This window comes from Chlamydotis macqueenii, chromosome 2 (assembly GCF_036417535.1).
Source record: "Chlamydotis macqueenii isolate bChlMac1 chromosome 2, bChlMac1.mat, whole genome shotgun sequence".
NCBI classification, from domain to species: Eukaryota; Metazoa; Chordata; class Aves; order Otidiformes; family Otididae; genus Chlamydotis; species Chlamydotis macqueenii.
The window spans coordinates 55,354,933-55,931,648 of NC_141557.1; the positions used below are offsets into that span (position 1 = coordinate 55,354,933).

Genomic DNA, 576,716 nt, shown 5'->3' on the forward strand with positions numbered 1-576,716 from the left:
TCTCCCTCTTCTCTCAGGCCATGGCAGAAAGCAACCCTCCAGGCCAGAGACCACCCCCATGAGCCGTCCGCTCTCTGCGCCACAGCTAACGTCCATGAGACCCCGCAGCCAGGAGCACCAGGGACTTGATCTGGCTGGGCACAACCCCTTTTCTGGGGCGTCAGGGGGCTGATTTTGGCAGCCGCGGCCCGCGGGAAAGCCCAAGTGGAACCAGAGCCATTGCTTGAGATGGACGGTGCCAACAGAGCGCCACGGCAATAACCCAGCCTTTGAAAAACAAGGGAGCAGAGCTTACGCTGCTGTGCTGGGAATGTTGCTCATTTTCACACCTAGAACCCTGGGGTCCGTGCCCAAAGCACAGCCAGGCAAACGACGACTCTTCCAAAGTGTAACAACAGCCCCTGGCTGCTATCGCCATCCCATCCCCTCGTCCCCCTGAAATCAAGCTGCGCAGCGCCTCTGGGAAACATTGGCCATGTGGATACGGCGTACAAAACGCCCTTCAGCCACGGGGTAAAACTTTCAGAGCTCCTCTGGGACTTGCCCTGGTCGTGCTAAGTAATTTCGTCAGAGAGAAAGCATCCTTCACCTCTAGAAATCAGTAGTCACATCTGGAACAGTTGAAGTGATCCTCGTGATCTGTGCACTGGATTTCCTTTGGCGATTGGGCACTGACAGCAGTGCGCGCACTGTGTAAATGGGGATGGGAGAAGGGCATCCTTTCCCCTCGAATGACCAGGCTGCTTCATGTGAAAGGAATAAATTGTGTCACTCCCATGATCTTGCTAAAGCAAAACACTCTTTATTATACTGCGTGTAGGATACTGTTTGCTTTTACCTCCTTTACAATGATGCACATTCTTAATTTTGTGAAGAAATTACTGCTGCTCTTTTGTGGAGCAAAGGCGGCAGAGAGAGGAGGCCTGCTCACCTGATACTCTCCGTGTGTTTGGACACCCGCGAGGGCCTGTCTCGTCGCACTGAGCTTGCACCCAAAGACTGAGAGTCTGTCCCTGAACAGACATAGCCTGGCAGCTTGCTGCACTCCTTGATGCCGTTTGGCCAAGGAATTACCCTGTCTGTGCTAGAAGACTGGTTTTCCTCGTTTCTCAGATTAACGAGAACCAAGAAGAAGTTCCTTTGGATGGCAATGGCCCCACCAGGAATTTCATCACACCCACATTCTCAGGTGCTTGCAGGTGGGCATAGAAAAAGCAACATCTTCAGTTCTCCTCGGCAGCTTTCTTCCCTAAAGGCGCGGAGGGCCTCTTAACAGAAGAGAGGCAGTTGCCTTGTAGTGTCGGGTGGCCACCTGGCCAGCCACCTCCTTACCCCTAGCGGCGCTACCAGCAAGAGCCTTCCTCTTCACTACGTGCCTGCAGAATGCATTTCAAAATCCATCAGCAGCCTTTCCTCCAGCTCCTGGAGAGTAAAGCCCCACAGACAGCAGTGCCACGAACCGCATGGCACTGACCCACCAGGCTTTTTGTCTCTGGCAGCTTTTCCAGCGCCTGGCCTGATTTGGCCCTTTCTCCCATGAAACTTCCCAAAGGGAAGCTCCGTTGATGGCAGCTCTGGAGATTGTCTTCCCTAGGAGGCAGACGTCCCTTTGGAAGGCGACTGGACTGACAGCGCCGGCTTCATACTCTGAGCCCCCCCACGCAGCCTGTGCGTTGCTCAGCCGGCCGGTGGAGGGCTGGATCTGCTGGTGGTGACTGCGTGCAGCTGGACTCCAGCAGCAGGCTACTACTGATGGGGGAAAGCCCCCTTCACACATCTCTCAGGCTCTCCAGCTTTCCTTCTTTGCTGCCAGGCAATGGAGGAAAGAGTGAAGGTCACGGCCAGGTCTTGGGAAATGGCATTGCAGAAAAGCATCCTTCCAGAAATGGAGGTTTCCGTGTCCACCTGACGTGCTGGATTCCCAGGCAGCCATGAGGCAGAAAAAGCTGTGTCTCACGGGAGAGTTCTCCGGCTCCCATCCTCCCTACCAGCTGAAGCTCCGACAGAAGAGACGATCCCCTCCATGGCTAAAGCCTGCGTGACGAACTGCAGGGCAGAAACAGGGAAGGCACGGTCCTCAGGTGGAGCACCATGAGTTTCTGCTGCAGTTTGGAAACACTGGAGTAGGCAAGTGGTCCTGGAGCCATGAGGAGATCACAGGGTGACCTTTTGTAAAATTTTATGTTATGTTCTGTTATTTTGAAGGGGTTTACTGTGTTCTGTTATTTTTCATTATTTTTTGTTGTCTTATGTAAGACCACAATAATTTCCAGAAGTATTTATCTTATGTTCTTTTATGCTATTTTTTGTTATTTTACTTTTTTTTTGGTATTTTATAATTTTTCATGTTATTCTAGGTTATGTGGAAGAGTTTTTTACCTTATGTTATTTTGAAGAGATTTAGTTTATCATGTTATGTTTTGTTATTTTTTGTTCTGTAATTTATATCACAATATTTTGAAGGAGTATTTATCATGTTCTTTTATGTTATTTTTCAGTCTTTTACATTGTTGTTTGTTATTTTATATTATTTTAGGTTACGTGGAAGGGGCTTTTTGATGTTACGTTATTTCATGTCATGATATTTTATGTTAGTTTGAACGGGATTTTGATGTTATAATCTGTTATTTTTGTTATTTTCTGTTAGTTTACGTTATGTTGACGGGGGGGGGGGGGAGTTTATGTTAGGTTTCATGATTATATGTTATCTTTTGTTATTTCATGTCCTTTTTCTGACGCTGTTTCAGAGCCAATGCTCACAAGCATTTCCACAATGTGCAATGTGTAGCCAGGAGCAGGCGGATGCATTCTTCACTTCAGCTTGAAAAAAACATCCCTTGCAGTCTGGCAAAAGCAAGCCACAGAGCTCCAGAAAGCAGCCGCAGGAACACAGGCCCAGCAGTCCCTGTGTCCTGAAGAGCCAGAACGTGAAGGATCAGGACCCACCACGCATAAAAGAAGAAGAAGGAGAAGAAGAGGTGTGTGGAAGCGTGGGGGTATTTTTCAAAGAATGCCATGCAGCGATGACAAGCATCCTCTTTGCCTTCCAAAACTGTGGCTGTGCTTCTTGGCCCGTGATGCGTGAAAAGCGCTCTCGTGCCTGCCCGGCGCTTGTATTGCGCGCAGGCAGAGCTGAAAAGTGGCTGCTCGTGATGGTGCAGCGAGGCTGCAGCCCTCCCAAGCACAGGCTGTTTTGCAGAGGCAAGAAGCCCTGAGGAAGTGGAGGCAAGGGAAGAGCAGAGCTTGCTCCTGCTGCCAAGCAGCTACGGGCAAGAGAGGCTGAGAGAAGCAGGGCACGAGTGGCACCTTGGAGGGGCCAGAGGCCAGAAGAGCAGGCGAGAAGTGGGCAGCAAGGGCTCAGAGGAGGGCGAGAAGTGGGCAGCAAGGGCTCAGAGGAGCCCTGAGAAGGGGCTGTGCTGAGTGCTGCAGAGGAAGGCAAAAAACCCCCGGAGACGCGTGCTAGCCCAGCGTGGGGGAAAAAAAGCCTTCCTCCCCGCAGCTGCAGGGCCCGAGAGGCCATCTGCGTGGTGCACGAGCAGCAGGCGGTAAGCCAGGCCAAATGGAGGGAGCAGAGGAGCCCTGACAAGTGGTCATGCTCAGTGCTGCAGAGGAAGGCAAAAAACCCCCGGGGACCAGTGCCAATCTACCCCGGGGGAAAATTCCTTCCTAACCCCAGCGCTGGCGATCGGCTATTCCCTGAGCACCTGAGCAAGACCTGCCCCCTCCTCCCTCAGGCTGCTCACGCCTCCCAGGAGATGATGCCCAAGCCCTCTTCTCTCTCAACCTGGAGCCATCTCAGGGGCTTCCCAGAGTGACCAAACGGCCGCGGCCTGATGGACCCTGGGGGCAAGAATCCTTCCCGGCCCCTGCTGGGACACCAGTGCGTGCTCCCAAGCACCACGACCCCTTGAAACGTCCCTGCATCCCATTCCTTACGGCTGCTGCCCCTGGCTCCACGGGGGATGAGGACGGCGAGCTCTGCGGTGCTCCTCAAGAAGGCATCACCTTGCTCTTGCCACGGCTAAACAGCTGAAAAGGCCTGATAGCCTCGTGCAGCTCCAGGGCTTGGTGGTTCTTCTGATCTCCAGCAGCCTCGTCCAGCCTGCGCTCTTCCTCTCTCAGCCCCCATCAAGCAATTCCAGCGGCTGCTGCTGGAGGACTTCCTCTGGCATGTCTTGGGGCTGCCCCCAGGCCAGCTCTGGCAGCTGGACACAGGACGGTGCTCCCTTCTCTACTGCACCAGAGTGTTGTGCCTGCCGCGTTGCCGGGTGCTGGCACTGTGGCACGGGGGTGACGCTGTGACATGCGCAGCCCCGCCCACCAGCCCTGCGCCCAGCATCCTGCGCACGAAGGCCTTTGGGGTGCTGGCCCCGAGGCAGCCCCTAGCCCAGGAGGCCCCGGGACCATTCCCTGCCCCTGCCCTTGCTGGCCATGCACTGGGCACAGCTGCTGGGCGGCCCTTACGCCTCTTCTGCCACTCGGTTCCCAATCACAAACCTCGTGCTCTCCCTCTTCTCTCAGGCCATGGCAGAAAGCAACCCTCCAGGCCAGAGACCACCCCCGTGAGCCGTCCCCTCTCTGCGCCACAGCTAACGTCCATGAGGCCCCGCAGCCAGGAGCACCAGGGACTTGATCTGGCTGGGCACAACCCCTTTTCTGGGGCGTCAGGGGGTTGATTTTGGCAGCCGCTGCCCGCGGGAAAGCCCAAGTGGAACCAGAGCCATCGCTTGAGATGGACGGTGCCAACAGAGCGCCACGGCAATAACCCAGCCTTTGAAAAACAAGGGAGCAGAGCTTACGCTGCTGTGCTGGGAATGTTGCTCATTTTCACACCTAGAACCCTGGGGTCCGTGCCCAAAGCACAGCCAGGCAAACGACGACTCTTCCAAAGTGTAACAACAGCCCCTGGCTGCTATCGCCATCCCATCCCCTCGTTCCCCTGAAATCAAGCTGCGCAGCGCCTCTGGGAAACATTGGCCATGTGGATACGGCGTACAAAACGCCCTTCAGCCACGGGGTAAAACTTTCAGAGCTCCTCTGTGTCTTTTACTGTGTAGGATACTGTTTGGGTTTATCTGGTTTACAATGATGCACGTTCTTTAATTTTGTCAAGAAATTACTGCTGTTGTTTTGCCTAACAAAGCAGCAGAGAGGAGACCTGTTCACCTGATAATCTTCACATTATTGACTTTTCAACTAGTACTGAGGATATAGAGACAGTAATAAAAAATCTACGTTATACCTGTTTCTTTTAACAGGAATCAGCTTAAGGATATACTCTGTCAAAACTGCTTTAATAATACCATGCACCTGCACTTAAATTTGCTTAAACTCAGAGCAGGGTTGCGTGATAATAGTGCAGAGGTTTCTACAGTGAAATTAAGAGTGGTTTGTCACATGCTTTGTCAGGAAGAAGATTTAACATTTCCCCTCTCTGCTCATATCCTCGGATGCATATTCATACGAAAGGAACTGCAGTGATCTCTTTTCTCCCTCTGTCCTGTATTCCTTTAATCTCTTGAAAGTGTTCCTCAGACCGATTAAAGGCATTTTTCTTCTTTCCCCTCTGGAAAGAAAGAGAGCTGTCGGGGGAGCTCTAGCAGCGAGGATCTCGTGGAGTTGACCCCAGTCCTGCGCCTGTGGCCTAGAAACATCTTTGTGTGGCTAGGGCAGTTCCCACTGAAGCAGACTTTCAAACAGAGAACAAGCATTGCGAAAAAGGTCGACACAAGGCAACTTTAGCAAATTTGGTACTTTGTTAGGTCTCTTATTGCTGCTCTTATCTGAATCGCTGAGAAAACAACATACTCAAACACAGGTTCACTTTTTAACACCTCTTTAGCAGCTCTGCTGATCATCAAAAAGAGCAATGAGGGAGCAGTTTGTTATCAGGAAGGAAACCTTTCTTTGCAGTCTGTTTTACATCTTCTTGCAGGCATCACTAAACCTCGTGTTTAACCCACTGGCTTTATCTAGGAAAAATAACGATTTTGTCCTTCACCTGCGAGTTTGTGGTTTTTTCGCTCCCCTTTCAGACTCCTTTGAGAGAGGGGCCTGAAGATGAAATGTGTACTTGTTCTCTCACCTAATTGTACTGTAAGTTCTGGTGAGCCTATAGGTAAATTGGCTCGACTGAAGATTACAAATGTATTGCCCAAGTTGCCTTACTGTATTAGAATATTATAAACACCAAATTTTCAGTTTCACTTAAGAGAGGAAGTTATAAATGACTTTTTACTAGTCTTGCTATGCTTACACAAGCCAGCAGGTGAATACTTTGGCTCCTCCTTTGAAATGTCTTTACCCATCGCTTCTCAAGCTGCAGGTCTCAAGCTGGCACGCACGTCTGCTGGTTGCAGTCCTGCTCCGGCCCCACACTTCATCTGAGGCCTCGGAGGGACGTACCCTTCCTCTTATCACCATGTGGTACCATGTAAGGCGGGACGGGCATACATTGGTTATTTGCTCGTGTTGCGCTTGAGTGAACAGCATTAAGACTTTGTCATTAAATTACATCCTTCATAAGAAAATTACTCATGGACAGGAATTTATGCTTTAGCTAGCCAGTGGAGAGTGTAGTGCTACTTCTTACCAGGTGTGCCAGAAGCCCTTCTACACATTTGTACCTGCAACCCATCTTTCTCTTCTAAAACAATTTAAAGGAAATTTCAGTAGCTCTCCTCTGCTGAATTTTGTCTTATCAGGTGGCCTGTTAGATTTTTCAGTGTACAGTGTACACACAAAACTCTTAAATACCTTGTGCTCTGTAAAAATGTTTAAATGTTGTTCTCACTTCTTCATATAGAGTAAACCCCCCAGCAAACTTGATATTCTGTCTGTCACAGCATTTTGCTCACGGGTTTTCCAAAGAGCACCAATTCTCAGAGTTTTACAGGCTTTCACCCTTTTAACGCTGATTTCGACCATGGGAAACTCTCAGGACAGTAACATGGCAAATTGTGGGAAGGTTGAAAGCCTGAGCTTGTGTGTTTTTCTGCCAGTTTCTTACAGCTTCTACAGGCAATTTACAGTCTACTACAGCATTCTTAAGCAAAAGCCACCAGAAAAACATCAACGCCCCTTGTATGGTAAGCCAGAATGAAATTCTTGCTACACTGCTCATGCACGCGATCCGAATGTGGCAGGCGTGGGGCCACAATAAAGTATTTTTTGTCTTGAGTAGGCATTTATAAATAAATAGAAAACCTCAAAGGATATAAATAAAGTATACATGGCCTTATGAATTTTACAGAGAGCTCTTCCACAGCAGCCGTCAGCGGCAGGGCTGCCGTGCCCGCACACGGTGAGCACACACCAGCCAGCATCCCCAGCTGCTTCCGCAGAGGAAGAGGGTGGCCCAGGCCTGAGGCCGCCCCTCCGCCGCGTCCCTCGGAGAGGCGCGCCCCAAAACCCTCGGTCCCTCAAGCTCCACCCCATCCGCCGGCGGCTCCACCGCTCCAGTCTCTAGAGAGCACCGGCACAAAGACGAAGAGAGAGGCCGCAGCGGGACGAGGAGCCCCATATTGACACCCCGCTGCCGGAAGTGACCTTTGACACCCCCCCGCCCGGAAGCGCCCCTTCCCTTCGCCCGCGGGGCGAGCGCGCCGCAGTTACCGCGAAGGGCGCGATCTCGCGAGAGCCACCTGCGACGGGGCGCGCGGGGGTTGGGGTTGGGGAGGTAGGGGGGAAGCGGGAGCGAGATCTCGCGAGAGCGCGGCGGCTGTCCCGGCTCCGGGCATGCGGGCAAGGGCGGCAGCCGCGCGCGCGATTGGCGGGGCGCGCTCCCACCGTTCCGCCACCGGCTCCGCGCATGCGCCGCCCGCCGCCGGGCCGTGTACCTGGTGCGTGTGTATGCGTGTGTCACCCGCGCGCAGCGCGGAGGCCGTGCCAGTGCTCCCGGCCGCCGGCGACTCGGGACCGGGCACCTGGGAGCCGCCGGGCAGGGTAAGCGGGCTCGGGGCCAGCGCCAAGGCCGGGCGCCGCCTCGGACACCCCGCCCCGAGGCGGCCCGGCACGGCCTGACCCCGCCGCCCGGCCGGGGAGCGGGTGAGGGAGGAGGCGGCGGCCCCGCGGCCCGAGCCCGGCGTCCACATCCCCGCGCAGGGCCGCCCGGCGCCGCACGAGGCCGCCGCGGCCCGGGATGGAGTGAGGAGGCCGCCGCCAGCAGACACTTCCGCGTTGTGGGAGGCCGCGCCGGGCCCGCGGGAGTCTCCCGCCGCCGCTCCGCCGGCCAGCGCCCGCCCCGGCCCGAACTCAGGCGGCGCGACCCCATGTGAGGCGGCGCGGCCGGGCGGGCTGCGAGGCGGGCCGGGCCCGAGCGAGGGAGGCCGCCGTGCCGGCCGGCGGGTGTCCCCGTGTGTCTCCGCGGCGCCGGGTCTCCATGGCGCCGGCAGCGCCCTGAGGGGCGGCGGATTCCGTAGGCCGCGTCCTCGGCCGTGAGTGAGCTCGATGCCGAGCACCTCGGACGCGGCGGCCGGCGGGAGCGGGGGAAGCCGGGGCTGGGGGAGCGGCGGCAGCAGCTCGGCGGTGGAGGCGGTGGCCGACAAGAAGCGGCTGCATCACCGGAGACGGAAGCGCTTCGCGGCCCAGCCGCAGCCCCCCCCGCCGCCGGCCCCTCACCCGCTGCTCTTCCCGCTCCTGCAGCCGCCCCTCCTGCAGCCCCCGCTCCTGCAGCCGCCGCTGCCGCCGCAGTCCCTGCTCTTCCTAGCGGCTACCGGCGCCTCCTCCTGCTGCGGGGAGGGGGGGGAGCGGAAGCGGCCGCGGGGCAAGCGGCGCTCGGGCTCCCGGCACAAGCGACGGCGGGGCCGTGGGGGCGGCGGTGGCGGCGGCGGGACCCAGGAGGCGGAGAAACGGCGCGGTAGCGGGGGGCTGAGCACGCTGGTGGAGGAGTACGACGACGTGAGCTCCCAGTCCGAAGGGCTGGTGGGCGGCAGCGCGGCCGGCGGCGCGGGCAGCGGCGCGGGGAGCCCGGCTTCCTCGTCGGGCGGCGGCGGGACTCAGCGGCAGAGGGGCGAGGCTGAGCGGAGCAGTCGGTCTCGCCGGGAGCACCGCGGCAGCAGCGGCCGCTCCAAGGAGCGGCACCGGGAGCACCGGCGGAGGGGGGAGGAGAAGGCGCAGCAGGAGGGGGCGCCGGCCGGCCGCGGGGGAGCCGAGGCCTCCTCGTCCTCCTCCAAATCCCGCAGCCGCCACAACCACACCGGGGGCCAGGACCGGGAGGGACTCAAGAGCAGCAGCAGCGGTGGCAGCGACGGCCGCAGGAAGGGCTCCCTCACCTCGCCCGGCAGCGGCAGGAAAGAACGGGAGAGCAAAGCGCACCGGAGCCGGACTAAAGCGGCCAAGGAGCCGCCATCGGCTTACAAGGACCCGCCAAAGGCCTACCGAGACGACAAGCCTGAGCCTAAGGCCTACCGGCGGCAGCGCTCCTCCCCCAGCCCTGGCCGGGATGACAGCCCCCCGCTGCACCGCTCCTCGCAGAGCCAGCGGAGCCGCAAGTCGCTCAGCCCGGTGGGCGGCCGCTCGCCCCTCAGCCCCTACAGCCGTCGTCGCTCCCCCAGCTACAGCCGGCACAGCTCCTACGAGCGCGGCGGGGATGTGTCGCCCAGCCCCTACAGCAGTTGGCGCCGGTCGCGGAGCCCCTACAGCCCCGTTATCCGGTGAGTCCGGGCATGCGGGGGAGGGAAGGAGGTAGGGGCAAGGGAGGAAGTCATGGCTGGGGCTGGGCTGGAGGGCAGGCCGGAGCGACTTGCATCTAGCAGCAAAAGCCCTCCCTCATGCCCTCTTGGTGCCAGAAAGCTGGGGTGGGGGGAAGGGGAGCGGGACACATACAAAGATCTTCCTGTCCTCTCTCGTCTCGGGGAGAAAGGGAGATGTGAGTGCCTATAATACTCCTGCAGTTAGTTTCTCTCGTGGGAGACCACCTAGCTGAAAAAAGTCTTTTAAAATGTCAAAGGACATTTTAAAATGTCAAAGAACGTTTTCAGATGAGAGTGATTGAATGAAGATGCTTCTTAGAGGACAGGTTTTCTGAAGGACCAATGTTGATTTTTGAATCTTTGCTTACAAAGTACAGAGATTCTCAGGTACATTTTTATGTATCCTGTTCCCCTGTATGAAAGGATGTGTGTTAAATATATTTGTGGTGGTTTAATTCCCAGCAATCTAAAGAGCAAACAAGCTGACAGGCAATTTGTGTTACAAGTGTTTCTTGTTCTTTTTAGAGGTCTATAGAAAGACTTAGACTTTCTGTTTTGCTAGGAAAAGGAGCCAATGTCAAATTTTGTTGAATTGTCTTTCATGCTTTACACAACCTATGAAAATGTATGTAAGCTCTTTTCCTGTTAAGTTTATATACATGTATATAGTGGCATGTGTTTGCAAATCATTTTCTTACTGTTAGTGGGAGCTCAGAATGTAAAGGTCAGCATTGCTGTGCCTTCTTAATTTTATATAGAGAGGAAATGTAGGCTGTATTTCTCTAATCAGATGCAAACAGTGTTGCAGAATTAAAGCTTTTCAAAATACTTAAACTTGCAGCAAAACTGCTGAGAATTTGAAGTATTTGCTTAGTATGTATTTATAACTGAAGATTTTTATTTCCCATGTTGGAATCTTACTGATGCCTCATAGGCTTACTGAAATTCACATCTGGACTTTAGTTTTAAATGTATCAGGTGATTTACCATTCCACTGGCAAGAATTTTGTTTACAAGGCAGTACGTGGTGGGTTGTCTTGAGAGCTGTTCAATGGTGTTTCTAATGAGCATGTTGTGTCGTTTACCATTTGGAACGTCCCACTGTGTATCCAGTGAGGATGCTGATGCCATTCCTGTGTTTTACTGGCTGTTGCTAAGATCTGCTGTCTGGGATGTGCATTGAATGCTGTTTAAAGCGTTAAGTAACAAAACTGCCCTACTTTGTTTGAAGGGATAGAACAAAGATGCCTTTGGAAAAAAATAGTTATTGTTTTAAGGTATGGTTGTATTGTAAACAATAGGGTATTTCAAACAGAAAACACTGAGTCCTCTGAAAAACAGCATGTCGTCGTCGTTATTGTTCCATGATAGCTTGTTATGAGTGCTTAAGGGTACTCTTCCAAGATGATTTGAATACTAAAATAGTGGGAATATTATGTGCATAGTTTGACTTAACCGCTTTAGGAATCAGATTATTTTTGTAGATGCTTTTATCCTGGAATAAGAAAGCTAATAATGATGAGCAAAATAATGTACACTAGGTTTGCAGATAAGAGTAGCTGTCTTAGAGTGACAGTCCAGTTAGTTTAGGATCATGTCTTATGCAGTAGCTGATAGGGCTGTAGTAGAAGGTACAGGAGATCTTGTATAGGGGACAGTTACAGAACTAGATTTTGTAGGAGTGTTGTGTTTCCCTTTTTTCCTGTTGGTAGTGGGCCTGTGGTTTGAAGCATGAGAGTTTAGATCTCCTGGTTTTTGTATTGTCTCTGTGATAAGTGTGTAAATCTTCCTTGAGCTGCTGGTCTGTTTCCACAAGTTAGCTTTGTGACTTCCTTCCTCCAGTGAAACTGTAATTTGCATCCTATCTTTAACTGCATAACAGATAAATTAATTTGTTAACAAGTGCAGGTTGTCGGGTTTACTGGAGAGGGACTGGAATGCCCAAGTGAAAAGAAGAGGTTGCTACATGTAGAAAGCAAGGTTGGTCTGTCCTAATGTGGCATTTATTGTAAAAATGTCATTTTCAAGGAAACCAAAGACATGAAGACAAGCGCAGTTGTTCATAATGTTTGCCTGCTGTGGAGAAATGCAAGCTAGTGTTTCTTTGCCCCAGTACAGCTATTACACGTTACGTGTATTGCGGTGGGATGGAGAAATAAAGATGGAGGGTCTTTATATGATTGTTTTAGCCATTCAAAACTGTCATAATTGCTTTATTTGCTTGACTCTGTGGTATAGTACTACATCCAAAATATTGAAAATTTTTACTGTGCTGTTTAAGTAATGGTATATAGTCCATATATTAGACTTGAGAGAATATTACAGTTTCATGAAGGCAACAGCTTCTTACAGCACCTGTCTTCTTCATCTGGATGATTTAAAGACTTAAATTCTGGGCTTGTATCCAGCTGTAATGGTGTCAAGACAGTAAGAACTTTGTGTGTGACTGAGCATTCCAGGCTAGAAGTCTTCTTTCTCTTTTCATTCTTTATCTCATGTATGTGTCTTCTGTCATGCTATATAAATTATCCAGTTATTTTGGTATGTAAAAAATGAGAATGAAGTGGTTCTAGCACACTTGCAAAGCTCATGTTTCTAGAGTGCTGATTTTTTTTCATCTATATCTCTGAGCTACTTAGGGAGAAACTTCTAGTAAACAGTTGAAGAGAAAGAAGTGAAGTTGGCTTCACTCATTTGAATCCCTGGTTTTCTCAAGCAGCAGCAACAGTGCAGTTAAGAGTTTTGAATTGCAGTAGTGACTCTGACTAGTCTTTCAGTGATGTTGCTTGGATGTGGGTTCTGCCGAGAAGCAAAGACACTAGATATGCATTCCACGCTTGCAAAATTGTCTTTGAATGGTAGACTAATTGCCTTTTCCATTATAATAGCAATAAATGTCTGTGTTTTGGGGAAACTGTTTGAGCTCTTTTCGCTTGTTGGACAAAACTTCTTTATTTGCTGCTGGTGGATTTGTATTACTGTATTTTCTTGTGGTTAGTAACACAGCTGTTCTAAAGTAGGACATGCACATTTTAAAAATGGAAATTCTTCCGTAATACCAAAAGTATGAGGTCGTCATTTCTCTACTGATAAACTGACTGATTTTTTTTTTTTTTAAGAAATTCACAAGAAAAAAGAAGGGGACGGGGAAGGAGAAAACCCCATAGTTGACAAAATAAGGAGACACAGTCCCTCTTTGGAAACTAGTTTAGGATTAAATTGTAGGAAGAGAAGAACTACTTCTTATAACTTCAGTCAGGTCATATGCTACGTGATCACACATTTAATTCAGTTAGCTGTATAGATGAGTAATCACAGTTTTCCAAACTTGGATACACCTACTCATCTGGCTAGATAAAAGTGAGTGGGGCACTACTAGCATAGTACTACTGCGTGCTTGGATGTTGCTTGTTGGAGAAATACAGGGTTTTTTTGTTGGTACTCTTGGGCTGTCTCATGCTCTAGCTGTAGCTAGTCTGTAGTAGTAAGACTGCAAAATATGGATCATATATAGGTAAAACCAAGCATAGGGAAAATGGTAAAATATGTACTCGGCTAGTAAATGGTGAGTTTGTAGAGGAAGGCATGGTTTCATACACTGATGTAAAAATAACTTTGAAGCCAATAATTCTGCTGCTTTTGAACTTAAAGAAGTAGGAGAGATTTTCAGACTTTTTTTTTCCTCTTGTTTGGTGAAAAGAGATTATTTTTTAAAAATAAAACTCTCTAATCTTGTTTAGTAAAACTGTATTTTGCAGAATTTAAAATGTGAAACTGTAGGTTTTCACTGTTTGGAATAGCTGATTTTTCCAGTGCACATTGAGGCTTGTGCTCTAGTGCTTATTCTGAATTTATCAAGATTTGTTTTGTTACTTGGCAGTGGACTTTGCCTTTTGCCCAGCCATGTTGATATGCCTTTTCTTTTTGTTGTTGCACTTTTTCTTTCCTTATTGTGGGAAGGGACTTCATTTGAAATATTTAACTTTCAGAGTGATTAGAACACAGCACTTGAATTGACTTGACTTTTTGCTGGTTGATTTCTTTGTCAGGAGAGTTCTGGTCTGAGAATATAGGGTTATAAAGCAGATGTAAGAAACAAAATTCATGTTCAGAATTTTTTAATATTCCTATGCTGTATGTATTGGAGACCCTTTTAAAGATTTATGGTTTGAATCAGTAAGGCAAGTTATGTAGCCTTCATGCACAAAGCAGCAGAGTAGGTGGTTGGTTACAGAGTTGCTTAGAGTATAACCTTGAACTAGGGGCTAGAGAAAATAAATAAAATAAATAAAATTAATAAGGTATCAAGTGAGAGAGCACTATTACTGTTATGGCTTAAATAAAAGAATTATACATTTACCTGCTAGTGCAACATGGAAAAGCTATACTATGAACTAGAACGTTTTGTCAAGGTGGTTTGTGTTACTGAGTGATTATAAATGTATTGGAAGATCTGCGGTGAAGCCAGTTGATTAAATTTAGGTGTCACTTTTCAAATACGCTGTGACCTTACCAAGCAGGGGAAGATGGCAGTGCTTAGTCAGTAGTGCAGCATTCACTGGTAGTTAGTGAAAGAGCTGGGCTTGCAGTGAGTGTTTTAACCTCCTTTGCTCTGTTTGGTTTCTTGTTTTTCCACCTGTGTTCTCATTAATCCCTTTGTATTGTATCTTCTCAAAAAGTTACTGACAAAGTCAGTTCCCTTGTTCAGCTCTGTAGGCACTGATACATTCCAAGTATAATACTGTTTGCGCTTAGGTAATGTGTCTAGCTGGCTAGTAGCATGTTGGATTTAGCGTGCTGTTAAAGCGATTAAGAAGAAAAGAGGTTTTCAAGTTTACAAAACATGAGAAGATAACACGACTGTTTTGATTTGTCAATTAGATGTAATACGTTTTTATTATTATTAAAATAAAGGGAGGATTGGAATGGGAAAGAAAGCAGCACTTAGAATAGTAGCAGGACATTAAAAAACATGTAAGCTGAGTGAGGCCTGTATTCCTGGAATTCTGATACGTATAACACTTTTTTTTCTTTTTTCCCTCTGTGCTTTCAAATATCAAGATAGTAAAATATAGCACTTTAAGTTACTGTTTAGAATTCTTTCATTCTGTTCTTGAGAATGTAAGTGATATTATGTCAGTAGCTTTTTTTTTGTTAAATTCATTGATAAATTTACTATTTGCTAATTGTTAAATTAACCAGTGAGGTGTAATAGAATGCTGCCTTTTGAGAAGGAGGAACGTTGTAACAGTTCTGAAACTTGGAACTAGTAACACTTTGATATCTTAAGTAGGTTTTTTACAGTGAATAAGTACATTGTATTAATTAGGCAGAGAAAAAATGAATATTGATTTGTTTTATGAAATCTAGGGCCCTATGAAAAATATTGGAAAAACTGTAATACCTAAACCAGCTTTTAAAAAATTATTATTCGGGGGGGGGGGGGCATTATTTTTGTTGTTCTGAAATATGGGGGAAAGCAGTGTTGAGTTTTAATTTTGGAGTAACTTCTTTACTAGTGCTTTCTTCTCTATCAGTTTCTTTAAATCTGCCTCTTCTCATATGTATTTTTTAGATAATGTCTTGAACTTTTTTCTGATTTCATTTTATAGCTAGACATACTATTGTGTAATTATTTCAATTTCCCTTTGCAGCTACTGTAGTTGTGCTTCTAGTCTCCTTTGTTGCTGTCTCTGGGGAAGAAAAAAAAAGCAGCTTTATGTAAAGAACCTCTTAGTTCTAATGCAGGCTAGTCCTACGGATACTTAACGGTTTTTAGGCAAATCAGTTTTCTTTTTGGGGGGGTTGTTTTTTCCCTTGTCTCCATATATAAAAACATACTGAAGTCTGTATATTGTTCTGAAGTGATTTTATGTATGTCATGAAATCTGTCAGTTATCCTTTCTGTAGTGATATATACCTGTGTGAAGGGAATTCGGGGTGCTCGTAGAAGACTGTTAATGGCTAAGCATGGTAAAGGTACTTGTAAATGAAGTAGAACATCTAGGTGCAAATAGGAAGAAGCATCAGAAGAAACTTACCAGAAACAGTAGCTTCTTAGTAGCCTCTCCCCATGTGTGTTACCAGCAGGTGCTTTTGTTTTGGGAGGTTTGGATATGGTCCTTAGTTTTATTACACTTTCTGATATCTCCAGGCTTGGCAAAAAAAGTTTGGATTGTTTTGTTGGATTTGTTTGGCGTTTGCAATGCAGTTCTGTGCACTTGTAGCCACTCTACTTTTGTTCCTATTTACTGTGTTAAAAACAAACTGTCCTAACTAAAGATTAAATAGTTGGTGGCGTTAAATAAGGTATTTTAGGTATGTGTGTATGCATGTACAGACCCACTTAATATAAATCTGTTAAGATTTAGAGGATGCTGTATATTTTATATGTCTGTCCTGGTGTTTTTTCAGGGTCCCAGTAAAATGTCAGTGTCCTGTTAAATGGCAGACACTGGCTATTGTGCAAGCCTGTTTCTGTGCGGCTGTGACTATGTCAAACAAGTGTTAGCTCTGAATAGAGCGCATTGACTGGTTGTATTATGTATAAAGCACTATTTCTCCACTCTCAGAATTCTGTATAGGCTTCTGAGGGAAAGCTTGTAAATGTCCATAGCTTTGGTTTTATGCCATTTTTATAGATGGGAACTTGTACATTTCGTCTAGCCTGCAAGGTTCTCTTGGGACTTTTGAACTAATGCTGATGAAAGTGATAGTGGACTATTTTAAAAGGTCATTAGGCTTATGAAAACACCAAATTTTATCACTGTAACTTCAATAACTAGAGCACTTAGATAAAGCTGTCTTTTACTTAAGATTCAGCATTTGTCTGTGTAGTTGAAAGTTTTAATATTTTTGCTATAACTCTCTTGAGTCTAACCCAGTGGACAAGGTACAGCAGGGGACTCCTGCAAAGGTCTTTGGGATGCCAAAGGAAGTTCTAGTTTATTATTAGTGGAAACATACATGATGTAATGCAATGTAATTTTTTTTTTTTCTGACACAAAATTAAATAATGAAAAACTTTTGGAAAAATTAAACCAGTGCAGAGATTATACTCAGTCAGCATATTTCATAACTAGGATACTATCATTTTGATCTACTGTTAAGGGCTGTAGTATGTACTGGGGCTAAAACTTAAATTTGTGTGCATGCAAATTTGCTGTCTCCCACGGGGATGCAATTCTGACATGAGAAAGTTATGCTGTTGTCATTTGGGGTGTGAAATCTGGGGTGGAGAATGATGGGGTTTTGCTGAGCTTGTATAAATCCGTGTTCACATCCCAGACTCTTGACTAATGTTGGTAAAATACATACATCAAACCACTGCCAATGCTTGACTTCTTTACATGTTTGTTTTTTAAGAAGGTATAAAGATTTAGGTTATTTTTGCCCCAGCTTTTCAAAACAGCCTCTTCCCCACCGAGTTATGGTGGCTGGTTGAGTGAGCATTTGCGGTAACTAATTTGAACAGATTTCCTTATTTCATCCTTAGTAGTGATTTAAATGAACCTGTTCTGTTTTGAACCAAAGTGGAACAGACACAGTCTTATGGTCAGGCATAGTGTCTTAACAACTGTAGGGTTTTAAGCTGCTACTTCTCATTTCAAGTACATGTGGAATTATGTCTTTGTTTCTGTTTGTGACATAGGTTACTTTCTTTATATTGGACACCTTAAAAAAAAAAAAAACAAGGAAAAAAACAAAAAAAACCCCAAACCCTCAAACAAACCGTAAATTGTACTTATGAAAGAAATATAACTGATTTTGAGCCCTTTAGGGCATGTTTTAAGTTTAGTACAAGTTGCAATGAAGTCCTTGGGATGGAGGTTGTATTCTACAGGTAACTGGAGCAAGTGTCAGTTTAAACTAGCTGATTTAGGAGCAAGACATGCAAGCAGATGTTTTCCAGGACAGGTCAGAGACAGCCTCGCAAATGATGCACCGTTTATAGAAGTCAGTTTAGGACTAATGGGGCTTATGAGCTTGTGCTTGATGCTGGAGAAATGTAATTATACTGATTCTACAGCTGGTGCCAGTCTGTAGCAATATACCCCTACTTGAGGTAATAATTCCTTTCGGAAAGTGAGATAATGGTGTGAGGAGAGCTCTGACCATTTGAGGTGTATGTATGGTCTGGATAGTCTCAGCCTTCCTTTTTCTTCCTACCCCAACATAACTCTGTATTATGGAACTTTTAACTTTTTTACTTTTACTTCAGTTTGGCCAAACCTCTGAAATTTTTATGTGGGATTTAGTACTTAGATTTTCAAAGTAATAATGAGAAAAATAACTTCAGCAACGTATTTCATTATGGAGCAGAAGTGAGTTTTCAAGGGATTTTTTTCTGACCAATGTTATGTTTTTATTTGGTTTTTACTGGACATAGACATTAATATCTCTTTACAAAGTGAATCAAAATCTTAAATTTTGGTTGAAAATTCAGAGAACGGTATTTTGCAACTTTTTTTTCAATTAAAATGTAAGAAACTTTTTTTAAAAAAAATTATTATTACTGTCTGTTATCTTACCGTGACAGAAAAATCTATAAAACCTGCTTCCTGGCGTAGAATTGAATCGTGTCAGCTTCCAAGAGTTGTCATCGTGTGGGGCTTGATAGGTTTTTTTTAAATATTTTTTTATTTCAAGGGTCTCTAGCCATTTGGATCTATTTGAGTTTTACCTGTAGACTTCTGAAGCTTGTGCTGTAGTATATATTGTGCATACAACGCATTGTTTTGAATCACTCCGACGTAATCTTGATTTGTCTTAATGACTTTTTATGTTGCTTTAGAAAGAAGTCTGAAAATAGTTCTTATAATGCAGGGAAAAAGTGTAGATTTGGAAATTAGTAAATATTGCACATAAAATAGAAACATCATTAGAAACATCATTGTACTATATTAAATATTTGTTCAGTTGAAGCATTGAAATACAATTTCTTGTATTGATAATTAAAATATAGTTAATTTAATTGTTACAAAAATTAGATTTGACATAGTGGTGGATAATTCTGACCATAATGATTATGCTTGGCTTTTTTTTTCCCTTAAAGTTTTGGCAGCTTCCATACACTGGTGCTGTCTTTTGAACTCTGAAGTTCTTGTGTCTCCAAGAAGTCTTATTTTTTTCTATTACTTCTTATTTTTTCTTTGTCCAGCTAATTAACAATTTTTTTTTTAATCTTGATTATACTTTTTCTTCCCATTCAAGTAATATACTCGAGAAAAATAGGTTTTGTCAAACTTTAATCAAGAGAATATTTGTAGATCTGGTGAATACCCTTGCTATTCTTAGTATGATAAAAAGGATTAAAATTCCCACATTTAATTTCAATTATTTCGTAACATTTCTGTGTGGTAGCAGTGGATTAGACTACTTTGCTTGTTCTCATGTCCTTCACCTCAATTACGTTTTCTTGACTTTTGTTTTTTAATGAAGAGCTGGATCGAGACTACGAGGCAAATTAAGATATTGCTTTGAAAAATTGAATGAAAAATAATTCATGTTAAATGGTATTTTTGCACAGTGAAAGTTAGCTTTCCTAGCTATTAAGACTGTCCCCCTCCCCCCCATTCTAGGTTGTTTTCCTGCTATGATTTTGTAGATGGCTTAGGTTCCGCCCCCCCTTTCTATTAGTCTCTTTATTCTGATGCAGGCATAGGCCTACTTGTGGATTATGTTTACTTATCAGTAGCTATAACAAATATTGAGTGCTTTTGGGATTTTGGGAAAAATTATACAGCTCAATTTCAAAAAAGGAAAGCTAAAGTTTATTGCTGTCTTTCAGTTGGTTACATTGCAGCCTTTCATATTCAGTATTTTTTTTTTAGCTAACTTATTTCAATGACAGTTGTGAAAGTGAAACTTAAGAAGTTGCTACAATTACTGCTTCAGTGGTGTGTTTAGATTCTTTTATTATTATTATGTTATAACATTAATTTCACTTTGTTGAATTCTGGTTATGTAGCCAGCTGATTTTTTCTCAAATACTGCACATACTAAAGGTATTTGCATAAGTTGCATAGGGTCAGATTTTCTTTAAAGGCGAAAAATATCTCTTAAGTAGTGAGGAAAAAGGAACATGTCTGTTTTGTAGGTATACTTTTATTTTTGCAGTTCTTTAATGGGAAAAACTACATTTAAGAAAGTTTTAACATTTTCTAACAACCTGTTTAGGTGTAGAATCTTGATTTATGAACTCTGTAGATTTTTTTTTTTTTTTAATGCACAGTCTTTCCTATTTCCTAGACTTTTGTTTGTTCTATAAGCATGGTGGTAATGGTTGGTTTAAATAAATAAAAAAAAAAAGTAGTTTGTCAAAAAATAGATACACAGAGAAAGCAGTGAGACTAACTTTTAACTGGGTAAATCTTTTTTTGAAACAGGAGATCAGCAAAATCTCGAAGCAGAAGTCCGTATTCATCAAGGCACTCGAGGTCTCGTAGCAGACACAGATTGTCTAGATCTAGAAGTCGTCATTCAAGTATTTCTCCTAGTACGCTGACTCTGAAGAGTAGCCTGGCTGCTGAGCTGAACAAAAACAAAAAAGCAAGAGCTGCTGAGGCAGCCAAAGCCAGTGCAAAAGCTTCCAATACTTCCACACCTACTAAGGGAAACACTGACACTGCTGTAAGTGCACCTCAAGTGAACAATGTAAAAGACCTGAAGAAAATAAAAATTGAGCATACACCTTCTCCTACAAGTAGCGCAAATTTGAAAAATGACAAGGTGAAAGCAAAGGTCTCGCTTCCTGAAACAAGAGAAAATAATTTAATTGCAGACAAAATTACTAAACAGAAACCTGCAGTAGTAAAAGAGAATAAATTGACTGTTGTAAAACAGCCACCAGTCACTGTAAAAGAGAAAAGCAAACCAAGTACACCAAGTGTAGTAACCAAGGAGAAGGATCGAATTGTTGCACTACCAACCTCCACACTGCCACCCTTGCCTTTGCCTCCCACGCTGCCTGAAGATAAAGAAACTGATAGGTAAGTTGTGACCTAGATTTGCTTTTTGTCATTGTCTTGTTTTTTTATTATTGTTGTTATTGTCTGATCTTTTGTTGTTGTTGTTATTGTTATTATTTTGTTTGGAAAATAAATATAATCCTATTTCCTAGATCAGGCTAATTCATTAGGTAGTTTGCTATAGCTCTTCAGTTGTTTAATATGGTGATTATTAGTGAACTGAAATAGTTTGATCTTAAAATGAAAATAATGTAACTGGCTCTTGAAAAGAGAAGCATTTTTATAGGGGAAATCTTTCAATAAAAAGTGCACTAAAGACATAATTTAAAATTGTTGGTACGTGATAGCTTTGGGACTAATGCAAGGGTGCATTCAAGGATTCAGGATTTCAAGTTTGATGTGGATACGTACATACTTCTGGGGAAAAGTTGAAATCAGTAGCAGTATGTGAAAATTAATAAATCTGCTGGGGTTTGAGGTAAAGATTCTCTTCCCTTTGGAAGGCAGTTGTTTTTATAACTGCATTATTTTTAGTATACTTTATCTCAGAGATCAGTATTATTTTGAGTGTGTATAATGAAAGTGAGGTTCATGGCTTGTCATGTGTGTTAACTTTTGAAGTGTAAAAAATAGTCTGTAATGAAGAAATTCATGTCTATATTCCAAGCGTCACCTGAATTTAGACTACATTAAGCCTTTTCGTAGTCCTAACAGAGAATACATGCTGTAATTTGTATTGGAAAATTATGTTGTTGAGCTGTAATTTACAATTTTTCTTTTGTTTTGGTGTTGAAGTTGAGAAAGGTTACTTTTGTTTTTACTCATGGTGTTAATGTGCCTCTCACGTATACTGGAGATCAGCTTCTCACAATAAGTAAACCAAAATTTCTTAGCACTGAAGTAATTTGTGTGAGATATCTTTGTAAAAACATCAAACCGTAAAAGAAAATTTCAAAACCTTATGAAGTACTTTATTTGTATTCTGTATCCATGAAACTAGTCTGTCTTCTCTTGTTCTTTGAGAAGTGTGTAGTGTTTACTTGATTAGTAAACATAGTTATAACTAGAGGTGTAAATATTTCTCTCATGTCTGCTTGTAATTTAATGTTGTATTAAACATTAGGATGCACAGGAAGCCTTGGCAAGTAATTACAACCTAACAAGATGTTAGACAGATTTTTTTGTAGTAGTAGTAGTTAAAGAGAAATCTTGTTTCTTGCCCTTCAGCACTCTAGCAAATGTCATTCCAGTTGTTCAGAATCACATTTGTGTGGCGAATGTACGGTTGCATTTAAATTTGACAAAGCCATCCTCTCTAGGTAAACAGGATTTTTGACATTGTTAGTTGAGAATAAGATTTACTGTTTTAGCTAAAAATTAGGCTAACTAGTTTAACTAAATATATAACTAGCTTTGAACTGTTAATTGTGATAATATGAAGTGAGATTTCATTTTGAAGCTGGCTAATTGCTTCTTATTAGTAGTATTTTTTAATGTAATATCTGTTTTAAGTATAGCTACACTGCACAGAAGAATTAAGCTACAATTAAATGGCTCTATAAGCACTGGGCTTATTGTCCTTTCAAAAACAAAACAAAACAAAAGCCTAATGCTTGCAAGCAGCTGTATTAGACTAATGGTAAGTAATAGAATGTCATTTTGCGTATAGGATGTTACCAACTTCAGATCAGAGTGGCTGTGATTACAAGTAATGATAAAGCTTAAGTCATCAAAGAAAAATTATCAGTATTTTTTAGGGTGGAGGAGGGCAAAGGTTGGGCAAACCTTTGGCTAAGTGTTACTATGGGGAAATTGTGCCAACAGAGAAAGCTTGATGTTTTGCAGAACTGACTGGATCCTGATGTCATGTCGGTTGTGCAATTCAGTAAGATTCTGGTAAACCCGCAAACTTCCTAAAGGAACAGCAGTGTTGCCAGACTTCTGTCACAAGAACTCTGTGCAACGCTACAGGCTTGGGCAAGAGTGGTTGAAAAGCTGCCCAGTGGAAAGGGACCTGGGGGTACTGGTTGACAGCTGACTGAACATGAGCCAGCAGTGTGCCCAGGTGGCCAAGAAGGCCAAAGTTCCTGGCTTGTATCAGGAATGGTGTGGCCAGGAGGAGTAGGGAAGTGACTGTGCCCCTGTACTCAGCACTGGCGAGGCCACACCTTGAATACTATGTTCAGTTTTGGGCCCCATCAGTACAAGAAGGACATTGAGTTGCTGGAGCGCGTCCAGAGATGGACAACAAAGCTGGTGAAGGGTCTGGAGCACAAGTCTTACGAGGAACAGTTGAGGGAGCTGGGATTTTTGAGTCTGGAGAAGAGAAGGCTGAGGGGAGACCTTATCATTCTCTACAACTACCTGAAAGGAGGTGTAGGGAGGTGGGTGTTGGTCTCATCTCCCAAGTAACTAGTGATAGGGTAAGAGCAAATGGCCTCGTTGAATCATGGGAGGTTTGGATTAGATATTAGAAGAAAATTTCTTTACTGAAAGAGTAGTCAGTCATTGGAACAGGCTGCCCAGGAAAGTGGTGGTGGATTCACCATCCCTGGAGGTGTTCAAAAAACATGTAGATGTGGCACTTCAGGACATGGTTTAGTAAGCACGGTGGTGTTAGGTTGATGGTTGGACTTGATCTCAGAGGTATTTTCCAACCTTAATGATTCTATGATTCTGTGAAAACTGTTGTGTAGGTTAGCTGGAAGGGAAGACTGTTCTGGTCGTCAATGACATGTGATTTAACAGACGTGAAAAAAAGGCTGCTCTTGACTGCTTTTGTTTTCGTGTACCCATCTTAAAATCTGTTTTAGAATCTCTCATATATTGTACTTTTACTAATATTGAAAGCTTGGGGGCAATATTGTGAGAGAAATACAAATACATGAACTTCACAATTTAGAATTTTTCTTTACCATGATAATTACATGCACTGTCCAAAGGTGATTTATTCTTTATAGCAAGCTAACCATTATGTTTGTGATGAGGGCAGTATATCCTTCCTTGAGATGCTGCTTTAAATTCAGGCAGTAACAGTGTGAGAAGTGATAGGAGACATTCAAATGGTCAGTTTTCGTGGAGAAGCATAGGCATACGCAAAACACTGGAATGCTTTATTAAAATATATAAAGTTTTTTTTATATTTTTATTTTTAAAATATATATGTATTTATTTTAATATATATTTATTTTTATTTTTATATATTTTTATTTTTAGTAATTGCTAATTGCAATTACTGTAAGAAAAAATATGTCCATTCTCCATGAAGGAAGATAGCAAGATCTTTCCATTTACAGTAGTTCCTGCTCTATCTGTGGACTAAGTAGGTAAGAAGTAGCAGCAGGCTTCCAGAAAAGGTTCCCAGAGAAGGATGCTGACAGTAGAATAGTGTGATTTGACAAAGGCAGCTATCTTGGAAAATGTCACCTCAAAGCGTGACAGAAGGTTTTCTTGATGCAAGGACAAAGTTTGAAATTTAAACAGAGAGTACTATATAAGGGTTCTGTGAGAGAGAAAAACTGTTTGTAATTATCTAAATTTTAGAGTTGGTCATAGTTTTAAAATTGCTGGATATGCAGGAGCTGCATGAATCTAGATTAACTAAAGGAAGTTCTGGTAAAATGGAACCATGTGTTTAAAAAAAAAAATCCTGCAGCAAGTATGATGTGTTCAGAATTAGAATGGGTAGAGCATCTCTAGAAATACTGCATATAGTAATTGTTAAAGGAATACATTGTTGTACGTGCATTTGGGTTTTTTTTTCTCAAGACAGAGATTGACTGTCATCTGTTAGGTAATTATGGTTGATGATTTAAAAATGGTCAGGTATCAGTAATCCACAGCAGAAAAACCTTTAGTCATTTTTTCAGACTGTGGGTTGTGGGTTGTTGGTTTTTTTTGTTTGTTTGTTTTTGTTTTTTGTTTTGGTTTTTTTTGTTGTTGGTTTTTTTTTCCCCACTTGATTTGCATGCTGATCACTAGAAACATGTTGAATTTGGAGTGTTTCAGCAAATGCAGAGATTGCATTCTATAAATGAGGTGGTGTGGACTGCCTCGTAATGCCCTGCAGTGTTACTGTAACTGTGAAGCTCATTATCTCTAGAAACCAACTTAATAGAGAACTGGATTAGGATAATCTTCTCTTTTATATAAAAAGTCAGTCAGAATACAGATTTTACCACTACACTTCTGGTGTGTGGCAGCACCTGAACTCTAATTAATAGTCTGGGCCATAAGCTTGAGAAGAAGCTTGTTTGGCAGAAGAAATGTGGCCTGATAAGGCTTGCTGTGTCTTCTAACCTCAACTTTCACCAGAAAGATCTGATTTTATAGTTTCTGTAGAATTTTGGTAGTTAGCTGTGCACCTTCTACAGAGCTATTTGTGAGCCATTTGTAAAGCATAAGTCAAAGTCCTGCAAATTCAAAGAGCAGAGATTTCAAATGGTGATGTATCAACAGCCTAGAATGTTTTTTTTTTAAATAATTCCAATAGATTTTCCTTTGTTTATGTTAATATCGTTTACTGTGTTCAACTTATAACAATTGTGTCTTTTTTAATAGTTTGCGAGAGAATCTTTCAGTGAAGTCAGTTAAAGAAGCAGAGAAGAAACTTCGCCATCTGCTTGCAGACTTGCCGCTTCCACCTGAGTTGCCTGGAGGAGCTGACTTATCCAAAAGTCCTGAAGAAAAGAAACCAGCAGTTCAGTTGCACAGCAAGAGAAGACCAAAGTATGTTTATTAGAGGTTTTTTTTTGGTTTGTTTTTTTTTTTAAAGCCTATCAAGCAAGTAGACGTTATAATAGTTTCTTTAAAATATATTATTTTCAAAAGAATTCTATTTTTTAGTGACATATATATTAATGAGGCTTGACTCAAACTGCATGGTTTATTGCCACTTAATGGTCATGAGCCAGTTATCTAATAATGTCTCGTAAGTATTTAGTTTTGAGGGTTTTTTCAAATTTAAGACAATCCTTGAATATATTAGTTGGATTCTTAGAAGTGCTGGTTGTTTTCTAGAATATGTGGACCACGACATGGTGAAACAAAAGAAAAAGAAATAGACTGGGGAAAACGCTGTGTGGATAAATTTGATATCATTGGTATAATTGGTGAAGGCACTTACGGGCAAGTTTACAAAGCCAGAGATAAAGACACAGGTAAGTTCAAAAAAGAAAATGTAATCCTGCAATTCTGAAGGGAACAGGATGTTTTGGGTTTGGTTTTATATTGAGTAAAATTTGTGGTATTCTGCCCTCTAATGTTTGCAAACTTTTTAGTTATTGGTTTGTTTAATTTAAAGTCTAGCATTTGTCTAAATCTAAATCATTATCTTTTGCTACCTTGGAAAATAATTTATCTGTGACGTTGTGGCTGAAAGCAAGATGAGTAGTCTTAATTTCTAGTTCTTATCTCTTGAGTTTTGACACACTACACAGTTGAGCTGGTGAAGAAGAGAGAGTATAAATACTCTGGGGAAACAAAATGGCGCCCTAGACAGGTTGATAAAGAATGATGAAGTTTGTAAAGGGATGTAAGGGTGAAAGAAGCTATACATGAGATTTAGCCATTTGTCATCTTTGTACTCCCTGTAGTCACTAGCTGGTAGTAGGAAGAGAATCTGTCTCTGTGCAGCATAGCCCTGAAGTGTTGCATATTGGATATTTTTCTTGCAGTATAACTGACTTTAAAATGGTGACATAATTTTAAAATTTCATGTTAAACTATTGCTCAAATGAGCAAGCATTTGCCACTATGAAACTTAAGAATGTTGTCACTACTTCAGTAATATACTGAAATAGATTATTTATGTGTGCTCTGTGTTGCTTGATTGTTTTATGTTCAATTAGTAGTTCTTTCTGTGAATGCTTGCCCTTCTGGCTTATTTGTGCATGTTTTGAATACTGAATAATTTTCTACTTCAGCAGTAACTGGATCACATAGCAGCCTCAGTTCCCTCTTTCTCATCTCCAGAAGAATGAGCAGTGTAATTATAATTCCTTCTTCATTCTGCAGCTGTGCTTGTCTCAGTTTGCAAACTTTAGTTCTTAAGTTGGACTGTCACAGATTTCATTGTTTACCTCCTACCTTGGGAACCATTGCAAATCGTTTTTAGGAGCTTCTTCCTGCTCTCCTGGGATTTGGTTTGTCGCACATTTAACTTTTTAATCCTATCATAACTATATTGCCTCTTTGGCAAGCTTAAGGTTATTTGTGTGTGGCAGTCATTTCTTAACCTCCAGTAGCAGTTGTTGCTCTCTGTATTGAATGGGTCCATGTAGTTATAGCAAACCTTCCATTAGCTTTGGATTCAATTACTGTGCAAAAAGTGGCATTATGATCTTTGAGATACCTTATAACAAGTTGTGCAGTGGGCTTTCAAAGCAAGTAGATATTGTGTCATGCTGGAATGTGATCTGTTGTGTATGTATCATACACACTGGTGTAGGATAAGTGCTTTTTAGAGCTAATAAAGACATCTGTGCTGTCAATAAACTTCCCAGACACAGCAATAAACTTCCAAGAACAAAATAGTTGAGTTGGCATAGTCTTTAGATATTCTCCATCATGAGTAGATCGTGCACCTGCCGTTTTGCAGAATCCAGCTTCATCCAGCCCACCCTGCAGTAAAATAATAGGGGAAATTTCTCCTCACTGTAAACATGGCAGTGACACTTCTGCTTGTAGAAAGTATACTGATGAGTTTGAGAACTGCCTCATATCTTCAACTACTTAGTATTTCTGGCTAGATATGTGTTCTGATCTGTGGTGATGTAGTAATAAGAAATCCAGAGCATACATAGGCCTCTGTCTCTAAAGCTGCTGTTGATAATCACTCTTGTATGGGAGTTTATTGATAGACCTGGTGTGGAATATCAGGATGCAAGTGAGTGAAGCATGCAGGAGGAAGAAGACAGGCCTTTCAGTAGGTAGCCAAAAACTTCCATAGTTTTGATTCTCCATACAATAGTTTCCTCACAATGGTTAATTCTATTTCCATTCAGCCTAGTGTTTGGTACAAGCAATCAAAATGTGAACTGTTTAGTCCAGTCAGAAATAGTAACAAATGGGAGGGGTTTTAAAAACAAACGAGCAAACCCAATAATAAAGCCCGCTGTTTGATTACTAATATTAATGGTTTTTATCTAAATTTTCTCTTAGGAGAAATGGTGGCACTGAAGAAAGTACGTCTGGATAATGAAAAGGAAGGGTTTCCAATTACAGCTATTCGGGAGATTAAGATTCTTCGACAGCTTAATCACCAGAGCATTATCAACATGAAGGAAATAGTGACAGATAAGGAAGATGCTTTGGACTTCAAGAAGGACAAAGGTATGTATGCTAACACAGGGGTAGCTCTTTCTGGTCCTGTTCCTAATATGGTAGCCTGCTGTACTGGATTTGAAGTTAAGCTTCATTAAAAAACATGTTTGCAAATTGTGATGCTTGACAAGGTATTTTAATTTTGATTTAATTATAAATAGGAGTCCTTTATTTAACTCAGCTATGCCTTTTGCTCGTAGAAACATTCTTGCAAATATTTTGTGGGATAAAAAAAATGTATTACGTGATTCCAGTTTTGCTGGGGAGGAACAGATGTTTGAATCCTTGACACTCGTGGATTAGGGAGGCCAGCAACAACAGGAAGCTCTTAATTGTGAGCTTTTTTAGCCTTTTATTTTCCTCTTAGTATTTTCTCATATAATTTAGAGTATTGTAGAGATGTTTTTCATTGTAGGCCTTGGTTTTATTTGAATTGCGCTTCAGTTACTTTTTAATAATTGGACATATGTGTCTTGAAGGCTAGGAGGGATAAATGGAAAGAATGAGAAGCAAGATTTGTGTGGTCGTGGTGGTAATGTTTTTTCCCAAATAGAAGGCATGCAGACTTTTACTCTTCTGGTTCCTTCAGTGTTAAGTGTGGCTTATTTGAGTTACTGGAATCTCTGTAGACTAGAGAATCGAGCAAACAGAATGGAAGTCATGCAGTGTTGTTGCTTGGTACTTTTGATACTGGAGTAGTTATTTTGTCTTTGGAGGCCATTTCATTTTAGGTTCAAGTTTTATAAACCTGTAATTCTTGGGTATTTTAGTGTCCTGTGGGCAATTTGATACATGGTTTGGCTGAGGAGGATGTTTGGAATGTGGTACCTGTGCTTCTTCCCTGCTCTTCCTCCCTGAGTATCTATATAGCATATGCAGCACCAGGGCTGGTAGAAAATGATGTGTGTACTGCATCGCCAGCAGAAACACCAGGTGATGTTGTGATGAGTCAGAAGATTGCTGTCAAAATTAAGCAAGAATTAGTTTTGAGTTTTTTTCCTAGCATCTTTAGAAAATATAATATTTTGAAGGGTATACAGCACTGACATGCTTTTTAAATTGTGTTTAAAAGTAGGAAGCATCTAGCAAAAGAGTTTCTCTAAATATGCGCAGGTTCAGTGGTCAACACCCAATCTGAACCCTGACAGTCTGCAACAGCCAGTTTAGGCTTTTTGTGTTAATCTTGTACCGAGTTTTAATTAGGTCTAACCTACTTGGCTAATGAGACCGCACTGAGCCTTGACTTAATACTTAATGGCTCATTAATTAATTTTCTCCCTTTCTGTTTGGTACCATGTCTAAGATTGAATTGTATTTTTTGTGTGTGTGCTTCAAACTGTGTGTCTCATTAATTTCAAATGGATTTTTTTTTGTCCAAGTCTGTATTTGTGCTTTTGATATTGCTTTCGATTTAATTTCTCGTTCTTATTTAACAGCTTATTAAACCTATTACATTTTCAGAAAATATGCAAGGGAAGGGGCTTCTCTGGAGATGCTAGAATAAAATTAGTTTCTTATAGTCTCTTGAAAGTATTAGCATGATAATGAGACTGTGCTATTATGACTTGTCTGTGAAAAGATGGAAGTTGGTTTTTTTTTTTAGGCACTGCATTCTGTATTTCTCTAATGAGTAGTTCATTGTAAGGTAGGGATTTACAGCTAGGATGTTGTGGCCAAATTGTAGTCTGTGCAGGGAACGAATGCAAGTGGGAGGAAGTTTGATCATTTTCACAGTAAACTATTGCAAACACAAAGTAGGCTACTTGGCTATAGAAGGAACCATTATAAAAGTGGTAGTGATGTCTTATTCAGGCAGAGCTTACAGTAGAAGCAACATGTTTTGCCCTCTGATGAACACGCTAATGCTTAAGGTATATGCTTATCTTAGCTTTGGAATATAACTCTTACAAAACCCTGCTGAAATCTAATTTGTAAAAGTAGGGAACAAGATTTGTGCCAACACATGGTCCCCTAGTTAGTATGAGTAAAGTTAATGTTTTGTCTAAGGCTGACTGTCATATCTTAATTTATTACTCATCTGCTTATTCATTTAGGGGTGGGGGTTTTTTTGTTACTGTGGAATCTCAGTAGTTTAAAATGCAGCAAATTTAGTTTTCTGACAATTATGTAAATATTGGGCACACTTTGTACAGTACTTGTTTTAAGGATGATTTTTAAGATAGTAGCATTGGCCTGCAAACCTTTGGCCATTGGCAAGCAATGGCTTGGCTTGTACAACTTTGTCCTGATACTCTGTGAGCTGTGTTACATGTTTTCAAGTGACATAATCCTGTGTATTAGGATTGTAGACTTTGATTTGTCTCAATATTTTTCAACAGCATTTTACTTTTAAAGAAAATGGAAGAAAAAGTAGATTTATCTTTTATCCTGGCCAGCTTGGAGTATAAGTTTAACAATCAGAACAGCTTTAATAAATAATATTATTTTTATTCTTTCTACACCAGCCATTAGAAAAATAAATGTAATACACTGGAGCAGTGTGTTATAAATGTTGTAAGTGTATTTCCATCAGTAAAAATAATAGCACATCAGACAGCCCAGTTGTTTGTATGGATTGGGCACATACACAGCTGAGTGGATGCTACATGGGTCTGCTTATACTGAAGATCTTAAGTTTTTAACTTTGTGGTCTTCATTATGCATGAGACATGCTTGATGATAAAGTTGGAGAATGCTGTTACTGATTACTAACTGGCAATGTAACATCTTGATTCTGAGGCATGATCTTGCTGGGTAAAACATATATATGTTGGGTGTGGCGAGAAGGAGTATCCATTTTGTACATTTCTCATGTAGGCTTTTCTCCCCTACCTATCACTCAGAGGGAGGTAGGTGAACACACAAGCTTGGGGACGGGAACACGTGACTTATCGTTTATATTCTGTCTTGTGGGTATATCTGCATAACAGCTGACTTAAAAAAAAAAAGAATCTACTGAACATACTGTTAAAATCTCCTCTGCTTCTCTCAGGACATAAAGCCTCACTTGACTTGATAGCACTGATGAACTATCCATTCAATATTTTCCTAAAATCTTAGTACTCTTTCTTGTTGAAAATGTTTTCTTCTTCTAGTGAGCTACTGCAGGAGCAATTGTGGGTGTCAGTCTTTGACAGTAGGAGAAGCAGCCTTACAGTGTTGGTGCTTACAGCTGAGCCTGCTGGCAGCTAAACTTTCCTTTGATTTTCCTTTTTGTTTGCTTGATGGTAGTTCAAATTAATTGGAGTTCACGTTCATGAACTTCAGTTCATGTTCTTTTGGACCAGAGTTTCGAGCAGGAGGATTATACTTTGCGGAAGCTTTTCATCTTCTCTTACAATTTTTTTTTCTTTGAGAAAGTCTGCGTGACATTCACTGTGCAACAGTGAAGAAAACAAGATTTAAAACAGAAGTTGAAAAGAATTAACTATTTCTTAGGTAGATATAAAGTTGGACATGAGCCTTCAATGTGCACTTGCAGCCCAGAAGGCCAATTCTATCCTGGGCTGCATCAAGAGGAGCGTAGCCAGCAGGTCAAGGGAGGTAATTCTGCCCCTCTACTCTGCTCTTGTGAGACCCTACCTGTAGTACTGTGTCCAGCTCTGGAGCCCCCAACATAAGAAGGACATGGACCTGTTGGAGAGGGTCCAGAGGAGGGCCACAAAGGTGATAAGAGGGCTGGAGCACCTTTCCTATGAGGACAGGCTGAGAGAGTTGTGGCTGTTCAGCCTGCAGAAGAGGAGGCTCCAGGGAGACCTTATTGTGGCCTTTACTGAAAGGAGGCCTGTAAGAAAGATGAGGACAAACTTTTTAGCAGGGCCTGTAGCAATAAGACAAGGAGTAGTGGTTTTAAACTAAAAGAGGGTAGATTTAGACTAGACATAAGGAAAAAAAAAGTTTACAATGAGGGTGTGAAGCACTGGAACAGGTTGCCCAGAGAGGTGGTGAATGCCCCATCCCTGGAAACATTCAAGGCCAGGTTGGATGGGGCTCTGAGCAACCTGATCTGGTTGGAGATGTCCCTGCGTCTTGCAGGGGAGTTGGACTAGATAACCTTTAAAGGTCCCTTCCAACCCAAACCATTCTATGATTCCTAGGTATATTTAAATCTATACACCTCATAAGTTAATGTTAGTTGAGCCACTTCATCAGTTACAAAGTGACTCATTGGAAAAAAAGCCCTTCTTACTTTGATGGGGTTTTGTCAGCTCTGGTTTGTTTTCTCAGTGAGTCTGTTGTTTATATGACTTAGGTGTCTCTTTTTTTCTCTGGGCACCTGAGATGGTCCTTCAGTTTTCAGCTGTCTCTATCAGGTGGAAGCTGTTTGCAAGTATTCAACAGTTCAGCTATGGGACTCCTGTGATATCTTTTCTAAACATGTGGAGTGTGCCTAACTTAGCTTTTGTTGCTCTGAATGTAAAACCAGTAGGTGTAGTGACTGACATTTCTTCCTCTTTTTGACTGGAAAAGGCATTTTCAATTGCTAACCCGAGGGAGGATGTAAAACTTTGCGTGGGAGACTAATAAAAAAGATCTATTTAACATCACAGTTTGTTTTTTTTCCTGTGTGAGGATTATCTGTTTGGACTGTGTATGCATTTCTGTAATTAATTTTAAGATCTAAGTTTACTTTAGATTAAATTTTGGATTGATTTGCAGTAAATCTTTTTAGGCATGAAGTCTGTGTTTATACCCATAGTGTACTGCAGATCCTGCTTGACCAACCTGATCTTCGATGACCAGGCAACTTGCCTAGTGGATGAGGGAAAGGCTGTGGATGTGATCTACCTGGACTTTAGCAAAACCTTTGACACTGTCTACCACAGCACTGTCTTAGAGAAGCTGGCAGCTCATGGCTTAGACAGGTGTACTCTTCACTGGGTAAAAACCTGGCTGGATGGCCGAGCTCAGAGAGTTGTGAACGGAGTTAAATCCAATTGGTGACCGGTCACAAATGGTGTTCCCCACGGCTCGGTTTTGGGGCCAGTCTTTTCTAGTATCTTTATTATTGATCTGGGTGAGGAGATTGAGTGCTCCCTCAGTAAGTTTGCAGATGACACCAAACTGGGCAGGAATGTTGATCTGCTCGAGGGTAGGAATGCTCTGCAGAGGGATCTGGACAGGCTGCATCAATGAACTGAGGTCAAATGTATGAGGTTTAACAAGGCCAAGTTCTGGGTCCTGCACTTCAGCCATAACAACCCCGTGTGACCCTACAGGCTTGGGCAAGAGTGGCTGGAAAGCTGCCCGGCAGAAAAGGACCTGGGGGTGCTGGTTGACAGCTAGCTGAACACGAGCCAGCAGTGTGCCCAGGTGGCCAAGAAGGCCAACAGCATTCTGGCATGCATCGGGAATAGTGTGGCTATGAGGAGTAGCAAGTAGTACCCCTGTACTTAATACTGATGAGGCTGCACCTTGAATACTGTGTTCAGTTTTGGGCCCCATCAGTACAAGAAGGACACTGAGTTGCTGGAGCATGTCCAGAGAAGGGCAGAAGGGCAGTAAAGCTGGTGAAGGGTCTGGAACACAAGTCTTATGAGGGAGCTGGGATTGTTGAGTCTGGAGAAGAGGAGGCTGAGGGGAGATCGCATGGCTCTCTACAACTACCTGAAAGGGGGTTGAAGGGAAGCAGGTGTTGTTCTCATCTCCCAAGTAACTGGTGATAGGATGAGAGGAAATGGCCTCAAGTTGCATCAGGGGAGGTTTGGATTGGATATTAGGAAAAAATTTCTTTACTGAAGGAGCGGGCTGCCCAAGGAATTGGTGGAGTCGCCATCCCTGGAGGTCTTAAAATAAAATAACGTGTAGACGCGGCACTTCAGGACATGGTTTAGTAGGCATGGTGGTGTTAGGTTGATGGTTTGGCTTGATGATCTTAGACGTCTTTTTCAACCGTAATGATTCCATTATACATATATCAAAAAGACCCTCTGACTCTATGGTGCATTGTTGTATGACTTCCTCACAGCTGTCAAGGAGTACTTTGTCTGAAAGCTTGTAGTTTGGAAAGAGTATGTGACAGCAATCATACAGTCATCAGAGAATACTTCACTAGAGGGCTCTTTATTTATATTGTAGCTAGCTTTATCTGGATTTCCTGGGAAGCTGACTAAAACCAAAGTGATCTGAATTTTCAGAACCTCTACAGCTTGCCTTTGCTGCTCCCAAAATAGCTGACAGAAACTTCTTACCCAAATAGTTTTCATGCTACGGGTAAGTTACCAGGAATAGTGTGCCTGCTTGAAGTGGTGCTTCCCATTTGTGTGTGCTGTACTGGACTCTGGTCTGGAATGAGCTGCTTGGCCATGTTAAGGCAAAATGAGAAAAATCCAGGTTTATTGGTCAAAGATTTCTGGTATGTTGGCTTATTTTTCCCTTGCTTTAGGTTTTTTGTTCAGTTTTGTATTTCCCTGTAGTATGTGATGAAACAAGGACAGTATTTACTCCAGGGCTTCAGTATGCCATCAGCTGGTATATCTGTTTCAGAACATGTTTCCATGTACATGCAATTTGCATTGGATTTGTTTGAAGAGGATAATGCAGTGGAAATTGGAATTGAGAGAATAACACTGTCATCAAATAACTTAATATTGTGTGAAAATCTAAAAAAAAATTAGTTCTGGTTCTATTAGACTGAATTTGTCTTAAACAGAAAGTTTTGTGATATTTAAATGGAAAAATAAGTATAGCAGTGATCCTTTTTTTAGTTTTAAGGTGATTAATTCAGTGGCTATGGCTTTCTTTGGTGTTTCTCAAATTAGAAAATAGGTTTGCAAAACACGAGTAGAAAGAAAAGATGAATGTCTGCGTAAGGGACTTTAGGGAATTTAAATGTAAGGAACTTCAAGGAATTGCTGGACAATTTCTCAAGCTCTGTTTGATAAAATTCTGTTTAAAACTGTCTATCTTGAATACTAGAAGAGAAATGTTAAGGAAATGGAAGAGTAAATATCGTCCAGTTACCTCCAATCAGTCGGGGAAGGTGGTGGGGAATATATGTATTGCATTGAAGCAGTTGAGGAGGTTTATTAGCGAAACTAAAATCTGATAGAATCTCGCTCTGAACAGTGAGTACAGAACAAAATGTTGAAAACCTGTTCGACAGCATTGTACATCGCATGCACTGAATGAGGCAAGGTTCCTTTTGGGTTTTTTGTTTTTTTTTTTTTTTTTTCTTTTAAGAATTTCTGTATTTGAAGATACTGTTGTAATGCATATATACAATGACTGAATTAAAATTTGTGCATAATAAGGCACCTCTGATCTCCTGGTTCCTTTGATCTGTATCTAATCAGATATTTTGAGAAACACCAGACATTTTCCAAATGTAATTTCATAGGATTACATTTGGAAAATACTGGCTGAAAAGCTGTCATCTAGATCAGCTTTTGGATCATTCTTCCCTGCTGCTCCCCACTCCCAGCCCCCAGCCTGAAGCACTTGTATGTTACTTTGGGAACAAATGTGTAACTTGATGTCCTGCTTTGTTGGATGTATGCAATTTGATGACAGTCAAAAAAAATCCAGAGCCTGCCTGTGTCACAAAAATGCAAAGTATGTTTTGTCAGATTTTTGGGCCTCTCAGAAAATCCTTTGTATATTACAGATAATCAGTGCCATGTTTTGTTGACTTACCCATTTTGTATGCATAGCTTTACAGCATTATACCCCAGTTCATTTTGAGTTTTGGTTAAGAAAACTGCTGCTGTTAGAGCTCCATGACTTGAAATACATGAACAGCAGGAGGAGATGTGTTAATCCTTTAATTATTTTAAACCAGTATCTCACTTTCTCAGCTTTATTAATCTTAAACTGACAAAATGGTCGAAAAGATTAATTTTTCTAAGTGCAAACAAAAGGAGTAAGGCAGGGATTGTTTCCATCCATGTGAGTGCTCTTTATTTATTGCATACCTCCCTAACAGAGTCAGCTGCTATCTCTTATCCCATATTCAGAAGTAGGCAATATTGCTACTGTTCAGCTGTTCCAGCTGCTGCTCTATCAACATGCAGTGACATTAAGGTTTCTTATTATCTCAGCAGATGAAAGAATGGAGATGAGCTGCATGGTATTGGCAAAGGAAATGGAGCACCCAAGACATAAACCCCCTGTTAGTGCTTTGTTTCAGCACATGGAAATGGACTGTAGGCTGCCTCCCCATAAGTACTTACTGGGAAGTGCAGGTCTTTAACATAATGACAGTAAGATGAGTAATGTTAAAGTCAAATAAGTATTTGTGAATTCATTTGAATAGCATGCACGTTACTGTAATAGAGCTTTAGGTGTTTTTTATGACACTGCTTCCAGAAATTTGGATATTGGGCAAAGCTAGCATGAAACGAGAGTCATTTTACAATGTAACCTCCAAGTTATCAAATATCTTGGCCTCATAAAGGAAAGAATGATTATTTTGTCTGTTATGTTTCCCTTTTTGAGAAATGGATATTTGCATGGCATTTGTTTTGATTAAACTAAAGGATGCTGTAAACTTGAAGTCAGAGTATGCTGTAATAACCAGACTTCTGCCTGTGCGTAATTCCTTGTGAAGGCTTCCATGCCTATTTTCTTCTTCCTGAATATCTATAGCTTCTTTCCCTGTTACAAAGGATCAGATCCCCCAATCTGATAAAAACCAATGGAGATTTGAAATGATCAAGTGGAATAATGTAACTGTTTTGTTACCTGAAACTGTAGATCTTTGTCAGAAAAGGGCACCACATTTGTCTAGAAATAAACTTACAAGTTTTACTTCCATTTGCTTAATACCTTTTCTGCAGCTATAGTGACTTCCAAATAAAGTTTGAGTAATACTGAAAGTCAGATTTTAATTGTTAGACTGTCAAGGCTAGTATATTAGTTTGAATAATTCCTCATAACCAATGAAGAAGATTCAGCTTTGACAGTTTATCTTTGTAAAACAAATTCTAACATTGTATAATATATAGGTAGTAAATAGGTAGTAATGCGCAAGTGTAATGCATCCATGTGTTTGTTCCTGTTCTGATATGGAAGCAACATTTAGTGTTTATACTGTTCTAGTTTATGTTTCTTATTGAGAGTTGCAGAGAATTTAAGTAATTGGATGTAATCTCCCAGGTGCTACTCTGTTTCATTTATGATTTCTCTCCATTGTTGCCAGTTTTCCTTCTTGCATGAGGGCACCAGTTATGATTGCCTGTTATAAATAGTGATGAAAAATCCCAGGAGCTAGTAGGCAGAGCAGGCAGTTGCTCAAGGCATGGAGCCTACTTTGCATATAAACAAGGCTGTTCAGTTGTTCTTGCTAAACAATCAGCAGTCCCACTGACCCTTCCCAGTCTTTCTCCTTGTCATGCACACACAGAATACTTCCATGAGAGAGTTAACTTTCCTTTGTATAGCAGAGCAAGAAGATACCAGGATTATTGGTATTCAGTTTTGTTGAACTGACATCCTCTGAAGGGCATATCTAGATTATTCTGACACTGCAGCATTAATATCAGGTGTTTTGTTTCAAGACATTTTAAAATATGTCATGGTTCATACTTCAGCAGTTGTCAGTGAAATAGGCCTAACACTAGATTGACAACTATCTTGTTTTAAAAGACCACAGTTAGGAGCCTCTGTGTTTTTACTCTGCTGAATTGGTGAACTGTATTGGTGGACTTAGTTATGCAAATATTAACAAAGTAGACTTTTGGCTCTTAATACTTCCTTTCCTTTTGAAGTGGTAAGATCAGGTTGTACCTGCTTGATTTACCTCCAGCTCTGCCTCCTGTGTGCATACCAACACTATTTTGTGATCAGTATTTTGCTTCCTCCACGAAATATAAAGCAGGACAAAAGGACCTAAATTAAAAAGATGAACCCTGAGGGTCTCATGCAATGGCCTATGGTTTAGCTGCTCTACGCTGATCTTTTGTTACAAGTTTAACACTTACTGAATGAGTAATCTTTTTTCTGTTTGTTAAATAGCAGATGGATTTAGCACTTTCTTCCCTTTTCAGCTACTATGCAAGAAAACAAGTCAGTTCATTAGAATTTGGCTGTATGCGTGTGTACATTCTGGCAAGTTGATTTCTCATTATTGCTCCAAGACTTTCACTAGCTTCTGAAATGAAACTTCTTATTTAGGTACTAGAACCTGTAATGAGTTCTTTTTGAGCAGGAGCTATTTGTACTTCAGAGTGGTGGCTTTGAAATCTTTCTGCGGAAGGCTTCTGAAAATGGAAGGTAGACCACTTAAGTGTGGTTTCTGCATTGCCACTGGTGCTCTGCAAGGACCGCACTGTCTTCTCTGCCCCAGAATTGAGAAGAAGGGGAAGAACTAAGTACTAAAAAGTAGATCATTCTGGGGGTGGTTGTCCTGGAGGTTGGTTATTGCTGCTTCTGAAGCACTCAGCACTTTTCCTTTTTAAGAATACTTACATACATCAAAGAGTCTTGGTTTTAGTAGCTTTATTTGTGGAGTTACACAGGCTGATGTGAGATAATACCAGATTCTATTATGCTTAATGTATATGTGTGGCAACTTGGAATATGAACTTCATCTTTGCAGAGGTACTGTTGTAGTAGATTAGTTCTGCTTTCTCATTTTGTCTTGTCTTACAGTTACTTCTAATCTGAGAAGGGCAGACTTATTTCTAACCCAGTTCCACGCTGAAAGCTTAAAAACGTCAGTCACCAAACCATGACAGGCTAACTAATACTGTACATATTTTGTTTCTAGACTTCTCCACAAACCTTACATAGGGAATATTAGCCCAGTTAATTTTTCTTTAAATAAAATGGATGGAGATGGACAGCAATAGGGAAAGTACATGTCCATCTAGATTAAAGTGCTGCATGGTAGAATATCTGTTTTCACAAATGTTTGACTGGAGTAATTGTTTATGTGGGAAAGCAATATGTAAATATTTTACTGCACTATACTTCATTGCTGTTATTGGACATGACATAACAGCTATAAATATTGCAGAAAATATAAATGGTTGTGTGAAAAATACTCACAACTTTCAAAAGTAGGGAGCAGCAATGCTTTGGGCTGTTGTTAAATCAATTTCTCTTTCTCTGTTTCTCCTGCCTTTTCCCTTTCTTTTCCTAGGTGCATTTTACCTGGTATTTGAATATATGGACCATGACTTGATGGGACTGCTGGAATCTGGTTTGGTTCATTTTAATGAAAACCATATTAAGTCATTTATGAGACAGCTGATGGAGGGCTTGGCCTATTGCCATAAGAAGAACTTTTTGCACAGAGATATCAAATGTTCAAATATTCTACTAAATAATAGGTATGGATATTACTTAAAGTATGTTAAAAATTGTGTGTTAACATCTTTAAATTTTTCTTTTAATCTTCACAGTTCACCTGCTTTAAATCATCAGCAAAACATTTTTGGATTGCATAGTTTCTTTAAAATCGATTGTAAAGTACTCTTCTGCTAATGTTGCTGCTTAACACTGGATCCTGCAATTGTTTGTTAAACTTACCTGTGTTAAACCAGCAGGATTAAAACAGAGTAGGTAGTCAGCTTCTGGAATTTGTTGTCACAGGAGGTTTTCAGGGTAGTGCCAGGAGATTTGAAAATGGATGAGGGACATTCATGGGCAGGATCATTAGCACCTTCTAAAGGGAATAGAGAGGAATACCAATTTTAGCATCCTTAACACAATGATTGTGGGTGGTGGTGAAGTACAAAGTGAGCCCCAAAGTGAGCAGGTTCACATGGTCTCCCTAAAAATCTGCTTAGCTGCTGTTAGAGATGAAATACTGGGCAAAATGGATCAAGGCTCTCTTTTGGTAGAGTCCTAGTTTGGGTCCAGCTTTCCCCAAATTAACTTTTCCAATTTTTTTCTCCTTTATTTTCTTATAACAAACTAACATTAGACTATTTTCAGCTCTGGATCCCACTACAGTCTTGCCAGATCATGACAGAGACTCTTAAACAGATATACACATGCCCCCACATCACTCACTGTGCCCACTCACCTAATCTTGCTTGCCTGCTAATCTCCAGTGGTGATGCTGTCTCTGTGGACCTTTGGGAACTCAGAAGCTGAGGTGTAACCTGACCATGGACAAGAGTGCATTAGGGTAGAGGTGGAGCTTTCTGTTGTACTGTGCTCTTTCCAATCCAGGATACGGAGTTTTTTCCCCTTGGGTATTTTTTTAGCATCCTTCGATATTTCCACTAGAAGAAGAAGATTATAATTAATCTGAATAATTTTAAACCAGTGTTTCTAAAATCCTATTACTAGGTACACCCTGAAGCCAAACACGTGGATTATATTTCTTAGATATACAATTTAAATGTCTTTGCTCAAATATTCATTGATCTTCCACAAATATGCCCTTTGAGAAATAAGCATGTAAGCTGAGGGGAGTCTTTGTTTATGGGGATTCTCCAAGTGTTACAGTAATTCCAAGCACACATCTGATGGGCAAAAATGGAATGGAAACTATGACTTGTATAATTTATTATCACAAAATGGTCGTATCAGCAAGTCTTGCCCTAATTTGATAAAATAACATTTATTTGAAATGTTGCATGTATTTGAAAGTGACGAGAGTTTTAAAAGCTCGTAAGTACAGAAAAACAAAAACTCCGTGTAACATTCCAACATTCAATTTTATGTATTAGAGAAGCTTACAGATAGCTTTCTGTTTAAATCATCCAGACTTTACGGATGGTGGGGGCTTCTGGTCATTGAGCAGTGCTTTTCAGCCGTGGAAACTGCCAGACAAGAGGTCTATATCTTCTACTCTTCCCTTCATATATGGGAAAACTAAAGAAAGGGTTAGGGGTTGTGTCGTTCAGCAAGCTGGCTGCTGGTAAAAAATAGAAGCTCTTATCTGGTCTGTCACCATGATTTAAAGACTGCTTAAACTTTACAAGAGCAGAACAGAGCTTTGATAGCTTCCTAGAAGTATGACTGCTGATAGTTGTTTGTTGTACAAATGCGTAAGCTAGCAGTAAGGCATGAGAAAATAGCTGTTTCCTCCCTCCGTTTTTTCCTGCAGAGTTACTGATCTGAATACTTCACAGTATACACCTCGATTTTGACTAACATGATGATGTAAATGCCATTTGATGAGTGTACCTAGTTTGCTTACTTATCTTTGCTATTCAATAAGTTCATGTATTTGTTTACTGAAGAGATGCATAGATTGTAAAGCATTGCTTCCTCATTAATGTGTTTTCGTGAAGTTCGGTTGCAGCTGTCTCAAAATCTCAAACTTCACCTGATTTTTTGGGAGGAAGTCTAATTCAGATTAAATGCTGAATAAGTCTTTGCTTTTTCCACCAGAGGGCAGATAAAGCTTGCAGATTTTGGGCTTGCTCGGCTGTACAACTCAGAAGAAAGGTAAGATACAATTATACTGTGAAAAAGCGTTCAGAAGTTTAACCTTTTTGCATAACTCTAAGTATTATCAGGGCCAGGAGACTGTTTTGTTTAGAGGAGGTGTTATTGCATTGTAATGCAAGTAATTACTTAGGAAATTGAAAGATGTGTATTCTGTCTTGCACTGCCTAGAGCCACAAAACTCTCTTTGTGCAAGTGTGTTGCTTTTCCAAGATAAATAAGATTGCTTTTCCGGATAAATAACTGTAGAGGGCAGCCATATATATTTACTTGAAGTGAAGAGTTGCAGTCCTAAGTAGGTTGCATCAATATGTAGGTTTTTACTAATACTAGTTTCTGATCCTGTACACGTAGAGTATATTATTTTTGTTCATATACCTAGGAAAAGTTTATTTAGGAAAAGTGGAATTTTTTTCTGACACAAATTAGTATACATTTTCTTTTCAAAAAGCATTACTTTTGTGTAAGATTTAACCTTACATTTGAAGAGGTTCACTGTATTCTTCAGGCAGTCAGTGCTGTTGAATCTGCTGGAAACAGAGACACAAGTTTAAATAAAAGTTATTCTGAAACTTCTTTCGACTTATGCTTCTGTTGTTCTTGGCTTCATTATGCTTGCACTCCAAGAAACAGGTGCACAGTTTTTATGATTAAGAACTTCAATATTTATATTGTAATGTCATATGTTTGTCATGTGGAACTGGATTTTCAAAATTCAGACTGAATGTTCATTACACTAGTATGTACGTCGAGTGGTTGGATATAGAGAGTATGAGCCATCGGAGCTTACTTTGATTACTGCGTGCCTAATTTGGGAAATAATATCTGTAATGTTAGCTTTATGAGTTTATTGTTTTCTCACAGAGCTCTGAGCTTGTTGTTGAACCTGATAGCATTAGTTTCACTGTCTTCTGAGCTGTTATTTCAGGAATATATGCCTATGTACAGTTATTAAAACTGTAGAGCATAGTAGCAGGGTAAGATAATCTTAAGCAGCTGCTGGGTAATTAACTTTTGGTTTGGATGTACTTATAATAAAAGAGATTGATGCATGTTAAAATAAGAAGGTAGGATGGTATCAAACAGACCTATTTTTTTTTGTCCTCTGGTTTACCATGAGTTTTTTAATATCTGTTTTTAAATTAATTTAAATTTTGTTTGTAAAACTAATGTTTATTAAGAATTGGACAATTGAAAATTCAGTGTATTATAGTGCTAATAACAGATTTTACTATACATCAAACAGCAATGTTCTTATGCCATTATACATAAATGAAACCAAGATTAAAGTGTAATTATGCTAGCTAATAGAATTGCCACTTGAACTTGGGAGGATAATTAGAATCTCATTAGCACATTTTTAACAATTCTTTTCTCATTCGTTTTCCTTCTGAGTAGTTTCTGACCTGCAGTAACAGATGTAATTAATGTATACCAACAAGTGTATAACAGCTGCTGCTTTAAATTAATGTATTTTACATTTGTTTTACTGTTGTTTAGAATTATATACTTTTCAAAAGAGTACAGAATTCAGCAGGAGCATAATGGAGAGGAAATAAAAATTTAAGTAAATTCCCATTGGTTGTTGTACTTGTGCTCCTTTCAGTGTTATTTTGGTGGATTTAATATGTTTGAAGTAGGAGATGTGACAGATTGTGTAAGAAAACATCTGTTCAAATAAAAAGCACCATATACTAATACATATGAGTGATGTATCTGTAGAGAAGGTCTATACCTTGTAAACATTTCATAGAGGAATGCTTGCTTCAGAAATAAATATGATAAATGATGGCATTGTTTAAAAAAATGTACTACATGTTAAAAATGAATTGAGGATTTTCTTAATGAAAAAAAGACTCGGGTGATTTTGCAGAAATGACCTGTACCAGTGAATATGTTATAAGAGCTTTTTAGACTATGCTACGATTGTTCAAACCCCACACTTAATGTTACTCTGCTTTCTATTTGGAGTTACCTAGTGTTGGTAAGAGTGAATTATTAAAAACTGAATGAATTTTGGGATCACTTTTAAGACACCTTGATTGAAACAAAACCAAAACCTAACGTCTGTTTTCTGCCTTCCATTCTGAACTGTTGATGCTGTATCTCAGCCTGTCCACGAAAAATGTGTCTAAGATAGTGGAAATCCATGCTTTAGTGTGAGGATGAAAAGGGTTATTCCCAGTGACCAAATCTTCTGGTTAGAGCTGTAGAGAATTAAAGATGTTGTGAAATATAGGAAGAGATTGGAAGCATTCCAAGCCTTAAAATCAAAATTGTTGAAGGATGCAGTACAAGAAAAAGGCTTTGTCTCTTCTGTTCCTACTTACAGAGCAGAAATTGACTTTTTTTTTTTCTTTTCAAAATGCTTGTAGAGGTCCAATATTCAGTATTCTAATAATCAATAGTTGCCCAGAAATTAGTGGTTTTATCTAAGCAGATCCTTCTCCTGAAATGACTAGCAATGTAATAAATATACAGTATTGCTATCTGCATAATAATTGAGATACAAGATTCATATAGCTTCGAGATGGCTGTGGGATTATTATTTATATCTTCAGTCTGTCTTTGATAGCCTTGGTCAGACAGTTGCCTTTGGTTTTGTGCAGTTGCAGCTTTACAGGACTAAAATTAGGAAAAGGGAGTGGAAGATTGTACTGTTCCTAAACAGCACCACAGAAGTAAAGTCTTCAAAGTTTTTCAGAAATTAGATCGTAGTAAAATGATAGTCCTCTCTTTTTTTTTTTTTTCCCTCCCCCCAACAGCCGACCATATACCAACAAAGTTATTACATTATGGTATCGGCCTCCTGAACTTCTGCTTGGAGAAGAAAGATACACGCCAGCTATTGATGTCTGGAGTTGTGGGTAAGAGTTCGGGACAGAAGTGTAGCAAGCATAAAAACAAGCTAAAAATAAATGTTTCTATTAATCTATAATGAAAGGCCCTAATGATGGAATTGTGCAAAACTGTTTTACAGCTGCATCCTGGGTGAACTTTTTACAAAAAAGCCAATATTTCAAGCAAATCAAGAACTTGCTCAACTGGAACTTATAAGGTAACTTGCAAGCAGTACCACATAGTAGGTGCCTCATAAACTGTCAAGTTTCTTTTGTTAGTGTTAAAGTCTGAGATAAAGCGCTGTGAACATTTACAAGTACTCAGTTATCACCCTGAGATGTTAGTGGTTTTAGGGGCATGTAAAGCAAGTAACTTTTGCTTAGACATGGAGAAGGGTTTTTTTGTGAGTATTCTGTGGTCCTGGCCATGTACAGTTGACTAGTAAGAGAGTTTTTTGTAGAGCAGCTGGAGTTGCCTGTAACTGAAGTTGTAGAGGGAGAGCAGTCAAAATGCCCGTTATTTTTTTAAGACAATGTTACAACTTCCTTGCAGCAAATCAAAACTAGAACATGGACAATAATAAGGACAAGTGGGATTTGGGAGGAGTAGGTACTTGGCATGCTACTGGCCTTGAGTTCTTGTTTCAAGCCTTCTACAAACACACCTGGGTTTTATTATTTTTGTGGGAATATGTCTGTTCCCTTACAAACTGTCAGACACTTTATGGAGGTAAAAATTCTGTTTCCTTTCTTATCTCAATAAATCATAGAATGATATGTATATAAAACAGTGGAACCAGACTTTTTTCCCCCCCTTTATTCAGCAAGCAAAAATTGTTTTTGATTCTGATATCATAATTGACCTTGTAAGTGGGGAGAGGTCCTCTTCCTAGAAACAAGGGGAAAAGACAGTGAGAATTTACAGAATCTGAACAGTAAATGGTCAACATTATTTTTAAAATTTAATGAATAAAAAATATTATCAAGTTACATATTGAGATACTTCTCAAAACAGATTGAACAGTAGCATGTTTCTGTGTAATGTGTTATTAGCTGGCCTGGAAAAACAAAGTTTTCAGGAGATATGAAGTGTATCTATGGTCATTCTCAGCTTAAGCAGAATTAAACTTGTGAGTTGGGAAACTTTTAGTTTTGAGCACTAGATGGCATTGAAGCATGTCACAGTGCTGTCTTTTGAAGTTTTTTCTCTTTGCGTTGTACCTCTGGTACAGCAGACGAAAATTTTGCAATTTCCTTCTGCTGGAAGCTCCTATTTGTAGCTCTTTTTTCCTCTTCACCAATACTATGCATTTTTAGCTGATTAAACGTAATACATCAACTTTATCAACAACTACCACCATCATATTACAGTCAACAGTTCTACATTTATCCTTTATAATCTTAATGTTCAAAGATAGAGCTGAAGCAAATTCTGATAGGAAACAATAGATTTATTATTTTTTCTTTTCCCTCCTGAAAGTTACATACCCCAAGCAGCATAAAGTCATATTGGTTTGTATAGCATTTGGGGCATAACTAATCCTTAGATCTCATAAACTAATTGTTTATGTGAGGGGTGAAGGGATGACCTAGGAAAATGTATTTGCAAAATGTCCTTTTGTAACTGCCTGCATAAGTTTGAAACCTTGCTTGTATGGTAAAATGCCCCTCTAGTTCTGCTCAAAGTGTAGTCTAGGTCAACCTATGCTTAGCCATCCTCAGCTGGACAAAATGGATGGGGATGGAGGGGGAGGAATAAGATGGTGGGCAACTTCATTTGTGGAGGTAGATGAGGCTTGAGACATAAAACTCGTAACTGAAGTAAAAAATACACAGGTTTTCTAGTGGTTGGGTGTTGCTTATGCCTTACTGAGATTTTTCTTTTATGTCTTCTGTGTCAACTAAATTCTCTTTAGTCTTAAATTTGTCAGGGAAATGTGCTTTTTCAGCCATTTAGTATGTCTTACTTTACAGGCATTGGGAGCTAAGGGCATAGAAGTTAATTAGCACTTTAAAACTAGGATATCCAGTTCTCCAAGTCAAATACCTGTAGTACTGTCCAGACATAGTTGGTTAAGATTTTCAAAACATTTGTGTGGAGGATGCCTGGGGTGGGGTGAGGCAGAAACAGTGGACTACTTAAAGTAAGTTTAGTCTGTGCAGAGTGATTACCTTTCATAGACAATTCACCATTATTTAATAGCGTTGGGCATTGGACAGTAGAGAAATTTTAGCTAAAAGAACCTGAACATTAAAAATTATTTTTGTGTTCACTGTACATGCAAGAATAAAGTGACAGCTATGTTCACTTGTGGCTTTGGATCTCATACCCTTTTTTTCCCTTCTTTTTGATACAGCCGAATTTGCGGGAGTCCTTGTCCAGCAGTGTGGCCCGATGTTATAAAACTAGCTTATTTCAACACAATGAAACCAAAGAAGCAGTACCGTCGAAAACTGAGAGAAGAGTTTGCTTTGTAAGGATGAAGAATTAGTTTAGTCAACTTGCAATAGCATTAAGTTTTCCTGGACACTTTATGAACTTGACTATTTTCTGGAAAATGAACATACATTAAGTGTGAAGGAAAATGGCTTTAGGTTCTTATCCTTCCCATGATAGTCACAGAGCTTGTATTAACCCTTATTTAATAGGAGCTTCAAGAAGGGGGAAGAAGGCCCTAAAACTTCCGCCACCTGTCAGCTTTCACCTAAGGAAACATTTGTTTTCCATGATTGGTACACCTGCTTATTGTCCCTGTCCAAAAAACAACTCAGAGTACTTAATTGGTTTTTATTAGGACAACTGGCTACAGCTAAATATGTAGTCTGGTTAACATCACAGTCTTTTGGGTCATAAATTCATTCAACAGAGAGGAGTTATCTGAACCGTGTATTCTAAAGTACTACCAGTGGACTAGTTTTGTGCAAATACCACACGTGAAAGTTATGGAAAGCAGCTGTAGGATTACTTTAAAGGGTTCATTCCCTCCCTTCAGTCACTGTGGGGTTTAGGAGAAATGTATCATCTTGTTCATACCAATGAGATGTCTATCTTTAAAGCAATCAAATTATTGTCCACGGACCAATCAAAACTGAAACTCCTCGGGTGCTAGATTTCAAAGTGTAAAGTAACAATATGGTCTTGACTTAATAAGGGTACATGTTTGGTTTTTTTGTGAAGACAATGTTTCAAGCAATTAAACCACACAAAGTAAAGAAAGCTTGGGTTATATGCTTGCACATGTAATAAAAGATGAATTTTATCTCTGCCTCTTACTACCAAGCTAAAGTTACAAGTAGGTTTTCTTAGGATGAAGTTATCTGAGGACTTAATGGTCAGTTATTTTGGAAGGGATGTGTTTATTAAAATTTTGCACAGAAGTGTGTGATTCAAAAAAAAAAAAAGTAATGCTTTTCTCCGTTTTGCTCTTTTGTAGCATTCCACCAGCTGCATTAGACTTGTTTGATTATATGCTTGCTCTGGATCCCAGCAAGCGCTGCACAGCCGAACAGGCTCTTCAGTGCGAGTTTCTGCGAGATGTGGAACCATCTAAAATGCCTCCTCCAGAGTAAGTAATTTCCTTTCACAGTGGTCCTTATCTCTACGAAATGTGAACGTGCACCGATTTCATTAAGCTCATTGCGTTTCAGTTAAAGTAGATGGTGGTAGAACAAAAATGTTGATGCATACAGTTGTTTAATGGTGAGTCTGCACTAAAATGGTTTTGCAGCTGAGTGACTATTACACCATGATAGCAAGGGTTGTGAGAACCATTTCATTTGTTATCCCTAGAACTAGTTACCAAGTTAGTGCCTTTAAAAGAAATACTTTTATATGAATATTTCTAATGTTGAAAAACCACAATTTTCCTTTTATCTCTGTTTATCAGTGTCTACTTTTTCCAAGGGTTTTGAGGTCCTCCATGAATCTGAATTGCCTTATTTGATGGTAGAATGACACTGGGTATAGAATTCTGCAGAGGTACCTGAGAGTTAAAGTGAAATACCATAAATCCTTCCCTGTGCCAGATGAGATTCTTGGTTTCAAAGGCAGAAGTGTAATACCTTGTGCAGGGTTTTTTGTATCCATGTCTCTGAGGGGAAATATATTGCAGTGTCCAGTAAGGTTTCTGAAGTGACTTAATTGTAATTTAAATCAGTACAAATCCTATTGGAACAGGCTCTAAGGAAAACAATGAAAAGGTATTACAGAATCTGCCGGTTTCATTCTTCCCTCAAGATAGCTGTCAGAACAGAGAACATTTAATATTGTTTGAGTAAATTGTGCTTTCCAGGCAGCCTGTTCTGAGTTCTTTTTAATTAGTCACCAACTGGGAAAAATGTTTGAGTTTTATCTAAGAATTTTATTAAAAATCTTTTGAGACGTACCTGTTACATACACACGGTTGTCACTAATGCTTCTGATACTTGAGGCTAAGAGGTTTCATTGCCTGAATATGACTCTGTATATGTATCACTGTCTGAATATCAGTCATCAGCAGTCTTAGACTATTCGCTAAAATCTCAGAACCACTTGTACAGCATGTTGCTTATATGCATTTTAAAGTAAGTGAATGGGAAGAAATTTGGGTTTTTTCAGGGGCTTGTTAGTGCATCCATTCTAGAAGCTGATATATGGAAATTCAAAACAAACTACTTGTCGGTGTCCTTTTAAAAACTAAGAGGAACCCAACTCACTTCTGACAGAGTATGCGCAGGAAAGTGTTGACTGTTCTCTTGAAAGACCGAAGTTCTGCTTTGGGAAGAAACAGCTGTTCATTTAAAGAAAGTGACAGTGGTGATTGTAAGGACTCCAGGATACTTCTCACAATGAGTTCTTGCTTGCTTACAGTTGTTTTTGACTAAATACTGGGCAGGTCTTTGACCTAGTATGTGGAGGGAGAGAATAAGGAAGCAGTTGTCATAATTGCCTTTCTGGTGGCTCTTGTAATCTGTCACCTAATTTTCCCACGTTCCTGGGTGAGGGAACTGCTCAGACAGTTATTAATATGTAATAGGAAAACAGAAGGCCCTATTTTTACTGCTTGTCTCAGTATTTCCATTATCTGTGGGATGTTACATTACATGTATAATCTAAGCATTGATTTTACCAACCTAGTTAAATTTTTTTTTAAAAAAATGTATTCTGAGATAAAACTGATTATCTCTAATCATTCGTTGCAGCCTTCCTTTGTGGCAGGATTGCCACGAGCTGTGGAGTAAGAAACGCAGAAGACAGAAGCAGATGGGCATGACTGATGACTCAACAGCAACTAAAGTCCCTAGGAAGGATCTGTCTCTAGGCATGGATGAGAGCAGAACCAACACCCCACAAGGCATGCAAACTTCTTCCCAACTCAAAACTCAGGGCAACTCTAGTGTAGCACTTGGTCAGTAATATTTTCGGTTTTTATAATTACCTTCTAGTTGGATTGCACCTCTAGAAATTTTAGATGTTACTTTCAGAGTACTGACGTCTCCTGCATTCTTGAGGGAGGACAGTATTGTAAGTTAATTCTTTGTTACAAGATTTACCTTTGATTTTGGAAACTAGGTGTTCCTTTTAAGTTTTAACTTAATTCTTCAGTCTGGTCAGAGCAACTACATTGCTCTGTATTTTCAGAGATTTTATCTCTTGCTCATCTGTAATCCTTCTGTCATCCCACAAGCCAGTTGCTGCTCTAAGTTCCTTACAATCTCCATAGATTGGAGGAGCTTTATTGGTATTGGTAAACTGATCACCAGGCAGATTTTAGAACAGTCATTTTTTCAAATGCAACAGATTCTCTCTGCATGTTATATTAGTCTTCAGCTTTCCAAGTTATTGAGGCTGAACTAACTTGTGAAAAAAAAAAAAACAAAAACAACCCACCAAACCTCCTCCCCAGGTCCCAACGAGAAATAGCTACCCCTGTAGATTCACAGCCGTCAGTTCTGAAACTTAACTGAAGTATTTTGCTTGGAGACCAATTTTGTGAGAGTATATAATATAAAGAATAAAGTAAGTGTTTCCTATGTGGACACCACTTGAGATACTCAGCAGTTTGGTGATAGTTCCCTCATAATATGTAGAAATATACAGAGTAACAATACCAAATGAATACCTTATAAGTTTAATTTAGACCATTTTTGATTGTGCAAAGTGACCATAAATTCTACAGCATTGATACAGTTCAGCTGAAGAAAAACAGTAAATGCATTCACAGGGCCTGCAAATTCTTTAATACTGACCATCCTGAATCAACTCTTCATTTAACAGTAGAGCAGACCTCCAAATACTATGCAAAGATATAGAGAAGAAGATAGTTCTTTTGATCATATTTTATTGCAATTCATTGCCTTTTGCTCCTGTTCATCCTGTTTCTTACTGTAAGCCACCTGTTAACTTCTGCCACTCCGTATGTTTAGGCTAAAGTTTTGGCAGCATTTTCAAGCATGATTTTCTGTAGCCTTTAAAATTTTTTGCCCCTGCAAATGCAAGCTGTATAGAAGAGTCCAATGTAGTTATTTTCTTTGTGCTTTTATAACAGGTAGCCCAATGAGAGACTACTATATTTATTAGTCATTAATACTAACCATCCAAAATAAACTAAACAGATAGAGAAGGAATCATTCAGACCTGTATTTCTGTTTGCCCATAGGTACATAGGAAAATATATCCAGGTAGAAAAGAAGACAATTTAATTTTCGGTGGAGCTTAGACAGTTCAGCATAGAGGTTTTTTCTGTATTAAGCAAAACTCTTCTGGAAGCCGTAATGCATCTTAGATAATACCATCAATAAGGCACACTAAAGAACTCCATGTACAAATGCATGCTTTAAACAAAACTGTTGCATTTATTTCTAAGCACCTCAAAACAAGAAAAACATCTTGGATCAATTCCTAATGTTCTGATTCATGAATAGGACCCCTAGTTATTGCAGCTTACAATTTAATAGGAGCTACGTAGAGCTCCATAATTCTGTTCTGGTAGAAACTGCCAAATTTCCCAGAATACAGTTTGTTCTTGGAATGGACTTGAAACTAATCAGAGAGTATGGAATAGGTAGATTAGTTCCCTCATTTTGCATTTTTCTGCTCAATTTTCACTGAGAATCTGAGAGAAGTTTAAGTGTTGAGCATACCATCCTCAGATGTTACAAAATCGACTGTTACAGTTAAGTGTAACATCTGAGTGAGAGCTAGCAGTACAAGGCATTAGAAATTATGTGGTTTTCTGTATTGCCAAATAAAAGGTGATTCTATTTTTATATTTATATAAATATATAAAGTTGTTGAAGTTCCTGGATCCTACCTGAGTAGGTTCCAAGGGCTGCTTGTATCCTGGTGCACATGCACAAGTAGGGTAGTGGGTTGCGGGTTTTGCAGCACTTTGCAGCTGTGCTGCTCTTAGCCTTGCAAGGCAAAATACTTAATATTTTTGTGTATGTGACCATTTTTTCAGGCATGACTTTGAATCTGCTATGAATTAATATTAGTAAATTAGCAGAATGACAAGAATAGGAGGGGACAGAATGTGTTCGTGTTGATCTGGATTTAAAAGATTCAGGGCTCTGCTAGCACACTCATTTTTAAAAATGTAACTGCTTTATTCTCTAAGTCATCTACTCATAGGGCATGTTGAAATCCATGCTGCTTCACTTCTCTTTTCAAAATAAACTACCACAGTGGGTGTTTGAAACTAAGAAACTACTTGATATCCTGACTTCCTTGTTCATATTCCTCTGCATCATCATAAACTCCTCTTATTTGTGGCAAACTCCATTTTATTGAAGAAATTGTGTATCTTCAGAAACGTGCATTTTCCTGCTACTCAGTGATTGACTTCTAACTCAGGACTTGCTTTTGCATTTAATACTGCTAGCTCCTGGGTCACCTAGAGCCTGGTCACTTGAGCAGGTGTTAGAATCCAGATGCTGAATTAGAATGGGCCAGAACATGACTGGAAATGCTTTTTGCAGATGGCCACTTTTTAACAGAGGCATGTGATATGTCAAAGATAGGAAATTTTGCAGGGATTGGAAATCTTACAGCTGCTTAAAGCAGGTGGCCTTAAGCCTGAGCTTAAATGTATTGTGAAAAATTGAGCTCCAACTTAATGTTTCTCATCTGTCTAAGGGTGTGTGCGCACCTCTTGGAAATCACTTTCTTTATACTGGATCTTATTTTTCCATTTCCTATAGATACTCCCCCAAAGGCATTCCATTTCTGTGTTGTCCAAACCCATGCTTTGCCAGTTGTGTCAGCATGCTAGATTAGTCTTACTTTTGAGTTTCTGAAATATGCCAGTTCTAAATAATACTTAAAACCACCTTTTTTATCTTTAGCAAAAACAAGCACTGGACAGCAGTTAAACCAGAATGAAGTGGCAATCCTGCTAAACCTGCTACAGTCTAAAACAAGTGTTAGTTTGGCACAGTTTGCCCAAGTGTTGAATATTAAGGTAAACCCAGAGACTCAGCAGCAACTAAATAAAATAAATCTTCCTGCTGGAATTTTGTCAGCAGGTGAAAAACAGTCAGAACAGCAGCAGCAGCCACCGCCGCCTCCACCACCACCACTGGAACAGGAGCCTCTAAAACAGCCGACCGTCACACAGCCTCCTGTACCACCTGCTCAGCTGAGTCAGCCTAAAGTTGAGACTGATGCTGCCCAGGCAGCTGTGCAGAGTGCGTTTGCTGTTCTGTTGTCTCAGTTAATAAAGGCTCAGCAAACAAAACAAAAAGATTTTGTGTTGGAGGAGAAGGAAAACGGATCAGGAAATGAAATGTCATTACAACTCAGGCAGCCTCCAGAGCCTACCACTCCTGCGTCTGTCAGCCGGGACGATGTGGAGTCTCCAGCACCTGGCTACCCACATCTGATCAAGTCATTATATACGTCTGCAGGTACTGAAGGTCTTTATTGCTAACTGGCAGATACCTTGAGCAGCAGAGACGTAATAGTTTGGGGATAAAGAGTTAACATGTTAACCATATGAGTCTGTGTGAGTATAGGAGAGATGATTAAATTGGTTTTGTCACATTTTAAGTCTGCATCATAGAATTTATTTCTTACTGTAACAGATGCCATGCAGACAGAGCAAAAGATGATCCCTACTCTAAGAGGTAAACAAGTGCTGATAGTATTTTTGATGAAGCAGTAACGCTGATTGTTATTTCTGGGGGTCTGGGGTTTTCTTAGTGGTGTTTGTGATGGAGAATACAGTCTTCTGTAGCAAATTTGTAGACTGAACTTGCCAATTTTGAATGTGTGTTTAGGTAAAGCCTAGTTTGAGGAGAGGTTATTTTATTTTTGGTTTTAATGCTAACTAGAGCAATTTCTCAGTGTTAAATTCTGTAAGTGGTTACCCATAACTGTCACTAACACACATGGTTGAAGATTTCCATTGGGGTATGGTAGTGGCTTCCTTAGTCGTCTTAAAGTTTAGAGCTCTGTTGTTCTTTTTGCATTGCTATTTCAGTTTCATTATATGGTGGTTTATGTTGAAAGAAATATTCTGAAGTGGTTTGGGATGTTTTTTGAGTTTTTTTTGGGCAGTGTTATTTTTTTTGTTCTTGCTTTTTTTTTAAGCTTAAGCTTTGCTATTCCTTGATAAGGGTGGCCTTTTGTCCCTCAAGATTTTTATCCCTATTTGCAAATCTTTTCTGATCCGTCTTTGAATTTTCTAGTGTTTATGTATTGCTTGAGTTTTGATTTGACCTTGTACTGTTTTTCTGTAACTGCTTGCTTAGTAATCTTACTTTGAGGAGAAACATGCATCACCCTCCTGAGGCAAATGAGCTGTTGCCTTCTCCAAAATAATCTGTCCAACTACCAGTCCATTTAACAAATATGTTAATGAGAATTGAAGTAACAAACTTCTGTGTTGTTCCAGGAAAGAGTTCTTTCCTTTCTGTTATTGTTATTGTATATTTTTATTCCAAAACTTTTCTTTTTCATCTGCTTAGGTCAAGAGGATTTGGTTAGGCAGTCTGAGTTGAGGCTTCTAAACCGAACACCTGAACAAGAACGCCCTCGGATCTTGCCTCCAGACCAGCGTCCCCCAGAGCCACCAGAGCCTCCACCTCTCACTGATGAAGACCTTGATTATCGGACAGAGAACCAGCATTTGCCTATAACTAACTCTTCAGGAACAGATCCTCATGCAGGAGTGAAAGCAGCTCTTCTGCAGCTGCTTGCTCAGCATCAAGCTCAGGCGACAACAGAGGAGCCAGTACAAACAAGGGTGGATTATCAAGCTAGAGACTCCTACGTAACAGGCCCAGACTACAAGGATAACTTTGGATCATCCTCCTTCTCATCTGCCCATTATGGCAGTAGTGATGGAATAGGAAGCGGATCAGCAGGAGCATTAGAAAGGAGGAGCTTCCTTGGAAACTCAGATATTCAGTCATTGGATAACTACAGTACTGCTTCATCTCACTCTGCTGGTGCCCCTCCTCCGTCAGCCTTTTCAGAATCCTTTCCCAGCTCAGTAACTGGTTATGGAGACGTTTACCTCAATACTGGCCCCATGCTGTTTAGTGGAGATAAAGACCATAGGTTTGAATACAGCCACGGCCCAATCCCGGTTCTGGGGAGTAGCAGTGACACTTCTGCAGGGCCAGAGAATACGCACTCTTTGCCCACAAAGATGCACAACTATAGCTATGGAAGTAACTTACAGGAAAATCCCAGTGGCATCAGCCACATGCATGGACAGACTTGGACTTCTCCTGCCCAAGGACCTGGCTATTCCCAAGGTTACAGGGGACACATTAGCACATCCGCAGTGAGAGGGCGAGGCAGAGGATTACCATATTGAGTATCTGTTTTTCCTCAGGCACATCATTTTTATCTGGAAAAACTTTTTTTTTTTTCCCCCAAGCTGCAGTTTAAAGCAGCAGTTCAACAGACTTGAATAATGTTAATTCAACAGCTTTATTTTTATGTGGAAAAGGGTCTTGCATACAATAGGAAAAATTAAAATGCTTAAAACTCATGCTGTCTGAAAACTAGATAAATTGATTGTACATGTTCACAAACTCTAGTTCTGAATTTTATTTTGTATTTTGGCAGTTTTAAGTGGATGCTAAATTTAGGGACATCAGCTTTTTATGGCACTCTTTCAGATCTTCTGAACTATGCACATTTGTGCTTTTTTTGTAAGTTTGGACCAACTTTTCTGTAAAAAAAATTTTACAACAATCAAAGCAGGGCACTGATTTATTTGGTATTTTTCTTTTTACAGAACTACCTTTAGTCAAAGGTCACTGTCAGTCTTTGCACTGCTTTCAGTGTTATTGTGGAAGGTGTACTTTGTGCTCATTTCAGATAATAAAACACAACCTTTCTCTTGATGCAAAATTTTATAAATATTTGGTCAATGTTGTTGGTTGTTTTTTTTTTTTTTCTTTTAAGGAAAAAAAAAAAAAGAATGGATGTTCTGGTGAAATGTTCTCTCCAGCTCCCAGGCTTGTTTATATAAAAACTGTTTTACTTGAATGGTAAGTGCCTTAACATTTAAGCTTAAGGTCTGCAAAAATTTGGAAGTACTTTATAGAGCGAGATGAAAATAATACCTAAACCTAGTTAGTTAACCTAAAAATTCAGATAATAATAGGCAACTCAAATAGGTCATAACCTTGTGCTGTTTACTTCAGGTGGGCCAGTTATTTAGAGACCTAATCTTATCTTGATAAAATAATAATTTCCAAATTGAACTTCATGAGAAATTATAAAAATGAGGAGAAGAATGAAGAGTGTAGTTTTTCCTCAGCTCCCTCTTGGAGTTGTAATTAAGTGTTTTAGTTCCTCTGCCAAATAAACTATAGTTCATATGTCCTTACCACATGATTAAGTAGTTTTTTCTCTTAAATATCAACAGCAGTAATTACTTTACTTTGTGTGAAAAGCCGACACTGTCTTCTTTTTACCACAAGTACTGCATTATAGGAAGTAACCGAAGGAAAAATGACCAGTATTTAAAGCAACAGTAAAACGTTTGACACTAGTTCTAATTCTCTGTAACCTTGTGATTGTGCCAATTAATAAATTTTTTTTAATCTGCTATTCCACAGAACAGTTTAATATTGGAATTGAGTCTCTCTGAACAACTGATAAAATGACTGTAGTTAAAACTCTTACCAAGAGCCACTCCTCATATTAATTACAACTTCCAGCATGTTTCTTTTTTTTTTCCTTTGACAACAAGTTGTCTCTCTCCTGCAGAGAGGAGGTATGGTTATATTTTGCATGTACATAAAAGAATGTTTTAAAGCCCATATTGGAAACAATTTTCCAACTGATTATCCAGTTGACAAATCGGTACCTTATGTAACTGAGTGTTAATTATTACTTTTTAAAAAGTAAAATTTCTACTTACACTATTACAAACGTATTCTTGTCAGTGACTTTTTGGATTTTCAGAATAGAAGCCAAAGTTGTTGGTGTTTTGTTTTGTTTTAGTTGAAAATCCTAGTTTGTAGATTGCTAACTACCACATTGTAGAGCATGGAGAAACTCACTTCACTAACTACGTAGCATTTGAGGATCTGGCAGTGAGAAATGGAGAAAGAGTCATGCTGCTTACGATGTCCCTGTAAGTCTGGCAGTTGCCTTCACTGGACACAGTAGAAAATCCTGCGATCTGAAAATAGAAGCAGCCCGGTCAGAAACAGATACTTATGACCTGAATAGTCTGTGCTTAAGAAAAACAAAAGCAGCATGTGTGAATGACAATGCATTGGTTAGTTTTCCGTGAGTAAGGACACCCCCATAGCATTTTTCTGCTAGTAAAATTTTAAGAGCAAAATTCATTAGTGTCATTTAGATATTGACAGTGTCAGCTAAGTCTTAAAAAAAAAAAAAAAGTATCCCACAGTGATACACACAGATGGCTTTTTTTTTTTCAGAAATAAGCAGAAAGCTTTCAAAGCTGATAGGCAGTTGTTTTCACTAAAAATGTGCAGTCTGGTGTTACTTTACTGCACTTCAAATATCACTACAGGTGATAGTTCGCTAAAAAAGCAGGTAAGTTCAAATGGAAGGTAGATCTCAGAGGACTAAATGATTTGACTTCCAGTACAAAAATGCAAGGAAGACATTATGTCTCCCTTTTGGAGGTAAATTTTCAAGTCATTTAGTTCATCTCATTTAATGCAGAGAAGTCAGCCACCTCTGCATGTGTAAACAACAGTGCAGTGTCCTGACGGGCTGGCAGTCCTCTGATGTTGCATTGTTCCACCAAAATGGATTTCAGTCTTTTTGACCATGAAAAAATGCCCAGCACAAGTAATCCTGACTATGAGGAAAGAAAAGGAGATGCAATAGACAGTTGATTTCCAGATGAATCAGAAATAAAACGCTGGCACACTGTGGCTGATGCGTACTGCACACTGACTTTTCCCCAAATTCAGTTAAGGACTTTGAACACTTATCTGCCTGGGACAACAGTGACGGAATAGTTTGGAGGGAAAGCTGACGTATTTCCATTTTTGATAACTCTGAAGAGATTATCATCTCTGCAAGCTGGGGGATCTTCTTGGCCCTTTTGCTGGCAGCCGTTCCTCCTGGGCAGGTAGAGAAGCTCTGCCTACCCTCTGCAGGGCAGGCTTTGGAGGAGGATTTTTCCCCATGACCACGCTCCCCTGGCCTGGGAGTTGTATGTGGGCAGGGTTAGCAGCCAGGGAATGGCCGGGTCAAAGGACTGTAAGTCCACATTCATTTGTACCAGACCTGTGTATTATTTGTCAAAATTTCTTTTGAATTAAATCACATGACCAGGTGCTTATGCCAGTTCATCATTTTACCCTTTTGAACAAATTTCACTCGGCGAAGTGACTGTCCTAGTTTGGCATTTTACATCATGTGGCTGTTGCATTTTTGATGCTGTAGTAGACATTCTGAAAACAGCATTATTTTTCTGTGGAGCCGTGGCTTTTGTTACTTCCCCCCCCTATTCCTTTGGGTTTACATTTTCTGTGCTGCAATTCCAAAGTGTGCTACAGAGACCTGGACACTACATCAAAAAGTAAGTGTTGTGTGTTTGTATTTCTAAATAAACATAGCAAAATACTGTAATCATGGACTATCAAGTAGCAAGTACTTCATTATTTATATTAAGTGGTCTTTAGCCATGCCAAGAGGAAGAAAGCGAGCACGACTGGACTGCTATGACCGTGACTTAAAACGTTTAGACTATTACAATACTTAAAATCAGCCAAAGGAAGAGGAAAAGGAAATGGCTCTTACCATAGATCGCTAGTTGTTGTCTTCAACAGAAGGAGCAGTGTTAAGGAAGAGGTGTAAAAATACATGTATCCTTAAATGTTAATATAATTTCTTGGAAAAGTAATTTTGAAATGGCAAACTTGTATATTTTCTTATGTTTCCATAAAACATGGTCTATGTTCAATTTTCTCCATACCACGGTAGTGTAAGGTGCTTTCTAGAAGCAGAGGCAGTAAGTGCTGTAATGTAAGTTCTTATGGTTTTGAGTGCTCTTCTTCTTTTGCTTGGGGCAGGAGGCAGTTTCAGTTTTGGTGAAGTTTACAGTTGGATGAGTTTAATAGATAATTGTGTGACAAAAACTGAAGTACTGAAGTAACATAGGATACCTCTTGTCTGCGGACAAATTAGATCTCAGACCGTGAATTCTGTTTCCAAGAGAGAAAATTCTCAGATGTATTTCTTGCATTCTTCTGTTCATTAATAAAACACGCAAGTGTTTTACATGCAACATTTCTCCAGTCTATTCTGTTACACTCTTTTTTTACATGGGGAAATTTTGGCTATTTCCCTCTAGTTTTGGGATGTTCTATATATGCAGAAGTGTGTCATGAAAATAAGGAATCACCAGAAAACTTATTTGAATTCTGTATTTAAAAATGAAATGACCTTGGGTTGACTTAAAATCGAACTAACTTTTGCTTATCAGGGTGAAGAATACTTTATTGCAGGAGTTATTTCAAGGCAACCTAATTTAAAATAATCAAACTGTTATGCTTCAGCTTGCTTACTCTTTGTTATTTTAAGCCATTTGTATATAAAATGTATTGTGCGGCCTGTAAATAAAATACATGAAAACTTGAAGTTTTTCATTGTTTTCCCTCTCTGGTTATCAAATGGCGTTTCAAAAGAATGTTGGGTTAAACTGAGTTGGTTTTTTTTTTAGTATCTAAGCAAATACCATTTTCTGTGTGTCAAAATTCTACAAGTTATTAAAAAAATATGTATTGCTCTGGTACTTTTTCAGAGGAAAACCACAGCAACTGGCAGTACGAGTGCTTATTGCTAGAGCGGAGCTCCGGTCAGTGTAGGAGCCAAGGTGCAGCGTAGCGTACCAGCGAGCAGTAATGGTGCAGCAAAAAAGCAGGCGGTATGCTGGGACGCGGGTAGGGGAACTGGGCCCTTCCAGTGCTGAGCAAGATGCTGTTTTTTTCCAGCACCTGTTGCCTGAGCTTTTCAGGACAGTAGACTATGTATAATGTGACATTTTTTCTTAGCATTGTCCAAGTAGAGGTGCAGTTAATATTCCTCACCGCTGTCTCTTTAAGAGGCTAGTGTGTGCGTTAGAAGTGATGAGAAATCAAACCCAAAAAGCCAGGTATTTTCAGTGTCTGGCTACACGTGAACGCTGCTGATGAAGCAATGTGAATCGAGCGTGGTTTCTGTAACTGTGCTTTGAATGCCCGAGGCTTTTCTGCTTTTTTCCTACTGTATCAGTGAATCTAATGAAAATGTTTGCATCTTTCAATAAATGTTATACTTCCATCCAAAAATAAGCTACTTGCCAAAAAGCCACGTGCCGTATCTTCAGTACTCTTATACTGCTGGTCAGACAGACTGCTGCTGTCATTGCATCAATAACTTAGAATCATAGAGTCATAGAATGGTTAGGGTTGGAAGGGACCTTCAAAGGTCAGCTAGTCCAACCCCCCTGCAAGGAGCAGGGACATCCCTGACTAGATCAGGTTGCTCAGAGCCTCATCCAGCCTGGCCTTGAACGTTACCAGGGATGGGGCCTCCACCGCCTTTCTGGGCAACCTGTTCCAGTGTTCTATAACTCACATCGTAAAAAAATTTTTCCTAATTTCTAATCTAAATCTACCCCCCGCTATTTTAAAACCATTACCTCTCGTCCTATTGCAACAGGCCCTACTGAACAGCCTCTCCCCATCTTTCTTGTAGGCCCCCTTGAGGTACTGGAAGACTTGTCATTGATAAAGTCAGAAGACGGGCAATAGGAAGGTGCGTGGGCCTGGGACACCCCAGTTACGCGGGTGTCCTTTGACACTGGGCTGGCGAAATGCATAGCTGTAGCCCAAAGCATCTCCTCACTTCGGAGACGATACTTGGTTGGCAGCTACAACAAAAGCCTGTTTTTTTCTTCTGATGACCAATTCAGGCTGTATTACATAAGATGTTGACTTGGACGTAGCAGATCAGACAGATACATAAAACAATTTCTATCTGTCTGCTGCCTTTTTCTCATGAAAGTTGCTATTGCAACTAGTAGTGCAACTTGAAGTTGACTCTTAGTTTATGTTGGAGTATGAACCTGAAATGCTTTGAGAACGGTGCTGCATCCCACTCATTCAGCTGTTAGTGCCGTACGGCCACCAAGCAGTGCGAGAGGGTACCAGTAGTAATTCCAGTGGGATCTGCATGTGAATTGGCATCCTCAGCTGCAAATAAAATAGCATCAAATGAAAGAGGAGAGATGCAAATAACTGCAGAACAACAGCCTGTATCAACACAGAGCAATGAATGCGTCTGTGAAACCAGTGGCAAGAGAGGAAGCAAACCATTTCATGTCTCAGCTGTGAATTATTGCCTGTTAGGTTTGAAAGAACCATGCAATTTTGCAGAAACTTCCATTAAATTAGCTGAACCGGGATTAGGTTGCTTCTATTTTTAAGGAAAGCCTGTAAGCTCTGACAGGCCATCCGGATGAAGGGGATTACAGCTACCAAACTCCCCCCATCACGTGGAAGAAAATGCAAGTCAGAGCTCTTGGCAGTGACAACAAACAAGGGGAGAGAGCTTTGTTTGACAAATGAGGGGGAACTGTTTCTTTTCCCAGTCAACTGTGTTCACTTCCATGGAGCTTGAGGGTTTTGCTTGTAAAGCCACTTGCTCATTATGGCTGCTTATTTTGGGCTTTTTTTATTGCCCATGGAGAAAACTCGCAGTAAGTGTGATTTAACTCAAGAGGAACGTTGAGTCTGAGCCTACGGTAATGTTTTCCTTTTCTTCAGGTGTAGCAGCCCTTGCTTAACAGGTGATACTGGGCTCGCTTTTCACAGCACGGCTTCCATTCTGCTTCAGCAATTCCCCCGTGGGTACTTTGGACATACCATTGATAGGCAAGTTCTCATAACGTGATGAATGCGTCTTTAATAGGACTTCTTGCAAAAAGGCTTTGGGAAGATTTTTTTCAGTATTGGAAAATTCAGTGGAGAGGAGAGGTAACTGGGTAGAAAAGGGAATACCCAAGTGTAAACTTTACAGAAACCAGCCTGGCAGCTTCTGGTACTTGCAGGCAGCAGCTCTGACGCTTGTGTGGTGCCCTTAGAGTAATTCAGGGGAGTTAATGAGTTCCTGTGGTTAGTATTTGACTTGTGCAGTTGTCTGTCTCTGCTATACCCCCTCCTACATGCTGGAGTACTGTAATAGTTGCTAGAGGAAGTAGCTGGAAGCGAGTATTTAATGTGCAGGTCTAGCACAGAAAGGTGCCTTTTTTCTTTCCTCCTGTGAGTTATTTTCAGACCTGTTTTACAATTGTGTAAAACATGTTAGCAGGTTCTCACATGGGGGAAAAACCTGTATTTCTCCTGCCTTTCAGCTGTTTTCTGAGGATATTGGTTTTGCCCAGGTGGCAGCAGTAGGGAAGTACTGATGCCCGCTTGAAGGAAAACAGCATGCCCTGCCTCACAGGGCCTCTCGGAGCATCAGGGCCACAAGAACTGTTTTTCCTCATAGCGCCATGTCAGGGTCACCCTGAGCAAGGAATGGGCTGTACAGGGAGGAAACTTTCTCTGAACAAGGAGCAAGGGAGAGATCATTACTTATGTGTCCAACAAGGGTACTTTTACCTTCAGTCTCCATCCTCACCGACTGTGGAAATAGTTTCAAAGCACGACATAGTTTTAGTTTAGTTTTTGTTTTTCTTTACTGATATTATCCTTCAGGGAGCTTTTGGGTGTTAGAAACCACCGTAAGACCTCCCCATGTTTGCTGAACTACAGAGTGTTGCTCCTCCTGGACTTCTGGCACGCCCCATCCACTTTCTTCACTAGCAGCTTTCTCGTTCTAGTCCAGCCAGCATGGGCAAGATGTAGGGCAACTTTCAGGGGCTAGGACAGGACATTTCCCTCACCTCTTCTCTCAAAACTGAACTTCAGTAGCTCATGTTACTTCCAAGGGCCACTGGCTTTCTACCCTCCAAAGAGCAATAGCAGGAAAATGCCTCTTACACAGATTTTTTTGTTTGTTTAAGGAGGACACCAGAATTCAGACATTGCAGACTTCATGGACACAGCTATCTCCTGGCCTCCTCCTCTAGATTAAGAAGAATAATGCCTCAGCCAAAAAAAATAGCATCAGTTTCAATAAATTGTCAGAATTTGAATCACCAGAACAGCCCAGCCCTGTGGTAAGGTCTCCTGCTGCACTACAGATGCTCATCCAAGCCTAATTCCCTTCTGTTTCACTGAGATACCTGAGTAGCTGTGTCGATACTCTAGAAATGCACCAGGCATTTTTTCCTAGCTATTGTTTCAAATTCTTTAGTGTAAGAGGATATGGGGGAGAAAGCATATGCTACAGGTTGTAGAGCCCTATGCAAGCTCTCTACTTTGACCTATTCCCTGACAAAGATCTCATGGAGCAGGAATGGGAGAAGGAAATAACCTCACATATGTGGCTTTGTGGGGCAGTGCGCTCACTGGCAGGGTCTGCTTTTATTTCTAGCTGGGGAATGCATGTGGTACTTAACACTGAAAAGCTCAGAGTATCTTCCAGGTAAAATGCAAGGGAAGCATCTTCCACACTTGTGAAGCCAAAAATTCCCCATGCTCTTACCTGAAGAAGGCCAGAATCATCTACCAGCATTTTTTTCTACACATTTTTCAATGCAACCAATTTCAGCCTCTACACAGACAAAGCACTGTATCTGGGACTTCATCCAACAACAATCTCTCTCTCTCTTTTTTTTTTCCCCCACCTATCTTGTCAAACTGAATCCTAACCTGCTTTAAAAAAAAAAAAAAAAATCCCTTCTTGTAGGGAGAATAAATCTTGTATTTCAGTGTGAGAAAATCAGTAGATGAGAATTTGAAACAAATGGTAAACATGGTTTTCCTCGGCTACAAAACATTGTCTTTATGTTTCTGTTAGCAGTGCTGCTTCTACCTCGTTATGGGAAGGGCAAGCCAAGGGTACAGAAGTGCTCCATGCTCCCTGCCATCCCCAGTAACTCACTCTGTCCAGGCAGTGACTGCTGCAGGCTGTGACCTAGCAGTGCACGTTATGGGGCACATAAATGCTGTTCAGTGACTTCAGCAGATTTTTTTTTGGAGGAACAGGCACCCAACCACAAAATGACAAAACCCAGCCAGAGCACAACCGTTTTGTTCATCTCCCCCTCTTTGACTACCTGCTCTCAGCAGAATGATGCTGCGGCTGCTGCCTCCATCATGTCCTTCTGGCTTACAGGGATTTGTGCAGGACTGCTGCTGTTTGCACTCCAAGGATGAGGTCAGAGAGGCAGGGTATGGTGAGGTGATGCTCTGTTGTGGCAGGGGCCTGGAAGTGCTCAGGGATGTGGTGGCACTGCAGTGTCCTGCTGTCTTGCCAAAGAGGTTGGTTTTGATCTGAGCTGCCTTCATGGAGCACCTGGAGTGTTTGGATCCAAGCCTTGGGTATACATCTGTTCGTTCCCAGTCAGAAGCACATTTGCCTCCAGGAATAGTTGAAATAGTGTTACTAGTTCAATGATGAGATAATTTTCAGCAACTTGCTGGTCATCTGGGGTGTGTAACCACACAGCATCCACCAGACTACAGTGTTCTTCACCCCTTCTGTAAGAAGAGAATACTTGCCTCTCATCAGCACAGTTAGCAAACGCACCACAATCCTTCTTTTCACATTACCTTGGAGGTGAGAGGTTTTAGAAAAAATGCTGTTATTTTTCATACAGGAATCTGGGAGAGAGAGGCTTGTCTGAGGTCACACAGGATGTCTACAGTGAAGCAAGGAGCCGAATATGGGTGCCTCTTGTTTGTTTTGCCTGGGTTACAGCAGCAAGTGCAGAGATGGTCACACAGATGGCCGGGGTTTTGCAATGCCACGCCAATGCCACGTCTCTAAATTGTAAGCTCCAAGACAAGGTAAGCTGGATGTCCTCTGCTCTGAAAAATTGGAGGAAGCTCCAAAATGCTTTTCTAATGATGTTGCTATTCTCATGAAACAATGTTTAGATTGTAGTATAAACCCCCCAATATTGCTGTGTAGCATCTTTAAAGCCAGCATTACTAATGCTACCTTTTGTATGTTCCTTTTTTGTGATTCCTTCTGGAAAAATGGTTTTTGGATGCTGTAGCATTTGCTATTCCCCAGTTCCCTCCACCAGGCCAATGGATGTTGATTGTTTCCAAAATACAAGACAGAGCACCAAGGCTTAGGTTAGACGAGGTTGTTTCTTGTTCTGTCCTGTAGCTTGTTGCTTGTCCATAAAATATTAATAAATAGTTGTACCCTGTCCCTCAGGACCAACATCAGAACAAAAGCATTGCCTGAATTTCTCAAAAATGCTAGTAAACGCTGAAGATCATTAGAAAAACGCTGAACTTCTTCCTTAACTGAATAACTTTCTGATCTACACCCCTGCAAAGCAATACACGATTGAGAGATGAGGACTGTTGCTTTGCAGCTGACCCAATAGCAAAAAATAGGCGGAAGTTACAGAAGAGGGGCAGGCCATCCCTTGGCTTCTTGCACTAGAGTTTAAAATAAAAACACATCCCTGTACTGGGATACAAAAGCAGCAGCAAAAGTTTCCCGTCTGCAGTCCTGTAACCTTCCCCACCTCACAGATGCTCTTGAAAACTCGTGTTATCTTCAGGCTGGAGTCCTTGCCCTCAGGAGAAGACAGCGGGCTATCTGACTGTGCAGGTACCTTCCTGCTTTCTACCCTGCTACTGCAGAACAAAGATCAATTATGACAATTTATTTTAATACATTTTTTTTTGTGAAAATCATTCATTGTGGGGGGAAAAAACAGACTGAACTACAGAAGACATGGGAAATTAACAGAAAGCTATTAATGATGTATATGAGAAGCGGGGTAGTAAATAATTATTAAAAACTTATCTGCAGATGGTCTAGTGATTCCACATCAGGAAAGTATTACCGTAAATCTGGCAGACTTTATTAGAAGCCACGTACATTTTTCTCCCCAGATTGCTTCTCATTATGGATTGCAGATCCTGCTTTGAGACTTCCAAGCAAGCACACACAATTATGCAAGATACTGAAAGAAGACATGCAGGTAGTAGTAATAATTTTTATTTGCAAACTGTACTTGCAATTACAATATTGCCTTTTGGGAACAATGACAAAAAAAAACCCCAAATCTCCCAGAATTCTGTAGACCTGTTGTATCAGAAACTCAACCCTGTTTCAGCTTCTAGCATCAGATAAACTGGAGATGGGCTTCTCTTTCAACTGATCTATGGGGAGGCTCCAGTTTCATTTTGGTTTTGGTTTTTTTTTATTTTTTGTTTGCAGTTTCGGGTTGTTTTGTTTGGTTGTTTTTTTTTTTTCTTTAAGCACAACATTTCAGTCTTAACTGTAAGAACGCAAATTCTTTACTGACATCCAGGGAAACCTTCTGCGTGCTTTATTGAAGCGCCTGTCATTTCTTGCTACCTTGCAGCCTCCTGACTCCTCTTTTTCATTTCTCAACTCCTAAATTAAGGTTTCAGCATTACAGAGCTTTTGTATTGTAAAAACTATTACGTTATACCCTTCATTATGGGAAGCAGTAAATCAAAGCGCATCACTTTGCACCTGAAATCCAATGTTCTCTGGGTTTATTTAAAATGTAGACATATGGCTAGATACAGTGTGATGAAAAGAAGGTGCTCTTGATTTTGCTGAAAGGATAAATGTGAAATGCAGAAAGGATATGCTAATATGAAGTCTATGACAGGAAATTAATTTTAACTATATCTCTTATTATTTTAATATGCTCAGAGTATGGGCACACAGATTTCAATTTATGAGAGATATTAATTTCATACAAATCATTTAAATATTGATTTGTATGCATGAAATTTATATGTAAAAATAAAAAGGAACCATACCTTGTCACACTATGTATTTTGTAGGCTTGTAAGTAAATAAACAATTCTTTTCAATTACTTTTTTAAAGCCACATTTGTTTAAAAGCATCTGTTATACTCCTTGAAGCGATGAATAAAAAAAAAAATTTGACTGAGAAAATGTCAACATTTTAAAGAAAATGTAATTTTCACCAAAATCTTTTGGTGAGACTGGCATGAATGCCTAAACAGTCTTTTTTTTTCTTGCATATGTATTTCCATCAAGTTCTAAAAATATCTGATTACTTGATATACAGTCCTAATATGAGACATCCTCCTGTCTTGGTTAAAATATGTTTCTGTCTAAATATTTCATCTGTATGACATGGCTGTGGTAGCAAGAGCAGAAGGGGAGTAACCAGCATCCAACAGAATTAAATACAGTCACTGCAGTTCGTAACAAAATAAGAAAGTTGGTAGCTTAACTATCAGGTGAAATCATCAATTACCTCTTTAGAATCGGGAAGAAAAATGTAATGAGAACAAGAGGGATCAGTTACATTGACTAATTAAAAATAAAAAATTCTAAATCCTTTTCCTGACAACAAAAGAGGCTGCAGATAACAGGAAAAGGTCAGAATTTCATATTCAGAACAGAAAGAACATCAAATGCAGATGCTTCGCTGACACTCAATTTGAGGGAATCTATTTCTAGTTGTGTTTTAAGTGCAATCAATATTCAAAACAGCTTCTGCTGTAGGAAAAGGGGGTAACTGACCAAGTTTTTACACAATGCAGAGACAATTTGACAAAACAAAATCAGCGTGACCACATACAAGCACGTGCTTTGCTGCGCCAAAACTGTTTAACAGGACACTGGCTCAGCCTCTTCCAACAGAGCACCATTGGGTTGGGCTGCACGCTTTGACAAGTTGTGTAACTCTGTTGGAGGATTTCACAGGACAGGAGAGACAACAGATCAACAGCATCATTATTCAATTCAGAAGCACGTAAGCAGACCCAAGAAATTGGATTAGAGTGTACCGGGAAAGCTGGCAGCTCCTACTGTTCTTCAGAGCAGTTCTAAAACTGTTCGTAAGTGGGAAAGAAAAAGCTGCGCAAGTTGACATTAAACACTCTGTAGTTAGTCAGAAAAAGCAAGAAATAAGGTTTGTTACACTTGTCTTTCACACCCTGTCTTTTGCAAAACATCATCTACATCATGCAATATATTGTGTATTGTTGGAATATTAAATTCAACACTTCCACAGCTTGACCACTACTAGCAAAGCATTAACATTTTCAGGCTTGATTTTTCTGTAGCTTTCTAAAAATAGGATCCATCAAAAGACTCGCAATTTCATGCCAGTAGTTTTATGCTCTAGAAAGAGATTATGCCACTTAAAGCTTCCGTCCAAAAAAAAGTCCCCAGCCAAAAAAACCTGGAGACCTGAAACCTCAACTCTGGAAGTGAATTTTTTGATTGTTTTGAAGCACGAGGAGTTTATTACAATACACTTTAGCATACTGTCACGTTTGGCTTTCTGATTCATTTACCCAAAAAGCTGAACCACATTTGTCTCCAGGAGATAAGTGAGCAGGTGCTTCACCCGATTAGGCATCTATCAGTTATTAAAATACTAGTCATTTTTAAGAAAAAACCCTCATTAAATTAATGGCTAGTAGAGCTAAAGATTGGCTTAGTCCATGATAATTGCTTGAGAATCTTCCACTAGAAGGGGCTGTGGTTTTGATTACAGCACAAATCATTTCCATATGTAGTGAAATTCAATAGTACAAGTATCGCTCTCTGTTTCTTCGGAGACTGTGACTTCCACTGCTACGGCGTTGTGCATGAAAACTAAGACTGTTACCTTAGTTTCAAATCGTTACTGCTGTCATTGCAGATTTTAAGTCAGATAAAGGATGAAATCCAAACCCTCTGTTAAATTCAACAGGGATTTCCATTTAATTCTCCAGAGATAGAATTTCCCTTTTGAATAGAATTTTGCTTTCTCTTTTTTTAGATAAAAGTACCTTCAATTTTTTTTTTTTTTTTTTTTTTTTTTTTAGTAGAATTTGTCATACTTATTTTGGCCACAGAAGACTTGAAATGCAGCTCTCCTTGAGAGCTGTGAACCACAAAAATGTGTGGATTATCAAACAAATCATGGAGATTCTCAATTGTTCCAAGCCCTTGCACACTAACAACGTAAGAAGTAGATTTCTTTTGTTAACAGTAAAGTTTCTGAGTCTATTTTTATCCTTTACAGCAGATTTGAACAGCGCTCAGGAAAATGAAAGTGGGTTTGCTGACCTGTATCAGAATCTGGAACATTTAATGAATAGTTACAGCACAGAGAGAGATGCTCACAGAATTAAACAGCTACCGTCAATCATTAGGCTGTTCAGCCTGGAGAAGAGGAGGCTCTGGGGAGACCTTATAGCGGTCTTCCAGTACCTCAGGAGGGCCTACAGGAAAGATGAGGAGAGACTGTTCAGTAGGGCCTGTTGTGAAAGGACTAGGGGTAATGGTTTTAAAATAGAGGGAGGTAGATTTAGATTAGGTATTAGGAAAAATTTTTTTACACTGAGGGTGGTAGAACACTGCAACAGGTTGCCCAGAGAGGGAAGGGCAGACATGCTTTCCAGCACATACTAATCATAGAATCATAGAATGGTTAGGGTTGGAAGGGACCTTCAAAGGTCTAGTGCAACGCCCCTGAAGGAGCAGGGACGTCTTCAACCAGATCACGTTGCTCAGAGCCCCATCCAACCTGGCCTTGAATGTTTCCAGGGATGGGGCATCCACCACCTCTCTGGGCAGCCTGTTCCAGTGTTCCACCACCCTCACTGTAAAAAATTCCTTCCTGATGACCAGTCTAAATCTACCTCTCTCTATTTTAAAACCATTACCCCTCGTCCTATTGCAACAGACCCTGCTGAGGAGTTTCTCCCTGTCTTTCCTGTAGGCCCCCTTGAGGTATTCGAAGACCGCTATAAGGTCTCCCTGGAGCCTTCTCTTCTCCAGGCTGAACAGCCCCAACTCTCTCAGCCTGTCCTCATAGGAGAGCTGCTCCAGCCCTCTGACCATCTTCGTGGCCCTCCTCTGGACCCTCTCCAACTGGTCCATGTCCTTCTTATGTTGGGGGCTCCAGAGCTCGACGCAGTAGAATGGGGGGGTCTCACAAGATTAGAATAAAGGGGCAGAATCACCTCCCTCGACCTGCTGGCCACGCATCTTTTGATGCAGCCCAGGATGCGGTTGGCCTTCTGGGCCGCAAGGGCACATTGCCTGCTCATGTTGAGCTTCTCACCTACCATCACTCCCAAGTCCCTCTCCTCAGGTCTGGTCTCGATCCATTTTCCACCCAGCCTGTATTTGTGCCTGGGATTGCCACAACCCATGTGCAGGACCTTGCCCTTGGCCTGGTTGAACTTCATGAAGTTTGCACAGGCCTACCTCTCCAGCCTGTAAAGGCATCATTGAACCCACTCTTTGGGACTCAGAGATTTTGCTCAGAACTTTAAAAACTATTTTTCTTTACCTCTTTGAAAGAATCATGAAATTTGCAATTAGTAAACAGAAGTAATGAAACAAAATAAACAATCTAGCAGGACAAAGGTAATGAAGCAGGAGTCGCAAAAGAATTTGCAGGAAGAAAAAAAGAAGGAAGACGCAGACAGGTTATGGATGGTAGTACCCCTGCAGATCACTTTGCAATTTATGTTGCAACGCAATAGTATACAGTAATAGTAACTAGGGAGGTTACGACAGCTTCTGTCCCAAGATTCATTTTTGGAAAAGCTCAGTTGAATTAGCTTTGTTTCAGACATCAGGAAGTTTAGTTTGCAACGCATTTTAAACTATCCAAGCTCCAAGTTGTTTGATTTGAAAGGACTTGCAATACCCGCTTTGTCAGGAGCACTAAGGGAACAGTGGTAGTCCGTTCAGGATGGAAAAATCTTCTTGTGATACAGACAGCTCTGAGGAAGATAACTTATGTATGGCTTAAGTCACAAAAGAGTGGAACTCTTGTAAGAGAGAAGTATCTGGTTCAAATGGAGTGTCAGCCAAAGAAAGAATATTGGGATAGTTGCTGGAAAGGGAGTCCAGAGCAAAGTGAAGACCTGGCCACAAAGAGTGTTGTGGAGCCTGTGAAGAAACAGAACAAAGAAATTAATGCAGGTCTTACTATCTTTCTTGAGCTTTCAACTCTCTCATGTCACTTATGGGGAGACTTGTGGCGCATGCTGGCCTCCTGCCCACGTTCTGTGCTGATGCTTTGCAATACTGTGGACATCTGAAAAAGGCTCCTGCTGAACTTCAAGGGAAACAGCGTGCTTTTGAAGGTGCAGATCCTTTCACTAGAGTATCCTTGCCAGGAGGTGCTGGAGGGGGAAGTCTGCTGTACCGATGATCCTCCACAGGCCCTTAAGTAACACCGGGAATTGCATTATTTGTTTTGGGATGCTTACATAGCAACAGACTACTTGCTGGTAAGGGCACATGCTTTTATTAGATGTGTTTCTGCTGGTTTTCTCTGATACATCAATACAGTTAGAATGACACCAGAACCTTGCTTTTTACTTCTCATCGGAAAGGTTACAAGGCTGAGAACAGTTGCTTCGTAGCAGATCTGGCTGTTTAAAAGATTCTGAAGTAGAATTTATCACTGAAGTAACTGGCTGGACTGAAGCTGAACTATCTTTTTTAACTGATAACAAATGATTAAATATACTGAATAGGAAAAGTCCCTATGTGCACAGACTTTTAATTTTTGCTGCTCATAAAACTCTGAAACTCTCTCTGAAGTGCATATCTGCATTCTTGTCATACATGGACTGAAAAACAGTAGTGTATCTGCTGAAGGAAGAGTACCTGAAGTAGCATTCCTCCCTCCAACTTGGTGTACTATCAACAAGGATATACTGAGTGGAAATAAGAGTATTTAAGAGATGGTTGTGTTGGGAAGCTACCAGGAAGAACTGGGATCAAGATGACACTGTTCCACACACCCTTTTCTGTTGTCTTTTCAGAGTGACTTTGCCTCTGTCTTTGCAATGTTTAGCACAGATTTGAGCACTGTTTGTCTGCATGTTCAGAAGAGAACTTTTTCTTAATCGAGAGAAAAGGGTGGCTGCTACGATAGGAACATGTCTGCCTTGCACAGTTCCCACTGCACATCTGACAATGAGTCCACCACCCAACCAACGCAGGCTCATTTAGATGAGCTGGGAGAACTCCTGTGCGTTTTACTTCTTGACATAGTTCCACCATCTCCAGCAATGTAAACCAACAGGACCTTTAGTGGCGTGGGTATGCTGGGTGGTGGAGTGGCACTGATTCCACGAAACCCTCCAGCAGACAATTACTGGTAGCAGAGCTCTGAAGGGTGGATCAAGCCTATTCCAATGGAAGGGGCAGGAAAGGCAGGCATAAAGGAAGTTTCCATGAAAACCTATGCAGAAAAGCCTTAACATAAAGCTGGTGTACAGACAGCTCTGAGAAAAAAAAAAAGAAGGGGAAAAAGAGACAATAGAAGGCTCACCGGAGATGAAAAACTATGGTAAGACTTCCTAAGTGATCCTCTCTGGATAGAGTTCAGGGGAGGAGTTAAAAAAAAAAAACAACAAAACTGCTTTTGGTAGGTCCCTTTCAACTGTTTGCCTGAAATGTAAAGTACACAAAGCCTTGTGAATGCATTTATTAATGTATTAGACTCTGCTATTTTCAAGCTGTAAGAAGATAAATGATAGATATTTGGTTAATGAACTGAATGTTCTGTCACCTGCTGACTTGGGCAATCCAATAACAGAGAGAAATTAAACCAGGCTATTACTGGTTGTGTATTCACAAAGTATAGATGATAACTCTTTCTTCCTCACCTCACAGCAGTGAGGATGACAGGCCGCAAGAGACTCAATGTATAAAACATCCAGCAATTATTCTGAGAGGAAATTAAATAGTGTCAGAAAAATGCAACCAGGTGCAACAGATACCCTGCAAACAGGGATTTAAAGGTTCTTTGGGCAAGCTTTCTATATACTTGGAACTTTATTCTAAAAGCTATTCCAAGTACAGGAACACTGCTGGTAGTGTAAGCTGCCTCCAGTTTCAACAGGGATGCAGTTTGGCAGTTCATTCATTTGGAAACAGTTACAGCAGGAAATGAACAACCAAGTAATTTTTCTTGGTGTAATTTAATTGCCATAGCAAGGATGAAGCTATTAAAAATTTACAGACAAGGGAAATAAATAGCTTTAGGAAAGTGGAATGGCAAGTAATCAACAGATGGACCTTTGGTGTCTTCTTACAGTTGCCAATCCAAGTTGTACACCTGGACCATTTGCAGGTATTACTTAATTCTCCCTTTCATCTTTTTGATGATCCCCAAGATTTTCAAATCTTAGCTTAAAAAAAAAAAGATGAAAGGAGATGTAGGCAAAGATGCCAGACTTATGCCAAGATGTTAAGACTTCACAGACAAGTGGTGAAGATACTTACTCTCTTCTGCAAACTCAACTGTAGGAATGTTAATTCCCAACATCTGTTTAGGGAATACAGCTCAAAGCCTTATTTTACATTGAACTAAAGAAAGATCTTCATTAAGCCACAGGAAGTAGCAGGTTGATTTTAAAAGTGCTGTGCAACTACTACTTACAATCCAATACTGCTCCCCAGTTAGCAATCAGTGTTTTTAAAGCTTATATTTGCTCTGTTATTTGTGGTTTATGCTGTGTAGTCATCCACAGAAGTTGTCAATTAGCTTGATTCCTCTTCCCTTGTTTCAGCATTAGCTTGTGTGATGGTTGAAAAGCGAATGATTTGCATCAGCCTGAAAGAGGTTTTGTTCTGCCATTTATTAGTATTTATACTAACAAACAGTTGCATCAACACCATGTTCAGCAGTATGAACTCTTAAGAATTTCCTCATGCAAACTACAAAGATTTAAACCCAAATAAACACTTGTTGACTCCACACTAACAGCTTTTAACTATCTTGACTACACAGCAACTAGACTCTGGCAAAATGCACACAGAGACCAGAAGGTTTAAGTGTATTTTAATGCAGCATCAAGCAGCGTGATTACTGCTGCCCATAAAAGCAGGGTAGTACACACAGATTTTGATGCAGCCCATTTTAAAATAGTGTTAAAAATTTCAGCTTGACATGATGTCAAATTCTTTGCATTCTAAGATGCTGTCACTAATGAATAAATGAAAGAACAATTTAACATCTCTTATCCCTGACCCCAGTAACATAGTGGCTTAGAAAATGAGAAATCCCTTGCGGTGTGTTTATGTGTGTGTGGGAGGGAAGGGGTCTTACTTATTTTGTCCTTGTTAAAACCACATTCCAGCTGCAACCTGGAAATGGCCTATCACAGGCTGCACTGAATTGCAATGACGTCCCTACTCATGTAGTCCCTCTGGCACTGCGCAGACCATGATTTCCATCTCAGATGGTGATCTGATTGCTTTGACTGAAGTTCACAGGAAGCCTTGAAGTTAATGGTAACAAATCAGCGCTTCTCCGGAAGAAAAATAAAAACAAGACAGGTGTCATAGTTTCTGAGGCTGTGCAAGAATTCTTCCTTTGTGTGTAAGGAAATTTTTGAGAAACACCTTTTTCTGTCTTATTAGAGAGTAGGATGGTATTTTTTTCAGCTCTTTGTTAAGAGCCATTCTACTTGCAATCTGTAAATGGGCTAATACAGGTTACACTGAATTATAATAATGTCCCTACTCCTGTAGTCCATCTTGCACTGTGCAGACCATAGTTTCCAGCTCAGCATCTCAACTGCTTATTTTTTTTGCTTCATTTTTGTCCTGTTAAAGGGGGACAGAGAAGCTCTTATTCTAATAGCTGTAGTGTCAGCAATATTAAAAATTTCACCCTGAAACTGTACTGGTATGACCCCTTTTAGCCACAGAAGTTACTTTCTTGTACACAAGTGTTTACATTTATAGTTCAGAAAAGGAACGTGAAACAGCCACAGATCAGTGAACAAAGGCAGCGGAATTCACCTGTGATTTTACTGCACAAGAAAATGTGCAACAGGTTTAGGAGTTAAGCTGCAAGTTAGAATTTATAATACTGGGAAAAGTTAAAATCCAGGATGCACACTAAGTAAACCACTGATCAGGTTTAAAATGCTGCAAACCACACAGAGCTGATGAAACAAAATAGATTACTATTTGCCTTAAAACACCTCCTGGGCCTCTCTGCACTGGAATGGCAAGAAACCAGGGGTAACCTGTAGGAGACAAAGGGTAGTTTGATGACCCTGTTCTGGTACTGAGCATCTGCCCAACTGTGTCCATCCCAGGAGTTAAAGGTTTCGTAGTGTCATCAAGGAAGTAATGAGGTTGAGGTAAAGCTCTTTCAGCCAGATCTAAAATGCTTTGAAGGGAAGGCCTAGATCTGAGGTCTAGCGTTCAAAACCTAGTAATTTTGTAAAGGTAAATTCAGAAGTCCAGGTTCAGAAAGTGTTCTTAAACTGCAAGGTGGCAAAGCACACATTTTAGTGGAAACGGCAGAAAATGAAACCGATTCAATTTGTGCCTAGTGAGACACTCAGATGAAAAGTTACTGTAGGCAAAAAAAAAGACTGTGAACTAATGACTGAATGCTGGAACTATGCTACTGTTAAGCATTGACACAACTTGGTCCTTTCCTTTCTTGTGGTCTAAGAAGTTGTCTGAGCCACCTCAAATGATAAAAAAGTTTATCTGGTTACCTACGTCAATTGGTACATAAGCTTCTGAAAGCCTGAGACATGAAAATTATTACATGATTCTTCACCAATTAGTGCATGCAATCATCCCTTTTCTCCTCTAGTTCAAGAGGGGGGGGAAGGCAAGTGCCAAGATTTGGGGAAAGGACAAAGTGTTTACTCTTGAGAATATAAGAAAATGCTGTAAAATCAAATTTAATTCCTTGCAAGACAGTCTCAGCCCATGTATAAAAGCATATGTATGAATTTGAATTCAGAGCAATTACTAAACAGAGCTGTTTATTGCAGTTGGTAAAAGGCATCGACAGACAGACGGATGATACAATTTTCCAAAGAAGTGTAATGTCAGATACTTGCGTATCTTGGTGGCATGAGTAAATCCTCTGACATCAGCGAGATTACTCACAAGAATAACTTGAAACCCAAACAGACTATTCAAAATTTTCTTTAGAAGGGAGCTTTATAGCTACTTGTAGACTTTCCATACAATGCATGTTTCAAATGCTCCCCCTCAGATGTCTAATTAACACATTTATACAAAGTGAAGAGCACAAAGATAACCTTAACAGGAAAAGAAAAACAAACAGACTGCAAAAGTAGTTACCCATTCTGTTGACCACAAGTACTTCCCCTGCAAAGTGTTCACAGTTTTGACATTAGAAAAATGCTACATCTCAGTGCCTTACTGATAATTCTAAAGAGAAGTAGCTTGATATTTTTTAAAATCTTGCTTTAATTTAAACATTCTAAATTGTTTTGCAATTTCCATGTGAGATAATGTGTACAAAGTGCCAGAGAAGAACAAATATTCCATCACAGCGAAAACCCAAATGTGAACTGTCTTTGAAGTATTACAGTACACACCCTGGGGTACGTGTGTTGCCATGTTGCACAGAATTGTACTCAGCTGATTTAACTTACCCTACTGTGGTACTGCCACAGTGTAGTAGCAATGTAGTTCGCTGTTAAATGCAGTAGCAAACAGCAACAAATGGAATTAGGTTTTTTCTAGAAAAGAGTCACAAGTTACACAATTCCTTTACAACAGCTGAATAGCAAGTTAGATGGACTGGACAGACAAACACAATTCAAACAAAACAAAACGGGAAGAAGTACATCAATCCAAACCCCTGAAAAAGGAGCTAAATGACTTACCTTAACCAAGAGATCTGTTGAAGAAAGAATAATACCCGTATTCTTAGCATGTTCATTACAGAAGAATCCCTTTGTTAACAAGACACAGGCACTATTTTGTTTCATAGGCTCATGAGGAAAGGACGTATTTGTGCTGTACTTTTTATCATCAAACGCTATTTCCAAAGCCACACTGTTACTATGAAGTAGGTTCATTAACAAATGAGGAAGTGATCCTATCTCCATTAGAAACATATGGGGAAAAAGAATGTTTGCCGTGTGGGAAAAGGGAGAAAAATCAGTGAGGAAGCACTTAAGCTTCCTGGATATTATAGCAAAAAAAAAAAAGGCAAAGCTTGAATTGGCTTTAAGTACATTATATTTATAGTTCTGAACATGTGTTCATGCATCTTACAGCTATTCAACAATGACATTTTGAAATTTTATTGTAATTGCAGAATTCTTCCTAGAAGCCCGAAAGGTGAATCATTTTTAAGTTTCTGGTGCAGGATGATGAGGTTAGTAAGTTTACTACATCTACATTTTAATTCCTTGCTGATTCTTGACCAAATTATTGTAGTCTTTAGCAGTATGATGTACTTATAATTGTTGGGTCATATCCTGAAGAGCACTGGAGCAGCAGCTTAACAGACGGCTTTGTGGATGGCCTGTATTGATTAAACAATGCTTCAAGATTATTTCCTGTATTCTCCTTGTGGAACATTTACCTTCGTTGATGTCTGACACCTGGTTCCAGGAGTTAACAGTTATTACCAGAGGAGGCTGGCTTTGATCCCTGGGTCAACTGCAAAGCCGAAGTGGAAAAATGCATCTTTGCAATGTGCAAGGGCAGCTGATATTGGCTATGGCACATGGCACAAGCAGTCCCACCTCTAACAGTCTCTCTTCTGTCATGAATCCTTTTCCTTTCCCTTCTCCTCTCCAAACTCAGTTTCTTCTCATGTCTAACTGGAAATACAATTTTATTTAAGAGACTAAAACTATGATGTATCTGTTTCCTCAAGTTCACCAAATGTTGTAAAAAGTAAACTGCATTGAATGACAAAGAAAACAGTAAGAAAAAGGTGACACAGTTAAGCACCCTGTAACTTTTTTTTTGTGAGCTTTACAGCACCTGACAAGGTTAAAAAAAGGAAACAAAACTTTATATCTCACTTTTCAAAATGACACTGATTTATAAATTGTAAAGACTATCTACAACTTGTCAAGTCATCTCAGTTTTGCTGGTACATGTTACACATAATGATACTGATAGCTGCCATTTAAGGCACAGTTTTTATTCTGGTATGAAGATTCAACCATTCTTGATATCAAGCAGGCATTATGTTCTCAGTTCTCTAAGCAGCCTTTTTGGATATAATACTAAAACAATAAGGTCAATCGGGGGAAGACACAAGTGACAAACTTTAGATTGTGCTTACAAAGGTGAAGGAGACTCAGCTAGCACATTCCAACATGTTAACTCCCCTTCCAGTCTGAAGTTGTTCCTGAAGGCAGTTTTAACCCAAGATGCATGATGCTGAAACAGATAAAGAGGTATACAGGACTATGCTACCCGTGCAGAAGACAAGTGACCGAGAACAGTCTAATGTGATTCCCTGTGCTTTTTGACCTAACCATGTTTCAGTACTACAAAAATATGCTTTCTGTGAAGCATGTAAGAAGCTTAAAACAAAACATACGTTTTGAAAACTGAACTAATGCTTTTATTTATTTTTAACTAGGTTTTCACCCTCTACCTGCTGCTTAAGAGCCAAGATCAACAAACAAATAATGGTATTTTCAACAAAAACTCAGGTATCTGCTGCAGGCTTAACATGGCATGTTAAGAGCACGCCTGCAGCTGGAATTATTTCTTATTTATTCTAGATTCCAATATTCACTACTGGATTTAAGGATGATCTTCCACATATAGACAAGCTCTAAAAAAAACCTCATTGTTTTCCTCTTCAGTATAAAAATATAGCATGCATACACACAAAACAAGACTTCTCTAGGCAAAGATGCCTGCCATAGGTAAAAATAAAAAACACTTTAAAAAAATTTGAAAAATCTTGTACAGGTTAAAAAAAAAAAAAAAAAAGATGCTACGCACGTACTAATGTCAACTGTATAACAAACTTTCATTCATCCTGTCCTAACAGGTGGATCCAGAAAGTACATTTGCATTTATTTAACCTTGATGCTTTATGTGCTCCTTAGACGTAAACTGCCACTGAACAGACTTGTTACTATAAACCAGAAATGGCTAATTTCGTTCCAAATAAAATTTTTTAAAAATACAAAAGCAAATTATTACAGAATTATGTTTATGACTCAAGAGCTAGTACCACAAATTAAACTTTCCAAAGACAATACATTTGTTTCCTGAGATGGCTAAATGTCACGTTTCAACTTCATGTTACACTACAATTAACAAAAAACACTATGCACAAAATCAGAGGATAACTACAGCATACAAGCACATTTACAGAAGTCACCTAATTTCACTAGTACTATTTGTGTTAATGTGTACACCTTAACAAAAGTCCTAAAATAACCTTTACACATTACAAAACAAGGATTTACAAAACTTTATTTTATTTCCAAGTTACTTCATTCTAAAAATGTCAAAACATAAAAAAATACCATTTCCTAAAGGAGTTTACAATAAAAGGCTAACAATCTGGCATGGAAGAGGTAAATATATGGAAACCTGTTTTAACAGTCACAAATCGGTCGCTGGTGATTAAAGAACACTTTGTTCTTCCAAGCTGGTAGGCACTTCCACATAGCCAGAAAAGTAAGTTTTCCTAGCACTCCTTTTCCCTCCCATACATAAAAATATCCAATGCAATAAAAAAAAAAAGTAGGATAAAAGGGTGGACATGTGATCAAATAAAAGCATTATCTAAGGTCTTGATTATTGTTCATCCTGTGTAAGTATAAAGATTTTGTCCCAGAGTTTTCCTGACAAGATGGAGTTATTTGGCCTTTAAAAGTGTCAGCTGAAATACCTCCCTTTTTTACCAGTATATGTTGTTTGCTCACTGCTGTATTGTTGGTTTATGTCTGTAACAGAAACTGGCTCTAGGCCAGCCCATGGGTCCTCAAGCATTGAAGGTCTGTAATAGTTTTCCACATCATTAGACACTCTTTTCTCTCTGCCATGCGCTGTACCAAATGGAGTAGATGTCCTGGGTGATCCCTTTGGAAGAAAACCATCAGGTAAAGAAACATTTAATAGACTAATTCAAATTAAAAAAAAAAAAAAAAAAAAAAAAGGCAGCTTCCTTCTAATGTAGCAGAGCTTTGAAACAGATTATTAATGATAACTACTAATTACTACTCCTCACCTGCATCTTCCACAGAAAATAACAACTTTATTATACTTTTGAGTTATGTTTTACCAGGATAAGAAAAAAAACCACAGTCTTCTCGAAAATACTTGTTTACGTCACTCTGGCACATAACTACAGAAAAGCTCCTCATGCTATTTTTCACAAGCTGCCTAAGTCAATGGCATGTCTAACTCAAAAGCTGAATGACAAAACAGGGAGTTAAGAGGCTGAGGAAGAGTTGGTAATGTTTACAAGAGCAGAAGTCAGATATTAATTACTTATAGATTGAACACAGCACTGTATAAAGCCAATAGCTATAAATGACCCGAAAAACTTACTGGGAAAAACACCTTGTCATAACCAAACTAGTGCTCTGTGAAATTTGAGATCAGATTACTTTCTTTGCTACACAACCTGGATGGAAATCAGTGATCAGGCAGATATTGCATAAAAGTAAAACCTTTCGCAGGGAGCTTTTGATATTTTTTTTTTAAAGATCAAGGATCACCACAATTGCTTCTACAAACCTGCTAAAAGTCTGTAACTTAAAGATAGCTATGATAAAAATGAAATCACTATAACCTTTTTCTCCTGTTAGCATCATCATCCATGGTTCTTTTCCTCAGATTCACTTCCCCAAAAAGTGAGGTTTTGTCTAAAGCTATATTCATTTAAATTAATTTGCTTTAACCAAAGTTAAACAACCTATATTACAGATACACAGCAGTCAGTCTCCAAACGTGCCTGTTGTATTCTGCAAAGTTAGAAGAACAGGATTCCTTGAAGCTGATTATCAGCCTCTGACGTTGCAAAGGAGGGAAAAAGCACTGATCAAGGGTTGCTTCACCTCACCTCAACTTTTTGGACCACCAGTGATGGTATTTGAATTTGACTAATAAGCCCTATGGAATCTATGTAAATAGATGACATGAAACAATTTCTGGGCCAAACCAACAAATGATGCTATACAGCGAAGGCCCCTATGGTTGGCCACAAGAACAGATTCCACTGAAAACTCCTGAGTCTGGAACCTATTTCTGAAAGTGTGCTGTGGCAGAAGCTGCTTGTTTAAGTACCTTCCTAGAACTCCTAAAGCTTGATGATAATGGATACACAACCTAATGTGGGAACAGCCATGTTTTATTGACAGTGTATTTGTTCCTAACGATTTGTCGTAGTAAAAGATGATCTTAAAAATGAAAAACTACTAACAGGTAAAGAATTATTTTATGAAGTATTGTATGAAAACCATGAGGGAAAGGTCAGAGAATCACTTCAGAATACAGCTAAAAACTTTCTAAGGGACAAGGAGCTTCCTAGAGCAAGTCAAGCCACACTAGCAAAAGTGACATTAATGTTCCTCAAACACTCACATTTAGTAGTAAAGCAGTAGTACACGGTGCATTCTAACTTCAAATTTTTTAAAAAATTAACTCTTTAAAACACTGTGTTTAATGTATATCCTGTAATTTTGACACTGTACAACAGTTTCAGTGTGGAGTTTATTTAATGCTATGTCTAACCTGCAGAACCCAAAAGAAAGCTGAACTGACATAATGATCGGCAGTATCCAGTAACGGAACAAAATAATTCACTGTGGATGGATTTAGTTTATATTATTAAATTTCACTACAATATAATACATGCCATCAGTAAAACTGACATTTTAGCTTATTTGAAATCTAGGAAATGTATTAGTATGTAATACAAGATTGACAACCTTCATAAGTGTTAAATTTAAGCATGTAGACTTCTAAAAATTTAGAATATTAGCCATTATATGCTTTTTTCCTCTCCATTTTTATTAGGGAAAAAAAAAGTGATTATTCATATTATAGGCCTGTGGAAAAGGAAAATAGCCCTACTTGTGCAGATGAAACCATTTTGTGCAAGAGAAATAGTCTGGTGCAAAAGATACCTTAAAAAATTTTATATTTTACTGTCACTGGTGCAAACAGCCTCTTCTCACTGAACTTTACTTAAAGAAACAGTCTCAATACTTTTTTTTCTAGATAGCAAATCTCTCTCTAAGGTATAAACCCCCACCTTTTGGTGCTATTCATTAACATGTTACTGAATGGGGTAATACTGCTTTGAAAACGGGGACAGTCACTCCTTTATCAGCTTTCTTCACCTGATGTAATTGTAGCTGCTGGCAGATGCACAGAAACACAAAAATCTTTATTATATCATGTTAAATTATTATTTATTTTTTTTTACTTTCTGTAATAATTTTCAACTCATCATCACTTACTAGCTAGTTCACTAACTCCTGTTGAGTGTAGACAGGCAAACACTACTGCTAAGTGAATTCTAAGAGGAGATAATTCAAGAAATACAACAAACATGTCTTCATGAAATGTAAAGCAGATGCATCTCTGTGGAAAAAACAGAAAACTCCATAAAGTATTGGTGACATAAAGTCAGCCATTTTTGAAAAATCAAGGTCACTAATCAAGCTTACGATGTTTTTCTTTAAGTTTTCTGTTCAGAAATTCATTCAAAAAATGAAAGTCTGCAAGCACAAAATGAGCACAGAATACTAATGGCATGACATTAATAGAACGCTAAAGTAAATACAAACTGTCTTTTGGATTTCCCGATGAGATTTTAAAGGGTCACTAAACACTTCCATCTCGAAGTAGTATAATAAATTTCAAAAGCATTGTGATTCTCTTAACAATAAGACCTACAGAGGAGAGGGGAACTATCCACATACCTCAGAAGAAATTTTAGAAAATCAAAAAAATCTCTCTACCTGAATCTATCCATGGCCTCACTCTGGTTGCCCACATCGAAGAAAACAGGAACTCATGGTTTATGAGACTTCCTCCCTGTGTAATTGCCTCTATTGCTCTCCCAGGCAAAAGAACCCACGTGTATAAACATAAAAGTACACACGTACACATTACTTTAGTCCTAAGCAAAGCTACAGACATAGGATGTCTTTCCAGTCTTAGAAAGCATCACCATCAGGTCAACGCTCCTAAACTATTCATGAGGTCTACAGAAGGAAAGAGGAGAAGGGAAAATGTTGTCACAATCTGAGTCTGGAATCAAACTTGTACCTTCTTTATGTCAGGCTTCTTACTTAACACCAAGGATGGAGCCTATGAGACTGTTCCTGCCCACAGGTCCTGACTAAAACGAGAGGCAAAAGGATTCCTGCCTATTATTCTATTCAGTTAACTTAAGGCAGGCTTAGTTGAATATCCAAAGAGAGGTCTTCTGAAGGGAAATTAGACATCAGTGATATAAGTTGTCCCTCCAGAATCTGCAGCAGAAACCCCAGATCTTTTGCCTTTTCAACAGGGACAAAGGTTAAGCAATCTATAGGCTTCCACGCTGCAAGAGGCTTTGCATTGAAGAAAACATGTAACATTTATAACGATCCCCTTCCACCAGCTATGAGATTCCTGTAACACAGTTAACCTGCATCATAAGAAATTAACCAAAGACTATTTTTTAATGGAAATGTGACTATGCACTGCAGGCACATTAAGATTTTACTAATCTCTAATAAGATTTGACTTAATTATTACACTTTAATCCTTGAAGTGTCAGTAAGAGCACCTGGAAATTTTATCATTGTTTGTACTGCATGTGCCATTTGTTACACTTTTAAGGTTTCTCTAACACTGCATAAAGCCAGCTATGTACATAAAGTGGGTATCATCTCAAGAACTGTCATCTCTCTCTGTGCTGCCAGTCACATGCCCCAACTAAACCATCTGAAAAAAGCATAACTCACAGAACCTGTTGTTGACAGCTCTAAGGAAAACTACTTATATCAACTGAAGCTTTTCGTGCAATGCAAAGACTTTAAAATTATATTCTATTATCCCAAAAGATGCACTCTTTTCTGCTTAAAGGAGGCTCAGCTTAATTCTCTTTAATAGAGCACTCCTTTACTCATGTTCAAGCAAGCTCTGTGTGTGGATAGGGCAGCTTCCACGATGAAAGACAACACAGGCCAAGTAAAAGCACACAGCACTTCACTGTGTTAAAGAAAACTGATCAAACGGAGATACCTACAAGGGAAAGAGGTGCTTGCTGCAGTTTTGGGTGGTGCTTAGTTTTCTCTCTACCTTCACATGCCAGAATATGAAAAGGAAGAAAGCTGCAGTCTTGTGAGTCCTTGGGTCTTCACAACAGGCCTCAGCCAGGCCTGCGGCTCTCTTCCCTTTCCTGCTCACACAGCTGCCTGAGCTGGGGTCACTCCGTCCTCTCTACTGGGGGCAAGACAGATGTTGCCCCAGTGCGGTGCAAGTCTCGCTCTCCCCTGAAAATGGCGGTGGGAGGGGATGGACACCGCGCCTCACTACAAGCCCTCGGCGTGCTCTCCCCTGCGGGCCCAGGGCCTCGCTGAGCAGCTGCAGCTCCCTCCCTCCCTCCCTCCCGCCCCGCTGTACGGAGGCCCAGGCCTGTCTCCCTCGCCGCCCTGCCCCATACCTGGTAGTGCCTCTGGAAGCCCCCGGGCGAGCGCTTGTGCTGCTGCGGGTGCAGGGGAGCTCCAGCTGCGGATTTGCCGCCGTAGGGGGCCGGATACCGGGGGCTGACACTCTGCGGCCTGCGCGGGGTCTGTCCCCCCGGCGAGGGGCTCCCGAACCGCCCACCGCCGTAGAAACCGTGGCCTCGGGGCGAGTGGCCGCTGCCGTAAGGCCCAGGCCGGTGGCCGTAGGGCGGCGTGTGGTGGGGGCTCCCGTAACCCCGCGGCGAGGGTGGCACAGGGCCTCCGCCGGAGGGAGGGCTCCGGAAGCCGCCGCCCGCGTACGGAGGCGTCGGGGAGCGAAAGCCCTGCCGGTACATGGCCAGGGCCGGCGAGGCGCTGGCGGAGAAGAATAAAACCTGCGCAACGGCGTCCTCCCGTCAAGGCGCCTCGGCGGGGCGACGTCGCTTCTGTTTTTTTTTTTTTTTTTCCTCTTCCCCCCTTTCCCCGCCGGGCGGCCGGAAGGTTCCGGACTCAAAAGGTTCCGGGCCGGGGAAGGGGAAGCCGTGGACACCCGGCTGGCAACGGCCGCGGCACGCAGCCCATCCCGGTTGGCGGGGCGGTCGTACCGGTCAGGCGCGGCTTCACCGCGGGCCTGCCCCGGGCACGGCTCCCACCTTCGCGGCCACGTTTCCTGCCGGTGCCCGGAGAGCAGCCCCCCGCCGCAGCCCGCCATCCCGCTTGGAACCGGGAGGGCGGGAGGCCGGCTTGGCAGCCGTTGGTCACGCGAACCCTGAGGAATTTGGTGCGTTTTCAAGCTGAAGAGGAACAATCCGAAGTAAAAGTATTAGAGGATGCGTAGCAGCTGTGCCTGTTACATTAAGGCATAGTGATAAACCCTGGCATTTGTCAGCTCCGTATAGTTGTCAGTGAATGCTACAGTTGATAACAATCAACAAAAATCAACTGTTGAAAAGCAAAGCAAGTATTTCCCTCACATTTCATGGCACTTGAGAGATGCCTACTGGTACTCCTTTGTTGTGTAGTGTTTTAATTCAGGAGCGTGCAAATACTACATAGATTATAGCAGTCCTAGTTGGAAACACGTACAATGACATATTTAGAGAGTACCTTAACGGCAAGGTTTTTGTGAAATCAGTTTGCACTGGCAGCAGTTCTTCAGGAGAGTGATAGCTCAGGCAATGAGGACCTACGCGTACAAATTCATGGGGAAACGCTCTCTTGGAGAAGAACCTCATATTTAGCAACATAAACTCAATTTAACAATGTTACTTATTAGCATTCCTACTCTGTTCTCTGCTATGTTAATGCAAATCCTCAACAGCTCAGTAAAAAATAGTACAGATTTTTTTTTTTTAATTTCCATCAGTGCAAAGAAGCACTACTTGGTTTTAGGACATTGTAACCTATTAAAGTTAAAAAGGGCTTTCAGAACAACAGCAAACAAAAATTAGCCAATCAAATAAGCAGAATGTTGCTATGCTTAGTATACCAGTCGCACTTTTCTTTGGCTTTAAACAGTTGTTGTTTGGCTGTTTTTGGCAATAACTAACTTTATATTGTCAGTGAACTCAGCTCTACGCTATGCTTTACAATCTCCCTGTGAAAAATGGGGCAATATCCTTGCAATTCTAAAATGGAAAGAGACTAAACTTAATTTTTTTTGCTAATTCTTTACAGTTTTATCTTCTCTAGAAGACCAATTTTCTATCTATTATTATTATGCACACAAGGAATGCCATGTCTACATAAGACAGTTTATCAACATAAGTATTGATTTGTCTGATCAGTCTTATTCCAGAAAAGGACAGCTTCATTTAATTTAAACCCTTTTCACACCAAACAAATTAGAAATACTTATTGTTATACACATGTTGAGTTATACTGGGATAGTTTAGCTGATTAATTTCTTCTTGTTGACAAATCCTAATTGCTTCTAGGATTTTAAACATCCATGTCATACTTTTCATTACACATAGCATGTCCAGTCAACAAACCCATCATGTAGATTTTCTCTATGTTCTTCCTCAGCATTCAGGCTGTCTGACATGCAACACTTCTTAAGGCTGTGCTATTTGTAACACTCATTTTCAAGCAGTCAGAAGTTTCAGCTATTCTTGAGATGCAGCTGTCGTCTTACCCTCACAGCGTATTTCTCATAAATAAATGCTGACCCTCAGTGCAGGCTTTTTTACCCTATTGCTGAGCAAGAAGACACCATGATGTTCCTATAACAAGCCTTCCGCTCTGTCATAATACAAACTAAAAATAGTCTTAGAGTACTTAGCTCAGGGAATAATTGCTTAAAGGTCAATCCAAGCTAACCCTTCCATAGCTACGTACAAGTGAAGACAGAGCTTACAGTGTAAGCACTATTGCACCTTCTATGAAGCCAAGCGGAGATAAAGGACCTACCTCATGCTAGTAAGAGGATTTAATGGCATCCAGTACTGCTCCCTACCTTGTAAGGGCAGACATTTGTGGGGATATTTTACTTTTTTTTTCCACTTTGGCAAAGTTGTATGTCACAGTCTGTACACCAAACTGAACGTATGAGCTTCTATCAATCAACCATTTGGTTTGTCCAGGAATTAGATATTGCACAGGAAAAAAAAATATTTTGTATAAATACTGAGGTTTTTACACAGGAACTGGAATTACTGCTGCAACATAGAATCATAGAATGGTCTGGGTTGGAAGGGGCATTTAAAGATCATCTAGTCGAACCCCCCTGCAAGAAGCAGGGACATCTCCAACCAGATCAGGTTGCTCAGAGCCCCATCCAACCTGGCTTTGAATGCTTCCAGGTATGGGGCATCTACCACCTCTCTGGGCAACCTGTTCCAGTGTTCCACCACCTTCATTGGAAAAAGTTTCTTTCTTCCATCTAGTCTAAATCTTCCTCCTAGTTTAAAACCAGTACCCCTCATCCTACCACAACAGGCCTTGCTGAAGAGTTTCTCCCCATCTTTCCTATAAGCCCCCCTTCAGGTATTGGAAGGTTGCAATAAGGTCTCCCTGGAGCCTTCTCTTCTCCAGGCTGAACAATTCCACTCTCTCAGCCTGTCGTCAAAGGAGAGGGGCTGCAGCTTTCTGATCATTTTTGTGGCCCTCCTCTGGACCTGCTCCAACAGGTCTATGTCCCTCTTATGTTGTGGGCTCCAGAGCAGGACACAGTACTGCAGGTGGGGTCTCACCAGAGCAGAGTAGAGCGGCAGAATCACTCCCTCTGCCTGCTACCCATGCTGCCGGTGATGCAGCCCAGGGCGCAGTTGGCTTTCTGGGCTGTAACCACACATTGCCAGCTCAAGTTGAGCTTCTCATCCACCAGCACACCCAAGTCCTTCTTCTCAGGGCTGCTATCAATCCATTCTCTGCCCAGCCTGTACATCTGCAAGACACTCTCCTGCTTTACAACTCCAGCCACCTGCGCCCTGCACAGTAAGAAAAACACTAGAGAGGCCTCGGGGCGGGAAAAGCCGAGGACGACGCCGGCGGGGAAGCCACGCCCCGCGCCTGCGCGCCGCCCCAACCCGGGAACAATTTGACGCTGCCTCCGGGTGCGGGCGCAGGAAAGGGGCGGTGGCGGGCGGCGCTTGCGCGGTGTGGCGAAGTGCGCACCTTTTTCGCGGCGCTCGCTGCGGCGTTGCGGAGTGGCGGGCGGAGATGCTGCGCGCCGAGCTGGGAAGAAGGAGCTGCCGATGTGCTGGCGGGCTGTGGCGGAGCTTGCGCCCCGCAGCAGCTGCCGGTGGCAGCGCCTCTCCGCGCTTCTCCGGAGCCCTGAGCGCCGCCTCCCATAGCAACGGCGGCGGGGCGCAGGGCAGAGGCGCTCCCCCGGCAGGTAGCCGCGCCGTGTCCTCCTCTTCCTCAGCCTCCCCTCCCTCGCCCCCTGGGGCCCGGTGCCCGTTAAATCCCGCTGGGGCTCGGAGGCGGCGCTACACGCGCGCGAGCGGCTGGGGCAGGATCGCAGCCGTTTGGCTGAGGGGGAGCGGGAGGGAGGGAGGGGGAGCGGGAGGGAGGGAGGGGAGCTGCTGCCGCCACAGCCCGTGGGTTCCTGTGGGGAAGAGAAGGGGGCTGCGGCGTGCCCGCTGCCGCCCCTGCCGCTCCCCCTTCCCCGGCACGGCGGGGCCTGAGGCGCCAGGGCGAGATCGTGGGGTGGGCGGGCAACGTGGCCCCTTGCCCGCTGGGCTGCGGGGTTTTGCGGAGCGTAACGGCCATGGACTTCGCTCTGGGTCGCTCGCGGCGCGGACCGGGGCAGCTCTCCGGGCGGATCCTGCTAATGGGAGGGAAAAATTAACTGCTGTGCTGTTCAAAGGTTACGAAACTTTAACTTCTTACAGCTATTCGTTTGTTTTTAATGAAGAAAAATAAACCAAAGCTGCAGCAAAGTAATTTTCCTCTGGCTTTCAGACTTCTGTGTTTAGTAAATAACAGGGAAATACTAATCAAAGTAGAGACAATAGACTTAAAGAGTGATGTCCTCTGGAACTGGATGTAACTGGAAGGGAATCTATTTATTTACAGTTAATTTGCTTCGGTGCGAAAATATTAAATCTGCTAACCAGCCCTCTTCTCAGTACCCTCCTCTGTCACTTACAAGTATAGAGGAAAGCTTTTTTTTGAGGGGGGCATATGACATTAAACTTCATTTCTGTTCTGAATGATCCCTATTGGTTGCTTAATCATATTGCTAGGTTAGACCAACCCTGGGACAACCTAACCTGAGCTTAACTAAATAATTTAAATCATACTGTGAGTGAGTGATCTATTTATTCTTCCATCAAAGTTATTGATAAAATATACATATGATTGTCTAATTTACAGTAAATTCAAGTGTCATGGGAATAAAGAACTTACAAATAGGACATAGTTAGGGCTGGGAGAGTGGATTTTTCTTTCAATCATCAAGTTACTGGAATAAATAAAAGCAAAAATAGAAGAGAAAATATGAGTTCAAATTTTAGAGACTTTAGACTGTTGAGGCAGAATTCAACAAAAAGCACTCTGCAGGAAAAGTTTAACTTTGGGTATGTGCCTGATAGGAAGCTAGCGAGGAGAGGAAAAAGAAAAAAGAAAAAACAAACAAACAAAACCCCAAAAACAAACCCAAAACCATAGGAGATGCTTCTGTTCAATACTGATCATTTCTGATCTCTTCTGTTTGTGGTATGGTTTTGTTTCTTCTTGTTCCTGCGGTAAGGGGTTGGTAGCGCTCTGGTAGTCGGGATCGATGTACGAGAACTGCTGCTACTCTGATAGTCAAAAGGCTTTGTATTCTGATTGTTTCAGCAAATTAGTGTCTTGTTGGAATGCAAATCTAGGTACTGTGTGTTTTCTTTTGTGAATGAGTATCTGTGCTCTTCTAGTTTGAAGAGGCTAACGTCTATTTTTTTTTTCTCTCGGGTTTTCAAAAATAAGCTTTTGATTTCTCCTCTTGCATTTCTTCATCATCGTGGACATCAGTGTTACTTATCCGCATTAAAAAAAAATAAAATCACAATGGTCTGTTTGTCTCTGAAACAACAATTGTATTCCCCTGTTTTGTTCCAACTAAAGAAGAGCCCTAAACCCTGAATGGCGTGTTAGTGTTACCCTAATACGATAATTAGCAAGGATTCATCAGTTTTCGTTATGCATAAATGCAGGTTTGCAGGCTAATCTTAACACTATAGGCTTTTTTTTGTTGATAAATGGAATCTTTATGGATTCCTGCAACTCAACCACAGGGAGAGAACCTCTTGGTTCTGAAAAGTTGCTGCTGTTCTGGTAGTGTATCTGTGAGAAACCTAAGTAATGTTAAATGCTGGATCAGGAGGAAAATAAGTGAGCCATTGAGTAAGGGACTGCAGCTTTAAAAGGTGTGCGAAGAATAGAGGAAGATGGACCCTTTTTGTTAACTAAAACGTGGTTGGTTTGGGGTTTGTGGGTTTTGTTTTGTTTTTTAGGGAGCTGTGCTCTTCAGCAAAGCTGTTGTTTACATTTTTTCTGTAAACGCAGAGTAGTGCCATCGTGAAGCAAATGGTGCGCTCAGTTCCTTACCAGACAAGCATATGCTTAAGTGTTTGCTCAGCTCGAGCGAACTTGATAAAACTGAGGTTAGGCTGGAGGATCTGTGGTGTTTACCCAGCACTAGCAAGAGTGTTTTCCAGCACCTGGAGCTTCCACTGAAGTGTGCAGCATTGGAGAGAGGTGGCAGCCTGAGTTTCCCTAAAGGCTTTGAAATGTGTAAAACACGTGGCCGCTCCTAGATAAGCACGTTTTCAACATGCTGCTTGGTCTGCTTATTGTTATTAAAAACCAAACCCCATTAAACTCAAACCCCTCTGGAGTGATTGGTAATAATTGAGGGAAATGTCTTGAAGATGAAGAATGGGATGCAAGTCTTCTCACTGAGAGCAGTACAGTGAATGAAAACGTTTTAGCGGAAGCCTTGAATTCTCAATGCTGCTTCATATCTGTGTAGCTTTTTAATTACATCTCTCTATGTATATCCATCTCCTTACCATATATACAGTCAGGTAGGAGGAGGAGTTAAGGGGGGTGGCTCAGGTCTGATGGAGAGAGTGTGAAGGAGATAACATGGACATTCACTGCTCTGTGACTTGGGAGGTGCACCACACTGCCCTGCACCAATTTTGGTGGTGTTGCCAGGTAGGTGCTTTTTTTTTTTTTTTTTTTTTTTTTTTTTTTTATAAGACCATCTTCCTAATAGTAATGAAATTGCCATCCACATGGGATGGTAAAGTGCTTGCATCCCCAGCCTGCAATTAAAGATGCTGGTTAGCAGAAGATAACCCAAGGTCACCCAGGAGATAGTTGGCAAACTTGTGGTCTAGACTCTGAGATTGCTTGCTCTGTCTGTGATGCTTATTGCCGCTGCTGTCGTTTCCTAGAGCTAGTCAGATTGGAAAGGGCGAAGGAAAGGATGAAAGCGTTGTGATTTCCTAGTAGTTATCTTGCTTGTGTGACTGTCATTGAAAGTTAAAGACAGAAGAAGTATTTACTTGGTTCATATATTCTGTCTTCATTTTTGTAGTCTCTTTTTTGAAGTGCAGATATTATTCTTGTGTGTGTGTAATGCAAGTGAATAGGTCTACGCAGGTCAAAATGCTTTGTGGGGATGCTGTGCTTCACACTGATCAGCTACCCATTAGTTTTCGTTTGTGTCATTCTGATGTTGCTTGTGATGCTTTTATTGGATCTTTCTTCAGATTGGTCTTTAAAAACTATATAAGCGTTTGTGGAAGGCACATATTTCTAAAAAGTAGCTTTATTGTAGAATTGCTAGGTGTTTAGAATAGGGTCTGCAATGTTAACCATAAGGTTTTCTAACTTTGAAAGGCTTTGCTAATGTAATACATGTGCAGAAAGCTTTATTATCCTTTATTTGAGGAGGAAGATGATGGAGGATGATGAGAGAGTGTCATGAAAACAGTGTTTCATACTACCAATGAGAAACACATCTTACAAAAAAAAAAATTGGAGAGTGAGTTACTGTTTTCTGTTTCTTGTCAGGTGCTAGTAATGTAAAGCCATTGGATGGTGTGAAAATTCTTGATTTAACAAGGTTTGTGTTTTGTTTGTGATTTGGAACAATCTGTCTAGATGTAAATATTCTGATAGGAAAAACTCAGAAAACAATTTTTTTTTTAATACTACAGGGTGCTTGCTGGGCCCTTTGCCACAATGAATTTAGGAGATCTAGGAGCTGAAGTTATCAAAGTAGAAAGACCAGGTAAGATTTTATTTACCTATTTTATATATTATAAGAATGTGGGGTAGTTTGACAAATAGTTATTTATGTATTTAAAGTAATATATGGCTGAGTATGCAAGACTGAAAACTTTTGAAAATATCTGCAAAGACAATATTGTGTTTATTTGATGATGGTATATTTTTGGTGACTATGTGGGTATGGTGTTGTGCTAAGAAATAATTAATTTTGTACCTATCTGTATGGGCTTTTTTGAGCTAGCAGTTTTCAAGTTTTGGGAACAGTTTACATCCTTGTACTATTTCTGATGTGGTACAGAACTAGTTATTAGTAGGTTTGCTTCTACATATGTGATCTGTTTGCTTTAAGTTTAACCTGCTCCAAGTATGTGTGCTTTGATCAGAAGTAGTCTATGTCTGTATTTAGAAAAGAGTGTGAGAAGGCTGAAGTTGTAAGGTGAGGTAACTTTTTCAGGTATTAGTGTACAAAACAGTACTGAGTCATCACTTACTGAAGCACCATATTCCATCACTCATCACTAAATTGATTTTGTTGGAATTGTTTGGACTCTGCTTAGATTTTAAATTGGTCTTGTGAATGCTTAGGTGTATGGTGGTTTTTTTGTAGTGTGGTGTGAAGGTTAAAATAGGGTCTGAAGTGCAATGCTTGACATGCAAAATTTGACACACATACAAATCTGTCTAGTAATTAGTTACATAAGAATTATGGAAAAGGTGTTTTTCCCATTTGAGAATTCAGAATCTTCAGCTTGGTTCCCTCTGAGCCAAAACATCTTAGATAATTTTAGATAGGAATCTTAAATGGCTGTAGACTTTGTGTCACCACAGTGTATAGTGTAATTGTGACTGTGGCTTTGTTGTGTAGAGCTGAGGGTCCTTCACCTTGTTTCTGTATCTATGCTAATGCCATAGCGTTCTGTGTTGCCTCACTAAGGAAAATTTTCACTCGTGAAGTTAACAAGGAGATGAAGTCTAGGATATTGAAATAGATACAGGAATGTGCATGCTTGCTAGCGCTCGGGATGATGGTTATATCTGTATTCAAATTTAGCTTTAATTCTAATTAAAGTAGATTGCCAATCTTAGTTTTAATTCTAATTAAAACAGATTGCCAGTCTTTGTGACATTTAAGAAAGGTTTAAATTTGGAAATTAAACATACATGATACAATGACACCCGTGTCTGCAGCAGCTTTACTGCCATCTTGCTTTTATGTAAGGCAGGAACATTTCTGGAAGGGCTGGAAGTGGGGGATTGCACCAGCTGTAGCAAGTGCTTCTTTTTATTGCTGTTTCTGTGGCCTGCAACATAGGAAGTTGTTGCCGATCAGTGGTATCTTAACGTTGTGTCCATGTGCACTGTGTGACTCAGTGCAGGGCAAGAGCTTCTACCGAATTCTTCTAGATTGCCTAAAATAATGGCATTGTAGCTCTGCTCTAAGTTTAAAAAAAAAAACAAAAAACAAACCAAACAAAAAAACCCAACCAAATAAAAAAACCCAAACCAACAAACCACATCACAACAACCCACAAACAACACCCCGCTCTTCAAAAAAAAAAAAAAAAAAAACAAAATAAAAAAACAACCCTCAAACCAACTCACAAACAAAAACAACCAAAAAACCACAAATACATTGGTGGTGTGTGGCTGCATGTTACTGTTTTAAAGCCTAAAAGTAATCCCAGAGCTAGGAATCACTATGTTCACTTTGCTTAATCACGTTCACTTTTAGGTGGTTTGACATAAATTTCCTAAAATATATATATATTAAACTAATTTTTATCCTGCCTGCTAGATGAAGCTTAGGTGGTTTAAATATGATGTTGCAGGAAAACTTCTTTGTATTTGTTGGGAGTGTGATCTTGGACAACTATGAAAACGTGATGGTATTTCTTTCAGGAGCTGGTGATGATACAAGAGCCTGGGGCCCACCTTTTCTTGGAACAGAAAGTGTTTATTTTCTCAGTGTCAATAGAAATAAAAAGGTAAATGGGGTGCTGTATTGAACATTAGCCTATATTTTCTGTAATTACACCTGAAGACATAACTCGTCTTTGTTTGGTTCTTAACATATTGCATTGGCCTTAAGTTATGATGATTAAATTTCAGGAGAAAAACAGTTATTTTCAACTAAAAGGCTGCAAACCTCTGGTATGATGCTGTGGTCAGCTGAAGCAAATTCGAAAAGCAAGAGTGGTCCTGCCAGTCCTCTGTTGCTGGTGCAAATTGACTGAAAAGGTTTCCTGCTGAAAGTAAGGGTTATTTTATTTGAAGCACCAGTTTTTCCAGGTGCATCAGCTCATCTGACCTGCATCGTCAATTGGCAGCTGGGGCTGGAGGAGAGCAGGCATCATACTACAGTCAGGTTGGCTAAAAGTAGCTTGTGAAACTTCAGGATTAAGATGAAGTTTCATGACATGCCTGAGCTGTTTAATGGCTTGTTGCCTTTGAAACAAATGTTTCTGGTGTCCCCATGTGTACTTGCTTTGCAAACATACAGGAAACAGACTGCAGTGCAGCTCCCAGCTGCACATGTTAGACTTGGTTTGGTGCTTGTCTGATCCCTTGGTGAGACAGCTGAGCTTGCTTTACCAACAGAATTTTTTTTTTTTTTTTTGCAGGAGGAGGTGGGATGTGTGCTAAAATTTACTTACTTGATTTTGCTGTAGTGTGAAGCTTGACTGTTGGTTGTGTTTAGAAGAGGCTGATAATCACCAGAAGGGCTTTCACATAAATTACTGTTGTATCTTTTTTTTTTATCCCCAGAGTATAGCTATCAACATGAAGGATTCAAAAGGAGCAAAGCTAATCAGAGAGGTATGTTTTGATAGCGTGCAGACTGTGCCTATTTTCTATTGTTTTGATCCTCAGTAATAAAGAATAAACTCTGCATTTCAAGTACTAATTTAATATCTGATAGCTAAAAATATCCAAGTGTGCAGCAAACTTGATAAGTTACAGTATATATCCTCTGTATGCTGGGCTTTTGGACTCAACGGTCAGTTGAGGTAATTTCTAACGATTTTCAGATAGAAAATTTACAGGAAAATGTCATCAGAAGCTTCAAATGAAATATTGTGAGGAAAAGGTCTAACAGCCTAGCGCTTTCCTTTTACTGTTGCTGTGTTTATCATGCTGTACTATTTCATTAGAAAGATTCAAGCTGGACTGATCTGATGAAGTCAGTGAGTAGTTTACAAAGAGGAGAAGCTGGATTTCAGTATTTGCAGGTTTTTGAACATTACAGTGTATTCATTACTTCAGTTGCTGTGCATCTTCATCTTTCTGAGGAATACTCTTCCGTAGGTCAAATTTAATATTTGTTTTTTTCAGTATTTGATTTCAGAATGTAAGGATCTTTTAAGGGTGATCTATTTTTCCATAGAAAAAAAATTAATAAAAGCATAATATTTCACCTTCTGTGAAACTTGTGCTTTGTCATGCCTGTTTTATTTATTGAGAAACATAAGATCTGCGACTTGCTAGTGCTGTGTTTTTAGCCCTGCCGTACTAACACATCTAAGAGGGTGATCTGGCTTCTGTTACTGTTTGTTTCAGTATCAGTTCCAATCACTTTTTCACAGTAAGAATGTATGTGTCCTGCAGTAAGTGGAATTTGTCTAGTAGTACTTTTTGTTGGGAATATTGCATGAAATGGAAACAGATTAAATTTTCTGATACTTTTGGCCCTTTTTCTCCCCTGACAGCTACGTAAAAGACACTTCATACGGAAATCTCTGGAGTTTATAACCCAAGGATTCTGCAGTGCCTTCTCTCTTTGCAGAACAGAACCATTTATTTTTGATTTCTTATGAAGTTGTGTGTTTATCTTTTAAAGGTTTTGGAAACACACTGTCATTTGGAATAATTTTGCATAGTATAACACAGATGTGTTTCTGGATAAACTAGTTGCATTCTTAATAAGGGCTATAAAAATTGTTTCTCTTGCATAAGAAGACTAGCTTGTTATTTGACCTTTAAAAATGGTGAAAGAAAAACTACTCTACACTGAATGTCCACTGATTCCAAATGCGTGGGCTGGACCTGTTTGAAGAGTTAAAGAAAGCTGAGCCTATGAATCAGGATGAGCTGGAGAAAAGATGGCTTCAGTGTAAGCTTCTTGTGTGACTGCCACTATTTGTGGTTAGAAAGTTCCACTTTTCCTATCTTGATATTTGTGCAGGAAGATTACTGCTTGATTCTGGTTGTAATTGTATAACTTTGTATCTGTAATATGGAGAACATTTTTGTTTTGTGGAGTTGAATGGCTGGTGACTTAAGAATATGCAATATAACCTTTGTGCTTGAGGCTCAGGTGCCTGGCTGAGTTCAAATCCCACATAATTTTTGAATCAAAGCAGCAACTCTCTTCTCCCTCATTTGCCATGCAAGAGCAGCATCCTCTGTCAGCTCAGTGCTGCATTTTCCACGCTTTTTCTGCTGGTAAGATCTCTTGTACCAGTGTAATGTAAAGCTATCATCATGCTGAAGATAGGATAACTGGCAGTACTTAGAGCTGCAGACAAATGATTCCTGCCAGCAGCAATATTAATTTTTCTGTTAGCTTGATGTCACTGAAATAGTCAAACATGTATGAGAATTACTTCCCAAGATGTGAAGTTATAGAACTTCCAGTGGGAGAACTAACTCTATTAAATATTTACCACACTAGCTGTGGAATGGAGATCTCCTGTGACTAAGTACTCACTTATAGTGTCTGTCCTTTACTAAACTTGCTTTCATAACCACTACAGCTTTCTGTTCCTTAAAGCAACGGCATCCTTACCTGTGATATAGCAACATTGTGGACTGAAGTGATGAGGCATTATTGAAATGTGACTCTACTCATGGAGTTGTTCAGCATTCTGCTTGATTTAGAGCAATAGTTTTCAGAAGTATTTGGTGCAGAGGTCTTGACATTCCGTTATTGTGTCTCAAATGGAACCAGAATGTAACTTCTTCTGTTTGGAGTTATGTCAAAAAGAGTATGTGAAGGGAAGTTATCTGTAGCAGGCTTTTGTTTTCAATTGTCTCCTGGTAACACCAGGACAGATGTGTATAGAATTGAGCATTGTTCAGCAATGTATTTGTTACTATGACAAGTAGTGTTCGTGTCTATAAAATAGCTGATGGCAAGAAGAAAGTCAAGTTTTAAACACTGGTTACTCATACATAAATGTGAATTGTGTCCTGAGCCTAAGCCCTATAAAGAAAAGTAATAAGGTTGTAATTTTTTAACTAAGAAGAATATCATGATTAGAATAAATTTTGTTTCCCCTTCCTGTAAATTCTGTATAGGTAGAAGAGGGCAAATCTCAGAATCCGTGATCATCTTGAAAACAAAGGGATAAAGGGTCTTCAGGTACATGACAGAAGCACAGCCTTGATAATTCAGTCAGTAGGATCAAGTGACCTGAACAAATCTGTTAATCAGGAGTCCTGACTGCTTTTCTTCCTTTGGCACAGCACTACAAAATGCTTGTGCAAGGGTGTACTCCTTCATAATTACACAATTATATGATTCTCACTAAATTATTCCTCAGTTTTCTTTGTTGCCTTTTTTTTTTTTTAATTCTGTGTCACTTGTAGCCCTGTCTTCCTTCCTAATGCTTTTGTCTCACTGTTAACTGCCTTCCAAATATTCGTATGTCTTCCTTAAGGAGAGTAATTTTTTTCTCTCCAGTGATAGTATGTGCACCAGTCCTATGCTCTGACATCCTTTTGCTGTACTATGTCTCAGTATTTCTTTAGAGCATTATTCAGCAGTTATTGTCAGAAGCTCATTTTAAGAACCTTGAGGATAGCTTTTTCCTGAGTATTTAGCATTAACTAATTAACTTTTCTATTTATTCATGAAGAACTTGGGAGAATTCAATTGACTGGGAGTTGATGGCACTCCTTCCCTTCCATTACCTTTACCTGATAGGTGCTTTTTATGTTACAGTACTGTATGTACTCGTGGCTTTCTTCCTCAGTGGCCTGTCGGAGATGATAGTTCTTCAGTATGAGATGGACAACAACTCTCAAACCATTTTAGCCCACTGTAAATTGAATAGATTATAAAATCCCAGTGAAAGCAATACACAAGTTGTAACTGATTTTGTCTCTTGAATGAATTAAGCTAAGGCTGTAGTATTGCCACTTTAAAAAGTATTTATAGATGAACTGTGAAGAATTTAAAGAGAAAATAAAAACCCCTTAATTTTAGTTTTCATAAAGGCATGCTATTAGAGAACAAATAGCTTGCCCCTGTTGTGTTCCCCTCACCTTACTTTGGTGGCTTGTTGTGCTGTCCTGCACAGAGGATTGGGACACTTGTAGATCTGCTTGAGCTACTTCTGTTTTTACTAGCAAATACTTTAGCTATGTGGAGACTTGGATCTTGAGAACCTTCTTGTGACAAATGCCTATTTTTTAATAACTTCCATGAAGTTATGTTCTGTTCACTTCTGTGGAACCATGAATTAACAGACCAGCTAGCTGACCACATTGAAACCCAGCAATGCTTATTAAGAATCCGGAGGCTGTTTCTCATCTTACTATGGTCCTACAGGTTCTTGACATAGTAATTGTAAAAATACTTACTTTAAAATGCACCTTTACAGTGTGCTGAACTTAGTTTCTGTAAATGTTATTAATGTCTCTTCCATGCATCCAAGTTGTAGGCTGCCTTGTCTGAATAAGAATCAATTTCTATCTTTCCTGTTAAATACTTGCTGGCTTGGCGGCTTCTTTGACTTTACATTCAGCTGAACAGCCTATGTGCTAGAACAAAAATGCTTGATTGCTGTTATGATGACACTAGTTTATAGAAGCTGGTCTAATATACTGTATATATTAGTCAGCGACATGGTCGTTTCAGAGAATGTGACTCTCTGATCAGCTGCAAATAGAATTGAGAAACTAAATGTTTTAGGTTGTGCTTAAAAATGTGTGCACAAATGTGTCTACCTGTCAGGGAATAGTTTCTTAAATTCCTTGGGGGGGTGGGAGGGGGGGGGGGGGCGGGAAATAAAAAACAACCAAGCAAAAAAAGACAACTCCCCCAAGGCATTAATCTTTCTTTTAACATGTAATTTGCTTGCTTCAGGAGTTCTTAAATAGTATGAGTTTTATTGAAACATGTATATATAATTATAACTTTTATAAGAAAAAAAGTAATTAAAGCCCATAAAGGTTTTATGTTAATCTTTAACTTCAGTAGATTTTTGGACTAGGTCATTCATTTAGATGTGATGGAGAAAGTCACATTGCAGAGCTTGACAGCACTATTCTAATTGAGGTGACTTTAAGATGTTCGTTTTAACCCAATAACATTTTTGGGCTCCTTATTCCGCTTTACATACAAGAAGTGCTATTCGTAGCCTCTGTTACAGTAACTGTAATCAATGATTTTAAAATGAAAAACAATTTATAAAATTATTTCTAAGGTAGAGAAAGCATGAAAGATAAAGATGTGTCCTTTCTCCTCCCTTTTTCTCAAGCTAAGTGCAGGTGTAAAGGTGATGATTGTTCCGTAAAATGTTGTCAAGTCTTGGGAAATCAATGTGGTACTGATAATACAATTATATTATAGTTTTGTCTAGTTGCTTTAGGATTTTAAAAGTTTTCTTTCTAGATATGTAGTGTCTCTAATATGTAGTTTGCAGAGATGCACAGTCTAACAGGTCAAAAAAAAAATCTCACTAGATTTGTACGTTTTCTTTTGTCAGAAAGACTGGAGCCATTTTGATTAGTAAGATTTTTAAATTAAGTTACATGAGGAATCGATTGAACTTCCGGAAGCTCATTAACGAATCTTACTCATCCTTTTCTTTTCTAAAGCTTGCAGCAGTGTCTGATGTTTTTGTGGAAAACTACGTCCCTGGGAAACTGGCTGAAATGGGTCTAGGTTACGAAGACATTAAAAAGATTGCTCCTCACATAGTGTACTGCTCAATAACAGGTATTTTAATCTCAATTTCTTATGTTCATTATATCCTTTATTCCAGTCAACTTGTTATAAAAGTCACGTGGTTATGTAGAAGTGTATTATTTTGATGTTAGTTAAGATAAATTAAAAGACTAAGGTTTGTCTGTTCAGTTCAAAAACAAGTGTAGAGAAATTGTGAGGCAGCGACCATGTCAACAATAGCTTGTGAGTTGTTCAACAGTGGCATTACTATGCCAGGCTGGCATGTTCCTATGGAGTTCAAAGGAGCCAGGATTGGCTGAGCTCCTTGGATTTTTGCTTTCAACTAGGAGAAAACTCAGTTTTCCAGCTGCCCCCCACCCCCCAGCAGTTTTACTGTATCAGTTTACATATTGCAGATTTCCAGTCTGGTAATCTCGGTGTTCTTTACTGCCCTGAAGCATCTCTCTCTTCAGAATTGTGCAGTTGTATGTTCATGGAATTTTTACCTTATTTTGCTACAGTCTATTGCCTGGTAAGTGAAATGGTAGAAGAGTTGTAGGTACCTTGTAAATGCTGGGAAGAATGAAAAGACAGTAGACATATGAACATCAGGAACTGCATATGTGTAAAAATAATCTTAAGTCTGAAAAATCTCTTAACAACAAAACCAACCAAAAAACACCCCCCAAAAACCTTGATCAAGCACTAAAATCAGAGGATCTGTGCATGTGAAGTCTACTGTTTAATTTTAAATTAAATTAATTTAAAAGACAGAAGTTAAACATTTTCAGACTGGTTTAAAATCTTAGTTACAAACCTGTTATGCCTCTAAATTTCTGAAGAATAAATGGCTTTGGCTTTTTAGTTACTGAGTATTGATGTCATTTAATAGGAACCAAATAGCTTTTTAGTGTGTGATGTATTTCTCATGTTTGTGTGGCAAATGTCTGAAGGAGACAAGAGCAGAAAGCCAACTATATTCAAGGCTTGCGGAGAATCTCTTTATTAAAATACATTTTTAGGTTGGTCGGTGGCTAATTACCACAATGTTTTTTTACATTTGCTTGTGCATATACTCTCACAACTGGAAATTGTCAAGTGGGTTTTGAATTTTTTTTTTATTTAGTTGCTGTACCCATAATTGGTGAAAAAAAAATTGTAGCTTGGATAGAATTTTTATTCTATGTGAGGTAGCTTTGGCCTTTGATTTAGTAAATCTGGTTTTCCATTCATACTACATGTCAGCTTTCGGGTGCTTTTGTATTTTACTGATAATAGACAAAAGTCTTACTTGAAGTGAGTGCCTAAGAAAAGATAAAATTTAATTTCACAGAATCATAGAATTGTTTAGGTGCGAAGGATCTCCTCAGACCGTGTAGTCTACCCCTGCTACTCAAGCAGGGTCAGCTACAGTAGGTTTCCAGGACTGTGTCCAGCTGAGTTTTGAGCATGTCCACAGCTGGTCTGGACAACCTACTCCAGTGTCTGATTACCCTCATAGTAGAAAAGTTTTCCCATGTTCAGGAAAATTTGCCCGTCGCCTCTTGTTCTGTCAGTGAGCACTACTGAGAAGCATCTGGCTTCATTTTGCTTACTCCCTCACAGCGGGTATTTATATACATTGTGACCTAGGACGCCTGAGGTAAATACTGTGGTAAATACTGAGGCATTAAATAACTCTGCTTTCTTCATGTCCTTTGTCACCCGTTTCCCTGCCCCATTCAGCAGCAGGCCCACATCTTCCCTATTTGTCTTTCTGCTGCTGATTTGCTTGCAAAATCCTTTCTTGTGGCTCTTCATGTCTTTTGCCAAGTTCAACTCTAGGTCAACATTGACTTTCCTAACCATATACTTGCACGATCAAATGGCAGCTCTATAGTCCTTCTAGGTCACTTGCCTCTGCTTCCACCTCTTGCGTATTTTCATCTTGCTATCAAAACAAGTTGGACAAAAATCATACAATTTTGCTGTTGAGAGCTCTGTGTGTAATACATACATAAAACATAACAATTATGTTACAGGTAATGGAAAATACATGAACATTAAAAATACATAAAATACATAACTAAAGATTTTTTTTTTAATTCATGTGCTATGATTTTTTTTAGGTTGAAGGTGTTTGGGAGGTAAGAGCTAAGTGATATTTGTTAGGCCATAAAACCCATAAACAACTTGAGATCTTAAGTTATGGTTGGTGAAGTCTTGAACATCTAACAGGTCATAAAGAACACCTATTTAAGGACAATGATGCATCTTCTAGGAATAAAAAAATAAAATCTCTGTACTCTTAAAAAAATAAAAAAGCCAGATCAGAGATCAATTAAGTAAAGGTAGGAAACAGCAAAGCCTCAATCTAAGCGTGTTGAAAGAAGAAGCCAACTAGGACTAAATGTATACCTGTGGCCTGATTCTAGATATTGCAGTTCAAAAGCATTTTGTGCTGAGGTTTACTCTACTACATTCAAATATACTGTTGTCTTTTTTTTTTTTTTAAGAGACTAAGAAGAGGTTTGATGTAGTAATGTTTACTTGTAAAAAAAAAAAAAATCCAAAATCAGTGAGAAGGAGATCAAGCTGTTAAAATACTTGCTGATAAAAAAATTGCTTAGATTAGCAGCTCATATTAAAACATGAATGCCTAGGAATAGAGACCAAGAGAACTTTTAATTTGTTTTTCCGTTATAAAGAACTCTAGACAAACAGCAAAGGAGGCTGGTAAAAGCATTAAAACGTATTTATGGCAGCTAAGTTACATACACTACTATTTATTATGGGGAAGATTATGGAGTTCCCATACTTGAGCCATTTTCTGCAAGGGATCAATTTGAGAAACTTTGTTAATCTGAATATCTGATATAAAAGACTTTTAGAACAAATTGATAAATTAATATTTATAAATCCCCTGTAGCAGTATATCTGAACAAGGTGAACTTTTGGTCTGATCTCGTGTTGTTATTAAGATATGTCATAACTTTGCTAGTGAAAACACACACCCAAGAAGGTAACTGAACATGTCAAGCAGTTAATGTAAACACGGGAATTAGCTTACTTTCATTTTTTGAAGCAAACAATGGGCCTAATTGGCAATCTTTTTCTTTTTCAAGGCACCTCTCACCCATGTTGCTTGCTACTCATGGTGCTGAAGTGCTTTTCTTTTTCTTCTGGGTTCTCAAATGTGGAGCCCTATTTAATAAAAATATTGGGACTTTTGGCACAGAAATTTGTCTGTAAGCAGTGTCTTGGATGTTTCAATGTTAGACATTGCAATGTTTGACCCAAAAACCGCATTTGTGTAAGTTGAGGCATCAGAGTTGGGTGACTGGTTTTGTGAGAGATTGGTGCAGAAAGCAGGTAACTGCCTTCTGAAAGACTGTCAAGAAGTGTTCTGTTCCTCCGACTCACATCTAGAGGTATGCTTGTGACCATGTAAGAGGATAAGGATTGGTACTGGTACGGAATTAGCTGAGACACACTGAATCTAGTAGGTTCCTGAGAGCTTAGATGTAATATTTCAGATAGGAGACTGAGAACACCGCTAAGGTGTTTTTGTAATGCCATAGAAAGTTGTGTATATAAAATGCCTAGCTAGGGATATGGAAAATATGAGTTAAAGAAGACCCAAAGAGAATTCACATTTTTCAGATGTAAGAGATGTACTGGCCTAGAATGTTGAATTAAATGGACTAGCTGTCTTCCCAGATGTTGAAAATTGTTGAGACAAATTATCTTGGTTACAGCAATCTCTTTTACATTTAAACAGTGGGATTTCATCCATCATTTGTCATCTCACAGGCTGTATGAGAGATAATAGAAATACGTTACTTCTCAAGCCCTTTCTGGTTTGTGAGTCCTGTGAAGGATAATGGATACACAATACAACATGAATTATGTTCTGAGGCCTTTGAAGAGCGGATTGGAATGGTTTATGCTGTTTAACTCAGCCAATTTTGAATATGCTTTTCTAAGGATGTATTTTATGTATCATAACTGTAGTTAACAGAGAAATCTGTGTTGATCATTGTTAATGACTGTTATGAACTGTATTACGTTTTAGATGTGAAAATATGTAGACACAGACTTTTTTTGGCGTAACATTTTATAATCAATAAGTAACCAGGAAATAAACATGTCCATTATGTCAGAATCAGAGTTTTTGCAACTCTTGGGTTTTTTTTTGTGGTTTTTTTTTTTTTTTTTTTTCCGTGTTAGTCAGTATACATGCTGATTAATTTAATACATTACAAATAATTACTGGACACTACTTCCTTTATCCATCTAGTCAACTCATTAATGAGACTGGATATAATCTGGAATGTTTTTGATTCTTATTTTTGGAACCATATTACCTTTCAAGTTTAAACTTCATAGGTATGGAATGCATTGGATAAACAAGTAATTTGAAGAAATCAATTTCACCCTACAGCATAACTTGTATAGCAGCTGTGATTGTAGCCGGTTTGTAGAATTCCTATGCACAAAGATCACCCAGCATATGATATTTAAAAGCACAACAGTATTTATTGCTCTATTATAGCCTTGCATAAGCAGTTACCAGCATAAGCAGTTACAGTTCCTAGCATAAGCAGTTACCAGCTTATTGTTTTCCCTTTATGAGAGTCTTACCACCCCGACTAAGCCAGAGACGCCACCGAGCAGGAGGATGATGGTCAGCGGGGTCAGAGCAGAGAAGGGAGGTAGCTGCAGCACCCTGAGGGCGTCCCCTGTTGTTTGTAGAGTGAGCTCCGGGTCCTTTCTCTCTCTCTCTGCTCTGAGCCGCCTCTGTTTATACCCTCAGCAGATTCAGTGGAAGAGTACTGACCAGGCGTTGATGCATGCGTGGCCAGCACATGCAGCAAGGCCTGCCAAGTGCGTGCCCTGCTGGCCAACAGCGGTTCCTGGATAGCAGCAACATCCTGCTCAATAACAACCCTCCTAGCTCCCCTCTCCGAGATAACAACCCTCCTAACTCCCCTCTCCAGGGTCGCGTTCTCACAGCTGTGTGCAGCTTGTAATTTCCCACAGTGGCCCTACATGGACCATCGCTGAGATCCCTCACACAGTGATCAAGATGTTTCTTGGCTTTTTTGTCTGATTAAGTTATTGAATGCAAGTATAAATAAATCAGTTTGCATGTTAAAACTTTAGGGGCCGTCCAAAAATATGGAAAGTAATTTTCTGACTCTAGACTGTACTGTATCCTTCCTTTGTACTACTCCAAAGAGAATGTGCGCAAGTAGTTGTAATCTTATTTTTATCGTGGTTACACTTTGGAGGAGTGATACTTTCACTTTTTAAAGACTGCTATTTGTGACAAGATTTGTGTGAAAATATGGATTTTGCATTTGTCTTCAGACCCGAGAGCCTCTAATTGATAGTCAGCACTAAGTGATAGTCTTTTCTTCTTAAGGACTCATCTTCTAGAACACTTTTATCTCCCAGTCGCTGGCTGGTTCAGGACTCGCTGGCTGCATTTTGCATTTGCGGTTACAGTGACAGTAGCCATTACCTGGCTACAGATCAGGTTATTTGCCAGATCCTTGAAGTGGTTCAGATGCTGAATGAGTGACTCCTTATGATACTGTTATTATGTGTCCTGTTACATAGGATTTTCTGTTTCGTACTGCTTGATGTTGTGAGCTGGATGGGGCTGGTCTGTTAATTGGAGTATATGGCATTGGTCATGTGGTCATGAAAGGCTCATATGTGCCATCTGTAATATAACACCACCTGTATGTATTCCATTAAACATATTTCTCCTTCTGGGTGGCAGATAAAATATCATAGAGATATCACTAGCTTACTCTTCATTTTATTATTTCCTTTAGGCCCCCTGCTTTAAGTTGCAGTATCACCAAGAAATGTAGTCTAATCAATCTCAATGTACTGTATGGTTCCTCCTAGCCTCCCGTTCTCCTCACTTCTGGTGGCCTACAAATGAGTATTTCTGTTCTGCTCAGCCTCCCACCTACATGATGCCTTTATACCCTCTTCTTGGTCTTTTTGTCAGATCTATTTCCCTTCCTTCTTGGTCTGTGCCATTCCCCTGCCCTTTCCTAGCCATGACTGCCCAGCTCAAATGGTTCAGACTTCCCCCCTCCAGTTCAGTTCCTCACCAAACATCAGTTTCCCTTACCTCTTTTGGCTTCAGGCTCACATTTTCCTACCAACTTCCTTTTCCAGCTAACTGTGTTCTCCAGTCCTTCACAACCTTCATTCTAACTTGTGGTGGTTTTCTTTTTTTGTTTGTTTGGGTTTTTTTTCTGTTTCTCATTTTCTACATTGCAGTGCTAGTAAGAATCAAGCAGAGGGGATACCCTTTCTATGCTTGCTTTGTGTGTGCTGTTCTCATGCACAGTAAGTGTGAGCAGTAAATACAAATGAAAACTGGGCTAGAGCATGCTAAGTTGGGCTATGAGAACAGTGTACATACATTTGTCAGAATAAACTGCTGGGATGTGTGATATGATGGAACATGCTCTTAATGGACTGAATCTTTGGAGATATTAGCCATGAAGCACTAACAAATATTTCCTTGAAGCATGTACATTTCCCAGCCCCCATGATACCTTAAAGCTGGATTTAAGGATTTTCTAATGGAAGTAAAAAATAACAGCATTAATAAAAAAGCATAGCCATGATGAAAAGGTCTCCCATTCTTTCAGGTCTTCATTCTAAGAAACAAATTATTGTGATTTTAAGCAAACAGCTCTAAGCTGTTTTTTTTTTTTTTCCTAATGTAGCAAAACAAACGTGCTTTCCTCTCTGCTTGGTTTTGTGCTTAAGAACAGCAGAAACAGTCTTTGAGAAATTCTGAAAACATTCAAAAATCTCATACAGCTTAAAGATCAAGATTGGACTCTGTTACATAAAATGCTTTGGTTTTTGTTGGTTTTTTTTTTTTTTAATGGAACGTACATGGAGGTAACTTGTTCAACTGAGTAGGCACATATTGCAGCGGAATGTAAAATCTGGAAGACATGCTCCTTAGAAGTCAGAAGATATGCTACTTTGTAACTTATCCAGAATTGAGCAGTTTTTCTTAAATACAGGAATAGTGTTTATATTAAATTGCTTCTTTCTAAATTTTGGACTGTTGCAAATTGTTTGTGATAGTAAAATGAAGTACAGTGTAACTTTTCAGAAAGTCCAGGGTCATACGTAGGTGAAGGGTTTAGGCATTTGTGGCATTTTGGAAGCTTGGATTATCAAACTGAGTTTCTTAGCCAGACAGCTCTGAATGTATCCAGCCCTGCAGTGGCTGTTGCAGGGTTCTTAGGATTTCTGGGACGCTTCCCAATGTTCCTGCTGCTTTGAGTGCTCTTAAGCTCCAAATTGTCTGTTCTCACTCACAAGTTGGCTTTGCTGATGAGAGTCATCTTAGAACTAGTTTAAATATATTTTGACAGTTCTGTGGTTGAGAGTGGTTTAAGTTTTTGAAAATTGGCTGGTTAAGTAAATCATGTACAGGTCACAAGGGAGTGACCATTTATTTGTTGTTATCTATATGGTCTGTATAGGACTTCAAATAATCAAGTCAGTTTATTTCTGAACAGGAGGGGGCACTGTTTAAAAGGACAACATTATTTTCAAATTCAAGCACTTTTCTCCTTTTCTTAAAGCCTCTTAAAGCAATATGTCTTGAAGGAATTTTGTAGTTCATTTTCAAATTATGAAAGCTGCTCCTCTCAAGTTCTCTGCCCCTTCCCCTCGCTCTGCTAATTTGAGTGAATTATGCTTACTCTTCTCTTCTGTGCGGGTGTTGCTTAAGATAGCGTACCTCAGATTTTTTTTGGTCTCCTCCCTTTCTTTCCTCATCGTTTTCTAGGAAGTAATACTTTGTATCATATGCAGGTTGCTTTGTATGTTGCTCATGGCATTAACAAAATCTTGTTTCAATTATTTTATTTTCTGTCATTTAATTTCTTAAAACTTTTATTAACTTTGTTACTGTAACAGATTACATTTCTTGGGGGTTTGCAGTCTCTAACCCAAATAACTTAGTCTTAACTCTGAATTTACAAATACTTCGACTGAACTAAACTGTTAATTTGTTTGTTGGTAGACAGTATATTGTTGTAAAAAGGCAAAACTTAGGTGGAAACATTGGCAAAAGTTTCAAGAAGTGTTGTGTGTCACCTGATTTTCATATGGGTCTGAATCTGGAATTGTTGTATGTGTAGCTTTTAATTTATATAAAGTCCTTAAGATCCATGAATTAACACTTTTCTTCAAAAATAGTAAGTAAATCATATGTCTCTTGAGAGATTCTGATGAATCTGAGAAGGAAAATAGTTCTTTGCTCCACCCATCTACGTTAAAGTTAATAATAACTCAAAAGAACCAGCATTTGGTACTTCACAGTACATCTTGTTTTGTACTGATAACTTGTAGTGCCTTCTCATGAGAAGATGTAATGTTATAATTTTGATGTATATCCTACTTTGCCTCTAGTATTTTCACAACAGGAAAGAAAAGCCAACCACAATGTTTTTTGCTGGGCAAAGGCTAGCCAAAGTGTTCTTCATATCCTCTAATTTATGAACTAACTGTGGTAAGACATAGAATTGCCTTGGATTAGGTATGGTTTGTAGACTTCCTCTTACCAAATGATTCTGGCCTATAAAATTATAGACAACTTGGAGTGTCTATATCTTCATGCCCACTCCTTCCCATGATAATTTATGTTCTTGTGGTTTCTAGATGGTTGTAGCCTGAATATAATTACCTGGTACAAATTGATAGATTACCTGCCAACAAAATGATAGGTCCTATGTAAAAAAAATGGTGTGCATTTCATACAGATGATATCATTTGGCAAAATAATTTCTTGATGCTATAAATTATTTATTGATAGCATACAAGTAGGAAACTAAGTTATATTCAGAAGCTGGCTCAAGCAATGATTGCAGTTGTCACTAAATACTAGTAACTATAGAAATGGTCTTGATCATTAATCTGTTCAAAAGTTATTAAAATTTGCGACCTAAAATTACTAAAAATAGGATTTTTTTTTTGTAATCACAAAAAGGCAAAATGACCCTAAAACTAGGCACAACAAATTGGGGGGAGAAGGCAAAAAAAGCCTACATAGCAACATGCATGGGTTGGTTAAGCCAAATAGACCAAATAGCTAGTGCAAGCATGATGATGTGCAAAATGAAATGGGAATTAGGACAATTAACTGAGAATTTAGAGTATTACAACAGTCTCTTAAATATATTAAAAGAAGGAACAATTTGGAGAATGAAGTAATTAAGGAAGCTGGAAACTGCAAAAAAGAGGATTGGTGTCTTGGTACCAGTCTTCAGTAAAAGATGTTAAAAGAGAAATTTTCAACAGATGTACTGTCTTCTAATAATAGAAGATACTGCACTGTCAGAGACAGATATGTCAAAAGAGGCATTGTCAGAACAAACTAGGTGTTGTGCTTTCCGTAGTTCTTGATGTGGTTTGAGAACAAGGAGTCAGATCTGGAAAACTGTGATCATTATACCTCTGTTAAATAAACAAAAAAAATCACAGGTTTGTAAGCCTTGAGGTATGAACTTAAGTGCTGACAGTGACTGAATATAGCATTTGGAGGGAAAAGAATACAAAGCTTCTACCTGAACTTGATTTGATAAAAATAGAGGCTTTCAGCATTGGAAAAGACAATCAAGCCTCTCCAATCTGTTAGTTTTTGTATTATGCAGTTGGAAGATGGACAAATTAAAGACTTGATCTTTTTTTTTTTTTTTTTTTTTTTTATAGCTTCAGGTTGTCTGTGAGTGGGCAGTTATGAGAAGTTAGTAATTGGGGTCTAGAGATAAAATAGTCCATGAGAATAGTAGCAGACTGGATTTGTGGAGAAACAAAACTTTATTGAGACAATATAATTACCTATCTATAACAGGATAATAAACGCTGTGCTATATATTTTGACTGTGGTAACATCTTTGACACTGTGAAGTAATGCTTTCATAGACAAACCAGGCAAGTATGATGTAGAACAACAACAAAATTACTTCAAGAGTGATTAGAAACTCCATGATATCTTAGCTTTTGCATTATATGAGGAATAACTATTGATATTTCATGATTGATGTGGAAGGCAGTACCTCAGAACATATGTTGCTGGATTTTTTTTAGGCCGTCTAAGCCTCTCTTCCTAAAGCATTCTGTAAATTTTAACATAGTTCGTAAATGAAGATCCTGATGGTATGTGAAAGCATCAGCAGAATGTGTAGCTTAATGTGTAGTAGACAAATTGCTACTTGGTATTTGAAGAATGAGGGTGTTGAGAAAAGAAAATCTTAAGAAAAATTTTGGGACCTAGTAATTAAAATAATAGAAGTTCAGATATGACCATTGGAGAAGTGGATTGTCTTTGGTTTTCAGAAAGTTAAGTAGTTGGGAATACAAGAGCCATTTTCTTTCTGAAGAGTGGTAAATAAAGGCACCCCATGAAGCTGGAAGTTGGTATATTTCAAGTTGGTAGTGCACTGCAGAGAAAATTTTGCCTTTTAATATTCTGCAGTTTGCTACTTATTATGTCCTTAAGAGCAAGATGTTAGTAGAATTAAAAATGAAAGAGGAGACAATTAAACACATCAGGAGAACAGGCACAATTAGTAAGATATTAATTCAGGAGATTTGGAACAAGCCGGCAGGTAACTACTGACTTAAAATACCAAACTAAGTGGTGTCGGTTGTTTGTTGTACACCTCAGGATCAATATGTGAAAGAAAGTTAATCAAGCTGTGTGGTGCTGTCGACAGGCTGGAGGGGAAGGATGCCATCCAGAGGGACTTTGACAGGCTGGAGAGGTGGGCCCATGCAAACCTCATGAAGTTCAACCAGACCAAGTGCAAGGTCCTGCACATGGGTCAGCAATCCCAGGCACAAATACAGACTGAACGGAGAATGAATCAAGAGCAGCTCTGAGGAGAAGGACTTGGGAATGCTGGTGGATGAGAAGCTCAACGTGAGCTAGCAATGTGCCCTTGCAGCTCAGAAGGCCAACCACATCCTGGGCTGCATCAGAAGAAGCATGGCCAACAGATTGAGGGAGGATCTGTTGGTCATGAGATCGAGGATTCAACCCCTCTACTCTGCTCTCATGAGACCCCACCTGGAGTACTGTGTCCAGTTCTGGAGCCCCCAACATAAGAAGGATATGGACCAGTTGGAGAGGGTCCAGAGGAGGGCCACAAAGCTGATCAGAGGGCTGGAGCACCTCTCCTATGAGGACGGGCTGAGAGAGTTGGGGCTGTTCAGCCTGGAGAAGAGAGAGCTCCAGGGAGACCTTATTAGCGGTCTTAGGGGGCCTATGGGAAAGATGGGGAAAGGCTCTTTTAGCAGGGCCTGTTGTGATAGGACGAGGGGTAATGGTTTTAAAATAGAGGGAGGTAGATTTAGATTAGATATTAGGAAAAACATTTTTTTACAATGAGGGTCGTGGAACACTGGCACAGGTTGCCCAGAGAGGTGGTAGATGCCCTATTCCTGGAAACATTCAAGGCCAGGCTGGATGAGGTTCTGAGTAACCTGATCTAGTTCGGGGGATGTCCCTGCTCCTTGCCGGGGGGTTGGACTAGATGACCTTTAAAGGTCCCTTCCAACCCTAATGATTCTATGATTCTATCAAATTTAATAATGGTGTGATTTTGAGGAGGGTAGGTTACAGTATATCTTTGCAGTTTTTAGATACTGAGAGCGCTGAATTTATTACTTCAGTGCTTTTATGCCCTGCGCTGATGTGGTCCTTCATAATTTTCAGTGAAAGCTATATGTTTGGACAGATTAATAACTGGTTCTTTTTGCAGTTAAGAACTGGATTTATAGTACACAGCAGGAGCTTTAAGAGGGTTTATTATGCTTCTCACATGTAATTATTCTGGTATCTGAGGTGGCCATCAATATATAATCAAATGTACTGATGCTTTTAAGACTATATTAATTCTAAATATCAATTTCTGCAAGAATTTGGAACAGAGATTTAATTTATAAAATTGTTGGTCTTATGTAGTACATAGTTCTGCTGGTAGATTCCTTGAGAGAACAACTTTGGTCTGTTTGCTTAGCTTCTTTCCTTTACAAAAAGTAAATTTTTGAGGCCAGTCAGAATATGTTAATGTCACTTGATAGTGTTGTGTAGAAAAATTGATCTATCTATAAACCAGCATGGTAAAATTGTCCTAGAGTGTTACAGCTGTATTGCTTTTGTGGCCTATCTTTTTGAGCCATTTATCATGGTGTAGCAGTATGTGCTGTCAATCTATTCTCAGTACTCATTTAGGAATAAAACATGATTTGTGTAAATGTAAAACTTCAGGAAGGAGACTATGAAAAGAGGTATCTATTGATTAAAGGAAGATTGTTCTATAGCTAAGGTCTCTGAAAATCACCTCTACATATTTAGAGATTATCCTGTTTTAATGATTTACTTCATTTTGGCAGTAAATGTTAAGGTAGCATTGTGCCTCTGCTTCACTCTGTCTTGTAGAAAGTCACCTGTGAAGTCCCCAAACCTCCTTTTGCTTGGCACAAGACCCATTCCAGAACAGAGTCTGCTGCATTAGGATTGGTGCTTTGTGGCCAGTATTTCTTCCCAAACTGAAATACTTAGTATATGGAGTATAAACTAACCACATGAAATTACATTTTTGTAAATGTCATTTATAGATAAAATAAAGCAAATATTTTTAAAACCTTCCAACAGTTGACTGCTTTCTTGGGAAATAAATGGTGAGGACCAGTGGGAGATTTTAATTTATTTTCCCAGACCACGGTGCTAATTAATAGGCTACTGAAGTATATCAGCACAAGCAGGGGGTTCTTTCTGATGCTCTACAAGGAATTTGATCTTCATTTCTGCTGCTTGTGAAGATCTTAAATCTTCCCTGCTCTCTGTTTTGTATCATAGGTGATCCATCTGCAAACAGGTGTTTACCTTTTCTGCTTTTCTGGACACAAATGAAAAACACATGAGTGTGCTAGAGTATTTGGTGTTTTTTCTTAGTAGGGCATTAGTTTTTTTGTGATAATTTTTACATTTACAAAAAAAAAAAAACCAAAAATCCTTATCATTTGGAGCATAACTGGGAAACAGTGACTCCACTGTTAATCAGACTTGCAAACAGATGACAAATAATGGGATTACTTTGAATTACTTCTACTTTATTCACATTTTCTAATACTTCTTTTTAAGAGTCATATGTTATTTTTCAGAAGCCTGATGAATAGGATTTGAATTTTTGAGATTGCTTTTTAGAATACTGTAATGTTGTTCAAAGTTCTCATAGATTTTTTTTTAATTCTAGTTTATGTTGTAATTAAATAAGTTGAAAGTATCTGCTTAGTCTAAGCACCTGAAAGTTGCAGAAGTTTTCTGTATGTCTTACCCCTAAACAGTTGATTTGGGAGGTGTCACATTTCTATCACGCTGTAAAGATGAACCCTGGAAAAAAAAACTTAAAACCATATCTACTTATTCAGGAAGCCTGTCAGCTGCAAACTGTTGGAACTGGGAGAGTACTTGCAAAATACATTAGATAGGCTTATCCTGTTCGTATTGGCATCTGTTTTTCTCCATTCCTGGAGACAGAATATGTAGCTGGCTGGGTCTTGAGTCTGATCTAGTGCATTTCTTTTCATGTTTCTGTACTGCTTCTATGCTTTTCTTACATCAGTTAAACTTTTACATCCATTAGCACAGCTCAGATAGCACAAGAGCAGTTTTTCTGTGCTATGGTGCCTCCAGAGTGTAAACAATAGAAGTGTTGCCCAAATACCAGTTGCAGGACTAAATCCCTTTACATACACCTTTACAAACTATTTGGAGAACATGACTTTCCAAAAGGTCTCAGAGTAAAATGTGAACCAACAAAGTTTGACAGAGTTGTGTTGCAGAGCAATTCATATTGGTAGCTCTTAAATGGAGGAGAAGTGAAATGGACTTGGCTTTTTGAGTCATGAAGTTTTTCTAGTGGTGATGGCAGTAATGCTTTTTGACGTGTATTATACACAAAAAGTGTGAATTCGGTTCAGGAGTGATTGAAATGTAAGTATCACAAAGATACATTTTTAGGATGTTTCAGAATAAAGCCCAAACTTTAAAGATACCTCCTTATACAAGACTAACGTAGTTATGCTATTTCAAGATGCAGAACCAAAGAATAATTTTCCTACTTAAAACAAATTTGTGTTGCTGGTGAGTTTAGATGTTTTGCTCTGCCCCTTGCAAAATTAGCATTCTAAACAGGCCTATTCCAAAGAGGAGGCTTCTGTAAAATTCAGCTGTTTGACAAACTTTTTGGAACTGAGCATGAAGCTGTTTTCCATACATCAGGCTTCTATCAGCTCAGCTGTGCCAGTCAGGAATGTGAAGAGGTGTGAACACTGACTAGTTTAGCTGTTTTGGTGGAAGCTATTAGCAAATATGTTATTATATTGGCAAAACTTTTATTTTACCAGTAAAATTGGTCCGCTCCAAGATATGTCTCTGTAAATGGTTGTTGTAGTTTAGCCCCGCTTGGGACCAAACTATGCAATCTTCTTCTCTCTCCCTCCACCCTCTGAAGGAACAGGGAGAGAAATACCAGAAAAAAGGCTTGAGGTTTGAGATAAGGACAGGGAGAGATCCTTAAAGTTACCATTACGGGCAAAACAGACTTGGCTTGGGGAAAACTATTATTAAAACCAAAGTAGGATAATGAGAAAGAGAACAAGATAACTTCCCCCCACCCCTCCCTTTTCCTGGACTTAACATTGTCTCTACCTCCTTCCTGGCCCTGAGCAGCACAGAGGCGAAGAGGGAATGGAGGTTATGGTCAGTTCATCACACGTAGCTTTACGCTGCTCCTTCCTCCTTGGGTGAAGAACAGTCCTTTGGGAATTGCTCCGGCGTGGGTACTTTTTTCCACGAGGCACAGTCCCTCCAGAACAGCTGCTCCAGCGCGGGCCCTCCATGGGCCACAGCCTCCTTCAGGTGTCCACCTGCCCTGACATGGGGTCCTCCATGGGCTGCAGGTGGATCTCTGCTCCTCCATGGGCTGCAGGTGGATCTCTGCTCCTCCATGTGCTGCAGGGGGACAACCTGCTTCACCATGGTCATCACCACAGGCCGCAGGGGAATCTTGGCCAGGAGCGGCATTACTCGTCCCCCTCCTTCTTCACTGACCTTGGTGTCTGCAGCCATTCCTCTCACAAGAAATTCTTGACAATTGGCAGGCAGACACCTCTCAGGATCTCTTCACTTCTCATCTCCTCTCCACCTCTTGCAGCCGGGCCAGGCTGAGTTGGGCCCAGATGGCCATCCGCCAGGAGGCCAGAGGGTGAGGGCTGCAAAGCTCACAAGGCTCACACCGCTCCTTCTCTGTCCCCACTTCTTCATATCATGTTCTTCTTTTTTTTTTTTTTATTTTTTTTATTTTTCCCCTTCTTAAATACGTTATCACAGAGGTGTTACCAGGGAACATTCTGCTACCAATTGGTTCGGCCCTGGTCAGTGGAGTGTCTGCCCTAGGCCTGGACAAGTCCACTGGACAAAGGGGAAACTTCTAGAAGCTTCTTACAGAGCTGCCACCATAGCCCCCCTCTACTAAATAAAACAAACACAATGGTTTTACATTCTGGTATGAAGTGTAATTTGTCTCGGGAAGCTATATTTGCCCTATACTTGCAGCATTTTGCCAATACCTCTAGAGTATTAAAGGCCTCTGGCATTGACACTGACCAAACTTCCAAGATGTGTCAGTCTATCCAAACTAATATGAAAAGGGTGGAAGCTGAAAAGAGGTGTGTTGAAACAAAGATTGCTGAGAAACAGATGGGAGCTGACAGGATCCCTTCTCTGTTGGTATCCTCCTTGCATGATTCAGATCTGCTGTGCACCTCCAGGAAGGTGGGCTTTTTTGCTGAAGTGACACCAAGTCTTTGAGTTTGTGCTGCTTTTGTCTCCAGAACATGAGCAGCAGCTAGAGTGCTTTTTTTTTTTTGGTAAGTAATTGAGCTAGACTTTTGCACTGGCATTAAGCCTCTTAGTAGGGCTTTGCTGTTTTTTTTCCGCAATTATTTCTTCAGTCACACGTAGCCTGAATGTCCAAAATATTCTGAGTTTAGGAATAAGAAACAGTTGAAAATGAGTGTTCATCTGAAAGAGTGTGTTAGCATTTCTTTTTCAATATGAAGTGTATACAAGGTTTAATGATCAAGTCATGATTCTTCCTTGATTTAAAATGAAGTATTGACTTTCAGCTGTGCATGGAAGTAATATTTTTCTTAGGACTTCATGCTCATTGCTTATTTGTTCATCTAAATAGCACCCTGAAATTAGCAGTATTTTGTATAAAATCGGAAATGTCAGGATTTTGGACTCTGTCCTAATGAAGAATACCATAGCAGACAGAGCCTGTGAGTTGTAAGATTTGACACTGGGTTAGTTTACAGTGAATGAAACCAGATTAAGCACTGAAATCCTGGATATGAACAGCATAGCAACACGGTACAATTGTGGAGACACTTACTGATGGCTTAATGTTTATTTTTCGGTAGCTATTATACTTGGACTGATGCTTAGCCAAGTTAACAGAAATAAAGCTGGAAGATTTTAGGCAACTTCAGAAGCCCTGCTGTAGGATTTTGTAAAGCAGCATTTATTGTATTTGAGTTCTAATTTTCTAAAGAGAAGACCCAAGAAAAGATCACCAAACATTTTTTGTTATTACTAAAGATTTCTCTGCTGATTTCCAAAGGAGACCTTTTTCAGGGAATCTCCTCTCTTGTAGCTGCCTTCTCTGCTTTATGTTGTTTTATTCATCTTTCTTCCTTGCCTGATGGACTTATTTTGTACAAGGATTGCAGGATTTTTGGATGGTTTTCTTGTTTTTGTTTCACGGTTTAAAATGGTGAGGTTTGAGATTTCACCAAAGAAATCAATATGACTCATTAAAATGGTGCAAAGATGCAGTGTCTTTTGTGCCCATTTACAGTATTTTCTGTGGGTGTTGTTAGATTGGTAGGATGACTGTAAGTAGCTGGTGAAAATGTTTCCTAGTAAGCATATGGTCTTCATTACTTCTGTTTTTAAAATACTGTGATAAAATAAAACACTTTGTCAGTAGCTAACAAAGAAAAATAAAATAATTTTGGGTGTAGAAGACACAAACTATTGAAAAATAGCTTGCATTTTATCATTTTCAGAAATTCCAATGATGGCAGCATCTGGCACTTTTCCATGTACTTGAACATTAAAAGCATTCTGTATCCTAGTGTTTATGTCAGAGTTGGCTGAAACCCACTTGTCTCTACAAGACAACCCAAGTTGTCTTGTAGAGAAAACTTTGTCATTGTAAGTTGTAGATGGTACTGCAAAGTAAGAGTGTAATGAGAATAGGTTTGTGGATAACAGGCTTTCTGTAAGTAAAAGTAAAGGGAAGAGAATAATCTGTTTGATACATGGGACAAGAAGTAACTGTTAAAATTTCAGCAAAAAATATTCCAACTTAACAGTAAGAAAAAGCTGTCTAATAGATAGGATGACTTTCTTGTCTCATGGATATCTTTGTGGATATTGGAAAGTCACTATAGGGGTACCTAATGCCATTGTGATAATGTCTTGTAGTGGACTCTGATCACCTTTTCAAGAGGAGAATGAGAGGCCAAAATTTTGTAACCTCTTACAAGAGAGTACATCTGTCAAAATAATTTTAAGAAACTGCAACTAGAAGGTGCTTACTTAGATAAAACTGTATCCTTTGTACAATAAGAAGGGATATCATACATCGTGTACCTGCTCAGTGTATATAATACATGATTGTCAGTTTCTTTTATTTCTGTCAAATTGAAGTCGTGATCTTAACGTATGTGGGAGTGAATTTGGTAATGAATCCTAACATCTTTTGACATTCAGACTGAAAAACCTAAATAAAGTAAAATACATGGTCTGTAAATAAATATACCATCTCCTCTCCTACAAATGGCTCTAATTCCATTACCTTTATTGTAGTTCTGAAAACCTTCACAATGTAATGTCCCAAGATACTTGAGTACTCTGTCCAATTAGAAGTTTGTTCAGTTGTTCGGACTGAACAACTGTTGTCTTGTAATGTTTTGTGTTGTATTTATTTATTTAGAAGGTGTTTCTCATCAATGAGATCTGAGTCAGAGAATTTGATTAGAGGTAATTGTGTTAGAAAAATCTGTGCAGAGGGGAAAAAAACGCAAGAGTCTGATATACCAGTTGTGTCCACTATAGATTTTTTTGTGAAGGCAAAGATTCTGTTTACATATGACCCTTCCTAAGGAGCCAGTTGGCAAAATCTGTTAGCAGAACAATATTTAAGTTAGGCAATGCATTGAATTAATCAGTGATTAGATTCAGCTGTTTCAATTAACCAGGTGCATTTACTTTTTACTACTTCACATATTAAATTTCTGTAAATGATCAGGAGCTATTACATTTAGTTATGCATTGTATAATCAGAGAATCTGTTAATGTTAAGAATATTCAATATCACTTGCATATGTATTTCGAAGAACAGGCTCTTCCAACTTTTCTTTGTTCACTTAGTCTCTAATGTACTGCAAATTTTCACTTCCATCTGATGTGCAAGAGCAGTTTATTTAAACTGCAAGCTGGGATTTATGCCTTCATTAGGTTGCACATAAAATTAATGTTATATCAGGACTGCAAATAAAATTCATGTTACAGTTCATGATTTCAGAAATAGGGGACAGGTGTGTGCTCATTCTTTGAGCTAAGTAAGGTTTGAGCTGTTCACATATTTTGTGTGTATAAATCAAAGAGAAAGTTTAGAAAAACTTCCGTACTGATTTTGAGTTTGCTTGACACTTTTCCAGTGTCAGCTACTAATCATTAATGCCCCTTGAGGGACTATGTATTTGATCTTAGAGGGAGAATTTAGGGTCGCAGTACACATGCTATGTGGAGGAGCAGCCCCCGAATGCAGTTGAGTCAGCCTCTTCACTGAACATTGCTGTACAGATTTGTCAACAAAACTGTATACAGTCACAGCAAACAAAGGTCTGTTCAGGTAATACCCACTTTAGAAGGAGTGTTGTCTGGTTCAGATGAGAAATAATTATATAATTAAGTAGTTACTTTAAATTTCTGTCTTAGGGTAATCATGTCCTTATCAGAGACTACTGTGTATCAGTGACCTCGGACCTGAGACTTCTCTGAGGCTATCCTGACACTGTACTGCTTTGCTGTGGCACTATAAATATTCATAGAAAATACACCTCACTAATAATCCTTAGCTTTACACATTTTTTTTTTCACTACAGAGCTAGTAAGATTGTTAGCATCTGCTGAGCTGAGGTTTGGTATCTTTCTGTTGACTCCTGGCTGATTGCCGGCATTAGACAGATGCTTCTCACAAACATTTGCTCCCTTACCTTAGTGGTAATAGTGTGTCAGAGGTGGGTGGGTGGAGGACTTCTAGCAAAGCAGGTGAGAACACACAGAGGTTAGTACAGACAGCTTACCTCAGTTTTTAGCTGATTTCTGGGTAGGTTTTGCAGCCTGGATGGTTTCTGGGGGAATGCCACTGCTATACTGCTTGGAGTAATTGACTTCACTATTTTAAAAATAGCTTTTATAATATAAGTATTTCGAGTCGTAAGATCAGCAGTATCTGTACTAAGTAGTCAGTTGTTACATTTAAGAGTGTGTAGCTAGGAATATTTGTATGAACTCAAAACAATGGTGGGGAATTTGGGTATGTCTTAGCCTCCTTACAAGGCAGGGAAGAAATCTGAGTACTTAATCAGAGTGTCACATAAAAGCTTAAGCTTTTAATTGAAATCTTGTTTTCAGAAAATGGTCACTGTGTCACATTTGATTTTTAAGGTCATGTAGAAAAGTGCCTCCATTTAGATTAGGAAGCTGCTTCTGCCTAGAAATTCAGAGTGTGACCAGTTAAACCTTAGCTGGCTTAGCAAAAGAGAGTGATCATAGCATCTCGTAGGTAATTCAGTTTGGGTTATGGAGTGAAGAACTGCTTTCTTGTAACTTATATTTGGCATGTTTAAAAGCTAGAAAATATGGCCCAGAAATTTGCAGGCCTAATTAAAAGCCTATTGAAAGCCAGGCTGGTGTTGCTTGAGATGGTCTGTGGCTGTGTCCCAGAAGTGTGGTTGGTGTTTTCAGAGTTGTATGAGGCTGGGTACTCAGATCACATAAAAATTGAGTGGAGTTGGATAACTGGCAGAGACTATTGTTTGTCCCCTTCTACTCTTTCAGTAGCTAAATTCTAGCAGAAAGTTTTGCATTTGATTTAATAATTTTATCTTTGCCTTCCAATTTATAACACCTGATTTTGTTTAAAATACAGGGTTAGAATGTCTAAATCAGTGTGTGTAAAAGCACTAAAGTAATTGATATATTGTACACATTCACAGTCATCAACTGGGAAACGAAATGTGTTTATCAGATTGTTGATCAGATTTTATACCTGCTGACTTAAGGGTTTTTTAACTCCTTTCATCTCCCTTGACAATTTGCTCTGACCTCACCTTTTTGTATCGGTTCTGATCTCTAAGCTTGCCTGCCCAGGAAGTTGTACTTCCTTTCCTTCTGACTAACACATGGCAAGCATTTTCCAAAAGTCGTTACTCATTTTGCTAGCGTATTTGGCAGCTCTGACATTGCAAAGTTTCATATAATGTGTCTGTTAGATTTTGGCCTTTCTCATCACAGAGAACTGCTTGTGTTCTTCTGCTTGTTTCATTAATCTTTATTAAGTAAAGATGTAAGCTGTCCTTAATTGAATGCTTTCTTTTGGCAGTAGAACAAGTCAAAAGGTGTTTCTCATTAATTTGTTATTCAGCAGGGATAGCCATCTATCTGGATTGAATTTGTGACAATGTTTAGTCCCTATTTGTAGAAATGCTATGTCAAACATATTTTTCTATGTTTTGCTCAGAATATCCTATACAGGCTGATTTTATAATGTCATTTGTCATGTGGGAATTGAGCTACAGGGAATTGGTCTGTGTTGACAGCATGTCTCCGTGTTGGTTTTTCCTCTCCTTTTAGTACAATGTGTTTTATATTTGGCATTATAAAGTTTTATCATGCTATCAAATAATGAAGAAGTGCAGAAATGATGGCTTTTGGTTTTCTCTAGCATGTGATACAAATATTTTGGACAAAAGTCATAGTAAGAAATGCTGACCTTTCTTTTTATGACACAGAAAATAATATTCAGACTTTCCTGTAGCAGTTAATTACAGGGCCATCATTAGCTTGAAAGCAAATTGTATTGAAGAAAAGAGAGAAGCAATTTCAGGTGTTGCATGAGTTTTTATCTCCCTTCCAGTTTCTATGCTTTTAGTAACTTTAAGATTTACTTCTTTCTGTGTGGTTTTGTGGAAGGTGCAAACTGTTTGTGACCTGCTGTCCTGGGGAAAGAGTTAAATTTCATCAAATACAAATCAAATGCACAATAACCTGAGAAATGAAGCACATTTTTGTGCTTTTTCTGAAAATCCAGAATGAATCTAAGGTAACCTACGTAAAAATATTGGTTTTAGTATTATTGTCCTTTAAGTGATGATATTGCAACACATTGGTGTCTGTTTATCCCACATGCTTTCAGGCAGCTCCTAGCCAAAATGAATTGTTTTTATACACGTTAGGAATCCTGTCATCGTATCATCAGTAACTCCTAAGCAAGCAAACAGGGTGTCCAAATGTGTGTTTAGTACACGTCTTGGAGTAGCACAGGATCTGCAGACACATGGAACTTTGTCTGGGACAAAGTTGTTGATTTGGTTTGCCTGCTTTCTTAAAATTTATGAAGAATGTCTGCCATAAATGTAGCTAAAAATCCTACTGTCATCTGGCAAAAATAAAATAAAGCTATGTTGTAGCTGACATGGTATTATAAAGCTAAACCTGGAAAGACACATTAGTCTGTTTTCCTAACAGAGTTCTTTTTGGAAACAGTTTTTGCTAGCATTTTTAAATTTACTATGACATTTTTGAGCATCTGGCATTTGGCAGCTTCACTAATAACACTTTTGTGCAGTCTAACAGCTTTTACTGTTATTACATTTTTCCTGATCTTCAGCCTGACCTTTCTCACTTCATAATATTTATTTCTGTCTCCCAGAACAGAATCATTTAGGGTGGATTCCAAAGCAAAGTATGTCTCTCTTTATGTGATAAATATATTGACCATTTTAAAGTGGATAAACTAGCAGTAGTTTGTTATGACATGTTATTCTTTCCAGAACTTTTGTCCCATATGATGCCTGCAAATACTATAATTTTTCCTGTGGTGTGTTCCAAAGCTTGAGTGCCATCCCATGGCACTTGTACAGTAAGCACAGAAATGATTAGCTTTATTATGTCAGAGGTGACTGCTGCATTTCAGACTAATTGGCCCCTTTCATCAAAGCAGGAATGTCACACCAACCCTAGAGAAGTAGCTAAGATTTTTTTTCCCATTGAAGAGTGTCTTTATTTTGCTAGTTGTCTGATCCAACTAGAGAAATCTGGGGAAAATAAATATTTTTCAGTTCTTCCCTTTGTCAGGAATTTTGATGTATTAATAATGGTGTACTTTAATTGGATAATAGCAGCAGCCTCACTCTTAGTTTTACTTTGATTGGATACGTATTGCCAATATTTACAGGAAATTTATTCGTTTTAATTCAGTTTACCAAATGAATCTTCAATCATTTGCATTTAGTCTCTTGCGTAAAGTTACTTCTGTTAATGCCTCTAGCTAGTCATGAGAATCTTAGTCCTATTATGATTTACTTCTCATCTCATGATTATCTTTCAATTTTGATAGATAAAGACATTTTTAGGGCATCTTGAGTCTTCTCTTGTTGCCCTGTGTCGAAGATTTGGCAGTCAAACAACAGGGGACTTTTTTAGAACAGCTATGAGCTGCATTATTCTATATTGGCTGCCTTATTTTATGAAACTGTAATTGTCATATTCCCCCAAGTATGAAAAAAATAGATATGGGAGCAGAGATATTAGTTTTTACATCACATTAAGCATGTCTGATTTTGAATATTCATACACTGTATGTTATGCTGCAGACTAATAGAGAGAGATAGTGGAGATCTTAGTTAAGAGTATTCTTTCAAAATTTTCAGCTGCAAATTTATCTTTAACCACTTGGAAAGTCCTGAAAAACAAGGGATGCTAAATATAGCCAGTAATGCCACTTTCTCCATTCTTGTCTGAGATAAGGATACAGGATTGCTGGTGGAAATTGTGAGGGATACAGGATTGCTGGTGGAAAGCTGTGACATTCAGTTTTGAAATGCCTGTGGTAAAGGTCTGTGTGTCCCTTAAGGTGTGATACAAGGTAGCCAGTGCAGCTTGTTCTTTCCTACTTGTCTCATACCCAGTTAATTCTTCTTGCTCAGAAGAAGGTAAAGACAATGAAGGTACACTTTCTTACATAGAAGATAGACTTGACTGCAGGGCCAGGACGGGAACAGGAAGATCTAGATCTAAGTGACTATGCTGAATAAGCAAATAGTCCTTTAGTGGACAGCTAGAATTAGTGTTTTCTGATGGTTTCAAATGCTATGCAGATTAGATATGTTTGACAATAACAATTTTCAGGAGACACTTGGAGATCTGACTGGAGGTTATTGTGTCTTGTAACCAGTTTGTTTGTGAAACTGATGTACTTTTTGTAGTAGAGTAAAACAACTCATACTGCAATAATTTAGAGATCCGAGTATGTGAGGATGTGGCAGGTATCAGAATAAATTGTGCCTTCCTAGCACAAGGTGTAGAATAGGGATTTGGGGAGTTGAATAGGGATTTTGAGGAGGTGAAACTTTCTTTCATTCTTTACATATTCCATTATATGAAAATATAAAGCTTTATATGAAGTTAGGCGTCTATGCAGCTACCTCTCCAACTGAAATTATTTAGAAAACTCTTAGTTTAACAAAACTAAGTTTTAAATTCTTTTATCTCCTCTGAATCATATTTCCCAAGATAAAAATGTATTCTCTGGATTTAAGGGACTAAAATAAATTCTCTACTCATAGAAGGAAACTATTTAAATATTGACTGTAGCCTAAGGAAGTAAACTCCAGTAGAAGGCAGTTCAGAGCAAGAGTGTAATCTGTTGCCTTGTTTCATCTTCAGAGACCATCACTGTGAAGTCTATTCTTTCTGTGTTCAACAGGGATTTTCTTTCTAGCATAAAGTATTTTCTGTTGTATCTAAACTTGATAAGCCACTAACTACATCATACTAAACAGGAACATACATTTAGGGTTGAGTGTGTGTAATTGCGAACCTATGCTTTTGCATGCTGAATTCAAGTGTAAGAGAACACAGGGTATTTGGACAAACATAAACTTTGGGTGGCATTCTATATCTTTAAGAAGTTGTTTTATATATTTATTCATATGTGTGTGTATATATATATATGTATGTGTATATAATACAATTACGGTGAGATCTGTGCACCAGACTGAAGATTTTCTGAATGTAATTTTCTGCTCTCCTTCAAACTTCTTGTATTTGTGTTTATAGTTATTTCTGAAACATCTGCACTGAGTTGCTCCATTGACCTGTGCGGTTTACTGGAATAATAATGATCAGCCTTTGATTTTTGTCTGGATAATGAGATCTTTCATTTTTAGAAATAGCTATCTGTCACTTAAGTCTTACAGTTAGATGGCTCTTCTTCCAGGCATTTCATATGCCCATAGTTCCTGCAGTAAACCATTTATAATGACAACAGATTTTGTCCCCACACTAGCTTTGTAAATTCAGAATTAAGATCAAAAGTAGAATTGTGTATTTTTTCTTTTTAATCTGTTGGGACGTGTGAAAACTAGTTAAGCACTCCTTAGAACCTCTAATTTTAACCAGAAAGCCATTAAATAATTTTTTTTTTTCCGAAACCAGGCTCTTACAATGTGCGAAAAGTCCTTAAAAATAGTATTTCTGAAGGACCACTAGAAAAATGTATGACTTATTACCTGTCACCTTTCCTGAATATAGTGTTTGAGGGATGAGTGTTTGTCCTTACTAGAAGAGCATTGCAAAGCATTTTATAGTTGTTGTGTCTACATACTAAATGCTTAATTTTCAGATGTTTTCTGTTTATGAAAACATTTGTGTGAGCACATGTGTTGAGATGTCTTTTCTTTGTTAATAATTGAGGCCAGTACATAATTTCTCACTTACTTCAATATGCTTTTCACTATTCAATTAAAGTTGTTTTGAGTATTTTCTTCATTGAGCAAGATTTTCTTTTTGAAGTGGGCCCACAGATTTACAGTTTCAGTGCTACAGTTCATTCCAATGAAATAACGATATATGCCTAGTTAGAGCCCTTCAGAGCATTTTTGGGTGGATCCACCATATTTTATTTTCTATTCCTTTTATGCTTAAAAATGAAAACACTGTTTCCACAAACTTAAGTGTGTAAATATGAATGGAAGTGTCATCAGTTGCTCTTTAGGGTCTCACAGTCAACTGTTGTCAGAGACATGATTTCGAATAAAACTGAGTAAACTCTTCTCTCTTGTGAGACTTGATGATCTTAGAGGTCTTTTGCAACCTTAAACATTCTATGGTTCTAGTGAAGTCAATAAAATTACAGATTTGACCATAAGAAAAGTGTTGAATCCTTTCTTCTGAAATGTCTGTTTTGAGGCTACATTGACAAAGTCAATGTGCTGGCTTAGTATCCTCATATTTTCTGTGACACTGAGTGTAGAAGTTGAGTTCCTCTTCAGCTTTGCACAATGTAGATCTGATGACTCCAGAAAAGTGTCAAATAGTTAAGGTAGTTTGTGGTATAATGGAGAAATCGGTATGGCTAGCAGATATTGTTTTGCATGGTATGATTTACTAAATATTAATTGGAGTAACAAAGTGCTTTAACTCCAGTTTGAAGTTGTCATTCTTCTTTTGCACTGTATGTTAGAAATAATTTATGAATTTTGTATGTAACATTGGTCCAACTGGAGGAACTGAGGAAGATTGCCCCAATGCGTAATGTTTTTTAATTGGATACTGTAATCAACAAAGTCAATGTTAAGACTTTCACATCTACCAAACAGTCTGTATGTAGAGAAGATTATTCTGGGAGAATAATTAAAAGGAATTTAGGACGTTCAGGAAGTTTTAATCTTGCAGTATATGATGATATATTTTTATTGTTAATGCTGTCCTCACAACTTAGAGTAATGCAGAAACATTGCCTTGAAAGTGCCAGCCAAACTAGGAATCTTGTCTGTGACAAGTATCCCCTAACTGTTTACTCCTGTGATTAGAGGATTTCTCCTAGAGGTACCTGAAGGGGGAAAAGAAAACATGAGAAGAATAGCTTTTGAATTTGCTACCTCTTTGAGGAGGAGAGACCCTTAAATCTGATTCTTAAGTGCTCTGGCTTCTATTAGAACTAACAATAGCAATCAAACATGTTGCTCCTTACCTGTTGACTTCTCCCCTCTGTGTTGGTGGTCACTGATTCCGTAAAAGAAAACCAGACTTGGCTCTTTGCCCACCTAAGGCCAGTACATTGTACAGGTGCAGTATATTAACTGCCTCCAATTTCAGCCCTAAATTACTAGATTACTGTGATTGACAGGCAGTAATCCCTGGCAGAGGAATAGGATTGATATTTTGATTTGTAACCTCTTCAGTTGGTCCTGCAAGACCCCCTCAACTGGCAGATTTTGTGGTTGTTTTTGGAAGAACATGATGAGTTAAAGCAGAGAACAGTAAGAGAACATCCTTCTGGCTACAGCTGTAATTCTAAGTTAATTCTATAGCTGAACAAAACTGTTTATGTAGTTCCATGAAAGTTTTTAGTATTTTCCATTTCATTGTTGCTGACTTGTGGCAAACAGATTGTGTGTACTTGCTAAAGGGCCAACCTTGAGCTCTATTGTAAACGGTGTTTTATTTTGAAGGTAGCTCTGTTTAGATATGGAATAAAGTAAGAGAAGTAAGGAGGGGACATTCATACGTCTAAACTATAGTGTCACAATTTTAGTATCACTTGTGGTATTCAAAGTATCTTTATGGCAGAGTGGAAATAAAACTCAAGCCCAAGCAACATGGGCCCTGTTGGACAGCAGTTGAAGGCCTGTAGAGATACCGTAGAGCCTCTGAGATGACATCTGAATCCCATGTCAGCTGACCCAGTAAATTAAAAAAGGAATTCTGTCCAAAGTGAATGAAACATAGCAGGGCCAGGAATCTGTCTAGACTTAAGATGAAACACGTCATCAACCCACACATGAAAAATCCAACTATTTACTCTTAAAAATGTGCAGGAATAAATAGAATACAATAGCATTCATTGGTTGTACAATCTGGACAACTTGTGAACAAAAGCTAATGGGAAATACTAATTGTTTCCTTTTTGTACTGAAATAGCAATATGTTTGTGTTGTCCTTGATTGAATTACTCATTGTTCTCTTTCTGTTCTAGGTTATGGTCAGACTGGTCCAATGGTTCAGAGAGGTGGATATGACTCCATTGCAGCTGCTGTTTCTGGTCTCATGCATATCACAGGGCATGAGGTATGGTGCTCAAGTAATAAAATTTATTAGAATATTTGTGCCAAATACTAAAACTTGAAGCTGCATGGAGCCAGTTAGCCTATGCTAACATATCTGTTATGCATGCCCTCCTGAGTCCAACAAGAGGTCTTATCTCTGGGAATCTAAGAAAATAATAGTGTTTAGATATTTCACTCCAGGCTCACAAAGCCAATGCCTGAGAAACACAAAATGGAAGAAAAATGGTATCCTAAATAGTGAATAAATTGACAATTTGTGCTAACATGTTAATTGCCACTTGTAGTCGCTTCAAGAGCTGTAATAGACACATTGACACTTGGATCATGGAACCATATATACGTGTGGAAACTCTCACCCATGCTTTGATATTGATATTTCCTCTTCAAAAGAGGGAATTGTGAAGCCATCAGGTATCTCTGACAAACTGTCTTTTCAATCATCCTGCCTGAAAGTAAGCGAAGAGTTTCCATTAGTGCTTCTGTGAAAGCTTTATGTGCTGCTATTCCTACTGATATCCAAGATAGTTGGTAGTTGCAGCAGCGCAGGAAGCATTACAGAGATAGCTTACTATCTGGGTTCCAGGGTTACATAGAATGTGTGTATTCACCTCAAAAAAATGCTGGTCAAATAGGCCTTTACTTAGGCTGTCTTGAATAGCCTACAGGTGCAGGGAATGTGGTCAGCAAATGTCACTTCCCAAATGAGGTAGTGTTACAAGTCTGTTCTATGCATCATAAACATTAGACAGTCTTCCGTTGTGGTGCTTCTGATACTCTGGAAGCAGTAATGACATTTGCATGCCCTAGATGAACAAGGACTTCACTGAGTTTCTGTACTTCGTGTCAGATACTCATGTTTGAGTAGGTTGTTGAAAGCTAACCATGCATTGTCTGGACATAACTCTATTGTAGGATTGATATTCTGCCAATAGACTTATTTTCTTCTGAAAACAATGGCAAACATCAGAACTCTGTGCTTGTGGAAATTACTGTTACCAGAGTCCTCCTTTCTATAAAAAAAAAGGGCGAACGTTATTTGACTGAGGACGCTAAAACATCTCATGCCTAGTGTCCTGAGACTGTCTGCCCATAGATACCATTTTAATGATACGTATTCATAGGATATCACATCTCAGAGCATGAGAAGACATGGAGTGCAGTTGCTGCAGTGCTTCTCTTGAAATGCGTAATGCAGATATAAACTAAGCAATGACTGATCACTGTAACTGTAGTGTAAGTAAATTTTACATTCTGACCCTAGTGTCTGTAGAGTGAAGGTTAGTATTTCCAATACAATGCTAGAAACTTCATGCAAGCCTCAAAATATACCAAACAAAATTTAGTGGGAGTATAAACTGATAGAAAGGGGCGAGTGTTGTTAGTACCACATGAGTAAAGGAAAGTATGTTGAAAAATTGAAAAATACCTGAACTCTTGTAAAGCCTTTCAATGATATGTAAATGACAGAAAGTACAAGTGCTATACTGAATAATTGCACTTAAGTTGTGTTATGAGAGTAATATTCCTCAGTGGCCATTATGAAGATGGATTTTATTTAAAAGATTGTGTTAAGATCTACACTGGAAATCCAGATGTTTGCATCACCTCACCAGGGCTTGAGGCAATGTAATCATAGGAATCATTTAATCATTGTTAGTAACAGTTCCATCTATTCACTGGGGGCTTTTAACAATTCATTCAAACTTAGTCATTTTCTTGCATGATTAAAATAAACATGCTAAAACTTGCTTCTTATTTTTCTTTATTTGAAGTTGGTCATATATTTCATTAGTTTTTCAAAACCATTTTCTGATGTATAGAGGGACAGTTTTGTTTCAAAGACTTAAGTGGTCAATGACTCCAAAGAAGCAAATGTCTCTTGTTGTTATAGTGAAAATTTACTGAAGTGGTGTATTGTATGCTTATTTGAAAGTGACTTTAATGTAACAATGTATTATTAATAATAAAATCTTCCATGTTCTACATTTATGTTCATGTGACTGTGTTGTATTTAAAATTCCACAAAAGTAGCTCTGAAAAAAGTAGAAAACCTTGTTTTAGTCAGCATGTATAAAAGTGACTAAAGACAAAAAAAAGGATCTTCACTTTTTTGTATTCTTTTTCTTTATTAAACTGTGAATTATTTGTTGACCAGATAAGATCAAATTCATACACCGAAAGCAGTACGATCATTTGAAATGCACCACAGTAAACTGAAGTATGATTCTTTTTCTTTTCTTAAATAAAATTGAAATGCCAGAACTGGAAAAAAAAAGTAACAGGTGATGCTGGTTTTGTAATGCAATCCAGTAGCTATAGATAATCAGCATAATAACATTAGTATAACAGTGCTTTGTGGAAACTTCCCTTCAGTAAACAAGGCATTGAATGTGCTTGCAAGATGGTCTTAGAGGTATCAGCTGATGCAGTAGAAAAATTACAATGAATTCAAGCAGCAGCAACAAAACATCTACATACATCACTGAGGTGTTTAATTTTGAGGTATGTTAATACATATTTACAGCTGCTCGCAAAGCATTTTAGTAATAGGATAGTAAAATTATGCCTTGTATCTGACATTTTTAAAATGGATAGAATTAAGAGCAATATATATTCCATTTTAGCTTAGAGAAATTTCATGTTTTGAATTTTAGTTTGTTTAAACCATCTGGCCGCTGATTTAATGTATCAGAAAACAGTTTACTGTTGCAGATCACATAACTTTATTGGGTATTGAGGCCATGCCTCTAGTCAGCAAAGTCTTAATATTAAGCCATGAAATAAATATGTTACCAGCACAGGATTTTGAGCAAAACTTAAACCTTCATTAAGTCTGTCACATATGTAACATTATTTTTCTTCAGTACTTTTCATTTCATGTAACACTACAATTTCTGAGGCAGTAAAGAGATCACAGTGGAAGAGATCGAAGTTTCTAACTAAAAGTGTGTATTTTATCCAAGTTATCTTTTATTAAGGAGATAAAGACAGTGTAATACAAATGTGTATCTTTGGTGCATTCCACAATAATATCACATTTGACACACAGATAAACCTCTTGAAAGGGAGACAAGATCATATGCTTCCTACATCTCATTTTTAAGATCTGCGAGAAGATTCCCGCAAAAAGAAATTCTAATGGCTTGCTTTTTTAGTTTTTTTTTTTTTTTGCTAGGAAATAGTTGTTACTGAAATGACTTAATGCTGATTACTTTGAAATGCTTCTAAACAAAGTTCTGAACCTTGAAATCAAATTATAACTTCTACAATATTGCAAAGTTACAGGCACAAACAACTGCATTTGTGCTAGAGTTTTTTTTTACTGATTGTACAAAACCAAACACATTCAGGGTACTGTAGGATGCTTTCTTTAAAACATGCTTTCATGTGCAGAAATGTGCATGGAATTCAAGCTTTTACACATGTATTTGATTATCTTTGTATTAGAAATATATGACACCTGTGAAATTTGAAATTCTTGTGTGTTTATGAAAATTTACAAGCAATAGTGGAGAATCTGTTTTGTGTAAATCTTTACCACAAACCCAGTTTGAGTGAAAGTAGATGCTTCAGGCCACATTCAATTTTTCTTTACATAAATTAAAATATGCTTAAAGGACAGAGTTTACACTGATGACACTTTTATTGTCCTGGAAGACATAATTTATAGATATTTCTTGGTTAAACACCACATTCAAGTTTCATATTTGATGAACAGAAAGCTTTTACTTAATATATTCAGATACATCAGTGCCATATGAATATTGCTTTCATGAAAATTTCTATGACTCATTAAGGCAATAACTTGAAATTAGTTAAATAAAAACCATTTTGAATACAAATCCCCTTCCATCTCCAACTGTATTAATGCACATAATTTTCAATATTCAGGGTATCTTTATGGTGGTGCAGTCTATTCAGTAAGCATTCTTTCTTACTGAAGAAATGTTTTTGTTTTACTGAACATGAGACAGCAAGACATGATTGGGATCTACAATACCAGAGGGGCCATTCTTAAAACCAAACAAACTGCAACAAAAGAGTACACATGGTATATAGCTCAGAGCTGTTGAAAAATACAGCCATTGCTGGTTCCTATTAGCTTCAGCAGCTATTTCCCATCTGTAAAGACTACTGAAGTTAGAATACTTTTATTAAGCATGTCATTTCAGAACAATTTCCATTTTTAATAGATAATTTTTATATTGCTGATGTAAATTTGGGAAGAGACTTGGGAAAGGAAGCTTCCAAAATATGTTGTGGCTATCTCTGGACTAGAATGTGTTGACAAATTGTAAGGAATTTAGCAAACAACAAAACTTGGGAATAAAAGTGTAAACTGGTGGTAGGATTGAGCAATAGCACAGCGCAGTGACACCAGAAAAGGTCTGCTCTGCTGGAGGGAATCTTCATCTTTACAAATGAGCAAAGGCCATGTCCTGATGCTGCCGCCAATTAGGGTTCAGCCAGCCCTTGAGCCTGGATAGCAGCTTTGTTTGCTTAAAGCACTTTCTCCCTGACGGGCTACATTATTAGGGAAGTTCTGAAACATGTGATGTAAAATGAGGATTCTTTCCTTGATGCCAGAAAACGGGATGGCATACTGAAAAAGGATATTTGAACCAACAACTTCCCAGTGATTATTTGTCAGAAGGTCACGAACTTGCATGTATTTACACGTGTAGTGTGTACATGTGTAAACAAAACCAAGTTCTTTTTGTTTTCCTGTTAGAAGCCTGGAGTGTGTATACTGCAAAATACAAAACTGAGATTTGGCTGAAGGAGGGTCAGAAGAGGAGGGAAAAAAAAAGAGCCTGAGAAGAGAAAAGCAATATGGTTCTGCCTTTCAAACAGACATTCACTTGGGTCAGCATACTGTGGAAATCGTTTACACCTTTGACTTCTAGGCATAACAAAATTCATTGTTCACTGGATTTTCTTGGCTCTAACAGTATCTCTTTTCTTTTTGCATTGGTGAGTTGAAGCATTTTGTTATTAGGGCAAAAAGTAGAATAAAAAAAGCATTCGTAATTTGCAACCTGCAGCATTGTGAAGCTACAGTATTGTGTAGATTCTGCAAGAATATATGTTTTTCAGTAGCAGTTTTTATTCTTCAGTTCGATCAAAGATATTTCTTGCAGTTTGCATTGCAGAAACATGTAAACACTGTTTCAGATGAATCTTGCTTAGAATGTACTATAATAGAAAGTAATGTTTTGTCTCCGCTTGTTTTCTTTTTCTTTTTTTTTTCTTTTTTTTTTTGGTCTTGTTTTGGGATGTTTTCTTCTTTTTCTTTAGGATGGTGAGCCAGTTAGAGCAGGAGTAGCCATGACAGATCTTGCTACTGGGTTGTATACATATGGAGCAATTATGGCTGGTTTGCTTCAGAGGCATAAGACGGGGAAAGGACTGCACATTGACTGCAATCTCTTGTCATCTCAGGTAGGAGTTTGAAAAAAATTGCTTTTAATTGTGTAGATGTTTGAACCTAAGAATACAATTTTGACATAAATTGATGCAAATTAGTACAACTAATGAGAACAATAATAGTGACAATAATGGCGTTAGTGACAGTTTCTATATTCTGCCACTCTGTTATGACCATTTTGTATGACGCTGTTATCGTTACAACTGCATTACATTTCATTTTCACAAAGGAATTTCATGTTCTTTGAAAACATGAGTTGATCAAGTTTTATATATCCCTGAGGTTGTAGGTAATAGTTGTAGTAGATAATTTGAGATAGACAAGCATAAACGTTGAAACCGCTGTTGGAAGGGAGGCCTTGGCACTGGGTAGTGTTACTACCAGAGTGACTGAATGATTTATGCAAAATCACGCAGAGTAATGAAGTATCAACCAAGTGTCAAAGTAGTGTAATCCAGGAGATCTGCTTTTTGGCTCTGGGAATTAAAGGATAAAGAAAGATTGAAGATGCAGCATTTTGTTTAGGCACGTTAAAGAGAAAACTCGTCAAAATTATAAAAACCAAGATGTTTTGATTGTGAAAGGTATACCATGGATAATGAAAACTTTAAATTATCTTTGAACATTTAAGTACCATTGGTGCGGTGATTTATAATTCACAAAAAGAAAGTGATGTTGGTATGAGCTGCATATGATTGGATGATACATTGCTTGCTGATGTAGATACCTGCTGGTAGCAACTGGGTATATTATACGGTGTGTAGGAATTTTTCTGTACATTTTAAAATGTACATCAAAACTATATGCAGTAGTAATCAAAGCTGCTACAGTGCTCCATTATTTTAATCTTTATTCAATTGTATTTTCTTCACATTATACTTGTCAGTACATTTGAGAGATTATCAATAGAGTGCCCATCGTACAAAAGGTTGGTCCTGGTGTGAGTAGGAGGTTGGACCAGGTGACCTCTAAAGATTCCTTCCCACCTATATCATTGAATTTTTCACTTATTTCAGAAATGTTTGTAAGGACTGAACTCTTCATCATACTTATGTATATTTGTAAATGTGTTTGTATTTGAAAAATGTAATAAGCAGTTTAGAAAAACATTTTAAATTTATGTTAAACTCTTATTAAATGTTTTGTATATTTATAGAAGGGCTTTTTTTTTTAAGTTATCATAGTGTTTTATATTACAGCAGCTTCTTCTTGATCTATTTCATTTCTAATTTTATTAAAAGGACTTCTTGTAATTTCTGTTAATTTCCAAATTTTTTTTATCAATTGTTCCACTGTTTTTTGACTTTTTAAAATACAGTCTTTTTTATTATTATTTGATATTTTGTCAAATGCTGAAAGTAAGAGGAGTTGAAGTTCAACGTTGCTGTAACTTTCTTATTTCTCCTTACTTTGTCACCTCATTTGTCTTTAGAATCTTTTTCCTTGGTTAGGATAGCTTTGGCTATGCATAAAAGTGTTCTTGTATTGCAAAATCTCCATCTTAAGTTCCACATCATCATCCTTTAGGCCACTCACTGACATACACAAGAAAAAGAATGAAGAGTCAGATAGATATTAGTGAACAAAGCATGATATGTAATGTTTGACTTCTGCATGCTTAGCTGAAGTAGTATTACATGGTGAAGGGACAGTTTAGTGGTTTTTTTTTTTTAAAACATAACTCATTCCATGCTTGTTATCAAATTATAGTTATCTAAAATTTATTATGAAGTAATTCCATATATGCAAACTTTTATTGCAAAATAAATATTTTTATTTACTTCAGTGCTGGGAAATTAAACTCGAATAATTTGGTATTTTGGAATAGAGTACGGGTGTAAGCTGTTATGCAGAAAACAGCTATTGTGTTTAAAATAACCTTATTACTTCAGTCCAAATTAACTGTAGGGTGTTGACCCAAGACTGTAATGAGAAGATCTTTTTAAATTGGGAAAAATATTTATGAATGAGGTGCTAGGGTACCAAAAATAAACCCATCAATCCCATTAAAAAACATGCTAAAATGGATTAAGAAAAATGTCACTGACAGCTGTGTTTGAGAACATCTAGTTTTCCTGATTCGTTTTGTTTCTTTTTGCGGAACTTGTGATTACTTGTAAGTCTTCAAGGGTGAGTGTACTAAGAAAGAGTAGCACAAATCTAAAAATTAATGTAAAAAAAGAAATTGCTCTTGCAGTACCTGTGTTAGTAATGTTTTTTCTAAAGGAAAGTGAGACAATTAACTGTGATACAATCAGCTTCTTGAAAGATCCATGCTTTCAAAGGGATTATGGTTTTACATACCAAGCTGAGATATCTAAAGCTAGTTCTTCCTCATATGATGAATGTTTAAAAAGAATGGCCTTTTGAAGTCTCTCACAGATACTGCCAAAACAATAAGGAACCTAAAGTTGTAGACTTTTAGTTTGTTAGGTTCTTGTTGCAGTTGATTAATGGTGGGATCTAGAGGTCAAACAGATGCATCATGGTAACTTTTCCTTCAGCATGAGTTTCACTCGAGTGTAGTAATTTATAATGAGAAAAAAAGGAATCTTTTCTTTCTGTGTGTAAAACAAAAGCGCTACTGAACCATCCTCCTATTAATAGTGTTATGACAGCAGAGACCTGTATGGAACTTTTGGCCTTTGTCGGTATTTAATGCACTGAGCTAATACAGCAGCATGCTTGCACCTTTTGTCCATCCCTTCATCTGAACTGAGAATTGTGAAGCTGGCCTCTACATAGGTCTTCATTGGGGCAGTGTTGATGAGTTTGGCTATGTCAGAAAGGAAAAAAAAAAAAACAACCCAGGGATTAAAGCATGTAAGTAATTAGTAATCCCTGAAAACCGCTTGGTTTATTTTGTAGCAAAAAAACATAGCATGCACGTGTCCATCTGTGTCTGTGCTATCATTTTTCTACATGCCTTATAGAAATACAAGAGGATTTTTTTCTTTTTTTTTGAGGGGGAGTGGAGGGCTGGAGGATGCTTTTTATATTAATTTCCTGCACAGATATGCTAATGACGAAGAGCATTGAACTGAATTCAGCTGCCAATGAAAATTATATGAAGCTTTTTAAAGAAATATCCCACTGACTGGCAAGTTGGTTTAATATTTAACTGGTCTGTGTAGAACCAAATGATAAGTGAAATCCTGTTCTCTAAAGAAGTGTCATTTTTAGAATATCTTAAAAAGAAGTCTGTCTTTCGAATTCTGTATATCAAACATTTTTTCCCTATAGCTTTATAGCAGCTTATTACTACCAAAGAGAATTTTGCCTCACAACAAAATAGAATTCTAGGATTTTATTGACGAGAGACACACGGTGACTGCTAGGATGTGGTTTTGCAGTGAGCACTAACTTTCTATATCTCCCATCTATAAACATTTAACCCATGTCATAAGATTCCTTTGAAATTTTTGACTTTTAGATGATTTACAGTTGTCAGCTCCAGACCTTTCAGCGTCAGCATCTAAATAGTGTCCTTTAGATGATGCTAGTAAGTAAGAAGGAAGTGGGTTTTGGATTTGGTTCCAATTATGCAATTGTGCCTTTTCTTCTGTTGTGGTTTAAAAAAAAAAAAATCTCTTGGAAGTTTTAAAATCCTTCCTGTATTTAATTACAAGCAGGCTCCAACAAATGCTGTAATAAGTTGGTTTCTCTTGGATTGAAAATCTGCAAGAAGTATTTTACATGTAGCATTTCTGCAATTTTGGAGTGTATTTTTTTTTTTTTTCCCAGATTCCACAGACAGGGTAATGTGGTTAATATTTTTTGTGTTATATGATTGTTCATCAGACACTTCTCTGCTTCTGATTACTATGTTTTAGTTTGTATTTGCTGTAGCAAACTTAATCTTCTCAAAATTTTGAAGTGACCCTAGAAAAACTTCACAAATCAGTATAAATTATTTTCTATATTCTGTCTTTGTGTTTTAATTTGGCAGTTAGTTTACTGTGATAATGGTAAGGTTTAGAAGCTATTAGTTTTTGTTTTCTGCATCACTTTTTCCCAAATGATTGTGTTTAAGACTTATCTATTTAAGGTAGTTTTAATGCTCTCTAATCAGGGCTTTTATGATGTGTCTTTTACAAATTACTGAGTATAGGTGAAACTGGTAACAACTACATACTGTCTGTAGGATATATATGGTGTCACAGGATCCCTAAGCAGTAAGTTTTGTGGAAATCTTGGAACTCAAATACTGTTCAGATGTTTTGACTTTATCTTGTTGCTTCTCTGCTTGCTAACTGAGTTGCGAGTTGACTGAATACAGAAAGAAAATCTGCTTTTTTAGAGTTTATTACTGCTGGTGATTTTGGAGGCCAGCTAGGAGGACTGTTACACAGTTGTTTCGTTTGGGGTATGGTTTGAATAAGGTGTTCTTTTTTACAAGCTTATAAAGCATCATCTTTGTTTTCTTAATCTCAGTCATGATAAAAAAATTGTGTATGTGCTGTATGGAGATGTTGTCTTTTTCACTGCATAGCTCTGATATGTGAAGATAATAAAATCTGAGTTAATGTGAACATTTCTTTAAATATATACTGGGGATTAAACTCTCTTCTTGGCTATTATTCTTGATAATTTCCATTGAGGACATTAGTATAACTAAGAACAGAACTTATCCCTCGGGGTTTTAAGTAGCCAGAATTTTATTGAATAGACCAGAAGACCACACTAACATGACAGTGACTCAATTTAATATTGGCCTCTGTGGAATGTGTGTTGTGATTTCTAATGATTAGTTATGCAAAAAGTCGTTGGTAGATCATACTCCAACTGGATCTTGGATTTATTTAGTGACTTTCTTTACTTTGTAAACAGAGTAGATACCCAGACTGCAAGGGAATTTCTTCTTTAGCTACTAGCTGACAGTAAATTCTGTGCCTTTTTGTCTTTGCTGCTATTGTTCTTGTGCTAATGCAACTAAGCCTGAATGTGTTGCAGCTTCATTTTCCTATGTTGAGCTACCTGTGTCATCAATTATAGAAAAACTAGGAAGGAGATAAAAAAAAAAAATAATGCTATCTGGAGTGGGTAGGGGGAGTGTTTGTAGACAAAGGAAGACATTTCTTTAAATGAGTTTATTATTTAGATGACCTTTGAATAAGGGTGTAATTCTGGAAACAGAATCGACATGTTTGTTGTAATTTATTACGAGAAGATCATATTTCGGGATCATGCTAAGTGTTAGGAGAAGAAGGATAACTTGGGTAGTTCAAAAGCAATGGAAAATTTTTAAGCAAATAGTAGCAGAATAAGCACTTTTAGCATACCTCAAAAGCTCACCCTTCCCTCTAAAACTCATGGAAGCCTTCAGGAGTCATTCTGTAAATTGGTCAAATTTGGATAAGGCCTTTCAACACCCTATGTGCTATTTATTTATGTAAATAGCAAGGAAAAGGGCTGTAACTTGATGGAAGAGGATCCAATTTTATGTCATGGAAAATTTTAAGTTAGCAAAACAACTGATTTCTGTGTGCTGTTGAACTTCTGGAAATCTAATAAACCTTAACAAGTATGTCATTTTTGGATATGCTGATGGAATGCTAGCTAAGATTTTAACACTGCTTGGTTTGAATACCTCAGCTCTGATGAAAAGTCTCTGTAGATTATAATTTATAAAAAAGATGAAGTAAAGGATAATGCTGAAACAAATTTGGACTAAAAACTTCTTTTTCGTCTGATGGAGTTCTGCTGCCATGATTCAGTGTTTTTTCCATGCTTGTATTATTCAGCACTGTGTTGTTTCTGGCTCATCAGTTAAGTTACAGGCTCTTCAGAGCAGTGACATAATTAGGCCAGAGGTCTTAATTTATTATTTATGTATTATATATATTATATATATTATAGTGAAAGCTATTAAAAAAAGTGTTCAGACTCTGGTTTAGGACTTCAAAAACAGGTATCCATTAATCTCTATCTAAAAGTCAGTGTTTGGTTATCTGTAAAAAACTTTGCCTTCTTTGGAATGTATATTTGTAGTACTAGATTCCTCTAATAAAAGATTATATGAACTTATTGTCATTCAAGCATACTCTGTAATATAACTTTTTTTTTTGGTGGTACTGTTTAAATATTTTTGTAGATCAGTTAAGGAAAAACTTCCTTCTTCAGAAAATTATTTACAAATTTGTTGTCACTATTCAAAATGCATTTTCAGGCAGAAGTGCCAAAGATTGACTCCAGACAGATTGGTAATACTAACCCATTTATTTCTGAAATCAAATAGAACTTTGGACCATGTTTCTCTGACTTGTATGCTGTTCAGCAGCTCAGTAAAAGAACAACATCTCATTGCAGACAGCATTTAAAATGCTCAAAAAACAAATGTGGACAACCCAATTGTGGGTGTTCATTAATGCTGCATAGGCACAGAAATACAAGCTTGTGCATTGTAAAACATCCTATTTCAAACATTTCATTCAATTGCATGGATTTTTTTTCTTGTGTCACCCCTGTAGTGCATTAGCACATAAGCACTTAATGGACATGTCTATCTTTCAGTGTTACAACTAATGCCAGTGTTGTTCTGCTGAGATAATACTGTTAAAACCAGAAGAGATTTGGCTGTGAATAACAGGGGTGGAATATTTGCATATTTCTCACCCAGACACATAGACATGGCTTGTTTCTGTACATGTTTCCCTATGTATCAAATTAAAAATCTAAAGATCTACCAGCTTGCACTGCTACAGCACAAGCTGCTGAAATTACTGCTATTTTTTGTGGAGGGGCAATTCTCCACAGATAAGATGAAAATGACATAATCAGGAGGAGATAAACACACTTAACATTCTTTTTTTTTCCTGTGCAAGTATTAATGCTGATAAATATGGAGACAAAAAGATGAGCTCTGTAAATGGTTAGGTGTACACATATTTTCATTGTAAATGACACTGTTTCTGTTCATAAGATCAAAAGTGAAAAGTGCCTTAATACGGCTTCTTTTGAATATTGGCAGCTTTCCATGGAAAAGCATCCTTACTACTGGTTAAATAAAACAATAGAATCCTTTACGAAGTGTATCTAGCATCCAAATTGGAGCCTCTGGATATCACCCTGTTACAAATAATAAGAAAAATTATTCTGATGCCTGTCCTCACAGGTAATGAATTTTTATATGACCAAAATCTGTTTGTCTGGATTTTATTTGTATGTTTTGCTCTTTTCATTTTTGGCTGTTAAGTATAGCTACTCTTTCTAAACTCAGATTATGTGTTTTGCAAGTGTGCTTGCAGTTCTTTGCCTGAATAGAAGCCACTCTGAGAACTTGCTCTGTGCTATTTTCTAAACAGTCAGTGAAATACAGACATACATCATTACATAGAATTAAAACCAGTTATGTTTTAATTAATATTAAATGCATAGGTTCTTGATGGGAAAGGCTGTAATTAGGGAATAATATAAGAAAATGTGTTATAGTATTAAAACCCTGTATAAAATGTAGCAGAATAAACTTTTTATAAGTTGAATTTTGGCTGGGCTTAGTGAAGCTGTGTGAAAATACAGAGCATAATGCTTTTAATATTTCAGTGAAAAATATATATTCTTTCTTCACAGAAGGTGGAGACTTGATGAAATAATTGTAGAAGTATCACTTATAGATAAGGTTGTCTGATATGTCTGTTATCAGAGTCCAATTTTATTTTTTATAGCTTTGCTACAGTTTTAACTGGTTTGGTTGAATTTTCCCTGTCCTGGAGTTGCCAAAAAGTGATTTGTTTTCAAAGTTACTATGAAAATGATTCATCTGTTTCCAGGAACAAGTTATGGGAAACTACGTTGATGGGCTTTTTTTTTTTCCCCCCTCTCCTGAGAAAATCAGAGCTTTCATTCTTTGGAGTGGAAACTTGAAAAATAGCAGATGAATCACCCTTCTTTCAGGGAAGTGTCTTTTGGAAGGAACTCAGGGTGGCCGAAGGTGCAATGTGTACAGCATGATGTGCATGAAGGCTGGTAGGGACTCTGTAGGAGATTCAGTGGAGTGTTTGGGCTGTGTGTTCCTGAGTAAGTTAGAAGTAAATATTCAATAACTACCTAATAATTAAATGAGTCAGAAATTTGATAGAAAAATAATTTAGGATGATATGATTAAGGTTTGTGTGTAAGTGCACCAAGATCTTACACAAAATGTACAGACTAACTTCAGAGTGCTTATTTTTTTAACCCGAATATTCTCTTTAGCATATATATATTTTTAAAGTGACTAATTCCTTAGAGCTGTTCTTGTGTTATTATGAAGCTGAAACAGGAATTTTTCAGTGGTAGAAGTAGTATGATTTTTTACACTTTCAGAAAAAGCTTATTGCTATTTTATTTTCATCAAGAAAATGTATTTTTCAGTTTAAAATGTTGCTTTCTTCAACCGGAGCTCATTTAAATTTTCTTTGGGTTTTTTTTTTTTTTTTTTTTCTTTTTCATGCCAGTACTGTCTAATAGATTATCTGGTCAGGATTTTTATTTCTAATTCTTCACATAAAATTCATCTGAGTGTGTGTAGGTTTGTTTTGGTTTTTTTTTGAAGTGGAGACTAAGGAGACATAGGAGTCCATTTAACATTTACTTTCTCTTGAAACTGTGTGCTGAATAATGTATATTTTTGAAATTTCAAGTCCTACATCTGCTACTTGCATCAATCTTTGCTATTATAATACTAATTGAATCTTAATCAGGAGATGACCTCCATTCTGTGGGAAGCACAGAAGCATTCATTCTGATGTTCGATAAGCTCTAAATAGGTCATTAAAAAAATAATTTGTAGATCAGTTCTTTTTGTTGTTGCATTTCACTGAACTCAGTTAGCAGTTCTCTGCTACGGAAATACCTTGTGTTTTTGAAGATGCCTCAGTTTCTCTGTATTTGTGTAGTCTAAACTTCAGGGTTTTTTTCTAAAGCAAAAGTTGTTCTCGGCCATCATTTTCACACTAAAAAAGTGTCTACACAATTGTGCACTTGAAAAGTCTGTTTTGCTCTCTTTAGCTTTCTTCTCCTCTGGGAATCCGTGTTCAAGGTGGGATTTTCAAACACATTACCTTTGTTTTTTTCATTGCATGTGTTTTTTGTTGTTTTTCATTCATGAAGTGCCTCCTAGCACATAATTTCCGTAACTGCGTGATTTGCTGTGTACTGTTTGATCAAGTGGCTAACTTTAATCAGCAGGTCCCAGAAGCTGCATGTGATTAACTGGCACAGCGTTGGATACCTGCTGAAGTGTCTGGTTGGCAGGCCCTAAAACAAGACCTAATACGAGACCTGTTCTAAAAGTGTAGTTATTTGTCATTAAGAATTTGATTTTATCTTTACAAGATTGTTTTGGTGGCTGGGATTATTCCATTTGCTGATGCTTCAATGCCAGGAGTTTTCTTTTGTGAAGGGTGAATTAATGATCGCTTCCTGGAGGTCTACATTGAAAGAAATCAGTGTCGCTGGGAAGAAAACACTTTTTACCCAGAGCACAGTGTTTGTAAAATGACCACAGACATATTCTAAAGTGAATGTAGACTCTTCAATAGTAAGCCTTGGCCTACGTGATAGTGATTTTGCTTTTTTAGTTAGGTTTTACAGACCTCTTCAAAGTAATTAATGGAATTTGCTGGTCTGCAGAGCGGTGCTTGAAAGAAGCTACAGTTCTACTGGTTCTTGAATGGGAAGGAAAAAAATATGTGGGGAGGGATTATGGGGCAACAATTGTGAACTCAGAGAAGGTCAGATTTGCTGCCTTACACAGATGTAGGGCCACCACTGATAAATCTGTAAAATCTTGCTCCTTTGTAGGCAGTGGCTTTGCTGTGTAGGATGCTGGTGGCAATGTCTGTCTGGCCTATGGGTGTATGGCACTCCTCAGCTGATTTTAACTCCTGCAGAGCTCTCAGCTCCGGGCTAAATGGGAGGCACTTACACACCCAGATATAAGGTGATGTTTGTTGACAGCTCCTGGGGAGGCTGTGGCTTCCTACTGGGCACCTGTGGAATGGGCTGCCTTGAATTGTGGCACCTTTCTTGTCTCTGTGCAAGGCTGCGGTTCCTACTACCCAGTTCATTCTTGCAGGAGTTTGAAACACAGTTGCCTGCCTAAAAACTGATAGAACGGCACAGTGCCATGTCCTGAATCAGTTGGATCAATGCTTAGGATGTAACATAAAACATATATGCGCTGTCTCTGGCAGCAACGAGGTGATTACAGACTAGTAAGAACTTATTTCTACTCTCATTAAGCCTTGTGGCTAAACGTAATTAAACTTCAACTGGAAGAGGGATTTTCTTCTTAAATGGAGTGTGATTTTCTTGGTAGAGATACAGGTTTTTAATTTTCATGGATTTTTTTTTTTTTTAATGAAAAAAACACTCAAGAAGGAAGAGACCAGGGTCACCTCATGCATCTATCCATGGAAGCAACTTCAATAGCAATACATAAATGAGAAGTGTGATGGGGAGTAACTGCAAAAACAAAATTAATGAAACTTGGATGTTCATTTATTAGTGTCAAACTATTTATTGCAACATGGAAAGGGAAAAACATGTAAAACAGTAAAATTGGTCATTAGGTGAATACCAGCATAGGATCAGTGATTTTAAGAGGGCTTTGTTAGTGTTCACCAAATGAGGACTGTGGTCTTATGTTCAAATTTTTCTCACATAAAGATCTTTTTGCCATGTCACCAGAAATAAAAAAAAAAAAGGTGTAAATGGCAGATTATTGCCCTTTGCACAACAGAAGGCATGGAAATTTTCTGGGATGATTTTTTTTTCTACAAAGTTATAAATTAATATTTGGGTTACTAGTTCAGTAGTATAGTGTAAAATAAGTTGTCTGTGCTGCTGTAAAATGCCTGGGTCTCAAAGTTCCTAAAAGACAGTCTACATGCCTACTTTAAGAAAGAGTAAATAAAGAATGAGAGAAAAAAATTAACTTGGCTAAGAGTCAAAGCCTTGTTAAGGTATGTGGCAGGAAAGCAGACACAAAATTGGAGGGAGAAGAAAGTAAAGAATACAATTAAAATGTTATTTTCTCCTCTTCCCACTTACCTGTCTTCTTTTATTATTCATGTACACTTGTTGAACTTGCATGTAGATGATTGATTGACTCAATGAATTCATTGTAATGAATTATGTTTGATGTGCTATCTTGAAAAAAATCTTTTGAAATTCTGTCTGCTTTCTTTGTCTACTCACCTTGTGGCTTTTAATATCTTGTTTCCCATCTGTCTGATTCCGTCATAAGCTGAGCATAACTTTTCAGATCTTAATGCATCTCTCTTTTTGTTCTGGTTAAGTAAGTATTTAGTGCAAATATGTGATTTGGCCGTCAACAGTAATATCAGAAAGGAATGTTGAAGTGTGTGTTCCCTTTATTGAGGTGAAATAAAGAAATGCTTATTTGTAGATATTTGATAATACATAGTAACAGTGCATAGATGTATCTCTGCAAGCAAATGAATACAGAGATGTCTGTATCATTGTATTACATCTGCTTTAATGTTACAAGTCCAAAGGCTACTTTTAAGGATTAGTTCTTAATTAAAGGAGAAAAGAAATGGGTCTATAAGATTTCAGGAAAGCAGTTTTAGATATAGATTTAAAAATACTTAACTGAATATGTAATACAGATGTACCCAAACATAATTTTGAGAGATTGATTGTACTGTAGATATTCCTACTGCAAGAAGTGTCTCTAGCAGTGCGGCCCTAACTGAGTCTTGAATTACAGGGGAATTTGGAGAAATAGACTTATTTTGTTAAAAACTTTTTTTTCTAGGGGATATGATATTTGCAGAAATGTTGAGTTGTGATATCTTTTTTTATGCTTATAGTTCATCAGTTTGCTTAACAAAGTAAGGTATAGGTAGATAAATTCTTTATGTTTTTTGTTAAGGACGTAAAATGTGTATACTGAAAGATTTTTATTTTTTTGATAGCTCCTTTTTAGTGAGAGTAGATCTTGGGAGAGACCGGAGAGAATGAACTGAGCCAGGAAGAGAGGAAAGGGAAAATCACAGTAGTCCTGGGACTGTCTGTAACGGTTTCATGGCACAGTAGAAATAGAATAATCTCTTAAGTCTGCTCAATTAATCAGAGTTATGAAAGGGGTAAAAGGCCACCTCAACTAAGTGTATTTATACATGAAACACAAAGCACTGAAATATTTACTTTGATGTGGTCAATATAAGTTTATTTGTATGAAGATGATACTATTACTACTACTAAAAATAATAATTCCTTTTGGCTGCGAACAAGTTACCCAACTCAGAAGGAAGTCAAAGGGAACCAAAAGCCTTTTTCCTGCATGATTGATTGAAAAAAACCAATAATATGTAAACCAGTTTCAGCAGGAAACACGGGCATACTCATTCAAGCAAGTGATCGATATTCTTCTCTGTAACAACAGTCTGTTTCATTCTGTGCTGCTGAGGAAAGTTGGAAACCAGAAGGAAAAAGTAATTTCTAAATACTCCCAGATCCATTTCCGTAATTGCTAAGATTTTCCTGGGGACTGAAGGACAGCCTAGACGTTGCTCAACATTTTAGCTGAATGAAGTGACACTGGTCTATAATAAGCTGCAGCTGAAATCCAACTACAAAGTGTTTTTCAACAGTACTCAGGAATAAGGCATTGTATTTGTAGTTAGTATATAAGGATATAGGTTTTGGTAGCAGTTGAATTCTTATTTACTGTATAATTTCCTAGGTTTTCTGCTGGACTAAATCACTGTATCTATGATTTACAGTTAAATATTTGCTTTAAATGTGAGAGTGACACATTCACATTACCTTTTCAGCGTATATGGAGAAAGGAGAAGAAAATGAAATGGCATTATTTTTCTAGATATTCTGATATAATTCACATATTGGAATGTGAATGATGGACTCTGAATTATTTACTGCATATTTTAACGTAGATTAGACTGATTAGTAGGCACAGAATAGTGTAAAGAGTTGGGTCGTCATAGTAAATTTCTTCTCTCTAGGGGAGAAATATGAAGAAAATAATGTTTTTTGGAAAAAAATGGTCACATGGCCTATTTGTTAGACAAGCAGTTGCACTTATGGGCACAACTAGTTAATAGCGTAAAACAAATATATTGTGTCTGGTGAATTCTGATAATCTTGCATGCTAACTGTAATGCTTTATTGCATTACTTGGCCTCAGCTATAGTCACACACTGTATTCTCTCGAAGAAATAAGAATAAAGAATCTGCCATTGATTATAACAGAACCACTGGTTTTCATGCATTACTGCATCATACATGTTCACTTCTTTTTCCTAAGATGTATTCATGCTTGCAAAGTATATATTTATCCCCTCAAATTATGGTTACTAAATTAGCATGCCATATTTTTCTCAAAATTAATCTTTTTCCACTTTTGTCTGACTGACTAATAACTTGATAAATCTCCCCTTATCGTCTAATGGCAGATGATTTATCAAGGCCTACCACTTAATTAATATTACAGAACATGTAGGGAGCTGAAGAATTCAAAAATATTTTCCATAGGTTGGACATGTAAAATGAGAAGCATAGGAGAAAACGGAAAGATAATCTTGTAACTGAGAAAAAGCCTTTGTGTTTTAAGCATGGAATTGAGATTCAGGAAATGGTGAGTTCTGTCCCACAAATCCATTATGCTTCCCACTGGACTTTGAACAAGACACTGATATTTTCTTTGCTGCAAATGAGCATTCTGCAAAATATTTAGTGCAATACTGTCTTATCTCTTAGGGTGGTTTAATGCTATATTTGTCTAGCATTACTAGTGTTATAGGACACATATTATTTTTTGAATTTATTGAGTTGTACTTATAGAAGCACTTCCATGATATAGATGTAGCCTGATTTTTTTTTTTTTTGTATTGTAAAAATGTACATAATATGTAATATATAAATGATACTTTTGTGACATAAAATATTTTAACTTGGGTATCTGAAGCATATATAAACAGAAATCTCAGAGAAGTTGTCATTGAAGTTTTGGCTCTCCTGAATAATTTACTTTTTCTCTATTTCCAGGTTGCATGTCTCACTCATGTAGCAGCTAGTTACCTTAATTGCAAAATTGAAGCAAAACGCTGGGGTACTGCTCACGGGAGTATTGTTCCATATCAGGTAAGCGGAAAGCATTAGGTTTTTTTGCTCTTGGAATTCATGATTTTGTGTATTATGAGATTTAGAATTGGCTGACTTTTCCCATGACCTGCTATAGCCTATAATGCGTCTGTGTCTCTGTAGGACAAGGTTCTGTTGTTCATTGTCATTTCTGCGTTTTGCATATTTCTTCATCAGCAGTGGATTAGTAACAGAACACTGAAGTAGATCAAAGATGTTTGCTGAAATTGGATGACTTTAAAGCTAGCATGATGACTTGATTGGTTTTCACCTGACAGAGAAACTTTTTTTTAAGGGTTACCTGACTTACATACAAGTTATAAACTGAAATGTTTTGCCTCTGAATTTTGGTATTTTTATCTTGTAAGTCTACAGGAACAATCTAAATAACCATGAAGATCTAGGAGTGCTACATTCTGGGAGTTCTATTTGCTGTTTTCTGTTGATGTTGCTACAAAGTACTGTGGCTCAGTGAGACAACAGGTTGGCAAAAGGAATTGACCAGACCTCAAGTGTCCCCAGTGGAATTCATAGTCTGCTACATCTAAGAGTTGAAATTCCTTAAAATAACATGACCTTCATCGTATAAACAAGCACAGGAGAAAAAAAAAAGTACTGCAAGTTTTATCTTACTTCTGGCTACTATGGGAAATTCTTCCAGTAAACAATGAAAATTTTCTTCTTTTTTTAGCTGATCATTCTGTGTTGTTGATGTAAGTCATGCTAACTTATGGAGACTTAAGCATATATTTAATGTAAAAAAATATATTCTTTATTTCATATTTTTTGGCACTTCTCATCAAATAGTGATGTTCACGACTAGCTGGGCAGAGCCTGGATTTCTTATTTTCTGGCCAGAGTCCTTTAAATCCTGAGAGGGACAGTTCCCGGCATTCGTCGGGGAGAACTGCACCTAAACACCACTCAGTTTCTTTACCATCTCTTTTCTTTTTAGAGAAAGTGAAGGAAACTTGATGTATTGTCTTTTTCCCAGTGGTGAAAATGGTGGGGATCATAACATTAAAAGATTTGCTGCTTGTGGCCATAGAAACACTGACACAAAAGTCTTGAATCATTACGCAGAACACTGTCACTGGCTAGTGTCACGGCCAGGCCTCCTCAGGTCTAAAACCAAAATCCGTTGGTTTTGCAAGAGCTTACGTCTTACTTGAGCTAGGAGACTTTTTCCCAAACATACCACTGCATAGTCTTATTATGAATTAGCTAGAACAGATTGCAAATTATTTCAGACCGATGGGGAGATGTTGGAGCTCTTTCTGCAAGGATGAGTTTGGTCCTGCAGTATTCTTGTCTCGGCTGTGCTGTTCTCTGGTTGGCACAGTGTAGCAGTGTGGCCGTATTTTCTACAACCAGCTTTGCATGACCCAATATAACCAGACATCCACTACACAAGTAGTTACATTCCGCTGTGTTTTTGTAATATGACCTTTTGGTGCAACCCTTTTTGAACTTTGGTATGTTGAAAGTACAAGACAGATCTCAAGTGTCTGAAGTTTGTATAAGCAAAACCAAAAACCTGACTAAACAAAACATTTTATCTTCACCATACCACATTTGGCTGAATAAATGAAACTTAGGTTCTTTTATCTCCCTTTGCCTTTGTTTTTCCACAGTCGAAAATAAAAAGTATACATTGAGTATCCTTTGTTTCTTTTTTTTTAATAGACAGCTCTCTAAATATACAAAATTTGAGGAAACTATTTTAGCTATTTTCTGGTTTAATCTAGATTAGTCAATATGTAAATAACTATTATGAAAAATATCCTATCTAAACTATGGTTCCTGTACTTCTGTAGTAGATATTAGAAATACTACCTTAATATTATAAACAATTTTAATCTGAATTTTCTTGTTCATAAACCAGTAATTAGGGTGGAGTTTTGTGTGTGTGGGTCTGTGTGCTTATGGCTCATCTGTTAACATTCCACGGACTAGCATGGTTATAATTCTGGTTGTAACCATATGTATATTATACTTTCTAGAGTTTATTTTTTGCTTTACTAGCATAAGCTGTACTTAGCTCTTCAGAAACTTGAATTAACCCTCACTGTTGCTATTGTACTGCTTTTGTAGTTACTTCCATAGCTCATTTGTAATATAGTTTAGAACAGAACTCTGAAACCAGATTTCCCTCTTAGTTGTTGAATACAATGTCTTTTGCTTACTGAACTTACTAATATGTGACTATCACAGTGCTATTTTTTGCAAATAAATGTGGGGTTTTTTTGTTTCAAGATATTTTGTGCAAGTGAACTATAATTTGTTCACATAATAAAAAACACATTTCAGCAAATTTAATTTCTGTATAGTTCAGAACACGCATGTGGCAAACTTTTTTTTTCCTTATGTCTTCAACTTTATTTTGTTTTAATTTGCTGTATTTTTGAGTTTTCACACAGGTAGTAAATTTGAACTTTGAAGTAATACAGAGCCTGCAATCCTGCTGAAAATTGTCGGACTATGTTAAGTCATGAAAGACTGGGTAAACATGAGAGATCCTTTTATAGATATTAAAAAGGCCAAATCTAAATAATTTACATCATATTTTGGTGTGACAGAAGTCTGGTCAGAGTCACGCTGAAGTACTGACCAAAATTTAATAAAAAATATATGTAAAAAGCATCTTAAATATGTACATAAATAGCACCTTTTTTGCTTACAATTGTTATAGTAAATGTTCTAGTCATCTGTTTGACACATTCAGTAGTGTTAACTGAATGGTATTGTAGCTTTTATTTCATTGAGCTTATATTAAATAACTTTGTTCAGAATATCTTTGCAAATGACTCTATTTTTTCTATTTATGAGGCCAAATTTAGCTTAGTATTTAGTATCTCTCTAATTTCACTGAATTTCTTGTTGCTTCTTGACTAAAAAACTAGCAGCATAATTTGTCTTTGACGTGTTCTGTAGGTTGACCTGTCTTACTTTTGCTTACATTTAAAAACATAAAAATTGAGCATTAAAGGACAGTTTCTTTCCTGAAACTGCCAAGATGTGTATCCCCTTTGAAAATCTATTTCTGATCTGAGCAACAAGCTCTTAATAAGAGATGTAAAGTTTGGTGTACAAGGACTTTTGTACTCTTTTAAGGTTTTTCTCATTTGCTGATAATGTGCTGACTCCGTGATGTGATCATCTGAAACAACTGAGTTTTTGGTTCGGTGTGCTCATCACCAGTACCCAAAGGAAAGGTATTGAACTTCTTTCGAGTGTACAATGTCTTTCAGGGTTCTTATAAAGCTGTCTGTAAATGTTTGCCATAGATTTTCAATGGAGGTGAACTTTCCAGTGTGCCACGAAGATGAAGAACTCTAGATTCTAATCAAACAGAATCAGAAATAGATTTTTGAGTGCTGAACCGTTAATGAGAAATTCTCTACTTTGAGCATATCTGCTTTTTAATCAAAGCAATGTAGTGTGAGTAGGTCATTTCTGTGATAGTGTGTGTAAAAGGTCAAAATTTGCTTGGTTTCAAGTGTTAAAACACAAATTTGGAGTTCTGGGCTGTATCTTAAATGTAATTAGTGCAATTCTTTTAAACAAGTTTCTGTAATGAGACACTTTGTTTAGCTATAGCTGCTCTATAATTATCCAGAGGAAATCAGGGACTTAAAAGCATCCAGTTTACGTAATTGTGCTGAAAAGTAAAGTTGTATTACTGTCTTGCATTCGAGGTGATAAGGTCTTCTCTCATTCTTATGGTTTCAGCAATGCAGCTGTCTTGCCTGTACCACACGTGAGATCTAGACATTCACTTTTTCATCTTCCCGTTGGCCCACTCAGAATGGGTATTCATTCTCCTGAGAAAGTCTGTCATAACCTGTGTGTTTACAGGGTGTTTCCTGTGGGAGCTTATAACCCTGCCATCAGGCACCTGGGCAGCAAACTTTCAGGAAGAGGTGTAGGACTGTTTTCTCTTGGACCATAATGATGAAAGTCTCTTTAAAAACCGAGAAACTAAGCTCTTACAGGTAACCCCTCCCCACCCCCCCAAAGGAACATGATACTGATTCTGTTCCAGATTTGGTTCTAGGATTCACAGGGTCTTCTCAAGTATACTTCAATATATTTTCAGAATATGCAAAGGGAACAACCATTCCACACAGAAGTTGAAACCACAAGACAGGAACAAAATGGTTATTTTAACCAATTATCTTTTCTGTTAACTGACTTGGGCATTGTCATAACTTATTAGGTCCAACATTAATGTTTTTATATTAAAGCATCACTTAATTCTTTAAGCATCAAATTCTTGTTGTGCTAGGCAAATATTTCCTTCATATGAGGAAACTGTCCCTGTGTCAAAGGCCTTGCAGTTGAAATGTCTTATGAAAACCAAAGTATAAGCTCACAAGGAAGTGAAAGGTATGAGGTAGTAGAAAGATGAGTATAGTCATAGATATAAATATTTCTGCATTATTTTTGGCATCTGCATCTCATACTTCTTGCTTGTGGAATTTCATCCTGTGCAGGAGTCTTACAAAGAAAATCCCACTCATGCCATTGTGTCTCTTCAAAGGAACAGAGAAATTCAGTAAGTTGTTACATACCCGATTCATCTGTCAGAGATGCTTTCCATACAAAGGTGTAATGAATCATAGAACAGTTTGTTGAGAGCCTCACCCAACCTGGCCTTGAATGTTTCCAGGGATGGGGCATCAACCACCTCTCTGGGCAACCTGTTCCAGTGTTCCACCGCCCTCATTGTGAAAATTTTTTTCCTTATATCTAGTCTGAATCTGCTTCCTTCTAGTTTAAAAGCATTACCCCTCGTCCTATCACAACAGGCCCTGCTAAAGTATTTCTCCCTGTCATAAGCCCCCCTTAAATATTGAAAGGCTGCAATAAGGTCTCCCTGGAGCCTTCTCTGGGTTGAAAAACCCCAGCTCTCTCAGCCTGTCCTCACTGGAGAGGTGCTGCAGCTTTCTGATAATTTTTGTGGTGCTCCCCTGGACTCGCTCCAACAGATCCGTATCCTTCTTATGTTGGGGGCCTCAGAGCTGGATGCAGTACTGCAGACAGCGTCTCACAAAAGCAGAATAGAGGGGCAGAATTACCTCCCTTGACCTGCTGGCCATACTGAGAAACTCTCCTTCTTAAATAAGTCAAAATGGATGTAATTTAAGAAAATCTTTCTGCCCTGTAATGACTCAATCTAGGAGAAGACAGAAAGTAAGAACAGGAAAGAAATAAAATACAGATTTTTGGGAGGGAGTTCTGGATTCAGGAATTGCAAAATAATCCTTCTTACGTTGTGAACCTTATGTATGTAATATTCACCTGGATTATTTAAGCTGCCTTGGGGACCCATTGTCCTATATTGTTGTTCTGAGCAGTGAAATACCACTGCTTGAAAGTATTGCCCATTTGACATGAAAATTAAGTGTATTCATATGTCAATCAACTGAATAGAAGCTGTGTGCTCTCTCACACTGTACCGTTCAGTTTTCAAAGAACAGTTTGGCCATCCTCAAGATACCTGTCTTGACTCGTATGATGAATAACCAATCGCCCAGATACTTTAGTGACCTAGTGTATCTCCTTGAACTACTTGCAAGTTTGGGTTTTTTTAACTAGCTGCTTCCTTTCTGTCCTTATTGTACAAGGTACAGGAAAGAGAGAAGCCAGAAAGGCCTGTGTCATCCTGGATTCTGTAAAACAAGAAAACAAGGATATCATTAGCAGGACTTTGTTCTCCTCCTTTCTTTTTGGACAAGTTTCTATTGGTAGATTTCCATACTAGAATCTTCAGAAGTATCTTACTGTGGTATGACTAGGTTAACTACTGACTGCACAAATATTTTGGTGTTAGTGTGATTACAAGGGACCACAGTTGGGGCTCTGCTGGGTAAGAAGTGCTGGAGTAGGGATTCTGTTTCCTTGCCGTTTTGGTTGATAAAAAGGTAATTACCTGTGGGAAACTCTGCAGAAAGCTACCCAATTATGAGGAATGAATTCTGGTTGTTCAAACCTGACAACATTATATGGATACCTTTCTGGTGATCGTCCTTCAGTGGGTTGTCAAGCCTCTCTCCTCGGCAGAGCAGCTGTCTGGAAACCAAATCAGTAGGTTTGCCTTAGGCAGTTTTAAATACGTGCTCAGTGTATAATGTGAGATGTAGTTATAACTTCATTCATATATATCTTGTTACAGAGACAGCACTTTAAAGAAGCTGACTTTGTATTCACATAGACAGTTTCTTACCTGTACACAGGAACTTTTCAGATGGAAATGAAATGCATTTTTAATTTAAAACTTGATACTTCTTTTTTTCCTGAAGGAAATCCTCCTGCACCTTTCTACTTTAAGTAATGCCTGCAAGATATTTTTTTGAGTCTTATATTTTCAGTTTGCAAAATAGAGATGGATAATTGCAATTATTTGTAAGGAATGATAGCTGATAATTGAGACTGTCTCATTTTTTTATCTCCTCCTGGGAAACGTCACAGACTATTTTGTGTCCATCATAAAACATTCTTCCACAGGTACTTATATATGTATTTGAACTTACATATGTATTTACACTCATTTAAACTGGGCGTGCATTAAGATTATTAGTCTGTCACATGAGAAGAACTGTAATGAAACTAGGATCGGAACATAGGTGTACTGATGTTCAGTGTAATTTAATGGATATATTTGTCTTTTATCATAGAATGGTTTGAGTTGGAAGGGACCTTTAAAGGCCGTCTAGTCCAATCCTCCTGCAGTGAGCAGGAACATCGCCAGCCTGATCATGTTGCTCAGAGCTCTGTCCCACCTGACCTTGAACGTCTCCAGGGATGGGGCAACTACCACCTCTCTGGGCAACCTGTTCCAGTGCTTCACCACCTTCATTGTAAAAAAATTCTTCCTTATATTTATCTAAATCTACTTTCTTTTAGTTTAAAACCATTACCCCTTGTCCTATCACTACAGACCCCACTAAAAATCTTGTCTCCATCTTTCATATAGGCCCGCTTGAGGTACTGAAAGGCTGCTTCCTCCACATTTGTTCATTGCTGGTGTGAAGGATGTAGTTTCTATTATTTACAGCAGCATGATTAGCCTCCAAACATGTTGCAGGGTTACTGAACATTACAAATTCATATATCCATGTCAAATTGTAATTCTTAGGAAGGGCAGCATAACAGAGACCTGATCAGTAGATTGCTTTTCAAATTGTAACTGATTGGAAGAGGTAAAAGTGGGGTCTTGTGGGCTTGTAGAAAAGATATTGACTGCAACTGGATCACTGCTTTCCTCTAATCTGCTTATTGGATCCATGGCAGGAGAATAAAATGGTAGTTGTGTAACTATACAGTGCAGCCACTCAAAAGCTGAAACATGTTTAGGCAGTCTGAAAGAGAATTCTGAACACCACAGTCCCTTGTGCAAGGTATTGTACAAGGAGGAAAAATCATCTCTTTCTTGTCAGTAATGGGGACTGGAACACAAAGGAATTTGTTTAAATGACTGAAATGACTAAGGACTTTGGCAATGTTCACAATCTTTTAAAGCTATATTTTCTTAAGAATTTGAGGATCTGGTGTTTTATGGTGAATCATAGTCACTCTTGATGTACAGGAGAGATTAAGGAATGTCCACATCATGATATTAACATTACGAAGACAGAAAAATGCATAAATTAAAAAAAAACAAGGAAAATTCTTCCCATTGCTTAATTGATGTTCAGGTGCTTGCTTTAACTATGTGAAGCTTTTGAGTGTTTCGGTTGAAAAATGTTGATTGTTATGGAAGGGTATGTCCACTAGATGTCAATCATGTAATCTAGTTTTTGTTGCAGCATGTATTTCTAAGGAGCTATGTAGAATGGTAAATACAAATTATCAGCATTTTCAGCTGCTTTTGTATATGCAGTGCTTTTGAATTTATGTATGTGTGGCATGTTACAAAATAATATTCTGATTGTCACAGTGGTGGGTTTGACATACCATTTATTCTAGAACATCTGTCTTTACATGTTTTTGCCTACAGTTAAATTGTGGCATGAGTAGATCTGTTATACAGCTCACCTGGGTTCTCTTACATGTAATCTGTAACTGTTCTGCAAGGAGAGACATGAGTATAAAGATAAGGATGTTATGCCCCAAAGGAAAACAAAAATATCCTGTAACTAATGTAATTCCACTTAAAATGTAATATTCTCTAAGCTCTTTACACCTCACAGGGCAGTTCTTTAGAAAAGTGCATATCTAATTAGGAAAGGAGGCTCAAATTTCATAAACTTACACAAGTGGATTTATGTACTCACAGATCTTAGCTGTAGAACTGTGCTTACAGTGCTTGATTTGTGTTAATTTATTGATATTGGAGGCATTTCAAGTAGAATCACTTTAATCAAGCTTAAATTAAATACTGTGTGTGAACAGATCAAAGATGCCTGTGACCATTCAGTGGCACAGGTTGGTAGGATCTGTACAGATATGTGTTCACTTGCATCCCTGCCTTTTCCCCCCTCTCTTTGTAGTATGATATGTGTTACTAATTGATAGACAGCTTCTGGGAAGCTATATCTATACTCGCATTGAAGGGGTCTGCTGCAAGATTGGCCTGTGCTCCTTCCCACTTTCAACTTGGAGTAGCTACAGCAAAACTGGAAGCTGGAGATCACAGCTTCCTCCAACCTCCCTCTCCCCTTCCATATGGAATAAAGTATTTCTCTGCCCTGTATAGTCAGCCAGAGGGCAGGATGGGGAAGTGATAATCCTCTTGGAATGAGCACTTGCATGAAAAATGATAAATGCTACATTGCATGGGGATTAACACTTGCTTATGAACTTGCTTTTAATGGAGTGATGCTTCTCTTTCAGCAATGTGAAGGTTCACTGTACTTGTAGACCTGATTAAGAACCTTTACCACTGTTCAGCCAAAAGGGAACCATCTGCCATCAGAAACATAATGGTGTTCAAAATGACAGAATCATAGAATAGAATCATAGAATGGTTAGGGTTGGAAGGGACCTTCAAAGGTCAGCTAGTCCAACCCCCCTGCAAGGAGCAGGGACATCCCTGACTAGATCAGGTTGCTCAGAGCCTCATCCAGCCTGGCCTTGAACATTTCCAGGGATGGGGCTTCCACCACCTTTCTGGGCAACCTGTTCCAGTGTTCTATAACTCGCATCGTAAAAAATTTTTTCCTAATTTCTAATCTAAATCTACCCCCCTCTGTTTTAAAACCATTACCCCTCGTCCTATTGCAACAGGCCCTACTAAACAGCCTCTCTCCGTCTTTCTTGTAGGCCCCCTTGAGGTACTGGAAGACCGCTATCAGGTCTCCCCGGAGCCTTCTCTTCTGCAGGCTGAACAGCCCCAACTCTCTCAGCCTGTCCTCATAAGAGAGGTGCTCCAGCCCTTTTATCATCTTCGTGGCCCTCCTCTGGACCTTCTCCAACTGGTCCATGTCCTTCTTGTGTTGGGGGCTCCAGAACTGGACACAGTACTCCAGGTGGGGTCTCACCAGGGCAGAGTAGAGGGGGAGAATCACCTCCCTCGACCTGCTGGCCATACTCCTCTTGATGCAGCCCAGGATTCGGTTGGCCTTCTGGGCCACAAGGGCGCATTGCCTGCTCATGTTAAGCTTCTCGTCCCCCAGCACTCCCAAGTCCTTCTCCTCAGGGCTGCTCTCAATCCATTCCCCGCCCAGCCTGTGTTTGTGCCTGGGATTGCCATGACCCAGGTGCAGGACCTTACACTTGGCCTGGTTGAACTTCATGAGGCTAGCACGGGCCCACCTCTCCAGCCTGTCAAGCTCCCTCTGGATGGCATCCCTCCCTTCCAGCGTGTCGACGGCACCACACAACTTGGTGTCATTGGCGAACTTGCTGAGAGTGCACTCTATCCCACTGTCCATGTCACCGACAAAGATGTTGAACAGGGCCGGGCCCAGCACGGACCCCTGAGGGACGCCACTCGTGACCGGTCTCCACCTGGACATTGAGCCGTTGACCACCACTCTCTGAGTGCGGCCATCCAGCCAACTCCTTATCCACCGAGTGGTCTGTCCATCAAACCCATGTCTCTCTAGTTTAGAGAGAAGGATGTCATGCGGGACAGTGTCAAAAGCTTTGCACAAGTCCAGGTAGATGATGTCAGTTGCTTGTTCCTTGTCCACCGATGCCATCACCCCGTCATAGAAGGCCACCAAGTTGGTGGACTCTTTTGCATACTGTCCTCAAGGATGTAAAAGACACATAGCATTTGCTTCCCTAGAAAAATGCCTGTTCCACACATCTCATTGCAGCATTCTTCCTTCTCTCATCCTGAGAATTGCATTTCTGCTTGCATTTAATGCATCTGTTTGAGGTCTGTGCTTTGTCACCATGAAACTCTGAAACATGACTATCCAGAGCTAGTTTAATGAACTGAGTTGCTGTATAAATCACATCTATTATAATGTTTTTTGATTGGAGAGCTTATGAAATCCTGTGAGGATGTTCATGGCGTGGGTCAATCTGTGAATCATTGTGGAGTTTATGAAGCTTGTTTGACACCTCTAAATGTATTTGGTATTGAGCACTAGTCAGTTTAGTGTAGAACCTGATTGCCACTTTGCAGGATGACCCCTTCTTTTCACAGTTAGCTGACATGTCATGAAAATTTGGTCATTAATTTAATTTCCAAGTACTGATGTATACTAATAAATTTGTCAGGGACTATATTGTTTCCTCTAAAAATACTGCATTACAGCTGCAATAAGGTTAGCTCCACTGGAATAACAGCTATGGTCCTGTGGTACGCAGGCAGCTTCTGGGAATTTAATTGGAAGGGCAGCATTTTTGAGAGAACTTTGCTGTTTTCAGAAGTGGTGTCTGCACTCAAGAAGTCTCAGTCCCATTGTCTTACTAAAGCATTGAAGTTTTAAATGCTAAATCTACTTACAAAAATAAGCTTTACATTACAGTGCTTTTTAATATTGTTTCTCATGTCCTTTGCTACATTCAGATATAATGTTGCATGATGCTTAAACAGGTGTTATTGCCAGTACTCTCACTAATAAAACTTGATGGTAAAAAGACTAAGAAATTGTAATCTAAGGCTGTGTCTATTACTCAACCTTTATTATTAACAAAGTTGTTTTGATTTGCTCACTTTTTAACATAAGCAGGACTTCTGCTTACAAGACTTGTATTCAATTGTATTGAGTGGTAAGGGTGAAGGTGAGAGATAAATTTTTTTAAAGGTAGTTCTCTGTTTTGACAAAACCGTACTACTTGACCATCACTTAAAACACACAATATTCACTGACTGGAGATTAGTCTTTTAATATGAATTAAGCTAGAGAAATTGATTTTCTATCTATATCCCCAAGGGAATCACAACCAGTTTTATCTTGTCCACACCCTCACTTTTGTTCACTTATATCTAGGATACTTTTGATGAATGTTTGTCCCAATTGTTCTTTACCAGAAGTTTTGAAATACTTGGTACGTCTTGCTAAGTAGTTCTCCATGCTCACCGAGAGGAGGAAAGAAATAATTCCATTTTCAACACAGAAGATAGAGCCTGGATTTAGAGAAAGGTTTTGGGGTCTATAGTTAGTGATACGTATGGCACTAGATCACCATGTTGTCTATAGCAAGTTTTTACATATGAAAAATATACGTAGAGCTCATCTACAGTGTTCTCTTTCTTGGTTTGTGTGAGGGCAGCTCATTCATGTTTTCCCCACGGTTATATTTCTTAAACCTCCTGTATTTATTTATTTATTTTTTCTCTCTCTGGCATGATTTCCACTTTGTTCACCTCTTCAAATGGTGTGTCCAGATCTGGCAAGTGACTTAGGTGAGTTCTTCATGTTTCTGAGTAACATGAAGAGCTTTCGCATGCTGTTAAGACGCCTGAGAATAGTTTGCTTTGTATTTTAACAGCACCACATGGCTGTATCTCCTTCTCAGGTGTTCAGCTGCCAGGGTAGGAGAACAGCACGTGAACTTTACTAATTAGTTACCAGTTACAAGTTCTGTTTTATTTACTATTAAAAGGTTCTTGGGGTTTCTTTGTCTGTGTTCCATGATTTTTGTTTTGTTTCACCATGGATCATTTTACAGAATGATTCCCAGTCCAGGGAAACCTGCAGAGGTGAGGTGACTGAATGTGGGAGTGACTTCTGAGTCTGAGGTAGCAGCAGCACTTGCCTGACTGTGATCTTGGTTTATGTCAGCTACAGTAAGTTTAAGGCACTCAAATTTTGAATGAGCGTGTCCGTGTGTGGGTTTAATGAGCTCTTCAAACTTTTGCACATTTGCACATTAGTTTTAAATCATTAGTCGTCTTTCATTTCCTGGATGTTTCTAGGTAGATGAAGTCTGAGATTCCAAAAAGTTGTCTTGTAAGGATATGGAAGACCCAACTTACATTCCATATTTTGTATTTTATATTTTATATACTTTACATTTTAGAAAGCTGCCAGGGTAAAGAGTACAAGTTATATTATCTTAGTAGAGAGGCTATTCCTTGCTAGATAAAAGTAAAAAATAGACACAAGGTTAACCTTTAATTTGCTGTCCAACTGATATGCAGTCAGTTAATATCAGTTGTGATTCTTCATTGGAACAATCCATTGTCATGTGGAATGGCCATAATAATAAACAAATAGGAAGCTGATGTGAGTTCAAGTAGAGAACCATTAGCTGAGTCTATGTAACATATTTAAAACGTAACATAAAGACAAGGAATATAAAATATTATAAATACCAGAGTTGGTCTGTATGATAATGTCTCTTCTAAACAGAGACAATTTTTGACCTTGTCAAATTTATCCTTGGCATATGTAGTTATGATAGTGGCTAGAGACTTTTGACCATGAATAATAGTTGTAACAATGCAACAAAGCCTTTTGTAGTACACATAAGTTATTAACTTAGCTCATTGGGACAGAGATTGCATTTTAATTTAACTTGAGGCTTAGAACAATAGACCCTGAGTCTTATTTTGGTGCTTCCACAAAACCACGAATAATTTCTTCCTCTTTTGTGTACAAGCTTACAATATTTTATTTTATTTGAGAGTTTTAAATGTAGGAGTGAATGTTTTGAAGTAATTCTAGGATTTCACTTGATTTTCCTGATGTCACCCATTTTTACATACTCAGTTTACATTTACCAGTTTGTCAAAGTTGGAGGATAAATGAGAAGTAAAAATGGCCATCATATAACTGTCATAATCACAAAAAAAAGTCTGATATTTGTTTAATACATACAATGTTTACTGATGTATTTAATCCACAAACGAGGAAGGTGGCCTTGGGCAGGAAGAGAATTCTATGTATTAAGAATCTGATCAGGTAGCTCATTTAAGAGAATGTTATTAATGATAACTCTTAGCACTCATGCGTAATTATGCTATCTTTTCACTGTTACCTTTTCAAACCCCTCAGAGATTCTTAAGTAATTTTATTTCCTGCCATTTAACAATTTTGAGTAATAATGAGGAGGATAAAACAGTTAAATAGTTTCTTTTCTCAAGTACCAGGTGCTGAAAGCAACTGAGAATATTGGTGATTTTTATAGTGGTTTCCTGTGCATGAGCTTTTTTTAAACTTTCATCGTATAAGCCTTTGTCAGTTTTAAATATAAATGACTTGTGATCAAGAGATTGGACTGAAACTCAGAAATGTAGCTCTACATTTACCTGTAAAATAGCTCTGTTATTTGTGGTTTCTAACAGAGAAACCAGACTTCTTCCTCTTTTCAGTAGTCTTTTATGACCTTATGGACTGGTGAGTCTCAGCCTTCTCTAGGCCAAACATTCCCAGTTTGCTTAGTCTTTCCCCTGAGATCACGCTTTCCAGATCTTACTGCTATTCTCTGTGCTTTCTTTTTGGAACACATGGTTTTTGTGGCGTCCAGAACCACATGCAGTACATTACTCCAGCTCCAGTTTTATCATCTTGAAGTACAACAGCAAATTACTTCATGGATCTTGTGGATTCTGAAATGCCACTTTAATGTTGCTCTGCTGTTGCAAAGGAGCCTTTATTTAATTCATATTCAGTTTGTGAAACATGTAAATTCTTGATCCTTTTCTTTTGTATGTTAATTGTTCACGTGAGTGAATTACTCATGCCTAATTCTAGAACCTCTGAGTTGATTTTCTGTGCTGAATTTCACCCCCTTGCTTTCAGATTTCATGTCCCAGTTATTTGCAAACGTTTTCAGTTCTATCCAGTCTGTGCAGTATTTGCAGTGCCTTCTGGTTTTATGGCATCTTCAAGTTTGATGTATATACTTTCTTCTTTCAGTATCTGGGTTATTAATGAGGGTATTCAAATGATCCATGAGCAGTTAATAGTGTTCTTTCATGTTGACACATTGTTCATAACTCCTTTGGGTGATATCCAACCACTTGGTAACCCTGTTACTCATATGACCTTATTTAAGTTGGTACGGCCCTTCACTGTAGTCTGGTGAGCAAAGACAGACATCTAAATCAATGTATTTGTACTTTGCAAGTCAATATTGTCTGCTACCCATTCTCTAATTGTTTTGCAGGGATATGTGTGTGTGTCTTTCTGGGAGGTAAGTGCTGACACATAATTTGCTTGATTTTATTTGTTTATTTTTTTTTAATCCTGTCATTGTGTGCACATTTCTAAGCTCTAGTGTCTCACTTCTGTCCCCAAGCTGCTAGTGTCCAGCTTCCTCAAACTCTTCCACAAGGATTCTAAAAAATCATGACACTTTAAACCACTGATTTTTTAGAATTATGCTCTCCACAGAGCTTTTTCTGTTTCATCTACATATTGCCACATCAATGTGCTACTGTGCCTTTGCTAATGAATTCACTATGTTTGGGTAGTGCGTAAGAGTTAGTAGATATTATTTAAATCTAAATAATAAGCAGTGCTTGTGGTAACACAGTACTTACTGTAAACACTAGGTAGATGGGCTGCGCTTGGAGATTGCAGATGTTCATAGAATCATAGAATCTTAAGGTTGGAAGAGACCGCCAAGATCATCAATCAAGTCCAACTGTCAACCTACACCACCATGCCTACTAAACCATGTCCTGGAATGCCACATCTACACATTCTTTGAACACCTCCAGGGCTCCAGGGTTGGTGACTCCACCACTTCCTTGGGCAGCCTGTTCCAGTGCTTGATCACTCTCTCAGTAAAGAAATTTTTCCTAATATCCAATCTAAATCTCCCCTCCCCTCCTCTTGTCCTGCCTCTAGTTACCTGGGAGAAGAGACCGACACCTGCCTCCCTACAACCTCCTTTCAGGTAGTTGTAGAGAGTGATGGGGTCTCCTGTCAGTTTCCTCGTTTCTAGACTAAAGAATCCCAGTTCCCTCAGCTGCCTGTCATAAGACTTGTTCTCCAGACCTTTCACCAGCTTTGCCCTTCTCTGGATGCACTGTTCTTGTACTGAGGGGCCCAAAACTGAACACAGTATTTGAGGTGTGGCCTCTCCAGTGGAGAGTACAGGGGCATGATCACTTCCCTACTCCTGCTGGCCACACTGTTCCTGATACAAGCCAGGATGCTGTTGTACTTGGGCACACTGCTGGCTCATGTTCAGCCGGTTGTCAGCCAGCACCCCCAGGTCCTTTTCCACCAGGCAGCTTTTCAGCCACTCTTCCCCAAGCCTGTAGCATTGTGTGGGGTGGTTGTGACCAAAGTGCAGAACTTGGCACTTGGCTTTGGTGAACCGCATACAGTTCACCTCAGCCCATTGATCCAGCCTGTCCAGATCCCTCTGCAGAGCCTTCCTACCCTTGAGCAGATTGACACTCCCACCCAATTTGGCGTCATCTGCAAGCTTACTGCGGGAGCGCTCAATCCCCTCATCTAGATCATTAATGAAAATGTTAAATAAGACTAGCCCCAAAAACTGAGCCCTGGGGAACACTGCTTGTGACTGGCTGCCAACTGGATTTAACTCCATTCAGCACAACTCTCTGGCCTCAGCTCTCCAGCCAGTTTTTAACCCATCGCAGAGTACACCTGTCCAAGCCATGAGCCACCGGCTTCTCTAGGAGAATACTGTGAGAGAAAGTACCAAAGGCTTTGCTAAAGTTCAGGTAGATAACATCCACAGCCATTCTGTCATCCACTAGGCAGGTCACCTGGTCATAGACTCAGAATAGTTAGGGTTGGAAGGGATCTTTAAAGGTCATCTAGTCCAAACTCCTACAAGAAGCAGGGACATCTCCAACCAGATCAGGTTGCTCAGAGCCCTGTCCAACCTGGTCTTGAATGTTTTCAGGAATGGGGCATCAACCACCTCTCTGGCCAAGCTGTTTCAGTCTTCTACAACCCTCATTGTAAAAAAGTTTTTCCTAATGTCTAATCTGAATCTGCCTCCCTCTATTTTAAAACCATTACCCCTTGTCCTGTCACAACAGGCCCTACTGAAGAGTATCTCCCCATCTTTCCTGTAGGCCCCCTTTAGGTATTGGAAGACCGCTATAAGGTCTCCCTGAAGCCTTTTTTTCTCCAGGCTGAACAGCCCCAACTCTCTCAGCCTGTCCTCATAGGAGAAATGCTCCAGCCCTCTGATCCTCTTTGTGGCCCTCCTCTGGACTCTCTCCAACAGGTCCATGTCCTTCTTACGTTGGGGGCTCCAGAACTGGAGGCAGTACTCCAGGTGGGGTACGTCGACCTCCTGGCCACACTCCTTTTGATGTAGCCCAGGATGCTGTTTCCTTTCTGGGCTGCAAGGGCGCATTGCTGGCTCATGTTGAGCTTTTCATCCACTAGCACACTTAAGTCCTTCTCCTCAGGGCTACTCTCAATCCATTATCCGCCTAGCCTGTGTTTGTGCCTGGAATTGCCCCAACCCATGTGCAGGACCTTGCACTTGGCTTGGTTGAACTTCATAAGATTTGCACCTCTCCAGCCTGTCAAGGTCCCTCTGGATGGCATCATTCCCCTCCAGCATGTCAATGGCACCACACAGCTTGGTGTCATTGGCCAACTTGCTAAGGGTACACTCTATCCCACTGTCCATGTCACCAACAGTGCCAGGCCCAGCATGGACCCCTGAGGAACACCACTAGTCACTGGTCTCCACTTGGACTTTGAGCCATTGACCACCACTGTCTGAGTGCAGCCATCCAGCCAATTCCTTATCCACTGAGTGGTCTGTCTATCAAATGTCTTTTCCAGTTGAGAGAGAAGGATGTCATGCGGGACAGTGTCAAATGCCTTGCACCAGTCCAGGTAGATGACATCAGTTGCTCGTCCTTTGTCCACCAATGCTGTAACCCTATCATAGAAGGCCACCAAATTATCCAGGCACAATCTGCCCTCAGTGAAGCCATGCTGGCTGTCAGCAATCACCTCCTTGCATTCCGTGTGCCTTAAAATGGTTTCAAGGAGAATCTGCTCCATGACCTTACCAGGCACAGAGGTGAGGCTGATTGGCCTGTAGTTCCCCGAGTCTTCGTTGTTCCTCTTTTTAAAAATGGTCCTAGGAGGAGATCAGATTGGTCAAGCAGGACCTGTCCTTCATGAACTGATGCTGGCTAGGCCTGATCCCCTGGTTGTCCTGCACATGCCTGGTGAGCTCACTCAAGATGAACTGGTATGTAATCTTCCCTGGTACAGAGGTCAGGCTGACCAGCCTGTAGTTCCTCGGATCTCATAGATCTGGTAGATCCCCGGATTTTATGTAAGATACTAATCAATAATGTGATGAATTTAAGCAAGGAGACACTGGATAGACAGCATGTTTACTATGAAAGAGAACTTTGTGGAAATGGGGTTCTGCTATTGAAGTATTGACAGATGTACGAGTTATCTCCTTACCTAGCATTAGTGTACCAGGTCCTGAAAATCATGAGTGGCATAATAATAATCTTGAGATTTGTAAGAAATTTATGCCTTTGGTGTCCATTTACCAGTGTTCTGATTCCCTCCTCCCCCCCTCTTTTTTTCCTATATTATGAGTTCCAAAAATTGCTTTGGTGAAAAAAGGAAGACAGCTGCCTCCTTCATATAATCACTCAAGTTGACTTGGCAACATGCTAGACTTTGTGCTTTTCTGCCTGCCATTTTGATGAAAACCTACTCAGTTATTTGTTTTTTGCATCTTTCATTTCAGCTCCTTAAGGGAATCAACACTCTGTTCTTGATTCAGTGAGACTTTACCGTCTGGATGTAAATGGTATTTTTTCCGTAATGTGTATCGGACTCACCAGACTCATCAGTAATGTATCCACTCATCAGGACTTCTCCCTGAAGCTCCAGAAGTCCTGAATAAGAAAAATATTGATAGGCTTTGGTTTAGAGCATCTCGTGGCTTTTAAGCCAACCTTACAATTTTTGGGAGGTCTGAATGATTTCGAGTACGTGGCTTGGAATAATGTAATCATTCACTGTGCCATCTCCTGTAATTCCAGCAAGAGATGCTCACCTTGACATCCCTATCCCAGAAACATTTCTGATAACCCTGCTTTCAGACTCTGTACTCGTGCCTTCTAGTGGATTTTAACATGTCCGAAAGGCCGTCAGAGACAAACCTCATATCCACTATATTTGAAATGCTATTCTAATCCATTGTAATTGTTGTTCTGATGTCTCACTCCAAGAATGTCTTAAAACATATATGTGTCATAGTTCAGCCCCGATCGGACCAGACTACGCAGTCTCTCTCACTCCCCCCACCTTCCGAGAAAACAGGGAGAGAAAATATAAGGAAAAACGGCTCGAGGTTTGAGATAAGGACAGGGAGAAATCCTTAAAGTTACCATCACGGGCAAAACAGACTCGACTTGGGGAAAACTATTCATTGATTACTACAAACAGCAGGATAATGAGACAGAGAACAAGATAACCTCCCCCCACCCCTCCCTCTTCCCAAGCTTAACATTATCTCTACCACCTTCCCCTCCCGAGTGGCACAGGGGGGAAGAGGGAATGGGGGTTGCAGTCAGTTCATCTTACGTTGTTTCACACCGCTGCTTCATGGCTGGGGGAAGAACTCCTCACATTCCTCCCCTGCTCCAGCGTGGGGTCCCTCCCACGGGCCACAGTCCTTTGTGGAACTGCTCCAGCGTGCGTCATCTCTTCCACGGTGTTCAGTCCCTTCAGAACAGCTGTCCCAGCGGGCCCTCCACGGGCCACAGCTGCCTTCAGGCATCCACCTCCCCCAGTACGGGGTCCTTCATGGGCTCCAAGTGGATCTCTGCTCCTCCGTGGACCTCCATGGGCTGCAGGGGGACAACCTGCTCCACCATGGTCGTCACCACAGGCTGCAGGGGAATCTTGGCCAGGAGCCGCATTACTCCTCCCCCTCCTTCTGAACTGACCTTGGCGTCTGCAGCCGTTCCTCACAACAGGCTGGTAGATGTCTCTCAGGATCTTTTTTACATCTTATTCACTTCTCATCTCCTCTCCACTTCTTGCAGCTGGGCTGGACCGAGTCGGGCCCAGTCGGCTGCCTGGCGAGAGGCCAGAGGGTGAGGCCTGCAAGGCCCATGAGGCCTGCGCCTCCCCCTCTGCGCCTCTGCCCCCACTCAGCTTCTTCACATCTTCTCTTCTCTCTTTTTTTTTTTTTCTGTTTTCCCCTTCTTAAATACGTTATCGCAGAGGCGTTATCACGGGACATTCTGCTACCAGTCGGCTCGGCCTTGGCCAGCAGTGGGTCCGCCCTAGGCCTGGCCAAGTCCACTGAACAAAGGGGAGCAACTTCTAGCAGTTTCCTACAGAAGCTACCACCTTAGGCCCCCCCCTCACTAACAAAACCACAACAATATGTAAAAGAGTTGTAATGAGAATTAAAAATACCGCAGACTGAATGTCTTCGGAACCATTATGAAAGTGGCTGCAGTGGAACTGGCAACAATTGGTGATTGAGTAATGGTATGATGGCAGTTTCACTTCAGGCAGGGAAGATGCTGTGTTTGCCACATGTGAATTAATATGGCGCTGCTTTTTACTGTTGAGGGATTAGCATGGTTGGTTTTTTTTGGTTTTTTTTTTTTTGTTTTTTTTTTTTTTAAAAAAAGAAGAATATTTGAAGTGGAAGAGACTAGGAAGATAGATGAACCCATATTGCAGACAGCTGCTTTTTTGAGCTGATGAGCTGAATATCTGCTGTAGCTGGGAAGCATCAAATCTGAAATTATAAGACTGCCAATGCATGTGATAGGACTTTTAAAATACCAGGTAAGAGCTATGCCCTTCAGACAAGTAACCAGAAAAAGAATAGAAGGCAAGAATGTCTGCATGCTAATTGGACTAGGCTTTCCTGCTCGCCAGCAATTTGTATTGTAACAATTATTTTTCAGTGTAATTCTCTTATGAATATCAATTACCCTTAGAAAATAAAATTGGATAAATGTATTAAAGAAAAATAGATGCTGGAAGTGATAATCTGAGTGCTAGAGGTTAAGAATTTCTTTTTTACCATTCTAGTTCTCTTTTTCCAAATATGTCTACTGAAAACTAAGAATAAACCCAGAGGCAAACGATGTATTTTTTCTTAAATTCTGTAACATCCATAAGACAAATATTTGATATTCACAGACATATCCTGCTGCAAATGCAAGTTAAGCATTAAAAACTAGCGGATTGATTGTAAAAGCCTCTTTTCAGTATGTAGAAAATATACTTTATAAGAAATCAGATTCTTTATCATTGTTCATGAAACTTCATGTAACTGTGATTTTATCAATTGTCATCATACTGCACTGAGATGTATCACACTACATTGCATGTAAGTAGTAAGGGAAACGTTCTGAGGCCAATATTGCCCTTTCAGATTAGTTTGTTAATAAAGTTAAGAATACCAGGTTCCTAAAATGAGAAGGACTATATGGACTGCAGCATCCTACTCAGTTCTCTTGGAAATGAAGCATGTGGAGAAGCAGCCGTAAAAAATTGCCTAGCTAGGATGTAGCTCAAACACATTGAGTCTACAGTGATCGGAAATCGGAATATTGTGCGGCTATAATCTATTGTTTGACATCCAGTGCCCGCTCCTATGTAATTTACTTGCCTCTTTTGGTCACCTGACTGAAGACATTAAATGGGCCACAGGGTGAGCCAGGAAATTCAGCTTTCCAAGTCCAAAGCTCAGTTGTTTCCCCTTTCCCCTTCCCCCTCCCTCTTTCTTCACAGCTGGTCAGCACATGCACAGTAATTGTTTAGGCCAGGTAGGGCAGATATGAAAAGATACATATGGAGCACATGCAAATCTGCACTAAATTTCTGGAATGCAGCAACAGGGTGAAGTTAATGTAAAGCAAGATTTCTTTTATGTTTAAAGTTTCTGAAAGTAATAAAAAAAAAAGAGACAACAAATTCACTTTATAGCCTTTCCTTTTCTCTACTACTACTAACTGAGTGGGTTTGGGATTTTGCCAAAATATTACACATTGCTCAAGAAGATTACAAAGAAATCCCAGACATGCACTAGAGAGCTATTAAATTTAACATTTCTAAAAGATATTTTCAACAGCTAAATACTTGTTAGAGCATTGTTTTCCCCAACTTTCAAAAGTTGCCACAACTCAGTCACAGATAAGAACTTCCAGCTTTTTAATTGATATATAAATTGAGTTTAAAACCAAATCCACTACATTTCCTGTGGTAAAGGAAACAGAGACTCTTCAGTTTGGTTTGTCCCTAATTTGAAAATCATGGTCTCAGGAAATCCTGCATAATTATTTTACGTAAACAGGAAAAGTAATTATTTGCTTGGGGCTCTGTTTGTGTGGATGTGGGGGTGTGCAGAAATAGTGTAGATTCTGGAAATCACTGTGTTAATTAAAATACTTTGGAATAAAGGAAGGCGTGTTCCAAATGAAATGATTTTCTTTCTGGTCATAGATGGGCTAGTATGAGAGGGTTAAAACACTTGATTTTTTTTTTTTTTTCCTCCTTAACATTTTCTTACTGTTTCTCTGAAGTTCAGTAATGGGAGCAAGAAAAGATGAAAAGATGACAAATCTGTAGTGAGGATGTCTTTTTACTGCTCTTCAGGTGTTCTTGCCTTATCTACAAAGTTGCTGTTAGTCATCTGGATATGAATGAATTATAAAAAGCTGTTGTAAAAATGCTGCAGGATTTCAACCCTCACACCCTCTTCTCCTCTTACCCCCTCAAGGCCCTAAATTTACTTTTGCCATTTGTAATAGTTCAGTTAAAGGTTGAACTTCCCCTTCTGCTCCTTGTGAGCTTTTCTGATTTCACTTACTGTTTGGACAAGATATATTGGACTTCGTTTTCTCTAGAGTTAGTATGAACTCCACACTTCTTCACACTGTTGATTTTGGTTTCAGTTGGAAAATAGTGTTACACGTTTCAAGTATAAATTGTACAGTAAGTACGCTGGGATTTTTTTTTGTGTGGGTGGAAACAATCTGTAGAGTTATTGCAGGAGTTGAACCCTGTTTAGTTATAAAACTTTTGAAATAAAAATCCAGAGATTTTTGAGGAACTATTTGTGGATTATTTTTTTAAACCAGGATGCGATTCAGACTATTATTTAATAAGAGGACTCGACAACCTAACCAAATATAAAGAAGAATTAAGTATGGGAGCAGGTGCATGCTTACTTTATTTGAATTTGTTTGTGGCATTTTCTTAAAAGTTTAAAGTTCAGTATATCACTCTAACAAACTGTGGTCATGAACGGTCATAGCTTCAGGGGAAAATTGGAAGCAATGATTGTCTTAGCAGAAATTTTAACACTAAAGTTGCTCAGAGAACATAGTTTAAAGTGGAAAATCAGGTTGATTTCCTCTTCTGTTTTCTCAGGGGAAAACTGTGAGTTAATATAGTAACAGTGAAATGATAGGTATTTCTTTGTAGATTTTTAAAAATCCAGTTGGAACAGATTTATTCAGTAATCGCTTTAAAAGGTATTTTAAGCATTTAAAACAAAATGGTAATTACTAAGTGACTGTGTGTTGCAGTGAGAAATACCTTATGTGTGTTACATAGGTACACGTAGGAGGACTTGCGGTGGAAGGGTATTCTCAGGAGCAGAGAATATGATTTGAAATGTACACTTGGTGAAGTCATACTTACATTAGATTAATAACATATTTTTACCTTTGCTAGGTAATCTTTGAGGGGTAAGCAGGTTAAGCTACTACAGAGCAGTTCCCCCCTTGCCTTGCTTTTTTTCCCCCAATTGTATTCATTTTATAAGTACATATTCCTGAAAACTCCCATTGCATGTTCCCATTTCTCCTGTCTGATTCAGGAGTGGGATGTGAATTCTTGAGATGCTGATTTGATGGAAGTAGTAGTCATTTTTTTCCATATAAAAGGTCAGGTTAACCTTTTTTTCCCCTTTCAAACAATTCTTTTCAGTGCTCCGTACTCTAATTTTTGTAGCGATTTCTATTATTTTTGAAGCCAATAGTTATTTTGGTGGATAATCTCAGGGGAAGCAGGTTTATACAGAAACATTAGTATTATTCAGAACTCTTGGATATAATTCTAAAAGGAAAAATCATAGAATCATAGAATCATGGAATGGTTAGGGTTGGAAGGGACCTTCAAAGGTCAGCTAGTCCAAACCCCCTGCAAGGAGCAGGGACATCCCTGACTAGGTCAGGTTGCTGAGAGCCTCATCCAGCCTGACCTTGAACGCTTCCAGAGATGGGGCCTCCACCACCTTTCTGGGCAACCTGTTCCAGTGTTCTATAACCCGCATCGTAAAAAATTTTTTCCTAATTTCTAATCTAAATCTACCCCCCTCTATTTTAAAACCATTACCTCTCGTCCTATCGCAACAGGCCCTACTAAACAGCCTATCCCCATCTTTCTTGTAGGCCCCCTTGAGATACTGGAAGACCGCTATCAGGTCTCCCCGGAGCCTCCTCTTCTGCAGGCTGAACAGCCCCAACTCTCTCAGCCTGTCCTCATAAGAGAGGTGCTGCAGCCCTTTTATCATCTTCATGGCCCTCCTCTGGACCTTCTCCAACTGGTCCATGTCCTTCTTGTGTTGGGGGCTCCAGAACTGGACACAGTACTCCAGGTGGGGTCTCACCAGGGCAGAGTAGAGGGGGAGAATCACCTCCCTCGACCTGCTGGCCACGCTTCTCTGGATGCGGTTGGCCTTCTGGGCCACAAGGGCGCATTGCCTGCTCATGTTAAGCTTCTCATCCACCAGCACTCCCAAGTCCTTCTCCTCAGGGCTGCTCTCAATCCATTCCCCGCCCAGCCTGTATTTGTGCCTGGGAATGCCAAGACCCAGGTGCAGGACCTTACACTTGGCCTGGTTGAACTTCATGAGGTTGGCACAGGCCCACCTCTCCAGCCTGTCCAGGTCCCTCTGGATGGCATCCCTCCCTTCCAGCGTGTCGACGGCACCACACAACTTGGTGTCGTCGGCGAACTTGCTGAGAGTGCACTCTATCCCACTGTCCATGTCACCGACAAAGATGTTGAACAGGGCCAGGCCCAGCACGGACCCCTGAGGGACACCACTCGTGACCGGTCTCCACCTGGACATCGAGCCGTTGACCACCACTCTCTGAGTGCGGCCATCCAGCCAACTCCTTATCCACCGAGTGGTCCGTCCATCAAACCCATGTCTCTCTGGTTTAGAGAGAAGGATGTCATGCGGGACAGTGTCAAAAGCTTTGCACAAGTCCAGGTAGATGATGTCAGTTGCTCGTCCCTTGTCCACCGATGCCGTCACTCTGTCATAGAAGGCCACCAAATTGGTCAGGCACGATCTGCCCTTGGTGAAGCCATGTTGGCTGTCACCAACCACCTCCTTGCTCTCCATGTGCCTTAGCATGGTTTCCAGGAGAATCTGCTCCATGACCTTGCCAGGCACAGAGGTGAGGCTGACCGGCCTGTAGTTACCCGGGTCTTCCTTATTCCCCTTTTTAAAAATTGGGGTTATGTTCCCCCTCTTCCAGTCATCGGGGACCTCACCAGACCGCCACGACTTCTCAAATATGATGGCCAGTGGCTTGGCAACTTCATCCGCCAGTTCCCTCAGGACCCGCGGATGGATCTCATCAGGACCCATGGACTTGTGCACCTTCAGATTCCTCAGATGATCCCGAACCTGCTCTTCGAGTACAATGGGCGGTTCTTCATTCTCGCAGTCCCTGCTTGCACCTTCTACAGCTTGGGCGGTGGGACAGGAACTCTTGTCGGTGAAGACTGAGGCAAAAAAGTCATTGAGAACCTCAGCCTTCTCCATGTCCTGGGTAACCAGGACACCAGTTCCCTTCTGGAGGGGGCCTACATTTACCCTGGACTTTCTTTTGTCCCCTACGTACCTATAAAAGCTCCTCCTGTTACATTTTATATCCCTGGCCAGATTCAGTTCTGCCAGGGCTTTGGCCTTCCTTACCTTATCCCTGGCCACTCGTGCAGCCTCTTTGTAGTCCTCCCAGGCTACCTGTCCCCACTTCCACCCTCTATAGGCTTCCTTTTTCACTTTCAGTTGGTCCAGGAGCTCCTTGCTCATCCACGCCGGCCTCCTGGCCTTTTTGCCCGACTTGTTTTTCATCGGGATGCACTTCTGCTGAGCTTGGAGGAGGTGCTCCTTGAATATGGACCAATAAATAAATAAATAAATACTTACCTTCTGGGTATATATTACATGTTTTTAAGCCTTGTGGGAAAATTTGGGCTATACACTTTTTGCCTTTTTATAAGGAAATGTTAGGACTCGCGGGGAGAAAAGGAAAAAGCAAATGTCCAAATAACTTGTTATAAAGAGATGAAAAATCTTTACAATTCTTTTAATCAAAAGCTTCAGCTGAGGGAAGAAATTTGTAGGCTAGCGTTGCTATTACAGGTGTGCATCTAGCATAGGCGTTGTTTAAGTACGTTTTCCAGGAAATAAGGGAGTAGAATCCCTCAAACTCTTCTGAGTTTATGCTTTTTCATTCATTTTTTGTGGGCATTTTTAACAACTTACCTATGCAGTTCTTTATCACTAACAGTATTGCTCTACCAGCAAAATCTGTTCTTGATGAATTCTGGAATACTGACTTTTTAGATGGGGTAACAAACCATGTTTGAGTCTCACCTTTTGGCCACTGATAATTGTCTTTCTTGTGCAAATTATCTAAGCCATAGCCATAGAACAGCAGCCGTTTTCTGCCTTAGCCTTAGATCAGGCGCAGGAAGGCTGTGAATTGTGATGTTATAAATTGTTTAGAGTTGCTGTGTTTTTAATAGTATGTTTATAAAGGTCTTAATAGATCTAAGGAACATACTTTACAAGGATTTCATTCTGTTTATAAATAGATTTCTCTTTTATATTCCTCCTTCTTCTCTTCTATTTCTTTTCCTATTTTTTAGGAAACATTAAAAAATAACAACCTTTATCAGGTATTGCCAAGTATGTGGTTTCTTCCAAACAAGGGGAAGCTGATGATTTGTGAGAAGCAACAGTTAAATCCACCTCTCAAAATTTGATGTAAATCTTTGTGTAGACTTCTCATGGTGCTGCAGCAAGCCTAGGACCCTAATTCTTGCAAGCACTGTAGAGCTTCCTAGCTTGGAAAACTCTACTGAGGTGAAACTTCTTTTTGTATTCATTCCACCCATCATCATGCTCTTTCAATTTATGAATCTGCCCAGTAAATGCAGTATCAGCTACTTGAAGTAGCAAGTCTTCTATGTCTTTTCCAAGTTTTACACTTCATATTTCAGCAAAGGAAGAGAAACCAAACTCTCACATTTATTTTACATTTTAAATGTAATTTTCTTTGTTGTATCTACTTTGATTAACTTGTAGCCTAGAACTATAGGTGGAAAAACAAACTTGAAAGAAAAAAAAGTGCAAATAAAATTAATTTCTGCAGTGATAAAAGCATTATGGTATCACATTTTCGCTGGCAAAAGTCTGTTTTTTTTTTTTTTACTTGCAGCAAAATTGGCAGAAACAGCTGCAGACAATTAGAGGCTTCAATTCATCAAGGTACTTAAGCATATGCCTAACTTTAATTGAGTGAGCAGTCATTTGACTTCAGGGGATTATTCATGTTCTTAAAATTAGATATGTGCTTAAGTAACTTAGTGAATCAAAGCAATAGTGACTATTTTATTAGAATGGTGGAGACAGAACAAGCAAGTGTAACCTACACTGTAGATGTTCTTTGATTGCTCTGTTTTTTAAATAATAGTTTTTAGTGGGTGTATTATTCCTTAATAAAATATCAAGGCTTAGTAAATGTATACTTTTGTGTTCATCTTCTATGGGAAATGCTTGTTCTATACCCAAAGAACAAACATTTTAAAAAAGTGGATTGAACCTGTGGATGACTGTTATGACTGCTCTCATGTAGGTTAAATGTGTATAAATCATTGTTTTATTTTACAAGACAGCAGCCCAGGGGCAGGGGTACTGTACATTTCCTGCCAACTGTTGTTTGTTAAATTTGCTAATTTGATTTACAGGCATGGTATATACCATGACCAGTTTGCATCAAGAGACATACAGATTTTTAATCTGAACAGCTTTCTTAGCCATGTGTGCTTGTAAGAGATTTTGTATTTTAAGGATGCATTGCATAAGGTAATTCTGCCTCAGTGTCTCCTTCAAGCCTTCTATGTGAAGGCTTAACAATCAGTGTGATATAGATTTGATTTGGAGGTGCAGTGTGATAGTATTCTGAAGAGTAAGTGTTGACCAGAAAGAAATACAGGAACATGCAGCAGAGGGTAGCTAAGAATTTCTAGCTTGGATTACTTGTGATTTAAAAGTGGAATATCATTTTAGGCAAGGGTTTGCAGTAGGGACATTTATGTATCTTGAAAACCTAGGCTTTTGTCCTGATGTGCAAGAAGGATGTGTTTTTGCTCAGTCAAGTTAGTTTATATCAAAATAAAAGAACTGATGAAGAATGAAACTAAATTAAACTGCTGTTGTAATTGTTGATGTTGAACTGTTTAAGCAGAAGCACCTTTTGTCCTACAAAGAGAAGTATGTACTCCTATGTGTAGTCAAAATAAAGGTGATTAGCCCCTTTTTTATTCATTCAAATTTGCCTTATTCTTCTGTTTTTTCTTTCAGTACATTCTGACTTTTTCCTCAATAAAATTGCAGTCAAGTACCTGGTATTACTAGAGTATATTAGAAGTAATCATTTAAGTTATATTTGTTTTGGTACCTAAGGAACTGCATTGCAGGCTAGTGCTAGGAAAGTTATTTTTTTGTCATGCGATTCTAGCACCTGAACTTACAAATCAATTCCCTTTCCTCCTCCCTTCAGACTAAAATACCTTTTCAGGCACTTGACTAAGTGTATGATTTTTTTTTTATCATTATAGATAAGTTTTAAAATGGAAAATTACATTGCTAGGATTTGCCAGATTTCTATGACATCCTGCAAAAATCTGTGTATTTATAAAAACCAGAAAAATGAAGGAGTTAGGTTCTTTCCACTGCTTTTGAGAACTCATTGTAGAAGAATCAATAAAAGATACACAGAGTAGACTTAGAAGACGTTAATGAAAATTGGCTATGTGAAAAGGATTTTTGTTATGCTAAAAAAGACAAGTAGAAAGCAAGAAATATCTGTAAGTGGAAGTGAGTATATCCAGTTTGTCAGCTGATATCTGATGAGCTCATCAAAGTGAAGAATTTGGCACTTCTAGTTCTGTTTATTGGGTAATGGGAACATATAACTAGGGTTTTTTTTTTCTGTTAAAGAAGGGAATGTGACCCAGGTGTACAGGAAGGAGCAAATGAATGGAAAAGAAATGAGGTTTACATATCTGATCTAGATAAAGTATGTATGGTAACTCTTATTACATCAGTTCTTTTCACTTATGAAATCTTGCTGCCTTTTGTACTGCCAAAAAACAACTGGACAGAATGCTGTAGAGCTGCACAATGGGCATATAATTAAGTAGCTGTGGTTTTTGTGAGAAATAAAAAATGAACAAACAAAAGACATAATCAATTTTATTTATTACAACACACTTAAGATATTTATGCTTTTTTTATATATAGCCAAAATATTTTCTCAGAAATCTATGCATAACTAGGACAAATTGAAGTAACTGCCTGATTGGAAATTATTTTATTATCCTGTTGACATAGTAGGACACAATTAAGAGATGGTTAGTGAGAGCTTAATATGTAGCCTATTAGAATCTTGCAGCAGGTATGTGATTATAAAATAGCTGTGAAGCTGCTGATTGCATGTATGAATGAGACTTTTAAACCAGAAAAAATTATTTTTCCCTTGCCCTACCTTATCTAATACCCTGCTCCATTTCAGATGAAGTCTTGCTGTCACATTAGTAGAGTGGTAGTTATGTATTATATGCTGTTATACCACTCATTTAAGATACTGAGGGATACTCTGCAAGACCAACACTGCCTTGTTAAAGGAACTGAAATGAGGCTTGCAAGTTGCCCTTTGAAGCATACTGGTAAATCCATATGTTGGCTATTTATAGTGATGTATAAACCAGAATTCCACATAGAGAAAATCTGCTGGAAAGTTTGTTTGCCGTGTAGGGTCCATGAGGAGCAACACTAAGTTGGGTTCATTTCTTCTTGAGTTGCAGTAACGTGAAAGTTGATGGAAATGGGTTTCTTCCTCATATTCATAAATCCAGAGCTGAACGAGGGCAAGTCTAAGTGGAATGAAATACTGAAATACAAGCAAAATTACAAATAGTGTAAGTGATAAATAGTTCTTACTCACTGGGGGAAGACTTAAAGGGAGCCAAACTTCCCTTCTGGAAGATGTGAGAAAATAAATCATGTTCTCTAGTTGTGAGTGTGTTTTATAACACACGTTTTTTGGATATACAGAGAAAGAAGAAAAGAAAAAAAATCAGCAAAAATAGGTAAAAAGAAAGAAAAAAATAGGCAAATCTGAATGACAAGAGTACCACTTTTAATAGTATAGAATCATAAAGTCATTACAGTTGGAAAAAACCTCTGAGATCATTAAGTCCAACCATCAACCCAACACCACCCTGCCTACTAAACCATGTCCTGAAGTGCCATGTCTACATGTTTTCTGAACACCTCTGGGAATGGTGACTCCATCACTTCCTTCGGCAGCCTGTTCCAGTGCCTCACCACTCTTTCAGTAAATAAATTTTTCCTAATATCCAATCTAAACCTTCCCTAATTCAGCTTGAGGCCATTTCTTCTCATCCTATCACTAGTTACTTGGGAGAAGAGATCAACACCCACCTCACCACAGCATCCTTTCAAGTAGTTGTAGAGAGCGATAAGGTCTCTCCTCAGCCTCTTTTTCTCCAGACTAAACAATCCCAGTTCCCTCAGCCACTCCTCATAAGACTTGTTCTCCAGACCCTTCACCAGCTTTGTTGCCCTTTTCTGTATAATCATAAGAACAAACCTTCAGTACACAGAATAAGAATTCCTTCAGTACATGAAAGGCCTCTTGAATAATTTATGGTTTTGCTATGTGACTATTGTTTTTTAACTTTCAGTTGTTCTTGCAAGGAGTAATTTAAATGGTTCTGAATTATAGTGTATATCCTAATGGGAAGAAAGCTGAAATTCTTCTAGGGCTATGAAAGTGCCACAATTAGTCAAGCTTTTCTTTTAATGCCAGGAATAAAAAACCAGTATGTTAGATAGATCCCTTTGAAAACAGGTGCTTCCTCAAGTTTTATTAACTACATAAGCAAAAGTAAAAAGAACAGTTGAAGTTAAGCAGTATTGATAGATTTCCAACCATAGAGATTTCTGAAGGAAAAGATTGTTTCTATGTGATGTAGAGTACGTATTAATTTTTGTTTGACTGGCAAAATGAGGTGACTCATTGGGTAATGCATTAAAGCATTCTAGCATGCGCCAGCTGAAGCATTCCACACATAAACCTGGGCTGCTTAGTCAGAGCTGTGTGTCAAGTACAGAATAATGACTTTTGTAACTTCAGATGTGATTCTTGTATTACATATTCTGTAAGAATTGTAGAAAATTCTCTGTCTAGTTGGAGCTGGGGCTCCAAGTCATAAAGAGTTCATTTGATCTTCGGAGTAAGATAACATAATGGTTTCGGACAACATGAATTTCCATGGTGGACTTGTTGGTTGACCACATACAGTATGACTGACGGGTACATGGAAGCGATGTCAGGGCAGAAATAGCCACTGTCCATTGGAATTGAAGAAAGAAAATGGAGGAGACTGCTGAGGTGAAGAAAAGAAATGGAATAATATATCTATATACAACAATATTGGACATCTTTATGAAAGAGTGGTAAGTATACATGTTTAACAGTATTAGTTTCTTAATCTAAGACTTCAGACAGCGTTTGTCATTGACTTGTATAGCCTGGTTTCATTTTACTGAGAGTGCTTGAGGGGTAAATTAACATAAAATATCAAATTAGATTTAGTTATATTAATTCACTTAAAAATCAAATAGAGTAGTGAAATTCAAAGCTATTTTTCAGTAACAACATTTTTCTAAAAAGTAAAACCATAGAGCTTTTTTTTTGGCAATTGTAGAACTTGAAAATACTCTAGTTTGAACAAAACTAACCTGAAAGAATTCTTGTGGACAAGAACTTCTGAATGTGAGGTTTCAGCCTGGAGTGTATTTTTTTAATGGCTGAATTACAGACTTCTGAAAAATGAGTTTTGAAGTAAGGTTATTGAAGGCCTTCAAGGCAGTGATAGCAGAGTTTTTCATTAGACGGTATCTGTTAGTGTATTTGGTTAATAAAAAAATGAATCTTGCGTGGAGCTAGCATCGAAAAACATAAAATTCCTAAATTTTTGATTAATGATTTATAGCATTTTTAATTTAAAATTAATTTTCAAGTCAAATGTCTTTGGTAACAGTGTTAAACAAAAGTGCTTTGATGTTGGATTTTTTAAATACTGCTTGGTCCTTAAGCCAGACTGACTTGGTCCAAAGTAGTACAAACTTTTCTGAAAGTCCTGTACCTCTTTTCTGGATGTCTGATTGGTGTTGTCAGTCCCAGAGTGTGCACACATCAGTTATGGAAATATTCATGTCTTTACACTTACACATGTGTTATACTGCCTTAATATTGGGAAGTATTAACATGTAGGTAAGATTATCCATGTGCCTGTTTGCTTGGTGTACCAAAAGTTAAGTGTAAAACTGACAGAGATGCTACTCTTAGTGAGAGTGCGTTCTCAAGAGTTACAAATTGTTTTTTGGATGCCTCTATTTCCTGTTTGGCCACTGTAATTCTAAAAATGAGTAGCTGAAAAAATTATCAGGTTTATTTAAGTTTATGGACAGAGAAGATTATTTCTGACCTCTTTTCCTAAATCGCTTGACATGTAAAGGACAGAAGGACTGTGTGTATGTTTTCCCTGCACTCGGTGCATAAAGCCATTAGAAAATCTGATGGTGTCAAGATATAAAAGAAGATGTTCTTGCAGTCAAGTAGTGTTTGAAAGTGGTAACATTTCAACCCTGATGTAGAAAAGATTCAGATAAATTGAAGGATGTACTTAATTTGATTCATGTACATTCTTACATTCTTGGAGACCATGAGACTTAAAATAGAATATTTTCAGCTGGAAGGGACCTATGTTGATTTAAGTATCGCACAGAACAGAAATAGATCGAAGAATATATTTAAGTGCTTTTTTAAGTGCAGATAATGGGTTGGGATTCATACTCATTATCTTGTTAAGACAGGTAAAATGCATTAGAATTCAGTAAAGATCTAAGATCAGATTCACCTGAAATGTTCCAATATCAATAAACAGAAATATGAAAGAAATATGTTTATAAAGTTAGATGATGCTTATCAACAAAGAAATAACCCTTGTTTCTAAGGGCAAAGAAATTTTGCTTTCAGCCTATAGGATTTGAGAGTTTACTCATGATTTTCAGATGTTAAGACAAGTTACTCCAGTTGTTGGTATCGCTGTAGCACTAGGGAATGTTCATGTAGTGGCAGCTAGACTAGAGTCAGTACTTCCGCTGAAAGCTAACTCAGGTTCTCTGTAGTCAATCTCCGGTTTGTTCTGTAATTGCATTATCTTTCTTTTATCCTAGTTATAGTTCTTTAGTTACAGGAAGAAGGACAGAATAAATTTAGGCCTGAATGAGTGGAGATTCACATTTCTGCTGTGGTAACTGTAAGACACCTGCTTGCTCCCAAGAAATACTTGTGGCAAGCTGCTCTCGTTTTACTTCTGTATCTTTCTTCTTAGCTGATGTATAGTCATCTCTTGTAGAAAGTTGATCTGATCTTATAATAGGTTGTTGAGATTCCTATTTTAAAGAAACATAGTTTATGTTGGAGTTGTTGAAGTAATTAGACTTAGAAAGTGGTGCTTGGAGAGTTCTCTGGAAGGATGACTCAGCATAATTCACAACCTGGTCAACATCTCTTTCTTTCACTGTGTCATTTGGTTAAGTATATGAAAAATGTCCCATCTTATTTAGATGTGGTATCTGGGGTTTAACAGGTTGGCATGGACCCAAAAGGGCAACTTGAGTAATGAGTGAAAAGAGTTATTGTGAATTTTGCTTAAACTTGATGTTTCCAAACTTAAAAAAATATTATTGCAAATAAGGTTATTTTACATTACTCTTTTATTTTTTTTTTTATGCTGATAGGATTAGTAGCTGAACTCTATCTCTGAAGTTGAATGTAAATGCATTTCTGTGCTGCGGAGCCATAAACAGCCATTAGTACCCTGTATTTATCTTTATTATGTAACACTTGATTAGAATCTGCCATTGTACCTCTAATACTCAATTTTTTATGGAGTGGCATGCAAGGTACCTTTTGTGACAAAAAACGGGGAAGGTAGCATGTTGCTTTCTGAGTCCTTAGTGGGATTATGGCAAACAGTAGCTGCAGTATACATCCAGCCTTTGTGGCACACAGTCTCTCCAGTGTCAGTAACTCATGGCCCCTGTACCACCCCAGATATCATGTCTGCATCTCACAGCACTTGTATATAGGCAGCAGAATCCAAATTGCCCATGTGTATGAACACTAGAAGAAGCAAAGATGTATTTCTCATACTGTAATACTTTGAGTACACTGGTAGGATACTTGCCCAAAGAGCTTCCTTTAGATCAACAAATTTAACTCATTTTTTGAGCCTCTTTTGGTAACATATGTGTTTGAAAACTGGAATCCTTCTTACGAAGCCATTTTTGGAGAGTTCTCTGGAAGAGTGACTTGGCTTCATTCACATCCTGGTCAGCATCTCTTTTCCCTGCTATGACATTTGCCTGAGTGTATGAAAAATACCCCGTTTTATTTGGTTGCATAATGTGAGTCCAAATTTAGTACTGATTTGAACTTTCTATATGTAGCCCTTTTTGGCTCATTTTTCTTCCTGGAAAGCTAAAGCCTGGGCCAGGTATGCCAGTTTTACAGTCCTTTGCAGCAGCTCTTACTCCAGTCATAATATACCAGTACCATGACAGTTAAACACGGGTCACAATTCTCTAGGCATTTCAAGCATTTTTCCTCGGACACCTGTGCATCTTTCTCAGTCTGTACCCTTAAAATGGCCTGCTGCCATCCTGTCAGGGAAGAGCTGCCTGCTTTTAAGATAAGATCTTTCTAGCACTTCATGTCTTCCATTGATTGGTCTTAGGATCCACAAAGGACACACTGTATTGACTGAAGTCCAAAGACTGTATTCACATATGTGTATTTTCCTTCTTGCTGTGATTTTAAGGAAGATCTGTCTACAAATGATGAATAGCCTGGAAATTTTTTTACATTATTTCTTGTTGTGGACTTTGGATTGGGAACTTTTCATGTAGGGTTGATAGATAAGTAGCAATTAAGTATTTTGCTGTTTTGTGTAGTCCCTGTTGAATGTAGATGAGAGAGTTATTGGGACCACTGAGCAGCCCACAGGTGCTGTTCGACCTTACTCTGTGCATTCATAGCATGAAATAAATTACATACCTAGTATTGACCCACCCAGTGTATGTGGGACATGTAACTTAGAGGATTTTGTTCTTTTACTGATTTTGTCACGTTAATGAAGGGATTGGTGGGAGTGACCATTTTGACTTGTGATTTGTTTTTGTTATCCTTTGAAGACAAAAATTTTCACATTATGGTTTTCATTACTTAGTGTAAGCACATTCAGTAGATTTGGTCTTGAAGCAGATATTGCTTTCTTTTGATGCTAAAAGTCTTTGTCTGCTTTTTACTATATAAAAGATTCAATTAGAATGTATTTCTGCAGTTTTTAAATTTATGAGTTCTAAGGTCATTTGCAAGCAAAGAAAAAAACTTTAATACAATGAGAAAATTCCATTCTTTTTATTTGTTTTGTAACCTCAGAAACACCCATATGTATGAAAATACATGATTTTTAATCCTTTTTCAAATTGGTGTTCACTGAGAAAAAACTACAACTCTGAACATCAGTCAAATAGTGACACACAAAGAAAGTGCTGTAGGGTGATACTGCAGAGCAGATTGTGGTTCTTGTAAACCTCTTTTTCATTTTTTTCCTATTTTCCTTCCCTCTCTTTTGTATAACCTGTCATTGTTATTTATACTAAGAAATGAGTGATATTTTTATCGTTGTAATAAAAAGTGTGTTATTACTACATTGTTGAAATAAAATTCTTATTGCAGAACGGCACATTATTTTCTGCAGAGGGATGACATACAGTGTACAAGGGACACACCACAAAGAATGTTCAGTTTTACAATATACACAGTGATGCTCTCAGTTGCTTGAATTTTTTGGGGCATAGTGTAGTAAATGTCAAGAGCCTTTGAAACATTTGAAGCAGATGTTCTACTGCCAAACTGAAGCATTTGAACTCAAAATGAAACAGTTCCCTTAAACCTTGACATTAAGTCTTAACAGTTTCACTTCCCAATTGGATGTGGTATGAAGAAGATAAATAATAGAACTGTAGCAGGATAAAATATTTATTCTCCCATGAGGTGGGGAAGAAAAACATGTTTAGCATTTGCTTTGCAATTTTATTTGTTCTGGCTCATTTCCCTCTTATACTCACATATATACAGTTCCAGGCACATGTTAAAAGCAGTAACTAGGGCTTGGCTGGGGCCCGGTGTCCTTCCTCTCCCCTTCTGAGTTTCTCTCGTAACTTCCCTTAAACTCCTTCTTTGTCCCCACGTTCCTTTTCATAAGCATTCATCAAAACGTTCTCACTTGTCCAAAATCTGTCTACTTAATCAAACACATCAATTCCTATGAAAGTCAGTGTTAACTGACTTTTTAAACACCTCGATAAAAATGGCTTGACTTTCCCAGGCTCTCAGTACCTGCTGCTCCCGCTGATGTTAGGAACAGTGTGGGTGCTAAGAGGTCACAGCAATGAAAATATTTTAATTAGGTGTCCACCTTCACTTTGGAAATGTCAGGCTCTATTTCCTATTTGTCTTGTGAACATATTCTCATAATGAGAGGTTCTGTCTGACAATTTGCTTATTCCACTGGCTCAATCCAAGTGTCTCATCCTACATACATTAGCTTTATGTGCTTTCCTACCTGACTGTGTCGTGTTATAAACACTCAGAACCAAATAACAAGCTTTTTAGGTTCTGTCACTCAGCTCACTATTATGAAACCTATGACACTAGTTTTAGACCCTTCTCCACACTTTATACTCTGCTGTACTCTGTGCTTTTAGATCAGAGCTGCTTTTCTCCCACACCTTCCCCAAGGTGAGTCCGTGCTATCTGCAGGCCCCTTGCTTGAGCAATGCTGGGGAAAGATCTACAAGTGGGCAGCAATCCCTTTTCTCTTAGCTGACAGTGGTCCTGCCGCCTGTGGCCACTTGTCTTTCTGTGAATCCTTCCGGTTGAGAAGCATGCAGGTTTGGGAAAGCAGAAGAGAAATCCAATGGGTAGTGCTTTCTTCTTTTCCTACAGTGTTGGGAAAAGGTGGCATGGAGAAATTGTCCCTGTCATGATGAAGCAATAACCTTTAAGAAAAAATTGAATTTCAGTCAATAAGCACGTCCTTTTTTATATATGTGTGTGTGTGTATATATAGTGTTAAGTCTACACTAATAGGTAAATGATCTGTACTTATTAAATTTTCCCCGTCATTCCAGTTACACACCAGAAAATACTCCTTGTCTCTCTTGGGGAAAAAGTTAATAAAAGGTAGATGTGCAGCATCCAATTTCATGTGTAAATTAACAGTTAAAAGTGTGATCACTCCATAAGCTTTATACAAATACGTGTTCTTGAAAGCAACATGTACTCTTTTAAGGAAAATTCAGCATGAACATACATCATTAGCATGGTACAGCATGTCTAGTATTTGTTGATTATGAGTAGGGTATTTTTGTTCTATAATAAGGTCTGTGTAGCAAAATTGGCAAGAAAACTGTACTGTGTGCTTGACTAGATCTTGGAGCCAGAATGTACAAGCTGACTTTCAGTGGTAACCTTATAAAGCAATGCTTATAAGTGAGGGAGCAGTATTTAACATGGCCTTTATAACATCTTGTCCTGTGATTCTGTATTGCTGGTGAATTAGAGTTTCAACTGCTCTGTTCGATCTCTTAATAATTTGGCTGCTTCATTTGACTTCCTACTGCAACCTTGTTGTAGGGAAGCAAATGTTTTCAGTACAGGCTGCAAATCAGCTAATGTTTTCTCCAGATCATCCTCTGTTTAACCCCTCATAGAATAAAAGCTTCCAGTAAGCTTTATATGTTCATCCTTCCGAAGGCTTAGTTTGTCTGATATTTTATGATAGCTATCTAGAAAGGTCTTTCATGGAGTAAGTGTGAAAGATCTATTCAACACACACCTTTATAAGAGCGGAGTAGTGCTGTGGAATTCTGATCAAACTGCTCAGTTTCTGTATCTTCAGTAGCTGTGGAAACAAAAAAAAAAAATAACAGCAATTGTAGAACTTTTTTTTTCTTTCCTGAGAATGTAAACAAATTTGATTTGCATCTTATGGATGAGCAACTTTATTCCTAGGACCATCACAGTTTGAAGATAGAAGTTAAGTTAGAAGATAGATATATATATATATATATATATACACACACGCTCATGCAACATAATAATTTTTTATATGTATATGCTTTCATATATGTATACATACATATATATTTGTAAAAATTGTACATTTATAGGATTTATATATTGTCTACCTAGAGATTAATTCAGAGGCAGTTACTATTAGGGATGATTATATCTATTCTAGGATCTACACATTTATATACACATGTAGATGTACATAGATATGTATATTTAGATATTTTGCTTTAGCAATAATAGATACTTATATCAATATTATCACCATCATTATCAAACATACCTTTTTCTATCACTTTTTTTTTAATTGACATCAAAAGATTCTACAGGGTAAGTAAATCTCATTATACTTACTGTGTAAATGAGGAAACTGAGACAGTCCAAAGTCAGTCATCAGGCTAGCAAAAGTCCTGTTAGAAAAGTCACTAGCCTATTTTATGGTTTTCGCCGTTAGGCAGCACTGCATCTCGTTTGGTAAGGTCAACTGCATGATGTTTAAAGAGGAAGTGTCTATGATTTCTTATTCTTATTACGGGGATTGTTGAGCCTAAGGGTGTGGTCCAGTAAGAACATATTCAAATACAATTGTGTTTTCACCATGGGGACAATCAGTAAAATGGGTTGCCTGGAGAGGCTGTGCAGCCTCCATCCTTGGAGATTTTTAGAAAGTGATTCAATAAAACCCCAAGTAACCCATTCTGATGTCATAGGTGACACTGCAGGAGGATGGATTGGAGACTTCCTCAAGCCCCTTCCACCCAGATTTATCCAATCATCCTATGATCAGAGTTGTAGATAAATAAAATGTCTCTCTCAGTTCTGTTGTTTTGTGGAACAACAGGAGAAGGGAATAATCACTGCAGAGCCAGCACTGTGTTTATTCTGATCATATTATTTTATAGGGAAGGCAATGCCAGCAGCAGTGGCTGATGGTAGTGGTGTTTTACAAATTGGTGCTGAGTGGTGAAGGCAGCAAAATGATGTGCACCATCAAAGGAGTTGTTAGGAAGGATATTGGACAATTGGGGAAAAGGAGGCAGGAAGACAAAAAAGTCTCCTCACCCTTCTGTAGTATAAAGAGTCACCATACATCTTGTATAAAAAAAAACGTTTGGAGATTGTCTTTAATCACCAGTGACGTCTGTTATGGCTCTGCATGAAAACATAGCAACTATGGTCTGAGAAGAAGTGCCTAAAACTCTTCAAGATTGTTTTTAAAGTAAAGTTTTAGCCTTTACTGTTTCCATGACAATGCTTCAGTAATACATTTTTGAATGGAGACTTTATAGGGAACAAATGGGAAATAAGAATGTGACTCCAGACCTTTGGAAAAAAAAGTGCAATAAAGATCAGGAGTTCCTTGAGGTGTGAGCCAAACCCCTGCTCCAGCATAGTTGTGATTCAGTTGTGCATCTTGGCTCAGCGTACGATGGTGTGAAAGCCATTAGTATGGCAGAGGCAGATGCTGCTGATCTGCTGTGCTTCTACCGTGCAATGAGGAAAGGTGTACAATGTAATGCTGCGGTTTATATGTGACAGAGCTCTGTTTTTTCATAGCTTTAAACTACAGGTAGGGAAGCGTGGTGGGGTACAGAGAAGAGAATTGCAAACAGCACTGTCACTGTAAATAGAGGTTCTTCGGAGGCTGTGCGCTTGCCCAGCATTCAACCTGTTGGAAGGTGGGTACGCCCTCAGGTTCTCCAATGTGCTTTGCTACTATGTTGATTTATGCTGGCTATGTGCCAGGGTTGATTGTTTCAGTGTTTTATCTGCAGCAGTTTATCACCTAAATATGTGCAGTTGTACAGAAACGGAATCCTTTCATGTGGTGAGAATCTTGCAATTTCAAAATTTCTTTTGTCTCAGCACAAATAAGACCCACCTCCTCTCCTCTGCCCCTTACCCCCAAACAAAAAACTGTTTTCCACAAGCTAAAACTACTGAAATAATGTTTCACTTTGATTCTACTTTTTCCATTACATTTTGCCATAAAATATGCAGGAAATTAAAATGGAAGTTTGTTTCAAAATGAAAACATTTAACTCTAAAAAAGTCAAAATAATGCTTTTAAATTACTGCAACTTTTGATTTAAATTTTCAATTTAAATTTATCTTGTTTTTTGACAGTATGTGTTATAGTGAGTTTTACTGTTGATAGATAAACATTTTCTCTAGGAAAAAAATTCAGTGTTAGGAGTTCCCGGCAGTTCTACTTTTGAATACATGTAGGACATGAAAGCTGCTGTAGCCATAAGCATATGTGCAGAAATAGGAAATAAACTAGAATTAGCAGAAAAAAATATACCCAGCTGGATCAACATAGCTCCTGATAATGATGTTAAAAAAAAAAAAAAAAAAACCCGCCAAAAAACCAACTGCTTTTCAACCATTGCAGCAGTATGCATTTTTCTCTCAGATTGATATCTCATATGTTCAAATGTATTTTGATTTTCAGTTTAAGTACTATTTTACAAGTGTAACTGGCTTTTCTAGTTTAGCTTATTGTATTTCAAACAGAATAAGTATATAACTCTACTAGTATAGATCAAATTTCTGAACAGTTATGGTGAACGTTTGTGGAAAAGAAAGAAGGTAGAGCCTGAAAGCCTAAGTCTATTTCTTAAAAAACTGACAACCTCTGGACATTGTCCACGTTGATTCACCTGGGCTCAACAGGATGCACGCAGTTCAAGGTGAGAGGAAGTTCAGTTCCCAAACATCTCAAGTCCTAGACTTCCCTGAACAAGAATGGCCAATTTTCTGAACTGTATGTTGTTTTAATGTTGAGGACCACTGTCTTCTAGGGACTGAGATGGGAATACCACAGGGTACTATGGACACCAGCTTTTCTGTCAGTTAGAGGTGGCTGTATAAAGCTGCAGCTGAAAAATGATTGTTCTCAAAGTGGTTATATTTTCTCTCTGTGTAACTTGCTTGGTATTTTTTCCCAATATACTTTCTTATTTCCAGTAGACTTTTTTATCTTGTTCCTCATAGCCTGCCCCTTTTCTTACATACATTTTCTCATTTTCTTTTTTCCCTTTTGGACTGTATAATCTTTTAAAATACATTTAAGATGCATTAATTTTCTCTTCGCTGTCATTTTCCATAATTTTATCAGATTTCATACAAAAGTGCAAGGCCTTCAGTTGCTGACCTGGCAGAAAATGCAAAGATGTAGATGAGCCGAACGTCATTCAAGTCCTTCTGTCTAAAATTAAGGAGTCCCATGCAAGTTTTGTACTCTCATAAATAAAATAGGACCTGTCAGTTTGGGGAAAAAAAAAAAAAATCATGTAGACTTCATCTGGACTATGCAGCATGGTGCAATTTATTAAAGGTACTGTATCGCAAGATGAAATAAAATGTGAACAGGAACTTTGATTTTATCTGTTAGAATTGCATTACTTAGGTGTTTTAGGAACAGCTAAATTTTTAATCAGTCAAGCCAGAAATGTTGTCTGGTGACATCTCTGAAGTTACAGCAGACAACAGAATGAATTTCAGAAGTGTGAATTTCAGAATGAATGTTAGAAGCTTGGATATGAAAACATTAAATTTAAACTGGAATATTTATTGAAGGGTATAGAAACTATACTGTTTGAACAGGAAGGGAAAAGATAAACATTTATCAGGTTCTTCAGAGAGTATTATTTTGTGGGAGAACATTCTATCACTGTACTGTAAAATCCTTAGGACTGCAGAGGGGTCATCTGGGTCCTTGGAACTGTTTCCACATAATAGCATAGCGTAATTCTGTACACTGAAAATGTTGGTAAGTCCTTTCTCTAAAATGATAATACAAAACACTAAAACTTACAGTTTTGATAGTGCATAGGAGTGACTACTGCAGTGGATTTTTGATTGCTTATGTAAGGGAGTATGCTTTTCTTAAAATTCATCTCATTACGTATTTGTATTCTCAGTATCCAGGTAAACCTATAAATATAACTCATAAACAAATGATTTCATCTGAAGTTGAAATGTCATTGTCACAGTCCTGATTGAATTGATTTAGACAGGCAATCAAGTCTGACCTTTTAATCTCAGAGCCAGCTTTATGTTCTACCAGGAGAGAAGTATACAGTGGTGAAATCATTCATGGTGCTCTTTTCAGCCTTGTGGGAAGAGTACGCATATAGGTTTCCAGTCCATGCTGAAGTTACAGTCATAAATAGTGTTTCATGATACAGGAAGGAATTCATAAAATGATGTAGATATTTTTGTAATTCATTAAATGTGTGTATCAAAGCTGATTCATTATTAGATGTGACGGGTAAACTTTTATTAAGATGGTGAGTATGTGTCATCATTGGATCCAGTGGCTAACTACATTCCAAAAAACATTTGAATCTTCACAAAAGTTTTGACAAAAATCACTGTTGTGGAAGTATTTATTATCAAGATTTGATTATAATCTACAGATATAAAAATAACTCAGGACATGAAATGGCCTGGGTTCTGTGGCAGTTTTGGGTCTTGCTTATGAGTTGTATTATGTTCTGATTGTGTGAGTTACTGGGCACCTGACCAATTTGTTTATCAGAGCAAATAATGAGAAAAGAATGTGTAAAGGGTGTTTCAAACTCAAATTTATATGTCTAGGGTTTTGTTTATTTAAGAACTGTAATGTTTTACTCTGACAGTTTTCAATTGATTTAATTTACTACTGGGTTTTCTCCAGTGATACAAGAACTAGGCTAAAAGCAGGCCTGACTTTCTCGTGAAACACAGTCATGAGACTGTTTTGTAACCACCATGGTACTGGGAACCATGGAAGCAGCATGTGTGTGAAGCCAATGGAATTATGCACAGGAAAGATCCATGCACATAGATACATTTTGCTAGTAAATTTTGCTAGTCTGTGATTTTTCTGTATTAATTGCAGACTACAGCTGCATAGAATGGTTTTGTTTTGCTTTTCTATCAAGCAATTCACATTTGTTCTGTATCTTCCATATCCAACATTATCCCTTAGGGGAAAAAAAAAACCATTCAGAAGATTTTTCCATCAAGGTTGGTGTATATGTAAATCCAAGTGGTCCCAAAGTTAGCTGGTACTTCCTTCATGAATAAAGAGGATCAGAAAATCCAACTCTGTAACACTCCCTACTGAAGTCAGTCTGTCTTTTTTTTTTTTTGACTGCAGCTCAAAATGACAAGCTTTTTGAATTCTGAAGAGTAGTTATTATATGAGAACAAAGTGTAATGGAATACAATCAAATGAAACAGATTGTAGCTCTTAATTTACTAAGATTAAAACTGTCCCAATATGAAACACACAAAAATGTGTTGTAAATTCAGGATAATTTGAATCATGAAATTAATCCAAGCCAGGAACAGTTGACTCGAATGTTTCTTGTAATTAATGCAAGCAAGACACTGTTAATTTTAATAAAAATTAAAATAAAAAATACTGCACACCCCTTAATCCTTCTTCATATGATGAAAATGCGGCAACATTTTCCTTTGACTATTGTTCTGTGTATCTTTTGTGGTGTTTTCTTCCAGTTGAAAAACAGGGCATTTGGGTTGACAGATTTTTAATAACCTTTCCATCTCACATAAAACTCGTATCACATGGAGACATGGAAAAAGATGATCTTTGCAATTGCTTCACATGCTAAGCTTGGCTATACTTGAAAGCCTTGCCGGCATAGTTATATTGGTTAGACGTGTGGGAAAAATCACAGTTCAACTGACATCGCCATATTGGCAGAAACTCTACTGTAAACAGTTGTACTGGAAGTGGAATTACTTTCCTGGCATGTAACTATTTCAGGAACTCAAATGGGTTATACCAGCAAAATAACTTTTTTCCCACCAGGAAAATTACCTGCGTAGGTCTACCATAGCTCCACTTTCGGGAAGGTCTTGGATTTGTTTCTTAAGCTGTAGGTAGAAGTGTTACGATATACATACCTTGCTTGGCTTCTCAGGAAAAACAAGACAAGAGAGTGAGTGAGTGAGTGTGCTTTCAGTGATATTGCTGCTTTATGGTGTGGCAGTGCCAGACACTCCTCTCATATATGGGCAGCAGACAGGACCTGCTCCAAGAGGACAGAGATTCACAGTCTAAACAGGAGCAATATTCTTTTTGAAAAAGAAACAACAAGTCTAATTACACCTTTAGCCATTCTAGGTTATGGTTAATTTCTTTAAATAATTATTCAGTGGAAACGTCCTTTTAATTAAGACACATATTCTTGTACAAAATCTAAAAGTATTAGCAGAAACATATTTTAAAATAATTTTGAAGTGAGTTTTCCTCTAGATTTTTTTGTCATCTTCACCACCAAGTGTTCGTAGCTCCATTTATCTTAATAAAAAGAAATAGTTCTAGGCTTTCCTGCCAATTTGGATTACCACATAAAGTGTTGGTTGTGCTTGCTAAAATAAAAAGGACTGTACAAATTTTATTCTGAAGCAGATGAGAGAAGCTGTGTTAGATTAGAATTCTTTTGCTTAGCTGCTGATCAGCCATTTGCTTAAATATCTTTTGTTTAACATAGCTTGAAAGAGTGGTTCAGATAGCAAATGAAACAACAAAAACATTTATTTATTAAAATAAAGTATTAACATCTTACATTCGTGTAAATAAGACAAAACCAGAAAGGGGCTAGAGCATTAATCTTTAAATCAGTCTTTCCCATCCAAGTTAGGTCAATTCTTACTATCCAACAACTATTAGTGCTCCAGATTAACAACAAATAAATAAAAAAAGCTTGGGTTGTTTTTCAGGAGGGTTCCTAAATAGTGAGATTACATGATTCCCTGTGGCCATTGGTATTCTGACAGTAGGCTGGCCAAAGAGAGCAGATTTATACCACCATCCTGGAAGTATAGTATCTCCAGACCTGGGTTGACCGTGACAAATCTGTGTGGGAAGGCCTTACTTTTCTGAAGTCTCCTCTGTAGACAGAAAGCACACTTTAATTTTAATGCCAGATTTAGCTTCCTTCATAAATAGTTACTTAAAAAAAATAGATTGTGTTTCACATTGCACAATAATATTATGCATTATGGAAAGCAAACCAATATGAATGTAGTCTTTTCTCTATTGAAAAGAAAGATGCAGGCAAGATAAGTGTTTTTTAGATGAGAGTGTCAAATTCATTCTGATTAGAAAGTCTATTTTTCCAGTAAGAATGCAAATACAGTAGAACTTGGTTATGTAGATTATTTTACACCTCAGCTTATTCCTCCAGCATTATTAATTTATGGGACTTAGACATTTAAAGACAGTACGTATGTTCTATGCAGCAATACTGTATTTTTTTTTTTTACTGTTTCTTTTATTGGATGTTTACCCTTTTATTTTAAACATTTGAAATCAAAAGCAACATATATAGAGAAATAAATAAAAGTTATTGACAGGTGGGAAGAAATCTAAAATACAGAATATTTTTCAGGTCTTAATATTCTTTTATTTATTTAATGTTTAGACATTTCTTTTTGCCATTTTTTTTAAACGTTTTTAAAAACTTTGTCTGATTGTTCTGGTATTAGGAATATGCAAGACTGTGGCATCTGTGAGGAAGCTACAGATGATCAGAAAATAGTAATGAAATCAAGTGAAAGCCAAGTGTGGCAAAAACAAGAGATCAGGTAGTCCTCTGAAAATATAAGTTACCATGCGGCACTGTATCAGTAACTGCAGAGGAACCAGTCCTGCCTTAGACTGAGTGTCCTCTGTTGACCTATCAGGAGGTAGGTGTTACCTCTCAGAGACAAAACCTGTTAGAGGGAATGGCTACAATCCCTGTGTGTTGTAAATAAGGGTTAAAGATTATATTAGGAAAAGTCCAACCCCATTAAAAAACCCCTCAAACTATTTAATCCTAATTTAAGGGGTTTTTTTTTGTCTGTTTGTTTTTTGGTGTTTTTTTTTTTATTGTACATCCTTCTGTGAATTCTCAAAAGCACTGAGTGTGTCTCACATCCATATAGATTATCTGTCTGTTTTGGCAGGTGCACCCAGAGCTGAATGAAGCTCCCTGATATATTTGGGTCTGCCACAGAGCACGCTGTCCAACTCTGCTGGGACTTGCACTTGCAGGCAGTCTCTCTGTAGTGACAATGTTAACATTTGTAACATAAAGTTCTGTTTTTACCAGGCTGTTCCTTTATCTCTCTGAGGTGAAATCAGGCATGTTTGAAGGAGGGAGTTGTTTTCATCTTCCTGCCCAACTAGCAAAAAAAAAGTCTCTCTTCTATCTTATTTAGTAAAAGCTAACAGTTTTGTTCAAGTTCCTTTGGAAAATGTGAAGTTCTCAAACCTGTATTGTAGAATTTCTCACTAATAACTCATGAGTTTATTAATCATCTTCATAATTTTCTTTTTTGTGTGCCTGTATTTTATATGGCCAGTATTGTAATAAAAAAAAAAAAGAGATTGAGGAGGTAATTAGCTTCTGAAAATTGGTTTTATTTCATGAAATGATGTCTTTTTATTGTTTGTTGACTGTAGTAAAGTCAAGTTTGCAATGGCTGAAGAGAGTCTGATGCAGAAGTCCAGTCATGTAGTCTTTATAAAATGCGAAGAACAAAGGGACTTGGTAATGCTGATGAAGGTTCTTTCCAGATATCTTTTTCTCTTTCCATTTGCAAATAATTTAGACTAAGTTTGAGGAATCATCATATTGCAGCCTTTAATCATAAGCATGTCATCTGATGCAGACGTGGGTGAATGACATAAAAAAAAATCCACTTCTTTGTTATGAATCCATTATCATTCCATGGGAAAAAAAAAATTGATTCGTTCAGCCTTGAATGATATCATAGCATATGTGGTAAACAGCTAGATTTGGATGATGTGTTACTTTGTGGCATCACTCAGGGCTGTATCGTTGTATGTAAACACTTGAAAGAAAAGACCAAGAAAATTCACAAAAGGCAAGATTAAAACATAGCTATTGTTCTCTGGCTTAAGATCATAAAAGGAAGGAAATTCATAGTTAAGGACCCAGACCTCAAGTATCTGGGCACAATGCAGTGCCAGCCTTAATTTTACATAACTGTACACTGTTATGAGTAGCCATTGGTGGCTTGATCCTGAATGATGAGTTACATTGCTCTTAGCAGCTGAAATGAGAAAAATATTTTTATTTTAATGCTTGTCTTTTGTGAATAGACTTTTTTGAATAGTTGTAATTGTTTTCTTGGCAATTGAAATAAAACGAATCCCTAATAAATAGTATTTTTTTCAAAAGCTATCCTTAAAACTCTGCTACACAACATTCTGTTAAAACGGAAATGGGAAATTGTGAAGAGAAGCCAGCATCATTCATTTCAAGAATGTTAAAAAATTTGCAGAAAGTTATAATGGCTATAATCCGCAGGAGCTTGATTTAAAAAAAAAAAAAATCCACTTAACTGGTGAAGGAAGTAGTTAATAGTACTATTAACACAGAATGATCAAAGTATTACAGAGTTTTTAAAGTGTCTGCAATTAATTGAATTTCTGCCCTTCTTTTCTTAAAAAGTTTCCCTCCAGTTCTTAGAAATTGTAATGAGGGTAGCAGAAACTGTGTTTTATAGGATGCCAGACTGTGGATGTAAAATGCAGAGGACAACAAGCAATGACATGAAATCTTATCTTGACATTTTAGCCTAAGAACATTGCTTCAAGGATTCCAAATAGGAGGATCAGCAATTCTTTAACGATCTCCAGTCACATTAGGAAAAAGCCCTTAGCACTTTAAAAGCCAGAGATGACTTGCCAAGCAGTTGAAGAGTAAAATCTAGTCTCTGATAAAGGTGAGGTTGACTTGAGAGAAGGATGGTTGTAGTTTTCTCAGAGGGATTTTGATTCTTTCACTGCTGGAAACAACAGTGTCCAAGTCATTTGTACCCTTTCTGTCTTTATTTGACATTTGGAGGGATGCAGTGCACAAGAGCTGGGAGGTGAAGCGACAGAAGTCTAAGATAATGTAGCTTTTTGGCAACAGATGGAGCTCTAGTCAGTTTTGAATGGTAGTTTAAATTTTCTCTTGAGTAGAAATTACTGAAGGTACGGGAAATTCACATTCCAGATAAACTAGTCTCATGGGTGTTGCAGTGAAATGGAAAGGTCCCTGACTCACAGTCTGAAAAATTACAGCCCATGAGACAAGAGACCTGAAGTGCTCGGTGATAAATCTTTTGCTCTTTGCGTATCGCTAAAAAAGATTTACACATGAAAAAGAAGTCTGGAGACAGAGGGAGGAGGAAAACTGCTTTGTGAATGTGAATGATAGTGCTGTGCTGGACAGCATGGATAATAGCTATGTAGAATGATAGTACCATGGTAGACCCGCAGTACAGTTCGACCATCAAGATGTAGCTTCAGAGAATTGCTGAATATCGGAGTTTCATGACTGGGGATTTGGCAGCCACTTTTCTATTCTAGTTTTCCTGTAATCTCTTTAGTGGAGCATTGACTGGGGTTGTCTCTTAGTGAAAGGAAACCACCCCCTTTCCTATCTCAGCGCCCATTCTTGGGTTCCTCAGATACTCCCTCACCTACATATGTGAACTTTTGATTTCCCCTCTCTGTCCATGAGACTGCAAGTTCCAGGACTGGGGATTCCCCTCTAATTTTCTGATGCAATTCATATTAGAGTATTCTCTTCTCTGTCGCTAAGACAGGCCTGCCTGTGATGGTATCTTTTTTCATATGCTCCATGTGTTGGGTTTTTTTGGGAGTTGATGTGGGTTTGCATTTTGTTTGTTTGTTTGTTTGTGGGATTTTTTGTTGTTGGTTGGTTGGTTTTTTGGTTTGTTTTTTTTTTTTTGCATAGCTGCTTTAAACAGTTTTTACCCTGGAGCACCTACTTCTAAATCCATATGCAAGTCAGATCAGGGCACTGTGTCTACCCTGGCACTCGGTTAAAGCACAGAAAGCTCTACAGGTACTTCACTAAGGTACACCACTGTACAATTTGATTTTGTGGTGTATTGTGGGAAAACTTTTCATCCACAGACCACTACACAAAAATGTTTTTAACTCAACTAACTAAAGTTCTTCTATGGCTTTTGTTCCAGCCAGTAGGAAGGCATGGATCCAACTCTAGATGATGATGTTTTCCATCTGTTGGCATGAATGCAACTCTCATTTTAGGAAGAACAGAAAATTCTGGGCATGAAATGCAGTGCAAAAGCATTTCTAGAGTAGCTTGTTGCCCTAAGAAGTCAGCAGCATGTTTTGCCAGGTCTCTTGTGTAGGTGTATAGAATCATAGAATCATAGAATCATAGAATGGTTAGGGTTGGAAGGGACCTTCAAAGGTCAGCTAGTCCAACCCCCCTGCAAGGAGCAGGGACATCCCCGACTAAATCAGGTTGCTCAGAGCCTCATCCAGCCTGGCCTTGAACATTTCCAGGGATGGGGCTTCCACCACCTTTCTGGGCAACCTGTTCCAGTGTTCTATAACTCGCATTGTAAAAAATTTTTTCCTAATTTCCAATCTAAATCTACCCCCCACTATTTTAAAACCATTACTCCTTGTCCTATTGCAACAGGCCCTACTAAACAGCCTCTCCCCATCTTTCTTATAGGCCCTCTTGAGGTACTGGAAGACCGCTATCAGGTCTCCCTGGAGCCTCCTCTTCTGCAGGCTGAACAGCCCCAACTCTCTCAGCCTGTCCTCATAAGAGAGGTGCTCCAGCCCTTTTTGTCATCTTTGTGGCCCTCCTCTGGACCTTCTCCAACTGGTCCATGTCCTTCTTGTGTTGGGGGCTCCAGAACTGGACACAGTACTCCAGGTGGGGTCTCACCAGGGCAGAGTAGAGGGGGGAGAATCACCTCCCTCGACCTGCTGGCCACGCTTCTCTTGATGCAGCCCAGGATGCGGTTGGCCTTCTGGGCCACAAGGGCGCATTGCCTGCTCATGTTAAGCTTCTCGTCCACCAGCACTCCCAAGTCCTTCTCCTCAGGGCTGCTCTCAATCCATTCCCCGCCCAGGCTGTATTTGTGCCTGGGATTGCCATGACCCAGGTGCAGGACCTTACACTTGGCCTGGTTGAACTTCATGAGGTTGACATGGGCCCACCTCTCCAGCCTGTCAAGGTCCCTCTGGATGGCATCCCTCCCTTCCAGCGTGTCGACGGCACCACACAACTTGGTGTCGTCAGCAAACTTGCTGAGAGTGCACTCTATCCCACTGTCCATGTCACCGACAAAGATGTTGAACAGGGCCGGGCCCAGCACGGACCCCTGAGGGATGCCACTTGTGACCGTTCTCCACATGGACATTGAGCCGTTGACCACCACTCTCTGAGTGTGGCCATCCAGCCAACTCCTTATCCACCGAGTGGTCCGTCCATCAAACCCATGTCTCTCTAGTTTAGAGAGAAGGATGTTGTGCGGGATAGATATGGAGACATATCTATGTGTAGATATGGAGACAGCTGATGCAGGTTGAATAGCTGCAGATATGCAGCAATTGAATAGCTGCAGATATGGAGACAGCTGATGCAGGTTGAATAGCTCAGAATCCCCATACATCTACTTGCGTATCTGGCATGGCTTCTTCTCCAACATGGAGGACACCCTCTTAGACCTTTTTAAAGACCTTGCTATGCCTGTGCATAACTAGGATTTACCGATGAAGGGGGTGCTTACCCATACCTAAGCTTACTGCAATCCTTTTCTGCTGCTTTACTGTGATTTGGTTTTTGGCCAGTCCTTTGCTGGTGCCCAGATGTCGTAGTTTAGCCCTACTCAGGACCAGGCTATGCAGTTTTTCACGCAGTCTCCCCACCCTCTGAGGGAATGGGAGAGAGATAATATAACAAAGAGCTCGAGGTTTGAGATAAGGAGAGGGAGAGATCATTCAAGTTACCATTACAGGCAAAACAAACTCAACTTGGGGAAAACTATTTCAATTTGTTTATTATTAAAACCAAAGCAGGATAATGAGAGAGAACAAAAACAACCTCCCCCCACCCCGCTCTCTTCCCAGGCTTAACTTCATTTTCAATTATCCCTACCTCCTTCCCCCAGTCCCGAGCAGCATAGAGGGGAATAGGGAATGGGAGTTGTGGGCAGCTCATCACATGTCATTTTCCGCCACTCCTTCCTCCTCGGGGGAAGAACTCCTCACATTCCTTCCCTGCTCCATCATGGGGTCCCTCCCACAGTCTACAGTCCTTCACAGACTGCTCCAGCATGGGTTCCTTTTCCACAGAGTACAGACCCTCAGGAACTGGCTGACCAAGCGCAGGCCCTCTATGGGCCACAGCCTCCTTCAGGCATCCACCTGCCCTGACGTGGGGTCCTCCACGGGCTGCAGGTGGATCTCTGGTCCTCTGTAGACCTCCATGGGCTGCAGGGGGACAACCTGCTCCACCATGGGCTGCAGGGGAATCTTGTCAGGAGCAACTTTACTCCTCCTCCTCCTCCTTCACTGACCTTGGCATCCGCAGCTGTTTCTCTCACAAGAAATTCTTCACAATCAGATTCAGGCAGACACCTCTGAGGTTTTCTTCACATCTCCTCTCTTCACTTCTCTTGGCCAGGCTTGCCTCAAAAAGAAGCAAAACATGAAAACACCTGGCAGCAGAAAATATGTGTTCTTAGGAGTATATAATTACATGCTGTTGGTATGATTTGGCCAACTGAGGAAAAATGACATGGCCAACAAAATTTTTGGACAACAAAGTCTGTGTATTTCTGCTTGCTTTTGAAACATGCAAACTTTGTGACCTATCTGAGAGGGAGCAGTGATGGATTTCATTAGGAGTGGATTGGTGCCTGTAATCTGGCTACAGGCTGTTTATGGCTACATCCATACTAAAAAATAAGTAGTATTAGAGCTTGTGTTTTATTTCAGTCTAAATACCAGCTGGGCCAAGAAAGCAAACTGATCTCCAGAACACTTATCAAAACCTTTTATCCAAGTTTATGATTAGAGCCACATTTAGCTCTGTAATGATGATACACTTTTTCCTGTGTTCCTTTTTGGTACTTGCCACCCCTGTGCTCCTTTAGACAACAAAAGCACTTGCATTCAAATTCTTCCCAACAGGAACAAGCTTTGTTCTTCTACTCCTCAATTCACACTTCATATTGCATTTTAAGAGCTTTGGTTCCCTAGCTCTTTTCTGTAGACTCTGTATTAATCTGTTTTAGCCAGTAGGGTACAGAACACAGACATTGAAAAGCATGGAGAGATTGTTTCAGCGTGGAGAGTCAGGCATTGTGTTCTTGCTTGGGAAAGTTAAAGAAATGCAGTGTTAGGATGGAGATACCAGGCAGAATTAGTTACATGGTTTTTGTTTTGATGATATAACATGGAACAATGGTGATGATCTATCTGTAGGTGATTTTTAGGCTACTGATATGCGGTAACTCTCTAATTTTCCTTTAAGCTAAACTTATTAGCATTCAGGGTTAAAATGTTCCCTAAATGCTAATAGCTAAAACAATGACCCATCAAATCATTGCTGCCACTAATTCTACAGCTATTGCTATGGATGTTAATTGGAGAAGTGTTGGATACTTTAAATCACAACTGTAATGTTCAGAACAACAAATCATATTACAGTTCTTCAGAATGTAAAACAACAGTTTATCAGATTAGGTTGTCCTAGCTTGAGAGTTTCATCTAAATCACTACACACTTTCTTTTTTTCACCAACTAAGTTCTTTCCTTTTTCTTCCAAACTATCCACCTCGAACTCTTAAATCAATTGGTAGGTTTAGAAAGAGTACATCCTTTTTGAATCAAGTGTTTGCTCATTTCTGTGAACATAATGAGATTTAGGGACTTCTGTGTCTGTCATTATTGAAGGTGACGCTGGTCCACATCCACAAAATACTTCTCTGCTGAACCCCCATCTTGGACATCTGGCCGTGGACACTTGCATGGAAAGTGCAGCCTGCAGAGCAGTTAGCGGAATGACTGACAGCTGCAGTTGTTACTGTTCGCAGAATTACCATCTCTTTCTTCCTTCCCTTCCTTATGGAAGAGGTGTTTTGGATAGAAAAGTTGTCCAGGAAAATGTTCAAGTCCTTGTACTTTTCCTATTTGCTATTTCTGTTGTTGTCTGGATGGGAGCAAAGATGATCTCAGATACATCATAATAATAATGCTTTTTCTTTCTTTTCTCCTGATATGCCCGTGCATTTCCTGCCTCATACACAAGCCTTGTTTTAACACACATTTGTGACATAGCTGCTTTCTGATCTTTAAGATTACATTCTGGTAACGGGTGTGAGAATGGAAAGAGAAAACCTGTCTGTGCCTCCTGAAGCTGTCTTTCTGCAAACTGTGTTTTTGTAGGTGGCATTTTAACAGTGTAAGTGTAATAATAATCAGTGTAAATCTTGATTCCATTGAATTCCTTCTCCTTGCTGTCTAAGTTCATAATTCTTGATGTCAACAGCAGACTAACAGCGTGAGGGTTTCATAGCCAACTCCAGGGAACACTGGGCAGGCAGCACTTCAGGCTGTTATTGGGGGTGCAAGAACAGGCAGAGCTGCTGCCGGCAGCCCATTTTAGTCCTTCCCAGCACAATGGCAGGTCTGTGTGCGGGGCTTGGTGCTGCCCATTTGATGCCAACCCCAGTGTCACCAAAAGGCCATCTGGATCATTAGGAGACCAGCCCTTTGACTTCACCAGCTCAACAAAGAGGGAGGCGAAAGCGTGACAGGCTGCTCCTCCAGATTTGCTGGCACCATCCCCCAGCCATAGCCAGGCTGAGTCCTTCAATAGCTGGGATCATTTCTGTAACAAGGGTTATCTGCTCTTTGTGAGATGTTCACTCTTACTGGAGATCTTTGCTGTTAGTGTCTAGACTGTAACATGGCTGGGAGATGGTATATGGATAACAGCAGCTGAGTAGCTTTGAACTTATTTGACTACATGTGACTGCCATCTAATTTAATTGCAGTGCTGTGTGTACTTGGTTTGGTTCAGTTTCTTTAAATTATTATGAAAATATGTAAAACAATATTTGGGGTTTTTTTGCAAAAGACTAGTGGAAGCAGTATATGTTCATGCTCACTTGTCAGTTGATACAATGACACTGGTACAGTGTTCAGTATCAACTTATAGCAATTACCTTTGGCAAAAATGCAGTAATTTTGTAGTTTTTCTGATGCCACAGTGTTCAGCAGAGGTGAATATAGTCATGGTTCTTATACTTTTAAATTGTCACTATGGTTTGCAATTGGGTATTTATTTAAGAAAGTGAGAAGTAAGGGTTTAGATTGACAGTGGAGTAAATTGGCTGATCGTGCCAAGAAATTAAAACTCTGCAGCATTGGGTGATCTTCAGAGTCAGAATCTTGCCCTAAATAAGCCCAGACTCCTATGATTCTCCCATTATTTAGTCAGAATTGTCATTTGGGTGTTCATACTCTCTTGTATGACAAAGGGGCTGTCCCTTGGCCACCCAGAGCGAAAAAAAAATTGTGATAGCATAAGACAAGATGAAACCTCAAAATAAACCTAACAATTAATAAGAATCAAACATTTTGGTTAAAGAACAGCATCATGTACCTGTGAGTGAAAACTAAGTTTTTTTTTCCTTTCGAATCTGCAGGGGGAAAAATATGGGATTTTTTTTGAAAGCTAGGATTTCCTGCTTCTCCTTTTGTCATCTCCTGTCTCCTTCTCGGACCATTTTACTGGCATAGCTGTGTCCATCAGACTTTGAGGGGGGCGAGGGGTACAAGGAGATCCTGTTGTACAAATGTGGATAAAATCTAATGTAGATTTTAGGCTGTGAATCACCACTTTTACTGTGGAGATTCTTCAGAACAAGTTCTTTTGTAAAAGTTAGTTATGTTTATTATGCAAGAAAACTCCACAAGCCGTAGATGTAAAGATCTTTGTTAAAAATAAAACAGTAGCTACTACCATGGAGATGTCCTCAGCTCTTTCTCAGGAGGTAACTTGACTTACTAGTTGCTAGGATGAAAAAGTGGTTAAATATTAGCCAACACAGTTTTAAATTGACAAAAGGTGTAATGCTTTCATTTCTAATTGTAGTGATTTTCAAACTTTAACAGTTGAAATAATGCTAAATTTGAGGTAGATAAAAGATTGTAATTGCAGTAATGTGATATTATATTTCAGTACTCAAACTGATTCATTTCTCAAACTGATGGGGAACAATAAAAAAGAACATTAGAGAAAAACAGAAGTCTGAATTTTATAGTTTTAGGGAAACCTAATAGAAATTTACAAGAAAGTGAAACGGAAAGAGACTTCTGATTTTTTTTTGAGACATATGTGTTTGTTCCACTCATCAAGCATTATTTTTGAGGGTTTTTTTTGTAATAGATTTCACTAGCTTTATTCCTATGGCCTGGCAATGGTAGGGTTTTTTTTTTTTTCATAAATTCAGTACTTTAAATAGTGTGCATCCTGGATGTCTGGCCAGTTCAATTTTTAAATCCTTGATTAGAGATAAAGTTGTGTTTTAAACCATAACAAGCTGCATGCAATGAACCTTAATGACTCTGACTTAAAACCACAAATCAAGGATACTGAGGAGTCAAGGTTGAAATATTTGAAATCCATCCTTAGTTCACCATACCGTGTATACTGAATAGTATATAGGATTGCATACTATTTGAGAGATCTATCAGTTGAAAAAAATCTCTGAAACAGGGCAAAACAGGGCACATTGGCAGAATGGAGTGGTTTATCCTGCCTTTGTCTGTCCTGTTGTGCAGCTAAATGGCAGATTTCAAATATGAGTGCTGTTTATTTTAAGTTGTGAAAGTGCCAAATTGTGAAACACAGCGAATTTTGCACCGTTGTAATTGTTATGTCCTCATTGGTGTTTTTTGGTGATTTTCATCAGCATCAGTGCTAATTTGACCCCTTGCTCTTCTTGGTTAGCTGGTTGTCAGAGACACTCACAAATGATTCAGCTCAGCTTTTTGAAGAGCCTTCTTTATAGCAGGACATTAAGTTATTAAGACCTTTAAACTAATAGCACTGCCTGCCCAGTCTGAGTTCTAGTTTCCTTGCACTGGGTCATCTGCCTGCTGCTTGAAATGCCAGGCTGATTGGCTCAATATGAGTTACCAAAAAGGTAGCCACTATTACAGAGCTCGCCTTCGGAAATTGTACCACTCCATCACTTACAGCCAAAGAGTAGAGAGGGAAAAAGGACAGAAATAATGAGACAAATCCTGCTGCTCTGATGATTTCTACTGAAAATGGAAATAGGACCTCATTTAGAATTAAATTCTAAATAGCACTCTTAAAACCTCATATTTGAGTACTCAGATTTTCCAGACAACTATATCTGATGATTTTTGCAAGGTGTAAGAACTATGTGTCATTTCTGCTTCAGTAATGCCTGGAGGCCTGTATCAGGATCAGACTGTGGTAGTGTGCGTTGTTTTTCAAAATAAATGTTTCATTGCATTCTTTTACTTTAAAAGTGAAACAAAAAAACCCAATGCTTACAATCCCAAAATTGGAAGAAATTGTGTGAACTATTGTGTAAGAAGAAAAAAGGGTAAGGAAATATAGCTTGGATTCAGGCTTTTGAGAGATTATTATAAATGTTGAGAAAAATATTGTTTAAAGAATAGCTCTGCAGTGCCCTTTAAAATCAGTAAGCGTCTATTTTAATTCCCGTATAAGTAGTAAATGGCTGCTGTCTGTATATATACTTAAATGTTACTTGCTGTATAAGACCTTGTTTGCTTAATTTCAACCTAACTGAATTTTTATGGCTATGCTATAAACCTCTTGAAAATAGTGGCTTAAATGGAAATGCTGACACAACATTAATTACACTGGCTCCAGTGTGATACTCTGATTAAAGTTTATTTATTTTGTGTGTGCGTGTCTGTGTGTGTGTAATTTCATTGTTGAAAAACTAATGGAAAACTAATGTGGCAACGGAGAATGTGATTCTGTGCCTGATATTTTATTTTTCAACAGCCAGGAACAGTTTTAATGCCAGTTTACAATATCAGAGAATTTGTTTTTAATTGAGGTACAGTTTAGGTATTTAAAAATTTAGAAATTTGGGAAAGGGACAAGTTTCCCACTTTAAAGCTGTTCACTGCTCTTCCAGGAGTTTTTAAATGGCTTTTTGGGTGGTGAGGCTAGACTTATATTGCATTCACATTAGAAAACAAAGAAAATTGTTTTATTTCCTTGCATCATATATTAGAATCATAGAATCATAGAATGGTTAGAGTTGGAAGGGACCTTCAAAGGTCATCTAGTCCAGCCCCCTGCAAGGAGCAGGGACATCTCCAACCAGATCAGGTTGCTCAGAGCCTCATCCAGCCTGGCCTTGAACGTTTCCAGGGATGGGGCATCCACCACCTCTCTGGGCAACCTGTTCCAGTGTTCTACCACCCTCATTGTAAAAATTTTTTTCCTAATATCTAATCTGAATCTACCTCACTCTATTTTAAAATCATTACCCCTTGTCCTATCACAACAGGCCTTACTGAAGAGTTTTTCCTTGGAGAGTAATACACTATAATATCAAATGTAGGTATCCCTGTTTGATGCTGTGATTTTGTGTTAACTTTGCCACCCCTTTCAGTGAGAGGCATTCAGAGCACATTTAATGCCTCTCATCTGCTTTGCTCCTGGATCAGTTAGGCAAAGGAATTTTTTCTGTACTCACACATATATGGAACTTGAAGGTTGATCAGAGAAAGCGTCTAATGGATTGTGGGTTGTGTAGAAGTGAATGGTCTCCCTGGCTGGTAGTCCGTGGTGTGCTTTCCTTGACGTCAGTGCTGGTGTTCTGCCTCATCTCAGATACCAAAGTAATCATTTGCAGTCTTACCATAAACACCTTTCTCACAAGCTCAGGGCATCCAGCCAAACTTCTCTTATCTGCAAGAGAATTATTGCAGATATTCTTAATACGGGTCTGTCTGCTAGACTGGGATAGGTGTGAAGTTGCAGGATAGTATGTCCTGCAACATGGCAGTGAAGAGAGAGACAAGTAGTGTGAGTTGAGAAGACCAGAGGAAAAAAGTGAAATCTTTGTGTGGAATGCCCTTCTTCAGTTTGCTTAGTGAGAGCAATCAGCATACATTAATCCAGTCCATGAAATATACATTTTTTTAAAATTTTACTGTTTGCTTTCACTGAAAGAGTGCAATGTAGGCAAATAGTTTCAAAGTGTGTGGTCTTCATGATTTATATGTTTTGCTCAGAACTACCGCTGGCCAAACTTCTTGGTCTTGTTCCCATTTGTTACTGTAATTAAATATTAAATTTTTATGAAAGGATTGTGCCCTTCCCTTGAAAGAAAAAAATAATGTGTCTACTCTGATTCTGTGGCACAGCTGGTGTTTTATCAAACTGATGTGTAAAGGTAGAGAAACAACATCCCAAGTTTATCCCATCTGGAGGGAATGTAACTGTTCTGGATCCGAAGCAAAACTGAGGATTTCCTACTCTTCAATGTATTTGGAAACCAGCGTTTGATAGGGTTGGAGAGAGAAAAAAATCAACATATGCTGTAGATACATTTGGTTGGCAGGACAAGAGAGCCTGTGTACAAGTTGGTCAAATCTTGAATACATCACCTTTTTAATTGCAGCATTTAACCTACATTAAGCCTAGAGAATGCTTGTCCTTAAATGGCCTTTGCATTGAATTAAATATCAAACTGGAAACTTGAAAGGGTAATTGAAGACAAATTATGCAATAAATTAAAAGTAACATTGCAATTTTTCTGTGGCTCCAAGTCTGCAAGAGACCAAGTTTTCTCTTTGACCACACCCGTTAGTAGCAGGGAAGTACTTCAAGCACATCAGCAGAGACCTACGTGTGGTCACATAGTGTTCTACTGAGTAATTATTCGCTGATTCTGTGAGTGAGTGAAGAGACTGCTGTAGATGGGAAGATGGGAGGGGAAGATGATATGTGAAAATTAATCTCTTTTTAAAGAATGTTGGAGATAGCTTTTAAAGCTTTGTTTGGAAATGCTGGTTTAGCTTTTTCTGGTTTTATGTTTACAGAATTCTCAAGTAGGTGTCTTTGTTCTGCACTGTCCCCTCCTGGTCCTAAGGATTCATTCAGCCTTCACACAAAGCTGCTTCTCCTGTGCCAACCTTGGGAAGGAGCTCAGAGGAGGGTTCTGCTTGATGCCACCTGAGAGCCCTCCTGGTTGTGCTGACAAACATGTACCTTACAGAAATGCTGTATCTAGCCTTTATAAAAGGATGGCATCTTTCCAAAATCTTAAGCAAGCTGCTTCATGATGCCAGTTTGAGCAATCAGCCTGTCGCTCTGTAAAACCAACAGCAATGAGAAGGCATTCAAAAGTTACTGCACTTTGAGCCCTGCTCCAGAACTCACCAATACATAGTAACTATCTGCGGACCCTCAGCTGTTCCCCTCATGATCCATTGTTGGATGCTTTTAGGGATGCTAATGTTCAATTTTATGAATCAAAAGGCAGTGTTGTTTTGCAAGATACTTCAAATCTGAGGGTGTCTAACATCAGCTAATGCTGATGAAAAGGGGTTGTAAGTATCTTTACAGATCCCAACTGTTATTCACATAGGAACAGCAGATATGAAAACTCATAAAGATGAGTAATACAGCCCTTCACCATACCTGATGTAGAACACATCTTTCTCCAAGAGGAGGCCTGCAAGCTTTCAAATATTTCCAGTATTGACTGCCATTATCAGTAAAGAGGCCAATATGGTAACTGGGAATGAAAGGAATCAGTAGCTTGTTCAGATAATTAAAGCTATTAACCTCTCCTAAACAGGGAATGGTCTTCCAGTTTCCAAAACTCAATGCTTTGTTCTGTTTGCCTCTACAAATACTGTTTGGCCTCAAAATTCTTCTTTCTGAGAAGTCTCTGAAGAAATGACATCCAGTTTCTGCCTGGATGGTACTTGCATCCTTTGGATTTGACCTTGACAGTCCTTGTGGCACTGCGAAACTGCCTACTAATGGTGATGGCTGGAGGCTTTATTTTAGTGTGCGCTGGATTCAAACTGCCAGTAGCTTTTGAGACTAGATCATGAAGTGCCCTTGTGGTGCCCTACCTGAACAGTGCTAGACCTAGATTTTTGACCTGGAATTAAAACTATCTGACCTGTCATGCTCAAAGGGTCGTGATCAGTGGCATGAAGTCCAGCTGGAGGCCAATCGCTAGTGGCATCCCCAGGGACACAATGGGAAGGTACTGATTAACATGGTCATTAGTGACCGGGATGATGGACACAGTGCACCTTCAGCAAGTTTGCAGAATATACAAAACTGGGAAGAGTGGCTGATACACCAGGTGGTTGTTCTACATTTCAGAGGGACCTTGGCAGGCTGGAGAAATGAGCCAACAGGAACCTAATGAAATTCAACAAAGGGAAATAAGAAGTCTTACACATGGTAGAGAGTAGCCTCATGCATCACTGCAGACTGGGGCTGACTGGCTGGAAAGGAGCTTTGCAGAAAAGGATGTGGAGATCTTGGTGGACAAAAAATGGAACATGACCCAGCAGTGTGCCCCTGTGACTCCTAGTCTGTATTAGGAGGAGTATTGCCAGCACACTAGGGAAGATGATCCTTCCCCTCTGCTCAGCAACAGTGAGGATGAATAACCAGTGAATCCAGTTATGGGTCCACAACTGGGTCATCTTCTGGGGTTTGTAGGACAAGGATGTGCTCATACTGGAGCAGGTCCAGCAAAGGGCTATGAAAATAATTAAGGGCTTGGAGCATCTCTCATATGAGGAGAGGCTGAGAGAGCTGGGACTTTTTGTCCTGAAGGAGTGGAGAGGAGGTTCAAGAATATCTTATGAATGTGTATAAATACCTGATGAAGAGGAGAAAAGCATCACCATACGCAGCAGCAGATGTTCTGGTTGTTTTGATTTCTATGTTCTGGATTCAAATACGGAAAATTGACCTGGACTTTTGATCAATTAATTGGAATTGGCATATCTTTTAATCGATCTCTTATATTTTAAAGTTTTTGGAATCAACATGCAAAGGGAAACATATGCAAAGATATATTTATGTGTGGTTGATGATTGCCATAGGATATATAGGCTTAGCATTCATAAAGCAGGCAATAAATGCAAGAGATTGACTGTCTTTTATTGACACCATCAAAGCTGGCAAATTTTGAAAGTCTGTTGACTTAGAGCAATACAAAGACTGGCTAGTTTGGCCTCATGTTATCTCAGCAAGTCTTTGTCCTCTTTGATAATAAACTAAGATTAAGTTTGGGCTACATCTTTATTGTACAGTCTATATAGCGTTTTTGGGGAATACTTGTAAACCACTTAAAATGTTTCTGAAGGTGGATAGAGTTTATATTCCTGTTTAAGGAGGTTAAAATGTTTCAGTACACAAAGTATCTCAGGTATACACAATGTTCTAGGATCAAATTTGAAGAAGTGCTGAGTCTTCGTGAGGTCCTGTGACACTGAGTAGTCAGTGTGAGGTGTTGATGCATGCACACTGCACCTTGAGATCTGCCTTTGAACACGTGTGTGTTGATATCATGCACTTTATATCATGCAATTTGGATTTACAGATTATCTTCCTAGAAAAACCTCTTTGCAACATACTGAAATGCTACACCTTTGGATGCTACGCAGTCTGTGCGTTTTCCATTAATAAGATGTGGGTTAATTTTTTTTTGTCTGTTTTTTTTTTGTTTCTTGTATTGACTGAGCAATGTCCTGTTGCTCCGGATTCCACATGGGAGTAGCAGGTTAAGTCATGCTCGTGCTCTCGAGAATCTTATCAAAAGACCTCATTCTTCAGAAAAAGGAGAAGACTTTTGCCTTGTGTGTGTAGTGCCTTTTATTACACTAATGTGAAATGATTCGATGTGATGGAAAGCAGTTTATCAAAACAAAATCTCATTAAAATCTGTCTGCACTTTGCCCTTACTCTCCTTTGTATAATAAGATGGTGAAGCTTTCTGTGACCAGACAGTAACCTGTGGTAACCTGTAGTGTCCGTACATTTATGGGTGATGAATAAAACCATTGTTTTCACACTTACATGTTGGCATCAATATTGTGCTAATAACATTTGGAAGTTTCTGCTTTTTCAGCAGCGATGACTGGGAAATAATCAGCTGTTTTGTAATGGGAAGCTTAAAATAGCAGCCGAAGACATTTGAATTAAGCTTCATGGAAAAAGACACTGTTGCATTTATTATGATACCATTTTTGTTGTGTAAGGATGACATGATTGTTGCTTTAGCTTTTTAGACGTACAATGCAATTAAGAATAATCAGTTTTCCCACACATTCCGCAAAGCAACTGAAGCACAAATGCTAATAACCAGGCCCTTAAATTTAGAGTGACTTCCACTGCTGTATGGGCAGCCCACGGGTACAGATTCGTGTTTCATAGTGGTATGCAGCTATTGTGTGATTGCAGTCTTCTTACAGAGATGTGAATCTCAAAAGAAGTTCCTGATAAATAGTAAACTCTTTAAGATTTGCCCATACTACCAATTTAAGTGTATTTTTGTGCGCAGAGGAAGGGCATCTGTATATAAGTACATATGAAGTATATTGTAGGCTTTGCAATCTGTAAAAGGCATTCAGACTAGAAATTGAAAAGAATGTGTAAAAGAATTTCTAATTTTTGTTTACTGGAAGTAGTAGATGGTCACGCCAACAAAAACTATATTGTACTACATATGCACTCAGACACATGTAGTGTTTAGCCCATAATTTGTGTGAAATGTGCGTGGCTGGTTTTAGGATTCAGAGCATCAGCAAAGACAGGTTGGGATTTGGGCAGGGTGTTCAGAAAACAGATCTTGCCTGTAACTAAAGTTAGTAAGTTTGTACTGACAGTTTTAGTTCATCACTATTCTTACTGAAAGCCATTTATATTGGCGAGGTGGGGGGTGTATTGACGTGGAAGTAACGGACACTGCTGACGACCAATATGATCAAGCAAATGCCGATTTATTGTTGATACATCCCAGTTAATATAGCCCTTCTAATTCCGTATCATGCGCAAGCTCTCTACTAATTGGTTAACTATATCATGCACGCGCTCCTAGCTAAAATATGATTCGTTAAGTCTCTTTGTTCACGCGCACGGCTCTCTCCACCTGCACCTCACGTTCAGCCCCCAGTCACGTATGCCAGCTGTTTTCCTTCTTCTCAAGGTTGCTTCGTTTACTTTCTCACAGGGAGCTTCATTACTTTCTCACAGGCGGCCTCATTATTTTCTCACAGGTGGCTTCAGTATTTTTCTTACAGGCAGCTTCAGTACTTTCTCACAAGCGGCCTTATCGATGTCCTTGAGGCCTGCTACTCAAAAACAAAACAATTCTATTCGGTCTGGATTGTTCACTAAGTGCCCCTGGCTCTCCAGGTATCCAACAAATCCCCTTTTTTGTTTTTGAACAATCCAGACCCCAGTCATCATACGTTCCATAACTTTCACAAAGCATTTTAAAATACACCCCAATATCATTAGTGCCAACAGCAAAGCCACTAATATTACCAGCCCATGTACTGTCAAATCTTTTAGCCAACCTGTGACCCCCAATGATTTCAGCCAGTCCGAAAGTCCATTTTCCACTTGTATTGCATGCATGTTCCGGCGTAACTCTGCCAACTGATAGTGTATTGATTTAGAGTGATCAGAAATATTCATGCAACACATACCTTCAAAATCTTCACATCCATGTCCATGCGCTAATAACAAAAAATCAACGGCTGCCTGATTCTGCAAAATAGCATGACGCATACTATCCATGTCTTCTAACAATCCCGATAACATGCTAGAGGTTAAATTCATTTGCTTTTGTGCCCAACAAGCTAATCTATTTAAGCTAGCTAAAGCTTTTGCAGATGCCGCCCAAGGAACAAATATAGATAATGCTATACGCTCAGCTGTACCCAATAGGGTTAAATTGCCGTCACAGTTGGGAGCTAATACTTTTAGTGATCTCCTTGCTCGAGTACGCTTTCGCAATACTTTCATAGATGGAGCAAACATTATCAATTTTCCAAAATAACATGGTCCTCCTATAGCCCCTTTTGGCACTCCCGACCAGGCCCGATCCCCACAAATTAAGAAGTATCCCGGGGGTATGGCCTTGGCCGTGTCATTCACCCAAAGAGGCATCTTTGAACCTTTGATTTCTGCTCCCACTGCTCCATTACAATAATCTCCTGAGCTGTTTTGATAAGTATACACAGGTTTTCCTTGGGCGTCAGTCATTTTACTGGTTACATCATCCATGCTGTATTTACCCCCTTTTCTGTAAAAAGGGGACCTCCCAGCATAAAACAAGACCCTGAACCATTTAAGGATCCCATTAGATCTAACTCTTGTGGATCCCAAGGCAAACTGTGATTTAAATGCCTAATCACCAATGCTGCAGCTATTCCAATTTGATTGGTATTCCCAGAACAACACACCGATTTCTGTCCAGGGCGGAGGCTGGCGCACTCCATCTTTGCGTGGCATGTTTGATTCACCACAGTCTCATTCAAAGCAGTGTGATTATTGACCCATCCTTTCCAGTCATCCGGATTCCAATAGGGAGTACCAATCAGACACGTACGAAAAGGATCAGCAGGAGTAGCCATTGACACACAAAACGATGATTGGTTTGTAATGTTGGCAAATGTCAGCCACATGTTTGGTCTGGGGTCAATACGATGTAAGTCTGCAGTCTCACCAACACACCCAGTTACCAGCATCAGGAGGATGATGATGATGCATCCTGCTGTCCCAGGTCTTCCTTCCAAGGTTTCACCCATCGACTTGGAACCCATCGTGGTCCTTCGTCTGTCAAAACACAAACATAACCTCGACCGGTCATTTTCACTTCTGCCGGACCTCTCCATTCCCCAGTTTTTAAATCCCGGTACTGCACCTTCAGCAAATCACTTTTCTGCAGTCCAGATTGCAATGACATATGATGAATTACAATTGGAGGAGATTCACGGTCTCCTGTTAATCTCAGATAATTTAGCACATAAAGCGCTTTTGCAACCCTTTCAGAGGGTGCCGGCTCTCCCCCTTTTTGTTTTTGCAAAAGCGATTTTAAGGTGGCATGTGCACGCTCTACAATGGCTGGGCCTGTAGGGGAGTGAGGAATACCTGTTACTCTGCGAATACCCCATAGTTGGCAAAAGCGTACAAACGTTTGCGAAACATATGCAGGGCCATTGTCAGTTTTGATTTCTTGAGGAGCTCCTAGTGCGGCAATGGCAGCATGCATATGCTTCAGAACATGTTTGGCTGTTTCCCCTGTTTGAGCAGTGGCCCATATCGCATGCGAGTAAGTGTCAATACTGACATGCACATACTTCTGACGTCCGAATTCTGCAATATGAGTAACATCCATTTGCCATAATTGCAAGGCGCCTAAACCTCGACGGTTGACCCCAAGGCCTAGACCAACTCCTGATTTTTGACAAGCAGGGCAGGACTGCACTATTCCTCGAGCATCTGAGAATTTTAAATCAAACTGTTTCGCTAGCACTTTAGCAGATTGATGTAAGAAATTATGAGATAAACGAGCCTGCTCAAACAGGTTAACTGTTTGATTTTTCCATGCAGCAGCGACTAGCTTGTCTACTATGTTGTTTGCTATAGACAAGCCTTGGTTAAACTGATGACTGCGAATGTGTGTAATAAAATAAGGTTCTCTGCGTTGATTTAGCAAAAACAACAGCTGCATCAATGACATATACAAAGTATTATTTTTTACTCTTTTTATCATGGCACGTTCTAAACGCTGTGTTGTGCCCATCACATATAATGAATCTGAAACAACATTTAGAGGCTCATCATGCCACTGTTGAAAGGCCCACACCACTGCTCTCAGTTCGAGCGTCTGCAGGGAGTCCATGATGTAACCTGTAAGAATTTGATGATTCCATTGGTTATTACTGTACCAAGCGATGGCAGCTCGTTTAGATTTCCTCCCAGCATCTGTAAATACTGTGAGTCCTTCTACTGGTACTTCCAACCTGCGAGGGGCTTCTTCAAAGTCTTGATTTTGCAACAGTGACAAAAGTTTGGCTGAAGGATAATGATTAGTTACAGCACCTGGGTAGTCAGCTAAAGCGACTTGAAGCATCTCTGAAGTTGCTAACAGCCAGTCCAAATAATTTTGAGCTATAGGTACAAATAGCCTTGTAGGTTCTTGAGCTGACAGTTCCAAAATCCTTCTTCTGCCTTTTATAATCATGTTAGCTAACAGCTCAACCCTTGTACAAACTGTGGTTTTGGGTTGGTAAGATAGAAATACCCATTCCAAAATTCTAATGTGCTGTTCTTCTGCTTGCACTATGAGCCCTATTAAATGTTGTCGCTTGGGTGACGAATTAACAATCAAAAACTGTAAAGGTAAATCATTAATTTTTCTTTGTGTGGTAGCTGTTAGAATTTTTTCTACAATCTGGTCTAACACCTGTTTCTGTTCTACTGATAAAGTTCACCGTTCATTTGGTTTGGTCGTAGTTCCCAGCAGGGGCATTAAAGGAGCTAAATCATCATTAGTGATTCCAGTGATGGATCTTACCCACTGTATGTCTCCCAACAATTTCTGAACATCTGAGAGGTTCTTAATGTCTGTATGAATTTGTATTTTTTGCGGTCGCACCGTGCTTCCAGTAATTACCCAGCCTAAATATTGCCATGGGCCTTTACGCTGTACTTTTTCAGGGGCAATTTTTAGTCCTTTTGGCTCTAAAGTTTTTATTAACTCTTGTAATATTTTTTCTGCATTCATTTTTTCGCCTGCTATTAAGATGTCATCCATATAATGATAGATTAACAAAGACTGATGCTCTTGCCGAAATAGCTGCAGAGCCCATGCGACAAAATTCTGACACATTGTGGGGGAATTTTTCATGCCTTGGGGTAGCACCACCCATTGATACCTTTTAGCAGGTTCCTGCTTGTTAACTGCTGGTACCGTGAAAGCAAATTTTTCTGCGTCATCTGGATGTAAAGGAATGGTGAAAAAACAATCTTTTAAATCAATAATAAGTAAATCCCAATTTTCAGGGATCATTACAGGGGAAGGTAATCCCGACTGTAAAGTTCCCATATCCTGCATGACAGCGTTTACTGCACGTAAATCATGCAGCAGTCGCCATCTACCCGATTTCTTTGGAATAGTAAAAACGGGGGTGTTCCAAGGGCTTATGGATGGCACAATATGACCTGCTTCCAATTGCTCATGTACTAGGTTCTGTAATATTTGCAGCCTATCCTGCTTTAGTGGCCACTGGTCTACCCACACTGGGGTTGCCGTCGTCCAGGTGAGTTTTAAAATAGGCTTCTTGACCATGGCCGCCCCTAAAAAGGCTGGGTTACAAGCTGGGCTTTCATTTGGGACAGCACGTCTCGACCTAAAAGAGCTATAGGCATGTGCATTACATACGGCTTCGTGGTAACTACTGTACCATCTTGAAAATTAAATGACACTATTGATTTACTGATCATCGTGCACTGTGCGCCTCCCACCCCTACCACAGTGGTAACTGCCGGTACCAATGGCCAATTACAGGGCCACTTTGTTGCAGGAATAATGGTAACATCTGCACCCGTGTCAATTAGCATTGGCAGCGCCAAGGATTTTCCATTAGGATGTTTAATTGTGACCTTTTCTTCTGGCTTTCCCCTGGCGATATCGATTGCCAATAAGACATTTGGCGCGCCGGTGGACCCAAAGCCTCCCCGGCCGCGGACGACCGAGTGTGCCCGAGGAACACATGCATGAAACGGTACCAATTGTGCTATCTTTGATTGTGCTGGTATGGTAAGGGGTGGTGTTAGTGTATACACCATAATCTTTATAGTCCCGCAATAATCTGCATCAATAATTCCAGGCACTATAAATATGCCTTTTCGAGACACTGATGAACGGCCTATAAGTAATGCACTTAACCCATGCCCTAACGGTCCTTGCTGATCAGAATCAACTAGTTGAACCTCTGAAGTTGTTAATGTCACATCTACTGCTGTTGCCAAGTCCACTCCGGCACTGCCGACTGTGGCGGCTGCGCAGCGGTCCAAGCACCCTGTACTTGTGTCGTTGCGCGTGGGTGGAACGCACTCCGTGCCCTGTTTCCCGATCGCAAACAGTCCTTAGTGAAATGACCCAATTTGCCACAACTAAAACACCTTTTGTTCTTTCTCTTTGCCTGCTTTTTTGGTACCAAGGGTTTAACTGCTGCACCTATGACAGCAGCCATGACTGTAGCCTTTTCTTCTTCTACCATTCGCTCGGCAGCTTCCAGCAGTTGCCCTGTACTAGATCCTTTTGGCAGCGCACTAAGGGCTGTCTTAGTTTTTTCATTAGCATTATTAAAGGCAAGCATATCTAAGAACTTTGCTTTCATGTCATCATCCAAATCAGGGTGACCCATTATTGCAGCGTGCAACCGATCAATAAATTTCCCATATGGTTCTGTGGGACCTTGCCTTACTGACGTAAAGGCAGGTCCGGACTTTTCATCGTGCATCCTAGCAAGCACTCTATAAGCCAAATCTTGGCCCAGTTCTAACACTTCGGTAGCAAATTGCGCTTGCCAATCAGATCGTGTGTAGGGTCCCGCTCCCATCAGCATTTGAGTTTGCACCCCGAATAATGGATCACCCTGTTGTCGAGGAGTTGCAGCTGCCTTATCACAAGTAGTCTGCCAGTGCTGAAAAAACTGCAGCTGCTGTGACGGTAGCAAAAGCATCTGGACAATCATTCTAATATCATAAGGAGTTAACAACTGTGACAAAAAAATATGCTGCAACACAGATTGAGTATATGATGATTTTAGCCCATACTGAGTAACTGCATTTTTAGCTTCCTTCAATATTTTCCAGTCTAATGCCTGCCACACACCTCTCCTGGTATTATCAGTCACAACTGGAAATGCCATGGGAAAAGGCTCTCCTTCTATCAAAGCATCTCGAATCACCTCTTTCCACCGTGCTATCGGATTCAAATCCCCGGCCCCTCCCGCCGGCGTCCCTTGTAAAGGTGCAAAAAGACTGATCTCACCCGATGGTCCGTTCGGAACGAATAGGTTGGACGCTGGCAGGTCTCGATGTGGCACAGGCGAAGGAGGTGACAAGTTTCCCAGCGACGCTTCTAGGTGAATCTCTAGGGCTTCCAGCCTTTTTAGCGTCTCTTCCAGCTGTGCGTCCTTTGAGCCGGATGAATGTTCATCCCCCTCCTCCTCACGCCGTGGTGGTGGGGAAGAAGGTGGTAATGGGGGATAAACCGGCGCTGTCGGTGCCGGCGAAAAGACTCGTGAGTCTGAGCCTGCACTGGCACAGCATGGCGGGGTGCCTGGCAGTGGTACATCTGGTGGTGAAAGGCTTTTGGCAGTTTTTCCTTCTGGTGCTTGTATATCTATAGTTACAGGGGCTGTGGCTGCAGCTCCTGCAGTCCTTGCTGGGACTCGAACCCCCCCACCCTCAGCACGAGCCGGGGCGGCGGCAGGGCTCGTTAAACCTGAGAACAGCATGCTAGTAGCAGAGGTGGACCCCCCGGCTGGAGTTAAGGCCGCAAAAGCAGATGCGGCAACTGAACGTTCGGCTTTCATGCTTATCAATGTTTCGTTAATTAGCCTCCACATAGTGGAGAGTTTGCTCGCCTCCTTTGATCCCTTACTTGTTTCATCCCACAGCTCTTTTCCTATCTTTTCCCATGTCGGGAGTTCAAAAGCATCATCAACTGTGGGAATTAATTCCCTTTTCTTTGCCCACTGCAGCAAAGCTTCTAGGATGGCCGAGTCGTAACTCAGTCCTCTCACAGAGAGCATATGTTGGAGGAGCTTAACCACTGCTGACTCCTCTTTGGTCAGTGTGGACCCCATCTCCTCCCCGGCCACTCGCCTGGCCAAGACGAGATTCCCTCTGTACCTTTTGTACCTTTTTGCGCTATAGCGACTTCCCGAGTGCCGGGGCAGCACTCGCCTTCGACCGGCTTCCGCCCCCTCTTCTTTTCCTATTTCGGTTCCGTTGGGATGTCCAACGCCGATCTGAGGGTCCCTGTTTGGGCGCCACCTGTTGACACGGAAGTAACGGACACTGCTGACGACCAATATGATCAAGCAAATGCCGATTTATTGTTGATACATCCCGGTTAATATAGCCCTTCTAATTCCGTATCATGCGCAAGCTCTCTACTAATTGGTTAACTATATCATGCACGCGCTCCTAGCTAAAATATGATTCGTTAAGTCTCTTTGTTCACGCGCACGGCTCTCTCCACCTGCACCCTGTATCACGTTCAGCCCCCAGTCACGTATGCCAGCTGTTTTCCTTCTTCTCAAGGTTGCTTCGTTTACTTTCTCACAGGGAGCTTCATTACTTTCTCACAGGCGGCCTCATTATTTTCTCACAGGTGGCTTCAGTATTTTTCTTACAGGCAGCTTCAGTACTTTCTCACAAGCGGCCTTATCGATGTCCTTGAGGCCTGCTACTCAAAAACAAAACAATTCTATTCGGTCTGGATTGTTCACTAAGTGCCCCTGGCTCTCCAGGTATCCAACAGGAGTGGGCAGTGGGAACAAGTGCCGTACATAATTCTTAGACCAGGCTCTGTCATGATTGTTTTAGACAGAAATCTGCATGAACAGATATATCTTTAAAATGTTTATGTATGCATATACAATTTTCTTTTCTGTATTCTTTTCCCTATTTTTTTCTGTGCTTATGGCTTTCCTCAGCGTGAGTATGCAGTACTTTTATATTATGCATGCTTCTAGACTTTTACCATGTTAGGGCCAAGCCAGTGGGACTTTTTTTTTGCATGTTTGGAACAAAGTGTCTGCTGAATTTCATCTTTGCTTGCTAAGAATCTTTGACTGAAGTGCTTAAATAAATGTGTAAAAAATAAATTGCTAAACTTTGTCACTGAGCAATACTATTTACCAGGAAATTAAACAGTGAGACCAAACAAGTAATATCCTAACTATGATGTACAATTATTACCTGAATTTCAGTGAACATAGTTTTCCACATATAGTTTTAAAGCTTTGGCTATACCAGATGGTAAAAGAGTCTTAGTGTGGATGTAGTTGTATCTGTATGAAAGATTGCAAGTTGGAATAGCAGATGCTTGTTTGTGAAGAAGAATAAGCCACAGTGGCATGAGAAGGCTTTTTATTCTTAAAGTGTTCCCACACTAGGGCTTATATTTGTGTGTTATTTTACCCAAATTTATAGTAAGAATTCACACCTTTTGATCAGAACATGAGAGCTCATAAAAAAAATGGATTTCTGAGAATGGAAGATGAGTTTTGCTCTCTGCCTTGTCACCATTAGTGCATGAGCCTGTGCTGGCATCTTGCAGTGAAGTCAAATTAATAGTGAAATAATTTTTTCCAAATGCTTGCAAAAATTGTGATTGTAACACGTATGAACGAAACTGCAGTTACCCACCTTCATGTAAGGAAAAGGTATGGAGGAGCGGAAAATCTGTTTGCATTATCCAATTTTAGAAGATGCCTGGATACAATGGAAAAAATCAAGGATGATGCCAAATACAGATTTTTTTTTTTTTTTCCAGTGAAAATCTAAGTGGAAATGATTTAGATCAAAATGAAAGCTGTTATGTCCTACCCAGATAAATGTTCTGTTCACCATGAAATGTGCCCCAGTAAGGCCACTGTAATGAAGTCAAAAGAAAAAAATAAATCCTCGAAGCTGGAAAAGAAGTCCTGTTTTCTCCAGGAGTTCTGTCTTGAGACCACTCTCCAAGGAGACAGCTTAATCTCCAGCTGAAGAGCTAGAAAGATGCAACCTATCCTTTTCATCCCCATGAAAGACCATAACTTGTCATTGCTATTTGACAATTTTTTTTTTTTTTTGGCGTATTTGGTTAGAGTCTGTGACACCTCAGTGCAGCTGTCTGCTCTCACTCAGGCTAAGACTGAAGCTGAATAAATAACTCCTGGCAAGTAAGTGGTAAATCCTTCTCAATCCCTGTGAGTTTGGGACACATTTTCAGCAAAGTTTCAGGATGCCTCAATGCATGTTTTCAGCAAATAAACAATTAACTAAGATAACTTCTTAGCTCTAGAAAAATCGAAAGGTCCACATCCATCCTTGTGGAAGACTTTGAGCCACTTTTGTAGAACTAGAGATTGTATCTGAATGGAAATGTTTAAAGAAGTCACTCAAATATTATTTACACTTTTCACTTAAAAGATGTGCTAATATTTTATAGTTTACTTACAGCTTATTGCCTATCTTTTTTCTTCCAGGCTTTTAAGACCAAGGATGGCTACATCGTGGTGGGAGCTGGAAATGATCAGCAGTTTCTCTCTGTGTGCAAGGTAATGATGTGTTAGGTGACAGTACAGAGAAATGTGTAATAGTTTCCATTCTGACTAGCAAAATAATTACTAATTGCTTCTTAATTCTCCTTTTTTTTTTTTTTTTTGTGAAAGTAAATAGCGAGTACAAATTTTAAGCCTGAGGTTCTGGCTTGTAGTTTAGGGTTCTGATACGGGTTCTTTGCTTTGTCTCTGTATTCAGAACAACCCAATTCCAAAACTTGTGAGTGCTGAACCCCTTTTGAAGTCTGTGCAGCTGCACAGCTAATTACCTAAAAACTGAGCAAGCTAACAACCTTCCAGTTCTGGAATGGTGAATGGCATGCAAGTCACACTGGTACCTTTTTCAGGAAGAAATGTGACACTATTTTTCCATAAAATATATGGTAGGCACAGTTATTAACAAAGCAAAGCTAGGGGATGGATGATTCTTGTGCCACTTTAATCAGTAGCTGAGTGTGTAGTCCTTTTGAACACTAGTATGTGCTGTTCTGTGCTCACAGAGAAACTTATAAACTTCTTAGAAAAGAAATATTACAGGACTGTGGGCCGGCTTTGGAGTGGTGCAGAGAGAAGACATTGAAGAACGAATCTTCAAACAGGATTGCTGCATTCAAAATCTGGTATCTTCATTATTTTGAGCTGAAGGAACACAACTCTGGCAATTCTGTTTTCACAGAGGGTAGCTTGGAAAGTTGTAAAATAGTTTTGGATTTTTCACATACTCTTTTCCTGTTGTTTTAATAGCTGGAATTCCTTTTCCCTGGACAGTGAGTAAATTTTAAAAGAGAAGAAGTGGCTGCAGGGAAACAATTGTTCTTAAATAAAGTGTAGCAACATTCCAGACCAAAGAACCCAGTAACACATAAGCTGGGACAAGAAAAGTTTTGTATGTAGCATTAGACAGCATGTGTTAAATTGAGATTCCACCTTTTTCCTGACATTATTGTTTTTCTCTGGGAACTTGGATATTTAGCTTAAATGAATCACAGTCCAAATGAGCTGGCAGACTCAGGAAATTGAGCATTATTTTCCTCCATTTGTTCCTATCAGACATTTCTCATATCCATAGATGTTCACAGTTAATAACTGGCATACATAGAAAGAAGACAGCAGAGTTGTGATTCTCAGCGCAGTTTGGGCTACTTCTCCCCACCTTGCTATCTGGAGGAGTCTGATTTAATTTGCTTGAATTGGTTCTCTCAATAGATAGCAAGTTAACTTCTTCAAAGTTTTCTCAGTGGGTTTTCTTCATACAAGTGTCCAACCATGATAGTGTGGTCATTATCTTCACATGAATGAAGACAAATGACTGAATAAATATCTACCTGCCACAACTCAGTTTTATCAAAGATTCATTGTCTCATAAAGGAAATCTTTGCAGAAAGTTGAAGGACAGAATTGTGAATGTCTTCTTGATGCTTTATCACCTGAAGAATTAGGTACCAAATGCTGGTCTTCCTGCCATCCTTGAGTTAGGTGGAGCTTAAGATCTGGTTTAGGAGCTTCTGGCACCATGGTGTGAGCTAGAAGGCACTAAAAATTCAGACCATGCATGTAATCAGTAAGGAATGAATCATACCACAGAAGATGAGGCCACGTTTCTACCATTTGTGCTACCTCAGAATCTGTAGAACTAAAGTTAAATGAAATTAATATTTGCCCTAGTCTGCATATTGATGTTTTCTTGTTTCATCCTTATGAAAGTGTTTTGCTATTTCTTAAATTGAAAGCAGGAGTACAGAACTTGGAAAAATGATGATTGATTACATTTCAAAGGGATCAATAAACCAGAAAAAATAGTTCAAGTTTTGTGTAATGGTTAGATTTTTCTATAAACCGGTTATCATATTTGTTTTTAAAAATAATGAATTTTTTAGCCTTATTGAGTTATTGTAGTTATAGATTTGGGCTGTTAAATTGCCCAGAAATGGAGTGATGTGGAAGTTAGTGGAATGCTGTGAAACCTGTTAGAAGTATGCTCTGTGCTAAGTCGAAGGTGATTTGGAACTTAAAACACCATGAAGTGGGAGAGCCAATAAAGGAAGAGGACTTTATTACAGGAAGGCCCACAACACCTTAGTGAACCTTTAGTAAATACAGAGACCACTAATTCAAACATTGGAATTGCTATTAGAGAACCTTTCTGAGATGAGCTGGTGCTAAAAATACAGGTTGTATGGAAGCTGATGCCCTGAAGACACATACTCGAGAGATGTAACAGCTGGCTCAAGCTGTAAACAATTGCAAACATTCTGCTTCAACCGTATCTTTTCAGGCAAGCAGAAAGAAAAAACTGGAATAACTCACTGTGATATTTTCAAAATCAATGACAACTTACTGTAGCTTGTTTGGGGACTTGGATAATTGCAGAAAAACTTTGTAACACTGCTGGCTGAAGTGCATTTCATAGTGGTCAAGTGTTACAAAAGCACATCCTGGTGTGTGCTGCTTCAGTCTAAATAGGAATACTGAGCAAGACTCTTCAGAAGACTATGCTTTTGTGTACAGCAAAAGAGAGTACAAATAGGTTTGCTGATGCTGAGGGACAAAATGCAGAGCACAAACTCTGAATATGCATCTTAGATCTTGAAGGAGGCCTGAAAATGGAGAACAGCAGTTTCATTCCAAGTGGTCACAGTGAAATAAAATAACATTGGCAGTGTGATGCAGAAAGATGAATGGCACATTAATGAATAACTTCTCAAATGTGCATTTGTTAGTCACAAAAAAAAATGGAAAAGAACATATATAGACACGCAGCTTTACAACAGATGGACATTAAGTTAAAGCTGAAGTCAGTAACGTTAATTAGAACAGTAGAGTGAGCAACTCCATATGATCATGTTTCATATAACTCATCAAATGGAAGCATAGTTTTCTGATTAATTTCTTGGGTTTTTTAAGCTCTCATAAATAAGTATTCACTATCATTTACTTTGAACAACTTTGCATGACTTTTTTTCTCTAAAGCGGTGATTTGTAACTCCAAAATAGCAGTATTAAAAAGAGATAATTTTAAAGGGATACCAATATTGTTGTTAAACTCTCAGATAGGAAAAGAAAAACATTTTCTAAAGCTAAATTATGATACATTATGATTTTCATAAACTAGATTGTGTAAAAATAGAAGGAAAATAGAATATGCTCTGAATTAAGTGTTGATGGAAGATACTAGATTGATATTTTATGTTTTATGTTACCTTGCAGATAAAAATCTGCAGAAAAGCTATGTAATATGATCACTGTTCTAATATAACTTATATCTTGGTTTGCTTAGTTTTGTCAATGTAGGTGACAACTACATCAAAGTGACTATCTGTTCTGAATATCTCTAAATATCTGTTGAAAGAATACCTATTTTGCTGATGGTTTTAAGTCATCAACAGCTATTCACTTGGAAGGAAAGCCATATGCTTATTCACTCCAGCAAAGTGAGAAGTCCTTAAACCATGGTGGCCTTGGCCTGAACCGATCTCAGAGGAATTAGTAGAATTTTAGGGCTTGAGGCAAATACCAGAGAAATTGACACCAGTCTATGTATCACTTAGATGTGGTGGTACATAGGCATATGGATTCAAGGAGTGACTGAACATGTTACTAGGACACAAATACATTGAGGACCGCTAAATACAGAGGAAACAGCTCCAACTCAGAAATGCCCTAATCTAAAGATGTCTGGAGTTTGGATGAATACTATATCATATGTACTGGCCCTGTTCTTAAGCTCTTCCTAAGCATCAGCACTCAGCCATAGGCAGTGATAGGATGATGGGCTATAGGAACTTCAGCTTTGAGCCAGTACTTTTTTTTTAAACCATCTTGGAAATGATCCTGTAAAAAAATGTAGCATGTTTAGAATTATTATAAGACTCATCATAGTTAAAATTTATCCTGAGTGTGTGTTATTGAGTGAAAATACATAAAGAATATGTGACAATCTCTTTCTTTGTAAGCTTCTATTCTGCCTTCCTCTATAGCTGATGTTATTGGGATATTTCTTATTAAATTTGGAAAGCATAACTCATTCTGTTTCTTTATGTTCTATATAAATATATTGTGGCATGGATAGATAAATTATGTAGTACGTATTGATTGTCCACATAGCTACTTCATCTCATAAATGCCTCTACAAAATTCTAAGACTCATTCTCCACATTTAATTCCCTTTATAGTATAATTCACATTGTCTTTGTGTGATAGTTAAATTTCTGATGTGCCAGGTGGGAGCTACATGTAGAAGATATATTTCTCCTTTCTTGGAGGTTATAACACCAATTTTCTTTATTAATTCTTTTGGAAGAAATAATAAAGAAAAACTATGACATTTCAATAGAAAAACACCTTTTTAATTTTTTTTGCCTTTTTGACAGAAATTACTGAAGTGGAAAGAAATATTCTTAGGCATAGCTTTTCTCAGTATAGGGTATGAAGTACAGTCATATTTCTTATTCTGTGACATACTACTTAGTGCAGGATAATCCCACATATTTCTTCAGCCTCACAGTAATAACTTACAAACTTCTCCAGTAAGAATTTCTTGTAGCTCATAGTGAAAGCTATCAACTGAGATTTGGATCTTCAGTTTAATTTCTGACTTTTTCTGTACTTGTTACGTAACAGTAACCAGAGGTATGATCTTTTCTTAATTTCCAAATCTATATTAAAAGATTAATGAGAAGTAGGGATTTTTGGGAAGCTGTCTTAAATCAGTAATGAATTTCCTTAGCTATATAAATATCTCCTGCCAAGCACATTTCTTACTCACCTTTATTTTTACTTAGATCCTGAATTTGCCTGAAGTTAGTAAGGATTCCAGATACAAAATGAATACACTCAGAGTCCAGAACAGAAAAGAACTTATTGACATATTGTCAACCCGGTAAGTTAATTAAAAGGGAAGAAATTGCATTTAATCTGTTAATGCAAATAGTAATGTATAAGAAGCTCTCATCATGTGAAAATTTTACTTTACTCTTTTGAGATCCTTCTTTTTTTAAATGAAAAAAAGTATTGAGAACACTTACTGATGTTAAATGTACTGCCTTTTGCACACAGACTATCGTGTGGACCAGCAAGAAGCTATATGACCTATTTAAATTTTCAGAAAACATTTTAACTTATTTTTAACCATTAATTTGAATATTAGTGAAACAACCAGTGCTTTCTGCTTTCCTAGATGAGTGTAACTCCTGGAAATAAAATGCTTGGAGCACCATTTGCTTTTGCTGTGACTGAGACTTTAAAGTTTTCACTGGGAGTTGCTGTATCCAAGGGAGTTCCACTTGGTGCCACTCCCTCACTGCTGGTTCTGTATTGTGGTACTCTGTGCCCCAAATTCTCCCTGGGTCAATCCTTTTGAAATCAAAAGTGCCTAGTATTCTATGTGGAATCATCCTACTAAAGACTTTAATTAAAAATTATTTAAGAGGAAGCTCAGGAATCCTTTAATTGAGAGATTCAAATAGCTCAGTTATCTTCTTCGTTCTGTTTGAGGAGGCCTTATTTCTGTGGAGTGCTCTACTGTTTAATGGAGAGGGCGATAAATTTATGTAATTCAAGAAAAAAACTAATCTGTGTAAACTACCTAAAGGTGGCTTCAGCAGCACTTCATACTTCAGGAGATGAGCAGAAGAGGCAATGTATCTACTGTTGTCGATGATTCAAAGAAAGTCGCACAATCATTTTGATACTTGGTCTGTATGAGTTTTTGTCAACAAATGTGTAGTAATTATCATTTAGGCAATTTTTTTTTTTAGGAGCATTAAGTCAGATGCCTCCCCTTTTCATTCCATCTGAGAAAAGAGTTTCAGTAATACACCTCTCCCCCTCTCAACCTCCCACATTGTTTTGATGCTGAGCACCACAAACACATTGCATTAAAGAATGTAGAGAGAGTGATTTTCCCTCTTCCTGTTGCACTTGCACTTTTCTCTCTGCCTTCCCTGTGTGTCCTGCAGGAGGTGTCCTGCTCCCAGAGACTAACAGGTGACTTTGCGTTTTTAAACAATTATGGTACAACTGTTCATGATGGACTTTTGGAGCTTGTCTTTTACTTGCCTTCACATAACAAATGTATTGTGATAGCACAGATGAACCCACTCTTTCTATAAGTTTTAAGCCCTTGAAAGGGAACAGTTACGTTTAGACCTACTTTTGAGCTCTTGCATTCTTTACACTTAATCTTAGTTTCAGAGTTGATTCATGTCGACTTATTACTTGGAGTTTATTTCATTTAATATGGCATTTATTTGATGTACTCTAGTATGTTATGAGTGCTCTCTTGCCATCCACGGATCAATTACTTAATACCTTGTTGCTTGTGTTTAATTTTGAATGCGGGGTGGGGGGAGTGTTTATGGGCAATATTGAATAAGAAGATAAAGTTCAAGGAACAGTTGTTCTTTGAATGAATTGCCAGAATTATAATTTGTTTTTATATCTGTAGCTATTAGTTCATCAGATTACCTCACTACTCTTTCAATTACTGCTTTATGTCTTTTTGTCCGTTTATGTTCTGTTTCATTAACATAATTTAGGATTAATTTCTGTGTAATTTATGTGCAAGTATGTGACTGTATACACACTTTTGGAGTAGAGGTTTCCAATAGTATTTTGTTATGTCACATTATTGTGAATTCATCTGGCATTCAGTTTTAAAACACTGACTATAACAAACACCTTTGACATTCTAATGGAGGTTGAAAATGTTTCCATACATTCCATGGTAACTTTGCTTTTATTCACTAATGCACGGTTGTTTGTAAAATTATATGTGGTTCATTTTTGAAGTTACTTAGAGAATTAAATGAATAGTTTCTCAGTGCTGAAAAATGTCAACCCTTGAGAAATGAAGGGAAATGACAAAATAGTAATGGCAGAATTTCACTGAAAAATATCTTAATTAAATCACTGCTTGCTTCATAGTATTGCGGCTTCCAGCACATGGAAAATATAAAGGTGCATTGGTTGGAAAGAAACACCTGCAGATCTTCCTATTCACTCACTGTATGTACACTGCTACCCACCTCACAACGAATTTGTGGAGACATGACCTGGAGCAGTGTAGAAGAGTTGTGATTTTCTTGCCATGGTTTCTACTACGGTCGCTTTTGTTGAGATGAGCCTGTCCTTTGTGTGATGAAAGGCAAAAAGGAACATGAAAGTCATTTAAGAATTTAGTCAGGCCATTCATCCATGTCTCATTTTGATGCTGTGCCAGGCAGGTTGCATACAACTTGAGGCAAAGCAGCTTTTTTCCAGTGATGCTGCAATGGAAAAAGTCAGCAAACTTGTTTGGTGTGCCAGACTGGGCAGTAAAAAGCAAGTAAAAATTCGTATCTATGTATGGGAATCTGGTGATTCCTAAATGTTCCTTCTCTTTTGTACATGCTTGGAAACATAAATGGGAATTATAGTCCTGTAGTGGAATCCTTTGAGAGTGTTGCTGCTGATAAGGCCAGTGAAAAGATTCACGGATATGTTACAGCATCTCAACAGTAATTCCAGTGACTAGAAGCACATGAGAGGAAACATGTAGTTGTGTTTCCTTCCCTTTTCCCCCAACCTCTTTTGCTGCCATTTTAAGTTTGTACATCCTTCCTGATCCACTAAGTCATTGGTATTTCAAGCACCATTTGTATGGCAGATATCTGGTACTTTGCAGTTGCTTGCATATATCACTGCTGTTGCATAGTACGTACATGCATACTTTTTTTCCAGCTGTTGGTGCTGTTATAATCTTGTGAAGCTGAGGTGCCACCACAGCCTGGAGTAGGCTTCCATTGACTTATCTAACCTGTCCCCTTTCTCTGATCTCTTTTGAACTGTTTCCAGAGGTATGGCTTACCTTTTCTTTTCCTGTTTTTCTTAATTTTCAAAATGGATTAACTGCAATTCATGTCTAACTTCTGAGCAGCTAGTAAGTGCAGAAAGAAGGATTCTTAGCCTCCTCCTCTAAAAGAAAAAGATTTCCCAGGTTTTATTTAGAAATAGAAGGAGATGTTCGGACCTACTAAAAGGGTCAGAAACTCCCTGAAGTCTTGAGCGTTTAATTTGCTGCATGTGTGGAGCTGAAATTTTTAAAAACATCTGAACCCCGAATACCAAAGAGACACTTGATGCCTTTCATTCACTAGGGTAAATGTTAAGGAATTGAGACTCTGGCCACGGTTTTATTCTAGGTGAGTGCACAAGGGAAATATTGGTACAATCGGTCAAAGTTAAGGAATGTTGGTTTTTTTTTAAAAGGCTGTATCTTGGGAATTCTTGACTTAAATGACCTCTAATTTAGATCAATAATTCTACTGACCATCTGCAGTAACCGTGCCAGATTTCAAGTCGGTTAGATAAGCATGGGGATTATTTAGCACTTAGAAGAAATTGACCTTTAAACAGAAGACTTTCCAGAAAGGTGTGAACTGATCTGTTCATCGCAGTAGGATGTCCTGAGCTGAGTGAGAATACAAGATGGAGATGAATATGGCTTGAGACATAAATGTAGCTTGAAGCAACAGCTCTGAGAGGTGTGAATTGCTCCGTTCATTTCAGAAAGAATTTTCTTATCCTCTTTCTTCCCTGACAGAAATGAAGAGTGAAGCACGTCAGTCCTTAGCTCTTCACCCTAGCTTGCTGTCTGCTTACAACATCTCAGCTCTCTCTGAAGAGTATACATGAAAGGGAGAGGGGGATAGAAGGTAGGGCTGGATAAATTCACATATCCATAGATATTGTTAGATCTCAATAAAAGGGACTGGAAGGTAGACCACTCTGGAGTGGTATGCTGCTTCCGAGAGACTCAGCTCTCACACTGGCGCAAGAGGAGGGAATTACAGAAACCAGTCCTAGACATCTTGAGAGGGGGGAGTGTTTTTCAGTTCCATCATTTATGAGGAAATAAGTACAATGCTGCAAGGACCACTTGAATATCCTGCAAGGTCACAGGATATTCACAGGGAAGACGGATATAGGCTATAGCCTATAGGCTATTTTATACTTGTTGCTACTGGTGGTGCTCCATCTCTGGTCTTCTTCTAGCTGTGGTTTTTTTTTTCAGTCGCCATCATCTTCCTCCACTTCCTAGGGGTCCCCCAGCTTATTTCCTCTTTCTCCTTCCACTGCTGACATTTGCACATCTACTATGTTTGCTTTCCTAAAAAGGAAGTTTCTGTATCTTCTGTATCTTCCTCTTTATTTAGGTGACATTTTCCCAAAATGACAACAAAGCAGAACTCTGACAAAAGCAAATTGCCTCCAAATGCCTTCCTTCCTTGGGTGTGTGCCAAGAGCCAAATTTGAAATGACCCTGCCTGGGTGGAGGTCACGTTCAATGGCTACTACCGAGGCCCCTGAGACTCCCAGCTCATGTGAGAACTGACAGACTACAGGGCGCTCTGGTTTTTATGTTTCCAGTGGAAATCTCTGGTTTGTGAGTTAGATGTACATCTATCCACGAGAAGCAAGTTTTAATTCTTGCTCCATTCTCCCCCACCTCCCTTCCACTTTTACCGTTGTTTCCTCCGGAACACAATAGTACAAGGCACAATGTGGATTACTTTGTATGTGTGTATATAAGCATACATATGTCAAGATATACATATATAATGTGTGCATGTAATTTGAGATGCATTTGTGCAAAAGCTGGTATAATGCCAGTTTTAAGAGAAGCTGCTTTGGGGAAGGGGGCTTAATCTGTTGACCACCTTCTTAAAATTACTCCAGAAGTTGAATGTTAATCCTACCTTGCTCCTCAGTAATATAGATGTATTTTAAGACAGCGCAGCTATATGTATAATCCAAGGTATGTGGAAAATAACCTGTAAATGGAATAGAGTGTGTGGTGTGGTATAAGTGCAGGAGGAAGGAGAATAGCAGACGTGCCATCAGCCTTTAAAGTGAAGCAGCTCACATAATGAAGAACAAATAAATTCATCATAATTACAGCTCCTGCAGCTATAGCTAAATTATTGTAGGCTTAAAATCAGAAGTGTTAGGGCTGGAAACAATTCAGAGTAGAACTTCTATTCCTAGCACTTATATTTTAAAGCCCTCATGCTTGACTGTTCACCACAGCTGCATGTTGCTTATATAAGTGTAAGGGGAAAAGGAATGAGCAGGAAGGAAGCACAGAGGAATCTGATCCTCAGTTAATGAGATCTTCGCTAAATTGTTTCCACCTTGTAGCAGAAGAGGAGGGCACCTGAAAGGGAAAGTGTGTTATAGAACGTTTAATTTGCCTGATGAGGAGCACTATTACATTCACATTTGTTGAGACACGCCCGGTCTCTGTAAATCTCCTTCCCCATCTCCACCGTTTCTTTTTCTAAACTAAGAGCCTTGCAGACTGAAGTCGTTGATAACAAGAATGAGCGTCTGGTTATTTACTGCTTCAGCAAGGCAGGTGTATGAAGTTTGAAAGATATTTGACTTCAGTGTGGCACAGGTGGTGAGTTTTACTTTCACCCTGTCAATCTACCTCACTATCAGTGTGTACATGGTTGAACTGCGTGGGCATTGGCTACTGAACTGGCACAGTTTGCTTTAAAGTGCTTTGTTTTAAATTGTTACTAGTTTTATGTTGCCTTCTATGTGTGCAACTGAGAGAGATTCAAAATATCGAAACATCTGATTTTTGAACTGGGTAAGCTAATGAGTATTTTCTGTGTTCTTTTCTCATCATTTAATAAGTCTCTAAACATTTTCAAGTGTGACGTTCAAGATCCTTCCTGAAAAGGAACTTGCTGTCTTTTTTTCCTGATGACATAGATTACTAGCCATGAGGCTGCTGAAATCAAGGGTGTTCTTTTTCATTGATTTTTGAATGAGCTTTTTGACCTGACTCTTGTTAGCTCTTTACCTCCTGTAGTTAAAACAAGAACAGCAACAAAATCAGTATAGCTTTCCGTTATTCTCAATGTGCTTTTACTGACCTGTGTTTACCTAGCTGATTTTCAGTTAATTTGCACTTCCTTTATCATAACCATAAAAGTTACAATCCTTTTGCTTACTTGAGAAAAAGAGAGGAAGACTTAGGAAAAGGATTACATTTCTAATGTGCCTACTCTGACATTATCTGAATGCAAAAAGAACTGTTTCTGGAACATGCTGGATTTTACTTAAGGAGTCATAAGAAACCCATTTTACTATATGGACATGTTTTCCTCTGTCTGGTATGCTATTTTTAAAAAATCATATATGATTTTAAAACAGCATGCAAAACTTCATAAAGGAACATGAATGTCCATTCATTGCTAGCACAAATTCCAAATGTGAATATTTATTAATAGTTCTATTAAACTGGTAACAACACGTAAAGTATGCAGAAATTTAAAACAAATTTCAGGGTGGATTGTGGTACCTACAAATATCTGGGCTGTACTTTATGTAGCTACCACTTACAATCTGTATGTGACATCTTTTAAAGTAGTTGACACATCCATCAGCAAAAACATGTCAGTACAGTCATGTTGATCCCAGAGATTTTAAGGGTCTGTTGTGGTTTGCTGAGTGATTGATCAGTAACTAAGAGGAGACTAATGAAACACGAACACATAGATGCTTACAGACTATTGAGTAAATACTATGGTATTGATTTTGAAAACTGTAATTTTGTATTTACTGTACACTAAGGGGTAATAATCCTTATTTGAATTTTAAAAATATTTTTTCTATATTACTTTTATTTTTTATAGTGTCTTCCATAGCTACTACTGTAAGAAACTGCAAACTATTCTGCTCACTTAGCTGCCAGTAAAGAGATTATTACTAATGAAGAGAGAAAATATTGTAGATACTTGAAAGCAAATAGACTGTTGGTAGAACATAGCAGTAGGAACTTGGGTTGTGCTAGAAAGCAAGACTTCAGCAAGAACAGAGAAGGTTTTTGTGACTGACTGTTTGTAAAAAACTATTACTAATCCTAGATGTTGCTGTTCCATCTGCATTTGGTAGCTGTCCAAATTACTTCTTTAAACTAATTGCTATGAACTTCGTATAGAAAAGAGAAATATTTTGCTTCAGTAGTTCTTCTAAACCTACTTTGTGTGGAATTGCATGGTTTTATCTATTAGAGAAACGTGGATGCCTTTCCACATAGGATGTGGCAATGATTGAAAGTTTCCTGGGAAACATGGAAAATGGAATATATGCAAAGAATGCAGAGTTGATTCATTCATGCTTCAGAAGTCTTTGTTTCATTGAAAGACAGTTCATTGAAAAAGAAACAAAGTTTACAATAATAATTAACAGGATGAGAAACTTAGTGCAATTTAATAGAACTATGGTATGTTTCCAACTCATTAAAGCCCTTTCATCCATCTCATGCATATGAAGCAGACACTTTCTTTTTTGCAATTAGTGATCCATTCTCCCTTTTTAAAATTTGAATTTGTTAGAAAGCAGAAGGGATATTAGATCTTTCTTTTTAAGAAGCAGCTCTACACTTGTGGTTTGTGCAAGGAAATAAGGTGTAAGCTCTTTTAATTTGATATTTAATTTTTGGACTTTTGGAGGCTATTTCTTATATTTTACTGTGTTTTTTTTATTAGTTTACTGAGTGTATAGTTTAAATTTAGCATTTTTCATTTAATGGTGCCTGTTAGATTTATGATTTGAGGAAAAATATATTTGGTTGGATTTCTTCCCATGAAATAACATTTCAATTAATTCAGCTCATGCCATGCTTTCTGTTCTTATAATAGTTAAACTAGATATAGTCCCTCATCACAATGAAGGTGGTGGAACACTGGAACAGGTTGCCCAGAGAGGTGGTGGATGCCCCATCCCTGGAAACATTCAAGGCCAGGTTGGACGGGGCTCTGAGCAACCTGATCTGGTTGGAGATGTCCCTGCTTCTTGCAGGGGGGTTGGACTAGATGACCTTTAAAGGTCCCTTCCAACCCAAACTACTCTATGATTCTATAATGTTTTTAAGCATCAGAATCTGATGCTTCATTTCAATATTGCAACTTCATTAACTTCATGACTGCTATGTAATTCAGTGCAGAGGAGGCTTAGAGTACTGCTTAAAATGCAAATATGTTATCATGGGGACTACTACTTCTTTTAGAGGAGTAAGCCTTGATACAGGTTTTGCATAAAGGTCCTAGCCATGGGTTTATTCTCCATTTTGTTTTTCTTCAGAGGTGTTTTCAGAAAGAGCCTTCATTCAAGCTTCCTACCATAGACTAGTACAGTAAAAAGTAAATTCTTTTGAACTCCTAAAATACTGGTGATGCTATGTAATTCAGTGCAGAGGAGGCTTAGAGTACTGCTTAAAATGCAAATATGTTATCATGGAGACTACTACTTCTTTTAGAGGAGTAAGCCTTGATACAGGTTTTGCATAAAGGTCCTAGCCATGGGTTTATTCTCCATTTTGTTTTTTTTCAGAGGTGTTTTCAGAAAGAGCCTTCATTCAAGCTTCATACCATAGACTAGTACAGTAAAAAGTAAATTCTTTTGAACTCCTAAAATACTGGTGATAATTGTAGAAATCTAAGCTACAGATTTAAAATAATTCTACAAATAAATCATAGATAATTTAAATGGCATTTATGTGATTATATCTATAGCAGATGGAGCATTTTAGAGGAAAAAGGGACTCATCTGGAAATACATGGGGCTGTCATGTGAATCACATAGTTGAGCTTTCCTGTCACTGAGTGTCACTGAATAACAGCTAAAGATTCATTTGCAAATGTCATGCTTCAGAGTTCAGATGCTGTATGGTCTTGGTTGTTTTTTTACTAAATTAAGTTTGGAAGATGGACCATTGTTTAGCCTTGTACGTGTTTCCATTAGTGGTTTTATTTATATATGTATATAAGAAATACTTTTTTTCCCACTGAAAGGCAGCATATGACACTGTAAATTTTTCAGTTAAGAAAAGGAAATTGGTTGCTAAATAGGATATTTATAAAAGGCAATATCAAAGCATAGAAAGATGTTTTAAAACAAGTGTTAAGGGGAAAAGGATTGGCCAGGCCTTGTAAATTCCTGCTGATAGAGCTTTTCATTTTCAGGAGAGAATTTAAGTCTTTTATCTCTCTTGGAAGTTTCTGTTGAAGGTATTGATATTTTGGAGTGCTGAGCATGGTATAAATTGATACCTAGCAACTTAAACATCAGCCCTTTGCTATAATGAAAGCTTATGGTATTTATTTGTGTAAGTGTTATTAAAAATTCTATTTAGATGGAGGGAATGATACATACAGGTTAGCAAAAAAAAGGTTTGTGCAGCTGACATCAGAGAGGTAAATTTGGCCATTTTTTATTCACAGCTTATATTTTATCAAATTTTGAAACAGTATTTCTCCCTTAATGCTGTACCATGGATAATTCAATATATAAACCAAAACTGAATGAACCAAATAGTTGCATGCCCTTGCTCTCAAAATCTGGATAATAGACCTTTATTGGCAGTGATGTTGTTCTGTTTTCTTTTTAAACAGTTTGCTTAACAATATGTTCTCAACAGCCTCTTTTTACCACAGGGAAAGGAAGCTATTCTACATCAGATTTAGGTCAAGAGTTTCAATTTCAAGAGACAATGCTGTGTGCCTCCTTTGAGGATGATAGAATGTGGGATTTTACATCTTTGAGTTTAAAGCTTTTAGGAGTTCTCTCCAACTACCAATGAATAAATTAATAAGTAAGACTAAGACAATTTTTTATGTCCATTTAAAACAAGTATTTTTTTAAAAAAACAGAACATAACTTGTTTTCTTCAAAATTGTCATAATTTTTTTTTTATCTGTTACATAGGAAGGAAAACTCTAAGCAGAAGCTAAAATTTCAGGAATTCGTACACCCTATAGAAATTTTGCAAAACATGGATTCACTTCACTGTATATTGAGCCACTTGTAATAATATTACTGAAGAAGAATGTATGTCTTGAACGTTATTCAGTGTTATCATGACATCAGGAAGTAGCATATTGATGCAGATAATTGACACTCCCACTGAAAAGACTTCATTTTCAGACTATCCTTTCAATCCACAAGTTGTTTGTTTTTATAAACTCTTTCTTAAAAAGAAGTACAAGGAACATAGCATAGCTGTACTTTTTCATTACTAATAGAACAAGGGAATGGTGATACGAATATTAAGAATTACAGTAATTTCTTAGTGATGGCCTTCAGCACCAAGGTTGTGATGCTGAGTCCAAGAATCCTCTTGTAGGTGTGCTGTCTTTTCTTAGAAATGAGATAGGAGAGGTGTCAGAAAAAGTAGTAGCTGAAAAAAAGCTTTTAATATATAAAAAAGGAGTTAGCAGGCCATGAGGTATGAAACATCTTGGGAGGGAAGGCTATGAATAACAGTTATATATGGATTATAAGAATTGCTGCCTAACAAAGTACTGAAAGGAAATAAAAATAAAAATTATATTTTGCATTAAAATCATACTTCCCTAATGGCTGTGGTCACTGAGGAAGGAAGGTTACCTACCTCTCTCTAGTAACCTTTTTTTTTCCCTAGTTTCCTGTAATGTACCTGGTTCTAGGTTTGGTCAGTAATAGAGTACTAAACTAGATGGACCCTAGATGTGGCCAAGAATGGCATTATCTTTATGGCTGACTGCATCTTTACCATGAAATAACTTTAGTATTCAATGAAGTGTATAATTTGACAGAGCAATAATCTTATATTTATTTTCTTCAGAAGTGATGCTTTATTTTATAATATACGTTACACTTTTAAAGCCTTTCATTCTGATTTTTTACTACTATTGCTACTTCCATTTCTACTAGTATTGTTTGTTAACTTCACATGTATTTAGCAGGAGTAAAGCTTCTATTTCTGAGGAAGAGCAGAGCAAATCTTGTGTATTTTCCTATTGATTTAGAGTGCAAAATGCATTGGGTATCAGCATTAATTCCCTCAAAAATTGAGGAAGTCATTCCTGCATAGGAAGAAAGACATTAACTATGAAGCTTGGATCCATACCTATGCCATATACTTAATATAACTGTGACTTGTCACCATCACTAGTTTTTTTTTTTCTTTAGTCTAAAAGAAGCATGAAATACTTTGCACCCAATATCTTTGTATCTATGAGAATAAGTTTACAAAGTTTGACTTTGTACTGATTTAGGGGATTTTGTGCTCTTGGGCTTTGTCTCTGTTAACTTTCTGTCAGAAACTTGAAAGGGGATTTTTTTGCATAATCAAATGCTAGAAGTAAAGTTGAATATTACTGATTTTGTTCTGGATAACACTTAGGGAACTCTGAACTGGTGAGCTACGAAATACCAGTAATTGAGTGTGCTTTATCAAGGTTTCTGTTAATTTAATTTCCATCAGGTCTTTAAATCATACCTAATTTCTTTTCAGTGTTGTATGTATCATGAGGCAGATCTTTGCTTTCTAATATTCTGGTAGACTTCTGTGTTATTTACCTTCATAAAATATAAGATATGATCTCCAAGTAAGTTCACCTTTGATTCAGAATTCCAGATAGCTGGAGAAAATACCACCTCTGTGACTGGTACTGCTTCAAGAGTGTGTTGTCTTCATGTATGTAACTCTATTGGATAGACAAGGAAAGAAAAAGTATCTAGCAAAAGAGGGGAAATAGAGTGGTGCTACTAGTTATGGAATGGAATGCTTAGAAAGAAATAAGCTGAGGGGTTTTTTTTGTATATAGGAAAAGGATACAAGGAAACAGAGCTCTGTGTTCACCAGCGTGACCAGTGTACATATGCTGAACCGGATGTCCTCAGGATAGGTTATACAATCATACAACAAATAAATATGTAATCAATGTTTTTAGCTGACCAAAAAATGTGACTGTTAATCCTGACATATGTTTTGGATGTAATGGAGGAAAAACACTGTGATGCTTTACATCAGCTTTTAGTGAACAGTGTCGTATGTTAGACTCCTACACATATTATATCTATCTTTTTGTAGTTAAATATGTACATAAAAGAAAACAAATGTGAAGCACATTAGTGTAATTAAGGACTGGAGGAAACCCATAGATCCTTATTTGAAACTGCTGATAAATTTAGCTTTACATCGTTGCTGGATTGCTTCAGATGATCAGATAGAAATAGAAGTCAGTTTAGCTATGTTCTTTCCCCTACGTCTTTGAGTTTTGCATTTCTGAAGAACACGTGTAGTACATTTTCGTTATGTTTTCCGCTGCCAGGGAAGAAATCAGTGGGGAAGAGTATGGAAGAAGTGGGAGAGGGAGGAGATATGCTATACATTTTTTCAGAATTTGAAAGCACAGGGTTGAAACCACATGCTTCTCATTTGCTCTTAGGTTTTCAGAAAAAGCAACGATGGAATGGTTGCAGCTTTTTGAAGGTAGTGGGGTTCCATATGGCCCAATCAACAATATGCAGCAAGTGTTCTCGGATCCTCAGGTTGGTTATCACCAAGTCTTTTCTATACATTATTACATGTGTTTTACAAATGCTGAATAAGGATGACTTTTCCTGCCACTCAGACCTGATTTCAGCTACTTTAAAATGGGATTTGAGAGTTATGTGGTGGATTGAGTTTAAGCCAATAATATGGCATAATAAGAAATAAATACATATCCTTAAATGAATTAATTATATGCTTGGGAACACAGATTTTGCCATAATACATTAAACCATAGGTATTCCATGTCTTGTATGGAGTTTGTCTTTCAAAAATGGCTTGTGAAACAGGGAAAGAAACTGTAATATATTATGTAATTGCATTTTGTCACATAGATATGCAGAAAAGTACCTTTCTTGCTGTCCACAAGCAACCATTTATCTGTGTGGAGTATGGATAACAAAATCTATACTATTTGAAAAAAATGGGCAACTTTTTGACTGGAAAATGGAAAATGAAGTGCAAAAGTAATATGCAAAAAGATTTCAACCTTTTCTTGGCCTAAGTGGTTTCCCTGGTTGAAATACTTCAGCTTTTTATTTATTTTAAATTTAGAGATTTTCACTGAATTGCATTTATACTTAGTTATAAATAATATTTTTACTTTTGAGTATCTTTAGAGTTATATTATCTGCATATTCCCTGATTCTTTCTCTTCTTCTCAGCCTCTGGCTTATGATGAGTTAAAGGGCCCAACACAAGCTGAGTTATACTTTCTTGAATAGTGTAACTGAGTATTTTACAGCTATTCTGTTGTGTGATGAATCTCCTTTAAATTAATTTCTAACAATGAGAATAACCATAAAAATGATTGACCATTGGAGGGGAAAAAAAAAAGGCAGTTAATTTTCTACATGTCCATGTCTACTGTCAAAAAGTGTTTGTCAGGCTGTGAATACAATTGCAGTCTTTGGGAAAGAAGAACAGTCAAAACAATCTCTATTATGAGGGCATATGTCTATTATGAATATGTTTATTATAATTTTAGAGGTATAAGACAATATTTGTTAGGCTACTGCAAGGAAATATATTTTTTTTTTGTCTTAAAAAAATACACTCTTTCTCCTTAAAATAATCTAGTACCATACTGTAAAGTATGCGTGGGCCAAATGTTTCACTTCATAACTTTCACCGGGATTACAGTTGGGCTTTGAAGAGCATACAGCAAGAGTCTTTATTTTACTCAGAACGTGGTTGATGTGGCTGTACTTGGGGCAACATTGGAAAAATATTCTTTGCTTTTTTTTTTTGATGCTGCTTATTTTAAGAAGTCAGGTCCACTCTGAAAGAGATGGCTTTTTAAAACAGTATGTTGTGGGATGGCCATTACCCCCCAAATTAGAAAGAGGTTAGCTTGGTTACCTTGCTCTTGTTAGAGTTCACCCAAGTATTATTTTTATAACTACTATATATATTATAATTATATATAACTATTGTATGTATTGTAATTATATCTATTATTTATATGTATATATTACCTGACATAGCCTATCCATTAGAGGTATCACAGTTCTTTGCAGTCAGATACCATCATATGTCAGGTTTTTCAAAATATTTTCCCGTAAAAGGGCATACCAATCTCTCTTTCCCTCATGAAACTGCTTGAAAACATTGTCTTTTTTACACCCTTCTCTGAAATAAGTGGCACTCAGACACTCTGTTCTTATTACTATGGGAAATGAAATGTCAGCATTTGTGGCGATGCTGCATGTTATACACTTATTTTGTTTCTGGTGTTGTCTGCCTCCTTAAGCATTTTCTCACATTTATTGTTCTATTTAGGAGAAGGGGGGAAAAAAAGACTGAAGCTCTTTCCTCTTCTTTCTTGAAATATGGAAATGTGTTGATGTTTTAAGTTATTGCTTCTATGGCAAGATATTTACTTTACATCACTTATATAAAATTAAGCTCCCACTCCACCTTTGCGTATCTGAGAGGCCGTCCAGCAGACCAGCAATTCAGAGAAGCAGCATACTCAGCCTCTTAAGTGTATTTTTCTAATTTCTTCACAATTTTTTATTTTGATGGTGAAGACTTAAGACCTTCACAGGTGGCTTCATTGCCCTGAGTCACATATCCATAGCTTGGATTTAGAGGCTTAAGGACAGTTCAAGCAAAGCTTCTCACCTTCACATTTCTTGTGAACTGTAGTTCTTGCTGTTGTACCTTGCCCAGTCTCCCTCCGCTTTCTTACCCTTCTGCTGCTGTATAGACAGCATGTGTCTGGGATAAACAGATAAGCTTGTGTCTAGCTTTGCTCTTTCAGAAGCCAGTCTGCAAATTTGGTTTCTGAAACCTCAAAAAGCATGACAGTGTTCTGAAACTGTGTCTAAGACTAGGGAAGAAGACAAGCAACACCTGAGAATCTATAATCTAGGTATCTTCTGCACTAGGAAGTAGCGGTTATAACAGGGAAAAACCAGCAGCCACCACCAGCAACATTCTGTAATCACAGCAAGATTTTTCTCATGTGTAAAGCTCAACGCAGTCATTGAGTATGAGAACTTTGTAATAATTCTTCACAGTGCTACCATTATAATGTGATTTTTTTTTTCAGGCTCAGTTTAGATCAGAAAATGGATTTCTAGGAAAGATTACACTTTGCATGTAATAATCTTACTTACTAATACTGCATCACAACCAGTACAGTGTGATGTAAAATGAAAGAGTTTATTAAAAGGCAGTAATCTGCTTTTCGTTCTTGTTTGCTTTCAACCATCGCAAGACCCCTAAAAAACATAAAACCTGGTTATACTTCAGTATATACAAACTCTGATCTACCTCTAGTAGATAATACCTAGGTTTTGCTAACCTCTTCCATTCTAGGCGTTACCAGCAAAATTTGATCCAAATCCAATTCTATTTTTTAACTTCATTTTATTGCCGTTGTCTTCCTATTTGATCTATAGATTTTGATATCCATAATGCAACTGTCATTCATTGTAAGTGCGGTCTCGTACCATTAGTGACCAAGATGCACTGCATGGATGTCAACAATCGTCCAAGCATATGCCAGCTCAGCTGCCAGTAGTGATGGCAAGGGTACACCAGGCTGGCACCAGCCAAAGACAGAAGTCCTGGGAGGAGTTGTTGAAATAGTGCAAGGGAGGAATGGAAGCAAATCTGAGGAGATAGGAAAGACAAGTAAAGGAGATGACTGAAATGATCTAATGGAACTTAATCAGCTACAGGTCGGTTGTATTTTCAAATTTTATTTTATTTTAACTAAAAGGACCTCAGAAATCTAAAGGCCAAGAGTAGTTTGTAAAATTACTATAAACTGAGATAAAACAACACATTTTTGATCCCAGGACATTTTGTTAATATCATTAACAGCTTCAATCATACTCCAAGTGAGCTGCCAAAAAACATGAAGTCTTTTACTAAGTTGGAGTGCCATGTGATACTGTTTTTTCCATGAATTGAGTGAAATGCCCACTTTTCCCACTGATTATAATCTTTTACTCATTTCTGCAGTTAAAATGAATACCACAGGCATTTGTACTGCTAAGTCAATCAGTCTGTGGATAGAAGTATATGTGTACTTGTGGATATATGGATAAAAAGGCTGAAAGAAAGAGGAGCAGTTTCGCTAGTTAAGGGAACAATTTTCTCAAAAACGAAAGGGGGGAAAGCATGTTTGTAAAAGTTCTTATGCACTCTTAATAGTACAGTATACAGTACAGACTAGTTTAATGAATCTCTTTACAGTCAACATTTTTCATGCTTTTTTTTTAAAAATATGTTCTTTTAACCAGGCCAAAATAGTGCAAACATTAAAGGAATTCTTAAAACGTTTTAAAAACTTACTAGTGACCTCAGTATGGTCCCATTTAACATACCCTGGGAAACATGTGTATGAAATACCATGTGGTTTGAGGTTTTCCAAACAAAACAAACTTAAAAGTGAATACCATTTTTAATAGAGACTATTCAAATTCTCCCAAAAGATAAACCAAAACAAAAACAGGTACGCACTGTACTGCAGCTAAGTATGAAAGAACAAAGATCTCTGCTGGTGAACGTTACCCTCCTCTCTTTCACAATGTAATTTCACTGTTCTTATAAGTTTTATCACTTTAATTATATGGCTAGTGTATATATAAGAAGCAACAAAACAACCCGAAAATATTATGAGCAGTTTAATAAACTTTGTTATCTGGTATTTTACCAGATTAAATTAATTCATGTTGATGAATTTTTACTATATGAATGCTGCCAGCTGAAAATAAAAAGGAAAGCCATGCAGTGGTACTCCCCCCTGCTCCCCCCAGCAGCTACAGTCATACCACACAAGTTGAGTACATCAGGTGTAAGACATCACCCTGATGCATCACTTCTGAGAAATATGGGGAGGGAAATATTGGAGCTGAAATATCACAGCTGGCCCTGATTTCAGCTCCTGCCAAACACCTGCAGACTCTAAAAGGATACCAAAACAAAACTCCACCCTGTGGCAAGAAGCCATCCCTTAACAACCCTTCCCTGACTTTGCATCACTATAAAAATTAATTTAACATTTTTTACAGAAACCTTAGTCTTCCTGTCCCAAAAGGCCATTACAGTTCTTTAGCCATTTCTCTGAATATGCCTGAGGAAAAAAAAAAACAAAGTAAACTAAAGTATTGAAATATCTGATAGTTGGAAATTGACTGATGTTTTAAGTTTATTATTTGTGGAAACTTATGAAAGTGGCAGGTTTTTTATTAACCTCTAGATCATCTCTTATTTTGGAAGTAATTTTCTTTGAACACATCCTGACAAAAATTTCCTAGCATCTGGTAAAAGCTTCTACAATCACTGTTGTGAACACAGAGAACAGCAAAAGCTATAAAGTGTGGTGGGTTTTGTGGTGTCTTTTTTTTTTTTTTTTTTTTTAAATCATCTTATGCATGGTGGTTGTTGGTTTGGGTTTTTGGTGAATTTGGGTTTTTTTTATTGGTTGTTTTATTTTTTTATTTTTAGAAAAATATGGCCATGTTTTAATTTTTATTCTTTGTTGAAATAGACATTTGTAACCTACTGAAGGCTGTCCCAAGTTGAATGAAATGATATTCATGTCCATAATACTCCCGGAAATTTTTTTTACATATAGAGGTTTCTGTAACTGAAAAACAGCTGATGAAGGACTGAGGTAATACGATGTGTCTGGAAGCAATTCCTGTAAGACAATAGAAAGAGAGGAATTAAATTTTACATGTGTCTATTAAGTAGTAAAACTGGTTGGAAATTTTCCGATGGAATGTTTTTACATTTAAAAATGCCTAGCTTTTATTTGGTATTTCAAGGCAATTTTTAACTTCAATTTTTAGATTTTATGCAATGAAAAAATACCACGTTACCAACTATACTCAGCCATTTAATTTTGTCAGAAATAGCTCTTTTATACTAAATTCAAAATTTTTTTTAAGCTTTTGGTCTGTGGGAAATCTAGGGAAGTAGATTCTGTTCTAAAGGGCAAAGCATGAAGGAATGGACCATAGTTTGAAGAATTGAAATGGAAAACCCAGTTCCAAGACTGTTTGTAGTATGTGATTCCAACATATACACAATTATGCAGGCTTTATATGTGTTGTGAGATGGTTCAGTATCCAGATGTTTTAGGAAGGGCTCAAAATGAGATGACATTTGTATTTTGGTATGAGGAATATTGTAACAGGAAGTGTTTTTTAAATTTTGGCTGTAGTGAAATATGGTCCGTGGCTATGCCATGTTTTTGTGTGGCTTGCCTATCTCACAACAACTAGTAGAGAGCTTATAGTGGAGAAATCTCAAAAAATGATGGGGTTCTAAATAAAAATATCTGTTTACATTAATTATAGGCTTTTGTTTGTACACATGTTTAATATACATCTATTGTCTAGATTAAAAAAAAAAAAAGAGGTAGTTCAACACTTTCTCTTATGAGACTTTATTTTCACTTGCCTGTAACTTTGCAGAGTTTGATGTGAAATTTCCAGTGCTGGTTGTCTGGCTAAGTTTGAAGTACATTTGGAAACGTTTCTGATAAAATGATCAACTCACATTTGATAACAAGTTTCCAGAAATCTATTGTCTACCATATCAACATATTCTTATAGCTGTTTTTTGCCTGGGAGTTCTGCTGCTCCTTTTTAGAGAATAAGTTCTTTTGCAAAGAGACTTCGGCAGAAAGGTGACTGCAGTGTCATAGATGTGCTCTTTTGCTGTCCCATGTTTTTAGGGATGGGGGAGAGAAGCTGGCTATGATTAAAGAGGAATGGAGCCCTAGACAGTGTATGCAAAAGATAACCTTTCACCTGCTGCCATGGTTTCTTGTCCTTTATGTGTTTTGTGAGCCCACAGGTGTCAGCTTTACTCGAGAACTAGATTAGAAATTGTATAACTGCACATGTAGATAAAATGGTTAGGCTTTTTCAATGCCTGAATTTTGATTTCTAAAAATGCCACTATAAATAAATAAGAACAACACAAACATAAGAAAATTCACCAAGAACCTCTAATTCATAAACACTCTGATATTTTAAATTATCACAGAATGGTTTGGGTTGGAAGGGACCTTAAAGATCATCTAGTTTCAAATCCCTTACCATAAGCAGGGACACCTTCCATTAGACTAGGTTGCTCAAAGCCCCGTCCAACCTGACCTTCAGTATTTCTGGGGATAGGCATCCACAACTTCTCTGGGCAACCTGTTCCAGTGCCTCACCATGCTCATACTGAAGAATGTCTTCCTTATGTCTAATCTAAATCTACCCTCTTTCAGTTTAAACCCATTATCCCTTGTCCTATCACTACATGCTCTTGTCAAAAATCCCTCTCTTTCTTGTAGTGTAACTTCTAGGTACTGGAAGGCCACAATAACATCTCTCTGGAGTCTTCTCTTCTCTCTAGCCTATCTTCGTAGGAGAAGTACTCCAGCCCTCTGATCGTCTTCGTGGTCCTCCTCTGGATTTGCTCTTACAGGTCCATGTCTTCCTTATGCGGGGGGCCCCAGAGCTGGACGCTGTATTGCAGGTGGGATCTCACAAGAGCAGGGCACAGCAGAGAATCACCTCCGTCAACCTGCTGGTCATACTTCTTTTGATGCAGAGGAAGATGCAGTTGGCCTTCTGGGCTGCAAGCGCACATTGTCCATGTGTGTCACATTCAGCTTCTCATCAATCAGCACTCCCAAATTGTATCCTCTTCCTGAAGTGTGCACGATAGACTTGACTGTTCAGTAGGAGAGCATTTAGTCTGCCTTGTGAACCAGGTTGTTGTCTGTCAGATTCTTAATTCCTTTGATTCAGAATATGAGAAGTGATGAAAGAAGTGAGAGGTTGCAGAAATATGGCTTCATTTTTATAGAAGTTGAATGCTAGACAAGAATCTCTTCCTGCATCTGCCACACAGTTCACACATGGTTTTGGCTAAGTCACTTCAATCAAAATGTTAAAAGGTGGTCATTAAATGTGTGTGCCTCATGTTTTGAGTGCCTGCCTTGTGACACCATGTGCTAAGTATGCAGCAGCGCTGAGTTCTCATGGATGTAAATGAAACTGGTTAAAGTATCTTTGGTCATTAAAAAAAAAAAAAAGTAATATTGTTGAAAATGCTGAAAAACAGAACATAGTCGTTTTACCCTTAGTTTTCTCTGTACTTTGGTTTTTTAGCCGTGAAATTGGGACTCATCTAAAATGCAGTGTTGTAAAGATTAGTTTCTAATGTGAGAGCACCAGAGAAATAACCCTTTGGGAAATTAATTTTTTTTTAAATTGTGTGATCTGAGTGATAGATATTAAAATAAGACCTGGAGCTACACCTTACTTGTGAGAAATAAACTACTTTTGAATATCTTTTAACTCACTGAATGAGGGGTGAGCCTGACAAGAAAAAAGTCGAGCATGCACTTAGAGATTGTACTGTATTTCTTTTGTGCAAGCAAGCAAATGATACTTATTAGCAGCATTTTTAAAGATTTATTTTAATGTCTTTTAAATATGTACATATATGAATGGTCTGTCTTTAGCTAGTACTGTTTGCATATGCATTCCATTGAGAAAAGATTAATGAAATTATTTGTTAGTTATGGAGAATATTAAGTTATCAAAAACATCTCAGTAAAGGTCTGTTGTCATAAAATACTAAATTATGTTTTAAAATTACTTTACATTTTGCATAGCAAAAAAAAATATCCTGTCCATTAAGAAGTGTGAAGAGTCACCTAGCCTTTTGGGGCATTTCCTTCTAGAAGGAGATGTGTCAAGAAGCCATGCTCAAGTTTTGAAGCAAAAAGCCTATTTTTGAAACCTCACAGCCTTTATTAGGCCTCAGTGTTAGGAGTCCGTAATGCACATCCTTTGAACCTCACACTCTTGGATGAGTTTCTGTCCTTGCAAGAGTTGCACAGTAGTTCCCTAACCTTGCAGCTCGTCAGTGACATCAGTTGGTTTCAAAAAATCTGCACTTGGTGACTCACACTACCAGAGTATGCTCAGGATAAGGCCATCTAGCTTTAAGATGTACTGAGCTAGATGATATGTATGTTCTTAGAAATCCCTCACAGAGCGCGAGTCCAGCTCTTGCTTCTGTTCATATAAACTGTGTAATTATGCTGTATTTATCTAAAGTTTGAGTGTCAAGTCTGTTATATCTATGGGAAGCAGGGAAATCCATATGTGTGTCTATCTCATCAAATATCATCAAGTCTCACAGCCTGAAGAGCATTTATATGTTGAAGCAATTTATTCAATTGATTCTTTAGAAGTTTGGTTTTTAGTGGTGGGTTTTTATTTGTTTGGTTTTTTTTTTAGATCTGATCATTCACTGAATCATTGTCACAAAGCAATGATCAGTTAAGAACAGGTATTCTTTGCTTTCCACACAGTACATTATTTGTGAGACTCACTATGCCTGTTGGTTGCCCGACTCACAAGACCATACCAAATGAAGTAAGAAAACAGCATTCTTTGGTTTAAAATATTTTAATTAAGTAGATGTGGATTCATTCCTTAAGCTAAATTTATAGGAGAGTCTGTAATAACCACTGGGATTTCAAAATAAATTTTAGACGTGCTTCAGTATGTAACTCCCTTCAGCCACAAGGTCACTTTTAAAATTTCCCACTGTATTTTTATGTTTTCAGAATTAATTGCCACTTGTCATCTTGGAGTTCATATGAAGATAGCCTGGATATATATATTTTTTTTCCTTTCTCAGGGACCTTAAGGGCTAGATTTTGTCATAGGTCTTGTTCACTTTAAAATCAGGTGGTTTGCAATCAATATAAGTAGTACAGTGGAGCTTTGTATTGTGAGTTATGTTTTGCAGGCATGAATGTACTAATGATAATTCTAGAGAATAAGTATTTGGCATCTTGCACTTTAGAATCTCTAAAATGGTAGTAGCTGTAGATGAAGGTATGTGTATTCCAGCAAGCGAGAAAATGAAAATGGAAAATCCAACAACAACAACAGACAGTGGAGAAATTGTGTAGATCAGGCTTTAGTTATCATTTGCTCTTCAACTGTTTTTCCTGAGTGCTCAACTTAATTTAAAAATCTTAGCTCAGGCCATGACCCTGCTTGAGTCCCACTCACTGCTGAAAAAAGTGATATTTTCAGATGAGATGCTGACATGTTCACTTTTTTGCATTATACTTATGCAATAACATTTTAAAAAATATACTGTTTTAGTTTTATGCCTTTTACTGACAAGGAGGAATATTTGAGCCATGAAAAGGCAAGTATGTAGGCTGAGTAGGAGTGGGCATTTGAAGATTTAGATTTCCAACCACCACAAAAAGGCATTAATTAGTCAGGCAAGCTTTCTCTGTCATTGCCGTTTTCCTTCTCATCTCTGACTACTTTCATGTAGGTTTCAGGTATGATTCAAGTAGATAGTTTGTACAGGAGCAGAAAGCATTTCCTCACTGCACATGGTCACTGAGGCCAGGAGTGTTATTACCATTGTTTTAAAGAACTCATCCTATGCTTAAAACTGGCTACAGCATTGAGATGTCAACACTCTGAGCAGACAGCCACATGTTGAAATTTTCTCCACACAATTTCAATTGGCTACTTAGCAACCATAGCATTTAATTTTAGCAATTTAAATCAGAAGTTGTGTAATTTTGTAGTATATGTTTTATGGGTAAAACTTCTGTTTGAGTTATATGTAAATCTTGATTAATGTTGTTGGTGATCTCAGGTGTTCTTGAACTTTTTAGAAGTCCTGAAAAATGATCTAGAGGTATTGTTAATTAAAAAAAAAAAGGAAACAAAAGCTGAATTTTTATTACAGACAGGCCTTTGGGATGACTCGGTTGAATTTTATTTGTCTAGAATGACACCTGAAACACATCATAGCTCACATAGGAGGAAAATGTGTTTATGTTTTTATGCATGCCTGTAATGGCCTGTTAAAATAAACATTCCTACAATGAAAGAGTCACCTCAATGTGAAGGTAGTGCATTGATGATGATTAATGGTAGTATTAAATATGGAGATCCTGGCTCACACGTGAGAGAAGATGAAGAGAATGGTACTTCAGAAATTTTGAGCCAAGTTTAGGCATGGCGTGAAAAAGACACAAGGATAAATTGAGATGCCAAGCAGACGGTGTTTACACTGTGGATCCCAGTTTAATTTCTAAGAAAAAAAACCAAAAAGTAAAAAAGGAGGCTCTTTGAAAACAAACAAAACCCCCTCCTAGCAGTTCCTCTCTGCTGTTTTGATAACAATGTCACAAATATTGTATTCATCCATGATGAACTGTACATATTGGCAGTATAGGTTGACAGATGGATCTGGGAATTTCAGTAGTTAGGGTTTGTCTCGTAACAACTTTTGAGGGCCAGTTTGAGGGATTGCTATTTCCATTAGCTGGGTTTTGGAGAGAAGCTTTTACCAAATGTAGTCTGATGCTCCCTTTGCATGGAGCAGGCAACTGAAATGTATCTTCCCGCAGTGCTCAAGTCACACCTGAACTAGGCACAACCAGAAGCATCGTTTAGTATCTGCACATCTTGTTCTTTCATATACTACATTTTCACAGGGTCATAAATGAAAAATGGAGAAATTATGATTTCTCTAGTTCTTCCTGTGGTGTTCAAGACGATCCATTTCTCTAAAATAAGCTGAATTCTCTGTTCCAGTTATCAAGATACAAGCTTTGAGTTTTAGAGAAACTTTTATGCTTAAACCAGTTATGTTATATCAGATTTTGTAAAAAAATCTCCCTCTTCTTCCTGCTACTCCTGAGAAATCATGAACTCAAAAGAGAAAAATATTTAGTGACAAGTTGAATGTGCAAAAATAACTACAAATTCCTATGTCATGGTGCTCTCTTAGATTCAGGGGCTACTATGTACAGGGTACGAGGAAGCTGTAGACTGGCATCATTATTTTCAGAAGGGAGACAGCATCTTTCAGGCTCTGAAGTTATCAAGATATTATAATATTGTTATAATTATATTAATTTCTATTGATACTGTCAGCAGATTAACCTGACTTCTTGTTTGGTAGTTTGTACCAAATTCATCAAATCATGGCCTTGATAAAGGAATCTCTCTGTTACATCCCACAGTTTCCCATATAGGGTTACTATCTGACCATTAATGTATATCTCTTACGTAGGAATCAGCCATCTTTCAATGACTTCTTGAGCTGGTTTTGGATGTATTATTTGTTCATGTTGAGAACTGTAGTAGCAAATTACACTTCCCATTTTTTCTTCTTATATGAAGATACCTTGATACTGAGAAGTGCTGACAGTGTGCAGCATGCAGATGCTTTATTCCTACTACTTTCTACTTCCATGGCATTGCTTTTCATCTTTATGTATTTTTCAAACTATTGATTCTTTGTTTTTAACTTTTCCCTTGTGAATCTAACATTAAATCTGGAATTTGTATTTCACTGTCCGTACAATGTGTATTTTCTGGATGTAGTATTTATACACAATTTACCCTATTGCATGGTATATTCTAGTGGAAATCTAAGTTATATTGATGCAATTTTCTGGTATTACTTATCTCCATCCTAAACGGATATATTTGAAAAGAGTTACTTTGCAAAGCTAGCCATATTGATTGTAGGAACTTGTTGGATTTTTCAGTGTTACATCCTATTCTTAGACTGTAAGAATATCCGTCTAATAGGAATGTATACTTCAGGCTTTTGTAAAGAACTTATGTCCTTAATATACACTTGATTTTTTTTTCTTCAATTGCCTTTTTTCTGTCATAAGCTCTAACTCCATAAATACACTTTTACAGTTAGTGTCAGTTACAAATATGTGTTATTAAAGGAAGGTGACATTTGGTGTCTCCACAGTGAAATTTCAAAATATATGGAAATTTAAGTAACATACTTCCAATGCCTTTATCCTCTGATTATGTCTGTTCAGAATCTAAAAAACCTAAAATGTTAATCAACCAAACAGCTATCCTAATTGAAATTAAAGGTGCAGCAAGGCCAGTGTAATTGCTAATCAAGTAAATATCTAACTCTCTCCTGTATTACAAGCAGCTTTATAAAAATAACAGCAAATTCTAAGTTCCTTGTGGCATATTTGCTTTTACAGAAGACTCTTCAAACCAGACATTTTTCCTATTTTAGAGCAAAATGTGAACACATTCACTCTCACTATGTACATTTTATTTTTCTTTTTAGATGAGTGATGGAAAAATAAACATGAAGTGAAAGCATGTGGAAATAGTTTATATCTTTACAAGTCATCTAGGAGAGGGTGTAGAAGGAAGAATGTTACTGTCATTTCACAATACAAAGCACTTTTTCAACATTCTTGTCTGTTTTAAGTGAATTTTTGTTTTGAACGCACCAAATTCTCTGGATACAAACCTTCAGCTGCTTCAAAAGGAAAGGCAGATGTATTCATGATACTGTAGGTGTACTCTCTTTGAGATTATTGGCATCAGTTTGACCTGTGTCAAATCAAAGTAGCAAAAAATTCTGCTATCTTAGCTGAAGTAGCTGTCTAATTGACCATCTAAATAATCTCAGAAGTCAGTAGGGTGATAGATGTGACTGAAATTAAGTATTTACTCAGACATGAATAGCATTTGTATTTAGATATGCCCTTAAAATTAATATAAAATATCAGTATCCAATAAATGTGGATGTTAGAAAGACAACAAGGTATATTACAGAAAAAACAGTGCAACTGCACTACAGATGGCCGTTGAGTTTGGTTTGTTAGTTCACTGCTTGCTTTTTTCTGATGAAACTGCCAGTAGGCAGGCCAGCCGTTGGAGTGGGTAGAAATATACTTTGATATGAGTATTTAACATTAGATCACCAATTCTTTTACAGAGGCCACTACTTTTTTTTTGGAGGGGGCGTGGACAGTTTATTGCTAATTACTCAGTCTTGACTGTTCAGCAGTAACTGAGCAGTAACTGAGGATTCATAAACAGATTTTATGTTTTTGAAAGAATACTTTATTTTAAGATTTTTGTCAGGAACTTTTTGTTGCTGGATTTTGTACACACTATGTAATTAAATGGGAAGAAGTAAATGTTATACCAAAGCATTAAAATCTACACATAGCAATTACAGACTTGAAATTTCTGTATATGAAGTGTAATTAGGAATTATTTCACCAATCATGGAATTATAGGACATAGTCTTGTTGCAGAGGAGTCTTGCCTGCTACTGTATGTGATTACTTAGTAAAACATCGCACTTGTCTGAAGTTCTGAAAGAGTCTAAAATTGCAAATAAAATACATTGCATATTACACTTTTTTGATGAATCATGCACTAGGAGTTTGGTTCTGGAACACATAAGATTCCTTGTAATTTGTATCAAATTCATTAACTAACTAGTTCTAAATATTGTGAAAAGTTTAAATGTGAACAAAATAGTAAGGCGATGATGAAGCATTTTCTTTAGATATACTGTGTCCTGAATTAGAAGAGAGATCTGAAAAAATATTTCCCTCCACTCAGAAGGATGATCACTGGCATAAATGTTGTTCTGTTACTCTGTTATAAATATGATAATATTAAGATGGATTTCTTTTTTTCCCTGTAAAGAGGAATGCTATCAGTACTGAGGATAAATGAATCAGTCATCCATTGTTCTGATCTAATGATCAGCTGAGAACTGCGAGGTACCCACTAGCTACTTTGGACAAGTGGACCAGAGAGAGGGTCTACAAGAGGTCTACTTGTTGGAGCAGGTCCAGAGGAGGGCCACAAAGATGATCAGAGGGCTGGAGCACCTCTCCTATGAGGACAGGCTGAGAGAGTTGGGGCTATTCAGCCTGGAGAAGAGAAGGCTCCGGGAAGACCTGATAGCAGCCTTCCAGTACTTAAAGAGGGCTTATGAGAAAGATGGGGAGAAACTCTTTAGCAGGGCCTGTAGCAATAGGACAAGGGATTATGGTTTTAAAACAGAAGGAAGTAGATTCAGACTAGATATAAGGAAGAAATTTTTTCCAATGAGGGTGGTGGAACACTGGAACAGGTTCCCCAGAGAGGTGGTAGATACCCTATCCCTGGAAACATTCAAGGCCAGGTTGGATGGGGCTCTGGCAACCTGATCTAGCTGGAAATGTCCCTGCTCCTTACAGGGGAATTGGACTAGATGGTCTTTAAAGGTCCCTTCCAACCCAATTGATTCTATGATTCTATGAAAGGAGTCTAGAAGTGGTTCACAACAAGGTTATATAAATGGTTGTCTTTGATTTGGTTAGAATGTCTCCTGTAGTCCAAACAAGATCTCCTGTCTTCTTCATACTGAGGAGAAAAAGCTTGCTTTTTTTTTTTTTTTTTCTCCCCTGACCTCTGATTCTAGTTGATCTAATTTTTGATCTGATACTGGCTAGCAATTATTCACATAGCTCTGGTGTTTAAAAACTGTAAAAGTAACTTCATGCCAAATGTAAAATTAATCTTTTAAATAAAAATATTGCTCACTTATTGCTCCAAATATGTTAATGAGCATTCTGACTTCCAATATGCTTTGGAAAATTTATGTCAAAGCTCTAGATTTTTGATGAAATATTACTTTTAAAACACAGTTTTTAAAATAAAATAAATTCTACTTTCAGATAGGAAGCCTGACTACATAATCTATCTTCCTATACTGTGGAAGTAATAGATGCTTTTGAAACAGTTGCAATTACTTGGGTTTTTTACAGCTGACTTGACTCAGTTAAATGCTTCCCTATTTTTAAAATTGGTGCTGGTTTATACTGTGCCCTATATCAAGATGAGTCTAGTGATGAGCAACAGCAGAAGGCAGAACAGGAAAACTATTATTTCATTTATATTCATATTTAGGCAGAAGGTTCTTCATATATTGGCTGAAGCTGGTTGTCTTAAATTGATGATTTAAATCTTCAGCAGTGTGACTAACTTCACGGCTTTACGTACAGTGGCAAGACTTGTCTGATGATTTGTGGATTTCCTTGCTTCCAAGCACCTGAGAAACAGAAATTTCTGCAAGGAATGTTTTATGAGCAGTTTAACATGCCAGGGCTTTGGAATATGTTTTGTTGTTCCTAAGTAGGTAAAGACAGAGATAGCTACAATAGAAAGAATTTACATTTGCTTTTTTTTCAGAGCAAGATGGGGTCTCCACCTGCTTGCACTTATTTTAGACTTTTCGTAAACTTGGATGGCTCCAGGGACTTGAATCTGAAAGGTACTGAGCATTTCTGACCCCAATCCATCAACCAGCATGCTTCTCGTGCAATGCTGCGTTCACAGCAGTGTGATTACTCATGCTTTTTTTACTTTGTACTAGTGTACGCTTTACAATATTTAATAGTTTCATTTTCATTATTGAATTTCATATATTCTTCCTCCTCTAAGGGGTTTTCCTCTCATATTTGTATTTCTGTTGTAACTGCCTGCCTCAGATAGTTTGTCTGTGTTCTGCATGGATGAAAAGCTAGGTGGTGTTGCTGGTTTGCATTTTTTTCAGAATTTTTTGCTGTGGTGTTAGTCCATATATGCCTAGTCTTTTTCTGTCTGCTGGAAATACTGTCTGTTCCTAGTCTTGCTTTTTGCCATGCAAATTCTTTGGACTTTTTTCTTTTCTTTTTTTTTTTTTTTTTTTTTTGGCAGGAGCAGTAATTGCAATTTTAATGTCAGGATGCATTCACTCAGTTCTCAGATGTGATAGCTGATCTACTGCTATTTTGTCTAGTGTATTTACAGTTTTAAAAAAAATTCTTTGGATGGAGGAGTGTGCTTCCTCCATTCATTGACATGCCACATTTCTCTGTAACACTGAATACCTAAGAACAATGCCAGCAATGTCAATTAAAAGATATGCATCAATGCAAAAAAGCGTAAGTACCATTATGATATAGTATAAGTTCTAGCTGTTGTTCTGTGCTGACTAACACAAAATCATTTGTCCTATTTAGTGAATTTACATATTTTTATGACTTGAGAACTTCATTTATTTCATGCAGTGTTGCATGGAACATACAATACAGTTTGTGAGTTCAGCCTTTGTATACCCAATGGTATATATGATACAGTCTGTTTCTCTGGGGTCCATACTGAGGCCAATACTATTTAAACTCCTCATTAATGACTTGGACAGTGAGATTTAGTGAACTTCAGCAAGTTTGCAGGTGACATCACATTGTCGAGAGTAGTTGATATGCTGGAGGGTAGGATGCCGTTCAGACCTTCACAGGCTGAACAAATGGGCTAGCAGGAATCTCCCGAAGTCCAAGAAAAGCAAATGTGAAGTCTTGCATATGAGATAGAATAGCTCCATGCAGCTGTACAGGTTAGGGATCAGCTGGATAGAAAGCAGCTTCACAGATAAAGACACAAAGATCTTCATGGACATCAAGTTGAACATGACTCAGCAGTGTGCTCTTGTGAGAAATATTGATTCCATGTTGCACCAAGTTAGTAAAAATCATAGCACCAGAAGTGCATGTTGACAGTATGAGAGACAATGGACACAAGTTGCAGCATGGGAAATTCAGATTAAATATAAGGCAGAAAAATTTTGCAGTGTAGTTAGGCAGGCTTTGGATCAGAGGTGATGTGAAATCTTCATCCTTAGAGACAGTCAATATGTGACTGAACAAGACCCTGAACAGCCTCACTGGACTTTAAAGTTGGCCCTGCTTTACAAGGGATTTGGACCAGAAGACTACCAGTGGTCCCAGAGGATCTAAATTACTCTAGCTGTATATTTAAAGTATGACTGCATTAATTGTTTCAAAGGATACAAGTGGTGGCATCTGACTAGGCATGCAAGCTAAATTGTATGACTACACAAACATTTCTTAACAGAGGTTTGTCAGAGTGCAAGCAACAGTTGAAACTGAAAAGGTAGGGAATTATCAATATCTCAGTAGTTTAGAGGCATGTTCAAGTTGAAATTTCAGCAGATCTGTTTTTATTTATTTCTTTTCACTGTTAGCATTCCTGCCCGTTTCTACAGTGGATGACTTTTTTACACTAATAAATTGGATCAGGTTGCCAGCACCTGCAGAGTAAGGACAAAGAGAGATTTCCCTGCCTAAAAGACATGTTTTTGTATAACTTTTTCTAGTCTAAAGGAAAAAAAAAAAGAAAAGAAAAGGGAGGGAGGGGAAGTGATTTTTAGGGTCCATTGTGTTAAAAAGTTTAAAAAAAGGTGCATAAACCAGACGGTTTTATTTAAAGCATCCAAAGCTGATAAGGGAAAAAAAATGAGGATACAACACACAGGCTGCAAATGCAGTTCTCATGATTTAAATCTGGAAGGCAGTACAGTACATCTGTTTAACATCTTGCAGTTTCAAGAACTCTGCCTTGAAAATCTTCTGTCACAGTGACACATGAAATAAAAGGTTATGTTATGACTTTCAGATGCAAACCTGTTAAAGTTTTATCTAATAGCATACCATCTTTTATTAACCCATTGCTGCTGCTCACCTATAACTCTTTTGCAAGCAGTTTTGGGAGAGATTCTACTGTGTAATGAAAAGAAATGTCAACTCAGACTGCAAAAATAATCCTGTAATGGCATTAAAAGACTTATTTGCCATAGGTAAATGGCAAATTTACATATCTGTATACCTCCTCATCTGTTTTCTCTATTGCTCTTAATGTTTTTCAGCTATGTATTTTTTTTTATTTGATTAAAGAAATGGAACAGGTTATTCTGTTTCTGACATAAACTTTGAGAACAATTAAGAGTGGCACAGAATAATTGAAACAGTTTCAAGATTTATGGATAAATTCCGGAATGGCTTAATGATGGTGTTCTTGATTCAGAGGTCTGAGATTAAGGCTATGAAGTTAAAAGAAATAAGGGTGTAGTGGTTGCCTTCTCCTTAATATTTACTACTTCTGCATCTCAGAATTTGAAAAAAATTATCAGCCTTTGCTTATAGAACAAAGCTATAGTATAAAAGTTCTGTTGTCAAAATCTTCTTGACAGAGCTGTGCTAGGAAATGTTTATCAGGCTAGGCTGAAGTTTGCTTACTTATAGAAAATGTGGTTAGTGCAAGAGTGGTTCTTCAGGGTCCTACACAGCAATTACCTAGGAGCCTAGTGCAAAATACAAGGTGTGCTATGGTTGATTTACTGGAAATTTTCCTTTAACCTCCTAAAATAGAATTTGGGGCAGACTGCCCTGGCTTGCCTGCCCCTCACGTATTAGTACCAGTGTTGCTCATTGAGTCAAAGACAAATGAAAGGCTTTAGCTACGTTGTCAGATAAGGCTGTGCAAACTTTAATCCAAACTTAATGGTTGAAGTCTGGTGGTTCCCAAAACTAGAGAATCTGGAGCTTGATTGTAACGCTTGTCACTTCCATGTTTTTTCGGAGTGCCTTCAGTTAAATTATTTAGCTACGTAGTGCTGTAGTTTCCATATTTACAGAATATGGAGAGTAATATTTACCTTGCTGAAACTTGCTTTATTCTTTGTCTGCAAGGTACTTAGAGATCCTTGGTTGAAATGTCAATGAGTGCTGCTATTTAATATGTTGAAGTGTGATTTGTTGGTTTTCTTTACGAGGCACAGATGCTCCCCAAGAAACAACGGTAATTTCTTTACCTCAAGGAGCTGATGCCACGCATACAGCAGACACATCACAACAGTGAGCTCTGCTGTGTGACCTACAGTGAGTGGGTGTGTGAAAGAGAGAGAGATAGCATTTCCTTCATAGACATACACACCCTCTGACCCAGACTAGAGAAGAATCTGCTTTGCAGAAGGTTTGCTTCAAGGGATTTTCCACATGTATTTTATTATGTTAAGGCTGATAGTGGTGACAAGTTGCACATTAAGTAACTGAGTCTTCAAAAATGTGCTGTTTATATTCTCTTTAGGAAAAGTGATATAATTCTGAGTTTTTCAGATAAACAAAGTCATTTTGTTATAGAATATGTTACTGTTGCATATGAACCTTGCTTTCATCTGCCCCATACCTACTCATTTTAGGCCTCTGGCTTTATATGATGATTACCTGCATGTTTAGGGACAAACGCATTCATATTCACTCAGTTAGTAGCCAGTGGTTTCCACCAGGGAAATAAGTTTAGTGTGCTGTTAGTAATTTGGTTTCTTAAGTATCGGCAAGGTCCTCAACATAAGTCAGTAAAACATGTGTTCCTAATCATTCCCTTAAAAAGGAGATATGGTCTATTTTCCATTAGGAATGGTGCTTACAGAAAATGAGTAAATACAGAATGAAATTTATCCGTGTACTATAAGTTCAGTGTGTGTGTGTGTGTGTGTGTGCATTCAAACATATATGTACATGTGTATGCTAAGGCATACTCCCAGTGAGTGTAACGTGATGACTGCTGTAACACAGCCAGACTTAGAGAACAAGTTCGTTGGTAGAAGAATTGGAAAATGCAGCTGTTCTCAAATTATTTTTTTTTCTCCCCTGCAGCCAGCAAAGTTCAAAACTTGCATGTGCATTATGTAATTGGCATAGAGGAGCCACAGTAAAGTTTATTTTTAGAGGTGTTGGGATTTTGATGTAGCTCTTGCTCAGAACAGAGTTCATAATGGCAGAAATGCAGCCCCCACCCCTCACAATGTGCTGTGCCAGTACACAGAATTGGAGACCAGCCTTGGCTGGACTGGTGATGTAGAGCATGGCACTGGAGAGTGGAAGTAGAGACAACTGTCCTACTTTGTAGGAGCTGTTTTGTCCCACTGAATCGGGAGGACACCAAGGGGCTTCCTGTTGGTACGTTACTCTCTTCTCTCTTAAAAGACCTGTCACAAGAGGACATATTAGCTGGCAGAAATTCAGTCCGGTTTCTCCCTTGACTTCTGGCAGCCTCCTGCTGCTGCGTATGGAGCCTTCTGGTGGCAGAGCAGCAAAGCAGAGCCCTCTTGGGCACTGGAGCAGGGGGACCATTTTGTTTGGTTTTAGCTAACTTTGTTGCGCTTAACACTCTAGGATTCATAAGATAAAAACCAGCAGACAAAGCAGTGCTTGGTTCTGCTTTGAGCACATACAGGCCAGGTGTGAAGCAGAATGTAAACTACAGCTTTTCTAGAGAAGCATTCTTGCTCAACTTTTTCAGCTGAATTTGCTTCTAAGGTAGCCTGTTCAAAGCTATTTGAAAATATTCCTCCTCTTCTGATACTACAATGAACAGAATCTAACCTACAGATGTGGATATAGACTGAGATAACAAAATGCCAGTGAAGGGACACAGGGCTCCTCCACTGTCTTCTAGGCTTGGTAATATCTGGATTGCTACATCTTTAATCACTCTTGGGCCTTTCTTTTTCTTTTAATCTCTATAGGCCACTACGTATGATCTGACTAATTGCTAACCAGAAACTTCCTGAGTAGTATGTTTGCAAGAGAAGAATTCACACTGATGAATGCTAAAATTTCATTCCAGAATTTTGGAAGTCATTGAAGAAAGGAAGTTTCCTTTCTTTCACAAGAACTGAAGCTGCTTCATATTTGACTATAAGTAAATCCATGAGCTGGATTTGTTTAGAGTTTAGTTTATTATTCTCATATACTGTGATTTTTTTTTTCTGTGTTTGTAAAAAAGAAACAAATAGGAACAAGACCTTTATTTTGCATTGAATATATATATTTTTTTTTTCTAATAGAAATGTATATTAATTAAAATTAAATTCTGGTTTCCAGGAAGAGGTCAATTTTCCAGGTACCAGTGTGAATATTTGTTTTCTCTCTTGTGATCTTTCTACTTTTGATTTAGTGGCATGCTGAAGCTGGTGACTTTGGAATGGACAGGTCAAGGCTGCAATATCAAAATTTTTTAGAGGTCACTGCTTGTGTTGTGACTCCCCTCCTCAAATGGAGTTTTGTAGCACAGATTCCAAGCCATATAACGGGCCTTGTTTTGCTGTGCTTTTCTCCTTTCCCTCACAAGCACTGTATTTCTCCTGAAAGGTAACTCGAATACTTTTTTCAAGTTGAACTTGGTCCTCATAAAACTTCATTGCTGCAGGGTAGTGTAATTTAGATGTGAAAGGTATTGCTCTGATCACATATCCTTACATAGGTGGCATATATAATACAGACCCACAGCTGGATACTCGGTATATACCCACCCTTTACTATTTGCATTTCAGGTTGAGGAACCAATTGTAATGCACATCAGTTCTTATCTTTAATCTAACAAGTCATACAACCACCATACACCCTGGTGAGGTACCATTGTTGCCTGACCTGGTTGAGAGATGGGGTATGCTTAGCTGTCCTGCAGCTGCACTGCAAGTTTCACTGTTGACATGCATTCCCTGTGTCACATCGGAGGCTGAAGTCATCGTTACCTTAGGATTCTCCGATTTCTATTGCATTTATGTACTCCTGCATCTGGCACTCTTGGCACTGGTTAGTTATGCATGTTTTCCTGCAGATTGTCGAGATAAATCTCTCCCTCTTCCTCTGACACTTGCTATATTGTCATCACTGATCCCTAGTCTTGTTATTCATGGTCTTGTTTTCGGATGAGGGAGGACATTAATTCTCAAAAATAAATGTGTTCTTATAAGCTTCACTCAAGTCAACGTTCCCCATTCAACAAAACTGCTTGAGCATGTCCATAACATCAACAGGACTTTCAGCATGTACTTAAAATACTTAAATGCTTAACTGGACAGGGATGGACTAAATCTTTCCTGAATCAGAGCCATATTTTTTGATGTGTCAGTTACACAACCTATTGCAGAATCTGCTTTGACAGATGGATCTAGGCAATGTGAAAGCCATAGAAAGGCATCTTTGTATGGAAGCTGGGTATTTCTTTTTATATTTTTTTTTCTTATGTTCATCCTAGCAATAGCATTTACCCTGCTTACTTTTTGAATATATGTATATATACATATGTGTGTGGATGAAGTTTGTATAAATGTGTATATTTCTTTATATATATAAATAAAAGAAGATTCTACTTGTATGTTGTTACTAGAACTTTATCTGTGCTAGAACAGAAAATTTGTTTTCGCTTTACTGTTCAGTGTGAGAATGTACAGTGTGCTAATGGACCCTGAATGATCTTTTTAAAATAAATTGCTATTGCTTCATCTTTCCAGAAAGAGTAAGATTTAATCTGGAAGCCATACATGTTCTCCTTCATGGCTGCACATTGCTGCTAATATTTCATTTGAGAGCATCTGTCTTAGGTTACAGTTATCTGTCTCTGGGCAAACTGGAGAGGAGGACTGACAAGAAGTTCAGGTGTGTAGGAGAAGATATGAACTGTTACCAGTCCTAGGTGCATAGCAGAAATAGCTCTTTGTAGAGATTTGTCCCTGAAGTTTAGGAAATTCAGGTTGTAGGTAGTCTGTGGAAGAGACGTATATTTTGGAGATTTCACCGAAATACCTGCTGTGAGTTAAGTTAGTTCAAAGGCATCATAAAGAAGCTGAGCAGCTGATTTTCAGCAATGAGATTTACAGGGAAAGGTGGTAGTTTTATTAGACCAACTAATAAAGTTAGTTTGAGGAAACTTTAAGGAAAATGCATCCTCAGTCCATGCTGAAATCAATAGAAGCTGACAATGTTCTGTTTCTCAAAATCAGACCATATTGTGGCAGATTAAAAGAGAGACACATTCAGAAAAAAAAGATGCTTTAGGGCAAATGCTTCCCAGTCTAAGGCTTGTGGGCAAATTGTTGCAATTAAGATCCTTGCTGTTGGTAAGAAAAAAAGAAAAATGAGAGAAATGCTTATAGTAAAGTATTTTACACTTGTAGTAGGACACTTTTTTACTCACAGTTCCAAAAAGATGCGGTTCCCTACATATTTCATTTTTCTGATTTTGATATACAAACAGTAACCAATATTTCAGTTTAATATGCATAGTTGATATTCAGATTATGCTTGTTAAAGAACGTCAAAATAGAAGCAAAATCTTTGATGTTGGTTAGTGCCCTTAGATAACATTTACTACATGTCAGGTGTGGCAGTCCCAGTTGGTGGTGAGAGCAGAATAGGTGGGTTATACCAGTGGCTGGCTTTCCCCTCTGAGGACTTTGACCAGTTTAAAACTTTTCAACTGATGGTGAGTTATTGCATGTCAGATGCTCCTCAGCAATTCTCCTTACATGCTATTGGCCACAGTCAATGTGATGCAAACTTTGTGACTTTTGTGTCAGTGAACAAGATATATCACTTCACGTTTTCCATGCACTCTGTGAAAACCTGGGCACAGGGACTCAAGGTAAAACACAGAACAGTCTCTGTCAATGTGTAGTCTTCCCCTGTGCCCTCCCCAAGTACTGACTATGCAATTCACGTAACCTCTCAACACTGAGAACTTGGAAGATGGAAAACCATAGTTTTTCAAAAAGCAATCATGAGACCTATCTGTGACTTTCTACCTATCTGACCTTCTATCTGGAATGGTATGTATCTAGACACAAAGGAATGTCACAAGAAGAAAGGAAAATTACCTCACACTGCAATTGTGTCAGTCTTCAACTTAAGAACATATTTTTCTTGATCATGGTTTTGAACTCTGAAATGAAATTTTCAAAACTTCTAAGCCATACAGCATTGCTAAGTAACCAAAAATATAGGTAGGTAGTATAGCAAATTTCAAAGACAAAGTGGCTTTACATCAGGCGTGTGGTCGTCAGGACAAGAAATGAGATCTCTTGTGTTATATGAGAATATTACTCGAACATTTTCTGCACTTTTAGGATTTTGGAAGGGTACAGGATATTTCAAAATTTTGTTTAGTGGTTTGCATTTGTTTGTTTGTTTTGTCTGCAAACTAGTCCATTTTTCAAGCAGCAAGGTCAAACTGCTGCGAGCTGAAATTTTGCCAAGTATCACTGATTTTGATTGTTCATATAGTAAAACATGGTGGTTTCAATTTGGGTTTTGCCATTTATTTTCAAGTTTTCTTGCATCAGAAGCTTGAAGCAAAACAAGAGTATGAAAAAACTGGCAGAAAGAGCGACTGGGGAATAAAAATATCCAAGCCTCACTCATCTTTATAGTTTACCTTTCTGTGGGATAAAGAAAGTGCAAGCAGTATGCAAGTGAATTGAAACTATTGAGCAGAGAATTCTGTGTTCTCAGTTCATGTCATGAAGGAAATGTAGAGAGAGCGCATGTTATGACAACTCTGTCAGGGACTGACTGATTTATAACTTTTTCTACATTTTATTTTATTATTTTACTGTATTTGCATTGAGACTTTCAAACCTACTTTCCTGTGAAAACTAGTTTCTCAAAGAGTGGACTTGACTGTCCAAAGCTGAACTGAAACGGGAAACCTGTGCTTGGCTTTTGGCTAATACATCACATAGTGCTGAGATGACGCTCCTGTCCAGCTGGAAATATTCAGTTCATTGTTCATCCATCACGATCAGGATGTGTCATGGGGGTTGGCTTGTTTGTTCTATTTTTGTTTCTTTCCTTTTTGCCTGCATGGTTAAATAGTTTTAAGTGCATAAATTATAACCGGGGCTTTATCCTAATACATATGTCTGTCTGTGCAATGTTTTTATCAGTAACACTCTTTTAGGGGGTGGAGAGGAGAATGTACCTCATTCTGAATCATAGTCTAGCTTCCACTGGGTTTGTGCCCTGCTCCCTTTTCTTCTCCAGGCTATCACATTTTTTTCTTTCTTCAGGGGTTTGATTGCTGTATTTGTTTTCCAGCTTAGCAATACAGACAGATTATTACTGCATGCTATTTAGGGGACTGTGGTATCTGATGGATTAAGCATAAATCTGTCTGGGAATACTGGGGGTTCTGATTTGGTTCTGAGGGTAACGTACTGTTTGGCATTAAGAAATTCATTTAACAGTGCACCCCTAAAAGTAAAAAGGTGTGTTAGTTAACATAAGAAAGAACATATTAAAGTTAATTTGTAATAAGATGCTTACTGAAGATGTGGCAGTTTATAATTTTTGATGTTTTGAGGTTGGAGGAAATGTAAGATAAATGCTAGGCATGGTTATAGGGTTAGCTTATATCGTTAACATGGTACCATTGATAAAAGCTTCTTAGTTTTTACTGTAATTTTTTAATATGTTAACTACCATTCATGAGCAACTGGAATATAACAATACTGTGCTTTATGAATATATGAACAACTTCTGTGAAATACAGTTCTAACATCCTACAATAGGTACAGTACTTCATAACTCAATTATGTTTTTAGAATTTATACGTACATATTTGTGTGTATATACAACACATGTAATATTATAAAAAAAATTTTAAGGAATAACTATCTCATTCTCCTTATTACTGTTTTCATTTTCATGAAGCACATTTTTTAAAGTATGAAAATTATTACTTTTAATTTTATGCAAAACCAGGATAGATCAGAGAGCAGGTAATGAATTTACATAATTTGGTTCCAAATTTATTTTATCTGCTGAGCTTGGATAAGAAAAAATAAAATTTACAACTAAAGTTAAATGAGTTATTTCCCCTGCAATGGAAATAATGATAAATCCTGATTTCTGGAGGGTAATGTAATATTAGTATTAACAATTTGAGTAATGTCCTGCATATGTTAACTAGTCGGGTAACACCAAAGGAAGGAAGCAGTGTGCAGTTGCATACAGAGTAAGAAAATAGAAGGAAAAAAACCTGCAAATTATAAATGTGTGGCCTGTGCCAAATTTATATGAGATGAGTTTAAAATGTATTATTGATCGCTAGCACAGATTTATAACTTAGTTGCCGAGTGTTGCATAGAATCACTATGTTAGCAGAGGTGTAAATTATTAAATACTTCTAGCAGTCTGTAGATGTAGGACATAAGAAAACTTTAGTGGTAATCTTTTTGACCTTTTGCTTTACTAATTCTAATATGCTTTAAACCTTTAGACTGAGAGTTGATCCATTTTCCTTGTGCTTTTTAAAGAAGAGATTAATGTACTGCTTTGGTGCGCTTAATTAGTAGCAAAACCGCTTTTGTTATGCTTTGTAATATTACATAGCAATCCAACTGAAAGAGGAGGAAAATTGTGAGTAAACGTGAATAAATAAGGAAGTTATTAGATTATATGAAAATTGTTTGGATTCTGATGGAAGTTTCTGTAATCTCCTAATGGCACTAAGTACAGTTTAATTACTAATGCCAAAAAAGGAGGCTGAACATGGAAGGGAGGGAATCTTTCTACTTGTTACCACTTATGATTTTCTAAAAGCTATCCATATGGGTCCACTTGATCTGGACTTATAGGCAAGTTGGTCTCTAGCCAGATGCTCCATCTCCTTGAGCTCACACCTCTCTATAGAGCTCTAATGTTCCCCTGAAGAGTACTTTTTTTTTTTTTTTTAAACTCTCTAATTTAGATTTGGCAGTTGAAGCATGATGGCAATTGAATGTTTTGAGAATGAGCAATAAATAAAGCTTTAAAACTTCCATTATTTTGTCTCTCAGTTGCTGTGCTATGCAGTTGCATAAGCATCCGTAGGCTAATGTAGTGGAAATCAGATTGGATTACATCTGCTAAGGTCACATTTTGGTTAGATTTTTTTTTAATTTTTTTTTTCTCCTTTCCTCCAAAGCTCCAGCTATCCTCATTTGTATCATAAATAGAGGAATATAAAGGAAGAGTGCTTTATTTTATGAGACAATGCCCAACAAGGAATTGATTGAATGAAGAAGGTAGAGTTTGGCTAATCTGAACAACATAGTTGTAATGAAACATGATTTCTCCCCACCCCCCACCTCACCGCTGTATAAATACCATGTAATCCTCCTCTCTTCTTCCACCATGGTAACCTGTTGTTGTGCCTCTGCCTGCTCAATGTTTAATCTGCATGTCATATGGCTCCTTCAAGCTGTGCAAGCCCCTGTAAACTACAGGGATTTGTGCCTTTTTGCCAAAGCAATCTAGCAAGGTAAAAAGCCACTAGATTTTGGAAAACATAGGGTATCTCTATGGTCGCAGTGTGTTCTCCACCCTTCTGCAGAGATTTGAAGGCAGCAAAGGAGAGTGTGTGGGTTTTCTTGACTGCATGTCACGAAGGTAGTTGGGTCACAGACTCACTTCCAATGTCCCAGTCTTGGCACTGGGATTGTAAGAATTACAGGAGTTGCTTGCAGAGCCAGGGCTGAGAGAAATCACATGTAGATCACTGTATGGGATGTGGACGTCAAGTGTGTGCATGAAAGACTAGAGGTTTTTTGGTTGGTTGTTTCTTCCTCTCTTGTGTGCAGTGCAGGGTGGTTATGTAGATGGCTATGTAAAAGCTGAAGAATGCTGAGATGATGTAAGTCTGCAAAGCAGTAAGCACGAAACGGTGCTCAAGTAAAATCAGATCGCGAAACTGGGCACATGCAAAATAATCCAGACTCTGCTAAATAATCTCTAAACTGTGTTTGTCTGTAGATTCACATGAAGAAAACCAGAAATACCCCTTAAAAGTAAAAAATTTAATTTTATCTGATTCATACTCAAGATCAAAACTGGAAAACGTAAGATTACTTCTTCTTAATGTTCTCTAGAATACTCTAGTGTACTTATTCAGCCCCAAAGGGTAACTGTTAAGTATTATTACTTTATTATTTTTAAAAGCTTGGACCATTTTCCGGAATATCTGGACTCCTCGAAAATTTGCAATACCGTACTGGAAATTTCGTAACATACTTTCTCGTAAAGTTTCTGACCTTTTCTTCCTCTGGTTGCACTGTAACAACCATTCTTCTAGTATTCTGAGAATTATCTTTCTTGTTTTATTTAGAAGCAGGAAATGCGTGTTAATTTTGCACGGGAGGGGGAATGATTACGTTTTCTGAACTTCCAGAAACAGTTCAAATCAAGGCTTGACTGAGAAGCTTTGCTTTCGTTTTTCTTCCTTTCCTTTCAAGAGTCTAGTTCATCTGAAATACAGCTTGGAGTTGGAGCAAACTATGGCAGCAGGGGAATGCATGTTGTCCTACAGTAAAGGGAGGGTAGGTCAAATACATGCTATTGCATTCCGTTATGCATTGTGCAGGCAAATACAGCCTTCACACTTCCCACCCTTTCTGTCCCTCAACAGATACTACTTAAGGAATGAATTGGGTGTTCTTGATGCTTTACTTTGTTCTTTCTTCAACAAGTATTGCCTGTGCTGTGTTCTTCTAGAAAATATTTGTAGTTTGATTGAGGCATCTCTTTTGCTTTTAGCCACTGTGGACCTCAGAGCGTTCTGAACCTATTGAGGTTAATTATATTATACAGCTACCAATCCTGTTAGAGACTAAAACTGCTTTAAGTGAAAAAAATTGAAATTTGTTTTTTTTTCCTGACAAGAAAGCCATAGGCAAAAGAAGTGACAGTAAAGCTTCATTAAGTGTTTCATTCTAACATGCCATGTGGATGCTTTTATTCTCAAAGGCAGCCATTTTGTGGTTTCCTTTTCAGAGGGACTAAGTGAAACAATATAAAGATGCACTGTTTGAAGTAAGCATGTCTGCAGAGGGACGTACTATTCAATTTTTGTTTGTTTGTTTTGTTTTGTTTTGCCAGTTACTGATCTTTTTTTCTCAAGTCTTAAATCATCAGTAGCATACCATGCTCTGTTCAGAAAAGATTTTCATTTCATATGACTGAAGGTGCACAAGTCCATGCGACCTGATGAGATGCATCCACGGGTCCAGAGGGAACTGGTGGATGAAGTTACCAAGCCACTGGCCATCATATTTGAGAAGTTGTGGCAGTCTGGTGAGCTTCCCACTGACTGGAAAATGGGTAACAACCCCCGTTTTTGAAAAGGGAAACAAGGAAGACCTGGGGAACTACAGGCCAGTCAGCCTCACCTGTGCCTGGCAAGGTCATGGAGCAGATTCTCCTGGAAACCATGCTAAGGCACATGGAGAGCAAGGAGGTGGTTGGTGACAGCCAACATGGCTTTACCAAGGGCAGATCGTGCCTGACCGATTCGGTGGCCTTCTGTAGCGGGGTGACAGCATTGGTGGATGAGGGACGAGCAACGGACATCATCTACCTGGACTTGTGCAAGGCATTTGACACTGTCCTACATGACATCCTTCTCCCTAAGCTGGAAAGACAGGGATTTGACAGACTTGGTGGATAAGGAATTGGCTGGATGGCCACACTCAGAGAGTGGTGGTCAACAACTCATGTCCAGATGGAGGCTGGTGTTCCTCAGGGGTCAGTATTGGTCAGCCCTGTTTAACATATTTGTTGGTGACATGGACAGTGGGATAGAGTGCACACTCAACAAGTTTGCTGACGACACCAAGCTATGTGGTGTGGTCGACACGCTGGAGGAGAGAGATGCCATCCAGAGGGACCTTGACAGGCTGGAGAGGTGGGCCTGTGCAAACCTTATGAAGTTCAACCAAGCCAAGTGCAAGGTCCTGCAGATGGGTCGGAGCAATCCCAGGCACAAATACAGGCTGGGTGGAGAATGGATTGAGAGCAGCCCTGAGGAGAAGGACTTGGGAGTGCTGGTGGACAAGAAGCTCAACATGAGCCGGCAATGCACACTCGCAGCCCAGAAAGCCAACTGCAATTGGGTTGCATCAAAAGAAGCATGGCCAACAGATTGAGGGAGGTGATTCTGCCCCTCTACTCTGCTCTCATGAGACCCCACCTGGAGTACTGCATCCAGCTCTGGAGCCCCCAACATAAAAAGGATGTGGACCTGTTGGAGTGAGCCCAGAGGAGGGCCATGAAGACGATAAGAGGGCTGGAGCACCTCTCTTATGAGGACAGGCTGAGAGAGTTGGGGCTGTTCAGCCTGGAGAAGAGAAGGCCCTGGGGAGACCTTATAGCGGTCTTCCAGTACCTCAAGGGGGCTTATAAGAAAGATAGGGAGAAACTCTTTAGTTTTGATAGGCCTGTTGTGATAGGACGAGGGGTAATGGCTTTAAAATAGAGGAAGGCAGATTCAGACTAGATATAAGGAAGAAATTTTTTCCAATGAGGGTGGTGGAACACTGGAACAGGTTCCCCAGAGAGGTGGTGGATGCCACATCCCTTGAAGCACTGAATGTGAGGTTGGATGAGGCTCTGAGCAACCTGATCTAGTTGGGGATGTCCCTGCTCCTTGCAGGGGGGTTGGACTAGGTGACCTTTAGGGGTCCCTTCCAACCCTAATGATTCTATGATTCTGTATTTCTTTGTCATGGTGTAGATCTGACCACAGAAGGTTTTGCTGCCTATAGGCTTGACTTGTGTTTCAGTAGCAATATTGACTGATGGTGACCAAGTGAATTGGGTGAAGACTCCAGCTATGTCAGTGAAGGACATCTGGTCATCTAGATATCACAAGACTGTGTTTAGTCTTAAGTGCTGAAATAATAGAGGTGAGGTTGAGGGTAAGAAAATGGGACAGATAACTGTGAAACATCTGATATGCTGTCAGATTGAATTGACATTTCCTTTATTTCAGGACTAAGGGCAAATAGAGGAACCAGAGAATCGTCAGTAGTTTTATTGTCTTTGTGCTTAACTATTTACTTAAGGAAACAAAACCTCATTTTTCTAGTAGTTTGCAACAATTTTATATTCCAGAAGATTCTCCTCTGTATGTGGAAGGACTCTTGACAAATCAAGAAACCAACTAATTTTCATTTTGCGATTTTAAATTTGCCTAGAAAAGATGTATTGATGGATATAGAATACCACTGCTGAACAGAAGTTTAAAAGTGATCCCAGACCTCGGAAAAGCTCCAACTAGACTATCTGAACTCTGTGCACATAAATAATAAGCTTTTGTTAAAGCCCTAAGGCTGCTTGGTAAAAACTGCAAATCCTGATAAATTAGTTATAATATATAGTCCTCAGAATAGATGAGTACAGACTTGGAACTGAAACATTTTTACAGTCCATTAGCCATTTTCTTTTCCTTGAATTCAGAGGAAAAGCATATCGGTCACAAAAATATACTATTACTATTTCTTAAAATGTGAGATTTTTTTCACACGTTGGAAATAGCTCTGAAGAATGCTGGTATTGTCTCTTACTTTGTTGGCTGCTGGACTCCATGCTATCCTGTCAGGATTTTATTTTTCTGCTGTATGCAGAATCTTCTACCTCCTTTTTTTTTTTTTTTTTTAAAACCGAGAACCTGCCAGTGTAACCCTAAGCAAAGTGACTAACATCTGCCACGTTTTTTGTTCTTTATCTTGTCTTCTGTTGAGAAAGAGATTGGTACCTTAACATAATGTACAATTCCATATTTTTTGCTTTTGGACCTGTTTATCTTACTTTGTTTGTATCTCGGGGAGGTAAAGTCAAAGAAATTTGTTTTCACATGTGTTGGAAAGTGGTGAAAAGGACTGGAGTGCTTAGTTCTGCAGAGTGACTATTTAGCTTCCACCATTTGATACTCTTGCAAACTTCAGGTTGTAACTTTAATTTTCTGTGTCATCTGTCCGTATTGGTTCCAGGTCAAATAGTGCTGAACGCTGCTTCATGCAAGAGGTATAGATCTTGGGGCAATCTACAGCAATGGAAACCTGTGGCTTTTGTGTTATAGACACAAGTTGAGGAAAACTGGCATAAATATACTTCACAATCTCATTTAGATACTACTTTGGGCTGATAGAAATGATCATGAGTTGTGGAACGCAACAGCCAGCCCTTTGGAAATGATTCTGCTTCTTTAAATGCCAATACAGTTTTTACAGCAAATTTTACATAGCAAGTACCGAGGTATCTTACTCACTGCTTGCAGTGGGTATGCCATACCTCTGTCACCATCATATAGAAACTTTTCCTGGAAACACTTTGTGTTATGCTGCCAAGTCTCACAGCCTATAATCTCTTTTCTGTCTAAACTACAGCAGGAGCCAGAAGGGATTGTAAAATTACCCTTCTGCCCTCACTCTTCCACCTGCAAGTTTATATGGCTGTATGCTGTAGACTATCTGCCATATTTCAAAAAGAATATTATTGATTTGTCTGAAAAGATAGGAAAGGCACTGCTTGGATGGATTTTGAAAAACCTGGTTGGTGGGGTTTGTTTGTTTGGGGTTTTTTTTTGTTCGTTTTGAGTGGGTTTTTGTTTTTTGTTGTTTTTTTTTCCCCCCCCAGTGCCTTTGAAACTGCTGCTTTCCATGCCAGAAATTTTCTCCAAGTAAAGTGCTAGATCTGTTTTTGAAATACAGTATCAATAAAATACAATCTGAAAAAATAACCAAATAGGATTAAGCACTGTGGAGTTAAATCCACTCGGCTTATTTTCATAAGCTTAGTGTATAGGTAGTGATTCGCAAAAAAAAATTTAAAATTAATTTTTAGTAGATGTAAGACAATTTCAAATAAGGTTACTGTGATACCCATATGAAGTGAACACTGCTCAGTGCTGATGTCAATGGATCTCCTTCCATAAAAGCATCTGCCTTTGCAATCCTGACTTCAGGGCTGAAGGTTTTCTGTCAAAACCTTTTAATCCAACTGATCATGAGAGAGAAACTTTGTTCTTCATATGTCTTTCAGTTCGGTCTTGTTCAGTTCCAGTTCATACTATATTGATATTTAAGGGAGATATGTTAGACTACACAGTAATTAACTACTGTGTAAGAGGTCTCTTTGCAAATAGTGAGTGGATCATGGAGCTGTTTGTTTCTCCTGAATTTTCATTGTCCTGCTGGTCTTTCAGGTGTTGCCAGAATCTTTTCAGTTCAGTGCTAGTATAGGATTTGAATGGATCATTTTCAGTGGTGGATTTGTATAGTAAATTTGGATCACACTTTTTTTTCCCTATGTTCCTGTGATATGAAGATAATACTTTTTTTTTTACACAAAATGGGAGGATGAAGTGAAGTAATAGTACAACTTCTCCTAAAAAATGGATTTTTTTCCAAATATTTATGGATATGCAGCTTCATTTGACATAGATCATGCTAAGGCACTTATTGACTTGGTAACTGGCTATGAGGTGGAGGGACTAAGAACAATAGACTTGAAGCTGTCATTTTGAAAGTGTAAAGTTGGATCTCATTCAGATAAGAGAGTCTGGTTGTAAGTTGTGACTGAAACCAGTTTTGTCATTGAGAATTGTATGGTTTTGATAAATTTTTAATTTTTCTAATGATAAACATCATCAATATGAGAAACTTCAGCCAGAAGTTTGTAAGCACCCCCAGCATTCTTTCCGAGGAAATTTTCCAAGGATCTGGAAATTTCTTTCAAATTTTCCCCTCAAAATCTGAGAATTTTTAAAAGTCATGTATCAGAGAATATAGATTCTAATGCTCTGTGCCCTCAGGAGTGAGAAGCAAAGCATTGCTTCACATAGCCCTGACAGTCTGTATGTCACCCCTCCTATGCAAGTCAACACCAGATCAGTGAAAGGAGATCAGACTGTCCCACTTTGTTCAAGACAAAGTTCCAGTTATCTGTTTATGACTTTTTTTGTGCCTTAAACTATGTTTATGTATCTGTTACCCTCTGAACGGTGAAGAATTTATGAAGTAAAGTTGGAGATAACATAAAACCTAGTCACCATTTTATTCAAAACTATGCAGTATGGTGTGTGTTGTTACAAGTTGGTGGCCTCAAAGTAGCCGTATTTATTGGCACAGTAATACAAATGTCGCTCTGCTGGCAGGTGTGACACCATAGCTCATGCAGTGTATGATGTGAAAAACTAGAAAATGCCTTCTAACAGGTGAGGAGATGGCCCTTCGTGGTCTTCCTAAGCAGATGAATTTCAGAGTACTTAGCTCTGTTTTATATTGTATATTGTATATACTTTGTAAATACATTTATATTGTGGTTCAGAAAAGTTCTTTTCTGAAATACCAAGTATCACCCCTCCCAGTCCATCTCATAAAATATTGATCTTCTGCTTTGTTTTACATGAACCCTTTTCAGCCCTGACTTTGATCCATTTCTGACAAATTAAGATAGGTAATCTGAGAGTTTGCATGATAGGCAGTGGGTTAGGAGCTGAGAAGGAAGTAACATTCAAAACAAAGAGACTAAAGGGATTAAGGGGGAGAGTCAGGAAAATGGAGAAGGCGGCATTCCCTGCAAACTTTGGCTGGTTTGTAAATACTGTGTCTGTTCAATAAAAGTGGCTTCTATGGGTTTAAGAGTGGGTCTTAAAACAATATATGCTTTTAGAGGAGAGATGGCTACTGCAAAACTTTATCATAAGCCACTGGCAGCTCAAGAGTAAATGTGGAGTGGCCCATAAAGCTAGAAGGTTCTGTTCTATCCTGTTGCCAGTTAGCCTGATTTATACTATTGGAAACTACAGCTGTTCTGTTCTATTACTTCCTTAATTAAAATTTGTATATTGCAATCATTGTTTCAGTTAAACTAAGATTGGTTTATGATAATATGACTGCATAAAGGCAAATCATTACCATATTTTTTAAAATAATAAAAAAAAAATCCTTAATTCTTCTTCCTGTCCCTTGTGTCCTGGAGGCAGGAACAAGAGTTTTAAAATCTTTTATTTAAGTAGCGTAGAGACTGAACTATGTTTACCTGTTTTTTTTTCAAGTTAATTTTGCAGGCATTATGGCTATATCCGCAAACCATCCATGTTTGCCTTTTCAGAATGTGATTATTGCTCATAAAAGCAGTTTTAATTGAATGCTTATGTATTGAATGGCTTATAGCATGCTTAAAACTACATGCCTCTATTTATATGACTATAGTTTATTTTTTAGAGCTCCCTGTATAACAATACTGAGAAATTACTAAAGGAATTTTTGCTATTCAGCTGGGTGATTTTAAAAGATATTGCTGTTGTATTGGACTATTGGCATTGTTGCTTAGGAATAAAAATTTAAGAAAATTATCCCTTCCCCCTTTCAAACAAAGCCACATCTAAAAAGGTCACAAAAGGAAACATACAATTCAAATAATCTTTTTGCTGTATCTGAGATTAACTTGGACACAGATGTTTCAATTTATAGTTTGATCTGGAGTAATATATACATTTAACAAAATCCTGTTTTGTATTGCTTCTATAAACACTAATGTCTGATAAAAGCATGCTAGCTTTTCTGCCATCTACTTGAATCAGAAACCTCTGAGCCAGTGCTGAGGGAGCAGGAGCCTGACATTCAGAGACCTAAATTAACTCTTTCAGCATTTGGCTGCAACTTTTCTTAGCCTTTTCCCTGCCTTTCTGATGGCAAATCCATTTGTGGCTTTCTCGATTTAAGCTGCTGTGAATAATCATTAGACTTTTTTCTTGCTGTATTTAAAGATGAAATGATTCAACGCTTTTCATTACGGCTCATTTCCGGGCCACGCTGTAGCCATTAAATTTCTGAGATACTATCTGGGAAATCACTGACATTATTCATGCACCATGACTATGTTTTTCCTCCCTGCTGTTTGCCAGGCATTAGCCCACCTGTCTGTAGAGGGAAATGGCTTTGGCATGATCAGAATCTTTATGGAAGGTCACGAACAACCAATCTCTGTCCTTTTCTTTTGCCAAAAGCAGTTTCCCCTTTATCCACAGATAGCGTTATCTGAAAAATGAATTGCTTCCTCTGAATCACAGATACCACTGAGAGATCAGCTGATTTTTATATCCCACGGGTGAAGTTATTGCACTTCTGATTGTGTGTGTCGCAGCAAATTTTGGTTGCAATAAGTGACACTAGGTTTATTCTAGAAAATAATTAGCAGTTACTTTACTATTTCCTGCTAATTATCCTAATGAATCAGGGCACAATAACCAGAAAGATACCTGACAGCCAGGCAGCGAATTCTGAGAATGTGGAGGATCGTATCTGACTTAAGTTTTCCTTCACAGTTTAGTTGGCACCTGCAGTAAGGAGGTAAATATTGCTGTGTAAGGAGATTTTTATATGTTTTGGTAAATATATGCTTGTCCATGTCCTGCCTTTCTGTTATTTCTAAAGTTGAAAGATTTAATCTTGCAAGCTTTTTTACTCTGTTTAGGTCTGTTGATCTTGGTAGCTATTACATGTCATAGAAAGTGCAGAATTGTTCCCATATTCCCTCAGCTAGGATATGTTCATGGCCTTTATGAAAATTTAAGCAAAAGTCATATCTCTGAAGGGAAATGAGGGAAACAACAAATGAGTAACTAATGGAAGAATTATCATAGACTTAACTAAAAGATTTAAAAATTTGAATATGTAAGGTACAGATTCATGGAGTGATATAAAACCATAGTTGCTGAGATGTATTGCTGGGATGGGGAGGGAAACTAAAAGAAGGAAAAACATTTCCCATGCTGCTTTGAAAAATGTGGAAGTACTACTTCAGTAGTATTCTATTGCATTTCTATGAAGCTTGGCTGAAAGGCAAAATTTAAGGTAAAAAGCCCCACAACAACTTATTCCTCTATTTGTAAAGCATGAGTTCACTGTGTGACATAAGTTTACTATGCTTACTTTAAAACTTCGTTTAAGTGATGAGCATTCTGACCCTGCCAGCCTGATGCAGACAGTAGGCAGTGGCTCAGTCCCACTCAGTTCAGGGTTGTGAAGAAGTGTAGATATTGGTAGTCTACCATGTTGCTTGGAGGGCTTGCAGGAAAGTAGTTAATCTGTCCCCCTTCCCTGGTCATGAGGAATAAGGGTTTTGGAGGCTGGGGCTGGAGGAGATGGTCTAAGAAGTGCCGGGGGGTTATATGTATTTTTAATCTAAATTTTGCTGGTTTTTCTATGTATCCTTTGGAAAACGAGGGTGGCCTTATATTTGAAGTCACCTTATATTTGGGCCAGTACGGTAGTTCTGGCTAAATCCATGAGAACAGCCAGAGCCTACAAGGATAAACCACAATGAGGTGGAGAAGAAAGCATTCAAAATTTGTTTTGGCAGAAATTGGTTAATTAAGTCTGTTCAGCATTACACAAGACCTTAGCTTGGCCAGCTTACTATCTTTGTTAAATATGTGACTTCCCAGGAGTAAATCTGGATGTAATGTCTTAGTATTGTTTAACTCATTTTTTCATAGGGAAAACACAAAAATTGTGCAACTACATATATTGGACCAAAGAAATATGTATGTTTGCATTTTCCCATGAAACTCTTTTCTAGAAGGAAGAAAATCTACGGGTAGCTTTAGGTCCTATACTGAGAGAAATGACAGTATTTTCTTTATGTTATGCCCCATCACCCCCAAAACTGGAACACAGATTCAAACAGCGAAAGCTGAGGGTGATATATTAATGATAATGTTTTAAGAAAATTGATTTATCAAGAACAACAAGTCAAGACCCGCTTCAGTGTCTCAAACAGATGACTTCAGACAAGTACCCCAAATAGTCTTCCTAGCTTTAGCAGCTTTTGCTGGACCTAGGTTAAGTAATATCTCTTCAGGTATTAGTCAGATGATTGACATAAATTTACTGAGGTTCATGGCAGTATTTTCTGACTGTAGAAAAATCTTTCCTGGAGGAAGGATATGATTCTGGGAAACCAAATGGGCTAAAAGTGTGTATGGAAGACCTCAGAGACACAGGATAATGTGCTTAGAGACATGCTAATTTTATTCTCACCAGTGTATTGCGTAGCTTACCTTTAGCACACGGTAGACTTAAATAGGTTCAAGGTCTATTCTTTTTCCCAAATATAGGAATAAATTAATGAAAATACAGAATTAATTTACATTTAAAGGAAATTAGTGGTACAAGGGGAACTTAAAAGCAATTTTCTGTCTCAAAATACAATTCTAGAGATAATTTACAAAAATCATTTAGTCAACTCTGAGTTCACTTCTTGTTTTTTTAAAAATTATCTGTCTGTTAAAAATACAGGTACACTCAGTGTGAATAAACAAACTAGAAAAGTGGTTTAAAAGCAGTCTGTGGGCTTTTCAAGGTAGAGAATGTAATGAAGAGGTTATCAGAAAGTAAGTCAGCTAAAAGACTTAGGACATAATTCCTCTGGCCTGTCTCGTTCCTATCGCTATGCTGAGAGGCCAAAGAGCTGTCCTTTATGTCAGCCATGAATTTTTGTGGTATAAAGGAACGTCTTGAGTTGTAAAATTTTCAGTTTTTTCAGGTCTGCGGCAGTCACGTGTTTTCTTCCTCTGCACCCATCATCTAATGGACAAGTAGGCTGAGTACAGCATGGGAACACGCACATAATATTACTCTGAGTTGCACTGCAGGCCAAAAAAAGCTCAAACTTTGAATATGATTCTTACAAGGAAAAGATGAGGAAGAAAACAGTGCTACTGATTAGTGTTGTAAAGCTTTTATCATTACCTTTTACTGTGAACAGAATTTCAAGTAGCTGTGTAGATCTATATCTATTGTACATAGGCATCAAGTAACAATCCACTGGTACCTTACTATAAAGCTGACCAGAGTCTTGGCCTAGGTTATGCTTGATTTCTCTTAGCTTTGGAGCTTCAGCTGTTGTAAGCTTTACGCCTTTTTTTGGTTTAGTCTTTTGTTTTTGTTTTTGTTTTTTTTTTTTAAATCAACGTAATGCTCAAGGTATTGCAAAGAACTTCAAGTAAAACTGAATGCAGTGATATAAGCGTAGAATTCCATATAGAAATGAACAAACTATTCTGGTAATACTCACTCTTGGTTGTAAATGTAAAGGTAACGAATGGCTGCTATAGTCTATTTCACATCTAGTTTTAACAGTCCATTTCTTGTTCATTTTCCAAAATGCACTGGTATCTCAAAGCTTATTTAGCAAACTTTTAGTTTGGTAATTAATTAAACACTATCATTTGCTAGTATACATCTGTAGAGATCTTTCAGTTGTCATTGCATTGCCATGCTTAGGACAACATCTTGAGTTAAAGCCAAAGATGGCTTTGAATCATTTGGTATCAAGGTACTAATGAGCTCTGCAGAAGCTTCTAATACAGTTTTTCCCTCTTCAGCCAGGTGTGGCTTAATCCACTCTATTTTTCCTGTAAGCAATATGATGTCCAATATGTAACTTTCGCCTCATACTGCAAAGAATGTTTCCAAAAGGTTAAAGCCATGCTTTTTGCAACACAGGAGAGACTTTGCCGATTTCTCTTTTCCTGGTGTTAGATTACTATCCATTTCCACCCTGAAATTTGATGGCCTGACAAAAAATATTTTTCCCTCAAAATCTCAGATCATGAACTATACTAGTTTGTATATTCTGATTTGTATGTGTGTGTTTCCTACCCTTAAAAACTGTTTATGAATCAAAATTAAAAAAAGCTAATTCTACAGTGTTTGTACTCAAGGATCATTTTTCTAAATTCTAGCTGTAAGAATGCAAACAAATTACATTCAGATTCCAAGGAAAGAAATTAAGAGTTTAATACTCTAGTAAAAGCACTGAAGCAATTACAAATGAATTTATCAGGAATTCATTCCTCTTGATTGATGTGCTAAGTGGAAGCATGTAGGACATTAAAAGGGTCTTGTATAAATCTTGATAGTAGTTGCTGCTGCTTCTTAGAGAATGTATACATGTTCTGCTATTGATTTGTTTGCAGCCACATAGTTAAACTGTAAGATTTCTGGCTAGTAAAATCCTTGTGTGCGTATCATAAGAGTTCTGTGCTTTGCTCCAGCTCCAGCAGAAGGGTGCCAGCTTTTGCCTCAGTATTTCTGACTCATTCCACAAAACGTAATTTTGTCAGCACCCAGTTGCCAGAAAATGTTGGCTCTGCTATTTAAAGCAGTTAGTAAGTTTTTTTTTCAATATGATTTGTATACATTCAGGATTTTTTTAAATATTAATTCAGTATTGCCCTTTGTAGTCCATTCATTTTCTTAGAAAACATTCTAGTTACAGGTTGGCTTCTCTTAAGATGTCATCTAAACTCATGCTATGGCTTTATTTGCCATAATGTGGCAATGCTATGACATTCACCCTGGCAATCACTCCAAGGGTGATGAAATTTGAGATTCAAATTTTCTCTTAGGGAAGTCTATAGGTTTTGCTTCAGACTAAAGACATGAACCTCCACTTGTCATCTTGGTATAAACACTTAATTCCCCAAATCACCTGCATCTGCTACAAATACCTCATTGAAGCAAACAAGACAACAAATCCTTCGATATGCAGTAAGGAGGATGGATGTCCCTTGGATATTTCCCCAACCATGTTTCCTTTAGTATTGTAATTTGAAGGGTTAAATGTAGCAGATGAGTTTTCTTTCATTCCTTCCCTACTAGCCAAGGTGTCCATCCAAAATGACAAATGCTTTGTTAAAAGGATTGCATGTACAAGTCAGTATCTTCAGAGGACTGAAAATCTTCTTAAGTGCCTCCATGTATCAAGAAATAGTGTTAGTTTTTAATCAAGTACCTGTCTTGAATGAAAGGAATTCCCACCCAAGGAAAAATAACCTCACATCATGATTATTTTGTGTTACATCGTTCGTATTTTTTTTCCACACGTACAAGGTTCATGTCTTCAAATTCAGGGTGAGATGTTTTTCTGTAGTTCTGGTTCCTATTGTCACTGATAATTCCACTGATAAGAGAATAGCGTACCCTTTCTTTGGGTGGGGAAACATATTTGTGTTTCACTAGAAATGTTTGGTTAACAGAAGCACAAGAAACTAAACCACAAAATCTAAAAAGGGAAGTTTAAATGTATTTTTTTATAGGAGCGGATCAGTAATAAAAACAATAAAATCCAGTGTTTAAGCTTTATAGAAATAGTTTAATGACCAGCTGCAGCAATAAACACCTTTCCGTTTTGATTGGGTCTTAACTTCTCCGTCCAGTGATTAATTGCTCCATGGAAGACAAACACATTACATTATACCTTAAGTATAACATCCTGTTTTAAAGATTCCACTAGTACAGTTTAAATGTTTTTGAACCTGTTCAGAATTTAAAAGGATATTTCAAGGATCCTCCATTTATCATTACTTCGTACATACATTCAGGACCAAGGCAATAACTGGCCAGTGTTTCCTTTCTCATATTCAGCTTTGGCCTTGCTTGCATTTCTATTCCACTTAAATAAAGAGTAATGTAATATTGTGGTGTCACAACTTGTTTTCATTGGAAACATCATGGAAAGTACAGGATGAAGACTCTATTTTATTTAAACTGTGGGAAAAATTTGAACTCTATTAAAAAGTTCTTTAACTGGTTCCTATGCAGGATGGAGCATGCGTTAATGTATTATTATTAAAGCCATATTCCTTGCAGATAACAGCCACTAAGACAATGTTTTAAAAATATTTTAGATATAAACTAGATTTTATCTGATGATCTAAGATGGAAATAATGGCAGTAAAAGATGTCGAATTCATCCACTCCTCTTCTTACACAATTAAACTTCCTTTCTCGAGGGGGCTGTATATGACACTAGCATCAAGAAATCTGTGCCATAGCAAAGGTTGTATGTATATCAGAAGTATGAACTTCATTTGTTTTTTGAATTCCATTTTATTTCACCTAGTGTTGTAGCTTCCATTTGAGAGTGTTACCTTGAGTTCTGTTATAGACATACAGAAGCATTGAGGTTGGAAGTGACCTCTTGAGGTCATCTGGTCCAACTCCCGTGCTCAAGCAGGGTTACCTAGAGCCAATTTCCCACTCCAGCACCTCCTGTTTGTGCCCATTGCCTCTTGTCCTGTCACTGGTCACCACTGAAAAGAGCCTGGCCCCCTCTTCTTTACACCCTCCCTTCAGGTATTTATATACACTGATAAAATTCCCCCTGAGACTTATTTTCTTCAGGATAAACAGTTGCAGCACTCTCAGCTTCTTCTCCTTTGCTAGACTGTCTTCAATAGCTCTGTATCAAGCTTGTTTTGGGGGTATTGTTTTGTTTTATTTTGGATTAAAACATTTGTTCTGGGATGATGTCTTTTATGAAAAATCAGCACAATCTAGCATGTCTTCCTGTAATGGTTTGTCTGATGAGCCCATCCAGAGAAACAACAGATGCTTGAATGGGAACAAGAGCACAGGCAAGTTCAGGACTGTTTCTTCCTTTTAGTCATCTGTGGCTCTGAATAGTGACAAGACGTGTCAATGGTTAATGAACATTCCTTTGCTAAGCTGATAGTCTTTGCTGTGTTTTCCCATAGTCACTTGAGAGCCTGGAGTGAGTGGAACTTGACAGAAATGTTATGAACTCAGAAAAATGAGGCACTAGTATCAAGATCCAGAGCAGCTGGGTGTCAGCATCCTTCTGATCCTACTGGAAGGGAAAAGTGCCGACTGTAAGATCTCTAGAGAAATCTAGAGCTTAAGGGGAGTGTTTAGTTACCGTCCAGTCCCAGGAAGCTGGTTATCGTCACCTTGGCCACTGGGAGAAACAGGTCAGGCTGAGATAAGTCTCTCTACTCATTTCACGATCAGAAAGACAGACTTGATGGACCTAATTTAAATTGCAACTATGTAAAATCAACTGTGTTAGAGCTTGTATAGCAAAGGTAATGTATAGCTTGTATATAGCAAAGGTAATGTAAAATGAAAATCAGATTCTTTATGCCCTGAGGTACAAGATTTTTAGAGGCACAGATCTAACACTAGGCTGAATAATTTTATTGGACTTCAAAAACTTGTGTAATTTTACACTTCTAGCACCCACTAATATAGGTGTGATTTGTCTGCTTTCTCCAGAAAATAGGCAATACAATCATTAATTGAGATATTTAATTAAAGTGCTCATTAGATATTCAAATAGGAAAACCTCAGTCAAACATTTAAATGGTGTTAAAGACAATGGGCCAAACTGTTTCTTATGATTCTCTTGTACTTGGTGACAAATCTGGCCCCACTTGAGTCAAGTAGTACAATAGCAAAATACTCAGTTTTAGTACTTCGCAAGGGAATAGATGTCAGATATTTAGCTACTTCTGAAAAATACAAACTCCTTGTTGTTAACAGCTGTTTATTAGTTCCCATCACAAGTGCAACATTATTTGGGATTTCTGAATAGAGAGAGGAACGTGAAACATTCAGTTAAAGCAGTGGAAAAATACAGTTTAAGTATGTGAATATAGGAAAAGAATCAGAAATACAATACAACTCATGAACTTTGACATAAAACAAAAATAATTTGAAGTCAGAATATCAGGTAAAAATCTATTCTTTCCAACTTTCCTTGTTTTTTGGTAGAAGTTTGTTTAGATATTCTTTAGATATAATTTTTGCACTTGATTTGGGAGATGAAATAGAAAAATAAAGTAGCTTTTTATGGTAATAAAGACAGATTTTATTTGAAAATTTTGCTTTCTATTACTGTATGATAGTCTGTAGGTCTCTTTATTTATGTGTGTCTATTTTCCATAGTGATCAAAGCAATAAAGCCAATCTAAAACTGTGTATGTCTGGTCGCAACGTATTATGAACTTTATCAACTGAAACCATGTAGTTAGACATAAGCAAGACATGCATGGGACAGCACGTATAGCAAGTGGTGCTCCATGTGTTGGTTCATTCTCTCACTACTTTGTTTAGCGCTTGGTGTTTTAGGTATGAAATAGTGTCTCTGTGCAGATTGTATACCATTTGGAAAACAATTCACTGAGTTTTGATACACATTCATATTACTACTTGCACAAATGATCCTGCAGAATAGAATATCCTCGGTCAAAGAAAGGGTTAAAATAGCTTTTTCATGCTTTGGTTTTGTCAGTGTTAAGGCTTATATGTTAGACCCTAAACCTTTTTTGCAGACTCTTCCTTGGAAGTGTTCTCTGTTTCAATCTGTTTGACTTTTTCATATCTTTTTATATCTTTCCGATTTCAATTTGGTCATAATGTTGAAACTAGTTTCAAATTAAAAAAAAAAAAACAACAAACAATTGAGGCCTGTTTTAGAATTGTAGTCATTGTAGAGAAGGTTTTAGATTTAAGACATGTGCATGTTTACATACACCATGAGTATCTTGATCTTTGATATCATTCTTTTCTTGGGTGCTAGTCATGTTTTTGCCCAATACTTTTCAGATAGGATATCAATACCGATAAACTGCTGATAAAATATTTTAAGTTGAAGTACTTCAGTAGTTCTAATTACTATAGACATGTCTGAACTTAAATCCATTGATTATTTCTGTGCAAGGTCATACTGGAATCATCCACTTAATAGTGTGCAGCTATAGCAGTGCAAAAATAATTGTAGCTTTTGAACTGATATGGAAAAACTGCTGAAAATGATTACTCACTGCATCAAGAATTCTTTTAAGTAGTGCACGGAAAATATGAAAATATAAATTGACCGTAATCAATTCAGAGAGCTTTCAGAATAACTTCTATTTGTCCATTTTAATATTGGCAGCCATAGTATATAATGTAAACATGACAGGTCCGAGTGTGACCCAGCCAGTTGCTTGCCCCCAGAGCAGCTGGTGAAGGACTGGTCTAGACCCTAAGGCTTTCCCAAGAGTTCTCAGGAGGCTAGAAGGAAAAAAAAAATATATCTTGTAGTCTCCAGCTTCTGGGAAAATGAGGGCAGAAAAAAATGCACATACCTGAAGATGACTTCTGACTTTGTCCAGGACTGTGGGTGTCCTTTTCCCTCCACTGTTTATTTACATTCAGTAAAACTCAGATGTAGCCTAGGACATGGGCCAGTAACTGCTGTATTGGAGAATACTATTAGTCCATCTGATGGCTGAGAGGAAGACAACCCCCTCTCCTCCTTCATTCCCTTCATAATGCACCTGGCTAGTTGTGCAATGCTAACCAATGAACAGCTGCTAACAATGAGGAAATTGTGCTCATAAGAAGTAGCTCAGGATCTGATGGTTTTTCTCTGGGGAGAAACTGAAGCACTAGGGACTTGTTTCTTGCCAGGATGCTTTTTTTTTTTTTTTTTTTTTTTTTTTCCACTTGCAAAAAGTTGTCTCTGTGTTGAATTAAACACTTTTATCTTCTCTGTTTATGACTTTGTGGAGCTGGTTTCTTTAGAAGGACTCTATTTCCCCATCATTTCCTCTTCCCCTCCTTCTTTTCCCTCTCCTGCTTCCACTCCCACCCCCCTCAATCCATCTGGGAGGATTTAAGAATTTTACAGCTGAGAAATAGCTAGGCATTGGAATAGCTATTTATAGCATGACTGGTAACTTTTCCTAGCTGTAATGTTTGTCTGCATTAATGTTATCAATATATGTGTACGTGAGTATGTGGATGTGAATTAGCATATGGGGTACATTTTACGTGTGCATGTAGCAAGTATCTAGTATATCCTCTCAAGACATTCCCCTTTACTGACTGTCCTTCCTACAAACATCTTGTAGTACTTTAAAAAAAAACAAACAACAAAACAACAAAAAAACAAACCATCAAAAAAAAATAAAAGGCAGAAAACCAAACAGGATATGAAAATTCAGTGCCAAAGAGGCAATTCTTTAGGTGTGATTGAAACTTAGCTAATAACATAAAGAACTCCATCTATGAAGGGAAGTCAGTTCTTTGGGCTTGAGAAAATAAGCAGAAACATCTAAATTCTGATGTTGTTTTAATTTGAGAAAGTCTGTTATCCCTTGCAGCCCAAGTTAGGCATATGCCTCTGTGGGAGCAAAGAAATCCATATAAATAATGAATGTAGTGAGTTTTTTTTTTTCTTTGGTAACTATGACATTCTTGCATTGACTCATGTCTTCTGTCTGGTAAAATCCATTAAGTGTAAACAAATTCAATTCAGAGTGGCTAGATAGGAGATTCAGAATTAACAAGCACTACTTACACTGCTCTATGTAAAAGTTATTTTTTTTTAGCAACTTCAGTTGATTCAGGTGCTATCAAGGAACATATAGCAATCACTATTAATTTATAAGCTCATTATTTTAGTATGTATTTTCCTGTAGGCCTTCCTGTTTCATCATGAGAACTATCTAGCTGGAATACTCTGTCACACTTTTATTTCTCACATTAAAATAGTTCTTACCGACTCATTACACTTTTATACTGGCATAAGAAAGCTAAAACTGTTTCTGGCTTGAAAGTATGTCTGTTGTAATACAAACAAATGTGTATACTGTTCTGTATGAAAATATACAAAATAGATCATCTTCAAAAATCTGCTACAGTTGAAAGTTTCCATGAGTGGATAGAAAACAAGTGATCAGTAGCAGGCATGATTCATCAATCTATTTAGCAGTGGTCCTGGTATTTAGTAGAAAATCTATTAAGATCGCTTTAAATGTAACTCATTTTCTCTGTTCTTCAACTTGAAATAGCCTACAGATATCATCAAACAGAAAGCTGAAAAAAAATTTAAAATAAAACTACCTCTCTTCTTACTTCATTCTACAATGAGGAAGAAAGGAGAATACTTGGACTGCTGCTCTGAAGCTAGTCACTGGGATACCATTAAATGGAAGTCAACCAAGTTGGCAGCATTTGCCTGAAGGCCTTGATATTGTGCTTACAGGCTGGATTTCAGCAAATTTATTTGTTCCTGTACTTGTGAACCTTCTTGTAGCCAGTCCTGAAATAACTGCAACACTTTACTCAGAAATTTGCACTGAATCTGACATTTTAAGTCATAATTATGAGCACTAGATCACAATATCTGAAAGTGTTCCTTACAGAAAGCAGACTTTCTTGGAACACTGCCAACTGCCTTCAAAATTGGAATTTCTGATCAGATCAGTGGAATCTGTGAGTATCTTGCTGTGACCAAAGAAGCAAGAACGAAAACCTAAAAACCAGTATCTGAAGCCTATCTCTGTTAATGTGGTTTGGGCTAGTCACAGAGAAAGCATTTGAAGACTTAAGGAAGTTCTTGCCTACCACATAGCTGATGAAAAGTAATGAAGACCATCTGGCCTTCATAATAACTGAAATCATGTATGCCAGCTTCAGAGAACGCAGCATTCCATCATTCCTAAGCATGCAATTGTCTAGCCAAGTTTGGAGAAATGTACATTTCACGCCAATGCTCTCATAAATTATACCCATACTTCTTCCTATCTCATCTCATGTTCTGCCTCTCTGTTTTTGCAAGATAACAGAGTAGTTGATGGCAACTTGTTCTCTATAGCACCTCGAGTCTCTTAGAACATGTGTACCATGAGGTGACAGAAATGATGTAAGCTGAAATACAGGTGAAATACAAATGTTTGAGTTCTTGTTGCTAAATTTCACTTCAGCCTTTGACAGATTTAAATACATAGTGCATGTATAGCCTATGCAAGGTAGAAGTACAACGTAAACTCATTCCTTTGGGAGTTATAAAATAGCATTTCAAAGGCTATGCCCTTTACCTCACCTGGATATCTTTTTTGCCTTTTTGTTATCCAGGACTTCCAAGAACAGCTGAACTCCACGGAAATGCCGCTGTACAATTCAAGTTTGCAGTGGGAGTTAGACACGATGTATTTTCATTAAAGTATTATTTATTAATAATATATATATGAATTTTAATTATTTTATGATATATTAGTAATTCCAGACTAGATTCTTCCATTGGTTATAATGGTGCATATCTAGTCTAACTCCACTGAAATTGGAATCCACTTTGCAAATACCACTGGCCACTGGGGCAAATTCAGCTGTTATTTTTATACTGACAATGCTAGTGCATTAGATGATTCTATCTGCTTCCTGAGATAGATATATATAGATGTGTATATATATGTATCTTTTCAGTAATTTTATTTTACTCACCAAAAACTGAGAGAGGCTTTTTTCTGTCACAGCAGAGCAAAAAACATTGTAATGAAAAAGGGAGAAAGTTGCTGTGAAAGACTTTAGTAAGAGAGATGAGGTTATTTGGTAAAACAAACCGCTGTTTAAGTATTTTTTAGGCGTTTTTGGAGGCATGACATGGTCAGCATTCATGCTGAAGGATTAATCTCAGGATTGTAATTATTTGATAAACACATGTTAATTTCCAAAGTTTCCTGCATGGAGAATGAAAGTAATTTAGTCTTATCAAATAGCAGCCAGCCCTGCGTTTGCGTAGGTCATGATTTTCATGTTGATGTGGTGTTTTTCAACCATATGAGCCATCTTTTCCAGTGTTCCTACTTGCAAATTTTCCTGCTTCGTGGTTCATTCCTATTGCTGTTCAGTTGCTGTACTACTCTTTCTGATCTTAATTTCCTCAAGGGCTCTTGTTAAATATATATTAGGGTTGGGCATATTTTATTGTGCCCTATAAAGGCACTTTTACATATTCAAGCTCAAGAGTCTTCATTGCTCATGCAGTCAAACCCACTGAAGTCACGGAGACCACTTATACCAATAGAGGCATGCAAAATAAACTCTTAAACATCCCAAGGTATGAAATTTAATCTTGTTAGCACAAATCTGTTTTGGGATTTTATGAGAGAACCTCCATGCATCTGTTTAATCCCTGGAGTTTTTACATCATTTTACTGATTTAAATTAATATAATCCACACTTTTTTCCCCCTCTCTCTTTTAAATCATGGAAGAGTTTAGGCTTTTACTTATGATACATTTAAAAGATCAATCCACAGCAAGTCTCTGGAAAGAAGTAAATTGTACAGTGTACTTCAGAGTATTTGGGAAAGTAAACAAATCTATTTGGGTATAGTTATTAAAACTACCTGATCTCTTCCAGAAATAGATGATGAATTTTCAGAAGTTACAAGAACACAGCACTTTGAAAGAGCTCTAGTCTTGCAATTCAAAATGTTGATTCCTCCAGTTGAGGACTTGCGTTCACCACTTTCTGGTTCTAATACAGTATTGAAGTAGACTTTTTAATATTACTATGGTTTTGAGAGGTTTTGACCTTTGTGGAAGATGGCAGACCTCAAAGTAGGCTCTTTATTTGGGCAGAGATTTTGAAAAGCCAGGTTGTACAGATTGCCTCCTCAATATGGGTGTAGGCACTTCAGTAATTGCTGAGTTTGTTAGCAAGCAAAACACTTGGAGATCCGTCAGCGTTCCTGAAAAATTCAGATTATGAAGAAATTAGGGAAAAAGTATTTGTCTTTATTTCTTCATTTAAGACAATTTGAAATAAGTGTAATTAAAGATGTAATCTTTAGTTTGCTTGAAGCAATGTAAGTTCAGGGATAGATGTCAGGGACTAACTTCTAGCCCTGTTGATGTTAGAGGTAAAATTTCTATTGACTTTTTGCTCAGTGGATTTTGTTTTTAGTTCCTTGAAGTCTGCATCATTTTAAAATACAGTTAGGTAAAGCACCTGCCTAAAATAAATATCACCCTGCAGTACTGGGAACAAAGTACAACTTTGTTGTGTTACTGAATCAGAACCAAAGGTGGAAAATAACTTGTCTGTCTTGTTCTATAGTCCAGCCTGTCAACATAAACAGATGTCAAACTGATGTTTATACATGCACACTATATTCTTATCAATGATCTAGTAATAACTGTTTGTAAAGTAGAAGATAAGATGTACCCATTGTACCAACCAAATGTATCCATCTGGCTACTCAACTAAAACCAGGGCAAAAACAATCATCTTCAAAAAATTGCACAACCACCAAAAAAAAAACCACCTTTCTGAAGTGCTTTGAAATACTGATGAAAGACTTCAAAAATCTTCCTTCATTTGTGCTTCTGAAGGAAAAATTGCCAGTATTGGTGGAAGGATAGAATACCTGAGGTTTCTAATAAACTTTATCATCAAGTGATATAATCCTACATTAACAATTTTTCTTTTGTCACTGCAAAGGATCAGGATTCATCTTAGTATAACTTTCTCTTGAGGTCCATTTCAGCCCAGCATTTACTCTGTGTTTTAATTCAGGTGCAGGTTAGGGAATGAGCTATCACTGAGCAGGTTTGAGATACCAATCTGGCAGCGGTTTACCTCATTTCTCATTACTCTCCTGTCATTTTGTTATGATGTGTTTTTAAGAACATCCAGTCTTTATTTGCAGGAAAACCATTTCCTCATGCGAAGTAGAACATGCAGACCTGATTTATTTCTCATTTCAGCTGCAAATCTGTTGATTTTTACTTAGAAGAGTTAATGTCTTTTTTTTTTTTTTTTTTTTTTTTCCCCTCCGTATCTCTATTACAGGCCAGACTATGACTGGCATTCACAGCAGTACACAAGAAATGAAGGGAGGGCTGGAAGGGAGAAGATAATTTTGGTCATTTCTAACACCATGTATGGGATCCAGCTGTAAGTTTACACCTTGCTACTCATACATACCCCTTCAGAGGGAAGTATTCACCATAGTCCCATATTCCTTTTTATGCAAGAAATAAGAGTCACTTAGTGTACAGTCTCAATTCAGCCTAATACAAAAGGGATTGCATAATATGGTTGCTTATCATAGCAGAGGTTTGGATTTAATGGTGTAGAAGTCCCTTCCCTCTGTTCTGTTGAACAGCAATTTTTCTTGTAAGGTAGTGATGTGTGTGCTGAGAAAACTTTTCTGCTTTCTGTAACCAACTTGCTCACCTACTGCAATCTTCACTGCTTTTACATGATGTAGTGAGCACTCTGCTTGTTTTATCTTCTTCCAGAATCCTTTGGATGTACTGTTTTTAGGCTCCTTAGGTTTCACAGTGGGAGAGTGAGTTCTTGAGGGCCCATTCCCAGATGCAGATTTTTTGACCATAAAATCCTCATGCTCACTGGTGGCTGTTGGTATTTTTCAGGGAAATGAAAAAGTGTTCAAAATTAATTCCTCATGGGCAAAGTTTGTGCAACAGGGGCTACCACCAGCATATCCATGTAACTGGATTTTCCAGTAGTAGTAACTTTAGAAATGGTCTTTGCAGGGCAAAATGGAGTCACTTTTAAAGGAAATCATATGGAAGCATGGAAGTTTGCACTGCCTAGTTTTGTTGACAGAGAATTCTGAATTTTTTTTTTTTCAGATAAGAGGGTACTGATTTTTTTTTTTTTTGAGCCTATAATTGCATAATGTCTGTGTCTGTAAATTTAGTGGCTTGTTTAATGTGTACACAGTCATAGTTCCTGTTTGGTTTTTGGGTTTACAAGACTTTCAAGTCAGTGAACTGCACAGAAACTATTATTGGGCTTCCAATGTTAAATCATTGATATAAAGACCATATTGTACAATATGATCGTTTCAGCTGTATGGGCAGAGAAAGCAAGTAGCATCAAAAAGTTCTATTAACTAATAGAGACATTAAAGCTTTTACTGTGCTGCTTCTCTCCTGGTTTGTAGGTACTGGAAGTTTGTATGTGTGGGCTGTTCTGGAACAGTAAGGCAATGGAGCTGGAGCGGATATAAGGAGGGAGTAAATAATTTAGTTAATTATTTGTTGTTTTTTTTTTTTCTTCTTTGGTCCCCTCTTGTTAACAGTGTGATAGGGAAGTTTCAGACAGTACTACTTAAAGATACTACAAGTGGTTGCAGGAGCCCAAATGGAGTCATTAATTTCATGGAGTGGTAAGAGGTCAGTCAGTGACATGGCCAGAGAGTGTATTAATACACCATTTAACTGTTTAATAAGCGACCTTGGAGAACTTGGAAAAACTAACTGGGTCTTGTCCTCTCAGTTATGATGATAGATGACACTCACAGTGTCTGGTGTAGGCTCCCTCTATACTGTTAGCAGTATCAAGGCTAGGTTTTTTAATGCACTCTGGTTTCTCTTTGACCACAATATGGATTTGCCCACAGTATGGTGGGCTTCAGGTGACTCAATAGCCAGTCTCTTCAGTATGCAGGGGTTTACTGCTCGGATTCTCAGACGGGTGTATCTCCCAGTAGTCCCCAAAACACTCGGATTCCCCAAAACTTTTCTGGATTATTTGTTTCAAAGAATGGGCTGAAATTCCTCTCCTAGCTATTGTTCACTTCTAGGAGGAATGCTTGGTTTCCGGCTGTTGGGATTGCTATACTTGCTGTAAAGATAGAATCTGAGTGGGTAGGATTAGTTTCTAGAAGTTTTTTAGAAATACAAACATGCAAAAAAAGAAGGAGTCAAATTTATTTATGTGGCTAAAGAATTAAGGCAAATTCTGCTAACATTCTATAGCAACAGGATTTTTTTACACCTTAGAGTGTTTATTCTTTCATTCCCCCCTTAATGTTTGAACCTGACCCAGTTTCTTATGTTTCTACATTGAATAATACTTTATCTTCCATTTTTAAGAGAGGTAGACCTGAACCAAAGCAGCAGATTGCACCATTTCCTAACTGCATTTTTTTTCAGAAACCAAATCTCAACCTCAATTTTACAAATGTCCTTATCTCCTGAAGTTGCCCTCTTTGTGCAATACATGGATTTTATTTCTTGTCTCCTGTATTCTGTCCAGTCTAATAATTGTTTTGTTCTTCTTTCCATTGTTACACTTCTGATTTCTATATGTCAAGGACACTGGGGTTTTGTCAGAGTTTCAGTAAACAACAGAAAATTGATGAGAGTTGAAAGGCAATGAATGGCAGAACTGGATCCAAGTAAGCTATTATTGTATGCTTAGAAGTATTTTGTTTACTTCAAGGCTAATGGGGCACCATGTTAGCTCTTCAAATGTGAATTTTTGGGGAGCTTCTGAAATTAGCATTTGCTTTGGCAAAACAACATACATGAGATGAGTTTGAAAACAGGCAATAAATAGATCTGGGACATGCTACTAGGTATGACAAAGTTTTCAGGGTATTTTTTTTGGAGAATCTGGCAGGAGGCAGGCCAGCCAGAAACCTGGTAGGACTCAACTTTCCTTCCTTTCTTTTTCTTCCCCATTGTTGCATCTCATTGAAGGTTATTTTTATACCGAGAGGTTTAGCTGTGTAGTCTGATGACTTCAAAATTATTCGGACAGTGTATGCTTAGCTGCCATTTGTGCCTGTATTCAGTCCCAGGCTTCAAAACCTCTGTTGTGACGAAGCTGTTGAAAGGCCCCTCCACATCAGGACTGGTGGCACCTTGCACACACGTGGCTGCCTCGGCCACCTCCCCGTCCCCTCCCGGCCTTGCTCGGCTGGCTGGGCTGGGGCCTGGAAACTGTATCAGTCTGGCCAGGCACCCTCCTGCCTCCCTTAGTAGCCTGCACCCTTTGGGGTCATGGCTTCAAAGGCTGCTCAGGCAGTGGAGTAACGTGAATTAAATTCTACCCCTGACCACCTTTCACCCTGTAGAAGGGTCATCAGGCTAAAAGCAACATATGATTTAAATTCTCCTTTGAGTCAATCTTTAAAATAACATTTCTCACTCCACCTCCTGGTATGTTCCTTCAAGATAGAGAGCATAGGGAATTCTACCTAATAGAGTAAAGCTAGGTTTTCTTTCATTTCTTGCTATTGAGAAGTAAAACCATGAATTCTGACGTTCTCTTAAATACCTAGGAACACTTTTGACATCTTTATTTCAAGCAAGACTGCAAAAAAAAGTAAAGCATCATGCAAATCATTCAACACCGAATTTGTAACAAAATTCGGAATAACGTCTTACTCTTTACAGGTTTCCCTTTTTATAGCTTTTTGTAGGATTCAATATTGTGATATTTCAAAGACATTTAAATAGAATCATAGAATCATAGAATGGTTTGGGTTGGAAGGGACCTTCAAAGGTCATCTAGTCCAACGTCCCTGCAAGGAGCAGGGACATCTCCAACCAGATCAGGTTGCTCAAAGCCCCATCCAACCTGGCCTTGAACATTTCCACGGATGGGGCATCCACCACCTCTCTGGGCAACCTGTTCCAGTGTTCTGCCATACACAGGCAAGCTTTTGTATTGGTGTGAGAGTACAATAAAAATGATCATACATTGGCAAATAGGTGAATATTAGATTGCATAGAGGTAAGAAATTGCTGGTTAAATACATTAAGAATTTTTAATATTATAATTAAATATTATTTCTATATTACTATTAATATATTAATATTTAGTGAAATATTATTTTAATATTAATATTAAATTACAGCAGTCTTTCTCTTCACATTTTAATACAGGTCTGAGCTGAAAATTGTACAGAATTTAAAATAAAATTTGGTTTGGTCTGTTTCAGCCTCCTAATTATCAACTGATTTGTGATCACATACTTTCTTCTGTGTGGTCACCCCAAAACTGCATACACTGAATAATTTTAGAACTCTGTGTGCTCATCTTTCAGGATATGGATGTATTTCATTTATTGAATAACTTGCTGTGATACTGGAGGTGTCTGGAATCATTGATCTGTTGCAGATTAAGGCTTGGCCATTTATGTTGTCTGTAACAGGCCAAATACTGAAAACCCACTGTCATATAAGTGTGCCAATACAAAAAGCATCAAACACTTATTTCCTGGCTTGTTTTGTAAGGGCCAAGTATTTGCATGTAGCTACAGCCCTTTTTCCTGTGGTCAGTTATTAGATGAAGTCTTTAGTGTCTCCAAGAGATGGCTGATGTTTTTTTAAGACAAGCTTTAAATATCACTGCTTACCGCTGTGAAAGACTTACTAATGCACTCATCACTACATTAGTCTTTGGGGAAATATTCATATGGGGGTTATTTGAGCAATGTCGAATTTTCATGAATAATACATATATTCACTTTGAATGGAAGGTGCTCTTTGGCACGCTCCCAAAGCGTGAAACGTGTCACAACCATCTTCATTTATTTGTTGAGTCCTCAAAATCAGTGTTCAGAAGCGTGGCTTCGTTACTCCCTTGTACATTGTATACTCTTGCAGTCCTTGACTGGGCAAAAGTATCAGTTAAGTAAGCAAGTTCTACAAACTTCACTGTATCGTCAAAGCATGGGGAGAACCAAAACAGTGTTGAAACAAGAAGAGTTGTACTCTGGACAAAATTCAAATAGTACATCAGCTGTATTTCTCCTGAGGCCAGTAAATGTCATTTAAAAATGAATTGGTATTTGACACTTTTGGGAGTTATCCTCTCTCTGAATGTATTCCAGTGCAATGTGACCATTTAGGGCTGTTCTCATGTATGAATGTTTGGCATTTGAAAAATAGCTTTTCTGTTTGTATGGGTATTTATTAGTGGTTCTTTTTCACATTACTTTGAGATTCATATCTGATACTACATTGGGAAGCCATTTTAGATGATTCTTTCAAACTGAGTTGCAAAACAGCTGCAAATGCTACTTTTTCGCATTCTTACCCAGGTCACAGGTTATTCCTGTCGCCATATCTTTTGACAGAAAAGGAACAGTAAGTCAACCACTTGCTTGTGTTGTGAGAAAAAAAACACTTGCAGCATTTCCTTTGTTGCTGAAAGAAATAAATCCTCCCTTATTTTGTGAAATTTGACTGCTTTTGCAACTTTTAAATTTACAAAATAAGATGCCTCTGGAGTTTTTCTGAGCTAAATAGAGACTTTGGTGGGATTTTGAAAGGACGCAGTAATTTGTCCAACTTTCACAAGAAAAAGTCCGTGTGTATTTGTCCTGTAAGTCAGAATGAGTTCTTCTCAAATACCGCTGTAGTTTTGCCAGATGAAGTCTTCATTGGCCAATACTGCTAAAAAGGCAACACCTGGGAATGAGGCTCATCTACATAGAAATTCACAAGTTATGTTCCGTGTATTTATTTTGGAAAGGCCTTTTCTCTTTGACCGTCTTTTTTTTTGGTTCCATTCTTGAATGTCTTTTTTCAGCAGCTTTGCTGGCCTGTGGTTTCTCTGATGAGTTTAGTTTCCACTTGATTTCAAACTCTTAGTCCACAAATTGGTGATCCATGATGAAACATTTTCATGGTTGTGAATCAACTAATGCCCTAGTTTTTTGGGGGTTTTTTTTGTTTGTTTCTTTTTTTTGTGTGTGTGTGTGGTTTTTTGGGGGGGTTTTGGGGGTTTTTTTTTTGTTTTTTTTTTTGTTTTTTTTTTTTTAAGAAAAAGAGAGAGAGAGAGAAAGTAAGTAGTATCTACCGTGTTATAAGCTACAACTTCATTTTTTATTTTCCGAAAGCGCTTTGCTAAGAATACAGCCAGACAGTGCAGGAGATGCAAGTTGAAAAGTTTGAGTGAATGCAGTTCTGGAAAACAGTACACAAGATTAATGCCCCCTACTGCCTGGTCTTCTGCTCTCTGTGTATTAGTCCATGTGCCAGTGTCCTGCTCAGTCTTTCTTGTTAGTTTCCTGATCATGGTCTCATCTCCCAGGGCTGTGAGGTCCTGCTCCTTGCCCTTTTTCTTTTCTTTCTTCTCCATACATTGCCTACACAATAGTTGTTTTTCTCACATACAGCACCAGCATACATGAACTATTAGCCTTTTCTTTTTTAAAGCAATGGTGGCTATTCTTGCTCTGAGATGACATCTCAGCACTCTCAATATCTGCTCTTTTCAGTGTGCTTGAAATGTTTTTTGTGTCTTGCATGAAGTCAGAAACAACTCTTTTGATACTCGACCCCACAGGTGACTGACAGCCCAGTTCTACTTTACTTTCTGGTGTTGCGTAACACTATACTGCTCAAAAAATTCTAGTTAAAATAACATGACTACTTAGCATGGATCCTGCAGCCCATAGCCATGCTAAGTAGTATTCTGTTTCACAAGTGGTCCCTTTGAAGTCAGTTGAGTTACACATGCTTACATCATGTCTGAACTTGGTCCACTGTGTTTACAACATGCATATTTGATATTGCACAGTGGGTGTACATAACTTTTAAAATAATAAAATCTTTATTACTTTGAGGAGTGTGCACATTAAATAACAGATTTTCATTTACATCAAGGCCCCTTATGCTCCTCTGGCTGTGCAAAGGCCTTAAAACTAGCATAAATTCTACTAAAGTCCAGCTGAAAATCCCTTTTCACAGCCAATGTTGTGTAAAATGGTGCTGCATGTAAACCTAAGTGCAGCCCTTCTCAAAAGGGATTTTTTAATTTCAAGTGAATCACTTCACATTTTAGTTTTGTTTTCCTGTTATAAAAATACAATAGAATTAATCACTGTAACTTTCTGCTTATTTTTAATGTACAGTATACTATCTTACAGTAAATCTTTTATGATGAGCAGTTGAACTTTTTTATCCCTATGAGTTTCAAATCAAATGTTAACACTTTTTCTCATTACCTGTATAGCAATGCTCCTATAAACAGCAAAAAGGCTGTTTATTCCTTGAATTACTCTGAAGAAGTAAAAGCAAAAAGGATTAATCCAAATAAATAATGTCAATTGGAGTCTGTTTTATTTGGGTGCCCAATTTGGGACAGGAAGGTAATGCATAAAAACATATTTTTTTAAGAATGTAGAGGTGGACTTTTATGTCTAAACCTTCTAAAATCTATAAATTCTTTGTTTCTAAGCTCCATTTCTGGTCCATCTGCATAAAATAGGCACTTAAGGGACTACAGAAATTATCTACTGAAGCTTCAGCTAGAAGTAGCGTAAAGGTATTAGTTGTTACCTGGTGAAGAAGTATTGCCTTTTAAAGATGACCTTGTATTTGAAGCACTGGACAAGAACTTGGGGGATCTGCATCAGTTTCTTGACTGCAGCAAATTCCTTGTTTGACTCTTGGTAATTCACTTAGTCTCTGTGCACCAACCTGTCAGTCTGTCTGTTTATCCATCTGCCTCGCAGAGATGCTGTGAGGGTAATGCTACTTCTCATACAAGAGTCTGTCTAATATCTGTAAGGAGCTGCTAGAGCGGGGAAAAATAATTTCTGCTATTGTCAGTACTCTTCCCTGACTTTTCGTGTTACTCTCCCCACAAAGAGAAAAGGAAAATGGCTGTTGCAAATCTTAGATGAGAACCCATCTGTATGAAATCAGGGTATATATGAACAGTCATGTTTGAAGATGTTTTAGAAGGGAGATTTCCTGTCTTGGCATACAGTATTTTGCTTGTTTTGGACAGAAAGGTATAATCTTTATCCATGTACAGCTAGTTTGCAGCTTTCCTATGTGGTTCCTGAATGCATCCTTCTCATCTTCTTCCTTTTTCTTTTCAACTAGGAAAATAAGCAGTGTATTGGAAACATTTCTTTATGTGCTGTAGGCTACACTTAAGCATTGAGGTCTCAGTAATTTGTGTTTTTAATGGACAGGGGGTTTTCCTTTTGGGTCATTTTCACAGAGCAACTTAGGTTGTCCAAACATATTCTGAAATATGTTGGGGATTATGGTTTCAACACATGCCTGCCTAGGGCCAAAGTATGAGTAACACATGAAATTTTGTTCCATTCCATGAACAAACCCCTGTTTTGTGGTATAATACAAAACATAACTAAGCAGTTTAGATCACTATCAAGCATTACAACGTTAGGTTTTCTATTTATGTGACTACCCAAAGCTCATTAGAAGCTTATTTTGTAGCTCTAGGGAAGTAAGAATAAAAAGCAGGAAAAATAGTACGTTGTATTTTGTTTACTGTACTTACCAGTATATGTCAAGTGTATAATTTTATAGTTGCAGAGCCCAACTTCCAAAACTTGTGAAGTCCAGGATTGTTCATAAAACTGTTGTGCGTGCAATTTAACTGTGAACTTTGATTGCATGGACAAAATAGCTGTTTGTGCATGTTGGCAGACTATTGTTCGCTGGTCCTTCTGTGCCGTATGAGTGTCCTTGAAGTGAAGTGTTTCCCCGTTCCTCTTCCTCACTTGCTCTTAGGCCTGCAAGAAAGATGGTGATTGCCAAGCCCAGAGGGATCATCAGGAGGGGCCTGACAGATCTGAAATATCAGAAAACATTTGCAGACATAAGTGTTCAGAATCTGGATGTGAATTTTGACTATTCAAAACTACACACTGGCTGGCTGGCTGAGTCATCTTAGAGAAATCACAACAGTGCTCACCATAGTCATGTAGATAGAGGTTTCATGTCTCCATTAGACTAAGTTTGTGCATGTGAGAGAAATCCCAATGGGCTGAAATAAGGTATTAATGTATAAGAATGGAATAGGTAGTAGAGCAGGGAGTAGGGGTGGGAATTACCTTTTCCAAGGGACAATATTTTTATTTGCTGCTTCTTGTCTTGTCAGGTTTTCCTTTTAAGCTACAACTGTGTGGCCCATTTGACACATTGGTCTGCAGCTGAGGGCAGAGAGAGAGAAAATAAGTCCATTAGGAAATAGAAAAAACAAGGTTCTGGACAACCTAGATAAAAACCAATGATAACCTTCAGCTTTCCGTGCTCTTACCCCTCACTGGAAATTACTTTCTGTAATGAAAGGATATGTTGCATAAACCCAACTAAAAAGGAGTGTTTACATTTTTTTTTGTAATGTAAAGTTAATGAGCCATTCCCCCAATAGTAAAAAGCTTCTCCTGGGTGTGCATTAGTGGATTATAAGCACACTTCCCAGGTGGTTGGATACACAAGGCTGAAACACACCCAAGGCATACGCTGAATGTTAGTGACGCACACTCAGTATGGCTTACATTATAAGAGAATATTTAACGGCATTCCAGTTTATATAGCACTTAGCTTAAAATAAGATGTGTAAGCTTGTTGTTCTAACAGCACATGTGTTTTAAAAGAAAAGCTGTGCATGAAAAAAATTTCTTAAAATCCAGATAGCAGAGTCCCTTCTTCATGGTCTCAGAGTACCATGTTACAGCAATAAAATGAAAGCACCATGCAGTAGACTGAAAATAATATACCTGCTCCACAAAATAAATGTCTGTTTATTAGTCTGTCTTCTTGCATATTCCAGTGCTCTTACACCCACGGATAGTGAGAAGATGATGCTAAATTAAACCTCAGATATTTGTCCCCAAGTTAAGGTAACTTTCACTTCTATGCTGTCTTCTTATTTGTTTTAATTAATGAGTACAAGCTCTGGTTTTGTTCATCTTTAGCCTTCTTTCAGGTTTGCTGTTATGTACCTTGTTATAAATTCCTTGGCTTCCAAGCAGAGTTTTATGAGCATGGAGCACTGTATTTAAAAATAAAGATTCCGAACACCCATATGTTTTGAGGTACAATTCCTTTCCTCAGAGGATATATAACACATAAAACAAAAAAGCCTATTTTATAATGGAAATCTGAAAACAATCAGTGAGCCTCTTGTTCAAAGTAACACTGGGTTTGCTTTAATTTTCAACAAATTCAATTTTCTTTAAAGTGCCGTTTATATGCCCATGTTGAATTATAATAGTTAGTAGTAATTTATTTGGGATATTATTCCAGGAATTTTTTTTCTGTCCTCGATTTTTGACCCTAGGGATGCAATAGAGAGGGTTAAAGAATGTGTAGTGTAGTATGACACGACATACAGTGCAAGGAAAGGAGCATTACAGGAGAAAGCGTATCTAGAAAAGACACACTGGTTTCATTATTTTAATGTAAAAAAAAACCCCAAACATTCCATAGTGTTTATGCACCATGAGGCTACTATGTATTACTGTCTATTATTGAATCCCCCCCCCTTTTTTTTTTTTTTCCTATTAAGCTGTCTTCAAAGCCACTGTATTTTCTTGCACGATTCTAGGAGAGGGTCATTGTAGCACTAAAATTGAGCAATTTTTTTTTCCCAGTTCAAAGCTAGTGGTAACAAATGGAAAGTCTCTGCTGTGGGTTTTGGATTAAGGCAATAATATTGTTTCCCAGCTAGTTTCTGCATCTTCCTTCCCCAGCCTTCAGCGTGTTACTGTGAGTGAGGTTGTTTGATTCAGCAAAGTTAAAATCTCACCCCTCTAGTTCATCTTGATCTTTCTGTAAGTGAGACTGGCCAGGCAGAGCTATCTGTGCTCTTGTTTGGGGGATTTCTTTGTTCCTGAAGATGGATCACATTGATATTTGATGAGCATGTTACCAAACACAAAAGAGGGTTATTTGAGATCTGAGAAATATTTTAAAAACTCTGAAAATAACAAATGGGAAGATTTATACTAAAATACCTCTTAGCCTCATATACTGATTCAAGGGAAAAAATATATATCATATATATTGCTGGCTGTCAGTCCCTCTTTACAAAGCTCTGTTGTAGAAAAGGCCATGAGCCATGGGAGATGAGATTCTATTTTCTGTAGCCTCAAAAAATTTGATCATTCAATTTCTCTTTCGTCACTCCTCAACTCAGAAACACTTTGCCTAACCTCTATCTTTGTGCACGTAAGGCTTGCCATTTTCAGTTGCCAGAAACAGTAATGCCAGGGCAGCTGATTTAGCAGTTTCCTTCCCGCTAGGCCACCCAAATGAGCAATTTCTATTATACTGTACTGTGCGAATTGGCAGTCAGCCTACAGTCAGGTGAACTCTGCTTCTAGATGTGCTCCTCCTATACCGCTGCCATCTTTCCGGTAACACATCATCACTCCTCCACCGTCTTGATGATACAGCATGTTTACAGATCGCTGGAGCAACACAGCCCTTTGACAATGTGTTATTGCAATATATCATGAGAGACAGCTATTCTGTGTGTGTTTTACTCCAAGGATGCTTTCATCTTAAGCCCTACAGTTGATCTCAGGACTGCCTTAGAGAAATGTTGAGACAGATATAATGCCATCTTTGGAGCGACCCTTAAATGATAGAAGTGTGTAAGTGCAGTGTCCAAGTTGCAGAGGACTGTGCAGTGACTCTGTCTTTAATGGGATCTTTTTGTACAGCGCTCTCACATCCTCCAAGATCCCTGAGCAACAATTATTTTGTGTTCTTTCTCATTTTACACTCTAACTGCAAAATCATTGTTTATTGAGAAGTATTCTTGTTTTGTTTTAATCATTAGGTGGCTTTTAAGATGTGGGCAGAAGCAGGCATGGAAACAAAGGGCATTAGAGCTCTGAAGACGGGGAGCATGGTAGCAAAGAATAGCGCTTTGGCACAGCGCACGGCGGTACAGGGTAACACTTTATGTAACAGGATACAGACAACACGGCGGGCAATTGGCACCGCAGGAGAGCACTTTATGTAACACGAGAGATAATCAGCATGTGGCTGGCATCACGACTTAGTAACACATACAATGAGGTGGGGAACAATTGCATTCTTTTCTCTCTTGCAGAGGTTACTGAGGGGAAATCCCTTCTTCCCACTCTGAATAGGCATGTGATATTAGATATATTTACTGGGGGAAGACAGGGATCCAATTCCATTGTGCTAAGCTTTTTATTTGTCTTAATTTATTTTTTAAAAACATGTCCTTTGCTCACTTGCTACTGTTGGGGGGACAGACTAAACAGTTCAAAGATTTCCTAAGAAAAAGAGTAACTTTTTAATCACTGCAGTGAGCAGTACTTTTTGGCAACACTGTAATGCTACCAAGAGGCAATTTAAATAAAACAGTCCAGCGCTTCGGAAGCTCCTGAAGTACTAGCAATTTGGAGGGAATAAGGGGATATATTTCTTTCTCCACTTTTTTTTTTTTAATCTTTGAAAGAAAACCACAGTGCCCCTTTGGTGCCTCTTAAGTGGGCACAACTGTTGATTTAAATGAAAGACAAGCTGTTTTTTTATGGTTAAGTATTTCAGTCCAACACCCTATTTTAAAAAGCAAAGCACTTTAAGGTTTTGTTTAAGTTTGCTCATTCAAATCTAGAGGGACTGGAAAAAGGTTGGCTGTGGAAGGCCAATTTCCCCACACCAAAATTTCTTTGGTAGGGCTCCAGGAGGGCTTTGGGGCATCCTGATTTCTGTCCACTCCTCCTCATGTTGTGAATAGATAAAACTATTTTTGCTTGCTTATGAAGAAATGGCTCAGCGTATGTTTTGCAATAGTTTTTATGCTGGTGTAAATTCATGTACGCCAGCGCCAAGGAAAGCAGAGTGAGTTACACTGCATTATCCATCATTTCTTCCCACACCAATTATCTGTCTTATTGAGTATCGTGTTCTGATGGAGACTTGTAATTCAGTGCACCAGAACCTTCAGATTTATTTGTACTATGTGTGATATTGTAGATTGCAGGGGTAGGTTAGAAACAGGAAATAATTTGTAATTATCTCTGACCGTTTGATGGCTGTCTTTGGATTACCATTTGGAGCACATGATTTGTAGGCCTCACTTCCAAGGTCTGGAACCTGTGTATACGCAGTTTTACACACGCAGGTACCCAAACACATATATTTACAAATTTACCAACTTGAAATAAAGTGGATAGATTCCTGCATTTACAACGTTAAGAATGTTGGTTAAAATATGCAAGCATATAGTGCAATACCCCAGTAATTCGTAGAATAATAGAATAGTTTAGGTTGGGAGGGAGCTTTAAAGGTCGTCTAGTCCAACCCCCCTGCAAGGAGCAGGGACATCTCCAATCAGACCAGGTTGCTCAGAGCCCCATCCAACCTGGCCTTGAATGTTTCCAGGGGCATCAACCACCTCTCTGGGCAACCTGTTCCAGGGTTTCACCAATTGCAAATACCTCATGCTGATCATAGTGAAAGAAATGTATGAACACATGCTTGAAGCACTGTTTGCACTGTAAAAATGCGTGTAAGAAAAGTGTTGCAGTCAAAATTTAAATAAATTAAAATCGCTCATGTATGTATATATCAGTAGATGTGATATAATGCACACATACAGCTGAAACAAATCTTGGAATATAAAATGAATTCAAGAGTGGCCAGCTGTAACTTGTGTAGTAGACTTTCCTGAGAAGTTTTCCAAATGTTGAACTTAAAAATTGAGACTTCTTATAGCTCCTTTTTGGAAGAATGCAAATTCTCTTCAAATCAAAGTGAAGATTTCCATTGAATGAAATGTGTATTGTACTCTAAGACTGAAATCCTTCATTTTCTCTCTCCCTTCAATCCTGTTTTGGGCTTTTATAGCCCCAAATGTCCTTCAAGCAGAATATGTACACATGCATTTAATGTATCTCACATGATAGACATGTTTACTTCAAAGTTCTTTTTGATAAAGGAGCCTTCATATGAGTAGACTTATTACCTTTTACAGACTATAGTAGTGAAAAAAGGAACTTACTCTCAATGGCATGTATGCAGTTGTCAGTTCTGAAAAATATATCAGTAAGATTTTTCCCTATTCATGATGAGATCTGGTTTAGTCCTTCTCAAAAATCGGTCTACAGATGCTATCACTGCCTAGTTAGTAGACTATCCTACTTTTAAATCCAGCTATAGTTCTTTCATGAAGTAAGCACTAGAGACAGAAAGATAACGCAAAATATCTATTGTAACTTTATTACATTTCAGTTACTTATGGCAGTAGTCTGTCTGTCCCTTTATTGAGAGGAGAATTCTGATTTCTGCAGTAGGCTTCTGTCAAAGGGCTGATTAGGAAGTGGTCAGATGCCCTGGCTTTGCTGGGAGATTTAGGGAGAGTTAGGACATCACAGCAAATTGGTGAAAGTGTTTGGGCTGAGGACTTGTTCTGGATTTTTGCAAGGTAAGCAGGATTTGTTCCTCTTTCAGTCCAGAACCTTCTAAATTAAGACATTTTCAGTATGGAATAGCAGTAGACAAGAATAGCCAGTTAATTGTTAATTCCTAGTTTTCAATAATGTAGCTCTGTCATCCCATATACCTTGTCTCCATCTTGCTCTTCCTTTCCTTACTTGTTTTTCCTGTCTTTTTAATAGATATTTTTAATAACACATTTTCTTCACTGCATAGAGATCTTACTGGGAGTCAGCAAGTACTGGAAGAGTTACCATATTTTGTTTTCAACCTCTGTTCTGGTTTGAATCAGTTTTCTTTTTCTAACTTGAGAAAAAAATATTTTCAATTTAATTTCAAAATTTCTGTCCATTTTAACAGTGTAGTGTCTGTAGATTGAAATCACTATGAAGACAGGTAAAAAGCAACATATATGGAAAGAATTTTCCAGTTTATGAACAAGGTGCATCTGTGCACATTTTGCTTGTACTTAAGTGTGAGATTTGTTTTACTTTCAATGGTTAAAACAAAGTTGCTTTGCAAATGTAGGAAAGATAGCACTCTGCAGGCCTTGGGTTATTCAAGGCAACAATCCTGGGTTATTTCTGAGTGAAATATTATCATTTTCTACCTAGAGCTAATATGTCAGCTAATCCGTGGGCTGTTCATCGCTCTTGAAGTGTTGAGTAAGAGTGACCCTTTACATCTTTTCATTTTTCTTTTTTTTTTTTTTTTTTTTAACAAACCTTGAGATTTCAGACAGAGTTGGGTTCATATACTCTACAAGCAAAACATTTTTACATCAAAAGGTATTTGTTCATTTAGCTAGATGCTGGCTTGTCCTAGATTTTATTTCCAACTGTATCAATAGTGTGGATCATACTTGAAAATTAAAGAAATTACATCAAAGCAATTTTATGAAATTTTATTAGATTTATTTTTATTATAATGTAAATTTACAGCTAAAAGGAGTATTTTTTTTCTCTTGAGTAACTGTTAGAAACCAGGATATAGTGGCAATCTCTGTTCTTCTCTTCTGTTGCTTTTTAATCGCTAAGGATTTCACTCAACTCATGTGCCTTCTGTCCTCAGCTGCACTTCTACAATCCTACTCTTTATAATATATGTACATGAAAGCATCTGTTTTGTATTTGTCAGTTAATTAAAAATTCTGTTGATTGTGCAGATAAAAGGAAGCTCCAGAACAGACCTTTTACAGCCTGTGGTCAGAGCTCTTCTACAGTTGATTGTAAAGGGAGCTGACCAAAAAACTGAGGGATGTGCTTCCAAGTGAAGTAGTTAAGCCTAGGTATTGGTGTCCTGGATGGAGCCTGTGACAGAGATTTATGCGTAACAGAGTTGTCTCTGAAGAACTAACAGCAGTGAAGCACAGTAGAAGCTGGTTTCTTACAAACCGATTCATTTTCAGTTAGAAGGTACGATCAGCACTGACGAAGAGAGTAGGACCTTTGAATTAGAATTGACAGCTCTTTGACTAATGAAGCATCACATTTCTCAGCTTGCAGCTGGTGGGAATTCCTAGTTATTTCTTTTTCATTTTAAAGTGAAGGAAGAAGTGTGAGTGCCAGCAGGATGACAAGATGTCTTGGTGTTAAGTCAGCTTAGAAGTATGATGGGCAGCAGTTGCAGCTTAGGTTTTAGAGTCCTGTTTTTTTTATCTAAGAAGAATCACGGAATTTAAGAGTTTTTGAAACCTTTTTGAGGCCTTCAGCACTGCAGAGTGATCGAATGCTTTTAAGGGGCTTTCTGGTTTTAATCATGTGCAATTTTTGTCTATTTTTGTCTCTTTAATCTGTGTGTTATTTTGTGGGAAACTCCTAAAATGCCATTGGCAGATAAACATTGTGTAAGTAAAAATGTTATTTGTTTTTCTTCTAACTTATGATAATGATTAAGGTTTTAAATTTATAGAAACATGTTCACCCAACAACTTTGGACAGAAAGAGCAGAATGTGTTTTCCCTGCTGAGCCTATTTTGTTTATGCCTCTGTTGGTTGTGAATATTGCAGCTGACCGAGAGGCTGTTAAAACACTTTTCTTTTAATCTAAGTTGAATTTGTCATTTATGCAAACACTTGACCAACCTGATTAATATTTATAATGAGCACTTCAAAACTTGAAGTATGCTTTTTTTAATTGTTTTTGTTTTCCTGTCAAATATACTTACATATTAGTCACAGTGAGTAACTCCAAAGACATGTTTACAGTATAAAAGACATCCTGGGGCTTCTTTCCTTTATTGTACAAACACCAAAACACAGTACAAATTTTTGTGCTGTCCATGCTTACATGACTTGCTGTTTTTTCCTCCTGTAGTGTGACTGTAGCACTGAAAAAACTACTATGTTTTTCGTAGGGTAGAACAAACTGTTACTTCAGCATCATCAGAATACTTTTATTTTCAGTGACTCTAAGACATACGAAGTAGGAGTACAAGCATTAAGGGAATCTTTTAGCTGTGTGGCAAAGCATCTGAAACAGGACATGGAGGGCACTCATCCTTTGTAAGTTGTATTCAGGCAAATCTTTGTGTTAGATCAAACTTTACTTGTCCTTCCACAGCCAATGTAACTTCTGTATCGCATCTGGGACTAGTTTGAGAAGAAATGCTTGTGCCTAATACTGATCTTGTCTCTAGGTTGTTTGTTGGTTTTTTTCGATAACCTAGACCATAGAGCTATGGCTTTCGTTCTCTCTGTGTAAAACCGGATAATCCTGCTTCCTTTTAAACTTTTTGTCCATTTTATTTGTGGAGATTGAGAGCTCTTCAGAGCAGTGATTTGTTTTTTGTTTGTATTTTAACTGTACCAAGCTCAAATATACTCTCAGTAGAAGCCACCAGATACCACTAAAATTATTTTAAAAATTAGCAGTAATATAGAGTCCATATATTAGTGGACAAGATTTATGAATCTGTATAGTTTCTGCCCCATATGATTTCCCTAAAAGATACTGAGTTACATCTATAAGTGCCTCAGAGCTCCATCATATGAAAAAAAGAGATTTCTTACTGAGCTGACACTTGTAATGTTTAGATATTTCTTGGAGAAAAAACATAGCAGCCATAGAAAAAGTAAATTGTGCTTTATCCATACAAATACATCCTGAAGACTGCATTGCGGGTTTACATTACTGGTACTTATACTGCTGTGTTAATAATAATGCTTTTTCCTGAATGACAATTGCCCCTCTTTTCCCCTTCCACATTTAAAATGCAAGGTCAGAGACCAGGTTACACCGATCCCTTTTTAAAAAATCTTTGATAGCAGCATTATCAAGCTTTTTAAATTTGGATGCAGGTCGGATGGAAGTAAGCAGATATGAAAACCCTGCAAGTAATTACAGGGATTTCTGCAGCAGGTTAGCTAACTGCAGTCAGGATTCTCACACCTGCAGAATTCCAAGAGCCCTGGCTATTAGTTGCCCTTTGAACCTTTGCTTTTGCTTTTTCCTTTAACTATTTTAGTTCAATTGAATGTACAGCCACAGTCTGTGGAACTGGACAGATGCTGCATATATGACAGTGTGCTGCCAGAAATGGAAAAAACACAAGAAAGGGCAGCCTTGGATGTTGTATCCAGCCTGCCTGCTGTGATTTTTCCACTGAAGCACGAGAGGGATTAACCAAATGCACTGCCAGCTTTACACAATCTGGGATAGGCTTTAAAATGGAGACTTTTGCATTCTTTTGTCTTCTTTCCTTTCCCTTCCCCCTTCCTTCCTCCTTTTTTTTTGGCATCCACTTCTGCCACTGACAATGAAATTGCTCATCTAACTTCAAGTTTATTGTTACTTTCTTTCAGGTGAAGGGAAAGCTAGAGGGGAAAGTGTGTCTTAAGTTAAAAACACTGACTTCATTTGGCCCTGTAATCCTTGTGTTCATGGGAGACTACAGAATGACTTGGCTAGCAGGAATGTTTATTCTAATAGTGAACATTAAGAGAATAAACTGGTGAAAATAGAGATCAAGTCTTTAGTGCTGCTATGGGTACAAGTGGATGAGTGAGGTACATGTGTGGTAAACTTCCAAATTAATTTCCCTGTTCTTTGTGCTAAACCAGAGGGTAGGTAGAATCCGGGCCTACTTTCTGTTTCTTCAGATTCCTGGAGTTGGGAATCCAGGAATAAATAGGCCTTGCATTTCTGAAAACAAACTGTTGTTGAGCACCGTTTACACAGCTGTGTGGAAAGGGGGAAGCTTTTTGCTCACCTTCTTGCAGTTGTCCAGTGACGGCTTCCATACGTAGCTGTAGGAGAGTGTTTCTGGATAATGAAGCCTGAAGAAATAAATGTCCTTTTGTGTGTGAGGCAGTGAGAATTATGCTCTTCAGATTCGGGAGCTGATGTAACATCACACAGTATCTGTGTCTGGTGTAAAGTTGCTAGCCTATCTCAAATACAAAGATTAGATTTGCTATTTGTCCTTACATATAATTCTTTAAGTCCTGGGATGCCTGCAGAAATTATTCAGTAAGTGATGAAGAACCCCAAACAACCTGTATGTTGTTACTAGATACTTACTGAACAGAAAAGGAGTCTATTTTTAAAATGTTGTTCAAGTTTTTTTTTTTATTCATTTACTATGTTATGGAGGGAGTGGCGGCAGTGAAGAGGAACAGATAGGGAAAAAGTGACCCAAGCTGCAATTAAAGGTTTCAAAACCTAAAATTAGTCTGAGAATTCATGTACAAGCTAAGTATGCACCATGCAGTTGTGCTGTGTCTCCATGCAGAGGTCTTCCTCATGTGATTGCTCTTTTGAGAGCCTCCTTGGGACTGATGACATACTGAAGCACAATACAAGGGAGTGAGCGTCAATCTAATACTTACATTGGCAGGTCATTGGAGTGCATCTCTGTATACTAGTGAAGTTAATTGTGTTCATCACTGCTTGTAGGATGAAATTCTGTATGTACTTTGCCAAATGTGAACGCATTTGAGAAGCGGTGGTTAGAAGCATATAAATTGCGTGAGTAAGGACTGCCTATCTGAAGCTTAGATTTCTGTACTCGATATGTAATATGCTTTTCACTTGAATAACCCAAGGATTGCTGCCTGACTCTTATCAATATCCTTCAGAGAACAAGTGTCTTCTGAAAATCGTACCAAGTTTTTGCTAGAATGTAAGAATATAACCAAATCTTCCTGAATTCCAGTGCTTTGCTCTGAGTATTGCATGAATAGTCCTTTTAAATGCCTCTCTTGCATGTTGTCACATAATTACCCTATTGATTATCTATGTAGGCTGTGGGGTTTTTTTTACAAGTTATGTAGCTAGTGTTATGTAGGGTGTGGTAAGAATAATTTGGGATTTTTTTTTTTTTTTAAATCTCAAGTCCCTTAGGGTAACACACAAAGTATTATTAATACCAGACAAACATAGGTCAAACTAAGGACTCATTTAAGTTAATATTCTGTTTTCATGAATCATCAGTGGGAGATTGTTTAGGTAGGAAATAAAAGTGGCAGGTGTATAGAGAATGATCCTTCTCCAGTTACATCATAGCATCTCCTGGTAATAAAACCTCCTGGAGGCACGGTTATGAGACTTCAAGACTTTTTGTGTGAGGGGATTGGGTGTGCAACAGTACAAGTTAAAAAGTGTTCCCTGTAGGTTTACAATAAGATGTTTTACTATTGATTGTCACTGCAGAAGTAGCGGCAGAGTATTGGAGCCCTGGGGAAGGCAGGCTTGGTTCTAGCTTTGGGAAATCAGACCATTTTATGAAAAACACATAAATTTGGAAGTACTGACCTGGTGGCCATTGCTGATAATCTCCCATTAGCCATTTGCAAATGGACATTGTTTCACAGTCTAAAGGATGAAAGGCAGGTATTTGGATAGTTCTGAAATCTGAATACTTGGCTTTTGGTTGACAGTGATTACTCCAGATTGTACCTGAAGCTCATGGGCAAGACAGAGTAGTAAATTAAGCTCTTATTGCTGATATTCTGGGACAAACAGTTTTCAGATTTTAAGACTGTCAAGCTTAATATTGTAATGAGAACCACCTTGAAACAAAGGGGATTGAGAATAAAATTGGTGTCAGTCATATGCTTCATTTTGCCAGCCTAACAATATTTGGGTTTTGTATTTGTATTTTTATTTCTATTTTTGAACAACTTAATTCCTGTGGATGTATGAAGCAAGGACAGATTGTTACAGCTGTGGAATGTCTGGAAAACAGTTCACTTCAAATCAGGACAGTCTTGCAATTCTATCAATTGAAAATACTGCCATTGAGTGAAAAATAAGGAACATTTGGGAGGCCTCAAAATAAAACTCAGAAATATGTCACTGTCCTGAAAAATAAAGGTACATATATACCCTTAGGAACTGTTTGGCTCAGGCTTTTCTGGATATTAAGAGGCTGGCTGCAAATGTAGGAGGAGAAAAAGAAGTACGACAAAGGCACAAGGGAAGATAAGAAAGGAATCTTCAGCTGCAGACTAGGTAGTTTGTCACTCTGAGAAGAGCCTCGAGGAAATGGCTTTCAGTCAGATGATAGGATGGAGAATTTCTGTGTTTATGAATAAAGAAAAGACTTTGATCTAATCTGTCCAGAGGTCAGGGAAATAGTACTATATGGTTTTTGAAATACCAAAAATGTGTCTGTATATGACTATTAATTTCTCTGCTTAACTAAAGCAAAATTCTAACTTTAGGGATAGCTTTTTGGGTCAATAATTAAATATATAAGAAAAATGAAAGTTATTCGCTAGTAATAAAAAAATTATTAACAACAAGAACAATGTCTTATCACTACTTGTGCTTAGTCTTTAGTTCTCCTTAATATGTTTCCAACAGGAACAAGAAGGAAATTTATGCTTTATGTACAGACAATAAATGACTCAAATGTCAGATTGGATCAAAAAATAGGGTACTCTCTGTATTTCATGTTTTTCTGAACACAACCTGTCAACCATTGCTAAATCAAGCACAGCAGATAACGTAAGAAATCTAATGTGTTGCAATAAGGTCTATGTAGTACGTACTATGGAGGTGGAAGAGATGGAAGTGTTGGTGTTCTGTATAGCCTACATTTCTTCTGAGATACATCCCTGCCACAGTAGAGCAACGGGGACTTTCTTTGCTTTTGGTTTCAAACTAATTAAGAGCTATTGGAGAATCCTGTGTGCGCATGTCAGGCCAGCTGCTAAGAGTGCATGAAGCACTATTGATCCTTAGGATGGTGTGGTTAGCAGTACTCTTAGTTCTGTGGAATTGTTCTGGAAAGATGGAGCAAAAGAGTGAAGAGCAGGAGGTGCAAGAACCAAAGGTATGTCAAATTTTATAGTCTGTACCTCTCCCTTAAACAAGGAGACAACAGAACAGCTGTTATTTGGAATAACCAGGTAATAGCCCTCTAAGCAGCTTCTGTTATTTCTATGTCAACATGATTACAAGGCCTCTGTGAAATAAATACTGACTTGTTCTGCTTAAAGCAGATAATTTTGACTTCTTTTCCCAATCCTGTGTCAGTTCTGTCCTTTTACTTAGTTAAAACTGATACAAGTCAGAATTAAGTCAAGGTCTTTTCCATGATATATTTGCTGCTATGTGTCTGTGCTGTTCTATCATATTACTGGGTGGGAATATGTGAAGCTAGTCCTGTCAGTACTGAAAAATATGTCCAGCTTGCTTAAGCATTTCTTTGCAAGCCAGATGAGAGGAAATGCTTTTGGATATGAATTTTATGAGTTCTGTTCTTAGTAATATATGTTACAGTGTTGGTCAATGAATACAGTAGCTTTTTGTGGCCAGAAGGAAAGGGAAATTGTTGGAGTTTTCTGCATGCAGCGATGTATCATAACTTCTGCAGCAATGATTATGGTGCTTAGCAGATACTTAACATATAAGGAGTTAGTTTCATTTAATCACTGGTATGGACAAAAGGAATTTCTGAACCGGAAAAGTACATCTGAACCAAGAAGGTCGTTCTTTAAGTTTATTCCATCCACTCCTGCCTGGTTGTATCTACTGTATCCTTCAATCCCCTTTTCTCTTTCTCTCTCACCATAAAAATGTCCAAATATCTTTTAAGTTCATCTGTATAATTTACTTTGATGATTTCACTTGGCAGCTCTCTCCATGTGCTCACTACTTTTTGAGTAGTATACTGTATTTTAGTTCTAACTAAATTACCTTTTTATTCCTGTAGTGCTTTATTTATTTATTTACATTCCAACCTATCCCAGACAGATTATTCCTTTTTACCTTATCAAGCTTTTAAGGAATTGTAAATAAGATTGGCACTGTGTTAACTTGAGCCATTTACTCAAGTAATTACCATTATTTACTTTTGGTTTCCACGCGTCAATTTCCTCGATTTGCAATTTTGGTTTATTTTTTATCACTTCTGAAGAACAAACTCTGACCAGCCCTGGTTAGGAGTGCAATGGATTCACACTGTCATCTTTATCTCATTGCTGACAGAGGTCAGAATCCAGCCAAAAATCCTGTTTAGGCAGATGTAGGAAGAAGTTGTAATAGAATCCTCTTCCATATTCAGATCATGTGCTTGTTGCTATTGTTTTTTTTTTCTCCTTTTCTCCCCTGTGAATACATATAGACTCATTTAGTTTGCATACCTTCCTTTAATAGGATCTGCTTTATTTCCCACATACTCGCATGTAAATCCTTATTGTAGATTTTGTTCTTTCCAAATACAAGTCTTGTTGCTTTTCCTGAAGTTCTCCCCAGCTGTAGGTTTTCCTTTTGATCCTGAGCAGTTATCTACACCTGGCTGATGTGGAAACCCTCACTCAGTTTGACCCCATTTTTTCATGATTTTTAAAATCTGTTCTCCTCTTTAATTGCTGTGGTGTTGCCTAGTCTCATGATCCAGCTGTAAGTGGGATCCTCAGTAACATGTACCCACTAGGGTGCCTGAAAGTGGTGTGCTAGTAGTGATGGCTTTGGCAGAATCTCTTATGAAGCTACCACTTACTATTTTGCCCACTCTGCACTTAGATAAGGTATTTTATATAGCTCAACACCACCTTTCTTATGAGTATTTGACAAGCAGTAGATGCAACAGACCATAATCTGAGTTGGTGAAGATGGATACAGTCATGGAGGCCCAGTATTCTTCAAAAGGCTTAGAAAAGTATATGTAAAAGATTGTAAAAGACTCCTTTTCTCCATGTTTCAAATGATCTCATTGTATTTTGAGAGTGCATCCTAGAACCTAGTTTGCCTCATTTTCATTCTAGCCATAGCTGACTGAATATATAGAAAATGGACTGAATGAAAGAGCTGAAGTACATTTTCCATTTTCATACTGAAGTAATAATATTAAGAAATTTCAGATGTAGTGTCTGTGGAGCATATATGGACAACATATATACATATATATAGTCCTACTTTCTTTTGCTTGTACATTTGCCAAGCCTAACACATAATTCACCTTTAACTAGGCACTTAAAATTGTTAATATGTATGCAAACATAACTTTCTACTGTGGTTAGACTCCTTTTCTTCTGTAGTCCTCATTGCTGAATACATTTGCTATTCTTTTACGTTTTTCTCTTCTGCTAACACTCTGCATTTCATTCCTACATCTATGTGTTTTGGGTTGTTTTTTTCTTTTGTAAAACAAATGATGTCCTCACAATTTATTTGACACTGCAACACTATCATTCTTGTTAAGTGTCTTTTAAAGAAAGCAAGAACTAGAGTGGATTTTTAAATTTCATTCCCATTTCTGGGCTACACAGAGGACATGTATATTTTGATTTACCATAGTTCTTAAATAACTAGTAAAAAAAAAAAATCTTATAGTTTGAGGGTGAGGCAGACCTGTGATCACTAGCTTGTAACACAGGAATCTAATAAATTCTAGAAAGGTAGGATGCACACTCTCGTGTAATAAACACTAGTTGATAAACATCTTTTTATTTCTCTCTTTTATGTAAATATTCAAATTAGTTCACATTCCACATCTGTTCATTTTTTACTTTAGAAAATCACCCAAGAAAATAAAGTTATCACTATTAAATTTTCATTTATAAAATACTTTGGATAACCTAATTCTCTATGAGGGGACCATTAAGTTGATTTTGATACAGGAATTGGTAATCAAAAAGTTCTTTGTCTCCTCTTCTTCTGTCTTATGCATGTCTCTAACCCTTAGTCTTCTCAGCCTCCTAAAAATCTAAGAAAAAAGCTATGTTCCTTATTTTAAGGTGGAGAAGTAAGTCATAGAAGAAATTAAGTCCAGATCCACAGTGATGGCTGGGCACATGATTGCTTTTGAAGAAAATAAAAATTGTTTTCCTGGAGAGTTAGTACGTTTGGGTGGAAGTGACCTATCCAGAGCAGTCAGTGACAGACCACAGCCATACATCCACATCTTTCAGCCTTCAAGCTTCAAACAATGTACTATTTCCTCCACAAACCATCTGCTAGCTGATAGAACTTCGTGTGGTTTTGCCTGAATTTGCTGCAGCATTGGGATCCAGTCCAATGATCACTGTTGGTCAGGATTGAAGTGGTTGTCTCTTGGTAGTCCAAGTGCTGAATTCACCACAGCGGTCTAAAGGAAGGACCAGTAAGGTGGTTAGTGTATTATTATGTCTCTTAATTGGAATGTTATGAGGTAAAAAGAAGTGGAAATAAGTTACTAAAAAATGGCTATTTTAATAGAAATAAATTCTATTAATGCACCACTATGTTTTCGGCAAAAAAATGTCACTGTAGTCTTATCATCTGCTGTATCTTTGAGTTAGTTTTCAAACTTTAAATCCGTTTATTTACACATTGAATTCTGTTGGTACAGCTTTTCTATATTTTGTTTTCTAGGAGGAATTTTCTAGCTGGCTTCACAAGTGGGTTTTTTTGTTTGGTTTTTTTTTTTAATTTTTATTTTGATCTGTTAAAAGATGTTACTTTAATGTATGCTGCACTAGTTTTTACAGGACAGTAACCAAAATGACTTCAACGTATAAGAATATGGAATTAATGTGCCCAAAGATGCCACATAGAAATGCTCTTATATGAACTGTTAGTATTCTGCTGAATGTTCTTTAGCATTCTGGAAAACGACTCCAAACATTTTTATTGGAATGGAAAGCTAAACTCAAATGTCTTTATCTCTCAGTGTCAATTCTAGTGACATGAGTCCACATACTTTTGTCTGGACATTCCTTATCCTGCAGACATCTGAAACTGAACTTTCACAACATTTACACATCCTATTATGATAGTTTTTACATAATTCAAAGAAACTGATTTAACATTTGTTTGTGTTAACTTCCTGTCATGTGAAAGAGGAAACAAACCGTGTTAAAATCATCTTTTTTTTTTATCTGAAAGAAACAAAGCAAATAGAATTATTTTCCATTCAGCTTGAAACAGTTTTCTGTGTTGGTGAATGGTCATGGTTGTCTGGAATCATTAAGAGGACCAACTCTGCATGCTGGATGCTTCACCTATAAATGTTATTTGCTTCTTGCTTCCAAGGTGTTATATAGATACTATCACAACATTTAATAATTTTTAAAAAACCCAGAACCTGACAGTAACTGGAATAGATAGAGAAAGTTTTTAATGATTCACAATGTGTTCTTACAATTCCTGTAACACTTCCAAGAAACACCTCTTCTCAAATTTCAATAAAATTCTGAGAGAATTGGAAAACGGGTGATAAAAAGATTATTTTGTGTGAGACCTGTTTATCTTTTAGCTACATGAACATATTGTACTTCTAATTCATTTTTTTTTTACCTTCTGTCCTTCTTCCACTCCTTATATCATCTTCCACATCTAGACTTGCCTTCTTGAGTAGCAATAGCCTAACCAAGGGTGTATCTACACTGCTACTGTGATGCAATGCAGAGATAGCTAAACTTGCTTAGATATCAAAACAAAAAAGCAGCATGTCTTCAATAGCATGGTAACCAGTATAGCTAATTTCTACATTAGAGAATGTCAGCACATTGTTAAGGTCATTAAAGTCTGTAGGAATCTTTCACCTGCTTTCAGTAGTCTTAAATCAGATTTTATCTATTGTGTTTATAAACTTGAACTGTAGATCCTTAGGCCTTCTTTCAGCACCATATGAAGATGTTTACCTAAATACAGGTGTGGAAGTACTTCCACTCAAGTTCCAGGAAGTACCAAGTGTTGTCATGTACCATGAGAAATAAAATGTGGAGACCTTGCAGTGTCTCCCAGCGCGTGCCAGTCTGGGCAACAAGTACAGGAAAGCTGTTCAGGTCTGATGGTTAACATAAAGTGATGACTTCTGAGGTGCAGCACAGCACTGGATTTGTTGGGTTTGGGCCAATTCCTGAAAAATCCCCAAGGAGGCTCTGCAACACATTTGCCTTCAATACAGCGAATAGTCTTATTAGGATGTATGTGTCAGGTCTGTGATAGTCGTACGTCTGCACGCAGTCTAACATGAAATTCAGAGCAAGGGGAAATGGGTGCAGGGCAGGTCCATATGCAGCAGAACCAGAGCTCAATAAGCTGAGATGATACAAAGCACCTGTCCTGGTGCTTTGTAAAATCACAGGAGAGTTGTACTGGATTTCCTTGTACTCCAGTTCTGGGGAAACACTTTAGGAACATTTGGACTATGTATACATGGAACCAGATTGAGCGTGGCAGGTTGTTAGTTTTGAGTTGAAACAGAAATGATCATACTCCTCCGGAAACCAACTCTGGATGCAGTTTAGTAATATTTTCTAGAGCTCTGTACCTAACAGACACTTTCAGATTCCAGGTTTCTTGTATCGAGGCGTGGATAAAGTAACCGTCCTAATGTGAAAGGTGAGCAACCAGAAATACTGGTATAATGTGCATTAACAGGCAATAACATTCAATAAATGCACGAACTAGTCAACATCTATATTTTTTTTTTTTTATTGAGAGTGCTATCTCCACTCAAATGCTACTGCTGCAGTAATGGAACCTAACAACATACTTATGATTTATATGAATTTTAGGATTTTTTCCTAGCACCTTCCTTCATTTCACATGTGTTATGAGGTTATAGAAGGAAAGACTCAGTCGAAATGAATATACACAACGGGATAGAGTTAAGGTTGCTGTGGGAATGTCAACTCTGAATTTCCTACTTTTGCTGTGATCAAACTATGGAATGAAATGTTTCATTAATGATAGGTTTTTAACATTTTTAAACATAATTAAGAATACTTTGTTAAACTTAACCCTATAAACACAGGTGTCTCTGTAACAGTCAACTTTTGCCTGTGCCCAGTCTAAAGGGTTTTTTTTTTTTTAACTGTATTCATAATAACATCATACTGAACTCTTACAGAACCTGGAGCCAAGAATTTTGCTGGAGAAAATAAATGGTCAGCAGTAAGAGAATTAATGAATGCTTATGAGCCATATATATTTCTAATTTACAATTACAGGGTAAAAATGGCTATGGGTTATTGTGGAAAGCTGTGTCTTTTCTGTAAGTTTACAAATCTGTATTTTAAACAATGCATAATACTGTATAGTAGGGATATTTACGTGGTTGAAATAAAAAAAAAAAGTAGGAAAAAATGTCCCACAATTACCATTTTGGTTTCTTTGAATGTTGTGATTTTTCTGTTTGCAAAGTGCCTAGCTGTACAGCAGAGTTCTAATGTGACTGATAATGTAGGTAATATAAATATTTATAGGCACCACAGATAGCATTCCTGTTTAGTATTTTTAGTACTGACATAGTTTCTGTTAAATTCTGTGGCTCTTTCTCATAGTCCTAATGAAATGTATTTATTGATGAAGTTTAGGATATGAGGTAAGAGATGTGCATCACATTCCAGCAGAATGAAGAGGGAGCAACAGTTTTCATAGACCTCATTAGAAACATAGAATAAAAAAAAAAACAAAACTAAAACCACCCCAAACCAAAGCAAGAGCCAGTTTGTTTGTTTAATGCAGACTGCATTATTTGTCTTGTGTTCTGTTGTTGTATCTTCAGATATTTGGTGTAGAATTTGGGCTTCTCCAAATATTAAGGATGAGATCAGGACTCAGGAGAGTAGTCAGCAGTGACTGGATTTGATGGGACTGGAGTTTCACCTAGAACAGTTGTTCGGAAATTCAGATTGTGTGATTTTATATCATTTTATATTAGAGATAAGCATGCAGGTTTTGGCCCATACTGAGTGAAATAAGAAAAGATATTGTATCAGTGTTCTTTTCAAGTTTCTTAATTTCTTTTAGACCTTCCTTTCCAATATAGATTGAACTTGACTTGAAGAAGCAGGTTAGCTTACCTGGCATAACTCCTTTTTATAAAAAAAAGACTAGCCAGTCTTTCAAATAGGAAGATAAGCTTGTGATTCAGATCAGTTTTACAGTGGCTGTTCTGGAGAGCCATTAATTTACTCTTATTCGGTTGTACTTTCAACTGAGAGAGAGACAAGCCCCAGCATAGATGGAGGTTCTGTTCGGAGTATGCAGTTATTGAAACTTTCCTTTCAACCATTTCCACATTCACATCTTTCCTTTGCACACAAAATGTGTAGTGACCCCATGGAGAACTGCTTGAGATCATATAAGGGCTCAGTTTTTAACAAGGAAATACATTTGAGTTTTTTCAGGGCAGTTAACAGCATTCACTTCAGCCTTTAAGTTTGGGAGACGGTGCATTCTTCTTACCTTGAGATAAGAGCTGAGTGGGTCTCGTTTACATAGAGCTACGTTGGAAAGAATTTCTGGTTTTAATTCAGGAATGAATGCTGGCTCTGGCTTTGTAAACACCTGTTGAAATCATTGAGTGTTTCATAGTTTGGGGGGTTTTAGAAATTTTTTTCCACCTCAAACTCTTTTGGGTGCGCACATATGTGCCTTCCAGATCCTTCTCTTTGCAGGAGAGCCTACTTAGTGGATTCCTAGAGGCTGAATGCCAACTTCCCTGAAATTTGTGCTACACGCACTTTGTGTGATGTGGAGCCTTGTTGGAAGTTGTGAAAACTGGGTGTGCTCAGAGACATGTTTTCAAAGATAGTTTGCTTTCCTCTGCTCAGTGGAAAGGGGATAAAAAAGTTCTGCATTGCACATGTCTCTGCTCACAACCTCTGTCTGTGGGGGAGGCGAGAAGCAGAACCCCAGGTTAAGCAGCATCTGTCATTTCAGCTCAACTCTGAACAGCGGGACAAAAATTTAAGGGGAAAGAAGTGCTTTCATTATCCAAATACCTATTTATCTCTGTTGTAACATTTCTGAAAGTATTGGTCATTTGTGGGTTAGTTACTTGAGGCATAAGTACCACGTATGTAGAAAACACTTGTTTTGCAGTGATTAAAGCAGACCGAGATCTGAGGTGGGACCTGCACCAGCCAAGGAGGATGGCAGCAGAGTAGTGGGAAACACTTTTTATCACTGTTGCTGTGAGAAGGGAGTCCTACTTCTTCCTGCTTCTTCGTGTTAAATTCTGGTTATGCCTTGTCATAGTTACCTCATGTGTGTGAGCTTAATTAAGAGCAGTTTGGTAGTTCGTAAGTGTGCATGGACTTCTAAATATGAAAGACTGAATATTTTGTAGGTGAACTTCCCCTAAAGAAGCGTAACCTTTATAGTAACAGCCTGGCTGTTACTGAATAACAAGAGCAAAACTGTGCTAATGAAGTCACTTACCAAATAATGGAAAGGACATCTTTTTAATACCTGAAACGATGGTAGCACTTTCAGCTGTGGAAGCCGGCAGAGTTAGTGGGCTGGATATGTTGTTTATATATATTAAGAGAAAGATGTTTCCTTTCTGCTGATTTGTTTTCTATGAACTATTCAAAACAATTGCCTTGTAGTTGGAAAGGCAACTAATGCACACATATTTGTGTGACAGTTTGCTACGATGCAAACTTCCAGCACTCTGGACTGCTTCCAAGAGCATTTTGGGAGCAGGAAACTGTACTTTTAGGACAGACTAAGACCTCCTTCATTAGCCTTGGCTTTTACGTACAGGGCATTATATCATGTTCAGAAGATCAGTCTGTCTATCTCTGTGTCTGTATGTCTACCTACCTGTCTAAATAAAACGTCTGTATACACATATGTAGCCCTAGCTAGCAAAATGTTTTCTGGGACAAAATCTTCAGGTTTTGATTGGCTGCTGTATCAGTAGACTGGAATACTTACTTACAGCTGTCCTCGGAGGCCTTCTATAAAACTGCAGGTGTTCAGCTTTAGCAAATAGTTCTTATTATATGGATAGACTTTTGGCAGCTAGTAATGATGTTTCCTGAAATTGAAAAATTATTTTCTACCTTACACACTGGTTTTACATTACTGGAATGTTGGAGGGGAAAAAAAACTACCTCTCATCAAGTAGTACTGAGACTGTTTTTGTTAGTTGTATATATTTTCTGATTTGTGTATTTTATACTGGAGTTGAAGTTTTTTCCCTTAACTATTGTGGTCAGATTTGAAATCTCTTCCAGCAAAACTCAAATTATGAGGGATTAAGGAAGTGTCTGGCAACAGAGGGTTATAACCTCCTTTATTCAGAACTAGCAGCTCTTGCTAGTTCTGGCTTGCAGTCAGTGTACCACCAAACCCGGAGCTAAGGGGGCATTGTAAAGCCTTTAAAAATATTGGTCAGTATAATAGAATACTGTTAAGAACTTTTTTTTTTTAAAAAAAAAATATCATTGAGTAAGGCATATATGATGATTTTTTTAGTATATGTTTAACCCATTCTGTACCACTGTTATATAATGCTGGAAGAAAATGATGGATCATTTTGTTACAGTCACTTTTCTGGACAATGAGTTTGATGGCATATTGTACCTCAGTTCTGGGGAACTGTAGTTTAGCTGCAGGGGGTTAAACAACTTATTTAGATTGTATTTAATTGTCCAACTGCTAAATCAATTTGAAGCCTGGTGGCTCAAGAGTCTTCACTCATATTTTCTACTTATTTCCAACATAATACCTTGTTGAAGTAGTGTTATATGAGCGTTTTAAGTGTACTATGTTATATGACATGACTGAGTCCCTGTTAGACACTGTAGACACAGCTCAGATCTGTCAAATCAGAATACTTCCTCAGGGAAAGCATTGATCTCTTAAAAAGCAGTGCTGGGAAGGGGACAGAGCCCTCTCAAGGGTTTAGAGGACCCTAGACACACACCATCAGTTTTGTGTGGCAACCTTTGGATGTGATGTGAATTATTATAATATAATCCTCAAGATATAGCACAGCTGGGCAGCAGTTCCTACGTTTTTTATGGTGCTACAAAAGTACTGAATATTAAATAAATGGGAATTTCTGACTTCAGTAAACAGGGGCTGTGCAAGTGTGCCCAGGAGACTGTCCAAGTCCTGGAAGGGAATACCAGGACGGAAGGTGCTTTTAATTTTTTTATTATTATTTTTTGTTTGCTAAATCTTTGAATGCATAGTTATATTGTTTGTCAAGTATAGTCCAGAAAAGTAACTCTGTGCTTTGCTGTGAAAAACAAAAGCTGTGCATTTGAAACCTTTACATAAACAAGGACACATCAAGTGCAGGTATTAAACCTCAGACTCTAATATCACTTTATCTAATGCTAATCCACAGTGCTACAGACATGAGTTATTGCTGATGGCGTAAGTATGTGGCCGTGTTCGTAGTAAAGGTTCGTCTTTATCTCCTTATCTGTATTCGCCTTCACATTTGTCACACCCATTTGTGCACAGTTCCCCAGGTTTTTTTCATCATATGGAAGTATCATTTTCAAAGGCTTTTGCTTTTCACATCCATGTCAGTATTACAGATTAGAATGTGACAGGGAATACCTGGTTGCATACTTCCTTTAAACCTGAGCCAGTAGCACTGCAAAATGTTAGGGAGAGCACCCTTTCATCTCACACCATCCACCACTTTAAAGTGAAAGGTTTGTTGATGTAATCCTATTTTCAATCTATAGAGGTCACCTGTAATGCACTACTCTGAAGATAAATGCCTAGTACTGTTTGATGTTAGAGGTTTCTTTTTTTAAGGCAAGTTTAATGATATTTTGGTTTGCCAGGATACAGTGTTGAAATTTTTTAAGACTTCAGATGTTTTTAAACCATTGTTAACCTTTCATTTGATTGTTAACAATCCTTTCCAAACTGATAGTTTTATTATTTCAATATGCTTCAGGTTGGTTTTTTTTTTTTGGTTGGTTGGGTTTTTTTGGCAAGACCTGATAAATTTGAGGTAATCTGTGATGTGTGGCTTCTAGAAGACAGTACACTAAACCAAGTATATAATCCTTTGGCAATCAATGACAAAGATAATACTGATTTCACTGGGAGAAGGTTTGCATCCTGATGGTATATCACAGAGGGATGAAATAGAAACCTTAGTTGATAATGTAGTTCTTAAGCAGTTGTGAAATTCACATCCAGGAACTTTTTTTTATCTCTTTAAATACACCATTGGTTTTATGATTAAAACAAAAAATCTCTACAGGCTTGTATGAAATGAATCACAACATCAAAAAAATAAGTAGCCGGAATTGCATGTTAAGCATTGTACATATGCTAGGTCCATGTATATGTAGGATGGAGACTACAAAATACAGTCATTTTTTTTTTTCATGTGCAATTCTGTGTGTATAATTCTATATATCTATCTCTTAACTCCCTATATCATAAAAGTTACTGTATTCATTGTGGATTTATGGGTGAAAATCTACCCCAACTAAAGTTAGTGACAAAATTCCAACCAATAAGTAGGATTCGACTTCTTGTTTTCCAATTTCCATTAACATTGTTGGTGCAGTATCTTACGGTGTTTCCCAAATTTATTAACATTGAAAAGTACTTCCTGGCTAAACTGCATCGGCAAATCCTCATGGAGAAACGCAGTTTATGGGTTTTGTTGCTATACGTCATACAACTTTTCCCCACTAAAAAGGCAGAATTTTATTTCGTAGCTTAACTGCATCTACTTTTGGTAGCAAGGCTGAGTCAGTTAGAGGTGGGCTTTTTTTTTTTCCTCCATGAATAGGTAGATAGAATTTGGCAAAGGCTTGCTGTGGCCCAAATGGATGAATCTAAGCATTTCTGTTACTTCTGAAGATTTGGCACATTATAACTGGAATTTCTTATCTATATCTCCATCTGTTTTGTTAGCAGAGTAAACTACTCCAGTGTTAATTGCTCAGCAGGCGACTTTTCACAGTAGTAGACCTGCACATGAATGTGAAACGCTTTGGTGCACTTTTCAGAATTGGGCTCCCACTTCCAGCACTGTGGAGCAGAGAGGAAAACTACTTACCTGGTGTGGCCCAGTGGCTCCTTGCTTGTAATCACTCCGTTTCCTGACCCAAAGTAGTCATGTGGGGAGTTCATCTCAGGTTAACAAGAGCAGACTGATATACCAAAGGCTTCATTTCACGGGATCTTACGCTGACTCTTGTCCTTCTATTGTTAATGTCCTTTTGTTAATTTTTCTTTCCTTTTTTCATTTGCCTGAGAGTTCAGCCGGCAGCAGGGCAAGTTCCCTGAGATGACTTGGCATGGTATGTGGTTTTTAAAGCCTCTTGCTGCTTCAGGAGAAACCCACTTTCCAGGGCTCTGTCACTTTTCCACTTTTGCTTTTTGTATTCAGTCCCTTCCTTCCCATTTCCCACACATGGAATGCACAGTTGCAATGACTTGCATCTGTCCAGAAGTGTGACTTTCTTAGAGCTGATTCTCCTGTTCCTTTGTTCATGAGCCAAAAAAGGACTGTGTGTTACACAAGGCTGCCAGCACCCTTCTCCCAAGAGAACATGTGTGTTCCCTCCACATTTGTCTGAATTCCCACTAACCCTAAAGATCAAGAATGTTTAGACTTCTTCCTGTCTCTGGTGGCCACCATTATCAAAATGGCTTTGTCTGCCCAGAAAGTTAAAACCCATTGCTATTACACTTCCAGTTCTATCAATGATAAACTATGGAAAACATCAGTGTCATATATTGCATTTAACATAAGAAGCTGTTTGACACAGTGTGTCCTTGAAATGTTTATAGTGAGTAAGCAAAACTTTGAATTCACTTTAATAAAATCTCCCTTTAACCTCAGAAATGGGGTCTGTACAATAAAGATTTGTCTCTCTCAATGATGTTCACCCTTCTCATTCTAAGGGCCAAACACTACATAATAAATGGAAAGGAGCTTCTCTCCATTTTATTATGCCTTTTCCTTTTGCTGTGTGTGTTCAAAATTTGTAATGAGGAAAATAAAGGTCATTCCTTCAATTCCCATAACATAGAGGCCAGTTTGCATTGCTGACCTCTTTGTTTTGCTCCCCATGGTCCCCAAAGGAGAATACTGGTGACAGGAAGAAGAAAGCAGAATGTGTTGCAAACTGATTATCCTTAGAAGGTGTTTTTTTTCCCTTCCTTAATCCCCAGTACCCTGTCTTCCTTGCTGGTTATTCAAATTTTCTCTTTGAGAAAGAAGAACTCTTCTTTGATAGATCTTAATGATCCTCTTATCTGCGAGCATCTTTAAGTTTGTTGAAGACACAAAGCAGTATAGGATAAAAAGTAACATTTCTGTGACTTGGAGACTGTGTGGGACCTGCTTAGCAGGTCTGGAGAAAAGTTTGTTATGAGGAGAGCCAAAATAGTTTTAAGAGAACATGGTAAAACAGAAATTTGTTAGTCCTAATTTCACTTTACTGATGTATGTCATTATCCCTCCTTGACCTTTTGCTAAAAAGGTAGGCAGGCCACTGCATGGCCAGAATTTCCATGACAAACATCCTTAGATGCAACTGAACTGATGCTGATGGTAGTTCCCTCAGTGCTTCTTCCAGCCCTCACTCTTCCATGTTCCACCCAACCACTGGATCAATACCTTTAAATTAAATCTTACTCACTCACAATTTTCATGTTTAGCAGTTTTCTGTAATAATAACCAAGGACTAATAAAGCATGCTGAAGAAGAACATTAGGGATTAATGGACCTTTTCCTCTCACTTTGTTCAAAGCCACCAGGAGAGTTAACAAAGGAATACTCTAGTGTGCTCTTGTATGGGGGTGTTACATGAAGTAGGATTGATTCTCTTGCATTGAAGAAGTTCCAGGTGAAAGCCCCTGGCTGAAAATTACCGTGAGAGTATGCTGGAAAAGTATCTCCACATATTTGCCCTCTCTACAATCAAACATTGTTCTGTTAGCCACTGAATCACATGGAGTTTTGATCTGACTTGGTCCAGCCGTTCCTGTTTCTTAAATGTGCACTACATGTGCAAGAAGAAAATGGGCCAGTGAATAAAAGACACAGTCTTGTCTTAGGTGAAAATTTGCTCTTCAGTTTAAACAAATTAACTTGCATAATATATTGTGGCTTCCCCATTTCATTTTTTAACTAGATAGAAGATTCCACTAAAAATCTCCTATGTGTTTTGTGTGATATAATTTGCTCCTTACAGGTCTCATGTCAGGCCATAATTCTTGATTTCTCCTAATTAGTTGCTGTGGAAATGATTATGTCATGAACACAAACGATGGGAATATAAGGAGCAGATGAATTCTTAAGAAGCAAAGATTTGTTTTCCTGTAAACGACCAAAAAACCCAAAGGAGAGAGGCATTATAATACTTTCTGCATTGTCTTTCATCTCAGGATTTTACAGTACTTCTCAATACATTAAAGATTTTTGAAAAGCTGCTGCAGAAATGGTGTTGAAACCTTCCATGTTAGTTGTCCTCAGTAACTCATTGTTGCGTGCAACTAAAAATAAGCTTTTCCTTGCAAACTGAGCCTTTGCGCTGAGAGCTGACTGGATTCTTCACGATGTACTCATCATCATTAGTTACAGAGATTCTGCTGACCGAGTTATTTACACCTGTGCAGTCCAATTTGCTTCAAGGCTCATTTTATCCCTCTGCCTTCAGATTCTTTCCCTTGGAGATTTGTGGGCAGTTCCAGCACTTTCAATAGTGTTGCCTCACTGTTGCTGCACTATGTGAAAGAACAGTAAATGATTGTATCGAAGGAGAACAGGGTGGAATGGAATCTGCAGCTGCGTCAATTTTGGTTGCGTTCTGCATGACTTTTGGGACAAAAAATCAATAAAAATATATTTTTTGCCACTGAAGTCAGCACATGTGGCTAAGTATCCTCTGGGGAATGAAATCCATCACTATGCGCAAGCCCACTGTATAGCAATGTTCTCCTTAAGCGCTCAAAATGGGGCTTGTGTGGTGTACAGGCCACGTGAATTCACGTGTGGATTTCACCAAGGGAGTGGCTCTTTGAGTCAGAAGATGCCTTTTTGCATAGTCACTTTTTAGAGTTGTACTATATTTTGGCAGTCACAGCACCTTTGTCAGACAACTGAATATTTATAACTGCTGTCTTTTTACAGATGGGAGAACCAAGGCACAGAAAGATTAAATGACTTTTCTAACGGAGCACAGTCGGTTAACAGCAGAGTGAACACAGAGCTCAGAATTTCGGATTTCGTCTCCTACAGAACATTTCTCGAGCAGTATAGAAATGATGTAATGTGCAAGCAGCATTATTTCCAAACAAAAATATCTGTCAGGTTAGATAAAATACCAACAACAGCTCTTTAAACATGCAAGAACAGATTGATTTTAAATAAATGTGGTCTTTTCTTCGGTGATTAGAAGGAAGAGCTGCTTAAGTGTTAAAATATTGTCTTCTCCCATTGATAAAAAAAAAATATAGATATTACCCTGCTCATAGCTATGGAATAGAAAATCTACATAGCTCTTAGGCTTCCAGCTAAAAGGTTTTTTGAAAATGGAGCTGTAAGCACAAGTTAGGAAGTAGGATTCTCTTGTCAGCTGCCTGCATCTGTTATTGGAACTATGCAGTAATACGTTTCCAGCATTGCCATGCAATATGCCCGTGTCAACTTTTTAGAACCCAAACTTACACAAGAAGATACACACCAAGAAGGACAAAATGCTTTTGCATAGTTTTTGTATTATTCACACAGCTGGAATGTTTACAGCATAGTACAGAGTGTAACAAGAGCAAATGCTGAACCACATTAAGCGGTTCTCTTGTCATGCATGTCATTTAAATATCAAATCTATAAGGGCTTTTTTAATGTTCTTCACACACAGAAAGACCACAACTAAGTGACTTAAAAGTATCCCATGAGTTTTTAAAAATGTGGACAAACAACTCTCTGCTTTTGATAATTGCAAATACATTGTTCTACTTCATTGGTTCTGCAACATCTGGTGTTTTATAAAACATTTTAAAATGTCATCTCCCTTTCCCATTTGCCCACACCCTCCCCACTGCACCTTAACCCCAGCATAACAAGAAACTTTAATTTCTAAGGAAATCTGTGGAAAATCTTGCAAAACAGAGTTAAGGAATAGTGTTTGTATAGGTTTGATTATTTCTTAAATTAACAAGGAAGCCAAGTCAGTGGCATGTGGAGCAACACTAACATATAGAACAATTTTCATGAGGAAGGTGAATAAGATTCTGGGCTGATTCAGTGGAAAGGTCTTATTTAATGACTCTTGCAGAAGAGATAACTTAGAACTTTTTGCCTGGTCATGTTATCTTGATATACCAGTCTTTGTGTTAAGTTTTCTTAAAAAGGTCACAAGGCAGTTTCTCGAGAATGAAAGACTGTAACCCTCTTTGTAAGTCCCGGTAGGTGTCCAGTATTTGAATTGTAAATCAAGTGTAGTTCCTTCACAGTTAGCTAGTTAGTGCACTTGATAGTTTGTGCCTGATGATGAGCTTATAGGTTAAGGAATCAAAGTGGGCCATTCCTGTGTATCAGGGTATTTTGACATTTTTCATAGAAGTTTTTGTCAGTCCATTGCAGTATACACAGAAGAGCATACTTCACTCTGAGAAGTAGGAGGTGAGTAAAGATACAAATCTAATAATATAGAAATGAGTAATGATGCAAATCTAATAATATAGAAATAACTGCAGAAGGTTCACAACGAAATCCCAAAGCAAGGGGTCTTGGTAAATATCCTGAGGTGTGGGGGGGCATCTTATCTAATTTTAGCTGTCTGTCAGTTAGGCATGTAGTCTAAGCAGGTTTTATAGTCTCTGTTTTCAGTGAAGAGAAAGGGAGCAGGGGCACCTCTAGATGGCAGTTCATCCCACCTGTCTAGATGAGACTTTTCATCTGACTAAGTTTAGATGGGATAAATGTCACCTTTACTAGTCAGCACAGAGGAAGATGCTTCACAATCCAATGAATTTAAAGTAAGACTTACTTCCTTATCTCTTGAAGTCAACAGGGTAGAAAATTTCTTTATAATAAAGATCATAAGGGCTGAAGAAAAGTACTGTGAACTGTTAGTGAAGTTGCCTTTCTTATCAATGCACTGTAAATGTGTGGCAAATCCTAAGAACAAATACATCTAGCTACAGTTGGAAGGTTATGCTGAATGATTTTTATTAGCTTCTTTTTGCATAACTGGTGAAAATAGGAAAAATTTTATTCATAATGAGAAATGGTGTGTTAAAGTACATTTTTAAAATGAGACTGATACATAATATACAGGTGATTTCTGATCACGGGCCTAGTGATTAGGATGTTATGTGCCCATGTCCTTATGGTTCCACTGGGACAGCAATTCTCCATGGGCTACTGTAGACTTACTTAAATTACCAAGTACTGCTAGTGCTCTAAACCAAGGATTTCTTAGAGTCTGAATAAAAGTGCAGCCTTTAATAAATCTTAGTCCAAGTTCTGTGTTGCCTTAGCCAAAGTGTTATTAGCATCCGAAGAGATGCACTGTGACCCTATATCCTTAAACTTTCTAATTTCTGTTTTACTGGACCTGTGTGACTGTCATATAAGCAGGGATACTCTTACCTGCTATACTGTCACTAAAGCAAGTAACAAGCAAGGAAAGTACAGTAGCACTGTCTTCAGCATGGATTAGAAACCAGAGCACCTGTATTAAGGTCCCAGGTAAGCTTGTACCTGTGTCCTTTCATCTGCTTTCCTTTCTGTTATAGTTATCTCCTTCAGATTTTCCAGCTTGTGCTGCAGTCAGGCTTCCATTTTCCTAGCTAGATAAACTCTTTATAAAGAGCGTGTCTTGTTTCAATTAACAAAACCAAAGTTATAGGGATTATTTTTTCTCCCTGTAAATAAAGGGACAAGCTTCAGAGTGGAAGATGCATTTTTGCATGGTAGAACTGTTCATGAGTATAATTAAGCTGAACATTAAAGTAAGGTAGAACAATTCCCACAGGGGCAGTGGACGTAAGCATTCTAGCTACCATGGAGCTTGATAGATTTAAGAATGGATTTGTGGAGAAGGTTGTGATCTTGAAGTATGAAGGCCTGGATTCAGACATCTAGGGTGGAAGAGAGTATAGTGATTGTTTCTTCTGATAAATCTTAGTCTTCTAAATTCTTGGGTCAAATCATACCTTTATGATAGTTTGTGTTTTTTGTGATGTTATTATGAAATGGAAGTAACAAAGATGTAAACTTTGCTAGCTGCAGTTTTAGGAGTCTGCCAATTTTTGCTCATGAACCTTTATCCCTGTCTCTGTTGTCCTCTGCTTCACGGTGATGTTTTTGCTATGGTGATTGTGACGCCAGCTGGTGCCCCCTCAGCATTGTGGGCTCAAATCCCATTACATTGCAAGCACTATTCCTGCAGCCTTAGAAGTTTAAGAAATAAAGGGAAACGGCCATTCCCTTTGGACCATTAGCCACATGACCTTTTGTTCTCACATGGTTTAGTCCCTCTTCAGTACGTGACAGCCACTTGGGACTTTTTTTTGGCTTTTGTCCATTTTATTCCAGTTAGCATTTAGTTCACACATCGTTATGAGAAGCGCTGGTTATGAAGATACGCAGTTCTTGTCATAACAGAAGTATTTCGTATGCACCTGCAATTTGATGTTTGTGTTGGGGGAATATTGCAGAGTGAATAAAAAAACTGAAATAATTTTTTTTTTTTTTTTCCTGACTCCACCTGCTATGGAGTTATTTTGTTGTATTTTTGGAGGAAGAATGTTGAGGTGTGTTTTTTAATTTTTTTTTTTTTTTTTTTTTTTTTTTTTTTTTTAAAGAACAATCTGAAGGTGTCTTTATGGCATTAGGGAAAAGGTACGTTGTGGGCTACAGTGCTATAAGCGGAAAAAAAAAGGAAAATCTGTAAGACAGATGACTATTAGCATGGTGTAAAGATCCTATTTTTAAATGCAAGGGGAAAAAGGTGTTCCATTTATAGTCCTCAAGCTGGAAGCTTCATGTTTGTGATAGTACCATGGCAATGTGCAAGGATTAATCACTTCCTGTGTGCTATTTGTAACAGCAACATGAACAGATCGTGTTCTCACGAAGCTTTGTATTCTTACTGCATTTGATCCTCTTTCTTCAGATGCACCTATTCAGCTACGCTGAATTAATTAAGACCACACTAGCCACCTTTGCTGCATGTGTGCAAATGCAAGGACGTGCAACCTGCTTGTCTCTGACCAACTGAGGATCCCCCTGACACGTGAAGCTGCTGTGCCCAGTTGTCCCACCACCCCTCGATCACATACTGGAGGCGAGAAGGGGGAGGATGTCAGGGCATGCTGCAGCTGTGCTCTGCTGTGTCTCAACCAGGTGCTCACAGAATTAGGGAGCTATAAATGGCTTCCTGATAGTGTTCCCCAGCTTGCCTTCTCCAAGTAAAACTCTGCGCAGGAGAGTGTCTGGCCTGACAGCATTCACAAAAGCACCAGATTTGGCCTTGAAACACTTCTTGCTGCTCATTGCAGGAACTCAAATGGCTTAGAATGAGAATGACCTAATATACTTCAGCAACTGCAGTGAAATTAGGAGTTCAGTCTCATGTATCAACATTAAGTGGAAAGGCAAACAATTTGAGTTATGTAAACAATGCCTCTGTAATGGAAAATGTTGATACTTATGCTGATGGGAATTTTCTCAAATTGATCTTCTGTATTCAAGAAACTGTTATTAGAAACTGATATTTCACACCTTCATACTGTGGTGATTGTTACTTATTAAGTGCTTTTATATCATGATGTCTGGGAGTAAAGGGTCCCCAAATACATGTTAATGTTAATCCATCTTGTCAAGTAAGTTTTTACATGATGTGGTGTGACTGGAAAATGATCAGTTGTGAGCTTTGCTTTATAATTTAATTCAAGGCAAATTTAAAAAAATAGTTTAACTATTTCATCTTAGTAGTGTTAATATTTCATTCAGAGACTCTGGGTTTTTTGGGGAGGGGTTGCTTGGCAGGTAGTCATTGGCTATTTTTGTTGAAAACTGAGTGTCAAGACAGGAGTCGCAGTAAAATAGCTCGTGGTACAAGGTAAACTGTATGTTTCCATGGAATATATCCTGTGATGAAAGCTTCTTTCTTAAGTAGTCACCCTCTCTAAATAATGCATTCTTTCCAGACACGGTTGTTGTTTTGTTCTTTGACAAGTAATTACAAACTTGGTCCTCAAGAAGCAAAAAAAAAAAAAAAAAAAGAAAAGAAAAAAGAAAGCCATACACCTACAGGAAGGCTTTTAAATGTAGGTCCTGCTTAATCCAGTTTAATCTTTGTTTATATAAATTCGTGTGTGTTTTGAGAGCTTGTTTTTCAACTTTGAAGCATCCCTTCTGTATTTATTTCTCTGAAACTTTTTGCAGCTCTCATACTATGAGAAAAAACAATGCTGGCAGTGAATTTGTATATATAAGCTAAAGACTTTTTGAAATGCATGCATTTTTGCCAACTGCAGTTGCTAGTTTTAACTGGCAAGCTAGTACCACCCTCACAGAACAGTGCCTTAAAAAAAAAGACGAACACAATTGCAGATCATGTTTGTGAATTCATTGCCTGACTTTGAATGTAATGCTTTATCTCAAAATAGGCAGTCACAGTACAATGTAATTTTTATGTAGCATCCTCATTGCGGGAAAGAGCCACGAAACAGATAATCTAAAGAGAAAAAGGAGGGAAGATTTAGGGAGAGGATGTGACTCAGGGATTCAGGATCCTTCCAGATCGATAGAGCAGCCCCAGAAGAAGAATGACATCCAGCTGCTGCGAATGGGCAGATAGAGAAGAGGCCTAGGATGAAGGAAAATAGCGAGTGGAGGAATAAACATGGTCGGAAGTGTAGAGTGAAGATGGTCTTTTTTACCTTTCAGAAAATGAGAGAGGCAGTTGGATATGGGAATGAACAAGTCCCTGGTGAAGGTGAATGAGGCTTGCTTCCCAGAGTGAGAGCATTGTTTGGTGACTCTGAATGTTTTTTTCTATTTTTTGTATTTTCAGTGAAAAGAAAAGTAAATTCCTTTCCTGGTGATCTGAAATGGTTTCCTGCAGTCACTTAGGCATAACCCTGTCACCCCAAATCAGAGTTTTGAAATACTTTGGTTTTTACCTTCTTTCTCTTTAAAGATGAATTTCAAAATGGAAGCATAACTTAGAAGCATTAACTTTGGAATTTGTTTAAGTGATGTGTCTTAGGTTTTGGGTTGATCTTTTTTTTCAGCTGAACTATTGCTGATTTCGGCCTGAATTTGTAAATCATCAGGTGGGCTCAGAACTAGCATATTATTCACTGAAAGCACTATCCAGCTTGTATCCATCATGTACAAATCATGAAATGTTTTGGGGACTTTTTCAGAAGGCAAAGCTATGTGCAATGCATAATTGCTTGTCTACAAGCAATATGATATCTACAAGTCCTGTAGATATCATCTAATCCAAGTGGCCTTGGATCCAACCTGAAGCGCTCAACCCCTAATTGCGTGTCAAATACCTGCATCATTTGGGAGTTCAGATTGTTTGTTCATAGTCAAGAAAAGACTGCCAGCTTGCACTGTGTCAAAGACCATTAATGAATTTTTTTTTTTTTTTTTTTTTGCTGCTTCCTGCTTCCAAAACTATTTTTAATTGTTCTAAGTGCTGGTCCTATATCCTTTGTAAAATGAGGCTCTTTAAAACGGAAGCAATCAAAGTAATTGGTTACTGCTGAAAAATGTAGTCTTAATTTATTTGGCTTGATCACAGTGATAAAATAAAATAGCCAAATAAGTATATGCTTATTTTACAAATAAAGTACATAGCCCTGACTCCTTGTCTTTTTCTGATAGTTGTCCCTTGGCACATTCATCTCTATGAGTTGCTTAGAGGCCTGTCTGGTAATCTTTAACTAGTTTTAAGTCACAGGTTTCTCCATATGCAGGCCAAATGTTACAGAAGATACTGAAAGTTCATGCGTGCACACACGCATACACTCTCAAAGGCTTTAAAACATCCACAGATATCTTTAAAGGGCATATGCTAACAGAAAAAGTTAATAGGCCGTAGTACAGGAAGGAGTTTCAGAGCAAAAACAAGTTGTCAGATATTCAAAAAATGCTCTTAAAAGTACAAAATTTTGATCTATGTACTGGTTTCAGGTACCAGAGAAACTAGGGGATTTGTTTGGCTCAAGTTACAGGTCTCAGTCTAATAGCAATAAAAATATTGTGGGACAATTTATTTCTCACTTGAATGCCTTTCCTAGTTACAGGGTGCTATTATGTGCTTTTACTATTCTATGCTGCAGTAGTACTTTCTAATCTAGTATCGTCTTTTTGCTTCACTAAATACCTTAGTGTACATTGCAGATTTCATAAATAAAATGAAGACAATTTTGTTGTTCAAGAAGCAAAAGTATGAAGTAGCTACAGGGGCTTTGAGGAGGTCATGGCAAGACTGTACAAAGTCAGGAGAGAACACTGATTTCTCTACACCACATTCCTTCACCAAGACCACCTTGTCATTCACAGGCGAAATGGAGCCACCTGAGAACCAGTGTTTATCACTAAGACCACATTTCTGTAGGAAGGAAGGGAGGATATTTGTGATAGGTGCTGGACTAGATGGAGTTGTCGGTGGCGTAGCATCGCACTTGCGTTGCAATTCTATGGTTATGTTGCACCTAATTCCCATAATCTGAGTAGGAAGAGGAATCTGGTATGAGTGAATATCTGACCGTGCTACTGAACACAGCTAGTTCTTGTCTTTATGTAACCCATTCTACAACTTCTGCCCTGGTGAAATAATTTATCAAAAATGTAGGCTTTTACTTGAACATAAAGTTTGTATTTCTTTTGAAACAGCCCGCAGGTAAAAATAACTAATTCTTGTAGACAATAATAAATTTGGTTCACACACATGCTCTAGTTGGCAGCATTAAAAAATTAAGTTGAATTTACCTCAGGTATTTAAAGAAAAGTATATCTCTTCAGTGACTAGGAGAAGAACTGTGTTATGGATACGTTTAGAAGAAATTTAACCTTATCTTGGACTTCAAACAATTTCTGTTGAGCAAACCTAAGTATACAGGACAGCTGTGTTAACATTTTGCAATATTATTGTCCAGCACTATTGAGGCAGTGAGGGGGAAAAAAAAAACCCTCACCTTTTTAAACTATATTTACAGTAGATTTTCCAACTGAAATAAAAGAGGATATTTTCATCAATTCATGTGGTAGTTGTTCAGCTGTTTGGTACATCTTGCTCTTCTGTGTTCTCTGTAACACTCATTCAATGTAGAGATAGTAGGGGATACGCAGCTGTTGAGCATGTCCCAAGAATGAAAGATAGCAGATAAAAGGTTCAGCAACACTCTCTTGTTCAAAGGGAATGCAAGAGCAAATTTTGGATATAGGATGATATCACATCGTTGGAATAAGTTGCTGTTTTGTTATGGCTGACTTAAAGATTTAGGCTTCCTGTTAGTCATGCAGGTTCTTTGAAAATTGTTATCGGTAAGAAATAGATCTGGAATTAGGCAGGGGATTGGTGTAATAGTTATACTGAAGGGAAGAAATCCACTGTTGTTGAAATGGATACAGTCATTATAAAATGATTGCTGTAAGATTTCTAGTATTGTCTTAAATTTGAGGAAGATTGTTTGCCTTTCAACTTCTGACAGTCTTCATCTGCACATTGGGAGTGGGTTTGCTTTTTGTTACAATAGGCTGTAGCGACCTAAGACTTCACTGGTCATCAGCATCAACAAATGGGGGGCAGCAAAGGAAGATAAGTTTATTATGAGACCAAATTTTAGTTTTGTTGGATAACTGTGACAAAGCAACTATGTCTTATATCATTCCTATTATTTAATTATCGCTCTTAAGCACAATCAGGACTCTGTACATGCATGGAATATATATATGGCCTCAGTATAGAGATATGAAGTATGCTTGAGTATTTTGTAGTTTAGATGTGTGAAATTGTAATCGCCAAGGGGTAACTGGAGGCAAACTGACCTTCTGTTTCAGGAAGAGAGTTGGCAAGGGAAGATTTATCATCATCTTCATGCTCAAGAGGAAGTGATGTATTATATACTCACTGATGTATTATATGCATTGCACACTGTGGACTGCACAAAGAAGTTATATTTTAAGCTGATTTCACATATCCTTTCAGGGGATAGAGACAATGTGTTGGTGGGTGTCCATGGGGTATTCATTGAAATAGTTAGTCATCAGGAGTTATGTCATTATGATCTTTTATTATGATCTTTTATAGAATACATAAAACAGCATGTTTAGTAAAAGAAAATCTTGAATGACTAAAAGATTATAACTAGCAGAGAGAGTAATGACAGATCACCATAGGAAGTTCTTACTGATGGAAGTGGGCACAATGAACAGTATTGGTATTGACATAGATTGTCATAAGCCATATTGACAACACTAATTTTCTATGCCATTGGCTATTCCTGGCTGCTAGCAAAGATTTTGGTCATATTCCAATGTTTTTTTCATAGTTAAGTGTCTCACAGTAGCAATAATTTTAAGTCTTCTGTGTATTAAACTGCAAAAACCACATTAAAATAATCTATTTTTCAATTCCAAGAAAGTGGAAAAACTAGAAATGTAGTTCTTGCCTCCACAGAGGCTGTTGGCATTTTCCAGTAGTTAGAAAAATGGCCAGTGTGAACAGACCAATTTGTATTTAAAATACAGATTTATAGTGTCAGATGGTATCTCATTCTGTGCAATCTTGTCAACACATAAGGAAACAACATATTCTGCCTGAAGTAATAGATTGTAAATCATACGTTGCCTTAAAAAATCCCACCCCTTTTGCATAATTAACTTATGCAAATCTAATTTTTAAAGTCATTACATTAGCAAGTATCCTCTAGAATGTCAAACTATAAAGCCTTAGGAATCTTAGAGAGAGAAGGGTTTTGGTAAGAGGCCAAATATTCTGAGCATCTTGTGTGTGTTTGCATGTGTGTGTGTATATATGTATGTATCTGTACATATGTATAAATATGAGACAGAAAATATTCCACATCTTAATTAAACTGTTGGATCTGAACACAAAATATTAGCCAATGCAGTGCAACAATAGAGCAGGGCATAAGAGCTTAGCCTAACAGGGGGGAAAAAAAAAAAGTTTTATTTGACTCTCGTGGGGGGTTTTGATCTATCTTTTTCAGAGAACTGTGTGACAGCTCTGTTCAGTTCCTCACCCAGTGGAAAACTCTTTTCATCTACCAAGAAATACAAGGGAAAAGCCTTTAAAACGATACCCTGTAGTAGCCCAAAGTAGCCCAAAACAGATATTGGCAGTCTTTGGATTATTTGACATCAGCTTTCTTTTTTTTCCTTTTGACAGGTAAATCAAGTAAAAAAAATGTTTACTGACAGTAAACAAATTATTTATCAGTAAACAATTATTTATCAAAGTAATTGCCAAGATTTATCAAAAAAGAACCTTCATTTGCTCCCTATGATCCTTAAATGTTAACTTTATTATGAAAAAAAAGTCCTTATTATAAGTTCATGGTGTGAACAGAATATTTTCTGTCTTTATTTGGCAACAAAAAGATTATTTTTTTAATATTGAAGCAAATGAGTTTTTTTGAAACAGATACATCCAATCCTCCACTGGCATTTTTTAGCTTTGTGAATGGCTCATTTCACCCAATGAAATATGATTTATATCTTTCATATTATAGAAGTATTGACTTCTTTAACTAAATTAAACCCTAAATTTAGGGGATTTGGGTAGAAATAGATATTTGATAGGTGCTTCACATAGATAAGGAAGAAAAATACCTTAAAACCCTAAGGTCAGAATTTTAGAGCAGTGTTATTGAACAGTCTGAGTATTTATGGCATGATAGAAGTGACAAAAATTATTTGAAAAAAGCTTCCATGAAGGGATCAGAATAAAGAACAGTAATGTTGAAATGGTTTTTTTGTTTGTTTGTTTGTTTTTTTTATATAGGATTTGTTTTATTCACATTTGGCAACCGGGAGGGGAAAAATAAGCTATTTTTATCCTGGGATGCTGAGACCAAAATTCAAGTTTTCTTCAAAACTCATTGTAAATGGGGTATTTGGTGGAGGCCATGAACTACTTTAATACATATTCCATCATTCTGTACTGCATTTTTTTTTTCTTGTTTTTATTCACTTCAGCATACTGAATGATTGAAAATCCAGCTACAGCTAGCATAGGCTTCATTGTTGGAGCTGAATCCTTAGATGTGAACTGAATGGCAAGTGGTGTACCCAGAACACCTAATGCTGTCTAAAGGGAGAAAAAGACTGGAGTAGTTGGATGAATACTTAATTCCTTATATCTGTTTTATGTCTCTAGTCAGCCTGGAAACACAGATTTCCTAGTGAAAGAGTTATATGGTCTTTCCAAGAACTCTGCTCTCTTGCAAAAGAAAAGATTGGCTTCTATGTAAAGTGTCAGTAATGAAGGAAAGTAGGAAAGAAGAAAAAAGATATTGCGTAGGAATGTCAGAAGAAAAATTAGCTTTAAAAAATAACATTCCTACTGGCACAACCTCTTGGCCTGTAATAAAGATGAAATCCTCACATGACAGAACACTCCATTCCCCCATGTCAGAAAAAGGATGCTGTCTGTCTAAAACTTTTGGTTGCCCAAAGCAGTAATTACCAAAACTCTGTAATGAGACAATTTGTTTATTTCTGTTCTTTAAATTCTGTGACAAGGATTTAGTCTCCTTCACTAAAATCTCACATGATATGCCTGTGGAAGTGTAAGAAAAAATCAAAACAAAAACTAACCCTTCCCCAAAGAAATAAACCTTTAAAATTTTAGGATTAAATCTGTAGAGTGTCAGTTTTCTTCCATCTGTTATTTATTGCATCCATAGCTTTCCATATTTAAACAATAGTCACTATAATTTACCACTGAACAGTAATAGTTGCTTATGTCAGCAATCAAAAGTTTTCCAACAGAAGGAAATTAGTATTTTGCTTTGTGTTTTCAAGGATTAATGCATATGTTCACCATACTAAACTGCAGTTCCAGTGTTTATTTTTTGTTTAAATTGTTTTGTGAATAACTTTATACTTCTGCTCATTTGCAATAATTATGGAAAAAAGGAAATGTTGTATTTGATCCCTTGCTGCTGAGTGAAGGAAAGGCAAAAGCACCGTAGCTTGGCATGGAAACCCATCTGGTTAATTCAGTGGAATAACTCTCTTTTGACCATCTTTCCGATTGTTGTATTATAGCATATTCTGTTTCTTTTTCCAGTCTGGCCTCTTGTACGTACATAAAGATAGAACTGACAAATTGAAAGATTCCACTTAGGAAGAATTTGACCCATTTGCAGCAATAACTTTGGTCCTACAGTTTAAGATGGATTTTTCAAACAGAAATATAAAGCTATACTTGATAATGCATCTCTCCTTATTCTTTATTGTCTGTCTTCCCTGATCACATTTTTTTCATTAGTCTTTTCCTTAATTTACCAAACTGTTTTTATTAATGCAGCACTATTTTTATTTGTATTATAAGTAATTTTGATGGAACAGGCTATGAGCATCTGCCCTTGTTGTTGAGAGGAGACTCCCATTGGTTTGCAAAAAATCTCTCTTGTATATAGGTTTTTTTAATGTTCAAATTTAAGGGTTTTTCCGTTTATTCAGTAGTTGACAATTACAGTGTCAGAATTGTTCTGTATAAAAAAGACATACAGCCATCCTTAACAGAAGATGTGGCTCCAACAAGGTGAGGTTACAAACAAGGCCACTTTGTGAATCTCAAACTAGTTATCATCTATTTTTTCCTGTTACAGTTTCCTCAGCAATGCCATTATGGATGTAAATGAGCACGTAAATTATGTAAATGTAAATTATTTTTAGAATAATAATTTAAAATCTTTTAGAGTAGTTCCAACCATAAACAGACACAATCTTTTATGTCTGCTCTCCATTACAGGCCTCATTTTAATTGAAGCACTAAAGCTGGGCCCTTTGATTCTCAGTTTTGGCAATCTTGATTTATGTTTTGGGGATTGAAAATTATGTTTTAAATAAGGCAGAAGGGGAGTTCAAATCTTTTGGCAATACAATTTATTTATAAACATAAAAAAAATATGCTATACAACAGCCCCCTTTCTGAGGTGACACAGAAAGAAGCATACGTTTACTTTTTTTTTTTTCATTATATAGCTCAATTTTCAATCAGAAAGGGAGCATAATATAATTTTGTCACAAAAGATTGTGTTCATTCCAGTACAGAATAAAAGAATTTAATGAAAGCTCAAAATTTGCCATGAAATGGAGCGATCACCTTCGCTGTTGTGATCTTTCTAATCTGTTTTTTCCACTGACTTCAGAATAATATGGATAAAGCCCAGAGATCAATAGATCCATTTCATCCTCTTGACTTATATACCATAATACAACATGAACAACATTTTGAGTATTCTTGGCCTTCATCTTTGGTGGTGGTAGACTTGCTTTCCTTTCAAAATTATAAATATTAAAATAACGATGCCAGTAAATCCTGTGACCTCTGATTGTATCCAGCATAAACGCCTGAATTTTGAATGAAAACCTTCCATTTTTAGTTAAGTTCAGCCGTGTTATTTTTCTGACACGTGTGTATATACTGCCTTTTGCAAGACAGTTCCGATCTAAGAAATGCTGGTAGCTGTCTGCATTTTCCTAAATAACAGATACGAGATCAGGGTTGAGGCCTAGGCAGACTGATGGCTCAGTGTACGCAGGTTGTAAGAAATAAGGCATTTTCGCTTTGCTCAGACATTCATATATAAAGTCCTCCTTACTTATATGAAGGGTTAATGATGATTAGGTTAAAGCAGCAAGAAAGAAGCCTTTCCATATGACACTAACAAGACTTTCCTTTGACACAAATACGTTTGATCACCCAGCATGCAAGAGGTACAATCATTCAAATTAATGGTGTTCAGCCAAATGTAACATCACAAACACTGAAAGGCTTGAGTTACACATTCTTCCAGAAAGGACAAAACCAGTTTTTTTGGCTAACTTGTATAATTGAAAATTATGAGTGTCTGTGTTTATGTGCCAACAAGTGCACTTGGGCGCCTCTTGTCTGATCAAGACTGTCGCCTTCTGTGTTCTTCAGGGAAAGAGAACCGCCAAACACCACAAAAGGTGACATTTGAGGAGACATGGTGCTGAGCTGAGTCTGTTAATCTCTTATTAATCATGTTGACATTTTAAAGGATGATTTTCTTGAGCAAGGAAAAAAAGAATATCTCCCAATAGCTTAGCAGATACTGTGAGGACTGGAAACAGGATGGATAGTCAGAAGCCAATGATGAATTGAATTTTCTGTTACCAAGAGACAAAATAAACAAATATGTTTTGTCCTGAGAACATCCACCTGAGGAAGAGTTCTCAAGGGCCAGTCACTCACCTAGGCCTTTTGGCTTCCTTGGATTGGGATCAAGCTCCTGAGATTATTCCAAATTTTGGAAAGGTATCTGAACCAAATTTCCCTATTGCTTATTGGTACATAGATTTTTTTTTTTTTCTTCCTCATTACCTAGCTTTTTTCATATGTCTGAACTGATTGGTTAGCTGTTTGCTCTTGTGTTTCCCATCAGCCTGAAGTTTATCGACCCAAAGTGTTTATTGTTTGAAGTGTCTGTGGTAATCAGCCATTACTCCTGCTTGATAGTATTTTCTTATTAACTTTTCATTTACTTACTTTCACACCTGCACAGAATGCATTGAAGTACACTTTCAGAAGTGATCATCCCTGTGGGAAGAACGCAGTTCTGTCTTATCTGTCATCGCACTTGTGACACAGGTACATGTATTTGTTGGCCTCTTGTGTTCAGCAAAGAACAGGACTGTGCCCTCACTGTGTAGGGATCACCTAAAACCTCTTTGAATCTATACTTGAGATGTGAACACATTAGTTCTTTGTCGCATTTTTTTTTCTTTAGCTTACTATTGAGAATTCAGTTTCTCCCTCTGGTCACAGCCACATCAAAAGCTTCCTCTTCTTTTTTACTTGTTTTCTGTCACTATACAGGACCCTAAAAAAAGAAAATATTACTTTTTACCACTTACTATTCTGTTGCTTACAAGTTGTATAGAGGCTAAGACAGAAAGCTAGGAAGTTGGGTATAGACACTGATTGATATAATCATTGCAGACATCCCTGTAAATGTTTTAAGTGGCTGTAATGGCTGTAAGACAGTCTTTTTTAGAGACAATTGCAGGATTCTTTGATTTTCTTTTTTTAATTTTCTTTTCTAAAAGTCTTGAGCATTTACATTTACTCCTAGCAACTGTACAGGGATCCATAGATTGCCGATCAAGACAATATGTCCATTTAAAGCTATTCCCTTCTCTTCCTTCTTTTGCAATTCCAGAGAACTACAAACAAACAATATCACGTGTAAGATTATCTTTCTACCTGTCCGAATCCTTCAGGAACTCACACAGCTCTGCTATATGCATGATGTCAGCATCATTATATATATATTTATCTGTAAGATATGTTCTCCAGTAATTCCCAAATTCCCATACAAGTTCATCCAGCTCTGACAGCATTGCAGCTCCTCATGTCAGGTATTGTTCTCAGGAGGTGTTTCCAGATGTTATAAAATTCCAATATGTATGCTTTATTTGTAGAAGTCACCTTTATAAGATAAATATTTAAACATTCTGTCTAGCAGAGCAAAAAAAGGCTAAGTTTATGTCTTTGCCAAGTTCACCTGAAGTGTTTTCGAGTGCTCTCACAATAGACATATGTACATAATGTTTAAAAAAATTCAACCACAACTCCTAATATTAGTGTTTATGATAATTGCTCATTATTCTTTCGCGTATCTTCTGAAAATAAAACATCGCAAACAAAGCCAGAGTGATCTGCATCACATTTCAGTGTTTGGGCAATATAAGGTCTATATAGATTCAGTAATTTTAGGGTTTTTTACCTCCACTTGCTTTAAATAGTCTTACTGCTGCATTTCTAAATATCATATATCATATTAACACTCCAAACACTTTCCATCATTTTAGTTTTCGTCAACAACTGTTCCAAATTAATCAGTTGAAGTTTACATAGTGTAGCTCAGCTATTACATATCTGTTGCCTATATTCCTTAGTTTTTGTGTTTTATATTTGAAAATGACAAGCTGTTTTTCACTCTGATCCTTGTATCTTCATGGTCATACAGTCACAATGAAATAGTTTAGAAATGAGCTTATAAATGGAGACATGTCCTGCAAATCACTGATGAAGGAAAGTTCATTGCAAATTTAGACACAATTAAGATTTTTAAAAATTCAAAGGTGTAATCTAAATTCACCTGAAATATACATGGCATTATGTTACTTGGAAACAGCCGTGTGACCTTTTTCTAAGTTAGGGATTATATAGAGGTTAAAGAAATGCATGTAAATTAGTGAGTCAAAACTGAAATGAAATTTTATAATACACTAGTAGAGTACTATCCTACTACATTATAGAGAAAAGTTCTGCCACTGTCTGTATTCTCTTTTGTATAAATTATTGTGCTGTCCTCTTCACCTTCATCGATACATTGCACTAACAGATTAGTACCTATGGTATCTGAACAGAATAAAATAGTGATATATATTCAGAATAGAATATCTATAACTATGTTTTTATATGTATATGCATTTATATATGTAACAGAAATACATTCTTGTAAAGAAAGTCCTGAAGCTATGCAGGCTATCAAATGCCTTGAATATAAAAAATGAGACCTGAACTTGATTTGAAATTAACTATGAATGTAGTGTAATAGCTGTGATTTTGAGGAGATATACCATGGTCTATATCAATTGGGATTTCTGAGTCTCTGAAGTATCCATGTCCAGATATATTGTCTTGCTGTTAATTGAGCTGAGGACGTTGTCAGTAATTATGGGGCAGTAGTCTTCCTGATCCAGACTGTCGGAACATTGCTGGTGATTGTGGTCAAAACAGAGATCAGCTTAAACAAAGCATACTGTTCCAGTACTCACTGACTAACCGTTGACATGCTTAGAAATGGTAAAGTAGCTACAGGCTCCTGAATATTTTTTCCCTATTTTTTTTTCTTCCAGCGTAGTTGGCTGTTGCTCATGTAGGAGCTGGTTGGTTGTGGCAGTGGTTATGTGATTGATGTGGGTAGGGAATGATAAAGTTGTGTATTGTCTGCATGTTACTGGGACTTGATTCAGTACTGTTTCAGCTTGTTGTTTCAATAGCTTGTAGCTATTGGAAATAAATCGAGGGAGACTTGATACTTTTGAAACCACACAAATACTGTTGTTACTAAGAGTATTTGTTAGGTTATACAAAGGACTGCCAACAAAGTCCTTGATTGTGCTAAGTGCTGCATAAACAAAGAGGTGTCGATCATCAGTAGCCACGGAGCTCACAGTCCAAATAAAGCAGGGGTAGGGCAGGGTAGAGGTATTAGACAAAAGTGTGTGAACAATGTGATATTTGGGATAAATGTCATTTCCACAGTTCTTGGCTTCTGCAATTGCCCACACAGTTTGAGGAGTTCAGTGGTGGAGGTACAGTTTCCTGTCACTACTTACTGGGCGTACCTCTCCAGGAAGGACCCAAATAATTTTAGAGTGCTACTCTCACTGCAGAGGTCCAAGATGATGGGAACGGATGTCTGTCCTTTGCCCACTGGTGGGTGGAGAATATTCATCAGTCTCCTAGGTGGTGTCGGTTGTGTGTCCTGGCTTGACTCCAGACTATGCTGTGTCTAAAAGGTTAATTTCCATTAGACAAGAATGTCCTTGGCCTTTGACTAGCTTCTCTGTGGACTAGCTCGTGGGAAATTTGATACTGGGCGGTAGTTGGCTAGAACCAATGTATCTAGGGTGGATTTCCTTTCTGTGGATAAACAGAGCATGTATATCTCCAGGAATAGGAGTTTGGCATCTTCTGCCAGCGCTCAATTCACTTATGGCTGTCAAAGGTGGTTCTTTTTATTACAGAGGTTCAATACGCCACATAAGCAATCTCTTTGTATTTTCTAGGTTATGGGTGACTAATTTACATTTTCAGATGCAGTGTTTCAGCTGACTTACCTAGCTGTCTGTTTATATTAATTTGTACTCTTCACTTTCCTATCAAGAGACATGGGTTAAAGAATTATGCAACCTATTCCTACACTTTGCTTTGGTTCTGTAGTATCTCTGTATGATGAATTTAAATTCATGAATGCTGGTACTTCTTCTGCAGTTATATCTCTTTCAGTGTCAGTGAAATCTCTTTTGTCTTCACACTTTTTCTTCTTAGGGCAGAATCTTTAGTTTTGTTTAAGTAGTACATTTGATAGTATTTGCTGAAGCTGAAATGCAGGTTCTAATTATTTTTTACAACTGTTAGGGATGCGAAACCCTGATCTTTGCTTCAACCTATATTCCTGACAACAGTACTTGCAGATTTGCCTTAGTGCTTAGGATGCTGTTTAGTCTAGTTATGTGCTTGATTCATATACACAGTAATACCAACAAGTATGGAAGTTTGGTTCTAAGTCTGAGTTTCACTTAACCCTGACGGACAGTGAGTCCTCAATCTAACTTAATCTACCAGACTTTTAGAATCATAGAATCATAAAATGGTTAGGGTTGGAAGGGACCTTCAAAGGTCATCTAGTCCAACCCCCCTGCAAGGAGCAGGGACATCCCTGACTAGGTCAGGTTGCTCAGAGCCTCATCCAGCCTGACCTTGAACGTTTCCAGAGATGGGGCCTCCACCACCTTTCTGGGCAACCTGTTCCAGTGTTCTATAACTCGCATCGTAAAAAATATTTTCCTAATTTCTAATCTAAATCTACCCCCCTTTATTTTAAAACCATTACCCCTCATCCTATTGCAACAGGCCCTACTAAACAGCCTTTCCCCATCTTTCTTGTAGGCCCCCTTGATAGCGGGGCGGGGGGTCTATCAGGTCTCCCCGGAGCCTCCTCTTCTGCAGGCTGAACAGCCCCAACTCTCTCAGCCTGTCCTCATAAGAGAGGTGCTCCAGCCCTTTTATCATCTTCGTGGCCCTCCTCTGGACCTTCTCCAACTGGTCCATGTCCTTCTTGTGCTGGGGGCTCCAGAACTGGACACAGTACTCCAGGTGGGGTCTCACCAGGGCAGAGTAGAGGGGCAGAATCACCTCCCTCGACCTGCTGGCCGCGCTTCTCTTGATGCAGCCCAGGATGCGGTTGGCCTTCTGGGCCGCAAGGGCGCATTGCCTGCTCATGTTAAGCTTCTCATCCACCAGCACTCCCAAGTCCTTCTCCTCAGGGCTGCTCTCAATCCATTCTCTGCCCAGGCTGTATTTGTGCCTGGGATTGCCATGACCCAGGTGCAGGACCTTGCACTTGGCCTGGTTGAACTTCATGAGGTTGGCACGGGCCCACCTCTCCAGCCTGTCAAGGTTCCTCTGGATGGCATCCCTCCCTTCCAGCGTGTCGACGGCACCACACAACTTGGTGTCATCGGCAAACTTGCTGAGGGTGCACTCTATCCCACTGTCCATGTCGCCGACAAAGATGTTGAACAGGGCCGGGCCCAGCACGGACCCCTGAGGGACGCCACTCGTGACCCGTCTCCATAGTAGCTTTCTCTCATCAACGGAACAGTTGACAACTGGGATTTTCATTGTAATCTCAGGGAGCTGTACTGAAGGGACCAGGATTGTACTAGTATTGTAATCTTGCTCTCATGTCTTGTATGTGTTGAAGCAAATTGACCTGATAAAAGTTGACTTCTTATAGCTTCTTGTACTAGTGACACTTTACATCTGGTAACCCCTGTCATGGCAGCTGATGGTTTACAAAGTAAACACTTCACTGCTGCTACTGTGCTGTACCAACCTTCTGTGCAAGGGAGAAGAGATTTGGCAAGATGAAGAGCTGACAACTCAAGGCAAAGGATTTTGGGTCTTTCATTATCTGTATTTTATGACCACAGATGTTTTTAATTGATAGAACCATTAGTCATCACGACAAAATTATTATATTAATGTGCTACTATAATTGTAGCTATTGTTCTATTATTGTACTACTATTGAATAACCCGCTTAAGGACAAATATAAAAGCCATATTTATTTTTTCCTAGCATTATAAAATATTATTGTATCCTAGTATGAAAAAGACTCATCACAGGTTAAAATGGTACTTTAAGTGCTGTCATTGTATTTGAAAACTGAAAGGACAAGAATAAGATTGAGGTCCCATTCAAGTAATGTTTTGTCGTTACACTGAGTCATGGATCCTAAATTATTTTTCCTAAAGGTTAGGTCTGAGGTCAGTACCTGAGTTATTTTCTCACATGTGCTTTATAATCGCCTTCACTGGAAGTTTGCTTGAATAAGAAGTAAAAGCTGGGAACAGAGCTCAGTAAACATTATCCACTGCAACACAATAGCAAATTTTGTATTGCTTTCTGAGGAAATGAGTTTGAATCTTCTAAAGAACTTGTTCTGGCATATGCTGGTAGGACTCTTTCTGTTCTGCTTTCTCATATGCGTGCATCAAGGAATGGGTTACTGTTGGAGTGAGAATTTCTGATTAATTTCTTCATATGTCCCTGATCCTTCAAAAAGGATCTCAGTTTTGAGAGTTTGTATTTTTACTGGCTTCAGCTTTAGTCTTCATTATTGTACCAGTCCTTGTTTGACATATACTTCACATTATTTTAATTTTCACAGTTCTGGGAGTTCTATTGTTAAAAAGATGCTATTAATGTCCTCCAACCATTGTTCAAATATTACCACCTTAACAAAAACCAAACCAAAACAACTTTTAAACGTTCTTTGGTGCAGTCAAAGCCGTTCTGCCTTTTGCTTTCATTTCAGCCTGTAGGCAAACATTGGTTTTAAAATCTGTGACATAATCTGATTGATCATTTTCCAGGAAAACAGGATTAAAGTAACTTTTAAAGTAGATTCATAATGGATTAAACAGATTTGCCACATAAAGAAGAAACAGTTTATCCTTTTCTAATGTCAGAGGAGCTGATATGCTCTGTCAAGCAGTAAACCCTCCTAAATAGCTCAAGCATTCACTAACTACACAAGCACAAAAACTAGACGTAAAATAGGAAGGAGAATTTCAGTTCAAGATGTAGTAATCTTATATTCTTCAAATTGCTGTATTAATAAGAGAAGTATGTTTAAAAAGAAGGTCTCAGTAGATGTATCAGACGTACAATCCTCTAGAAATGCAGCATGTAATAGTATGAAGTAAACATGAAGGTGAAAACCTAACTTCACAGAAGTCATTGGAGATTTTGCTGTTGATTTCCTGGATCCAGAATTTTGCAGTTTTAAAAGTGTAACTTTATGAGGTTACAGTTATAAATTCAAGCAAGATTGGCCCAGTGGTTGGTAGAAAGATACACTGAGTTTCTGTTGAGGATTTTTCATTAGTATCTAGAAAAAGAAGTCTTGTCTGTTCCAAGGATAGTGTTAAATATTGTTATTTCACGTGTTCTTGGTATACTTGGAGAGTTTTCCCCATCTAAAATGGCTGCATTTGGTTACTTCAGAACCATATGCTATATGTAGTATATAAGTATATGTATTTCTCTATAATTTCATCCTGCTCAGTTGTGTCATAAAAGTAAAGGGATTAGCAATCTCAATAAACAAAAAAAAAAAATTGTTTTAAAAAAGAAAGCGATGGAAGTATGATAATAATTCTCACTATCTGATTTGTGAGCTACTCTAGTTAAAAAGACTCAGAAAATGCTGAGGAACTGCTTTCTGAAAATTAGACCTCTCTATGGCACCCAGTTTTGGATATCTCAACTCTCTAAATCGGGTTTGAAAATGTGAGGTGTATACATGTTCGCCAATTACTTCTACTAAAACACTGAGATAAATCAGTTTGCAAAGAATCACACAAACATTGCAGTTAACTTACAGAGAATAATATTTTCTGCTATTGTCCAGCAGTATTCCCAGCTATTTGATCAATTTTTTAAATTTGATTGTGCCATGGAGTTGTACATTAAAGAGCAAGAGAAAATGGGACAGTTAATATTTTCCTGTAAGCCACATGTACTTAGCCATTCTTCAAAATAAGTAATTTAGAGTCTAAGATACAATGCTTGAAAAAAGGGCCCTGTTTACATACAATATGATTTAGCAGCTAAAAAAATGAGAGAAACTTTTTCAGCGGGACTTGCTTCCAAGCGGTAACGAAGGACATCTCAAGGATGGCGTACATGCCCATGAACCTAGTACGTCTGCTATCATAGCTTAGTCTAGCATTTTCTTAGTATGGCCTGTTTTCCTGAAGTTCAATGGCACCCATTGGTAATTAATCAGAGACCATCGCTTTTGCTGAATATTGGGTAGACAATTTGTGCTCGTTCCCCTCAGCCTTGCATTACAACCACATATTAGCTTAAACTTAGCAGCTCCTCTTTGCTGCTCAGTTAAGTGGGAGAACCCCTCTATTTATTTTGTGTAAGTTCTCAACCAGAGAGTAAATTATTCTGCAAGTAACTTTCTCAAAGGGATGCATGAAGATATGCACTCACATCAGCTGAGGTAGGATTGATTCTATCGATACCTCAAGTGATAACCTAATGTCAGTTAACTGTGCTGTAGGTTGACTTCCAGAAAAAAAGCATTGGTGTAGACTGATTCTGAAGATATGATTACATTGTTTTGCCAGTTTGCTGTGCTCTGCAATGCAGATGTTGCATTTAGCCTATTAAGAAAATACAGTATAAATAAATGATGTAGAATCAGGCAATGACAGCAGTTAATTGAAGCTGTAAATACTTTTTCAGTAAAGTTCGTATTTTGGAATGCTGCATTGCCCCTTACATATCCCTTATACTAATGTAAGCTGTTGTAATTCCTTTTCTTTAGAACAGGGTATGAAAACAGAGCAGATGAATGACACCATATTTGTTCTAATCATTCTTCAATAGCCAGCATTGTAATTCTTGAAGTCTTCATGTTGTTTGATAGGTCAACTAAAAAGAAGGAATTATAAAAATAGCTAGGGCTGATAGTCTGAATGCTTGTGTGCCTGGCATGACTTTGGATTCCTATGCCTTCACCATTCACCTTGATTTTCTTCTTTATGAGGGAAATTATTTCAGTTGTGGATTTGGTCTTTCAAGTTTTTGCTTAGGGAGTTCACACTATAAAAAAAGAATTCTTCTATATGATTTCAGGTTGGCATAAGAATGAAAACATTGTGGTATTCTGGAGATTTGAAGGGTGCACAAATTAAAATCTGTTCCTCAACTTTTTCTTCTACTAAATGAAACCTTAGTTTTTTACATGCTTTCAGGATTGTTTCTGAAAACCTATTTTACAGGGACCTATCATCTCCCTGTTCAAAAGGTAAAATCAAGAGCTTATTCACAGTATTTTCCATAATCTCTTTCCCAGGCTTAGGTTTTCAAATAGAGCTTCCTTTAAAAAAATACTTTTCTGTCTTGCAGTTCAATTTCCTGTAGTACTGGTTATGTTGAGAATCACAAGCAAAGTATTCTCTGAAAGTTTGTGGATCGTGATGTGCAACCTAAGCTGGGAGGGGTAGAGGAAAAGGAGGGAGGGTGAAGGTTCCTTCCGTTCTTAAAAGTAATTGTCCTGATTTGATGGAAATAGCAGTCACCTGCCTAGCAGTGGAAAATCTTTAGCTATAAGGAAATCTACAGCATCATCACTTCATTATAGTTGCTAGCAACCTCATGCTGGACAGCAGCTTCGATGAAACTGATAAAGGCAGGGTTATTGAAACAACAGAAGGGCTTGGGGGACCATAAACTGTAGAGATCTTCTTGGTGAAGCTACTGTATTAAAACTTTATGCTCTTGCATATTGTACTTGGAGCTGATTTGGGACTTAGAAACATGGAGCTGTAGGGTTTTGCTAGTCTAGGGTAAGTTCTGAGATAATGTCAAATGGGTTATTCCAGTGATCTGTAAGATCAGATGTCAACTACAGGTTTTATTAAACTTTATTCTTGGTTTACCAAGAAAACTTGAATTAATCACTTCTGGTCTTGTGGTTACCGTGGCTGAATATCTAAAGCCGCTGGAGTCTTCATTCCTCAGTACATTTCAAACTGAACCATTAAATTCTCTCCACCTCAATTGCCCACCTTTAAAATTACTTGCCTTACAGGCTGCAGTTCTACAGTTATTTTTTTGGTATGTTTTATAAGGTTATCTTATGTTCTTTTCCTTAAAATTATGTACAATATGCTGCAAATACAGTGTCTTGTTTGTTTTCAAAATGTAAAGAGGAATTCTTACTGTGTAAACTTTCAAAATACCAGCCAAATAAATGTTTCTTTTTAGCTATGTCAGTGCATCTTTCCCTTTTTTCTCCTAATTAATCCTCAGAAACATCTGGTAACTTTCTGCCTAACTGCCAAATTTCGATTTCTATTTTATTAGCTGAACACCTGCATGCCAGCTGAGTATGTACAGACATTCCTGAATATCAGGAGTGTTCTTACCAGCCTGACTTGTAACAAACTTGCACTGTGATAGCACAGTAAGATTCTCCTTACTCCCATGTTATTAATTTACAGATTTAAAAAGCTCATAAATCCTAGTACTTAAGGTACTAGCTTATTAAAGTACTAGCTTATTAAATCCCTGGCACTCAAGTGTATTACAAGTAAAATACAGTATTAATACACTGATAATAAAATACACTGATAAATACATAATGTTCCTGCTTATCTTCTTTATTCTTTTGATTTCACTTTTTGAAAAGCTGTTCTGACTGCTTTTCTGGATGGCTAGTTAGCCTAGGATAAGCTTAACTCAAAAGATGTTTTTCAAAAATCTCCAAATGAGCTAAAAAAATCCATATACAAACAGGAAACTTAGTTTTAAAAAATTGTCAGGGCAGTTGGTTAAGTTTTAACCTCATTGAAATCTTTGGCACTTTCTGGTCAACTTCTGCGATGCCACAATGTGAAGCAAAATCTACAAAGATGATTAGTCAAATAACACTTTTATCAAGATAGGAGCCTTATTTGAAATAATAGATGTAACACTAGAAAGAATATTGTACTAGAATATTCATAAATCAATTAGAAGATCTAATAATTAAAATAAAGTCTGAATAAAGTCCTTGTGTGCTTACGAGCTTGTCTGTTTTTCCCATCTATATCAGTTAAGCTAATAGAAGATATTGCCTCTCCTTCCAAATCTTGCTGCATGTAATACTATTCCATGGTCATCTTTGTTATTCTAAGAGTATGTTTTAATCTGAGGCAACATTTCTGCCTTTGAATCTCACTACGATAATAGAAATCTATTTTGTTCCAGTCCCCCAGTTTGTCAAATGGTGTCAATAGCATTTCCACTTGAGCTTCACCTGGTTGACTGGCACATGTGTGCTCAGTGGATACTTTTTTATCATGCGACTGTCCTGCTATTTGACAGGAATTGTCCAAGCTCTCATCTCTTCACTACTGTCTGCCAGCTCTACCTTATATACCCTCTTTCTGCAGCCCTCAGCTCCAGCAGCCTCTCTTCAAGCCCATTCCCACAGTCCTCTGACTATTTTCCTTTCTAATCACCTGTACACTTCCCAGCTGGGCCATTTACATCATTCTGACATTCCCTTCCCTTCAAATCGATTCTATTCTATTTGATTCTTCTTGACTGTGTTTGCTGATTCTGGTCTGAATTCCGAATTCTGGTTGTGGAGTTTTCTTCCCCTCCCTTGATATCTTCTGAAGTCACCCAGCTAGAGGCTCTTGTGACTGACTTGTCTTTTCTTTGTCTTACTTTCTCCTGCATTATTTGTCATCTTAGGCTGTGTGAATAGGGATGTTACACAGAGGAAGCAAAACTCATTGGGCAGGAGCCGCGTAAATGAGATGGGAGATGGCCAGGTTGCGGGTCATGACAGTAGGTTTTGAAAGGGAAAATTTAGATGGCATACCAAGAGAAGAGCTGTTGAATATCACCCGTTACCCTGTGAACAAAATCATAGGAGACTGAAATGAAACTGGGAAAAATTTAGTGCGAACAGCTTTGTAAGAAACAGGCAGGCCTAAATGGGCGAATGGCCTTAATGGCAGACCAGATTTCTAACGCTTCTCATTCTTGTGATTCCAGGAGAGAGTGATGAAGGGGAAGGTGATAAGCCAGAAGGGCTGTTTTGTGCAGCGAATGAATGATAGCAAATGCAGCACGCTCAGCTGCTAGGAATAACCAGAAACTCATATTGGAAAAATCTTATACAGCAGAGGGTTAAATTTGAGCCTGTAATTCTTAGAAAACATGTTAGAATTCATATGAATAAGCTTTAAGGACTTCATTTTAATTGACCTTGGATACACAGCAGGTCATGGCCTTCTGGGGAATTAGAACCAGAGTGTTCGTCAGGGAACAATATGAGTTTAGAAGGTCAAGAGCTGATTCCTAATCACAAGTGCAAATGTTCTCATGTGTGTTTAATGTGAACTGAGAAATACTTTGCAACATGTTGGTCTGGAAGAAATTGGAGAGGAGGCCTTAATATGTAATTTTTATATTAAATATGATATTTTGAATAAGTTTTTTAGTACATTTTAAAATCATGAGAAAAAGTATGATAAAGGGCCAGACATAGCCATTACCACATGCTTTTTGTAATAATGAGATCAATAAATAGCTGAGGCAATGACCTTCCCGACAAGTTGTTGAAAATTTAATTGTGAAGACATGGGTTCTAACTAACTTGTTTTACCAAAACAGGAAGGAGGGGTGGGTGCAAAGAGTTTCCCACATTAAATTTAGGAACAGTCAAAATAAAACATGCTAAAATTATCCAATTTACTCCAGGCTTTGTGAGGAAGAATGGGCAAGTAATTGTCAATTATGGAATGGGATTGGAATGCAGGTTGTGGAGGGATAATTAATTGAGAGATATTTCATTTTGATTAGCGTGGCTTGAAAAAGTGCCATCTGAAGTGGTTTCAGGACTGCAGGGCGGTCTGCTGCAGATGGGCAAGGGACTGGCATGCTGCACTAATGGGGTTATGAAGTAGATTAGAATCTATCACGTTACTGAAAATAAAGGATTAAGGAAGAAGAAAGGATAGCCTTAAGATCAAGAGTTGGGTCTCTGTACTGGAAAACCTGGGGTCATTCCCAGCTTGTGCAGTACAGTTCCTCTGTGGCCTCTGGCATAGAGTTGAGGGCTGGATTGCAATACATGCCAGAGGCATTCTGGCAGGGTATAAAGCAGTTCCTCTACCAGGATGATATTATTAGTGTCCCCTTCATCACTATTCTAGGTTGGGCATCAGAGGAGAGGGGAAGAGAAAGGGATTAGTCAGTTTGTGACTGGTACTCCCCTCCTTTCAAGTTCAGTAGGTAGAGTTGAGCTGGGAAGAGGTTGGGCTCATCTTTGCTGTGTTTTTCCATCCTGCTTACTGACCCACCACCCCCAGTTAAAGGACTGCCAGGAGGCAGCTGTGATTCCAGTTAGTGCCATAGGTCTTTCCCAGGGTTTCTGTAAAGTAGCACACAGGACTGCTCATTTTTCTCTTTCATATCCCTTTGTTTCACTGTCTCCTCAACCCAATAGAAATATTTGGAAGATATAATACTTAAATTATCTGAGGCTTGTTTATCTAATGCAAAGAGTTTTGAGATCTTTGGGCAAGAAAGACAAAGTACTGTTATTAGTTTGTTTAAAATAAACTATTATTAATTTAACTGAGAGAGTGATTTTCATCTTGACTTCATCTTAGTTAATTTAAGAATTCGGGAACTGGACTTTGAGGAGGGAATATACCCTCTTCCCTCTAAGTTCTCACAGTGGAGATTTTAGGACTTCTTAGAGTGGGGGTCCAAAATGGAAAATATGGTTGCTGTGAAGAGGCATCATTAGTGTAGTATGTGGAAGCAGGCTGCCTACCTTCCTGCACGCACCATTTTACCACAAAAAGATTCCTGTTCTGACACACAGCTTTCAGCAAAATTGGCCAACAACTGTTAGCCAGACATGAGTGCCTTTGGCATTCAGCAGATTACTTGCACATCAGACAGTGCTGATTACTACCGGAAAGCAGTATAAATATCACATTTTATATTACACTTGTAAAATTGATTCTTTCCCCCTTTGCTAAGTTAGTATGCCAGAAACTCTGTTAATTGTGTGATGGAGTTCAAGGACATAACTGTGGCTGCAAAATTACGAACAAACAAAAGAAGAATACATGTGTCATTATAACACATCTTTGATTCCATTTGTACTATCACTTGTTTGCATTGTTGCAACACTTTTTTGTCCAAATAGCATTTTGATTTCTGCTGCATTTTGATTTCTATATTGATTAAATATGAATCAAATTTAGCATTATACGTTTGTCTATAGTCTACCTTATAGTTTTTCATACTTTTGCAAAGACATTCATAGATTTGTTAATCAAATGACATTAAGTACTTAATCTTTATAAAGTATTTGAGTGCTTTCATTCGAATAGTATTTACAAGGAGAGTCCTTTGAAAAGTTCAAATGAATATAGTGCCAGATTATTCTATTTTTCCACCTGAACTGTTTGGTAAATCTTTATATAGATTCATCAGAAAAAGAAAAATTAAGCACAGTATTTATTTGCAGCCATTTAGAATAAGACAGTTTTTGATCTTTCATTTCAAAGTAACATTTTGAGACCAAGTTCATTTATACTTCACCAGAACGTGAATATCAGTACTTCGTTTCCAATTGAAATGAACAATTCATCTGACCTCAGAATTTGTTCTTTGTGTTCAGCTTGAACTATGGTTTGAAAAAGGAACCATTTGTAGAAAGATAACATTGTTAAAAACATTCCCTTGCTTCTAGAAGACTTAAAAATCTCCACCATTCCTGATTAGAAAAAGTAGAATTTACTGATTTTAAAATTTGTATTCTGAAATACAAGCTCAGTTCCAATTGCACATGTGAATAGTGTAACTACTACGAGCTCCCAGGAACATTATGCACTGGTATGCTTACGTTCTTAGAAATGTTTGAACAATTAAGTCTCTTAAGCTTTTGTGTCTACTTAGAATGGCAACAGAAGTTTTGTAGCTGCACAATGCCTGAAACAACATACTCCAGTATTTCTCTAAGCACAACTGTACAAAATATCATTTATCATTGTTATTTGTAATAATTAGAAGCTGAATTTAGCTCAAAACAACCAAACCAAAGAAGGTTGGGAGGGATGACACTATAAATCTTGATGCTGGATGTACTTATGTTCTTTTCGTCATAATATCCAGTGGTACTTATGCAAGATTGAGCCTGCTGGAAATTCTTGAAAGCCAAAAAAGAGGAAAGAAAAGGAGAGGCAACCACCCTGATGAGTCAGGTAGATTTCAGAAGGGACCATTATAGATAAAATTGTTCTGAGTCCAGAACAGAAATAAAACAAATTGAAAATTAAGAAAATTAAATATAAATTACATCAAACTATGTATTTGTCTTTCCTACTTTTCTTACCAGTTATAGTACTACCAGGAAAATTCACTTTCTGAAGGCACTGAGGGTTATGTACAATACCTTATGAATAATCAGGTGGAAGATCATTGCAGCTGACATGATCAACATCCTGCCATTGATTTGTTCAAGTCTGTAGTTGAAAGCACGAGACATGGGAAGGGTACAACATCTTCCACCAGTTCAAAACTCAAGCTCTCCTTTAAAGCTGCTTCTCTGCCTTTGAAAGGAAAAGCTTCTGAATTCCTGAAGTAAGACACATTTTAAACCACATGAACCACTTGCCGTGCTGACAGAATTTAGTTAAAGCTCATTATGTAAAAAGGTGCTATAAGGAAACTTTATAGAGTGAATGCTCTTTATAAACTTGAAGCTAAGGTTCAGCCAGTTTCCATTTAATTTTCCAATATTGCCTGCAGCAGTCAAGTAAATTTCATAACAGACTCCCTCCCCCCAAATGAAAACCATGTGCCTACTTCATTTTTTACTCCTTTCGTAGTCCCCCGTTCAGACCTCAGTGCTTTAAAGAACCTTGCAAGAAGTCATAGAATTGAAATAGCAGAGTTAACTCTGGCTGTTATTAATTTAGGCCATACTAGCACAAGTACTGTCCAGCCTAACAAGCCAAATTACAGGCAAATTGACATGGGTGTGTGGCAAGGGAAGTGTTAAAAAGCATGTATATTCTCTATTCATGGGGCTTCAAAAATTGCATTAGGATTTTTTTTCTCCATAGTGAAATTAGCTTAAGAAGAAGTAAATAGGCAAAGCAGTGTGATTTAATAAGTACTCAGATAAATTGATATAGGGCAAGAAGAGAAGTCTTGATTTGGAGCTTTTTCTTATAGAATACCGGAATGCCACCATTTTTATAAATAATATATTCATTGCATATTGTCCAAGTAATTTATGTTTGTCTTATTTTTTTTTCCTGATTTATGTAATTGGAGACTTCTTCTTTAAGAGGAAAACATTTCTGGAACACCTTTAGACTTTCTTCATGACCTTAGCATGCTAATGCATAAAACTAACTACCGGCATGTATTAGCGAGCAGGAGTCATGGGGACTGTCATGCTTTTCCTCTAGATCCTTGTTCTGTCCCTCAGAGAGTGCCACCACTGGCAGTTGACCTCATAATTTCAGTGCTGCAGAATGACACAGACATTTTATTGACTCCTCAAATTGCTGAGGGAACAGCTACTATTCGTCTCAGAATGATGGCTCTACTAATCACTTTTCAAGGTTTAAATACAACTTTAAAAATACGTTGTACATAAAACTACATATCTGAAACTCTGCATACAAGTAAAAACAATTAAATGTATATGAGAAAGGTCTCAAGAAATTTTTAAGAGCATTCCAGAAACAATTTTATGTTTATTAATCAACAAGTTTATTTAAACATAATGGAGTTGAGCTGTTCCACTCAGATTGCCAACACATCCTGATGAGAAAACAACTCTCATGTTTGTCTTTCATTGTGACCAGAGTTTAAAAGGAGACTGTGGCTCCACTAAAAAGTTTAGCTAAGGCCTACATGCCATGAGGACAGTACCCCTAATGCTATATCTGCTGTCAAATCTGTAGTGATCGTTAGGAGGAAGGTTCTTCCATCGTCATCAGGTACAACTAAGAAGAATGCTTACTCAGAGAGGTCAGTGTAAAGAAGCAGAAGATAGAATTGTGAAGCATTTAGGGTTTCTCAGTCTAAAAGTAATGTTAAAAATAGAAGATCAAAATCTGAAACTTCCATTCAGTGTCACAATAAATGGAAGTTAAAGCTAATAGGGATAGAGAATTTGGTTTAAATTTTTGATTGGACCTCATTTTTTTAAATTAATAAATGTGAATTATGCTATTGAATTTTTGAGACATAGCTTAAATCTTATTTGTATTCTTTTCCTTCCTTGATAACACTATTAATAGGAATTTTAATTGCTGTTTTCTAGACTTCTGCCTTTGCATGTGTTAGTGTTTTGTTAATCCTTGTGATGATTTTGGGAAGCATTTTTAACACTTATTTATAAAGTTTAAGGGAGAACTAACAGATCTCTATTGTCATTTGATCACAACTGTCAAATTTTAACATATGGTTTTCATATTGTTCTCAAATTCATTTCAAAATCTTGACATTAATTAATGAAAGAAACAAAATACGCTTCTAAATATCTCAGTACTGCACAGTAACATGAGGTTCACAGAATCATAGAATAGTTTGGGTTGGAAGGGACCTTTAAATGTCATCTAGTGCAATGCCCCTGCAAGGAGCAGGGACATCTCCAACTAGATACTGTTGCTCAGAGCCTCATCCAACCTGGTCATGAATGTTTCCACGGGTGGAGCATTCACCACCTCTCTGAGCAACCTGTTCCAGTGTTCCACCGCCCTCATTGTAAAAAATGTTTTCCTGATGTGCAGTCTAAATCTACTTCCCTCCGTTTTGAAACCATTGCCCCTTGTCCTATCACAACAAACCGTGTTGAAGGGTTTCTCCCCATCTTTCCTGTAGGCCCCCTTTAGGATCCATTTCCAACAGGCTGACAAACTCTTGTGTGTTGTGTGTTTTACTATATAAACATCTAATTTCAAAATATAGCAACAGCATTTTCCTAGGTCATAATCCATCAAAACCAATACTGTTTTGTAAATCTGAAAAATAAAACTGTACCATTTCTGGTACAGTTGGTATGAAAAGAAGAGCTCAAATGATTCTGTGATTACATGTATTTTCTAAGATTATATACCTGGTTTTAAAGCAAGAAAGAGTTTTCAAGCATGTTACTTTAACTGGAGTTTGAAAGAACAATTGTTTCTGAACTAAATACCAGTTTCAAACTCTGACAGCTTTTGCAAACAGAAAAGTATGAGTACTTCAGGAGAAAGATCCAGCTTCAACGATAGACTCACATTAGTCTAGCATCACTAGCCTAGCAGTGGAAAGAAAAACATTCTGCATGCCTGAAGGATGTCTTTAACCAGTCACTTAGAACTTATACTTTAATAGATAAATGATAATAAACAAAATGTATTTACTACTTCAGTTTTCCAAGAGACAACTACGAGTTTCCATCTGGGATTCATCATTAACAGGCTAAAATGCAAAACCTGGCTGAACACCACTAGCCCAGCACGTTTTGGGTTTTCTCTGACTCCTGTTTGCATCAGTGGAAGCAGGATCTGTTGTCTTGCTAGCTGATCACCATAAAACCCCAGGTTACAGCTCCTTGTCCAGGTCCTCAGTTAAATACTTCTATTTGTAAAATTAATTATGGTGAACCTTTAAGCAACTGCAGGTGCATTTACTTTAACATTTCAGAGCTTTTGAAGGAAATCTCCATTTACCATGCTTTGGTTCACATTGTGGAGCTACCTTAGAGAGAGCAGATTGGATTCCTACCTCATTTGCTTTTCTCCTGTAGTAAAGTGCAATCAAAATTAGGCACCTACAATTTAGTAATCTAACACAAGGTAAATATAAGCTAAATATCTTGTAACTACATTTGGATATCAGTTACATATGTGGAACTTTTTTATTATTTTGCGGGGATTACGATGTTTCTTAAATTCTTAAAATTGTCCCAGCTTAGCATGGTTTACCTTCGTGAAGTTCAGCACAGACTGCATTGCTTTGAATACTTGAGCAATAATAATAACAAAAAATCAAGCATCAGACTTATGACAGCTCTGCTGTCTTTGATGTTGTCTTCTTGAGTGATGTGTTTATGCAAGACAAATAGGTAAGCTATCTCCATGAGCCCTACTTGAAAAAACTTCCAGATTTGTTCTGGAGATGGAGTATCTCTTCTCTCTTCAAGTATCTGTTGATGGATTAAGGGAGAATGCAGGCAGGCCCTAACTGTCAACTGCCTGTAAGCAAAGAGGCTTGACTAAAGGTGGAGCATTTGTCAGTGCTGAAAGAGAAAACTGGCTTATACACCCGTCTGAGCTGTCCTTTTATACCTTATGCACTTACCACTTACTCAGGTCACGTTTTCTGAATTTATTTACTACTTTTTCCTTCAGCCCACCGAATATTGACTCTAAGCCTTTGATTATTTTATATGTAAAAAGGAAAAAACTGATAAGGAACATCTGTGTCAATGGATATATGGGAGCAGTGACAGTGACTTTCAGCAATACTGAGGTAGTATACAGTGCAAATTCATTTTGGCAGCCTGTCTCACCTCTGCTGCTGTAAATTGGAAGGCAGATGACTTATGCCCATTAATCTGAAATTAGCCCAATACCACATCGCTTCTGTATCTTTCAGTTTCCCACATGCCTTTTATTCTTCTGAAAAATTGTGGAAATATTATTTCCCACATTTTACAGATGAGAAACTGATGTACACAGTTCTGAATACATTTCAGTTAAAATTAAGCATTTGAGTGAGATTTCTGAGGTAGCTACACTCTTATTCCAAGATTACTTTATGGTTAATGGAACAATATAATAATCACAGTAATGATAATCATAGTCAAATATCAGAGCCATACTCATCCTCTGGAAATGTCTTTCTCTCGTTGCCTATAATGAGGGCAATTTGGTTACCATCTTGCAATCCTCAGTCAAGTGTCTAATGGTAGTTGAGGTGAATGTAGGTCATTAATCTCCAAAATCATCCCATACACACATGGCAGAGCCAGAAATCCCACAACGTGAGTTCATTTTTCAGTGAGAAATCCTTTCTTTGAGTGTCTTCACTAACTCACCAGGTCACATATTCCATTCCAGTCCATATCAGTAGTAACTGTAAATTAATTTTATGTAACAACTGTGTTTTGATAATTTCTGGTTTCCTGTAATTGAAGGATGGGCTGAGTGCAGTGAACAGTAGTTGTCTTTATAAAAGCAACTTTCAGTCGAATATTGGCAGCTGTAATATCTTCAGAAGACTAAGGAATATGTGAACTCAAAGACAGAAATTTTAGCTTTTCTGAAAGAATATTTATTCAGATATAAGATTGAAATAAAAGGTGGGAAAATGGTATAATCTTTTTTTTTTTCTATTTATCTTAGCTACATAGTGGTATTGAATACGTGAGAAAATGTTCCAGGTACACAGATTCAGTTCTGAAGAAAAAAAAAACAGGTTGTCTAACTGAAGCCAATTTATATATATTTGTGTGGAAATGAAACTAGAAGTTTTATGGGAATGGATTTCCAGCAGGTCTGTGGCATGACCTGATCCTCATGGGAAATACTATGATAGTGGGCTTTTACATAATCACAGAACCTAGGCACTAAAGTGGATCACATCACTGAAAAATCCTTCTCTCTTCAGAAAAGTCAGGGTTGTTCTACACACTGTATTTTCTAATGTTTTTACTTAATTTAGTTTAAAAATTTCTGTCCCTCTAAAAGCATAGGTAGATCTTAGCAGCAGGAATTTTAATAGTGCTAAGTTTATGTTTTTCCTATTTAATTTTAATGTTTTTGCATACAAGTGCATCACCCTACCTTCATAGAATCATAGAATTATTAGGGTTGGAAGGGACCTTCAAAGGTCATCTAGTCCAACCCCCCTGCAAGGAGCAGGGACATCCCCGACTAGATCAGGTTGCTCAGAGCCTCATCCAGCCTGGCCTTGAACGTTTCCAGGGATGGGGCATCCACCACCTCTCTGGGCAACCTGTTCCAGTGTTCTATAATTCGCATCGTAAAAAATATTTTCCTAAGTTCCAATCTAAATCTACCCCCCACTATTTTAAAACCATTACTCCTTGTCCTATTGCAACAGGCCCTACTAAACAGCCTTTCCCCATCTTTCTTGTAGGCCCCCTTGAGGTACTGGAAGACCGCTATCAGGTCTCCCCGGAGCCTTCTCTTCTTCAGGCTGAACAGCCCCAACTCTCTCAGCCTGTCCTCATAAGAGAGGTGCTCCAGCCCTTTTATCATCTTCGTGGCCCTCCTCTGGACCTTCTCCAACTGGTCCATGTCCTTCTTGTATTGGGGGCTCCAGAACTGGACACAGTACTCCAGGTGGGGTCTCACCAGGGCAGAGTAGAGGGGGAGAATCACCTCCCTCGACCTGCTGGCCACGCTCCTCTTGATGCAGCACAGGATGCGGTTGGCCTTCTGGGCCGCAAGGGCGCATTGCCTGCTCATGTTAAGCTTCTCGTCCACCAGCACTCCCAAGTCCTTCTCCTCAGGGCTGCTCTCAATCCATTCTCTGCCCAGGCTGTATTTGTGCCTGGGATTGCCATGACCCAGGTGCAGGACCTTGCACTTGGCCTGGTTGAACTTCATGAGGTTGGCACAGGCCCACCTCTCCAGCCTGTCAAGGTTCCTCTGGATGGCATCCCTCCCTTCCAGCGTGTCGACGGCACCACACAACTTGGTGTCATCGGCGAACTTGCTGAGGGTGCACTCTATCCTACTGTCCATATCACTGACAAAGATGTTGAACAGGGCTGGTCCCAACACGGACCCCTGAGGGACGCCACTCGTCCAGTCTCCACATGGACATTGAGCCGTTAACCACTACTCTCTGAGTGTGGCCATCCAGCCAACTCCTTATCCACCGAGTGGTCCGTCCATCAAACCCATGTCTCTCTAGTTTAGAGAGAAGGATGTCATGCGGGACAGCGTCAAAAGCTTTGCACAAGTCCAGGTAGATGATGTCAGTTGCCCGTCCACCGATGCCGTAACCCCGTCATAGAAGGCCACCGAATTGGTCAAGCACAATCTGCCCTTGGTGAAGCCATGTTGGCTGTCACCAACCACCTCCTTGCTCTCCATGTGCCTTAGCATGGTTTCCAGGAGAATCTGCTCCATGACCTTGCCAGGCACAGAGGTGAGGCTGACCAGCCTGTAGTTACCCAGGTCTTCCTTATTCCCCTTTTTAAAAACTGGGGTTATGTTCCCTATCTTCCAGTCATCGGGGACCTCACCAGACCGCCACGACTTCTCAAATACGATAGCCAGTGGCTTGGCAACTTCATCTGCCAGTTCCCTCAGGACCCGTGGATGGATCTCGTCGGGTACCATGGACTTGTGTACCTTTAAGTTCCTCAGATACCTTGTTGCTCCAATTGTTATTGCTACTGTTTAAACATTTTAAATGGTAATTTCTTCCATGACTTGAATGAACTCAGAGAAGGGCAACAAATCTAGTGAAGGGGCTGGCAGGCATGTTCTCTGAGGATCAGCTGAGGACCTCAGGTTTGTCCAGTTTGGAGAGAAGGAGACCGAGGGGCGACCTCCTTGCTCTCTTCCCTCTCTGAAGGGGAAGTGGAGAGGGAGGTACTGATCTCTTCTCCCTGCTGCCCAGTGCCAGGGTGCATGGGAATGGCTCCAAGCTCCATCCACTGGGGGAGATTGGGATTTGACATGAGGAAAGATTGCTTTACTGAGAGGTTGGTCAGACCCTGGAACAGGCTTCTCGGAGAGATGGTCCATGTCCCTTGACTGTCAGTGTTTAAGAGGCATTTGGACAATGCCCTTAATATACCATGTTTTAACTTTTCATCAGCCCTGAAGTGGTCAGGCAGTTGGACTTGGATCATCATTGTAGGTCTCTTCCAGCTAAACTATTACCTTCTCCTTCCCTTCTCCTTCCCTTCTCATGCCCTCCTCCTCTTCTTCCTACCTGCTCCTTTCCCTGCCAGTAAATGCTGAGGAAATATCGGACACCAATTTCTTCCCAGCCCTGAACTAGCAGAAGGCGTTGAATACCTAGAACCGTGTCCCAGCCTAGGCATTGACTCTCTCAAGTTCTGGGAAGGAAGAAGAGGTGTGTGGTAGCATGGGGGTATTTTCCAAAGAATGCCACGCAGAGATGACAAGCATCCTTTTTGCCTTCCAAAACTTGCTCTGTGGCTATGCTTCTTGGCCCGTGATGTGTGAAAAGCGCTCTCGTGCCTGCCCAGCGCTTGTATTGCGCACAGGCAGAGCTGAAAAGTGGCTGCTCCTGATGGTGCAGCGAGGCTGCAGCCCTTCCAAGCACAGGCTGTTTTGCAGAGGCAAGAAGCCCTGTGGAAGTGGAAGCAAGGGAAGAGCAGAGCTCGCTCCTGCTGCCAAGTGGCTACAGGCAAAAAAGTGCTGAAGGAGCTAGCAATGTTACAACAGGACCTGTCTCAATCTTGTACCAAAGGTTTTGGGAGTCTGGAGAGGTCCCCGCCGACTGGGTGCTAGACAACGTTATTCCAGTTTACAAGAAGGACATAAGGAAAGACCCAGGAAAAGTACAGACCTGTTAGTCTAACCTCAGTAGCTGTAAAAATTATGGAGAAGATCATACTGGATACTTTTAAAAGGCATTTAAAATACCGTGCAATCATCAGGCACAGTCAACATATTCACAACAGGGAAGTCCTGTTTAAGTAATTTCATATCCTTCTACAATGAAGTAATCTGCCTAGTGGATGAAGGGAAGGCAACAGATTTTTTTTTTCTGGATTTTAGTAAGGCTTTTGATATGGTCCCTCACGGCATCCTTTTGGATGAGTTGTCCAGCTGTGGAATGAGCAGGTACACAGTGTGCTGGATGAAGGAGTGGCTGAACGGCAGCCTCAAAGGGTTGCAGTGAATGGGGCTACATCTGGCTGGCAACTAATTCTAGGGCCAGTTCTGTTCAATCCTTATATGAATGATTTGGATGCAGGAGTTGAATGCACCCTCAGCAAGTGTGCTGATACTAAACTGAGAGGTGCTGTTGACTTTCTCGAGGCAAAAGAGGCCTTGCAGAGGAATCTAGGTAAATTGGAGCATTAAGCAGTCACCAATGATGTGGAACTGAACAAGAAGAAATGCCGAATTCAGTACCTGGGATGGAGCAACTCTGAATACAAGTCTGAATTGGGAGAGGAGTGATTGGAGAGCAGCCCTGTGGAAAGGAGTCTGGGAGTGCTCAGTGACAGGAGGCTCAACAGGAGTCAGTAGTGTGGTCTGGAAGCCAAGAGGGCAAACTGCATCCTGGGGTGCATCAGACACAGAATAACCAACTGGGCAACAGAGGTCATTATCCTGCTGTGTTTAGCGATGGTGCGGCCTCACCTTGAGTACTGTGTGGAGTTTTTGGCCTCACCGTGCAGAAAGAATGTTAGGGTCCTTGAATCTGTCTCGAAGAGAGCACCAAAGCTGGTGAAGGGTCTGGCAGGCGTGCCCTCTGAGGAGTGGCTGAGGACTCTGGGTTTGCCTGGTTTGGAGAGAGGAAGACTGAGGGGTGGCCTCATTGCGGTCTACAGCTTCCAGAAGGAAGGAAGTGGAGAGAGAGGTGCCGCTCTCTTCTCCCTGCTACCCAGTTGGTCTAGATGATTGTTGTAAGTCCCTTCCAGCTTAACTATTCTATTCTGTTCTATTCTATTCTTATTCTGTTGTATGACTCTTAATTAGCATAGAAAAAAGTAGTCGCCTCTTTTGGTCTTCCCTTTATTGTAAGTCGAATTTTTTTTACTACTGATCCACATTCTTTGTTTGGTACTTTGTTTTCTTGTTTGCACAAAACCCAAATAGTGCAAAATTGGAAGTAATGATATTTAAGAAACACTTCTAAACACTACTTAGGCTTGTCTAGGTTTTTGACTGAAAGCCTACATCAGTTCTTATTTTATCTCAACATTCATGTGCCACTGTTAAGGAATAAAAGGCCTTTTAGCACTTACCCTTTAATATCGCTTTCAAGCTCTGCATTTTGTTGACCTCCAGTTAAGCAGACTAGTGGGAAAAAATGGTCAGGCATCTTAAAAACCCAAACAAAGACTTATATGGAACAATTAATTATAACACAAGGAAACTCTAGTTTTGTGCACTCCACTGTATGTTGGCTATAGATAAGTATTAATAAGATACAAGGAAATAATGCTTTCTCTTTAAAAAGTATCCTGTGATGTGCACTTAAAAGATATGATTTACAGTTATGTAACACCTGCATTGTTGTACAATATTGTTTTCAAACTAGCTTAACATATCAAACATTACAGTACTTTCTCTTTTGGTGTGAAATACCAAGCTTTTTTTAATGTTAAAATCTCCAAACTGATGTCTTGAACAGCAGGTGATCAACTGGATAAATGAAAATAACATCAGAATATAGTCACACAAAGATAATAATGGGCTTATTTCGTTCACCAGCCCGTAGCATTCTTTAATGACCTTTTTTTGTCTAGTGGTATAGCAGATATTTGCTTTGATACTCAAGTGGGATTATGTACACAAACTTCTTGTGGCCTGCATAGAATAGTAAGGAGTTGAAGAGATTTGTTGTGCAAAAGTAGTTCTGGAAGAAGAATCCTTTTGCAGGAGTGGAGTTTATTAGGTAGATTTGCTATTTGTAGGAAATAGATACTGTATAATAAGCTAGTGGCATTTTAATCAGAAGGCTCCAAAAATGAAATTTTGATGCATTTGTGTTGTCATTAAATTTAACCCAAGTTGGATCTAGCCTCATGAAGCAGCTGTAAGCCTCAGACAATTCTTTTAATTTTTTTTTTTATTTTATTAGCTGTCAGCTCTGTACATTTTGTATAGTTTGATTGCCCTTCATTCTAATTGTCTTCTTAAATAGCAGTACTTAGAATGAAGGGTCTTATATGAAGAGAACATTCAGAGTAGTGCTTATGGTTTGACATGAGAGATTTCTTCTTCTTCGAATAACCTCAGATATAGTGAAGTGTTGCAAATTGATGGTATTACAAAAGCCTTGAAATGCTTCACTATGTAGTCATGTACAAATTGCATTTCTAATTACATTGAAGATCTGATTAGATTTAAATGTTTGGAAAAAATACTTTTCCATCGTGAGAGATTACTGTCAATTCTGCTTTTAATGCTATCAAATCCCAATATTAACTTAGGTAATATTACATAACAAGTATTGCTATTGAGGTAGCAGAAACCCTCAACACAAAGTTGAGGAGTTGAAGTTGAGTTTAACTTCCAGAATAGCTCAGAACATTTAAAAATGTTGAAATAGTTCATATGTTTGTTCATGCAAAATGGTGTAAGATTTTTAAGCACAAAAATCAGTCTCTAGGATTTTCCTTTTTTTTTTTTTTTCCTTTCCCCTTGGTTCCTTATAGCTTCTATAACAACTTGTGCTCTAATCAACTGACCTGTAAAAGGTATGAAGCTGTTTTTCTGGAGAGCATGTGAGAGGTTTTGTCTTTGTATAGACACTGTGAACTCTCCAGATTTCTGGTAACTATTGTGCTGGGAACAGGGATGAAGAAAGTATGTCATAAAGGACTGATAGGGCTTATATTCAGCACTCATTCCTGAATATAAGTTTTCAGGGATAACATTCATGGCAATAGCCCTGCTACCTGCTTTCTGGGGTGTCCTCGCTGGGAACCTCACAGGGCAAAACAAAGTTCAACCTTCTTATATAACAAATCTGACCATAAATGGGAACATAATGTGGAAGATTTGTGCAGAAATGCAAATTTAATGTTTTTTCAGGTTCTCTGTGTTTTTAGGGGTATATCTAGTTTTCTAACATTTCTGTGGCTTGAATAAACGAACAGTGCTTTCCTAAGATTGGTTTCTATTAAGTAGTTAATGTATATTTTCCAGCTGAATGGGATTTTGTTATGGGAACATAAATAAAATGTATAGTATAATAGTCAGTGATGTTCCTGCAGGCTATTGTTAAGTCTGTACATTAGCACTCAAAACTGCGGTATTTCTGTTGTCTTTTATAAATTTTTGTCCTATATTTTCATTGTTAAGATTAATGACGTAGGATCATTAACTTCAAAGGAAGAGAAGTCTAGAAGCACTGTGAAGTTCATAGGAAGCATGGTATTTAAAAACCTGTATTGGTTTTTGCTCACAGTTATGTATACAGTATTCAAATACTAATTGCTTCTTGTATTAAATTCTCTCAGAGCATCTAATGCACATTATTACTAAGTAACTGTGAAATATACTATTTTCAATACTATGGTTTGTTTGGTTTTTTTTTTTAACAAGGATAGTTTCTGAAAGAAATCACCTCTTTCATGTACACCGTCATAGCTCTGAAATATCTGCCTGGCTTTAGATTTCTTTTTGCCTTACTGCAACTTGGAGAGAAATTTTATGGCTGGGTAATAAAACTCATGAAATTATATACTAATAATGGACAAGTGGATAAAAACAGTTAAGTACTGAACTGCTAGAAAGGAGTGGAAGATGCTGATACAATGTGGGATTTATTTTCCACCTAAGTATATTTCTCCATATATGTCTTGCAAGTAGCCCTCTTGAATCCCAACTCCTTGGTGTACGCATGGTTAGGAGTTCTCTATCTTAAATGCTTTTGCTACAAAGGACAATGCTAAGGGGGCAGAGTGTAGGTCAGGAAAGATCTCCCATGTGCCAGAGTTTCTGTTGATGAAAGTTCCTTTGACTGCCCAGGACATTAAGCACAGAGGAAGAAGAACCCAACACTCAAACTGAACAGCATCGATACCGTTTACTAGTGTAGCCTGCCTGTCTTTCTCCACAGCGCTCCTTTGACTTGAGTCAAAATGCTGTACTTCAAACCACAGTCACAGTTCCCCTTCTAAAGGGCAACAAAGGTCAGTGCAAGAGTATGCAGGAATAAACCGCTTATGAGGAGAGATGTAGCAAATCTCTGCCTGCAGCAGGCTGAGGATCTGCGGGGAGATACTCCCATCTGGATGTACTTTGCAACACTAAGCAGGTGCCAATGTTAAGTGGCATTCCTCTGTGGATGAGCAAGTTTTGCAGTACTGGGAAGGGGTAAGTACTCTGAGCTGACAGACTAGCTCTAACAAAACAAAGAATGATGTATAAATAAACCGCAACACTTACATAGTGGGTGAAAGATGGATGCAGTACTTGAAAGGAGGCTCTTGGGAACTCAGTGTGGCGTGCAAGATTGGAAAACCTATACTGATTATGTAGTTTGTACTGGGAGAAACAGGTGAGGTCCCCAAGGACAGTCTGAAACCAAGTGATACATCAGCATGATGGTACAATGCTGTTGTTAATGGTTCCTTTGCTTGCTATTAGCCCAGCAGTAAGTTTGTGAATATTTGACGCTTCATGACTATTGAGATTTCTTTTCCTTCTATAGATGTATTCTTGCCATAACATGCATGCCTATCTGAGAAAATATATGATTTCTGTAACAGAACTATTAGAAGTGTTCTTACTATTTAATATTGTTAAATATTGCACATTTTGAAATAACAGTTCTCCTACGTGTTGGACAAACACCTCAGTACATTTTTCAGTCCAGAGTTGCAACTGCGTGTGACTTATTCTTACACCACATGGCAAAAAGGTACTTCTGAAAAATCTCAGTTGTACAAAGCCCCACAGAAACCCTCAGAATTTTCTCTTCATCATCGTCAGCTCTATAGACAAGTATGGATATGACCCCTGAACATAATGAGAATATGAAATATATACAGAATTGTTAATGAGAACAATGGCAGTGGAAAGGTTCTCAGTGTTTCCTACCCACCAGTCTCCCACTTACGGTACACAGTGCTTGAAGGCATGGCAGTCATAGCTTACTACCACTCAAGGAATACACTTACATTCATTTGCATTTACAAGTTAGTTTCCAGAAAGGGAAACATCTGGAATCTTATTTTGATTTTGTTTAATATGAGAGATAGTCGCAATGAAATAAAATAAAATGAAAGCGTTCCATGTGACTTTCTTGACACCAAAATAATATAACATGTACAATCCAGGACACTGGATTTTTACATTCACTTGCATTTTTAAGAATTATTTGTGGTTAAGTTTGTCCGTGCTTTTTGATCAAAGAAACTGCGAACATAATATTTAAATACTGAATGTAGTATTGCTAGTAATCTAAACTAGGAAAAATATCATTGAAAACCAGTGATTTGTGACACCATTGTTGTCAGTAAATTACTGGCGATTCTGATTAAAGAAGCAAAAGCAGTCAGTATTTCAGCCTGTTGCAGTAATAAAATCAATCTGTTTCTGTAGCACCTTCCAGGTGGTCAGTGTGGAGTTATCACTGTTACACATGAAAGGTATACTGCAGCTGGAGGCTGGCTCTTTGATCCCAGAGCCAGTGCTTTGAATATAGACACACCCAGTCTCACTATCAGGATGAGCCAGGTCTTATATCCAAATAGGAGTACAGCCAACCATCTTTGCTTAAATATTTCTGTGAGTTTAGGATTTATACATTCCAACGCACCAAAAAATGTGGTTTTACAATCACATTTCAGTTCTCAGGAAAAAAAACACATCTGAAAAGTATATGCATTTTTTAACGAATATGAACAAATTCTCCTCTCTGCCACATTTCCAGACTGATGGTGCAAGAGGTCGTCAGGGAACTATGCTTACGCACCTGAGGGTAGGGGCCTGTTTTTTGAGCACCGAGAAAGTCCCCTGAGGTCAGGGTCAGGTGTGCAACCTTGAAAATTAGAGAATTTATTCAGTTAATTACAGGCTTGTGTCCTTACATTTTTATCTATATTGGCCTGAGTTCTAAATCTTTTAATTTCCTTGCTATTCATTATAAATATTAATTATAACATAAGCTAATAAACTCTTCTTAAATATTTGCTTCTCCACAACAGTTAAAGAGCTGATTCTTTACTGGACTATGGTCTGCTATTAGAATAAAAGTACCTTCTTTTACACTCGTTATTTTCCGACATCTGATGAAAATATTTCAGATTTATATAGATGTATTTAGCAGCTGTCTCGTATTTACCTAGACTGTGAAGTATAAATTGAATTTAGTACTTTTTGTCAAGAATAAGTATGTGTTTGATGATTAGACAATGGCAAAGGTATTTTTGCTCTGTCACAAATGGTTTTCATTGTTTAATTTTTTTTTAATTATTTAATGTCACTTTATTTGTACATCATATTGTGGCAGTAGAATCATAGAATCATAGAATGGTTAGGGTTGGAAGGGACCTTCAAAGGTCATCTAGTCCAATCCCCCTGCAAGGAGAAGGGACATCCCCCACTAGATCAGGTTGCTCAGAGCCTCATCCAGCCTGGCCTTGAACATTTCCAGGGATGAGGCATCCACCACCTCTCTGGGCAACCTGTGCCAGTGTTCTGCAACTCGCATTATAAAAAATATTTTCCTAATATCCAATCTAAATCTACCTCCCTCTATTTTAAAACTATTACCCCTCATCCTATCACAACAGGTCCTACTGAACAGCCTCTCCCCATCTTTCTTGTAGGCCCCCTTGAGGTACTGGAAGACCGCTATCAGGTCTCCCTGGAGCTTCCTCTTCTCCAGGCTGAACAGCCCCAACTCTCTCAGCCTGTCCTCATAGGAAAGGTGCTCCAGCCCTCTGATCATCTTTGTGGCCCTCCTCTGGACCTTCTCCAACTGGTCCATGTCCTTCTTGTGTTGGGGGCTCCAGAACTGGACACAGTACTCCAGGTGGGGTCTCACCAGGGCAGAGTAGAGGGGGAGAATCACCTCCCTCGACCTGCTGGCCATGCTCCTCTTGATGCAGCACAGGATGCGGTTGGCCTTCTGGGCCGCAAGGGCGCCTTGCCTGCTCATGTTAAGCTTCTCATCCACCAGCACTTCCAAGTCCTTCTCCTCAGGGCTGCTCTCAATCCATTCTCCGCCCAGCCTGTATTTGTGCCTGGGATTGCCATGACCCAGGTGCAGGACCTTGCACTTGGCCTGGTTGAACTTCATGAGGTTGGCACGGGCCCACCTCTCCAGCCTGTCAAGGTCCCTCTGGATGGCATCCCTCCCTTCCAGCGTGTCGACGGCACCACGCAGCTTGGTGTCATTGGTGAACTTGCTGAGGGTGCACTCTATCCCACTGTCCATGTCGCTGACAAAGATGTTGAACAGGGCTGGTCCCAACACGGACCCCTGAGGAACGCCACTCGTGACCGTTCTCCACTTGGACATTAAGCCATTGACCACCACTGTCTGAGTGCAGCCATCCAGTGAACTTCTTTCCCACTGAGTGGTTTGTCCATCAAAGCCATGTCTCTCTAGTTTAGAGAGAAGGCTGTCGTGTGGGACAGTGTCAAAAGCTTTGCACTGTAAGGACTTTTTAATTTTTGTTTTGTTGCAGTAGGTGCTAAGGGAAGTAAAACATTAATATGAGAAGTACTCTTAAGTATCAGGGTCATATCTTACTTCAGTTACTGATTTCAAAAGATGACTTAGGACATTGAATTACTAAAAACAATAATTGCCTGGTTCATGTTGTTCACAAAAACAATTTTCTGAGTAGATTCTCAGGGAGAAAGAGGATGAGGCCAGAACTTGAAGACCAGACTTTCATAGGGTGCCTGAGAGGAGTTCACTGTGGTGAATATATTCTGTGCCAGTATTATGAACTACTAAAAGAATCCTGGAAACTTATCCAGGAAACTTGGTGATGTTTTATCATCTTTATGCTCTCTTCCGAATTGCTTTTAGTCTAATGTGCAGGTTTCGTAATTAAAGATTTTTGGTATTTCAGTTAATGGATGATAAGAAGTAGAATTTCCATTGGGATACTTACACAGAGCTTTGGAGGAAGAAGAGCCTCTGTGGAAGGGGTTGTGTAGAACCGTAGTAAAACTAGATTGCTGGTACAGAAATCATTGGGTTTGGCTACTCATACGGGACTTGAGGAAAAGCTGACAAATGAGGGCTCTCACAGTTTAAAAGCATCTGCTAATGATGTCAATCATACAAAAAATGTAAGGGGCAAGAATGAAATGTACAGCAAAACTGAAGGAGGGACAACTGAGAAATTCTGGAAAGATAATACAGTGTCAAACATAAGAGTTAAATAAAAAATGACGTGGCTAACTCCCTGCTTCCCCAAATGCTTACAAAACCTATACATATCTGTTTACCAACGTGAGAGAAAAAATAGGTGACTTGAAATTCTTGGCAAAGAAAGAGGATCTTGACATAGTAGCCATTACAGAAGAATGTTGGAATTACAAAAATCAATAGGAGAGTGTAATACCTGGCTATAAACTGAACAGGAAGGACAGATTAAGTCATAGAGCTGGGGGAGCAGTATTAGGGTATACTGTTGAGCCTTCTGATGAGGAAACGGATATTGAATCCAAAATGTTGAAAGAGATCAAAAAATCAGCTAACCCTAATGAGGTAGTAATAATGGGTGACTTCACCTACCTTCAGCTGGTCAAATGTCACAGTGGAATAGAGCATAAGGGAAGCAATTTCTCATCATTGTGAGTGGTTGCCTTTTTGGAACATTTGGTTCTAGAGCAAGTAAATGGAATGGCAATTCTTGACTTAAGTGATGTACTGGAATGCAGGTAAGAAACTCTGAAGTCCTGTATCAGAGCAGGTCTTTCTGGATTAAAGTTATGGCCACTGTAAAACTTAAAGTCAACATTGAAGAGCCAATAGCTAGTTTATGGAGGATGTAAAAACTCGTTAGGCGAAAGATAAACAATAAAAAGCAGGGAAATTAAATGCTAAGGATCAACATGAAATCCAGCTGAGGTGTTCTGTATTAGGGTAAGAGACACAGCAGCTGAGTAGAAAAGCAAGAAGTATTTTAGTTTGATTACATGGAACAGGATTTGTTTGAAGCAAAGATATATGTTTCAGGCATCAAAACTCCATCCCTAGTGAAGTCAATAAATGTAATTTTGTCTACAACTTGTATGTAAAAAGCTGTGAAGCTATGGTGTAAGAAGGATTTTGTCAAAGCCGTCACCTCACACCCAAAAAGAAAAGAAAAAGTTTACCAGAGCAAACAGGCCTGTAAGACACAGGCTTAGCAGAAAGCAGAAATGGAAAATAAGGACATTCCATTGAACTGAGGTTTTCTTTTGTTGTATTCATTTAGTATCACAAATGTGGCGCTAGGGACATAAGAGGTTATAACATAGCATTTAGTGTGTCAGAATAAGGGACTGAGAGTAAAGAAGTAAATTAACAGGCAACCAGAAACAAACAAAAAACCCAACAGATTTCATTCATTCAAAAATTTATCAAGAATCATAGACTCATAGAATGGTTTGGGTTGGAACAGACCTTAAAGATCATCTAGTTCCAACCCCTTTGTCATGGGCAAGGACACCTTCCACTGAAACAGGTCACTCAAAGCCCTGTCCAACCTGTCCTTGAACACTTCCAGAGATGGGGCATCCACAGCTTCTCTGGGCAACCTGTTCCAGTGCCTCACCACCGTCACAGTAAAGGATTTCTTCCGTATGTCTAATCTAAACCTATCCGTAAAGGAACATTACTTTTGTTTAAAGTAAGTAATGTTCCAGCATGAAATGGTGAGATACTTCAAATATGAGAGGTAGATGCAGGTAAAGTAGAGATAGATGTGATTCACTAATACAATACTTGCATGCCTCATACGGTAGAGAGATTCTATTATCTTCTCCAAGTGAGCCCTATATCTTAGAAGCTGTGTTTGGAAAGAAGAATAATAAAGTTAATAGAGTTTCTAATAAAGTATTAGAAACAACTTTCATTGACAACAGGACTTGAAAATACTGGAACTATTGCATTGAAAAAAAGGAGGAGGAGAGGGAACATACTGATATGCAACACATTCTGCTGCATAACATCATTCTAGAAATACAAGACCAAGCAGAAACAAGCATCGGATAGGGATACATTTAATATCCTTTTCAATTTTCAAATGAGTTAACATCTTCTTGCTTGGAAGGAGGTACTTTTAGGATGTGAGATGTGATTCCAGTATGGCATTGTGTTCACCACACATGCTGTTACTTCTTTAGGGGGTGATTATGACCATAGCTCTATGTTCAGCATGTACAGGAAAAACAGTATTATTGTTTTCTTGTGGTTTGGAGGAGCTAGTAGTAATTACGTTTACCAACAGCCAGCTATCTTGTGGCTACAAAAATATGGAGAAAATGCCTGTATAATTTCCTTTGCGGCCCTGAAGATTGTTTTCACTGAACTGTAGATGAAACTGTGAGAGAGTGGTATCTGTATGAATGTGTATTTCGAATGCATGGCTTTACATTAAATAGAACTTTTAAAAACTTGGGGGGAGGGGAGGCGCTGACAACGTTTGATATATTTCTGATTCCAGCATCTCCCTTGATTGGGACGTGGAAGCTGATCGTATCTTAGGTAATACCTAGAATGGATTTGAAACCTTGCTGGCTGTTCAAAGAGAAACTGCATTTTCATGGGTGATTGGTTGCGTGCATAATCATTTACATTACAGCTGAAATTAAGTAACATGAGATGAAATGAACCTTATGATAATTGCAAAATTTGCCAGATGTTTACCAGGTGGCCAACACCCCATTATCCACATGAAAAAAAGGCAGAACCAATGTTTCTGATTTTCCTACCTGCCATTTGTGGTGCTGCATCCATAATACAATAAATTATTTTACTTCCTTAGCATGTAAGAAAGCCATTCATTTTTGAAGGATGCAAGGAAGATTAATACTTGTTAATAATAATAACGATGATTAATTTCTGTTTCACAACCTTTGTTACTTTGCTATATAATCTTTTTTTTATCAAAAGGACCCTTTTGTATATGTATTGTTACTGTATTTATCAATTAAGAGACCAATCATCAAGCATTAGATATTCTTACAAGCTGTGGAGTGTCCAAGAAAAAACAGATTTCTTTAAATAATCCTGAAGCCATATCCTGCATGGGATAGTTTTTCTAGATGTTTTTTAATTAGATAAATAGGTACTCACATGTAAGTCCCAAAGAAAGCCACCGTATGTGTTAGTAGTCCATATGTCTTACTACCTTAAGGAGCAGTACAGGCGTAGAAAAATAAGAGTTCCACCTTTTTCCTTGAAAGCTCTGTGAAAGTTGAAAAAGTGTCTTGCACCACTCTGTGTACCATATGATCTTGTAAAGAATGAGTTTTAAGTCCCAAGCAGTCAAAGAGAAATCCCCTACTTGAATCTAGATTTTCAGCCTTTTAAGTCTTTTACATGAAGATGAAATTTAAAATTGTTTCTGCAACTGTATTGTGGTTTCATATCGTAATTATATTTCTTTTGAAGTTCATTTTGTTCTCACTTTCTTCCTTATATGTCACTTAGCTTTTAAGTGAGACTCAAAAGAGACTCAAATATTGAAAGAAAAATTACTGTATTGAAATGAACATGCCCACTGGTGATATAAATACTAACACAGAAAAGCAGTGTGGGTTTAATAATTGTTTTGAACAAGGTGAGAATACAAGAAATAAATATAATTAATATTTGATCCTCCTTGTGAAAGCAGATGGCTAAGGGATTTAAACTCTGCCTGTTATAAAAGTTCACCATTTTTTAACTTGCAGTTACTAACAACGTTAGGGAAAAGAGCAAAATTAATCATTGAAGTTATTGTATCTGAATTACTGTAAGCTTCATAGCAGCTGATGTAAGTATGCTCCATAGTTTTTCTCATGACAAGCTAAGAGGAAACGATGAAACAACTGAGAATATATATGATGACATATCTTAAATTACCCTTGGTTTGCATTGCACAAGGAAAGCCTTAAGATCTTCGCTTAAAGTATTCTATGTGGACTTCCTTGCTTATAGTATTGGGAAAATAATATTGAAATAATTTTTAAATTAAATTCTTTTATTCTCTGAGGTTAGAAGACATAATCATATGAATTGTTTTATTTACTGTAGTTTAAATAAAGTCATGTAATAACCTATACTGGCTACATAAATTAAAAATATAGTGATTTCTGTTGTTTTATCAATCACCAAACAATATTTTCTTTTTGTAACATGAGCAAATCTGATACTATCTGCATGTATGATAAATAATGCCAAAGTGGAATTATAGCAACTAAGGATAGAGAACTACATATATTCTGCATTGTATATATAGTATCTATATAGTTTTTCAAGCTCAGTCTGCAAGAAAACACTTTTTAAAAAAAAAAAAAAGATTATGTAGCAAAAGTTAATGCTGGAATCATTATAACAGATGTAAAATGCCGCCCAAACATTAATTTGATTCACAAAATCTCAGATGGTAACAGATAATATAGTAATATAATATTTCTAGCCTGCAAAATAAGCCATATGGGGAAAAAAAATTAAAGTAGATCTACTGATGGCTGTCATCTTTTACATGATCCTCTTGATTCATCAGTTCCTTGTGCTAAGCTAATGTGAATATAAAGAGGATAAAGGACTCTACCACATCAGAAGGATCATGGCCATTTGAGCGGTACAAGACAATGGAGGAGAAAGCCTTCAAGTTCTGTCTCTTTGTCCTCAGGCTTTCCTTGTCTTTGATGATAATGGATGTCAACATTGCATTTTCCTGAAGGCTAGGATGCAGTAATCTTATGTGTTTCCTTCATAGTTTTTAGAATGCATGTGAGGAGGCATGTCAGTGAAGTTATTTTTTTTTGGGAATCCTAATAGTGGAACACATGAAACAGAAAATTACACAGTTCTTCTAAACAGTGTTGCTGATGTGGAAAAAAAAATGCCCAGTCTTTGGCCAGATTAATTTATTGGGAGTTGTTTCCCTTGAAAGAAAAGATGGAACTGAGTATACCGATATAGGCTTAATAACTGTAGAAAATAAGAGTAATAAAAGTCATGACAATTATAGTGGTTTTGAGAAAATAATGTATATGAGAGGGAAAATCAACACCATATTTATAATGAAAATAGAAAGAAAGCTTAGCTGCATCTTAAGCAATTATTTTAAAAGAGAATAGAAGTTAAACTTGTGATCCTCAAAGATACAAGTTTTTCTTAGTTCATTCTGTAAAGAAAAGGGAGATGAAATTTGAGTCTAACAAAATATTTTATAAGTCTACCTTATCAGAATAAGAATTTAGAGATCCAGAACACAGGAAGGCATGAATTGTGTGGAGCCCTGGGTAGCTGCTAGAGAATCTTTATGTTTTTCTTTGACCAAATGGTGCCACTTGCAGGGTACAGCCTGTAATTTGCCATCTAAAAAAGTGCTTATGCACCTGAGTTTGCTGTTGATTTCAAGTTCAAATAAGTGTGTTTTCTTGCATTTAAGTCACCAAAAAAAAAAAAATCAATGAAATGTATAAAGAAAGCCTATATAAGTAAGTTATAGAGAAAGGAGGCCAAATTTTCAATACAGTTTGATTAAGGGCCTAACTAGAAAGATTCTAAATGTGAGTTAAAACAAGCAATTATATTTTCCAATTCTGTCATTTGGAAAAAAATTCAGAATGTCTCACTTGAATGTCTACCAAAACTGATGTTAACCTTCCGAAAGAGAAATAGAACTAATGATTTGGTACAGCGCCAAACAATTAAACCGAAGAACAGACATTCTTCTACCAGCATCTATTATCGGAAATATCTGGATTTTTAAATGTCAGCTAAATAGGCTCACCCCACAAGCTAAGAGAAAGCTGACCTGACCTTTTGACACCACCTGTTCAGGAATGGGAATTTCTTAAGCATGCTATTCTACACAGATAAAAGGTTCACAAATTTTGACCTGGAAAGAATGGCTAAAGGAATTAGTTTTGTTTAGTCTAGAAAAGAGCAGACTGAGGGAGGATGTGATTACAATCTTCCAGTATGTAAAAGAATGTTAGAAAGATGCTAGTGATTGGTTTTCTCTGTCCAGTTGGGGAAAAGACAAGTATAAAGATGCTTAATACCAAGCAAAGATATTTCTATGATGTGTTAGGAGAAAAATTTATGACAAGAAAAATAGAGAATATGGTACAGACTACATAAGAAAATTGTCATCTTATTAATTGGAAATTTTCAAGAATAATTAGACCAACACCTGTCACTAATAGCCAAGGTTGCTAGTGTTGTTCACAGTACAAGGTGAATAGGTAGATGTATTACATGATCTCTTAACAGTCTTTGCCCATCTTTCATTTCTATAGCTGATACATTTGGCAAGATGCTGTTTTACTTCAGATTTGTTGTTACAATGAATATGAAAATAATTGGCTAATGGGAGGCTTTTTATTTGTAGAGGATACTTCAATAACAAAATAAACCATTTTTAGGAATTCTGATTATATGATTAAGGTAACAATGTTAGAAGGATGGCAGAGTAATAGGTAAGGAAATGGTAAAGAATACTTATTGGCTTTGGATGCAGAATTCTATAAATGATAGCAATGAGTTTGCTATTATTCATTTCTTTTTCTCTGTTACTTGAGATTTTTGGTATCATGCATTGTTTTCTATTTGAGGTTAATAACAAGGAACTGGAAATTGTGATAAATAATCATCCTATACAGATATACACAGAACTGAAGCATGGCATACCTGCTTGAAAGAACAGAAATAACATCAAAATTATGACCTCTTTCTTGAATGTTTGTAAGAACTCCTAAGACAGTATTTCATAGTGTGATGCGTCACAAGCTCAAAAGCAACTCAGTGACAGTGAAAAAAATGCACTACAGCATATGTTGTGTATAGGCCTTCGACACATATTGCACATTAAAAGTGGGTGAAGGTTTTAATTCTCATTCTGTGTTGGTACTAGTTGCCTGTTGATGGTTGAAAGCATAACCTACTTGCAGCTCAGTTTCTTATGTTTGATGTTGGATATAAGACCTTCAAGAATGTTAGACTAGTAAAGGCTTACTGAAGCATTTATTTAGATGCATAAAATAGAGAGTAGTATCAAATATCAGAGCTTTCATTTTACAAAGTAAACAAATTACTTGAATTATAACTTCCTGTATTTTAAGATTTTCTGTGAAAGAACATGATTATATATATATCTTTTCCTCTTAGGAATTGATTATATTTTTTTATTACATACATGTTTTGGGTTTTTTTTTTTTTAGGTGCTGCATAATGGACTTGTGATGGAAATGAATCATCCAACAGCTGGGAGGATAGCTGTTCCAGGTTAGATGTTTAATTCTTTTTTCTAAATGGAGCTTGAAATTAAATACTACATGACATCCTGAGTAGTTCTGGAACTCAGCTGAGGACATGACACTTCTTCACATTTCATAAAATGAACAAAAGTTTAACCAGGAAGACATTTGTGCTCATATTCATTCTAGTAGCAGGAAAATGGGTTAAAATGTGTGTCAGGATAGCTTCTGGATTTCATCAGTCAGTTGTCATAAAGTATGAACGTGGATTTGATAATATTTACAAACTCCCGCTGCTAGAAATATTACTGCTAAATCATCTACACAAATATGTGAATCTGTTTTTGATTTAGGTCTATTTTGCAAGTTACAGAGGCTTCTTTAGGGACATTTCTGTAGTAAAAAACAAAATAAAAGAAGAAAGAGGAGGGAAGTTCATGCTGAAGGTTTTATCACATTATTTTGTTTAATGAAACTAGATGTGAAGCTCTGCAATGATGAAGTCTTAAAGAGCTATTTTGGATTTCCAAAGAATACAGTAGTAATAAACTAGTGTCTCCTCTTTTAAGCTCTAAGTGGATAAAGACTTGGAGCTGGTGTAGCTTTACTTCCATTACAATTACTTATGGAATGAGGTTAGGTTCATCTAGAGCCATTATGAAAATTCTCATCCAGATCCTCTCAGTTGGCTCTATTTTGACAACTGAGCCTTATCTGATAATCTGCTAGCTATTGGGTCAACTTTTTCTGCTTCTCTATGCTTTTCTCTCTCCCAAGCCACATTGAGAATTGTTTCCTCCTTCCTTCAAAGCACCATGTCATTTTTATTTTTATAACATCTTCTCCTTACATTGTGATTTTTTTGTGCCAAATTCCATCCTCTGACACAGCATCCAGTTGTCATCAATTTCAGTTGACTTGAGCACATGTAGTGGTAAAAAGAATTTGACCCATAAAATTTATCTTAATTTGCACATCCTGGAATCACACTGGGATGCAGAAAGAATTATTTGAAAGAAATCAATCCCATATTAGATAATGTTTTCTGCATGAATAGAGGGGGTGTTCTGTGTGCATGTATGTGTATGCTTCATATTTGCTCTTTATCACAGTTTGCATTCTGCATTTGGTCCCACTAGGTTTGGATGTTTGGTTGATTGTATTCAAATATGCTTATCTAATTTAGATGCACATATCCAGAAATAGTAATTCTTTTGTTTTAGTTTCTAACAGAAAAGTAATCCTGGTTTATTTATCCAAAATGAAAAGACTAATAAGGGGTTTGATTTAATTCTTTTTTAAAGTGGGCAGAAAAGCCTTGCAGATGGTAGAGAAAGTGTGTAAGGTTTTCATGTTGCATACAATGTATAATCTATCTTAGAGAAAGCAAATACTCCTTAAGGGGATAGGTTAAACTGCAAGAAGAGGAAGGAGATGAAAGGAATGTTCTAATGTCTGTCAGCAGTGATAGAATGTATTGGCAAGAGAGTGAGTTTTTACATAGGTAAGCCAAAGTACTTCCCAAATCCTTGGTTATTTTTTATTTTATTAAACCAGTGACATTGCACTAAACTAAAATAAATCATCTTAATCTCTAATGGTTTGCCATTTAGATGGGCTTCTATGAAGAGTTTCTTGTATTGAAGCAGATGGCTGAAATGATTATTGGATATTTGAGCAGGAAAAGGAGAATTCCTTCCTTTCCTGGCACAGGAGGATAAAGAGGGGAGAGACAGGGGAGGGAAGGGTGAAGGACACTCATTCAGTGTGAACAGAATGGGCCTATTGATATCACTAGAAAGACAGTGCATTACTCTGTCCCAAAATTAAAGTGTATAACGAAGTTTGGCTACTGTTGATGGTAAGTAATGGAAGTACACTGTAATTGTCCTGGTCAATAATATATCTGATGACTATGGGGAAGAGTGTGCAGAGAAGACCTCTGGTAGATAAACTGTTTCTCAATTACTATTAACAACTTTTTTTTTTCCAATGTGATAATATTTGAATATATTATATTTGGTAGAGAACAACTTTATTCAGCTCTCAGTTTCTGTCAAGGTTGCTTAATAAAGATATTGATGTGAATTTTGAAATTGAATAGACTAAAAACATCTCTCCTTAAAGAGACCAGGGAGACTCCAATCCCAAAATAAAAATGGATGATTGTTACTTCTTAACCATATAAGCCAGATTTTAATGTATCTTTTAGTAATTGAATTGGACATCACACTTGAGGCTCTTGACAGAGGTCAGACTTGTGCTGCCAAGGCAAGTTGTGAGTGCAGTGACGTACATTTACTGAGTGAGAGCATGCTGGCAGATTTCAGCTCCAAGTATCATAGTTGGCCTCTGTGTCTAGCATATTTGTATGCAGTAGTCCTTCTCCAGGCACGTCCCCACTTTAAGAGTGGGTTCAAATCTGTCTATGAATTCTTACTTGTAGATCTTGTATCTTTAAATCCTGAGGGATTTTGCCATTGACTTCAGGATAGGCTACATTTTTAATGTTGAACTTGGTGATACATACTCCTACTTTGCTTAAATATATTTTGCTATGGTTGTTGAATTTTGTGCTTTCCACACTGAGTCAATACTTCCCCCCTTGCCTTTTATTATAATTCCCAGCCTGAGACACAATATGTGCCAATAAGCACATTGTAAGGTACTGGTGGAACTGGAGCGGGAGAAGTTGCATTATAAAAAAAAAACATAATTCTATTAATTTTTTTTTCAAAATGCATAGTGATGGTAGGAGATATATAGACCTTGTATTTTGACATGTCTTGTTTCAAGTATTCATTGAAAAATGTCTTTGCCCATATACACTACTGTTACTATTTGCAAGATATTTTAGATTCAAGAGTGGATATGAAAAAGGGAGTTAATCGTGCCTGACTAAGAGTGACAGTATAAAAGATTGTAAGACCATTTTAAAGAAAAATATATATCTGTGGTAGCTGACTGATTTCATTAAGATAACGTTTCCCATATACCTTTCAGTATATTGATGTTGTGAAGTTATTCTAGAGCTGATTTGTCATATATATATATAGTTCACATACAATCTGTACAGAAGGTGCAATACTGTGAGGGATCCTTGCTTGAGTCCCAAAGGCCTGGCACTGTACCTCATTCTTTGCAGGACTGGTTCATCTGATTGCAGAGCTGTACTGATGAGTCTCTTCTGGCTCTATATCTGAGGTCAGCTTAATCATCTTAGTTCAGGGCAGGGTTCCGAAGATGATCAGGAGCTGGAGCACCTCAGGTTGAGAGGCTGAGGAACAGGGGCTGGTTCACCCTGGGGAAAAGGCAGCCTCAGGGGGGCCTGGCAGCAGCACCCCCAGCACCTACAGGGTTATCAACCTGAAGAGCTGGCTCTTCACAGCAGTGCGTGGTGCGAGGATGAGAGACAAGAGAGATTCACACTGGATATCAGAAAAGGCTTATTGATCAGGACGACAGCCAGGCGGTGGAGCAGGTTGCCCAGAGAGGTTGTACAGGCTCTGTTCTTGGAGGTTTTCAAAAAACAACTATATAAAGCCATGAGTAACCTGATCTGACCTCAGACCTGACTCTGTTTTGAGCAAGAGCTTGGACTGGAGACCTCCTGATGTTTTTTCCAACTTCGATATGTTCTTATTCTGTGATTAACCTCAGTATCTTCTCACACAGGTCTGTTATGTTTAGCCCTTTCCATAGAGATCTGGAGGAGAAATGACATAGTTTCAAGAAAATGGAAAATGGAAAACATAAAAAGTACTTTTGAGGGAAAAAAATTATAGAGGAGAGATGTTTTGTAAAGTGTCACATTGCAGATGATGCTAGATGGCACAGAGACAATATAGTTAAGTGAAGGGACAAAATTTCGAGAAGCTTTAGTGTCTGGGCTAGTCTTGAACTACTTTGCCAAAGAGTAATCAACTTTTCTGAAGAGCCGTAGCATGTGGGTTTCTGGAAGCCACTGAGGAATTTATTCTGAGTTACAATGTGGAGCATAATGGATATCAACCCTTACTGATTATGTAGAAAAAGCTAATGGGCACAATGCAATCTTGCCCAAACCTTTTCCATTATAATCTATTTTATATGGTTTAGGAAACTCAGATAATAATATTCTCAACTTCTGCGTTATCTAGTGTCTAATGTTGACTTTTAGAAGCTGCCAGTTGTTTTTTATAGTCAAAAGAGTATAATATGGTTTTAAAAAAAAAAAAAAAAAGGAAAAGACACAATGTGTTCAGCTGTCCCTAGCAAACCAACCTTTGTAGAATTTATTAACTAGCAGGAACCTCTGTGAAATAAACCTCATTTCTGATCCCTTCTAAGCCTTAGCGAATTGGAGATTTGGATATAAGCCTACACTTCGGAATCATCTCTCATCAAACAGGAAACAATATAACTGTAGAAAATGTGTAAAACACCTCTTCCAGACAAATCAACTATTCTTAGTTTTGATAATGTTTATAATTGTACGTTCTCCTCATCCCCATTTCCTGAGTTGATAAACACTATTTCTGTCCTTTGCCCATGATCTGCATCAAGGATGTCTTTATTGCTCAGAAAGGCTGATTTCATACCTGGCTTCCTGATTTCCTTCTGTACTCTTGAGATAACATGTTTGGGGGACTCTTCCAAGTTTAGTTAGGAAAGGCAGTACAGGATTCCTCCCTGGCATAGACTTCTTGGACTGAATTCAGGTAATCTATGTTAATTAATTAGCTCACTCAGGAGAAATGTCCCTTTTTCCGGCCATCTCTTGTCACTGTGTGTTACAAATATACCACTGAAACAGGAAAGATGTTTTTTTCAGAGATAGGCTTTTCCTGTTGTATGATTCATTAAATGATGTCGTGGTTCCATGGAGACTAATTGCAATCAATCTTTTAGAAGAATGGTTTTAAGAAACAAGACGAAGAGGCAAGAGATCTAATAGGACTGAATTCCTTACTATGCCACAGATTTCTTCCTTAACCTTGGACAAATTCTCTTTGTGTCTCACCTTACTAATAATTTGCAATTTTTCCAATCTTAATAGTTGAAAAATACTTTGATTTCTAAGGGAATTAAGATCTTGGAATAACCCTATGTATTACTTTAAATATGTATTCTTATTTATTATGTATGTATATGTATTTATACTTATTTTCTCCATGTAGGGGAAGGACCAGTTATAGATGTGGAAATAACAGTGGGGTATCTATGTGTTTGATCTGTATATTTCAATACAGGGAGCAAATATGGCTGTTAGTGATATATGCTGTCTTTTTTTTTTTTCATTTAATGTAAGTGTAGTGGGGGAAGCTTCAGTAGGACTAGATATATGGGAGAGAAAAGTGACTTCTGTACGGGGGGAAATTTGCAGGAAATTAAGGAAGTCTGTACTGCAATCTATCGTTTCCTGCAGCTAGGAGATCCCACAATATAGGAACAACAACATTAAAAATCTCAAGGTGTGGTTTTGTTTTTTTTTTTTTTTTTTGCAAGAGCCTCTGCTTGAACTTCTGATTCTGTCTGCTTCTCATCAGGCAGTTTTTTCATATGCATGTGTGTGCATGCATGCATGTGCATAACTGATGTTGATTGAAAAATTTTAATTTCACTTCACTATTTATGGTACATTGGAGACAAACAGCTTTACCGGCATTACTGTTACCTCATTCGCCTTTTTTAGTCATCAGGACTGACTGTTTATGTCTTTTGCATTCACAGAGCTGATTTCAATTTTGAGGAATTCAGAACCATTACAGAAACTCAGCAGAAATAATGTATGAGAGCTCACTTAGCTATCCTTGAAATACTTTAAAAAAATCTTAATAAATATATAAACAATATATTTGTACTGATTGCAAAAGCAGAAAAGAGATGGTGGGAACGGCAAGGAATATGTTATAAACTTCAGGATTATGTAAAAAGGCTAGTCTATGTTTTTAATGAATGATACTTTAATTTGGAATCTTTTCAGATTCCTTTTGAAGTAAAATATAAACAACAAAACTTTTCATATTTTTGCTCCTCTGTCATATGTTTCCAGAGTATTTTTCTACTGTAGTGGTGTTAGTGCCACAGTTGATACTTTTAAAGTTAATGTTTTAAAGAAGAAAAGCTAGCTCTCTCTTACCTAGTTCTGGGGCTTCTCTTGTTGGGGTAAATTAAGAAATGCTGGAAGTCTTCCATCAGGCTCAGAGTTACTGAATGACGTATTGACTGGGACCAAGAGCACTGTGTGTTACTCAGGCAGCGGCTCTCCAGGGCTGTCGTTCAGGGTGTTTGAGCTGGACTCTCCTCTCAGTAGACCCTAGGATTTCTGTCTGTCTTTAAGTTGTGGCAATCAGAGTTGCTTTTCTTGCCTCAAATATTTGTTTCAAGGACCTAACACTGACATATTGGGAGGGGAAATAAAAATATTTCAGTGGACAAGTGGGGACATTTTCCTATTCTGTATATAATAAGTAAAATGGTGGTTGAAGTTTTTCTAAATGTTGATCAGTAATTATACTTCTACTTACTAGAGAATATTTTCTTTGTATTTTCCTCCATGTGTCCTAGGATATACTAGGATTTCCTTTAAACCAGACTTCATAGTTTCTTATGGAGAGTAAACTAAACAGTATCGCCTTATCACATAGTGGGGGAAAAAAAAAGTTGGTGTATTAACTGAATAGCCAAATGAACTCATTAATTTCCCTCCAATGGTAACAGTCCTAGAATTCAGCTTTGTTTAAAACTTTTTTTGTTGTTCTGTTTAGATGTGTTTTCCACTTCTTTCTATATAAGTAACAGTAACTTAGAAAGTACTTCTTTAACCCTCACTCTGTAACAAGAACAGCCAGGTGCTCACACAGTTCACAGTGTGTGGTTGTAAAGATATATCTACATGCCTCGGGTGCATTGTAAAACAGCCAAATTACTTCAACACCCATAAATTGCAAGTATATCTTTATGATCTTTAATAATTATTGGATAAGAAAAGGAATCTACTGTCAGCTAAAAAATTTTGGTTTCATTAAATGTAAAAGTATGTTTTAAACATTTAGACAATTTTACTTAATCCCTAGGATACTGAGTATACTAATCCTCATTTGTGTTTCCGCCATGTCGTCTTGACCTGAGCCCTGCCTCCTCGTGAATGGAAAGAATGATTTGACTTAAATTGTTTTCTGTGAAACTAAACTGAACAATTTTATGGTCAGAGGTGGCCATTAGATCATGTAGTTTGCCTTCTTACGGCACTGGCCGTAGAATTGTATTGATTTACTCCTATCACATTTGTGAAAGTTTGTCATATTCAGAAGTCCTCAAGAGAGATGGCAAACTTGTCAAATATCTACTTCTTTAATGCTTGATCAGGTTTATTAAAAAATGCATGGCATGATTCTAATTCAATGTTTTATAGAGCAACAGTATTTTTTTCATGTCTTTCATGAGCTTTAACTACTTTTGTCTTCTCCTTGTGAAAGTATTTACATGATGGAAGTCACATCTAGATGATTTTTTGACAAGCTATGTAGGGTAGCTTGCCCAGATCTTTTCAGGTCTGTTGTGTAAGCAAAGTACAGCAGCCTTGTAACTCTGTCTTTTTTATTGCAGTCTGTGTACTGCATATTTAGAGGAAAAACTTGCAGTTGTGTAGAGTGCATCACAAACTGCCTGCCTGATTCTAGGCAAGTCTCTTAACCCATGAAGTTACATTTCTCACTCTTCATCCAAAAAATTAAGATAATAGAATTCACAAGTAACTACAGAGCATAAATATGCTCATTTTTTTTTCAAATTCTAATAATGACAATATGCAACATTTGATGCTATGCTTTCTTTGTAGGTTATAGAAGAAGGGATTGGGAAGAAATTATGGGCAAAATAAGGCTTATACAGTTCCCTTTACTGTTCAGTTGATTAATAGCCTACCACTAGTATCTAACATGTACCTGTTATGAGTTAGTAAATTTACATATATTTAACTTTTTTTATCTGTAACTCCTGAAGTAGGGCATATTTAAGTTCTCTTAGTCACTGCGAACTTGCAATTGTTTTTGCTTCTCTTCCTTGTACTTCCCACAGCTCTTTCTGGTAACGTTCTGCCCAGAAATTAATCCCATGTTACGTCAAATTCTCTTTTAAAAAGTCCACTGTTGCCTAACTTATAGATATGAGGTGTCTGCCCATGCAGTAAAAATTACATTGATCTATTTAGCTGTCATGCTGCGTTTCAACCTCATGTCTAATTTGCTTGCCAATTTAATCCTGAAGACTGTGTCAGCATGACTATTTCCAGATATATACTTCCATTTAAGTGCCTGTGTTTCAGGTTATTTTTCTTCAGATATGGGCTTTTTTTCTAATATGAATAGAAAAGAGAACAATGTTTTTGACGCTTCTTATCTCTTTATGTGGTCAACAGAGACACAATTTGATTGGGTAAATTTGCAGCCAACAATCTCTTCACCTGTTCTAAAATGTGTGCCTGCTATTAGTGTTGATACATTCGCCAGGAGATCTTCCTTGTATAAAAGCCCTGTTTCAAAACAAGCACGGTGATTTGGACCTGAGTTTTGAATATTACAAAAGATGCCTTAATAATTTGGGCTATCAAAAATAAAGCATTGTTACCATCTATTTTGTCCCCTGCTGTTTTGCTAACTATTCTGGAGCTCTTTGGGGGTTCTGGGAGTGTGGGAATTTTCCAAGAGTTTTTCCAAATGTTTTTTGACTACATTTTCTTTTTCCAAATATTTATTTAGCTGATGATATTCACCAAATTTGATCCAAACTTGCAAATATTGTTTTGTTAAACACAAACTTTTTGGCAAATGAAACTGGCTTGTCCGTCACTATGTGCAAAACGTTTAAACCAAGACAGAACAGAGGTGAACTAGCTTAATCCAAGATCTATGGAAAACATTAGGCAATGGGTCCAGACCTGATTAGAAGAATCTTCCTTACACAGAGTCTGTTAAGGTATGGAGCAGAGTCCCCTAAGAAAACACAGGCTATCTGAAACTTTCTCTGGCTATCTGAAACTAGACAGAACATAGCAGCAGTTTACTCGTATAAAAAGCAGATAATTGTTCTATTCAAAGGGATTGATAACTTAATGAATTTTAAAATTTGCTGTCAGTTCATTGCTTTAAATTAAAGTTGTTTAGAGATTGTGCCTGTGGCAGGCCAATAAAAAATTTATATTGATCTGTGTGTAACTAGAGTGTTCCTCTCGGGTTTTGAACTGAATGCAGAGATGAAATGTGGCAGAGGCTTGCAGATTAGAACAAGCTTTTTAATATTCTTTGCAAGCTGTTTTTAGAAACATCACAAGGAACATAAAATCAGGCACATTTGTGAAGAGAGGCAGTACGATTTACAAACAAACATGTGAGGCAAACAAAATTTCAAAGCTGATCATGCACAAACACCCAATTCCAGTTGTCCAGCTTGCACATACAGAAAGCACAACTGCATGCATACATCTACTATTCTCAGTCCATGAACACAGATCTACTTATGCAAGCTTGTATAAACTGATAGCAATTTGATAGTGTTCTAAAGAAATTACAATATTAGCGCTAAAAAAATAAGCTTTAACAATGAGATTTATATTCCTATATAAGTAAATCTGTGATGCAAACTCTCCTGTAATTTACTGACTTACATTTAGGAATTGCTTTGTCTTTCTCAAAGAACTGAGGAGTACAATTTTCAGCTGGATTTGAGCTAGTGATTTTTCTTTTGAGCAAAGTTAAGTTCTAGTGATGCCAAGCAGCCATTTCTTCCTAGCTTTACTGTCCATGCAGTATGTTTTTTCAGTGTCACCTAGTCTGAACCATTTTGGATTGCTGAAATGGTCAGTGAAGTTGTCTCCCTGGAAAACACACCTTTTAAAAATGGAAATACTTTCACGTTTCATTCTTCAGCCAGAACCTAACCATCACCTGGCTTTTCAGCACAATCTTATGTCATCTCAGCTGCTTGAATCTTAAGAGATTGAGAAGCTAAAGAGAAGCAGCTGAGGGACGCTGCCCTGGAAACATCAGTGGTATCTGTGCTGTGATAGAGATCAGAAGGAGTTGTGCTAATAGCACAGAAATTAAAATAGGACCTACAGCACACAGGACTACACTGCTGGAGAACAAGAGTCATTGTTCAGGCTCGAAGCTCACCTTAGGCAAGTGCAAAATCTAACAGCTTTGATGAAGAAAACAGTGGTTCACAGCAAATGGCATAAGGCCAGGGTAGAGAAGAGAAGGCTTGCACTGAAGGATCATGCTGATGAGAAAATATGGGGAATGACTTGAGGAAGGAGGTGATAGGAAAAGGCTACAATGAACTGTGTCCTTGCAAGAGCCAGCTGGTGCAGACAGTTGCCCTCCTTAAATTGATCCTTGCTAGTTGGTTTCAATGGTTAGTCAAACCAGTATTCTGAATTTCAGATGTTCTGTAGTCCTTGTTATGTTTCGGTTCTGGTTAAGGTTCAGTGAAAACTTCAAAATAATAGGTCAAATTGAATTCTGGTCTGAGACAAAGTAATGATTAGAAACTCTTTTGGTTTCATGTGTGGTTTGTCTCTTGGGATATAAATTTTTGTGGAAGTGCTTAGAATACCTTGTTTAGAAAACAAAAAAAAACCTCTTTGCAAAGGTGATAAATTTCTATGCAGTTCTATGAGATATTTTCATTAGTGATATAGTGAGTTATGTATTAGATCATGTGAGTGCACCACCTATTATTTCATATGTGCAAGCCAGATGTTTATGTGAGTAAATGAAGAGTGTACAGTGCTGTTGTTTCCTTGGAATATGCTTGCATTTTAAAATCTGGTCTTCATGTCCCAATGGAGAACACTTTAAGGATTAGTAAATTTGGCAAAGGGGGCTGTTTTGGCAAACACTCTAGTTTTCACATTTATTCATACTTAGGGGAATAGAGAAGATAAAGATGGGGCATAGATTTTTGTGTTGGTAGTATTTACTTTTGATACCTTCCTAGATTGCAAGAGTAAGGATTAGTGCTGTAATTCCTGAAAGGGAATTTTGACTTCCTGACTAGTCACAAATCAGTGTCCCCACTGTATGACTTTATAGTTGTTTTATCTCAAAACTGAATGTATAGATTAATAGCCTACCCTTCTACTCCTCATTTTTGCTTGGATTTCCTGAGATGAACACACTAGAAAATGTTGACATGTCCTTTTGCTCCTCATAGGTTCAGATACCATGCTCTAGCTTTCACCAGCTCTAAGAGTATTGTGAGAATACATGGGTAAAGTGTAACTTTTGTATAGCTGAACAGTCAATCTTAGAATGAATTTTTTTTAATTTTAATAATTTTAACCTGTCCTTCAAGTACTTCTGTAGTACTGACGCTGTAGAGAAAACTAATGGGAGGGAAACAGGAGAAATTAGAGGAGTAGCTCAGCATTTAATAGAAAAGCTTTGGTGTCTTCCTATGAAGCCATTCACCTTCTAAGAGTCACTATTCTGATCTATTTTAAGTCTTTCAAGATGTTGGCTAGTGTGGAGATACCTTGGAACCTTCCTTCCAGTTGACTTTAAGAAAGCAAGCAATAATACTATGTTTACTACTTGAATATGACTTTTCAAGTGTCACTGCTAGATGATTCATCACTTAAAGCAGCATCACCCACCACCAGCCTCCATGTGGCAATCTGTTACCATTTCCATGAATTTGCATTTACTTTCAAGATTTTTCTGTTAGATGTCCTCAAGTCTCGGTTTTTGGGTTTTTTTTTGTTTTGGTTTTTTAATTTATTTTATTTTTGATGAGGGAAGTTTGCAGTCACTTGCTATATTGTGAGGCATAGCATATACTTCTAATTTTAATATATTTTCAGAGACTGGTATTCTTTTCCTCAGCTGAACCGAGACGTGAATCAAAATGCTTCAGTGAATGTATTTAGAAACTCTTAAATCTGTCTTCTATGACTCTTGGAAATCAATATTATACTGGGCACTTCTGTAACATATATTACACCTGCATATCACATATGAATGTATATTATATACTGTTATAGAACATAACACTCTTGATACCTATAGAGACAATTTGGTGTTAAACTGTACTGAGACAAGAATTTTGGTAGTTCCAGGGCGTATAAAGGATGATGCAGAAAATTCAGAAATATGAATATTTTTTGTTTAAAATGTTACCTTTTTTTTTTTTTTTGACAAAGTGTTCTATGAAGGAAATTGTTGTAAGTGAAAAGAAAGCTAAGACACAGTATCATACTGCATTTTTTTATCTGCTCATCTTTGAGCAGTATTTATGTGTAGTTATAATTATCTGTGATATCAAAGACAGGAAAAAAAGCATTATTTATTTATAAACAAGATTGCAAATATTGGGTGCATTCAGGGAATTTACATGCTCTGATGATTTGTGGCGATTACATTGTTGAAAATAAATGCCTTAGAAAGTTGTAGATAATTCTAAAACTCAAGATGAATGAATTAAGCAAATGTTGTCTTATTTGCAGTAAAGCATGTCCTCAGTAAAAGTGCTCTGCTCTTTTTTGAAGTCTTCTATTTTCAGGACCTTTGTCACATAATTTTTCTAAATTTACTGTAATTAATGAGAAGTAATAAACAGTAATCAACTTAGGTTCCATATTTTACAGTACATTTAATATATGCAAGACAAAATTTAAGCATTCCAATTCATGGCACACTTTGTAGTATATTGACTGATAATTACAGAGAGATATTAAGAGGATCCATTTGTAGAGGCTCTTTAAAAAGTCAAGAGGTAAGATCGAAAACTCAATCATAATTTGGGAGATTTCTGTCTTCTAGTGCTTAATGTCTCTGCCTGAAGAGTATTTAGTAGTTCAAAATTTACTTTTATATTTGAGTAGCGTAACCATTACTATCTCCTATCTTGTAAAAAAAAAAAAGATAAATCCTGCTACTAGTGACCAAGGCATTTGAACTACTACACTGGGGAGGAAGAACTGCATATAGGTTTGCTCATCATGATTTACAATCCATTGCTGCCTTTAGCTAGTTAACTAGTAGTACCTATGGGCCAAAGATACAAATCCAGGAAAGAATGCGATTATACTTAATTCAGGAGTTATTTCTGGGTGCATATGTAATGGTGTACAACTCACACAACCTTTGAAAGACTTCTGATTATACGTTGGCTCCTTCACATGTCTCATATTTCCAGTTTTTCCTAAATACTGCAACCGTGAAACGTAATGACTGAGGCATGCTAGAAGAGCAAACAATTTTATCCTGAACTTTAAGATATAATGCGTATAAAGTTCACTTACCAGTCAGCTGAAAAAGAAAGCAATCTTCTGGGGATTCCCCCCCCCCCCCCTTTTATTCTGCTTATTCTAGGGGCTGTCACCAGTCAGTAACATTGTGTATTGACTTCACCCCTTGGTTCTGGCTGCAGTGTCCTGAATGGCACAAACTCTGTTTTATTGTTGCAGAGAAGATGTTCTTACACTCAGCTTCCAATGCTTTGTATAAATATTAAAACATTTTTCTCAGAAACTAATTCAAAATAAATGGTTGGAATACTTGTATTCTTAAGAGACAATGGGCAGCTTCCATGGAATATAGACAGTTGTTGTGAGGTGGCACACGGTATAATGCAGTCTTTTGTCACCTTACCAGTATAGAGAAATTCATTAGATTCTTACTTTCTGGCCTTCTCAAGTGTATCCTTGCTCAGCAAGACATGGAGCTGGCAGAGAGAAGCATTGATCGTAAGTGGAAAAAGAGATCTGGAGAAATCATCAAAGAGCTAGTTTGTATGCTTGTGACTAGGATGTAAATGCAACTGAAGGATCACTGCAGGTAATTCCCTCAATAGAGTACCACTGGACTTTTTAAATACAGGGCACTCTCATTTTATTACCCCTTATGCAATGAAGAACAATGTGATGCAGCAGTCAGCTGGGTGGGACTGACAGGAAGGATAAAGCATTGCTGAAAGACAGATAAAACAAGAGCTTTAAAGAGAGAAAACAAGCAGCCGTGAGGCAATGAACAGCCATGAGACAGTAATGCCACTAAGAAACTAAATTTTCATACAATAAATCCTTATTCAGGCACAACAGTACTAATATATACTGAATAAAGCATTGACTGGGGAGGGCAAAGATGAGAAAAGTATGATAAAACATTTCTGCTATTGCGTCTGGTGAAAGAGAAGTGAACAAGACACTGGTGGAACTATAATACCTGAAACACTGCAGCAGCTGGTAAGTGTTTGATATATTGTGACCCTAGAAGGAATGTGACTGTGTTTTTATCTGAACCCAAGAAAAAGAAGGAGGAATAGATGCCTGCCTTACAGTTACATATTCTGGCATCCACGTGTACTTTTGGAGATATAAAGGATTGCTTAATGAGAGACAGAAACGTATATGGGGCAGCTTCTCCAGCATGCAGGAGAAGCTGTTGAACAAAACAGAGGCACTTCTTCAAGTGGCAAGGGCAGCTGAACTGTCTAGGAAAAGGATCAAAACAGTGTTATTAGTGCAGAACAAGTTCACAGGGTTGAACTGAAGGAAGCAGGATAGAGACAGACTGACCATGGTGCAGGGTATGTACTGAGAGAAACATTCCAGAACACAGAAAGAAAACTGTCTGGCTCCTGGAAAAACTTGTAAAAAGCAGAGAGTATAGCAAGACTTTCTGTCCCCTTTGTTGCAAGCTCAAGAAATATAAAAAGTGGTAATAGAGATGGAGAACATAGAGATTACAGTTAAAAGAAAGATGCCTTCTGGCTGCCTTGCATAGGTCCAGAGAAAACAATTGCACAGAACAATGTAGAAGGATGACAGATATTCTGTTCATTTTCTGAAATATTCTATCAAGTCTTAATCAGTTGACTCCAGCTGGATGGGGAAGCCATCCAGCTTCACTACCAGACTGGTTAGTGGGTGCTTTAATCTGGAGAATTAGAATCAGATAGTCATGATGCAAGTATTTCAAGTCAAAAAGCAAGTGGAGCCTGTAGAGAGGAATCCTGAAAATCAAGAAATGTTATATGTGCAAGATTGTAATTTCCTGAGCATGATAGAGGAGAAAGAGTGGTCGCTGTGTTTTCTCAAGCATTTACAGAAAACGTAAGATTGTATTTCAAGGGACCAGGCACGCAATAAACAAGTGGAAGTCAGAAATAAGCCCCCATATAGTGAGATGACTAAAATTCAGTTTTGTTCATAATGGAGAGTGATGACAAATAACTCTTCTAAGAAATGTCATTGTTATATCCGTTGAAACTTTCAGAGAATGACTTGGATGCCTAATTAATGGTGAGGAAAATTTGGAGTAAACTAAGGATCTTCATTTAGCCAAACCACTAAGTATATCATTCTAAAGAAGATGCTGCTTATGAGCACTAATAGACAATAGACTGTATAATCTATCATCTGTTTAACATCACTGTTTGTGAGGCTAAAACTGTGTTTTACCACGTTGTGGTAAATGAGTTTATGAGCTGTGTGACAACACTAACTACACCTTTTGGAAGATAATTGCCAAGTGTAAATGCTTTTAACCTGGCCCCAACATCTAAGGTGTTCCAATGTAAATTGAAGCTGGGAAAGATTCCCAGACATGTGGCTTGAAGCTGGTGACAGAGCTATTAAAAACTAATGATCTGACAAAAGAGACAGTCAATGTCACTATGTAATAAGTAAAATATGATATTTAATATAGACATGTAGAACTTGAGAAAAGCTGTGTTGTTCTCTGTTGGTTGATATCTAGGGAGATGGCAGCAAGACCCTGGAAAAGTCAGCGCAATTAGGAAAGCACTCAAAATGAAAGGAGTCCAATCATTTTTAGCCATAGTGTTGTTTTTTTTTTTCTAGAATTATCAGAGATCTTTAAAACAGTGAGGAAAATCAGAAGGCAGGGACTGCTCCTAAGACTCTGTAGGGTAGCTGAAGCAACATTATTTTGTTCTGAAGAAGGTTAGGAGCACTGCTAATGCAAACCAAACAGCCCAGAACATTTACTTAAACACAGGAAATAAAAAGGAAACACAGAGCCACACTTTCTGAAATGCAGTTCCCCCAGTTTATCTTTCAGCACTAGCTAGCACTGCTATCAGCTATCTTGTTAGCTCAAAATCTGCTAGAAGGAACCTGGACAAAACTGTGGGTTTGTACTCAGATTTGTTTCTTCTTAAAACTTTAGCAGAGTAATATGAAAATGAAGTACTACCTAAGAAAATTGCAACCTGTGGCAGATGTGCTGAACAGGGCATGGTTCCAGAATACAACAGACATGATTTTATGGAACAAAAACTGCATCCTCAATGGTGGGCTTCAGGCAGTCCTCTGAAGAGCAGGCAGTAGGTCAGCTTCTGTAGCAACCGTGGCAGTGTGAAGGAGCAGTTGCCACAGGATGTTACTCCGTTTTACTCCGCCAGGGATGAGCTATACATGCAAAATAGGGTTTTGTTTGAAGGGGACTGAACAGCAATCCTTGAAGGCTTAAAGGGTGTTACACCGAGCCTGAAATGTGCTTCACATCTACTGATAAAGGTCTGCATGAAATGAGCCAGGCAGTTCGTCAACAAAGCATGTGTGCCCCAGTAGGAGCAAAGAAAGAGTAGTCTCAGGTGCTTAGACTTCTGACTGACAACAGGAGACTGAACAGTGTCATGAAATACCAGCTCTGGTAAAAGTGCAAAGCAAAAAAACAAAAAAAAAGAAAAGAATAAAACTTATTCTGATGGTCAGACAAGCTTACTGCTGCAGCTGCTGTAAGACTTGCTGGAGGACATCTGAGCATGTGACAGAAATTAAGGCATATCTACAAGCATATTTTGCAAGCTCTGGAGTACTGGACTCTGAAAACTAAACATGCTTGGCAGTAGATTTCAAATAATTTAGCACAGAATAGGTCACATTAGCCTGGGTGCTCAAAGAGCAACAGAAGAGTCAAGCTGGTAATGAAGAGCTTGTTAACAAGAACGGTACAGGTGAGTAGTTCTTACTTTGAATTGTTCAACTAACACATTCACATTCCAGCATCTCTTCCACTTCTCCCTGCCATCTCCCTTTCTAATTTTTACCTTGACACAGATAAAGCAAGTCTGCTGTGCAAAAAGGAAAACAATAGACAGTGCAACGAATTAGTAAAAATCAGTGAAAAAAGTCAGTGATTTGATACCATTGTGTAGGTGAACAGGTCTGTCCCAACTGTCAAAAATCTACTTGCAGCAGGAGTCAAAACTAAAGGCTCAAGTTAGTAGCACAGGGCAATCTGAAGATAGCACCCGTACAAAGTCAAAATCAAAGTAAATGAGCAATACCAAGGAAGTAAAATAAAGAAGTTAGTGTAATCTTGATGCTAACAGAAGCTAAAAATCTTCAAAATACTTCGAAAGTTGTTATAGTTTACTTGAAGGAAAAGTAAAATAAAAATACATATGGCCATGGCAAAGGCAATATTAACTTACACTCCTGATTAATTGAGTTTCAGCAGAACTGTTCTGCAGGCTGTTCTGAAGGTGTTCTGTGGTCACAACTGGTGACTGTGCAGCTGTAGCTGCAGAAGAATGCAACACTGGTGTGGGGTAGATGTTCCTCCCCATTCCTATACAGTATAACCATTATACCAGTCTCACATAAAAATAGAGAAAACAAAAATTTATCCCTAGAGGCATGTCAGATTTGTTTCTGCTTTCTCCCTATACCCTTTGCCACATCAGAATAAACCCCTGAAAGTGAAAAACATTTCTCCCTTCTGATGTCAAATCCTGGGCCCAAGAGATGAGATGCAGCCTTCTTCCAGGAAGGTGTCTGACCTGGCAGGTTTGCTTTGTTGGTCCTCAGTGCTCTTTCTGGCAGAAAACACGTGATATGTGCTTCATGCGGGTTAAGTAAAGTTAAGTTTTGAGTTCAGAACCCCACTCTGGAGAAACAAGCATTTCATTAGGCAGCTGCCTGGAATCAACTTAATATGGAAAAGTGAGAAAGCTTGAGAGGTTTTAGAGTCTCTAAGAATGTGTTTTCTTGCTGTTTCACACAGTTATGCTTATGCAGATATAAGCTTTTCCAAAATGACAGGCTACATTTTAACTCACATATGGTTTTTGTGCTGAGAACTTTACCATGGCTAAAATCTCTCTCCCAGAGAAAGGAAACCATCCTTGCAAACCTTGCTAGAGAGTGGTTTCTTCACTCATAGTCATCTCGGGATCAAACCTCTTTGTTGAACAAAAGCCTTGAAGTGCCATGACTGCTAGTCCACTGTACTTTGTGCTGGCGTCTGCTTCCACCCTGGATTTAATAGCAGTTACGGATACCTTTGGATGTGGCATGCAGAACTCATACTCTGCATCTGTCCATAAGTGTTGGTTCAGCTCCAGAAGTCAGTCTGCAGTGCTTTCCTGCAGCTCAGGGCAATCTGCTCAGCTCTCCAGGCCCTTGGCTGTGTTGTCGAAAGGCAGGTAGTGTGACATCTCACTGACGGTACCACAGCTGTGCATTGACAAGCAGAGCGGGATTCACAACAGACCTCTTGGGAGGCGCTTGGTCTGTATCCTTTTACTATGAGACTTCACAAGACTTGTGGGACCTTTTCTCTTCATCTGTACTTTATATAGACTGCCTGTGTGCTCATATTGCATTAGACATTGTTGTCGGATATGAATGTTTAACCATATATTTAATGTATCGTTAGACATGAAGAACTTGGCATGTGATACACAGGGTATGTGCAGATTAAATTATATTAGACACTTGTATCCTACTAGGGGACACAGAAGGTTCCAATCTAGTATTCTAACTTAGAGTAAACCAACCCTATTAGAAATATTCTGAAAATTTTAATAAAAAACTTTTTAACAAGTCAAGCAGTCTTCAAGGGAGTGTTGGAAAACTATCATATGGGACTTGTAAAAGTAGGGTGGACAAAGCATTAACAATAGAGTTTAAAAAAAAAAGGAATGACAATTGGAAATAATTTGCAGTGGGGGGAGAGGGGAGCATAAATGATTTCTTTGGCCTTTTTTTTAATCTTATAATCTTAAATTATTTCTTTGAAAGGTTTTCCCCCTGCTTTAATGTAATGAATTCCATAGCAATGATGAGTAAAGTATCTAGGGACTTTTACCAGGGAATGTTTAGAAGACATGATGAATGATTATTGGCTTCAGTTGCTAATTGACACAATAATCTGTGCCAAGGGTTTCCTCTCTACTTTTGAAACTATATTCTGAAAATGAGAGAGAATTGATTTGTTAGATAACACACTGATGTTAAGAGACTAACTGAAGCAGGAGGGAGACTCATGGCCTCTCATTTTTTCTTAAAACATTGTATCCTTCTTGGTTTTATGTTTTTGTTTCTTGTAATTTGTGATAGGAAAAAGATGTGTAATTTTAGTATACAAAGTATTGCAGTAAAATTGAGATGCAGCTTTAGTCTGCCAGAAAAAAAAAGATGAAGGTATAGGAATAGTCCTACAGATAGTTTGAATGTGTTATTTTTTAAGAAAGGAGGAAATGCACAAACAGAAGAGGTTTGCCCAGCTACCTTTTCTATAGAATCACTAAGTTTCACCCTGAAGAGATCAGGCAGATTTATGGAATAAAACAGGGTCTCAGGCCATGTAGCATGATTGTGAGCTAGTCAACCACTCAGTTGTGCCAAGTAAATTTTGGAAATTATTCTCCTTTGCTGACAGTACCCTCATTACTGATTGTGTAGAGTAATTTATCAGGCATTTCTTAAAATAAACCATTCATTTATGCTAATAGGACTTGGCAGGGAGGAAAAATTGGCAGGACTTGAAGTTCCTAGTGTTTTTCTTTTTTAAAACAAAAACTGTAAAGTCCTCAGTATTTTGAGCAACCGTTATCACAGCCGTGCATACAGTTTATTAAAGTGACAACTAATTGCATAATAAATTTTCAAAATGGGAGAAAATTATTCCTATGTTAAGTTTACAAAAGCAAATAGTTTGGTAGTATTTTAAAAGCATGGTCATTAGTTTCATACTTGGGCATTCTTTATTGGCTAAGCTTCTGGTATTAATGAATCACTTAGCATCTTTTCCATGACTCATCTATTCTCAGTGCAGTAACTCTTCTTGAAATATCTCTTTGTTCCTTACCCTTCATGTATTTTCTGTTTGGTAGCTCCCTCCAAGGAGATGTTTTCTTTCTGCTTCATAGTGAGGCTTTGATCCTGCAAACAGCCATGCACATCAGTAACTACTGAAGCAAGTAGTCCCATGGAACCTATGGAACTGATCAGTATATACAGTTACTCACATGTACAAATGTTTGTAGGACCCAACTGCAGTCACTGTACAGAGTTTAGCTGATATCCTTTGCAGCTGAACTGTGGGGATCATTATATTTAGATCAATTCATCTCACATTCAGTTGTCTTCAAAAAAGATTTTCTAAATACATCAGCTCCTGAAAAAGCCATCCTTCTTAGCCCACAAGAAAACTTCCAAAGCTCAAAATAAAAAGAAAGTATGTATTGAAACACACATATAAGGTCTGCAACACTGATAAAATGACAGCTGTAGCAAATTGTGACTCACCAAAAAAACAATGCTTTAATCCAATGCCTGCTGAAGTGTAAGGGGAAGTTTTCTGTTAAGTTCACTGGTGGTTAGATCTGGTACTCATTTAATAAGACAAAGCTAGATATATCTCCAATTGTACATACATTCTGTGCTAAGTTTTTTTTTTTTTTTACATATTCAGTTTCCCAGCAAATGGCAAAATCTTTTGCATCTTTGAGCAAAACTGAACAATGATGTTGGTTTTGTTGCTGCTTTTTAATGAAGGTAAATACGGCAATAAGTAAATGCAATTAGTACAGAATATACTGTGCTTCTTATTATAACAACAAATTGAGCATGACACATTGACCCCAAATTTTCATCATGCCTCAGCCTTTAACTGCACATGCCAGAAACTCAAGCTGTGTTTGCAAAGACAAAGAACTCAAAACAACCAACGGCACCTTAAATTGGAGATTTAGCCGTAGGTATTTTTTAATAATCAGACTTTTCAATGAAGCTGTGTGATGATACACCATAGATTATGGCTTTAATTTTTTTTCTGTCTCATGCTGTTGTACTGTGTAGTTTGCATAACAGAAGGGTCCCATATCCAGTATAATGCTACAAAGAGCAAACATTCATTAACATTTTGGAGGTCTTCAGCTTTTTAGACTTGAAACTCAAATTCAAAGTGTGAAGCTCATTTCGTGAACATTTTTTGAACCTGGGCTTTTTGCTACATGTCTATTACTCACCATCATAATTAGAATGTCCCTGCAATGGGTCTGAATGTTTCTGCTAATGCTTTCCACTTCTGTCTGCATTCTTTTCATATTGTTTCCTGCCATTAATGCAATAAAAATGTCAGCCACAAATACCAGATTCCTAATGGAAAAGCAAAACAAACTAAAACCACAGCCAGCGCCACAGCTGAGAGATATTATTTTTCCCTGATACTCCAAATTGTTACTAGGCAAACAATTAATTGAGGTTGCATATAAATGTGCATTATTAACTAAGTTATATACGTTGTTCATACACAGACATCTGAATTACTGACACTCCCTGTAACTGTTACAGAGTTGTTTCCTGCATACATTTGGGTTGCCTGATCAGAGAAAGATGGTCTGTTGTTTAAATGAGAGGGGCATAATTTGTACTGTTGGCTTCTCCTGCTCTTAATTTTTAGTTTTAGATATAATGGGTCAAACATTACTTCTTTAATGTCCTCATGTTTAATGAACCTACACTTTTAATTTGCTGTAAATTCCTCTGAGGTAGAAGGCCCAGAATAGAGGATCTAAAACTGATTATCTATTGTTAGTGCAGGACAGATGTTTTTTTGTTATGTGTCAGCTAGTTTGTACAATGCAATAAGTAAACTCTCTGGTTTTTTTGTTGGTTTGGGTTTTTTTTTTGTTTTTTTTTTTTTCCCTCATTACTGAAACCTTTCAGAGCTTCTGGCTGTTCTTAAACACAGTTATAAGAATCATTTCTAATTAGAGAATATAGTTTATTGATATGAAATTGGAAAGGAAGTTAACTTAGAAATCTGAATTCTGCATAGAACAAATTAGTTGTGGTAGTGAAGTTCTTCATATATTCGTTATAATATATATATTTGGAGATCAGATCCCCATAGGTGCTGTTCCCTAATCAAATAGAATAAAAAAGTAGATCCTTCCCCATGGAGTTTGTAATCTTAACTGTAATACAGGAGAAAACAAATTGATAAAGAGCATGAAGAAGCACTGAGACCTTACTAGTCAGCAAACAGCAAATGGTCACAGCTCTTTGGTCAAATTTATTATGAATCTTTTAGTTACTCATTGAAGAGTAGATTTCTGAGAAGCTCCTGAGTTGCTTCTGGTAGTGGAGTTAAAAGGTGCAGGAAAGAAAGGCTAGATGTCTGCCTGTTACCTCCTGGGTAATTTGCCAAAATATTTGGTGACTCTCTCCCATAAAGCTATCTGTTTGGGAATAGTGTGAGGTGCAAAGAGCAGGTTCTCTGTCTGACAGGAGTTTAGCATAGTCATTGGATTATGCTGAAAAACTGAACATTTTCTGTGTGTTTATTCCACCTTTCATTTTAATAATTGTATTTTGATATCTTCTGCTGTATTGTTGAGGCTCTCTATTGATGCACAGTTCAATACTGTAAGTTCAGACTGTAAACTCTTCAAATTAAGAGCTGTTTTCTTCTAATTGTCTGTGCAGTTCTTGGTTCAGCTGAGTCTCTGTCTAGATGAAAAACAATAGCAATAACTCAAAATAAGTATGTACTCTGAAGATGCTTTCAAATGTTCCATTTTTTTTAATGAGAAAGTGATGGAAAATGGCAGGAGGTTCAGAATACAATGGTTCCACTATGTTTCCTTTATTTAACTTCTCTTCTTCTTTCTGAACCCCTTGGTGGTAATTCTGCAAGCATTGCAGCATAGGAATTGACCATTACTGGAGAGTAGCCCTGTTTGTTTATTAACATCGCTGCATTGCCTGTGGGGAAGCTGTGCTGAGACATGCTGTGCAGTGAGCAGATTTCATCCAATATAAGTGTCAGGTCAAAATGCAGGATTTGAAAAACAGTAATAGCTGTACAAGCAGGTAGCTGAAATATCTCTCTGAGAAGAGCTATATGTGCAGTACAAACATGAGCAGTGGACCTTTGTCTCGTCCTAGCTCCAGCTTGTAGCTACACATCTAGGGCTGTCATTATTGCAACCACTGAGACTATGAAAGCATTTAGTGCACACTGGAGGACAGCAGTTAGCCGGTATAGGAAAATGTCAAAGCTTCAGATTTACCTTCTTCCCCCAACTTCTGCTAAAAAAAAAAAAGGTAAAATAAAATAAATCTGCGAAGATGCTTTCTCAGGAGTCTGTTTAACAAGCCTTTGTACAGTGGTGTATAATTAGACGCCATATGATTAAGAAAAAACTAAGTGCCACTGAATTCTGTTTTAAAAGGCTCTGCATGGACATTCCAACTACAGCAATATTTCAGTAGTTCCATCTGTATTCAGTCTCAGCACATTGGCGATAGAACTGAAACCTATTAACACTCATGAAGTTCCGTGTTCGAGATCTTTCATTTGAAAATATAAATGCAGTGCTAGGCAAAGTAAAAGTTGAAAAGGTTATCCTTTATCTTCTCAAACCAATGGCAAAAAAAAATCCTAATCTAATTTATTTTGCATGGGTGTATCATATTTTTTGGCCTCCCTAGAAAATGACTGTTCCTCATTTTTCTCCAGCTGTAAGTAATATGACTTAAATAGCTCAGTGAAGCAGCTCTATTATTTACTGGTCAAAAAACATTACAAATGATTGAAGGGTTTTTATGAAAGAGGTGGCTGAGAATTGTTCTCATTTGTTTCCAATTGAAAGTTTAATGCTTGTGGCATGTTGCAGGGGCAATGTAAATCCATAGGCAGACAGAAAATCTGAAAAATTATCATTTTTTATGGTTTACATTTTTCTATTTTTCTCAGATTCACAAGTATGTAGTACATTTAAAACACGTGAGATTTTCAGAAGTGAGTTTTGCATGCCAGATTTGAGTTGCTTCTTAAATGGATATTGATTTTTAGACACTGCTTACTGGCCTGATTGAAACTAAGCCTGTCGGAACAGCCCTAAACCATACAATGAAGGACAAAACAGGGACATGTAGGAGGTCTCCAGAACCACAGTTTGTTGTCAGCAAGATGCTTCACCTGCTCTGATTTCCTCCATGCAAAGGGGGGAGGACTGCAGACCATAAACTTTTTGAGATTAAAGATACTGTCTTTGTATGACATCTCAGAAAACTTTAAGCCATGTTTCACATTTTCTCCTAATGAAAGCAAGGAGAAGTTAGTTAGAAGTTAGTAAGTTAATTTAGAGGAGGGCCATTAAGATGATCAGAGGGCTGGAGCACCTCTCCTATGAGGACAGGCTGAGAGAGTTGGGGCTGTTCAGCCTGGAGAAGAGAAGGCTCCGGGGAGATTTTATAGCAGCTTTCCAGTACCTAAAGGGGGCCTACAGGAAAGATGGGGAGAAGCTCCTCAGCAGGGCCTGTTGTGATAGGATGAGGGGTAATGGTTTTAAGGAGGTAGATTCAGACTAGACATCAGGAAAAAAAAAATTTCCAATGAGGGTGGTGGAACACTGGAACAGGTTGCCCAGAGAGGTAGTAGATGCCCCATCACTGGAAACATTCAAGGCCAGGTTGGATGAGGCTCTGAACAACATGATCTAGGTGGGGATGTCCCTGCTTCTTGCAGGAGGGGTTGGACTAGATGACCTTTAAAGGTCCCTTCCAACCCAAACTATTCTATTATTCTATGATTCTATATTTAAAATCTTTCATGTGAAAGACAAGTGTAATATTGAGTAATACAGAAGACATAACACGGTTGAAGCCTATTTGTGATCACTCCCGCTAGTTTTTGTCAGTTTTTACCCCATTTCCCTGTGTCAGATCCTGAGTTTCCCACCCTTGCTCCCTGATCAAGTGAAGTTATTCAAATACCAAATTTACCTTTAGATGTTCTTTAATCTTACTTGCTTAAATGAGTTATTAACACACTGTTTGACTAGGGGCCTATTGCTAAGATTGACTGCCAGGAGAGAAGTACTGAAATTGTCTATACTGGATGTTCTGCATCTCAGAATTCCGCTGGCCAGAGCAGACTCAGTGCTGAATTCAGACCAGGTCACTTGGGGCTTTGTCTGGTTCAGTCTTGAAAACCTCCAAGGATGGAGATTCCACAACCTCATCTGAAAACCCTCATGAAACCTGCTTTCTGAAGGCAGTCTGTGTTGGATCAGTAGAAATAAATCCCTTGTTCTCTTTCAATTATGGTATTGCCAGGTGTTATCTGAAACAATACTATGGGAAAAAAAAAAAAGAGATCTAGCATTATTTAAAAATTGACAGTATCACCTTAAAGTGATTATTTTCTGAATGTTTTATATGAGTGCTGTGGAACAGTAACACATGCACATACTCTTACAGCTGTACAGTAAAATTTATGAACCTCACACTTCTGGCACCATTGGTAGCACTCTAAGGACAATAGTTTTGCATGAACATTATTTGTGTTGTGATATGTTGTGGTCCTATTGTGATGAAAAGGGTTAGAAGACATGGACATGTTTTTTTTTTTTAAAGCAGCAAAAGCTTTTATTTGAACTTCATCTTTTTATTTTTAAGCAAATGAGACCATATATATATATATGCTTTTTTAAAATTCCTAAAGGAATTTTTACTGTCTGCAGCTTTAAGAAAAATTCATCACTAAAAGCTGTTCTTCTTGGACAAGACTTTTGATTGCAGAGGAAGTTGAGAAGTTGCTTTCCTTTTCTTTATCATGCTGGCCATCAGTGAAGCTCAAGCCCAGGCAGTTGACTTTTTTCAAACACAATCCATTCAAATTAGCTTTTTTTTTTCTTTTTTCTGACTTTTTTTCAAATCAGCTGTTGGCTCCTACCACACTGTCCCTTAGCTCAGTTATTTTACCCCTGTTCCTAACTGCGTTATTCACGGAGTCAGCCACGGTTGGCTGAGCACATTATGAAAAATTCTTGTGATCATATGAACTTCCTCAGCTGCAAGTGGTGACTCTGCTTCTTATCTGCTGTCTTCTCAGTCCAGCAACATTTCTTCTGAATCTCATTGATAAGCATCTTGGTTACCTTTTCATCACTTTTAACATCAAACTTTCCTCCTTCTCTCTCTATTATTTTCTGCTCTATCTGTCCAACTCCTTTTTTGCCTCCATAGCTCTGAACTCTCTCTGCTTTTTGTAGCTCCTTCCTCTATTTTATCTTCTCTATTACCTTTTTTTTTTCTAATTTCTAGCTGTCCCCAGATTAATTTTAAGAACGGTTCATGTGTGCTCAAGAACTGAAAAGTGATCAGCCTGGGGCAGATAGAAAGTCTGTGTCTCATCCTGCCATGTCTCTGACAATAACCAAAGTTTTGGCTCCCCTGTCAGAAAGAGAGAGAAAAACAAACAAACCCCAAGTTTTCTTTTCTGATTATTTCTTCTATCAATTAAGTTAAAGCCTCCTTCAACATGCTACCCAGAGCAATCACCTGAACCTCCTCTCTTTGATCCCCCTCTTTCTTTTAGGAAAACTCATGACAGAATCCCTGATGGTGAAATTTTGGTTTGCACTCTGTCCTCCCCAGAAGTATCAGAGTCCACCCCTCCAGAAATGCGCCATTCTTTGAGTTGAGATACAGGAGAGACCCGTGGTGGTTGCAAAATTGTGTGACCCTATGATGACAAACCACTTTGAATGTAAGCTTTAGGTTCATGGTTTTGAGTAGCAAATATAAACAAAGAAGGTCCTTTTAGGAATGACATGAACTGAATTAAATGTCCCCTTTTTTAAGGGCTGCAAATTCAAATCCTGCCCTTATGATGCACTATTGCATTTTTTTTCTCTGAGTGACCCAGCTGGAGTCTTGCCTTTTCCTCAGTAGTCTGCCAAGGAACCTTTGTGCTGAATCACTGATTATTTCTACTGTAATTGGCTTGGACTTCTAGGGTGAGGGGTGTGCTGAATAATTCTCCTTTTTTGCCCGCTAATTGTTTTCCATGCCTCATGGGGCATTTTCTTGAGATTTGCAGTGCTCCTGTAATATTTGATTTGGAGCTGTATGTGTAGCAAAATGAAAAGTGTTTCAGTTTGATTAATTTCTTAAATGTTGCTTGTCAGTTTAAGGAATTTTTGAGCAGTTTTTCTTCCTGCTGAGGAGTGAGTTTCAAACTATCTTAATACTTCCTGTAGGTAACCAAATGTCAAAAAAATCCTCAACCATTTTTCCTCGCAGTTATTTCAGCCAAGATTTGTTTTTATCCCTTTATTGGTCCTTTTAGAATAAACAAGGAATAATGGAGTAGTTGTGCTTACATTGCCCTATTCCCCACTTCCCAGGCAAATCAAGGGTGTCTCTCAGCAGCAGAAGGATGAGGTAGAGTTGTGATTGCAGCCATTTTGTGGGGGAGCAGAAAGGTGATAGGAACTAGTGTCCTGGCTTTTTCATTAAGAGCTGTATTCCAGTCGTATGGCTTTTTCTGCAGCAAAAATCAGAAGTTTTAGCAGATGCATCAGTGTTATAGTAAACTTTGCGTTGAGGAACTCTTTCCACAAGGGTACTTGATATCACTGTAGGCATGTGTGTGTTTGTGCACTAATACACTTGCCAACTAAAACTGCAGCTGCCAAAGGATAAAGTCAATTTAGAGAAGGGAGGCAGAGATGCAGGGCTAACTGAAGAAGACAGGCACATAAGCATGGTTGTTCTATGAATATGTCAAAACCTTCTGTTACAGAGGGAATGGTGGACATTACCAACATTTGGGGGAGAAGAGGACATATCAGGGGAGAACAGAAAATATCAGAAGCCTATGTGACTTCACTGGCTCATCAATTCTGAAAAATCCATCCATGTGTGATTTGCTGCAGCAGAAAAGCAAATCTTTTACAGAGATGGGCATAAAAAGTAGCACTGAAATACCCACTGTGGTAGGGTAAGAAAAAAAACAGGCTTGCTTATTCTCAAGTCCCATCAGATTTGGCCTCAGTTCTGTCACAACTTGTGTAGGACACCTTCTTCTTAGTCAAGTTTTACATGTTTCCTTAGGAGCATATCTTGTGAATGTCAACCTGAGAACATCCAATTTTTTCAAAGTGTATTTCCTTGAGAACAACTCATATGCATTTGTCTGATAAAGGAAATCCTTCACTATTCATAAAATATTTGGGTTATTTGAGAAAAGAGGAAATTGCTAAGGATTAGGTTTACAGCACATGAGCATGTCTCAGAAGTGCTACTCTGTAAAGCTTGTCAAGGAAAAAAAAAGGGAAAATAAATCCCAGTAGGCTTCCAGAGTTTTGCATCCTGTAGTTTATTACATTTGTCAGTAAAAGCAGCAAGGATTATGGAAGTAGATTTATTAATTTTATGAAATCCTGGCACAAAGGATTGGTGGCCCTCTGATAGAAAATGAAGTGGAAGTATTTTGCAAAAGACAGACCTTGTGTATTTGCAGTGAAAAGTTATTATTGCAGCAAACCTGTTGCAAATAAATCGCTGTAGCAAATCCCTTGGAAGTTACTTGCCTTAAAGTCAATGGGATTATGTTTTATGTCTCCTTGTGTACAGGAGGATCCTTGGTTTCAATGGGTGTTCAGATTCCTCAAGGCAGTTTGCAGAATTAGAACAGCTAATCATAACCAGTTTGTAAAAGTTTCCTGTTGATGTTTTAACATTTGTTATTAATGCCTTAGAGGCACACTCTGCTGAAATGAAGGTTCATTTTCTCTACTTTTAGTATCTCATCCTTTGTACAAAGTGTCCTTTGGAAGACTTTAAAATATTTGATCCTTTTCAGGATCTATCATCTGTATGTTGAGAGGAAACTGAGTCAAGGACAGTAAGTTGTGCTAAAAACAGTGTTAACTGAAACATGATGGTTAGACCGTTTATAAACATGATCTGTTTTTCACCTCAAGGCAGAGTCCATCATGTACAACAGTCAAAAATACTGCCGTTGAGATCTGAATTGCTAAAAGCCTTTTCTCAAAGTTCTTAAGTCATATCCATCTGAAAGCCATTGTAGGCTACTTGCGTAAAATCTCTTCAAGGACCCTGTTCTAGTAGGTGAGTAGTAGGCAGGTACCTGACGGGGTACCTGCATCACAGAGACAGCACTTTCACTCGTCTGTAAATGTTTTAGCACTTTCAGTGGGTATGGGTGATAAAGTCCCATTTTATCTTAGAAGTGTGTCTCTACAGGAGAAGGTTAATGCTTTCTGGGCCATGTTATACAAGCTGAAAAAGTGGCTTTGCTTTTCTCTTTCTTTTAAATAAGGAAGGAAGTTAAGTGTCTATGCTGGTATTGCAGTACAGCCTTACTAATCATAACAGTCCATTTCATTTTTGTCTCAAGTAGTAATTACTTTAACTCATACAAAATTTAAAAGTAAGTTTGACTTTTCGTTTGTAGAAATGTTCAAATTTTTCACATGAATTGACTTGAAAAATACAGCTCTTATTTGCCTAAGATACTTCAATGGATCTATTACCATTCCATCAAAACAATATATAAAATCAGAAACCTTAACATCTTGAGAACCACTTAAGAACTATGATCTCTGTTTCACAGGGACAAACAAAAATATCCCTAAGGTCACAATAAATGAGTTTTATGTGCTACAGTCCTTGAGTACCTACTCATCACTGGGCCATCCTTTCCTCATTGCAGAAGAGCAGTAACATGTTCCAGGCTCTGGTCTCTCACTGCCTCTTCCCCTTTACATCTGGTCTCTATGAGTCTGTTCTCTGCAACCCAGGGACCTTCACAGCTCACAGATCCAGCTGGCTAAATATCCTCGCTTTCTGTGATATGGACTATTATTGTTCCTTGCTCTCCCCTGCCCTAGTTTCTTTTGGAAAGAAAAGAGGATGTATCCGTGAGAAGGAGACAATACCATGCCTAGCCAGGTTCCTGATTGTGGACATTAAGGAGATTAGGACTGAGAGGGGCACGCACCGTGAAGGGAAGATGCCCACTAAGTGTAACATTCTCAAGTCTGTTGCAGCCAGGCATATTGGCATGCATCATGGAAAAACTTTATTATTTATTGTTCTAAGGAAAGTTTAATAGTCATAGTGGTTACAACACTGTAGCTGCTGCTCTATAACTTCAGTGCTCCATGCATGTTACCTAGGTCTTCATAATAGCCTAAGAGTTAAGTCAGCAAATACCAATATCACTGTATTACAGATGAGGAGACGGGGTCATTTAAGCATACGCTGAAATGGTTTGCTGGATCACTACCACACAGAGTAACTACTTTATGTAAAGCTGTATAGCAAATTAGTGAAAGTGCTAGAATTTTATGGCTTTGTGTTCAATGGTTATTCCCCATCAGATTTGTACTGGAAATGTCAAAGATGTCATTTCATAAGGGTCAGGCTTTTTCCAGAGGGAAGCAACCTGAAACCATGTGCCTCCTTTTGTTCATAATATCCTCCATGTGGACAGTAAGCATCTGAAAACCTCAGTGTCTTACAAATGGAGGTGACTGTATGTGTGCTGTGTAAGTATATATATCTTGTAACCATCTCATTGCATGAATGCAAGTACGTTGCATCTAGATAATATCAATGCATCTGTATGTATAAATAGGATAGGATGCTCATCCACATTTAAGCAGTTGAAGTGGAAATCTAGATGTTCTGGTCTGGAATTTGTTTCTTCTCCAAACTCTGAGTTTATGCCACTGGTGAATGTGAAATACTCACAGTTATACTGGAAGTGTAAGAATAAGAACTAATGCTACATTCATCACATCAGAAACATTGTTTTTTATGAGTACTCATTCTTATGCACAATGTGTTACAACTCTGTAGGGTTTTTCTTCCCATTTTTTCCTCTTTTTTTTTAAACAATTCTGAAGAGCATGTTACTATATTACAGACAGCACTTGATTTGCACTTAAGGGAAATATCACACCTTGTAGTTCAGTCATCTAATAAACCTCAGACCACCTCTGTTTCTATCACTTAATTTAAAATTTCCAAATCTTGGAAAGAGGCTGATTTCAATCTATTCCCATTCCTATGCTACAGTGCTAGAGTGAAGTCAAATAATTTTTCCACGTGATCATAGTACTGTTATTACTATTGATTTTGACATACCTGGATCAGGATTCAGATGTGGATGAACATAAGCAGTTCTTCTAAAAGCTTAGTAGCATTTTCTTCCTTCATTTTCCCATATTCACAGCTGTTCTCTCCTTTCCCCTTTCTTTTTCCTTCTTTTCTTAAGAGCTATAACTATAGTTTATCCCTGAAAGGTTATTGTTAACTTGGTGCTAGCTTGTACTGAAAATAGCACTTTATTTGTGCATCTTCATTGTGATTTTTATCCAGAAATAACAAATGAAAGAATTTTAAGTGATCAGTGGTTTACTTTCCCTAGCTTATCAGTTTGTGGCCTCTCAGAAAGGGACCTTATTTCTGAAAAGATCAGGAAATCTTAAAGGTAGCCCAGATGTGCCAAAATACATTGATTCCTAAATCCTTTTTACAATTCTTTACATTGATTTTACACTATGCTTAAAGGATTAAATATTTGTTGAATCTGACCCTAAATCTTTTATTTGAAAGCAGCACTATTTATGGTCTTTTAATTAAATGTGGTGGATAGTGAGAGTCAAAGCTTAGTTTAAAAACTACTAAAAACTTTTCAAGTTGTAAAATATTCCTTACTGTGAATGGGAATAAGGAAATAATCCACTGCTTTAATTAAAACTAATGCGAAGTAACATGATTTTCCTTTCTGTCTTTCTCACTCTAAAAACATCCAACAGCTTCTGTGAAACTTGTGAGTTTGCATATACACAGATGTAAGGATCGTTTGCGTGCTGTCATTTGCCATAGATTTCAACAGTAGTTTCTGCATGTCATGGAAGGCACACCATATAAAGCAGACGTGTGTTCTCCATGTATGCTGTGTCTATAAACCAAGCAGGACATAATTATTTTAATAGAATTTGAACTGACATTGTATAACATTTTCGAAAGGATTGGGAAGGCTTTACAAAAGAGGACCAGCTACAGAACAAAAATACTAATTAAGATTAACTTTTCAAAGTTGATAAGTGATTTGGTTTTTAATTTTGCTTACTCAGCTGAAGATGCATTAAAGACTGAACTTCAGAGAGTGCACTTTCCTTAGATTAGACCTCTCACAAGCAGCTCAGATCCAAAAGTAAAAGCATCCTGAGTTCCTGCTCAGTCCTTTGTGAAAACTGTGGCCTTATTTCTTTCTAGACACATGATGAGCCAAAGCTGGTTGGGAATAGAGATGGAGAGGATGAACGTACTTACCTGGATTAGCCTGTCCTAGTGACATAATTAAGAGGCTGAGTATCTGGACTTTTTACCTAAAAGAGTACACTCCTGTTGGTGGACCTAGTAGAAGGAATAAAGATGCGGTGGTCATGTCTTTCCTCCAAGTCACCCAAAAAACCCAGCATTTGGATTTCTCTGATGAGAAAGGCTATTTCTCATATCCAATACAGAAGTCTGTGGTACCCTAAGATTGCTGTTGCATGTACATAAATGACATACATAGTTCATTGAAAGTTCTAAATAATGTAAAATTAAATAAGTCCACCCTATTTGATTGCTTGACCTGATTCTCTTTTTAGTTTAGATGCAGTTAGGCTCTAAGAAGACTGGATAACCTAGACACAGAAATTACAAAAATTTCCTCTATGTATTAAATTGACGTTACATCTTTCAGCATGAATTCAGGTTCTGATAGCACTTTTAGGAGTCGTTAGTGCTTTGCTGAATTTTCCCACACCTGCCTAAAATATGTTGGTTGCAGTGCATGCTGTGAAGTGGGGTTACTTGGCTTATCATTAAGGATAAATGCCAGCTGCAGAGATCTAATAATCCAGAGGAAGAATTCAGCAAATATATTCTGTTTAGTCAGAAGCACTTGCTAATCTTTCTTACTGCTTCAAGTATTGCTTTCACTGTATAATGTGCAATTGGTCAGCTTATGTAAGAAATAGATGAAGGAGTACACTGATTGGTGAAGGAACTGGAAAAATGTGAATAGTGGAGAATATCAAGCATTCAGAGTATTCAATATTTTAGGTCAGTAGAAGGTTTTGGAGAAGGAGTGAGAGAGACTTAGAGTTCAATGGAAAGTGCTGTGAGGAATTGTGGGCTTTGGGAACTAGAAGGAGCATTGAAGTTTGATGAGTAATTGAGCTACATGGGATATATTATCTCCTGGTGTATTAAGTTTCTTGTGGTGATTATCCTCAGGATGTTAGAGTGGGCGTTGGTTAATGGGAGACTAGGGAGAGGGATTTGGGAAGAACAAGGGAGTACACGTAAGAGGAGGGTGGGATACTGGAGCTAGATGGCGAATTGTTAGAGACTGGGAAAGTATCATGCGGAAATATTGGATGTTCCTACTGTATTCCCATACTCCTCAAGAGCATCTACTTTTGACCATAGTCAGAGGGCAGTCTAGTGTACTGAGCCACTATGGGTGTTTTTCTGCTTTTATGTTAGCTTTTATAGTCTCTGTGAAAGGGTGAAGGTTGGCCTATCTGCGGTTAGTTGGCAAAGGAGAACAAAGAGTAGTTCCAAGCAGAGAAATAAGGCAATAGCTTAGTTGGAAACACAGACCTTGGTGTGGTAACACAAAATTGGTTAGGCCACCTTACAATAAGGACAGAGAGGAGTTAGAAGGTGGTGGGAGCAGAGGCTAAGGATGGGAATAGCTTCTGCTGTAGTATCCTTAATCTCATTCTCTAGAAGAATTGTGTTTTCCCAAACACAAGTCTGTTTTTCTGAACTCCTGAGCATAAAAAGCATTTATTGCCCCAGCCTGCTGCATATCTCACCCTGCTCCATTCACCCCATTAACCCAGCTAACTTTGCTCTCAAGTTTACTAATGCTTGTTGGCATGGAGATTTGATTCAAATATTGCAAAATACAGTGGAGAGCTCTTGATTGGGTGGTACTGCCTGTGATGTCTTATAGTTGCACTGCAGTCATAACCATAAAAATGAAATTGAAACAACAAGTAACTTCGTCTAACAGTCTAGCTTTTCTTGAAAACTGGTTCTCTTCAGCATTTTCAGTACATTTTAACAATATGGGAGGTCTAGTACTTTGTTAGCAAGATGGCTTTTGACGGGAGAGCCCTAAGAAGATGAGATGTAAGCAGAATAATTTCTGAAAGATTTCCTCCACATTTGTGTCTGGCAGTCTGGTATCTGCCCCCTCTATGTACCCATGGGAAGAAAAGATGTTGGGGGCCAGCTGTTCCTTGCAGCTTGGCAGTGGGGTTTGTGTCACATCAATAATGTCAGCCGTTCACCTCCGTGAATAATAAATAATGTGCACATCCACAGAAATGAGAGATATTATAGCAAAATGTTATATACAAAGATGTACTTTAGATTTTAAAAGTTTCAAATCTCTATGTGTTTGTAAAATTAAAATGATCCTAAGACACTTAACTAAAATTATAGTTCGTTTTTCAGCTCTAAGTTTGTGTGCTACTTATTTGGAGAAGGTGCAGAATTCATTGCATTCAGCACAATTGTCTCTGCCTTCAAAGAGGAACTAAACCAGGCTAAGCAGTACTGGAGCCACTAAAATCTCGATAATACTTTTTGTTAGCTAGTTGTGATTTAATTTTAATTGAATTATATTGCACAGACATAGTTCAAGAGAGATGCTAAATATCCCAGTCAAGATCAGGGCTGTGATGTTCAAGGATCTACAGACAAAAACCAACATGTGTTTTCTACCACATTATGGGAAACAGTTTCCACCCAAGAGTTAGCTAAGAGTTTAATCCTGCAATTAGTGTGCTCTCTGCCCAGAAACTATCACTTGCAGCACAGCAAGACAGATGGATTTCGGATTAGAAAAAAATCTCTCCCACAACAGAGTAATGCACAATTTATCAGATATAACTTGGGACAGCGGTGCATACTCCTCTGAAGCAGCTCTGGGAGACAGGATATCAGAAAATTATTATTTGTATTTCTTTCCAATAGAAAGTGGGGCCCATTGTGTCAGACACTGTATAAACATACAGTAAGAGTAGATTCCAGTCCCTAACATTTTATAATCGAACTAGGCAAGGCTAACACAACTGTACAGGAAATATAAGGATATGGCAAGGGAATGTGATTTGCCTGTGATCACAGAGTTGATTGGTGATAGAGCAAGGAGCCAAATCCGACTGTTTGGATTCCCAGCTCTGCAGTCTGTACTATGGTTGACCTTACTATTAGATAATTATTAGTTTCTACTGATGAGTTTCTTATATTTTAGTCATTTTCTTTTGTATTTGGTGTCAAAATTGCTATACAGAGAATAAGCCTGAGGAGGAGCAGGAAGCTAGTTACCCTACTTATGTGAAGAGAACAAAGCAGTAATAGAACTATAATCAAGGTAGATTTAAATGTTTGTATGTCATAGCAAGCAGTTCTTCTTTTATATATATATATCTATTAAAAATGTGTACCATCAGGATTACTGTAAGCTGAAATAGCAGCTGGCTTTGAAATTAATGAATATAATCTGTAACAGGTACGTATATAAAGCATGAAGTAATTCCTGGCATTCTTCAGTTGATACAGTATCAGAAAGTTGGGGAGAAAAGCTACACCAAGAATTTTATTTTATGATTTTTTTTTCCTGCAAGTGGATGAACAAGCATTACAAACATGCCCTACACCTGTAAGATCTAGTTATATGGCAGGTAACCAGGGAATATTCTATGTTTTACAGTAAAATCTGCACATTGCATCAGGCAGAGAACAGCTGGCTTAGAAATCAGCCTGAGAATCAGGACAATCTATGAAAGGTATTTGTGTTAGTATTAGACATTTTTGCATGCTGTCATTGCAGAAGATAGCCTCAGAGCTTTATGGATTAAGTAAGTAGCTGGTATGACTTTCTGGAATTGGGTTGCCTTGTTAAGAACAGAAAACTCAATTAAAATTTAGTTATGAGAAAGCTATGTGAGCCCTTGTGATTTACTGCTGCACAATGTGGATTCATATTTTAAAAGGCAGAGTTTTCAGTCAAATTTGTATTAAGTTATTAGGGAATAATTTTATGGTCTTTTCTGCAGCATGTCATTGCTTTTTGAGCAAGAGCTATATACCAATATGCATGTGTATCTGGTAAGTAATGGAAAGGCAAATGAAGATAAAAAGAAACGATTTTTTAATAGCCAAATTCAAATACACTTGGAAAACTAAAGACTAAAGCACAAACTAGGGAGATGCATTCCTGGATATAAGAAACAACTGATGATTAGATGGTTAAATTGTACTATGTTCAGGAGCAATCTATCAGCACCGAGGCAGAGCAAGCATTCACTTACTACAGCATCTCTAGTTCTAATGTTAGGATATGAGTCCCATTTTTTTCCACGAACTGGAGTTGACACGGCTACTTTTAATCCACACCTTTAGATATGTGACTGCAACTGGGTATGAATGCTTTTCCCTTGGATTTTGCTTGAGATTATGCCTGTACAAAATCATTTATATTAATTCAAAATAGGAAATTGTAAGAGAAAATTAACTAAAATCAGATTAACCAAAAAGCTAAAATTAAATTGAAACAAAAACTGTTATTATGGAACAAAAGTCCCCACACACAGACTTGCTCCAAAATAACTAATTGTATGAAGTAAATCCAACTGTTATTTTAATTCCAGGGTTTTTTTTTTTTTTTTTTGTGCAGAGAACCCCTAGGAGCTCTGGCAATTAAAATATGATTGTTATTGTGATGCAAATATTTACAACCACTCTAAGGCCCTTTTTAAATTGCCAGTGCAGTGTAAAGTAGACATAGCACTGCTGAAAATGAGCGCTGCTGAAAATGAGACCAGAGATAGCGAGGCCAGAGGCAGCAAGGCCCTTCATATTTTATAAGGATTTTTAGGAGACAGCACTTGCCAATTGTATGAGGTAGAATAAGGGAGAGGAGAGGTCAAAGAGTTTGCAGTGAAAAAGCAGATTGTGGAAAGCAGAAGAAATATAGTAAATGAAAACCCACAAGTACAAATGGCAAGGGATCAAAGGTGAAGGGCTGTGTAGGAGGAAGGTGCTACTGATGCTCCCAGACATTCAGGGATGGAAAACTTCCATTAAAACTAAGCACCTGCTGCTTAAGATTACAGCTTCAAAATTACAATGCATGTCAGTGAAAGCATTTTACTTTGCAGCTTAAAGGGGAGCTAAAGGAAACAGCCAAAGTATTTGGAGGTGGAAAAAGATAGAATGGGGAAATATTTTAATGAAACTGATCTGCGCACATTTAAGATGGGATATTGCTTAGGCATGGCGGGTTTCAATCTAATCTTGATTTTTGTTCCCCAGCTTTTCAGCTACCTTCTTGAGCAAAAAGAGACTTTTTAGTTCAGTTTACTAAGGGGATAGGCAACTGAGTTTTGGATGGCTTCCTAACCTTGTGCCTCATTCCTCTTCATGGGTGTGTCTGACTTGAATTTCTGTTTCTTAATCCTCCTCTAGTGTTTGTGGGTGAGGAGAGATGATTTCTGACTCTTTTGCCCATTGTAGCGTAGAACACAACACTGAAATCCCTTCTGACGGAGTAAAGGCTGGCAAATGTCAGAAACCACAAGAACTTAGTTACAGGACCAGCCTATACTTAACTGACACACACAGGCTCACATCGGCATGCCTGCATAACCAAAAACCAAACTGAAGGCTGCTTGGTTGGAAACGGCTGTTTCTGCAGCTCCATACTGCTTTGATATTTCCAAGTTGATGAGCTGAATATCACATGTCAGGGATTGGCAGAAGACAATGGAAAACCAAAAAGCCGTTCCCAGTCATTCCAACTGAGATAGAGTCAATCAAATTGTCACTTATAAATCGGTGGAAAAAAAAATCAGCCTAATCTACAGCGTGCCCGCTTTCTATTCCAACTCCCAGACTCCAGTTTAAGCACTCTTTTCCTCTAAAGAACTTAAGATTAACCTGATGATTGCTTTTAAATAGGAAATAGGAAAAAAGAAGCAGCTAAAAGGACTTATATGCCTTGTCTAGAGTTTTACTTTCCCCTGCTCAATGAAGGGATACTTGCTCTTCTTGTCTGCTTTGAATACCAGATGTCTCTGCACATTCAAATTGAGACATCCTGAAAGAGAGAGATTTTCAGGTGTCCTCAGCTTTTTCTGGAAACTGGGCCCCTTTAAAGATGTCTCGAGTACGACACTCAAAAACAGAGTCGTCCCAGATTGCACAGTGCTTTTCGAAACTCAGCCAGCATTTTTAGTAGCCTATGCCTCAAGGAGTCTGGGCACCTTACCCAAAAAGAGCTAAAAATGTAATTTGCAGTTCTTCAAGTAATCCAAAACAAAGTATCAAATCCCTTCCCATCTTCCTTTGCCAGGGAAAGTCCCTGTGCACTGGAACTGGCCTCATTCTGCTGCACAAGGGACAGCAGAAGTAAATGGAGGGTGGAGTGGGAGAGTTCTTGGAAGAATGATCAGGCTGTGCATAGTGCTCAGCCCTACTTAATCACAGATACCTTGCTTGAGAATCGAGTTCAAAATATTTCCATGGTGCTTAAACATAGAGTTACCTGGCTGTCGTCTGTGCTGAAGAATTTCAACCACCAGAATTTCCTTAGCTGTGCTGCAGCTGATGGCTTTTTCCATTATTTTAATACTCACTCAGCAGATACTTACTTGGTGTGGGTCACTAACCAGGCAAGAAAGTATCGACCGACTGCTGAATTTTCCAAATGTGAAGGTTTATTTGCCTGTGTATTGTGGCCACAGGGGAACAGTCTAAAGATGTGTAGAATAAATGTGTGTGGTAATACACATATGGCACGTGACAGACAGATGATTTGACATCTAACTAAATGTCTGATCTTTGCCTTTTTATAACAACACACCCCTTCTGAGACTTAACCCTCTGGCCAAGACAAGGGGTTGTTGAGGAAAAATTAGTCAAAGTAAAAGTCTTAAGAAGCGATTGAAAATAGTTCTGCTACAGGTGGACTGAAGAAAGCTTTCATTTCTCAGTTTATTTTTCTTAACAGGCTCAGATGGATGTTATAAGACATTAATCATACTAAATAAGTGAATAAATCCCCTGTACTAATATACAGATGGGATGTGGTGAGATTAGGGAATGAAAGCAAAGCAATGTGACAGACTGCCTCTGTCGTGAACCATTTGCCACCCAGCTCACTTTCTAGTCTGGCTACCAACTATTGCTGCCGAAGGAGCTGTTACAGTGAGGTTTAATACCATCAGACAGGAATGCCTTGTAGACCTGTGGAACAGACACCTCTGGTTTTGAAAAGAGACTTCGAGAAGCATGATTGGAGCCATAGTAAATAATAACCTTAACATAATTTCCCACTACAAGGTGTACTGAAAAGAGCTGGTGCGCTCTTCACAGGTATGAAAAAGAGACAGACAAAAATGTTTTTTTCTTCTGTGCAATAATCTGTGCCCTGTTCTGATGTCTACACTTACAGAAGGGTACAGAAATAACTAGACAAAAACTTCAAGGACAGGCCACAGAAAAATGTTCCCTAGGAGCTGGAAGATCAGGATTGTGAACCTTGTCAGGGCATTTTGGAAGCAATAAATGCACTTTTAAAAGGTGCTTAGGAGAATGTTTTGAATATTCTTTCAAATTTGTGTTAAAAGAAGGCCCAAAGGTTTTTAATTTTTTAGTTATTTTTACCAGTTGTTTGGAAAACGCTTTAAGCCTCCTGCGCTGAAAAAGTGCCACTTTAGCAAGTCAGAGATTAGAGAGAAAATTATACCCAGCCTTAGGATCAGGCTGTGTATGTTCTTCAGCATCTATTGTCTTGCATCCCTGAATTAAGAGACTAGAATCAACATCAGGTATCCAGGCTTCAGCTGGTTGCCTAAAGAGTAAGGAAGAGCTCATCTGCTCCCACTCTGATGATGCACAGCTGGCCAAGAGGATTACTTTTGGGGTCTCTGAAGAGCCAAAGAATCTAACTTATAGCTGGAGACAGGACACAGGAAAGGACAAATTGGTGTACTGAGGAGATACAGACACTTTCTGGGTTGGCTGGCGTGTTTTATTCCAACATACAGGGTCATGCTAACCACAAGGCATGGGACTTGGAAATAGTTTTCACCAGGCTCAGTAGGAGGGCCCTGAGGAGCTTCTTGCCTTCCTGCGCAGCTGGGGGCATGATTCAGCTTCCAGGATCATGTGAGCGTGTTGCAGCTAGACAATTCTCTGTCCTTACAAGAGGCTCATTTCAGGTAGCATTTTGATTTTTCTTGTTCCATACTAGGAGCGTACTTCTCACTAATTACTCTCCTTAAAATACAGTAACTAAGGCCTTTGAGTTTACAGTAAAGATGTCTATGTGAAACAATATGTGGCTTGACCTCCTAAGTATCGGAGGAGGTTCAGGTAGGCCATCTTAACTCCAGCCCTGGTATATGGAAAGTTTTGCTTATTGGCATTTCAGAAATTCCTAGGTTTTATGCCCAGAATAACCATTGTGATCATATAGTGTGACCTCCTGCATAGCACAAGCCTTTCAGCCTCACGCCGTAATTTCTGCATTATGTACACATCCTGTGGTTAACCTGTATCCTTTGGTGGGGTTATCTATAGAGTTTTGTCTTGATTAGATTATGACTTGAGATAAATTATGTTTTTAGCTTGGATTTTCAGTAGTTTAGGCTTGCCTCTGTAGGTTTTTCCTTGTAGAGTTTTGCAGGACTTCTAGTTACTCTTTGCCATCTAGTTCTTCAGCTTGTTCCTGCAAGAGCAATTTATGTTGAACTAGAAGTCTCTAGCTTCCTTGATTTGGGCTTGCCCAGCCTGAGTACACCTTCCACAGTACTGTAGAAAAGATGCCTAGAAGATGTTGTTCCGTGAACACTGGAACTAAATATTGTTTTCCTTCAGATGTGTATCTTTTACAAACCCTATACGTAATCCTTACGATAACCTGAACTTTTTCCATGTCCTTTACACCTTGTCTCCCCAGTGAAGGACAGTGTGTGCTAGGTGACTCTTACAAAGCTGTGTCTGTACTTACTGGTGAGCCATATGCAGCCAAACAGAATATATAACAGCTGAGTTCTTTGTTTCTCTTAATTAGGGCATTAGGGCACTAATTTGGATGTCTATCCTTCAGCAGTTGCCAATTTTCACAACACTGGTAAGAACTTAGTTTTCCTTGGGATTTCTATGCTTTTGTCAGGATTGACAGGTTGAGAAGTTACTGTGTGTGGTGGGTACAATGCAGAGAAACAGATGATTAGAAAGACAGCATAGACACATAAACTTGTTTCCTTAGGAAATGGAGCTACAGATTATTACCTGGAGAATTTATGGTTCTTTAAAATTTTTACCTCTGGGTATTCTTACTAGACATCTTCCTTCCTGTCTTTCTTTGAATCTTCTCTTGAGGTCTTTGGGGATTTTGGGAAGGACTGGGACCGGGTGAGTCTGTACAAAAAGTTAGGCCAAATTTTCAGCCTTGTGAGGTGATACATGTGGGAAACAGTAGATACCACCTTATGGTAACTTTCTTAAAGCTTTTTGGTGCCAAGAGTCCTCTTGCAAAATTGCGTTATTCAAATGGTGTAATTATGCGGGATTACTCTCAAATATGCAACCAGAGTGACTGATAAATGATTTCCTTTACTCCAGCAGTCATGCAAGATTAATTAGGTGCAGTTAGTATGGTGACACTTTGAAAATGTAAAGCATTATATAAATGTTGAGTGGTATTTACACTGATTATATCCAGGATGTTGGTTGATAGGAAATACATAAAATGTTTTTTAATGCATTTGTATATACGCAGCTTCAGGTAAGAAAGTACTTTTATAAATGTACTTGGCAAAAGGTTTTAAGAATTATGTAATGGATGCTTTGAATACCTAAGTGTGGGTTTAAAAGTGGCCTGATTTTTAGGCATCCATCTATGGCTATCACACATCAACTATGTTTATGTTCTGCCTGTCACCTCATTCCCCTCACAATGCTTCAGTTTTTACAGTCTCGATTCTTGTGACATTGGACAGTCCTCATAGCTCTCCCATGGCAGTCAGCATTGGCCAGATGAGAAGAAGTAAACACATGGCTTGTAGATATTTCTAGCATTGATACGATTTACTGTCCTACTGATTTCACTGTTTACTATTTACTGATTTATTTATATCAGTGTTTGTATGGCAGCTAAAACAAGGTTTACTTTTGTTTATTACCATTTGAAAAAATTTGTCCATCCTGTCCACTCTCAGTTACTCATTCCTACTCATCCTGCCAAAGTCTTCCACTCTCTCAGCTGTGCTGGATGGCAAGTGAACATTGTCTGACTGTGTTCTAAGTGAGGGAGGAGGTGGAAGCTGCAGTGAGGGAAGGAGGAGTGAATAGTTGAATATCATCTCCTTAATTGCTTTTTTCCAAATCTATTATGAGTTGTTCTTAAAAGGTAAATCACCAGCTCTAATGTAATGCAGAAGGAAAGGATTTTTTCCCAGCAATTAAATAGATTCCTGAAAAGTCTCCCAAGTTCCCAAGCTTTCGCATCTATGACAAGAAATAGAAAAATGTTAGAGTTCCCCAGTTAAGATGGAGCAGATCATTCATTCTGGAGATTTCCTTGAAGCCTGTGTGCACTACTTGTACTAGTGGGACTTTTTATGAGCTTTTTTGTCTATTTGTACTTTTCTACTTTGTATTTCATCAAGGGGAGGAAGCCTGATGTAAAGGCAGTGTAGCCAAGCTGGGCTGTGCTGTGTGCTCGAGTACCCCGTCTTCTCAGCCATAAATAATGGATTGACAGAAGTCATAGCTGGAATCAAAGGGAAGAGACCAGACACTCAAAATGAAATCTCCCTGGTCTACACTTGGTAACATATCCCTGCACACATCACTTTTAACACCCAAATATCCTTCCTGGCAGCCATGAAGCCCCCCTTGCTGACTTATTCTCTATTGTTTTCCTTTTCATTGTCTTAAAAGTCACTGCTTGTTTCCTGCTGATCCTCCTTTAGGCCAGTTTCACAAGCAGCCGATTACATGCTCCAAACACTTGACCTGTAGAGTATATGGGACCTGGGTACAAATGTATTGGCTGTGGGCCATGGCTGTTGACTGTTGATGATATTTCATTGGAATTGCAAAACTGTTATGTAGCAACACTGTGCTGTTGGAAGAGGCACAAGTGTTTGGTTTGTTTTCATGTGATTCCTACACGTATATAAACTACACTGTGAGCTGGGGTAGAACTAACTAATGAGAGGGTCTCTCATTGCTCTTTTTTGAAAATTTAGATTATATGTTGCAAGCAGAATGCATACACATACGTTAGCTCAACCTTCCCCTTTCTTTTCCTTGTCCCACTTGGATAATAACAGATAATAATGATTTTTCCCTGAGCTTGGCGATCCCCAGGCCTGATTCCCCCTACGTAGTTTGAGAGAGAGATTGCTTCAATATGGTCTAACCTGTGCTGTAAAAAAAGTGTTATCCAGTGACTGCTGTGCAATGCTGCAGGACTGCTGTTTGTCAGGACAAAGCAAAGATTACCTTTATCCATTTTTGTATCATATGCTTTGCACTTTTAATATCATTCATGTTCAACTTTAATTTCTGCTGCTAGTATAGTAAAACTGACTTCGCTTCTGCAGCAGCGCCCAGTGACACGTTGCAAAGACTGCTACATGTTTCATCTCTTTAGGGTGAACGTTCAAAGGCATTTCATTCTTGCAAGGCCCTTCCTGTAGACCTGTTTCAGTGGTTTTATCTCATTTTTGTCTTTTGCTTTTATGTTTTTAGTATTTCTTAACCTAATAGCTCAGTTTCATGCCAAGCAATACTATAGTAGATAGGCACCAAGGAAATAGAATTTATTATGATGATGTTGAGTTCAAGCATTGGGGAAGTCTTCAAGATATCTTGTTACAGTTCTGATTGTGGTTGCATCTGATACAAACTTTGGTTTATTGTTGCATTATTGATTCTTGTACAGTATGTAGTGTGCACAGCATGTACTTTAGCAATGTGCCAAAATCAAAATGATAATAATAATAATAAAAGAAAATCAGTCTAGAATTACAAGGTGGTGAAAGAGCTCTTTGGTTTACTGGCAATGACAATCAAAGCAAAAAGAGAAACAGGCTGCTTTTAATTTAACAGGACAAAGTAAATCACAGCTACCACTCATTCCTTCATTGCTTTTTTCAGGTGACTGTATGTGTCCCTTTAACTTCGTGCCTGAACTGAGTGTAGTGTCCTGCTTACAGCCAGGATGCCCAGCTGCTTTTCCTACTCCAACCAGTAACCCTGCTTCTCCCCCAGCCAAGGCCTGTTTTCATCTGCAAGGCTCCCTGTAACTCACCCACATGCAAATGCTTCTGACCTTAATTAAGGCAGTTCACCTCTTTCCGCCTCAAGGGATGGTTTCCTCATAAGGCAGTTGTGTTTAATTAGCATTTGCATAGCATTCTGCTGGTTGCTCTCTGGGAGCGAGTTTGGGTAGGAGCGTGGGATTGCTGAAGCCTGACTGGCAAGCTTTGCACCCTCCTAATTGACACAGAAGCCAAGTAGAAGTTACACAAGGAAAGAACAGAGAGTCGTTAATGATGGACCATTAGCAAGTAGCTCCTTTGAATGAATGTAGATAACTTTATAACTCTATCAAAGTGAAAAGTAGCATGATGAATTATGCATCAAACAATAAAAGCTCAAGGAAGACTCTGGTTTTATAATTGTTGTGCAATTTTCTAGCATGCTCTAGTTTGTAAGATTAATTTCTTTGGGAAGTGTGGAGCATTCTATGCCTGTTGTACACTTAATGTCAATTTTGTTTTTTCTCTCATTAGAGGTTTTGTTCTGTGTCTTTTGATATCACTGCAAAAACTCCCAGGGTTTGAGATAGACAATTTTTATACTAGTAAAAATTTGCACAAACTAGTGAAAAGTATATACCTACTAAACTAGTTCCTTTGAGGGTGTGCTGATTTGCTGGTACAAAGATTCTCAGATACACACACCTGAAATAAGACTGCTTCATATCTGTATTTTTTTTTTAATAAAAATTGCCTAATAATTTTGTGGCTATGTTGAATTTCTAGACTAATTAATCTCTTTGGGGCATTTTTGCTCTCAAATTATCTTCAGAAGCATTTCATTTGGCACAGACAGATAATCCCTGTGTCTTGCAGTAGTGCAAGTTCAGCCCTCAGTCAGTCCTAGGAAGAGGAATTAATACAAATATTGCCTAGTGATGTCACTTGTCCCTTTAAAATGTTCTGATCTCTCACTTGAGATTTCCTCTGAAAATTAAACTGTGTTCAAAGTGAGTAGAATTAGAGGAATCAGTTAATAGAAAAGTTATCCCTGGTGTGAGCTATTTCTTAGCTTTCATGAATATTAGTGGGTGCAAGGAACTGAGAGAGATCATCTAATCCATTAGCAAGCCCCAGGGATCAGCTGTAGGATCAGCTATGCTAGAATAATTCTTCTTGCTAACGACCTGATTGGTAAGCACTCTGCAGCCTCCTCGCATGGCCTGTTTCAGCATTTTGCTGCCCCTTGTATACCATTATACAAGTTTATTTTCTAGTACCTAACTTCAGTTTCCTTATTATTTCTCAATTACTTCTCATTTTGTTGTTGGTGTTGATGTTTATTCTTTACATTTTTTGAAGACAGTTTTGAAGATGTTTTCCCTGGCCTTTCTCTTTTGGTCTATGATCCCACTTTATTCATTCTGTCATGTTTTCTCTGATAATTTTAGTTGCTATCCTGTAGAAGCTCTTCAGGTATTCCAGATGGCTGTGCAATGGGGTCCCCATACCAGACACTGCACCAGCTGTGACCTGCCAGCTCTAACTAGAGTAAAAAGATTATTTCATGTGTCCTGTAGGCTTCTCTCGTTTGTACATCCCTGTGCGACACTTGCCTTTTTCGCATCAGCATGATATTACTGACTCATCTTCACTTTGTGATCTAGAATAACCCCTCACAATTCCTACCTTTCTATTTCTCCCCTGCTCTGTATTTGTATAATTAAAGGTAGTTCCTTTCCCTTGGCATTATTGAATTTCACCCTGTTTTATCAGAGCATTTCTCCAGTGTAGCCAGGTCATTGTGAAATCTGCTTCACTGTCAGTTTTAGCTTGAAGTCCTCAGAAACCTGAGCAGGTATGATCTGGGTTCCATCAGCCAACCCACAAAAAAATAGCAGAGAGTTTTCTTTCTGAAAGTCAAATATTCATCTGACATCCTAGTGGTCAGAGGATGAAAAAATGGCATATTTTGGCAGGCTGCATGACCTTTGTCAGCATCTCGCCTCAAATAAGTAGTAACTTCAAGTAGTGAACTTCCCTACTCATGCCCTTATAGGATGACTGCTTGCTTGGTTCATTTCTCTTGCTGGTTGATATCCTGTTTCTTCAGAAATAAGTCAAACACTGCTCTGCCTATTAAAATGCTCTATGTATTTCTTTGCATTTCTGAGTAAAGCTGTAGTGTCATAGGCAGACATATAACTACATATAACTTTTTCTGTAAATTCTTTTTGATAATATAATAAAGATCATAACTATGAATAGAAGAGTCTTATTGCCAATTGTCCAAAGCATCAAAGGTTGTTGAATTTTGTATTAAAGAAATGTTTTCAACTGACAATTCGTGAAATTATTGTCCTCTATTTCTATATAAAATACTTAGTCTTTCTTTGCATAAGGTGCATACCTCAGTTTTGATCCCAGAGTAAATTTGTGGCTCACTCTCTCTTCTGATACGGATAGTAATGGTACAGCTCCTTATGTACAGGGAACTATGCTGAAACCTCTGTTCAGTTCATGACAGAGAATTGCTGAAAAGTGAGATCTGACTACCTGCAGTAGACCTCAAAAGTCTTCAGATCGTTGCCAGCTTCCCTAAGTGATTTCCACCTTTGAATTGTTCTTGCCAGAGTAAATAAACCATTGATGATTTTTTTTTTTTTTTTTTGGTGGCTGCTGCTACCTGTATTTTTTATAGAAAATGTAAACCATGCTGGAGAGTATCATTGCTGTGCATTATGTCAGCCCTGCATCACTGCAGGATAATGGAGCACAGTGCAGAGGTACTTGAGCTGTTGCTAACTGGAGATGCTGCTTCCTATCGTCCGGTGTCCTGCTCTGACACCAGAAACAGTGTGTTAACATGACATTTCATTACGTTGTTGTGCTCGTGCTGCCTCCTGTTGTAGACACGGTGCAGATTTCTGCACCGCATCCTGTTGTGTGGGTCGGGCATTGCCTGTGTTGTTGAGGTAGCAGAAGGTGGGAGACCTGTAGTGTAATATGAGTCAGAGCACCTTTGCGTATACCTACCACTGGGAACAATGGGAAGATCTTGTTAACGTTGGGCAAATATTCAGCAATTCTGTATTTGGGTGAACAACTTAAACCTGCCTTATTGGTACCTTATTGTAAACTGGATTTTTTTTTTAGTCTGTAATTGCAGAATATAACATTTCTGTGATAAGGACTGTGATAAGACTGCTGTGAAAATGAGGTACTTTCCTTTAAACTACCATAGACACTTCAATATAAATTTGGGAAGTAACTTTTGAAAATAATTTCCCTCTTATTTGCTTTTTTTACAGGACCAGGTGTCAGATACAGTGAATTTGCTGTGTCACATCCAAAACCACCTCCGCTTATTGGACAGCATACAGTGGTGATACTGAAGGGCATGCTTGGGTATGAGGATGATGCCATAGAAGAACTGCTCCGCTCTGGTGTTGTCGCTCAGCATGAAGTCAGATAAGGAACATTAGCTACATTCCTTCACACTGAGTTCACTTTACTTTGTCCTCTCTTTGCTCCCTTCAGCTCCCCTAATGGGACTCAAAGAGAAGACATAATTTAATTCCTAATTTTCTTCCATGTGTGTTTGTATGATTTTAACACTGATGTATCAAATAAACAATATCATACTGTCTGAGTGAAAGATTTTCTTGGCGGGGGGGTGGGGGGTAAATGTATTATACAGTCCTGTGTGGATACTCATTTTCTGTACTTCATGTGGGAAATTGAGTTCTTATCATAATTACAGTAATTGCCTAAATGTTTGTCCCCAGAAAGACATAATGTTAGTGAAAAGAAACAGAACCTTAAAAATCTGTAGACTAGACTCTCCACCTGCAGAAAGCAGCACTATACAAATATTTTAGCAGAAAATTGGTGGTTGATCTGAATGATTTTGAACAGAATTATCAGTCATGAACTCTTTGTTCCTCTCTATTTTAAATCATGGGGAGAGTAACCATTGCAAAACTCTCTGCTGTTCCCTGATATTCCCAATTACCAATATGTCTTTATGTTACATTGCATGGTTATGACAATCCCAGCATGTTAGCAAAAATAAACTGAAATTTGCACAGTTATTCAGTTATAAAACAAGCCTATTCCAAGACCAGTTGAGAGACAAATTATGATTGAATAGTCTTTTGTAATTTTATTCAGCAAGGCCCAGGGTACTGTTAATTAAACATTGATCCACACAAAACCACATGCTGGATGTCAAGTACCAGAATTTGTCAGACTTTCTCGATCTGGTTCTGTGGGTAGGTACTGTTCCCTCTCTCTGGCTCTAGTTGCCGTCCTATACACCTTTCACTATGGAGAAAACACAGGTTAAGATCTGTGCAAAACTTTTGACTCAGTCCCACCCCATGATTAAAACACGGTGAGAGTTGACAAACCTTCCTTGAATTTAGTAATACCACATCCTGCAGTAGGATTGCTCTTAAGAGTAAAGCACCATGAATTTCAAGAAGGCGGAAGAATTTGATCCATGACAAATAGTAAAGAAGAGATTAAAGAGCTATTTCTTCTCTACAAACCAATTTGGCAGTGCTTCACTCCCAGAAGACGTGCCATGCTCCTCTATTGCAGTATATAATTTACGGCTAAAGTAAACTCAGCATATGGGACGGGTCTAACCTTTGTTGTGTGCACCCTGGGAGCAAGGCAAAGCTTTTCTGTTCCTAGAACTAAATAAAACTAACTCAAATTGACACTCAAGACACAACTTCCGTATTTCTCCCAAAGTATCGGAAACAGGCCTGGCATTATAACTAGCTTGTCACTTTGTTTCCACTCTGACAAACAGCATCCTCTGTATTACATTTGAACTTCACAACTCTGCGTTACCTTCCAGGGGAAGAAAAGAGGTTATTACATAATCAAACTGCAGTGGAACCCCACTGTGGTTGCTCATTTTTGAAGCCCAGTGTCTTTTGGTTCATTTGTTTGCTTGTTTTCTCTGTGTTTTTGTGTTCTTCTTTCAGATCTTCTCCTTTTTTTTTTTTTTCCTTTTCTTTTTTTTTTTTTTTTTTCCTCTTGCACTGTATTCTTGGCACCAAACTCCATGCTCTGTCCATGTGCTAAAGACATCATGACATCCTGGAAGAGTGACTTCTTAAATAAATATAGAAATAAGTCTGAATTGAGAATAGGGACACCATAGGGGGAAGAACTGAAATTGGATTGCAAGAGGTTTTGATATAGTCCACCTTCCTTTTAATCTAAGGGGAACATCCTTTTTTTAATGAGAAAAGCAGCAATTTCAATTCAGCTTTGCATAAAACAGATAATCTAACATTGAACTGAGTTTTGTTTACTAATAAAAACTATTTAGCACTGTCAGATAACATTGACAAATAAATTTGATGGTTTTACTTTATTAAGGGCTCTTTTCTTCTCATTTCTAAGAATCACATGCATAAGATATAGTTAAATATTTCTCAGTTTTGTTCAAGGATTTCTAAAAAGTTTTTTTTTTAAGCTTTTCCAAGCAATGGAAATAGCTAATCACCACATCCTTAGCTACAGTAAATTGGCAGAGCTTCTTCAACTTTAATGTAACAATGCTGGTTTAAATCAGCTGAATATCAGCCTATTAACTCCATAGCATATTTCATGAGAGTTCACATGCAAACAATGTTTCCCTTTCTTTTTCTTTTTTTAGTGTTTTCCTCTCTGCTCTGTTGACAGTCAAATGCCTGAAGGGATAATCAGAGGCATTATTTTGTCTCACCTCCAGTACTTACTGCAATAGGAGAAATCCAGATACCATTTCTTAGTGTTTAAGTCATACGCTCACACACAGATTGTCTTTAACTCTTCTTCAAGTCAGAAATAAATGGAAGTCTTTAAATAGGTGGGTGTCTAGGAGCCTAAAAAGTCCTGTAGCTTCCAAGGTTTGATAATGAAATTTCAGCCTTTCACAAGGTTTGATTCTTTGATTTTGGATGATTTGGAAGACAGTTAAATAATTGTCATGATAATATCTAAGATTTTATAATATCCTTTTCCTTTAAAAATGAACAAATAAATGCAGATATTTACAAAATTTACTGCACTCTTCCCAGGAATCTTCAGGAATACGTGTCTCTAGAGCTCAATTGCATTTTGACAGTCTTCTAATTTCAAAATGGTTTTCTCTTGTACTACAAAGCTGGAAATCAACCGTCACATGGGATTCTAGACCTCATAAACTGAGATCCCTCCAATTTCAAGGAAGGGATGTAGTTAGGAATTACTATATACAGCTGCCTCTGGCAATGAAAGTTTGTTTTTCTCTGCTTAAATTGGAAAGGAATCTGCTGGTGCTGCCATGATGTGAGTGTGTGTGGTATTGACTTTAATTTGACTTGTTTTACACATCACTGTATTAAAAAAAAAAGAGAGAGATACAGGACACACCTGTTTTCTGGTTCAGAAATGAACCCACCTATAGCTGTTTACCAGGAAGCTGTAACTACCATTGGAAGGAGAGATTTCCATTTTGGCATCTGTTCTGACTCCGTGATCCATGGCCCCTTTGGCTCCATTCTTTGTGTTGGGGGATCCCATTGTTCTTGTATTATCCTGACCATGAAAAATATTTCCTCAGCCGTCCTCATATAACTGTCTTCCTTTCTTTTCCATGCAAGCTAGTAAAGCTCTTCACCAGGTATAAGTCACCCAGAAAACTATAAAATTCGTGGACTCAGGTTGGTTTTGCATAGCCTGAGGATCTCACTGAGGGGTATTTTAATGCATCAGAAGAAAACTCCAATCAAACAACAGGCAAATGGACAGTAATGGATTTTTCTTGCTCCTATGCAGATCTTGTTCCTGGTAGCTCTTTGTCAGAATCTTCCCACACACTTCAGAAGTCCCTTCACAGTTGTCTGCAGTGGGTGCTCTAGAACTGAGATTCCAAAGTAGGTCTTTTTTGGTTAGTGGCCAGGAGGAACAAGTTACCCACTAGCAGAAGCTTACCAGTCTCAGCAGCTATCTAGCCTATGTCCAAAGGCCAGTGAAGCCGTATTCATGTGAAGATTGATCTGTTGAAAGGGAACACTTCGTTGTGCTGGAAGGCAAATGCTTCTTTTCTTCTCAAGTTTATAAAATCAAAATCAACATAAAAGAGTTATTTTGTCTTTTTCTTTTTTTTTAATATAAAAACAAGCAGAGAAAGGAAAAATATCCCCATTCTTAATTTACATACAAAATATAAAGGTCCTTTTTTTTAAGTTCTTTGAAATAGAGGCTTTTGATGCCTGTTGATGTTAATCAGAGTTCTGGCCTTGTTTCTTCAAAGATTAAAGCTCAGCCCAAAGATGTCTAATGACAATGTGCTAAGGCTAACGTAGCAGTTGAAATAACTCTTCCAGTGAGTGTGCATGCATAGGGCGAGCATTTTCATTAAACTGTCAGACAGCTCTGCCACTCGCAGAGCGCTATAAATCTTCAGCCTGGTGAACCCGGAGATAAAAGGCAGCTAGGCATCTCTATGACTAAAATGGTCATGATTTCTTTTAGTATCTAAATTACAAGCCATAGTTAATCCTTTGACCTTCCTAACATTATAGTACTGTATTAAAATGTATTTATTTCCCCAAAATGTATTAAAATGTATTTAATGGCCAAAAGACAGAGGAAAGGTAAAATACTTTTGGAGTTCAGGAATGCTGGCACAGCTGCTCACATTTCATGTCAGTGACGTTAAACAGTGCCAGATACAGTGCTTTTCTTAACTGCTTGTACATTGAGTTTAATGTGACCTGCTGAAATGCTAAATGCTATTAGGTGGGGAAAAAAAAAAACCCAACCAACCTCAGAGCAGTCCTGCAGGATCAAGTAACCTACACAGAGGGCTGCCTGATACTGGCCAATGTGATAAAAATTAAATTGATAAACAGTGATATAGTCACCTTTTTAAAGCTAACAACCAATCAATTAAATTACTGTACATTTCTGTTGTGACTGGAGTTTGGATCAGATGTGAGAAAAATGGCTGGGATCATGTATGCCAAGGACCCATGAAACTGTTGCAGCAAGATCTGTTTTTTTTTTTTTTTTTTTTTGGCACAGGCTGTGTAAAGCGTGGAAGGGGGAACACACAAGGGTTGAGGTGGGTACAGGTTGTGAATGTTTAGGTTTTGTTCTATTCTCCAGACCTGCAGATAAAAGTGAATTAGCAAGCACCAATTAGCCCTTAGTTAACAAGAAATTCTTAAAGGGTAAAGGGTACACTAAACTGTCTGCCTCAAAAGGCCTTCATGATGGTCTCATGTGAGATACCTCATCACATACAGTGAGCAGTGTCGATTTGCTTATTTACAAGGTACTCAGGAAAGGAGGCTGGGGAGGAGCCCACTTCACTGCAATTGCTTTTGTGCTTCAGGTATTTCACTATTTGTCTATCTAATAACTACCCAAACTGGGCAAGAGAGCTTTAAAGTACAAGAAGAAATTTGACGATGTGTAACCTGGTAGAGGAATGCATATGTAGCTCACATCTCTTGCACGTCCATTTTAGGAGAAGCTAAAATTTCACATTAAAAAGCTCCATATAAAAATGCAGAGTAAGGTGTACATTTTCCACAGATACTCTCTTCTCCTGGAGGGATGAACCTCTGACTAAAGCAAATGTGTAAGAAAAGTGACTTTTCTCTGATAGTTTTTTTTTTGCCTTTTCCTCAAAACCCTTTCTGTCTCTTAAAGCCAAAAGTGAAGGCTTTTAGCTGAATGATGGAAATACTGATTCAGTGATGCCACTGTGGAGCTTCCTACAAGTCACAGTTCAAGAACCTCATGTCCCTTTCATCTTCAGGCCAGGTGGCCACGGGACTCCTGTGATATATCACACAAGTTTATCACAAGAGTATACTGTGCTGCTTAATGGGTAATGCAATCTAGCCAGAGGAAAACAGAATCATGAGGCAGTCACTCAACAAAACTATACATGAGTCACTGGGGTACCATTTTTCTGAATTCAAGTTTTAAGGAACAAAACCTGTTGTCCAACTGCCTGTAGTCCTAGACAGTTCTGCCCACTCAGTGTAACATAGCCACTCTGCTAAATCCTCTGTGCTTTAAAGAACATATTTGATGGGGAACAGCTTGAGATAGAGAAAGGACCTTAAGAATAATCAGGATCAAAGAGAAAACACTGCTCGAGACTTACACTCAGTTACATCTGTGTTGACAGAAAACTCCAGATTCCGTTTTAAGGTAAGTAAGGCTGATGCATTATCTGCAGCCCTTGGGTGCAGCCCAAGTTTTCCCATACCTCTGCAGAACAGTTCTGACTGTAACAGCAGCAGATCTGGCAAGAGCTTACATGACCAAACAGAATGGCAGCAGATCCTGGTTGCAAACCAGTATTAACTACCTTAGACCTGGTGAGGTGTGAGGACCTGCTACTCTTAAGTCAATGTTGTTAATTTGGTAAGAAATGTTAATTAGTTAACAAATTTGTATCTATTAATACTTTTGAAGATTCTTTCCTGCTTACTGACTCATTTTGTCTGGCTTTATGGACTTGCCTTCTTCAAATTCTCTCCTAGTACATTGGTTGTCCTATCTTCTTTGCATTTACAACTGCATTTGTGGAGTTTTAGAGCACATGTTTCCAAAGCATTATACCTCTGACCAAGTGATTTAAAACTATGAGAAAACATTACAGATCTATTTTGTGCTATAAGCTTTGAAGGCAATGAAGGGGAATTCACATTGATTTCAGTGGACTTTGAGTGTGAACCTACATCAGCATCATGAATTTTTTCTTGTTTCCGAATATGACAGATTGTCTCATTTGCTTGTAGACAAACTATTAACACGTTTTCTCTCTGCAGATCCTTAAAAACAGAGACATTCCAGGTACAGAAACCCTAATTTCTTTAACTCCCTATGGGAAAAACTTTCATATTTTTCTGTGTCAGGTGACATCCGTAGAAAACTCATTTACTGAACGGTGTGTGAAGAAAGAAGAAATCCTAACCTTTTTTTTTTGAGTAGCTAATTGTGAGAAATGTGGACTATTGCCAATCTTAAATACTCAAATACTGGAATCAGACCCCAAAACAATCAGAAGCAATTTAAAAATTCAGAAGAGAGTTCTAAAATAGTATGATAGAACAATATACCTAGATGAGATTTTAAAAGGGAAAGAAACAACAACAAGAATTTTCATAAAGTTGATAGAGCTGGCAACATCTCTTGTACATACATTTATCTGTAGAACAAAATACAGGTCATTGCTGGCTTCCTTGCAGGCCAGGAATTTGTCCAGCTTGGTTCTCTGGGCTTTAGGGAGTTCATTTCTTAGGAGCTTTTCAGGAAATTTTTGGGAGTGACTTCTGCTGATGATTTTGCTAGCAGTATTTTTTAAATATCTGGTTGTTGATAATACTACCTGGGCATTCAATCAGCAGCTGAATGCTGGAATCGAGCTGATGTTACTTCCTAAACTGAAAAAGATGCTCTTTCATGTTAGGCAGCATGCATTTGAATAGGTTGTATATTAACATTTGCAGTGTAATGAAAACAAGCATTGTGTGACTGAAAGCATTCTTAATTGCACTGGTCAAGTACATTCCCCACCTCTTTCTACAAATATGTCATAGAATCATAGAATCTTAAGGTTGGGAGAGACCTCCAAGATCATCAAGTCCAACCATCAACCTGACACCACCATGCCTACTAAACTATGTCCTGGAGTGCCACATCTACACGTTCTTTGAACACCTTCAGGGATGGTGACTCCACCACTTCCTTGGGCAGCCTGTTCCAGTGCCTGATCACTCTCTCAGTAAAGAAGTGTTTCCTGATATCCAACCTAAACATCCTCTGCCGCAACTTGAGGCTATTTCTTCTCATCCTATCACTAGTTACTTGGGAGAAGAGACCAACATCTGCCTCCCTACAACCTCCTTTCGGGTAGTTGTAGAGAGCAATGAGGTCTCCCCTTAGCCTCCTCTTCTCCAGACTGAACAATCCCAGTTCCCTCAGCTGCTCCTCCTAAGACTTGTCCTCCAGAAAGCACTTTTTCAAATTCTTCACAGAAGAAGGAGCCAGAAATTGAACTCTTAAAGTGGGATGAAGACTGATATCAGCAGATATAGGAGCAGGTCTTGAAACGGTGGAATTCATCATGGCTCTGTTGGCTTCCATAGCTTTTAAGGACTTATCTTCATGTGAAGAAGATTGGTCCAGTAGTTGTTGGGATAACCGAGGGCTATCAGAAAATCTGCATGCCACAGATTTCCTGTTTGATGCTGGGCAAGTTCCATTCCCTTCTTCTAAGCTGTCTGTATGTAGTTTGGTACTTTCCAATCGGAAGGACAAACTAGAGATTGTGAGCTGACCTGTTAGCAGAGGCCATCTCTGTTTAGACAGATGGAATCCATTGTCTGTCTTGCAGAGCCATTGTGTTGATTTTAAAATGCATGTGTTGCAGCATAGCAGAGAAGTTAAATTGTTTTGCAAAGTGAGGACATTCTATTTTTCCCGTAAAACCAATATGAACAACCGCAGTTTCCCAATCTCCCATTACTGAAGCAGAGAGAAGCCTCCCCAAAGGGCTTGTGAAAGACCTCCACAGATCATTTGGGTATAAACAGATAATATCTTTGTACCTAGTGGTTGCTTACGTATAAAACTGAGATCACAAACTTTTTGAATTTGGCCTTTCTGGCAGCGACTGCAAAAAGTTCAGGAAGTTAATCTCATTTTCTGACTGGGATGGTGACTTTAAGATTAGGGAGATTAGCTGCAATGTATATTCCCAGGAAGAACTACTGGCAGCACTACATAAAGCTGAAAAAAAATGTGGGTTTACATCTAAGGTAGAAAAAAGAAAAGAAGAAAGGTAAGGCAAAAGAGAAAAAGAAAATAAAAAGAAGACAGAAGAAAGGAAAAAGAAAAGAGAAAAGGAAAAGGAAAGGAATAGAAGAAAAAAAAGAAGGAAAGAAGAAAAGAAAAAAAGGAAAATAAAATGAAAAGAGAAGAAGAGAAATTATAAAAGAGGAGAGGGGAGGGGAGGGGGAAGGAGTGACGGAATATTGAGAAAAATCCATCATATGTGTTGCTGTGGTTGATCCTTCTGGTAGCTCTAGTAGTGATGTGTAGCATTAAAGCTGTGGTGAACAATCACAGCCATGAAAAGGCAGAGAGCGCTGGCAGTGACCTGGGCTAGCCCAGCGGAGGGATTTCAGTAGGGATGGCGGGAGGCCTTAGGCTCTGCATGGTGTAATCACTGGTGTGTGCCTGGTGGTTACCAAGCAGAGGGGTGAAATTACACAGGGGAGGACAGACGCATGGACAGAGCATCAAGTAGAGCTACCTCTGCCACCGGGACAAGGAGGAACTCCGGGAGAGCTGACTGCAAACAGAAGCTCTCCAAATCTTGGAAGATACACTCAAATGGGCTAAGCAATCATTCCTGATAGGTTTCCTGATCTGGAGGTGTGTGCTGATCGCTTGGTTAGAAAACTTCCCTGGAAGAGTGGACAAGAGACTTTGCCTTTTGAAAAGCAGAAGGTAACACTCTGTTCTTTTCCATATATTACTCACCCTGCAAAATTTCAAATGAAGGGCCTGATCCCATGCCAAGTGGAGCACATGGAATTACTTCCTTTGCCTTTGATACATTCTGGCTCAGCATTTAATTAATAGTCTTGATTTTATGAATAGTTTTTGGTTTTGAACTTTTCACTCCACCTTTCCCAGATAGAAAGATGAGACCCACACTTATTAATTTCAGATGGTTTGTTTCTGCTTTCAAGGTGTATGCGTGGAGCCCTCTGAACTTCCTGGACACAAATAAATGTGAAATCTGGCCTACACTTAAAAGTAGATCTGAATCTGTAATGCCAAAATGTTCCAAAAGTGAATTTCAGTCTGATTATATTTGTAGTGCTCATGTGCATTCCAGGAAATACTGAAATATTTGAACTCCAGAAGAAGTGATAGCAATGAGAAGTGGATTGAAATCTTGCATGTTCCAATAGAGAAGAAATTTTAAACTGCCCAAGACTTGCTAAGTCTGTCATTTGAGCCTTGCCAATTAGTTACTGAAATCATCCACCCAGACAAAAAAAAAATGATTCCATTTTATTTCAGCTGATATCCAGTTTTGCAATCTGTTCTCAAACTGAAAAATGAAGAAATTAAATTATATACTCAGTGATGTCAAACCATACAGTTTAAATGAAACTAGTACAGTTTCAATGCAAGTTGGCGTGGAACTGCATCAGCTTCCAAAGGAAGAAAAATCAGGAACTCAGGCTGTTTTTCAAACATTAATGTCAATAACTCATCTTTCGACCTGGGATGCTGAAATCTTATTTTTTTCCCATTTAAAGTTTGGAACAAGGTTAAAGTATGTGAAAGAGTGTTTGGGCTCTTATTTTAGACATTACCATCTGAAAAATGTCCTTGCTTTTACATCTCCAGACTATGCTGCCAATGCAAAGCGTATTTGCTCCAGAGGAGCAGCTGGAGGTGAGTGTCCCAGCAGTGGATTTGCAGCTTGGCTTCTTTAAGAGCAGCCCCAAAACTGAGCATTAGGGCAGAGGTGAGGGGTGTCAAGGTTGCCTCTGGGGCACAGTAGTGTTCTCCCTTCTCCTGCAAGGAAGGCAGTGATGGGTATTGCAGGGGACATGGACATTTGTGCCCCTCAAGACAGAAGTAGGTCTGCAGGGAGGACTCGGTGTGGGTGGGGGGTTAGGGAACAATGATTTGGGGGACCAGATGAAGGAATGTAGCGCCTTGTAGCGTAATTGGAAACTGAAAGGTGTTTTGGTCCCTATTCTGTCTCTTGGAAAGGAAAGGTCTCCTGAAATTCAGTCCAACTGAGATGCCTTGTAAAGCTATACAGAGATGCAGGGGGGCTGCTAGCCTGTGGGGCAGGGCAGCTCCTGCTGGCTGTTAGCCACGTGGTTTGGGTCACTATCATGCCAAATCTGTGAGTGTTAACTGCTCTTTAATTATTATTTTATTTCTGAGCTTGACAGAAAGCCTGCCTTGGGGAAAGAAAACCAGCAAAACTGCCAGAGAATTAACAGCACTGCAGGTCTGTAAGAGTAAAAAGACCAAGGTGCAGTGATGTGTCTCACCTGAAAGTAATGCTCAGAAATTTACCACAGGTGGTTTGCAAGGGCACAAAAGGGTGTCCCCTGAGCTCTCTGCTGACCTGCTCCGTCAAGGATTTATTTTGGTTGTGCTTTCTCTCCCTGCTCTTTGGTTTATCCAGTTGCTTTGCAGCCTCTTTGGGCAAGGACTGCCTGTTTCTGTGTGTTTGACTAGCGTAACGAGGTACTGATTTCACTTGGATATTACAAGGATATGAATAATTAGTGTTTTGTTTGTCAGCTATAAATTCTGAGAAAACTGGCTGTCTTTCTTGTGCTTTTGGGCTTTGTCACCAAGAAAGTATCTGATTTCTTCTATCACTATGAGTTTGGGCTACACTCAAAAGACTTGACTCTTCTACTTTTACTTTTGTCCCCATTTTGGATCATTAACCATTAAAACTGCCTTTCACTTATCCTTTGGATTTCAGACTTCCCCCCCTTCTGAATGTTTTCTGTTGTTGTCAAAAGACGAAATGTGATAATTTGGAAAGTTCACAGAAAGCATATTTTGTGATTATTGTTCTTGTGATCTGTCCAATGTAAACTGCTTTAGAAAAGCTCTGTTCCAGCCACTTAATTCACTTTTGCAGAATACTGGATTTGCAGTTGGCTAAAGGCAAGGGCTTTTCTTTTAATGGGTGCTCTGAGAGGAATGCAGTTTAACCGTTCAGTTTCTGTCCTGGCTTTTAGCTCTGCCTAATGGTGCCTGGGGGAGTCCTCTGTGGTTAAGTTACAGCTAATCTTCCTTTGCCACCTTTTTATTGTTGGTAAGGGGCAAATATGCTCCTTCCAGTGCTTTGAGTGTGGTGGCCCCTGGCACTGTGCTACTGGGGCAGTTTGAGGGTGCCTTATCTAAGGCCAGCTCTTCATCCCTAAGAGGTTCTAAAATAGTGTCACAGAAATATGTGTGTCTGGTGCAGCCAGGGAACAACTCTGCTGCCCACGCAGGCCTGAGAGGGAGATTTCAGCAGAGCCTCTGCATCCAGTCATGTTTCAAAGCCTGCTCAGTGCTGATCTGCAGCCTGGAACAGCTGCTGGTACCTGGGAGCATAGTCTCAGTAGGAGAGCTGAAACCACGAAGCTTGGCTTTCCGTGGGTGGAATGACACCAGTTCACACCAGCTGGGAACCCAGCCGGGTTTCATGTTTCTGCTCATTTTGGAGCCCTTTTACTGGTGTTTACAAGGTTGCTGATGCTTGCAAAGGCAAGGCTAGGTTCCCACAGCTGACTTTGTCTCTCTGATCCTGGAGAACTGCTGAACAATCTTGGGTGTATGCCAACTTGATAGGAAAGAATTACCCTGGATCTCTCCCTTTTTGTTTGCTCTGTTGCTGTGGCCCCCTGGCAGTAATCATTCCAGGAATTAACTTTTCTAAAATAACAGGACACTTGTTTTCTCTAATCCTCTAATTTCTTTAACTCTTGACAAATCAGAGCAGAAACGGTGGGGAACTTAACCAAGAGTAGCTATTCAAACTGATTACTCCAGTGGCTGGCTTTTTGCTTTTCATCTGCTCCGCTGGAAACTGTGGAGATCATGCTCACTTGGCACTTCCAGCATGTGGGAAGAACCAGGCCACAGAGGGTCTCTACACGGCGCTGATGAGAGTGTACAGCAGGGCACTTCCATGTAGACAAATGATGACTAGAGAGCTATGGCTAATAGTTGGGTACCCATCATGGCAGTACTGACCATTAGGCAGCCTTGTCCTGCCTTCCAGTACAGCTTCTTAGATCTCAAAAGATGTAGACTTAACCTCCCAGTGAAAAGCAACGAGAGCCATGTTGTTCAAGAGCACACTTAGTCCCAAATGCAATGGAGTCGTGAATGGAGGTCTCTCGCACCATCCTTCCTGCTCTGCCATCATCACTGGGAGAATACCACACCTTGTCAACAGGACACTGCTGGTGTAACAGTGATGCTGTAGTAAAGCTGTCCTATCTCCCTTATTAAAGAGAATGCATTTCTGCTTGTTTTGAAAAGAGATCCCTGGTAGATATCTAAAGAGATGCTGCCGTATAACCTAATGGAGTTAAATCATGACACTCCACTCTTCTGAGTTTGTTGTAGATAACAGAAGTTTTGCCTAAAAGCAACACCAATTTTGTTTGGTTGCATGGAAGCTAACAGCAATATAATGGAGAGTTCAAACCTTGAAAAACTTTCAGAAAGTTCAGTTTCTTGTTACTCTGATGCATCTGTTAACCTTCAAGAAAACTACGTGAGTCTTTAGAAAAATAAGGTGTTCCACATTATCTTAAGAAGATAAAGAACGTGTTTAAAGAATGGATTTTGGCAAGAGTTAGAGGCAGAAAATTCTGCATGCTGAAATAGAGGATTGGTGTTTCTTGATCTTTCTTTGCAAAAAGCAGAAGACTTCTTAATGCATGTGGTGTAGTTCCCTTTTCAAGAAGAAAATCATCTAGTGCTTGAAGAAACTAAATCTGTATTTGTGGATTCTGGTGACGCAAAGAAATTCCTTAAAGCAAAATTTAATTTTTTGTGGAAAAAGCAGGAGTGTTTTTTAAAATCTGTTTTAAACATGATATTTTTCTTCTTTCTTTTCTTTTTCTTTAGAAAATGGATATTGATTTGGATGATGTGACTTGATGCTTTTTTTTTTTTTTTTCTTGTTTTCTTTTTCTTTTTGTTAAAACGTTTTGGGGCATGTAATTAATCTAGTTCTTAAAGATTAATAGTGGATTCTTACTGACTTGAAAATTCTGGAGCGCAGGTTGACATTTAAGCTCTCTTCATTGATTGTGTAATAATATATGAATAATTAACCCTCAATTTTTACTCACGCATGTGGATTCCATATGTCCATTAATTTCAATTCATTCTTTGTAATGGTATGTGATATATCAGGTATTCCTTTTATGTAGTATAGGCTTTAGTATTTCAATCAGTAAAAAGCACTGGTCAAAGTTCTGCTCCTGTTGCACAGATAACTGACTCACAACTCTGTTTGGGACTCAGAATATATTTTATGTTAGACTGTATTTAACTAATATGTCTATTTCTTTCACTGAAGTATTCAGAGTATCTACTCGATTAGTGATTTCTTCTTCTGCCATTAGTGTCCTTGGTGGGATATTGTTGAGAGCAAAGGTCACTTTTGTGCAACAGGTGACCTATGCACTATGATGCTCTGGGATACAGAATATAAGAGGAAGATGTGGGGTATTACCTAGACAGTAGATACTCGACCTAACAAAGCTAGAGACATCAAGACAGTTTTTTGTTCGCATGCAGTGATGTGGTACTTCTATGAATAAAAAGCCATTAGGTGAAAACTTACAGTGCCTAAAGTTGCTGGAGTGCTTGAAGGATAAGTTAGGTTCTTGCTGTGAATGTATAAAAACCTTGTGAATGACTGAATTAATACATGAATGCTATTTCTCTTCCATTTTAATTAAGTAGCTCTTAAGCATCATTGGTACTTGACATTTAGCTCTCAGTTTGTAACAGCATCTGCTGTTAGCTTTGGGAACCTCAGAAGTTGTGAGTGCCCATCTTGTAGCTCATGGCCTGATTTTTATATATATATATACACCCCTAAATAAAAATATGTATAAAAATGCACATATGCACACACATATGTATTATATATATGTAATTCTATTTATATATTTATGTTTCTTTGATATTTATTTCAGTATGTGTAAATATCAGCCTTACCCTAACTGACCATCCAGAATTATCAGTTACTCTTACGAAAATGTGGAGCTGGGTCTGTGGCCCCGTTGCTCCCTGTCTGTGTGCGCTGGAAGCCCTCCCTATAAGCTGGCCCCATGGTTGCTTGTTCTGTCTCCATTTGTGCCAGGTATGTAAGCGTAAGCATCACGTTAAGCATGTTTAAGAGATCTTGTTGATTACAATGGGAGTGCTCCTACAGCATATAGCTGTGCAAATGTTTACATACCTGGCTCAGTCTGGGCCTTTATACAGATCTGTCTCCTTTTCCCTGCGAAGCCTTTTCTGTCTGTTGCTTTGAAATTTCCCATGCTTCACGTTTTCCCCTATTTGGAGGGAGACTTCCCAGGTCCTTACTAGGAGAAGTCCTAGCATTGGAGGTTTGAAGACAGCAGCTTGCTGGGGATTTTAAGACCAACTGAAAAAACAAGCCATACCTCAGTAAAAGAGTGCACATTGTTCATGAGGTTCATGTTACTGGAGCAGTTCTCACCAGTGTAGAGTCTGTTAGGGTTTTCCAAACTTGTTCTTTGGGTTTGTTCTTTGTCCCTCATTTCTCTGATGTCTCAGAGAACAGCCGTATGTCATTACTTAAAAACAATAACTATTACCCTACATACTTTAAAAAGAAGAGACAAACTGTCTGCATGAACCATTGCAGTTAATGGAGAAGGTTAGATGTATGATCTTCATGTCTAAACACTCCATGCGTATGAACATGAATATATATAAAATGTCTGCATGTGTGCAAAGATATCATATTTTCAAATAGGTTTTCTTTCCAGAAGCTAAAATAACAGGAAGACCATGGAAAAGAGTAACTTGCTGGTTGTTCCAGGCTGTGAGTCCATTTACGTTAGTGAAAAATAAGCCTGGCCTTCAGTCAATCATTCCTTCACTTACTCTGTTTGCTTGATGATTACATTGTTGCTCTGTAGAAGGAAAAATAACCTACAAAAAGTGTCTTTTCCAGACTCAAAAGATTTATGCTCTGCTTTGCTGATGTTTTTGCGCTAGCACTTATGTCAGTCCTGCTCTTAAACTGAGTGTGCTAATGATCCTGTAATACATTCTAACGTGAATTTTGCTAGCTCAGAATTTTTTTGGAAAAAGTATGTATGTAATAGTTGTACGGGTTTAAAAACAATTGCTGTTTATGTAATGTAATAGAATATAGAGTCAATGTTTACTTTCTATCAAGCAAATTCTGTGTGCAATAGACCCTTATGGAACCAACTCTAATGACTGTGATATTGCCCATGTCTATGACGGAGGCCCTGATACTGCTAAGCAGTTGAACATACGCTCACTTTCACCAAATGGCTCTTAATACTTGCCAGAGTACTGAAATGCTAAGGCTTGCACCCAGTTATTTTATATCCCAGAATTAATGACACGTGGAAGTGGCAGGCATATCCGTACTTCCAGAATTCTCATTGAATTACGGTGTTGAGAATACATCTATTCTGGTTATCATGGCCTGCAGGCGGTGGTGAGATGGGAAGACGGTCTTGAGGGAACTGCCAGATCAGAGCACACAACCACAGTGGGTAATCAGGCCTCCCAGAGTGCCGTGGTTACAGTTAAAATGTTTAGGGCTTTACCTTGTGTTTAATTAGTGTTCATGTGGTGCTTGTGGTATTCTCCAAACCCACAGAGCACTACTGAGGTTCAGTAGCACTGAGTTTGCTTAAAGGATTTGTATCACTGCAGCTATGTCAGCTGTCCTAACGGACAGTCTTCCCCTTCTACTGCATGCAGTAGCTAGTTTGTGCTGGGAATTTAACTGTGTCTCATGTCATTTACTATATTTGTAAAACTATGTTGGGTTTATGGTTAAAGGAATATACATAGGTATTCCTTTAGAGCAGTCCTTATGCTTGCAATGGAAAACAGGCACCCTGGGTTTGGTGGTAGGAGACTGCCGTGAAGGAGCTACTTTTGAAGTGTTACAAACACTTCTAGCAAACGAGTGTGAGCCCATTTCATGTTATTCAAAACAGAGCTTTGAATAATGCTACTGCTTGGAATAAGCCTGTGGCTGCATATGGGTAGAGATGGAGAACTGCAAGTCAACAGGAACATTGCATCAGTGAACCTGCAGTGACAGCTTCAATCTCTCTTAAGGGATGACACCAATCCTGTTGGTAGACAGCTACAGCAGGATGTGACAGATCAGAGTTTAAACATAAAATAAAATAAAACATTGCACCCATACTACAGGTATCCTACATGACCTTAAACAAGCTTCTTAGTGATTCTGTGATTTGGGTCTGTGTTACTAGAAGCAAGAAAAATAATATCCCTTGTATCTCTTCTGTTTATATGGCGAGTGTTTCGGGATGGAACGCTTTCACTTTACCACTGTGCAGCACGTAAGACAGGGGAGTCTTAAGCAACTAATATAAATAAGAGATGTTCTTCTTCCAGCTCAGGGGATAACAAAACCTTTCAAAATCTAGCTTGTTTAAATGAAGCTAAACAGATTGGACTTGGTATGATAACTATTGGTGTGGCAACTATCTGTCACTACTGCTGCACAACACAGTCTCTTATCTGTGTGGAAAAACATGAAAATAAAGTGTTATTTGGAGTATTGTACAAAGCCTTAGACTGCTCTTTCAGGGTGTTTCATGTAAACCAGCAGCCATACCCGTTGCCAGTCTGTTTGGCCTTCTTGCCCCTTGCATCTGCTATGGGCCAAAGCACACTGAGGAACTGAGCCCACTTACAGTAAATCAGACATCCCAGGAATCCCTGGCACCTCCCTTCCCTTCCTGCATTTGGCTTGCTCTCTGCTAACATTTCTTTCTACTGAGAAAAGGAAAAACAATATTGTTTTATGAACTGTTATCACACATGTACACTTACTTTTAAGGCATGGTGAATTTTTACTGAGCCTGTATTTATCATCTTAGCACATTGAGCTTCTTTATCAGAATGCCTTTTAAAAACAAAAGATGTCATAATAACAAAACATGACTTAGAAACTTTCTATTAAAAAAAAACCAAACACCTTATCATCGAATCATAGAATGGTTTGGGTTGGAAGGGACCTTTTAAAGGTCTTCTGAACCTTCTTCAGCAAGCACTGTAAAATACTTCAGTAGCGTTTTTCTCTCTTAACAACATTTTTGTAAAACTTGGTTGAGTAGCAGTAGCAACTGTTGGGTTAGAATGAGGGCTTGTTGTTTTTTGGTGGTGGTTTTTTTTTTTTTTAATTTTTTTTTTTTTTTTTTTTTTGGAGAAGAAGGAGGATTTCCCTCAAGATGAGAAGCATGAGCTGAAGAACCCCATGAATCCCATGGACACCTTTTACTTTCACAATCTAATCAAGGAAGGTTATGGTATATACTCCGACACATGACAATACAAGACCCTAAAACTGATGGCTAATACTTTATTTTTACTGACCCAAAGGAGACATAAAAGCAAGAAACTATATCGCCCAGATAGAAGTTTACGGTTCAAGTCATGGGGATAGGCATGTTGCAAGTTTCTTTTCCATAAGGTTTCAGTTTTAGGAATAAAGACTCTGCAAGACTCAGACTTTATTTATGTGTTTAAGAATGAAGAAAAGGATATCAATGTATAAATTTTAAATTCTTACGTCTCACAGCTTTAATCCTTTGTCATGATTTTGCGACATGAAACAACTCATGCTGGAATGTTGAGTTTCCCAATTTTTATGAATATTTATTCAAAGGTTTTTTGGAAGGGAACCGAGTGTTCAAATCTGAAGGTGTCTTTGAAATATCCTTTCCTTGAGTGTTTCTAGAATGTTTCAACTCTCGCTGTAGGAGACTGCCAAGTAGTTACATCGTGTTAGAAAGCATTTTCAAAGAAACATCAGCTGCTGCTGGGACAATATAAAGAGACATTTATGTGACTCCAGTAACATTTCCCCATATTTACTAAAAGACAAAACCCCAAACACCAAAACAGCACCATACCAACCCTCCAAAAAGCTACAGGGAGCTTTAAAAGGAGAATCTGCAAGTTTTGTTTTTTTTTTTTTTTATGAAAGTTATCCTCTTTTATTACTTCAAACACATTGTGTCAGTAAATTTAATTGTAAGGTTTGTGTTCACCATATTTGAAGAAAAAGTTCATGTAGATGAACAGTTGTATGTAATCACTAGGAGCATATAAAATGTGCCAAACAGTGTTTTAGTTTTCATATTATACTTATAACATGAGGAAAATGGGTGCCTCCCTCAGCATCCAATATGTGTGCCACAGTTCTGTGTGCTGTGAGTGAGTGCTCTTAAGAGAGCCACCAGTGTCATCTTTTCACTGATAACTTATTGCTGCTGTTTTGTTGGTTGCTGCTCTCACAGATATTGTGTTCGTATGTAGTAGCGGGACTTGAGCAACCTTTCAGTGCTGTGGAAATGCGAAGTTCCTGATAATGTAGCGCTGCACTTATCATCCTACTTGAATGGATGGGTGAATCTAGGACTTCAAGATGAATACTATCTGCCATATATTGTTGGTACTTGATCATGCAGCAGCAAACTCTTTGGATTTCTTGTGCAGTGATTTAATGTGTATTTTTCTTTGAAGAATAAAAAAATATGAGAAAGTGGTATGTTTACACGACTCAGTGATGCATGAGTAAAATATTAAAGGAATGTTGTAATTGAAAGTTAGATCTACACTTCAAAGAAGTCCAAGTGTGCTAAGGTAAGAAAGACACAACCAAGGCCTAAATGACACTTTTAGTTCTACCTTAACCTGATATATTTGTGCCTTTAATATCTTTAAATATCTGTTCTGCAGGCCACTGACTGTGCTTTTGATATTGCAAATTTGGGAATGAGAGCAAGTGAGTGGAAATCCATGTGTCTGAGCCAGTAAAATGTGGCAATGCTTTCTAAAAATTACACTTTGAGGAAGTGACCTGTATATGTGCATGAGGATGGTACGATGCTTGTACAGGCAAGTCGTGGGAAGACCAGGAAGGATTTGTAACCTGTAAACCCAGTACAGCTCCAGCTGGTGGTATGGTATCACTTTTTTAGGATAATCATAGAATGGTTAGGGTTGGAAGGGACCTTCAAATGTCATCTAGTCCAATAATGTGAGGATTGTACCATTCATGAAAGGGAAGATGCTTCAGAAGGACTTATAGCTCCTTCTCTTAAATCTGTGCCTGGTGAAAGGCAAGGATATTGAGGACTGGGCTGTGCCTGTATCTATATGCATCTATGGAAAACTCAGAACATGTATGCTGCAGAAGCTGCAAGGCATAAAATTCTTCCAGGGTAGGTGCCAAGGCAATTTATGTGAGTTGAAATGGAGAAAAGAAAAAATGGACCACAGAGTTCATAGATTGCATCAAGTAACGCTGATGACTATTAACTTACAGTGCCTCACTATCACTTCTTGTTATGTTATCCCGTCTACTGTTAGCTGTTTGCCTCATCTGTCTTCTCAGAGCTGTAGTATGTAAAAAGGAGAGGTAACAGCTGTCCTGATATCACCTTGTTATCTAATGCATACTATGGTGAGCTCTTTAAAGAGCATCCTTGGTCACCACCAACATCAGTAAGAAGAAACATCTAGAGGATGATGTTAATACATTTGTATTCTTAACACATGTTCTCTAAAGGTTAGTGACTGAGGATGCTTGAAGAAATATTTATTCAGGCTAATTGCTCATCAGATGCTTAAGAGCTGTAGCGTGTGGGCAGCTACATTTACTTTGGCACTGAGAGATTGCCTGCTTGGGCGCTGGCTTCAGGACAGCTTCTGGGGAGGGCAAAAATAAAATGGAGAGCAAGACTAAATGCCCTGTGGTCTTGAGGAGCAATGGGGTGCAGGGAGGAGAGAGGGGTGCACCCATCGGTAGCACTCCCGTTTATCCCGCTGCCGTATGTGTGTGCGTGTCGCCTGCTGCTGCTCTGCTCCTATTGCACGGCTGTCACAGCCGGTTAGAGTGACACAAACAGCATGCTGCCTACCACTGTGCAATTTTTATTTCGTTTGACTGATGTTTTTTGGGGTTTTTTTTTGTTGTTTCTTTTTTTTTTTTTTGGCACACAGCAGCTGAGAGCAGAAGAGAGCGCCTGTAGCTCAGCTGTGGTTTGAAGGGAAGCACGCTGGAAGGCTGGGCAGCACTAGCACAGCCTTTGAAATGTCTCTGCAACAGCAAAAGATTGATTAGCTTCCAGCACAGAGGCTGTGCTCCCCCCTTGCAAAGGGCAGCAGTAGTAGAAGACAGTAAGTTGAACAAGATCCTGTCTAAATCTGTGGATGTGGATGTATGAATCAGGACTAATATCTGGAGGCATCTTGGCATTTCTCTGGTTTCAAAACAAAAGCAGATGCCTGGACACAGAGCTGCTTGCAGTTAGGACTGGGGGGCATTTGAGTGGGAGAAAAGATCAACCTTGGTGGAGCTGCTCACTTTCTAGTCCCTAATGGTCAGCGTTTGCCTTAAAAATGAGACATACTGCATACATGCAAGTGAGAGTCCCTCTCCAACCTGTTAGGAAACTGCAGCACTGAGGATTGGAAAGACCCTCTTAACTTCATGCTTAACTAACTGTGCTACTTCTGTGTGTGGCTGCCTCAAACTAAAACTTCAAGGTTAACTCTGTCCATCCTATTCTAGCTAGTGACATGGTGATGACGAGGCAGCAGTGAAACTGCAGAGAAGCCAAATATGTCAGGCAAAGCACTGGTACCGTTGTACAAGATACTAGAAAACTTAATTTAGAATATTAATACTTTCAGAAAATAATTATGTTAAAGTTGAATTAAAGCTAGAACATACGCAAAGTCTATGGAAAGTCTAGTGGGGATATTAAAAGACTGGAAAGCTTGTCTTATGGGAAGGGACTACAAGAGATTGGCTTGTTTAGTTTAGCAAAATAGAGTTCAGAGAGGATTTGACAGCACTCTATAAATACGTCCAAGGCTAAATGCCAGAGACGGGAAAAAGCTATTTAAACCCAAGAGCAATATTTGCGTAAGAACAAGTGGGCATAAACTTGGCCCTGAATAGGCTTAAACTGGAAATCAGGCAGTTTCTGCCCCTCAGCATAGTTAGGTCCTGAAACTGCCTTCCAACCTTCCAGTAGGAGCCACAGGGGCATAAAGCACTTTTTGTGGACGATGAGAGGGGTTATGCTATACGGTGCCTGTGCCCACAGAGACCCTGGCTTCATGGCTGCATAGCTTTATTCTGGCCCCGCGTTCCCAACCACATGCATTGGTACAAGAGTGACAGGCATGTCCTGCCACTGGTGGTGGTCTCCTGCCATGAGAATTACCTTCTGCTGCTGAAAATGAAGTTTTGAGCACCACCTGTGTCTGTGCATGCAACTCTGATGAGGCCAAAATGCCTACTTATATCTCTTGGGCTTTCATATCAATAAGGTTCCTCCTGTAAGGAAGGGATGCAGGACTAAGCTTTTAATCGTGTAACCCGAAGGAGGCAAAGTAGCTTCCCTCACTGGAAACAACAGGAGTATCTCAAAAATGACAGTACAGAGAAGAAGGACTTTTTCATAACTTTAAGTGACTTTTTTCTTCTGCTGCTAAAAATGCTTCTGACCTTTAAATCTGATGCTCGTGATTAAAAATTTCCTTCTGTACTGCAATTAAACTAGCACTGTGGTACACATTTAATAGGTAAAGGAACCTGAGTGCAGAGAATTTGGAGATTGGCACGATGATGCCAAGATGCCAGTCTTATAGAATAATAGAATAGTTTGGGTTGGAAGGGACCCCTAAAGGTCATCTAGTCCAACTGCCCTGGAAGGAGCAGGGACATCTCCACCCAGGTCAGGCTATTCAGAGTCCCGAACAACATAACCTTGAATGTTTCCAGGGATGGGGCATCTACCACCTGTGGGCAACCTGTGCCAGTGTTCCACCACTCTCAGTGTAAAAAATTTCTTCCTGATGTCTAATCTGAATCTACCTTCCTCTATTTTAAAACCATTACCCCTAATCCTGTCACAACAGGCCCTGCTATTAAGTTTCTCCCCATCTTTCCTATAAGCCCTCTTTTCAACTGCACAGTCTGCCTACTGCACCATCCATCCTCTTAAATGATAGCATTCATGAAACTTAACTGTGTTTCTGTTTTAACTCGCTACTTGTTTCTATCTGAATATCTGTCCTTTTGAGCTGAAAATTTCCAGGCTTGCTCCTTTATTTGTCAGTGATATTTTAGGAATTCCTCTCTTCCCTAAAACTTAAAAAGTAAGTGCATGCAAACTCAGTGGTGGACCTCTCTATTGCAGAAAGAGCTGAGGAGAAAAAGCTGAAGCAGGCACAGAAATAGCCTCCTGGGAAGCAGATTGACATGTAGTACTTTGGTAGCTTTGATCTGAGTCAGCTGTAACTTGCTGAAATTTGTACTCTGTGCACAAAAGTACTTTCTGTACTGAGAGTTAAACTAGAAGAATGTATAGCTAAAGACAACCATAAAAAAAGATTATAGTGATACCCAGTCAGCGGTGTGCCAATTATAGTAATTTTCCCTGGTTTTTTAATTGCTTTTGCTTGCACACTATATATTCCTTCAGTGTAGGACAGGGAACGTGTCTTGCCTAACGTTGTCCATGGTGCACTACTGTTTTGTGCCATCGATGGACCGCAGAAAGGAAAAGGTAGTGTGTGCGACATTTCTACTCATACTCTGGAAAATACTGCCCTGATATAGAGAAAAAAAAAAAAAAAATTCTGGTACTGACCTCCATCATTAACCTCACTTTTCGTGCCTTCCCCCCACAGCTTGGTGTTAAGGAAAAGGGAGGCTGGAGCCAAGTATCGTGCTCTTGACTGCTCCTTAAGAGACTGGGATGAATACTTTTTTATGTATAGAAGATTTTCTCAAAAATTAGTTTTGGCAGGTTTTAAGACTTCATGTCTTGGGCTGAATTCCAGTCATGTTTTAATTAAAATGAAGAGAATTAATTAAGTTTCTTTCAACATGTTTTAAATGAAAAGTGTTACTTAGGAATTTAGGAAATGCAGAATTCCTACAACATTTTTGAAGAAAATAGTTTCTGATACTTTGTTTAAAACAGGCCTGTTTAAAAAAAAAAAGAAAGAAAGAAAGAAAAATAAAAAACAAAACAAACACCCCCCCCCCCCAAAAAAAAAACAAACCCAAAACACCAAAAACCCAAAAAACCAAAATCCTGGCATATATCTTTGAAATACACCTTTGAAATAACCAAAACAGTTAAAAAATCTAAGCAAATTGCATTTGACAGAAGGGGTGTCAAACTAATTTGGGAGTTGGTATCAACTTTTTTTTTTTTTTTTTTTAGATAAAGTCTATTATTTGCCCAAACTGCTGCTTGATGACTTCAGCTTCTCTCATTCAGAGCGAGTGTTTTTCCTTCTTGGGACTTTAAAAAATACATCCATCCATGCATTTACATTACAGCTGTCACCATGCTTTCTTGGCAGCATCACATAAAGTCATTTTAGCTGTACTGTATTTGGGAGGGGAGAGGGACTTTGTTTGTTTATGATTTTAGGAGAAAACTATTTTAGCTTATACATTCTTTCTTTCCAGGAAAAAAAGCACCACAGAACCTTTAAATTCTGTCTGATGTTTAAAGACTTAGAAAGCTGTATCGTGAGAGGATACAAGTATATCTAATGCCCTTTTCCATAGTGCCTATATCTGTTTTGCAGCACCTAAATCCTTACTTAAATCTACTTCGAAGTGGGTTTTTTCCTATGTAAGAAAAGAAAATGAAATGAGAAAAATTGCAGATTAGCAGATGGCAAATACTTAGCAGCCTATGTGAAATAACTTTTTTTTTTTTTTATTAGTCCAGTTCCAGGCAGATGGCTGTCCTCATTCCAAAACCTGCCATAACAAATTGCTAAGAAAGCTGAATAGTGAATCATTTACCACCTACTTTGGGATGTTGTTCCCAAAGTCAGGGATAAGGTGAATTTTCAAGGGTTAGTATGGGGATGCCCACACCTTCATTAAACGTATTTTCCCTTTCTGTAAATAAACAGAAGCCTGCAGTCTCCAGGGCTGTCAATGTAGCGCCCCTCACAAGCTTTAAAATTCACCTTAAATAAAAATAAAAAGCTACTACGTAGGCACAACAAAATTTACTATAAACGAGTCTTAAGTACATAATTACATGATAGACCCAAATGGCTCCAAAAGAGTTGCTCCAGGCTATTGTGTAAGCAATACTCCTTTGAGAAATGTACAAATACATGTAATTCAGTACATAATACACATGTTAAAAAACTACCTAATTACATATTTTCCCAGGAGAATGAAAAGGCTCCAAAAGAGCTACTCCAGCCTCTCCAGTACACAATGTGTGTTTTATAACCTTTCATGAATCTCTTCCATTCTTTTTCCTTTAGGAGGAGAAAAAAAAACAGCAAGAAAATTAAATACAAAACACCTACTGTACATTTAATTTAGAGGACAAAATGCAATGTTGAAATAACATTAAGGGTGTGACACAAACCAAGGAAAGCCAGGAAATTGAGTGTAAAGGCTGTTACTCCATCCTTAACTCACGTCATTGTATAATGTTTCAGGCCACTGTTCTGTAATGGCAGATTTTGAATTTCATCACTTAAAGTAGGTTGTGACCTATCTACACTTCCAGGTACTTACATGATCTATACTGCTGGAATACCTGAGTGCTGCTCATGTATTTATACACAGGAGTATACACATATGATTTTAGGAATATATACGTATATTTTTTTTAAACCATTGTATGTCTTTCCTAGTGCTGAAATTATTGTGGCTTTTCCATTTGCCTGAGAATAGGTTCATATGTTATCAGTGTGATGAAGGGAAAGGAAGAAGTGAGTTTTGCCTTCAGCTCTGACGAGGGGGAGATCTGTGGCTGCTCTGAGGCGTTTTGAAGGGAGCAGAGGGAATCTGCCCTAAAGTCTGGCTTGAACTCTGAAGGAAATCTACTGCCCAGATATACAAGTCTCCTTTATTGGCTGATGGATGAGGATATCCTGGAGAGAGAGAGCACTTCTCAAGTGACTGATGCTGAGCTCTGTGGGGATGGTGAGGGCCTGCTGTGCGGGCACTGAGCTACACGCTGCCTCGGAGAAGAGGCAGTCGGGAGAGGGGAGTGATGGTCCGATGTATTCATAGCAACCTGTGTTACTAAGCAGAGTATTATAAATAGTGTTTTCCTTTGCATTTCCCATTAGATCAAAATGAAATTTGCACCCTCTCTTTTGCACAATTTTCTGAAAACAAACAAAATAGTACATACATGTTTTATCATTAGAAGGACACACTACATGCAAGTATATTTTGTTGTATTGTATATTAATTTCACCACAGAGCCCAATAGATTATGCTGCCATTTACCTGATCTGTAGTAAATTTTGTGAATACTATTTGTAAAAATCACATTGTGGGAGAGCTATGTTTATCCCAAATGCTGGCCCAGGCAGAACAACAGGATTACAGAAGACAGATCAGTTTTCCATTCTTATTAAAATTGTCAGATTTTTTTTTAAATTATTTTTCATTTTATTACATAGAGACATTCTCTTCACTGGAGCAAACCCAAGGCCTTTCAAAACAACTTTTTTTTTTTTTTTTTTTTTTTTTTTTCCCAAGAAGAGCAAGAGAGTCAGCTCCTGTTGTAGGTGTACCAAATATGTGGGGCATTCATCTGGAGACCCAACAAGTTTTTGATTAGCAAAGCAGAAAGGTTCCCACAGGAGAAACCCAGAGAGTCTTGCCTGAGAATAAGCAGGTGGCCAGAATAACTGCCTGGTGTATGAAGCCTGTCAGTACGCCTCTGGTCTGAAGGAGGCAAACACGGCTTAGGCCAGGTCCCTGGTGTTCTCACAAGGTGTTGTTTGGGGACTCTGTAGTGTTAGCTTCTGGTCAAAGCCAGGAAGATTTCTGCTGAATCCAAAGCTGCCGCTTGTCCATGCTTTCTTGCTGGTTCAGCAAATCAGTATGGTTTAATGAAAACCTGTTTTATCCAAATACTCCCAGTCAGCTTTACCCTTTTCTCAGATTTTCTACAGCTAATCTTTTTACTGTGTTAAGTGTCATAAATAACAAATGGTTACAGAAAACTTGATTTTTCAGGTTCCTGGATTTTTAGGGAAAATTTTTATGTTTCTTAGGTATGTTTTTGTGCTGGTGGATCTGACAATGAAACTGCCTTTGTGTTCATGACATCTTGTTCCTTTGCATGTCAATAGAAAGTAGTTTGTTTGTTTGTTTGTTTTAAAAAGGGAATTTTAACTCTCAGGGGACAGAAAATTGCATGGGCTCTGAGCGGGAGCTGCCATGTTAGAAAGGCAAAACAGAAGCTGAGGTGAAAGAACATAAAAATTAAAAAGAAACATACAGAGCGTACTCTTTACACTAGTGTGGCAATCTCCATCTGAAACTGAATTTAACAGTGTTTTCCAGCTGAGTGGTGCTGTGTTGTTCATTAGCAGCCTTTAGAATTGAAGGTGCCTCTTGTATCTAAACAGACCCAGAGCATTAACTAGCTCGGTATGTGCTTAATAGCAGTACAAATGGCAGAGAGAGAATGCCAGGTAGTGTCTCTTTCCCCCACTTTCCCTGATGGATATCCAATGTTTTCACATTGGATGGTTTTATTTGATTTGGTACATAGCAGACTTTCAGGTTAGAAGAGCGCTGGCTTGCTGTTAGCACAGGGACTGCTGGTCTTGTACGCAGTCGCCTGAAAGTGTTTGCATCTGAAGCAGGAGACTGGAGCGTGGTGATGGGGTCTGCTTCATGCAGTGTAGCACACTGGAGGTGTGCGTTAATGGGGAGCTTGCACACTGGAGCTGTGCGTTAATGGGGAGCTTGCACACTGGAGTGCAAGAGAGAGAGGGAGAAAGTCTCGTGTGCAAACTTAGTAACCTACCACAGGCAGCAGATAAGTTGACATTGGGTAACTTTGGGTGAATTACTGGGTGCTGGCTACCCTGCAGTATCCCCCTGCATATGGTCTCTTAACCTGTGCTAACCTGAACTATTACATACTGAGCAGCCCCTTGGATTGCCTGTCATCTGCTACTGATGGGCAGAGTGAAAGTATCCAGTGTGGCCTTCCCAGTTCAGGTCTTGCTCCTAGTGTGGGGTTTTCTGGTTTGGCTTAGAGAGGGAGCTGGCCTCAGGTTCTAAGTATGCATACTTCTAAATCTGAATCTAAGCATTGGAAGAGCCTGGATCCAACGTACTTACTCTGGCTCATTTTTCACCTGAACCAGCAAGGGAATGTTAAAGTCTATAACCATCTGTAGCAAACACACTAGGTAATTTTTCAGCTTTGGGCTTTGCCTGGCTCTAATTTTAATAATAAACGTTTGTGCAAGTGAAAACTAGACCCTATGTGGACATCAGGCAATTTATGATTCTAGGATTTTACCTTCATTTCTAGAGTGAAAGCTTAAGATACAGCAAACAAAATCATGAATTGGTTTCTGGTTTGAGTTCTGCCTATAGAGCCCAAGAATATCCCTATTCATTGGTGCTAGCATTGTTATTCAGTTGGTGGAGTGGCTAACTGAAGCCTTCATGTGGCCTTCCTGACTTCTTTAAGAGGAAATAAAGGAAAAGGAGCACTGTGAGGAAACAGCAACTGGAATCCATATCTGAAATTATATAGGAAATTAGCTGGGGAGATAAGCACATCAATGGGTTGCTGTTGGGTGAGTTAGTGTCTAAATTTGAAGTACACTGGTTAATCCCTGATTGTTGCTTGTGTACCCACTCTTTGAACAGAAAATTTAAAGTATATTCCTATTCAGTAAAAACTGCAGACAGCCTTGCAGGGCTCTGTAGAATAGATTAATAAATGGATAAGCGGGAATAATATCTACCTTACCCTGTCTAAAGTTATTCTGCCTTTTAGGGTTAAATCAAAAACCCTCGACACCTCTGACTCCTAAGACAGAAGACAGGACTGTATATGCAATCAGAAACATATCTGTTGAATACCAGAGTGCTATTTTTACACTCAGAATAAAGCTGCACTTGCAAAGATTATGTTTTGGTTGTAGGGCTGGTATCCAAATCTGGTCAGACTGCCTTCTGAAGTAAGTGCTCGAGTTCTGTTGAATGTGAGGAGAGGAAGGATCATTCAATGTTTGGGGCACTGGCCTTGGACAGGGGTGATGGAGGTTCAGGCTGCTGGATGCCCACCCAGCTCCCTGCGTGATGGTCCTTGCATCGCTCCAACTCCCTCAACTGTGAAATAGGGTTAAGAGCATGGAGGACAAATGCGTCCAAGGCTCTTGGCCCGTGAGGGGAGCCACATGAGTACTGCTGATAAGCTGGAGTACTACAGGCTGAAAAATGCATGTGAATGTGTCCTTGGAGACAGGGTCTGTGCTGAGCAAAGAGAACAAGACTGAGAACATGCAGAAAAAGAGTGCCGCCCCGTGTGGCACTTGCTAGGGTCAAGTCATGACGGGCAGACTGCCAGTGCATGCCGTTGTCATTATGCTAGGGAAGTAAATGAGATGGATTGCTTCAGATGCTATTATAGACCATAAAGTAGCACTGGTAGCTTCTGCTGCCCCTCTTGTCAAATAGCGTGCTCTCTTTGAGACAAACACCTGATTGATCCCATATGGGGCTTGAGTGGCTTAAAGATAGCAACATGGAAAGTGACTTTAGCCAAGCCACTTTTATGTAAATAGTTATGACTGCAAAATCATTACTAAGTGTGACTTGGGACCACCAGGTTTCTTTGATGTATCTGTGTTACAGGAACAAGGGAACATGTTTATTTTCTAACAATAAGGTGCTGTCTGTATTTTTTAGGATTTAATTTTATTTCTCATCTTGGCCTCAAAGAGTTCTTTGGTGTTCCTCTTGCTGGTCCATTTTAATATCCCTGCTTAGTTAACAGGGCTAGAAGCTAAAGAAGTCACTACCCAAACTCACTCATTTTTAAGATGCTGATGAGTAGCTATAGAAGGGCAGGATCCTTGAAATTGTTCCACCTGGTAGGGTTCTGGCTGGGTTGACCCACCTCTAAAATACCAACTTTGTCCTGTTCCAACATTTGGTCTCTGTCAGCTCCTCCAAATGTCCTCTCCCCAGCTTTATTTTTCTTTCTGGATTGGCACCACCCTTTAATTTTGGCTATGAGAGCTAGAAGTTAAAAGAAAACAGAAGGGTTACTTCTACCCAGCTTGTCTTTGTCCTGTTCCTGCTCATTTGCTGTGCCTGGTTCCTTACAGAGGACTCCTCTCCAGGCTACCCCTGTGTGACCCAGAAGGGGAATGGGCCATGTCCTCACCTGGAATATGGCAGTGGTGCTGCATTCATCCCAGTAATTGTAGTGGAGCAGCACCCTTTTATTTCAGCTAAAGACCGAGTCCTCTCCAGCACAGTAGAATTCATGCATGCTCTTGAATTCTACTGCATTTTAGCCTTGCTGAATAAATTTTGCTTTGTAAAGTGAGAGCACTAATCCTTGCTGTGATAAGAGGAATTTCTGAACTGTCCTAGCCTGTACATCCTCCCGAGTGATTGTGATATTGTACATGAGATCATACCAAAACTCAGAAGTTTACCACAATTGTTTACTGTGACTTAATTCCCCATTAGTTCTAGTCATGCAATGGCTATTTTTTTGTCCCTTTAAAAACATTCTTCCTCCTGACTGCATTCCAAGGTAGGTGTGAGATAACTCACTAAATCACCATTTAATTTGTAACTTTGTCAGTCATTCAGTGATTCATTACTTTATTATTGCAGGAATGCAACCCACAAACAGATTCCCCCCCTCCACCTCCTCTTAAAGTTTCAGTTTGGTCCCAAGGAAAGCTTTGGTGCCACATTGCCCAACAGACACTTACAGACTATGTTTCCACCCAGGGCTTCTGCTGATGAACTTTATGCCCCCTCTCCTCTTTGTGTAGAAGTATCTTCTCTGAGTATTTTTGTGTGGGCTGGTGCTTGCAGACCAAGCTTGCAAGGGCACCTTGGAGCTGAAGTGTCTCAAACCTACACCTGAGCTGTGCTCTTGCTTTCAACCATTGTTTATGCAGTATACAAAAGAGAGAAATGGCATGAACACTATCAGTGAGAGCATATTAGAAATTGCTACCTCCTCCTCTCTTCCTCCAGTCAAAACCAACAGTATTTGTAACCAGAGACAGCCTTATGCAACACACAAACATCTCAAGTATGGTAAATGATTTCCAATTGTTCCATGTGTCTAAGTAATTCCTGGTCCCCCACTTCTGATATCTTTTGCAATTTTTATTAAAACAATTGCTCGTTCCTGTTCTATTAGTGTCTGCATGTTTTGTGTGAACAATGCCTAGCACACTGCAGATGTTTTCTCTGTCGTGCAGCAACATTAACTATTTAAAAATAAGAATAGGTGTTAAAATTAGGGATGGGATATGTGAAAAGTCCCAAAGAGGAAAGAAATATATTTGTTCTATATGCTTCCAAGCAGCAGAACTGGGTGGGGCAATGCACCACAACAGGTTTCTGATGTTTCCTCTTCCATTTGGAGCTTTATTGATCACATATGAATCATGCCATTGGAGTGTCATTTTTTTAAAGATGTTGGATTAATGTTTCCAGTCTGTCTGAAAGACATCAGAGCATCTCTGGATGGTCAGCTCACTTTACTGGCTAAGGTCTAGAGCCAAGTTTTTCAAGAATGAATGGGTAACTTAGAAGTCCTTTTTTTGGTCCTGTATCTGATGCACCTCGATTTTGAGATGAGCAGATATTTGGGATAGATCTTCTCACTTTGCTGCTTAGGATTTAAAAAAAACCCAGCCAAACAAGAAGAAACTACTCCCCTCTATTAATTTTTAAAATCTTAAGTCATATTTGAATGCTTCTATTCTTAATTGAAATTAGGTGCATATTGACACAGTGTCTTCCTCCTTATTTCTCATTGTATCCCCTGTATTGCTTTTTGTTTGTTTCCATTGAAAAGACTTCTAGGAAAACTAATAAGGATAGGGTTTTTAATTTCTAATATAAGATGGTTTCTTGGAGATTTGTTTATTTACTTGTTGAGTTGACTGGGTTGTTAGGCCTTCTCTTCTGCAAAAACCTTCTCTTCTTCAAAATTGATTTTGAATAAATCCTGATGCTTTACACCACAGATGTGATGGCAGTATCACTGTGACATGTTTCAGGATCATGTGCTAAGTTCCATATTTTACAGTTTGCGGTTAACCTCGTTGTTCCACATGCAGAGCAGTCAAGTCATCAATCTCTCTGTCATGGACCACATGTCTGTCAAAGTTTGGGCTTCAGATGTGTTGCTTAGGATATCGGAAGGAAAATGGTGGTGGGTCACTGTGGAAAGGCAGGGCAAATAAAATCTTTTGAGTGCATGGGTACAGTAGTACCTGGAGCTGATGCTCATGGAATGGAGGGGGCAAAGACTGGGACATGCAACCTCTGGCTGTGGCTGTATGAATGTTAGAGAAAATTTCCAGCCTATATTTACAAGGTGAACAAAATAGATTGCACACAAATGCATAAAAGAAATCTGTCTGATTATTGAAAAGTCTCATTTTGCAAGCCATTGACTGTCATGAAAGAAAGTACCGTTTCTGACATTACTGTCAACAAAAAATTCTTCAAGCAAAAGTTTGCATGGGAGAGTCTGTAAAGCAGAGGAAGGAAAACCTTCAGGGCCAGGATTATGCTTTATGGCCCAAATAGGTGTCAGTGATGGATTCCCCAGGCTGCCTCATTGATAAGATACTGAAAAGCCAGGGTATTTTGTGCAATAATATCAGCATGATGAGTGAAAACACATCACCAAGCCTACAGATTCTGAACTGAGAAAATGCCAAAAGAAACACATAGATTTTATTTCCTCAGCTGTTATCATGAGAGATCACAATCCCATTGAGCAGTAAAGCAATGCTGTGTTCTAAAACAAGCCAGAAATTAAGTGATCAGAGACAAAAATGGTTTTCCTTTTATTTTTTTTCTTTCTTTCTTCCCTTTTTTTTTTTAAAGTGACTAGCTGACCCTTGATGCTATACACTTTTGGGGTTTCTAGTGAGATGCACATCCAGTGGGTCTGAGTTTTGTTTTGGTTTTTTTGGTGTTTTTTTTTTGTTTGTTTGTTTTTTTCAGAAGGTGTTGAGCACTCCCCCTCCACTGAAGCCATACCTCAGGTTATGTAAAAGGAACAGAAGGCCTATAGGGATTTCCTCTGAAGCTAGTACACAAACTGGAGTCAGAAGGCTCCAGCTCTTACAAGTATAGAGGACCTTAAATAGATGGGCTGGGATAACTGGGAGGGAAAGAGAGACATCTGTTGAGTTGTTGAAAAGACATATGCTCCTAGCACTTCCTTTGTCACGCATTTTGGAAATCTTTTCTCTCTGAGTTTATGGCTAATATTTTAATTTAAAACCAGATTTGGATTGTTGACAAAATTATAACTTGTAAACAGACACTTTCCCCCCGTCCCTTCCCTGTCTAATCTGAGCAGCACTCGCTGTCCTGTGTCCTCCTCCTCCTCCTGGTCCCAGCTCATGCACCCTGGGTCGTACTGGAGAGAGGGAGACCTCACCCTAGCTTTGGCCTTACGTGAGAGGGCAAGGTTGGCAGGAGAGTGAGGAAGTGATGGTTTGCAAGTTGGTAACACCTCACTTCTGCTGCCGCCCTCCAGGCTGGCAACCACGTTTACATTGTATGGAAAAACGTGACTTTATTTGTGTGTGTGTTTGTGTGTGAGCACTTAATGACATTTCAAGGCATCCGACAAAAGCCTAATTCCTTGGATTGGTTTTGTCAAATAATAAAATGACTTGACATAAGTATAAGCGAAAGCAGATGTGGAAATATGGAATTTTAGCAGTCATTTTGCCGCCCCCCCTCCCGCCCCCTTTTCTCTTAGCTCTCAATTCATGCCAGAAATATTTTCATTTTTGTTTCCTACTTCCTCTCCACAGAACAAAGTCTGGGGAGGATGAGTTCTGGGGCAGGGAACCAAAGGGTATTCATTTCGCATTTTCATGTCTCCTAGTAAAATTTCCACCTTTTCAGAGTTCATTTTCCACTATGAAGGAAAATTTTGTAAACCTCCCCTCCTCTCCCCCGACTCTGAACTCATCCGCTAGATGAACTCTGTTATACAATTTCTGTCCACGATGGCTGTTTACTGCTATTGCTTGAGTCTGAAATTGTAGGCTATGTCTGGGCTCAGCCAACCAAGCAGCCTACATTATGTTTTCACCTTCCCCACTTGGCTGAATTGAGTAAGTGTTGGGTGGAAGAAATTGTAAAGATGCAGAAAAGAAATTGTAAAGTTTGCGTGAATGCAAGCACAACTGTGGGCAAAAAGTGGAAGGCTTCTTTCATGGAACTTTACACTATAAAACACATAGTCTTTACAGCTGCTCATTAGCCTGAATGGATTAGGATAAAAGCATCAGTGATGACAGCAAATGTATTATCAACCACTTAAATGGCAACGATGACTTTGTTAGTGGAACCCTTCCTGATATGTCAAACCAGTGTGACCAGAAAAATTAAGGGTTCAGAGCCACAACAATAGCAGTTTAAAATCAACACTGATTTTCTTCTATCTTCAGCTGTGCCAGCATCATGATATTATCACTCACACTGTTTTGGAAAAAAAAAACAAACCAAGAATTATAAAAACTATTATCTAATTTGATTTCATCATCTTTTGACAAAAAGGGCTGCGTGCTTCAGGAGAGTCAGGTACTCAGCTCCCATTTCAGTGGGATTCAAGCATAATATCCTGTCAAAATCCCAGCCTGGAGCTTTAACTGAGGTCTTTTAGTCTCAGGATGTTTGCATCTGTCTATCTTCCCTGTTACTTTTGAGCATTTTGACCATTGGGGAAAAAGGAAATATAACTGAGCAGACTGGAAGTCTCTAAGTTGTGTATGGTACTATAAGTTACATGCAAATAAGTGGTCAGTTAATGGAAGAAGAAAGAGAGATGCATTGCTGCCAGTAATAACATAGAGGCTGCCAGCACACAAGATGTTGCTGTCTGAACTTGTCCTTTCTTAGAATCAAAAGTCAGCCCCACACAAGCCTCCAATCTATCAGAAATGAGGGTTCATGCTTTCAGCTGCACGTGAGACTGATGATTCCTTCCTCCAAAGCTGAGATGGCTGGGCTATGTATGAAGAGAACTTAGGTCTGATTTTTGTATTCTGGACACTACTTTTATGGTTTGTTCACCCGGGCCATGGTGGGCCTGGTTTCCAAGAGCACTGAGACCACAATGCTCCAACTGCAGGCACCAGTAACTTCAGGTGTCTTTTGAAATCAGTCTTGATTAATAAGCTGCATTAGTAGTATGATGCCCAATTTAAAAGCAGCAGATAACATCTGAGATGTCTTTTCATTACTGGTAAGTTCCTCATTTAAATTGTGCAAGGCTGAAGTGCTCAAAAAGTAATCTGAGTGCAGGAAAGCAGCTGAATGTATTTTGAGTTCACAAAAAAGAGATGGGGAGTGGGATGGCCTGCAGAGGAGAATTAGTGAAGCTAGCCAAAGTAGGAACTGCCAGGAATGTGTCAGGGGGATAATCTAGCAAAGACAGTTCAGCAGAGGTGTTAGTCCTGCAGAAAAGTGACTAAGAGGAGAGTGTAAGATAAAGCAGTCTGCTGCTTTAGTGTACACCTGCACCTTGATGGACATACCTACCACTCCCAAAAGCACACTCCTATTTCACACGGGACTGCAGTGTGGTAGGAAAATCTACTGTTAGACCAAACATATTGAAAATCTTCTTCTAGCCCATCTTCTGCTGTCCTGTGAATCTTACTGCTCCTCTAAGCTGCTAAGCAACCTGAAATAAGAGTGCTGAGAAGGCATCAGGCTTTCTGCCTATTGGACAAATGTTGTGGTAGGCTTATGTAGCTTACCCAGACTAGCATGCTCCTCCTTGCAATGCATCACACAGCCGGAGTGATCAGTTTGTGCTATGGAGGCAGTGTAGGCTCCACAGAGAGCCGAAATCAAGAGAGTGCTTGGTAAGTGTAATCTGGTGCTCAGTTCAGTATACTCATTTCAAGAAAGGAGATCTTTTAATGAGTATTCTGAACATTTTAGAAGAGCATAATGCTAGACTGAATTATTATTTTTTAAAATTAGTAAGAGTAACTTCTTAGAAAGTAGAAATAAAAATTTCTGAGTTACTGACTTTATTGCTATCTGTTCAGGTGGGTTTTGTGCTGTCCTTTTCAATACCAGTAGTGCTAAAGGGGTAGATCCTACTCAAATTTCTTCAGGATACTGTAACAGGACATGTAAATACTTATAAAGCTAGCAATTATACTTACCTGTATAACCACAATGCATTTTGGGATTAGCCTAGAGAGACAAAAGTTTAAAGCCCATGTCTCTGATTCATCTGCCAAGTATGTCAGTAAAACCATCCATTTGTTGTGAAACTTGGTTGATTGCATGGTTCAGCTTTCACATGCAATTTCTTCATCTGTGCACACAATTATCAGATTTGTGTGGACAAAACAGAGGTTTGCACAGTATTTATGGAAAGTTCATCTGTATGTTTTCTCTTTTGCCGTGATCAAAATGTCAAGCTTGTCAGTCAACTTTTCACGTGTACACACTGTTCTAGGGTTCGAAAACATAATCAGTGGGGGCACATAGTCATCAGCTCCATCAGGTTGCTTTGTTTTCTGTAGGCTTCTGTGTAGTGTAGACCTTATGTAAGCTTCCTTCAATGCATCTGGTAAACATGTAAAAGTCAAGTATGTGGCCATGTTTCTACACTGGGCTGATTTGGTCTCCCAGACTAAATGTGTGATGAGAAGCTGGATGTTGCCTCCTGCTAGGAGGTAAAACACAAATATCCTTGGTTTACCTTTGCTGAAGGTGATAAGTTTATGGCTGAGAAGAAATTTATCCCACTGTTGAAAGAACTCTGCAAAGTCAAAACTTTCTGGATTAGGACTAAAGGTGAAGCGCATTCTAGCTGGAGTGACAGTGGGAAAAAATGCAATGTACTAGATATGCTCGCTTTTCTCTTTTTTCTTTTTTCTTTTTTTTTTTTTTAATAGCATGAAAGTATAATTGTATCCCAAAACTATTAACACTGACCCTTGCTTCCAACATTTGAGCATCAAGGCCCCTAAGCTGTCAGTTTTCACCTGAAGTTTGAAGGAAGCCTTCAGAACTCCTTACAGTGTGTATTTGTGTTTTTTCCATTTGTACCTCCAGATCTGGAGGCTTCCCTCCCAGAGTCACTCTTCTCCACTAATCCTACCTGGTAGGAGGGACACCTTAGGTGTACCTCTGCTTTCTACAGCCTTTTCCATCTCCATTGTACCAAGATCGCGAATCGTGCTTCCAGAAAGAGTTATGTACTGTGGGTATTTATTATGCTACCCATGTCCCACAGCCTCCGTCTCCCTGTGAGGGCCTGCATTTGTGTCCCTCATCTTCCACTTCCTTCCTCCCATTATTTGGGAAAATAAGACATTAGTTGAGGAACAGGATAATAAGCTCTATTGGAAAGACAGGATGGAAAGAGATGAGGGAGTGATACTGTTATTTCAGAAAGCATTAATGAATGTTGTTAGCCAAATCTTTGACCTAAGAGGGAGTGGTGGAAGCACAAAGCAAATGATGAAGGCTGCGTTCCACATTTTGGTCGTGCTCATTTTCCTTGGCTGTGAGCATCTGGAACATTCTCTAACAATTTTAATTGAACAAATGCAGCATTCCCAAGCTGTTGTCTGACAGACAAACAGATGAACCTACAGAGAAATGCCATGAATTTGAGTGTGTGGGTTCACAAGCTCAGTCAATTATTCACAACTAGAAAAATAAGGTTACATAAATGGTCAAGATTTTTCGAGAGTGACTAAATGTTTTGGATGTCTTACTCTTTGGATGATCCATTACAAATACCTTAAAAGGACTTGTGGGCTTGTGCTTCAGCATACGAGTTCCCGTAACCATCTGAAAATTGAGGGTCCTTACAGATGTTTCATGGTGGACACCAAGAAAGCCCAGAGGTTATCAAAATCAATTTTCATCTGAAAGTGTTAGCCATAAAGTTATGCAAAGGGGCATTGTTATCTGGTTTGTATCTCTCTGTGAATCCTCCTCACATGTTTGTATACAGACTACAAATAAATGTTAACAGTATATTTTATAAGTTATGTTGTAGGTGGAAGCACTTTGCTAGGAGCAGACACAATTGTAATGGTCTGAAAGATTGGGAAGGGAGGCCTAGGAGGAATTCATCTGTTAGGTCTTGAATGCAGAGCTGTTTACTAACCACACACAAAGTATTTTAAGAGGGAATGGGGCATTGCAGCATTGCTCTGTGACATTGCTGGTGTCTCAAGCATGGGAAAAGAACATATAAAAATGTCCTAATAAACTGGAAAAGCTGAGTGGTGGCAGGCCCTAGTAGGCCTTTTTAAGGTCACTATAGAATACAAATTGCTATATAGAATATGAGTTAGGCAGGATTTTAGCGGGCACAGCCACAAAACTGGTAACTGCAGCTCCCTGGGATGAAACTGGAGAAAAGCAGCCGAAAGGTCACACAATCCATCCAGCTAAACAGTCCTGGTGGGTGGCAGTCTGAAATAATTCCTGAGCTATTAATTAGGAAGATGCTTCTTCCAGGTTCCGGCCGAAGTCATAAGACATGCCAAGGCAAGGAGCCAAAAGATCAAAAGGACACTAAATATTTTTTTTAAGCCATTTTGTGGAGACAGGGAGGAAAGAACTGTCCAGGGCCAGTTCACACAGGACATGCTGATGGGGCTTGGCTTTGCTCTAGGATGTGAAGAAGCAGACTCTGCCTGGCCCTGCTCTCCTTGGTTTTCACATAAAGATGACTGTGGGTTCTTTTATCTTAGCTTTATCTTTTGTCTTAGCTTCTCTTATAAAACTTCTGTGCTGATAGTATCTTTTGCTCCTAGTGTTAGGGTTGCACAGTATCATGGTTTAAAAAGGCTGTGTAGTTACCTGTGTTAACCATTTGTTACAAGCCTTTGAGAAGGAGTATCACAGGTACTGATTCCAGGCAAATTTCCTAGTTAAGCTTAAGTAAGCCCACCACATTGCAGCTTGATACTTGCCTTTAACGGCTCATGAAATATTAAGTTAATCCAAGAAAAGACAAAATGGTTATGCCTAGTGCTAAAGAACAGAGGAGAGGATGTACATCACTTATACAGAGACAAAGGGACAGGTTAAATTCCATATATCATAAAACAAGTTTTTTGAGTAGCACAACCCACAGAATCTTGTTTCCCACAGATTTTTCTCTAAAAGACTCCTCTTCTTGCTTGTCTCATTTCCATGAGTCTCCTGTTTGTATCTTCTGATGTGTGGTAAGGGTATATGCTGCAACCTTTCTCAGATTGGCTCCACATGCCGATTTTCACTCACCTCGCACCTACTATTCTGTCAGACTTGGCTAAAAATGAACAGAGAATTTGAAATTTATTGGGAAAAAACTGATATGAAAAAATGACTGGTTGACAGTGTGGTATCTTAAATCCTCATTTCCAAGGGAACAAGAGAGCTTGGCTGAACAGGGTAAGTTTGGGGAACTGAGAGCAGTATGGAAATGATTTTTGCACAAGGGGCCTGACAGGAATCATAGAACCATAGAGTAGTTTGGATTGGAAAGGACCTCTAAAGGTCATCTAGTCCAACTCCCCTGCAAGGAGCAGGAACATCTCCAGCTAGATCAGATTGCTCAGAGCCTCATCCAACCTGGCCCTGAATGTTTCCAGAGATGGGCCATCCACCACCTCTCTGGGCAACCTGTTCCAGTGTTTCACCACCCTCAGTGTAAAAAATGTCTTCCTTATGTCCAGTTTAAATCTACCTCCTTCTAGTTTGAAACCACTACTCCTTGTCGAATCACAACAGGCCCTGCTAAAGAGTTTCTCTCAGAAAGGAGAAATGTTTTGTGTGAAGGACTTTAAAGCATCTAAACTTGCTTTGTGTACCATGGGTTCTTTTGTTGTTTTTTTTTTTTTTTTTTTTTTTGTTTCCCCACTACAAAATGCAAGATAGGACTTGAACATGGAAGTAGAAGTTGGTCACTTCTTACAGTGGAAAAGAAAGCCAGAATTTTGCAACCCAAACAGGAAGCGTGATGGTAGGTCCTGATTGTATAAAATCTTTCTTCTTCTGCCATTCCTCTTGTGGTTGCGCAAGGGAAACCCCCTTTTTAGTGGAATGTTTTTGTGGGGTCCAGACTGAGATTCCAGCGGGGACTCTGTTGCAATCTTAAACTTGGAACAGCTGCCATCCCTCCTTAATGACGTCACTGACATTATTTTGATAAAAGAGAGCAAGTTCTCACAACTTTGGTGCAACTCAAAAGTCATTTAATGCAAGAATATATTTTTCTTTAAATGTCATATTTTGTTTTAAATGTCATCACAGTTTTTTCAAATGTCATTGTAGAAAGGAGAAGTTAGAGCACTAGATTTGCAGTATACCACACCTGAATTTTTGCTGCTTATTTCTGATTGTATATACATTTATACACATATTTAAGAAAATAATATTTTTTTAAAATTATTCTTGAAAGGTCCATTATCTCCTTTTCATTTTTTCCCCTCACTTTAAGTAAGAAATAGAGAAAAAAGCAAGCCTACCAATTATTTAATGACATTTCTGCTAGTGAAAATGCACTTACCTAACATCTGGAAGGTACACTTTTCAAAACCACCTGAAAGACTTAGGGAGTGCATGTCTTGTAAATCTAATTCAAATAGATTAAATTTGAGCTTCTAAATGACACTGAGATTTGGAAAATACTACCAGTTAATTCTTATGACAGTTAATAATAGTCATATAATGAACCAAATCATCTAGGATGGTATTAACTTTCAGTAAATGTAAACTTTCAAACTTTTATTCAGATTCAAAGGAGTGAGAAAGCTACAGCATCACTCCGCAAAATGATAAAATTTGGCACGATATAGGGATTCAGTAGTTCCTGAGATAGCAAAGAGGAGCAGCCCTTCCTTTTACACTACTCAAACTCCTGAGGACTGCGCATTTAGAACGTATTAAAAAAAACCAGTTCCCTCCCACAGCAATAACAAATTGCAGAGTGTCTACCAAAGCTAAAGGACAGCCCTCAAAAAGTGGCAAGGAAAAGAAAACATGTTCAGAGTCATTCTCTTTCACAGGTGTGGACTTAAGCACTTGTTGCCTGTAGTTTCCAGGCGCATGTACGGTAGCTTGTTATAAAGCTTAAACTTGATCCTCACTGACAGCCATAAGACTGAAAAATATGTTGGGGTGGGATGTAAATCCATACAAATTTCGCAGATACAGCAATGGAAAAAAGAAATCTTCCCACAGCAGCAGTGAGGAAGAAATACGTATTTTGAACTTAAAGGTTAACCTTGAGGATAAGCTCATTACTTCATGATGCTGTCACATGAGGCCCTGTCACAAACGAGTGCCAACCTGTAATCACTTGGTGATAGATACTATATGGCCTTTGTGGAAACTGCAAGTCTAGGTCATGGAATGAGTAAAGTTCTGCCAAAGATGGGCTGGATAGTGGTGAAAACCCAGTGCAAATCCCACAGCAAGTACGCACTTGTGATCTAAGGGAAGAGTAGCATTTGCAAAGAAGTGCAATACAGCCTGGAGAGTGCAGATGACTCCTGAAAAATTGTATTTCCATGCACCAGTGCAGACTGTAAGTTTCCAGTCTTCTTTAATTTGCCTTAAATTGCAGTGCGTCCAAAGCAGTTACACGAACTGAGGATCAGTGTGGTGCAGAGATTCTCTTGTGATGCTGTTTCTTCTCCAACCTAAGACCATCATAAAGGTCTTGGGTTGGATAGCAAATTAGAAGGTCAGATCTCTGTGACCAAGATTCATTGTGTGTGGCTTGCCCTGCCATGGATTCCTTGCCTCCATATGTTTTGGAAGAACAAAATCACTCCACAGGGTTTATTTCCATGGTTAGAGGTAACTGTTTAATTGGTCTTTGGGTTGTCTTCCTCTGCCTGGCATGGAGGAAGCAGTATTCCTGGTGCTAGGGAAGATTAAGTCACATTACTACATGATTTTTAGTGGAGTGACCAATGTAGGTACATCTGAGACCAGACTTTGGTACGCTGCATGCAGACTTTACTGCCAAAGAAGTCCCAGCTCATCTGAATGGTCCTTAGAGGCTGGGGTCTTGGTGAGGGGTGGGCCCACTGTGAGGGAAGGACAGCCAGCCCAAGATAAAGGCCAGATCACAGGGCCACCTCTCCCACTTATTTGTAGCTGAATTTTTCACTGTACTCTCTCAAATATAAAAAGGGTGAAAAAATCCTGAATATTTAAGGGAGGGGAAGGAAAAGTTATTTCCTTGGCATCATTTCTATCTTTTTTTCCTCTGAACTGTAGTTTCTCATATGCCTTCATATCCAACATCTGTTTGCTGGATCTGATTGTGGATACACACTGGCTGCCTCATTATGGGTACATTGTAATCTCCCTGTACATAAATTAATCTTTTTACCAGTCTGGCTTTGCTGTCAGCTTGTTATGTTGGTGGCCTTTGAGACTTTATTGCACTTTCTTTTGATGAAAGAGGGAAAATTTTGCACTAGAGACTATAACCTCCAGAGCCAGTGGGAGGGACAGAGTACACTTTAAACAGGCTATTTCAAAGTCTTTCAGGGGAGATGAGCAGAAGAGCAGGTGAACCAGAGCCTCATCTATCCTGGAGTGTGGTGGCAGTGTGTATTTTGAAGAGAAGATAAGGAGAGTGCAGTGTTCCCATTACATCCCTCTTGCTTCTGGCAAATTTTAGGAATGAGCTGAAGAATGTTCCTGAACCATTGTGTTTAATAGCTAATGACTTCTGGTTAAAGAAATCTGATCCTCCCTTCGGTCAGTAATATGTACTGAATAATGTCTTCAGATCCCTGCCAGCCATGTTTTCCATGAATCTTTGAAGGTCTGTGGAAATTCGCTGGGCTCATTTTTCAGTTTCTTTGTTATTCAGATCAGCAGAGCCACTCCAGCTGAGGCCATCTAAGGATCTGACCTCTGGATTCATGTCTGTGCTTAGTGTGCTTTCTGCCACTGCTATGCTAGCATTTTGCCACTGTCTTGACTGCAGATAGTTGAGTAACGTGATGATCCGTGTAACTGGTGAAGAGTCTGTCTGACTTGCAAAATCCAAAGAAGTAGGAAGGGAAGGCTGTTTCTTCTTTCTACATGGCCTTTGGGATTGAAAAGGCTTTTCATTAGTTGTTAGGTGTGTATACACGTCTTTGTATTTGAGGAATAATTTTCCAAAATTTTATGGTCTCATAAACATGCTGGGTTTCATCTTTTAAAAGCATGGCCCTGGTACATGATAGGAGAAAAGAGCTTTTGTTCTGAAAGAGTTTTCTCAGTCATAAACCATGCATTTAGCTACTGAACTTGCCCACATTTTGTTACTGTTTTCCCTCCAAGTATACAATACAGTGTCAGATTAGACATTCTACAGTGTATTACAAGTCTTCCTTTTAGTTTCACATAAACAAAACTGATAAATATTGTCAATCAGAGTTCCTATTTTTTAACTGCATATGGTGAAGTTGTGGTCATGAGCAGTGTAAGCCCAGGCAGCTTTTGTAGCTCCCTTTGTTGACACTAAAGGTTTTGTAATTTTCTTTTTAATGTCTTTGAACTATAAATAGAAGAAACGTACTGCAATGCTTTATTCCTGATGACAGAATATACAACAGTCCATATGCCTGAGTTTTGGCTCAGTATCGGCCAGATAGATGTTTGTAGTTTTTTCATGTGCTATTGATGATTCAAGGGTTAGATAAATTTACTGTAGTGGGAGGTATTGGCAGAAGTAATACTTGTATAAACATGATCCTTTTAGTTATAGAACAAAAGCTACCACTAAATCACTCCCAGTTGCACACATCCAGAAGTTCTTTCTCATTCCCGGGACAAAGTTTGGTAAGTCCCTTCTGGTTGTGAGTTGCTTTCAGAGGATGATTTAAACTGTAGATAATTCTGTTGTATTCTGCTAGGAAATGGATTGGCAAACCAAGTTAAACAGAGTATATTTGCATCCTGGTTCTCAGTGTCAAGGAGTGTAATGGAGATGCATTTCAAGGATGTTTGCTTCAATTTCATACATTAAGGTGGTAAATAGGCAACTCGTTAGTAGCTGATATGTTTTGTATGTCTATGTGCATTCACGCAGAGTTGATAAACCCATATGTAATAGCTGTCTGTTATTGACATGAAGACTGATTCATTGACCCTGCTGATTCATTTCCAAATGCAGTTTCCTGCCTAGGAGCTTTTATGCAGTGCCATGCAAAAATCTTAATTTTAATATTTTTTGGTTGTTTGTTTTTAATCCAGTTGCTCACTAATGTGGAAACTTCCTTCTATGAATTGTGCCTAACTGCATTACTATAGCATCACATTTTTATGGCAGGGACAGAATTATTGTTTTATGCAGTATTTGTTAACAGCCCCCAAATTCAGATTCAACCTGAACATAAAATGAAAGATCATGATGCCTTTTGCCAGCTGGGAATGACCTTGTGGTTCACTTGTTGGATTTTCTGACATACAGTGAGTGCTTGACTTGCACTTTCTTTTATGTCACACCATGAAAACCTTTATAGGTCCACATGGCAAAGGTTTCCTCATAAAAGAGAAATGTTCAATTGGTTTTAAGTTTGTGCTGGTTTGACAAAAGTAATAGATTTGGGGGTCTGGAATATGAGATCACTGATATTTTGGCATGCTCATAGTCTGTAAACACCAAGATTTTAATGTGGTTGGTTGATTTTTTTTTTTTTTTTTTTTTTTCTCTGCATCTTACAAACAAGGAAACCAAGGCATGAAAGATTTCAGGTTGGTTTGGGGTTTTTTTTGTTTTTGTTTTTTTGGTTTTTTTTTTCTGTCCAGAATTTTAGAGGCACTGGCAAAATTTTAGGAGAGTTCTGCAAAACTCAATCAAAGCTTATTACCTCTTAAAAGCAGACGGTACTTGCTTGAGCTCCTAAATACAGAGCTAGAAGCAAAATTTTAAGAGCTATCTAAAAATATATACACCTAAATACTACTTTGTATTATTATAGGTGTTTACAAAGAACACACAGTCAGTGTTTGTGTGGGTACTTGCATACATACCCATATGTAATCTATCTATATGTGTATCCGTATGTATACACGCATGTGCAGTATCTGAAATATAATATGACAGCATACACAAAATACAAGAAAATAGCAATGCTTTGATTGAATTCAGACTGCATTTTTATGGTTTCCTGCTGGGAAGGCAATACCATTAGTGATGTCCTGGGAACATACTTGCTACTTTCTTCAAGAGATCTTTATCAAGCATCAAATTATTCAACAGATCTGGAGGTCCAACAGTCACAGGACACATCAGAAAATTTCAGTGTTGAGATTATGGTTCTTTGGGGTGCTGGCTGCTGTCATCCAAAGCAGCGATCACATAAGAGCTGGCAAGAATTACTTGGCATTTCACAGCACAGGGTGTTCTGTTCCCATTGGCAGGTGATTATATTTGGGGAAAAGTTTGAGTTGAAAGGCATTATTTTATTGGATTAACTTCAATAAGTATCATACAATTATGCACACAAGCTTTCTGTGTGTGACTCAGGATTATGGTTTTTCTAACTGAAACGTGGTATTATCTACAGCCCAGTAAAGTTTTGTTTGACAGCTCTGGTAATCCCTTGTGAACATGACCAGATTGCAATTTTGATTTTGCTCTTTAAATTTTTTTTTTCTCACATCTGGCCATGCATTCATATATACTGTATATGTATACACAGTCAAACTGTTCAGTTTTAGTGCCACGAGTTACGAAAGACGACTTTAGGAAGAAACTGTAATCAAAGATCATTTGGAGAAGCAGTGGATGGCACTGTTGGATTATAATTACGAGGCAATAAAGCATGAAAATAATAAATTACAATATTTTTTGAAAAATACATAAGCTATATTATACACTCCTCAAAAGGTACAATTTAAGGTTAAGCCTTGGTGGCATGTGACATTCAGATGGTTGTTGTTGCTCTATAAAAGCTTTTGGGGTCAGCTGAAAAGGGGCCATGCCAGTATGGGTTCCAACATTTTGTGGTGTTTCCCTCATCCCAGAACTGCTGCTCATAAAGGACATTTTTTGCATTGAGAGGTCCAGCTGCTAACAGGGTAGAAGGGCTGGTGGCAGCACGGAGCTGTGCTGGGATGCTGGAGCAGGGCTGATGCTTCAGCCTCTTCAGGCAGGCTTGCAATTGCTGTCAGGAGTTGAGAGGTCCTGGAGGGCACCAGCAGCCTGCAACATTTCATATTAAAATGGGGGCATCCGCTCCCATGCAACGCAAAGGCCTATATGTACCTTGAATCACATTCATCTTGACCTATGCTAAGAAAAGCATACATTTTGACATAATTTGGGGCTGATTGTGTGTATGGAGCTTAATTTTACCCTACCTTAATGTTCCTCCTTTGGGATACTTGTTGTTCTTGACTTTCCTTTGTATGGGCTGTGAAGGGACATTTGTTACATGGTGGACCTGGCTTTTCCCCTGTGTTGTAAATATTTATTTCCTTTTTCACCACACTGCTGCCATGGATAGATTTGTAGAGGTGTGGATTACAAGGAACAAACATGTTCAAGTTCTTGTTCCACTGCAACAATCAAAATAATTCCTGTTATTTATCAGTCACCAGCACAAATTAAAAACCAGCAAGAGGAAACATAGGTGAGTTTGTGTTAAAGCACAATGTGGTGAGAAAGCTCCAATTCTTTTCTTTGCAGTCAGGCAGATGTTATGGGTTTTTGTTCCAGGTCGTTTCCAGTAGCTGGATCCTCCCTCACAGCTTGTGCTTGGTTGTGCACCTATGCAAGATGTTGTTTCACTCTCTGGATGCTGCCTGTTCTCCTCTACTTCATACTGTGTGCTTTCTGGTGGCGAAAATGCCTTCTCCACTTGCTTTGCAATTGCCAGAGGGTGCAGAAAAGTGCATAGAGACTGGACCAGCCAGGAAGACACCTCTAAGGGTGTTTTCTCTCTTCTTTTGAAGAGTATCAGGCCACAAGCAGTCAGGCTCTGTGTTTTTAAAGATGACAAAACAAGCTGAGGTGTGTGGTGGAAGCTGTTCAACCCTCAGCACGTAGAGGTCAAATCTTAAATGTTTTTATGCTAGCGTCGGGCTGTCCCACTCATTGCATTTTGAAAATGGAAAACTAGCTTCTGGTGCCACCTGAGAAAGAGAAATAAATTAAAGGAGATTTAAAATAAAGCATGGTAGTCTGGAGGAAAATACCTGCTGAACCAGCCCTGATGGGAAGCAGCTCCTTTCAGCTACCTGCTCAAGGAAGGGAGGAAAGCCAGAGGACCTGAAGAGATGGAGAGAGGTGGGGAGGAGGGAGTGAGAGGAACACAGAGGCTGAGATGATGGGGTTGGAGGGTTGTGGGAGCACTGACTATACCTTCCACTTAGCTCCTGCCCTTATTGCAGCCACAGTGCCTCACCTTGGCATTGCCAAAATGGGAACCCATGCTGTACGCCGTGTGAGGGAAGAGAGGGAGAATAAAACTAGATGTCAGATGGGAGGGGGGAGGAGGAGGGTTGTTAGAAATACAAAATACTGTTTGTTTTTTAAAATAAAAAATAGTAGGAAGTGTGATGAAGGAAGCTGAGTGTAGGCGGGGAGGAGTGCAGAAGGAAGAGAAAAGGAAAGGAAAGGAAAGGGGGAGGAGAGATATGAGGAGAGGTGAAGGGGAGATCAGGGCAGTGCTCTTTCCTTTAACTCGGTATACCGTTTGAAATGGCTATATATAGTTAAGAAATGCTAACATATGGCACTCATATAGCATATGGCACTCAAAATAGTTAAGAAATACACTTGTCTTGCAGCCAAATGCTGCCTTCAGTTGCATGGGTGTAAGTGAGGATAGGATTTATTTCATACAAGAATGTTTCTCAGATTGCTCTGACTGTTAAAATAAAGTGATGGGAGGGAGCTCCCCTTCTATTTAATCTTGAACCCTCTTTCCTCCGTGTGCTGGGTAGTATATGTGTACTAAAAGGATTCCCTCGACCCTCCCAATCTCTATCTGGCTTTGCATTCATAAAGTCTCTTGCTGAGGGTTCACAAAAGTCAGTGGAGAGACTTACAATAATTTCAACAGCCATTTATTAGGCTCATAATATCCACAAAGTTGGGACAGTTTTATACGTTTTATTTTCTTAATTGAACTTCATAAAAATACTTTTTTCCATTTGGAGATCAAAGAATATGCACAAAGCCATACTGCCAAATGAGATCTTGCTCCTTTCCAAGGAAAGAAGCATGGATTTGTGAATTAAGCAACAGCAGAAAATCCTGATTTCTGTTTCTTGTTCTGTCCCTGACTGGCCTTAGTAATCACTTGCATCTGCAGAGCAGTTCTTAAACTTCCTGTTGCTTGGTTGTATTTAAAATCGGAGGTGCTATTTGAAATAGGAGACACGATATGAAGAATGTTACACACACATGTGGAAAGGAGTAGTCCCTGTTCCTTAAGAGTTTATAATATAAATGGACAAGAGACAATGGGGGGTGAATGGAATGATTATCATCCCAGGTGAAAAGCTAATTTTTACTTAATGGAGGAAAAAATTCAGTAATTTCCTACTTAAAGAAGTACCTCCACTGGAACCAGAATAATATTTACAAAAAACATCCAACCCTTTTCACCTACAAATAAGAAAGCAATATTTATTTTGTCTAAGGCAGGGGGTTGCTTTTCTTGCTGTTTTTGTTATCTAACGATGGGACCCTGAGAGTCCTCACCCACTGCTCTCCTGTTCAGCAGCATGGTCAGAACATGAATTACAGCTCCACATGCTAGGTCTCCTGATCCTGGTCCTGAGCTGTGCAGTTTTAGACCACAGTGGCTTCAGTCAAGCTGATTAACTTTTCCTTTCTCAGTTAGATGTAGCGATGGACATCTTTTACCATATTCTCAGTTGTGACTGCTGCTATTCTACAGGGGTTAGTTGAAGGTATCCTTTAAAAGATGCTCACTACTTCTATCCCTATTAAGGAATACTTTAGGTAGGTTAAAGGTGAAGGAGAAATGCAAATGTGAGTTAGAGACATCATGCTGGGTCCTGCCAATTTCATGCTTGGTACAGATGATAAATTTGTGTACTAATTGCAGAGGGACAGTAATGATATATGGTAGATTAAGAATAAATTGTAGGAGGAAATCCACTTTGCTCAGCCTGAATTTCTCTAGGACTCCCCACACTCATGTCTTGAGTGGTACCTTTGCTGTCTCTGCAAGAAATAAAAAGTACATATCCTCCCCCTTCAACTAGCCAGCGGAGTTCTTGAAGTGCTAATCAGAGTGCTGTGTAACTTATAAGCTCGGGTTTAGGCAATGTTTGGCACTGTTGTATAGAGTAAAACCTAGGTACTGTCCTTTCAAAATAGCTGGGCACATGAAATACACTTCCAATAATGATGCAGGTGTCAGGAAAATAATATTTTCTTTCTGACACATCTTCCTGCACAAAAGTACGCCAGAAGAAAAAGTTGGGGATCTTTTTTTCTTGCTTTTTAATCAGTCTTGGCTGCAGACACTTTCTTGCAGACACTTTGCATTATATTCTTCATTCCCCTGTTATATCAGGTTTAAAGACATCATAAACAAGGAACCACGTGTATTATACATCCTATCAGTAAATATCAGTTTTGGTCAGACAAATGAAGAAATACTGCAGTAAATTCATAATAAAAAGCATATATAGTTTGTTACTGAACTCATATAAACCAAGAAGACAATTTGCTTAGTGCAAGCCATCCTTTCAGATTCGTAAATCATGCACAACAGCCTGAAACATGAGCACACTGTGTATTATCTCCCCCAGCTCTGCCATATCTTGTCAGAGTTCTGAGTTTTATTGAAGTTTGCTATCCTTTCAGAGCATGTGAACTTTTTGGCTCATTAGGACAGCAATGTCTCATACAACTCAATTAGAGTTGTATCACCAGCACTCCCTCACATTCTACTCCTGAACTTTTATTGCTTCCTCCGCCTGCGCATCCTTCGTTACCTTTGTAGTTTTCGTGGAGATTTCCTGAGCGTGAGCCTACACACCACGAGATGACCTGAAAAGCCATGCCACACAAAGTGCTTAGTGATGTGTATGTTAGTCATCTGCCTTACTAAAAGTTACACTTATGCCAGTCGTTTTCAGATACCCTAGGATGCTCTTTTGCTTACTATAATTTCTCCTTTAGAGCTCTTAGTCATTTCTTAGTCAGACCACCCCCAAGGGAAAAACTCTCCTCCAGACTTCTCATCTTTTTTTTTTTTTTTTTTTAAATGCAACCTCCAGAGTAAGCAGATTTTGTTAACGTAGCTTGCAGCTTTGCATTAGTCAGAATACTCTAGTAAATCACATAATCTTCCTTGCTCTCTCTAGCCTTGGAGCAAGTGGGGCGGGTTTCAGCATCTATTTCCAGTGTCAGCTTCTGATAGTGAAAATGAACATTATTGAATTCTCCTGCTATGGAATGAGAAGTCACTCTCTGCTCTTTTGTTTATGAAGAGTTGTTAGAGAAAGCAGATGAAAATGAATCTGTGATTAACAACTAATTGTTTCTTTTTGCCACTGAAAACCTACTTTTAAAGCAACTATTTCAATAATATTAACATGCCTTCACTTCAAGCCATGTAGCTCATCAAGCTCTCAACCCCTTTTCCCCCAGTCCACAGGCCAGTCCTTTTGCTGCAGGACCGCGCTCTGTGCTTAGAGCTCAGGCTTTGTGGCGTCCAGCACCCCGCTTGCCTCTCTCTGCGGCACAGCCACGTGCTGATGGATCTGCCACCAGGCCGTTGCTGCCTTCCCCCCTGGCTGTCTCACGGACACCACCACCACCTGTCTTCTGTTACAATCCTCCGTTATATCAATTGCTCTAAAGAATCAGGGAATAAACGTATGTCCCCTCCAGAGCCTTAAACCCACAATCATGGGGAGATTTTTCCTTTCAAGAAGAGGAAAGAATCTGAATAGCCTCTTCCATGAATATCCCACAGCCTTTATGTAACTTTTTCTAAAATTAAATTCATCCATGTTATGTCTATTCCTTTCCAATGTTTTCCTGATCGCATGATGCGATCCTTCCAGTGGAGACGACTGGTTTATATTCCCTTGTGAGCAAAGTGGAAACTTGTTAATGAAAATGTCATCACAGCAAATGCTTTTAATTCTCTCATAACCACAGGCAGCAGTATGTATAACATTCACTTGCCAGCCCCCTGTATGCCTGTCCATTGGAGCTACTGCTTGCTCTGGGGCAACTGTGTGGTTCGCTCTCTGCAGATGCTAGCAGAGGTTTTGGCTTTTCAAGGAGGCGTATTAATTTCATTGGCTAAATTTTGACCTGAAAAAAACTTTTTGCCAAGCGGTACCCAGTCAAAGCCCTGGGAGGTCCTGATACCTGGGAGTAACTCCCTGCATTTCCACAGATGTTATTTAAAAAAAACCAAACACCCCAAGCAATAGTGCTCTCTGTCCACATATCCTATTAAAATGATGTAAGTCTTTAGATATGGTCCTACCCTTAAGCATTTGGGTCCACTAGCATACTTACAAATATCTGTATGGCTCATCTCTGGGCCTGAAACCCTGTTCAACAAAACTTAGAAGCAGGCGCTTCAAGAGGAAGTTGTGCCTAACTCAGTCCCCATGCCACAGGAGATGAATTAACAGATAAAAGGTAGGCAACAAAGCTGTCACAAGAATAGAGTAAATATATAGTTAAATAGTGTGTAGAGATGCAATACCTACCTGGCTAGAAGGTGATGTTTTGGTGGGCCTGGGAACAGAAAGAGGGTAGAAAAGTTTGAGAAGGTTGTGTACCCAAAAAAACAAGCAGATTGTTCCAAGATGCAAATAGAAATATTATACCAATATTTTTGTGCTCAGTAGGTTGTTGGAGGTGCAGCTACCAGATTTGCACCTCATAATTTAAGTATTCTGCTGCTCTGATATTTTTCCCAAGGCATATACCCTGTATTTACCACTGGATTAACCCCGGTCTCCTGGTACGATATGTTGGCTGTTTTCTGGCAAACACACTTTGAGTTGCCTTTTTCAATAGTTCACACCTCATTTTATACCCTCAGATATATTGGTACCTTTTCAGTCCAGCTACTGTTTTTAGTAGAAAATGTTTTCCCTTATGGAGCCAAGGAGATGTGAAGCAATAGTATCTACTAAAAAATCCATCCTTTGTCCCTCCTGAATTTTAGGATTTTTTTTTCATGTGCTTTAACATGAGCTTTCTACACACATACTCCTCCCTCTCACTGTTCTCCTGATAACTCTTACATGCAGTGTTTTATGAGACCTGTTATGGTACAGCAGCATCAGCTCTGCAAAGGTGAACAAACGAGGCCTTCAGCACAGAGAAACTCAGGAAACCACCTTCAGAGGGCTGACCAAAGCCAAATACGTACTTTGTATTCCATGGGAAAGAGCAGCCTGACAATAGTAGCTACATGGGATTATAGTTAAGTCCTTTTATTTTTTTTTTTTTTTTTAAATTTTTAAAAATAGTCTAATATATTTTTTTTCAGGTGGCTGTTTAGCAGCAACAGCCCAGTTCAGTACTCTGAACTATCTCTATCTTTCACCAAGGGCATGAACCTGAAAAGGGTTGTTCCAAAGCAAAAATGATGCGATATCCTTCAGTTAAGGATAGATAAGTGCATCAGCTACTGAAGCACTACTGAAAATGCTTTAAGTACATTTAGTCATTGTGCCGAAGATATTCCGTGGCTGAAAAGTGGGTTTTTTGAGTCTGCTTTTATTGCATTAGGTCTAGCTGTTGTTTTCGAAGGAGTTATGATAACACAAGTTTATATATTGCTATCAATACTAACAGGATAGGGGACACAAAAATGTACATTTACAGATTTTCATGTCTTTCTGACTGGATTAAGATCTAAGACAAATGTGTGTAGTGATGGTATGAGGCAGATAGAAAAGCAAAGCTCTATATGCACTATATGATCCTGATGAGTTTAATTACTATGTACATCACTAAGTGCAACCTGAGCACAACAACAATAGGAAAATTAGTTAGATCAAATATATAGAAAAAAACATCTAAAAGGAGAAATTGCTCTAAATAGGTTAAGTGTCTCCAGCTTCCCCCAGTTGAGCCAAGCTGCTTGTTTTCAGATCCAGAGAGATATATTGCTTAGTTTTACAAGATATAATGTGTTTAATATGTACATTTCCCTTGCTTCTCCTCTGGACTATCTGAGCATCTTCCACACAATAACAGATTTATCTCTACAATCACTAAGAAATTTTTGTAAACCCCTTTTTAGTGCTTATCATCAGGGATGCTTAAATCCTCATAGCTGCCATGGTTTTAACTGTATTTCTGAGTGCTGTGAGCTAAAGCCACCAAGGGAGCTCTAATTTTTAGGCATCTTGGTACTATTGCCTCAACCCGGAGTTAGGTATCATGGCTGTATGTGCTGTGATTGTGAAGGATCTTCAAAGTGGGAGAACAACTAGCTTCAGTGACAGAGCAGTAAATAAAAAGCGAACAAATTTATGTGTGTGGTGACTGAAAGTGGGCTGATACGCATGTGCCTGTATGAGCGGAGTTGGTAAACTCAGTTTATGTGCATTTATTCCTAGCTACAAATGCAGCTGGAAGCTAACTGACTGGGAATATCGTGAATAAGCATGTCTCCCTCTTCAGGCTTAGGGGCTTCAATTCTGGTCTGTAAGAAGGTACATCCTTCCCTTTGGATTTGGAGACATCTGAAGATGTTTTGGTGTTGGGAACTGGTGAAGACCAGACTACAACCTCTTATGAGTGGATCTAGTCTCCAGTCAAGGTGAAAAGCAAATTAACTTGAGTCTCTGCTATGCTAGTTAGTTTCTTACTAGTTTCTGGTGCACAAAAGACAGTACTAGCAGAAATAGTATTTTAGGAAATAAGGGAATAGACCAAGGCAGGAGTCAGGCTTGTGAGCCAAGTACCTCCATAATTTAAAGTCAAAGAAGCTAAGCAACTGCTCCCAATCTTAGCGTTTTCCATTGATTAATATGCTGGTACCCTTTGCTGGCCACAGCTAGACCTCTTTCCAGCAGTGAGCTCCCCAAAGTGATCAAAGGGTTTTTAAACAAACAAAACCAAAATATCCCCCCCCCATTTGATTAAAATAAAACCCAAGAACTTTATAATTAGAAAAAGCTCAGAGTAGTCATATCAGACAGAAGAGAAATTTTGTAAAATTTATATACCTTCCCCCTACCTCACCAGATTGGTTGTTGCTTCCAGCCAGCCTGGTGATTTCCTAGCAGCAGCAAGTGTTAGCCGACCACTAGAAGATGCTTCTTCACGCCTTGACCCCTGCCTATCTATTTCATCCTCAAGACTCCCATGTCACTTGAGACCTTTTTGCCTGCTACTGCACTTTGCAGGCTCACTACCTGTCAAGGCAGGTCTTTATGCTCCCCTTTCTGAAGGCATATATAACAAATAGCTGTCACAGATAATTTTGCTGGCTTTTCTCTCACCATGTGGGTTATTCTGGAGTCCACCCTGATGCAAATCTCTCCATCCATGAAACAGGAAGTTCAGGCAACTAACCAAGAGCTGCGGTTTGGATTGTGAAGGTCAGGTGCCTAAAAATAAGCTGCAGCCATGCTCAGCCCAGGGCTGTGCACTTAGAGCTGGGGGACTAACCTACAGAAGACCCAGAGCCTAACATTATTTTTTTATAAGGCCAAGAGAGGAAATTTTCCACAGATGCTCTGCCCTCCATTTTGAACTCAGCTCATAAACAAGCATTATTTTTCATGGAGAAGATTACTAGAAATGGATGTACTTTGAAACCAAACCAACTGTATAAAAGAAATACCAGTATCAAAATATAAGAAAAGTTGCAAGTCTTTCAATAAGCCTGCTTTTCTGACAGTCGCAGAAAAAGATGATGAGGGGAGAGATAGGAGAGAAGAGACTAACAGGATCTTCACATTTTTCTCAGGTGTGGGGGTATTGAGATGTTGGCTACCTCCATTCTGATACTGCTTGTGCCTCTGATTTTTAAAAGAGAGCAGACTCTCAATTTGGAATCACTCCTCAGAAGAAAAACTTTTAGGTTCTTCTTAAAAGTTTAGTTATAACAAGGATATTTGATAGACTGTATTTGGGCTAGTTGAGAAATACTAGGCCTTTCCTATAAGAAGAAACAAACACTTCCTGTCTAATTCAACAATGTTCAGTGCCTTTTCTTTCCCTTTTTCTAGGAGCAGAGTTAAAGCAAGCACGTGTGTGTGGAAGCAGGAGAGGAGGAAGGGCTCCTGCTTCAAAGGGAAAGGAAGTGTCTTTGGGGTGTGAAGTACAAAAGAGGGTAAAATCCCACTAACAACAACCATACTTTTGGTACTGAAGTTAATATCACATTTTTTTTTACACTGGCGTCTCTGGGACTACTGCTCTTGGCAAGGATCAGTGCAAATGCAGGCCTGTGTTGGGTTAGAGCTTTGGTGGTCCATGCAGGCAAAATGCAAGTAAATGCCCTGGGTTTCCTGTGCTGGTTCTTTTTCTCTACATACTTAAACCACCCAGCCAAGGCAAATAAATAGGCAGTTAGAGCGTGGGTATGTAGTTGGCAGCCTAGGGAAGGATTTTAATGAGAAAGAGTGCCCACTTCTCCTCCTCCTCCTCCCCATTTTACTCCTTTTTAGAATGAAATTGCAAGCACCTTCATTAGGGAACAGCTGGGAAAAGCAATTTCTTCGGAGGCTTGGCTACTTCTCCAGTGTTTTCTGCTGTCACACGCTCAAGCCATACCTGGTTTGATTCCTTACTGCACAAGAGTGCTCCTCCAGCCATGCCGCTCCTGGGGCAAGGCGCCCGAGTCCTTCACCTTTCCACCATCAGCCAAACCGTATCTGCTTTAGATTACAGTACTCCTTTTTAGCTCTCTATTACATTCCTTCTTCCCCCCTTTCTCCTCATAGAAACATATTCCATAGGTTGGAAAAATCTGTATGAATTGGCCCCCCAGGATCTTGTATCTCCTGTTTCAAGCCAGCGTGCTGTGGGACCTCTGGCCCCACCAAGCATTCCCCTGCAGCAGTAAATGGTACTTTACACTGTAGCTCAGGAAGCTTTCTTTTCCCTGCATAGCTGAGAGTGTTATTGATAAGACTCAGTTCTCTGTTGTCTAAGGACCATCTGTTACTGGAAGAGGCAAATACTTTGCATTTTTGGTGATAATTTGTTCTATGAGAAAAGGCGACTGCTGAAATGAATTGATGGCTCAGTCCTGGAAAAGCAACTTTAATGATAAACTCTGTCACCACACTTGGTATTAAATGGCATTAAATGCCATTACGGTGAGACTCACAGTGACAAGGTCCAGGACTGAGTAGGCAAGGATCACTTCTTTTAATTGGTGAGTTTTCTCTAGTACCCAAAGGTCATTTGAGAACATGCATTTAATGGATTAGAGAAGCCTCTTAGGCATCAGTCCTGGGTCTCACAACATTCTTGAGGTGGGTGCTAAAATGATGCCAGCTGACACACTGCTGTGGTTTATTTATTTATTTTTCCATCCCGCAGTGAGGGGTATGTAGGTCAGTGCTGAAACACATCTGTGAGGTCCTGTTAGAAAGCTTGGACTACCTGTTCCTGAGTTGAACTGGTTTTGGACTCAACTAAGAACTGTCCTTTTCATACAAGCACTGACTTTACTGTGAACTGTCAAATGAAGAGAGGGAAAAACTGGTACAGAGTTTAGTAAATATTTAACTCCAAAGGCAACTCTTATTTTCCTATGGGTGCTTGTGCAGTGTTTAGACTTGCTGTCAATTCTAGTCATTGATGGAAAATGCTCACCTCACAGCCCTGCACAAAGGGAGATGTGATATCAAGGAAATAGCAAGTTAAGCCAGTTCAGCAAGCAAAGATGACGTGTCCAAATGAATTTATCTGGGAACTGAGGCTCCCATCTCATTTAAGAGTTGTACTTGCTAAACCAGCAATTCCTAAACATGGCCACCGGGACTTTGTGTGCAACCACCGTGTAAAAGCTCACTTTTCATTGCTCTGTGGTGTGTGGCTAGACGTGCGACCACAGCACAAATTAATCTGAGAGCTCTTGAGTCGAGGGCTGTTTTTCTACCGCTCTCCTTTGGAACTGTTGTGGGCTATCATGTGCTGAACTGATCACAGGTATTTTAAAACACTACTGCTAAACAGTGATCTTGGAAAGTTCAAAAAGTCACTTCTAATCAGACTGTATTGTAGCCTGATCTATTGTCATGTCTACTGCCTGCAGTAACAGGTGGTTAAGGCTGATGTTGCAGGGAGTCACTTTTAGCTCTTGCTTCTAAAGCTTTCTGTTTAGGTAGCTGGCAGTAAAGGTTTTCTGTGAGTAAATGGAGCATTTATACATGCTTTTTAGGTTATAGACTTGAATTTCCATGGCTAGTCCAAGGGAAAATACCAACAGCTGAGCTGTAAGTACTGGAAATATGACATTTATAATAGGCATATTGATGCAGTCTTAGCTGTGGTAAGCAGCAGGGTGGGAGCTGTATTAGCACAGTTTACAGGAATAGGAGCCAATGAGAATTAAACTTTCCTGTTTGCTAATCTTCTAATAAGTGAATTCCTGAAGATTCTATCTTCTGACTTATCTTTAACGCTTTAACAGAGGTTCTTTGTAGTAGGTGCTGGAAATAAAGCATAGAGGCACATTCAACATGAAAGGTTCTTTTATAACTGTGATCTCTCTTTAAAAAGTCAGACTTTGCAGTAGGTTGGGTATTCTGGTTAAGGTGAGGCTTATGGTACTTGCTAGTTCTGTGAAGGTCCTACAAAGATCATTAAAAGCTTCTGTTACCACAAACATTTTTGCCTATTCTAGTGTCTTTGATTTTAACAATTTCAAGAAAACTGTAATTACTATACAACATCAAGCCACATTAGCCCTATGTCATCTTTGACAGGAACCATTCCCTTTTCAAGAAGATGGAAGAAACCATGTAGATAATGCCACAGATAACCAACAAAATAAGGCAGTGTTTTTTGTTAATCCTACCTGGAGTGTGGCCAAGAAGATAATACTCCCATGTGCAGTGGCTAAGAAGAGGGGACAGTTGAGTGCATACACACACACAAGTATTATTATTGAATTCCTTTTTTCTTGAACCAAAGATGACCTTTGCTTACTTTAATTGATTTAAAATCCATTACTTGTGTTTCCCAAATAAAGAAGGCTTCCATAGGATGACAGCCTACCATGTATCCAGTGTATTACTGTACTTGTGTAAATGGTAGTGAGGTGATTCAAGGCTGATTCTTTCCTAAGTGAAAGAAGAATAAACTATAACACATCTATAATGTGTTGATAGCATTCACAGGGGTGGTTACTGAGGAGCAGCTGACTTGAGATAATTTGTTCTTGCGTCCATAATGCCTATCATGGTAATGCTGGGAAAAGCATGTATAGTGCCAGTCTCCTCAGTATTTGACAGTAAGCATATGCTACACTGTTTTTTCCTTAAATGAATCCTGAGAATTAGTATAACTGTCTTAGATTCGGTGCCATTTGGATTTGGGTAACTAAAGAAAGTGGATTACTAAAGCAGACTCTCCTGCCCTCATTTGGCACCATGTACAACATGAACATACATGTTAACATGGTCTCTAACTAAGTGATCACATACCACTTCTTTCCTCCTACATCTCTGCCTTGTTCAGTGAAAGTGATTAGCTTAGCAAATTATGTGACATTGGAAATAAGATAGAAGGAATTGCGCAGCATTTAAGGCTGTGTAAGAGGGCACCATTCAGTATCCTTTTATAATGCCACTGTAGAGTTCCCAATTATGATGTAAGAGAGACCATTTCTGCCAGTAGAAGGACTGACATAAAGGAAAGAGGGGTGCTGAGCCTGCAACTCACCATCTGCAACTTTACAGCATGACAAAATGTGGTCATTTTGACCTGGTAGCACTTTACTACATGCTAAATGTAGTAGCACAGTTTATACTGGTGTAAGAGATTAATGGAGAATCTGGCACTTGTACTTCTGGTCCTGCTTCTTCTAGTAGGCTTATGAAAGGTCTTCTCCACGCACACCTTTAGTATAGGTCTAAACAAGGGAGATCAACTGCACTAGAATACCACTGTTGATATGCTTCTGCTTTGAGATCCCTGCTAGCAGGCCTTGGAGAAGAGCAAAGGATTTAGCCTCTTGAGAGCTCTTTCTAATTTGTACAGGACGTTTGGCAAACTACAGAGCTCTCCTACGTAATTTGGACTGAGAGACAATTGCTGATCTAGTCAGGAAAGAGATAAGACTTGGTACGGGAGAGGATATGACAAACTGAATCAAAAGTACTGGCAAAGCTTTTAGTAGAAGCTAGCACAGCAACTGCTTCTACTATATTGACTTTAGTCAGAGATATCAGATTTTTCCCTTCCCCCATTCCATGAGAACTGAATTTATATACAAAGCTTAGAAGAAAAGTGGTAAGGGAATTTTGAAACATTGTCCCTGGTGTCGTATTTCAGCCCCGATCGGACCAGACTACGCAGTCTCTCTCTCACTCCCCCCACCTTCCGAGAAAACAGGGAGAGAAAATATAAGAAAAACGGCTCGAGGTTTGAGATAAGGACAGGGAGAAATCCTTAAAGTTACCGTCACAGGCAAAACAGACTCGACTTGGGGAAAACTATTCATTTATTACTACAAATAGCAGGATAATGAGACAGAGAACAAGATAACCTCCTTCCACCCCTCCCTCTTCCCGGGCTTAACATTATCTCTACTACCTTCCCCCCCCAAGCGGCACAGGGGGGAAGAGGGAATGGGGGTTGCGGTCAGTTCATCATACGTTGTTTTACGCCACTGCTTCGTGGTCGGGGGAAGAACTCCTCACGTTCCTCCCCTGCTCCAGCGTGGGGTCCCTCCCACGGGCCACAGTCCTTTGTGGAACTGCTCCGGCGTGGGTCATCTCTTCCACGGGTGCAGTCCCTCTAGAACAGCTGTCCCAGCGGGCCCTCCACGGGCCACAGCTGCCTTCAGGCATCCACCTCCCCCAGTACGGGGTCCTTCATGGGCTCCAAGTGGATCTCTGCTCCTCCGTGGACCTCCATGGGCTGCAGGGGGACAACCTGCTCCACCATGGTCGTCACCACAGGCTGCAGGGGAATCTTGGCCAGGAGCCGCATTACTCCTCCCCCTCCTTCTGAACTGACCTTGGCGTCTGCAGCCGTTCCTCACAACAGGCTGGTAGATGTCTCTCAGGATCTTTTTTTACATCTTATTCACTTCTCATCTCCTCTCCACTTCTTGCAGCTGGGCTGGACCGAGTCGGGCCCAGTCAGCTGCCTGGCGAGAGGCCAGAGGGTGAGGCCTGCAAGGCCCATGAGGCCTGCGCCTCCCCCTCTGCGCCTCTGCCCCCACTCAGCTTCTTCACATCTTCTCTCCTCTCTTTTTTCTGTTTTCCCCTTCTTAAATAAGTTATCGCAGAGGCGTTATCACGGAACATTCTGCTACCAATCGGCTCGGCCTTGGCCAGCAGCGGGTCCGCCCTAGGCCCGGCCGAGTCCACTGAACAAAGGGGAGCGACTTCTAGCAGTTTCCTACAGAAGCTACCACCTTAGGCCCCCCCTCACTAACAAAACCACAACACCTGGGTATAACTGGTGCTAATAATCTATAAACGCAATAAGCATCAGATTTAATCCTCTATCTCCTCAGAAAACAATAAGGGAAAAGTGATATGCAAGATTGTCAGCCTATGTTTCAAGTTGGCTTTGAAATGAGTTAGCAGAAGTAGAAAATCCCCCTCATCTCCAAGTGTTTCCGGAGTTTTGTTATGAAGGATAATCATTTGAGGGGAAAAAAAGAAAAAACATATGCCACATGCAATATGCTCTCAAGATCATTGATCAAAAATACTGTTGCTGTATTATGGAGTCTACTTAATGTATGCTTTACACAGTAAACACAATGGTATGAATTTGAGAGTGTTTTGAGAGTAATCCAGAATATATCATTTGAAATAAAGACTGTAAATGTTTTAATATATTTAATTACATGCAGTTGACTCCAATCTGACTGAACAATTCCTGGTGAATGATTTATTCAACATATTTTACTACTACTCCTGCCACAGAGTGGCCCTGACCAAAAGCAAACAAAGCACCTTGTTTGCACTTATGCAGTGTTTTCCATGCTTAGAGCACTGGAAAAATATTAATTAATTTTCATGACGCTGTTGTTATAGATATGTTACACTAGTACTGACTGAGTTTGGAGGTTTTATTGTACCTGGCCATGTAGCTTGATATACCAAGACCTAGATCAGCCTCTGAAGAATTTATAAATGGACCAAACAGATAAAGGTCATTGATCAGATGCCTCATCACCACTGGCTTGGAGAACAGCTGCTCTCATCTGCTTTACAGAGGGAGTCAAACTAGGGTGAAAAATAAAGCAACTTGCCAAAAGCGGCACAGTATATCTAGTGGTAGGTTTATGCTTTGCCACTACCCATGAACTGAATGAGAGAAAATTTGCTGCAACGTGAAAAATTTGGGTAAGTAGCTATTTCTTTCAACAAGTTATAAGTAATCTAAGACAATATTTCAAATTTCAGAAGAAATGTTGTTCAGATAATGTGTCTGTTATCTGAAAGATAACCTAGCCTGAGAGCAGTCTAATATTTTACATATAAAATACACGTCTCTAGATATGCATGATTTACACAGGCTATTTCCAGGCTGATGTACCTCCTAGAAGTTAGAGTGAGAAGGTGATGACCATCTGGTTCACAGCTAGATGAGAAACAGCTCCATGTTGTCAGGAGGAGCTCAAAGGCAGGAACAATGCGTGAAAGACACCAGAAGGATGTTGGGGACTAATTTTAGGCAAGTGGGCAGGGAACACAAATAAGGAAGAAGAGGGATATAGGCAGAAATGGAGATTACCATGGAAGCGTGAGAAAATTCCTCTGAGTATAGAAATGACTACAGAAGGATTTGAAGAGAAGAATGTGATTAGATGAGTGGGGGAGGAAGGTGATTTTTTTTTTTAGCAGCATAATTGGTACTATTGAGTGAGAAGGAAGGCAGGCAGGCAATGGTAGTTAATCGATTCTAGAGTTGGCAGAATATAATACAAGGAATGGCAGCAGTTTCAAAAGAAAATGTTTAGAGGAAGCAAGACTTTTTGGACCTAAACAGTCATCAAGGGAGGAACCGAAAATTTACAAGTGCTCCTGTATCTGCAAATCATTGGGATTTCCTTTAAAACTTACTGTATAGAAACAGCAGCTGTAGAAGAGAATCAGACTAAAAGTTTTGAGCAGCTAGCAAGCAATCTTAGTGTTCTCAGGACTGCTACAGTTTGTCCAGTGATCAAAACGGGTACTTCAAATGAATCGTTTAGCTGCCTTTCCTATGGAAGAATATCATTTACCCTTGCTTAATAGTTTCTGAGGACCTCAGCATGATTTGTAGCCAAAGTATTGAGCCTTTGCAAGAAGGAAGCTGTGCGGCTCTCATGAGTTAGACGGCAGCGTGTGCAAGAGTCAGACCATGCTATGCTAGTGTATCTGTTCAGGAGTTGCAAACTCAGCTATGCAGCTGGCTCTCCGTAAGCAGTCAACTTGTCTGTGTTTTTACAGAGGGAAAAGGGGAAATGTGGCATTTAAAACTTGTAGGCAAAAATATCTGGCAAATCATGCTGAGAATATCCATGCTGTGTGTAGACCACTGAACTGCTCCACCTGCACTCGACTGGCGGATGCTGCAGCATCCAAGTGCAACACACAGGAACCTTACACCAACATGCACACACATGCATAACCGCGAAACCATGGTGTGGTGCAGCTTGTAAAGGGATCCCTCAGCAGTCATCACCTGACAAGGGCTGCAGTTTGAGATTAGCAGGGTCGCCCGGGTGGGGTGGGTTTGAATAGTGCAACAGCCTTGAAAAACATTTGTACAGTTAAAACAGCACCTTGGTGACAATGCACATAAATTTTAATCGGCTCACTTCATCTGGGCAATGGACAAAGATAATACACTGGAAGAAAAGGGAGAGTGAGACAGAGAGGGCAAGGGAGCAAGAACTCTTGTTTGCTGGAATAGATATTAAATTTCAAGTCTCAAGAGGGAAGTGTGAAAACAAAGAAAACATATTATAAGAAGTCACAAAGGGTATGCCCTGGCAGTAAATCATCCCTAAATGACAAATGCACAAGGGGAGGTATTCTTTAATCACACCCTTTAGCAGGTTGGCATCCTTACTAATTCGTTTGAGGGCGGGGGGTGGGGGACAGGCCCTGGCTGCGCCAGCACAGCCTGGCTGATCGCAGCACAGCTGCGTTTTCTCAAGACCTGCGTCGTTCTTGAGAACCGGAAAAAGTCCTTTTGAGCCCTGGGCTGATACGCTGTACCATCTTTTGTGCAGCTGTAATTTTGACAGGGGGAGCCAATTTGAACTTCTGTAATCCTCAGCCCCAGACACCTCCAACGCCTGAGACTGTGTGTGTTTTTTTTTTTCCAAAGGTTTTTCAGCTGTGCTCTTGAGAAAGTCACTCCATCCAAAGAAGAAAAAAACATCTGTCTGACTTTGTCCAGGAGATTGTTTCTATAGCTGTAACATTTTGAAAAGCAGGGGAAAAAAAAGTTATTTTTCCAAGCCTGTCTACCCATATTTTTCATTTTTTATATCCTCCTCTGTGATGGACATAATTTCCTGCCCCTCCTTTCTTTTAACCACTGTTGACAAAAAAAAAGAGAAGGGGAAAAATAAACCTAAGAAACTGATTGAAACTTCACTTAGGGTTGCACAATGATCTTAAATTTTCCCAAGACTTATATTTTGGGAGGGAGCTGTTTTATGAATGGATATAAGGCTGACACATGAAACGCGTGGGATCTGTCTGAGTGCCTTGTCTGGGTCAGCTGTGACATCTGGCTCTTATGAATCTGGCGTATTGTGACTCACTAATACACAAATAGTAATCCTTGATAGTATCCACTTGTGATGCTTTGCGGGTGCTGTCACAAACAACGTCAAATGCCAGAGAACAGCCTTAATTCTGACCTGCACTGCTGCCCCAGGCCAAGGCGGCTAGTGGGGCTCAGTGCTAGCTGGGGGCATTGAGGGCCTCACCCCACTCCCTCGGCAGCGCGGTGGCTCCTCGTGGCACTGCTGGGCACGTGGGTGGTGGCACCTCGTGGGTCTGTGGGTTTCTCTTTGCGTTTGCTGCAGGGCAGAGCCCATGCTGGTGCACGGCCCGTGGGGTACTGCTGTTGATGGAGAGGGTGCTTTGCAGCGCAGCTCCCATCTGATGTTTGCTGTCCCCAAAGCTGTTAACAACAGCAAACCTTTCAACCTCTCAGGCCCCCTCTCCTGCCCTATATCTATGTGCAGGCAAGGTGAGCAGCTCGGGCCTCCATCAGCTGTGATGAGGTTTTGTATCAGAGGGAATTTTGTACTGAGACCGTGATCTATGGGTGGGCATGGGGGCAACAAATGTCATAGTCATTGTAGGGGCAAGTGTGCAAGTTAATGCAACCCTCCTGATGCCTATGACGTTGCCTAGATGGGCTTAAAGAACCTGTTAGTGTGATAAGGCACCCCATGTTGTGATACAGTTCAGGATAAAATACAGTTAGAATTGCAGGAGGGCATCAGTGAGAGGAGAATTCACCTCATTTAACAGCAGCTTTTTTTTCCTAACGTGTTTCTGAAATTAAGGGCTTGTGAATTCAGGATGGTTCAAAAGATGGGGGTGATAGCATGTGTAAAGTCTGGCTTGTGTTTCCTGCACCTCTTCTAGCTGGAGCAGGGTCTTTAGGATGGGCTAGACACTAGCCCTAGTCTTACAGCTTTGGATTTTTCGCTGTGGAAAGCTTAACAACTGGTTTTCTGACATGCCGCATAGTGAGTTAATTACTTTAATTTTTAAAATTTGCTGTCTTGGAAGGGGCCACAAATGGACTGACTGCATACAGAGCAGAGACCATGGTGAGGGAAAGACGTGATGTGCTGAGGGACCAGGCTGACCCTAGCTCATTCTGGATGCCAGGAATGTCATATACAAGCTCAGCGTTTAGGCACAACAAGATGATTTAATCCCTAGTGGCAGAAAAATGGGGTTCAACATTAACTTTACTTTTACACAGGGGTGAATTTCAAAAGGTTAGACTTCAGGATCAGTGCTGTCAGTGGGAGTGGTATATGCACTATAAAGGCTAACATCCTAAATTTATAACGTATTGTAGTGTGACTGCTTGTGCCTGCCCATCTGTCACCCCAAATAGTGATTCGAGTTGGAGGAAAATGAGGAATTCTTGCTGGGAACCCGCTCTGGAGACTGCAGCACCATCCTTTGGTGGCCACAAGTGTAATGCCGTCTCTGCCAGGGCTCCTCCAGAGGCTGCATTTTCATCCTTTCCTGGTCTGTGGTGAGCTCTGAGCCCCACATAGCTGCCTGGAGCCCCCATATCCTCTATTTTCCTCACTCCTCGAGTACAGTGCAAGGTAAAGGAGACAACTGCATTGCAACAGTGAATATTTTTCCTGTCATTTTTGTTGTAGCAAGTGAGGATTATTTGAGGATTATAGCTATCTGGGGAGAACTCTGCTTTAAGTAATTTTTGATATGAGGAGGGATTGGCAGTTGTTTTTTCACCTGTGGCGAGAGTTCACATATTGTCTCTATAAAATTTTAGAGTGGATGGAAGGCAGTGATTTATTAGTGGTTTTGTATTATAGCACTACCTAAGATACCTAATAATAGGTGAAGACTCCTGCAGCCCTGTGTGTTAATTGTGCTTAGCAGCATACAAACACATAACAAAACACAGTACTGAAAAACTGACTTTTCAAATGCAAGACAAGAGTCTTGCGCTTCAAGGGGATGAGTGATAAATTTTGAAACAAGAGAATAAATGTGTTTCAGAAGCATTTTTGTTGTTGTTTTGTTTCCTTAAATTTCCCCACACATGAACAAATTCAATCCAGAAGAGCCAAGAAACCTGTAATGGATGAAATGTTTTACACATATGTGATGGAAAACTCCACTCTGCTAAGTCAAAAAGCAGCTTCTGAAGAACTTAATGTGGCTAGAAAGTCACAGGTGCCTGACCCCTCTGGCCCTGTTACATCACTGCTGCATATGCTTGGACTTCTTTCACCGCTTTTTCAAATCTGCCATATGGAGAGATCATATTCTGCTAACCCGAATCTTCCAGAACGCTTTGCAGGACCTCGTGCCAGAGAAGATTCCCCACATCTCACTCTTTTATCCTCACACAGGAGCATTAGTGAACTAAACATCTCTCATTTCAACTTCCTCCCAGCCCCACTTTTTTGGCTCATGGATTATATCTCTTTTCAGCAGCTGTTTTTCAGCTGACATTTAAACTAAGCTCACATCCTTAAGGTTGATTTCTAATGTTTCCTTGAAAAAAAAATAAGTGCGCACACAGACATACAGGCACAGACACACACGCTTACCCTATGAATTCTCCACTGAACCCAGATAACGCTGAGTACATGGTAATACCTGCTTTTGGAGACTGCTGGCATCCCAAGCTTGCATTTACAGTGGGTAGCAAACTGTTCACCAGAGAAATACCTAACTCAAGGGCTATACATCCAGCTTTTGCACCTCTCAGATGCTGGTTCAAATCCAGCTCAGGTCTGTAGTGACTGTAAAAGTTTATTACCATCTGAGAGCTGTTTGGTGGTCCTCAACCAGTAAGCAGGTGTCCGGCTCATAAAAGGGAGCAGAGGAAGAGCACTGTGGTTAACGCACTGGACTGATGCACCAGATTTCTTGGTCCCCTTCCCAGGTCTGCCACAGATAGTATAGCCATAGGCAAGTCCTCTGTAAGTGGTGATAATATCCATGTGCCTCATGGGAGTATTGTGAGGATATGTTCATTAATATTGCTGAGATGCTCAAATACAATGGGAACAAGGAGCTTGGTAGAACTAGAAAAGCAGCTATCGTGTGTTGGCAACCCCAGGGAGAGGCTGTGAGATGGATGGGTGTAATAAATGGTCTGCAAATGAGGTGTACGCTCATAAATGACCTGTACAGTCTCAGCACCTGGACATAACATTTCTACATGACAGATGAATTATTATCCCTGTGTGACTTGTCCTGTGGACAGACAAATAGGAAACTGATAGTAGAGGTTATGTGCACTTTTTTTAAAGGGATGTAATGCTCGGTACAAATACTCTGAGTTCCCTGGCCAGCTATAAGGCACGATATATCAGCCTCCAACCCTGTTATTCTGGTATACCTCTGCAAATGATAACATAGGCTCCTGCTTGATCCTCTGTAAGGAGGAAGCTTCAGTGTTAGGGACCATAGGGTATCCTACAAAAGGTGTTGCCTGGAGGAGCTCCTGCTCCATGTTTTGAAGACTAAACTTTTGCTGTCACCTCAGCTCTGCATGAGGAGAAGTGGGATGAGACCTGCTTTCAGGAGCCACCTGAGTCATATTTCTTCTGTTTACCCCAGGGTGGAGAGAGGGGACAGGATTCACACTTTGCAGAGCACCACGGTGTCCCTGCTCTTTCTCCAGCTGTGAGAGCAAGAGGGGATAGAAGCTGGTATTACCTCTCCCTTTGCAAATTGGTGCATACTGCTGTGTGTCCAGACCCTCTGTTAGAGTACAAACATGCTGGTGGTAACAAGGGGTATGGAGGGAGGAGTCTCCTGCTTCCAGGGGCGCTCTGTAGTGGAAGAGTTACACTCCACAGAGGATGGGGTATTGGGGATGCCCTTACAGCTCAAGGTGGGGCTGCGGAAGGTATTTTTTTAAGTGTGAGGTATTTTTGTTAGGGCTTTAAATCCCAAATTCCATCCTTGCTAATTCTGAGCATGTGGTAGCCAAGTCTGTTTGTACTGATAGTCCTGTTGAAGCTAATGGAGTGATCCATGTGAGTAAAAGGTAGGAATATGTTTACAGAATCAGGCTCTGAAGGTCATTCTGCAGCCTCTTACAGTGGTTTCGAAGGTTTTTCTTATCTTGTTTTATCTTAAGCATTTTGCCGCTTAAGGTACATCAAAATGGTTGGGAGGGAGTTTTTTATTTTTTTTTTTTTTTTTTTTTTTTTTTTTATTTGTGGCAACAGAAGCAGAAGAGCAAATGTTGTGGTTTGACATTTGAGAGAAAAGGAGCTAATTATTGTTACCTGAATTAACTTTGGTCAGGAATAAACTTAAAACATGGAGCCGCACGGAGAAGCGTTTCATTTACATTAGCAAGCAGTTACCGAAGTTGTTCCATTGATTCACCGGGGCGGCTCCGGTGAGTGCCAGCCCATCTGCGCCAGCAAGCCCAGTGCAACCTGATCCTTCAAACTGAAAATCCTCCTGCTATGCCTGCACTGCAGACAGGCGTGCTGAATTACTTCTGCACTCTTCCAAACTTCTCAAGAGTCCTTGCTTTGCAGTACCTGCAAAACCTCTAACTGGCACAGCTACCTCTCTGAATAACGTATTTTCCAGTGCACTGGAGGTCTTGACACTTTGATGTTTTAAATGAAACAGGTTGGAAAAAAAGGACACAAAATGTAATATTAATTACTTTTCCGCTACAAAAATTGCTTTTCAATATATTAGGGAAGATTGATTTTCATTAAAAGAAAACAACTCTGAAAATACTGAAACAAATCTTCAACCTCTAAGAACTTAAAATATTTTTTACATGCTTATGAAAGCATTTTAATTAGTGAAACATTTTAATATGGCCAAATCTACCTTTTTATCTGAAAAAAAATTTGTCTGAAGAGTACTGTGAATGCAGTCATTCTCTTTCAGCAAGGCTTTGTTGCTTTAGGTTGAGGAATATATTTTGCATTGGAAATTCAGGACACAGGATCACGTTTATTGATTAATAGCAAAGTAAAAAGGAAACTGCTGATACGTTCCCAAAAGAAGTGATCATAGATTAAACCAGACTGTGATTCAGAGACTCCCTTTTGATCTTTTGGCAAAATGTTGGACCTGAATGCTCCATGCTCTTGAGAATATGAGCTCACTATTCTTATTTGAATCTTGTGCCGGCTTAACAATGCTTGGTGTCACTTGCATGAATAAGTAAAATTACTATATGTCATTTTGGATTTCCTTAAGCTGTAAAAATTAATCATGGCATTAAGTGTTTTCAGGACTTGAACTTTTAATATTATTTCCAGTGATCATAGCAGTTGGGGGGAGGGAGGGAAGCAGTGAGAGAGAGAACTGAAAAATCATATGTTGAAAATTTTATTATTCAAGGGGAAAGTATCAGGTAAAACTGTTACTAGGAAAGACCTGGTGGAAAAATGTGTTGACATGTGGGTAAACGCTGCCAATCTCCTGTTCCAAACTCTGCTTCTGTGCTATGTAGCCTTGATTTGGCCCTGCAGAAGTCTCCGAGATTACACAAGGCTTGCGTCGCATTTCTGGAACAGAGATCTGCCCTTTCACTGTTCGTAACCAAATGTTTTCTTTACCCAATAACCATCGTTTTTGTCCCTTTCTGAACTTAGTTGTGTTACAAGACTTGGATTGGGCCATGACAGTCAGGAGCTAAGTGTATGTTTCCTGCAAAGTTTGAGGTGCTTTGGAAGTAGGATTTTTGTTCAGCCTGTTCTCTAAATATAAATTTAATCTACCTAAGGGACTGAGAATTCTCCTACCCTTCTCCAAAAACGTGATAAAATGTTGGTAGAGGGTGGGAGTGATGTAGCAGGAGAAGGAAAAAAAAAGAAAAGCACATTTATTCCTGATGGTTATAGCCTTCACACAGAATTATACTTTAGGGGTTTCACTGATACTGTGTTCTTGTTCCTGATCTGTGTTCTTTCTTGGAATAATTATGTTTATTACTCAATTGCGTCTTAAATAATAAAACCCATGAAGTCCCTGAGCAGTATCCTATAGCTATGACAGTTACAGCTTTGCAGAGTCCCAAACTTTTTTCTTGTTCTCAGCTTTGGTCAAGAAGGGTCATCCATTGTCCCAACAGTGACCTTGACACAGTGCCAAGTAGGAGAGGACTAATACCACTGGCTCACTATAACATTATTTATTTTGCTCTATAAAGTTAATGACTTTCCTGGTTCTTTTCTCATTCAAAATATTGAGTATGATCTATACCAAGTATTACAGAAAATAAATGAGAGCCAGAAAGCCATCCAAAAGCCATTACTAGACATTAAAAAAATCATATTGGCTCTCCAACTGGCTGGAGTAATGCAAGAAATATATCTGTTCAGAAAGCCATTCCCTTTTTTTTTTTTTTTCATCCAAATGTAGGGGGATAGAAGGTATGCAGTCATTCTGTGTTATCTTGTCCGCTGGCTAATTATAAACTGTTGAAAGCTGTTTATTCATAGATAGACTGATTCTGCTCCCAAGCTCTCCCATCATGGTAAATATACTAGTGGAAATTGTCGACATGTGTAATGATTATATAATATGCTTGTTGTGGGACTGACTTAAAACTTTGGTGGCTAGTCAGCAAGGCTGCCAGTTCTCCCAATTTTCAAGTGTTAATTTTTGGACTTACGGGATAATATCGTCTGAAAAAGAGAACAATATCTCTCTTGTAAATGGAATAAAAGCGCTGAAAACCTAAATCTTAATCACTAAAAAGGCAAAAGGTGAAAACTGTCAACTCTTAATTATTGATGGAGATTAGATAGGTTTTTCTATGTGTACAGGGTCCAGCAAGGTTGATTGCTTCACACATGTAGCCAAAATATTTTCATGGATAGAAAAAATGCAGAAGTATCGTAGTATTTTTAAAGGTTTTTTTCCCATTATAATGTGGAGCTTGCTTTAATAAACAGGACTGGAACAAGGGGGTGATGTCCGGAGGCACGGTACTTTCTGCATCTCTGCTGTCTGCATGCCTGGCCCAGGACCACAGTCTAAGCCACTGGGATATATCTGCATCCCCTGTGGCTTCAAATATGGAAAAGGGTGCTAGCAAGGGTCCGCATGTTTGTGGTCCTATGGGGATCAGCTTGGAAGTTAGTTCAGGAGATGCCAAGCCAGGTGAAGCCAATGTGTATGGACCTGACTTGATACATGGAACACCCTAAAGTGTGTCATTACCACACTCCATTGCATTTCCCATGTCAAGAAGCTTTTCCACTTAACCAAGGTATAACAGCTACCTTCAGTCACTACTGGCCAAAATAAGAATTTCCCAAGAAAAGATGTAATAGCAGCAGGCATATCTTAAAAAGGTTTCATGATTTTGATGCATGAGGTTGACATTAGCGGTTCTCTTACAGTTTTTGGGAGTTAAAACATAAAATTGACAAGAAAGTTGCACATGATAATGATTAAGATTAATCTGTGCACATTGTGAACATTAATTCATAAAGGCTTTAGCTGACTGATTGACATTTAATTCTATGAGAGAAATAGAAAAATACAGAGTGAAAAATTCAGGCAGAATGTGTGATATTGGGTACAATGAATAGGTGAGAATTAGAATTCAGGAGCCATTTATTACTTTTTTTTTCTTTTTTCTTTTTTTCCTGTCTGCAGTGATTCAGTGACTTAATATAGACCACAAGAATGCCTTTCCAATTTGCCAGAGATCTGGGAGAAATCCTCTGACCTGAGCAGGAATACTGGGGTTGACAGAGAAATTTCTAAAGATGGTTTTAAGTTCTGTTACATAGGAAATCAGACTGGTTGATCACATTGGTTGCTTCTGATCTGAAAATAAAAAAAAAAAAACAAACAAAAACTTGTCAGAAACTGCCAAATGAATACCTTCTTAGAGAAGAAGAAAAAATAATGTGATTAAAGGGATGTTACTGGCTGAATATGTTTAGAGATACTTGCAATATTTTCATAAAAGCAGGTCTTGCACAAAACAAAATGTCAGAATACTCTCGGTGCAAATAATTTAAGTTGTTAAAAGGAACTTATTTGGAAAACCCTGAATTTCTACAGGGCAAAAAGTGTTCTAAGACTGAGGTACTTTCAGGATCCAAAAGCTGTAAATTTGAGTTAATATTTTCCTCCTTTTATGAGGTTTTTTGCAGGGAAGTACTTCTGTCAGGGAGCTGGTGGTGCAGATAAGTACTGGAGTAGCAGGAAGGTGACCCATGCCTGGTGCTCCTGCCCTGCTCCTAGGGAACCCTGTAGCCATCCTATATCCCCATTGCCTTTGCTTTTACTTCATTAATTTCATCTGGAAACTATTCCAGGCCAGATCTGCCTTCCTGTGTATAATCTGAATGGGCTGTAATCTCAGCTGAGCCTTGTAGGTGCTAATACTTCAGTAATTCTGAGGTTTTTGAGGGTAGACAGGGCTATTATTTGCTCTTATCTGACACTATATTCACACTGGCCATAGGATTTTAGAATGCCTTCAGGAATTAAACTCTTGGATGAAGAGCAGCTGGCTCAAGTTGAATGCAGGCAAGACCAAAGCAATGCTAGTCAGAAAGGGGGAATGCTTTGAAGAGTGGGCCAAGGCACTGTCTCCACCTTCCATTTATTGAAGACATATGGCCTCCATTTATCAAAGTTGCGCAAAGCCTCTGGGTCCTGCCTGGCTTCAATGGCCAGGTAGTATTGCTTTCTAAAGACTTCACAGCTAGCTGGGAAATGTCCCTTCGTTCCTCTCAGGAGGTGATAACCTGAGAGCAGGAGTAGACAGCTTTGGGTTCTTGTAACTCATTTGATTTGGATATGTTTTATCTGACTGTAAAAATGATGCTCATCTTCAGGATCAGGTTAATGCACCTACCCAGCAGTGTCTGTAGATGTTGTTGCCTTCTTTTTCTATGGTGTATGCTACCTTGGACATAGCAATTTAAGTCCTCTCCTGATGCTTAGTGAACTTCTGATGTCACTTTCAGTACTGAGAGTGGTTAGTGAATCAACACTGGCTAATCAAATCCAAATTTTGATGTATGAACCACCATGACAATAGTGCTCCTACTGACTGAAGCAGAACACATCGCCCAGAAGAAAGTATGTGAGAACCAGATATAAGACTTTCTTAATCAGAGAATGTGGAATCATCTTGCAGAGAAGATCAGACAAATCCTGAGTCTGACTGATCTTCAGGAAAGAGGCTGTCTTTTTTTCCATCTGTCATACTCATGGTTCAAACAGTTTTTTCTTCCTTAACATTTAACAGTGCTTCATTTCATATTTATTCTGCATTAAGTTTTTTTTTGCAACTTTACATAAAATTTTTAAACAAAAATTATCTTGAATTGAAAACATGAACAGTCAGATTGAAAGTTTCTACTACTTTAAAAATTTCAGTTCTCAAATAATAATAATATAAATATTAACGACAAGAATTTATCAAACTATGTTTGATATTAAAAACTTTAGTAGCAGTAAGGGGGAAAATGTCCCTTGTGAAATAGGGACAATTTTAAATGCCTTTGTGAGGGGTGCTGAATACACAAAAAGGTGCAGGGTTTGGGATTATGTCTTCCACTAAATCATGGATTCATAAAATCATTTAAGTTGGAAAAGACCTTTAAGATCATTGAATCCAACCACAAGCCTAACACTGCCAAGTCCACCACTAAACCATGTCCTTTAGCGCCACGTCTACACATCTTTTGAATACCTCCAGGGATGGTGACTCAACCACTTCTCTGGGCAGCCTGTTCCAATGATTGACTACTCTTTCAGTGAAGAAATATTTCCTAATATCCAATCCAAACTTCCCCTGGTGCAACTTGAGGCTGTTTCCTCTCATCCTACAACTTGTGACTTGAGAAAACAGACCGACATTCATCTCACTACAACCTCCTTTCAGATAGTTGTAGACAGTGATGACGCCTCCTCTCAGCCTCCTTTTCTCCAGGCTAAACAACTCTAGTTTCCTCAGTTACTCCTCCTAAGACTTGTGCTCCAGACCGCCAGCTTTGTTGTTTTCTGGACACGCTCCAGCACCTCAATGTCTTCTTGTAGTGGGAGGCCCAAAACTGAACACAGTGTTCATGGTGTGACCTCACCAGTGCTGAGTACAAGGGCATGATCACTTCCCTACTCCTGCTGGCCGCACTATTTCTGGTATGAACTAGGATGCTGCTAGCCCTCTTGGCCACCTGGGCTTTCATCAGCTCCCTCAGTACCCTTGGGTGGATCCCATCTGGCTCCATAGACTTGTGTGTGTCTAAGTGGTGTAGCAGGTCGCTAACCATTTCCCCTTGGATGATGAGGGCTTCATTCTGCTCCCTGTCTCTGTCTTCCAGCTCAGATCGGTAGCCACCCCTAGAACAACTGGTCTTACTACTAAAGACTAAGGCAAAGAAGGGATTAAGTACCTCAGCCCTTTCCTCACCCTTTGTGTCTGTTCCCCCCTGCATCCAATAAAGGATAGAGATTCTCCTTAGTCCTCCTTTTGTTGCTAATATGTTTATAGAAACATTGGTCTTTCACAGTATTAGCCAGATTAAGTTCTACCTGGGCTTTGGCACTTCTAATCTTCTCACTGCATAATCTCACAACATCCTTGTAGTCCTCCTGAATTGCCTGCCTCTTTTTCCAAAGATCATAAACTAAGTAAAGGGGAATCTGTTTTCTTTGTATTTTAGGCATATGTTATGAATTTAAATGAGTTACATTGTATTATATTAAATGAGAGAATGTGATATGTCATAATCAAGATTGTCCAGACTGGATTAGAGATTTATTATATTTTTTTCATTTGCACATTTTTTCTTTGCACTGTAATTGTCCCTCACCTATTCTGCTTGTAACTCAGACATTTCTTCAAGGGTCTGTTATGAGAAATCTGGAGTAAGTTGAGTGCAAGAAGAGAGGATTTAGGATTCTTCTGGTATCTCCAGCTTGTCAGGTAGAAAACTGCAAGTGTTAATTTTAAAATATGAATCTTGATTCCCAAAGCTAACTGGAGACCTGGCATCTGTGAAGTGTTTCAGATTTTTACAAGCACATTGATTGTCCCCAAGCTAAATTGCTCCAAACCAAATACAAGACAGAGGCAAGCCCTCCTCCTTTCCTATTTCCTGGATAAAAACCAAGGCATTATGGCCTTGCTGTATACTTCTTCCAAAGCTACATAGTCGTAGTTCAGCCCCAATCGGGACCAGACTATGCAGTCTCTCTCTCACTCCCCCCACCCTCCAAGAGAACAGGGAGAGATAATATAAGGAAAAAGAGCTCGAGGTTTGAGATAAGGACAGGGAGAATATCCTTAAAGTTACCGTTATGGGCAAAACAGACTCAACTTGGGGAAAACTATTCATTTATTACTACAAACAGCAGGATAATGCGACAGAGAACAAGATAACCTCCTTCCACCCCTCCCTCTTCCCAAGCTTAACATTATCTCTACTACCTTCCCCCGCCTTGAGCAGCACAGGGTGGGAAGAGGGAATGAGGGTTGCGGTCAGTTCATCACATGTTGTTTTACGCTGCTGCTTCATGGTCGGGGGAAGAACTCCTCACATTCTTCCCCTGCTCCGTTGTGGGGTCCCCCCCATATGCCACAGTCCTTCCTGAAACTGCTCCAGCGTGGGTCATCTCTTCCACGGAATGCAGTCTCTCCAGAACGGCTGTCCCAGCGGGCCCTCCACGGGCCACAGCTGCCTTCAGGCATCCACCTCCCCCGACGTGGGGTCCTTCATGGGCTCCAAGTGGATCTCTGCTCCTCCATGGACCTCCATGGGCTGCAGGGGGACAACCTGCTCCACCATGGTCGTCACCACAGGCTGCAGGGGAATCTTGGCCAGGAGCCGCATTACTCCTTCCCCTCCTTCTCCACTGACCTTGGCATCTGCAGCTGTTCCTCTCACAAAAAAAGTTCTTCACAACAGGTAGCAGACGCCTCTCAGAATCTCTTCACATCATCCATCTCAACTCCTCTCCACTTCTTGCAGCCAGGCCGGGCCGAGTCGGGCCCAGTAAGCCACCTGGCGAGAGGCCAGAGGGTGAGGCCTGCAAGGCCCATGAGGCCTGCGCCTCCCCCTCTGCGCCTCTACCCCGCTCAGCTTTTTCACATCTTCTCTTCTCTTTTTTTTTTTTTTTTTCTGTTTCCCCCTTCTTAAATACGCTATCACAGAGGCATTATCACAGAACATTCTGCTACCAATCGACTTGGCCTTGGCCAGCAGCGGGTCCGCCCTAGGCCTGGCCGAGTCCACTGAACAAAGGGGAGCAACTTCTAGCAGTTTCCTACAGAAGCTACCACCTTAGGGCCCCCCTCACTAAACAAAACCACAACACTTTACTTGATGAGAGAAGACTGTACAGGTGTTAGAGTGGAGGATGTGGCCAGATTAGACCTGAACAGTAGTAATTTTTTGTCCCAGCAACATCTTGCAGAGGGAAATGATAGAAGGACATAGAGAAATTAGACTTATTTTGAACCCTGAATTGCGCAAAGTCCTAAATTTCTTCCTCACAGAGAAGGAATAATTACTTTTTTCTGTCTTCATATCAATCAAAATTATTATTCTGATTGGTATGAATAATAATTATCTGGACCAGTTGTTCAGCTATTACAACAGTAGTGGAAAAACATAACACCAGTGTGTAAAAGCTGGCTTTCCTCTTCTGCAACAGCTGTTACTTTGGGCAATTTCCCCAAAGATGCTAAGAGTGTAGCGGAAAGCTGTGGATGGAGAAGAGCAATCTTATTTCTTTCTACCCTAGGAAGCTCTTGAGCTGTGAGAAGCAACTCTTTCTTTGAAGAGTGAAAAGAAATGTATCCGTAAAAGAACGAACTTAAGATGTCGTACAAAAAAATTGGAGCTCCATTAATCTGTTCGATTTATTTAGTTGGGTTTAAGGATGTGGAAAACTGCCTGTCTTCTAGGTGCGGCATCAGCAGGGGGTGCCCTCCTTCTTCAGGACATGGGTGAGGATTTCCTGCCCTAGAGAGCGACAGAATGGTTTGGTACCTATGGTGAGGCACCACCCTCAGTGACTTGTACTTGTGGGAGAGAATTAATCACCGTAGGCCGTGTTGTCAGCTCTTTACTGAGGTTTTGTTCAATCCTCCTCTGTCTAAGGAAGGCCCAAGTAAGAACATGAGTCAGGACTGGGTGCTGTTTCTTGTATCTGAGTAATACTAGTATGATCTCTCCATTAGAGAGGAGGTGGTGTTTTGAAAGAGGTATCAGTGAAATGAAATTATGGATAGGACCAAATTCCTAGCTGTGCCTTCGTCATCAAGGACAGGTTCCCCAGCAACAGGAGAGGATTTTTGTGTTACGTAAAGAGGTGAAGAGATGCAGTCTTTGTGACTGCATGCCCATGAGACAGAGCTCCACATGGGAGGTGTGTGCAGCAGTGTTGGGGATATATTGCACCTCATCTCTTCTCTCTTGGTTGTTAGGGAGGGCACAAAGATAGAAATACCCAATGAGGACTTCCCATTACACAGGCTATCAAGACTTCATCAACATAGTACAGAAAACAACCCTACAATAACCAGAAAATAGGGCAGAACATAGCCATAGCCATATACTATTAGGAAACTATTTATCTTGATTTGCAGATGGCTAGAGTAGGGAGCTAGAACTTTATTCTACTTTTCTGTTGTCTCTCTCAATTCTTGGGTAAGTCCTTCATTTAAGAATCAGTTTCCTAAAAGCAGCTCTGACTAATATGAGGTGCTTGTTACAGGGGATGGTCCATCCATTGGTGCCTTCCCCTGGCTCACTGCATCCTCTGGAGATCATGAGAGGGATGCAATATAGAGCTGGCTCTGCGTATGCCAGCTGCAACCTGCAGCGTACCAGATAGCGCACCTGCTTAGGTGGTGCAAAACACTCAGGTTAATTTGAGTTTCTGGAGTGGTGCACAGGCATTGAAAGCAAGAAAAGGCTGTAGCACACTAATCCAACTGTGTGGTTGGATTCAATGCAGTACTCTCACTTTCGGATTTAGGCATCCAGGGGTGCACCTGGAAGCTGCAGGTTCCGGCATCATTTCGGTGTGAGGTAATCAGGCAGGAAGATTGGACGTGGGAACAAGGAACAAAGAAAAGAACTTACTGTTACCATGCAGATCTTGAAGGCCCTCAGAGTATGGGATTTGGCTCACGATGACTGAGCTGTTATACCAAGTGATTAAGAAGTTTCTGTTCTTCCTGAAAGAGTTACAAATACGAGCGGACATTTGACAAAATAAACTGTGAGTAGCTCTCTTAAGAAAGACTTGCAGACAATTTTTACCATAATGGAAAACCCACATTGTGGAACATAAAGGTGCTTCTTCACTAATTTTTGCTGTAGTCGTTGTTATGGATTGCTACACTGTGACTCTCAAGTAGTCCTTGATCTATTTCAGAGTCTGAAAGGGGGAAGGAAAACCTATAAAACATATTAGCCCTTTAAATTAAAAAAGAGAGTTCCTATGGTGCAGCTGAGGTCAGGAAGTAGTTGATCATAGCAGGAGTCTGGACCCATGCCCTGCTACATCTGAAACAATTCTGGTTAGAGAGAGGGAGAGGATGTTACCTCTGGACTGGAGTAATTGACATCTGAACCGTATAGGAGGATTTTTCATTCTAGTCCAGAGAAGAAGATTGCAAAACAACATCTTTGCAGGAGAGGAACTTGGTTAATTCCTATGCCGAACAGAGCAGTAAAATTTCACACTGAAAATGGAGGGACAGTTTTGCTGAACTATGAATCTTTGTTCCCTGCAATAATACCATTTGGCATGTTCTTCCGCTTTATGTATGAAACATATTAAGAGAAGGAGGAAAAAGCTCAGTGAACTTAACACATTTCCATTTCCAAGAGATGGAGCAGTCTGTGACCTGGCAGGGTGCCACCGTATGATGCAGGACTTTGTGGAAATCGAGTTGCAACGGTGAACGACTTGAAACAGAGTGCTGAGCTGTCAGATAAGTCACAGTTGGTGAATGTTAGCTTCTATTTGCTATGTTCTGAAGACAAATACCATACCCACGTACCAGACAGGGCAGGGTTAGACTGCGGGGGTGAAGAAGGGAGGAAGGCAGACCAGAGGAAGAATTTAAATAAACAGAAATGTCAGTCTTCCCCATTTACTTAGGCTGCATTGCTCATGACCCTGTTATACCGGCAACCAGTGGGGCGAGTCAGTGAAGGACCATTTCTCCCTTCCCAGTTGCCACAGGATGCAAGTTGTGTTAAACGAGATTTACATTTTAATACATTTATTAACAAAACTCTGAGTCACAGACAACTCCATGTGAAACCCCATGAAAAATCTTTGGCCCTACCCTGTTACAAGTTCTTTGCAAATACTATGTATATTTTTAGCTCTGTAAACTATGACAATTGCCCATTACTGTTTTATTGTAGTTAATAAGTGTTTTCAGTCAGAAAACACTCTTTTGCGATTAGTATATGTAATAACAAACAGGAACTTGTGGAATTATAATATAGGGTTCCATTTATACTTAGGTGCACCAGAAATCCTGTAGTGATTACCATGATATAAATAAAGCAAGTATTTGCAGGCTTTACACATTTTATTCAGTACACCTTATCAGAGTATTTTTGTCTGCATTTCCAGTGGAAAATAATAATTGTTATTGAGAATGATGCCCCCCCCAGTCTCTAAGCACATAAAAGACAAGAGTTTTTTAAATTATTGAAGAGATGACTAAAAAGAAATAATGAAAAACATATTTGTGATTAGAAGTGAACATTTCTAGGAAAAGGTTTATGTTTTCCTACTTTCACTTTTGTGATTGGCTGTGCTAATGAAAATAGAAAAAAAAAAGAACAAGTCAGTTCCTCTGTTCATGTTATTCTTGGAGGTTTTACCTGACAAGGCCTGTATTCCAAATAGGTGCATAATTAAGGCAACAGAGGAGTATTTTACAGATACACTTTTGTAGAAGTAAGGCAGAAAGAAAGCTTACTTCTAGGCATCGGCTGGTGTAGTCTGTTACAAGCAGTAGTGTACTATAAGCTCTGTGATGCTGTTCCAAAAGGTCCTAATACACCAGGTCAGGAACAATGGATATGATTAGGCCAACTGCATTACAGCTTCTTTCCTGTCCCTCTGGCAAGTAACCGGATTTCCTAGGACTTGAGTCTGGTTCTGAGCCATTGCTCTTCCAGCCAACTAAGTGGCTTCTGAATGAGTTGAAAGCACCTGGCTTTGGCGTTCAGTGGGACACTGACTCTGCCCTGCAACTCTGCCAGGCAGAGGTGACCCATCACACTTGTGTCAGGGGATCTTCCTGTGTTTTCTGCAAGTTAGGTAGCCTTGCATTTTCTCACTCCATAATGTATTTTGAGCTGTTCAGTTGTGATGGTTTAGCCCAAATTACCACACAGTTTCTCGCTCACCCTCCCTCTCCCCAGTGGGATGGAGGAGAGAATTGGGAAGGAAGGAGAACTCGTGAGTTGAGATGAAGACAATTTATTAAAATAACAAGGGAAAACTACAATAATAACAGAATATAAGGATATTAAAATATACAAAGTGAACAACATATGTTTTCTCACCACCCGATGTCCCAATGACTGATACAGCCTGTCCCAAGCAGCGATCACGGAAACAAAACTGAGCGGCAAGCAAAAGGGAGCCAGCAAGGTAGAGGGAACGATGCCAGCAAAACGAGGAAGAAGGATGGATGCCAGGAAGGCAGATACCCACCCTGGCTAGCCCCCACTTATATACTAAGCATGATGTTTATGGCATGGAATACTCTCTTTGGCCAGTTTGGGTCAATTATTCTGTCTGTCTTTCTCCCAGCTTCCTGCATCTGCACATTAGTGAGACTTGGAAAGCAGGACGGTGTCCTTGGTCTCATTCACAACAACTCATATCATCAGGGTGTTTATCAACATTCTTCACACATGAAATCCAAAACACACCAGCTACTGAGAGGAAAATTAACTCCATCCCTGCCAAAATCAGGACATCAGCGAGATGAGGTGATTTGTTAGTGAGCAAAGAGTGTATTGCCCTCCCCACCATAGACAGCAGTTGTCTGCCTTACCGTTCCAATGAGCAAGCTATGAAAGTGTTTTCGGGGCTTGTATTCAATCATGTGTATGAAGGCTAGCCAGTGCATATGAATGTGTTACACAGCGTGTGTTGCCCTGCTTTGCTTTGCTCTTGCATCTTGCCTTGCTCGTTCAGACTGAGCTGATATTGTCTGGTGCAACCTATGGGGAAGCACACTGGTTTTTGGGCCCTTTAGCAGAATCAAGTGCTTCACTTCCAACAGCAGCTGACTCTTGCTTGGTCCCATTGCTCTCTTTGGTCTTTTACAGTTAGGTGAGCCTTGTGCCTAAGTGCATGTTAAAGTATTTGAGCTGTCAGGAGACGCAAATAGCCTTTCCCTCCTCATTTGTCCAGATTAGCACCTTCCTTCTCTTCCCAAGGGCAGTCGGAAACATCTCTTCGCTCATCTCTCCTTTATCCAGCCAACTAGACAAAGATGGCAGCAACAAGACCTCCTTTTCTCTTTCTCCAGTCCCTCCCACAAGGTATGCTGGTAGTAGATGGGTATCATTACAGTGGTGCTGATAAGGTCCTGTGGAACATTTGTTCTAGTAGTTAATTCTCTGTTGTTACACGCAGGGCAGCTCACATCTTTCAGCACCATTTCAGCCTGTCTGCAGATTTAGTCAGGCTTGTTACATTGGTTACATCTGGTTATGTTTTCAAAGTTTTCTCTTTAATCAGCATAGGCTTGAGGCCCAGGTGCCTTAGTGGGTTTTGTTTGCTCATTTATTTTTTGTTTTGTTTTGTTTTAATAGAAGTTGAATGCCTGATGGCTTCACATGGTTTTGAGCGTGGTAGCTGTAGGCACAGGTTTGGGATTCTTTTCTCTCACTCTTATCCTATACATAATGCAATACACTAATTGCCTGCTGTCCATGGTTTCATTTCAGAGTGGAGTTGGCAACACACAGTAGAGATTTACAATCAAAGCCTGACTTTGAAGTACCAGAGGGGGTTGAGATGGCACGGTGCTTTCTAGATGTATCAAATGTACTCCATTTACCCCCACTCTGCCTGCCACTCTCATGCCAGTTTAGAGATCACTCTGTTAATGAATGAACTGCTTGGACATGGTCTATAGCCTCTTGAGCAATTATTTTAGCCTCTGCCATTGCAGTCTCAATTTGGCTAGAAATAACTGTAGCTTTCTGTAACGTTCGTTCTGGTTCAAGCAGTAATTGCTCACATAGCCGTGGTATGGCTGTTCCCTCCACAGGCTCCACAGACATACCCCTACGCTGGTATGTATTAAATCCTGTAAGTTAGCATCTTTAGTATTGGGTTCCTCCATGTTCTCAAAATGATGGAATGTGTTAAGGAGGAGTTCTTAATAATCAGTTGCAATAACTAGCTGAATGCAGTAGCCAAAAGCATAAGAACTATTCAAAAGTCAGACTACAGTAGGCATTAGTAAAGAGACCAGCTTCCCAGTATTTGTTTGTTCTCTTTAGTAGCAAGACTATATTTTGGGGGAAATTTAAAATACACTTTGTGGAAAAATCATTATTTTTGGTATTGGCTGTGCTTACAGTCCTGAAAAGGTTCAGAACCCTGTTGTGATAGGGGTACACACGACAAGACCCTGTATCAAAATGCAAGGCATCAAAAAAGTCCTGATTGATTAAGTAGGTTAATGAAAAAAAGAAGATGAAGTAACAAAAACTGTATTAGATTTTAGCACAGACTAGCTATGTGCAGGATTTATAGGAGTCAGATGAGGTGATTTCTGTAGTCCCACCGTTCTCAGCTCACTCAGAGGAAGAACATTGAAAAAAGTGTTATGGGGGAGAGGCAGCATGTACGTTTGTATGTCAAAGACTAGGACCACAATACAGGCTACTTTACTCTAGGACCTTCTAGCTAACAGCTAAGGTTTTATCTCAGAATGCCAAATAAGCAAGTTGTGGTGTCAGCTAACAAACGTTTGCGGTAACACTTCACTTAATGTGGTCGGAGGAAACTGGACCTTCTGGGAGGGCTGACTAGAAACAGTGTGCCATGTAACAAGGACTTTGGAAAAAGTGTAGTAGTGAGTCTCAAATAGTTGATGTATTTCAAAAAGGCATCCAGAAATCTGGGTGGTTATCTGAGCTAAACTGAACCTTTTAAGGTTAACCCATCATTAATAAGTTCATTCCCAGGATTAATGGCCATGCAGTACAGTATGTGCGTGTTTAGTGAAGCCACAAATAAATTATGAAGGTTAATAAGTGTTTCTCTGAATAAGGAGAATTATTCCTCAGGGAACCACAAAATATGCTATTAAGACCTTAACAAAATAGGCGGCCTCTACCATTTTGAGATTGTGGCTTGTTTTGTTAAATAAGGCAGTAATTGTTTTTGTTTTAATAGTGTTACTGGCCAGGTATTCCTGCTTGAGCACTTTCTCTGTTTCTCAAGGTGAGAAGGTCAGATCCAACCCTTTAAAATTTGATTTGGAAAATAGAACCAAGGGGAGGAAAAAGTCAAACAGAACAGGGTTATGTGTGGAGTTATGGGTCTACAAGAACAGTCACTAACCAGATCCTGTGTGTCCAAGTTGGTGACAGTCTTCACCAGGTTGCCAGATTTCTCTGCCCTTCAAATATATCTAAATGCACAAATGAATTAATACTGTGAATTTTCCATTCAAATAGATAGGGATGACCTTTGCACAGCCACTAGCTAGGATGCTGCTGCAGGAGCTCTTATTTGAAGTATCTAAGATGATGCTGCAACATAATAACCTTTGAGCATCATGTCCACATTATATTAATTGAAAAATGGTATCACTGTGTGGACAGCACTCTATTTGATTAGCACTGTAGCACACGGAGGAAGATGGATCAGAAAGAAGCACCTGTAAGGACAACAGAAATGTATAGATACTGGGAGTGACAAGGAAACAAAAATAACAAGAAACAAGTGAAAACTGTATTCGCGGTTATTTTGGTGCTTCTGAGAGATCTTTGGGATCAACCTTCAGAATATGTATCCAGCAGAGATAAACTGGCCATGCTGGCTTGAGTTCTGTGCTCTCACAGTAAGCTTCAGAGCTTAACTGATTGCAACTTGAAATGTTTTCTTGGACACATGGACTCTTTTCCAGCAGACTCCTCTGAAGAAATGGACGTTAAACAACCACTGCTTTTCAGAGATCCACAAATCAACATTGCTGTAAATACTACTCTCTCTTGGACTGGGCTACAGCTGCACAGTTAAGAGGAACTTTGCAGTGCTTCTGTTGTCCAGTCTGACATGGCATGACTCCACGGTTTCTTAGAACACGACAGAAAAAAAACCAAGCCACTAATCTTCAGTTAGTGTAATGAATTTCAGATGAGCTGGTCCAAAAATGGACCCTGTGGTCATGCAAAAGTCAATGTTTTCCAGGACTGACGACATTTTGTTATCATAATATTTCCTTAGGGTTAAAAGAGGAAATAAATGTTCCATCTCAGATACCACTGTGCGATAACTGTTGGCATATATTGACCAATGTAAGTAGTTCCTGATGTCAGATAATTATGTCCTGAAACTAGGTGAAAGGAGGTGGCTTTAGCTGAGTTTTGCTGTAAATTTCTGGCTCTAAAGCTAGTAACAAACCTCAAGGCATGAAAATGAAGGCAGAATGACCTCAGTCCAATTCAGATGCCTTACATGAACATTCTGTGGGCAGAATTTGAAATTTCTCTCTTGATCTGGGTCCAAACACTGCGGCTAGAATCTACTCTAATCAAACCGAAGAAGAAGCTTGCATAAATGCCTTCAAACAGAACCTGCCAATTTCTGTAGAGCTCTGCTGACAAGCAGTTATTTTTCCTGTGTTAATATCGTTAGAAGAAAGTATTTGAACAAGAAAATAAACAAAACAGCACATTGACTTGGGGTTGAGTGGAAGAATGAGGATAGCTGAAATAAAGTGCGAGTTTTGCCATGGATTTTACTAGAGCCCAGGACCTCATGCATTCTGTTTCCCTCCAAATGTTTGCAGAGAACTGAGATGCTGAATATTGAAACCAATCTCCAGGTGCCAGTTAGTGTCAAGAAAATGATTGTGTTCGTGTGTGCATGTGTCTGAAGTGAGTGTGCATGCACATGCTCCTTATTAAGATATCCTTTCGCTGTTTCAAATGTAACTTTAAGGCTGTTTCTTTAACATGAGGACTAGATCAATGTGGCACTGTCAGAAGCATGGGGGCAGAGTAATGTGAGCTGCTCCTGAGCTAGTTCCAGTGTGAATTCATTCTGACTGGAAACTGCCTTGCCTTCTGCCCTTGATTTCCTCACAAATATTAGGGGCTGATCATGTCAAATCTCCACGTGTTACTTCTTCATGCTTGCACATAGAGATCACCTTATTCATTTATCTTCAGCAGGAAAATGTAATGAATAATTTTAGCTAGTGCTGAAAGATTTGATGTACATATTTACTTCACCCCACAAAGGGAAATTGGCTTTTTTTAGAGAGCTGAATGTCAGCTGGATCAATATTGACTTCTCTCCTTAGGAAGAGGCAACAAGTAGTGCATGCAGTAAAGAATCAGATATTGCAATGGATAATAAGTGAAGTTCTTAAAGAAGATAAAAATCAATTGCTCACCCTGTGAAATTTTTTGAGAAAAAAAAGGAAAAGTGCTGTAGTGGGGGAAAGACAATTTCTGAAAGTAGTAGTTGTTATTGACAGAAGATCAGAGAAACCAACTAAAGACTAGTTCTGAAGAGAAGCTCCGTAGCATTTCTTAGTGGAAGCCACCCAGATAAATCAGTGAAATATGAAAAAGTCCCAAGTAAGAGTGAGACTCAGTGTTTTGAGTTGATGAGTAAGAAATGCTGCTTGGTACTTTTCAAGGTTGTAGCACTGGGAAGACCATGGGTTGCTTTTCCACTGTGGGCTGGTGAGATGTATAGGTACTTCCTTTGTAAGGGGAGGAGTGCAGGTATGTATCCCAAAGTCAAAGAGAGGTGTGGAAGACTCAATGAATTTAGAGAGACACTTGTAATCCTAGTGGGAGGTCCAGGTGATCCTTAATGGCTTGGAAAAGTTGGGTAAACTTTTGCAAACATCTTGCAAAGTCCTTTCTTGGCTAGTGTCAGCTTCTTAGCTTACCTAAAAGCTTCCTAATTTCCCTCCTCTCTCCAAAAGTAATCGCATGCCTGGCTTCAAGATCCTTAAACTGTGAGAGTTTCAGTGACAACCAGTACATTTCTTTGTGCTAACTCATTGTTTCATTTGCCTTTGGCAAATACCACTGCTTCTGTTTAGAAAGAAGAATGTGGTACTGAACCTATAAACAAACAGCATACATGGGAATAATCGATAATTACTATGTCAAAGTAAACTATTTTCTAGTCAGGATGGAAAATCCACTTCTGGCTACTGTGGTAGTGAATGGTGACATTAAGAACAGATACCTCCATAATGGAAACTGCTTGTAATTGCTTTATTTTAAATGGCAAGCACTTGCTTAAATATAACAATGAGCAAATTAAATAATTTGTTGAGACATGACTCTCTGTTAATTGTATACCGCAGTGTAGCAGGTGTCTAAGCATGTAATGGTTTGTTTAATCTGTATTTCTGAGTTGCTCTGAGAGTGCCAAGAACAAATATTCAGTACTGGAAATTAAATCTTGAGAGATAATTTGGAAAAGGCAGTTAGCTGGTAGGTCTGCCTGAGTTGTAAAAAGTGATTTGTGAGAATCTTCCAAAGCAAGAAGATGCTCAGTCAAGGCCCACGTCTATCAAGAACTGCATGACTGACTGACTTGTACCTATATACTACAAGCTTGATTTCAGTGAAGCAGAAGAGCTTCAGCTTTTTCATATGAAGCAGTATAGAATCATAGAATAGTTTGGGTTGGAAGAGACCTTTAAAGGTCATCTAGTCCAACCCTTCTTCAAGGGGCAGGGACATCTCCAACCAGATCAGGTTGCTAAGAGCCCCATCCAACTTGGCCTTGAATGTTTCCAGGGATGGGGCATCTACCACCTCTCTGGGCAACCTGTTCCAGTGTTTCACCATCCTCATTGTAAAAAATTTTTTCCTAATAAGCAAATCTAAATCTACACCCCTCTATTTTGAATATATCTTATAAATTTTAAATTTGCACATATACTTCTATTGTCTCCCAATCCAGTGGTTTTTAAAGGTCCAAATGGGCTTTAAACATTCAGAAGGGGAACATCTGAAATATCTTCAAAGAGATACACATAGCATACATACCCTAATCCAGTGTGCTTTTCCGAGAATATGTATTTGGGGTTTTTTTTCTGTGAAGTACCTATTTGTTGTCCTCTTTGATACAGCCTTGTGGAGTCTAGATCACAGCTGAAGGAAATGTGATAGGAGATAAAATAGGTAATAAAGATGGATTGATAATGAAGCATTTGCTAAAGTTGCTTTTGTCTCTTGTTTCAGAGAAGGCTTTATAATTTTCCCAAACTTCTCTATTCCTCTGTGACACTTCAGTGCCATTTATTCGTGGGACTGGATCAATATATGAAATCATACAGATAACCCAAACTTTGCAGTAAATAGGGAAAATGACGAATGTATTTAGATTACATATTTTCTCTGCAGGATAATTTGCTTACTTAAGGGATATAGAAAGTATTTTTTCAATTATTCTACAAAGATATAAGAAAAAAAATGTACGTATCAGTTCAAGGACTTAACACAAAGATCTGGGGTTTTTTTTGTTGGGTGTAGAATGTTACCATCATTTGCTTTTGATAGTACTTTAGGTAAGCATAAGGGATGATTTGTTGTGAAAAAGTGGAAAATTGAGTTTTGGTTGCATTTCTTATATATTTCAATTGTATCTTTCTTAAGACGTTTCCTTTCAAGGATGTTTTATTACAGTAGCAGTTTGTAAATACGTGTTGTTTAAGGAAGACAAAATCATTCCAGTAGTACACAATGCAGTCAAAATACATCAATTCCAATTTAGCTTTACACAGAGTAGCATTAGAGAAATGAAAGTGCCATCTTATAAATGTGGCAGATAAACCTTTGTCTTCACTTTTCCAAAGCAAGAACCACATCCTGTGAGGTGCTCAGCATCTGCTGCCCTAATCAATATAGCTGAGAGTTGGCTTTCTCAATAGGTTTGTTCTTCTAGCCAGCAACTGTCCAGCTATAAGAAAGCATTATTGTTTGGCATGAGGAGGGAAAAAGAATTATCTTTTATGGGAAATCTAAATCATCTTGTCATCATATAACTCAAAGATGGCCAAGTATGTTTTCTCTCAAATTTGTTTAAACAAACAAATGTAATTCTTAGGTTTAGGCCCTGGAAGCCAAGTTTCCGTCCAACATGAATTTAGGACATAAAGATTTGTTTGTGATGGAAACAATGCCAGACACTTCTGCATAGCAGCATAATGGAGCGCCACTAGAATGTAGCTTATAAAACTGGATTCAGGAAAACAGAGCTACTCTGTCTAATTTGGCCTGCGCCATGTGATTACAATAGCATAATTGTGCAGCCTGGAAGCCTTTCCCTCTCTGCTGAAATGATGCAGTATTCAAACACGTGTGAGAGTGCTTCTTCGACAAAAGGCCAGGGCTGAAGCCTCTGTATATCCTCCAAGCCCTCTAGGATGGGTCCTCCTTGTGCGGCTGTGACTTCCCGTGGTGACTGCGCGCTGTCACCCGCACGTGGCTCTCGGGGCTTCCTAGTCCCCTGGTACAACTGTGCCATTTGTGTTAGGGCAGCTCTTTTTTTGTAGCAGTTTGAAGAATAAATTCCCCAGAATGGCAGCATTTGCCCTTCTCCCATGTTAGACAGTGGTGCTTGGTTAGTGAAGATCATTTGTACATTCAGCCTGTGTTGATACTTGGAGGGTGCGTGAGGGTACTTACTGAGTGGGAAGCACTCAGAGTTTGGATTCTTTTGGAGTCTAGTCCAAAAGTTTTTGGAAAGGATTTCTAATATTTGAAAGGAGCTGAGGTCCATTTCTTAGACGAGGTGTGCATATACAGGAATCTTGCTCCAGCAGCAAAACTAGGAAAGGCAAGAAGGAAAAAATCTTTCAGTATGGCACTATTTACACCTTTGTGTTCAGTTCTTCTGAATGTTTCATCTGCTTCTGTGACCAGCAGTACAGCAGTTTGCGTGTGACTGTCCAAAAAACAAAGACAGACTGCATTTTCATGAAAAAAGGAGAAATTCAGTGAATTACTTCCTGTAAGAGAAAGGAGTATAATGGTTTTTTCAGCAATATAGCATTTGGAAGGAAAAGTTAAAGTATTTATATTCTGAAAGCAAAACAATCTCCTTATAACACTATATTTTAGGTATGGAACGTTGAACAAAACAAAAATATTCATTGGAGTTAAAAGTATTCCTCTGCCTCATTCCATACCAAAGTTTCCTTTCCTCTTTGTTTGGGGAAAATATGAGGAAATTTTATTTATTTATTCTTTTACTCAGGATGTGAGAGATGATAGGCAATAAATGTATTAAAATAAATTTGTACATACAATTATATGAAAACATGCTAGTTACCACTTTTGTAAGCCAGCACATAGATATATGCACTTAAATAGAGAAAAGATAACTTTGGGTTATCTTTGGATTCTTAGTTCCAAAATGCTGGCTCCTGAGAAAACTGAATGAAATGTTGCTCAAAAACTTGTGTGGGAGACTTCTCTGAACATTCTTTGAACACTCTTGTAACCTCAAGTTAATATTTATGCTAAATATATAAAGAGTTAGCAAAAAGAAATGGATATTTTATTTTTTTTAAAGAGGAGCTCCATTCTGAGGTCTTGTTTCCTTCTGAAAAAAAAACCCAGATCTTCCATCTGCTTTTAGAATATTTTGAGAGAGAGCAGTTCAGTAGCTTTTGGTCCTAGTAGCGTCAAGGTGATGGCAGCCATAGCAAAGGTTTTGGCCTGACACTGAAATCCAGATCTTGTTGTATGTTCAGATATTTTTTTTAATTAGAATTGTTAACGAAATGTTTAGCCTTTTGCCATTACAACCTCTGGTGAAGCAAAAAGTTAGAAATACAAAAATTAGGGCCATTCTGGTGGCCATTGGGGAGAGTAGAATTGGTGGCAGAATCTCATTGCCCATCCCTTGTCAAATTTTGAAGGTCAAAATAAAGCTCAAATAGATTGATTTCAGGACCCTCATTGGCAGACTCTGTAAAGCCTCAGCTTCCACTCCAGAGAATCACACATAACTCACCATAAGAAGAGAAATTCTAATTCTGTGATATGTAGTTAATTTGCTATTATTGGTAGTGGGAGCTGGCGAGAGACCTATGAGTTCATTCTCTGTGTTTTAGTCATTTCTTATTGAGCAAATTTAGCATCCACCTTGATGGGAGTTAGTTCTGACTCGGTACTGAGTAAGACCTACTGAATATCCTGCTGATAGACTTTCTCAAGACATTTTAGAATTTACATTTTAGATTCTGTACTTTGTAAATATTTTTGAGCTGCATGGATCCCCATTGGGTCTCCCATTCCAGGGGGTAACATTGTCTCCTGAGGAAACGCAGACTGAATTTTCCTCTGTGTGTGTATGTGTGTGTGTCCGTGCACTTGTTTTTTCCCATGTCCCATACCTAATGGCACTACTGAGTACTACCATCAGCAACAGCAGTTCCTTGCTTCAGCGTTGCTCGCACACTAATGCTATCCGTATCACAGTTTGAAAGCTCAAGAATGATGGCATATCTCTTAGAAAGAGATCTGAGCCCCGTTCAAATTCAGAAAATGGTGAAAAGTCAGTTGCTCCAGTGGTTACAAGCCTTTCTTGTTAAATGTTTGTACATATTTCCAGTCTAACTTCAGCTTCAGCTTTTGGACTGTACTTTCTCCCTTCTCCTTCTCCCTTCTGAACTGAAAATTTCTAAGATGAAGTCTGCTGTTATGCAAACTGTGAAGACAGTTATTTGAATAATTTTAGGGCAACAAGGGAATTAAGATCTGAAACCACAGATTAACCTTGGCATCTCATTTGGGCAACACCAAATGCAAATTGGACCACAGGTCTTGAATTATGCTTGTAAGTCCTGAAATGAGGTCTGCTCAGACGAGCCATGCTGACTTCAGTGAAGGCAGGGCAGGCGTATGAGCATCCCTGAGAAAAGATGTTGCAATTTCATAACTGAACTTAAAACCCACACATTTCAAGGGGTGTCCAAATATGGTAAGATAAGCAGAGAAATACTTCCCTTTTCATCGACCAAGAGCTGCCATTCACAACACTAACACAAAGCCTTTAGTCAATTCTGAGAAGTTTCTTACTACTTGGAGGAAGGGAAAAATCCATCCTAATAAGAGTCGTAGCTGTCCTTTGTGACTGCTGTTGCTACCCTGGAGGTAAACAGGAAGAGGATCTGATACGCTTGAAGTAACCAAGATGGTTTAAAGGGAGAATGCGTGATCCTTGTTTCCTGTCTGTGAGGCAGAGTTAATCACTGCAAGTAGCCAGCAGCGTGTGTTTTATTATGGAGAAACCCCTCTGTGTCATTCACAGTACACAGTTCGATGGCTATCTTGCTTCAGTGACACAAGATGTACTTTCCTCCCTTCGTCATTCTGGGACGTTGTGGGGTTTTCCTGCCCTCTGAGAAGATTTTTGGTTTTCAGTTCTTCTTGGCAGAAATGACTAGATAACGACGCCAAACAAGGAGATACCCTGCGGTGCCTATGACACACTTCCCTGCTGATGACTCACCTAGTGATATAAGACTTTCTGTTGATATTTCTATTAATGACAAAAGTAAACATCTGATAAGAAAATTACTTCATTGGTTATATGTGATTTGTGTGCTGAGTTCTTTCAAGAACTCAAATTATTTAGCATTAGGAAATAATGCATTGGGATTAGAGGTGACCTGCACTGTGTAGAAAAATAAAGGTTCACCTGTAGCCTGTATAAGTATTAGGGCTTTTGCACTGAGCTAAACATGAGCTAGAGTGTCTGGATTCTGTCCAATTTCAGTTCTCAGCAGGCTGGGGAATGCATGTTTACCATACAGAATCAGGTCTGCCTTTGAAAAGAGTAAAAGGAAAATGCTTGTCATCAAGAGGTATAGTTGCTAACAGATCAAAACCCTGATTTATTTGTTTCATTTTGTTTGTGCTTTAATATACCTTCCTAGAGTGTCTGTGCCTTACATCTAGGATTGATGTAAATGAGGGTGGAGATAAGCCTGAATAACACTGTCTTTTAGAGGTCTAATGAAACAGGCATTCGTGATTGTAAAACAACCGGCAGCATTTGCATTCATATTTAATGGAAGACACAGTGGAGGCATATGCATGTGGACCTTGTAAAAATTAACCCAGATAACTGGAAGGACATGTAACAGTGTTAGTCTAAATCTGACCAATTTTAATAAATGTAAATCTAGGTGATCTTCTAAAAGCTTTTCTCTGTCTTCCTTTTCTGTTATCTCACTTTGCCAACGTGCACTCACAGTGTGTCATGTCAGATATCCAGACGATCTAGGTCACCTTCTTTTTCCCAGGTAACTTCAATCTCATTATAACCATGAGACGTATCGTTGGCAGCTGAAAATGGAAATGACCAGTGCAATTGCTGGACATGCCTATTTAGGGTGCAGATTTAGCCACAGGTAAAACCAGTGGATATAACTCAAGAGTTTTCATTGTGAGAATATGCTCCAGTGCTCCTAAATGTGAGTATTTTTTAGAAAAAAAAAAATCAGTTTCCTAGTTGGTCTAAACTGGTTTAAATCTGGCAGAGCTTCTCTGGCACTGGTCAGTGCCTATCCATCTTTAGAAATCTTTTTATACTCTTGGCTACCTATTGACTCCTTTAACATACTGTACAGAAAATAACTACAGAGATGTACAGCATTTGCATAGATATTAGGATTTTGAAACTAAAGATGCCTGAAAAGGAGCTCTTGTTTTCTCCATTTCCTAGGGACTAACAGAATTACATTGCTCTGGACTAAGGATTTATTGGATTTGATGCTCAGCTCTGAGATATTAAACATCTGTATGGATTTCTCATGCCTTTTGGAGATGAAATCATCTGTTTCCAAATCCCATAATGACTAGCGTTTTTATTTGATTATCAAAATTACGGGAACAGTGATAATTCATTGCATATCACTTATGTGTCAACCTTGAGGTGAAAGAGGCTGGGCAGCCTTGTAGTTGCAGGTTGCTAGGCAGGCTGCTCAGATGGGAGTCAGCATCAGCCAGTGGTGGAGCAGATGGCACAGGCCAGGTGTTGGCATTGCCAACCAGCAATGCTCAGTGTATTTTCATCATCTGTGGACCCTGCTATATGTATGCCTTGCCTACACACCTAGTTATGCCCATAGTCAATGTAGATGGTCTTGCTTTTAGACATTCTATTCTTGTAACCAAAGGGTACACATTCACAATCCTTGTTTGTAAGCTGAATGATCAAAATAGTGGTGCAACATCATGACACCACTGTGTTGACTCTTCTCCATGTGTTGTCTTCAGCACGTGAGGCCTAAGTTGTGTCTCTTTGCATAAACTGTTATGGTTTTGTCATTTGAGTGGGACAAAGTTCTGCCAAAAGAAAAATATATTCTAAATTGTACTTCCACATCTCTAGAGAACTTGCATATAGTAAACATCAGAGGCTCAATTCCCAAGAACATTGTGGTCATAAAGATTAAGAAATTTGAAAAAAAATCACTGACGCTGTGTCACAGTGTCTGCATGGAGACCCTGGATTCTTGGATTAGACTCAAAACAATAACTGAATTATCCCTCCCAAAGTGGCAGATGTGGGATAGGGATGGCCTGTTATTCCTCCATCTCTGCTCCCAGGTCTTGTGACGATTACAGCTAAGTTGGCCACTGTAAGTCTGCAGCTAAGTCTACAGCTAAGATGTAGATCCATTAACAGAAATGTCAGTTTACTATAAAGAAGGCTTTTGTGAAATTTCCTACTGGATACAGGGAGGTGACAAAAACACAGTGAAACATCCTGAGATTCCCCATCTATTTTTGCAGTTCCAGGAGGATTGAACAAGCAGCTAGAAACCAAAACCTTTAACTGAGCCAAAGCAAATAAAACTTTTTGAGGTTCCTCTCATATTAGTTACAAAGACACTTAAAACCTTTTAGAGACAGATGTGCTGCTGCTGGAAAAATAGAAAAGCAAAAATTGACTTAAAAAATACTGAGTTCTTCACAAGGGGCTGGATTCTTTGAGATACTAGAGTAGGTGTTTTTCACAAGGTTTAAAAACAGAAGAGATAAGATGGAGATTATAAAAATAAGACAGAAGTACAACAAGTGAATCATTAAAAAGTCAATATTAGTCCAGATTACAGCCTCACCTCATTACTTTGAACTGGTCAGCTCCTGTGAGCAAAGCTAATAACCCAACTAATAACTAAGAAAGCAAGAAATACTGTTCAGCCATGAGTCATTATCAAACAGCACTTATCAGGATGGTTCAGAGTCATGTCACAGGTACTGGACGACAACATGGGCACGGTAACTTTTCCTACTCATTAGTCATGTCTTCGTTAAATTGAAACATCGTTTTAAATACTACAGAAATGTGGCACTTTGCTCAAATAAGGCATCTGTTCCAGCAAAATGTTATGTTTTGGACATGAAAAGAAAAAAAAAAAAAGAGTTTTCTGTTGTTAAAGAAAGCATGTGGACATAAAGATGAGTCAGTTGGTTTGAGTGATTTATGTATGTGAAGTTATTTTGAATAATGTAAAAATTAAAAATACTTTGAAAGAAATCACTTTCCTGAAATATTACTTTAGTGTTTTTCTTTGCCTTTGTTTTATTTTTATCTTTCCATTTTACCAACTACTCAGTGAGGGAGAAAATAGCAAACTTTCACAACTAAAAAAAATCAGGAGATTACAAACGTAGTCATGTAGTTGTGGGATTCTGAATGGAGAGTACAGATGAAACATCAGCCGCAACCAAACTCCCCTTAGAGTGTTAAGACATGCCAGTTAAAAGTTTAGGTTTTCTGTAAACACTAGGATTATATCTGTGACCTTGATAATTTGACAATTCTGAAAATAAGTGGAACTCGGGGGATATTCAAAACCTTATAAACCAGAGTACTCTGAGCAGTGATATTCCCAAAAGCTGTCTAGAACAAAGCAGGGGACAATGAAAGCCGAGGGGATATTTAAATCCAAGGAGCTTCTAGGACTTTTGTAAGACTTTCCAGGGAGGTAGGGCTGTATTTGTCAATTTGCCTAAACATCTTCACTCCATATGTTTTCACATTTTGCTCCTAAGCTTTTAATGCATTTTACATTAAACAGTGATTGAATAAAAAGAGAACTATCCAGGGGTAATTTCAGGAAGCACTTTCCCTCCTCCCGGTGGTGTGTTCTGCCTGTCAGGCTACAGAGCTGGTGTCTTGCCCGCTGTTGGCCTGGCCGGAGCAGTTCTTGCCTTCAACCCTGCAACCGCACTTTCTGCCTGTGAGAAATGCCCTTCCCAGGGGGCAGTGTGCTACATCCCAAGGATTACAGCATCTAGGAGCAACAAAGGGCAGAGGTTTTAGACCCTTTAGGCTGAGAGAAGGCAACACCTAGGTCAAGGCCTTCTGAGAGATGTGCTGCAGCTTTTGGGATTCACAGAGAAGGTGCCTGTCCCTGCAGCACAAGCAGAGGAGCCTGCCTTGCATTGTCAGGAGCACCTGAAACCCTGGGCAATCCCCAAAACACACAAGTCTCACAGGTGGGATTCAGCTGCAGGCACAACCATCCTTGTATGCTTGGGTTTTTCCCCAAAGGGTATTAGTGAAACTTTGTTTAGAGAAATTGTATTTCAACATCTGTCATGGAAACAGCCCTTTGAAGAATGGTTTTGCAATTACAGCTGTGGTGCTCCTGAAATTACCTGATTGCCTGCCCCAGCAGTGAGGTCCTGCCTGCCACTGAAAGGTGAGCTGGGCAAGGTTGTCACGTAAGGGCATTTCAGAGCATTCGGGTATTTAGGATTAGTGATATGCTGACACTGTTATGTGTGGGCTCATGTGTTTGTTAAAGTAGCTGGTGTGATGAATGTTGATATAGTACCAGAGACGGAAATGGTCAGATTTTTTGGCCTGAATTTTTCAGCTGCAAGTGGACTTTGGAGAAGAAATCATTGACGATGGAGGGGGAGGGAGCGGGGAGAAGTGTGTGCACTGATGTGCTCTTGATCCCTGCTGTATTTGTGCATATGCTATGGATCAGAATGGGCTGGGACAGTGATCCTCTCACAGGCTGTAAGAAAAGAAATTAAAATGGAAAAAATGCTCCCTGCCCAGTCAGATTAATTCTAAGAAGTATTGTTTTGGCATTAAATGTACAGACCTCTTCTAGAAACTAAAATAAGAGGACACAGTAGCTAAGGCCTCTCACAAGGGTACCTTCTGACATTTGTCCCTTCACCCTTGCTGCTTGCACTGATGAAAACCCATTACAAAGCAAAAGATTTGGCCAGATGCAACAGGAAGAAAAAGGCCACATACCTCTGTGTAGGGAGGATCAGAGACTACTGTAAAGAAGTTTTTTATTTCATGGCTGGGTGTGAATGCTGTCTTCACCTGCACCAGACTTCTTGCCTGACTTCTCTGTCTGTATAAAACCAATATGAAAGGTAGAACAACCCCACAATCAAGACAGCTTTGCAGTGGACAGCATGAGCATAGTGCTACTGCACATAACACAAGAAGCATGAGGTGAAAAGGAGAAAAACCTTACCACTTGCAGGGCCAAATAGGTTAAATGCAGGGAAAGCAACCCAGCCACAGCTATGGCTCATTATGGTTGGTGATAAGCAGCATTGTTCAGCTCAAACCTGCTTTGTTTCAACTCCTGAGCTGCTGTCTGCCTTCTCCAACTGTTCCTGCCTGTGCTCCAGCTAGTAGAGAAGGGTAAAACCCACTGGAATCCAGCAATGGAGAAAGGTATTTTCTACAATGTGCTAATTTAAAGTTGGCCTTCTGAAGCCTTTTTGAGTCTGTGAAATCTGGTCTGGGAATGTCACAGTGAGATACTTAATATTCTACATCTGATTAATTAATGAATACTGTATAAGCGGTTGGGAAAGTCCCTTATTTAAAGGGTGTTGTAAACTTGAATTGAGAGCTAAAACTTAATGCAAAATGAATAGTCTGAGGAAAAAATATGCAGTCATTCACAAGATACTTTAATTTTTTTTTAGCCTTCAATTTATTCTGTTTTGACTCCCAAACCTATTTCTGTCTATATATGTAGCATTAACATGAAAGTAAAAACGCAATGTTTCTCCCTAAATTCTTGATTTTGTAGTTGATACAGTCGATACACAGATACTATGAAATGGTTTGCTTTTCACAAAACTGAATTTTTGCTGATGGGAAAAGTGAATAAGGACCCTTTAACCAGCTTTACACAGAGTGCATTTCCTCATACTGTTTTGATGCCTTGTCTTCTAAAATTGACATAAAACAGAAAACCTAGAACTACACAAACATGAAAGCAAAGCTCAGTTTGTTGATTTGGAGGTTCTGTGCTGCTGAAGTCTCTCAGTACCCCTATTTTATCCGTTTTCCCTTCTATGGAAATTGTCAGTGTGTTTGCCTGAAGTGTGATTATGTCATACTGTCATATCCCAGATGATTTTGGACACCACAGAAAAATCATGGTTAGAGGGAGTGTGTGAAATGTCTGAACCTTTGAAAGGTTCAAGCATGCAATGAATGTGCTTTATTACCCCAAATGTAGGCTGCTTTCTGCATTCATAAAGCAATACTTTTTGCAGTAGATGAGTTATGGAAAAACAGATAATGATTCATGAAAAAAAATCCTACTTGCACACAGTTGGATGATCGTCTTCCTGCTGCTTGCTTTTTTTCTAAGCACGAGTTTGGGTGTGGGTGCACAGTGGCATGTGGATAGGGGAAGGGGGGAACTGTGTGTGCATGTGAGTTATATATATGGAATTAATATATGGATTGGGATATTCTTTTTAAGTCTGTAAAGTGTGCATGCTACTTTTATTCATTAACACCTATAAAGGACTAATTGCCATCAGGCATGTAGGTGGAATTTTTGGCAGGGAGCAAGAAATGCACTAGGTTTGATGACAACCAATGATCTGCCAAAGCCTTGTAAGAAGAAGCAGCTAGTTTTGCTGTCACTCACCCACCCCTTTAAATTCAAATACAGATGCTTGGTGGGGTTGGGGGGGGTGTGTGTCTGGCACCTGTCCAAGTCAGCGTTTGAAACGAAGGGCTCCTAATACTGTATATACAGACAGCACTGTAGCTGCAACTGCTGCCTAATGCTTGAGGTGAGAAGGAAATGTGAAAGCTGAAAGGGAGGCAGGAGGATACAGGCTGCTCTGCAATAGTGACAACAGGGCAACAAGGACTCCACCTGGTGTGGGTGATGGCCACCCTGCGGTGTCTAGCAGGACCTCTCACTAGGTAAGCCAAGGACAAGAAGTGGGTTTAGGCTTGTAAAACACATGACTTCGCTATGCTGTGGTACGTCGCACAGCTCAAGCCACTTGAGCTTTGGTACCTGTGGTACCTTTGTGGCTGAGCAATAGCAACATGTTTTGAGCATCATCAGTATCAGGTTCCTATCCACTGCTGGAGAACCAGAGACACTGACAACCCAGGAGGCCAGAAAGGGTCCATCTGACCTCTGGCCTAACCTTGGAGGTGGCACTTTTGTTCTTTTTTTTTTCTGTTAGCTCCAGTTTGCCAGCTGGAAATCAAAGCTTTTGCAGAAATTGTCAGAGAAGTCCAGTATAATAAAAGTGATGTGGCTAGAAACAGCCAGTATGTTAAATACTTGCACTGTTGTGAAGAGCATGTCAGCTGCGGTTGAAAACTTGCCTATGTGGTACCTGTAGAATGTATATCTGCCATACAAAAAGGTGCTACAAGATGCCTGCTTAAGGAGCATTATATAACCAAGGGCAATTTTTATCTCTCCACCGAAATACAGTGAATTAAACAATTTGAAAGAAAAAGAAGAAAAAAATTAAATGATACGTTGCTCTCTATTAGCCTTTGCTTTAGCAGTATTAAGCTGTGTGTCTTTCATTTTTGGCTGTTAAACCTGATTATATTCCTTACAATTAATACATTTGGGTCTATGGATGAGTTCCAAATGTGTGTGATGTGTAAGATGGGCCTGTGTTAACGTTGCTTTTGCCTTGCATACATCTAAACATCCTCTTATGACAGGAGTTGAAGTTGGTCTAATACATGAAAAGGAACTGTCTTTGCAGCTTTTTCAGGTTATTCTAAGAATACATGTAATCCTTTAGCTAGCTGTGTAGAGTACGTATTAATTCTCTCTGAGAGGGCCTACGCTGATGTGATTGAGGTGAATGGGATGGGTCTTTGGAGTCTGGCTCAAGTTATCTTTATATCCCAGAGTCAAAGGAATCCTCCACTGGGCTTCCTGCTGATTGCATACTTCTCCTGTCACCTCAGATGACCTCCTTCTTCTCTCCCACCCCCCACTCCCCCAAAAGGAGGGAGAGGTGCTAATTCTGCTGGAATGTGGCATTTATCACCTGCTGCGTTCCAGGAGGATTAGCAGGGGCACTACTTCATACCGAGTTTGTTTCAACATAGTCCATATTCTTTGATTCTTACACGTAACCATTTGTACAGTTTGGAGTAAGCTGTAAGAAACCAGTACAGGCTTACATGAACTCTGTGTAGTTGATCATATAAAATAAATAAATAAAATTCCCCCAAAAGGGGGGGAGTGAAAAAGATGTGACTGAAAGTAGGTCACCTGTTTGGGAAAAAAAAAAAAAGTTATACATAAAGTTAAATATTGGACTAATTGCTGTAGTGTAGAAGTCTTTCCATAAAATCCTATAGTGTCTTAAATGTCTCATAGGGCTGTTGTGAGACTAATAAATGCTTGCAAATCGCTTTGACAGCTTCAAAAAAGGTGCTATGAAAGTAATAGTTATTTCTGTTCTGCTTTTTTTTTATTTTCCATATTACAATTGTGATCAGGAATTGGAACATCTACTTTTATCAAATGGTGGGTGGTATCTACTTCAGTTCTTATGCCTGTTTCTCCAAGTCACAAACTGACATTGAAATAACAAATAAAGAAGAATCATAACTAAGTGGTCCTATATTTCTTTTCTCATAATATTACAAGAAGAACTCATTCAAATAAAAATAATGCTTTTCTTACTGCACAGGTAATTAGTATGCTTAGCGAGCAAGTTCTGAAAATCAGTAAGGCAGAGACATTGGGGCCAAATTCAGTCACACTTTATCTCATTTCATGAGACTCTTTGCCAAATAATTTAGTACTGGCCTTTCTGGTGATAAGTACTATTTACTGTAGTAGTAAATTTATTTTAAAAAGGGAAAACCTGATTTGTTAGAGTCTGATGGTCTGTGAAGACTACAAAAAGTTAGTTCATGCCTTTATAGATGCTGTTTGCTTTATTTTCATTCTTTGAATTTTGTTGAAAGAGAGCTCTACAAACACAGAACTACTTGCTTCTGCTTTCTGTATATAATCCCTCTGGTGTTTGCCACAGAGATTTTAAATAGTCATCAAAGGGAAAATGCATTTGTGAATGGGAGAGGAGGTAGCCAATAGTTTGTTAGTATTATGATAAATAGATAAAAAGAACTGAGACTATTTGATTTATAGAAAACTGACAAGAGCAGCACCTGAATTTACACTGACCAAGAAAAATTAAGAGTATGATCAATTGTCATGTTCAAGGGCATGAGCTGATCACCAGCTGCAGTCACAAAGAACTTCCTCCCTATGGCAAAATCATCACAACTTGGTATGCTATTGGAGTTTTATGTCCTTCTCTGGAGAATCGCACACTTTCTTTTAAGCAAGCCACTTGCTGAGAGAGCACACCCAACTAATGGGGTCATGGAAGCACTTTGGTACTGCAGCTTTTCTCCTACAAACGTATCTTGCTCCATCTAAATATTGCCAAAGTATTTCATTTAACCTATTTCTTATTTGTTACACAAGTGTTATGTTTTGTTTTTCAAGTCCAGAGCGACTGCATTATCTTGTGATGCTTGTGAGTGTTAAGCCACCAATGCTTGTAGGTGGAATTAAAATTGCTTTAGTTCTACGGGCAGGGCTTCAGCCTGAGTATGATACTGCTGAGAAGTGGAGAAAGGTAACCTTTCCTTTGGGCTGGATTACAGTCCTTCAGATAACATTTGTAATCACATATCAACTAATGATTGATCAAATAATGCTTGTAATCCATATATTGGCTCCAGGAGTTTGGGGCCCTCCATGCAAATGCCCTGTGTTTCCCTGGTGATCTTCCTCTGAAGAACTTGGGAGATGTTGCTGTTGGTGAAGTAACGTTGACTACAGTTCCCTTTTCTTTTTCTTGTGTAGTAATTTTGGCCAGTGGATTTGCATGATCAGGCCTTTCATAGCCTGATCTTGGCTGCTTTTCCTCTCTCCAAAGACAAGCTCACTGGAGCAGTCGGATCCATGTAACACAGAATTCCTTCCTGAAATTTCACAACTTCTTGCCCTTCTCCCCTTTGAATTGGAAATACAGTGATCAGACCTGAGATAATTCCTGCAGCTCTCGTGATGCATGATCTGTGGCCAAATATGTCCAACACTAAAAAAAAATTGTAGATTATCCCTTGCTTGGAATCAACATACCTGGATCAGCTCATAGAAATTCCCAATAAATAATATTCTAGAGCCTCTCTAGGTAGCCTTTCCAGTGCTTCATAACCATTATAAATAGATATTCAGAGAAAACTTTCCTGCAAATTAAGCCAAATTCTCCCCAAGCTACTCCAAGTGCATATGGAAAACATTGATCACCATTGTCTCTGTAACTGTTTCTTGCATATTTGAAGGCTGTCATCAAGTCTCTGCTCCCCTGTCTCCTCCTTGGTCTTCTCCAGGGTAAACAAGACCAGTTCTTCATCCTTTACTCATGCCAGCCATTTTTCTGGTCTCACAAATTTGCCTTGATTGATGTAGAGCATGGTGCTGAAAACTTGACTCAATTCCACATTTGAGGCCTCACCAGAACTGAGTAGAGCAGCAGAATTATTCTTACAAGCCAAAACGGTTGAACCAAAACCAGTTTGTTCAAGTATTGTAATGCTGTTAATTGCCTACCAGTGTAGGCTCAAGCTGATAGTGAGGGTCAATAAAAATGTATTTTTATTTTTTAATTACAGAGGTAAATAAGTAATTAAACACAGGTAAAAACATTAATGTTTAATACAAGAAAATAATGAAGCACAGCTACTTGGGTCTTTCTGAGGCTGAATGAAACAAGAGGATGTACTGTATTTCCAAAGACAGAATGAGATGCAAGAATGCATTTTCTTGATATCCATTTTTTCATTCCTAGAGGAACTGGACTCCACAAGTTGCCATGTTCTCTATTTTGCATTTGTTATAAATGGACATTGTCGCCGTGCAATTTGCCAGACATTAAACACGTCTGAGCATACTCTCAAGCTAATTTGACGAAACATCTGTGTGCCTATGCGTATAACGATTGTGGAAATAATTTTTACTATAAAAGGTAAGAGCCACTCTGTAGATTGCTTTTTATTATCTTTTTTTCAAAGTATTGACATGTTTTTGAAAGGAAAAAAAGAGGAACAGAAAATGAAATGGGTATTTATTTTTTTAGGCTGTTTAATAAAAGAGCAGAATTTTCCAGTTCTGCAAAGCACTGCTTGATTAAAAGTCTGTCTGTTGATCACCTAATTTAATATCTGAGGAGAGTCAGTATTAGTTTATAGTATTATTTAAGAGGAAATGGTTTAGAGCATGATGTCAGGTTCCTGTTCTTCTGTGAAAGTGTAGAGACAACTTTTCAAACCTGAATGCCTAAATTTACACTTCTAAATCTAAGTTTAGAGATCTTAAATCTTAAGAGGTGATGGGATTTGGGGGTTTGGATTTTAAGTTAGGGTTTGGTGGGTTTTAGGATTTTTTGTTGTTGTTGGTTTGTTGCTTGCTTTGAGGTTTTGTGGGGTTTTCTTGGCAAGCTAAGACATCCAGTGACTTGAGTGTGGATATTAGTGGAGGCTATGTGTTCTTTTTACACTATTACACAAGGCCCCTTTTAAAGTGCCGAGAGTGGATTTTAGTCTGCCAGATTTGAAAACTGAGTGCTAAGCTACAAAATAGTGGGAACTGTTTTAAAAACTTCATTTACATGTACAGTGTTTGTTCTGGCAAGTTCAGCATCTTCATGAAAGCAAAAGATGCAACATAGTCTCTCAATCTTAACATCATCTCAATTCAGGGAAATGCTGAAGTACGTGCCTACCAAAAGGGAAATACACAAGTGTCTCTCCTGGGGAGGCATGCTGTCCTGAACTCAGGCCTACAAACATATCTTCAGTAGAAAAATGAAATATGTTTTATAAAAAATAGTCAGCCAATTTTATATTCTGTTGCTTCTGTTTATGTGGAATAGCATGTTGCACGAAGCTGATCTGTTCTACTAAATTTTTTTAGGAGTATGACATTCATCAAAGTGAAGCTGGCATGATTGAAAAAGCAGCAGTGTCGTTGAGACAAGTGATTTCAGGTAGAACTGAGGGGTATCACAAAAGCATGTGGGCTTTAGGTTTATTGTCTCATTAAAAAAAAAAATCATGTTATCCACCTATATTTCACCTGTTGCTCATTAAAATTATCTTAGTGCTTTGATAACCCATTGAGTGTCAAGTCCTCCTTTTGTGACTGTTGTTGCATTTAGAAGTCTAATGCTATTGCCAGCCCGTGGTTCTATACTGTCCTGTGTGAACAGTCGGAAGGGTGTTCTTTGGTACTGATTTCTTCATATTAAAAACTTGTTGATGAGCAAAGTAGAGTTTCTGTTATCATCTTTTTTTTTTTCCACTCAGGGGGAAAAAAAACAGTGAAGCCAAGAGATTTTTGGATTGGCATGGCTTCATCACAATTATGCACGTGATCCATTTCTATTAGAATGTGACAGGGGAAAACGGTTTTATTGTTGCATTAATTTTGTGATCTTGGAGAACTCTCAATCAGGAATAGAGAAGAGACTCTATGGTTCTCTTAACCTGATGCAGTTTTAAAAATGGTGCTACAGAAGTACCAAGCAGATCTTTTTAGTTGCATAGAGAACTCTGGGAGTGAAAAATATCTTTAAAGAAGAGAAAAGAGAAGACCATGGCTGATAGCTGAGTTATATTCCATAGCAAAGAACGTGTATCTGTTGAATGGATTTCTTTTGTTTTTTTTTTTTTTTATTTGTCCTTACAAGTTACTATTGTTCCACATCTCTTTTTCTATGAATCATTCAGTAATGTTAAACAAATTCCTAAGAGTGAGCAAATATTACTTGCCTCTTTCCTTACAGAGGTAGCTATGTGGGTGGACAGGTGGAGGCAGGTTAGACTGTAGATGTTGCTATATTTTCAGCATATGCTTTTAGCTGACTGGAGTTTTCCTTCTAATTCTCGAAACAGATAAACTGCATGCAGACCAGGGCAGAAGCATTATCTGGACATTTACCATATGAGTCCAATAATAATAATAATAGCAAAAAAAAAATCCCAATCGAAATAGATAACTTTTCGCATGAGGCAGGACACATTTCACATGGATGACTCACCTGGTATAGGCCTGCATGATTACACTGGATTTCTCGCACCACACATAATAGGATAAAAGCATCAGAAAGTGAAAAAGCATTTTTCTTTCCTCCCATCCAAAAGGCAAAGCACAACCATGCTTGTTTTGGCAAACAATACTAAAAACATACTGTAGTTTAGAGATGCTAAGTGTCCAACTAGAAAATATATTGTCTTTGAATAAGAATGAACCCAGACAGTATGTCATCCTTCACTCCTGATGCAACTCTCCTAAAAGCCTCGCCTGTTGTTAATACTCTTCCACATTATGTCTGTCTTGTCCTCTTGTCTGTCTTGTCCTCTGGTCCAGACATTGTGTCCTGTCTGTCCTTGCTGTTCTCCACAAAGTTATTTTCAACAAACTCAGTCCTGTGGTGTAGGCTGCTTTAGTCAAATTCTCTTCTCTACTTAAACCCTTTTCATCCTTTCCCTGCCACTTCTGTTTTGTGTGGCTTTGTACTGTATTTTTCTATTGTAATGCTGGAACATCTAATTAAGATAGCTTGAATAGCTACTTGAACAAAAATTTCATGGGCTTCTATGTTTTGGGAGAGTTCAGACTGTGTCAGTTCAGCCTTCCAAAATGATCAAATCCAGTGGCAAAAACGAGATTTGGGTTTACGCTTTGGCTTCAAATATCCTTGAGAGGTATGGACTACAAATATATGTTGATTAGCCTAATATCCACTTCTCAGTTGGTGGCAGGACAGGGACAGAGGGTCATTTGCTTTACGGGGGTGTGCAGTTTGGCAAAATCAGTCTATTGTCTCCCCCAGAACATTCCCAAGAAGCAAATGTCTTAACCTTCTGACTAATTTGTTTTTGTAAAGAGTTTTTTGGATGCTTTTTGGTGAGACGTGCTGCACTTTAAAATAGCTAGTATTTACTAGCATGTCTAATAATCAAAGTGTTCCTCAAATGTTCCTTGGAGGCCGTTTGCTATAGTGGCTACGCAGAACACTTGTGGATTTGTTTGCACTAAACTCTTTATTTAGGCCATCTGACAAAATCCTGATATAACCTCAGTCAGAATCAGTTTAAGACTTGATTACCTCTTAAGATGTCCTTTCTAGCTTCAGACTTTGGTTGAGGCTTCATATTGTACATATGATATCAGCAATAAGCCTGTCTTGCTGCATTTGCATCTGTTCACACATGACGTGTTAACCTCATACAGACTATGCGTATAAACCATAACTGACTGAAGTCAGTACAGCCTTCCGTTTGAAAACAAATGGGATGATGGTGAAGCTCCAGTTTTCTTATGGTTGCAGTCCTGGTGAGTAAACGGTACACAAAGCACATGAGAGTTTGCGGGTTATCCCTCTTTGCTTTTACAAATGTAGTTGGTGTTATATAAATGGACTCAGCATTTTATGCTGAATTGCTGTGTCAAAACAATGTCAGCAATGCCAAATCTTGACCTATTATTGGAAGACAATGCTTTCTTCCCAAAGGCATTCATATAACTATCCCAGAAGAAAAGGTTAACAGAGCTATTCTAACAATCCTAATTTTTCATTATGTAACTATATATAAAATAATATATAATAATATATATATATAATAATATATATATAATATATATAATATATATATAAATACAAATACATATATAAAAACTATCTTAAATTAATCAGGAAGTCATTCATAACTTCAAAATTATTTGAAATCCATTAAGAGATGGGACAGGAAGAAAACCATGTTAAAGATGACCCTTGATTATTCTCCTTTTATATATAACGCAGTTCTCAGCAGTAATGAATATATTAACCAAACAAATGAAACTTGGCTTACTCTCTGAAGTATTCTGACAGCGTAATTCATGAATCCCTCTGTGGGAAAGTAGGCACTCAACCACCACCAAGTGGCTAGGTTCACTTATATATGGAGATATTGCTAAACCAGGGGGTTTTTTTTTGTGTGCTTTGCTTTTTTGTTGTTGCTGTTGTAAGTACATTGTTACTGGTATTAAAATTTAATATAGTTTATACAGTAAAAACCTTTGTAATTTTTTAAAAATGTGTAGCTTTGCATTTCGTGTGGTTTAACATGTCTGAGAGAATTATTTTAAGAAGTCTTACTATTTTAATTAAGTACAGACATTTATAAATGTTTTGTGTCTGAAAGCTGTGTTTGGCTGATGTAAGGTCTGAAACTAAATCAGCCTGGCTATGCCTTATTAACCAACAAAATTTCATATTTATAGTACTCTGACTTTTCGTGTAAGGTTGTATTACTCTGTGATAAGGAATATGTTCTCGGCAATGCCTGTAGTGACTATAGATGCCAGCTGTAGCCCACCTCTTCCTGGAGAGTCATGAAATGAGCTGTTGCAGCCTGAAAGTTCAGCCTCTCTGCTGGAGAAACCTTCCTGTGAGCTGTTGAGAGTCACTCTTGCTGGCACGTTTGCCTTGGCACTACTGTCTGAGTGTCTCATGGAGGAGCCAGATGAGCCGGCTCTTGTTTTTGGCTGTTAGCCTTACAGAAAGTTGAGAAGAAATCCATGGTCTTTAAGGTATCTTTTAGGTACAGCAAAGGCCAGCAGCAGCTTTGCCCAATTTAACCACCACAGTGACACACGAGGAACCGTCTAGAGGATGTAGAAATAGTGGCAACGGAAGTCACTCCTAGAAAAGTTTGTGATCCTCTGCCATGTGGTCACTGGAGGATTTTTCTTGTCTTTACAACTGGCAGTGGGTTTAAAGTCAGTTCAAGATTTATTTCCCTTCCTGCTCTGGCGGTCTCTGAGCACCACCCTGTTGGGACACTGGTGGGAAATCCTGAAAAATACCGATACCCAGTGTAGATGCTACTCCAGGAGCACTCTTACTCATAAGAGAGGAGGTATCCTGTCTCTCTCTGCTGGTTAGATGAGGAAAAGATGAACGCTTCTTCATAGCTCTGAGAGGCAAAGTGGTGTGGGGGAAAGGATATGTGACGGCATCTCAATTCGCCTTTGTAAAGTTCGTAATTTTGTAAGGAGTAAGTAGAGATATCCACAAAGCAAACAGCACTTCTTAGGGCCAAACTCTGAGTTACAACTCTACGAGCTTTGTGGGTTGTTTTGTTTTGGGGCTTTTTGTTGGTTTTTGTTTTTTTTTTTTTTCCCCAAAAGTGTTAACTCCTTAAAGACATTTTCAGTGGTTGATAGATTTTATTTTTTTTTTTTTTTTTTCCTTTTCTTTGATTGACTGGGATAGGGACACAGTCTGTGAGGAAAGCCTCCAGGACTGACTGGAGTTTTCATGAAGAAGGCAGAGAAAACACTTCCACATCATCTTTTTTTTTTTTTTTTTTTAATTTTTTCCTGAATGTACTGGGAACTTGCCATGTTCTGGGTCAGGAAAAAGACCACAACCAGCTTATTATTTTTTTTCCTTTTAATGAAGCTGATTTCTTTTCTCAGTATATGCACTTTGCAGTCCACTGATTTGGACAGGAAAAATCTGTCCTTGTTAAGAAAACTACTGAATAAAACAGGGCTGTTAGCCCATATCCAAAAATATTCTATGTTTTTGTTTTGGGTTCTGCTGGAAATGCTACATTAACTTTGCCTCAGGACACTAATTAACAAACTGGCCATTAATTGCTGGTAATAAGGAACTTGTCAGCAGTCATTGTTTACTTAAACTGCCTAAATTCAAGAGGACACGTTTAGAAGAAAGTACCTCTCTGAAAGATCCTTGTCTTTTCTCCCAAATGAGAGAAACTCCCAGTAAGTGAATGAAAAGGACCTTGGGACTATTTATCGTCAAATATTGTTAGTTTCTGAAGCAACAGGGGTTTGTCTAGAAATGACCAGTAATGTGATGCTAGAATAAACTGTTTCCTTGATAATGCTTCTTGCCTTTGACTGGAAACAAACCTCACTAAAAATAGTCATGAGAGAGGGTGATTTCATTCCTGAGGATTGAAGTGGTAGTCATGTATGTATTTCTTGCCTGTCTTCACTTATCTTGTTCATGTAATAAATAGAATGATGACAGATACGTGTGGTGACATTACAGCCAGCAATAACAATTGCTGCCATTTACTGTGCAGGCAAAAAAAGTTGGGCTGAAATTGGAACAGGTATCTTAGGCCCCTGGGCATTTGGAGGGAGGTTCCAGCACTCAGAGTTAGAAGTGGAAAAGTATTTCACTAAACAAATATGATAGTAATGTTCTGGGAATTCACAGACAACTTCTGTTTTCTTGTATTCTGGAAGCATACAATGCTACTATTTTCACAGTTTCTGATTTTCCAAAAAGGATACACATCCAGATAAAACTCTCTGATTCAGAAGATTTAGCAGTGGACTCTTATGTTGGTAGTTACATGGAGATTTAAAAAAGAATAAAATTAAAACAACAAGAAATCCAGAACTCTTGAGAATGAGACTGTGTTGTTCTGCTAATATTTTGCTTTTTTGATGGTGTACTAAGAAGGCTCGTTTCTCATTTGATTAATGATGACCCAAATGATCACCCTTTTTTTTTTTTTTTTTTTTTTTTTTCTCCATCGAGTACCTTTTTTTCTTTTTCTTAGGCTTAAAATATATTTTTAAACATCTACTGCTCAGGGTATTTTACCTTGACATTCCTATGAAAAACGGTAGATTTAGATGATCTACTATGGTATCTTTGTCTTTATTTTAATATCCCATATTATTGTGGAAATGTTGAGATTATTTAGACATATATTAGTGTTTGGATTATAAAAGCTCATCAAATTAACTTTGATTATTACAAAAAGGATCAGTGGAGGCATAAACTTTGCTAGCATTTGAAATTCAAATGCATAAATGCATACAGAAGTGATGTTCATATCCAAACTGAAAGAGCTTTTTGAAAACTCAGTTTTAAGTCAAGAAAACCAGTCACATAATTTTAAATAGATGTAATTCCTCTCTTTACTTCCTTCTGTCTCCAATAACCTTTCAAAGCTTGGGGGAGAAAAAAAATTCTGACTAGAGAAAACAACGTATAAATACAACTCTGCCCCAAATCATTGTCAGTTTACTTACTGCACTTCTAGAAGGTGTTTTGGTATTACACAGAAGATTGTACTTCAGGAGCTTAAATAGATTTTTTTACTAATTTCTGAATCTTTTTTCACTTTGGCCTTTAATTAAAGGTGCATAGGGGAAAGACATGTAGAAAAGCAATGGTTTCCCAAAACTAGACACACATAAAAGAACGTACAAACAACAGGAAACAGAAAAGTTTAACAAGACTGAGTGTCAAAAAAGATTTAGTGACCTATGGTGCCAAAATCAAGACATATTAAATCCGACAGACTCTTTTTAAAGGACTGAGTGTTCATCTCTGTTAAGCCAGATTGGCTTAAATGAGTGTGGTGCATTGACTTTGGTGGCATACCAGATGCCCACCACACTACTCTATCACTCCCCCTCCTCAGCTGGATGGAGGAGAGAAAATATAATGAAAGGCTCGTGAGTCAAGATAAGGACAGGGGAGATCACTCAGCAATCACCATCACAGGCAAAACAGACTTGACTCTGGGAAATAAATATGATTTGTTGCCACTGAAAATCACAGCAGGGTAATGAGAAATAAAACCAAATCATAAAACACTTTCCCTCCACTTCTCCCTTATTCCCAGGCTCAACTTCATTCTGATTTCTCTACCTCCTCTCCCCAGGCGGCACAGGGAAATGAGGAATGGGGGTTGCGGTCAGTTCATCACATGTTGTTTCTGCTGTTCCTTCCTCCTCAGGGGGAGGACTCCTTACTCTCTTGCCCTGCTCCAGCGTGGGGTCCCTCCCATGGGAGACAGTCGTCTGCAACTTCTACAGCATGAGTCCTTCCTGTAGGCTGCAGTTCCTCATGAAATGCTCCAGCATGGGTCCCCCACAGTGTCACAAGTCTTGCCAGCAAACCTGCCCCAGCATGGGCTTTCTATGGAGTTGCAGCCTCCTTTGAGCATCCACCTGTCTGGCATGGGGTCCTCCAAGGGCTGCAGGTGGATCTCTGCTCCACCATTAACCTCCATGGGCTGCAAGGGGACAACCTACATCACCATGGTCGCACCACAGGCTGCAAGAGAACCTTTGCTCCAGTGTCTGAAGCACCTCCTCCCACTCCTTCTTCACTGACCTTGATGTCTGCAGAGTTGTTTCTCTCACATATTCTCTCTCCTCTCTTCCAGCTGCTGTTGTACAGCAGCATTTTTCCTACTCTTAAACACGTTATCCCAGAGGGCCTATCGCTGTTGCTGATGGGCTCAGCCTTGGCCAGCAACTCGTCTGTCCTGGAGCCAGCTGACATTGTCTCTGTCAGACATAGGGGAAGCTTCTAGTATCTTCTCACAAAAGCCACCCCTGTAGCCTTCCCTGCTACCAAAACCTTAGCATACAAACCCAATACAAAGAGCAATGAGAAACAACAGACACTTTTGAGACCCCGATGCAAGTATTTCAATAACTGCAGCAACAAAGGGAAGAGGCTGTGACAATAACACTTTCCTATGTTATTTGTGAAAATCAGGCCTACCAAATTCGGCGAGGTTTTAAGCTTGCTGAGGAGGCATGGCAGAAGATGTACATAATGTGGTTGGGTTAAATTCTAAAGGTAAAACTAACTGGAAAATCACATTTTGAAAGAAACCATCAAGGTTCTCTGTCAAATTTGGTATTTCTATCCATGATCAGGAGTAGAATACAGAATGTGCCTTGTTAAATTTGCAGATGATGCTAAGTTGGGAAGGGCAGAGAGCTTATATTGGAGAGCTTGATTTCAGAATGATGAAAAGCTGTTGTAGTAATTGTGGTAGCTTACAAACTAAACACGAATCAAATATACATTGCTGTTGTGGGGGCAGAAGGGAAAGTCTATAAGGATACTTGAGGGGAAGTATATCTTGAAAGAAGTATGAAGAAAACTCGTACTACGGTACACAAGCTGTGGCAAGACTCAGGCTGGAGGACAGAACTGAGTTTTGGAGTCTACCTTCCCAGAATGGTGTGTTCCAGTGGAGAGGATCCAGTGGGTAACAGTTGGGTGACTTAACAAAATATGCCATCATTGGGAATGCCTTAATTTGGGCTTGCTTAATCTAAATGAGAAAAGACTGAGTAAGGATATGATGATAATCTTCACATATTTGGAAGACTGCTGCAAACTGCAAATAAATACTTTCGTTGTTGTTTGTTGTTTTTGTTTGTTTTTTTCAATATGCCCACATAAGGATAAATAATGAGCTTATACTGCACAGAGAAATATGAAGGAGAGATACTAGGAAAACATCTCTAACAGTAAGAATACTGGTAAGTTACAATAGACTGGTGGAAACTTTGCTGTCTGTAGGCACTGTCAATGCGTCTTCACAGCCATGTTGGATGAAGATCTGTCAATAAAGGTGTAAGTTTTATTGACTTTTGGAGCTACTGTGGATTCCTGGGTCTACTGTGGACTGCATCAGGGACTGGGGGAGCTCTTAGGGTCTCTTCCTGTCCTTGGTGGTTCTGTGTAGTTAAACATCTTGCCGAGCCAAGTCAACTGGAAGGAAAATTATTTCTCTATCAGACTCAAAAACAAACAAACAAAACACCTGTCAGTGAGATGAGGAGCCCAAGGACACATACATTTAATGACAGAAAAGAAAGTTACTAAGATTTAGTTACAATGGTGTCATTGTCTTATACTATAATAGGACAGTATCTTGAAGAGGACAAAGTAAGGGTTTATGTTGCAGCAGCACCCTTGAGCCCCTTTCTGGAGCTGGGATTCTAGTAGGGATTATACTAAGATACAGGAAAGAGTGAATTGTGCCTCCAGAAGGTTAAAACCTAGATGAATGACAAGAAACAACATGTGGATGAAGCAAATTGGTAGAATTAGATAGTGGGAGGATGAGCTCATTTACAGAATAGCTATCACCTAATGCATCTCTCTTCTTGGCTTGACGTTACTGGCTGGCAGTATTTGGTAGGCCTTGTGGCAGGAGCAAGCCTTAAGGCGGGATGAAATCCAAACTAAATAGTTCTTTATTTTGAGCTAAACATACTCTAAACTTATTAAATGTTTAGGGGAATTTTGGGGAATTTTAGAGGGATGAGTGAGGGAGCAGTGGGTAAGGTTCAGTAGCTGGATGGATTCCTGCAGAAACCTGTTTCTTCCTGCAGAAAAGGGAGCAAGGGATAGGGAGTGAATTCCTCCTTGTGCTTGCTGGAACAGTACCACCTTCAGTGTTGGTTAGTAAGGGGCCTAGATGTGCCCATGTGGTGAATGTCCTCCTTGAGTGTGCTGTTTGTTTAGAGATGGAGGCTTGATCAAGTGTGCAGTGGTTAAAGTTAAGCAACCCCCTTTCCCATACATAGTTAAAGAAACCGAAGACTTGAATGATAAGATGACGCTCAGCACCCTTTGGTTTCAGATATGATTCTCCCTGATTCCAAGTCCAGCTTTGGGAAAGCAGTCTCCTTGTGGTTTTTTGGGCTGGTTTTTGTTTGTTTTTATTTTTTTTCCCATCTTTCTGAAATAATATTTATTTACTTACTAGAGAAGGATTTTTAAGATTGGTGAATTACCTGTAGAGTTTTGAAATGAAGTGCTGGGCATTGTTGTCAATAAAACTATGAAAAATTGTACCTAAGTATTATACAAATAACAAACATTAATTTGGTGAAACATTTCAGGAATGTATGTGGGGAACAGTATTTTTCTTTCTACTTTTAGAATTTGCTTTATTTGCATTTCACTTCATTTTTGTTTTTCTTTGGGCTATTTAAAAATCCTTGGGACTTAAACATGACAGGCTGTACGTGAAAAGAAGAACTGTATTGGAATATGATTTACCACATTTTTCCCATGCCATCAGTATATGAATTCCTGCTTACATAAGAAAATATTTGAACATAAAAAGCAATAATTTGGAATCAGATTGTGCGGGATGAATCATGAGATAAAATCTCATTAAAGATTCAAAAAACTATTCTGGCGTTCCTGCCAGAGTGTTTTCATAGAACATTTTTTTTTCTGAAAAGGAATTACTCAGAGGTAATAATTAAAAAAAAAAAAAAAAACAATCAGAAATTGCCACCTGATTTTGCACTATGATAGCTTACATATTGTTGCAAGGAAAAGTGTATATATTATATGAAAAAAAATCTTTAAAAAAAAAAAATCTGTGTTTATCTTTCCCCTGATATAGATTATGCTTCCAAGTCCCCTTCTGTTCCACAATTAAAGAAAAAACTACTATCTTGTAGTCCCACCTCACTTGTTTATTTTATATAAATAGAAATATTGGTTAGTTGAATAAATTAATCTGCAGTCTTCATGCTGGTGTTTTGGGTTGTTTTTTTTAAGCTAAAGCTATCCAAATTCCCAGGTCCATCATGTTTACTGTGAACATCATAGGCTGCAAGTTATCAGCTTGTTTTCTCTCTCTTGTTGTGTTCCTGCGCTGAAAGCATCAGCCTGTCTTCACCTTTCAGCCATCTTCTATGGGAAATGCTGTCTGAAGTTTCCATTCCTAAATTACTCTTATCAGGATCAGAAAGGAAGCCCACGGTAGTGAGTCTATCCTGTGCCTCCAGGAAAACACTGCAGACGAGGCCCCGTAAGTCTCTGCTGGGGTTCTTGCTGAAACTGAAGTGTGTCAAAAATGAATGTGGCCATTTTTCTGAGATAAGGAAATACATTTTTCTTTTCTTTCACCATGAGAAAAGAGATGCCAAATTTAAAATATCTTGTAAGCAAGACATAAAAAAATGGTTGCTGCTTTAGAAATTGTCCAACAAATAAAATACAAGTCAGTAAATCTGTAGCAGTTTTGAGCTGAGTTATTATTTTAATGTGACAGAAATGGTAACTCCACATCTTCATGGTATTTGCCTTTGAAGTTATCCAAGATGGTAGTTCCCTGCAGCTGGAACTATACTAGAGTGTCAGCTTGCATACAAGATTTGACAGATCTTCCAGTTAAAAAATAAAAGTGTTTAAAAAAAAATTGTCAAAAGATTCAACTTAACATTTTAAAACCAGTTTGGTAAATTCAAAGCAATTATCCATTTGACAACTTTTGGACAATCCACATTTTAAAAGAAAAAAGTAATCTCAGTGTCGACTTTTTTTGTTTTACAAAATTGATAATGTTTTAATAGTTGCAGTTGGGATACACAGACATTTTTGTTGCTTGTGGGAAAAGTCCAATACTTCAACATTTCAGTACAACTTTTTGAGATCGTAAACATTCTAGAAACACAGGAAATCTATTTTCCACTCCTACATGGCCAGGCACGAACCTGTGGCCATATAACAAATTATTTGTTGAAAAAGGGCACTGTATTAGTATAGTATTTTTTTACCAGTATATGTACAAATAGCTACCTGAAATTAGGTAGTTAACTGTTATTATCTTAGAGCTAAGAGCTAAGAAAAAGGTCCTGTCCTCTTAGCAAATACACTGGGTTGTCAACTTCAACGGCAGTCCCTGTGGTTCACCTTTCTATAGGGGTGCTACATATGGAGGGCATTAGAAAGTCTCCAAACGTGAGTGTGCTCAAAGGTCCTTTCAGTTCCTCTTGCGTGGTTTGTTTGTGTGTTGGGGAGCTGGGGGTTGGGATTCCCATAGCACACATCAGAAAATTCACAGGGTATAGGGCATAGAAGCCATCAGAAACACTAAAATCGTGGGGGAAAAGGGGAATCAGAGTTTACATCTTCCTAAGCAGCTATTTGAACTTTCCACAAGAAATAAATGTGTAGGAAATGAGGCTTCATTATCTCTAGCGCTTGTAAAGTACTTGTTTCAACCTTTCCTCCTTCTTCTCCCCCCTCCTCCCCCCCACCCCCCAATCTCATGTAAGTATAATAAAAGCTGTTTGCAAGATTCCAAAGTAAAATCTTCCAGGACAACCTGGCAACAACGGGGATGCAATACAGAGAATATAATGGAAACACTGTGGTGTAGCGAGGTGTTTGTGTGGCAGGAAGGTGGCTGCTTGTAGAGCACATCCAGCGCTGTAGGCTGCCCCAGGACGCTGAGCTGGCTACAAGCGCCTTCGTGCCAGCAGGCAGCCTAGAGCTGAGTAAGTGGCCTGGGAATGCCTGTATCCGCTTTTATGTAAGTTTTCTTCATTTGAAAGATTGTATTATGAAGCCAGAGGGAGTGCTTCAGGCACAATATATAAATTAACTGGTTACTGAACTGTGTAGGAGGGACTGAAGTGCTGGAAAGAGAAAGTTGCAATAAAACCTCCATTTGTGTGCCGCAGAAAGGCGTTCAAGCTGCCCAGGTCAAACGTCACGCACTATTTCCAGCAGATGAAGGTGGTGGCCTAGATCAGCTCTGAGGTTGAACTGCTGAAAATAGAAACCTGGCTCGCAATGCTGTTTTTCAACAATTGCGTTGATGTAAGATTTCCAGCTGACATGGGTGGAAGATTCAGGACGTGAATCCAAAGACACTCTCAAACTATCCCAGAGTTTGGAAGAGGAATTTGGCTACAAGTCTATTATAAAAAAAAAAAAGCAAATTTGTAGCATTTAAATCCAGCTCAAGCTATCAGATGTCCTCCAAAACTTAGAGGTATTTGGATCAAGCATTTTGGTTACGATCCTTCTCTAATTTTCACCAAATGTTCTAAACCTGTAAATCTCCTTTCACTCCTGCTTTTCTTTCCTGACTGTATTTTGATGTATTTTCTTTCTTGTTTGTTTAAAAACATCAGTCAGCGTTTTACCAGGGAGTTTTATTACTTTGGAATGCTCTTAGTTTTCTCATCTGCTCCTCTTCCCCCCTGGCTACCCCATCATCTAACAAACTTTATTCTGCAACTGCTCTTCCAAGGAATAAGCAGCAGTAGCTTTTAGTCACCTATACAGCCCATTACACTATCTGCTCATAACTAGACACAGTAAAAGTACTGTTTGTGCTCTACACTACCAAGAAGTTTGTGGTTTTTTAAATTTCAAAATATCCAAGTGCATTAATGTAGAAGTTGGAGTAATCTTTGACTCCTTCTCTTGAGAATGTTGTAGCTCTGATGACAATATGGATGGATGATGTGAAAAATATTCTGACAATAATAGTCTGAAGCAGACTTCATGACAAGTGGAATTTTCAGGAGTGCTTAGTAGCTTTTCTTTGTATGTGTGTAAAATGTGTGCTTATAATGGAGCTTAGCTCATTAATTGATAGTTTTATTACCTATAAAAGCCATGACTCACCTCAGCTAAAGGGTTAGTCTCTTTAATACAGTACATAGTTTTTGTAGCAGTCCAAGCACTGTGAAGGCACAGGTCACTGTAGCGAAGACAATGGGAATTTCAGATGATGCATTGCTGTAGCTTTTATACAATAGCTCTGAATACAAAAAGCAATAGAGAAACATATATATTATCTTTCAGACCTGTCTGTAGGTAACAGAAAGGGTGTCTGAACAATCCTGACTTGATGGGCACAACTTTAGCAATATAGAAGTAAAAATGGGCTGAAACTGCTTTTATTCAGCCATACAACAATGACAAATCAATATTAATGTGTATCTGTATATGTAGTGGACTCTTTCTCCTGGCACTGGGCAAAATATTTGCAATACTTGAGAATAGACCTCTTTTTTAAAAAAAACTTTAAATACACCATCTTTGACTCTAGATGCTAGAAAAAAAAAATTGTAAGTGTGCTTTGTAACAAAGTGTTGACTGTTAAAATTTAAAGAAATGACAAATTTAAGAAAAAAAATCAGAGGTGAAGAAATAAGGAGAAATATGTATATTTGTGGCCTTAGTATCACTTTTTGCTTATAATAACACTCATTATTACAGTGCCTCATTAGCATAGAGATTTTGGTTATGTTTGTACAGTGCTTAGCACAGTCACCTAAATTTGCTTGTGGTCTCCAAGTTCAGCAGTGTAAGGTATGTGCAGAAACCATTCCTCTGCTTTCAGAGGATATTAGTAAGTTTGTATAGTCAAGTACTCCGATGGTAGGAAGTGCTGTTCTGTGAGGTTGTTAGGATGAACTTAGGTCAGTCCCTTAAGTACCTATATTGATAAAGACTTAATCACACAGTCACATGCTTCTTCTTTTCTGCATAATCTTTGAATTATTCAGGCCATGAGATGGATAATATTCTTGGAGTTTCCAGTTAATGACAATTTTTTGTTGTTGTTGTTATTCAGAGTAATTTCCTGCATTTAGGCTGTGCTTCAAATATTGAATTGTTAATTTCCTCAGAAGTGATGGGTTTTTTTTTCAAGTAATTCTTATTAGTACATTTTCAAATTGTTTCAAGAACTCTTTTCTCTCCATATGAATTAAACAAAGGAAGTATTATCTCTGGTTTGCATCCTGGAAACTGATGTGCAAAGAGATTAAGCTAAATGTATCCATTCATTTTAGGGAAAACTGAGATGCTCGGGACCTGATTTCTTTTCCAAGTACTATGAATTAGCTTGATCTATGCAATGCAGGATAGCTGCAGTCATATGTGACCAGTACTTATGTAATTCAAAAATCAGCATTCAAGTTAGGCATCCAGAAAATGAGTTAACCAGAACTTGTGACTATCCCTGACAAGCTACATATAAAAGGCTTACCTAATATTTCAAAGGCCTACAATTTGAGTGGCTTTTCATGGGGATCACGAAAGGCAAATCCTTGGAGCTACAGCAAGAAAGGTTACTAAACTTCTATCTTGTCAAATATGACCTAAACAATTTCTTTCTGCTCCCCTCTAAAATTTACACTCTTGGAAATAGCCAAACTCCTTTTATTGAAATGAACAATAATATATAATTCAGGCCACAAAAGAAAAATAGCAAACAATTCAAGCAATTGTGATTTGTCAGAGTGAGAAGCAAAGAAAAACAGGATTGTGCAACAGGCTGTAATGAATAAATATTAATAGAAGGGGATCTGGTTGCAATGCCTGCAATAATAGACTAATCTCAGAAGTCACATATCCCAATAGCAATACTGAGACTTAACAGATCAGTAGATTATACTGCAAATATTGACAGAGATAGAAGTGATGCTACACCTCTGTCTTCCCTATGTTAAGACAGAAATGAGTAGATCAAACACTGAGCCAGCTCCTGCATTTTTGCGTAGGCCTGCAAAACTTCTCTGCCAGTTGATAACTGATCTGCTCACAGGGATTATAGCATTATGCACAGGGCCATTTGGGGATGGCAGGTCAGCTACCAAAACTAAAAGGTTACTTCAAGTCTGGGAAGTTTGCTAGGAGAAAAATAACATGGGAAAATACCGCATTTACTTGCTCCCTGTTACTTTCACATCACATAGTCTCCATCTGCAAATACAATTGCATTGCGCTGTAAGTGTTGGCAAGTAGAAAGAAACAAAATACCAAACCACAAACAAAGCTGAATTCTTTCCTCTTCCTGTCTCACCTGGTAATAGGAGTTCCCTAGGATGACTCGCACCAGAACTTGTACAGAGCCTGTGCTTGAGAAGATATATAAGTGCATGCTGTGGCAACCTGGGAAGTAAATCCAGTTGTGAGTAAGAAGATTCAAATCTGACTTATCCTCCTTTTCCTGCTTAAAATTCAAAGAGGCAAAAGCAATGTTAACTGAGGTTTGCCTCTTCCACCTGCAGACCCAAAGCTCACCTGTGAAAATTACCTGATGCTGTTTTGATTTTTGGGTTTAAGTAATTTAATTGACTCTGATAGGAAACTGGAAGTGGGAAGGGAGGTATTCCTGTTGCCTGGACTCTTGTTTCAGTGCGGGAACTGAGCTGATTAACTTAGCAGTTTCCTCCCCTCACACTCCTCAGCAGGCATTCAGATAGCAAGGGCAGAGTTTTGCCTGCTTCAGCAATGTTCTCTGTGTCTCTTGGTGTGTTTAGTTACAAACTTAGCTGAAAACCTACTGTCAACAGTGGTTTACCATGGAACACTGGATTTCTAAAGGGAAGGCAGTTTTGGAAGAAAAGACCCATTTTTCTATGGACAAGCTAGCCCTTTGGTGCAAAAGCTGATGCTCTCTAGCAACAAACAAATCTATGCTCCCAATCCAAAGGGAAAAAATATGTTAATAAAAAGTAATTTGAAGAAAATATAGTTTTGACTTACTGAGGAGAGATCTAAGAATCAAAATTTTTCATTTAGAAGACTTATCTTGAAGCTAGAATTGCTATTGTTGCCTAAGGTCCTGAACTAGAAAGCCTTTAACAATATGAAGAACTTCAAGTATGTAATGTCAAGTTTTAATAACCTCTTACAAATTAAGCTAAGTTCACCAGACAAAGAAATAAAAGAGAAAGCAATTCCCAGAAAAGAAAATAATCCTTCTTTCTTTTTTTTTTTTTTTTAGTCTTCCTTTAATTCAGTGTGAACTCTTATGCTATGAGTTTGCCATTGTTGAGGAATTGTAAAATCATTTTCCTAGAGGTTTCACAAATGCTGGTAATGCCATGGTATTATCAGAATTGTTGGGATTGCTTAAATTTCTCAGCTTCCTTATTTTTTAAACATGTATTTGATGTTACAGGAGGCACAAGAACAGCGTTCTGTTCAAAGTAGTGAAGACAGACAGAAGCCCTCTTTGCTACCAGTAGCTCATATAAGTAGCACCGTGCTGTTATACAGTGACAACCCAAAATAACACAGCTGAAAGCTGTGTTACTGCATAATCTGTCATGTGGCGTATTTTCTACAGCATAAAGTTACTGAGGGGGTCCCTTCAGGCTCAGTGTTACCATCCACAGTTCGGTTTTGTGGGCTAGATGTCAGTTTGCTAGTGCCTTTCAGAAAATGGAGAAGCTATTTGATGCTGTTTAAATCCACTGGGTCATCCTTGGATATTGCTAGGCTTACGCTCTCCGGAGGCTGTGGTGTCTGCCTGGAGTTTCTCAACAGCAGCTAACATATTCTGCCTCCAAAGTAAACCAGTATGGTTTTTAATTCCTCCAAAGAGGGTTTGATCTTAGCTTCTATAAAGACTTGATATTATTCCTGAGTTGTGGTATCTTCATGCAGCTCGCCTCTCCATTTTGTCCAGATTTGAGGTTCAGCTACATACAAGGGTGTGGGATGTACGCTGCAAAAGTGTCTCACTTTGGAATGGCTTAATTTGGAACAGACCCCAAGATAACTTTTTTTTTCTTTAAGTTAAGGGTATATTTTCTTCATACAAAGCAGATGCAACAACCTGTGATTAATGAGCAGCTTTTCACAAGAATTAATATAATTCTGAAGTTCTAAGCATTAAGTATAATCATTAGGGAATGTCTGAATAAATAAACAAATAAAGTCAGCTTTATTCTACTCCTTTTGTAACATCTACAATTCTAAATGCCTGACTCTACATGTTTTTAGTGGATTTTGGCAGGTGTTGGTTTACCTGTGGTCATGATACGTGGTGATTAAAAAAAAATATTAAAAATAAATAAGAAAGTAGAGCATGTGGACACTACGTCATCTGCATTTAATGCTCTCAGGAAAGAGGAAATTATGGCAAGCTTCTGGGGACTTTGTAAAAGCTCTTGTCAACTATGGCATACAACATAGGAAGCCAAATGTAAAGGGAAAAACTCATAGAATGTGAGCTTTAATTGAAAGTTTTATCACAAAGGTTCAGACTAAAAATACGTAGTCAATCTTAACTCTAGAAGTTTTCTTCCCAATGTTTGCTTTTACTTTAAAGATGTTATTTGTTAGCTATATTCACTTCCATTGCTTTTTAATATGCAATCACAATAGTTAGCTGCTACAGGCCTTATCCTGCTACGTACGCTACCAAATGCATTTATTTACTAATGTAAGCAAGCCAAGTGAAGCTGACAGGACATCGATTTACAATAATGGTCAGACTGATACTTTCATTCTCCTTGCACATGAGGAAGCACTGCCAGCACAACATCAGCTGCTTGCAAGCTACACCCTGCCTGCGTCCCTTTGCCAAGGGCAAAATTCCTACTACTATCCCTAACCCCATCCCAAAAAGATTACAAGATTTCTTGTAAAGTGGGCTCACACTGTGATTCACTGTGGTAGGATTGCAGTGTGACTCACGCTTCTCCAGTGCCACTGTGGTCATCTCAGACCAGGCAGCGAGGGAACACATTTGGTTAGAGAAGGGAAGAGGAGACAAGAGGTCCATCTGCCCTGACAGTGGATGAGCTGTGTGAGCTTCTGGAAAACATGTTGCCTTGTGCTTCACCGGGCTTAAGGGGAGAGTGAATGCACAGCTGAATCTGAGCTGGGCTGTTTTGGATAAGGAAGTTGCACAAAAATGGCAGGATGAAGTTATTTTCCCCTTGGAAACTTTTTTACACTTGGAATAGAGGGTTGCTTGTCATATTAGACTGGTAAAAACACAGGTTTACGTTTATAGGGTGTTCTAACAGTAGAAGCTTGTGATCTGTGGCCAATGTTTTGTGTATAGAAGTTGGTTTAAATGGAGACTCTAGAAGATGTCACTGGTAAAAGGACCTAGATTTGCAAAGGTACTTAAAATTGTTGTTTCCTCTTTTCAGGATGGATCTGATTCACCATGAGCACAAGAAGAGCTCGTAAAAAGGGTTCAGGTTTCCTGAGTACTCTCATAAATGAAAGACTACCGTGTTGGTGAAGGGCTGTATCAGAACCTAGGAAATAGTTCCTCAGGATAGAGATGAGGAAAAAAAAATCCTCTTATTCATAACTTTTCCCTTGAACTCTTAATGATGTGGTTAAAGTGGGACCCTATATTCAGCAACTCTTCAGGGTCGGCAAGAAAAAGCACACAGTCACTTTCACTCATTCCTGGACTGTTTCACTGTTCCATAGTTTAAGCCTCCATAAGAAATTATTTGGTTTCCATTCATACTCTGTCATAACTCATATTTCAAGGTTTTTAAAAATAATTCTCCTGGCCAAGTGTAGATTGCTAACTCTTACGTAATTCTCCACTGACGTAGTAACGAGATTTTTCCAGCATTGCTGAATGGGTCATTGTTAACATTTGGGGAGGATTTGCATTTTGTACCGTGAATAGCTGTGTTATGATATTGGCAACATGACCTCAATATGCCATCTTGATATTTCAAAAGTTTAACTTACTTTAAGTTGAATATCTACTCTAGCTGGGTTATAAGTTTCTCCTTCATAATTTTCATTCCATGAATCACGGAAACGAGCCCCAACTTGCTATGAATGATCTACCCGCTGCTTGCTTATAAAGACATCATTGGCTCTGTTTCAGCAGTTATGCTCAAGGGTTTAGCTGGAACATTTCACCACACTCAAAAAAACAAAAAAAAAACCTCCTGCCAGGGGTTTGCCAGTTGTTAGCCAGTATTTTTGGAAGATCCTGAGTAACTAAGAAAAATCTAGGCTCATTACAGCCTCTATATCTGCCAGCTATAACAATCTGTATGTATTTCTGGATTTTCCACAGTTTTCTTTGTGAAAATTTTACTCTTAAGTGAGGGGCTCTTCAACATGACTTCATAAAAATCTCCTACATTCAAGTAAGCTTTATTGTTCCTGTCATAACTGATCTCCCGGTTTACAACTTGAACTCTAACTAGCCGTTCTCATTCTAATTTCTTTCATTTCTATTTTGTGGGTATCTTTCCAAATTAAGTGAAAGTCAAATTTCTCCCTGTGCTTCAAATCCAGTTTTTCTCCTGTAAGAGACTTGCCTACCTGCAGACTTACCCTATACATTCAAGGAAACTAAATGCAAGATGAGTAAAAAGAAAATAAGAATTGTAGATGTGAAAAATCTCAGCAGCCAAAATCAAGCCAAATTATTACGTTTTTTACTTGTCTGAACAACTGTGGTTTGCCTACGTTGGACTACTTTTCTTTTTTCACTAATTGCATTCAATTACCCAAGTGCCAATTTACTGAAGGCTATAAATGCATCTCTAAAAGCTAGTATGGGTAGATTTATTGTAGGATAAGAATTCCTGTGCTCCAAGTAAGTGAGGTCCAAGAAAAAAAGCTTGAGTGTCTTGGAAATACCTAGTCTAGCTTTAAAATTACGTAACTTACTGACAATCAAGTAGAAAGAAAGGGTTTGGGTTTTTTTTTCCACTATATTAAAAAAAAAAAAGCGGGGAGGGGATGGGACGGATGGACCAAAAACCCACTATATGTTTTCCTCCAGCAAACACTAAGCTAATCCAGGGATATACCCAGAGTAATATACTATACTCAGAATAAAGATAAAATTAATAAGCAAGCTATTAAGAATAGGGAGTGGGAAAGTGGCAAAATATCTGCCAGTTTTCCAAATCAGATTTAAAACTTGTGTGAAGAAAAATAGGTTAAAGAAAAAAAGAAAACCTCAGCCCCTTTAACATGTCTCATGCTAGACAAAGGGTTCATAGTTGGAGCAGGGGGTAAGAAAGCTCAGAATTAATAAAATTCACTGAATTGTAACTGCAGTTAGATATAAAAACCTGGTTATAGTCACTATAGCATTGTATAGGCCCACCGGGAGGGCCCATGAATTGGTGCATGCAAAGGTCTTTGACATCAGTTCTGTGCTATCGAGACTTGTGAAAGGAGATCTGGCAAGCCAAGATCATTCCACACAGAAGGAGCAAGTTTCATGTTTAAAGAAGCTGGAGAGCTCTATTGCCGTTGTGTTATAAAACTTGAAGGGGCTGGTGGGAGTTTGGGAAGCAAAAAGGGACAAGAGGAGAAACAGGCAAAAAATATGGTTAAGAGATCAAAGTATTCTCACTCCACTGGCGTGCCTTTTTTTTTTTTTTTTTTTTTTTGCCTGAGAAAAGTAAGTGGGCATCTGTGTGGCTTCAGCTACATAATCTTCCACTGTCAACAGTGGGAGAGAGTAGAAGAAATGAGTAATAAATCCAAGTCCTGAAAGGAGAACCTACCAATTATATGGTGACTTATGCCAAGTTTATCCTACTTCAACATGCAAAACTGACTATTACCTTGACAGGACAAGAAGCAAGGGCTCAGCTGTTTTGTTTTGGGGTCCGTTATCACTACTGGATGTCTAATTTCACAAATGAAAGTTCTGTTGCAGACTTGAAAACCTCATTCATTTATCACGGTCAAGAATTTCAGGCTTAAGCCCCTGAGGTTAGTCCCCAACTCCCTGTCAAGGAGCTAGGTTTTCAAAAGTGCTTTTCAGTCTTTACTCAAAGCTGGAATTTAGAAGTCTATATTTTCCTGTAGTAACAAGTGCAGGTACTCCATATTTTAAAATCTGAGTATTGAAATTAAGCTGAAAACCACTTAAAAAGCACTGCCTATTCCAAAAGCACTGCCTCCATGTAGTATTACAATTTTCAGGAAATAATGTCACATTGTTTGCCCAGAGAAGAGGGCACTCTAGAATATCACTGGCATCGTAAGCCTAAATTTGGGGTGATATTCTGGCACTTTTTGTAACTGCTCTGGGTGGGTATCACAGTCACTTTCCAGCCACAAGACGCTGTGTCTTCTGGCCAGGCCTCATGTGCAGCAGCGGAGCAGTGTGATGAGCCTGCCCTGCTCATGTCTACACTGCACTTGGCACATGGGTTATGTAGAGGGCAGCTGCCTCCAGTCTCTTTGCCTCCTTTGTTAACTGAGTCCAATATAAAGAATAAATAAACAAAAGTGGGGGAGGAGGGAGCTAGCTGAGAGAACTGTGTGAAGCAGAAGCCCTCCGAACTCAATTCTGTTTTTATTGAATTTTTTCATAGTGACAAGGCTGCAGTTTGTCCGTTTAGTTTGCATTCAGGGAAGGATATTCATCACAGGACCTCTCCTTCTGTGTTATTGATGCCCATGACAATTTAAGGCTGAGCTATGGATCTGAACTTTCCTTTACAAAAGCAGATTAAAAACAGCAATTGGCTTAGTCAGCAAACCACAGTTACTTGTTCCACAAAGAGAAGTCGAGTAGAATTCAAGCAAGCTAACCACAACCTTGGACACCTGATCATATGAGTCCGGGAAATGTAAAAATTGATGTTCCGAAACAGAAGAATTGAGCTGTGATCAATGGAGCACTGTTCAAACTTTGGCTCATCTAACCCTGAATATCCTATCTGAAAAACCCTCTTATGCCTTTAAATGGAGAAACCAAAGATGCACTGTAGAAGAGAGGCTCATGGGCAGTTTTCTCTGTCCTTTAGAGGAAATACATCTGCAATTGCTTTGCTGTGGATACCAGTTAACACAAGCTACTGGTTCCGTCCATGCTCTCTGTATGTTAGAGACTTTTTGGACTTGGGCTTCCTTTGATGGGATCCTTTTATGGTACCTAAATATATGTGATTTTTTTTTTTTTTTTTTTTGAGCTATGGGTGTTTTGCTTCATATCATTAAACCAAGCAATGAGTAGGCAGGTTTGTCAGAAGGATGTCACAACACTTTCATTAAGCTCAGTCTGAGGCAGTTGAGACTTCATTAATATCTGTTTCTCTCTGGGTCAATTCTGATGCTTAATCCTGGCTTTAGCAAAGTAGATCTTGTATCAGGTCCCTTATATCTGTTTTTGTAATGACAGAGGTAGCTTCTCTTTTTGTTTGAGATGTCAGTGAAAATCCTGCTCCGAGTCTACAGCATAAAAAAGAAGTCAAAGCCTCCCCCTGCCCCCCTCCCGACCCCTTTCCCCCTTATGGAAAGGAAGCATCCTTCTACTGCTTGATTGACGTTGCTGTTCTGGAGGGCAGCCCACACTGCTTGAACACAATCCTCACAGTGCGGGGATGCACGCTAGATTTCTTCCCAGTTATGCAACGTACTGGTTATGTGCCAAAGCAGAATAATCGTCATTCACAGGGCCACAGAGGAAAACAGCAGAAGTGTGAGCACTAACCTGGAGGCTAATTCAGGGCGGTCACTAGGTCTCTGTGGAACACCCAGAAGATGCCCAGGCGGACAAACAGAGACACTGGCTGAGCCCAGCCCTTGTTTCCTTCTACAGATTTTCCTTTTTCTACTCCCCGCCCCTCTCCTTGAGTGGCCTGGGAGCACCTTCTTGAGGAAAAAGAGTTAGAAAAATCAATCTGTAGGGAAATGAGCAGACTGCTCTTGAGAAACTCAGCAGCTCCCAAGAAGTTTTTTATTATTTATATCACTGTTTGGAAGACTGCTCTAGAATAATAAGAAGGATAAAGACATCCCTAAAATTAGATAAGCAAGGCATTTTTTACTTTCCATGTATGTAACATAATACGACAGATAAAAGAATACTTATGAGAAGTCTGGAAAAGCTCAAGATAAACTAACATTTTGAACAGAGGCTCAAATTAAATTCCTTAAAATTTTTGTAGCTAGAGAAAACGCCATGTTTGGTTATTACAGGTGAGATTTTGTGGGCTCTTTTTTTCTCCTTCTCAGGAAAGAGGAGGAGGAGGAAAGCTGCAGGGTTTTTTTTTAGTACCTAAATGAAAGGAATAAATTGAATGTATATGTCATAGCATCAACTTTCTTATGCTGCAGATCATGTCACTGATACCACCATTAAGGCTCTCATATGGTGATTTTATGTTGGAAGGTGACAAACGTTGGCATTATTTTGTTGTTAAATGACATGGGATAAAGAAGACTGCCATAAACCACCAGATTTCTTGGAGATATTTTTACCGAATTCTTTGTTCACCAAATGAACCATGCTGTGTATTCTCTAACTTTCAGACAAAAAACCTAGAATCCTTCCTTTAAACACACAAAAAAAAAGGAACTCCATTTTAGGGAGCAACTTCTAGCAGTTTCCTACAGAAGCTACCACCTTAGGCCCCCCCTCACTAAACAAAACCACGACATTACCACACTGCAACCAGTACTGTCATGATGAGTAAGGCCCGACGGTGCTATTATATGAAACTAAGGTTAAAAATAGTTACTCACCTACTTTCTAGTATTCATTTAGGTTAGCTTTGTTGATCTGTGACAATATGAAGACTGAGTTTTCTTGACCTTCATACGAAAGACAAGCAGGGATTCACCTGGGGAAAACTCAGAACTGTTTCCGCTGCGACTACTAATTAAGTGTCAAGTTGTGTCATCCTAGCTTGCTGTGTGATACCGTGCCTTGCTCTTGCTCTACCAACACCATGTAACAACCTCCCACTGTGGGCGTGCCCCCATCCATGCTGTGGCTTACATCTTGCCCGTGAAAAAAGATGAGTACTGTCAGCTCCTTCAGCCTTCTTTTTATGAGAGTGCCTCAGCAGGTTTATGCTATCACCTCGGTTACTTTCTTGTTGTGGGGCATGCTCTTTAAACAGCAGGACAACATAATGTAATTGTAGAAGCAAAAATATCTTACTGTTTTTTTTGATGCTTGGTTATTGTTCTTTTAAAAATCAGAGAAGTATTTTGATTATTGTCATTCCATAGCCTATATGTCATGTCTCAACACTCAGGAGTGAGAAAGCTTTTATTTCCTACTGATCTACCTTAAGAAAATGTCTTCCTTCATCTTCTAGTTTTCCTAATGAGATGGTGTCAAAAATAAGTTATTTTTGGTCTTTGAAGGCTTGAAGAGAATAGAAATATCCTTTCTGTTTCAGGAACAGAATTCAGTACCTACATACTGATACACACATCTCGGCCTGCCCAAACATCGATGTTCTGGGCTTTCTCCTCATCGATGTTCTGGGCTTTTCTGAGATTTGCTGAGAAGGATGAGGTTCACCCAAGATGGCCTGTGGGATCAGGAAAATTTACATTCTTATCCCACAAAGTTACCAGAAGGAAATCAGACAGATAGGTGTAAACATTCAAGTGTTTGTGAAATTGCACATTTATTTCGCACAGGAAGGGAAATTTCAGAGCAACTGTCCCTGATTTCTTGCTGCCTTCATTTCTATTTAACTGCAGTCTGAAGCAAAGAGTTTATTTTTGTTCCCCTGATGTTATCCAGCCATGGCTGTCTTTATCAACCACCATCAGAGCTGATGATGCACATTTCATGGCAATTTGTTCGCATTGAAGGTACACTGCTGTTTCTGCTTTGTCAGAATCATAGAATCACAGAATCACATGGTTGGATGGGACCTATAAGATCATCTAGTCCAGCCGTCTTCCCACTACCATTGCTGCCACAGCTACTAAACCATATCTTGTAGCTTCTCATCAAGCCGCCTCTTGAACACTGCCAGGGACGGCGACTCCACCACCTCCCTGGGCAGGCCATTCCAGTGCCTGACCACTCTTTGGGAGAAAAAGTTTTTCCTCACGTCCAATCTAAACCTCCTCTGGTACAACTTGTGGCCATTTCCTCGGGTCCTGCTGCAATGAGATCTCCCCTGAGCCTCCTCTTCTCCAGACTAAACAATCCCAACTCTCTCAGCCGCTCCTCATAAGACTTGTGCTCCAGACCCCTCACCAGCTTTGTTGCCCTTCTCTGGACACGTTCCAGGGCTTCAATGTCTTTCTTGTAGTGAGGGGCCCAAAACTGAACACAATACTCCAGGTGCGGCCTCACCAGTGCCGAATACAGGGGGATGATTACCTCCCTGCTCCTGCTGGCCACACTATTTCTAAGGCAGGCCAGGATGTCGTTGGCCCTCTTGGCCACCTGGGCACACTGTCGGCTCTTGTTCAGGTGAGCAGCAACCAACACCCCCAGGTCCCTTTCCTCTTCACAGTCCTCCAGCCACTCAGCTCTGAGCCTATAGCGCTGCATGGGGTTATTGTGGCCAAAGTGCAGGACTCGACACTTGGCCTTGTTGAACCTCATCCCATTCAGCTCAGCCCAGCGATCCAGCCTATCCAGATCCCTCTGAAGGGCCTCCCTACCCTCAGGCAGATCAACACTGCCACCCAACTTGGTGTCTCCTTGTCTCCTTGTCTCCTTGGTCAGGAGGCAGTGTCTCTTCCCCTGCTTTCACAGACTTGCTGGTACAGATGGGATGGCAGCTAAAGTGAGAACTCTGCTGTCCATATTCAGTACATGGATAAGACCCTGCCTTTTACTGTCATGGTTATTGTAGGGTGTAGAGGGAGGCTGTCACCACCTGAACTCAGTGGATACCCAGTGGTCTTATGTACCCTGACAGCGTGAGGGATTCACTGTGCCTTAACAGTAACCAGTTCCAAAAAAGAAAGTTATACTTGTTGGTTGTTTTCAACCCCGTCTAATTGTACTCTTTCTCCTGGAACTTCAGTGGTATTATTCTACCCATTCTCTCTTGCTCATCTGACAGCTTTGTGGAGCTGGAAGATAGCACTATTCAGATTGGAAGGAGCCATAATTTCAATCCTGCATTTCTAGATGAAAAGAAAAATAGCCCATTTTGGCAGTGAGGTGCAGGGTGTTGGCAGAGCATGAAGATATTCAGTCTGTTCCCCAACTCAGCTGGAGGCAACCCCAGTAATCCAAACTTTGTGGGATGCATGAACGCCCTCCTTGCTCTGCAGTAATCCTTCATTTTACCACCCAATCTGGCTTTCTCTACACATCTCCCGGTTTCCTCATGTGTTTCTTCTATGTTGCTCAGTTTTTAAAGTCACTTTTTTTTTTTCTTCATGTTCTTTCTTCCTTCCTTCCTTGTTCTCAGAGTCTCATCTGTGGCAATGGGAGCCTGTGCACAGTCCACTCCGTCCTCTCTGCCGATATCCCTGGTGTCTTCTGGTGAGTGAAAGATGAGCTTTGTTTCTTGAGCTTTATGCAGATGGATTGATGCTGTAGCACACAACTGAAATGCCATTTCTGTTGGCTCTGTTCTTTCTCCTAAATTTAGGTAGTATATATTTATTTCTTCACTTTCCAGTGGAAAGTAATTTCCTGGTAAATTGCATGAGGAAATCTTGTGCACACTCTTTGCTTGTCTCATGCAGGGAGTAGAGAAGCTCTCTCACTTTGTTTCTCTCCTCAGATCCCCAAGTTGTTTTGGAAGGTTTCCCTTATGGTTCAAGTCTCCTCTTTCTCACTCAGACTGTGATGATTAACTCGGTATGGTTTGTGCTTGCTTTAGCTTATGGAAGTGACCTGACTAAGGATTTGTGATTGTTGGCTTCCTTTGAACTATAAAGGAAAGAAATCGTTGGTTTCTTTTGAAGTATAATGAAAACCCTTAGTTCTTATTTCACATTCCTTTTATGCATAGCTCAATGATCTCTTGCTTCTATCAGGAGGCCCATGACAATTACAAGTACAAGGAGTCTTCCCTGCCTTGCCTTGTGACACATTTTTTTTATGCATGTTACAGTTTCTTCACTGGAAACCCATACCATATAGCAGAAGGTGGAAAGAAGGTGTCCCATACAGCTCAAGGATTCGTGTCTTCCTCTTCTTATCACTGTTGCCATTAGCATTTGCAACTGTTACAAAGACTTGAGAAAAGGGTAAAGAGTTTTGTTGCGTTTCGCTTGTTTGTTTTTTAAATGTTTTACTATGCGTAGTGTTTGCTTTGCCAAGGATACTGTGATGTTCCAGTTTTGGCTTTCAAAGGTCAGTTTGAGCTACTGTTTCAGATGCTTTAGATACAAGTAAAAAAACATCTGTCTCTGTAACACAGCAACCAATGCAAATATGGGGTGGGTTGGTTTTTGTTTTGCTTTTGGGCTTGGTTTGAAGGTGGGGTTTTTTTGGTGTAGATTTTGCATATATGCGGAAAAGTAAATTGGCAGTAAGGCAGAAAATGCCACTGTGGTAGTGTATCTATATCTAGCTTGTCAGAAACAAGTAATATCTCATGCAGGTATTGTTGTGATGCTGAAACAAAGCTATTAGAGTATATAATTGGAATTGTCCTCGGGAGCGTAGAAACAGCTGGCAAAATAGCCAAAGTTCTTGTCTTGCACTAGGTAAATACCTGCTCTGTTAGACCAAGTCTCTGGATAATATTAAACATTATTCCTTGGGAAATGAGACACTGAATTTCAAAGCAAGTGGTTGAAGAATTAAATGTCTTTTGTTACATTCACTGGTGTGTTTATATGAACTACTCAGATGGCAATGGCTGAAACAAATGCCTCTTATTTTCCAAAATCCACTTGGACTTGGTTATTCTTCTCTTGCTGAGCATGGAAATAACGGTTATGTTGGAAAAGATAGAGAAAAGCAAATCCCCCTGTTCAATTTTTTCTGACTCTATTGAAAGAAATAATATTTGCTGACCCAATCATTTTTTCCAGATCTGCACATCTGAATCCTATCAGAGATGATAGTTATAGGAAAGTGAAGGAGTAGGGGTATTAAAATATCTTTGCTTGGTATATTTTCTGACATGTGAACTTCACATCTATGAAGGTATTCCTTTCTTACCAAGCAGTGTTTATAAGTTGATTTGATGGTAACTCATACTTCCTCAGCCTCCTTATGTTGGTCATAAGCTACTTACGCCAACTTCCAGTTTTCACCTGTTTTAGGGCCTGGAGTAGAATACCCAGCAGCAATTTAGATTTAGATCAGGTATTATTCAAACTATCCTATTGTTTCGGAGATACTTTACATTATTTCCTGCTGAAATACAATATGCTGGTAAGTCCTGTCTCAGGTTTTTTGTTATACTTTGATAGAAAGCTAGCATTTCTATTTCAAGAAGCTACCTAGTTGTGAAGCATGTGAAAAAAAAACCTTCTGGAGATGACTCCCTGGGGCAGAAGGCCTCCCAGAGGCTGCTTCACCCATTGCAGGCCTCCTCTTGATGTATACATTGAGAGTTATAAAATTATGTAGGTTGAAATGGCTTTCTGGAGGTCATCCGGTTCAACCCTTTGCTCAAGCAAGGTCACCTACAGCAAGCTGCCCAGGACTGTGTCCAGTCAGGTTTTGAAGGTCTCTACGGATGGAGACTCCACCACCTCCTTGGCCAACCTGGACCAGGGCTCAGTCACCCTCACAGTGAAAAAGTGGTTCTTGATGTTCAGACAGAGCCTCCTGCGTTTCAATTTGTGCACATTGCCTCTTCTCCTGTCACTGGACACCACTGAAAAAAAAAGCCTTGCTCTGGTTTCTTCTGAGGTACACTGCTAGTTACTGACCCCCAGCTAGACTTCATACCACTGATCACCACCCTCTGGGCCTGGATGTTCTGCCAATTTTCAGTCCAACCTACTGTCTGCTGATCCAGCCTATACTTCATCAACTTCCATATGAGGATCTTATGGGAGACAGTGTCAAAAGCTCTCCTGAAGTCAGTGCAGGCAATATCTACTGCACTCTCTTCATCTATGAAGCTAGTCAATTCATTCTGGAAGGTTATGAGGTTGGTAAAGTATGACTTGCCCTTTGTGAATCCACGCTGACTACTCTTAATGGCCTTTTTGTCATCCATGTGCCTGGAAACAGTTTCCTGACCATGAATTAATCAGTTCTGTGGGCTGACCTGTATGTGCTGACCTGTATGAAAGAAAAAAGAAGAAAGGGGAAAGAGGAAATTAACAGTAGAGTAGTGGTGTAACTAATCCCTTACACAGGTATTTGCAATCCCAATGTCAAATGAAATACAACTGATTCCTTAAGGTTGGGGATTTTGGCTTTTCCCCTCCACCCCTTTGATTGGCTTGACCACTCATGTTCCTTTAGAAATACCATGTCTTTCTTTTCTGAATCCTGCTATAACTTTTTAATTGTCATAAGGCTGTCTGGACCTTGCTAACAAATTAGAATAAAATCTTTTTTCTTTTTATTTTTTTCCAAGTATTTCTGAACCAGAAGTAATGAAAGTCATTTTATGTGGTCTGTTTTCCTGGCACTTCAACAGAAGGACAGAAGTAGCAGAAATCTGAGAATAAGAATCTTTTCATAAGTACTTGCTCATATACAGACATACTTACATAGTTCATTCTCTTAGAAAATACACTAAGCAAAGGTACTAGGACTCCTGCTAACCTTACCCTTTCACTTTCCAGTAACTACTGTTGATAGGATTCAGAATTTAGATCTAAAACTGAAGATTAGCTCAAAGATTGCTAACTTTATAATAAAGAGTACCATTTAAGAAGTTTCAGAGAAAACTCTGACTTCTGTGTTCATTTTAGACTCAAGAGATTTGGTTAATCTGAATAATATTCCTGTTCTCATCCAAACATTTGGGGGCTTACCTGAATCTAACACCTGTTCCTTCAAAGTTCATCATTCATAGCAGAGCTGGGATGTAATGTCTCTTTTTACTGGAAATCTCTACAATATTATCAACAGCATAAGGTTATGATTAAGAAAATCGATTCAGTATTAAATCTGGTTTTCTTGGCATTAGTGGTTTAAGATACAGACAAAAACTCTATCTGATTCAGAAAGATTTTTCATTGATCTAAAGTAAATGACCCAGATAATTAATTTTCAGAGAAAGAACAAGGCTTTATTAGTATGAGACCTTCCAGTGCTTTGAAAATGTGGGTGAAAATTTTATTTCAACTTGATGCTGTACATGAAGCTGGATTCTAAGTACTTTCTACAATATATTCAAAGCCATAAGGTATTGATGAAATGAACTGTAACTTACTTTCTGGGATAGGTTCTGAAAAAACAACTTCCTACTCCAAAGAGCAGCAGCCGTTCTAGAAAGCTCTGTTGTAATGGTTAATAACAGAGGGACTGGAAGTGCTAAATTCAGACTTCGTCTGAGACAGCACCAAATTGCAGTTGCTCTGAAACATCTTTACCCTGGCTTGGCCAAATTGAGGCTTCCCATCAGTGAAGACAGTGGCAAGCAAGTAGAGATGAAGTTTTCTCCTTCGGCATACTGTCCTTTAGCAACCTATGAGAGCGGACACTGTCTAACTCAATTATTTGTGACCTGAGACTGATTTAATTCAATTCCACAATGGCAGAGAACCAACAGTTGGAGACCAACGAACCATTATTCCCACTGAAAAAATACCCTTGTGTGGTATTATTATTTGAGGAGGGACAGCGCCTGATTTTGTGCTGTGTAGCAAAGAGTCTGGCATGAATTTAGTCTGGATTAATTCAATAAATGATGTTGGCAAACTACAGAAGTTGTTGCCATTTGAGTCTTATGAAGTGAAATGTAAAGGGCAATTAGTTTCATATACAGGATTCAAAATCTGGTTTGTTCTCTTTTAAGGATCCACATGGGTTGTTTCAGGGCAAAGAGGATCTCTTCCTGAGACTGGCATATATACATAATCTATTGATTGTGGAAAAACACTAACAGCTGTAAAAATTGAATGGATTTTAAGCACCATATGATCTGGCTGTGGGAGAAATTTTCTACCAAATGTGAATGGAATTACATTAGGAAAAAAAAAAAACAACACTGAATGTGTTAATCATAATAAGCTTGCCACTGATTATTACAGCATATTTCATTTTAAAGTGGCATGGAAGAAGTGAAACAAACCAGTAGGTAAACATCTAAGCCATTAAATGCTTTTTCAGCCTGTCAAATTCATGCAAAATGATGGATGATCAAAAATTAGGTGGGTTTGCATCATTAAATGCAAAATTACAGTCACATCCACACAAATTTTTATCATCCACTGTACAAATGAAAATCAGTGGCAAGTTTTCTGTCTTTTAAAAAGTGTTTATACTTTCTTGGGTTTTGTGTATTTTGATAAAAGAGTTTGAACTGCTTCTTGACTTCTGCTGCTGCTTGTATGAAGTTGAAAACTGATGCAGACTTAAATAGCAGAGGCTGTTAGTCTTGAGGCTCCTTCAGCTAAGGAGAAAGTGAAAGGTATGTGTGATACAGGCCTCCCTGGGGGCACACAGTTGTGCAGAAGGCTCTCAGTTCTACAGTTTAACAATCTGAACACAATCCTAGATCTGTCCATTCAGAAAAGTGTTTTAAGCATGTATTAAATTGTCATTGACTTTATATATGGAACTGGATGTTTTGCCAAGTAGAAGCAGACTGTTTGAAGCAGAGCTAAGGATTTGAGCATGCATTCACTGAAACCATCACTAGTTCTCCTTCTGAATTCAGTAGTGCAGAAGCTAGTTCTAAAATTCACATTAACAAGGACATGAGTGCATTTATAATCTTTATCTAAAGAAAAAAAAGACAGAAAATATGTTTTCTGGTTTCTTTCATGCTACTTCTGCAAAGTGCTTCTCCAATATGATGTTATCCTTTTTTATACATGAGCTTAAACCAGTGCTTAACTCTCAACATATGAACATTGAAATGTGAGCATTAAGGGCTGATAAATATGAGTTTCATCATTAGTTACTTTGCACTTTCTCTTTGTGCAATGTTTCAAGAACTTTCTGAACTATCAAATAGCTTGTGGGTGGTCTTATTCAGCCAAAGCACTCCTGTGATATGGTAGCTGCAAAGAGAATTTAGTGAAACCTGTGCACACTAGTGAAAAGTAAATCAAATATTAGTGACGCCTTCTTAAGAGACAAAAATTTCACATTTAATTTGTGAAATCTTTTCACCATTATAACTAAATAATTATATTAACAATAATAAACTTCAGAAATTTTAGATTCTTAAGTAATCCAATCCCACTGCATTGAGCAGTGTGAGAGTTAGTGATTAAGTGGTTTGACCCTCATATGGTACATCAATCATGGCAATGTTCTTTCCCTTTGCGTCCAAGTAAAACCACGACTTCCCACGCAACATGTCATTACCATCACAATAGGATCTGCTTGGTAATAGCATTTGGAAGGGATCCTTCACTTTAAAGCACTGTTTGAAATCAAAGCTCCCTTCCTGTTGCAACTTAGCTTTAAAACAGACTTCTAGTGATCCTGGCAATATAATGCTCTTTTTCTTTAGCCTCCTCAGTTCTGATTCCATTCATTGCCTTCTGGCTACATTTTTTTTTTTTTTTTTGAAAACCAGAAAAGAGGTTTTCCAGATCTTCAAATAATATTAAATTCTAAATTTCAGAGTGGGAAAAAGAAGAATTTTCCAATTGTCATTTGCCTGTGTGATTGAAACCTCTATAGTATGTCCTTTAATTGGAACCATTCAACAAACTGCAATGATCTCCAACCTTTGTTCAAATGACTAACTTGAAAAAATCAAACCATAAAATGTTGCTTTTATAAAGTAGCATTATAAAGATTTAACATAAGTAAGCTGAAAAAAAGAAAAATTCAGGCAACACAGTAACTCCACCTATTGCGGTAAACAGGAGCAAATGGTATTCACTTAGTCTTCACTGTTTGCCAACAAATTGGGCAAGGATTCAATTTCTTTCCCTTAATTTTAAATACTGAGTCATTAATTGCTAAGATTTGTTCCCTCTCACACATTCAAAGGCTAATGTTGCAAAAGAAGATAGTTTATTCTTATGTGTTGATCTTTTAGTATACATTGCTGCTAGTTTTTGGCTATTATCTAACCAAGAGTATTAGAAGTGCACCCAGCACTATGTTACGTGGGAGGTCCACATAACATAATGGAAATAGTTATCTTTCTTAATTAAAAAGGATAAATATTTCCTTTCTTTCTCATGTGACAGCTGTTCTCCTAAGAAGGATAAAATCCCCATTGGGCTTTTGGGACAACCTATTTGGAGGGAATAATTTTTCTGTTAGGAGGGAGAGGGCCTGCCTGAGGACATGCAAGTTGTGTCATGATTTAAAGCTGTGTCAGCCTGATTTCCAGCTGGAGTGGATGCTGCAGGTCTGGGCCCTCTTCTGAGAATATCCAACCACTGGGCGTTCACATAAAGCTTCCCCACTGAATTATCTGCTGGAACAGAGGAGAGAGAGATGGCTTAGTATAGTAGAGGCTGCTTTTAAGTTTCACAGCTATGTATTAGAACTGCATAATTAGATTATAAATGGAATGTGAATTGGTCTGGTCACCTGCCACTGGCCTGTCTTCTCCACTTAGTGGTTACTGAATTTTAACGCTTTTTTTTTTTTTTCTTGGAGTGGCTCCCAGTGATACCTAGGTTATTGGGTTCTACAGTAGACTAATTAGGGATAGTGAGAGCACAGACTTCTATACCTAGGCTCATAACCGAAAAAGATGCGCACCATGACAAGAGGTACCTGCAGACTGAAAAGGATTGGAGCACAAAAGCCATATCAGATTGTGTTTATAGCTATAGTCAGTGCTTTTTAGTACTTCTCTCCTTCCAAAAGTATGTATTCATGGGCCTGTCTCCATGGGGTGGGGTTGTTTTTTTTTTTCCTTTTTATTTATTTTTTTTTAATTTTTTTTTTGTCTTTCTGGACAGCAGAACGTGTGTCTGCACATGACACAAATAAGGACTGGAGAGAAGGCAACAGCATTGTCTTTAGAACTGTTTTTTGTCATTCCTGCCAGCTGTGCTGATTTCTTTCTTTAGTCCTAGGCTAGTGCTTTCTACAGCCAATCAATCAGTGGAACTACTGCATTACTGCATTCTCACATTTGTCAAATGAGGATTTTCTATAGTTTCTAATAAAGAGGAATGCTATATATTTCATTATTATTATCCAAAATTATCTGGACCTTTTGAGACAACTATTTCCTCTAACAAAGAAGTGAAAAGGGAGCTTACTTAGGAATTTGTTGTTATCTATAAGTGTCTTTTCCATGCCAGAAAATCTTTCTATGACTACAAGCATGAAGCCTAAGAACAGTGTTTCCTGAAGTCTCCCTAAGAGCATCATATGCTATAGGCTGGTGGGCTTTTATGGTCCCACACGACCTTGTGGATCTACTAGTAGGAGTCTTCTATCAGCCTCTGTTGGAGAGGCAGGAAAGCTGACCAGGTCTAAACAAACTTAACTTGTGTGCATGTTCTTTTCTGGGATATTTCTCTTAAGTCAGTTAAGTTTTAATTGTCGTAAATGTAGTTATGCTCTTCTGACAAAACATGTGGGCAGCCTACCTGGCCCTAATGGACCAGGATCAGTCAAGCTATTCATTATCACCTACAGCCTGAAGTGAAGGATCCTTTGACAAAGAAAGGTAGTTGAAAGAGATTTCTGGAAGAAAGAGAGACTGTGTTTAGGAAATCTGTTGTTGCCAGGTCACTGTACAGAAGCTGTATGTCATTATAGCCTGTCAGAAGGGCTGACAACACTGTGGGTAGGGAACTGTAAACTTGAAGTCTGCCAACTTGTGGACTGAGAGGGCCAAGAAGCGTAGCAAGTGGGAGAAGCAGGCGGCAACAAGGTGGAGCAATTATTGACTCCAGCTAGTAGGAATGACCAGGGGCCAGCGCTGTTACTGGCAGCAGGTTAATGGGCAGCCTGGCTAGTGGGTGCTGATGGAGGGCGCACTTGACAGCGTGACTCTTGGGACTGTCTAACAGAAAGTATGGTGTAAACCCATAGTGGCTTGGCCCTCAGGAGGGCTGGTCTAAGGGACTACCCCTAAAGAGCTTCAGGAGCAAAACACTCTTTCTGTAAAGCTGTGAGAGAGCACAGCACCTGGGGAAAAAAGGATGTGCTGTTAGGGGTATCAGTGAATCTGCCCATTCATTGCAGTCTTGGATGTGAAATGGTGAGAGCTGCAGCTGGACACGGAGCTATTTCAGCAGTTTTAGTACAGAGGCTATTGCTGGCATGTTCTGGGGAAAAGACAGTATTGCCTATGGAATTGTTTAGATTTTCCTAATCTATTTCCAAAATGTTTTTCTCCTCTTTCAGTACACTTCTCTTTAAATAAAGTCAGACTTACTACTTATAAGAGGGGAAGTATGGCTCATTGAGTACCTTAGCAATACAATTTGATTGCCAGGCTGCTGGACAATGGCTCGAGTGTTTCATTTTGAACCTTTCAAAACACTGTTGCTACTAGCACAGCCCTGCTGCTTGCTAATCAGTGTCTGTCAGAAAGGTTAGGTTTGTGAAAAAAAAAAACAAAACAGGTCAACAGTGGAGGGTGAGTTGGGTAGTTTGCACCTCTTGCTGTTTTTCATGAAAGTTGTCTTGCATGGACAGATTGGCAGGGAAAAATTAACTGACTCAAAAAGAGCATGAGCACGGAGGTGATAGTCTGCTGACGGTGCTAAGTTAATTGGGGCACTCAGGGCAAGGCTGACTGAAGAGTTGCAGAAAGATCTGACAAGACTGAATGACTGGTCAATAAAATGGTAGATCAAATTCAGTGTGAACAGAAATAACGTGATACCCAGAGCAGACAGAAAACAAAATCCTATCTGTACCTCAACTTAAGGATGCCGTTAGAGGAAGGACACTGGGCTAGTCAGACCTTTGGTCTAACCTAATAAATCTTCTCTTGGACATATTTTTTTCTTTTTCCTGGCAATAGTAGTTCTACAAAGGCTATCCCTTTATACTCTGTAAGCCACGGGAATTCACAGCAATATAAAAAAAAAAAAAGTTTCCTCCTGGGTCCATAAAGAATCTTACTTCACAGAAAAACTCATGCAAATCAATCTCCTTGCAGAACCTATTCTTGGTTTCTTCATGTGAACATCTTTGTGGGAGAGGAAAAGTGGGGCCAGGGTTGGCTTTTCCATGTCATGTGTCTCAACATCTGTCTCCAGGAATGTATACAATTCTCCTTTCTCCTCCATTCAGAGGAGAGGAGAGAGAGATTGCTGTTTAAACCACAGTGAAACCCTGTGGGATATAAACTACCTAATTGTCTTAAGGTCTTTGTTTGAAAGCAAGAGTACTTGTGTACAACTGAGGTAGGAATAAAGTCATGTCTATATGAACAGGTAGAGCAAAAGCCAAAAGTCAGTCCAAAAGCTGCATAGTTCTCTTGGTTTAGAAGGTTTATAAGCTGAGGGTCAAAGTACATTAGCTAACCCAGAGAGTACCATTTACACTGGCTTGTCTGGCCTGCTCAAAGAGGAGTTTGTACATTCCATGCTACTCTGTGCTTAAATTTTAGGACTCTGAGTTCAGTCTGAGTAGAAAAATTTGAGCTAGACTCTGCCCTTTTAAAAAGAGCACTCCAAACATTTCAAATGCCCAGTCTTGAGTGCCATTTACTTTCTCTAGGATATGTTATTTTCCTGGATACAAAGCTTAGCATGAGCATCAATGTGGCAGACCACTAAGATTAAGATTATGTATTTTATCTTCAAAAAATATTCTACAGCATTCTTAACAGCAGCAATTAATTCTACAGGATAGAATGCTTTATGATTTGTCACAGTCAGGAAGCATTACACAACTTAATATATGACAGAATTTTGCAGCCACTTTGGTATAGTTGGCTCCAATGCCTTGTAATCACGAGTGGGATATTGTAATTCACTTCACAGTTCTCTTAAATTGTTATGATTTTTTTTTTTAAGTTCACCTGCTGTTTCTTTTTTGAGAGGAGTGATGGGAATTTCAGGATGCAGTGAATCAAAATTAATTTAGCATTTAATTTAAAGTAGTAACTGTTCCTTTGTAATGTAAGCTTTATAGATATAATAGATAACCAATTTGTATCTGATGTAGACAAACACAAAAAAAATTATGACAAATGGAAATGTGTTTCTAATTGTAATGGAAGTTTGAATTGGCTTCAAGTTCTAATGTTTATGCAATATAAATTATTAGAGAGGCTAAGGCATTGCCAGTAGCTGAACTTTCTATTACTATAGAAATAGTAATATTTCTATTACTATTTCTATTACTTCTGGATGGAAACTTAGCTATAGCACACAGTGAGTTGAATCTTTTCTGTGTGCACATATACATAGTACTACTGGAATAAAGTAGACTCTGAACATAGAAAGTCTAGATACAGTTAAAGAGATGTTGGACTAAGTGGTGCTTGAGAAGCTCATGCTGCTTGTGGCTCATTTCTACCTCTTCCAGGAACTGCTCGGCCTCCTCAAGTTGCACCAGTACATATGTTTGTGGGACTAGCTTGTATATGAATCACTGAAAGTGTTCAGGTTAAAAGCCATTCTCCCCTGTTTAAGCGCGCTTTGGATGTAGGACAAGAGAAGGCACAAACATAGCAAATGACTTGTGCAGTATTTCACAGGCAATAAAGGTCTGCACATGTTTCTCCTGAATTGAGTACTGTGACAACAAAAAAAAAATCCTGGTACAAAGTCATATGTGAATGTTAAACTAAATTTGAAGCAATTTGGTACACTAGAAATATTTCAGGCAGTGAAGGGACAGTTTTGTAGACAGAGTATATGGAGTCTATGCTCTGAACATCAGTGGGCATTTGGTGTTAACCTGAAGAGTCTGAAAATCAGAGATGAGATTGTTCATCTCAGAGAGATGTTGTGACGTCCAATTATGATTTTCTGCAGCATCCTTCCCTGTTTGTGGCAGAGGACATACTAGGTAGGAAGCTAATTGTTTTTGAAATGCATAACCTTTGCCCCAAGTTATGAAGCCAGCTCCTACAGGTATTGACTTCTCAGAGACTTGAGTCCAATTCTAAAGAGATAATAAAAATAAGATTTGCTCAGAGGATTTTCATTGATGGATTTGAAGAATAATTAGTTTTTTAAAGTTATACTTAAATTAACTTTTATTAAATCCATTTACATTATATTTCTTTTCTTTGTACATGTATTTGAACAATTTCTATATTGTATTTGTACTAATTTCCTATGATTGTCTTCTTAAGATTGCAACTTTTTGTTGCCGCTTCTGAGCAGATGCTTTATTTTGGAAGTATTTCTCTGGCAAAATGGAGTCATACTGGCTGAATTGAAGCATCATTTGTTGTTGTAAGGGCTTATAGTTCATAAGCAATGCTGTTGCTGCAAAATAATTTCAATATAAGAAACTTAACTGAACTTCCTATGTTGGGAGATTCTTGAGAAGTTGCTAACCTATTGCTATTCTATGATAAATTAGCAGAAAAAAAAAAAATTATTGGAAGATATTGAGGTTTATCTGTGAAGAAGAAATAAGTGTTTGAATGGTGCTGTTAGTGGCAGCAAATCATGTTAGGAATAGCAGTTGAAAAGGAAGAATAGAAGTCTCAAAAAGAAATACATGCAGTAAGTTAAAAAAGCTTTGGTGTGTACGTATGCCATCATACATAGACCCATTCGGAATACCTGTTTTGAGAAGATCAATGTTTGCTGACTGTCAGCCCAGCAGACGAGCTCATAGGAAGAGATCTAGTTTTCTGTAAGGCTCTGCCAGACACGTTACCATGTATATCTGTAATCGCCCAGCAGTGCAGAGCTGGCTGACCATGCACCACTCAGTTTAACCTGGCTAGCTTTTATTATGGGTGGTGGCAACATACTCTTGTTTCTGCCTAGGCTGGCTAAACCCTTGGCATTTGAAAGGATCAGAGTTATCAATTCATTGCTATGCTGAATATTTATTGGGAATTCTTCTCCATTAAGCACAGATAATAACTAAATGCTCAGTTTCTCATTCTTACACACAATCACAAGTAAGTACCGTCACTCTTAACGGTAACTTACTAGCTATAGGAATGACAGAGGCAAAGCAAACTTTCTGTTATTGTTTCAAACTAAGGAGTGCAGGTAATACAGAATGTGAAAAATAAATAAACAAAACACTGAAGCTATTGCAATGAAGGTTGTTATACTTGTGTGTGTTTGGTGATAGCAACATAATTTAAAATATACATTTATTTCTGTGAGGCGTTTTAAAGAGGGAAGCATTGAGAAAGTACTTTCAAGATTGACTTTTTGGATTTGAATGCATTGCCCATTAAAATTTGGATTTGTTTTTACCTCTGCCACTCTACAAGTGGGTAACTGTGCAAACCAGTGCATCACTCAGAACCCGAGATCTCCATTTTGATAATGGAGACAAAGTTGTCTTATTCCCAGCTTTCTTCTATTTTCTTTTGATTTTTTAAAATGTTTTGATTTTTGTAGCCTCTTAGAGGACATATCTTTTCTTGCAGTGTGAGTATGCAAAACTTGCACAGAGATTCTAATGAAGATTGACAACTCTAGGTGTCAATGCAATATGAAAAATAAACACTAATTATTTGGATCTTTCTCATTCCCTTTCTACTTTAGTAGACCTTTTCTAATGGGCTTGTCTGAAATTTAAAGGGCTAAATAATGTAACAGAATTTTGTCTTCTGGAATTTAGATTGATTTTTCTCTGCTATGTGTCTTGCTGTGATGTCAAAGGAGCTTGTCAAAAGAAGGTACAACAAAGCAGTAGTTATTTGTACTTAAATATAAGACTTTTAGGATGCTATTCAGGCCCTTTTGAATTCAATGAGAATTCAAGGGCAACGCTTTATCTGCTTTAACAGAGTAAGGATTTCATTCTTTCTTTCTAGTCTTCCAAAAAAGTTACTGGATTCCAGAGAAGATATTTACTTTTGTAAACATTTCTGTGATCTTTCTTTCAATCCAGCAGCACTCAAAGCTGTAACTTTTCAGTTTGATATGAGGCTGAGTACATGTTCAGAAACAAATCAAAATTTGACCTTCTAGTTCAGCTGTGACAAGGAAAACCATTTAAAAAATCATTCAGAAAGGGGAGGCGGGGGGGGGCAGAAAATCACAGATGTATCATAGATGTACTTTTTCTTAATTTATAAAAAGCCACAATAACTTATATTTAATTTTTTTTTTCTTTTTCAAGAACATTTAGTGAGAACATGTGCAGTTTTGGCTGCATGTTGACAGATAATTCACTGAGATGAATTATTGTTGTGTTTTGTAGTGAGATCACTGCTCATAAGCTAGGGGATTAATATGTATTATCTAGCCAAAATCAAGCTTTTATGTATTGTATTTCCTTGCTTGGGGCAGGGGGGAATCCCTGCCTCTGGAGCTTGCCCAGAGTAGTTTGTTTTTCATGTTACAGCAGGCAGCAGGAAGACCTACAAGAACTATCAATCACATTTAGCCAAAAGCCATCAAGTTCCTCCTGTGTTCTTCACAACTGTGGCAAAAATCAGTCATTACATAGATCTCCAGAGAATGAGGATCATCTGAACAGATCTTGTATTCTCTTTTCAACTCAGAGAGTAACCCAAGGGATCACCTGTCTCCTTACTTGACTTGCCACTTACTATTGCCAAGGCAGGAACCAGGACCTTTGTAGGATATAGAAAGATGTCAGTATGTCTGTTGGGCTAAGACAAGGTGTATCGTGAGCAGAGTATCTAACATAGCCTTGTTCTAGGGTTATATCCTACACGTACATATGTGTATATACTCATAAGTACACAGAAATGTAAATAAATCCCCAGAAGTTCATATAGTCATGGATAACTTTGCTATCTCTTTATTACGTACCTTTAGTTTTAATATGGCAAACAGTGTTCAAAAGGATAATCTTCTATCACAAAGTGGTGAGGGGGGTCTGGGGTGCAGGACTTTGTTCCTAACAGCAAGTAACAGCTAAATTCAGATCTGAATCAAGCTTCAAGTTTAGAAAAAGAGGAGAGAGAAGTAAGGATATTTTCACGTCACACTTTTAAGCTAAGGTCTCCTACAGTTGCTTTATGCAACCACTAAATAACTCTGTATTTTATAAATTAAGTAGGTGGACATGATGGTAAGAAATTATTAACTGGCAGTTGGCAGGTGTACCTTATAAAGAAGATGGAGAAGTACAGTCAACATAAATCTTCTGCTGAATTTCACAACTCAAGCACGTAGGTGTGCACATGGAGAAAAGTAGTCGTTAAGTAGAAAAGTAGTAAGAGAATATAATATTATAAAATGTGTTGACTGTTCAACTTCCTTCCTGTTCCTTTTTCTTCTTCAGGCTGCAAAGCAAAATTGTGCCCACCCTTTGAGAAGTTTATAATCAGTGAACGACACAAACAAAACAAGTGGGACAAGGGCAAAGGAGCAGTTATGACATTTCAGTACTTGATCAATTATGTAATACTTGATGGGATAATTCGTAGTGACAAAAATACAAGTAACACTTTAACTTTCAGGCAGCTGGAAGACAGTGTGAGATGAGTGCTCTTCTTGAAGCGCAACTACCATGGAAAAAAAGTTAGAGATGCAAGAGAATATAAAAGTGTATGCTGATAGTTTTGCCTGCTGTCTTGCTTTTGTTTCCCCAAAAGAGAAAGAAAGAAAACAAGGGGAGTGTGTGTGATACCTGGGAATATTCAGCTATGATAGTGATTGCTTCTAGAGACTTCTAGACTGAAAAAAAATGTTGGTACTTTTGAATATAAGCTGTAGTGAAAGTGTAGTGTTTCAGTTGTTTTTTCCCCTGAACATTTACAGAGCACAGTAAGAAGAAAGTAAGCCTTCTCATTACTAGTAAGACCTTTTAAAAATTTTTACCTTGTATTTGATGCAGTACTGATTTGTTTTCAGCTTTTTAGCCAAACTAGAGAAGTGTTTTGATTCAAATTAACTTGGGTGGATTTTTTTTTTTTTTTGCTAAACTGAAGGGGGGAGGAGGAAAGAAGTAAAATGTTTTGTTTTCTCAAGCCTTTAAAATCTTTTTAATTGAACACTGGCAATTTTCTAAACAAAGATGTCACTTCAAACTGAAAACAGATGCGTTCATTTTTTAAAAAACGTTTAAGCTTTTCTGAAATTAAAAAATACACAATAATAAATTTACTACAATCACAATAAACTTGTCTAATAATAAAACTCCTTTTTTAGCAAAACTTAAAATAAAGCCCTCAAAATCTGCCCTACTTCTGTTGGATTTTAGTTTCAACTCCTGGCTGACACCACCTCTTTTTTGCTAATCTCACTGTTGTCAAAAACCTTCCTTGCCCTTTCGTTTTCACCCTTTCACCTTCCTTTCCTCTTTGAGCTCTTTTCTCCGTGCTGCTTCCTGTAAATGCAAGTTCTCAAAGAATAATCAATAAAGGTATTTAAAGTGACCACAAAAAGTCTATCAACACTCAAGAGCAACACAACAGACATGGCTCTGTGTTAGGTTCCTCCAGCTTGATCCATTCATGAGCTGCAGTGAGAAGAACATGGCGACTTAGGACTCCTGGAAGGTCGCTTGCAGGGTAAACCAAAGGAGCAAGTTAGTGAGCAAATAATATCTTTCTTGAAATCATCTCAGTTGCACTGTCTCCATTGTTCTCCACAAAGTACTGTTGTCTTTGTCTTCTGTACAATATCACATTGTCCTTTCCCACTATATCAAGTTTACACCCTGCCAGGCACCACAGAGCTGTCATGCATCTTCTTCCTCCATAAGCAGAAGAGGGTGGAGGTACGCATTTCTGGTTTCTGTTTGGGAAGACTTCTAAGCTACAGTACATACCTGTGATATTCTTCTCTGTGTGAGGCTTGATGTGTGCAAGAGTGTCACATGAAAATAGCTGGAGTTCAAGTACGGTGTGAAGAAGAGCTTCAGTGTAGAGCAGAAGAAACAGACTCCAGTGGGAGACTACCCCCTGTCACCTTATTTTTTTATTATTCTTTCTGTTATACTCCACATCCTCCCCCTCCCCCCACCCCCTGCCACCTCCCCTCTGCTTGGTACAATGGCCTAACTCAGACACTGGAAACATGGCAGTAGAGAGTTCATAAACTATAGGACTTAAACTCCTCATTTCCTGTCTCTTTTCTAGCTTGTATAAAGTCCGTAAATTATGATAACATCACATCTATGAAAAATAAAGATGCTTTTAATATTAAAGGAAATATGAAAGATCAAGATATAATTATGAATTTTTTTTTATGGTTAAGATGGTGTAAAATGGGGATGCAACATCATGCCTGTTTCCTTTAAAAATTCACCACAGCCCACCTAAAAAGTTCTACTGAGTCTGAAATCTGTTTATATATTTTTCAGTTTTGGACCTCCTGGCTGTCCAAATGGAGTTTCAGAAGCCTACAGTTAAGCATCTGTTTATTAATAGCTTGGTCTTAATTTACAATATTATTGGATTGTTGTAGTCAAAAACTCCATTGTTTTGATTAGGATGGATGTGGGGATGAAAAAGCAGCCTTAGGAGAGAAACTAGAGAGCTTGTTGTTTAGCCTTATAAACTGAAGGCTGGAGGGAAATGTGTAATAGATCTGTATAAATGCATAGCAGAGTTGAATGCTAGGGTCAGAGAGGGGTGCTTAAGCTAAAGGACATTGCTGACCCAAAAGAAAGGCTATTAACTGAGTAAATTTAGGCTGGAAAATGCTCCTGTGATGGTATGAATACTCTTCTAGTAACGTTCTGAAATTGCCTTTTAATGTCAGCAGCAAGACTCGGACCAAACCCAATTCAGGAGTAAAGTCTGAATGGGTTTATATAATCAACTTGCATTTACAGAGGTCTGCTTTGGAGGCACATTCTTTTCCTGTGTTTAATTTTTTTTTTTTAAAATTAAAAATGTAGAAGTTTGAAAAATAGGAACTTGAAACATTTTACTTTAGGACACAATATTCAGATATTTATGTATGGATTATATGAATGAAAAATTTTGCTGAAAGAATGCATTATTGTTTAGAGTTTGTTCATGGCATCAGGTAAAATGAGTGTTGATTTTAGTATGTGCTCTGTATCACTGCATTCTTGTGTGATACCTCTAGATATAACTGGTAAGCCACTGAAGGACATATACTTACAAAATACAAAGGATGCTTATGTTGTTTTCAACACCGCATGTACTTTATTCAAAAATAGACTCTTGTTATGACACAGTCTCCTAGGTGTGTTGTAATCGTATGTGGTTTGTGGTCATAGTTTAGTAGCTTTGGATTGCTGCCTGAGGTGCAATGAAACAGTTTAGGTGTCACAAATGCTGCCCTGTTTCCAAACAAAGCTTGGCTTCCTGTGCTTCTCACCTTTAAATGTTTGGAGATTTTTTTTGTACCTGTTTTTCAGGTGATGATTTTTCTGATACACTACATAATTTAACATATGACTTGCTTTTTGCTTTTAGGTAGTAAAGTCTATGGTACTCTGTGAATTGCCTTACAATCCATTATTCTAGAGTCAGACATTTGGGTTTCTCTGGACTCAGTTGCACTGTCTTTTTTCCAGCTTCTGATACGTGTAACAGCTCAGAGGTCCTTGCTGTATGAAAAGTTTCATTAGTCTGCACAAGATTTTATTTCTTACAGGTCTATTGCTCTCTGGAATGGTTTTAGGAAGTACAACTGCCCTTGTTTACAACATTTTTAGCTTTCCATTTTCCCTGGCTGAGCTCTGACGTGGCAGTTACTAGCAATTTTATATGTGTGAGTTTAGGTTAATGGAGCTTTATTAAAAGATATTGGGCTGGCCCTTCTTTCTCTATTTATATGCTTCACGCTACTTCTACAAAACAATGTCAGCTGAGAAATCCCATCGCAAACCTTGCCTCATACTGCCAGCAGAGCTTCATGTGAGATGTCCAGATGGGATGAGAGACAGGCTGAGAGAGTTGGGGCTGTTCAGCCTGGAGAAGAGGAGGCTCCCGGGAGACCTTATTGTGGCCTTCCAGTACCTCAAGGGGGCCTACAGGAAAGATGGGGAGAGATCCTTCAGTAGCACCTGTTGTGACAGGACAAGCGGTAATGGTTTCAAAATAGAAGGAGGTAGATTTAGATTAGATATTAGGAAAAATGTTTTACAATGAGTGTGGTGGAACACTGGAACAGGTTGCCCAGAGAGGTAGTGGATGCCCCATCCCTGGAAACATTCAAGGCCAGGTTGGGCAGGGCTCTGAGCAACCTGATCTGGTTGGAAATTCCCTGCTCCTTGCAGGGGAGTTGGACTAGATGACCTTTGATGGTCCCTTCCAACCCTAACCATTCTATGATTCTATGGTGACATTCAAGAGCTAAGAGAATACCAAGTATAAAATAAGATGGGAGTCTATTAACAAAGCCTTAAAACTTTTCAGGTTAGCTTTGATTGGAGAAATGAACTAGGTTTCATTTGAACTGCTTTTTCCAATATTACATATTCGGATGTGAGGAGACTGATCAATAGGATTCTGTAAATAATTTGATTGCCATACCTTACATGATCAACTATTTAATCAAAATAGTTGATGAACTGTTTTAACCGCTTTAATTTGGGTGTGTGTGAGTTATTTGTTTCACTGAGTCAGAAAACTAAGATGATGTTCAGCTAGTGTTAACAAAAATGTGCTGTTTGTAGAATGAAACATTTTCTTTCCACATCTGTAAATTATTAAAATAATTTGAGATAAAAAAAAAAAGTCACTTTATGTTTGTGGTTGGGATACTTAACCCAGGAAGTGGCATCACATGAATTATTGTCTGGTTTGGTACTTTTGCATATTTACATATTTCTACAACATGCAAAAGAATGAATAAGGGATATTGAAAGCCACATGTAATCATTAGATTATCCAAATAGCTGTCCTGAAGATTGTGGGTTCATGTATACTTCAGCAAACAAAAACTGCTTGTGTTTCATTGTAGGTGACTGGCTAAAGCCACTTTTCTCCATTTACAAACCACTGCGTTAAAAAAGATTATAGTCTAGCTTTGTGTGTGGTAGTGATGGACAAGCAGAGGTGATTGACCAGAATTACCCATAAAAATAACTTTTTATTTGTGGACAGATCACTTTTACTAGTTTGGGTTGAATTTGTGAAACTTAGAAGCTGAAACTACATTTCATGGAAATTTTGTAGTTTGTGAAAAAGTTTTGCCCAATGCTTATCTGTGTGCAGATCAAAGGACACCCTAATGTTGTTCATTCAATTGTCATCTTGCACATGTAAGTATAGAGAATTCACTTTTTATATATATGGCCAAATCAGCCTACTAAAATATGTTCTCCTATGTGCAGTTATTCTCTAACGGTAATGTTTCCTGGATGATCTCTGACAAAGTTATCTGAAGAGAAAATTTTATAGTTCACCGGTAATCATAATAGCATAGCTCTTGTTCCAAGAATGGGGGCCTAATTACCTTCTGAAATTCCAAAAAATCATACTAACTATAATATATTATACATCATGTGCTGAAGTTATTTTAAGATATGAGCAATTTCAATCTTTTTTAATACATGTTTTTCGCATGGCACTTTAGGAAATCTGTATATAAGTGGGTTTACTGAACCACTTACTTTCTTGGCGTTTACTCAGGGGGATGCAAATCCTGTTAACTGGCAGCTATATACAGATGTCATAAATGCACAGCCATAATTTAATTAACTGTGTTTTTTTTTCTTTTTAGAAACATCTTTAAAATAAAATTCCGCGCCTCTTCTTTATGGTCATTTTAAATATGGTTAACTTACAATCCCTGGGCAAAGGCCTGCTTGTATCAATCTTCAAAAGTTTGATCCATTTGAATTGTTTTTCTCCATTTAATAATAAAATCAATTTAAAAAAAATACATTCTTAAGTTCTGTTGTTTTCACTCATGAAAGGATCGAGAAATGATTAACAGAGTCCAACAGCAATGGTGGAGACAATAACAAAGTAATAAATTATTGATTATTGTGACAAGTTTCATTGCTTGCAGTGCTTCAATAGGAATCACTCACTTTCAAGGGTCTGATCCTAGTCCCATTCCAGCTGATGAAGTTCTTCAATTAATGAAATTAAAACCAGCACCGATGTAAGTTAAAATGAACTTGGTAGCTCAAGTGTTGCTTTATATTCTGCCTCAGCAGAGATTAAACCTGTTGCTTACCAAAGGAAATTCTCTTCATTTACTTACCAAAGTAAGATTTTAAGTTCTAGTGAGAAGCATCCCTGTCTTGCATTTACTTGTGTTTAATCTTCATACGCCTCTGTCACTGTGGGAGGTATACCCACAGGTTTTCCATATGGAAGTCAATCTCTTACCTGTTTACCTGTGAACTGTTGGTGACTTGGATAACCAGACTGTGGTGGCTTGGCTAAATTCACTATTTCAGTCACGCTATGTATTTTCAGCCACGCAGTATTTTATGTTACAGTGACTAAATGTAAAAATGGTTTTAAGATCATATTTGGCAATGCAAGTTACATGGTGCTTTGTCATTGTGATGGGTTGGCCTTGGCTGTTTGTTAGATACCTGCCCTGCCACTCTTTCCCTCCTTCTCCACAGGATGAGAGGGAAAGTAAAATCGGGAAAAAAAAAAAAAAAAAAAAAAAAAAAAAAAAGCTCAAAGGTTGAGATAAAGACAGGCACATCACTTACCGAGGGGTATAGGGGAATGGGGGGGCTGCGGTCAGTCCATGCCAGCTCCTCTCTGCTGCCCCTCCCCTCTCATGCTGTTCCCCTGCTCCAGCGTGGGCTCTCCACAGGCCTCTGCTCCCTCAGGGGAAGGGTGGCTGGAGCCTCTCCTCCCCCTCCTCCAGCTCTCCCCTCGGGGCTCGCAGGGCTGTTCCTCACACTTTTTCCCTCACCCCTCACTGCGCGATGGTGTTTTGCCCTTTCTGAGCTGCGCTTTCCCCAAAGGGCTCAAACCGTGCCCTGCGGAGCGGCCCCTAGACCCGTCTGCGTCCGGCCTCGCCTCACAGAGAGCCCTGCAGCCTCAACAGGAAGCTGCAGACGTGTAGCAGGAAAGTAGTGCTGCTCCCTCAGGTACCTTCCTACTCCTGTTTCTCTCTCTGTTTCTCCCCTTTCCCTTCCCTCATATCCACTGGTGGGTCCTCGCCAGGCTAATAGCATTGCCTTTCCATGTGTTTTTTGAAAATGTTTAGTTAACTGTACTTTGCAAGCTCTTCCTTTCCCCTCGGTAGCTTTTAATATGGCTTCCCAAGAGCACTTTCTGGTACACATGGTTTTCCCTGAAACGTCTAAACTAATAGCAGGTTTTCCAGTCTCTGTCACTTTTGTCATATTTTATTTTTAGTGAGTTTTTTTCACTGCAGGCAGTTGCCTGACAGGAATATTCTCTTACTGGCTTTTGAGAGTACTGAGGGAAACGTGCCCGGCTGCTGGGCAGCAGCATAGCCCTCTCTCTTGCAGGCCTGCCATGGCCTGGCAATCTCTCTTGCATTGCTTCACTCATTTCGGGGCGGTTTCCTAAATTAAACTGCTGAACTGTTGTATGCGCTGTGGCAAGGTGGAGGGGCACAGCTGCCCTGGTAGTTCTCTCAGCCTGCTCGCATGAAACACAAAGTGTTATAATTGATTTGTGTCAAAACTGACCTGGTGAAATGTACAAGCTGTAAATGGTCCAGAGGTTTTTAATAATTTTGACAATTACCACGAGGAAAAGCTATAATCAGCTGGAAAAATAAATCTGTAGGTGCAGGTTTTGAAGAGGCCTTGGGGAAGGTGCCTCACCTGTTCGTAATGGCAGCACACCCCTGCCCACCAGCACCTTGGCCTGGGGATTTTGATGTTTGTCAATGGAAATTTACTGCTGCTTCCTGAACTGTGGCATGGGAGTGGTATTTTGTGTGGGTGGTTGCACAGAGTGCTAAGGAGCCACAGAAATATTAAGTATGTATTAAAACACTCCCTTAACGTAGAGGCAGGCTAGCAGTAATAAGTATATAGATTTACAATTTAGGTGGTGCTTTTGTGGTGAAGGAAATCTTACATATTTCAGTATTTTTATTAAATTTACCAAAGGTTTCTGACTTTATGGCAATGATGGCAGATATGTACACATGGTTGTGTACAATGCTGACTTCTACAGTGTAAGGTTTTGGGGACGGAGAGTCTTTGCTAATGATCTTATTTAAGGTTTGGGGAAGGACATGCATTGATCTTCATGAGATTCATCCAAGTGATTAGCAGAATGAGGTTCTGAAGTATTTTCACCTTAGGATACCTACTGTGCTACGCACTGAAGAGCATGAAGATCAGGACATAAATAAGTGGATAATGGCAGGGTGACACGACACAACAAAACCTGTTAAGAAACTTCATTAGGGCTTCCAAAAGGCCTTTAAAAATGTACTTCCTCCCCTCAGAGGCACAGTAAGAAACCATGTAGTCATGAAATGGATAACAAAATGCTATTTTTGAATCCACAAATGACTTAAGTCACCTAAAAAAGAATAAAAATAATAATAAATAAAATTATTAGTCTTCATCCCACCAAAAAGCTACAATCAGAAAAATCCAAGTTGCTC

General features: G+C 38.8%; 4 protein-coding genes across 14 annotated transcripts; 2 read left to right on the plus strand and 2 right to left on the minus strand.

The window, feature by feature from the left end:
- Window positions 1-7,805: 7,805 nt before the first annotated feature.
- On the plus strand, window positions 7,806-59,245 carry CDK13 (cyclin dependent kinase 13). 7 transcript variants are annotated; one of them, XM_086743029.1, is made up of 15 exons: window positions 7,806-9,653; window positions 20,081-20,683; window positions 25,223-25,390; window positions 25,682-25,821; window positions 27,824-27,994; window positions 39,069-39,258; window positions 41,276-41,332; window positions 44,098-44,199; window positions 44,313-44,390; window positions 46,530-46,646; window positions 47,607-47,738; window positions 49,354-49,559; window positions 52,675-53,058; window positions 53,236-53,277; window positions 54,121-59,245. In XM_086743029.1, exons 1-15 carry the CDS (start codon window positions 8,449-8,451, stop codon window positions 54,975-54,977), a joined length of 4,452 nt encoding a protein of 1,483 aa, XP_086599155.1. In that variant the 5' UTR covers window positions 7,806-8,448; the 3' UTR covers window positions 54,978-59,245. The 7 variants fall into 7 exon arrangements, with proteins under 7 accessions (XP_086599155.1, XP_086599156.1, XP_086599154.1 ...); XM_086743030.1 differs by having other exon boundaries at window positions 52,678-53,058; XM_086743025.1 differs by having other exon boundaries at window positions 7,807-9,653; window positions 52,498-53,058.
- Window positions 59,246-76,717: 17,472 nt separating this feature from the next.
- MPLKIP (M-phase specific PLK1 interacting protein) lies at window positions 76,718-84,954 on the minus strand. 3 transcript variants are annotated; one of them, XM_086743032.1, is made up of 3 exons: window positions 84,150-84,950; window positions 83,733-83,926; window positions 79,427-79,564 (listed from the first exon to the last, which is right to left on the minus strand). In XM_086743032.1, exons 1-3 carry the CDS (start codon window positions 84,504-84,506, stop codon window positions 79,447-79,449), a joined length of 669 nt encoding a protein of 222 aa, XP_086599158.1. In that variant the 5' UTR covers window positions 84,507-84,950; the 3' UTR covers window positions 79,427-79,446. The 3 variants fall into 3 exon arrangements, with proteins under 3 accessions (XP_086599160.1, XP_086599158.1, XP_086599159.1); XM_086743033.1 differs by lacking the exon at window positions 79,427-79,564 and adding an exon at window positions 79,573-82,075 and having other exon boundaries at window positions 84,150-84,954; XM_086743034.1 differs by lacking the exon at window positions 83,733-83,926 and having other exon boundaries at window positions 76,718-79,564; window positions 84,150-84,702.
- A 2,805-nt stretch (window positions 84,955-87,759) lies between these two features.
- On the plus strand, window positions 87,760-424,263 carry SUGCT (succinyl-CoA:glutarate-CoA transferase). Of its 3 annotated transcripts, XR_015257778.1 has the most exons (15): window positions 87,760-87,988; window positions 91,663-91,714; window positions 91,809-91,882; window positions 93,781-93,866; window positions 94,648-94,698; window positions 99,706-99,826; window positions 127,222-127,313; window positions 132,611-132,754; window positions 146,757-146,852; window positions 218,939-219,010; window positions 223,795-223,892; window positions 236,281-236,383; window positions 251,939-252,020; window positions 376,155-376,218; window positions 423,926-424,008. XR_015257778.1 is itself a non-coding variant. In XM_086741707.1 (14 exons), the coding sequence occupies exons 1-14, from the start codon at window positions 87,814-87,816 to the stop codon at window positions 424,087-424,089; spliced, it is 1,392 nt and encodes a 463-aa protein (XP_086597833.1). In that variant the 5' UTR covers window positions 87,760-87,813; the 3' UTR covers window positions 424,090-424,263. The 3 variants fall into 3 exon arrangements, 2 of the variants coding, with proteins under 2 accessions (XP_086597833.1, XP_086597835.1); XM_086741707.1 differs by lacking the exon at window positions 251,939-252,020 and having other exon boundaries at window positions 423,926-424,263; XM_086741709.1 differs by lacking the exons at window positions 91,663-91,714; window positions 251,939-252,020 and having other exon boundaries at window positions 87,854-87,988; window positions 423,926-424,263.
- LOC147601664 (uncharacterized) lies at window positions 179,838-211,345 on the minus strand. The gene is made up of 3 exons (XM_086742943.1): window positions 211,068-211,345; window positions 210,111-210,963; window positions 179,838-180,017 (listed from the first exon to the last, which is right to left on the minus strand). The coding sequence occupies exons 1-3, from the start codon at window positions 211,343-211,345 to the stop codon at window positions 179,838-179,840; spliced, it is 1,311 nt and encodes a 436-aa protein (XP_086599069.1).
- Window positions 424,264-576,716: the final 152,453 nt, after the last annotated feature.

What these genes read in the sequence shown, in the direction of transcription:
- MPLKIP (XM_086743032.1), bottom strand. Translation starts at nt 84,506, where the DNA reads ATGTACCGGCAGGGCTTTCGCTCCCCGACGCCTCCGTACGCGGGCGGC. An exon ending in GCTTCCAGAGGCACTACCAG is followed by an intron (nt 83,927 to 84,149) that starts GTATGGGGCAGG and finishes TGCCCCCAGTAG; the next exon opens with AGAGGACGGAGTGACCCCAG. An exon ending in AGCAAGCACCTCTTTCCCTT is followed by an intron (nt 79,565 to 83,732) that starts GTAGGTATCTCC and finishes TTTCTTCCAAAG; the next exon opens with GGATCACCCAGGACATCTAC.
- CDK13 (XM_086743025.1), top strand. Translation starts at nt 8,449, where the DNA reads ATGCCGAGCACCTCGGACGCGGCGGCCGGCGGGAGCGGGGGAAGCCGG. An exon ending in GGACTTCAAGAAGGACAAAG is followed by an intron (nt 27,995 to 39,068) that starts GTATGTATGCTA and finishes TTCTTTTCCTAG; the next exon opens with GTGCATTTTACCTGGTATTT. An exon ending in GATGATCCCTACTCTAAGAG is followed by an intron (nt 53,278 to 54,120) that starts GTAAACAAGTGC and finishes TCATCTGCTTAG; the next exon opens with GTCAAGAGGATTTGGTTAGG.
- LOC147601664 (XM_086742943.1), bottom strand. Translation starts at nt 211,345, where the DNA reads ATGTGGCTGACATTTGCCAACATTACAAACCAATCATCGTTTTGTGTG. An exon ending in GCTGCAGCATTGGTGATTAG is followed by an intron (nt 210,964 to 211,067) that starts GCATTTAAATCA and finishes CCCTTTTTACAG; the next exon opens with AAAAGGGGGTAAATACAGCA. An exon ending in TGGAACGTATGATGACTGGG is followed by an intron (nt 180,018 to 210,110) that starts GTCTGGATTGTT and finishes TCTTTAAAATAG; the next exon opens with GAATCTCAACAACCTATTAT.
- SUGCT (XM_086741707.1), top strand. Translation starts at nt 87,814, where the DNA reads ATGCTGCGCGCCGAGCTGGGAAGAAGGAGCTGCCGATGTGCTGGCGGG. An exon ending in GAGCAAAGCTAATCAGAGAG is followed by an intron (nt 94,699 to 99,705) that starts GTATGTTTTGAT and finishes TCTTTTCTAAAG; the next exon opens with CTTGCAGCAGTGTCTGATGT. An exon ending in TGCATATCACAGGGCATGAG is followed by an intron (nt 127,314 to 132,610) that starts GTATGGTGCTCA and finishes CTTTTTCTTTAG; the next exon opens with GATGGTGAGCCAGTTAGAGC.